General features: G+C 48.8%; 1 protein-coding gene and 1 long non-coding RNA gene across 6 annotated transcripts; one reads left to right on the top strand and one right to left on the bottom strand.

The window, feature by feature from the left end:
* The first annotated feature begins 261,897 nt into the window (after positions 1-261,897).
* CTIF (cap binding complex dependent translation initiation factor) lies at positions 261,898-570,157 on the top strand. Of its 4 annotated transcripts, none has more exons than XM_079942099.1 (12): positions 261,898-262,047; positions 335,377-335,578; positions 349,940-350,011; positions 371,546-371,619; positions 372,621-372,725; positions 379,417-379,492; positions 424,837-424,913; positions 472,145-472,631; positions 475,327-475,626; positions 528,836-528,991; positions 564,300-564,353; positions 566,093-570,157. In XM_079942099.1, exons 2-12 carry the CDS (start codon positions 335,399-335,401, stop codon positions 566,306-566,308), a joined length of 1,797 nt encoding a protein of 598 aa, XP_079798225.1. In that variant the 5' UTR covers positions 261,898-262,047; positions 335,377-335,398; the 3' UTR covers positions 566,309-570,157. The 4 variants fall into 4 exon arrangements, with proteins under 4 accessions (XP_079798225.1, XP_079798223.1, XP_079798226.1 ...); XM_079942097.1 differs by having other exon boundaries at positions 472,145-472,637; XM_079942098.1 differs by lacking the exon at positions 261,898-262,047 and adding an exon at positions 263,062-263,167 and having other exon boundaries at positions 472,145-472,637.
* LOC307196775 lies at positions 463,028-476,989 on the bottom strand. 2 transcript variants are annotated; one of them, XR_013831221.1, is made up of 4 exons: positions 476,954-476,989; positions 471,135-471,281; positions 464,251-464,494; positions 463,028-463,337 (listed from the first exon to the last, which is right to left on the bottom strand). It is a non-coding gene; the product is annotated as an uncharacterized lncRNA (long non-coding RNA). The 2 variants fall into 2 exon arrangements; XR_013831222.1 differs by having other exon boundaries at positions 464,251-464,462.
* Positions 570,158-576,716: the final 6,559 nt, after the last annotated feature.

Genomic DNA, 576,716 nt, shown 5'->3' with positions numbered 1-576,716 from the left:
CTGTGCTCCACAACGGGAGAGGCCACAACAGTGAGAGGCCCATGTACCACACACACACACACAAAAGATACTAATCATATGACCATCTCAGAAGAGGGGGAAAAATCATGTGATAAAATGTTAAGTTATTCCTGATTAAACTCTTAGCAGCCAAGAACTGAATGGAGCTTCCCTACCCAGATAAAGGTCGTCGAATACTGCAACCATGATACTTAATAGTGACAACCTGGAAGGAAGCATTCCCTTTAATATCAGGAACAATACAAGACTGTCCATCACTTCTGCCTCTATTTGATTCTGTCAGTACAGAATGTCCAGTGACATCCCTAGCTAATACATTAAGGTAAGAAAAACATATAAAGGGTATATAAACTGGAAAATAAGAAACAAAACTATCATTATTTGAATATTACATAATTTTCTACAGAGAGCGAAAAGAACTTATAGCAGTGTGTTAGAATTAATAAGAATAGGAAGGCTGCTAGTTATAAGATCAATATATACATCAACTGTGTTACAATATATCTGAAAAAAGAAATGTTTAAAAGATAGGTATCATTTAGTACTAGAAAGAATTAATAACTGTTAAAATCAAAAAGTGGAAACTGTTGATTGAACTTCACTGGCTAATCAAGGCAATGCGATGCCATTTCGCATCCATTTCATAGTACCAGGCAGTGATGTGGATAAGTGGGAATGCTCACACACTGTTACTAGGAGTGTAATTAGGTATTTGTTTTGTTTTAAAGCATTGGAACTGGGTTGCTGGATATTCTCTAAATGATGAATTCAAGTGTTCTACTGAGACACAGAGAGTTTCTTTGCCTAAGCCTTGTAACAATTTCGGAAATGCTTTTTTTTTTTGAATTTTTGAATTTTATTTTATTTATTTTATTTATACAGCAGGTTCTTATTAGTTATCCACTTTACACATATTAGTGTATATACGTCAATCCCAATCTCCCAATTCATCACACCACCCCCCACCACCACCACCACCACTTTCCCCCTTGGTGTCCATATGTTTGTCCTCTACATCTGTGTCTCTATTTTTGCCCTGCACACGACTTCATCTGTACCATTTTTCTAGGTTCCACATACATGCATTAATATACAATATTTGTTTTTCTCTTTCTGACTTCCTTCACTCTGTATGACAGTCTCTAGATCCATCCACGTCGCTACAAATGACCCAATTTCGTTCCTTTTTATGGCTGAGTAATATTCCATTGTATATATGTACCACATCTTCTCTATCCATTTGTCTGTCGATGGGCATTTAGGTTGCTTCCATGACCTGGCTATTGTAAATAGTGCTGCAATGAACATTGGGGTGCATGTGTCTTTTTGGATTATGATTTTCTCTGGGTATATGCCCAGTAGTGGGATTGCTGGGTCATATGGTAATTTTATTTTTAGTTTTTAAGGAACCTCCATACTGTTCTCCATAGTGGCTGTATCAATTTACATTCCCACCAACACTGCAGGAGGGTTCCCTTTTCTCCACACCCTCTCCAGCATTTGTTGTTTGTAGATTTTCTGATGATGCCCATTCTAACTGGTGTGAGGTGATACCTCACTGCAGTTTTGATTTGCATTTCTCTAATAATTAGTGATGTTGAGCAGCTTTTCATGTGCCTCTTGGCCATCTGTATGTCTTCTTTGGAGAAATGTCTATTTAGGTTTTCTGCCCATTTTTGGATTGGGTTGTTTGTTTTTTTAATATTGAGCTGCCTGAGCTGTTTATATATTTTGGAGATTAATCCTTTGTCCGTTGATTCGTTTGCAGATATTTTCTCCCATTCTGAGGGTTGCCTTTTAGTCTTGTTTGTAGTTTCCTTTGCTTTGCAAAAGCTTTTAAGTTTCATTAGGTCCCATTTGTTTATTTTTGTTTTTATTTCCATTACTCTAGGAAGTGGATCAAAAAAGATCTTCCTGTAATTTATGTCAAAGAGTGTTCTTCCTATGTTTTCCTCTAAGAGTTTTATAGTGTCCGGTCTTACATTTAGGTCTCGAATCCATTTTGAGTTTATTTTTGTGTATGCTGTTAGGGAGTGTTCTAATTTCATTCTTTTACATGTAGCTGTCCAGTTTTCCCACCACCACTTATTGAAGAGACCATATTTTCTCCATTGTATATCCTTGCCTCCTTTGTCATAGATTAGTTGACCATAGGTACATGGGTTTATCTCTGGGTTTTCTATCCTGTTCCATTGATCTATATTCTGTTTTTGTGCCAGTACCATATTATCTTGATTACTGTAGCTTTGTAGTATAGCCTGAAGTCAGGGAGTCTGATTCCTCCAGCTCCATTTTTTTCACTAAAGACTGTTTTGGCTATTTGGGGTCTTTTGTGTCTCCATATAAATTTTAAGATTTTTTGTTCTAGTTTTGTAAAAACTGCCACTGGTAATTTGATAGGGATTGCATTGAATCTGTAGATTGCTTTGGGTAGTATAGACATTTTCACAGTATTGATTTTTCCAATCCAAGAACATGGTATATCTCTCCATCTGTTTGTATCATCTTTAATTTCTTTCATCACTGTCTTATAGTTTAGGTAGGTTTATTCCTAGGTATTTTATTCTTTTTTTGCAATGGTGAATGGGATTGTTTCCTTAATTTCTCTTTCTGATCTTTCATCTTTAGTGTATAGGAATGCAAGAGATTTCTGTACATTAATTTTGTATCCTGCAACTTTACCAAATTCATTGATTGGCTCTAGTAGTTTTCTGGTGGCATCTTTAGGATTCTCTATGTATCATGTCATCTGCAAACACTGACAGTTTTACTTCTTCTTTTCCAATTTGGATTCCTTTTATTTCTTTTTCTTCTGATTGCCGTGGCTAGGACTTCAAAACTATGTTGAATAATTGTGGTGAGAGTAGACATCCTTGTCTTGTTCCTGATCTTAGAGGAAATGCTTTCAGTTTTTCACCATTGAGAATGACGTTTGCTGTGGGTTTGTCATATATGGCCTTTATTATGTTGAAGTAGGTTCCCTCTATGCCTACTTTCTGGAGAGTTTTTATCATAAATTGGTGTTGAATTTTGTCAAAAGCTTTTTCTGCATCTATTGAGATGATCATATGGTTTTTATTCTTCAGTTTGTGAATATGGGGTATCACATTGATTGATTTGTGTATATTGAAGAATGTTTGCATCCCTGGGATAAATCCCACTTGATCATGGTGTATGATCCTTTTAATGTGCTGTTGGATTCTGTTTGCCAGTATTTTGTTGAGGATTTTTGCATCCATATTCATCAGTGATATTGTTCTGTAACTTTCTTTTTTTTGTAGTGTCTTTGCCTGGTTTTGGTATCAGGGTGATGGTGGCCTCATAGAATGAGTTTGGGAGTGTTCCTTCCTCTGCAACTTTTTGCAAGAGTTTGAGAATGATGGGTGTTAGCTCTTCTCTAAATCTTTGATAGTATTCACCTGTGAAGCCATCTGGTGCTGGACTTTTGTTTGTTGGAAGATTTTTAATCACGGTTTCAATTTCATTACTTGGATTGGTCTGTTCATATTTTCTATTTCTTCCTGGTTTGGTCTTGGAAGGTTATACCTTTCTAAGAATTTGTCCATTTCTTCCAGGTTGTCCATGTTATTGGCATAGAGTTGCTTACAGTAGTCTCTTATGATGCTTTGTACTTCTGCAGTGTCTGTTGTAACTTCTTTTTCATTTCTAATTTTATTGATTTGAGTCCTCTCCCTCTTTTTCTTGATGAGTCTGGCTAAAGTTTTACCAGTTTTGTTTATCTTCTTAAAGAACCAGCTTTTAGTTTTATTGATCTTTGCTATTGTTTTCTTTGTTTCTATTTATTTCTGCTCTGATCTTTATGATTTCTTTCCTTCTACTAACTTTGGGTTTTGTTCTTCTTTCTCTAGTTCCTTTAGGTGTAAGTTTAGATTGTTTGTTTGAGATTTTTCTTGTTTCTTGAGGTAGGCTTGTATTGCTATAAACTTCCCTCTTAGAACTGCTTTTGCTGCATTCCGTAGGTTTTGGATCGTGTTTTCGTTGTAATATTTCTCTAGGTATTTGTTGATTTCCTCTTTGATTTCTTCAGTGATCTCTTGGTTAATTAGTAACGTATTGTTTACCCTCCATGTGTTTGTGTTTTTCATGTTTTTCCCCTGTAATTCATTTCTAATCTCATAGCGTTGTGGTTGGAAAAGATGTTGGATATGATTTCAATTTTCATAAATTTACCGAGGCTTGATTTGTGACCCAAGATGTGATCTATCCTGGAGAATGTTCCATGTGCACTTGAGAAGAAAGTGTAATCTGCTGTTTTGGGATGGAATGTCCTATAAATATCAATTAAATCTATCTGGTCTGTTGTGTCACTTAAAGCTTGTGTTTCCTTATTAATTTTCTGTCTGGATGATCTGTCCATTGGTGTAAGTGAGGTGTTAAAATCCTCCACTATTATTGTGTTACTATCGATTTCCTCTTTTATAGCTGTCAGCAGTTGCCTTATGTATTGAGGTGCTCCTATATTATGTGCATATATATTTATAATTGCTATATATTCTTCTTGGATTGATTCCTTGATCATAATGTAGTGTCCTTCCTGTCTCTTGTAACATTCTTTATTTTAAGGTCTATTTTGTCTGATACGAGTATTGCTACTCCAGCTTTCTTACAGGGCCTCTCACTGTTGTGGCCTCTCCCATTGTGGAGCACAGGCTCCGGACACGCAGGCTCAGCGGCCATGGTTCACGGGCCCAGCCGCTCCGCGGCATGTGGGATCCTCCCGGACTGGGGCACGAACCCATGTCCCCTGCATCGGCAGGCGGACTCTCAACCACTGCGCTACCAGGGAAGCCCTCCAGCTTTCTTTTGATTTCCATTTGCATGGAATATCTTTTTCCATCCCCTCACTTTCAGTCCGTATGTGTCCCTAGGTCTGAAGTGGGTCTCTTGTAGACAGCATATATATGGGTCTTGTTTTTGTATCCATTCAGCAAGCCTGTGTCTTTTGGTTGGAGCATTTAATCCACTCATTTTTAAGGTAATTATCAACATGTATGTTCCTATTACCATTTTCTCAATTGGTATGGGTTTGTTTTTGTAAGTCCTTTTTTTCTCTTGTGTTTCCCACTTAGAGAAGTTTCCTTTAGCATTTGCTGTAGAGCTGGTTTGGTGGTGCTGAATTCTCTTAGCTTTTGCTTGTCTGTAAAGCTTTTGATTTCTCTGTCAAATGTGAATAAGATCCTTGCCAGGTAGAGTAATCTTGGTTGTAGGTTCTTCCCTATCATGCCACTCCCTTCTGGCTTGTAGAGTTTCTGCTGAGAAATCAGCTGTTAACCGTACGGGAGTTCCCTTGTATGTTATTTGTCGTTTTTCCCTTGCTGCTTTCAATAATTTTTCTTTGTCTTTAATTTTTGTCAATTTGATTACTATGTGTCTCAGCATGTTTCTCCTTGGGTTTATCCTGCCTAGGACTCTCTGCACGTCCTGGTCTTGGGTAGCTATTTCCTTTCCCATGTTATGGAAGTTTTCGACTATAATCTCTTCAAATATTTTCTCGGGTCCTTTCTCTCTCTCTTCTCCTTCTGGGACCTCTATAATGCGAATATTGTTGGGTTTAATGTTGTCCCAGAGGTCTCTTAGGCTGTCTTCATTTCTTTTCATTCTTTATTCTGTTCTGTGGCAGTGAATTCCACCATTCTGTCTTCCAAGTCACTTATCCATTCTTCTGCCTCAGTTATTCTGCTATTGATTCCTTCTAGTGTATTTTTCATTTTGGTTATTGTATTGTTCATCTCTGTTTGTTTGTTCTTTAATTCTTCTAGGTCTTTGTTAAACACTTCTTGCATCTTCTCAATCTTGCCTCCATTCTTTTTCAGAGTTCCTGGATCATCTTCACTATCATTATTCTGAATTCTTTTTCTGGAAGGTTGCCTATCTCCACTTCATTTAGTTCTTTTTCTGGGGTTTTATCTTGTTCCTTCATCTGGTACAACGTCCTCTGCCTTTTCATTTTGTTTGTCTTTCTGTGAATGTGGTTTTCCTTCCACAGGGTACAGAATTGTAGTACTTCTTGCTTCTGCAGAATGTGTGGACCAGTTCTTGCCCCCTGTGTTGAAGGTTCCTATTAACTATTAATTGTCATATGTAATGTGACTACCTTTCTATTTCACACAGAATTATAGGGAAATACTTTTCCCCAAGAGTAGTAATTTCTCCAGTGATCAACTAATTCTTTTCTGTTTCTTTTTTCAGTTTATTTCATCAGGATTTTTAAATTTTTTGTTTTGTTTGTTTGTTTTACTCTATTCCTTCCTTCAATTTTGTGCAAGCCCTGACACATTATTTTTATAAACTGTTTCAAGAAATAAATTTTACCCCATATCCATAAAAAAAGAAAGCATTGGAGAGCAAATGAGTGATATAAAAATAAAGACATGTGTCTCCTAAGACCCAGCAAATTCACTTCCAGGTATGTCCTGCATTTCTAGTCTCTCACACTTGTGTGCCAGGAGACAAGTTCAAGGATATTAATCACAGCATCGGAACAGCAAAATAACTAGATGCGACTAAATGTCCTTCAACAAGAGAATGGTTTGATGATCTACAAAGTATTATGCAACAATGGAAAAGAATGAGGCAGATCTATATGTACTGTCACAGAAAGGTACTGATTTAAGCAAAGAAAACCAGGCAAAAAACTACAGAAGATAAGAGTACAATTTTTTAAATGCCACAAAAGACAGTTATGTATTTACATATGCATTCATTTAACTACTATGTGCCAGGCATGCTTTTAAGTGCTGAAGATACCACAATGATCAAAAAACACAAAAAATTCCTACCTACATGGAGCTTACATTTTAGGGCACATACATACACACACAGATATGGACCTATGGCCCTTACATAGATATGGATCTTATGGACCTATGTGTATGTTTGGGTATAGAAAAGGTCCTAGAAGGATGTACACTAACCATAATAGTAATTACCACCCAAGATAGATACAATGTGGATATTCATACAATGAAATACTATAGAGCAGTTAAAATGAATGAACTTGCTGTCTACACAGCAATACAGAGAGGTGTTTTATGTGCTTTGGTCACAATCTTGCTAAGGCTGTTTCCACACTTGTGAAAATAAGGGTTATAATAGTTATGCTACTACCTCCTTATGGGGGTGTTGTGTGCTTTCAAAGAGATCATTCATTTAGAGAATTTAGCAGGTAGTGGGTGCTCAATAAATGATAGCTATTAATATTTTCACAAGGGGGAGGAAAGAGGCCTAAACCATCCATAGGACCGTGGATGGCTCCATGTCACCCCTGTGGGTTCTGGCTGGCGCTGTGTGTTCCAAGGTCCAAAGTCTATGGTACCAGGGCCCTCAGGAAATCTGTCCAACCTTGCTCCCTTTGGGCTGCCCAAGCTCCTATGAGTAGCAAGACTCTATGTGGGGGAGAAGGTGGACGATGAGTCCCGTGGGTGGAACGGGTTTGCAAGCTCCAAGCCAGGCAGTGGCATGCCCGTGGAAAGTATGTCCTGCTCTCTGGTTCACTTGCTGCAGGGCAGACCCTAATTATCTTGGGTTGCTGAGCAGAACTGCTCCCCTGAGGTGTTTCTGAGGGTCATTAGGAATAAAGGGAGGGGGGGGCCAGCCTGCACTTCCTTCCCTGGGCAGGCAACAGGGCTGGTGTGGGAAAAAGAAAAAGAACATGCCCTGAGCTGAATCATTAGCCAGCATCTCCAGGGCCTGCAAGCTCTTCTCCGCTGAGGGAAAGCAAGGCCCCATCTTCTCACTGCAGGGAGTGTTGGGTGATCAGACACTCCCTCCCCCATGCTCCAGGGTTCTGCAGCCAGGATGGCCTGGGCAAAACCATGCAGGGGTGCCACGGGGCTCTCACACCCTTCCCCTGCCACCTCCCTTGCGGGGGTACCTTCCTCCACCCCCACACAGGCGCCTGGAAAGAGTAGCTGAAGGTCAAAATTCCAGGCCCAAGCCAACATATCAGGTGCTTATCACTTCCTAGTAATTGAGAAAAGAACATTCTCCAGACCCTCCAAAATGTGAGGTTCCTCAAGTAATATATTTATCCTTTCGGAAAGTCAAAAACACTGGCTGCTTGATATCATCTCCCGAGCCTGAACTCCACAGTAGTCACTAGAGCACTTCCTGCTTTGGGGACAAAATAGAAAGGAGCGCTCAGACCAGTGGCCCGGCCAGCGTCAGTAAGAACACACCTCCACTAAACTTAGGGGGTTTGGCTGAAGAGTATCTTGCTCATCCACAGGGCATTTTAGCAGCCTTAGGCCAGGAATTAGCCACACTTGTATAGAGATGGCCACCTCCTGCCCCAGCTGCTGTCGCCTTCCCTTCTAGGTGGCCCCGCAAACTCAGGGAGGGGAGCGAGGGGAGCTGGGGAGCCAGGCCTCCAGGAATGGAAAAGGAAAGACAGTTGAATCTCCCTCTGTCTGGTTGGCGTGGATTCAGTGAACCACAAAATCTATTCCCATAAAGAGGCTTCTTCCCCTGGGAGATTAAAATCCAAGGGAAACTCATAAGTGGTAAGTTGGCAACAGCCCCAAGGAAAGCGCCAAAGGAAAGCTGGATGCAGCCCACGCTCCTGAAACCCACGGCCCCCTCATTTACTGGGATGGGCGGCATCTGGACTTGCTTATTGCAAAAATCATCCTAATGTCTAGGTGGCACTGCAGATGTGGAAAGTGCTGTACAATCATTTATATTCATAGACCTATAGCTAATCAAAATATTGTAACTTTCCATCACCACAGCCATTCTGATCACTGCAGTCAAAGTTATTTTCCAGTGCTCTTGACTAAGGAGTGATGTCCCTGTGGGGGTGAAGAGGGGACTGGAAAGGGGAAACAGCAGTCAGGGGCATTGGTCAAGGCTTCTGGAGTCTGGAGGCAGGGCCAGCTCGGACCATAGAGGATGCTAGGCCTCTGCTATCGAAAACTCTAAAAGAGGACTCAACCTCTTAAAACTGGCCACCATCCATTATGTACGCACTCACAATGTCTCCATTCCCATACATATGTTACCACAAATGTCCATAATTCCTCTGGGAAGCAGGTGTATCATCCCATTCTATGGTGGGAACACTGAGGATGGGAGAGTTTTAAGTCATTTGTGAGGACAGCGTGAGGACAGAGTGAGGTTTGGGACTAGGCCTGACTCCAAAGCTTTTCACTACGAGCCACTTCATCTCCAAGCTGCCCGGACCCACGAAAGCACCTGGAAAAGAAACAGCCTGTATTGAGGCACCTGCCTCCCAGAGGGGACCGGTTTTATACCAGGATCAGCTACAGAGGACTCTGCTTTATTCTTCCAACCCCATTCTCCTGCACCAACTTTGGAGAGGCCAGAAACAGCAGCTGGCAGGAGGGGAGGAGAGGGGCAATAGAGAGAAAAGATGCCATCTGTGTTCTTCTGCAGATTCCAAACCTGGGCAGGGACCTGGGGTGAGGCAGGGGTGAGCAAGAAGGCTGGAACTAAACATGGGATAAAAGATGGAGGTTTGGGTGTTAAGCTGGGCTGGACTTTCAATATTTGAAAGTGAAGCTCTTTATTAATATCTGGGTGTGACCAGAACATCAAGGGGACCCGACCGAGATTTGATATAGAGACTGGAGAGAAGAACCCAAGAAGTGGTATGAAAAACAGTAAAAGAAAGTTCTTTCATGACTTCACCCACTGAGCCTGGCTCATGGCATGAAGCCCTGAAATCAACTGCTACTACCATGCCTGCTGCTAATTATTGATCCCTCACCCAGAGGCCGGCACTGTGCTGACACACTGCCCATCTGTAATTGACTTTCCTTGTGTCTAACCCCGCTAGATGGCCAACTCCCTGCAGGTAGGAACTGTGTCTGGCTCAGTCCTGCAGTTTCTGTGTTACCACAAGGCCTGTAGACCCTCAATAAAGATTTGGCAAATGAACAAAAGAATGTTCTATGCTGTAAATCATCATTTGGTATTTATTAGTATTCACATCACCTCCCATCTCATCTCCTCTTTTTGACACCATTTCAATCTGGTGGAGATACTAACAAATTTCGGAATGGCTCCAAATAAGGAGGAATGTAATCGGGAGAAAAAACAGTCCAAAGATTGAAGAGACCAGGTAGGAATCATCAAAGGGGAAGAGTGTAGAACCGGAAGAAAAATTGTAGCAAAAGAACCTCTGACCTACTCGCTGTGCGGGGCAGACACACACATTTAGCAGTTATCAGTCATTCGGTCCAGAACACTGCTACCATTTATCCACATTTTTTAGCGGCCCTGAGAAACAATGAAATGAAACAAGCTAGAGATCCAGGCCCACGGTGGCTGTGCTTTCTTGGCAAGGTGCTGCGGCCGCTGCAGGAATCATTAGGAGGGATGAAGTGTTTACTTCCCTGGAGAAGGACAGGCGTTGCTCTGGTGCTTCAGAATGTACCACCACCCCCGGGACCCAGGGAGAAAACTTTAGCAGAGGCTGGAGAGGGGACTAAGCAATCAGCAGGTGCACCTGCACATTCTGGCCTGGAATTCTGAATTAATCACCTGCAGGATGTACAGTGGGCAGATGGGAGGGAGTTGCAGGGAAGGAGTCAAACCAGCAGCCTAGGCAACTGCTAAATTTAGCCTGGTCCCCAAAGCAGGACTTAATTAAATTAATCCTGCACACCCACCTCCACCCCCCAGGCCCTGTTCCCAGAGTGGGTTTTTCTGTTCCTAGCTTGGCTCACATTATAACATGGGCCTTCCAACATTGATCCCCTTGACAGGTGCCCCAGGCCAGCTCCTCTGGTGCTGGTGCAGGGAAGGAAGCACCGTTCCCAGCTGTCCTTGCTACTCTTGCAGAGCTGGGTGCAGCCCGGAGCAAGGCCATTTGCTGCGAGGCTATGCCAGGCAGATGGCTCTCCACCTGCTAAGACGGACCCGGCACTCGGCTCCCTTCCACCCTCGAACGAGGCAGGGCCCTCACATCAGGGCAAGCGTTCTGCTGACCTGCCTGGGCTCCAGCTTCCACGTGGCCAAAGCTGGCCCTTTCCTGGTCATTGTCTGTCCCCACGCAGAGGCCTTCACCCACTTCAGCACCTGCAAGGCAGTTATTCCAGCTGATCTCAGAGCAGCTCCGCGGGTGTGGCAGGAAAGGTTATTGCTCCACAGGTCAGTTGAGTGAGCTATTGGTTTCCAAATTTTCAACCTGGATGCTTCCCTTCAGAATCCATAATGTTCCCTGAACTCACCACCCTGCCATCGACCATCATTCTTTTCCTTTATACAACTTAAGCAACTGAATAGGAATTTAGATCAGAGGCCTGGTCTCCACCTGCTGCAAGCTTGCTGCAGGATAGTGAATGGGATACCTCCCTGCTCAGGTGTTCTGCTCCTCATGGTGAAACAGGAGATGAAAAGGTGTTCCAGGATTAAGCGTGAAAGTCAGCATCACTCAGGACGCTCTCTAAACCTAACTTGGTTCTCCCGTCCTCTGCCACAGGGGAGAAGCCCAGGTCTCAAACACCATGGTGCGTCAGGATCACCTGCGGGCTTGGCAAACACAGAGCACCGGGCCCTACCCAAGCATCTGCAGGTCCAGGGCGGGGCCTCAGTATTTGCATCCCAGCAGGTTCTCAGGTGACACTGATGCTGCAGGTCCAGGGTCCATACTTTTAAAGCAGTTGCCCTTTGTGATGGCTATCACCATTCCCCTGGATGGGGAACAACTTTCAGTATTTTGTGTGAGCAAAGGTAGGACCAAACTGCTGGTCCCAGGTGACCTCCAGTCCAGAGCTCCTTCTAGGGTGATTCCTCCATGTAAGTGAGGAGGGTGCGATTCAGGGATAGCAGGGAGCTGGAAGCTTCTCCCTTCCCTGGCTCGCCAACTGGGACCCAAGCCCAGGAAGCTTCAGGCTACAGTGTTTTTAGCCCGAGGGAGTCAGCTGCTCCCAGTGGTCAAATTCAATTCAGCAAACCTTTCTGGAATTCCTTCTAGGCACCTGGCCCAGTTTGAGGCTGAGATGGTTCAAGAGGCTTAAAGCAGCCTGGACTCCACAAAGAAGTTAAATTCTAGACAGCAGGCCTGAGACTGCTCACAAGAAAAAGCCCCACACCGTGGGACTTGGCTTCTCTTCCCCAGCTCTGCAGCAGGTGCAGGAGAAAGTCATGGGCTGAGGGGGTGGGTGGGGAAAGGCGGGTGGGGAAGGGGTCCATTTCCGAATATCTGAAAATCCTACAGAGGCGTGCTGCCCTGGGCCAATTAGGGTCACAGCCTGGGGATCAAATGTTAGTTACATCTGCTCAGCTGCATAAATCTTCCTCCACTGGCACCCAGCAGGCAGTGCCCAGAAAGGAAGCTGTGTCCAGGACAGTGGGCTTCCTCCAACCAACGGCCCTGCTGGGACTCTGACTCCTTCCCAAGAGAACCTGTCACCTGGAGCTTACCAACCACCCTCCATTCCTACCCCGCCTCTCTGTTCAGACCGCCAGCCCCAGCAGAGGCCTCTTGGATTGCTGGGGAGCCCGGGGCTGCTAAAGGGCAGGAGCAGGAAAGGGCTTCCCATGTACACTGTGCAGCCCGGCTGGCAGCCTCCTGGTCTAGGTGGCCTTTCTGTCCCCTCAGTAAGCTGCTCCAGGGAAGGCTCCTCACTGGGGGAGCCTCAAAGGGTCTTTGCTAAACTCTCACCACCGAGTGCCCAGGCTGAGTTCCAGCATTTCATAAGTTGCTTCCCTCCTGCCTTTTTTTTTCCCTCTTTAAACTTTCTCTTTTTTTCCCCTCTCCCCTCTCTATTCATCTTTTCTTAACTTTCAGATATAATCATGTTATTTTTTAAAAATTAGGTAAGATAAGGCACAGTCCGACCTCCAGAAAGCATGAAAGAACACAGTGAAAAGAAGTTTCTCTCCTATAATGTGTGCGGAGGGGACCTTCGGTGCCCACGTCCTCTGAGTCCTTCTAGGGACCCGCTATGTGTCTGCCAGCCTAGTCCCAAGTGAAACCTTTCCTACCCAGATGGTGACTTACTACACAAACCACCCTATACTTTTCTTTTTTCTTTTACATTTTTATTTAATTATAAAATAGTCCAAATGTATTGACAACTAGTGCGTCACGTAACAAACATCCTTGAACCCACCACTAGCATCATCGTATCTTACTCTTATGCCGTACTTGCCTTTGGATTTTGTTTTTAGAAATAAAACGTTGCACATGTGGTTGGGGTCCTGCAGCCACGTCCCTGGTCCCATTCCCCCTCCCCCCTCCCCAGAGAGAAGCTCTAACAGGCATGTGCTGTTTATAGTCTCCTACTTTCCCACTTGTCCCTCTCCCTCGACTCCCCTTCCCACCTAAGGAAATCCCCCCTGGGCTAGGGATGTGCCAGTGGTTTTACAGGCAGCTCACAGTCGCCTGGAGTACGACAGGCATTCACAGTTACTTCCCTGTTACCCCAACAAATGAGGGGCTATTAGAGCAGCACTTGGCGTTGCTGCAGCACCAGGCAATTGTGGATGTTTTAAACCTCACAGACTCCCAAATAGCATTGTCCCCTTCAGTCAGAAGCCATTGCAAGTGGCATACAGCACAGCTGAAAATCAATGCCTACTAATGTGCCTGAAGGAAGGCAGAAACATTAACTTCACGAATCCTCCTTCTGTCTACACGCTCATTAGGAGGAGAAAATGTTACTTGGGTTGGGCTGGGCTTTTTGCTGCTTCAGAGGTGGTCCCAAATGAAAACATATGCTTTAATTTTGGTATGGCCTGTGTCGCACGTTAAATGCCTATGGTAGCCATGAAATGCAAAGTCTGTCTCTTTTCTTTATATAGTCACTAAGTGCTCCACTATCAAGGAAAGAGCTGTGAGATGAGGCTGCCTTGTTTGCCTTGCTGTGAACTGGAGCTGGGGACAGACCTGCCATTGTTTGTCCCCCTGAGGACACCGGCCTTTCCTCCGTGGGGGAGATGGCTGGGGCTTGCAGGGCAGCCCAGTGCTGTATACCTGGCTGTTTAAGGCCCTCCCACCTTGAGAGCCACCTCCAGACCGGGAATCCCACCCACAGGGACCCTCCACGGTGTGCATTCCGCTGATGGCCCAGACCAATGCCACATCATTACCACTCAGGGCTGGGGCACTTTGAAGACAATCCTAGCCCTACATCCATCACTTTCAATGCCACTGAGACCCAGAGACAGGGAGTCAATGGCCCAGGGTGCCCAGCAGGCTGGCCCCATCGCAGCCCTCAGAGAGGCCAGTAGCCCTTAGCAGGGCCAGGCCACAGCGTGTGGGCCAGGGTGGGAGTAAAGAATTCTCAGTCTCTGGTCCTATCTGGGTCCCTTTACCCTGCTTGATCCCAGGTCCCTGGATCCTGCCTTAGCTCTGGAGATCTGTCCTCTGGTGCGTGGACCCTTATCAGAAGCTGCCCTCAGGAAAGAAGAGCAGAAGAACAAAAGCAATCATTCTGTATGCATGTGCACTGCTGCACAGCAACTAGGTCCAAGTAGTTCAGAATTAGCAGGTGGTTGGCTGCATGGTTTCTGAGGGACGCAGAGGCCTTCCCGGCTCCCCGGTCAGCCTCACCATCCATTCTCCTCTGAAGGCACAGACAGGAGTGTTTCAGTCCTATTCCTATATCCCCCAGAGGCCCCGACCCAGGGATGGGCAGGCAGGGCATGGGGTGGAGGCGGGGGCAGAAAATGGGGCCATGGGAGGGCGTCGACTCAGAGGAGAGGGGAAGGCTCTCCTGGGCCTGTGCAGTGTGACCTTTGTAAACATTTAATGCTCAGCACTCACGGGGAACGGACATGCGTCTCCACTATCACGGGGCAAAAGGTTTGTGTCTTCCTCACACTCATCCCATTCTCACGGCTCCCTGGAGCATCCATTCCCTGCCACCGGCACTAATGAGAATGATTAGGATTTGTATTTGTAGATTCTCCGTACTTTAGAAAGCATCTTAGCATCCATGACTCCATTTGATCGCCACAAAGCTCCAGTGAGGTGGACACTTGAATAAACATGAAGAAAATGAGGAAAGTGACAAAGGAGGTTAAGACATAAAGTGGATTCTCACCTTCCAATGCAGGGAACGCAGGTTCGATCCCTGGTGGAGGAACTAAGATCCCACATGCCACAGGACAACTAAACCCACGTGCCATAACTACTGAGCACTCAGGCCACAACTAGAGAGCCTGAGTGCCGCAACTACAGAGCCCACGTGCTCTGGAGCCTGCACGCTCCGGAGCCCACATGCCACAACTAGAGAGAAGCCTTCCCGGCACAGCGAGGAGCCCATGTGCCACAACAGAAGATCCCACATGCCACAACTAAGACCCGACGCAGCCAAAAGTTAAACACATAAATAAATATTTTTTAAAAAGACATAAGGTGGATTCTGAAGTTGGATCTCCTCACCACCGGACTTGGTTCTCCCTGTTCCCCCCGCCCCAGCCAACATCACCACCTGGACCACCTTGGGAGGTGTCATTGCTGGGCTATGATGTCAACAAATGGGAGAGACAGGAAGAGAGATGGATGAGGTGGGAGATCAGGATGCAAAAGGATGTGCCTCAGACAACAAGGTCCCACTAGGTCCAGCTGTGGGTGAGTAGGAGTCAGCCAGGTGAACAGGAGGATGGCAGAGTCTAGAAGGAGGATGGGGAATCCCAGGCAGGACACAGTATGTGCAAAGGCCCTATGGGAAGGGAACGAGAGCTCAGCTCCTTTGAAAAGTGAAAATAGTGAGAGCATAGATGTTATATCTATAGATATAACACAGTAATATTAACTGACATTGGGTCCAATATTTTTTATGCCACACCTACACCCAAAATGGATTTGTGGTTGCTTATGAAAAAATACGAGCTATTATAAGCAAAGGAAATCCTAAAAGGCCACTTGTGGGGTGAAAGCCATGCTCCTCAAATCTAAAATGGCATAAAAATCCCCTGGAACCTTGTTATTATGCACATTTTGGTTGGGAGTCTGGGGCGGAGCCTGAGAATCTGCATTTCTAACAAGCTCCAGTGGACCCTACGCTTCTGTGTTGAGAACCGCACTTCAAGCAGCAAAGCTAGCAGCGGGTACTAGAACAGTGGCTCTCACTTTGCTACAATTTAGGGTCACCTGGGGAGCTTTTAAAACTTAAAGATGGGGGAGGGGGAAAGGTAAGCTGGGACAAAGTGAGAGAGTGGCATGGACATATACACTACCAAGTGTAAAACAGATAGCTAGTGGGAAGCAGCCGCATAGCACAGGGAGATCAGCTCGGTGCTTTGTGACCACCTAGAGGGGTGGGATAGGGAGGGTGGGAGGGAGGGAGACGCAAGGGGGAAGAGATATGGGGATATATGTATATGTATAACTGATTCACTTTGTTATAAAGCAGAAACTAACACACCATTGTAAAGCAATTATACTCCAATAAAGATGTTAAAAAATAAATTAAAAAATAAAGACTATTAAAACACACACACAAAAGAATATGTATACGTATAACTGAATCACTTTGCTGTACAGCAGAAACTAACACAACATTGTAAATCACCTATACTTCAAGAAAAATTTTTTTAAAAGAAAAAAAAATTATAAACGTAAAGATGCCTGAGCCCCACCCAGTCCAATGGAATCGGACTCTCTGGGGGTGGGGCCTGAGCATCAGTATATTTTAAAAGCTCCCCAGATGATACTAAATATGCAGCCCGAGTTGTGGACACCTGGCGAGACCTTTCATGAGCTTCACATTATATCCATCCTCTCCGCCTGGCAAATGAGTTGTGAACTCCGTCTACCTCATGAAACAGAATTTTACTGGCAGGGAGTACGCAGGCTCCAGAAGAGGAAAACAGATGTTTCTGTCCCAAGCAGAAACCATACGCCGTCAGAGCTGGACATCTAACTCAATCTCATTTTCCAGCTGACGCTACTGAGGCCCTGAGCTCACACACCTGAGCGGGGCCAGGACGAGAACCCTGGTCTCCCAGTCCCAGGGCAGTGCTCTTCCCACTCCCCAGGCGGATATTCATCAGGAAGTCTCCCTGAAAGATGCAGGGCTAGATGCAGCGATGGGGGGTGGGGGGGAGATGAGGAGGAGTTCCAAGGAATGAGTGACATCTAGAAAGGAAATGGGTGGGGAGAATGTTGAGGGCAGGGGCAGAGATAGAGGAAGTCACCCCAGTTCCCTTCAAACCACAAGATTTAAGCAGTGGTTGCTCTCCCCATGCAACAGACAGGCCTGGAAGGTTGTTGTGAAGTAGCAGACAGGCAGAGGTAGGCCAGAAGCAGCACAGGGTGGGGGGACGAGAGAGACACTGCCAGGCCAGGGAGAGGTCAGGAGCCCACAGGACAGCTTTGCTACAAAGCAAGGACTTTCCTGAGCTGAGGACGTACGTCAGGGAGGGCATGGGCTGGGCACAGTCTGGCCTAGCTTTTAGGAAGTTTTCAGAAGATAAAAAAAACCATCACATTCTTGGGCTTCCCTGGTGGCGCAGCGGTTGAGAGTCCGCCTGCCGGTGCAGGGGACACGGGTTCGTGCCCCGGTTCGGGAAGATCCCACATGCGCGGAGCGGCTGGGCCCGTGAGCCATGGCCGCTAAGCCTGCGCGTCTGGAGCCTGTGCTCCGCCACGGGAGAGGCCACAACAGTGAGAGGTCCGCGTACCGCAAAAAAAAAAACAAAAAAAAAATCACATTCTTGACCAGCCACTGCAAATGCCCTTTGAGGAGCCCCAAACGTTACTTGTCATGAGCGAGGCCTGTTGTCGGGCACCCAGGCACCCATGACAGATGAGGAAGGGGGAGGGACAGAAGAGACTGAGCCAGGAAAGAACGCAAAGGACAGGACAGCTGGCCACAGGCACCAGGAGGGCTGTCTGCGCAGAAGGGGGCCTGAGGGCAGAGCTGTGATGAGTGTCTGGGGAGGTGGGTGTGGGGACTGAGTACAGAATGTGACTGGATCTCACGAGGAACACCCTGACCATGAGAGCTGTGTGAGAGCGGGACTCTCAGCACAGTGCACCCCTGGTCCTGGGAACATCTGAGCAGAGGCTGGATGGCCAGTTCTCCTGGAGACTGTGGGAAAAGTGACTGACCGGGATAATGCTGGATGAGAAGCCTTGGACGTCTTCCACCGGATCTTAGCTTACACTGACTTTGCATGGCGAGACTCTATTTTGATTTCTCTGTCTGCTGGCTTAGGAGAACTGGGGCAGGGGCAGCGGCAAGAGTTGCTCACCGTGGCTCCCTGCTGCGAGGAAGGCCCCAGCAACCCTCCTGGAGACCAGCCAGAGCCCTGACCCACAGGCCTTAAGAGAATAAAGACCCAATTCTTCAGAAAACATTTGAAAAGCAGCTCTTATCCCATCTAGCAAAGATGGGCTCCAACTGCCATCTCCTGACCTGCGGGGAAGCCGACACCCAGCTCCATCCGCCGTCAGCTCCACATTGATTTCCGGCTGGCGCAGAATTCCTCCTCCTTTCTCCATGAGCTGAGGATGCTCTGTCCTGTCATCCGAGGCCCGGGAGGCCCAGCCCTCAACACCTACACACAGGTTGGCGAGGAGTAGACATTGCTGGAGACAAAGTTGACGGGCTGGGGGAGGGCCACCAGGGGTCTTAAACTAAAGAGCAGACGTGGCCACTTCCTCCGACTCAGTCCCAGCCTCCAACCAGTATCCTCCCCCTCTCCCTCCTTTTCTACAATTTCTGCTTGTATTTATATAGAGGAGTTCTCTCTCTATTTTTTCTCTTTCTACTCATGGCCTCAAGGCCTCCTCTCTCACCCAAATGACCTATCGAGGTATTTCTTAAGTGTAAACAGTTTCTTCCCTAGGAGAGTACTAATGCCAACAGGTAAAATAATAAATTTTCTCTTCGCTGCATGTTCAGTAACAGAGAGCAGGCTAAGTCCACCCAGATCGATGTCTGCTCTACAGCTGGTGAACTAGCAACGGCTTGGCTGGATGTGCATGTTCGGATCCGAACTTGAACCTCTCAACATCCCTCCACAAAGGCCTTTCCCAAAAATCACTCTCCAAAAATGACTTCCAGTTTGCTGGCTGCTACAACAAGTCCCAGTAAAGCTCTGGCCCTGGCAGGTGTCTGTGAACTATTAATTATTTGCGGTTCTGTTCTTCAGATTCGATCTGCTGCTGCTTCCTCCGGCCTGGGCCCATCAGGATCCACCCCGCTTTGCAAGCCCAGAGCCCACAAGCCAAGCTCAGGGTCTGGTTTTTAAAGCTTAGTGTCCCGTTAATGTTCACTGGTGCAGGGAGTGATGCAAGAAACGGGAGAGTGAAGGCAGCATATGACTCAGGGCACCAAAGCTTCCATCTTCCCTCTCCTTCACCTTTTCTATCACTGGGAGGCCTTCAACCTGCACCTGTGCAAAAAGGACCAATTTGCAACCACTGTGGAGAACATGTCTTTGAATTTCCTGACTTCCATGTACCCAGTGTTATTGTGTTTCCATCTGGCTCTTGGCCCACTCTCTCATTAGACTGGAGGAGGGGAGAAGATAAGCCAGCCCTAACAGTCTGCTCTAAGGTTTCCAAAACAAAAGGTAATCACCAAAGATTCCCCGCCCCGCCTTTGACGAGGTCTCAGGTGCTCCAATGATCCTTTTAATCCCAAGGATCTACAAGGCAGGGTTGCTGGGAAGTAAAGATTGAGCAGATAAGTGCCATGTGGTGTGACAGCAGGGCCCTCCCCAAATACCTGGCCAACCCACGAGAGGGTCCTGACACTCTACGAGTTCATTCCTGCAGCATAAGAAGTTGACCCTGTTAAAGTTCAAAATATGCCACAGGGCTGATGCTTTGAGTTTATCTTGGCCATGAGACTAGAGGTTGGGGTGAAAGACCTTAGCAAGGCTCGTTAGAAGGTTGAAGACCAGAGCCCAGAGAGGCTGGGAGGAGTGGGCAATGAGCCCTCCATTTCAGGCTCGCTCCACTTTGCTCTGTGACCTGGGTTAACTCGCCCCTTTTGCAAAGCAGAACCAAAAATAAACTTATCTTGCTCCTTGCAAAGTGAAGAGTGGCTTTACCCGTTGCCTGGTTAGGGAAATGGTTCTTTAAAAGAGCAGCAAGACTTTACTCCATGCCAGGTACTGTTTTCACACGTTAACTTGTGCAATCTTTCCACAATTCCAGAGGTGGGAGCTATGACCACTCCCATTTTGCAGATGAAGATCTTGGGGCAGCCAGCCTTGGGTCCCCCAGCCGAGAGTGAGGGGAAGGAACCCTGGCCACCTGTCTCTGGAACCTACACCTTGACCACCGCACTTTGCAGCCTCTGTGCGCAGGGCCTGTGAGCACAGAGCATAAGCCAGGCTGCCTTTCCTACTGTTTTACTCCCGTGCACGAGAACAGGGGCAGCCTGGAGCCCTTATTCTACTGAGAGCAGAGGAACAGTCTAGGCCCAGTTTAAGGCTGCTCCTGGGAGGAGGTTCTCCACTCCAGTGAGGGGTAGGTACCTGTTGTTAAAAAAAGACAGTCTTGCTAGATTTGATTTCTGACACCGAGACTTCATTTTAATCCTCTTGGAGACAAGGCTGGTTTTCCTTTTGGCGCTCTATAGCCCCAAGAGCGTGGGGAGGGATGAAGCACCCAGAGCCTTTGTTACCTTTAATTAGGTGTGCTCTCATTGATTGACTGACCGGTTTTCTTCCCTGAGTTGCAAGAGAGGACGGCGCCCCTGCTCCCCAGGTGCACGGATCCTGCCGCTGGAATTATAACGAGCGCTAAGCAGGCCCCATGCACCATCCCAGGGCTGCGAGACTTCCACCGGCTCCCTGTCAAACCTCAAATTGATTCTGAAATTGCTTTGAGGACGTAAAGTGGTGAACAATTTGAAACCCATGTAACTATCTGAATGGCTGTTGCTGGGTGACCTGGCCGTCACTGCCTGAGACCATCTGAAGAGGCCAGAGCTATGGTTCCAAAACGAAACCGTGAAAGAGCTGCTGGGGATCTTGGAGTCACGCAGGACGGACCCACCTCAAATGTTCCCGGCCCAGAGGATGGGAGTGGGGCTGATCTGCCGGCAGATTGAAAGGCTACCCTGGGAAATACCACCCAGACCTTTACAAAGAGACTATTCAATCAACTGAGTGTCTGTAGGGCACCTGCCATGCGCCCTACAGAGAGAGACATGGGAGGCATAGGAAGAGGTGAAATCCTCTCCTTGTAATGTGAGCGGGGAGATTAACACGAGGGAAACGTTAAATAATAATGCATGTTTCATTGCAAGCCAGGACATGCTAATACCCAAATGACTGGTGACATGCAAAGTGACAGTTACAAGAGTCACTGCAGGCCAGGTTGGCGGCTAAATGCTTTCCACACCCTCCATCACATGTGCTCACCACCTCCTGAGACAGAGAAACTGAGGTAGAGAGAGCTGAAGTCACTGGTCCAGGCTCCCCTCAGCCCCACGGTGGCACAGGTATGAATGACCAATCCACAGGAAGGCATTAAGAAAACCACGATGCTATGTAGCCTCAGTTTCACCCGTGTGTTTGAAAAAGAAACTCTCAGAAACACATTCTAGAAAGAAGAAAACTAGAGCCTGAGCTCCGGGTGTCACCATGGTTGCAACACCAAGCTTTTTACCACTTAAACTTTCTGTGAACAAACATTAGTTCCAACAGAAATTCAAGTCTGAGCACTGCCCCTATGGGGGCAACATCTCAAAAACACATTTAGCAAGAAATGCATTTAAAGACAGCACCCTCCGTTGCACGGCACCTCCTTTCGTGGGCATGCAGATGGGCGATCCCTGCCAGAGCCCCCTCCTCAGCCCGCCCTGGGCACTCCCAGCCTCCCACAGTCTCCCGGAGACCCCCTCCACGGGTGGCCATTAACACCCACTGTTCGGGCTCCAGGCCACGTTAAGGGGAGTCTTCAGAGGACCAGCAACCTCCTGGAATCAGGGGCCTTATTCTATGTTGCTCTTTCTCTCTCCTTCTTATCATGGTAAAATCTACACAACATAATATGTACCATTTAACCACATTTAAGTGTACAGTCTAGTGGCATGAAGTACATCCACACTGTTGTGCGGCCATCGCCACCATCCATCGCCAGCACTTTTCGTCTCACCAGTTAGCACGATGGCTGGGAAGTAACAGACGCTCAATTAGTATCTGTCGAATGAATGCATGAATTCAGGGGCCTGATACGGAATCCCATACAGCTGCAAAAGCTTAGATGTGGTGATCTTCTCATCACACCAGATCCCCGCTCCTCTCCCCGGTCAGTGACTATCAGCTCTGGCTCAGCTACTGTCCCCAGGCCTAGGAAGGCGCAGGAACCCCCTCCCCGGAATGATGCCAACTTTTATAATTTCCTAGTTGGTGTTCACTTTAAAAAAAAAGACAAAAGAAAAGCAGGCTCCTTACAGCCCATCATTAAAAGCCAACAAGAATTAGCCCCAGAGAAAAACTAGGTGGGGAACCTTGGGCAGATCTGCACCCTGTACCGGAATCCTTTGAGGCGCACAGTATAAAAATGTAAGCCGGCGTTCCACGGAGCAGGCCTGGCAAGAGGTGATTTGCCAACTATCTGCCACCTTCTTACCACCTTCCCTCTGCCCTCCCGCTCCCCCCTCCTAAGGAATCTCAGGCCTGGCACAAGAAACAAACGAGGGGCTTTACTGTCCCTGTAATTGCTCCAAATCCCATTAATTACATGGTAAGCCTCCAACAATAGGCCCGCTGCCTGCCTTAACACAAGCTCAACTTGGGGCACATTTGGGGCATCCAGGGCCTCAGTTTCTGCCCTAAAAATGTGGGGTTGATGAATGCTACGTTCCCTTCCAGGCTCCACACTCTACGACTCTTGAGCTTGAAGAGCCCGTGGCCTCCTCATACACCCAAAGGCATAAGACAACTAATTACTTCTCACACCATCACCACAAAATGTCAAACACTATCTACAAAGATAGCAGGCCGGAATCACAAAACTTTCTTTCCTAGCTGAGAAGGACTTGCCCAGGCCAGGGGCTGGTGAGGGGGCAATGAATCACAAAACTTTCTTTCCTAGCTGAGAAGGACTTGCCCAGGCCAGGGGCTGGTGAGGGGGCAATGACAAAACAGGCTGGATCCTTTCCAACTACAACCACTTATTATTGTGGCATTTATTGCCGTTAGAGCCTTCCAAGCAATTCACAAGGCCATCTGAAACCGCACCACCTTCAGATACTGCCACCTTCCTCTGAAAGAACAGGTACCCCTTACTTTATGCAAATGACTGTCCTGGACACCACACGTAGACTACGTTCTTGGCACAACTTTTTATGAAGCAGGGACTCCTACAATTATTCTTTTTTAAAAGGAATTATCCTCACCACCCTCTGCCAACCTACCCCGTTTCTATATTGGAGCTTTTGTATACTGGTTTTGCCTAAAGCAAGAGGTATCTGCAAGGTACTAACAATACACCATTGCCATCCACACAAGGCCATACACACACACACACACACGCACGCACGCACACACACACGGTTACTATGTACAAACAAGGGCACTCTGGTTGAGCCAGTTCTGACTGGTGCAGCCCTCTCTCCACTCCCTGGCCCCCTGTCCACCCACCCCCAAGAGAAGGCAGGGGGTCTGGAGTGGGGCCAGCTTCTTAACTCCACCCTCCCCATTGTTTTTCAAGAAGGGTTCAACCAGCATTTAGGGCAGGACAAGTCTCTGCAGTGCCCGTGCCCAGCACTCAGCCATTCAATGCCAGTTTTCTCCCCCATCCACCAGTCACTGTGACAACCAACACCCTGCCCTTCCCCCGGCCTCCCACTCCCCACATGTTGCCAAACGCCTTCTGGAGCCAATCCACTGCGTGCCCAGCCTGCCCAGAGCCTCAGTTTCTGGATGGGCACTTCAGTTCTCCTGCCAGCCTGGGGCTGCCCTGAACTAGAGTTCCTGGCCCCTCTCGGCCAGAGTTCCCCAATTGCTATCTGTGGCAAAAGACTTGCTGTTTTTTTAACTCTTAAACCATCATAGACCAATACTTTGGGGAAGTAAAATAAAAATGAATTAATAGAAGAATAATCACGTGCTTGGATGTTGTGGCAATACCACACTTCAATAAAAGTTTCTAAACGTTTATTGTTGATTTCTACACTTAATTTCTGTCACAGTCTGGTAACAACCTGTTACCAGGGCCCACATTTTGAGTAGTACGCTTCACCCTAGGGCAGTGGTTTTTTGTTTTTGTTTTTTCATTAAAGTACAGTTGGTTAACAATGTTGTGTTAATTTCTGCTGTACGGCAAAGTGATTCAGTTATACCTATATATACATTCTTTTTTATATTCTTTTCCATTATGGTTTATCATAGGATATTGAATATAGTTCTCTGTGCTACACAGTAGGTCCTTGTTGTTTATCCTTTCTATATACAAAGGCTTACATCTGCGAACCCCAATCACCCACTCCATCCCTCCCCCAACCCCCTCCCTGTTGGCAACCACCAGTCTGTTCTCTATGTCTGTGATCCTGTTTCTGTTTCATAGATAGGTTCATTTGTGTCATATTTTAGATTCTACATATAAGTGATATCATATGGTATTTGTCTTTCTCTTTCTGACTTACTTCACTTAGTATGATAATCTCTAGTTGCATCCATGTTGCTGCAAATGGCATTATTTCGTGGTGGTCTTTAGGCTGTGGTCCGCATCCGCATCACCTGGGAACCTGACATAAATCCCAGTTCTCCAGGCCGTCTAAGACCTTGTGAATCTGTAACTCTGAGGTGGAGCCCAGCAAAGTGTGTTTTAAACAAGCACTCTGTGTGATTCTGATGCATGCTGAAGTTTGAGAACCAATGCTTTAAGCAGTCCCTTCCCTCAGAGCTGGGCTGGGACCCCAGGAGCCCTATAGAAGGTGAGGTCTACCTGAGGATTCTAGAACTTTCCAGATCAGGACTCTGCCCATGTTCCCTACTCCACAGGCCTGTGGAGAGCCCTCTGAGGCTCAGCCACAGGCTATGGAGATGAGGGACGGGGAAAGAGGGTGAAAATTAAGATCACTGGAGCCCCACACTGCCAGGAAAATGTTCGTTAATCAGGGCCAGACTCCTGGAGATCACCAAGGGAGGCTTGCCAGAGACCACTAGTCTCCATTAGCATTTTCCCGAGGGGGACATCCAGGTTTTAAAACAGGAGGGCCACGTGTGATTTGCATATAATTTGCATATGCCTACTTGGACCGCACTCTCTTCTCCAGCAATTTTCAACAGAAGTACTATCTTTTCTTAGAAAACCACCGTTGCCCTAAGGGTTGTCACTTATCATTTTTCCTGCTTTCTCCTCCTCCTCACTCTCCCTCTCTGACAAATCCACAACCCTAAGCAAAAGTGTAAAGGCGGCAGAGATGCACGGAAGTGGGGACAGTGGCTGCTTCTCCTAGAAAATGGTAGCAGGGATCGTTCCTGGCAGAGTACCGCCTTCAAGAAGAAATTGACCAGACTTAGGAATTTCACAAATCTGGAAAATAAAATTTATAAGGGGAGGGTACCAAATTTTCATGTTGCCAACATCTATTGTCTCCATAGTTATCATAAAAGATAGTGCATCTTATTACCAAAAATACTGGAAGGATATAAATCTCAGAATAGGGGACAACACTTTTAAGAGAGAGTAATTTAACCTTATGAAAAATTCACTACATTATGCTTATTTTTCTCTTTTCTTCCTAGACCAAGATCTGCATCCTGGCATCACCACATGCTAGCTGGGCAAACTCAGACTTCAGGTCTGAGCTGGGACAGTGAGACCTGTCTTGCAGGGATCTGGTAAGAGCTGCAAAGCAAGGCACCTGGCACACAGCAGGCACTCAAACCTCGGTTCCTAGTTTCCATTACCACTGTCTTCCTTTAATCACAGCTGTTGTCGTTATTACTATGAGGTTTCTTAGGACTTTCCATTTCTTGCCATACCCTCTTAACAAATGAAAATCATTCCTGCCACTTTCTGTTTTCCAGACTGTTCATGAAGGTCTGGATTTTAAAACCAGAAATGTAAGAAGTAGATTCAAGTTGAAAAAAGAGCTATGTCCAAGACTCCCAAAGAAAGGCTACTGTTGGGACACACAGCCTTTCTTTCTTTCCTCGTGCTTACAAAAGCAAGGGAGGAGAAAGACTTTTTTTTCTTTTTCTTCTTTTTTCTCCAAAGGATGGGGAGCAAGCTTATTTCAGAACACCCAGGAAAGGCGCTGTCACCCAAGCCCCCAGACCTGGGCCAGCAAAGTGCTTTCCTGAGTTTTCTTTCAAAACACCTTTTTGGGCACATCTACCTCAAAGCCCATGGGTTTCTCCTCCCCTGCTCTCCGCCCAGCCCAGGTCTCTGGCGAGTCTGAAGTAGGGCACATCACACTTGGCAACTCGGGCTGGTAGGGGCAGCGTTCTTCTGTGGGGTGACCTAATAAGCCCACCTGTTCTCTACATTACTGGTGTTCCTAGGAGACAGGCAGGCCCCTGGCTGCCCCGCTCCAAATGTCAACACAAAGTAACTGCCCCTCTGTATGATAAATTAGTGCACATCTTTTCAGCCAATTTGGGCAGTCAATTACGTCATAGGCAGCCTTTAATGACGGTTCCCAGATTCATTCAATCAACAACAGGAATGGAAGAATTTCTGGCACCTGCAGGTCAATGCCCTGTGATATCTTTGACCACCCTCCGTGCCCTGCTGCTCCTCCGATGAAACATCCAGGATTAAGCATCTCTTCTGTGTGTTCCCACAGCAGCCTGTGCTTCCCCAACATAGCGCATCCCAAGGTAGGGTGGATGCCTTCTCTTTCGCATGCCATGGCCTCCCCACAGGGGGCGCTGCGGAGGGCACGTGACCTGTCGTGCTCATCACTGAATCTGCCCGTACTCAGCCCATAGCAGGTGGACGGTAAATAGCTATTGAATGAATGAATCAAAAAAGAGTGAATGGAATTTTAGCCTTTTCTGCCTAGAAGGGAGCCAGGGACTACTACGGCAGTTCTCAGTTATAGGCAATTTTGCTTCCAGGGGACATCTGGCAATCTCTGAAGACATTTTTGGTTGTTACCAACTCAGGAGTTGGGAGGGTGCTACTGGCATCTACTGGATAGAGGCCAGGGATGCTGTTAAATATCCTACAATGTCAGGACAATCCCTGCACAACAGATGAGAAAATTGAGGCTCAGAGAGGTAAAGTGAGTTCTCCACGAACACACAGCTATTGAGTAGTTGGGATGGGACTCAAGCTAAACTATCACTGACACCAAATCTGTGGTCTTACCCCATACCTCACAGGAAAAGCCAGGGAGCAACAGGGATCAGACAGGCATGCAAGGCTGATGATAGAAATGTAAAAATTATTCATTAAAATTTGCCTTTATTCTGATTTTTCTTCATTGATAAGACAAGTAGAAAAAGCAGCCACCTTGGACAAAATATGTTTTCCCAACAAGCTTGCTTTGATTCCTGAATTTCCCCAATGAGTTACTCTTCCAGGTTAAGGCAAGAATCCCTGTACTTCTGCTGAGGTTCTCCCACTGCTTAGGACATCAGTGACCTCCCATCTGCTTATCCAGTTTCTACCCATCTCTCAAGGACGGCATCAGGGCTTCCTGCTCTACAGAGCCAGGTCTGACCCCTGACGTGACCTTCATCAGGGGGCATCAAAGGAGCTCTCAGGCAGCATCCAGCTCATGTATCTGGGGTTTGGCCACATCCCGGAGCCCCAGTCCCTCCTGGGTCTTGCTACCAGCTGGCCCACTTCCTTGCCTGACCCTCAGGCTCTTCCCAGATCCCAGAAGGGACCTCCTTGAGGCCATCCAGGCAGCAGACACACTTGTCCATCCCACCCTTCCCAGCACTGGCCCTGCCCGAGAACGTCTGCCCTCCTGGCCTTGCCTGGTCACCCCACACCACAATTAGTCATATTACCCACTGTGTCATGACTCTATTCTGCTCCTCCAGCAGGTCGCCAAGTGATGACTCCTTTACATCATGTTAACACCCATGTGGCTCTTTATTTATAAAGGGCAACGTTTACAAGTCTATTTTCCGGACGCAGAACTTTGGGCAGGCTACTTCAATTCTCTGTGCCTCATACAAAGAGCAGAGGTAATAACAGCACCCACCTCACAGCAATGTTAAGGGAATTAAAAAATAAAGAGCTTAGCTGAGCACCTGGTACATAGTACGTGTTCCGTAGAGGTCAGCTCTGGTCGTGTCACACACCCTGTCCACAGGAGCTCATCTGCCACAGGCTTCCAGGACAGTGTCTCAGACAAACGTTGGTCAGCTGTGTGTTAGACACAATGCCAATACTGGGTGAGATGCTGGGGTGATGGTGAACAGACAAGCTCTTCCATGATGCCATGGGGCAGGGGTGCCTCAGTAAGTGTCAACTGATTCCGTTTGAGCCTTCCTGACCACAGATGCCTGAGTTTCTTCACTCAATTCCTACTGTCATCTCATCTGACATTCCCATGGCTGTTTATGAATCCGAAAAGCTCTTGCATACATGGTTTACCTGATCTTCCTTTTGTTATAGTTAATACTCCCCTGTCCCTTTATAGGTGTGGACCTGAGGCTCAGAGAGGTTAAATGACTTGCCAAAGGTCACACAGTACTCAATCTGCAAATTCAAAGATAGGGTTTCTATTTCCCAGGCCAGTTGTGGCACCATTCACAGGAACAGGACCCCCTAGAGTTGTGGAATGAATTCATCCTGTACCTAGCAAAACCCAGAGGCCTCAGGCCAGCAAGAACAGAGAGAATTTGCCAAGAAAGAGCCCAGGGAAGTAGCTCTCAAGGCTGCCTGAGAATTAGAATCACCTGGGGAGAGGATGGGGACAAACTGGAACACTTGCATTGTTGATTGGGATTGTAAAATGGTGCAATCACTATGAAAAAGAGTGTGGAGGTTCCTCAAATTTTTTAGTTTACAAAAACTTAAAATAGAACTACCATATGATTCAGCAATCTCATTTCTGAGTATATATCCGAAAGAATTGAAAGCAGGGTCTCAAAGAGACACTTGCACGTCCATGTTCATAGTAGCAATATTCACGATAGCCAAGAGGTGGAAGCAATTCAAATGTCCATCAACAGATGAGTGGATAAGTAAAATGTGGTCTATATATACAATGGAAAATTATTCAGCTCTAAAAAGGAAGGAAATCCTATCACATGCTACAACATGGATGAACCTCGAGGACATTATGATCACTGAAATAAACCAGTCACGAAAAGACAAATACTGTATGACTATATATGAGACATCTAAAAGTAGTCAAATTCATAAAAACAGAAAGTGCTTACCAAGGGCTGGAGGGAAGGGGGAATGGAGAGTTGCTGTTTAATGGGTATAGAGTGTCAGAGTTGCAAGATGAAAAAGTTCTAGAGAGCTGTTTCACAATAATGTGAATATACTTAACACTATGAACTGTGCACTTAAAAATGGTTAAGATGGTAAATTTTTTTATGCTTTTTACCACACACACAAAAAATTAAAGTCCCTTGCTTGGGTCCTGCCCCAGATAAATTAACTCAGATTTGTGGAGTAAACTCCAAGCAGCAGTGTTTTCAAACCCTCATCTCCCCACCCCCAACCTCCCCACCCCACTTTCCCGTTAACCTGTGGTTAGCCTGCAATCACTGCTCTATTTCCTTGCTACTCAAAGTATGGTCCTTGGACCAACAGCACTGGCCTGGAAGTTTGTTAGAAATGCAGAGCCTCAGCCCTCTTCCAGACCGATTGAATCGTAACCTGCATCTTATTACAATCTCCAGGGCACCAGTAAGTAGAGCTGGTCCTACAGAGGATAGAAGCCACAGAACACAGGTATCACCCCTCTTGGGCCCAGCCCCTGTGTCGGGAGATTTCTTTGTGGATGAAGTTGCCAGATTTAGCAAACAAAAATTCAAGATTAAATTTGAATTTCACTTAAATTTGGATTTTAGATAAATGATAAATGATTTTCTAGTGTAAGTATGTGCTGTGCGATATTTTTTTTTTCTTTGCATACCTGAAATTCAAATTTAACTGGTCATCCTGTGTTTTGTCCATCTTTTTTTTTTTTTTTTTTTTTTTTTTTCGGTACGCGGGCCTCTCACTGTTGTGGCCTCTCCTGTTGCGGAGCACAGGCTCCGGACGCGTAGGCTCAGCGGCCATGGCTCATGGGCCCAGCCGCTCCGCGGCATGTGGGATCTTCCCGGACCGGGGCACGAACCCGTGTCCCCTGCATCGGCAGGCGGACTCTCAACCACTGCGCCACCAGGGAAGCCCGGTCATCCTGTGTTTTATCTGGCAACCCTACTGGTGAGCCCAGCAAAGGGGGAGAGAGGAGACATGTGGGTAGGGTCACCGCAAATAATGGCCAAGTTTGCTTACAGTTGCTGGAACTAGCTCAGGGATGATGGGTGGTGGCAGATAGGGGCAGCACTGGGTCCCCAGACAGGTGTAAGGCCTACTCCTTCCAGAGAGCCCCCTCATAAAGGTGTCCCCGGCTGAGCTTTCTTGGAGACCAGAGGAGGAAGGACGCACGGCTGCTCCCTTCTCTCCAGGCCAGCCCACCCCTCCAGAGACCCCTGATGGCTGGAAGAAGGGTTCAGGATGCAGGTCACCCAAGGTGCTGGCCCTCCTTTTTAACAAGCCATTCTCCTGGGACTTCACACGCAGGCGAGCAGGCGCTATATGCAGCCAACAGTAGAGTCCTGACAGGGCTGATAATGGTACGGTTCCCTCAGCCGCCTCTCATCACCTGGGGTCTGCACAGCCACTTGGCATGGGAGGAGCCCTCTGTGGAGGGCATGGTGACCGTGGGCATGGAATCCTCTCCTGTCCTCTTTTGGGACTGTCAAAGCCTACTCTATCGTCTGCCCAGGGAATGCCTTCAAGAGCGCCAATTAGAGCTGGGACAAGATGTGTGTGACTCAGAAGCCAGCTGAGTGGAGACACTCGGAACACAGAGACTTCTGCATAGACAGGTACTGGGGAGCTGACCTTGAGAAAAGCACCCTCCACTTGTCCACAGCTGGAAATTTGCTGGGCGGAAATTGGCACACCGATACTCAGTTAGGCTCACAGGACTCAGGGAGTTTTGAAAATTCGAAATCCTACGAGGATGCAGGGTTCTCTATAATCTGGTGAGGATCATGTGCTTAGATTTACAATGGAGTGAAGGTTATCCCCACCAGGGCCAATGGCGTCCAAGGTCATGCCATTGTCTCCCCTTCCGCTACCCCCCATCCCTGCCCTGCTTAGTGCAAAGAGTGCTGACTTAGCGCAGGAGCCCCATGCTTTGCCATTTACTAGCCTTGGACCCCTAAGAAGCCACCTCCTGCTTTAGGCAAAGTGGGAAGTAAGGAGGTGGACTGGAACCAGCCCCAAGTTCCACACTCCCAGTGGAATGGCAGCTCCTCGTGGGCATGATGGGTCAGCCTCTCGGGGGGCGGGCTGCAGAGTTTGACCCCCACTCCACCCCATCCAACTGTCCAGAGAATCCAGGCTGGGTGAACTCGTGTCCAGCTCTGACACTGAGGGGGTCTCAATTAGCTTAATTGCCCTCCCCCGCCAGAGTGTAACACAGAATGGAAAGAAGTCGATGAACAAAGCCTTGGAGACAGACCCCGTGGACGGAGGGATAGGCTTTAACGACAACCTAAGCGCCTCAAGCCCCCCAGCCCAGCCCCCCGCAGGGAGGCCCAGCAGCTCCCGCTGCCCCCACGCCTCTTGCCCCTGGAAGTTCACATCACCAACTGTCCAGCCCTAAAGACCTAGCAACGGACCCCCGTCCCTCCCACCCAGACCCTAGTTGCCACCACCAACCACCTGGGATACGCAGCACCGGCACTAGGCCTCCACACAACACTTCCACACTCATTTCTTCCCCTCCTTATGGATGAAGTAGAATTGGAATTGTCCAAAGAATGACCCTTCCGTGTATGGGTTTAGGAATAGGAGTTGCCTAAATTCGGGCCTGGGTATCTGCCTAGGGAGGAAGCCACCGGTTATAACTGCTAGAAGAGGGCTGTGGTGTGGTGAAAAGTCAAGAGACCTGGTTCTCCTGTGTGACCTTGAGCAAGCTGCCAGGCCTCTCTGGGCCTCAGTTTCTCCCCCTGTAAAATGGAGACCTGTGTATGCATCATGTATGGTTGCTCTGAGGATTGTGTAAAGTGATAAATGTGAACATGTCTAGCACATAGAAGATGCCCCACAAATGCTGCCCCATCTAAAACCTTTGGCTAAAGCACTGTCCCTAGCTGGACATCATGACCAAGGCTAAGGCCTTTAGGGAGAAGGCATCACCTTCATCTCTGACCTCAGGCACTGATACAAGACAGTGTCTACCATTTTGACCCAGGCCTTTAGGCCAGCTCCACCCAGGCCTCAGATTCCAGAAACAAAACATCTCCCCAAGTGTTCTGTGTCCCCAAGGACCCCAGATGAAGATGCCAGGTCCAGCTCTGAAGATGCCAGGTCCAGAGCCCGTTTGCGAAGCACTGCTGACCATATAGTTTCCTCCTAGGTGGAAGTCACATGCCAAGCTTAATACACAGTATTTCCGTTCACCCTCACAGCAGCTGTGATGTCACCGCATTCTGTTAACATCACCAATGTACAGACAAAGTGAGTCAACATTCCAGCTCCTACAGCTACTGAGGGGGAAGCCTAGACTCAAAGAGCAGAGCGTCTGACCCAGTGGCTTTCAATCCTGGCTGAAGAGAAGAATCATCTAGAAAGGCTTTAAAACAGACGGATCCCTGGGTCCCTACCCCAGACATTCTGATTCCACTGGTCTGGGTGGGCCAGGGCCTCCGTATCTGAGAAACTCCTGGGGCGATTCGAGTGTGCAGCCTGGGTTGAGAAAGCTCACCCTGAGCTCAGTGGGTCCCTTCCCCCTCTTCTGGAAGGCTGCCTCCCTCCTTGCCACCCACCCCAGGTGGCCTCACTGATGTGCACGGGCACTAGCAATAGGCCCCACCCCACCCGCAGTGCCACACACCTGCACTCAACTTCTAGGCTTCTGAGCCCACAGGTGCTTAGAGGAAACTGAGGCTGGGTGACCTTATTATCAGGGGAGGCCCACTTGTTTGTCTTCTGCTCTCTGCCGCCCCCTGTTGACACCAGTGAGCATGTCACAGCGTTCACTTTCCTTCCTTTCCTCCTCCCGCCAGTCAGGTCTGGAACCACCTGCTGCACACATCCGCTCCAGGTGAGGCTTCCACCCTCCTCCACCTGCTTGGTTCCTGGAGAGGCCCCTCTGCCTTCCCCAGGCTGGTCCGTGAGACAAGTCCCAGGCAGCCCCTTCCAGACCAGCTCTGCTCCAGGCCTGCACAAATGCTGCCATGGTGGACAGGCCATTCTTCACCCGGAAGGGTAAGATCTGTGGGCCTGTCCTCCGTGTGGCCAAATCTGGCTCACATGAGCCCAACACTGGGCTCAGGACCAAAGCCGGCACAATGTTCATTTATTCGCCTGACCTTGGCCCTGCTATGTGTACCCCAGGGCAGGGGCAATGGTTCTTGGGAGAGCCTCTATTGTTTGCTCAATCCTGTACCCAGCCCTCCAGTTCCCCATTGCTTCCGTTGGTTCCTAATGTAAAAAGATCTCACCCCTGAGCATGAGATCCTATTGCCAAGAAGGGGAACAGACGGCTGGGGACCCCTGACAGGGTCAGCGCTTACCCACTCTGGTCACTGCATGACCAGCTTTGCTGAGTGAGGCGCCTGCAGTCACCAAGGGTCCTGGTGTGGAGGGAGATAAATTCTTCCCTGAGCAGGCTCCTTCCTCCCACAGGCCAAGGGCACGGTCCCCACCCTGCCCCCCTCTCCTGGGATCCAAGACCAGGGCACAGCCTGTTGATAGATTCTGACCCCCAGCTCCTGTAAGCACAAGGCCCAGCTGGCGTTTTCTTTTAATAGAGAGGAGACGGAGAGAGAGAGACAAACAGACAGATCTTGGTAAGCATCAGAAGGTAAGTCCATTTCCCCTCTTATAAATTGTCTGTCAGTTAACAAGTATTTGTGAGCAATTCCAGAATGCTAGTGTGTATGTGTGTGTGTGTGTGTGTGTGCGCACGCGCGCGTGTGCGTGTTCACCTCTATTTGTAACCAAGAGTCATTCAGTGGGGTTCCCAAAGGGCTGGCACTCGTGTAAGTGTGAGCTCACTCCCTTGTTTACTCAGAGATGATGTGGTACAGAGGCAGAAGCAAGGCCTCTAGAGGCACATGATACAAGTTCAAGTCCTGCCTCTGACCCTTGAGCCATCTGGATGTGACCTCAGGCCAATTGCTACCTCTTGTGTGTCAGTTTTCCCATCTGTTAAGGGGGGTTAATAAAAGACTTAGCAGAGTGCCTTGCACACACTTCATAGATGTTAGCTGTTATTAGGAACCTGACACCATGGGGAGACATAAAGTTAAATATTCATTCCAATACTTTTTGTTGTCAAAAGGAATGAACACGTGCAACAATGTAGGTGGATCTTAACAATATAATATTAAATGGGGAGAGACCTTCAAGATGGCAGAGGAGTAACACATGGAGATCACCTTCCTCCCCAGAAATACATCAGAAATACATCTACATGTGGAACAACTCCTACAGAACACCTACTGAACGCTGGCAGAAGACCTCAGACTTCCCAAAAGGCAAGAAACTCCCCACGTACCTGGGTAGGTCAAAAGAAAAAAGGAAAAACAGAGACAAAAGAATAGGGACGGGATCTGCACCTTAGGGAGGGAGCTGTGAAGGGGAAAAAGCTTCCACACACTAGGAAGCCCTTTCACTGGCAGAGACGGGAGGGGGGAAGCTTCGGAGCCATGCAGGAGAGCGCAGCAACAGGGGTGCAGAGGGCAAACTGGAGAGATGCCCACACAGAGGGTTGGTGCCGACCAGCACTCAGCAGCCTGAGAGGCTTGTCTGCTCACTCGCCAGGGTGGGTGGGGGCTGGGAGCTGAGGCTTGGGCTTCGGAGGTCATATCCCAGGGAGAGGACTGGGGTTGGCTGTGTGAACACAGCCTGAAGGGGGCTAGTGCGCCACAGCTAGCCGGGAGGGAGTCCAGGAAAAAGTCTGGAACTGCCTAAGAGACAAGAGACCATTGTTTCTGGGTGCATGAGGAGAGGGGATTCAGAGCACTGCCGAAATGAGCTCCAGAGATGGGCACGAGCCGCAGTTTTCAGCGCAGACACCAGAGACGGGCATGAAACGCTAAGGCTGCTGCTGCAGCCACCAAGAAGCCTGTGTGCGAGCACAGGTCACTATCCACACCTCCCCTCCCGGGAGCCTGTGCAGCCCACCACTGCCAGGGTCCTGTGATCCAGGGACAACCTCCCCGGGAGAACACATGGTGTGCCCCATTCTGCCGCCGCACGCTCGCCCCGCATCTGTATCCCTCCCTCCCCAGCCTGAGTGAGCCAGAGCCCCCTAATCGCTGCTACTTTAGCCCCATCCTGTCTGAGCAAACAACAGACGCCCTCAGGCAACCTACATGCAGAGGTGGGTCCAAATCCAAAGCTGAACCCCAGGAGCTGTGCAAACAAAGAAGAGAAAGGGAAATCTCTCCCAGCAGCCTCAGGAGCAGCAGAGTAAATCTCCACAAACAACTTGATGTACCTGCATCTGTGCAATACCTGAACAGACAACGAATCATCCCAAAATTGAGGCGGTGGACATTGTGTGATTTTGTCTGTAGAGCTTTGCTTTTAGCATTTGTCCTAGGGTTCTGTCTGCCTGTTTTTTTTGTTTTGTTTTGTTTCGTTTTTAGTACAGATTTTTAGTGCTTGTCATCATCGGTGGATTTGCTTTTTGGTTCAGTTGCTCTTTTCTTTCTTTTTTTATTACTTTTCAATTTTTTTATTTTTTATTTTAATAACTATTTTATTTTTTCTTTCTCTCTTTCTTTCTTTCTCCCTTTTCTTCTGAACCATCTGGCTGACAGGGTCTTGGTGCTCTGGCCAGGTGTCAGGCCTGTGCCTCGGAGGTGGGAGAGGCAAGTTCAGGACATTGGTCTACCAGAGACCTCCCAGCTCCACATAATATCAAATGACAAAAGCTCCCCAGAGATCTCCATCTCAACACTAAGACCCATCTCCACTCAATGAACAGCAAACTACAGTGCTGGACACCCTATGCCAAACAACTAGCAAGACAGGAACACAACGCACCCATTAGCAGAGAGGCTACCTAAAATCATAATAAGGTCACAGACACCCCAAAACATACCACCGGATGCGGTGCTGCCCACCAGAAAGACAAGATCCAGCCTCATCCACCAGAACACAGGCACCAGCCCCCTACACCATGAAGCCTACACAACCCACTGAACCAACCGTAGCCACTGGGGGCAGACACCAAAAACAACGGGAACTATGAACCTACAGCCTATAAAAAGGAGACCGCAGACACATTAAGTTAAGCAAAATGAGAAGACAGAGAAACACACAGCAGATAAAGGAGCAAGGTAAAAACCCACCAGACCAAACAAATGAAGAGGAAATAGACAATCTACCTGAAAAAGAATTCAGAGTAATGATAGTAAAGATGATCCAAAATCTTGGAAATAGAATGGAGAAAATACAAGAAATGTTTAAAAAGGACCTAGAAGAACTAAAGAGCAAACAAACCATGATGAACAACACAATAAATGGAATTAAAAATTCTCTAGAAGAAATCAGTACCAGAATAACTGAGGCAGAAGAACAGATAAGTGACCTGGAAGATAAAATAATGGAAATAACTACCGCAGAGCAGAATAAAGAAAAAAGAATGAAAAGAATTGAGGACAGTCTCAGAGACCTCTGGGACAACATTAAACGCACCAACATTCGAATGACAGGCATCCCAGAAGAAGAAGAGAAAAAGAAAGGGACTGAGAAAATATTTGAAGAGATTATAGTTGAAAACTTCCCTAATATGGGAAAGGAAAGAGTCAATCAAGTCCAGGAAGCACAGAGAGTCCCGTACAGGATAAATCCAAGGAGAAACACGCCAAGACACATATTAATCAAACTATCAAAAATCAAAGAGCAAATATTAAAAGCAGCAAGGGAAAAACAACAAATAACATATAAGGGAATCCCCATAAGGTTAACAGCTGATCTTTCAGCAGAAACTCTGCAAGCCAGAGGCAGTGGCAGGACATATTTAAAGTGATGAAAGGGAAAAATCTACAACCAAGATTACTCTACCCAGCATGGATCTCATTCAGATTCGATGGTGAAATCAAAACCTTTACAGGCAAGCAAAAGCTAAGAGAATTCAGCACCACCAAACCAGCTTTACAACAAATGCTAAAGGAACTTCTCTAGGCAGGAAACACAACAGAAGGAAAAGACCTACAATAACAAACCCAAAAGAATTTAGAAAATGGTAATAGGAACATACATATCGATAATTACCTTAAATGTAAATGGATTAAATGCTCCCACCAAAAGACACAGACTGGCTGAATGGATATAAAAACAAGACCTGTTTTGTATATGTTGTATACAAGAGACCCACGTCAGACCTAGGGACACACAGGGGACTGCAAGTGAGGGGATGGAAAAAGATATTCCATGAATATGGAAATCAAAAGAAAGCTGGAGTAGCAATTCTCATAACAGACAAAATAGACTTTAAAATAAAGACTACTATACAAGACAAAGAAGGACACTACATAATGATCAAGGGATCAATCCAAGAAGAAGATATAACAATTGTAAATATTTATGCACCCAACATAGGAGCACCTCAATACATAAAGCAAATGCTAACAGTCATAAAAGGGGAAATCAACAGTAACACAATCATAGTAGGGGACTTTAACACCCCACTTTCACCAATGGACTGATCATGCAAAATTAAAATAAATAAGGAAACACAAGCTTTAAATGATATACTAAAGAAGATGGACTTAATTGATATTTATAGGACATTCCATCCAAAAACAACAGAATACACTTTCTTCTCAAGTGCTCATGGAACATTTTCCAGGATAGATCATATCTTGGGTCACAAACCAAGCCTTGGTAAATTTAAGAAAATTGAAATCATATCAAGTATCTTTTCCAACCACAACACTATGAGACTAGATATCAATTACAGGAAAAAATATGTAAAAACTACAAACACATGGAGGCTAAACACTACACTACTAAATAACCAAGAGATGACTGAAGAAATCACAGAGGAAATAAAAAAATACCTAGAAACAAATGACAAGGAACACACGATGACCCAAAACCTATGGTATACAGCAAAAGCAGTTCTAAGAGGAAAGTTTATAGCAATACAGCCTACCTCAAGAAACAAGAAACACCTCAAATAAACAACCTAACCTTACACCTAAAGCAATTAGAGAAAGAAGAACAAAAAAACCCCAAAGTTAGCAGAAGGAAAGAAATCATAAAGATCAGATCAGAAATAAGTGAAAAAGAATTGAAGGAAACAATAGCAAAGATCAATAAAACTAAAAGCTGGTTCTTTAAGAAGATAAACAAAATTGACAAACCATTAACTAGACCTATCAAGAAAAAAAGGGAGAAGACCCAGATCAATAGAATTAGAAACGTAAAAGGAGAAGTAACAACTGACACTGCAGAAATACAAAAGATCATGAGAGATTACTACAAGCAACTATATGCCAATAAAATGGACAACCTGGAAGAAATGGACAAATTCTTAGAAAAGCACAACATTCTGAGACTGAACCAGGAAGACATAGAAAATAAAAACAGACCAATCACAAGCACTGAAATTGAGACTGTGATTAAAAATCTTCCAACAGACAAAAGCCCAGGACCAGATGGCTACACAGGTGAATTCTATCAAACATTTAGAGAAGAGCTAACACCTATCCTTCTCAAACTCTTCCAAAATATAGCAGAGGGAGGAACACTCCTAAACTCCTTCTACGAGGCCACCATCACTCTGATACCAAAACCAGACAAGGATGTCACAAAGAAAGAAAACTACAGGCCAATATCACTGATGAACATAGATGGAAAAATCCTCAACAAAATACTAGCAAACAGAATCCAAAAGCACATTAAAAGGGTCATACACCATGATCAAGTGGGGTTTATCCCAGGAATGCAAGGATTCTTCAATATATAAAAATCAATCAATGTGATACACCATATTAACAACCTGAATGATAAAAATCAAATGATAATCTCAATAGATGCAGAAAAAGCTTTTGACAAAATTCAACACCCAGTTATCATAAGAACTCTCCAGAAAGTAGGAACAGAGGGAACTTACCTCAACATAATAAAGGCTATATATGACAAACCCACAACCAACATCGTTCTCAATGGTGAAAAACTGAAAGCATTTCCTCTAAGATCAAGAACAAGACAAGGTTGTCCACTCTCACCACTATTATTCAACATAGTTTTGGAAGTTTTAGCCACATAATCAGAGAAGAAAAAGAAATAAAAGGAATCCAAATCAGAAAAGAAGAAGTAAAGCTGTCACTGTTTGCAGATGACATGATACTACACATACAGAATCCTAAAGATGCTACCAGAAAACTACTAGAGCTAATCAATGAATTTGGTAAAGTAGCAGGATACAAAATTAATGCACAGAAATCTCTTGCATTCCTATACACGGATGATGAAAACTCTGAAAGAGAAATTAAGGAAACACTCCCATTTACCACTGCAACAAAAAGAATAAAATACATAGGAATAAACCTACCTAAGGAGACAAAAGACCTGTATGTAGAAAACTATAAGACACTGATGAAAGTAATTAAAGATGATACAAACAGATGGAGAGATATACCATGTTCTTGGATTGGAAGAATCAACGTTGTGAAAATGACTATACTACCCAAAGCAATCTACAGATTCAATGCAATCCCTATCAAACTACCAATGGCATTTTTTGCAGAACTAGAACAAAAACTTTCACAATTTGTATGGAAACACAAAAGACCCCGAATAGCCAAAGCAATCTTGAGAAAGAAAAACAGAGCTGGAGGAATCAGTCTCCTGGACTTCAGACTATACTACAAAGCTACAGTAATCAAGACAATATGGAACTGGCACAAAAACAGAAATATAGATCAGCGGAATGGGACAGAAAGCCCAGAGATAAACCCATGCACTTATTTTTGATTAAGGAGGCAAGAATATACAGTGGAGAAAAGACAGTCTCTCCAATAAGTGGTGCTGGGAAAACTGGACAGCTACATGGAAAAGAATGAAATTAGAACACTCCCTAACACCATACACAAAAATGAACTCAAAATGGATTGAAGACCTAAACGTAAGGCCAGACACTATCAAACGCTTAGAGGAAAACGTAGGAAGAACACTCTATGACATAAATCACAGCAAGATCCTTTTTGACCCACCTTCTAGAGAAATGGAAATAAAAACAAAAATAAATAAATGACACCTAATGAAACTTAAAAGCTTTTGCACAGCAAAGGAAACTATAAACAAGACGAAAAGACAACCCTCAGAATGGAAGAAAATATTTGCAAATGAAGCAACTGACAAAGGATTAATCTCCAAAATTTACAAGCAGCTCATGCAGCTCAATATCAAAAAAACAAACAACCCAATCCAAAAGTGGGCAGAAGACCTAAATAGACATTTCTCCAAAGAAGATATACAGACTTCCAACAAACTCATGAAAGAATGCTCAACATCATTAATCATTAGAGAAATGCAAATCAAAACTACAATACGATATCATCTCACACCAGTCAGAATGGCCATCATCAAAAAATCTAGAAACAATAAATGCTGGAGAGGGTGTGGAGAAAAGGGAACCCTCTTGCACTGCTGGTGGGAATGTGAATTGGTACAGCCACTATGGAGAACAGTATGGAGGTTCCTTAAAAAACTGAAAATAGAACTACCATATGACCCAGCAATCCCACTACTGGGCATATACCCTGAGAAAACCATAATTCAAAAAGAGTCATGTACCAAAATGTTCGTTGCAGCTCTATTTACAATAGCCAGGACATGGAAGCAACTTAAGCGCCCATCATTGGATGAATCGATAAAGAAGATGTGGCACATATATACAATGGAATATTTCTCAGCCATAAAAAGAAACGAAATTGAGCTATTTGTAATAAGGTGGATGGACCTAGAGTCTGTCATACAGAGTGAAGTAAGTCAGAAAGAGAAAGACAAATACCGTATGCTAACACATATGTATGGAATTTAAGAAAAAAAAAATGTCATGAAGAACCTAGGGCTAAGACAGGAATAAAGACACAGACCTACTAGAGAATGGACTTGAGGATATGGGGAGGGGGAAGGGTAAGCTGTGACAAAGTGAGAGAGTGGCATGGACATATATACACTACCAAACATAAAATAGATAGCTAGTGGGAAGCAGCTGCATAGACAGGGAGATCAGCTCAGTGCTTTGTGACCACCTAGAGGGGTGGGATAGGGAGGGTGGGAGGGAGGGAGATGCAAGAGGGAAGAGATATGGGAACATATGTATATGTATAACTGATTCACTTTGTTATAAAGCAGAAACCAACACACCATTGTAAAGCAATTATACTCCAATAAAGATGTAAAAAAAAAACCTACAATGAGGTATCACCTCACACCAGTCAGAATGGCCATCATCAAAAAATCTACAAACAAGAAATGCTGGAGAGGGTGTGGAGAAAAGGGAACAGTCTTGCACGGTTGGTGGGAATGTAAATTGATGCAGCCACTATGGAGAACAGTATGGAGGTTCCTTAAAAAACTGAAAATAGAACTACCATATGACCCAGCAATCCCACTACTGGGCATATACCCTGAGAAAACCATAATTCAAAAAGAGTCATGTACCACAATATTCATTGCAGCTCTAGTTACAATAGCCAGGACATGGAAGCAAGCTAAGTGTCCATCGACAGATGAATGGATAAAGAAGATGTGGCACATATATACAATGGAATATTACTCAGCCATAAAAAGAAACGAAGTTGAGTTATTTGTAGTGAGGTGGATGGACCTAGAGTCTGTCATACAGAGTGAAGTCAGAAAGAGGAAAACAAATACCATATGCTAACACATATATATGGAATCTAAAAAAAAAAAAAAATGGTTCTGAAGAACCTAGGGGCAGGACAGGAATAAAGATGCAGACGTAGAGAATGGACTTGAGGATACAGGGAGGGGGAAGGGTAAGCTGGGACAAAGTGAGAGAGTGGCAATGGACATATATACACTACCAAAGGTAAAATAGATAGCTAGTGGGAAGCAGCCACATAGCACAGGAGATGAGCTCAGTGGTTTGTGACCACCTAGAGGGGTGGGAGGGAGGGAGACACAACAGGGAGGGGATATGGGGATACATGTACAGCTGATTCACCCTGTTATAAACAGAAACTAACACACCATTGTAAGGCAATTATACTCCATTAAAGATGTTAAAAAACTATATTAAATGGGAATGACTTCAAAGATTATATACAGGATAATAGGTTTTGAATAAGGCTAAAAATAACTACAGTAAAATATACCTTTTAGGAATACATATAGATTAGATGCAGTGGAGCGAGTAAAAGGAAAAGCAGAATGATAAAGATAAGATTAAGGAAGGTGATGACCTCGTGGGAAGGCCTGAGGCAAGATCTTAGGTCTGGATATAGGTTTTGTCAAATTCTTGCTTTGTCTTGAGTGATGAGCTCTTGGCTCTTGTTACGTTAATTAAAAGAAAAAAAGAAAAAACAACAAAAACAGCTAAACACATAATTAAATAAAATCAAACCATGCATGGGCCAACAGAGGGAATGTTATTAGCCAAAGAGTGTGATTCAACCAATTTTAAACATGAGCGGTCCACAGGGGGGAAACAAACAAATATTCTGGGCATCCATTGCAGGCTAGATACTGTCCCAGGTTCTGGGTTTACACCAGCAAATGTAATAATCATCATCATAATAAAATCCCCACCATCTTGGAGCTCACACTGTAGTGTAGGGAGATGGACATTAAACAAAATATATAGTGTCAGCATATAAGAGGTTTGGAGAGAAACGAAGATCTGGGAGACAGGAAGCAGGGGATCCAGGAAGGCCTCCCTGAGAAAGGGACATTCGGGCAAAGTCCTGAAGAAGGGGAAGAAGGGGGCTTGTAGATCTCTGGGGGCCAAGCTTCTCAGCGAAGGGAACAACCCGGGCAAAGCCTTGAGGCAAGAATGCCCAGTACAGGGAGGAGGCCAGTGTGGCTGGCGTGGGGGGTCAGGAGGGAGAACGGGGGCCCTGCAGGCCACTCTGAGGGCTTGGACTTCTACTCTGAGCGACATGGGGAGTCACTGGAAGGTTCCGAGAAAAGGAGGAAGCCATCGGACACGTTTCAAAGGGTCCATCTGGCTAGACCACTGGCGACAGAGGCTGGGGCCCTAATCAGGAAGCAGTTGTGATCATCCAGGTGAGAGGTGAGGCGGCTGGTGCCTGAGAGATAAGAGCAGGCAGGTGAGAAGTGACCAAGTCCTGATACAATTATGACCCGGCCACTGCTCTCCTGGGGGCTCCAAGGCCAGCAGCAAAGACCACACGTGCATCAAGTAACCACAACACAACATCTACCATCGACTCTACAGCAGTTTACGTAGAGTCCTGCTGCCCTGTCTGGCCTGCAGCGGTCCTGCTCCTCAGACCCTGGCCGTGGACAGCTACCTCCTCTGGGCTGTCACTTCTTGCAGCCGGAAATCCTGGTCATCCGTGTGGCCGGATGGGTGACATTCCACCTCCACCCAGGGTCTGTCAGCTGCACAGTTTCCTCCTCATGTTTGGGTCCTCCCCTGCACCCCAACAGGGGTTTCCCTGTGCCCTCATTACAGGCCTCACTGTGACCAGACTATCAGAGCCCAGGGAAGCTTTAAATCCGTGGTACCCATTGAAATCACCTGGAGAAGTTGAACACTTACCGGCACCTGAGTCCCACCCCCAGCGACTGCTGTAATAGGTCTGAGGTATAGCAGCCAAAGCTTCCAGGTGGTTCTAATGTGCAGCCAGGGTTGACAGCCACTACTCTAAGGGGACTGGTCTGGCTTCCCTGCCCCCATCCCTTACAGATGATTCATGCCCACAAGCCTCTTTCCTGCCCCACCCCACTCTCCAAGGCAAATCCCCAGGCTGGTGCATCCTCCACTGAGGTGAGGCCTCTCTGCAGGGCCTAATCAGCCCTGAGATGAGTGGAGAGCACTCACCTAAGTCACAGGGTAGGCCGGGACCCAGGCTGCCCCCCAGGCCTGGAGAGTGGAGCAGATACCCAGGACCACCGGCTTCCGCGGGCCCTGGGGCTGCTTCTAAGGCCAGAAAAGCCCTGCGGCTCAGATGCATTTAATCAAGGCTGTGCTGGCTCCCCTACCCTGCCCCTCCCCATTCTTCCTCCTTTAGGACTTGGAATGCATTTTTATTAGACTTTTCCTAGGTGAAAATGGTGACGGGCTGGGGGTGGGGAAACCGGATGGAGTGTGATTTACAATTGCCCTGAGTCCTCACACCTCCCAAGGGCAGCCACATTCGGCAGCCTGCTCAGAGCCACTGGCAGATGGGGAGCTCTGCCCAGGCTGCACTCACATCTGCCCCAGCCGGGAGCCACGTCTCTGCACAAGCACCCCAAAATCTCAAAACTGCCAAAGACCCTTTGGAAAACAGCAGGGGAAGTTGGATGCTGGGATCTGAAAGGTTCTGGCAAAGACTCCACTCAGAGAAATAGACCACGTTCCCCAAATCCCATACACATCAGATCAGGCTGCCCCTGTTATATTTTCTCTTTGCTCCAAGCAGCTCTTTTGACTCCCATCTGCCTCTAAGTTCCAGGTCCAGCCTTTCATCCCTGCTCTGCCCCAAACAAGAGAGGTCATCTTCCCTGGATATAGGGTTACGAGGCACCTCCTGCTCATTTTAGAGAGGGTGCCTTTCATCAGGTCAGTTTCTGGTGGACTTAGCTCCCCTGGGCCCCTCCTGTAAATGCTATAGCAGGATTTCCCAACCTCAGCACTACTGACATTTGGGGCTTCTTTGTTGGGGAGGGAAGTCTTGTGCATTGTGGGATGTGTAGCAGCATTCCTGGTCTCTACCCACTAAATGCCAGTAGCACCCACCCTCCCCACATCTGTAACAATAAAAATGTCTACAGACATCACCAAATACCCCCCCGGAGTGGAGAGGGGGGCAAAATCGCCCCGTTGAGAACCAGTGTGCTGTAGCAATTTGACTGGGAACCACTGGAGGGCAAGGACTATGCCGGCACTTCTGATAGCTCAGTCCAGTGGCCAGTACAGAAAACCAAACGGTGTGATCTTGGTCAGGACGCCTCTAACCTAACCTCTCCGGGCTTCAGTGTCATCCTCTGTACTGATAATAATGGCCAATACGTGCTCGGGGCTGGCACTGTGCTAAGGACTTTGCATGGATTTTTTTCATTTCATTCTCACTTAACCCTCACAATGTTTTTCTGGAAAAGGTATTTTACAGGTGAGGAAGTTAAGGCCCAGAGTAGTCAGGTAACTTACTCAAGAGCAGACAGCAAGAAGGAAGACGGTTTGACTCCAGAGCCACAGTCTGTACCCCCTCCCTCAAAGAGGGCCTTGGGCCTGAGACCACTTCTGAAGTCCTCTGCAGTCCCACAAATGTGCCACTCTTGATGTTGTCGCTACAAAGATAACATCCACTGGGCATCCTGTATTCTTTTTTTTTTTTTTTTTTTGTGGTACGCGGGCCTCTCACTGTTGTGGCCTCTCCCGTTGCGGAGCACAGGCTCCGGACGCGCAGGTTCAGCGGCCATGGCTCACGGGCCCAGTCGCTCCGCGGCATGTGGGATCCTCCCGGACCGGGGCACGAACCCGTGTCCCCTGCATCGGCAGGCGGACTCTCAACCACTGCGCCACCAGGGAAGCCCCAACCTGTATTCTTTAAATACGGGATGCCCCGCCACCCACAATACAGCTTGCTCATGTCAATCAATCCGCTCCTACTACATTCTGTGCCAAGATCCAGCTGTCAATGAGTCATGGTGTTTACCTCTAGAGAGGAGGAAGATTTTAAAAGCCTGCTGGACATTTATTTACAACCATGGTAAGGGCTAAGAGAGGGCCTGACCCAGGCCAGAGGGTCAGGAAAGGGACAGCCTAGCTGCTCTCTGATGGGTGTGCAGGGGTTAAAGCCATGAAGGTGAGGGAGGCCAGCGCCCAGAGAGAGCAGGTGTGTATCTCCTGAGGTGGAAAAGAGCGCTGCTTGTCCTAGAAACCAAGGGAAGAGGGAGAGGGAGGAAGCAGATGACGTGGGCGGGACCTGTGGGCCCTGGCAAGAATTTCTACCTTTATCGGAGAAGCAGCAAGAAACCCTTAGGGGCTCTAAATAGGGAGAGGTCTGGTCAGATGAGCATACTCACCAGAGCAGCTACTGTGTGCTATGTGAAGACCAGGGTGGGGACGGGGTTGGCAAGAGAAAATGCAGAAGGATCTGCTGGGCTGCTGGGCAGGTCCAGCAGAGGGTGACAGGGGGCATGGAGGGACTGGCAAACTCCAGAGACACTGAACATGCAGGTCATAGGGACGCAGGTAGGGCTGAAGCAGGAGGCCTGGAGAACCATGGTGCTCTTTATAAGAGGGGGGGACCCAGAGTGTGGGGTCCAGGTCAGGAGCTCCGTGTGGGTGCCCTGCACTTGAGGGGTGCTATGCACGACAACAACGGACCGAACGACTGACTGATCTACCAACTGATTCATGGATAAATGATGCCCAAACCTCTTTCCTGGGATGAGGCTCAGTGTGAGGCCGCCACCGACTTAGGACTCACCCTGGTCAGAAACACAGCCAAACCGCAGAAAAGACACCTGCAGGCGGCCAAGCCCTGGGGAAAGAGCCCATACGATGAAAAGGTAAGTTATTATTACTATTACCTTATCAGATCTGACGAGAGCGCAGTCAAAGGTGGGCCCGCCCCGCAGCGTGTAGTGTGATACAAATGGACTCTCAGGGGGCAGTTGGCTGTTGCGTCGATTCTTATTCACGCAGAAGCTAAATCACGGTGCTAATGTGAACCATGTGTGAAATACCCCTTTACATGCACTAGCAATGAAAGGTCTTCGCAGACCTATAGCCAAATGAATGTGCTTCTGAGTAATGGGAATCTGCACGTGGGCATTATTTTATTACCATGCACAAGCCAGCGTCATCAAACCTTTGATGTCACGTTATAGAAAGCACTCCAGCCACCCAGGGAGGTGAGGAGACACCAGCATGGAGCCCCTCATGGAGAAAGGGACACGGAACTGCTATTCAGGGCCTGAGGATTTTAAAACTGTACTTAACACCATTAGGTTGTTCCGAGAACCACAACACGTGAGGATAGGAATGGACCTCAGGCCCTCAGCTCACCTGTGCGATGCATGAGGGAAGGGACTTGTACAGAATCGCCCGGTTCATCAGTTGCAGATCTGGGACAGGAATCCACACCCTCTCACTGGCTCAGGCCATGGTGCTTCTTCCACTGCACTCAGGACGCCAGGAATCCTTTATAGAGATTCCCAATCTCTCAGGCCCTGGCGGGAGTCTTCATTGAAACCCCCAGAGGAAATGAGAGTAAAGACTATTTCTACCAGCCCAAGTTGGCAGACAAAGGACACTGCATCCTGGCAGATGTTTTGGTGACTATGGGATGCTAGGGGACTGGGGGAAAGTTGCTTGGAAGACAGGGAAATGGCATAGGAATCTGGGAACAAAGCCTTATTGGCTTATCTGTTTATAAATAATGTATATTCTGCCTACTTCTAGAAAAGATTTGGGGTGGTTTGCAATTTAAAACACATACATGCAATAAAATAGCTCAGACTGACATCAGATTGCAGAACTGTTTTTAATAGCAAAAAAAGTTGGAAATGACCCAGGTGTCCCTCTATAGGGGGCTGGTTTAAAAAAACTGTCCATGCATCCAGTGGAATACTACACAGCTATTTTTAAAAATGAGGAATTTGCTCTGCGTACTAATATGAAGAGATTTCAAGGACATATATTTAAGGAAATAAAAAAGCAAGGTGCAGAATATACAGTAGGCTATCTTTTGTATGGCAAAGTGGTTAAGAATATATATTCAAATTTCTCCATTCTAGCATAAAGAAAACACTGAAAGAATAAACCTAAAAGTTATATAAATGGTGGCCTATAGGGGCCAACGGGGGGAGAGTGAAATCTCAGTATATACCTTTGTATGTCATTTTGATTTTTGAACTGTATAAAATGCTTCACCTACTCAAAAATTCTAATTCAATTAAACACAGAGGAAAGGGGAAAAGGGGAAATGGGAAATAATTCTAGATGCAAGAGCCCAAAATTTCTCCCTTCTGCCCCCTCCAAAAATGGATGCTAAAAGTGCCGTGCCTGGAATCCCACGGTCACACGGACCCAGAAGTGGAGGGCGCGTCACAAGTGGAGGCCGGGCATGGAGTGAAAATGGGCAGCCTGCTGGGGCTGGCTGCAGGGGCCTGCCCTTCCTGACTCATCACCGGAGGCAGCAAGAAGCGAAGGGCTGGGACCTGCCCCAGGCCAGCATTGCTCAAGGCCTACCCACCTCTGGAGGGCTATGCCCCAGGTCTGCTCCCTGACTCAATCCCGACTCACGGCTACCACGGCTCCTGACATCAAGTGGTTCCGGAAGCAACCAAACTGCATTAAGTACCACGTTCACATTCTTAGGCTCTGCCTGCCAAGCCCACCCCACTCCGGGCCTTCCTCTCTGTATCCCCAGCACGGCCCTGGTTCCCCCAGCTCTGGGGGGCAGTGCCCTGTGCCCTCGCGTTCCTCAGCCACAGTACTTGTTGGAGAAGAATTCTGGAGAGGTGAGAGGGCAGCACCCTCAGCTAAGGACGGTGACTTCGGCCGTGTAAGCGAGCTCTTCCCCTCCCAGGCTCCTCTCTGATCCCCTCCCGGAGTAGGAGGTGGCAGCCAACCATCACATCCATTAAAATGTACTGCTACCAACCTGACATCCACTGAGGAGGTGGAATTAACTCTAGCCTATTAATAAAGTATATCCATATTATAGAAAACCATGTTATAAAAAACTAGAGTGATGCGTACGAGTAGTTTTTAAAAGATTATATTAAGTAAAAACACAAGCTGCAGAACATAATACAATACATCGCTTGATCCCATTTTTGTGTAATATTGATCTATTTTTCCAGATCCATGGTAACAGTATAAATACAGATAGTGATATGAATGTAACAGTTCCCTGAATTCTTGACAGTGATGATCTCTGGGGTGGGGGTGGGGGTGTCTCACAATTGCCTTCACTTTCTCCAACACGTGTATATTATTTTGTTTTCTTATACAAAGCAATTATTATTTTTGTAATCTGAACATAGATCTCTCTCATGCATTGCATACGTTGCTGGTCTGGTGGGTCTAGTCGGAGATTCAGTGGAAGAACTCCCCTCCCGACCCTGCACCATCCAGCAGATGGGAAACTGAAGCCCAGAGAGGTCAAGTGACTTTCTTGGCATCACACAGTGAGTTAACAGCAAAGCTGGGCGGAGAGCTCCTATCTCCTGACTCAGCCCTGCACTCTTTCCACTACACCTTGTAGCCTGAAAATAAAATCAGTGTGTATTTGTGGAGGGTTCTTTATGTGGTTGGTAGGGGAAAATAGGGGGAATATTGGCAAAAAACAAAACAAAACAAAAAAAAACTTGGCACTCCAGGAGTCACTACCTGGCTGCCAGGTCAATACCACCTCCATTGACTCATGAAATATTCCAGACAAGTATTCATTTAAAGATGAAACATTAACTGTAAATCAACACCTGGAGTGAGTGCTAAGTTACAAAGTGAATTAGAATAATTGGGTAAATCGATGGCCGGTCTCAGCCCCAATGGCCACCTGACTGTTACCCACCAGAGCTGGGAGAAGGTCTACCCTCTGACTCAGAAAAACAACAGAAGGTCAGGGTCAGGTGAGGCTCCTTTAAGGAGTATCTCTCTAACATAAAAATAATTGCCACTGCCTCCCCGAAAGCACCTGAAATGGCAGGATGCACATTAATCAATGAACAAGTGTTATTAAATCTTGTGTTGCACTGGGCTCGGAAGGCCTGGCTGACAGGCATAAAGATGGTGGCCTCTTCCATATGGTCACTGCTTTACAACTCGGAAAGGCTTTCACTCATCCCGCTGGAGCCTCTTGATGTCACGTGGCCAGCAGTTCTCAACCTTTGTTTTGTGTCTGAGGAAGCAGTTCCATGACTTGCTCAGGGTCCCACAGGGCAGTTTCCAAGGCAGAGCTGGACACCAGATCTGCCAGACTTGGTCCCGTGTGCTTCTCTCACACCCCGCCCTGCTGGGGGCACCAGCGTCCAGAAAAGTAGACGAGCGGCCTCTGGGAAAGTGGAATGGCCAAAAAACACAATACAAAGCAGTCTAGAGTCGGGGCTACGTCTCTCCCCACTGGACCACCAGTGGACACCTTTTGCCACTCTGAGATTTTTGTCTTTTGAGGACAGTTTGCATGTGTGGGTTTGCATATGAAATACACACGAACACATTTTTTAAATGCTTGACTAACTCTTTATACTTCTTGAAGTGTTTCTGCATACACTGCCCATTAAACTCTCTTTCTGTAGGTAAACGATGTCAGCAGGACAGGTAATCTAATTATTTCCAGTTAACAGATAAGGAAACCAAGGCTCGGGGCAACTTGTCCCATGTCTTATTCCTTCTCAGTGGCAGAGGGGGAAGCCAAGGGCTCTCTCTGGATCATTTCATTTCATGCTCCCAATTCATTCATTTCATTTCATCCTGGGAGAGAGGCATGGTTGCCCCATCTTACACCTGTGGACACAGAGGCCCAGGGACACTAGGCCACCTGCCCCAAGTGGCAGAGCCAGAACCCAGCACCCTGGGCCCACAGCTGGGTGTGAGGTGTGCAATTGCAGGGAAGGTCCACAGTGGGGCAGGCGTTGAGTAGGTCCTTCCCCAAATACCAATACTAACAATAGCTTTCTGAGCTTTCAAATGTGCCAGGAGTGGGCTGAGCTCTGTCCACACAGGACTCTTGAGGACAAGGCATGTGGCCCAGTTGTCTCTGAATCCTTGAGTGGCACAGAGCTGAGCCCCCTTGTTGACCTGAAGCACCCACCACAACCCTGTCCTTTTCTAGGACCTTTTCTTCCATTTCTGCTGTGCAAATTAAAGGACAGTGTGGGCTCTTACCTAAAAAGTGCCTTTTTAAAAAATATATTTATTTATTTATTTTTGGCTGCGTTGGGTCTTCGTTGCTGCACACGGGCTTTCTCTAGTTGTGGTGAGCGGGAGCTACTCTCCATTGCAGTGCACGGGCTTCTCATTGCAGTGGCTTCTCTTGTTGCGGATCACAGGCTCTAGGCGCGCACGCTTCAGTAGTTGTGGTCTGCGGGCTGCAGAGCGCAGGCTCAATAGTTTTAGAGCACGGGCTTAGCTGCTCCGTGGCATGTGGGATCTTCCCGGACCAGGGCTCGAACCCGTGTCCCCTGCATTGGCAGGCAGATTCTTAACCACTGAGCCACCAGGGAAGCCCCACTAACAAATGCCTTTGATGGCCATTCATGCCAAATAACGCCATGCACACCCCCTGGGAGGAGTGAGAGCCCCCCATCCAGCTCTCCACACCCAAGAAACTGAACTGGCTCCCAAGGCTGCCTCAAATCCCTTCACCTTTACTGGAGCAACTGCGGCCCACCTTTTGCAAGATTTCCACTCAGGCCATCTTCTCTCTCTGCCCTAGCAATGATTTGCTGATGATAATAAACATTTCCACATGAAGGCTTGGGTGTCTCTGAGTCATAATTTATTGCTTTGTTTCTGTGGTTGATACTTTTTTTTTTCTTTTTGCTTAGAAGACAGGGCAGGAGTGAATGAGCCTGGACGGGATGAGTAATCCCAGCTTCTCTAAACTCTGGTGGGAAGACGGAAACGAGGGGTGGAGCCGGAGAGGAGAGGATGGGAGTGGCTGGCAGGGCCGGGCAGGGGGAGCACGACCCCAGTTCCGGACAGGGAAGACTTGGGTCCCCAAGTCAGATAATACTGTAATCCAAACAGGGTTTATGTGCTCAGCTGCAGCCTGTGGGCGTGTGGAAGCGGGAGACAGGGAAGTATTCTAGCTGAGTGATCCATAACCAACAAAGGGATGGTCTGTCCAAATCTTCCCCAGGCTTCAAGGCCCAGGTCAAGTGCCACCTCCTCCAGGTGGCCTTCAAGGATCACTCCAGCCAAGAGCAATTCCCTTTTCCTCTGAATCTGAACCTTTCGTTTATCACTAGGGTTAGATGGCTTTGCCCCGTCACTGTTTATTTGTACTGCTTCTCCAGTTCCGTCGTGAGCTCCCAAAGGGCAAAGAACTTGTTTTTACCTCCTCTGTACCTTTTAAGTTTGTGACACCCAGGATAGTCTATCCCTTGGGTGATGTTAGACCACACCTATACACAGAGCCAGGAGTCTCCAAGCAAACATTTGTGGACCGAGTTTCAGAAAATGGCACTAAATAATAATCACACAATTTAACCTTTGGTCTTGGGCTTTATACTGCACGAAACCCTTTCATAATCTTGGAAGGTAAGTGGCAGGTGATATGAAGGTCATTTTACACGTAGGAAAACTGAGACTTAGAAAGTTTGAGTGATTGACCAATGACAAGTTAGTAAATAGAAACAGCTCTGGAACCCAGGTTTCTGACCTTCCTGATTATCCTTAGGGGAGCTGAAAGTTTCTGTCTCCTCTGAAGCACATGACAAATTATTTGGGGGAACATGGCACTGCTATGCACCACCACTCCCCCCCTCTGCGAGATGCACAGTACATGTTAACATCCATTCACAGTATAGCCGACATTCTGAAGAAACCTGTTTGGCTTAGTTCAATGCAACCTTCTCCAAACTTACCTCACCTGGAACCCTTTTGCATGGGACACCTACAGTATCCTGAACTGGGGAAATGTTCTACTGTCTCACTGCTACTTTCCTAAAGGGTAAAGCATGTTCCCAGGAGAAGCTGTATATTATGGATGAAGAAAGGCTTAAGCTAGATGAAGAAAGCTCTAATTGTGAAATTTCAGGGCTCAGCCAACCAGTAAGGACATTTATTATTATTTTACTTTTTATTATTGAACGTTTCAAATACACACAAAACAGAAGAGAATAATAAGTCCCCACATACCCATCACCAATTACCAAACCAGCTTCAACAATATTCAGCAATCTGTTCTTGCTTCATCTTTTTTTATCTAAAATATTTTAGAGAAAATCCCAGACATCATCTGTAAATACTTCAGTATGTAACATTGCTACAGTATTACACACCCTAAAAAAATTAACAGTAATTCCTGGGTATAACAGGGGCAAGACGAGAATAAAGACGCAGACCTACTAGAGAATGGACTTGAGGATATGGGAAGGGGGAAGGGGAAGCTGGGACAAAGTGAGAGAGTGGCATGGACATATATACACTACCAGACGTAAAACAGATAGCTAGTGGGAAGCAGCCGCATAGCACAGGGAGATCAGCTCGGTGCTTTGTGACCACCTAGGGGGTGGGATAGGGAGGGTGGGAGGGAGACGCAAGAGGGAGGAGATATGGGGACATATGTATATGTATAACTGATTCACTTTGTTATACAGCAGAAACTAACACACCATTGTAAAGCAACTATACTCCAATAAAGATGTTAAAAAGATTTTAAAAATATAAAAATAAAAAAATAATAATAGTAATAATTCCCAGGTATCTAACGCACAGCCTGTCCCTAACCTCCTTGATTCTCTCAAATAGAGTCAAAGTAGACTTGGGTCATGAGTCAAACTGGACCCACAGAGGCCATTCGGTTGGTATATCTCTTAAGACTCTAAATCTGTAACAATTCCCTCACATCTCGCCATTATTTCCCCTGGACCTCCTGTTGGGAAGACAGGGCATTTGTCCTGAGGAGCCCTCTCGTTTTGGATCTGGTGGCGGCCTCTCTGTGCTGGGCTTTCCCACGTTCCTCCAGCTTCTGCACAAGGTGGTCGTTAGATTTACAGGCAGGAGAAGTTTTTTTGTTTTTTTTTTTTGTTTGTTTTTTGTTTGTTTGTTTGCGGTATGCGGGCCTCTCACTGTTGTGGACTCTCCCGTTGCGGAGCACGGGCTCCGGACGCGCAGGCTCAGCGGCCATGGCTCACGGGCCCAGCCGCTCCGCGGCATGTGGGATCTTCCCGGACCGGGGCACGAACCTGTGTCCCCTGCATCGGCAGGTGGACTCTCAACCACTGCGCCACCAGGGAAGCCCTAGGCAGGAGCAGTTTTATGTTCAGCTTTATGGTGGGAAAGTGTCCTGGGTGGTGCTGTGTCCTTCCCGTCACATCACATCTGGTGGTCCACTTTTAGCGAAGCTAATATTGATCCATGGCTTTGGATGCTGGGGGGATATATCTTTTTGAGCAACTAGGTCTTCCCAGTATCTCCAAAGTCGTATCACATTCTCGAATTTGGTTCTAGATACATCTCTAGCCTGGGATTTCATGGAGGACACTCTACTACCATCAGCTCCAAAATTCTATCAGCCTATCCCTTCCTAGGCTATCTCTGGGTGACCTTTTACCTTTTTTTTTTTTTTAAATAAAGAAAAGACACTTTTAAATGACCAGACAAGCCGGGGACCCTGTCTTCCCTTCTGGCCAGGTGCTACCAGCAACTCCATGGGCTTAGCGGGAGTCCCAAGGTCTCCACAGCCCATGGATTCCTCCACCCATCTCTTAGGAGATGAGTCAGAATCTCAAGGAGAACAAGAACACATAGCTGAACATGATAAATATGCATCCAAAATTTTTAAAAACCAAATTACACAAATCATGCTTATTCTGAGAGGTTCGTTTTGCCAGGGGTCCCTAGCGCTCCAATCAGCATAATTAAATAGCAGGGTCTCTCTAGAATTGATTGTGGTTTTCACATTTTTTATCATCCAAGGACCATTTCAGCGAGATGATTTTAAGCTAATAAGAACCCCCAAATTAGAAACTAATTAAGGAGATGGAAAATACAAATGTATTTGTTTTTAGTCGGGCACTATTTTTATCAGAGGAATCATGAAAAATTAAAATTGTCAAGTACCAACATGAAGGTTGTCAGTCAAGGGCAATGTGGCTTTCCGCCCCTCCCTGCTGCAAAATTTTAAGGTGATATGTCAGAAGCTGTTCCCTGTGGGCCCCCAGGAAGCAATAAAGAGACTAATTTTGAAGAGCAGAATTACACACTGCTAGACTTGACGAGGAAAAGGGGGTTGCCATAATACTCTCAGCTCTTTGGTGATTAAGAGTCATAGCACCTCTTGCTCTTTGAACGCACGTGTGCCTGGCAACAGCATTAAGTCATTGCAGGGCACTTTCTCATGCTCATTTAACAGATGAGAACGTTAAGGCCCGGGGAAGTTGAGAGATGTGTACAGGGTCACAAAGCAAACTTAGAAAGAATCTAGACTATATCGCTACCTAAATATGCTTGATTTTATGACACTCCCTCCTCATCGTCCCCCACATGCGCCATAGATTACCTTTTAAAATAGATGCTAAGTCACAATGACACTGCTTTGGAGGACTCTTAGGATTCGTGACAGCCTTGAGAGCTCAGGGCCCAGGAGAGGAACAGGAAGCAGAAGCCAGCTGCCCCCGGGGGGAGGAACAACACAGGGACCCACAGACGGTTGCGGTGAGCATCCAAGGACTACTGACGCAACCTCACACAATTAGATGTTGACTCAACCTTGAAAATGTCATTTCAGTCCCCAGGGCTGGAGAATTCCCATCCGTCTATAGACTTGGCACTGATTCCAGCATGGCTGACACCCGGTTACTCTTGGCATCACCGACCTGTACCTCCTTACCCTGCTCCCTCCACCCCAGCCCTAAGGACAGGGGATCTACCTGCAGACACTCTATTCAAACCTCCTTTCCCATCGCAGAATTCTCACCAAATCCAAGCCAGGCAGGTGAAGAGAACCCTTCCTTAGCTCCAGGCCTCTCTCCCCTCAGGCCCAGAAAAGATGGATTGGGAACATTCTTGATAACCTTGATAATCTAGGGCAGATTCCAAACTCAGGGGGATAAGTTAGAGACCGCACACAACAGGCTGAAGAAAACTAAGGATGTCAGGGAAACCTGCCACTGACACACAGGAGACAAAGGATTATTAGTTGAGAGGTGCTCGCCCGGCAGGGAGGAACCCCCAGGGGAGCACTGAGCGGGGCCCACGGATGGGAGGACAGTGCATGATGATGGCCCAACCTGCCACGTGATGCCAAGTGGAAGGGCACGTTTAGAATCAACCCAGCTCCCAACCAAGAAACCACGCCAGGTAGGGAATTAAGAGTCTTAATAACATTTTATAATTGTATGCAGGTCTTTCACATACACTATCTCATTTGAGTCTCAGAAAAACGCCAAAGGCAGAAATTATTTAACCCATTCCTCAGGTGGGGCTGGGCTTAGGGGAACTGGATTTTGTGGAGTGCCAACCTTATGCCAGTGACATGTGTCAGGACACATACGTAGCAATTACTATTTTCTGCTGCTGTTGGGAGCCCGTGACTGGGGCAGATGTCATTCACAGAGTAATAAAAAGTACCCTCTCCCAAGCCCAGAAGGAGCAGCCATGTCTATGACAGCAGGCTCCCTGGCCCTCACAGGGAGTAATCTGTACTTTTATGGCTGGTAAAGAAAGGAGGCAGGTAAGGTAGGGATGGGCCTTTGTTTCAAAGGCTGAGGCTGGGAGACAGGAGAGAAAGGGGATGAAGGACAAGCAGCTTTTCGAGTAGGGTGCCTGGGTCGGGTCCCAAGACACTTGGGATGGCTTAGGTGATGGGTCCTCGGGTGGCCGGCACCCCCTCGGCCCACTGAAACACAGTGCCACGGTGGCGTCCATCCTCTAGAGATGAAAGCCCGGGGGCCCCCGCCTTCTCTACGGCAGAGCCGACACAGGGGCACAAGCTGCCTGCAGGACCTGTCTCCTCCAGGTGACCACACGGCTCTGGATAAGGAGGGCCACAGGCAGCCCCCCTGGGCCAAGGTCCAGGCTCACCCCCTGCCCATCTGTCCTGCCCCACAAAGCCCCACAGTCCTCATGCAACAGAAGGGTAGAAACAGAACTACAGAAATTCCTGCTAGGACACTTTTGCCACACTTAGCCCATAGGGAACTCAACCCGGTTTTCATTTAATTTAGGAAAATAAAAAGCATTATTTCTTGACGTGGAATGTCACAGAGTAATGATTATTTCATTTAGTCCTCAAAGTTACCCAGCAAAACAGACATTCTTAGTGCCACTTTCAATGCAGCTTCTGAAGCTCAGACAGCTTTGGGAACTGCCTGGGGTCAGCCCGGGACCAGTAAGTGGTGGCATCTGAGGCCAGCTGGGAAGACCTGCAGCCAGGGCTGGTTCTAGAGAACATACGTTACCATCCAGAACAAGCGATTCAAGACATCTCTGATTCTTCAAGCCAGTTTCCCCAGGAATTCATTTCAGATGTGTCATGAGAAGAGGACAGAATAGTAAGTCCTGTTGTCTAGCTCAGGATACACCTGGCCTCTGGGTGCCCCTGGGCAAAGATGCTCTAAATTCTAGACCTAAGCTGTCCAATAGAATAGCCACTAGCCACAGGTGCTGCTGAGCACTTGCAATGTGGCTGGTCCAAACGGAGATAAACTGTAAGTATCAAACGCACTCTGGACCTCGAAGACTTTGTACGAAAAGAAGAATATAAACTATCTCATTAATAATCTTTATATTCACTCCAAGTTGCAATGATAATACTTTGGACATGTTGAGTTAAATGAAACATTATTACAATTAATTTCACTTGCTTCAAACTGAAAATCCCACGAGACTGGCTCATGCTCAGTCTCTCTGGGCAGCCCTGCTCCAGGTCCCAAGTCTTGCCTCGGTTTCTGTACCCGACTCATCCTGCCCCACACTCCCTAGAGCAGCGCTGGAAGCCCAGGAGGCAAGACTCTCCAAGCATTCCGAGAATGTCCTCTCTTCTCAACACGTCTGTAAATTCCTGGACCCACCCCTCCCTCCCTCCATCCTACGCAGTGCCCAGAAAGCTTCCCCAGGCCCAGCAACTGCCGCAGCACTCACAGGCAATCAGCATTTCTGAGTGTTCGGATCCACCTTAAACTACATTTTCCACGGCCAGAGGAATGCCGAGAACCAGGTTTTCAAAGCCCAGGCCTCAAACCCTGGTCACAATCAGAAGCCCTGGGAATTGGGATGTGTTTCTCCCAGCCTTCTTTGCTCCCTCCCCTCTCAGACCATAAGCTCCTCCAAGAGCAGAATAATGGAAGAAAACTAAATGATTGATCACTTACCATGGTGCCAGCTGCTGTGCTAAATGTTTTTCATGTTTCATTTTATTTAATTCTCCCAACCAGCCTGTGAGTGAGAAAGTCTTGTCCCCATTTTGAAGACAGGAGCCTGAGGCTCCCAGAATCCCAGCTCTGTCTCCACTCCCATGCTTTTTCCTCTGCCCCACGTTCCCTCCCCTGGGAACAGACATACCTCATACATCTTTGTATGTCTGGCACGTTTGCACGTAGTACAAAATAGGTACTCGGTAAATATTGGGAAACTAGGTTAAGAAACTTCTAGATTCAACCCTTTGTTCTTTCTTGACTTAATCAGAAAGTATTTTGCCCCTTACCTTCCTTAGGCTAAGTCCTCACCCACCACCTGTAGGGCTGGGCCTCTTCTACCTCCTCCTGCCCCCACATCACCTCCCATCACGAGGGCCCACAGGGTCAGCCCGGCCCAGGTCCCCAGTCAAGCCTAAAATGCACAGACTGCCTGCTCCACTGAGAGGTGGGGGTCTGAGAATAGCCCAGAGCTGGTACACTAGGGTCTAGGGTGCCCGGGGACACAGCTAGCCCCAGGAGACTGTGAAGATACCAGCTCCCTCCAGGCCTAGCCAGACCCCTAACTATCCTCACCAGGGTCCCCAAAGCTCGATTCCCCTGCCATTTGTTCATTTAGACAGGAGCCAAGTCCTGGGCCCACCTGGTACCTGTGGCTGAGACATTTCCTAGAGCTGGGCTCAGCTTTCTGGATTCCTTCTTCATCTTATTCTTTCTTCCTGACTTAGAACAAGGCCACCCAGAAGTCCTAATGCTCTGCCCCTCCCCACTCCTTGGCTTGGCTTTGTGGACCCTGACACTGGCCTGCACTGGAATGGAATTTGCCACACCCTCTTGGGCCTCCTGCCCCAGGTCATTGGCCCTCTCCCCCTGCCCTGGTCAGTTTCCCAAGGCCCCAAGCTATTTTTGCTCCCGCCCCAGCCTGCCGTTTTCCTCATGGCGGAAATCGCCAGAGTGGTACCCAGGATGACACACACAGTGACGACCAGATGGCCAATGGAACAGGCCCTCCACTACGTCAGAGCTCATCTTCGGGGTCTCCAGTCCCACTGGACCCGGGTCCTTCCAGCCTCAGGGTCCTGCCCTCTAGGCTCTGGGGACCCTTCTCAATGCTTTCTGCCTTGGCTGACCTCCTCAGATTACCTGCTAGACCCAGGGTGTCTGCCAGCCCCCGCCTGTGCTCTCCAGACCGCCACCCATGACCTCCCCAAGTCAGCCTTGGTCATCTGTTACTTGCCCTGGCATCCTTGGAGGGACAAAGGCAGCCACAAAGTCCCTATTTCCTTTTTTACAAGAAATACCAACCCATCACCTCACCCGTCATTCAGGAAATCTGACCCAACCCAGAAGCTTTCTCAGCTAATAAGGCCTCCAGGTCTATCCCTTAGGTATCGCTGATCCATGAAAGAGCTCCTGCACCCCCCGCTGCCTTTGTTTCCCCACTGGCATCCATGCCCTGCTTCCCAAGGGAGCTGATGGGAAATAATGACTTCTTGATTTGTTACTCTAAGGTCTTCAAACAAGAGGGGCTCCATCCATATGGCATCAGGCCTTCCTACAAGGTATAGTAAGTGAACCCACCTGATGCTAAACCTGCTGGTGCCTAGCTCCAGCAAGAGCTTGGGGCAGGAACTAATAACTATAAACATCCATCTATTATCTTACCAGGCCTTACTCTGCTTTGTCTGCATGGCTATCCTCCCAAGAGTTGACATTTTATGTCTACTGCAGGCTGATAGATTCTCCTACCTGCCACATCATTCAGAAAGGACTGATGAACCTCAGGTTCATTACCTGTCATCACACCGTGGACATGTCACTTGGGGCCGAAGTATCAATTCTTCGTGAGTCTCCCCGGTGATACAGTCTCCCGACTTGGAGGCTCCAGGTCCCACGAGCTGCAGGCTGCGCTCACTCCTCAGGCCCTGGTGGCCTTCATGCCATCCCTTACTGCTCTCCTGGCTGGCCTACTCCTCATGGGTAGTGAGGCCTTCTGAGTTCCCAGCTGCTTCAGAGGAGACCTGTAGGAAGAACAAAGGTCCCTGTGACCTACCAGGGCCAGAGACACATGTCCAAGTTTTAGCTGTTCTAGAACTTTCCAGCCATCTTTTTTCTCTCTACTATTAGATCTTGTAACTCCAGGTGACTATACAGAGTCTACCTCAGCTAGGGACTTCACTGCCAATGTGCCACCCACCAACCCTACCCCCCAAGCCTCAGCTTGCATGTGCCAAACACACACACCCCTTCCTTCTTATCTCCTTACCTTGGCATATGTCGTTTCATCTGCCTGAAAGACCCACCTTCAGTCACTCATCCTACCCACCATTCAGAGTTTAGCTCATACCCACCAACAGAACCTCACTGCCCCAGGAAAGAGGAAGGACCTGGGTGTCCTCCCTCCACCAATGAGACCCACAAGGAACAAGGCCATGTCTACCAGGGACACGCCTCCACTCTTACAGCCCAGGCCCTGGGACAAGGCTTCCGGTGTGCTGTGGTGTGGGGGCTCCAGGAAGGCCACCCACCTGTGGCCTCCTTTCACAGCCCTTCGCTCAGAGAGACAAGGGTACAGATGCAAACCTCGCTGGGTGAGGGACACAGACACTGCTCTGCTGAGTGACCACATTTCAGAGCCAAGACCACAGCTCACACTCGGGGGTGGCAGGGGGCACGTAGGAAGGGGCCCCAACGAGAAGAAGCCGCGGCTCAGCACGCAGATCTCCTGGGTTCTGGAGACCGAGGCCCCGTTGGCCGTAGCCCTGCATCTCTGACCAGGCATGGCCTCCAGCTCCCGGGGCCACTGCCCAGACAGCTGAGACCCTGAGCTCCACCCCAACCTCGGGGTCCTCTGGGCCTCAGTGGGCCCACGGCTGAGAAGGGGCTGTGGCAGGTGGAGAGTGTCCACCAGGGCATCCAGTGCTGCAGGAAAGGGGGAGCACCATGGACAGGGATGAGGGTAGCAAAGGGAGGCAGGGACCTGGAGTCCCATGGATTTTGTAAGCCTGACAATGACAGTGTCTTACACACATACCCTGATTTATACCCTTCAAGCTGCTTTGGCATCCACTGAACCCATGTGGTTTCACAGTAGTGACATAAAGGGGTATTTTTTTTTAAGGTTGTTTTAGAGATGAGGAAACAAAAGCACAGAAAGGTTGAGAATCTCACTCAAGATCCCACAGGAAGGTAGTGAAAGAGTCAAGACTGGCATTTCTGACTCCCAGTTATCATTCTTTTCAGCAAGCCCCTTGGCCCTGGGTTAATGTCCTACCACGTCAGGGGAATGGTGGGTCGGTAGGAGCGGGGAGGATGACGGGAACAGAGGCATGCTTGGCCTGCTGTGGGGGGATGGGGAGAAGAGAGAACAGGAGGAGGATGGAGCCTGTGGTTTCTCCCCTGCTGGGAGGGTCTAGGCGAAGAAGACACAGAGAAGAGAGTGATAAACAGGGAAGGCAGGAATGTGGAGGCCCCTAGCTGACAGGAGCAGCTCAGGCAAAGAGGGCGCTGCTGTGATAAACAGCCACAGCTTGGGAGGGGGGAGAGTGCCGACACTGAGCCTCCAGGGCAACCTGGCTTTACAGCTCTGGCCTCCGAGGCATTGCTGGGCAAGGCAGCCCTGGGGATTAGAAGCCCCTCTGAAAGAACAAAGCAGTTATTGGTATTACCTTCTAAAAGCATATACACACATCAGTGCTCTTTTGTATATGGGATATATTCCTGAATAATGAAAATGAAAAAACGCCACCGCGCAGTTCCAGCCCTACGAAGAAAGATCTCAGCTGCTCCTGGACAATGGGATTCTCTGCTTGATTCCAACGCTGCTCTACTTCTGCTCTCCAGGAAGAAGTCACAACCTAGGAAACTCCTACCTAGCAGGAAGGCAGGCCGAGATCCTTCTAGAATAGGCAGCACAGGCCAAAGGCCAGGAAACCCAGGATAGGTGGCAATGCATGGAGTTCAGCGGAAAAAGGACGCCAACACCAAAGGCAGCCAGGAGCTCGGTGCAGGCCCACATGCCCAACGGACCACACCTCAAAACATCAGGCTACGGGAAGAATGGAAAGTCATCCCCTGGTGTTATTATCATCGCTCTGTGTCCCAGGCACCCCGGGGAAGGGGAGGGGGTCCTTGTTCTACCCAGTAAGACGTGAGCCCTACTACACGTGCACCAGATGCCGTGGGGAAAGGAGGAGAAACTGCACCCTTCAGAAGCCGGTTACCAGCCTGTCCCATGGGCTGCAGGATCACCTGGCGGCTGTAGCTCCGGAAGCAAACAGCTAGAGCACGTCAGTTTTTGCTGGGGGTGGGAGAGTGGGGATCGGAGTCCTTCTGAGCCCTCCTGCAAGGTGGGGTTGAAACATATTCACAGCAGATGGTGCTGTCGCCCTCACTCGGGATTCTCATTCCTAATTATCTGTGCTGTCAGCAAAACAATTAACCCTCCAAGAAAAACTGCGCCATCCACTCTCAACCATATGAAAAGACAATTTTTCCCAAGGACGGGACACCTAGGGCAGCAGCAGAGGGAAAGTAGGGCAGCCTTGTGTTCGATTCGGGATCTCACTCTGCCTGGGCGATTTCGCCATCCTCTGACCTCCGTGGTCTGCTGCATGCATCGCATGGTCGCCCCTCCCGCCTCTGAGCCTGCATTTCCTTTACCATAAAAAGAGGGGGTGAGTCCAATCCCTAGGGTCCCCTGCAGTCCCACAGTGCTAGCATGCTACAAGCATGGCTCTTTTCCTTTGAACTTTAAGTTCCTTGGGAGTAGAGATTGAGTTTCCATTTGTTCCTCCATTCATTTGCTCACTTGCTTATCTGTTCATTCATTCATTCACTCATGCATTCAGTCAGTTATATAGGAGATACGAAGAGACTATCTCTTCAGCCTTCTTGACCACTGCATGGAGCTCTCTTCCCCTGGGATGTGGAGGGAGGAGGGAAGGATGGAGCAGGGTGAAGTGGAGGTGCAAGGGGCTTCATCCTGGGCACTGGCTTGGCATCAGCTGTGGGAGGGGAATCCCATTGCATTTGTGTTCTCTCTGAGGATTCTGCTGCAGGAAGGCAGAGTCCTCTCCAGAGAGCTGAATGTGGTAAGGAAGCCACCTTGGTCCCCAGGGCAGGCGTGCAGAGGGGTGGAGAGGTGCTATGTAAGGAGATCCGAAAGCCCCCATCAGCTGCTGTGGAGCTGGAGAGAGCACTTCGCAGGGGTTCATTAGAGACCTGAGGCATGAGTGAATGAACAAGAATGCCCCTCCTTCAAGGAACTGTTTACAAGAAAGGAGAGCTTTTATAGGGCTAAGGCATGATGTCTGTTACCCAGGGGGCTATGATTTAAGGCTGGGCTGGTTGGTCCATTTCGTCTGTTGTCAGGCACTGTCATGGGAAAAAAAGCAGAGTGAGCAAGAAATTGTAGAATGATCACTGTCAGCGCTGAAAGAGCCTTCAGGGATGACATCACCCTGGACACGTTTTGCAGGTGCCACCCGGAGAGGTTGAGGGCCTGGCTGCTCACAGACAGGGCGGGCAGAGCAATACTCTGCCGCAGCTGGCTCCAGATCCAGCCCGCACTCTGGTCCCAGTCCACACAGCCTCCCAGGACCACCCCTCAGTACACTGGGGAACTCACAGGGCAGAAAGGAAGGCCCAGGTGGGGGCACCGTCTGGCCCACACCCCTCCGCAACCCCATGGGGCAGCAGGCCTCCTACTCAGGCAGTGGCAGTGCTCTGCGCACCTGGTGAAGGAGCGCAGAAAAAAAGATAGGGCTGGGGGGGGGGCGGTGGAGGGCTGGGAGCTGAGACCCCTCCTCGACCACTATTTTGCCCAGTTCAAGCCTTGTGACGTCTTTCTTCCGTCTCCCTGTCGCCCATCCGGCTACCAGCACTTGCCTTCACCCAGTGACCAAGAGCACAGGCTCGGATGCCTCGGCATAAAAGCTCCTCGGCATAAAAGGAGTGTGTTTATATTCAAAGCGGGCCGTTGCCCACTCAGAATCTGCCCACTCAAAGGCAGCACATGTGACTGCACCCCCTGCCCAGAGCCCAAGCGGGACAGACGCCAACCTCTGGCTGGAGACATTTCTAAATATGAGCGTGGCACAAAGAGTCAGGTTCCCAGGCCTCCTCTGCTCTGGAAGACCCAGCCAGGATTGTCAAGGCTGCCCGGAAGGAGAGGGCTGGGGGCAGGCAGGATCAGGAGGCAGCCAGCTGAGGCAGCCATCAGCCCCAGAAACATCACCTGAACCTCTCCCTGGCCTTCCAGCCTCGTTAGGGCAAGAGAAAGGATTACCCTGCACCCAGAAAGTCTAATCAACTGCCTGAAACCCTTGGCAGCAGGGACAGGAAAGCCACTGCTTGCTCAAATGCACATGGATTAAAAATACACAAATGGAATATTTTTTCTTCCCCTCTCCTCAACCTCCTGAAGCCTGGGATGCTTGTTAAAAATAGCCTCGCTGTGGCATGGATCCTACAAAACCCAATGGCTGGCATGAAAATTAAGAAGCCATTGGAGGCGGCACTAAGTGGTTACCCCTGGGGAGTGGGCTGGGGAGGGCTGGGAGGGGGTGCTTTCAAGTGTTTGCAGACACACTTCTACACTGCTTGGATTTTTAACAAGCAGACATTATTTTTATTAGGGTTTTTTTTTTTTTTTCAAGCCTCTGTTCTCTTTTTTTTTTTACTCTTTCGTTCCTCTTCATTTTTTTTTTTAATATATTTTTTGGCTGCATTGGGTCTTCGTTGCTGCACACAGGCTTTCTCTAGCTGTGGCGAGTGGGGGCTACTCTTCCTTGTGGTGCGTGGGCTTCTCATTGCAGTGGCTTCTCTTGTTGTGGAGCATGGGCTCTAGGCGCACGGGCTTCAGCAGTTGTGGCACGTGGGCTCAGTAGTCGTGGCTCACGGGCTCTAGAGCGCAGGCTCAGCAGTTGTGGCACACAGGCTTAGTTGCTCCATGGCATGTGGGATCTTCCCAGACCAGGGCTCGAACCTGTGTCCCCTGCATTGGCAGGCAGATTCTAAGCCACTGCGCCATCAGGGAAGCCCCAGTTTGTTTTTTTAAGTGGAGATTCATCCATTGCATCCTCCACCTTAAGCTTAAGGCTCAACTTGCACTGACCTAGCAACCCGACAGCCCAGTGCTGGCTGCCCTGGTGGTGCACAGACCCCTTGGCACCCAGGACACCAGGTACAAATACAGCCCAGAGTCATGAAAGGAGCACTGAATCCAGGGTCAGAGTCTTGGATCTATGGCTGTGTGACCTCAGACAAGCCATTTGAACACTCTGGGCTTCAGTTTCCTTAACTGTAAAATGAGGCAGTTGGATTAAATGCACAACAGGTACCTTCTAGTCATAAGCATTTCACAATTTTAAGGACTGAGGAAAATATCTGAAACTTGCCCTGTGTTTGTCCCTACCATGAACGGGCAAGGGGAATGTGTCCCTGGGCAGAGATGGGGTTTTAAAATCAGGAGACGAAAGGAATCCAAATTGGAAAAGAAGTAAAACTGTCACTGTTTGCAGATGACATGATACTATACATAGAAAATCCTAAAGATGCTACCAGAAAACTACTAGAGCTCATCAATGAAGTTGCAGGATACAGAATTAATACACAGAAATCTCTTGCATTCCTATACACTAACAATGAAAGATCAGAAGAGGAAATTAAGGAAACAATCCCATTTACCATCATATCAAAAAGAATAAAATACCTAGGAATAAACCTACCTAAGGAGGCAAAAAACCTGTACTCAGAAAACTATAAGATACTGATGATAGAAATCAAAGGTGAAACAAAGAAATGGAGAGACATACCATGTTCTTGGATTGGAATAATCAATATTGTCAAAATGACTATACTACCCAAAGCAATCCAAAGATTCAATGCAATCCCTATCAAATTACCAATGGCATTTTTCACAAAATTAGAACAAAAAATTTTACAATTTGTATGGAAACACAAAAGACCCTGAATAGCCAAAGCAATCTTTAGAAAGAAAAACGGATGTGGAAGAAGCAGGCTCGCTGACTTCAGACTATACTACAAAGCTACAGTAATCAAAACAGTACGGTACTGGCACAAAAGCAGAAATATAGATCAATGGAACAGGATAGAAAGTCCAGAGTTAAACCCAGGCACCTATGGTGACCTAATCTATGACAGAGGAGGCAAGTATATACAATGGAGAAAAGACAGTCTCTTAAATCAGTGGTGGTGGGAAAACTGGACAGCTACATGTAAAAGAATGAGCCCTACCTAACACCATACACAAAAATAAACTCAAAATGGATGAAAGACCTCAATGTAAAGCCTGATACTATAAAACTCTTAGAGGAAAACAGGCAGAACACTCTCTGACATAAATCAAAGCGAGATCTTTTTTGATCCACCTCCTAGAGTAATGAAAATAAAAACAAAAATAAACAAATAGGACCTAACTAAACTTAAAAGCTTTTGCACAGCAAAGGAAACCATAAACAAAATGAAAAGACAACCCACAGAATGGGAGAAGATATTTGCAAATGAAGCAACCGATAAGGCATTAATCTCCAAAATTTACAAACAGCTCATGCAGCTCAATATCAAAAAAACAAACCACCCAATGAAAAAATGGGCAGAAGATCTAAATAGACATTTCTTTAAAGAAGACATACAGATAGCCAAAAAGCACATAAAAAGATGCTCAACATCACAAATTATTAGAGAAATGCAAATCAAAACTGCAATAAGGGGGGCTTCCTTGGTGGTGCAATGGTTAAGAATCCGCCTGCCAATGCAGGGGACACAGGTATGAGCCCTGGTCCAGGAAGATCCCACATGCCATGGAGCAACTAAGCCCATGCACCACAACTACTGAGCCTGCGCTCTAGAGCCCACAAGCCACAACTACTGAGCCCATGTGCCACAACTACTGAGCCCATGTGCCACAACTACTGAAGCCCATGTGTCTAGAGCCCCCGCTCCACAACAAAAGCCACCACAATGAGAAGTCCATGCACTGCAACAAAGAGTAGCCCCTGCTTGCTGCAACTAGAGAAAGCCCGTGCGCAGCAACAAAGACCCAATGCAGCCAAAAATAAATAAACAAAATTAATTAATTAAAAAGAAAACTGCAATGAGGTATCACCTCACACCAGTTAGAATGGTCATCATCAAAAAATCTACAAACAGTAAATGCTGGAGAGAGTGTGGAGAAAAGGGAACCCTCCTACACTGTTGGTGGGAATGTAAATTGGTACAGCCACTATGGAGAACAGTATGGAGGTTTCTTAAAAAAACTAAAACTAGAGCTACCATATGATCCAGCAATCCCACTCCTGGGCATATACCCAGAGAAAACCATACTTCGAAAAGATACATGCACCCCAATGTTCATTGCAGCACTATTTACAATAGCCAGGACATGGAAGCAACCTAAATATCCATCGACGGATGAAAGGATAAAGATGTGGTGCATATATGCAATGGAATATTGCTCAACCATAAAAAAGAATGAAATAATGCCATTTGCAGCGACATGGATGGACTTAGAGATTCTCGTACTGAGTGAAGTAAGCCAAAGACAAATATGATATTGCTTATATGGGGACTCTAAAAAAATGATACAAATGAACTTATTTACAAAACAGAAATAGAGACACAAATGTAGAAAACAAACTTATGGTTACCGGGGGGAAAGGGTGGGGGATAATTTGGGAGACTGGGATTGACACAAACTACCACACATGAAATAGATAACTAATAAGGACCTACTGTATAGCACAGGGAACTCTACTCAATACTCTGTAATAACCTGTATGGGAAATGAATCTAAAAAAGAGTGGATAGGGCTTCCCTGGTGGCGCAGTGGTGGAGAGTCCGCCTGCCGATGCAGGGGACACGGGTTCGTGCCCCAGTCCGGGAAGATCCCACATGCCGCGGAGCGGCTGGGCCCGTGAGCCATGGCCGCTGAGCCTGCGCGTTCGGAGCCTGTACTCTGCAACGGGAGAGGCCACAACAGTAAGAGGCCCGTGTACCGCAAAATAAATAAATAAATAAATAAATAAAATTAAATTAAATTAAATTTTAAAAAAAAGAGTAGATATATGTATAACTGATTCCCTTTGCTGTACAGCAGAAACTGACACAACATTGTAAATCAACTGTACTCCAATAAAAATGCTTTTAAAGGTTAAGCTTTCATCAAATCTAAAAAAATAAAATAAAATCAGGAGACAGGGGAGAAGGAAAGAAGCTGTTCTGAGAGCAGAGAGCAGCTCCACACCTCGTGGATGAAGTGTGCAATTTGGAAAGAGCATCACTTTGGGACCCAAAATGTCCTGGGTTCAAATCCTGACTTCAGCTGTTAGTAACTACGTGAACTCAGGAACTGCTCATCACTGGTGCAAATGGACCTTCTCGTTTGTAACATGGGGTAGGAATATCCACATCCAAAGGCTGTCGTGGTTACTATATGTAAGGAAGTGAAAAATTACCCAGCTCATGGTAGGAGTCTAACGTCCTTTTATTCTTTTCTTCCTCCTGTCGTTTACCCTCCACTGCATTGCAGGGTGGTTAAGAGTGTGGGCTCTGGAAGCAGACTGGTCTCCCAGCTCCACCACCTGTTCGCTGGTGACCTTGGGCAAGCAGTTTCATTTCTCTGTGCCTCAGCTTCTTCACCTACAAAGTGGGAGTGAGCCAGGGCTGGTTGTTTTGCTCCTGCCCCTCCTAGCCAACTGAGCCATCAGTTTTCAATCTTGTATCTTCTATAGATTTTCCTTCACAGGCCTCCTTCCTTCCTGCAACCTCTCTAAGGTTCCTGGCCCACAGCTGCCCACCACCTGTGGCTGTCTGGCTGGCCCTCACCTACTCACTCCCTACCCCCTCTCCATTGGGTCTGCACTCTGCAGGCTGCGCACCTGGCCGGGATGCTCTCCTGGAGCCTGGGGAATGTGTGTTTCAGATCAGTGCTTCTCAAGCTTCAATGTGCTTAGGAATCACCTGGGGATCTTGTCAAAATACAGATGCAGATTCAGATTCGGTAGGTCCCAGCTGGAGTCTGAAATTCTGCATTTCTAACAAGCTCCCAGGGGGTGTCCAGGCCACTGGTATGGGACCACCCTTTGATTAGCAAGACTGTAGAGTGGAGGAAATCCTAGTGTGTATATGTGTGTGTGTGTGTGTGTGTGTGTGTGTGTGTGTGTCTGTGTGTGTGTGTGTAGGGGGATGGGGACAGAGACAAGGCAGGCCAGTTATCCAAATTAGAGAAGGAGTAGAATTTTGAAAGAGATGGTATGATGGAGACCAAGCATGAATTCAAGAGACACCAAAGATGAAAAGTAGGAGACTGTTGTATGAAATGATGTGACATTACCCAACCAATAAAAATATTTATTGAGATAATGCAGCAGCACAGAAAGATGCTTATGACATAATAACTGAAAAAGCAGACTACCCATTATTCACACACTACATACGCACACTACATCTTCAACTCTGCCAAATGCACATTTAAGAAAACTGATAGACTGTAGTCGGATGACAGCTCAGGGCCATGAAAGCTGTGTTATGGTATTATAATCACATGTATTTTCATTTCGTTGTCATTTTCTAGATGTTCTTAATGAAGTTTTATCATTTTTGTAATTTAAAGTTTTCCTTCCGTATTACTCTCAGATACCCACTTCCTGAAATCGTCAGTTTTTCTGTTATTGAGGTTTCATGTATTTTGAGCACAAAACGCTATTGCTGGGAGGGCTGGCAAATGGTGCATTAAACCTTCTCAGTCAAGCCCAAAAATAAAGCAACCCAGATTCTGTTCTTCCTCTAAGCCAAGGGTCCGGCGCTTTGGAAGGCTGGCGCTATCACCTCTCACTATAGCAACAAGGAGACCCTGGTAACCTCGAGCTTACGGTTATTAAGAGTAAAAATAGGAAGTCCATGGATAGATGTTCAGCAAGACGCTTCTGCGGGTTTGCATTGGACAGGCCGGGTTCTGAGCCCTCTCGGCCTCTCTTACAGGAAATCGAAAGCAAAAATCAGACTCTAGGAGCTGTGTTTCCCGCAAGATTAAAAGGAGCGCTTGGCATTTTCTTCTGTTTCCCATCTCCGGGCTGTAAGCTGCCTTTCAAACCAGTTCTTGATGTGCCTGGAGCAGGCTGTTCTAGAATAGGAGGCAAACTGTCCAGCCGGGGGACGCCAGAGGCTCACTTATGTTTTGGGCGTGTTTACACCACTCCAATGCCCTGCCCCCAGCCTGCCCTGTGGACTTCTGTCCAGCTCTCCTGGCTTACCAGCACTCCCACCCATTCCCCCAGACCCCCGACCCATTCCGTGCAGTGTTTCCTCAATTAGTCCTTAGGCAGGTGTTTCAGGCCCCCCAGCCTCCCATCTAGGCCTTGACTCTGACCTCTGGGAGGTTGGAGGTAGGGAGGAGGTCCCAGCCCCAGCCTGGTCTGCTCCGCCAGAGGTATGCACTCTAGTGGACCAAGTTCAAGACCCCGTTCTGCCACCATCTGGCTGTGGGACCTTGGGCAAACCACTTCACTTCTCTGAACCTATAAACATTTTAAAATGGGTTTATAGAATGGGTTATAAAATGGGTTTTATAAAATGGGTTTATAGAATCTCATGGTCTCTTTCAGTCCTAACACTCCATCACGCCAACAGGAATAACGGTTTACTGTTTATCTAGCAACACAGACGAGATATTTCACATACAAGGCTTTTCTAGACAACTAAACATTGCCCCTTCAAGCAACAAAATGTGTTTCATTTTAGCCCTACTGCACGAAGTTTTGTTTTGTTTTGTTTTAACATTTATATGCTTCTCTTCCTTTTGTGGCAAAGAATAAAACCTAACATTTGTTTGTGTACACCTCTCCCCAGTTCTGTTCCACAAAGCATTTGCAGTGGCCAAGGTGCTGAAAATAATGTAACCTTGTCTTCAGGGCCCTCTGGCATGTCTATGAGATGCTCTCCTGTGTCAGGAGATTTGTCCCGACTGCTGCAATTTTCTCTCTTCTTCTATCTGCCCCTTCCCACAGTAAGGCTCCCAGAGGTCATGCTACCTGTTAGGAACGCCTGCCTAAAGAAGCTTCTCCACTTCTAATGTGCAGCCCCCTGGGCTGGGCGACCGTGGGGCTCTGAGCAAGGGTCAGGCGGAGTGGTGGTCTTAGGATAAGGAGCCATGGCTTCAGCCATTTCGCTGATCACAGGCACGCGTCCCTCGCTCTGAGATCCATGTTCTGACAGGACAGGTGAGAGCAGGCTGAGCTCTGGATAAGTGAAGTATCTGTGTCTTGACCCCCTCACCTGAACCAATAATTATTTCTGCTTTGCTGGCTGGTTTTCCCAGAGGGGGCGTTTAGAGACCATCAGAGTTGCTATCATTTCCACACAGGTCAGACTAGAAGGCAAGCTCAGGTTTAGAATTTAACCCCAACTCTATACATCCCCGGTGTCACTCTTTTTTCCAAACTGATCCCCAAGTTTCAATATGCCCTTGCCTTGCTTCTTCCCATAAGCGACGCTACAAGTCCCCAAATTAGGCTTTTTTTTCAGAGGAGGCCACCAGAGGCACTAGGTCAGATGCAGGCTCATTCCTAGACCAGAAGCATCTAGCAGAGCAATCCCTGTCCCCCGCCTCCACTCCCTGGCAAGGCAGAGCGAAACCTCGACGCCCTCTGCCTTTGCCCCTCCAGCCCAGGTTGGAGCAGCTGCACCAACAAGCTCTTATTGTCCCCTGTGCACACCCAGCTTCCTACCTGAGCCAGTCAACTCCACATTTATCACCAACCTACCACGCCCCCTGGCACACGTGCACTTCCTGTTCTGCGTGTGACGGGCCACCACATCACTCATTCTCGGGAGGACAACGTAGAGAGCCTGCAGGTTGTGGTTAGGAAAGGGAATTTCAGAGTTTTCAAGCCTGGAAGTGGGCAGTTCTGAAAGGGTGCCTTTATGGAAAAGCCAGGCTGCAGGAGGGGGAAGCTTCTAGAAGAAAAACCACTAAAGCCACTTTGAGACCAAGGCGGGAGATGGTTTGCAAAACGCTGAGGTCGGTAAGAAAAAGGGCAGGAAATGGGGGCGGAAGGGGCCTGGAGGTGGGTGTGGAAGGGTACTAGGAAAAAAGGTGAGGTGATGGATAACCCAGGAAGAGATGGAGGAGTTGAAGAGGCTGAGAGGGCGTGTTAGTGCCGTGGCGGATATTCCAACCCTGCTTGACTAATAAACCAAGATGCCGCCTGGGGGTGCTGGGAAGGGGCCTCTGCGGACCCGCATTCCTGCTGGGTCTGGCCCGGGGAGCAGCACGGCAGCAAGGAAATGAGCCAAGACAGTAAAACAGCATGAACCTTACAAAATAACAACCACCCCCGAGAGCCAGGCATTTCCCATGGAAAGTCAAGTCCGTTCTCATCAGCGACCCGCACCCCTGAGCTGGCACCTAGTTCTGCTTTGGTGTCTGGTCTTCCCAGAGGGGGTCTGTACACTGTCGGAGCCGACATTACCACCGGGACCACATCAGAAGGCAAGCTCAGGTTCAGAATTGAATCCCAACTCTGGACATACCTGTGTCATCCCACGTCTGAGTCCAGCTCCCACTTCCACAGAGGAGTAAACTGAGGCTTAGAGAGAGTAGGTAACCAAGGAGCCTGGATTCAAATCCCACCTGCCTGATTCCCAAACCTGTTCCCCTCAAGCGCCACACTTCCCTGCTGACCCACGGCTCCTCAGGGGTGCAAGAACAGTGGCTCCCGGTGGGCTTTGCTCTAGGGGACCCTGCTGTCTCCCCACGTGAAACCACTGCATTTCATGCATTTCCAGCATGAACACACTGCTCTAAGTCTCCTGCAGAGGCTGAGATGGTGCGGCAGGATTGCTCCCTCAGGGAGGGCCGGTTTCCAAGAGTTACTGCGCGTCACCTAGCTGTGCACATTGCCACCTCTGCTCAGACACTCATAGACGTTGGCCTTGGCCGGGAGAGGAAGCCTTGAAAGGCAAAGAGGGAAACGGATCCTAGGACACAGGACGCTGGGGGTGGGGAGGGGAGGAAGCAGAAGTAAGCAAGGAGAGGGCAGCTGGGTCTGGGGGGTTTTGGAGGCAGCCCTGAGTGTGGTGGCTGGCAGGACTTGCAAAGCACCTAAAAGCAGCTTGGCGGCTTCTTCGAATCAAGGATGAACAGCGTTCTGGCAATACATGACAGGGGAGGGAGGACTAAAGGAGGAAATCAGTTTTCCCTTCATTTCCTATATAAAATGGGCATGAACAAAGGAACCAGCAGAAGAGAACAATGATACATTTTCTCTTTATAACTCTGCTCAAAGACCAAGCCTTCATCCTTTTTTGTTTCTTGCATCCTTCCCAACCACCCGATACACACGATAGGAGCTGCACAGCTGCTTCATACAACAGGTTTGTAGTGAGTCACTATTATGTATTTGGTCCCGTCAAGATGATGGGTGGGCAACAAATTAACACTACTACAGATGCACGAGGACATGCGTGGTCTCGTGAGGGAAGGCGAGATACCCACCTCCCAAAGCAGAAACCCCAGTTACCCGGTCCTTGAGTCATGCTGAAATAAACGGTGCCTACGCTGAGTGCTTTAGGAGGAAAGCCCACAGCAGAGCCAAGTCTCGAGGTGGTGTGTTCTCCCACCCTGGAGGTATTCAAGGCAGGACGACTGGCTGCAAGCAGGGGAAGGAGGGACAGTCCAGGCCATTGGGGCCCAAGATGACGAAGCACCTAGAAATGCCCTGCCTGGCAGGCCGTGGGGTGGGGGTGGACACACAGTGCACTCATCCTGGAGGCCAGTTTTAAGGGGGTGGAGAGTAGGAATATTGCAAAACACGCCATGAAGCACGCCCAGGGCAGCAACCATGTCTTTTTCATTTTGTGGTCCCTGCACGTAGCACAGTGCCTGCCCCACAGTCCTCCAAGAAGTGAGCCGGGTTCCACAACATTTAGTCTGCACCACCCAGCACACCACTGAAAGTTGGTGTCTGTTTCCTCCGTGCATGTCCGCTCTAACTATTAGACTGTGAGCTTCTTTCCAAAACTATTTTATTAATTGGTTTTAGTAGTAGATTAACTTTCTATGAACAGTGTAACAAATGATCACAAACTCTGTGACTTAAACAACACAAATGTATTGTCTTACAGTTTGAAGGTCAGAAACTTGTCATGGGTCTCATGGGCCTAAAACCAAGGTGCTGGCTGTGCTGTGTTCCTTCCTGGAGGCTATAAGGGAAAATCCATTCCCTTGCCTTTGCAAGCTCTGTGAGGCTGCCCGCATTCCTTGGCACATGGGTCCCTCCCTCCATCTTCGAAGCCAGCAGTGTGGCATCTCTCTGACTGTTCTTCTGTAGTCACATCTCCCTCTCTGACCACAGCCAAGCAAGGTTCCTTGCTGTTTAGGGATTCATGGGACTTGATTGGGCCCACCTGGATAATCCAGCATCCTCTCTCCATTTCAAGGTCATAACTTTAATCGCATCTGCAAAGACCCTTGTGCCACGTAAAGCGACATATGTACAGGTTCCGGGGATTGGGGCGTGGACATCTACAGGGGACCAGTATTCCACCAAACACAAATAGAAATACCTTCATATTGTTCACAATTCAAATGACACAAAAGGCTATAGAATGAAGAGTTTTCCTCCCATCCCTATCATTCATGATCCAGTTCTTCTCCCTGTTAATATTGCCTCCATAGAGTTGAACCAATTTACATGTACATATACATGGCCCACCTCCGGTTATATACGGGCATGAGATGTAAGCTCATTTGGCACAGAAGCCATGGGTCACATTTCCTTCACGTCCCCCACGGTGCTCACTCCGGGTATGGACTCAGGAAGCCCTTGGGGGTCACTACTGCTCACAAGCCCTTAGACTCTTGCTGGTGACGCAGGCGGAGACTAGAGAGGAGGATGAAGCCAGCAGCCAGCACAGGAGGGACACAGCAACTTGGATTTAAAGAAGTGGCTTTGTGCATCTCCACCAACCAAACTGCTCCTCCCGCACGGACATCCCACCAGGTTGGGAGCCAGTGGGCTTCCCCAGTGTGGGGAGCATCTCACCACGGCTTAAGGAGGGACTCTCGGCAGGGATGTGCTCTAAGGGGACATTACAAGCGTTCTGGGGTTTCCAAAGTCCCAGCTGCACCCTGAAAGGCGTTATTTTCCTGCTCTTCATCCATTCCTGGTGGAGATGTTGCTTTAAACAAAATGGCCCGTTATGTGCTAAGTCAATTTTGATCTAAAAGAAGATAGGTTAAATGGAAACTTTGATTGGCGCAATTAAGATTTCACAGCAGTAAGTGCTGGGCCTGGGGAGCCCCAAATGTTCCTATTCCTCCCACCAGCCCAGCATGGCCCCACCTCTGTACCAGGACAAGCTCAGGCTGGGACACAGGAGCCAGGATCCTACCCGCTGGCAGGTTTCTGTCTGGCAGAGCACAGACGAGGCTGCAAGGGAGAGAACAGAGAACTGAGCCCCTGCAGTAAGCCTGAGGGGCCCTGGCAGGCCAGAAGGTCAGGGGCTAGAGGTGCCCGCCCTCTGCCTAGCCCCCTCCCTAACCTCTATTTGACCTCGACTTGGCCTGCTAGGTTCAGCTTAAGGGTCCCTCCACTAGGAAGTGACAGGCCAGGACTTGGTAGGCATCTCTGCAGCATGCCGGGAGGTAAAAATATGCCTCAGAGGGTGTAATGCTAAGAGCTGAACTTCAGAGAAGAGAGGAAGTGACCAAAGTTAAGAAGTGATGTGTAAGCGAGTGAGCAAAGTGATGTCAAGATCAAAGGTGAATTCTTAGAAATGCACAACCTTCTGAGACTGAACCAGGAAGAAATAGAAAATATGAACAGACCAATCACAAGCACTGAAATTGAAACTGTGATTAAAAATCTTCCAACAAACAAAAGCCCAGGACTAGATGGCTTCACAGGCGAATTCTACCAAACATTTAGAGAAGAGCTAACACCTATCCTTCTCAAACTCTTCCAAAACATAGCAGAGGGGGGATCACTCCCAAACTCATTGTACAAGGCCACCATCACTGTGATACCCAAACCAGACAAAGACGTCACAAAGAAAGAAAACTACAGGCCAATATCACTATGAACATAGATGCAAAAATACTAGCAAACAGAATCCAACAGCACATTAAAAGGATCATACACCATGATCAAGTGGGGTTTATCCCAGGAATACAAGGATTCTTCAATATAAGCAAATCAATCAATGTGATACACCATATTAACAAATTGAAGGAGAAAAACCATATGATCATCTCAATAGATGCAGAAAAAGCTTTCAACAAAATTCAACACCCATTTATGATAAAAACCCTCCAGAAAGTAGGCATAGAGGGAACTTTCCTCAATATTATAAAGGCCATATATGACAAACCCACAGCCAACATCATCCTCAATGGTGAAAAACTGAAACCATTTCCACTAGGATCAGGAACAAGACAAGGTTGTCCACTCTCACCACTATTATTCAACATAGTTTTGGGGGTTTTAGCCACAGCAATCAGAGAAGAAAAAGAAATAAAAGGAATCCAAATCGGAAAAGAAGAAGTAAAGCTGTCACTGCTTGCAGATGACATGATGCTATACATAGAGAACCCTAAAGATGCTACCAGAAAACTACTAGAGCTAATCAATGAATTTGGTAAGTAGCAGGATACTAAATTAATGCACAGAAATCTCTTGCATTCCTATACACTAATGATGAAAAATCTGAAAGTGAAATCAAGAAAACACTCCCATTTACCACTGCAACAAAAAGAATAAAATATCTAGGAATAAACCTACCTAAGGAGACAAAAGACCTGTATGCAGAAAATTATAAGACACTGATGAAAGAAATTAAAGATGATACAAATAGATGGAGAGATATATCATGTTCTTGGATTGGAAGAATCAACATTGTGAAAATGACTCTACTACCCAAAGCAATCTACAGATTCAATGCAATCCCTATCAAACTACCACTGGAATTTTTCACAGAACTAAAACAAAAAATTTCACAATTTGTATGGAAACACAGAAGACCCCGAATTGACAAACCAATCTTGTGAAAGAAAAACGGAGCTGGAGGAATCAGGCTTCCTGACTTCAGACTATACTACAAGTCTACAGTAATCAAGACAGTATGGTACTGGCACAAAAACAGAAATATAGATCAATGGAACAGGATAGACAGCCCAGAGAAAAACCCATGCACATATGGTCACCATATCTTTGATAAAGGAGGCAAGAATATACAGTGGAGAAAAGACAGCCTCTTCAATAAGTGGTGCTGGGAAAACTGGACAGGTACATGTAAAAGTATGAAATTAGAACACTCCCTAACACCATACACAAAAATAAACTCAAAATGGATTAAAGACCTAAATGTAAGGCCAGACACTATCAAACTCTTAGACGAAAACATAGGCAGAACACTCTATGACATAAATCACAGCAAGACCCTTTTTGATCCATCTCCTAGAGTAATGGAAATAAAAACAAAAATAAACAAATGGGACCTAATGAAACTTAAAAGTTTTTGCATGGCAAAGGAAACCACAAACAAGATGAAAAGACAACCCTCAGAATGGGAGAAAATATTTGCAAATGAAGCAACTGACAAAGGATTAATCTCCAAAATTTACAAGCAGCTCATGCAGCTCAATATCAAAAAAACAAACAACCCAATCCAAAAGTGGGCAGAAGTCCTAAATAGACATTTCTCCAAAGAAGATATACAGATTGCCAACAGACACATGAAAGAATGCTCAACATCATTAATCATTAGAGAAATGCAAATCAAAACTACAGTGAGATATCATCTCACACCAGTCAGAATGGCCATCATCAAAAAATCTACAAACAATAAATGCTGGAGAGGGTTTGGAGAAAAGGGAACTCTCTTGCACTGTTGGTGGGAATGTAAACGGATACAGTCACTATGGAGAACAGTGTGGAGGTTCCTTAAAAAACTACAAATAGAACTATCATACAACCCAGCAATCCCACTACTGGGCATATACCCTGAGAAAACCATAATTCAAAAAGAGTCATGTACCAAAATGTTCACTGCAGCTCTATTTACAATAGCCAGGACATAGAAGCAACTTAAGTGTCCATCAACAGATGAATGGATAAAGAAGATGTGGCACATATATACAATGGAATATTACTCAGCCATAAAAAGAAACGAAATTGAGTTATTTGTAGTGAGGTGGATGGACCTAGAGTCTGTCATACAGAGTGAAGTAAGTCAGAAAGAGAAAAACAAATACCGTATGCTGACACATATAAGTGGAATCTAAGGGGAAAAAAATGGTCATGAAGAACCTAGGGGTAAGACGGGAATAAAGACACAGACCTACTAGAAAATGGACTTGAGGATATGGGGAGGGGGAAGGGTAAGCTTTGACAAAGTGAGAGAGTGGCAATGGACATATATACACTACCAAAAGTAAAACAGATAGCTAGTGGGAAGCAGCTGCATAGCACAGGGAAATCAGCTCGGTGCTCTGTGACCACCCAGAGGGGTGGGATAGGGAGGGTGGGAGGGAGGGAGACACAAGGGGTAAGAGATATGGGAACGTATGTATATGTATAACTGATTCACTTTGTTACAAAGCAGAAACTAACACACCATTGTAAAGCAATTATACTCCAATAAAGTCGTTAAAAAAGAAAAAGATCAAAGGTGAGGGACATCCCTGGTGGTCCAGTGGGTAAGACTCCACGCACCCAATGCAGGAGGCCTGGGTTCCATCCCTGGTCAGGGAACTAGATCCCACATGCATGTCACAACTAGGAAGTCCATATGCCGCAACGAAGATCCCACGTGCTGAAACTAAGACCCAGCGCAGCCAAAATAAATAAATAAATAAATAAATTTTTTAAAAGAATTGTTTAAAAAACAAAAAGATGAAAGGTGAGCTAGAAAGCTGTGATCTCTGTGTTGAGAGGACTGGGGTCCAGGCTTTCCTCACCCCCAGCTCTCAGGGATGGTCTCGGACAAGCTATCAACCAGCCTTAGACATCTGTATGTGAGAGTACTACCATCGGCCCTGCCTACCTCGCACAGCTGTTGTACATTAAGTAAGGAACGATGAGAAAGTTCTCTGGAAGTCTATAAGCAATACAGAAATAGAAACTGTTATAACAATAATCCTTTGCTTTTGCTGTGTCTTGCAGTCTACACGGAGCTTCCTACCCAGTGCCTCCTGATCCTCAAAGCAACCCTGGGACATAGGAAAGGACAGTCATACCCAGTATACAGATGTGAAAACTGAGGTGCAGAGAGCTCAAGCCCACAACCACACAGACTGCAAGGGGCTGAGCTGACAGTGGTGTCCAGGTGTTCTAACTCCAAATAGTGTTCTGTTTACCACAGATGCACCCAGCATTACCTAAAACCACAGCCTCTAGCTGTGCAGAAACCCTCCTCCTTCTTTAATCCTGTCGCTTTCCCCAGCTTTGGTGACTGATAAATGTGCTTCCCCAGGCTCGTTGTAACCAGCAGTGTTGGGGAGGTAGGCAGGCTGCAGGCTGGGCTCAGCCTCTGAGCCTCAGCAGGGCTGTAGAAGAGTCCCTGTCCCCCAATTTCCTCCAATTCCGTATATCTTTGATGTTAAAATCACTTAACGACTCTAATCTAGGCGCTTCCAGGAAATGCACTCAGGGCCTTTCTCGAAGGGCTGGGCCATGGGCCTTTATGACAACACAGGGAGCAGGACAGAGCTGGCTGCACAGAGAGGGCACCTACCAGGTCCTGGGCATGCCGTGTACAACTTCTCAGTTATCTCATGATGACTTCAGGTCAACATTAGCATCAACGAGGAGCAGAACGGTTGCATGACCTGCCCACAGTCATCACGCAGCCTGGAAGTGGTCAGGCCCAAAGGCCATCCCTGCACTTTCCATCACAGCATTGGTGGGAGAGATAGAGATGAGGGCACAGTGCTAGGCTCTTGTGCTCCCCTCCCTCCCCCCAAAAAAGGCTTCATCTGCACTCCAAGCCACCTCCTGGGCCTTCCAATTTCCTTCCTTCAGTTGACTGTGTGGAACAACTCAATAATGGTAACAGAAATCAGACTCAGTTTCTCAGATACAGGCATTCTATAAAAGCAGTGTCTGAGGGTGGGCTTGCCTAGGAATACACCTGCGTAATTCACACCTGTTGGCAAAAATGTTAACTTTCTACAAACAGTCGTGTTAGGCTGCCGTAATCAATCTCAACATGAACACAATGAATGACTGTTCATGACAGGTTCTTGTTAGAGCTTTATATGCACTGTATACACTTCCCACTTACAGACCATCTTATACGGAAAAACTTGACTTTAGAACAGGAAAATAAGGAGGTAATTAATCACCTGGCAAAAGGACTCACCTGAGATCTCCTCATCAGCTCATCATCTCCAAATACAATTAGGAAAGTTTCTCTTCCCACCCGGTTTTCAGAGCATAGGTATCTAATGGACTTGGGAACATGCCTTGAGAAACACAGCTATTTCCTGCTTCCTGACTGCAAATCGAGAACCAATGTCAGCCATTCTGTCTGGTTAAACAGGAGAGGAGAAGGCTGCTGTGTCAGGGTCGGGTCTGAAATGTACTGATAGCTGTACACTCCCCTCAATGTTCCACATAAAGGAGTGGAGATGGGAGACCAAAGAAATTGGACTGAGCTACTGTGGGCCTACCAAGCACACTGATACCTTCCTATGCTAACAGCATCCAGGCCCCCCCACCTCACAGCACCCAGAGATCATTCTTGTTGACATTCTCTAGGGAAAGCCTCGGAACGCTTTCCCTAAACCCGCTGTGTCTCGTGCCTCCTCTCTGACTGCACCTGGCCTTCGTACTCTACCTCTGCTTCCACATTTGTCAAAGCTCATCTGTCCTATGTCCCCTGCCATTGGCTCCTGGAGGAGAAGACTGCCATGTCATCTTCCTCTAAGGTGACCTAGCATAGCATGCTAATGTTAGCTACTTTCCTTCTTGGGCATTCCTGGTTTATGACACGAGCCTCTTGGAGAGGGTAATATTTTGAACAAAGGGATATAATCTCTAACGGTGAAATTTCAAGGACTGTGAGGAAGAAACAGTGTGAGGGGTTGGTGGGGGGGAGGAGATGACAGAGAAAGCTCTGAGATTCAGCCTTGAAATCATGTCACACGGATCGGCCATGAGCTACTACTGAAAATCTGTTTTTCAAAATGTAAGAGTCAATTTCCAGATGTCTGCTTTGGGGAGCCAAACTACTGTTGATCTGTTCCCAGTTCACCATGGAATAAAGTCTGAACTCCTCACCCGAGCATTTCAGACCTTCCACGGGCCGGCTCCTATAAAGCCTTCTCTTCTTCCTGCCCCTGGTAGGAATCCACTCGGCCCCTGGCTTCTATACTGGGCCACAGGCCTACTCCGGCCTTCCCAGTCTGTGCCCCTACACACTGGCCCAGCTGCAAGGACCTTCTCACCTGCTAGAGCAACCGCACTGCACAGCTCCAGAGGCCGCCACTCCCTTCCTAGGTCGCATGTGTGCGGTGCACAGCACGGCGCTCCAGGTCTGCCCACCCTCAGGGCCTCTCAGCTGCAGGAGGCCTCTCCCCCGACTGCACACCCCTCTGCAGCCTCCTTGGTGCCCATCATCTTGGGATCACTCCAGTACTCTGACACTCACTACCTCGTATTCCCTTGATCTGGTGGCTGCAAATAGGTCCCCCGTTGGAGTATAAGTGGCCTGGGGGGAGTGACTGGGTCCTGAGTCTGTAGATATCACCCCCACCCCTACGCTAGTGGGTTGAGAACTTGGCATTGGCTTTCAAAGGCTGGTCCCGGGAGCGGCAGCCAGCGCCTGGCCACATGTTAGAAATGCAGATTCTCTGCCCTCCCCTCCCCGCAATCAGACACTGGAGGTGGGCTCAGCACCCTATTTAGCAAGCCCTCCAGGCAATTCTGAGGCACAGGAAGTTTGGGAACCACCGAGGTACAGGGTCCTCAGTGCACCCTGCTGGGTTTGCTGAATTATTAACAGCATTTTCCACCTAGGACAGGAGCTGGCCCAATCAGGGCCGCCCATTTCATTGGTCTCCTGTGGGGACCCAACTCCCACGTTTGGCCTAAAGAATCAGAGTCAACTCGCTCAGAAAGCCTTCCCAGCAGCCTGAGGCATTATCACGTCAAGGCCAAACGCAAACAGCACCGAACACTCAGGCTGCCTCCAGCTCTCCTCCAAAAGGCATCCTGGTCAACAAACCCTCCCTGGTTCCACTAATTACTCAGCAACCAACTAGAGTTGAACAGTGTCCTCATCTCCCTACCGAGTGACCTGCCCCAGCTGTGGTAAGTGCTTTTCCAACATGGAGCTAGGCATCTCGAAGGCCCCCTCAAAGTCCCCCGCACCATTCACCGCCTGCCCCCTAAGCCCCCAACATCCCAGCTCCTGGGGCGGAACTGGGGCTGGGAGGGGAGGTCAGACAAGAAATAAAGAGCCACGTTGCCAGCCCGACTCCAGACCCACAGACTCTGAATCTCTAGGAGGGGCCTGGGAGTCCTGCAGCTGAACAGGCTTCCCTGGAAATTCTTATCATCAGGCAATCTAAACAGCAATGCACACACCCACCCTCCTTACTTGACAGATGGGGAAACTGAGGCCCCAGGACAGTGACTTGGCATTCCCTGACTATCCCAGACCACAGAGCGCTCTCGCCATCCCCTTGGCCCCTACTCATGGCCTGGATCCCACCCGGAGCTCCTAACACACATTACCCTGCACCACACTTCTAAACCCTCCACCGGCTTAGCCCCGTCCTCCCCCGTTGAACTGCAAGGGTCTAGAGGCAGGGCCCAGCCGCAGTCATGAGTCTCCCTCTCTCTGCTTTCCCTGCCCCCCCACCCCTTAGGACTGTGCTCAGAGCTGGGCACAGGGGAGCTCCAATAACCATTTGAGGAGTGAACGACCCCCCAGGCAGCCTGCACTCCTCCGTAGCAGATGCACTGAGATTAATCTACCAGATCACCAGAATGTCACCTCGAAACACACTGGCAGACCTGTCCCAGGAGGGCTAGAGAACGTACACATTCTTGGGGGAAGCAAACAGCCACCTGCAGAACAGGTAGAGAGCTGCCCGGAGAGCAGGTCAGAGCGACGAGGGGTAGAGGCTGGGGCAGTGGGGTCAGAGGGACAAACTTCACTGTCTTGTGGATTCTGCTCAGAGCCAACACCCCGCAGCTGGGAAACGGGACACAGAGCTCACACGTTCTCACCTCTGCCTCTCCAGAGCCCTGACGCCGTCACAGAGAAAAGGTGACAATGAAACAGAGACAAAGAAGAGCTCCAAGGAGAAAACAAGCCTGCTCGGTCTCTGGGTCACAGGGTCCAGGGAATCCCCATGGGTGCCCCCGGGGGTGCGGGACACAGGACTGGCCTTCCCCCACGGCACAGAGGTGACTGCCTGCCAAGATCAGAGCTGGCGGGCCTCCGGGCAGGTCTCACTGGTACTCACATGTTGCCCCACGCAATCCTGCTCTGGCCCTCCCCACCTGCCCGCATCAGTCAGAGACGCCGGCAGTACAGACGACCTCTCTGTGGCCTGGGACAGCGGACGTGTATCTCAGGCTCATGGTTCACGAGCATCTACACTCCGCTCTTTTCACTTTCATATGTGCCCCAAGCAAATGGCACGCAGTTTACACTGTTGTCACAAAGCACAACTGTTCTAGGCATAGAACCAATTTCCCGGCCAGGCCAGGTCATGCTGTGGTTACAAGCAGCCCCCGCAGACTGGGCTTGCTGCAGTCACTCGGGGTTCCAGGCTGCTGCAGGAGCCACGGTCTCGAAAGTGGCCGACTGTCCTGCCAGCTCTGGAGGCCTCGCGCAGGTAACTAAATGCTCCAACCTGGAGGCGAAACCCATCACACGCCATCCACACCCTGCTGGCCAGACCTCGTCTCGTGACCCTGACCCACAACTAAGGGTACGGGAAGGACAATGCTGCTCAGGGTCAGAAGACAGAAAGCTGATGACCAACCCACCTGCAGACGCACACCCGCAGCTCCCCAGGGCTGGTGCCTGATATTCCTGCACCCGAGCTTCATCCCTTTCCCTCCCCTGTGAGAAGCCAAGCTTTCTCCTGGGATCTGTCATTTTCACTCCAGGATAAAGGAAAGCTTTCAGAGCGGGTTTAGAAAGAGGAAACTATGAAGACGATCAAAACGTGAATTTCAAAGAAAATGACAGGGGACAGACATTATTACAACATATAATGTTACAATCTTACAATATATATAACAACATTCCACTATATAACATAACACATTTTTAGGTATAACAGGCAGTTAAAAGTTTTATAGTGATGGCAACATGATGGGACACTAGATACCATTGTGAGAGTGAGGGAGGCAGAATGTACAAAGGAAAATTTCAAGAATGAGTTTAACAACAGTTCAAGGATATAAAAGGAGGCCAGAGAAGGCCTGCCCTGCAAGTACAGCCCCTTGAAACCCATCAAAAGCTTTGTGACTTTAGCAAACCATCCTTTCCCTTTCTCCCCAAGAGGGAAGGGTGGGAGAGACCTTGGAAAGGAAGCCATGGGTGGTACAAAACAGAAGCAAGAAAACATCTGTGTTGAGGCGGATGGTGGGAGTGGGGCAGAGGGAATGACCACTGCCCTTCTGGAGGGGCTTATCATCAGGGGGATGTAGTTGTAGGAAAAAGAATCCAGAAAAACATACAGGACGTTTCTCCCTGGCTCAGAGCTCGAGTGCTCTGTCTGCTTCCACAGGCCCAGTCACAGCATCCTACGACGTGCATGTACCTAGAATTGTTTGTGAACGGGGCCTTCATGGAGGAAGCTCCCTGCTGTCTGAAGAGATCAGAACATGGCGGAGGGTCGAAAAGCCAAGATCCTCGCTAACTGAATCAGCAATCGATCCCATGTGAGGATAACTACTTTTCCAAGCATTGGGATACAGGGACAATGGCATTTCTTGGGTGTTCAGAAGTCATTATGACCTGTCGAGATGCTCCCAGTTGCTCTTTGCAGATCAATCAACTCAATTCAATCCTACAAACATTTGTTGAGCGCTAACTCTGCACCGGGCTCTGCATATCTGAGAGCGAGAACTTGAAAGAGAGAACGTCAGCCATGAACCCTTCTCTCAAGGAGTTTCCAGGTCTGGGGAAGCACTTGCTACGCGCATAACGCAGCGTGAGGAGAGCTCTGAAAGCAGCATGACTGAGCAGCAGGGGGGCCAGAGCAAGGCAAGGTGAGACTAAGCCCACTGGGGGTTGGAACAGAGGAACCAGGGGAGGCTCCTTGAGGGATCTGACAGTTGAGCTGGGATTTATAAGATGAACATTTTTCCAGGATGAGGTTCGGGTAGTGGTGGGCAGGGAAAGTTTTATGGGGATGTTACAAAACATGTAAAACCCCAGAGCCATGACGCACCAGGACAGATTTGGGGAATGAATGCAAATGTGAAAGGAAGAGTTGGAAGAGATGCATCTGGAGATGTAGGCAAGGTCCACAGCACAAAGGGCTTTGTATTTAACTTGACCCTGGAGGGCAGGGGAGGGAGGTCAGGACACCTTAAGAGGCTGGACCAATAGGCCAGGTGAGAGGGAGTCCAGGTGAGAGAAGGGCTGAACCAAGGTAGTGGTGGTGGGCACTGAAGGGAGTCTACAGGTATGAGAAATATTTAGGAAATGGAATTCCTAAGATTAGGTGATCAGGCAAAGTTGAGAGTGAGGGTGAGAGGGGAAGGGAGGATGTGAGGGAGCCAGAGGAAGGGGAGTGTGTCATGAAGGGAGTGGTCCACAGGGCACCTACGGCAGAGACCTCAGGTAGACAAGGATGGAGCAGCTGGCAGCCATGGGAAATGGGTGGCCTCTGCCAGAACAGAAGGAGAAGGGAGTGAGGAAAGGGGAGTCTCCACATGAGTTACATGTCCCAGAAAACTAGTCGTAAGGCAAAGGTGGAAGGAAGAGGGGGCCCAAGGGTCACAGGTGTATTTTCTTTTTACTGTGGGAGAGAGGGTTATGTTTCTGTCCTGAGGGGAAGAAGCCAGTGGAGGGCGATGGAATTTGAAGACGGGAGCTGGGGAGGGGAAGGGCTGGCCAGTGGTGCCAGGAGTGGATGAGGTCTGGAATGCACATGGTGGAGTAAACCTGCACGGGAGACCAGGAATTTGGGACATCTGGTCTCCCCGTGTCAGGCAGAACTCCTAAGGAATGATGTCCAGAGAGTCACAGTCGACAGAATACAGAACACAACTGCTTTTATGCAATACTTTTATTTCTACAGAAATCTTGGTTTCTCAAAAAGTTTTCATGAATGATCTCATTGCCCCTCACAATGACTCTGTGAGATAGGTGTGAATATTCGCAAGTGAGTGATGGAGTCAGCCTTGGTAACCAGGCTGCCCGGCTCCAGGTCTGCTGCTGCCCCCTGCTTCCCAGCTCCTCCAGCGTCTCAACCCTCAGATCCCAGAGGGGATTCATGCTAACTCACCTGTACAGCCTTTTGCTAAATATAAAAATTTAATGTACTCAATTTTAGTTGACCTTGCAAAATACATTCAGTATCAGGCCTAAAACATAGCATCTAACAAACATGATTTTCAAAAATTTTTACTAGGAACATTGAGATTCTGATGGACTCTCTCTCCTCTCTCTTCTCTCCATTCGTGCCCTGTGTCTCAGCACGCGGTGGAGCATAGGTCTCAATGCAGGGGCACACTGGAACCTTTGGGAAGCCTTTAAGAAATACCAAGCCCAGGATGCACCCAAGACCATGGGGTCAGAACCTCTGGGGGTAAGGCTCGGGCATCAGAAGCACCCAGGGGATTCAACTGCACAGCAAGGACTCAGAACCCTGATGTGGAGGAAGAGACAGCCCCAGAAGGGCTCATGAGAGGTGCCAGGGATGGAAAGGGAGAAGCCGGAGCTACACAGATTTAACAAGTCTGGACAAACATACAGGTCCATCAGACAGTATGTCAGGAAGAGAGACCCAGAGAGAAATTGTCTCCAGTGATGTAATTCCAGTCCTACCTGCCATGAAGCTTTTGTTCCTGATGTGTACACTCTCAACTGCCCTTCCCAATGCTCTGCCACAAGGAAGGCAGGTTTGGGTATTTCTCCCCCTTTTACAGATGAGATAATTGAGACTCGAAGAGGTGAAATGCCTGCCTGGGTTGTCATCTTTATGGAACAAAGACAACCCAACTGAAGGACCAGACCCCAGTGCCAGAGAGGAACCCCTGGGACAGAGAGCTGACTCTGGTCCCTCCCCACTGTCAAGGACTTTCCACATAGGGGCCCTTCTCATTTTCATAAGGGGGACCCGTGGCAGTGAGCTCATCTCTCCCCAGAGTCATAGGGTGCTCCTTGATGGGCACCCCACTCTCTCCAACAATCCTACAGCACACATGGTTTCATGCCCCCAAGGAGAAGCCTTGTCACCTGCACCACACCATGTCCTTTTGCCACTCCCTACCCCAAACAAGAAGCGTGGGTAAGTTCTCAAGCAACTCCACCCACCACCCCAAATGGCTCTAAGAAATGTACAGACGGCCCCCTGCCTCCTGCTCCAAACCAGCGCCCTCTCTGGTCTTTCATGAGACAAGGAGCTCAAACAACCAACAAGTATTTACAATGACACCACCTCGCACAGCACCTAGAAGGGTGCAGCACCCACCCTGAGGGCCTGCTGTCTGGTTGGGAAGCTATGACGTGTACACATGAAACAGGAAAACCAAGAGTTCAACTGGATGAAACTGACCTTAGGTGTGTTGCAGCGCTTGGACAAGTTATGGACTCTCTCTTTACCTCAGTCTATTCATCAAAATAATGGGGACACTAAAACTAATACTACCTTAGAGGAGAGTGTGGAATCAAATGAATTAATCCATAACAGTGCTCAGAATGTGCCTGAAAGATATTTAGGCTCCGAAATGCTGGTCATTATTGCCGTTGTGTTTTGTGTGTTTACTTGATGCTCAGAGGAGGGAAGGATCATGTGGCCTAGAGTAGTTGAGAGAGAATTTCTACGGGAGGCTGGGCTTTTAAACATTAATACAATTGAGAAGGGAGGGTACCATTCAAGAGGAAGGCAGCAAATGAGAATGCCCAGAGTCGGAATGTGGGCATTAATATACTGTCAGGGAGCCACAAAGTGTGAGGCCCAGCCCCGACCCCCCTAGAATTCCTGCCACTGCTGCAGGACAGACTGTGTTATTAAAGAGAATACCCCACAGGAAGCAAAACCAAACAACGGCAGGCAATAGGAGTTCAGGGAACCTTTGGCTCTATCTCCAAGGCAATTGAAAAGAGCTCAAAACAGATTAAAATATGAGATGAATTTTGAAGCCCAGGAATGAGAGAAAATGAATCCTGTGACTGAGGAGCCAATATGATTATTTCATTATTTGGTTAGAAAGTTAAAATGTGCAGGAAATGTCAGATGCTTTCTCGAGATGGAGGGAGGTTAGGGACAGAGTGGCCATGGGGGGGCATATTCTTTTTAATATTAAAAAATAACTTCACCTCGACTTGGCTGTAATCAAAATAATCCCCTTGGGAGGGCAGCCTGCCCTTCTGCCAGTCTGTGTGAGGTCTTTTTAAGGCACACGTTCTACCCCTCAATCACTGCCCCTCCAAAGCTCATCTACATTTTTAAAAGAACTCCCCCCTCCAATGAAATGAAATGAATCCCATGGGCCCCCAGGTCAAGGTGCCCTCCCCACCCCACCCCCCAGGGCACTGATGATGGCTCAGCCCCCAACCTAAGCCGGTAGAAAGCCCAGCCACCAGCAGATTCTCCCCGCAACCTCTCCCCAACTTTCCTGCCCAGATTCATTCTTCTCCTCTCTGGCAATTCCCACTCTTAGGTCTGTTCGTGTCCAGCCCACCCTGTGTCCCTATGTCCCCATCTCTGTGTCCATCATTCACTTGCTCACTCAGTTATTCACTAAAAGATTCTTAGGTATCAACCTGCAGGCTATGCTGGGCGCTGAGGTCACAATGATGTGTGAGGCTGAGTCCCTGTCTGCAGAGAGCCGCCAATCTATTAAAGAAGACAGCCAGGCAGTGGGCAGAAGAAAGGCACAGGCTGGAGAAGCTGAGGAGAAGTTCCAGTTAATCCTGCCTGCAGGGCAGGGGTCAGGCAAATCCCCAAAGAAGGCGGCATCTTGGCCTGACCTTTGAGTTGGCTTTAATTATACAGAGAAGAGTAAAGGGAATTCCAGTTGGGGGCATGGATGTAAGCGATGGCCCATGGCCAGGAAATGCGACCCTAACCCAAGGGATAGTGAAGAGGCAAGTCTGACTGGTGTGAACAGGCCATGTGAGAGATGAGAGAGAAAGCTAATGATGTCTGACGGATGGGGCTTTTGTATTTTAATATTTTACATAAGTAATACATTAAATGGTTCAAATTCAAAAGGTACAAAAGGATATACAGTGAAAAGTCACTTTCCCAGCATATCTAGGGGTCTTGTTTTTTTTTTTTTTTTTTTTTTTGCGGTACGCAGGCCTCTCACCGTTGTGACCTCTCCCATTGCGGAGCACTGGTTCCAGACGCACAGGCTCAGCAGCCATGGTTCAAGGGCCCAGCCTCTCCGTGGCATGTGGGATCTTCCCGGACCGGGGCACGAACCCGTGTCCCCTGCATCGGCAGGCGACCTCTCAACCACTGTGCTACCAGGGAAGCCCGGGGTCTTGTTTTTGCATCCATTCAGCCACTCTGTTTTTTGATTGGGGCATTTACTCAATTTACATTTAAAGTAACTGTTGACATGTGTATGCTTATTGACATTTTGTAAATTATTTGGGGGTTGTTTTTGTAGTTCTTCTTTGTTTCTTTCCAACAAGTTCTCAGGTGATACTGCTGGTCAAGGAACCACACTCTGAGAATCACTGGTGTAGATCACTCTACATGAATTTATAAAGAGCTGCCTCGTCCATCTTGTGGCTGTGTAGTATTCCACTGATTGGATGTACAGTAATGTATTCAACCAGCCCCTCCCACTTGGGTTGTTTCCAATCTTCGGTTATTTCAAACGATTCTGCAGTGCTTACATTTGTGCATTCATTATTTCACTCATGTGGGAGTCAAGATCTGGGATATAGTCTGGGTCAAAGGCTTTGTGCACTGGCAATTTTGACAGATAACGGCCAGGCAGCTCCTGGAGAAAGCCGTAAATGCTAATATAAGAACATTTTATATGAAATTTAACTAATGCAGACTTTTGAGTAGAAGACTAGTAAGGTCAGGGATGTGCTTTAAGAAAATTAATCTGGCTCCACAGTGAAGTGTGGACTGGAGTAGAAAACAACCCATGTGGAGGACAGATTCCAAGGGCATCCCACGAGACCTGCCTCCAGGTGATCATACCTTTGAATGTGGTATGACTTCTAACCAGTACAATACGGCAAAGATGATGGGATGTCATTCTTGCAATCACGTTACATTATTTTGCTCTATTTTGCTAGTAGCTGGGCACTAGAGACACTCTTTCTCCCTTTCTGCTTTGATGAAGCAAGCTTCCATGAATCCCACAGCCGCAACAACCACATGAAAAAGGAAATGGAGCCTTCCCCAATTGAGCCTCCTGATGAGAACCCAGCCCTGGATGACAGCTTGACTGTAGCTTCATGAGAGCTCTGAAGGCCAGGACTTAGCTAAGATGTGCCAGGACGCGTGGTCCACAGGAATAATAAGTCTATGAGATAATAAAGGTGTGTTGTTTCAAGCAACTAAATTTGTGTTAATTTGCTTGGTAGCAAGAGATAGCTAAAACAAACATTTAGGAGGGTACTCAAAAACTAGGCCATAATAGTAAAGGCCTGAAGTGAAGAGGTGTCAAGGACAGAAGAGGGGAATAGGGATGAGAGGTGGATGTAGGAGCTATTTAAGAAAAGAGCAGGACCTGTGATTTACAAGAGGAGCAGACAGAGGGGCCTCTTACCATCAGGGGGCAAGATGGTTGGAAAACGTCCCTGAAACAGGCTCAGCCCATTTTCATGAGACCAACACAGAGCAGTCCAAGGTGGGGAGAATCAGCCACCCTTGCTCCTTATCCCTCTCCAAAAGTGCTTCTTTCCTTGTAGATGGCTCCGAGATCACCTCAGCACAGCCTCCCCAGGCCACCAGCTGCCATTGGTAATTTGCTGACAAAGCAGATAAGCACCTACGCAGAGAAGACCCACAATAAGTCAAGGTGGCATTTCAAACCACTGGGGACAAGATAGACCTTTCAAGTAATTGTGCTGAGACAATTCAGGAATGATCTAAAAAAATTTTGGATCACATGTACCAAAGACCTAAACAAAAGATGCAACTATGAAAAGATCTAGAAGAAAAATGTGGGAGAATATTTGTAATAATCTTGAACTAGGAAGAACTTTCAAACCATGACCCAAATTCAGATGTCATTTTTAAAAAGGCTACATCTGAGTTCAAAATTTTTTAAATATCGATTACCATAAAATACAATAGTCAAAAGAAAATGGAAAAAATAGGAACAAAATATTGGCAACATATATGACAGGCATAGGGCACATTTCCTTGCTACGTAAATAATGTGCACGTGCATACCTGTGCAAGTCTATAAGAAATGCCAACAACCCAATAGAGGAATGTACAATAGAGAAGAAATTAAATTGTCAGACCACAAAGCAGGAAACACAAATGTATTTTATACATCAGAAATGATGCTCATCCTCACACATGGCAGGAAATGCAAATTAAAACTATAACACAATCCAGTTTTTCATATATTAGGTTGGCAAATATGCTTAAATATACACAATGCCGCTGAACCAGAGTGTGTATAACTGCTCTCATCCATGGTTAATGGAGTTTAAGTTGGTGCCACTACCTAGTATAGAAAGTCTCTCTCTCTCTCTCTCTCTCTCTCTCTCTCTCACACACACACACACACACACACACAGACTCTCTTGAAAGGACGCACAAGCACTGGTAACAGTGACTGCCGCTGGTAGAAGAACCACGTGGCCACTGCAGAACACAGGACTTGAAAGGGAAATTTTCATGCATCTCTTTTGTACTGTTTAAAACTTTCCCAAATACATGTACTACATTCTCAATATTGCTAAAAAGTAATAAAGAAAAGGAAGTAGAGAGGATTTCCACTTCTGGGAAGATGGAATAGACACACTTTGCCCTATGCCTCCCCCTAAGTACAACTAAAAACCCTGGATATTATACACAAAACAAACATCATGTGAATCTGAAAGGTAAAGAAAAGCAACTAGCTAGGGACCTTGGGACCTGAGGAAGATAGGATGGTGAAGTTTCTGGATGGTGGGTTTTCTTTTGGCCTCATATATCCCAGATTTGGAGCTGAAGAAGATGGCAACCTGAAAATATCAATAGGCACAGACAAAAAATTCCCCAACAAAAGCCTGTTCTTTCTAGCCAAAAGACTAGGAGAGGGGAAGCCTAGAAAGACAAACTTCTATACAATGACTGCTCTAATCCAGTCAAACACTGCCAAAAAAAAACAAAAAAAAAACTGTGGTCCCACTCCCATCCATGCTAGCAAAGGCCCAGTGCAGCCTTGACTCCCATTCCCATGCAGCAGTAATGAGTCACCCTAACCCCTCCCCACTAGAGTGGTGTTAGAGGAGGCCTAGTGGAGATTCAGGGTTTTTACTACTGCTCAGCAGTAAAGAGACCACCCTCAACCCCTGTGGTGTCAGTGGAGGTCACAAGGGGACCAGTAACTAGGCATTCCAACCCCTCCTAACCAGAAAGGAATTTGTAGAGGCCGAGTGGGACAACTGGACTTCAACCCCACCTGGCAGTAATAAAGCAGTGCCCCCAGACTCCCCTCTGGAGCATGTTGAAAAAAAAAAGCCAGGCAAAGTGGAAGTTTTAAGTAAGATCTAGAGTCTCAAAACATATTACCCAAAATGTCCACGTTTCAATAAAAAATCACTTATCTTAAAGAACCAGGAAAACCTTAAACTGAATGAAAAAAAGTAGTCAGTAAATGCCAACTCCAAGATGACAGAGATGTTAGAATTATCTGACAGAGATATTAAAGTAGCCATCATAAAAATGTTTCAACAAGCAACTATGAACATGTTTGAAACCAATGCAAAGTCTAAAACGGAAATATAAGATATAAAGAAGAACAAATGGAAACTTTAGAAATGAAAAATATATTAACTGAAATACCAAATTCAATGGATGGGTTCAACAGCAGAATGGAGAGAACAGAGGAAAGAATCAATGAACTGCAATACAGAGCAATAAAAATTATCCAAACTGAGAAAGAGAGAAAATAGACTGAAACAAACAAAGCCTCAGGGACCTATAGTAATACAACAAAAAGTCTCACATTCTTGTCACTGGAGTCTCAAAGGAGAGGAGAAAAAGGGCGGACTGAAAAAGTGCTCAATAGTTGAAAACCTCTCAAATTTGGAAAAAGACACAAACCTACAGATTCAAGATGAGAGAATCTTAAACAAAATAAACTGAAAGAAATCCACAAGACACATCATAGTCAAACTTCTGAGAACTAAAAACATAGAAAAAAATCTTGAAAACAGTTCTAGAGAAACGACACCTACCGATATGGGAAAAACAATTAGAACGACAGCAGATTTCTCATCAGAAACCATGGAGACCAAAAAGATGTAGCACAACATTTTTCACGTGTGAAAAGAACAATCAGCCGAGAATCTTATACTGTATCCAGTGAAAATATCCTTCAGGGATGAAGGAGAAATCAAGTCATTCTCAGATGAAGGAAAACTAAGAGAATTTGTTGCCAACAGACCTACCCCCAAGAGTGGCTAAAAGAAGTTCTTTAGGAAAAAAAAGAAAAGAAAAGAAACAACTGAAGAAACCTTGGAACATCAGGAAGGAAGAAATACACTTAAGCAAAAGTGTAGGTAAATACAACTGACTTATTTCTCCTCTTAAATTTCTAAATGATATTTGACAGTTGAAGCAAAAATTATAACACTGTCTGATGTGGTTTTAAAAGTAGAGGAAATATTTAAGACAATTACATTATAATGTAAATTATAAAGGGTAAAAAGACATAAAAGGAGGTAAGGTTTCTATATTTCACCTGAATTGGTAAAATGATGACACCAGTAGACTGTGTTAAGTCATGTACACATAATGTACACATCACTAAAAAAATATACGAAAAATATAAACTGAAAAATACCATAGATAAGTCAAAGTGGAATTCTTTAAAATGTTTAGGTGGCACACAAGAAAGCAGGAAAAAGAAAACAGAAATGAAAGAGACATCAAACAGAAAATATAAAAATAAAATTGCATACTGAGGCCCTTAAAATCGATAATTACATTAAATGTGAATAATCTAAAAATATCAATTTATGCTTGATGAAGTCACTTGGCTATTGCCCAAGCCTGATCATATGATAAATTAGCAGGTTGGTCTCCCCTTTACAATGCTAGAGACCTTTCAGTATTTTCCCAATTTGTGTTTTTCACCCAATGCTGGGCCTGGCATTCCCTGACAAGCATATGAACTAGCTGATATAAGTCAGAGAAACCAGGTTGATAAGTTTGAATTCCTCAGCAAATTTGTGAGAAACTTTAGTTACTTTGAAAAAATCTTTAACAATGGCTCACTGTTCACCTTTGGTCCAAGGAATTAAAATTTATCCTCTGGACCCTCAGAAGGCTCAATTTTGAAAGGAAAGCTTCTGACAAGTTCAGAGGAAAAGAGTGGGGAGGGTTTTAGAGAAAAGGGAAAGTTCGGCGAGAAAGTTAATATGGGAGAATTGAGGGTATAGAAGAGGCATAGGAAGTGTAGAAGGGAATAAGGATGATAGTGGTGGAGGTGGAGTCTGGACATGAGGAGCCAAAGAGAGAGACAAGATGGTGCCAAAGAGGAATCTGAGACAAAGAAGCCAAGAAGAAGAGCCTAAGGCTTTGGGAGCCATTTTATCTTTCTTTAATAATTTGTTTGCCCCATTAATCTTAAAATCTTATTTTTCAGTGAGGCAATTTTAGACTCCTGGTAACATAGGGAAGCCTCAAACTACCAATAGAAATAAGTATTGAACTCTTTTCTGGAAGTTTTTGAGCTATTGTAGCCCAATTCAGTTTTAAGGAAATTAAGTTTGGGGATTTCAAATGTTCCCTGTAATGGCCATTGATATTCTAAATTATCTTTGATCTGGTCAGTCCACATAAGTTAGAAATGCACATGATTAAGACTGACTTTCTGGTTTTTGGTGATGATTTTCTCATTCTTTATTTTTTTTAAATTGAAGTATAGTTGATTTACAATATTGTCTTAGTTTCAGGTGTACAGCAATATAAACATATATTTTTTTTCAGATTCTTTTCCATTATAGATTATTACCGGATATTGAATATAGTTCTCTGTACTATACAGTAAATCCTTGTTATTTATCTATAAATAAATAAAAATATCATTTAGAAACATGACCCACTATTCTGTTAATAAGAAATTCATTTCAAGTAAAATGATATAGGCAGGTTGAATGTAAAAGATGAAAAAATATATATCATGTAAACATTAATCACAAGAAAGCAAAAATGGTTATATCAATATGAGATAAATTAGACTTCAGGGGGAAAAAATTACCAGTCAGAGAGGAATATTTTTTTAGTTTTATTTTTATTGTTGACACTATTCAAGATAGATACAATGACCACAACCATTTTAACAAAAATACGGAACGCTTCATGAATTTGTGTGTCGTCCTTGCACAGGGGCCATGCTAATCTTCTCTGTATTGTTCCAATTTTAGTATATGTGCCGCTGAAGTGAGCACAGAGAGGAATATTATATAATGATGAAGGATTAATCCACCAAGAAATCCCAAATTCACATGCACCAAACAACAGAGATACAAAATATGTGACGCGAAACCTGATAGAACTGAAAAGAAAAATACATAAATTCACAATTATATTTGCAGACTTCAACACTCCTCTCTAAAAATTAATAAGATAACTAGGCAATCAGCAAGGATACAGAATAACTCAACAACACCATCAGCCAACCGAATCTAACCAACATTTACAAAACACTCCACCCAACAACAGCAGAATGTACATTCTTCTCAAGTGCCCACAGAACGTATGCCAAGATAGACTGGGCCATAAAAACAAATCTCAGTGAATTCAAAAGAATTGAATTTTCATACGGAATTCATTCTCTATTTCATATAGAGTGTGTTCTCTGACCTCAAAGGAATCAAACTAGAAATCAATAACAGCAAGATAACAGGAAAACCTCTAAACACTCGGAAACAAATCAACATACTTCTAAATAATCAATGAGTCAAAGAGGAATCCAGATGCCCTTGAATGCATAAATGGTTCAACTAACTGTGGTCCATCCATACTGTGGAACACTACTCAGCAATAAAAGGGAACAAACTACTGGTAAATGTATCAACCTGGATGAATCTCCAGGGAATTACACTGAGTGAAAAAAGCCAATCCCAGAAAGTTACACATATACTGTATTATTGCATTTATATAACAGTCTTGAAATGATAAAATTATGGAAATGAAGAACAGATTATTAGTTTTCAGAGGTTAAGTAGAGAATGAGAGCAGAGAAGGGAAGTGGCCATGGCTGTAGAAGGGCTACAGGAGAGATCCACGCAGTGTTGGAAATATTCTGCATCTTGACTGTACCAGTATCAATATCCTAACTGTGATACTGTATTATAATTTTGCAAGATATTGCCAAAGGGGAAAACTAGGTTAAGGGTACAAGCGATTCCTCTGTATTATTTTTTATAACTGCATGAGAATCTCTAATTATCTCAAAATAAAAAGCTTAATTACAAAGAAGTAGAGAATCCCTCCCAGAAGACATGTTATCAAGGTAAGAGTGCCAATACACCCACATTGCCCCCCAACTTTCTCTCTCAGACAAGCACACACAAACCCCACCTACCAAGTGCCTTCAGCTGTCACCATATAAATTTGCACTGATTTTCTGCCTCTCTTTAGAGAGGTCTCATCCAATCCCTTGTGAGGTCAAAGCGAACCCCTCTGAGGACTTTCCTTTGGCTCCTGAAGCTCTTCCACAACTTGGCTCAAGAGCAAGCACTGGATTTGTAAGAGGAACCCAGAACCCACTAGGGAGAGAAAAGCAGGCAGATAGCCCAGCTGCATTCTAGGGAGGCCATGGGCCCCTGAAATTAAACGTAAAAGAGGGTGTGCATCTGGTACATGGTTCTGTGCATGCCACATGCTTCTCTGGAGAGATGGTCTGTGGCTGTCACCCATTTCTCAAAGGGGTTCATTTCCCAAAGGCAAGAGAAGGAAGAGGCCCACACTTGAGACCCACACCCCCCATTTTCTGCAGCCCCAGGAAAAACCGGTGAGCTCTGCCACGCCCAGACCACCTCTGGAAACTCCCAATATGCCTCCCGGTATTCCTGCCTCTAGCTGAAAAAGCAGTGTTCTGAAAATTGCTGGGCCCTTAGGATATTCAGTGTCCATCCTGTGGAGCTAGAAATGTCAGAGCTTGAAGATCTCTCATTTAAAATCCCCACGCCCACCCAACAGAAGAGACTCAAGCCCAGAAATACAGGATGACTTTGTAAGATCATCCAGAAAGTTAGCAGCCTAGTTTAAACCAGAACTCAGGTCTCTTCCCCCCCGCTGCCAGCTTTGGGACATCTGTTCCTTAGGTTGGCATGAGAGCCTGACATCAGACAGGGCAACCAGGAGAGCGAAGGCTGGGCAGGAGGCCTGCCGTCCCCACGGTATTACCAGTGGAAGATGGCAGTGGGGACACAGCCAGTCACTGGGTTAAAATGAGCACAGCTATGCAGAAGTTCATGAGCAAATGCTTCCTCTTAAAATACCTGACAGTCCTTCTGAAGTGGCAGCCTGCATTACTCCGCAGAGCTACAAACAGGTGGCAATGAAGCTTAGGAACACTAGAGAAGTGCTATTACCTTGGAAGACCGGCCACTCAAGGCTCCTCTTTCCCAGGGATGCTTCCATCCAGCTCCCGCCTTCCTCCAAGCCCCTTCACTCCACCCATGGTTTCATTTACCGCGTGCTCACTCGCTCCAAATGGTAAGTGAGGACCTCCGGAGCACCGAGAACACGGGGTAAAAGGCAGGAGGCCCGCCTCAGCACAGCTCACGCTCAGGGAGGCCCTGAACTCTGAAGAGGCCAATAACACCCCCAGCTCAGTCAGGCCCACTGCGAGCCCTGCAGCCCTACGTGTGGCTGCCCAGTACACCCGTCAAGAGGCCCGTCACTGACCTCCCATCGCCCCTGAGCCGTCTGCCTCCCTCACGGCAGTCTCCACCCACCTTCCTTCCCTGAAGGCTCACCCCGCTGCAGTCTGCAGAGAGCTGGGGAGCAGGGAGAGCTCTGTCACCAGACAATTGGAAGAGCCTCCTGTCCGGCCTCTGTCTCCACGCTTGCAGCCCTTTAACCCCCTCCTCAGTCCGCTGCCAGAGTGAACATCCCAAATCACACATCAGACCACAGCACTCTCCTGACTAAAGTCTCCTGTGGCAGCTGTTTGTGCCCTCCAGGCACGCCTGTGCCTCCCGACACTTCCCAGCCTCCTTTGCGAGTAGGCTGGGGCCATGTGGCTGTTTCTGGCCGACAGACTACGAATAGAACTATATGTGCCACTTCCAGGCTGAGGGCGCTAAGAGCTGGTATGCTTTCTCTGTCTTTCTCTCCCCTCCCGCTGCAGACTCTGGAGGTCTCAGCAGACTTCACTGGAGTAGAATTGAACCTTTGAGGTTAAGCCATTAACATGTTAGGGGTTGCTTATTGGACAGTTAGCATTGATTGACTAATAAAACTTTTCAGTGGCTCCCCACTGCCCTCAGGAGGTATGTCCAAACCCTTTAGTGTAGCCATACTCAATGGCTTTTATGGCCTGGCCCACCCCCCCCATTCTGGACTGTCTCTTGGCCCTCCCCTAAACACACTCTTTCAATAATCGTGATTCAACCATATTTACAGGTTCTGGAAGGGCTACGCCCCCTCCCACCTGAGACGTCTCCTCTATGTGGAATGCCCCTACCTCCCCCCCCTCCCACCTCCTCGATATGCTTAGCAAACTCATTCTTCAGTTTCCAGCTCAAGCATCCCCAACCCTGACTTTCCATAGAAGAGCTGGGGGCAGCTTCTTCCTGACCAGTGGCATCCCCCTCTCCAGCCCCCAGAGAGCCCTTGCTCACACTGTATCTTAGCTTTTGTGCTTTACCTTGTGCGTTGCCCCCTCGACTGTGAGCTCCACAAGAAAAACGAGAGTGTTTTCCCCATCCTTGTCTTCCCAGAGCCTGCCTTAGCATCTGTGCCCAGGAGACCTTCAGAAGATGTTTAAGGACCACATAAATAGAGCCTCCTTTAAACTTTCTGCAGAAAGTCACCTCTTCTTGAAGGAGAGATTCAACCAAGTTGTAGGACCTCTTCACGAAAAGAGGAGGCTTGAGGTGAGGGATAAGATGACCCATAATTACACTGGGCTCTTGAAAGAGTTCTAACAGGCCCGGTCTGTCTGGCTCTGTCCCCCACCGGCTCAGTGTCCCTGGGCAAGGCAGTCCCTTCTCTGGCATCTCTGGGGTCCCTTCCAGCACAAGCTTACGTGGTTCTGGGTATGGCAAAGCTGTCTCTGCCATCCTATCTGCTCTTGCTGTAGTCCCGCTCTTTCCCAGAAGCCTCCACTCAGAGCAACGGGCCCATTTCCCCTGAACCCCCTACCCATTTAACTAGAACCTGGTGAGTCATTCACCAGCAAGGTATTAGGTGTTATCCTTCCTCTGGCATTCTACTTTAATATGAGACCACAGGAAACTCAATGGAATGGTGCTCACGGAGGGACTTCAGGCATGAGACAGGCAGCGCGACAGATATCCGGCCAGTGGTGAGGAGTTCTCTGGAGACATGTCTTCCCTGCACCCCCTCCCAACCCACCCATCACATCACAGAGGCGAGAGATGTGAAAACGGCTAGACCCCGGCAGATGGCACAGACGGTGCTGGCCTGAAAGAGAGTTAATGTTGGTGGAATATCCTGAGGGTGGGACCCGAGCTCCTCACTCCTCATTCCATGGTCTCTTTTATCTGGCATTTCTGAGTGAGACAATGAGCAGACAGACTGGAAAGTTACAGACGGGCCAGCTTTGCCGATCCCTGCCAAAAATGCAGCAAAGGAAGCTGGCGGGAGACTCGAGCCTCTTTAATTTCCTCTTCTGTTTGGCTTTGCCTGTGCTCCCCCTCCCACCCCCCGACTCAGAGTCTTTTGTGCCCTCGGGCTCCCAAGGAGCCCTGCTTCCCATCCCAGATGTGAGGGAACTCCTTCCCCCACCCCAAGTCGCTCCTGACTGGTGTGCTGGCCACAGTCAGTAAGGCTCTGGCTTTCCTTGAACAGCAAGGACACTTAGAAGCATGAGATCAACTAGGAAATCCAATTCCCAGGCCAAGCTGGAAGTATAGTGGGCAGAAAGGCCAGGGGCAGTGGGGGTGTCTCTCATTCTGTCCCTCCAGACTGGAGTCAGGACCCAACCAGAAACAAAGCTGGGAAGAAAGTAAGTGGGAAAGCACCCCCCAAGAGGAGTGCCCTCAGAACGCCAACAGGACCCCTTAGAGTGCCCCACCCCTACCAGCAGGGTCTGAATAGCAACTCTCCACGGTCTACTCGGGAGCACATGCACACACACAACAAATGTAGTTGCCAAAGAAGACAAAAGAATAAAAGAGAGAGACATCAGATTGAAATCGTGTCCCTATCCGGGCATGTTATTCAACTACACTGAGCCGCGACTTCTTTCCTTACAAACTGGGGACGGTTTTCAGGATCCTGGTGAGGATTTAGTGAGATAACACTCCTGCTATGAGACTTGCACGGAGAGAGGCTTCCATAAATGTTAACAATTCCTCCCCAGATCCCGGCAACCAGTTGTCATTTCAAAATGACAGCTCTGCCATCAATTAGCTTTGTGACCCCAGGCAAGTCCCTCACCTTCTCGGACTTTTCTTAAAGTTTCCTAATCTTGAAGAGCAGTGTTTCTCTGACTGAGGTGTGCACCAGAATCATTTGGAGGGTTTGTAAAACACAGATGACTGGGCCCTATCCCCAGAGTTTCTGATTCTGCAGTTCTGGGATGGGACTGGACAGTCTGCATTTCTAACGAGTTCTCTGGTGGTGTTGATGTTGCTGGTCCAAGAAGCACACTTTGAGAAGCCCTGAAGTAGAGGCAGTATAAGGACTCTTTGTACTTCTAGCAGTTTAATGAGTACGTTAAATGAATCCATATTAAGTTTTCAGTGATGAATACTGGTTCAATGTGCTCTTCTTAAGGCTACTTGTATTTTAAAGAGGATAATGTCTTGACCCAAAGAAATCATCTTTTGGTTCCCCACTTCTAAGTTAGGCATCAAAAGACCCCCAGAGTACATGACCAGATGATGATTTGGAGGGAAGGGCTTCCCAGGCCTCGCCAGTCACACGACACAGGTGTGACTGAAAAGTCATTTCATTTGCAAAACTCTGGCGTCCCAAGTGAGTCAGCTGCACTTGGTTAATTGCCATTTGGGGGCACGATGTCTGAGGCCGAGGAAAGGCCCCTGGTTGCCTGAAATCAGCCCAAGGCCAGGCCCCATCGCTAGAAGCAGGGCTGTCAGTCAGCTGTGACATTCTGGATCCCCCCAGCCCTGTTAGGGCCAGAAGAACAGCCTGGTGCCTGGGGAGGAGGATAGAGCCAAGGGCCTGCAGCCCCAGAGGCTGTCACTCAGTACATCTGCAGTTTGGGGTGTAGACCCCTCTCAGCTTCACTCCCTGCCTTTGTGTCACTGTGAGACCTGTCCAGCAAGGTGGCTGGGCTCTGTAAATGCTGCTGTCATTCTGCTAATGCTCTGGGCCTGCCTCAGGGAAGAGAGCTGCCCTGCGTGTCAATTACAGAATGATGACACCTCCCCCGTGGCTTTGCACCAGTCCCCCACCCAGCACGGCCCTGTCTTTGGTGCACAGGAACACCGAAGAGGGTAGAGATCGTTACGTACCGACACCTCCCATCCCCACTGCGTTCTCAATACTTCTAATCGCAAACTTAGGCACATAGACAAAGTCTTCAGGAAAAAGGTCAGTGCTGAGAGAAAAGCTCCTAGAAAGGATTCAGGGGCTGAAAGAAGGTTGAGATCAAGCCCTCAGGGACCCAACCTGGGTTCCCACTCCAGCCCAGCATGCAGGTCACAGGGGATGGAGGGAATGCCTCCAGGCGAGCCTACCCCCAAAGCATCATCCCACAAAGCACCTGGTTTTGCTTTTATTCATGCAGCAAACATTTAGTAAGTCTACTAATGTCTGAGCATTGGGTCGGTGGTGGAGATCTAAAGACAAACAAGAGGTGCCCGCCACCCACCGCCAAAGCTTCTGGTCTGAGAGGGCGAGGCAACTGTACAAATTATCATCAGTATATGCAGTGAGAGCGGTGAATGCAAAGTCTATGGGATCTCAAGGGGAGAGATGGCCAAGTCTTCTTGTTGGGGGAGGGAGATGGGGGGAGGGAAGAACACAATAAAGCAGTGCACAAGGGTAACACCTGAACTCATCCTAAAGGATGAATAGGAGAAATCATGTCTGAACAGGGGTAATATTCAAAATCTTTAACAAATGCTAAGGTCCAATCCCAGCCAAATCAGAACAGATGCTGGGCTTGAATGTCAGCCTTACCAGGTAAATATGGCTCGTTAGACATATGCATCTACTTCTGCTTCCTCCCCAAACCCTACTGGAATGACAGCTTTTTAAAAAGTAAGTATAAATAGACAAAAATGGGAAGAACCAGAAAGGAGATAAAAGTAACAGAATTTTTGAAGCTGGAAATCAGATGGACAAGTGGTGAATGGCCCAGGAACCCCTAAAAGCTGAATTCTAAGCCAGCAGCAGGGGAAATTGAGAACCAACCCGATTTATACTGCAAAACCCCTTAACAGCTCAGAAATTGGTGGTACCAATCCCTCTTGAAAGCAAGAGAGAAGAAGGGAGGGATAAAACAAGGAAGGTTGGTTGGCAATCTGTTTAGGAAGCACTTAGAGTCCCAGGTTCTTTCCCTGACTAGTAATGGCCCCTTGCCCAGCACAGCAGAAGAGGGAGGTTTATTGTTAAATAAATAGAGGCTTTCTGGACTGGGAGACACCAGGAGGAATTGAGGAGAGATCTACCTTGCTGAAAACAGGGGGATTAAAGATCATCTAGCTGAATTCTGGTTACTGAGGCGAGATTCCTCTTCCACTGGGTACTCAGAGCACCAACTTCAGGATGTTACTCTCCAGGCAAGAGACAAGATGAGCCTTCTCTGAGGACCCCAACTTGACTGTGAAGAAAGACTTCATGATTTAAGAAAAACTTCATCTCACACAACTCAATATCAAAAAAACAAACAATCTGATTAAGAAATGGGCAGAGGACCTCAATAGACATTTCTCCAAAGACACAGAGATGGCCAACAGACACATGAAAAGATGCTCAACATCACTAATCATCAGGGAAATGCAAAACAAAACCACAATGAGATATCACCTCACACCTGTCAGAATGGCTAGCATCAAAAAGACAACAAGTGCTGCCAAGGATGTGGAGAAAAGAGAACCCTTGTGTAATGTTGGTGGGAACATCAATTGGTACAGCCACTATACAAAACAGCATGGAGGTTCCTCAAAAAATTAAAAATAGAACCACTGTATGATCCTGCAATTTCACATCTGGGTATTTATCTGAGGAAAATGAAAACACGAATTCAAAAAGATACATGCACCCCAAGGCTCACTGCAGCATTATTTACAACAGCCAAGATAGGGAACAACCTAAGAGTCCATCAATAGATGAATGGATAAAGAAGATATGATTACACACACACACACACACACACACACACACACACACACACACACACTGGAATATGATGCATCCATAAAACAGAATGAAATGTTCCCACTTGTGACAAAATGGATGGACATAAAGGGTATCATGCTAAGTGAAATAAGTCAAACAGAGAAAAATAACATGTGATCTCACTTATATGTGGAATCTAAAAAAGCAAAACAAACAAACAAAACAGAAATAGACCCATAGATACAGAGAACAAACTGCTGGTCACCAGAAGAGAGGGGGGTGAGGGCTGGGTGAAATAGGTGAAGATGATTAAGAGGTACAGACTTCCAGTTATAAAATAATAAGTCACGGGAATGTAATGTACCACATAGGGAATATAGTCAATAATATTGCAATAATTTTGTGTGGTGACAGACAGTTACTAGACTAACCGTAGTGATCGATTCCTAATGTATTCCTAAGGTATCATATGAATCACTATGTGGTACACTGAAATTAATATGACATTTTATGTCAACTATACTGCAATTAAAAAAATAAAGACTTCATAACATTTAAGACTGCACAAGAGAAAGGCCCAGACAGATTATCTTCCAGTGAAGCCCACGGTCATCAAATCCCACTTGCACTGGTACTCTTAAATAGGTGCAGATAAACAAAAATAACCAGATAACTGAAGAAAGATCCAAAACTGAATAATAGACACCAAAACAAACAACTTGGAAGAAACAGAGACTGTGCAGGAAGAAAAAACCTTGAAAAAAATAGATCATAATTTCTTCAGGGAGACAATATTGCAATCATAGAACAGGATGCTATAAAAAGGGAATAACAACAAAAAAATTCTTATAAATTAAAAATATAACAAATGAAATATCAATAGAGGGCTGGAAAGTAAACTTAAGAAAACCTCCCAGAAAGTAAAGCAAAAAGACAAGAGATAGAAAAGAGAAGAGAAAAGTTAAGAGAACTACAGATCCAGTCCAGAAGGTCTACTCTCCAAATGAGAGGCTTAGAAAGAGGGAACTGGGTGTGGGGGGAGGGCATAAAAAAGAAAAGTAAATCATCTACAAAATCAAGAAAATGTCCTGGAACTAAAGGCCCCAGAGGTTATAGATTGAAAAGGCCAGCCAAGTGGGCCCTTAGATAAAAATATGAGCACAATGATAAAAATAGATCCACTGTAAGGCAAAACACATCATTATGACATCTCAGAATACTGAGGCAAAAAACAAAAACAAGAACAAAACATGTTCCTGGGTCAGAAGACTCAATGTTAAAATGTTAGTCCTTCCCGACTATAGACAACACAATCTCAATAAAAATTCCAGAAAGCTATTTTGGAGATCTTGACGAACTGATTCTTAAGTTTATACAGAAAAGCAAAAGACCTAGTGTAACCAACACAATACAGAAGAAGAACAAAATTGAAAGACTCACAATACCTGATTTCCAAATTTACTATAAGGCTACAGTAATCAAGACAAGATGTGAAAAGAATAGTGAAAGAATAGACACATAGGTGAATAAAACAGAACAGACAGCCCAGAAAAAGGCCCACACAAATGTAGTTAACTGATCTTTGACAAAGGAAAAAAGGCAACTTATTAAAGGTTTATCAATTTTATTTATCTTCCCAAAGAATGAGGTTTTAGTTTTATTGATCTTTGCTATTGTTTCCTTTGTTTCTATTTCATTTATTTCTGTTCTGATCTTTATGATTTCTTTCCTTCTACTAACTTTGGGTTTTGTTTGTTCTTCTTTCTCTGGTTCCTTTAGGTGTAAGGCTAGATTGTTTATTTGAGATTTTTCTTGTTTCTTGAGGTAGGAATGTATTGCTATAAACTTCCCTCTTAGAACTGCTTTTGTTGCATCCCATAAGTTTTGGATCATCGTGTTTTCACTGTCTTTTGTCTCTAGGTATTTTTTTATTTCCTCTTTGATTTCTTCAGTGATCTCTTGGTTATTTAGCAACATACTGTTTAGCCTCCATGTGTTTGTGTTTTTTACGTTTTTTTCCCTGTAATTGCTTTCTAATCTCATAGCGTTGTGGTCAGAAAAGATGCTTGCTATGATTTCAATTTTCTTAAATTTACTGAGGCTTGATTTATGACCCAAGATGTGATCTACCCTGGAGAATGTTCCATGTGCACTTGAGAAGAAAGTGTAATCTGCTGTTTTCAGATGGAATGTCTTATAAACATCAATTAAATCTATTGTCCTTTAAAGCTTGTGTTTCCTTATTAATTTTCTGTCTGGATGATATGTCCACTGGTGTCAGTGAAGTGTTAAAGTGCCCCACTATGATTGTGTTACTGTCGATTTCCTCTTTTATGGATGTTAGCATTTGCCTTATGTATCGAGGTGCTCCTATGTTGGGTGCATATATATTTATAATTGTTATATCTTCTTCTGGGATTGATCCCTTGATCATTATGTAGTGTCCTTCCTTGTCCCTTGTAACAGTCTTTATTTTAAAGTCTATTTTATCTGATATGAGTATTGCTACTCCAGCTTTCTTTTGATTTCCATTTGCATGGAATATCTTTTTCCATCCCCTCACTTTCAGTCTGAATGTGTCCCTAGGTCTGAAGTGGGTCTCTTGTAGAGAGACCCACCCAGCATATATATGGGTCTTGTTTTTGTATCCATTCAGCCAGTCTATGTCTTTTGGTTGGAGCATTTAATCCATTTACATTTAAGGTAAATTATTGATATGTATGTTCCTATTACCATTTTATTAAGTGTTTTGGGTTTATTTTTGTAGGTCCTTTTCTTCTCTTGTGTTTCCCACTTAGAGAAGTTCCTTTAGCATTTGTTGTAGAGCTGATCTGGTGGTTCTGAATTCTCTTAGCTTTTGCTTGTCTGTAAAGGTTTTGATTTCTCCATCAAATCTGAATGAGATCTTTGCCAGGTAGAGTAATCTTGGTTGTAGGTTCTTCCCTTTCATCACTTTAAATATATCATGCCACTCCCTTCTGGCTCATAGAGTTTCTGCTGAGAAATTAGCTGTTAACCTTATGGGAGTTCCCTTGTATGTTATTTGTCATTTTTCCCTTGTTGCTTTTAATAATTTTTCTTTGTTTTTAATTTCTGTCAATTTGATTACTATGTGTCTTGGCATGTTTCCCTTGGGTTTATCCTGCCTGGGACTCTGTGTTTCCTGGACTTGGGTGGCTATGTCCTTTCCCATGTTAGGGAAGTTTCTGACTATAATCTCTTCAAATATTTTCTCGGGTCCTTTCTCTCTCTCTTCTCCTTCTGGGACCACTATAATGTGAATGTTGGTGTGTTTAATGTTATCCCAGATGTCTCTTAGGCTGTCTTCATTTCTTTTCATTCTTTTTTCTTTATTCTGTTCCGTGGCAGTGATTTCCACCATCCTGTCTTCCAGGTCACTCATCCATTCTTCTGCCTCAGGTATTCTAATATTGATTCCCTCTAGTGTATTTTTCATTTCAGTTATTGTATTGTTCATCTCTGTTTGTTTGTTCTTTAATTCTTCTAGGTCTTTGTCAAACATTTCTTGCATTTTCTCAATCTTCGCCTCCATTCTTTTTCCGAGGTCCTGGATCACCTTCACTATCATTATTCTGAATTCTTTTTCTGGAAGGTGCCCTATCTCCACTTCATTTAGTTGTTTTCCTGGTGTTTTATCTTGTTCCTTCATCTGGTACATAGTCCTCTGCCTTTTCATTTTGTCTATCTTTCTGTGAATGTCAAAGGCAACTGAATCAAGAATGGGCAGTCTTGTCAACAAATGATGCCATAACAATTGGATTACAACTATATATATATATATATATATATATATATACACACACACACACACACATATATATGTATACATATATATAAGTATATATGTATACATATATTATATATATGTATATATATATTCGTTACACATAGAATTTACACCTCACATAAAAAATCAAAATTGATCATAGACTTAAATTTAAAGTGTGAAACTATAAAACTTCTTGTTGAAAACATAGTAAAAAATCTCCATGAACTTGGGTTTGCTGTTGAGTTTTAAAATATGACACCAATAGCAAAAGTTTTGAAAAACACAGATAGTTGAAAGGAAAAATTGTTAAGTTGGGCTTTATTCCATTTAGAAACTTCTGATCTATGAAAGAAAAGCCCCAGATTGCTTGTCTTTCCCCCACTGTCTCCTCAGACAAGGGAGAAAATATTTGCAAAACATATATCTGAGAAAGATCTTGTATCCAAAATATACAAAAAACTCTGAAAACTGAACAATAAGGAAACAAACAAGCCAGTTAAAAAATGGACAAAAGATCTGAACAGATACCTCACCAAAGAAGATATACAGAGGGCAAATAAGTTTATGAAAAGATGCTCAACAGCATTTGTGATTAGGAAGTTGCAAATTGAAACAACAATGAAATATCACTACATAATACAGAATGGCTAAAACCCCAAAACTGACAATACCGACTGCTGTCAAGAGTGTGGAGCAACAAGAACTCTTATTCATTGCTGGAGAAAATACAAGATAGTATAGTCACTTTCGAAGACATTTTGGCAAATTTTTAACAAAATTAAACATAGTCTTACCATACAATCAAACCATAGTGCTCCTAGGTATATACCCAACTGATCTGAAAACTTTTGCCCACATAAAAAACCTGTATGTGAATGTTTATGGCAGCGTTATTCAAATTGCCAAAAACTGGAAACAACCAAGATGTCTTTCAATAAGTGAACAGATAAACAAGCTGTAGTACATCCATAGAATGAGGTATTATTCAGCACCAATAAGAAATGAGCTACCAAGCCGCAAGAAGATATGGATGAATCTTAAATGTATATTGCTAAATGAAAGAAGCCAATTTGAAAAAGCTACATATTGTATGATTCCAATTATAGGACATTCTGGAAAAGACAAAACTATAGACACAGTAAAAGATCAGTGGTTACCAAGGGGTCAGGGGAGAGTGAGGGAAACAGATGACACACAGGAGATATTTAGGATGGTGAAACTTTTCTGTACGATACTGTAACGGTGAATAGAAGACATCAAGCATTTGTCAAAACTCATAGAACTTTACAGCACAAAGAGGAAAACTTAACACATGAGAAAATGTTTTAATCATTTAGGAGGTGGAGATAGCCCAGGATGGAATTCAGAATATGACACTAAAATCTAAAAGTATTATATATACAAGTTCACTGAAGGGAGTGGGAATAAGGTGCTGACCAAAGAACCTTAGAGTACCTAAGACTAAAAGAAAAAGGAACTATACATAAGAACTATACTCTAGTTGATGAAGTCATTTCCCACAAGAATATAGATTGACAACTCTGAAATTATTACACATGTATTAAGGAACTAAATATTAAATGAATGACATATGATGGGAGCCAGGTTTCTGGGTTTTTTTAAGGTTTTTTTTGATATGGACCATTTTTTAGTGGACCATTTCTTAAAGCCTTTATTGAATTTGTTACAATATTGCTTCTGCTTTATGTTTTGGGTTTTTGGCCACGAGGCATGTGGGATCCTAGCTTCCCAACCAGGGAGCAAACCCACATCCCCTGCATTGGAAGGTGAAGTCCCAACCACTGGACCACCAAGGAAGTCCCAGGAGCCAGGTTTCTCACTATTGGAATAGATAATCACAAATAAGCAAAAGCTAGAATAATCCATGTGATAACAGATTAGTATTGGAGACATGAGTATGAACTCATGTTTACCTAATATAGAAATATTTACAGATACGTATATATACTCAGTTTAGTATATATATATATATATATATGTATATATATATATATATATATACATATATATATATATATATATATCCTTGCTCTGTCATCTGAGAAGGACTAGAAGCAATGACACCCCAGGAGCAATGAGCACACCAGTGCCCAGATCTTGGTTTCCAATACTATTCTTCAATAAAAGGAGTTAGGTCTTCTTGGAGAAGTGGCTGGTTCTACGACTGGGGCAGAAAATACACAAAATGAGCCTGGAGCATCTTGTAGTGCCAGAGAGTAAAAAAAGTGCTAACACACACACACACACACACACACACACACACACACATACAGAGTGATGGGGGTCTGTCAGAAGAATACAGAAGCCAACAGAAAGAGTTCCTAATGGCAAAAATTGGAACAATTTAAGCAACAAAATAAATAAAGTAGTACTGGATCATAACCCAAAGTATAAAATGAGTCCATAGTAATATAAATAAATAATTGGTTAAGTAAATCAATGGGAAAGAACAGACGAATCTCCTATGTGGAAGAATTCCAAATAATTTATGAATGTAACTCCCCATTTCTTAAGTGTGGGAGCTGCATAGTGACTTTCTTTCAAAGAGAAAATTATGGAAAGGAAGAAAAAAACGAGAGTTACTTTAAAGTGTAGAAACCTGACAAACACTGTCTCAAGTCAGATGACCAAAGTTAATATCAACAATAAGTCATGTTGATAGTACGTAGCGTTAATTTAATGTGATGACAGTGGCACTTACCTCTGTGATCTTCTTCCCCAAGACATATTACCCCAGTCTAATAATGAGAAAAACTTCAGGTGTATCCCAATTAAGGGACATTCTACAAAAATATATGACCAGTGCTCCTCAAAACTCTCAAGGTCAGCAAAAACAAGGAAAGTCTGAGAAACTGTCAGAAATGCAACTAAGTAGATACGACAACTAAATGCAGTGTGGTATCATGTATGGGATCCTGGAACAGGAAGGGAGTTTAGGAGAAAACTAAGGAAATCTGAATGAAGAATGGAATTTAGTAACTGACAATATATCCATATTGGTTAATTTATAGGGAAAAATGTACCATACTAATATAAGATGTTCAAAATAGGGACAACTAAGTATGGAGTATATAGGAATTCGCTGTACTATCTTCACAGTCATTCTGTAAATCTAAAACTGTTCTAAAATTAAAAGTTTGTTTTTAAAAACCCCTACAACCTTCCAGAAAGAAAAAACAGGGCATGTAGAGGATCAGGCATCAGAGTAGTTTCAGACTTCTCAATAATAACAGTGAAATCTAAAAGAAAATTGGAAAATGCCTTCAAAATTCTGAAGGAAAATGGTTTCCAAACTAGAATTCTATACCCAGCCAAACTGTAATTAAGCATGATGATAGAATAAATATACTTGCAGCCATACAAAGTTTCAAATAATTTATATCCCACATACCTCTTCTTAGGGAGCTACTAGAAGATGTGATCTGCCAATACGGGGGTGTAAACCAAGAAACAGGAAGCCATGGAATATGGGAAAGAGAAAATCCAACACAAGAGAAAGTCAAAGGGAATCTCAAGGTGACCCGAAGATGACAGCTATGAACCAGGCATAGAGATCAATCAGTCCAGATTGGAGCACTTCAGAGATACAAAGAGGGATTTCTGAATGAAATAAAATCTGAATATTTTGGGAAGAGATTTAAACAATTGGTAGGGATTAGGGGATTGAATTAGTAATAAGAACATGAAATCATAAGAAAATGAAAAATAATACAATGATCAACTTTAGGGAAAACAAAGAGTCATTCAAGAAAGGAACAGCATCACAGAGATACTAGATGGTTCACCTGGAAAGAGCATGTACACAATCATAACAATGTAAACACAATATTTCTACATAAATATGTTGGTAAGATAGGGAGGTGATGTGTCAGATTTTACTAGGTTATATTGCAGTAATAAAATAAATCTCAATGGCTTACAAAAGTTCTCACTCATGTAACATTGTAGCATAGCTGTGGGTCAGCTATGACTACACCATATGTCTCCTTCATTCTAGGATCTAAGCTAAAGGATTAGCCCCTTAAGGGGACATGTCCATTTTCTTGGCAGAGGGAAATAAGTAACTCATGCAGACCATGCAGTGTCTCTTAAACTTCTGATCAGAAGTGGAATACATCACTTCCACTCACATTCCATTGACCAAGCTAATCATACGGCCAAGCTCAATGTCAATTGTATTATTCCTTCCACAGGTATGATCGTCACATGACAATGTGAATAGACATATTATCCATTTACAGGGAGGCAGTAATTCAGTTGGGAACAATAACACAATTGATGAATGTATTTACGTATTGTAGCACCAGGTGGAGGATAACTGTGGCAAAAGAGGTAAATTTTCACCTTCTAGTAGTAGGAAGCCAATAGAGAATGCCTAAAACTGAAAAATCAAGAAGTGGCCATTTATGCATGTTATTTAGAAATATGGACATAAGTATGATAATTTAGGAGAGGGCTCCCCTGGTGGCACAGTGGTTAAGAATCCACCTGCCAATGCAGGGGACACGGGTTCAAGCCCTGGTCCGGGAAGATCCCACATGCCATGGAGCAACTAAGCCCGTGCGCCACAGCTACTGAGCCTGCACTCTAGAGCCCACGAGCCACAACTACTGAGCCCACGTGCCTAGAGCCCGTGATCCGCAACAAGAGAAGCCACTGCAATGAGAAGCCCAGGCACCACAACCAAGAGCAGCCCCCACTCGCCGCACTAGAGAAAGCCCGCGCACAGCAACAAAGACACAACGCAGCCAAAAATAAATAAATAAATTTAATTATTAAAAAAAAAATAAAGACACATCACCTGCACTGGAACCAGCCAGACTGCCCCTGGAGCCCCCACACACTGGGAACAGGGGGTTGAAAACCCACTGGGTGAGTCTTTAACAAAGTAGGAAAAGGAGCGCCGTCCCTGCATCCTGTCACCACATCCCCAGAAGAGAAGCTGCTGGAAACCAGAGGGTGTGGTCAGGAAGCTGGGAAAGGAATTGGAGAAGACGTGGCAGAAGGCAGTATTGGATGATAAGTCACAGTGTCGGATACAACCTCACCCCAGCCACCGTATCAAATGCATGCACGTCCCTGGCTGAATGGGGTTGCTACAATGACCGCACAGTTGAGGTGAGTTGCAGCAGACCTCATATACATTTAGAAGACATTTTATTCCATGTTTACTATTTTTGGGTTGGCAGATCTCTTTTCAACTTGCAATCAACATTTTCTTTTCAGGTCTCAAGTATTTCTGTAGGTCTTTGTGACATTTGTAGATCCTACTAGTTCTCACAATGCCGTGTGCAGCAGTTAGGAAGCAGTTGATAACCTCTTCTGAGGCCGATGGGGGGGTCACTGGATTAGAACATCATGATGAGGGGCTAAAGTCAGGGTTTCAGTTCCTATCCTGGCTGACTGGGTTTGCACAGCTCAGCAATAACAGAGCCTACCTTGGGGGTACAGCCAGAGGGGGTGGAAGGCCCCAGACAAAATCATCCTCATTCCAATTCTAAATGCATGTGCTATTTATTGTAAAGGGGGTAAAATACGCCCTACACAAAGGCAGCCCTGCCCACAAAGCACTCACCATTGGGAGTGGAAGGTAGAAGGGCAGAGACGGATGTACCTCTAGAAGCAACTGAAGCATACAAAAAGTCCCTTTAACCTCTTCCAGCTAGCAGTTCAGAAATACACAGGAAACCCTTGATATTTGCAGAGTCGTGATTTGTGGTTTCAAACATGCACAGCACTGCTTGCTCCTCGCTCCTCTCCAGCCCACACGGTTATGCTGCAGGCAGCCAGTGCGGCAGACACACGGCCACATGTGTCTCTACAAAGCTCCCTCAGAGTGGCCTTTCAGCTGCCCTGATTCCATGAGAAGGAGGTTCTCCCCTCCCCCCACCCCCAGCTCCCACAAGTACATTCTCTTTAACCCCTTATGGTTGAGTCACAGAACCATAGAATGCTTGAACTAGAAGACCGGGCTCTTAACCCCCACTTTTTTCTGACTCTCCACCCATTTTTCCTGCCATCCCAGCCCCTGTCTAATGAAATCAGGTAGGGGTGTCCCCTAAGCAGAGGTTGCGCTCTCTGGTGAACACATTGCAGGCTGACCTCTGACGGAAGGGCTTCTCCATTCACCCCAAGGACAATCACGGCTGGTGTGCTTGATCAAGAAACTCTGCCCCCAGCACCACCAATAGCAAGCATCTTCTAGGCTAGTTACTGAAAGGTGGAAAGGAGAGATGGAGGGAAGGGCCGAGGGCAAATGCTGAGAGCCCACAGGGGAAGAAAATGTACCAACCCAACATCCAGGTGAACTTGGATTCAAAGCCTATTCCTCCCATCCGTTCAACAAGTATTTACCTTGGCCAGTGCAGTGCTGCAAACAGAGGGGCATGGATGCCTGGCAAAGAGGGGAATGCAATCTAAGCTGAAGAGGCTGAGTGTACCCACAGTCATCATATTTTCCAAACCACAAATCAGGGCTCTTCTGGAAAACCCAGGTCATAGAACAGCAGGAAATACACAAAAGAACCTCGAGTGTAGGATGGTGAGATACAGCTTGTATATAGATGTGCTGGGAGAATGCAACTGGTAACCTGAATAAATCCAGGCGCCCCACCTCACCCAGTTTCTAGTCAAAGACGCAAAGTCCAGCAACCTAGAGTAACTGAATGGAGATTCCAGTCTTGTCTTGCTTCAGCTCAAAGAATGACATCGGACACCAAGAGATAACCCACAGACTCATTTCTCAAGGTGCCCTTTCTCTCCTCCCCAAATCCCCCACACCTCTCTGGAGCATCTCCTTGTCAAATCTTCCAAACCCTCCTGGGTGCCCAGCACACAGCTTCTCCATTCTCTTTCTCCTTTCTCAGCCCACAGTGCTGTGGGAGCAATTAGTTCCCATGGGATGGTCCAGGAAGACTTCTTGGAGTGGGAGGCATGTATGGTAAATTTTAAAAGATGAGCTGGATTTTAATAGAGGAGAAGTGAAGAACATTCCAGGTTGAGGGGCTCTAATGAGCAAAACTAGGAGGTGGCATGAAACGCCCTGCCACGTCAGGGACAGTAGAGTAGCTGGGGTCAGTGTACGCAAAGACATAGAGACAATGAGACTGGGAGCCTAGTCAAGAGTGGATCTGGAAGTCAGAAATCTGGATTCACTGGAGGTCTTCAGGTAGAAGGATAAGGTGTACCAAACAGCATTCTGGGAATACCCACTGGCTGGGCTAGAGAGAAGGAGACCAATATGAAACGTATCTCGTCCACCCACCAAGCCAGCCTCCATTTTAATGGATGCTCAAAATGAATGAGTTTTTATTTCTAATAGGCAGTTGTAGTGAAGACTACAGAAAACTTGGTCACCTGAAATCCACAGGTAACTCTCAGGTCGACTGTAGCATCACTTTATGGCCAGCTGCCTCCTCCAGCAAATCTCTTCCCTGAATTTCAGAAGGTTGCAAAACACATGGTTCTGACCTTCATGTCTCTGCCTCTATCCTCCCTCAAGCCAGAGAAACAAATAGTGAGATGGGCCGCAGGGGGAGGGCCAAGAAGAGGATATGGACCTGGGCCCCGATATCCTTGATACAAACAAGCAGGGAACTTGTCAGAAGTGGCAAACCAGCTGATAGTGTAATATCACAAGTACCAACTGACAAAGAGAGAAAGAAAGCCTGGTTTTCACCGTAAATACCGGTCTAATTAGTTATGCATGTTTGTTTTATAAGACTGTTTTCCTCCTTCCAATCGAAATCCCAGCCACACTTCAAAACTCACCTCAACCACAAAGCTGCCCTCATTATCCCACCCTCCCTGCTGTCACTCTGACCATCTACAGTACCAAATAGTCTGTCACCAAATTCTGATGCTGTCCTGTATTTTTTCATCTTCTTTCAATGGATATTCATGTTTTCTCCCTGCTGAGGGAATGTGTTCCTTAAGATCAGGTAGTGTGTCTTATGTTGTCACACAGACTTCCCCACACCACCTAGCAGGGTGTCAGGATACAGAAAAAACAAACTGTTGCTGAGTAACTGTTTCTTTTTAAGTGTCTGTAAAATACAGCAGTGCTTGTATTACCTTCTTCTATACTGGGAAATCCTTGCGAGAAGCTGGCTTTAGCAAACTGATTTTTAAATATCTTATTTCATTTAGACTGACAAATACTAATATCGTAGAAGTCAGAGCTGGAAGAGAGAAACATTTGGGCAACTTGGCCCATCTCACATGGAAGCAATTGGTATAACTGATCTAGAACCAGTAGGGACAAAAGGACTGTTAGAAGAGCACATCAGTATTCACAAATGATGTTCTCCCAGAGTTCACATGCTGTCCCCTCTCATCTTGTTTACAGGATTCATTTGGCCTTCCCCTGCCTCCAGTCTTTATTTGGACCAAGTTACACTGCAGCCCAACCCTGTCTGAATCATCACACTTTCTAAATGATTGTCCTGCCGTCTGAATTAATGTGGAGGCTTAAGGCTAGAAGTAGCAGGTTAACTTAGCATGTAGCAAAACTGCATTTTGTCGTTTACGTATTCACAGAGTGATGTTCAGTGCTGTGTGTGTGTGTTTGTGTGTGGTGTGTGTATGTGTGTGTGTGTGGTGTGTGTGTGGTGTGTGTGTGGTGTGTGTGTGTGTGTGGTGTGTGTGTGTGTGTGGTGGGCCTGCCTGTTGACCTTGTGAATGCCTGGGGGCCTGCACCACCTCTATAGATTAGGTCATAAAAGAGCAGGGTGGAGACAGTGGGACTAAGAGACAGATGGAAAGGTGTGGATTCAGATCCTGATTAGGCAGTTCCAGGCCCTTCACTTCCCTGACCCTTGGTTTTCTTGCATCTAAAGGGTTGTTGTAAAGATTGAAAATACGTGTGAGCATTTAGCACAGAGAAAACATTAATAAATGGTAGTGATGCCAGGACTGCCCCCCCCACCAGGTATTCCCCCAGCTGGCCTCACAGCCTGTCGTCCAGACCACCCAGGGCAAAACCCCAGCCTGAAGAGGCCTGTCGGAGCTGCATTCATGTGCAGGGAGACGCTCTCCTGATAAAAAACAAAGCACTGGATCAATACAGAAAAAGAGAGAGCTGGGGGGAAAGCAAGTAAGCATGTTCCTTCATGCGCTCCTGAATCTGCAGAGCCCAGCACAGGGCCTGACGCACAGAAGGCACTTGACACGCATTTCTGAATGAATTGCTAAATGAATGAGCGAAAGCTCTCTGAATTCTCTATATGTAGGTTTCTCTAGAATCCCGTCTCCACATTGGAAGATGCCCTACGCTTACTGAGCTCGAGTCAGAAGATTTCCAACAGAAAAGCATTGCTGGTGTATTTAAAGACCCATCACTGACGTCACATGAAACTATGGACATCCACAGGAAGGGCAGGGCTGCCCTGGGAATGCTTACTAAAGGAAAGTCCACTGGGTTGACCAAAGACACCAGCACTCTTTGGTGTTTTCATTAAAATCAATCATTTTTTCTAACTACAAAAGTAATATATGTTCATACTAGAAAAATTAGAAAACACAGGCTAAAACAAAAACATTTTTAATCTTAATAATATTTTAATATTCATTATTCCAGACTTTTTCTACACATAAATACATTTTTCTTGTCAAAGTGAAATCATACCAAAAAATAGTGTCTTTTTTTTTGGCTAAGCAATTTATTTCAGTCATTTTTTCCAAAGCACTACATATTTGCCACAGAATTTATTTTCCCTTGGTCTAGAAAAGAGCTTCATTTTTTAAGTTAGTTTTTTGAATGCATACACATATTATAAAAGTAAGACATGGTCAAAAAAATCCAGAGTAATAAATAAAATGCAAAGTAAAAGCCCTCCCACTATCATGCCCAGTCACAGTCCAAGAGTAATACTTAGAGGCCAATTTTCAATAACTGCTGGTGCTTGTTTAAAAATTATAATCACAGCATATCACCCACCTGCTTAAAACCTTCCAACAGCTTCATAGTCAGAGTCAGTTCCAAGCCCACCCCGAGACCTGCCCTTTCTGGGCCTCCACTTCTCCAGGGATAGAACGAGACCCACAGTCCACCATCTCCAAGGCATGGAGGCCCTCACCGGCCATGGCTCTGCATCCATACTGTGCTCTCCACGCCAGGAAAACCGAAGCACTGAGAGGCAAGTAAGAGGAGCAACCCAACTGCGAGCTGGCAGCCCTCAGGCTCCTTCTTCTCAGCCCGGAGGCCCTTGCAGTTGACCAAGGACACTTTCTCTGGCCCTTGCACTCACCTTCATGTGATACAGGGTCAGCGTGTGAGGACAAATGGCCTGGGCAAGAACGCCACTGAGCTGGGCTGCAGCAGACAGGGGCTTCGGGCTTCCTTCTGCTAATAACTAGCTTTGTGGCTTAAAGTCTCCAAGCTTCCATTTCCTCATCTATAAAAAGAAGTGAGTGGACTGTATCACCCAAATCCCTTCCAATACTAGTGCTCAACTCCTAAGAAGCAAAGCCACGGTCATCTGGGTGACTGCCGCCAAGTGATGGCAATGCCTTCAAAATGCACCTGCCCAGGAAATGAAGGCCTCTGTGTGGCAGAGGCGCTGAGCTAGACTCTGCCTACTTGGTGTCTCTCAGCCTCCTTTACTCTCAAGAACTCCATAAAGTAGGTAATTTTCACCCTGATTTGACTCAACAAGATAAAAGAGGCTCAGAAATCGTAAGTAACATTCTACTTCGCATCACCGGTAAGTGGCAGAACCAGGAGTTAAAGCCAGTCGATCTCATTCTCAAGATCTCTTTTATGCTCTTTCTGAGTGAAGTTCATTGGATTTGGGGGTTGTTTTTGAAGCACCTGTAATAAAGTTTCATTGGAAATATTTTAGGCTTAACATGTTATAAGGCAAAGTATAATGTCCAATTCACTGGACTCTTGACATGCAATTCAGTCAACTGTATATTCTATAGGGTCATAAAACTCTTTATTATTGATAAATGAACCAGACATGACAACAAATTGTGACCTTCACTAAACAATGCAGAATCAGTACTCTGACCCCCAGCTGCTATCGATCGATCATGGCTTAACCTGGCTCACTCTTTCTACAGCTGTGGTTCTCAAAGTGCAGAGGTCATCAGAACCTCCAGGAAAGCTGGTTAAACTACAGAACACTGGGCTCACGTGTAGAATTTCTGATTCAGTTGGTCTCAGTGGGGTGGGGACTGATAATCTGCATTTCTCACAAGCTCCCAGGAGATGCTGCTGTTGCTGGTCCGGGGACCCCCTTTAGAGAATCACTGCTCTAGGATACTCCCGTCTTCTTGGCTCAACTAGTTGCTACAGGCTCAAGCATTGAACTGTCCGGCTATAACTGCCACTGTTTAACTGTCATGACTTTGCTCCTCTATTTGGGTTTGCTGTCTACCTACTTCTCCCCCTCTGGCTCTCAGCACAAGGGAAAGCTTGGCTTTCTGCCCCACTAGTTGGCTTTCGGCTCCACACCAGCTGGCAAAAGCTGAAAGAGAAAAGCCTTCTAAGTAAGCATCCCAGCAGGGCGAATTCCCTGTGATGGTGCCTTGAATCAGAGGGAAGGACTGTTCGCCTTCCAAAGCATAAGATCTTCCCTTTCCACCACACGTTGGTTATCTAATAACTACTTGCATCTACATACAATTGGTTTCTTCACTCACTTTTTGTTCACAGCTTTGAATTCTTCAAGATGAAATGATTTTTTACCCCCAAAACAACATTTTCTCAGAACTTTCTTTTAAAACACACACGCACACACACACACACACACAAATACACACACGCCAACAAAATGCAACCAGGATTTAAAACAGCGGTTTCTACACAGAAGTCCAAGTACAAGCTATTGCTGTTTCTCTGTTTTGCCTAATTTCTTGCTTGGACTTCTCAGGTATAATCAAAGGATTGCTGCTTCTGGAATAAAGGTCTGAGGGAGAGGGTTCTCCACTTGACCTCTGCTCCTTTCAGGGTTGTTAGATGATGTGAAGTGCTGAAAAATCAGACTGGGACAGCGCAGAGTCCTTACTGAGACGCTCTAAAGCAGCAAAAGATAGCTCTGGAGCAGGGCTAGGGAGCTGGGACACGAGATGCCTGTAAGGAGATAAATGGGTCTTTGGTAACTTCCACATTGCCTTCCTGCCCACCTTCCCATGCCCACGCTAGGCCATTCCGACAGGGCAGTGCAGTGAGAAGGGCATGCCACTGTCCTGGACAGTTTGGAGACCAGGATCTGGCCCCAGCTCTACTGCTGACCAGTGAGCGTCCCTGGACCACTTACTTGAGCCCCAGAGACAATACCGGGCTGTGTGCATACAGGGGAACTGGCCTGGATGACCTCTGAAATCCACTGCAACACGGTCTGTGAGAACAGAAAACGGTTTCAGCCAAATGTGCTAACGAATATGCATCTGATGTGACAGTACCTTGGCATTTGCAAACTGCTAATGACCAGGGAGGAACAGTTGTTGTCCAAGCACTGAAGAGCCCCAACTGCCAGGGTGGGACCAAGCAGAAGCAGGAGGCACCTGCCTAGAGTGTATTCCCCTCCCTGCGGGCCTCCTCTGCCCTCCACACTTCCTGCCCACGTGGCTCCTTCTGCAGGGAAGGTGAAGGGAGAGAATGCAAGTGGAGGACAAAAGATTCCTTCTTCTACTCCCCCTTCCGCAGTCTCTGACATACATATATATCTATACATATCTATCTATATATATATATGTATGTTATGTCATTAAAAATTAATCATTGCATGGTAAATCTAAAACAAAGTGAATTCTGTGACATATAAATTATACCTCAATAAAGCTGTTTAAAATATTTTAAAAAGAGAATTTTTATAATGTAAAGTTTTCATTTGATTCTTCTGCAATTAAGCTCCGAATGAAAACTAAAGGAAGTTTCAATCAGGACATTTCAAGATGAACACACGTACGTACACACACACACACACACACACACACACACAGGAATAAAGCAAATGTTCCTAAGTAAAAATAAGCCACCAGGGGCACAACACAAGAGGCAGCAAGGTAATCATAAGCACCCTGAGGTCGGCAACCTCGGCATCTGAGTCACAGACAGCTGCCACTTCAGCAGCCGGAAAACGATGTCCCACTGCCTCAAGGAAGCCGGAACCCTCCCAGATATTCCAAAGGGCATGCAGTTCCCAATCTTCAGGGCAGCATTTACTTTCTGACTCAACAACAGAAGAGCAAAGCAGACCAGTCAGTGAAGAAAGCCACTGCACCCCCTTCCCAGCCCTGGCCGATTCCGTGGCCCAGGTCAGCCCCCGGACGGTGAACTTCTGCAGCATTTCCATTGCAACCACTACATTGGAAGACCCCTATGGCTCAGCTATTTAATTCTCCCTACACTGAAATGGGATAGAATAGACTTCAACTTGGCATCCTTTTTCTTCTGAACTCCAAAAAGAAAATCTCCACGTGACTGTTTTTCAAATTCAGGTGTCTGGTACCTGCAAGACCTTAAAAACGTCTAAGTTTCTTTTGTTCCCGCTGCTCTGTTTTGTTTGGTCAAATCAAGTGCTGCCGATGGCAGGTTCTCTAATGACTGATTAGAGGGTGAGGTGTGGGTGGCTGGATTATCTGGTGATGTTAGCTTGAAAGGGCAATTTGTGAAAAGCTCTCTGCCGTGTCAGGGAGCACAGCTAAGCGAGAAGCACGGCAGATGACTAAGGCTGCATGGTGGGGTGAGGGGTGGAAAGCGAGGGACCCAAAGCAGGGGAAGATCAGATACAGTGGGTTCATTTATTTTGACAAATCTTTTCTTTTTAATCATCTGTAATAAGACCACAGTACATTGTGCCAAGTGTACGATATATTTTGGAAAGGTAATGAAGTCTAGGGAATAGGCAGCATAACTCAGCTCCCAGCTATTAAATCCTTGCTTAGAAGTCAAGTCAGAGGGGTGTGTGTGTGTGTGTGTGTGTGTGTGTGTGTGTGAAAATTTCAGGGCTGGTACATTAGCAGGGGCAAAAATTAGCCCGGTTCTACTACTGCACTGAGATTTAGAACATCGGACTACAGTGACTACATTTTCCTGTAGAGATCTTTACAGCTATTTGAAATTGTGAACCCATAATATGCAAATGCACGGGGCTAAGAAATACACATTCTTGGCAGAGCCTGAAGATGTTATAATGTGTGCTGTAAACGCCGACGCGTATGTGTATAAAATCAGTGTGCACGTACTAACTGGTCGATTATCCCCTCTAAAACCACACATAAATTCTCCTGACAGGAATTGGAATTTCGCACACATCCCAAGAATGAACAGACTCTTAATATGCTGTGTGTGTATGAAGGATGGAGTATAAAAAAACAACAGAATGGGTCACCAGGCTATGAGAGCTTTCTGACTCTCGAGCATGACCACAAAGGGACTGGGGGCTACGGTTTCCTTTTGAACATGATAATTATAATATTAGTAGTAATCAATAATATTTATTGAGTTCTGGGCTCTGTGACAGCCACTATGCTGGGCGCTTTCCATCTAGGATCCCATTTAAGAAGGGAAGGAGAAAGGGAGAGGGAAGGAGGGGAGGAGAGAGGGAGGTAGGGGGCAGGGAGAGAGAGAGAGAGATGGGGGCATGTATGCTCTATTGAAATGCTTTACCACTGTGGCAAATGGCTACTTTCCCGGGGAATGTAACAATTTACAGTGGTGAAAACGTTAGTTTGTCCATGAGGCAGGCAGGAGTCGTCACTCCCGTACCCAGGAGCTGGGCAGAGCCCTGGTACAAAGATGTGGCAAGACTACTTCAGACCTGGACTCAAGAGCTATGCAATAGCCATTCCTGAACAAAGAGCAGAGAACTAGGGAACCACAGTCCAGAATCTGAGAAGAGAGAACAAATTCCCAAAATAGAATGTTGCCGAGTCAGGTCTGTACAAATGCAGGGTCTTGAAAATTGCAAGGAAGGAACAGAAAAGCCTCTGGTTAAACAATGGCTTCTAATGACTTCTGCAAATAGGTGCGGCTCAGCGAGATGGCTCAATCTGGTGCATCAGAATCTGTCATGAGGAATTTCTGGCAGAGCAATGGAGATAAAACATAGCGTGATGTAGTTTTCCAGAAAGTAAGCAGAGATATTAGTTTATCAAATAATTCACTGTTACAACCTTTCCCGCCAGCCCCACTCTCCTCTCCAAAGCATCTTAGGAAAACATCCCAGGGCTCCAGGTGGACAAAGGCAAGCGCACACTCATCAGCTTTCCCATGGCTGGCAGGGAGAATGACTGGGATCTTGCCCTCTGCTTTCTCATCAGTACTGCCCAGCTTGGGAGCCCAATTTCCAGGTCCTCAGAAACTAGCTGAAATCTGAGTTAGGAGACGATTTGCACAAGCACATCTAACATCAGAGCTAAACCAGAGACAGGAAACATTCTCCTACCCTCGGGGAGTTTTCTACATTCTATAAGAATCAAGGCAAGAAGCCTAATAAGATGGCCATAACCTCTTCAGGAGAGGTTCAGATCTACTAAGACTTCATTAATTCCCAATGCTAAAGGCAGTCAGGAGAGAGAGGGGGAAGATGGCGGAAAAGTAAGACGCGGAGATCACCTTCCTCCCCACAAATATATCAGAAATACATCTACGTGTGGAACAACTCCTACAGAACACCTACTGAACGCTGGCAGAAGACCTCAGACCTCCCAAAAGGCAAGAAACTCCCCACGTACCTGGGTGGGGCAAAAGAAAAAAGAATAAACAGAGACAGAAGAATAGGGACGGGACCTGCACCAGTGGAAGGGAGCTGTGAAGGAGGAAAGGTTTCCACACACTAGGAAGGCCCTTCACGGGCGGAGACTGCGGGTGGCGGAGGGGGGAGGCTTCGGAGCTGTGAGGAGAGCGCAGCCACAGGGGTGCGGAGGGCAAAGCAGAGAGACTCCCGCACAGAGGATCGGGCCGACCAGCACTCACCAGCCCGAGAGCCTCGTCTGCTCACCCGCCGGGGCGGGCGGGGCTGGGAGCTGAGGCTCGGGCTTCTGTCGAGCGCAGGGAGAGGACTGGGGTTGGCGGCGTGAACACAGCCTACAGGGGGTTAGTGCACCACGGCTAGCCTGGAGGGAGTCCGGGAAAAGTCTGGACCTGCCGAAGAGGCAAGAGACTTTTTCTTCCCTCTTTGTTTCCTGGTGCGCGAGGAGAGGGGATTAAGAGCGCTGCTTAAAGGAGCTCCAGAGACGGGCGTGAGCCGCGGCTAACAGTGCGGACCCCAGAGACGGGCATGAGACACTAAGTCCGCTGCTGCCGCCACCAAGAAGCCTGTGTGCGAGCACAGGTCACTCTCCACACCTCCCCTCCCGGGGAGCCTGTGCAGCCCGCCACTGCCAGGGTCCCGGGATCCAGGGACAACTGCCCCAGGAGAACGCACGGCGCGCCTCAGGCTGGTGCAACGTCACGCTGGCCTCCGCCGCCGTAGGCTCGCCCCGCACTCCGTACCCCTCCCTCCCCCCGGCCTGAGTGAGCCAGAGCCCTCGAATCAGCTGCTCCTTTAACCCCGTCTTGTCTGAGCGAAGAACAGATGCCCTCCGGCGACCTACACGCAGAGGTGGGGCCAAATCCAAAACTGAGCCCCGGGAGCTGTGAGAACAAAGAAGAGAAAGGGAAATCTCTCCCAGCAGCCTCAGAAGCAGCGGATTAAATCTCCACAATCAACTTGATGTACCCTGCATCTGTGGAATACCTGAATAGACAACGAATCATCCCAAATTGAGGAGGTGGACTTTGAGAGCAAGATTTATTATTTTTTCCCCTTTTCCTCTTTTTGTGAGTGTGTATGTGTATGCTTCTGTGTGAGATTTTGTCTGTAGAGCTTTGCTTCCACCATTTGTCCAAGGGTTCTATCCATCTGTTTCTTTTGTTGTTGCGTTTTACTTTAAAAAATATTTTCTTAGTAATTATATTTTATTTTAATAACTTTTTATTTTATCTTATTTTATTTTCTTCTATCCTCTTTCTTTCTTTCTACTTTTTCTCCCTTTTATTCTGACCCGTGTGGATGAAAGGCTCTTGGTGCTGCAGCCAGGACTCAGTGCTGTGCCTCTGAGGTGGAAGAGCCAACTTCAAGACACTGGTCCACAAGAGACCTCCCAGCTCCACACAATATCAAATGGTGAATATCTCCCAGAGATCGCCATCTCAACACCGAGACCCAGCTTCACTCAACGACCAGCAAGCTACAGTGCTGGACACCCTATGCCAAACAACTAGCAAGACAGGAACACAACCCCACCCATTAGCAGAGAGGCTGCCTAAAATCATAATAAGTCCACAGACACCCCAAAACACACCACCAGACGTGGACCTGCGCACCAGAAAGACAAGATCCAGCCTCATCCACCAGAACACAGGCACCAGTCCCCTCCACCAGGAAGCCTACACACCCACTGAATCAACTTTAGCCACTGGGGACAGACACCAAAAACAACAGGAACTACGAACCTGCAGCCTGCAAAAAGGAGACCCCAAACACAGTAAGATAAGCAAAATGAGAAGACAGAGAAACACACAGCAGATGAAGGAGCAAGATAAAAACCCAACAGACCTAACAAATGAAGAGGAAATAGGCAGTCTACCTGAAAAAGAATTCAGAATAATGATAGTTAAGATGATCCAAAATCTTGGAAATAGAATAGAGACAATGCAAGAAACATTTAACAGGACCTAGAAGAACTAAAGATGAAACAAGCAATGATGAACAACACAATAAATGAAATGAAAAATACTCTAGACGGGACCAATAGCAGAATAACTGAGGCAGAAGAACGGATAAGTGACCTGGAAGATAAAACAGTGGAAATAACTACTGCAGAGCAGAATAAAGAAAAAGGAATGAAAAGAACTGAGGAAAGTCTCAGAGACCTCTGGGACAACATTAAACACACCAACATTCAAATTATAAGGGTTCCAGAAGAAGAAGAAAAAAAGAAAGGGACTGAGAAAATATTTGAAGAGATTATAGTTGAAAACTTCCCTAATATGGGAAAGGAAATAGTTAATCAAGTCCAGGAAGCACAGAGTCCCATACAGGATAAATCCAAGGAGAAACACGCCAAGACACATATTAATCAAACTGTCAAAAGTTAAATACAAAGAAAACATATTAAAAGCAGCAAGGGAAAAACGACAAATAACACACAAGGGAATCCCCATAAGGTTAACAGCTGATCTTTCAGCAGAAACTATGCAAGCCAGAAGGAACTGGCAGGACATATTTAAAGTGATGAAGGAGAAACACCTACAACCAAGATTACTCTACCCAGCAAGGATCTCATTCAGATTTGATGGAGAAATTAAAACCTTTACAGACAAGCAAAAGCTGAGAGAGTTCAGCACCACCAAACCAGCTTTACAACAAATGCTAAAGGAACTTCTCTAGGCAAGAACACAAGAGAAGGAAAAGACCTACAATAACAAACCCAAAACAATTAAGAAAATGGGAATAGGAACATACATATCGATAATTACCTTAAATGTAAATGGATTAAATGCTCCCACCAAAAGACACAGATTGGCTGAATGGATACAAAAACAAGACCCATATATATGCTGTCTACAAGAGACCCACTTGAGACCTAGAGACACATACAGACTGAAAGTGATGGGATGGAAAAAGATATTCCATGCAAATGGAAACCAAAAGAAAGCTGCAGTAGCAATTCTCATATCAGATAAAATAGACTTTAAAATAAAGACTATTAGAAGAGACAAAGAAGGACACTACATAACAATCAAGGGATCGATCCAAGAAGATATAACAATTGTAAGTATTTATGCACCCAACATAGGAGCACCTCAATACATAAGGCAAATACTAACAGCCATAAAAGGGGAAATCGACAGTAACACATTCATAGTAGGGGACTTTAACACCCCACTTTCACCAATGGACAGATCATCCAAAATGAAAATAAATAAGGAAACACAAGCTTTAAATGATACATTAAACAAGATGGACTTAATTGATATTTATAGGCCATTCCATCCAAAAACAACAGAATACACATTTTTCTCAAGTGCTCATGAAACATTCTCCAGGATAGATCATATCTTGGGTCATAAATCAAGCCTTGGTAAATTTAAGAAAATTGAAATTGTATCAAGTATCTTTTCCGACCACAACGCTATGAGACTAGATGTCAATTACAAGAAAAGATCTGTAAAAAATACAAACACATGGAGGCTAAACAATACACTACTTAATAACAAAGTGATCACTGAAGAAATCAAAGAGGAAATCAAAAAATACCTAGAAATAAATAACAATGGAGACACAACGACCCAAAACCTATGGGATGCAGCAAAAGCAGTTCTAAGAGGGGAGTTTATAGCAACACAATCCTACCTTAAGAAACAGGAAACATCTCGAATAAACAACCTAACCTTGTACCTAAAGCAATTAGAGAAAGAAGAACAAAAAAACCCCAAAGTTAGCAGAGGGAAAGAAATCATAAAGATCAGATCAGAAATAAATGAAAAAGAAATGAAGGAAACGATAGCAAAGATCAATAAAACTAAAAGCCGGTTCTTTGAGAAGATAAACAAAACTGATACACCATTAGCCAGACTCATCAAGAAAAAAAGGGAGAAGACTCAAATCAATAGAATTAGAAATGAAAAAGGAGAAGTAACAACTGACACTGCAGATATACAAAAGTCATGAGACATTACTACAAGCAACTCTATGCCAATAAAATGGACAACCTGGAAGAAATGAACAAATTCTTAGAAATACACAACCTGCCAAGACTGAATCAGGAAGAAACAGAAAATATGAACAGACCAATCACAAGCACTGAAATTGAAACTGTGATTAAAAATCTTCCAACAAACAAAAGCCCAGGACCAGATGGCTTCACAGGCGAATTCTATCAAACATTTAGAGGAGAGCTAATACCTATCCTTCTCAAACTCTTCTAAAATATAGCAGAGGGAGGAACACGCCCAGGCTCATTCTACGAGGCCACCATCACCCTGATACCAAAACCAGACAAAGATGTCACAAAGAAAGAAAACTACAGGCTAATATCACTGATGAACATAGATGCAAAAATCCTCAACAAAATACTAGCAAACAGAATCCAACAGCACATTAAGAGGATCATACACCATGATCAAGTGGGGTTTATTCCAGGAATGCAAGGATTCTTCAATATACACAAGTCAATCAATGTGATACACCATATTAACAAATTGAAGGAGAAAAACCATATGGTCATTTCAATAGATGCAGAGAAAGTTTTTGACAAAATTCAACATCCATTTATGATAAAAACCCTCCAGAAAGTAGGCATAGAGGGAACTTTCCTCAACATAATAAAGGCCATATATGACAAACCCACAGCCAACATCCTTCTCAATGTGAAAAACTGAAAGCATTTCCACTAAGATCATGAACAAGACAAGGTTGCTCACTCTCACTACTCTTATTCAACATAGTTTTGGAAGTTTTATCTGCAGCAATCAGAGAAGAAAAGGAAATAAAAGAAATCCAAATCGGAAAAGAAGAAGTAAAGCTGTCACTGTTTGTAGATGACATGATACTATACATACATAATCCTAAAGATGCTACCAGAAAACTACTAGAGCTAATCAATGAATTTGGTAAAGTAGCAGGATACAAAATTAATGCACAGAAATCTCTGGCATTCCTATAAACTAAAGATGAAAAATCCGAAAGTGAAATCAAGAAAACACTCCCATTTACCATTGCAACACAAAGAATAAAATATCTAGGAATAAACCTACCTAAGGAGACAAAAGACCTGTATGCAGAAAATTATAAGACACTGATGAAAGAAATTAAAAATGATACAACTAGATGGAGAGATATACCATGTTCTTGGATTGGAAGAATCAACATTGCGAAAATGACTCTACTACCCAAAGCAATCTACAGATTCAATGCAATCCCTATCAAACTACCAATGGCATTTTTCACAGAACTAGAACAAAAAATTTCACAATTTGTATGGAAACACAGAAGACCCCGAACAGCCAAAGCAATCTTGAGAATGAAAAACGGAGGCAGAGGAAACAGGCTCCCTGACTTCAGACTATACTACAAAGCTACAGTAATCAAGACAGTATGGTACTGGCACAAAAACAGAAATATAGATCAATGGAACAGGAGAGAAAGCTCAGAGATAAACCCATGCACATATGGTCACCTTATCTTTGATAAAGGAGGCAGGAATGTACAGTGGAGAAAGGACAGCCTCTTCAATAAGTGGTGCTGGGAAAACTGGACAGGTACATGTAAAAGTATGAGATTACAACACTTCCTAACACTATACACAAAAGTAAGCTCAAAATGGATTAAAGACCTAAATGTAAGGCCAGAAACTATCAAACTCTTAGAGGAAAACATAGGCAGAACACTCTATGACATAAATCACAGCAAGATCTTTTTTGACCCACCTCCTAGAGAAATGGAAATAAAAACAAAAATAAACAAATGGGACCTAATGAAACTTAAAAGCTTTTGCACAGCAAAGGAAACCATAAACAAAATGAAAAGACAGCCCTCAGAATGGGAGAAAATATTTGCAAATGAAGCAACTGACAAAGGTTTAATCTCCAAAATTTACAAGCAGCTCATGCAGCTGAATAACAAAAAAAAACAAACAACCCAATCCCAAAATGGGCAGAAGACCTAAACAGACATTTCTCCAAAGAAGATGTACAGATTGCCAACAAACACATGAAAGAATGCTCAACATCATTAATCATTAGAGAAATGCAAATCAAAACTACAGTACGATATCATCTCACACCAGTCAGAATGGCCATCATCAAAAAATCTAGAAACAATAAATGCTGGAGAGGGTGTGGAGAAAAGGGAACACTCTTGCACTGCTGGTGGGAATGTGAATTGGTACAGCCACTATGGAGAACAGTATGGAGGTTCCTTAAAAAACTGAAAATAGAACTACCATATGACCCAGCAATCCCACTACTGGGCATATACCCTGAGAAAACCATAATTCAAAAAGAGTCATGTACCAAAATGTTCATTGCAGCTCTATTTACAATAGCCCGGAGATGGAAACTTCATCGGATGAATGGATAAAGAAGTTGTGGCACATATATACAATGCAATATTACTCAGCCATAAAAAGAAACGAAATTGAGTTATTTGTAGTGAGGTGGATGGATCTAGAGTCTGTCATACAGAGTGAAGTAAGTCAGAAAGAGAAAGACAAATACCGTATGCTAACACATATATATGGAATCTGAGAAAAAAAAATGTCATGAAGAACCTAGGGCTAAGACAAGAATAAAGACACAGACCTACTAGAGAATGGACTTGAGGATATGGGGAGGGGGAAGGGTAAGCTGTGACAAAGTGAGAGAGTGGCATGGACATATATACACTACCAAACGTAAAATAGATAGCTAGTGGGAAGCAGCCGCATAGCACAGGGAGATCAACTCGGTGTTTTGTGACCACCTAGAGGGGTGGGATAGGGAGGGTGGGAGGGAGGGAGATGCAAGAGGGAAGAGATATGGGAACATATGTATATGTATAACTGATTCACTTTGTTATAAAGCAGAAACTAACACACCATTGTAAAGCAATTATACTCCAATAAAGATGTAAAAAAAAAAAAAAGGCAGTCAGATAAACAGCAGGCAGGCTTTTTTCATTCAAGTGGTTTATATTTATTTGTAAGTTAGTACCAGGTAGGAGGAACCCTGAGATTACAAAGATGGATAGAAGCCTACTGGAGGACACTTATGCAAACTTGGGATTTGGAATGGGATCGTTGAATCTCTCCAGCACATCTCACAACCTAACCATTACCCAGATTTACTAGCCTTCCCATACTTTCCTCTGCTCCTGTCCATTCACCACCCTTAACAACACATACTACTTGGCCCACAGCACACAGAGAGAGTGTAATGAATGAGGAATTCTCATCCTTGACTGTGAGCCACAAGGTCATTAACAAGTCACGTGGCTCTCATAGATGTTGAAATATAGAACCATCCATCTACAGGATTAGAAAACACTGATAAACACACACCTCTGGGATGTCTTAACACCTGAGTCCAATGACCTGATATTCCTTTGTGCTGGTAGTTGCATTTTTACAACAGCACCTTAAGTAGCTCCAAAAACAATTTTCCAAAATGTCATAAGAGATACTGGTCAATGGATAAAAATTACCCCAGTTTGGTTTTGAACTGAAATGCATGGTTTTAATACTTGGTATCAAGTGGATTATATCTTCCTAAATTCTTACAGTGTAATGTGAAAATCGACATTATGGCATTCCCTGAAGCATACAAGAATTGAGCTAAACCAGGTAAAAATCAGAAGTGAACTGGACAGAGGTGTAAACAGCCTGGGAGTTAACACTTACAGCAATTTGAGGAAGGAACACTACCAAACTCATTCTATGAGTCCACCATCACCCTGATACCAAAACCAGACAAAGATACTACAAAAAAAGAAAACTACAAACCAATATCACTGATGAATATAGATGCAAAAATCCTCAACAAAATACTAGCAAACAGAATCCAACAACACATTAAAAGGATAATACACCATGATCAAGTGGGGTTTATCCCAGGGATGCAAGGATTCTTCAATATATGCAAATCAATCAACGTGATACACCATATTAACAAATTGAAGAAGAAAAACCATATGATCATCTCAATAGATGCAGAAAAGCTTTTGACAAAATTCAACACCCATTTATGTAAAAACTTTCCAGAAAGTGGGCACAGAGGGAACCTACCTCAACAAAATAAAGGCCATATACAACAAACCCACAGCAAACATCATTCTCAATGGTGAAAAACTGAAAGCATTTCCTCTAACATCAGGAACAAGACAAGGATGTCCACTCTCATCGCTATTATTCAACATAGCTTTGGAAGTCCTAGCCTTGGCAATCAGAGAAGAAAAAGAAATAAAAAGAGTATAAATTGGAAAAGAAGAAGTAAAACTGTCACTGTTTTCAGATGACATGATACTACACATAGAGAATCCTAAAGATACCACCAGAAAACTACTAGAGCTAATCAATGAATTTGGTAAAGTTGCAGGATACAAAATTAATGCACAGAAATCTCTTGCATTCCTATACACTAATGATGAAAAATGTGAAAGAGGAATTAAGGAAACACTCCCATTTACCATTGCAACAAAAAGAATAAAATAACTAGGAATAAACCTACCTAGGGAGACAAAAGACCTGTATGCAGAAAATTATAAGACACTGATGAATGATGATAGAAACAGATGGAGAGATATACCATGTTCTTGGATTGGAAGAATCAACATTGTGAGAATGACTACACTACCCAAAGCAATCTACAGGTTCAGTGCAATCCCTATCAAACTACCAATGGCATTTTTTACAGAACCAGAGCAAAAAATCTTAAAATTTGTATGGAGACACAAAAGACCCCAAATAGCCAAAGTAGTCTGGAGGGAAAAAAAAATGGAGCTGGAGGACTCAGACTCCCTGACTTCAGACTATATTACAAGGCTACAGTAATCAAGACAATATGGTACTGGCACAAAAACAGAAATATAGATCAATGGAACAGGATAGAAAGCCCAGAGATAAACCCACACACCTATGGTCAACTAATCTATGACAAAGGAGGTAAGGATATAGAATGGAGAAAAGACAGTCTCTTCGATGAGTGGTGCTGGGAAAACTGGACAGCTACATGGAAAAGAATGAAATTAGAACACTCCCTAACACCATACACAAAAATAAACTCAAAATGGATTAGAGACCTAAATGTAAGACTGGACAATATAAAACTCTTAGAGGAAAACATAGGAAGGATATTCTTTGACATAAATCACAGCAAGATCTTTTTTGATCCACCTCCTAGAGTAATGGAAATAAAAACAAAAACAAACAAATAGGACCTACCTTTTGCAAAGCAAAGAAACTACAAACAAGATGAAAAGACAACCCTAAGAATGGGCGAAAATATTTGCAAATGAAGCAACTGACAAAGAACAAATCTTCAAAATTTACAAGCAACTCATGCAGCTCAATATCAAAAAAAAACAAACAACCCAATCCAAAAATGGGCAGAAGACCTAAATAGATATTTCTCCAAAGAAGATATAGAGACTGCCAACAAACACATGAAAGGATGCTCAACATCACTAATTATTAGAGAAATGCAAATCAAAACTACAATGAGGTATCACCTCACACCAGTTAGAATGGGCTTCATCAGAAAATCTACAAAAAACAAATGCTAGAGAGGGTTTGAAGAAAAGGGAATCCTTTTGCACTGTTGGTGGGAATGTAAATTGATACAGCCGCTATGGAGAACAGTATGGAGGTTCTTTAAAAAGCTATAAACAGAATTACCATGTATGACCCAGCAATCCCACTACTGGGCATATACCCAGAGAAAACCACAATTCAAAAAGACACATGCACCCCAATGTTCATTACAGCAGTATTTACAATAGCCAGGTCATGGAAGCAACCTAAATGCCCACTGACAGACGAATGGATAAAGAAGATGTGGTACGTATATACAATGGAATATTACTCAGCCATAAAAAGGAATGAAATTGGGTCATTTGTAGAGATGTGGATGGATCTAGCGACTGTCATACAGAGTGAAGTAAGTCAGAAAGAGAAAAACAAATATATTAAAACACATATGTGGAACCTAGAAAAATGGTATAGATGAACTGGTTTGCAGGGCAGAAACAGAGACACACATGTAGAGAACAAACGTATGGACATCAAGGGGGGAAAGTGACGGGGCGTGGGGGGGGTGGAATGTGATGAATTGGGAGATTGGGACTGACATATATACACTAATATGTATAAAATGGATAACTAATAAGAACCTGCTGTATAAAAAAATAAAGTAAAATTCAAAAATAAATAAAAGATTTACTGCAATTAATCCTCCAAGCCTGACCCGCTTAATCAAATGTACTTCCTCCTACTTCCTACACACGCTTTTCTGCTAAGAGGTGACTTCTTGGTGGAGCGTGACACAGGGCACACTCATCCCGCCATTCCTTTGCACAAGCTGTTCCTCTCTCCCTGAATAATCTCTAGGAACCTCAGTGTCAATTTAGGTGCAGTGGGGCTCTGAAATCTGAGCTCTGTTAAATGGGAATAATAACGTCTAACTAAAAGCTGCTGTGGGATTGAATGGGCGTATCACACCCGGGCAGTGCCTGACATGTAGCAGTCGCTAAATTGATGTCAGTGCCCGTCCTCCTACCACGCTCCCTTTCTGAGGTCCGTCTGAAGTCTCACACCCTGTCGACCCCAGGCATACAACCTCTCTTTTCCTTAAAGTCTTACAGCTCTTACAAGATATACTACATCATTTAGCTCTTCAGCATTAGGCTTGTATATCTTATACGTATAAGTATATCTTATCCTTATGTATATGTATATCTTATATACATCACCATTTTCCCAGCCAGGTTTTCGGATCTTGAGGCCAAGACCATGTCTTGGGCTTCTTCTGATGCTCTGCAGAACTTAGCCCAGGCTGGAGACACAGGGGGAGCTCCAATGCACCTTGTGTTCTCGGTGGGATCCCAGCTTCCCTCCCCCACCCCACACACAAGCAAAAATTCTTTGTGATGGGCAGTTTCTAGGGCCAGTCTGGAACTCCTCAGCTACTCCAGTTGGTTGCCTTCGACCCCACCGATAGAGGCCTACACTCAGGCTGTGGGCTGCTTCTGGAAAGCTTTCTGGGCCTCCAAGAGGGCAGGCTGAAAGGACTGGGGCCAGTGGTCCTGAAAGGAGATGCCCCTCAATCTGGGAGGGGAACATAGAACTGCACACACACAGGGACGGCCCAGGCGACTCCAGTTCAAGCGGGTTGAGGGTGCCTCCTTCAACATAGTAGGATTGATTTCTCTCCACTGACCCCAATCCTGTCTGTCCATGGGGCTGCGCTGCCATCACTGGCCATTTGCTGAGAAGGTATTGGCCTGAGGGACAGTCTTGCTCTCCAGACTGAGGACAGCTCTGTCTTCCTGGGATAAAGAGCGGTTTCAAAGCCCCTCAGGCTCAGAAGGAGCACAGCAAGGGCACAGAGTCTACCTGGCTGAGCCGGGGCCCCAGACCCAGCCCTATGGAGGACTCTGCAGATGGACAGTGACCAAGAGAGGCAGATGAGGGGGACCAAGGACATGGTGCTGTGAGCTGCGGGCAGGAAACCTCACTGCTCACATCCAGCCAGTCAGCCCAGAGCCCCTCCCTGACACCCTGCACCCCACCCCCAGTCAAAGGCCCTAGCATCCCCTCTGTGGCTTTTATTTCCCTTCACCTAGGCCGCCCCCAGTGCTGCTTTAACTGTTCTCTTCCTCCATCAAAATCACCCCCGCCCCCGACTCCAGGCCGAGAACAGGAGTGCTGTCCTACAAGCCTCCTTCTTTGCTTCCCCACCTGCACCCATTGCCTGGCACAGCACACAGTAGGAACTCAAGAAACATTGGTTTAATAATGTCGACCATAGCATTTGTTTTCCAGGAAGTTCAATGCAAAAAATTGTTTATTCTGCTCTTAATCTTTAAACAATTAAGCAATTTTATGCTTTGAAGCACCTTGTGAACAATAAATCAGCAAGCTTAGAAGGCTATCAGTTTGTATTCAGAAAACTCAAGGTTTGCTTTCATTAAAAAAAAAATCATTGGGTATGGCTTCCCTGGTGGCGTAGTGGTTGAGAATCTGCCTGCTAATGCAGGGGACACGGGTTCGAGCCCTGGTCTGGGAGGATCCCACATGCCGCAGAGCAACTAGGCCCGTGAGCCACAACTACTGAGCCTGCGCGTCTGGAGCTTGTGCTCCGCAACAAGAGAGGCCGCAATAGTGAGAGGCCCGCGCACCGCGATGAAGAGTGGCCCCCGCTCGCCGCAACTAGAGAAAGCCCACGCACAGAAACGAAGACCCAACACAGCCAAAATAAATAAATAAATAAATAGCGTTCACTTTAAAAAAATCATTGGGTAAAAACCAAGAGTATTGGATAAGCAAAAGACTGGAAACAAGCAAAATATCCATCTATAAGGGACTGGTTAAATAAGCCAAGGTACAGCCATACGATGGAATTTACGCAGTCAAAACAAACAAGCAAAACAGAACAAAGAAGTTCTTTATAGTCAAGACTTACTGTTCAGTGGAAAATGTAAAGTGAAATGTAATGTGTATGGTATGCTTCCATTTGGGTAAAAAAATCTTTAAATACCCATGCACATGTATGTATACATACACACACATATACATATTTTCCAGTTTGTGCATTCAGTATCTTTAAACTGAAGAGACCAGTAGCAGTGGTTGCCTAGGGATAAGGGAACTAAGAGACGAGGTGAGAGAAAGCCAGTTTACTTAATACCCTTTTGTACCTTTTGAATTTTAAACCATGTAAGTATTGACCTATTCGAAAAAATTAAATTAGAAGTTCAAAGCAAACAATGCGTGGAAAAGTAATAAAAAATCTAGTTTAGGAAAACATAAAAGAGAAATCCTCATTTAAAAATGATTCAGGGCAGCCTGGTTGAGTCATCTGTTAACTGCGCAGAAAGCAAAAACCCAGGAGGCACCCTTGTGTGGCTGAAAGGACATGTGGCAGCCACTGGCACCGGCCTGGGCTCCTCCCTGCCTTCCTGGGGGACCTCAGAGAGTGGCGGGGCCTCTCTGACCCTCAGTTTCCTCCTCCGTGAATGGCGTGTTTGGACCAGCTCTTAGAGCACATAGGCCCTTTCCTGTGTGGGAACAGGGGATCCCCAGGTAGACACAGCTAGTTACTTAGTGACAACCTAATTTAAAAAGAAGAAACACTCCTTAGAAAGGAGAGAGAGTTTCCTTCCCCCCATAGAAGTCTGTGGCAGGGAGATAAAAACCTCAAATCCTCCTCACCAGAGTGCAATGAAACCAGCGCCTCTGACTTCAGGAGCTTAAAATACATTTGCAGACACACCCTTCCCTCCAAACACACCTGCTGCTTTTTTCCTCTCTCTTCCCACATCCTCTCTGGACAGGCCAAGTGCCCGTTTATGACAGAGCTGAAATATTTCCTTTTTTGTTCTAATATTTCCTGCAGGGCCCCTCCCCTCTTTTATGGCTGCCATTCACAGCCATCTGGGGTGACCAGGAACAACAGGCAGCTTCAGGATTTAAAGACAATGAAAACATGTCACTTTTTAAAAATAAAAGTTAACGGAGACCCCACTGCATCCCCAAAACATACTTTTAAATACATGTAACTTAATGGCAGTGACTGGATATTGTCCATTCTTGGAGAGGCTTAGGGAGGCGTGTATGTCTCTCTAAACTGTCCAGGCAGAACTTTCCAATGAGATGCTTTAAAACGTGGTGCCCAGCAGGTTTCTCTGTTGCCCAGACTCTCTCTCCAGCCCCATCTCCACCCACTTCAAACTTAGGAAGTGGCTAAGTTTCCATGCTTTTCTCGCAGGAATTAGAGAACACCAGAGCCGGAATGGCTCTGAGATAATACAATCTCATTTTTGTGGTTGAGGAAACTGAGGCCCATAGTGGAATGGCGCCCAGGAATACACAATTCGCCCTCCACATGCCAGGATAAAAGTCAGGTCTCACAACCCTTCACTTCTTCCCTAAATTGCTTGCTTTTGACACGTTTCCTCCCCTGGCCATGCAGAGTCCCCCAAGTAGTACCAGCCTCCCCCAAGACTGACCCTCCTGACCTGTGCCCCAGGCTCCCTGCCCTGTCTCCAGACTACAGAGCTCTTGAAATGCGGCTGGTGTCACGTGTTGAAATGATAATACTTCGGATATATTGGGTTAAACAAAAAACCTTACTAAAATTCATTTTACCCATCTCTTTTTACTTTTTTTAAATGTGACTACTAGAAAATTTTAAATCACCTGCGTGGCTCACATTATATCTTCACTAGGCTGTGCCGCTCCAGGTCATAAGCCGTTTATCCATTCAGCTCCCAGTCGGCAAAACCGACCTGTCCCGTGTCCCAGACTGTGTGTGGCCATTCTCTATTCTAAAGACCAACCTCGCCAGGCATTCCTGAGCAGTGTGCCCCTGACGACAATATCGAGACGGAGCCACTGAAGCCTCAGGATGGCTGTAAGGAGTGTGTCTCCCCTTCTGTAGGAGGTAGGGAAGCAGAGGGGTCCTGTCACCCCTCAAGTGACATTAATTCTACCTACATGTGAGCACTGGCTTCCCAGCAGTCATCTGTCTTATAGGATTTTTATCCCTTGAAGTATAGTGGTAGCTTGGGGAGGAGGAGGGGGAAGAAAACAAAGTCTTGAACGTTCTTCAACACGAATCCTTGGTCTTCTCTCTCCTCTCCCTTCAGGTTAGAAATAGAAATGACAAAACACGTGAATAATTGTGGCTTCCATGTGGGGACCCCTCATTTTTGTCAGGAGCTGTGCAGAGTACTTTGTGTGTATTATCTCATTCCATTTTCTCAACCACCCTATGAAGTTGGTTATCACTGTTTTCTAAACAAGGAAACTAAAGCTTAGGGAGGTTAAGTAATGTGCCCAAGGTGACCACCAGAAAGTGGCCAAGACATAGGGTTCAGGTCTGATCAGCTCCAGACCCATGCTCTTCACCACCCCTGCACGTGTCTCAGTTTCCTCATCTGCAGGATGGGGACAATACCTGAGGCAGGGTTGGAGACCCCGTGGTCCCTGGGGACCCATCCTCCCCTGGGAGTAGGTTCTGTGCTCCTGAGGAGCTTCTGGTTCGAAGGATCTCTGTCTCTAGCCACTCCCTGGTTGGGCTACACCCCACATCCTAGGCTGGCAAACGTCCCCGCGCTCTTGACCTTGAGGTTCTCTTGACCTTGAGGTTGCTCCTCCCTGGGTGCCCTCTAGTCCCTGTGTCATGGAATTAAGAGCCACTAGCTCCTTACATCAAGACTCCACCTAAACTTCACCTCCTCCAGAAACCAATCAAAACTATTAAGTCAGAAAGCCGCTTCCCATGCTGCCCTTTCCTACTCTGCTTCCCAGGAGGTGATGCTCTTCCCCACCACTCCCCAGGGCCCTGCACTCCTCCTCCAGCAAACTCACACTCAAAAGAAGCCTTGACACCAGAGGGCTTAATCAGGGTCTCACCTCCCACAGGAAGTATTCTGTATTTCACTCATTCAGCAAAATATATCCCAAGCATCCACTGCACGCCATGGGCATAGCAGTGACAGAGACAAAGCCCCTGGGCTTCTGCAAGAACCAGGGTTTTCCCCAAATGGTGATGCCCTCAACGCGCTAGTCCAGTGATACTGGTTCATATTTCTCAAGATTCTCCAGCTGTTATTTGTAGGTCAAGGAATGATTAGCTAATGGGCACTGGGTTTTGTTTTGTGTTTTGTAATGGTAAATAAAGTATGATACATTACGTGAAGGAATGCAACACATCCATTGAAATACGTTTCTAAAGAGCATGATGGCATTGGTAAACGTGATAGAACGCTCATGGAGGGACAGCTTGCAACACCATATACCAGTGGCTCTTCACAAGGTCATGGAGGGAGGTACTTAGTGAGAAGTACCTTTCTAACCACATCCAGTGTTGGGGGTGGGCAGGAGGGAGAGCTGATTTCCTAATTCAAACTGTGGACGGTAAAGCTTACTGAAGTATTCTCAACCAGTGAGGAGACTTGGAAAACACATTTTCTTCTAAATATCAGTGATTCACAGTGGGAATTTCCCAGACTCCCAAGAAAAAGAAACCTTCTGTCTATTAAAGGATGATATGGGTTTTAAAAGTTGTAGAAAACAACATTTAATCTTAATACATTTATATGTGAGTAGGTCTCTGTGCGTGTGCACATGCGCACGCACACACACACGCACGCACACACACACATGCGTGTGTTAGTGGATACAGAAAAAAGACTGGAAGGAAATATTCCAAAATCAGGGTGTTGTAAGCAGTTTTCTGTTTTAATTTTACACCTTTCCATATTTTCCAAATTTTCCAACATGACCCTTATTGCTTTTATAATCAGAAAATAAGCAGCAAACTGAACGCTAATAGTTTTTTAATTTCCTCATGAATCTGTTTTCACAGGCACCATTTCAGTGGGGTTTGGAAATCAGCAGGGTGTGAAACACAAATGAAATTCCCCATTCCTGCAGGGCTGAGTGTACCCCTTGGCCCTGAAGAGAAGCTCTCCCCACATCCACGCTGGCAGCCAGCTGTCCACAGCTGTTCTGAGGAGGCTGCAAATGAATGGAGCTGGTGGAAAAACACAACATTCCTAACTCTCCAAGGATGGCATTATGCTTGGAACTCTTGCTCTGCAAAGAAGTAAATAAACAGACGAGAGAGGGAGAGAGGTGGCAGCCAAGCAAGCTGCAGGAACTTCAGTGCTGGAAGTGGCTCAGCTTCCCAAGGTCCCCAACTCACAACAAAACACCTGAAAGAAGACCCCTCCGCCGAAGCCAGCCAGCCTTGTCGAGTCAGGGCCAACACTGCTAGACCACAGCCCTCAAATGCCAGCTTCCCTTCCTGCCACACATCAGAGGGAGTATGAACAAGCTTTATATCCGCCTCTAAGCTAAAGAGATCCCGAGGGCAGGGCCCCTGGCTGATTCATCTTCATACAACCCCCAGCTCACCCACTATTTCCTCAGCCACTGCCACATGCCAGGCACTGTTCTGGGGTTAGGGATACAGTGGGGAGCAAACCAGACAAGCTCCCTGCCTTCTTGGAGCTTACATTCTAGTGCGGGAGGCAGACAATAGACAGGAGGAGAATCAAGTTTCTATCCCAGATAGCTTGGGACGCCATGACGAACGTATTACCAGGCTGTTTCAGTTGAGATCTAATGACAAGGTAAAGCCAGCTGTGGGAAGATTTGCGGGAAGGGCCTTGCAGACAGGAGAACAGACGTGGAGAAACACGTGAGCTCCGTGTTCAAGGACCAAAAAGGAGCCAGGTGGCTGGAGTACAGGGAGTGGAGGAGGGTCAGAGAGGCAGGCAGGGGCCAGACCCCAGAGATCCCACAGGAGGGTAGCACAGGAGCGGCCCATCTGCCTCACTAGAGGAGAGTCCCACCGTGGCTTTGCGAGGCTGGGCTGTGCTGTGACAGCCCTCAGAGCAGGAATGCATCGCTATCAGTCGAATTGATGACAGGATTCCCATCATCCCAGACAGGCAATCAGCTTGACTTGAGGCTCTCAAAATGCCCATGGAACCCCATCTCTTCTCATCCACACTCCGCTTCTAGATCCTTGCCCTGCCAACACCCCCTTCACAGCGCCAAGGAACACAGCTGATGGCAACGAAGGAGCAAGCCTGACTGCCGTCCGCCCATCCACCCATGTCCAGCCCTCGGTGTGCGTTCAGCAGACATCTTCCGTGCCCAGGCCTTGCGGTGGGCGCTGAGGGTGTGACGATGAGCAACACAAGCCCCGCCCCCAAAAGCTGCCCCAGGCTCTCAGGGCACCACCGTTGGCCAGGAGCTGCCCAGCACCCACCTCTCCAGGTAGGCCTCCTGGTAACACCAGCTGTGAGCGCCTGACACGGTTCTGAAGGGTGGATTAATTCACTCCAAGGGGTTAAACAGAGAGACAAGCTCAGTGCCCCGCCTGCTTCCGGCCCACCCCCACCCCCATTCCTCCCTCCACTGACCCAGGAAGAAAATACGCCCAGTCTCAGGAATGAAGCTGTAGTCAGTGGGATGGCAGGTACAATGTATTTGAAGACAAAGGAGGGTTTTGGTGTTGGCTTGAAGAGTGGGAGGTGAGGGGGACCAACGGGGACTAGTCTGGGGAAGGGGTGGGGAAGAGGGAAAGAGCTCTGGCTGCACGTCTCAGACCTCCGCAACCAGCACCGAACAGATGCCACAGCTCGTGGTCAGAGGGAGCCACGTCTGATTTGTGGCTTTCAGAAGCTCCTCCTGCATAAAAATCATAGTTGCCATTATGCAGAGAAGCAAATACCCCCACTTGAGCAGGTTCTTACGCTCTAGCCTGTGAGGTTTCTGGGTGCGCCTCATTCTGTGCAAATGGGGGGGTCAGTGCCTGAGAAAAAGCACCCACACTGGCTCTAGGACATGCTTGAGTCCCAGATCCCCCAGAGCAGCTGAAGTTGCCACAAGCCCCGCGGGGCCCCTCCACACGGGTCAGGGTTCACTCCAGCCCCCCGCCATGCAGTGGGTGGCAGGTTTTCTTCCAGTGGGCACAGCCATCCTGGGGAGAAGTCAGCGCCAAGCCTGGTTCCAGACCCTTGAGTCTCTTCCTCCCAGGAGGGGAGGAGGGGTTATAAATAGCCTGGACTCCTTCAGCCCTCCACAGGCACAGATCCCACACCCCCGCCCCAGCCTCAGCCAGCTGGTCCCTCCTCGCCCAAGTTCCCACAGCCTTCTGGAAGAGGGAGGGAAATGGCTCACCCACAGTCGGAGTGGAGAACACAGCCCTTCAGGCCCCCATGGGAGCGAGTGGCCGCCCATGAACTGTAACTGTAACCCTGCCACACCTCTAAACCCCTTTGTAACTGCAGTGCTGGAGAGGGCTGGGGGGTCACAGTATTATTAGGGGGACTCTTTCACTCTGGTCGGCCCAGAAACCCCAAGCTGCATGCTCAGAGTATGTTCCTGCAGTGAATGGAGTTACAGCAATAACATTCTCCCCTCTCTCTGCCTTGGTTTCCCTATGTGTTAAGAGCTGAACTATGAGTTACCTACGAGATTAGCATGCAACGAAAGTGAAAAGGCAGTGTCAAACTATAACATCGTACTGTCATGAAGATACCGGATCTTGGTTTCTTCTCCAGGAGCCCCAAGCGCAGCTATGGGGACATTGATTCTTATCTGTTCATGAGAGAAGAATTATGCTCGGTGACACTGCATTTGCCTTGAATTCTTGATACTGCGTGCCCTTGAAAGCATAAAACTTGCAAAATGTTCTCTCTTATAAGTCGTTTCTGACTAATACAGATTGACACACACCACATCCAGAATTATTTTGATTTAATACGGTTCTGCTGGACCGTACATGACATTTTAGACTGAAGAATAAGCATTGCCCTAGAATATTTAGTTTCGGGAGAAAAAAGTTCTCTTAACAATCATTCTGTTTATCACTCAGACGCTTCCTGCCCATACACACTGGTAAGAAACAAGTGGCTAAAATTTAAGTGGCCAACTCGCAGTTCTTTTTAATTAAGACACTTTGTGTGCTCAGTAAAATACAACGTCAAAAACATTTACTGAAAACCCACTCATTGATGTCTAATAGCTGTGTCAAATACCCATAACAACATTTATCCCAACACCCCCAGATAATTGCTCATCTTTCTCATTTAGTATCCACAACAGCACAGCATTTGTGCCCAAGTGTGATTGATCCAGAATTGGGCTCCCTTTCAAAAATATCTGTAAAACCTAATTACCAGGAAAACAGAGTTCTGGCATCCTACGGAAAGTGGGTGCCTCACAGTGAGACGAGCTGCACACTCATCTTGGCTAATCAAACCACATTATGTTACAAAAGGAGTTTGAGGAACTTGGGGTGAGGAGGGAGCAGGAAAAGTTGGGATAGTGTCGGACTGGAAATCTGCAGTGACAGCTCTGATCTTCTTAAGCCAAGGGCAGAGGACAGGAAATGGGCTGGCAAGCATGGATGTAGAAAGTACCAGATAATGAGCCCATGATGGGCTTGGGGTGTGGGAGTGGCATTTCTGATCTCAGGCCCTACAAGGCCTTGTTGAGGGAACTCTCTCCACCCCGGTCTGGGAGGCTGATGTCATTTCTAGTCTCCCTGCGCCTCTAACCACTGTGGCAGGTCACTCTCCTTCCTCGGGCCTGAAGCTGCTCCTCTGTAAAACGAGCACTCTTTAATATTTCTAGGGTCTCTTTCAGCTCCAAAATTCTGTGACTCCCTTTAAAGCAAAGGACATGCTTTCTGCTCAGGTACTTGCTGGGGCTGGGGAATAAGGAGTGGGAACAGCACCAGCCAGAATGAAGGACTTGAGTGTTTCCAGCTCCCATGCAGTTCTGTACCGACTTGCAACACCTGGGTATCAGACCCACTCTGGGAATAATGATTTCTTTCAGCCCGGGATGGAGCTACCCGGGTGGTGCTAACCTCCGCTGCCCTGGATTTGTCAACCTGGCCAATGAGGAACGGGGCCAAACCACTGGATTTCTCAGAGCCTCCCTCCCAGAGCTGACCAAGGCACATCTCCCTCTTGTGAGGGTCTTCCCTTCCCACCGTCATCGCTCTTTCCGTCCCGGAGGCCCCAGAAACCCCAGCCCTCGCCTGGAGAATGGTCCAGCGAGGCTCCCTGGGCAGGCAGTACAAGCCACAGACTCCTGGCTCCCCTCGGTCCTGGACCCTCCACACCTCGGCTTGGGTACCAGCCCCCGCGGCTGGATTCAAAGGAAACGGGAGTTGTTGCCGCTTCTCTTTTCTTTGGCTCCTCCTGGCCTTCTTCCTAATGAAATCAAAGAAGCAGCCCTAATAACAAAGCAACACAGTGGCTGGAGACGATTCGCTTTCAAAGGAGCAGGAGATGCGCACACCATGAGCGAAGGCGCGCCCGGTTCCCGTGCGCGTCGCTAGGAAGAGATTTTGTGCTGACCCTTGTGGGCGACAGGTACCGGGCCGGCCTTCGCTTAACTTTCCCGAGGCACAGAGGAACCGTTGAGTGCTCCCATTTCCCGCAACTTCCCAAGTGGACAGCAGCATGGGTCTCAGGATCCTGCAAAGACACCACCTCGAGCAGGGACCGCTACGAAGCCCTTGAGGCGCATCGCGAGATGCCGGGTCCCAGACTTTCCAGTCCCTTTCCTAATCTTCAAGATAAGACCTCAGTGCGGGTGCCAACGTCTCAAGAAACCGCCACTCTCCAAAATGTTCCCGCGCCTTCCCGGCAGAAGTGCGGTAAAAGTTTTGGCAGAAACCACCTGTGGCTGCCGACAGACCCGCCCCGCCCGGGCCCAAAGGCGCCGCCGAGCCCGGGGCCGCACGCGCCCGTAGAAGTTCCCTTCCAGCCCCGCGCGCCACTTCGCTCCGGGCCGCGGTGCCAGCCAGGAGGCGCGGCGCCCGCTCGCTGGCTCGCTCTTCGCTGGCTCTCCCCTCCTCCCTCCCTCCTCCCGCCTCCTCCCGTTGCATGGCTGCCGCACGGAGCCCCTGAATAGCCACCACAGCCCCCCGCCTCCTGCCCGCCGCGCCGGGGGCGCCCCTGTCCCAGCCTGCGCCCCAGGGTGCGCGGACCGCCGGCCTCCTAGCAACAGCCCCGGGAGATCGCTCCCCGGCGCCTGCGATGTGGAGGCACCCTCCGGGAGCCCCGCGACCCCCGACCCGCCTCAGCAGCCGAGATGCGGTAGAGACCGCGACCCTCGCAGTCGATGCCCCAGCCCGGCACGCGAAGCCACTCACCTCTGCGCGCCGCCGGACCCGCGCGCCTCCTGCACTTGGTGCCGGGCCGCTGTCCTCGCGTCCGCCTTCGCCGCCGCCGCGGTCCGTCCGTCCCTGTGCGCCGGAGCTGCGCGGGCCGCTCGGCTGTCAGAGTCTCGTGGCTGGGCTGCGCCGGCTGTGTGGAGCCGAGCGGCAGTGGCGGGCGCGCGGCAGCTCCTCCCTCCCCGCTCCGCGCCTCCGCCCTCCTAGTGCCCCGCCTCCCGCGCCGCGGCTGTCAGCCCTGCGCCCCGCGCCCGGCGCTCGCGCTGCCCGCGCCGGCGGCTCGGGGTGCGCACTGGGCTAAAGGGCCCGGATGTCTGAGGTCGCCTCTCTCGCGCGCCCGCCCCTCCTCTGCACCCCCTCCCCGCCCTGCCACACATGCACTTGCTGCGTCTCAACCTCCTCCTCGGCTCCAATTAATTTCTATTTTGACAGTAACTGTGGCTGGAGGCGGCGCTGCTGGGGGTGCCCAGGACCCGCGGAGGCGGCGGGCTGCAGTCAGACCGCGGCGCGGGGGCGGAGTGGGGGGCCGGGCAGAGCCACCCTCCGCTCGGGGCTCCGCGTCTTTTTTCTTTCTTTTTTCTCTTTGCCTCCTCCAGGATTTAAAGGGACAGCCCCGGCCGAGGCGAGGGGCCAGGCGGCCGCCGTTTCTCCGGTCTCCAGACGCCCTCTGCGGCCCGGCCGGACCCGCCGGCACCCGGAGCACAGGCTCCAGACCGCCGGGTATTTTTAGGTCCACACCCGGCCCAGGACACCGGGGCGGCAGAGCTTGGCTCGGTCGCCCCGGCGCACGGCTATTTTTACAGACTCCGATTGGGGGAGGAAATAAAACAACTCAGCAACTGCTTTTCCAACCGAAAGTAGGGAGCAAGGAGTCGGGGCGAGAAGTTTCCCAAATGCTCTCGGAATTCCAGAGAGCTCAGAAAGACACCTCTCCGACACGAGAAACCGCAGGCGCGCAGCACTCCAGGGCTCCCAAATCCCTGCGGGCCTCCCCGCCCTGGAGGCCGCTCAGGCGCAGGGCCCCCAACCGCTCGCCGGCCAGGGTACCCCTCAAGCTGCACAGCGCTTGCCAGGGACCGGCCTCGGGCCACCCGTCACTTGCCTGGACTGCCTGGAAGGCGTCCTTCGGAAGCATCCAATCACCCAGCTACGCAGCCAAAGGGCGGGCACTAGAAGGACTTGACTCCACCCGGTCCCTCCAAGCCCCGCCTCCGCGGATACTGTACCCGCTGGAGAGTCTCGGTGGGAAGCGCAGCAAGCGCCGAGCGGTGATGGACAGCGCAAAGGGCCCATCCGAGGGAAGAGGAGGGGGTCTCGGTCCAGGAGCGAAGGCGTGAACTGTCGCTGGCTAGGCGACTCCTGGGCAGATGTTGCGGCCACCAGCAGGCCGGGGCACACTGGCGCTCAACCTTTTTACAACTCCCGCCTTCCGCATTCCCTGCAGACATAGAAACCCTTGCCCGCCGTGGCTTGCCCGACCTCTGCGACTGTACCCTCTGATGTCAGCGGATCCTCTCCGGGACTCTTTCTTCAAAGGCGCCGAAGTTTTCGGTCCTCAAAGTCTTACAGGGACTGCGCTTACCTGAGCCGTGCGAGGCTCCCAGGACAGGCGAGAAAGCGAATCTCTCCCTTCTGTTTCCATTCTGCCCACCGACTAATGAACGGACAGTGGGACTGCTGCTGTCTGCGTAGTGTCTCTGACTATTGAAGATACTCGATGACATCCTTTACAGGGTTCACGAAAATTAATTTGTGGACCTTTTGCTTGGCGCTTCGTACCAGTGTCGCTCACTAGAAATTTTCGTCGTTTCATTCGTTCGTGTAATAAATGCACATTGCATGGCACGACTTGGGTGTAATGAAAACAAGGGAAAAGGCTCTGGAATAGGATGTGACAGCGGAAATCTAGGCACAAGCATGAAAGGGTGAGCTGAAACGTACGGTTGTGTACATCATGTTTCACTGGACAGAGAGGCCTGGCTTTTCCTAATAAGAAAACAGCATTTATTTGACAGTTTGAACAGCCAGCTTATCCAAACTGTTCAAAAGCAGTTTGAAGAAGTCTAGGGAAGTCTGTTGTGGAAACTAAGATTTTTCAGATTCAGGATGTCAGACTTCCAAGTAGCTAAAGCGAAATAACATCCTTGCTTTAAGCAGCCCTGGGAGCCTTTGCCCCTCCCAAATTAGGTTGTCTGTCTCCCTGCTAAATTAGGTTGTCTGCCTCACTTCCTTTCATTAAAGGGTCTTCAGCCATTTGGAGGACTACTGACCCAGCTGATGTGGTCAAGCTTCTAAGCCAGAAGCATGGGAGTACCTGGGGGATGTGAGCCCTGCAAGACACCTGCAGATGAAAGGAATGCAGTGCAGGGAGTGAGGGCAGCCATGGCCATGAAAAGGGTGTTTTGTTTAAGAAAAGAGGGATGTGGGTACTAAATTAGAAATGCCTCTGAATAGGAAAGGTTGTCCTCCCTTCTCTGGGTACAGCTGGCTCAGAGCAGGTGTTCCATAGCTGGGGATCACTGAATGGCTTTCCATGTCACGAGCTGTGGAGGAAGGTTCCATGTTCTAGACAGTGAGCCACAGGTCTTCGGAACCTAATCACCACAGGCAAAAGTTTTATAAATTTAAGAGCAATCAGGATGAGAATGGTCTGCATTAGTGATATTATGGAATATTCTTAAAGAGAGCAGCTATTACACCACGTTCACGATTTTTATTCAGTTGTCTTTTTTCCAACAAGACTTTGAGCTCCTTACCCATCTTGGTATCCTCAGTGCCTAACACACTTGGCACCTGTTAGGTGCTCATTAAAGATTGATAAACCAAATGAATGCAAAGTTATTTTAGAATGGTGGAGTAAGCAGGGCAACACATACAGAGAGAAATCCAGTGCACTTTGTAAGACTCACTTGCAATTTACTTGTTTATATGGAAGTGCAACTGTAAACTTTGCCGTAAACAATAGGATTTATTGGCTCGTGCCAGACTTCCCTCTTTAACAGCCATGTAACCTAGAAAAGCATGTTATTCAACTCCTCAGTGCCTCCATTTCCAAATCTATCAAAAGGAGATAAGAATGGGGACTTTGCTACACCTTAGGGATGCTGGGATGACCAGATGAGAAAAAGCGTGGGCAAGTATTACCTCGTGAACAGCATTCATTAAGGGGCTACTGTGGATCAAGCACTGTGCATTGTAAATTGTCAATATTAGTTATTGGAATAAATTTTTCAGAAATTATCTGAGAATGGGGTTCAAATATTTATCTATGCCCCAAGGGTGGTGAGAGGCTGATTCAAGAGAAAAGAAAAGGGGAGAATTAACATTTACAGAGCCATTTCTAGAATCAGAATCATGGCATGCATTGTTATATGTTCCTCAGGACAACTGTGTGCAATGCATTTTGTTATGACCATTTATAGATGAGAAGTCTGAAATCAATAGCAATGGTAATGACCAAGGTCCTGAAGCTGGGAAGTGGCAGAGGCACCTTTGGGACCCAGGTTTGTGAGTTCAGGAATCCATCAGCGGCCCATCCTGCAATGCTGCCTTTAGAAGAGGAAAGAGGTAAGAGCCTTTAAGGAAAAGAGGCTAAAGAGAATTTCAAGAAAACAATGGTCTGGGCTTCCCTGGTGGCGAAGTGGTTGAGAGTCCGCCTGCCGATGCAGGGGACACAGGTTCGTGCCCCGGTCCGGGAAGGTCCCATATTCCGCGGTGCGGCTAGGCCCGTGAGCCATGGCCGCTGAGCCTGCGTGTCCGGAGCTCCGCAACGGGAGAGGCCACAACAGTGAGAGGCCCTCAGGTTGTTTGTTTTTTTTTTGAGATTGAGTTGTATGAGCTGTTTATATATTTTGGATATTAACCCATTAGTGGTCATATCATTTGCAAATTTTTCTTCCATTCTGTAGGTTGTCTTTTTCATTTTGTCAATGGTTTCCTCTGCTATGCAAAAGCTTTTAAGTTTAATTAGGTCCCATTTGTTTATTTTTGCTTTTATGTCCTTTGCTTCAGGAGACAGATCCAAAAAAATATTGCTGTGATTTCTGTCAAACAGTGTTCTACCTATGTTTTCTTCTGTGAGTTTTATAGTATCCAGACTTACCATTTAGGTCTTTAATCCATTTTGAGTTTATTTTTGTATATAGTTTTAGATAATGTTCTAAATTCATTCTTTTACATGTATATGTCCAGTTTTCCAGCACCACTTATTGAAGAGACTGTCTTTTCTCCATTGTATACTCTTGCCTCCTTTATTGTGGATTAATTGACCATAAGTGCATGGGTTTATTTCTGGGCTCTCTATCCTGTTCCATTAATCTATGTGTCTGTTTATGTACAAGTAGTATACTGTTTTGATTACTGTAGCTTTGTGGTATAATCTGAAGCCAGGGCACATGATTCCTGCAGCTCTGTTCTTTCTCAAGACTCTTTTGGCTATTTGGGGTCTTTTGTGTTCCCATGCAAATTTTAAATTATTTGTTCTAATTTTGTGAATAACACCATTGGTATTTTAATAGGGATTTCATTGAATCTTAGATTGCCTTGGGTAGTATGGTGATTTTAACAATATTAATTCTTCCAATCCATGAACTTGGTATATCTTTCCATCTGTTTGTGTCATCTTAAATTTCTGTCATCAGTGTCATGGTTTTCCAAGCATAGATCTTTTATCTCCTCAGGTAAGTTTACTCCTAGGTATTTTATTCTTTTTGATGTGAATATAAGTGGGATTGTTTCCTTAATTTCTCTTTCTGATAATTCATTGTTAGTGTATAGATATGCAACAGATTTCTTTCTATTATTTTGTATCCTGCAACTTTACCAACATCATTGATGAGTTCTAGTAGTTTTTTGGTGGAGTCTTTAGGATTCTCTATGTATGGTATCATGTCATCTGCAAACAGTGACAGTTTTAATTTTCCCTTTCCAATTTGGATTCCTTTTATTTCTTTTCCTTATCTAATTGCTGTGGCTAGGACTTGCAATAATATGTTGAATAAAAGTGGTGAGAGTGGGCATCGTTGTCTTGATCTTAGAGGAAATAATTTCAGCTTTTCACTGTTGACTATGATGTCAACTGTGGGCTCATCATATATGGCCTTTATTATGTTGAGGTACGTTCCCTCTATGCCCACTTTCTGGAGAGGTATTATCATAAATGAATGTTGAATTTTGTCAAAGGCTTTTTCTGCATCTATTGAAATAATCATATGGTTTTCATTCTTCAGTTTGTTAATTTAGTGTATCACGTTGTTGATTGGAAGATATTGGACCATCCTTGCATCCCTGAGTTAAACCCCATTTGATCATGTTGTATGATCCTTTTAATGTATTGTTGGATTTGGTTTCCTAATATATTATTTTGAGAATTTTTGCATCTCTGTTCATCAGTGATATTAGCCTGTAGTTTTCTTTTTTGCATGTGTTTTTGCATGATATCTTTGTTTGGTTTTGGTATTAGGGTGATACTGGGCTCATAGAATGAGTTTGGAAGTGTTCCTTCCTCTGCAATTTTTTTGAAATAGTTTGAGAAAGATAGGTGTTAACTGTTCTCTAAATGTTTGGTTGAATTCACCTGCAAAGCCATCAGGTCCTGAACTTCAGTTTGTTGGGAGTTTTTAAATTGCTGATTCAATTTCATTACTGGTAATTGATCTGTTCATATTTTCTGTTTCTTTTTGATTCAGTCTTGGGTGATTGTACATTTCTAGAAATTTGTCCATTTCTTCTAGGTTGTCCATTTTATTGGCATATGGTTTTTTGTAGCAGTCTCATATGATCTTCTGCAGTGCTGTGATTTTGGTTGTAATTTCTCTTTTATTCATTTCTAACCTTATTAATTTGGGCCCTCTCTCTTTTTTTTCTTGATGAGTCTGGCTAAAGGTTCATCATTTTATTTATCTTTTCTCAGAACCAGCTCTTAGTTTCATTGATCATTTCTATTTTTTTTAGTCTCTATTTCATTTATTTCTGTTCTGATCTTTGTGATTTATTTCCTTCTACTAACTTTGGGTTTTGTTTGTTCTGCTTTTTCTACTTTCTTTAGGTGTAAAGTTAGGTTGTTTATTTGAGATTTCTCTTGTTTCCTGAGGTAAGCTTGTATCACTATAAACTTACCTCTTAGGACTGCTTTTGCTGTGTCCCATAGGTTTTGGATTGTTGTATTTTCATTTGTCTCCAGGTATTTTTTTATTTCTTCCTTGACTTCTTCAGTGAATAATTGGTTGTTTAGTAACATATTGTTAGCCTCCACATGTTTGTGTTTTTTGCAGGTTTTTTCTTATACTTGATTTCTAGTCTCACAGTGTTGTGGTTGGAAAAGATGCATGATATGATTTCAAGTTTCATAAATTTATCGAGGCTTGTTTTGTGGCCTAGCATGTGATCTATCCTTGAGAATGTTCCATATGCACTTGAAAAGAATATGTACTCTGCTGCTTTTGGATGAAATATTTTATATGTATCATTAAGTCCATCTGGTATAATGTGTCATTTAAGGCCACTGTTTCCTTATTGTTCTTTCTATCTGGATGACCTGTCCATTGATGTAAGTGTGGTGTTAAAGTCCCCTACTATTATTGTGTTACTGTTGATTTCTCCTTTTATGTCCATTAATATTTGCCTTATATATTTAGGTAAAGTTGGGTACATGTATAAATTTATGATTGTTATGTCTTCTTCTTGAATTGATCCCTTGATCACTATGTAGTATCCTTCTTTTTCTCTTTTTATAGTCTTATTTTAAGTTCTATTCTGTCTGATATAAGTATTGCTACTCCAGCTTTCTTTTGATTTCGATTTATGTGGAATACCTTTTTCCATTGCCTCAGTTTCAGTCTGTTTGTGTCTCTAGATCTGAAATGAGTCTCTTGTAGGCAGCATATGTATGGGTTTTGCTTTTGTATCCATTCAGCCACTCTACGTCTTTTGATTGGGGTATTTAATCCATTTACATTTAAAGTAGCTATTGATATGTATGTGCTTATTGACATTTTATAAATTATTTTAGGGTTTTTGTAGTTTTTTTTGTTCCTTTCTTCTTTTTTGCTTTCTTCCCTTTTGATTTGATGACTATCTTTTGTGTTATGTTTGGATTCCTTTTTCTTTTTGGTGTGTGTATCTATTATAGATTTTTGGTTTGTGGTTACCATGAAGTTTATATATAGCAATCTATATATACATGAGATTGTTTTAAGTTGCTGATCTCTTAACTTCAAATGCATTTTAACAACACTTCATTTTTACTCTCCTCCCTTCATGATTACTGTTTTTGACATCATATTTTACATCTACTTGTTTTGTGTATCCCTCAACTGCTCATTGTGGATATAGATGATTTTACTTTTGTCTTTTAACTTTGCTACTAGCTTTGTACATAGTTGATTTACTATCTTTACTGTATATTTGCCTTTATTGATGAGCTTTTTCCTTTCATAGTTTTCATGTTTCTAGTTGTGGCCTTTTCTTTTTTGCTCAGGGAAATTCTTTTAACATTCCTTGTAAAGCTAGCTTGGTGGTGCTGAACCCCTTTAGCTTTTGCTTGTCTGTAGAACTTATCATCTCATCAACAAACCCGAATGAGAGCTTTGCCGGGTAAAGTATTCTTGGTTGTAGAATTTTCCTCTTAAATCACCTTAAATATATTATGCCACTCTCTTCTGGCCTGCAGAGTTTCTGCTGAAAAATCAACTGATAACCTTGTATGTAACTTGTTGCTTTTCCCTTGCTGCTTTTAATATTCTCTCTTTATCTCTAATTTTTGCCATTTTAATGACAATGTGTTGGTGTGGTCCTCTTTGGGTTGCTCTAATATTTCTTGAGAATAAATGTGGGAAATGAAATTTCTGGGTCAAAATATATACACATTTGTAAGTTAGTTAGCTCTTGTCAAATTGCCTGACAAAATAACGTACCAATGTGCATTCCTGCTGGCAGTATCCAAGAGTGTCTAAGAGTTCACTATATAGAGAGTAAACAGATGGAAAAATATCAGCCTCATTAATAATTTCAAAATGTAGATTAAAACAGGAAGTTTGGCAAGGATAGATTATCTACATTTTAATCTATCTGTCAGTCTACCTATCTTTGCCAAACTTCTTGTTTTAATGTACATTTTGAAATTATTAATGAGGCTGATATTTCTCCATATGTTTTTTTGGCCATAAATATTTTTCTTTTGTTAATTGCTTATTTGTGCCCTTGGCCCATTTCCTAATGGGTTGTTCTTTTTTTTTTTTTTTCTTACTTTTGTAAGAGCTCTTCACATTGTGAGGTTATTAATCCCTTGACTGTCACATATATTGCAAATATTTTTACCACTTTGCCATTAGCTTTTAAATTTTGTTTGTATTGATATCTTTAATATTCTAGGTTACAAAGGAATATATCATCTCTATACATTTCTAATAATATAAGTATATTAGGTTAAAAAAATTAAATTTACCATAACATCCACAAAACACAAGAATTTTACTCTTCTCCCCAGATATAACCACCTTTAACAATTTGTTGATGACTTTCCAAACTTTTGCCATGCATTTCTGTTAAGATTTCTTTTGATGTATAGAAGTTTTAAACATTACTTAGTTGTTTATTTCCTGAAGCTTGATTGAGATGTTACCCACTCTATGACTGGTGTCATATTAGAAACATCTTTCTGACTCCAAAGTGTGTATATATATATTCACCCATATTTTCTCCCAATGTGTTTATGATTTCATTTTTTTCACATACATATCTTTAATTAATCTGGAACTTACTTTGATATTTTCCACATGGATAGATATGATGAGTACTTAAAGAAAAAAAAGCACATCCCAGAATAAAGGGAAATGTACAAAGTTAAGAATTTGCAAAATTAGCTCAAGAAATAGAAGCCTAGTATGGCTGTGGCATAGCAGATCAATACGGGAAAAATAGAAGATACCACTGGAAGAGTAGGTGAGTGAAGATCAGGGAGGAATTTGAAGTTAGAGGCAAGGAGGAGGTCTGAAAGGCTTGGGGACAGGAAGTATCCAACCAGAGCCATTCCCTAGGGCAATGTGAGGACAGATGGGGGTAGGTGCACAGAGCCAGGGAGATGATGAGGAGGCTATTTCAGTGGCTCAGGTGCATGTAACTAGGGTCTAAATTAGGACAGAGGCAGTGGGGATAGGGAGGAGGTGATGATTGTTAGATACCTGGAAGAGTCAACAGGACTTGATGAGTGATTGAATATGGAAGGAAGAAGGGAGTCTGCTGTGACTCCATGACTCTCAAGCCTGGGTGGTTGTCACGAGGACAAAGATTGCTCATCGTATAATTGGAGCTGTTCTGTTCTACACAGCTCTTCTCTCTCTGTTTTCTCAGGTGGTAGGATGAAGAATTTTCCTTTCTTCATTTTACAGACAGGAAAACCAAGGTTTGGCAAGATATGACTTGCCCCAGAGAGACAGGAGAACTGGGTCCCTGTGGCACAATTTGGGTAGAAATGTAGGCAGCAGGGCTCTGGATCTCTGTTATTTCTTGCTGAACGTGGCGAACTCACCTCACCTGTACGCACGGGGTGGGAGCAGTGGGGCAGGTGATGAGGGGATGTGCGCCTGTGTGTCTATGTGCTCCACGGGCATGTGGGTGAGGAGGGTAATACATGCTCCAGATGGGTTTCTCTCTCAGAAGCTGGTGATGGGCACCAGTGCTCCCTGGATGGCTTCTTCTTCCCCAGTAAACAATCATATGACACAACGTCTGAAAGCCCAGAAGATTTCCCATCTCCATTGGCCCACAACTCTGACTGCTGCAAACCTGGAGCCAGTAGAGCTATCTCCAGCCCTCTGCTTTCCTCCACCCTCAGTCTCCAGCTCCAGGACTCATGAAACGCCATGAGCTCACTGTGCCTGGCCTGCTTGGCACCAGCTACATGAAGAGGCTGGACATGCTTCTGCCAAAGAAAACCACGTGGCTGGGCCAGCAACCTGGACTTTCTCCAACAGGCTGGTTCAGCCACACTACACCTCAAGGCTCCATCCCTCCCAGGGGTCTGCTACTCCCATCAGGGCCCTGATCTGAGGGACCCTGAATAGGATCCACCCTTACCAAAAAGGAAGTCATGTTTCCCAGGGACTATTACCTTCTCTCCAAGTTGCAGATAAGCCAGGAACAGTGCATGGAGTGAAAGGAGGCCTGGCAGTTTCTAACCTGCAGAAATCTATCCTTTGAAGTTCAGTTGATTTGTCATCTGCTCTGTGACTTCTTACCCAAATTCCACCCAAAAGCACTGACCACCTGCTTCTCTGTACTCCCATAGCAAGTGTGTGCAGTGTTATTTATAGCCCTTGTTGCCTGAAAGCAAATAGGTTCTGTCTTTTGTGGCAGGTCTGATTGATGCATAGTGATTACCTGGTTGCTGTGTCTAGAAGGATGCTGAGGCCATATGCAAACACAACAGGAAACTTGCCATCATTCTTTAGGAAAGGCAACAGTAGTGGGTGGTGGCCAGGTACCATGCAACTGTGTCTGCCAACCCAGACTGCCACACTGCACTGCCCCCCGTCACCACGATGGTCCCCAATCACCATGTGAGCAGTTTGGGGACAGGACTGCATTTGCTCACCTTTGTATCTCCAGTGCCTTGTACAGTGCCTGGCACTTAGTAGGTGCTCAAGAAATATTTTGCTGAGTGAATAGTTGGTTAAAAGTTTCCATAATCCTTACCATAGAGTGGAGCAAATGGACCCACCCTAGCTATAGACAAGTGGGGATTAGACAAACTCGACACCCCTTCTGGCCCATGGGGAGGCCACTCCTTCTCTGGACACTCGAGTCTCTTCTGTAATCTTACAGGAATCTTGATGTCATCATGCCTAACAAGGCCTTGTTATAGCTTTATTCGTTTGTCAGCAACTTGTCTCCACATTAGTAGCTTGAAGTTACTTTAACCCACAGCATGCCTAGTAGGTTGGCTTTTGTACGCATTTAGTAATTCCTGATTGAATGAATTAATGTGTCTTCTTCTGACTCTCTACCTGCCAGTTACTCTTGTGTTTGTAGAAAAGTGCGCCACCCACTGTTTGGTTTAATATCCGGTAGTAAATGAATCGCCATGTTACATAATTGTACTTCTTCCCTCTTATCAAGCAGTGACCATCTTAACTGAGTTTATAAATATTTACTGAATCATAGAATTTTAAGTTGGAATGCACCATACAGTTGAAAGCTTATTTTAAAACTGAGGAAACTGAGACCCTAATTACTGACAGGGTTGCTATCTCCTCTCACCACCCTGCCTTTTTCATTCATTCACTCAATAATTTTTTAGAGTGAACATTTAACAAAAGCCATTTATTATAGGTAGTTTTTGGAAGAACACAGAGCAAACTGTACTTCTTAATATTTTGATATCTCATTTGTGTTTCTGTGAGCTTTTAGACAAAACCAACTTTATTTCTTTTTCTGTACATAAATGTTTATAACATCATTATTCATAATAGCAAAAAACTAGAAACAACCCAAATGTCCATCAACAGGTGAATGAATAAACAGATGTCCATATATCCATGCAATGAAGTACTACTCTGCAATTAAAAGGAACATACTACTGAAACATGCAACAAAAGTGATGAATCTCAAAAACATTCTGTTGAGTGAAAGAGGCAGGAAACAAAGGGGTGCATACTGTATAATTCCCTTTATATACAATTCTAGAAAAAGCAAACTATAGTGAAAGGAAGCAGATCAGTGATTACCTACAGTTTGGGGTACTAGAGAGCAATAATTAATATAATGCTATAGTAACTAAACATTATGTTATAGGTCACACTACAGATAAACAGATGAGTCAAATAGAGAGCCAAGAAACAGTTCTACACATGCGTTAACTTGCTTTATGACGGAGGCATTACTACTACTCAGTGGTGAAAAGATAATGCTAGGCCAAGTGGATATCCATATGTAAAAATGAACCTTGACCCCTACCTACCTCACATTATACACAAAATACCTCACATCATACACAAACATTAATTCTACAGAAAAATACAGAAGATTTTTTTCATTACAGAGAGACAAATTTTTCTTAAATAGGGTACAGAAAAACACTAACCAAAAGGAAGGATAGATTGATAAATTAGACTTCATTAAAGCTAAGAATATCTTTTAATCAAAAGACAAGATAAAAGTAGAGTGAAAGAGCCAGCCAGATTGGGAGAAGATATGTGTATATTCTGACTAATATCTAGAACATATAAAGGACTCCTATTATCGATATGAAAAAGATTGACAAGCCAATTTTTTTAATAATGAACATTATTTTAAAATAATGAACAAGAATAGACATACAGAAAGCTACTGTCAACATCGTTATGCATCAGAGATACATCTACCCTTTGCCCCTCCCAATCATAAGGACTAAAATTAAAAGTACCGATAATACTAAGTGTTAGCGAGAATGCAAAGCAACTTGAACTCTCACACATTGCTGGCAGAAGTGTAAATTTGATGCTACCACTTTGGGATATACTTTAGCTATGCCAATGTACATCCATGTAAAAATCTGTCAAGGTGTACACTTGGAATTTGTGCATTTTACCATCTGTAAGTTACATCTCAATAAACAAGAAAAATCATAAAAATCAGAGGACATGAGACAATAGGAGAAATTTGAACACAAAATGTATATTTGCCCATATGAAGGAATTAGTGTTAATTTCGTAGGTGCAAGAACAGTAGTCACGTAGACAAAACCAACTTTATTTATTTATTTATTTTAGTTTTATTTTTCCTCTTTAATTGTACCATGCATGCACCTAGCAAAGTAGCCTTACGGTATTTAAAGAAAATTTGATAGGGCTACAATACAAAATCCACAAATCCACCGTTACAGTGGAGATTTCAACACACTTTGTTAAACTGCTAACAAGTCAAGCAGATAAAAATTCACTAAATATGTTGAATATATAAACAATAAAATTGAACGAACAGAAGTTTGACTGTACATAATTCTCCTTTCTACGATAGAGAGTACAAAATCTTCTTCAAAACTGTCTTAGTTGTCCACTGCTGCACAAACTCAACAGTGTAAAACAAAAATAAGCATTTTTTAAATCTCTAAGTGTCTGTGGGTCAGGAATTCAGGAGCAGCTTGGCTGGGCGGTTTTGCCTCAATATGTCTTATGAGGTTCAGAGAGATGCTGTCAGTGGCTACGGTCTTCTTGACTGGAGCTGGAGGATCTGCTTTCAAACAGGTTCACCCACATAACAAGTAAACTGGTGCTAGTAGTTGGAAGGAAGCCTCAGTTCCTTCCCATGTAGGACTTTTCACAGGGCTGCTTGAGTGTCTTCATGACATTGCAGCTCGCTTCCCTCAGTGTGAGCAACCTCAGTCCAAAAGATGGACACTGCAATGTGTTTCACGATGTAGCCTCAGAAGTCCCATACTGTCATTTCTGCAACGTCATATTGGTTGTACATAACAGCCCTATTATTCAATGTGGGAGGGGACTACCCGAAAGAATAAACACCTTGAGATGAGAATAATTGGGGACCACCTTGGAGACTAACTACCATAAGCACACATGTAACATTTACAAACATTGATGATATACTAGTCACGGAGCAAATTTCAAACAATAGCTATCATACAGGCAAGATTCTTTGATCACAATGCAATTAGGTTAGAAGATAATAACAAAAATGTACACTAAATACTGCTATTTGGAAATGATTAACACACTTCCAAATAACTCATAGGTCAAAGAAGAAATCTCAATGGAAACTTAAAAATACTCAGAATTGAATGATAATGAAAACATATGAAATGCAGTGAAAATAGTTCTTCAAGGATAAGTTTTTTGTGTTTTTGTTTTTGCCATGCTGTGGCTTACGGACTGTTAGTTCTCTGACCAGGGATCAAACCCGGGCGCTTGGCAGTGGAAGCGCCAAGTCCTAATAACTGGACCGCCAGGGAATTCCCAAGGATAATTTATAGCCTTACATATTTATATTTAAAAAGAGGAAAAGCCAAAAATTTAAAAACTACATTTCCAATTTTTTTTTCCACTGTAACAACTCCTTTAATTTGCAGTGATAATTGACTTGTATATTTTTTGCCTCTGAGTCCTTGTGGGACTTTTTTTTTTATTCAAACAGAAAGTCACAAAAATTATAATCGTCCTCATCAGTTCACTCAGTCCCATGTAATTAATTTTTTTGTCACCTTGATCTTTTGTTAGCACTTTTGTGAATTCATCAGTTTTCCATTAGAGTTCTGAAAATGCTTATTCATTCAGTTCAGCAGTATAGTCAGTTACCAGAAACCTGTACTTGTCAGAGTCTTTTCCATGAATTCCTTGAAGATGAAACCCTTTTATAGGAACATTTTTGCAAAAGCATCAGAGTACACCCAGAACTGTCTGTAATGGACAAAAGACTTAAAAATGACCACAGTTAAAGATTTGATGAAAGTTCATAATAATGCAATTGACAAGGAAATTTAGTTATTTCTGAGATATACATTTTAAAGTAATAACTAGAATTATAACATAACATTATACCAGAACATATAAGATTTTTAGAAATTTCATGTAATGTCTGAAACATTTATGTTAACATATTTCCATACAAATAACCCAAAGAAAGTTTAGTATTAGTTGTTTTTGTTTGTTTGTTTATACTGTAGGTTCTTATTAGTCATCAGTTTTATACACATCCGTGTATACATGTCAATCCCAATCGCCCAATTCAGCACACCACCATCCCCTCCCCACGGCGGTTTTCCCCTCTTGGTGTCCATACGTTTAGTCTCAACTTCTGCCCTGCAAACGGGTTCATCGGTACCATTTTTCTAGGTTCCACATATATGCGTTAATATACGATATTTCTTTTTCTCTTTCTGACTTCCTTCACTCTGTATGACAGTCTCTAGATCCATCCACGTCTCAACAAATGACCCAGTTTCGTTCCTTTTTATGGCTGAGTAATATGCCAAGGTATTTATGTACCACATCTTTTTTATCCATTCATCTGTCGTTGGGCATTTAGGTTGCTTCCATGACCTGGCTATTGTAAATAGTGCTGCAATGAACATTCGGGTGCATGTGTCGTTTTGAATTGTGGTTTTCTCTGGGTATATGCCCAGTAGTGGGATTGCTGGATCACATAGTAATTCTATTTTTAGTTTTTTAAGGAACCTCCATACTGTTCTCCATGTATCAGTTTACATTCCCACCAACAATGCAAGAGGGTTCCCTTTTCTCCCCACCCTCTCCAGCATTTGTTGTTTGTAGATTTTCTGATGAAGCCCATTCTAACTGGTGTGAGGAGATACCTCACTGCAGTTTTGATTTGCATTACTCTAATAATTAGTGATTTTGAGCAGCTTTTCATGTGCTTCTTGGCCATCTGTATGTCTTCTTTGGAGAAATGTCTATTTAGGTCTTCTGCCCATTTTTGGATTGGGTTGTTTGCTTTTATAATATCAAGCTGCATGAGCTGTTTATATATTTTGGAGATTAATCCTTTGTCTGTTGATTCGTTTGCAAATATTTTCTCCCATTCTGAGGGTTGTCTTTTCATCTTGTTTATGGTTTCCTTTGCTGTGCAGAAGCTTTTAAGTTTCATTAGGTCCCATTTGTTTACTTTTGTTTTTATTTCCGTCACTCTAGGAGGTGCATCAAAAAAGATCTCACTGTGATTTATGTCAAAGAGTGTCCTTCTGGGCTTCCCTGGTGGCGCAGTGGTTGAGAGTCCGCCTGCCGATGCAGGGGACACGGGTTCGTGCCCCGGTCCGGGAAGATCCCACATGCCGCAGAGCGGCTGGGCCCGTGAGCCATGGCTGCTGAGCCTGTGCGTCCGGAGCCTGTGCTCCACAACAGGAGAGGCCACAACAGTGAGAGGCCCACGTACCGCAAAAAAAAAAAAAAAAAAAAAAAGAGTGTCCTTCCTATGTTTTCCTCTAAGAGTTTTATAGTGCCTGGTCTTACATTTAGGTCTCTAATCCATTTTGAGTTTATTTTTGTGTATGGTGTTAGGGAGTGCTCTAATTTCATTCTTTTACACATAGCTGTCCAGTTTTCCCAGCACCACTTATTGAAGAGGCTGTCTTTTCTCCATTGTATATCCTTACCTCCTTTGTCATAGATTAGTTGACCATAGGTGCATGGGTTTATCTCTGGGCTTTCTATCTTGTTCCATTGACCTATGTTTCTGTTTTTGTGGCAGTACCATATTGTCTTGATTACTGTAGCTTTGTAGTATAGTCTGAAGTCAGGGAGTCTGATTCCTCCAGCTTCCTTTTTTTCCCTCAAGACTGCTTTGGCTTTTCGGGGTCTTTTGTGTCTCCATACAAATTTTAAGATTTTTTGTTCTAGTTCCATAAAAAATGCCATTGGTAATTTGATAGGGATTGCATTGAATCTGTAGATTGCTTTGGGTAGTACAGTCATTTTCACAATCTTAATTCTTCCAATCCAAGAACATGGTATATCTCTCCATCTGTTGGTGTCATCTTTAATTTCTTTCATCAGTGTCTTATAGTTTTCTGCATACAGGTCTTTTGTCTCCCTAGGTAGGTTTATTCCTAGGTATTTTATCCTTTTTGTTGCAGTGGTAAATGGGAGTGTTTCCTTAATTTCTCTTTCAGATTTTTCATCATTAGTGTATAGGAATGAGAGATTTCTGTGCATTAATTTTGTATCCTGCAACTTTACCAAATTCATTGATTACCTCTAGTAGTTTTCTGGTAGCGTCTTTAGGATTCTCTATGTATAGTATCATGTCATCTGCAAACAGTGACAGTTTTACTTCTTCTTTTCCAATTTGTATTCCTTTTATTTCTTTTTCTTCTCTGATTGCCGTGGCTAGGACTTCCAAAACTATGTTGAATAATAGTGATGAGAGTGGACATCCTTGTCTTGTTCCTGATGTTAGAGGAAATGCTTTCAGGTTTTCACCATTGAGAATGATGTTGGCTGTGGGTTTGTCGTATGTGGCCTTTATTATGTTGAGGTAGGTTCCATCTATGCCCGCTTTCTGGAGAGTTTTTATCATAAATGGGTGTTGAATTTTGTCAGAAGCTTTTTCTGCATCTATTGAGATGATCATATGGTTTTTCTACTTCAATTTGTTAATATGGTGTATCACATTGATTGATTTGCATATATTGAAGAATCCTTGCATCCCTGGGATAAATCCCACTTGATCATGGTGTATGATCCTTTTAATGTGTTGTTGGATTCTGTTTGCTAGTATTTTGTTGAGGATTTTTGCATCTATATTCATCAATGATATTGGTCTGTAATTTTCTTTTTTTGTAGTATCTTTGTCTGGTTTTGGTATCAGGGTGATGGTGGCCTCATAGAATGAGTTTGGGAGTGTTCCTCCCTCTGCAATTTTTTGGAAGAGTTTGAGAAGGATGGGTGTTAGCTCTTCTCTAAATAAAACCAACTTTAAATGTAGGTAATATTAGCAGGACCACTCACCAGGTTCACTTCAAATTCCTCCCCAAACCATACAGCCCTTCAACAAGAATTTACCAACAACCTAATATGTGTATTAACCAAGTATCACCTGTTATGCAAAAGAAATAGAAAACACAACCCATGCCCTCCAAGTACTTTTTTCTGCAATTACCTAGAGCTTTGAACATTTGCTATAGGTTGTCAAAGCTACAATAGCATCTCAATTATGTGGTATGCTACACAAGCAGATTTTCTTAAAATTTAAAGCTTAACCCTCCAGCCATCTGAAGTTAAAACATATATATATATATTATTCTATAAGTTAGAAAGAAAACCTACATACACATTTTTAAACAGTAAATACTCAGTGTACCCCACCCCCTCTTCAGGATGCTGAGGCTTCTTCCTGAACATTCCTAGGCTCAGGAACAAAGCCCTGATAGACCCAGGGTTTACTGAGTTGTGCGGGGCTTGACCATGCTGAATGGCCTTAGGAAGCCATAGATTTTGAGTACTTCCATATAATTTTGGAAGTACTTCTGCCTCCATTTTTACTGCAAACTGTTGGCTGTCATTTCATTTTGCTGATCTTCCTGCTTTTTGCTGTTTCTATTTGGGGCTCTTCAAGAGAGCCACTCTGCGTAAACCCTTGGCCACTGTTTTCCTTCTGCTTTTCTCTGCCTCTTTTCCTTTAGCCCAGGTCATTTACTGGATCCTCCCCAGAACTGGCATCATGGGCATTGGACGTGTGCAGTCACACGAGACACCACACTCAGAAGGGCCCGCCCTTGGTTCAATGTTCTGCTGTAGCTGTCTTGACACTCTTAGTAACTTTGTCTTTGAATTTGTGTGTTATAAGTAACATCCGATGGGATGATGGAGGCTGGGCATGAGAGAGGAGATATGCTGAGTATGCTGAGTAGAAAGAACAGGGACTTCCCTGGTGGCGCAGTGGTTAAGAATCTGCCTGCCAATGAAGGGGACATGGGTTTGATCCCTGGTCCGGGAAGATCCCACATGCTGCGGAGCAACAAAGTCCCTGTGCCACAACTACTGAGTCTGCACTCTAGAGCCCGTGGGACACAGCTACTGAGCCCATGTGCCGCAACTACTGAAGCCCACACATCTAGAGCCCGTGCTCTGCAACAAGAGAAGCCACCACCATGAGAAGCCCACACACCGCAAAGAAGAGTAGCCCCTGCTCACTGCAACTAGAGAAAGCCCACGCACAGCAATGGAGACCCAACGCAGCCAAAGATAAAATAAAATTGAAAAAAAAAAGGAAAAAAGAACAGGTGGGCAACTCAAATGTCCACCAATGGATGAATGGATAAACAAAATGTGGTCTATACATACAGTGGAATATTATTCAGCCTTTAAGTAGAAGGAAACTCTGACCTGTGCTCCAGCATGAATGAACCTTGAAGACTTTATGCAAAGTGGAATAGATCAGATACAAAAGAACAAATACTGTATGATTCCACTTATGTAAGATTCCTAGAGTAGACAAATTCATACCAACAGAAAGTAGAATGGTGGTTGCCGGGGAATTTGGGGAGGGAGAAATGAGGAGTGCTTGTTTGGTTCTGGACATGGATAGTGGCGATAATTGTACAACATTGTGAATGTACTTACTGCCACTGAATTGTACACTTTAAAGTGGTTAGAATAATAAGATTTATGTTACATATATTTTACCACAATTTAAAAAAAAATAACAGGTGGGAATGCTAATCTGTGCCCCTATCTCTTTTTTAAAAAAATAGATCTTTATTGAAATATAATGAGAAAGAGAAATTAAGGAAATGCCCCTATCTCTTTACCATCTCCCTTCTCCACCTAGAGGTGTGCGTATCCTGGAAAAATGGAAAGATGATTTACGCCTTCAGTTCAAGCCTGGACAGGAAAAAAGACAGAGGAAATGAAGGTGAGGAGGTGGTGTCATTCATCAAGGCTATGGTGCCAGTTGAAGGGTTGTTTTCAGAGATGCACTTGAGGGCTTTCTGATGATGGCAGAATAGAGCTGGATGTTCAGGGAGGAGAAATGACTTACCAGGTCCTCCCAGCTCGTGGATGGCAAGGACAGTGATGGAGCCAGAGGCAGGCTGGCTCCCAATCCAGGGCTGTTTCCTCTTGACTGAAGCTTTTCATGTGATTGCAGCCATGAAGGAGATGGCACGTGAGTCAGCAACTACAGCGAAACTCGATAGGGACTCTAAGGAAAGTAGACACAGCGGGCTCTGCTTCCCAGGGCTGGCCCGGAGGGGACTTTGGGATGAATAGCTAAGGAGTTTATAACATAAGGCAAGGAGCCCGGGACAGGCATCCTGGGTGGAAGTAACAGCATGCACCATAGGACACAGCAGCATCCTGGGCAGCGTTTCCGCGGGAGCACCATTAATCGTTTGACTCAGGACTGTTCCAGGCTTAGCAGGACGTTTAGTGTCTCCCATCCCTGCTCACTAAATTCCATAAGCACCCCCCAGTCACTGTGACAACCTCATGCACCTGACACATTTCCAAATGCCACCAGGGGGTAGGTACCACCCCTAGCTAACTTCTGGTGGGTCTAGTTTTAGGACGCATGCAGGGGGCTGACCAGAGCAGTCACCCAGGGTCCCTCATTCAGAAGGGCCCTGCATGAGGGGTTTAAGGCTCTGAGGGTACCATCTGGAAATTCTTGATCCTTTTTTCTTTGAATTTGTGTTTTGTGAGTAGAGTCTGTGGCCAATGAAGAATGTGCTGAAGGCTTGCAGCCTCTGTTCCTGTGCAGTCCCACCTCCCGTTGCCTCCCCACTCCATGCCCCTGGCACCTCAGGTTCCACCCAGTTTCCCCCCCCACTCCTATCACTTGACCCCATTACATTGGTGGGGGACGGGAGTCAGGTTCTGTATTGCCCTCCAGCCCCAGCGGAGGCCAAGTCAAACTCAGAGAGGGCCAAGGTTGAGTGCAGCCTCCTCGGCGTCTCTGGACAGGACAAGGCAGTGGCCACCACTGCCCTGGGCTGGCAGTGCCACGGCACATTGTGGAGTGACTCAGCAGGGGCCCCTTGCCCACCTCCAGTGCAGGCACCCAGCTTCTCTTTGGTTGCAATCCCTTAGCGTTTGCCCTTCCACCTGTGGGTTGGGCGGAGGCACACAGGAAGGGAGACTGATTCCCCACCCCCAGCAGGGGCCCTGCATTTTGCACTGGACCTACAAGTTACAGAGCCAGCTCTGCGTGTATAATAGTGTCAGCAGTGGACACAGAGAGAAGGGGATGCTTTCAGGAAATGGTTTGACGTGGACTCCATAGGTTTTAGTGACTGATTTATATATGGAGGGAGAGGGAGGATTTTAAGAAGACAGCTTCCCCATTTTTAGCCCAGAAATAGAGAAAGATCAGTTTGTTTGAAGGCGGTATGGAAATGTGGGGAGAAATAATAAGTTTACTTTGGGACATATTTATTTTGAGATTGTTGTGGAGAAATCCACAGAACATTTGGAAATTAGGTCAGGAGCCCAGGAAAGAAGTCTAATTGAAAGAAATAGATTTGTGAGTTGTAGGTGTATGGAAGGTATTTGAAGTTAAGGGAACAAAAGAGAAGGGCCAGGACAAGATGTGGTGGCTGGAAGAGGGGCAAGGATGCTGCAGGGACTGAAAGTGAGATTCAGACAGAAACATGGGCATTGAATTTGCTCACTAGAAAGTCAACAAGTAACTTAGAGCTGCACTGCCCAATACAATTGCCACTAGCCACATGTAGCAATTAAAATTAAGTCAAACTTAAATAAAGTTTAAAATTCAGTTCCACGAGCCACATTGCATGTTCTCCGCAGCCACACATGGCTAGTGGCTATCATACTGGACCACTCAGAATAGAACATGACCACGCTCACAGAATACTCTGCTGGACAGCACTATTCTGGGGAGTGGCACGAGCAGAAGCAAGGCTGCAGTGGGCTGGAAAGTGGGGGGACATGAGGATGAGAGGGGTCAGTTTGGAGTACAGGTTCCTCACCGCCATGCCTGGATGCACTGGTTTGCCCAGCTGCCGCTGTGAGCTACACTGAGAACTGAAACTGTCCAACGAGATGCTTTTGTGGGAAAGCTGGTGGAGAAAATTGTATTCTCCAGACTTCTTTAGGTAGAACATTGTATTTGGTAAGAATTTCCCTTGGGGTAGAAATTGAGGTGGTGTGTTGGCTCACGGGTAACATGACTGCCCTGCTGAAGGCGACAGTATATCCTGGGTGTGCAGGCGAGGGAGCCATGGGGAGAGAAGCAGAGGGTGGGGACAGGGATGAGAGAGGGGGGTGGGTGTGGCTGGACGATGTGCTGGGACAGACATCCCCTTAACCCTCCAGATCTTCAGGAAACATCCATGAAAACCACAGAATGCCCAGTGTCAGTGGGGTTTCTGTGGGGAGCAGAGAAGGTACAATGTTGACCACTTAGACATCATGGGGAGACCACAGAATCAGGTTCGAGCCAAGCTCATGCAGATCCCCAAGGGGCACTTATAAACGAGTTTATTCTAAAAGAGTTTACAATAAAACTTATGTTGGTTTAATTTTTTTCTTGATTTTTTAATATGCTTCTAAAAAGCAAGCCCTATGTTTTAAAAAATTAATCAGATGCCTATAAACATATGAATATCTAAAGTAACAAAATAAAATATTTATTAAACCTGGCTCAGATCTGTCCATAGAAATGCCTGCCTGGAGATAAGAGCCCCCTGGAGGTGTGAGGAACCCAGAGCCACCTGTAGCCCTGCAGGGCTCATCAAGGGGGCTTTGAAAATTGCATGTGGGTTTTGCCACCCATTTGAGATGGAAATTTCGGGCAAGTGGCACTTTCCTTCTGTCTGTTACTGCAGCCACCCTTCCCTCCCTGCCTCCCTAGAGCGCTATACAGGTACCCACCCCATCCCCTGCAGAGTATTAGGACCAAAACGGTCTGTGGCTCACACAGGACCATGTGATGACGGTGGAGGGCTTCAGAGACATCTTAACCTGGCTGAGGCCTGCGGACTTGTCCAAGCAGTGCCAGGACTGGAGCCCAGGTTCCTGGACACTCCAGATACCCTGGGCTCACTGATTCCACCCTTCCTGGCTGGCAAGGACGTCTCACCTGCTTCAGGCTTGCTTGTCTCTAAATCAGCATCCAACACTACCACCCCCAGCCTCCCGCTGCACACCGTTCATAGGCCTCCGTGCTCGCCGGCAACCGCAAGTCCCCTGCGACGTCCAGGGTGTGCAAGCGCAGTGCCGGACACTCAGGAAACACAATACACACTTGTCGAATGACCCCTGGCGAGGTGTGCCGGCTCTCGGGAAGCCTTCTTGCCATCGCAAACTCTAGAAATCAGGTTTCCTCCTCTCACCAGCTTATCCCTCAGGTTCTCAGTCTTTTGTCAACCTGGATAAATGCACATCCTGCCTCAAGTCACTCGCTGCCTTGAGTGTTCATTTTCAAAGCAATTTGGAGGCCGGTTGGCATCTGCATGCTCCCAGGTGCGTTTGGAAAGTGCATGAGTGAACTCAGAAGGTGAAGGATCCAGGGACCGGTGCCCAGGATGAGGAATGGGGAATTCTGGTGTCCCTCGTGTGATCTTGGGCCAGGCATGAACTTCTCTGTGCTCTAGTTCCCCATCTAGAAAATGGAGAGCCCAATCTCGTCTACCTCACGGCCAGTGATGGTCCCAACTGGTTGTGAAGAGCTCTGAAAAGTCAAAAGCCTACTGGCGTGTCTCCTCCTGCCTTCCCACCTCCCCATCCACCTGCTTTCTGCACCTTCTTCCTTAAAAATGTTTCCCTGTCATCATTCACTCTCATTTTTTACTATTCTGCACTCTCCCCACCCGTGGTGGCTTTTTCCATTCAGGATGTGAATATAGAGGAATCTCAGCCTCCAATCCTCCCTCTGCCCGCACCCCCCAAAGTCACAGCCAAGCTTCCCAAAGGGCTTCTCTCCACTTGCCGACTCCGTCCCAATCTCCCAATCACTTCTCAGCTCATGGTCACCTGAGCCTCGCATCTCCATGGAGCTCCATGGAGGCGGTTCCCACTGATGACATCAAGGACCTCTAAGTCCCACCTGGGAAGCCAGGACCCCCATCCTGCTCGTCCGTGGTGGATTTGGTACGTTGACCTCTCCCTCCTCTTTGAACCTCTATCCGTGCACTTGCAGGACTCCACGCCCTCCTCCCACCTCTCTGGCCCCTCCCACCTCTCCGGCCCCTCCCACCTCTCTGGCCCCTCCCCCTCAGGCTGTTAGCAGCCCCCACCTCCATCGGCCTGAGCTCGATGTTTCTCAGTGCTCTGCCCTCCTCCCCGGCCTTCTCACACGGTACACTCTCCCTGGGTAACTTGACCGGAGAGACATGTGCCCTGACACACCCAAGCCTGCCTAGCCAGCCTCAGCGGCTTTCTGATGCTAAGGACCCAGATGTCTAGCTGCCTCCCAGATGTTACACTGGGAGGCCCACAAGCAGCTCAAACACAGTGCATCCAAAAGCCAGCTCGTGGTCCTCCAAAACCTCCATCTGGGTTCATTTTCTGTATTAGACACTTTCAGCGTAGTTTCCTGCAGAATCATACCTTCATTCAAGGATTCACCACAAGCAGTTGAACTGGGAGGTGACATCTCACGGAGACCTGATCTGCAGTGCAACCCCTTCCTTGTCCGCGCAAAGACCTCACTCCAAGAAAGCTTGTCAGCTTCTAGCATACTCTATAAAGTACTCATTTATGACATTTACTTTTATTTTTTTGGCGGTAAGCGGGCCTCTCACCATTGTGGCCTCTCCCGTTGCGGAGCACAGGCTCCGGACGTGCAGGCTCAGTGGCCACGGTTCACGGGCCCAGCCGCTCCACGGCATGTGAGATCTTCCCGGACCAGGGCACGAACCCGTGTCCCCTGCATCGGCAGGCAGACTCTCAACCACTGCGCCACCAGGGAAACCCTATGACGTTTACTTTTATGGTCTGTCTCCCCACCTAGAGTGAAGGCCGTGGCCCAGGTTTTTTCATCTGTTCTCTTCAGTGATGTCAGTCAGGTGCCCTGAACAGTGTGTGATGCACAGTAAGCCTGACAGACACCTGGGGAACGAAAGAATGACTTGGGGAATCGGGAAGACCTCTTTTTATGCCTCCCCATCCAGACATAAACTGCATTAGGGTGGACACTGCTTTATTCTCCTCTGAATCCCACACATTTTTCGCCGGGCCTGCCACATTCCAGGCCCCAATGAACGTTGGACATGTAAAGTTTGAGCGTAGGACAGTGTGTGGCATCTTTAAAGCTTGGATGCCTTGAACTCTGAGGACTGGGCTTGCTTTGTGAGAGTTTTAATTTTTCCTTTCACTTAGTTCTTAGTCATTCTAAAGGTAAGTGTTCAAAATCTGACTAACCATGTCAGTGCACCGGTACCCATTCCCCTAGAAATTTTGGTGATAAACCGAAGAGGTGGCCTCTCGGTCTCCTCTTTTTCTAATTCCACGCAGACCTACTTCTGATGCCTAATTTTCTTCTGAGATGTTCACGTTACAGAGTCTCACAGCAGAAGCAGTTGGTGGGCTGCCCATATGCCCCAGACACTCAGAATCCCACATTCCACCCGTGAAGCCCCCTACAAGCACCTCAGGTTTTTCACCTTCTTAGCCCAGGTGCCAAGGAGGTACCACGCAGGAGCAGCGCAAGCCCTGGAGAACAGGAGTTGGAGGATAAGCGCTCTGGCTTATTCATACCTCTGGGGGACCCCGGCATGCTGATTCTGTCTGCCGCGTTTCTAAAGTGAGTGAACCCTATTCAGTATCCCATAACCCACCTTTATTGCATCCTTCTTTCCCCATCTCACTGCCCCACTCCCCTAAGCAGGGCTTCCTGGGAACATCTCCCCATCAGACTGCTGTACTGAAATCTCGTCTCAGCACTGCTTCTGGCAAAACCCAGACTAAGACAATTATATTATTGCTTTCTTTTACATACTGATTTTCTAAAATTGCTCATAGTGGATTAAAAAAAAAACCTTTTATATTGTGGGTTATAATATGTATAAAATGCACAGATATTGCATATACAGGTCAATAAATTATCACAAAGGGAGTACCTAGGTATCCACCATCCAGAATGTTGCCAGTGCCCCCGAAGCCCCTCTCTTGCTGACTCCCCTCCCCACACATCCTCCTTCCCTAGCCACTATCCTGGCTTTTAACACCGTAGATGACGTCTCTTGAAATTTATATAAATGCACTTATTCAATATACATTCTTCGGAGTCCCACTTCTTCCACTCAGCATCATGTATGTGAGATTCATCTGTGCGGCTGTACAGGGCCATGGTTCGTTCACTGGTGCTGCATCACATTCTTTCGTGTGGCTAGACCACGATGCACTTATCTGTTATCTGTTGATAGTCATGTGGGGCTATTACCCAAAAAACGCTGCCATGAACATTGATGGAGATGCACATGTGTGTGCAGTTCTGTTGACTCTATACATCAGGATGGATTCACTGTGGATTCGGGGCACTTGTGATAATAAGTGGGAGAAAAGACTTTTTTAAGCAGAGAAGCCCCTCTGGGTGCCCATAATATGATACCACGCAGGCAACTGAGTTCTTACTGTTCCGATATAATAATAAGGCTACAATAAGGGGACTGGTACTAGTTTCCTCGTGTTGCTGTTGCAAATTACCACAAGCAGTGGTAATTTATCCTTTCACAGTTCTGAGACCAGAAGTGATAAACCAAGGTGTCAGCAGTGTTGGTTTCATCTGGAGGCTCTGACTGGCAATCTTTCCGTTCCTCCTCTATTCTGGTGACCCCTGGCAATCTTTGGCAATCTTTAGCTTATAGAGGCATCACTCCAATCTCTGACTCTGTCGTCACATTGCCTGCTCCCTTGTGTGTCTCCTCCCCTTCTCTCCTCTTATAAGGACACTTGTCATTGGATTTAGAGCCTACACTAATCCAGGATGATCTTAATTACACCTACAAAGACCCTTTCCCAGATAGAGTCACATTCACAGCTTATGAGTTGACTCATCTTTGGGGAGCCACCATTCAACCTACTATAGGACCCAAGAAGTTGGAGATAGTTACTCCCTAAGAGTTGAACTGAAATCAGTACACAGTAAAGGAGCTAAGTTCTCCAAGGAATCACCTTGGGCAATGGGCAGGACATCTCCCATATCAAAGCAGGACAAGCGGTGTCTGGCAGAAATTAATCAAAATCCTCCACAGTGATCCCTTCATTAGGATATACATTTTTCCATTTTGTAAAAAGGCACCCTAAAAATCAAAGTGCTTCTGGCCAGGGTCATGCTTAGGTTGTTATCATCTCATGACTTAGTCACCCCCCAACTCCGTCTGTTCCAACCAGTCTTCCCAAAGAAGGGGAGGTGATGGAAGGGAGGATATCCAGGCATAGAAAGAGAGTCAGGACACTAAATGAGAGAAGAAACCCTGAAGATATTTGTCTACCCTTCAATTATTCTGAGGACTCATTGTGAGTACAGGTGCCCCAGTTGAGGAAATACACACACACACATGCACCATGAATGCGAGAAAGAATTTTGCTTTACAAAGGATTCTTTTTAAAGAAACCCCCTCTAAATCATTCTATGAAGCTCCCTTTAGAAACAGAGCCCTTCATACATTGAAAATAACATTTCCTTTTTCAAGATTGGGTTTGTTCACAGCTTTTCTTATACCAATGAAAATGGTATAAGAAAGCCAGGTTTTCTTATACCAATGAAAATGCTCTCATAGTTCACTTCCTTTTTGCCCTGGTCTCATGAGTAGTTTAAATCAACTCTATTGAATAAGCTGATCTCATGCTTATCCTCATCTGGAAAAGAGCAGAAGTTTCCCTACATGAAACAAGCCACATCCTGTCTCACAGCTCCTGGATCAGGAGGCCTGTAGTCTAATCACTGCACAGCCCTGGACATCTCCCTTCCTCTCTTCCTCCTGTCTCTCCATCTTTTGAATAGAATTAACTAATTTAAAAGTAGTAGAAGGTCTTTTTTGGAAGGATTTTCTATAAATTTAGAATTTATTCAGGAAGAAATCCTATTCCTCTTGCACAAGTATGTTGGTTAATTTGCTCGATTCTGGGGTTTGCGTGAAGCTGCAGCATAAGTTCTCCAGACAGAGCTACTCACCAGCAATAACCCAATAACCAGCAGTAAGAACAGGTGGAATGCTAGTTTTCTGAGTCTGATGGCCCCCTGGAAGTTTCCATTCATGCCCAGCAGTGTTAGCAGGGTCAAGAATCCTCTATAGCAGCAGCAGTCTTATCCCACCTGCCCCATTTGCTTTCCCTCTCTCTTCCTACACTCACCTCTGCATTGGCCCCCATGATGCTTCCCTGCCAGGCCCCTGCCCCACTGAGTGAAGGTGGAACAGAACCTGTCTGCTGTAGATACATTAAACTCTCTCTTTCTGGCCATGGCATGGTGGGAAGGACAAAGAAGGAGCTTGCACACAAAGACCAGGTGAAGCCAAATAACTGTGGGGCCTTGAGCAAGTCCCTTCACCTCCACACTCCCTCTCTGGCCAATTACTCCCGAGTTGCAGGAATGAGCCCTGCAGGCAGACCACCTGGGTTTCAAATTCTGACTCCCTGACTTGCAAGCTGTGTGACCTTGAGCACATGGCTCAACATCTCTGTTCCCTCAACTGTAGAACAGGGATAATAAAATGCCTACTTCATAGGTTGAGGATGAACTGAATTAATATGCGTGAGGTGTGCAGAACAGTGACTGCCATAGAGTAAGAGCTCAACAAATGATAGCTGTTACATCGCATGTAGGACTCACATGAAATAGTCAGTGTGGAAGTACTCTGAGAGATACAAAGTCAGAGGGAGAGAGAGGCAGGCACATGGCTATTTTCCTAGTGCTCACAGCCCCTTATTTATTGTCTCTCGTTTATCAACCTTTTCAATTCCTTTCTTTAAGAAATACCCAAAGCCAAGTATGAGATGAGGGAAGTACACGCAGTTTTCTAAAGGATTGGTATGCTGGGTCATGGACCGCCTTTCGGGCTGGGATCTGAACATTTCCTCTTTTCTGAGACATAGTTACCCTTCTTTTTGAACTAGAAGATCCAGAGTTCTTTCCCGAGCCTCTTGCTTACCAGCAACATAATCTCGAGTGTACTGCTTGGTTTCCTCATCAAGGAATCTATAAAACCTTCCCTGACTCCTTAAAGGAGGCACTGTGACGTTCAAAAGAGAAGTGCTTTGCAAACTGGAAAGCGCCCTACACAGACAACACACGTGACTCCTGGAGGAGAAGAAAGGTCAGGAAAACACTGAGGATGGGGGTCAGATCTTGGTCATCCTTCTATCCAAACCCTCTTCTCCGGTGTCGCCTGCCAGCACCTGGCTGGGACCTCTCAGACACTCGGTGCTCAGTAAAATGCCTGTTGGGATGACTTGAGTTGGGGAGGGAGAGGGAGGTACCAACACCCCTTGTGGGTTTCCAGCCCTCAGGCCTGACATCTCTCAGCAGTGTGTGGGCCACTAGGAGCCTGCCAAACACATCATCCGTGAAATCACAGGGCCACCAGGAAGGCAGTGCAGGGTGGGGTCAGTGGGAATGTACTAATTTTATCAGTTGCACTGTGCCATCATGCACACACCCATGGGTGGCAGTGAGGGAGCAGAGGAGGGGAAAGGAATGTCGACAATTTCATGTGAGTGAAATTGCGGGTCCTGCTAGATGGCTCAAAGGCCTGGGGCTGGCCCTGGGCAAAACTGTGCAGGAGGAAAGTTTGTTTTCTCTGTTGTCACTCCCTCCATTTCATCATATTCTCCATACCTCCCCCCCGCCCCCAAATACACACACACACATGCACACACACACACACACACACACACCACGCATGCACGTACATCCCACCCTGGCATCTGTCCTCTGACGTGTCCCATTCTCCATCTGGGAGTCCACCTGCCTGCCCTGCAGTGAAGCCGTGACCTGAGCCTTCCCCTACTCCCTTGCCCCATGGCTCCCCATCTCCCACCAACATCCCTCTGCTCCAAGATCCATCTGTCCCACACTTGCTGTTCTAACTGTCACCCCTTCTCAAATTAACACTAATTATCTCCTCCCAGGTAACTCAGTTTGAACTCCACCTTGTATTATCATGATCTGAGCCCAGATCTGCCTCCCAATGAGAAGACAGTTTCCACGAAGTTGGAGACTGTGTCTGACCCTCTTTGCAATCCACTCAGAGCCCCACCATGTCGGGACCGTACAAGGTGCTCCATGAACACTCAGGAATGTGCTGGGCTTTTTACCAGTTACCTGCACCTTGTTTATAGGAAGCCACGGAGTGAAAGTCTCCGCAAGAGTTGAGTGGGGTCAGGAGGATCTAAAGACACTGAGGATGGAGAGAATAAGGTCCTTAAAGGAACTGGCTGGACCCTTCCTCCTGTAGGCAGTGACATGGGACTCTAGTGTTCCATGAAAAAAAAAAAAAGTCTGGTTCAGCTTGGGTGAAAAATATATCAGAACTCTCTGTCTTATTTTACAATTTTTTCCATTAGTCTAAAATTATTTCCAAATTAAAAAGGAGAAGGAGAGGAAGAAGAGGCAATGATAAGCCCAGATAATTCTACATATATTTTATCAAAACTTGGAGGAATAGATAATTCCTTCTGAATACAAACTCAGAGCATAGAAAAAGAAAACCAACTAACCCATCATATGAGGTGAATATGACCCGTATTGCAAAAGCAAAGATAGTACAGGTCATGAAAACTAAACATCAGATTCACATATGAACTTGGATACAATTGTCCTAAATTAATTAATTAACAAATTGAATATATCAGTGTATAAAAATATATATATCATAATCAAGTAAGATTTAACTCAGGAATGTAAGGATGGTTTAAAAGATCAGAAAATCTTTTAATGTATTATACCATATTAATTAATTACAGGAGAAAATTGACATGATCATGTCAATGCCAAAAAACCATTCAATAAACATTAAATATACTTCAACAGTCATTCGTGATAAAGAAACTGAAATCTCGGCACAATAGATACTGTAGAGAACTTTATTAACAGGACACGTAGACGTTCTTATTATTAGAATAAGGAAGTTCAGGAAACTTTCACACAAGAACAACATAAAAATTAATGCATTTCTATAAATCAGTAATAGACAATTAGAAAATGTAGTGAAAAAAACAGCTCATTCATTAGAGCAATAAAATTTAGGAGGAACATAAGACTAAATTTGACAGAAGAAAAACGTGTAAGTTCTTCACAAAGAAATTTACAAATCTCAGCAGTTACCTATCACTGTGGAACAAGCCACCCTAAAACTCAGAAGCCTAAAACAGCAACATTTTATTTGCTCTTGATTCTAGAGGTCTGCAATCTGGTCTAGGCTTAGCTGGGGCAGTTTCTTTGCTGGTCTCACCTGGGGTCACTCATGCAGCTGCTGTCAGCTGGTGTCTCAGCGGCTACATGATATAAGATGGCCTCACTCAAGTGTCTGGTGGTTGGAACCAGTGTTGTCTAGGCCACCTTTCTGCAGCCACATGGCAGTGGAAGAGTTCCAAGAGGGCAACAGCAGAAACTGCAAGGCATCTTGAGTGAGGTCCAGGCACAGAGGACATAAAACAGCTTTTCTACCATATTTCTCTGATAAAAGCAGGACTTAAGGCCAGCCCAGATTCAAGGCATAAAGGACTGGCAAAATCACCCCGCAAAGGGTTGTGGATCCTAAGATGGGAGCAGGTACAGTGACTCCTCTTACAAGCAACTAGCCACACAAATTGCTACCCAACATAAAAGATGAGTTGAATAAATGGAACAGTGTACCTTATTCATATAAATGGGAAGGTTTAGAATTGTAGAAAAATTTCAATTCTGCCCAAAGTAATCTATAAATTTTTAATTGCCATAAAAATTCCAAGGTTATTTTTCTTTTTTCTATTTTTTTCAAGGTTATTGTTCATTTTGTTGTTGTTGTTGTGTGTAGCTTGATGACGTGATCCTAAAATGTATAGCAAAGAGTGAAAGAATAAGATAGAAGATGATTAAGAAGGCACCGAATAGTATAGCATGTAAGATGGGAACCGTATGAAAGAAAAATCAGGGTGGGTGAAAGAGGATTAAAGGTAAAGACAGTGGACTGAACAAATGTTTCACACAAAATCCCACTCTATCTCAAATGACAGTAAAGTGAAAACAAAGAATGAGAGAACAGAACAGAAAAAAAATTATGGAAGCTAAGAAGCAGATGAAAGAGTGGTAAGTAACTTAGCCATTCAGTAGATCCCCAGAAAACTGAGTTCTAGGCCAACAGTGCAGAAAAACAAGAGGCAATATGACAGGATGATAGAACTCTCCGGAAGTCCAGGGAAGAGTGGAACCAGTTATCTCTGGAAATAAAGGTGAAAATGGAGCTAAAAGAAACAGTTGAAAGTCTGTGTTAAGACCCAGGTTCCCAGACTCCCTCCCAACTCTGCACAGCCAGACACTGCCTACCTATCATGGAAGGAGACTCGAAGTTTATTCTCTAGAGAAGATCAAACAGGACGCGGTTCCCCTGATTGTGCAGAGCTGAGGGCAGAGTTTCCTAGTAAAAGCTGGAATATTAGTGAGTATGTGTCCACTGAGCTTCATAGCTCTCTTCTGAGCCTCACCTCCAAGAACCCTGGAGGCCAGCCATTCGCCCTTGTGACAGGAAAAAACTTAATCAGCCCAAGAAGAAGAAACTTACTGATATTGAAAATCTACAAGAGATGATCTAGGCTGATCATCTCAGGATAATCTAACTTCACATACCCAGAGCTTCCGATCAGCTTTTTGTCCGCATAAGAACACAAACAAAGATCTCCAGACATGTGAGGAAAGCCACCAGCATGAAAGACAGAGGCCCAGATGAACAAGTGGGGAAAAACAATTTAGAAGAAGCAAAGTTGATTCGAGGGGAAGAAAACTCAAAAAAAAGTTACAATTAATATCCTTAGTGATGTGAGAAGATATTGCAGCCAAAGAAAAAGGAGAGCTTATTAGGAAAAAGAACAGAGAACAAAAATCAGTGCTGCTGAGAATTAAAAACATCATAGTAGAAATGAAGAAATCAATAGAAGAATAGAAAGCAAAGTTCAGGAAAGAGGACAAAGAAAAAGGGATGGAAAATGGGAAAGAGAAAGAAATTAGAGGACTAGTCCAGGAGCTTTGATACATAAGCAATAGGAGCTCCAGTAAAAACAACAGAAAACATGGAGGAGAAGAGTCATAGGGAGGGAGGAAGGAAGGAAGAAAGGGAGGGAGGAAGGAAGGGAGGAAAATCAGAGAAGAGAATAAAAAAGGAAACCTCCCAGAGTTGAAGGACATGAGTTCACAGATTTAAAGGACCTACCAAGCACCCAGCACAATGGATGAAACATCATTATGAAATTTAGCATATTGTCTACCAAGAAAAAAAATTTACAAGTTTATAAAGATCAGTAAGGCTTTGCACTTTTTGACAGAACTACAGGAAGCTTGAAGATAATGGTGAATACCTTCCAAATTCTGAAGCCAAAGTACTTCCTATCTAGAATTTCATAACCATCCTAGTGGCCAATCAGTTGGGAAGGAGGAATAAAGATATTTCCAGACATCTCACAGTACTTACCTCACATCCACTCCTTCCCAGGAAGCTACTGGAGGAACATGCCCCCAGAACCAAGAAATAAACTAATAACAAGGAAGAAATGGGACCCAGGAGATCCAAGGTGAAAGAGAGATTGGGGACGAAGGAAAGGCCCAGAATGACAGATGTTCACGAGACGTAGAGTCTTCCAGCCCACATTGGAGCACATCAGAAATCTCCAGGAAAGACTCCTCAGAAGATTAAGCTGACTAAACCTCTGACGATAGTGAAGGGGAGAATGAGACAATTGTTGATTGAATTTTGTGATTGAATTAGATACGCGTAAATAGAAAGCCAAGCAAACGAAGAAGCAAGATAAGAGAAACAAAAAGTTGTGTAGAGAAAGAAAGTCGTCGTGGTTCACTACATGGTTTTACACAGTCAGATTAATGTGAAGCCCAAACGTCCATCTAACCAAAATTATGACCCGACGTACTGAGGGGATGCGGCAGGGAGCATATAAGTGGCTGGAGCAGAGAAATCCTCGGTGGACTGATATTTAAAACTTAGTGATTAAAAAAAAAAAAAAAAAAAAACTTAGTGATTAAAACTGAAAAAAATTATGAGGTAGCAATACAAGTTTAGAAATAAATACCAAAATCATCAGAGTTGAGAATGACAGCTCCCAGGGAGGGAGATGTCGGGGGAAAGCATAAGGGACAGCTACTTTTCATAGCAAAGCTTGTAAAATAATTTACTGTGCCTATGTATAACTTTGATAAAAATATAAACTTTAAAAATAAAATTTTTTAAAGTAAAATGGAAATAATACTGGCTCTTACCACCCCATTACGTTCAAAAAATTGCAAAATGCCATACAAGGAAAAGGTATTTCATAGCTAATGAGGCACAGGAACAATTGTGCAGGTCAGTATTTATAATCTGGTTGATATTTTGAAATGTCACAGCTCTGTCATATATGCTCAGTCTTCCAAACTGTTTATGCTTATTTAGCATAACTTGTGTCAAAATCCAGGAAACATTCATACTATATACACACACACACACACACACACACATGTGCACGCACACACACACACACACACACACACACACACACACACACACAGGAAGATCTAAGAATAGCCGAGGCAATTGAATAACAAACTGGCAGGGGACTTACTTTACCAGATGTTAAGATTTTGCAGAAAACCGTAAAAGTTAAGAGTAGTATTGGCACAGAAGAAAGAATACGCCAGTAGAACCAAATAGAGGGTCCAGAGATACACTGATACACAGATGGGACCCTAAAATGTGACAAACACCGGGGAAAACACACACTGTAAAAAAATGGGGTTGGATATTTGATTATATAAATGGAAAAACTAACACAAAATGTAATTTTTTGGCAAGGAAGCTGAGACAAATAACAAAACACTAAGATTCAAGCTTTTTCCTACTGTATAGCACAAGGAACTAAACTCAGTATCTTGTAATAACCTATAATGGAAAATAATCTGAAAAAAAAGAATACATATACATGTGTAACTGAATCACTTTGCTGTACACCTGAAACTAGCACAACATTGTAAATCAACTACACTTCAGTGTAAAAAAATGATCTTTAAAACATTTTAAATATATCTGTATTGTTGCATGCACAATTAATAAGATATTTTAAAAGGTTCAATGGTCTCAAATTATATTTGAAAAATGGGGAAAAAAGATTTTTTTAAGCTGAATGAGAGCTAGGTGAAAACATAAACACAAACAAAACTTCACTCTGGGTGCTGTGTGGTTTGTTGACAGATACGGGCAAGGAGAGGCAGCAAGGGGAGGGAGAAACCAGCCAAGGAAAAATTGGAAGCCATTGTGAGAGCGAGGAAAAGAGATGATACGTATTTGAATAAAAAATGGTGGCGGTGGGGATAGAGACATCTATCCCATGTCACATGGCTTTGGCTCATCCGGCAGACATCCCTAAGGGAGACTTGTTAAGGCCTAAAAAGTGATTGGATTCTGGTAATCAGAGAAAGGAAGAGTCAATGGACTCCTGGGTACCTAGCTAATAAGTCATCCTGGATTTACAACAGCTCTAGGTAGGATATAATCATTTCCATTGTAGATATGTTTAACTCTAAGGCTGCTACAGAATTGTGGGTGGAGATGTCTAGTAAGCAGTGGCAAATACAAGGTCTGCAGTTCAGGATAGAATTGGAGCTGAAAACAGATTCGGAGCACCCTTGCTGGATGCTTATATGCTAAACATATAATTAAGTCCTTGTTATACGTTACCATTACCCCTTCTCCCATCCCATCACAGAGCTTATCATAACCGACTGTAGCTTTTGTTTGTCTCCTCACTAAGCTGTAAATCCTGGGAAGATGGGGACTGTGTCTTGTTCTCTTCAGTATCCTCGGTGTCTGGCACATACTAGGTCCTTCACTGAGGACCTAGCAAAGGGAAGATGAGGAAGGGCAGAAGCTTGGGGAACACCAAAACCTACGGGACAGGCAGCAAGAGAAAACCATCAAAGGAGCAGTCAAAGCAACCACCAGAATGAGAGAAGAACCACAGGATGAGCATTCCCCGGAGCCAAAGAGAGAGAGGATGCTGCCGTGGAGGGAGCCAAGCAGTCAAGATGCTCCTGTCCTGCATAGGTTTCCCACCTGCCCCATTCCAGCTCTTCCTAGAGAACCTTTCCTGTCCACCATCCAGGCACCACGTCACTCTCCTTCCTCGCAAGGCTGGTTAGAACAAAGATGGACACTTGACCCGTCCATCAGTGGTGAGGTTTCAAGGGAAAGTAGAGTGAGGGCGAGGTCAGCACCATACAAGCTGAAGCCATGTGGTATTTATGAGGGAGCAAGGCCTCTGGGTAAGCAGAGGAAGCTAATAGTAGAGGAAGAAAGAGAATGAATGAACACAGTCTCCATTCCTAGTAACTTTCCAGTGCCCAGCTCCAGCCTCCGCAAGACCTGCCCTGACCCTAGGTTTTATGGGGTCCAATAAACCTCCTTTTATCCTGAGCTAGTTTGAGCGGACTTCTGTCCTTTCTACCTATCCAGATCCAACTAGAACTGTCTTTAAATGATTATATCTATAGAGATCTATATAAACGATATATCTATTATATAGATAATGCTTTTAAAGGATAGCAAATGTCCACGGACTCACGAAAATTTTTACCTTTACTGGAGATTGCCGACAACCCTCTACTCGTATTAAAAATATAGTCTTCACTTGCACTTGGAACGCTCCTGTTTAGAATCTTGGAGCTAGAAGGAAGCTGAGAATCTGCCAGCCAGGAGGGAGTTGATTGCCTGAAGACATATGCTGTTTAGTGGCCTAGAAAGGACTCCATTCCAGAAGTGCCGACTCCCGGGGATCTTGCCACCGATGTACCCTGCTCCCCCATCTCTAGCCTCAGAGAAACACATGCCAATCACTGCATAATCGTGCTGAGTACTCCGCCCCAGCAGTTCTCCAAATCCAACTCTAGGGAGAAACGCTCACACTCAGTGGTTTGTTTCTCTGTAGCAGGACCCCTCCACCAGGAAGGTGGCTTAAACGAATTCAAACCCACGGAGGATGGCCGGCGATGACTGCTCCATTACAGTCAAATGCTGTGCAAGATTCTGTTTGTTGAAATCCTGTGTTCCTTTTGTGCATTTTGAAAGTCACATCTGGCGCTGAACTTAGAACCAAGACTTTTGTGCCGAATGAAAGCAGTGGGATTGTATGTGTTCGGGGTTCGGGACTCCTCTGAAAGGCGCTCCCAGCCCGTCGTCCAAACTGGCACAGGATGTCCAGCCATGGTCGGCTTCCTCCTCCACCATTGAGGATGCCAATCATAACATGGCCTCCTGCCAAGACTCTGGGACCACGCTCCAGGGGCAGAAGGCAGATCTCCTGCCAAGGTCTCCAAAGCTGGGCTCCTCCCAGGCTCTCGTCCTGGAAGTGTCCTGGCCTCCTCTTTGGAAAAGGGGACATCAGTCTTCAGCTGATTCCTGACGTGGGGCGGGTTGGAGCCCTGGAGGCTGCAGGCCCTCGTCCAGCTCGCCTCTCACTCTCCAGCCCAGAAAGGCTGGTTTGCAGCGTCTGGAAAAGCATTTACTGGTTTGGTTGTGGTCTGTGCTAGCAGCCAAGCTGGCTCCCAGTGCCACATCTCCAAGCGCCACGTCCAATGCCGGCTGCTCCAGCCCGAGGACACTTAAGAAAGGTGACCAGGAAGCCCACTTGCATAGTTGCTGGGTGGCTGTCCTTCCTCCATTCTTTGAACTCAAGAATGTTTGTTTTTGTTGAATGAATGGAAAAAAAGGCTGCCATCCTTGTCTGAAATTCCTCTTCCAGCAGTTTTTGTGGCAATGCTTCACAGACTGAGTGAGAATAGTTTAAATGAAGTATTCCTGCATAATATTTCACTGGGCTTGTACCACATTGGTCTGGCTTATTATGCCATGTATCTTCCCAACCTTCTTAGAAAGGAGCAGGGGAATAGACCTCTTGTCTATTCTGTGTGTGGGGAAACTGAGGCCGAAGGAAACTACAGAGACTCACAACTGGGGGGACAGAGCCAGGAAAGGCAGCAAAAGCAGGGCCAGGGCTTCCCTGGTGGCGCAGTGGTTGAGAGTCCGCCTGCTGATGCAGGGGACACGGGTTCGTGCCCCGGTCCGGGAAGGTCCCACATGCCGCAGAGCGGCTGGGCCCGTGAGCCATGGCCGCTGAGCCTGCGCGTCCGGAGCCTGTGCTCCGCAACGGGAGAGGCCACGACAGTGAGAGGCCCGCGTACCGCAAAAAAAAAAAAAAAAAAAAGCAGAGCCAATCTGAGAAAATGCACACTGATGGGGTAGATAGACTTTTCCTGACTTTAGGGTGTCACACAATTGTTAGGCACTGCGGACACCATGGGTGGGGAATTCTAAGGGCAAAGGAACTGGGTCCCTTTGCAAAATTAATTTGGGTGGCCCCCAATTTAAACCTGTACCCCAAGCTCCAAGCATGGTATTCTCGTACTGGTGCCCTAGGACCTAGCACAAGTGACCCCACCCTAGAAGGTTTTTCTAATTACTCAGTCCCCATAATCCTTCCCATCTAAGAACTGTTCCCCCAGTCACAGTCAGAACCACACCCTCATTCTTTACTGTTCTCAAATTCAAGTTAGTCTTCCCTCAACTGGATCACTAGCTGCTTCTCAAGGGCAAGGACTATGCCTTACATTTTGGAAACCCCAGTCCCACTTGTTTCCCACTCTTTGCCGAATGACAGGGTCATGAGCACAGCCCCAGGGGCAGGATCAAAGAAGGCAGTCTTTTGGGACTTGGGGGAAAATCTGTCTTGTTTTCCATAAGAATTGATGGGGGGAGGGGATCAACCATCTGAAATGACTGTTGGCAAAGAAACGTAGCTTCCTCTTCAGGTCATGGAAGGTGGCTCTGATGTTAGCTTCACACACAGAGAATGGATCTGGGGTGAACCCCTGATCAGCCACCCAGGCTGAGGCTACCCACAGGGAGATTTTTTTCTGCATCACACCATTAGTGTTCACGTGTGTGTCATGTGTGTATGACATGGTCCGCTAGACTGCAAGCTCCTTATATGCAGGGATACTTTAAAATTCTTTTGGACATCGTAACACAGTATCAGACACAACTGACACTGTTAACACTGTCTAATAAACATGAGCATTCAACCAAAAGAAGAGCCTGTAACCCAAGCTGGATAAATGAAAAGGACCATCTCACAGGTGGAGAGATTACGCGTATGGCCCTCGGTAGTTCCTGCCAGTCGGCTGCAGGATTGCATCTATAACTCTGATCACCAGGAACAGAATCTGAGAAGCTCCTCCACACCCTCACGTTCCAACCTCACAGCCCCCTGCCTCCAAGTGGCACCTCCCTGGCACCACCCGTATTAAATGCCATGAGTGAGACTCAGAATCAGGGCACCAGAAATCTGGTTCCATATGTGCCCTTGAGCAAGTGATTTCCCTTCCTGAGTCTCAGTGTTTGTACCTATAAAACAAAGGAATCAGCTAGCTCATCTCTGAAGGACACTCATGCTCTGAAAATCCAGTGGGCTAGAATAGCAGATAGGGTGTCGATTTGGTTATTTTTGATTGGTTTTCTCGTCTGCGTCTTGGCCATGTGTGGCCATCTTTACCGGGCTGAACAACACAATTATCTACATCAAATACCCCTACCTAGAGAGTGACTGTGTGCCCTACTCCAGAGAGGCCTGGATAGGACCTAAAGCTGCCCAAAGGAGGTGTGAAATGACTTTGAATGCTCTAATTTCCCTTATAAATTCATGTAAATTTTACATTCGTTTCCGTATTATTACTGAGTTGGGATAGAAACTACCTTCCCTATATCTTAAAATAAAGAGACCGTCCAGGAAGGGGTTTCATGCTAAAGTTGTTTGAGCTGAAGCACCAATCTATAGGTGTTTTCAGCGACACCAGAACTTCCAGGGCTAAAAATTCATATTTTGATGAATTTTTAGAAATTCATCAACTAGAAATCCCTCATCAGATATTTGTCCTTTTCTGTAAAAACGCATATTCCCTTGGGAATGGTCTAAAAGTTGAACCAAACTGAGACAAGGCTGAGATTCTCTTCTTGGATCTGGGAAGCCAGTTCCAGCAGGACAGTCTGGGGCTGTGCGGATTAGCAGTAGCTGGTGAGAACAGCTCAGGATTTTGATAAACTTCCATCAAGCCAACACTCTGATTTGACTCTGTCCTCCGGAACACGAAGGACATGCTGCTGCGGGTCCGAGCACCCTGGCAGGTCCTCCGGAAGCGCTGCATTTAGAGCTGGAACCATCCCTCCAAGGGACTTGGACTAATTGGCCAGATTAGTCTGGACAGAGATGGTGGACATGCGTCTCATGCAGAATGGATGGAGAGATCAGAGTGGGGGCAGGGTTGGGGGAGGCTCCCTGCTGTCACGGACATTGATTCATGTGGCTTCAGAGGTCAGAACCCAGACCAGCACTCACCTGTTTTCGGTTTGGGCTCAGCAGAGGGAAGCCTAGAGCCCTGTGAAAGGCAGGTGGGCCGCCTCAGCAGGAAGGGAGCATCCTGGTCCTGGGAGAGTAGAGGCAGGAGCTAGCTGGCCACTGGGTGATGGGATTCTGTGAAAGAGTGGGGTGCATGTGGAGATGTGGCCCCTAGAGCCCCTTTGAGGAAGGATTGCTGCCCAGCTGTGGGGAATGTGGTCAATGGTCAGTGGTCAGCCTCCAGCATCGGCTCTTCAGGTTTGGCCTCGGCTGCAGGGAGCCTCCTCCACTGGGGTTCACGTGTGGTGATGGGGAGAAGCAAGGGTACAAAGGCTGGACCTCCAGGCCCGCTGCAGGACACCCCGATGGACAGTAATCACTTCGCAGCTAGGCTGGCCAAGGCTTTGTTGGAACTGCATCACTGGGCATCTTCCTCTGCCCTCACACTCCATCTCAGCCTCTACTTCTAGAAAACCTACCTGAGACAGAAGAATACTGCATGGGACTGGGCACCCAGAGATTCTAGGTGATCACACTGTCATCACTCACTTACACCTGAGTGAGAATGAATTCACTGAAATCTTTACAGAGAACAAGTTCATACAGGTGTAGCTTCAGGAAATGGGGAGAAAAAAAATCACAGGACAAGGCGGATAAAAGACAATGGATTGAGTTGTACACTTTAAATGGGTGGTATGTGAATTATATCTCAGGAAAACTGCTTACAATTTTTTTTCAGAGAGAGACAACAGAGTTGCTGTAAGACGGCCAGTCCCTCCCAATCTCTGCTAGGAGACGCCAGCACTGCAGTCCTAAACCAGGAACTAAAAGGACCCGCGTGAGACCCGTGGCCCCTCAGCCAGGCTGTCTGTCCCCACAGAGCAGATTGGGCATGGCCAGGGCCTGGTTTTCAGCCCTGGGAGGCTCAGTGACAACGCCTTCCTCACTGTGTCCCCGAGTCCAGAGGGAGGGGCCCTGCTACCAGCCAGATCCCGATGCGTCATTTTGTTCTCCTGAAACTGGGGTCCGCAGACTTCTCCTGTAAAGGGCCCCCCATAGCAAATATTTTAGACTTTGTGGGCAACCTGATCTCTCTGGCAACTACTTAACCCTGCCGCAGTAGCACAAAAGCAGCCACAGACACCACATAAATGAATGGCCCTGGCAGTGTTCAAATAAAACTTTATTTACAAAACAGGCAATGGTTCAGATTTGGCCTGGGGACTATAGTTTGCTGACCTCCGTCCTAGAGTCATGGACTAGCCTACTTGGAAGTAATTCCCGGCCGTGAAACAGAAGGGTTTTCTCTATTTGAGATCCAATCAGGCTCTGTGCCTTTGGTGTCTTCCAGGTCTCCCTGGGGAAATGGGACCAAATGGTCTATATATGTGACATAGATTTCAGTTTAACTGGGAACAGAGACTGGTAGAATATGGTTTCTGCTCTCAAGGAACCAAGTCAAGTTCTGGAGACATGTAAATAAGCAGATAATTCTCATTCTGTGTGATAAGTGCAGAAGAAATGTGGGTACATATACATAGGTTTGGGCTAAAACCATCACTGGCTGTTGTCATCAGATCATTAGTTTGGGGACTGGGTCAGTTGGCCCTCAAGGTGGGCTGATGAAGTGGCGTCTTTAGCCCATCCCAGTCTTTGTACTCTACAGAGAACTCGACTTTTTCAAATTCATCTTGGAAACAAGGACAAAGAAAATCCCCGCCTGTCACCGGGCCAGATCCTGCAGGGATTGTTTTGGTGCACAAGCCACCAGGAAGGGAGGGTGGTCGTGGCCATTGTATGGGAAAGGCCAGGGGCTGGGTGTGGCCTCGGACGCCCCCTTCCAGTTTCCTGGGCCTACTCAGTATATTGCAGCTTGTGTGTGTGCTTTTCCGTCTGCTGTGCCACCCCGCTGCCCTTGCAAGCCCTGTCTGTGGGTGCCCTCTGGTGGCTTGCAGGCTGGAAAGCCTTAGTGCCTCTTAAGGAAACAGGCAGACAGGCAAGGAGAAAGCCTGAGAATCAGTCGCAGAGATTTCCCCCAGGCTCCGCCTCCCCGACCCCAGCTCCCGTCTCCCCCTAGAGATTCTGGGATGTATCCAGAGCTTGCAGAAGGAATCGTTTTCATTCCTGCCCCGATACCTTTCGTCTTTCAATTAGGGTGATTCATACCATCAAACCATCCCGGAGACTCGGCATTCCGGACTGTTCATGGCAGAGAGGCCACCCGAATCTTCAAAGGCACCGAGGGCTAATGGATAAAAAGGCAGCTGTGAATTTCCTGTTGGGGGGCCATTTCTCCTTTGCATCTACCCTCAGCGCTGAGTCGCTGCCCTCCCCGCAATCCTGTTCCTTCAATGTCTCCCACAGCTGAGGCCTCAGTGGAGAAGCATACTCTCCTCCTAGGTGTTGAATCCTCTAAGGAGAGCATTTCTGGTGAATGTGATCCTTTCGAGAGAACAGTTGCTCTGGCTGAAGCTCGCATGCTACTCACCCTCAGTGGAGGCCGTCCACATGTTTTCTTTCTCAGCCAGGGGCAGGGTCTGTGGCCCGTACCTTCAAGCTATGCTGCTGATGGCTGCGACCCTGGCAGTGCCCGTCCTTTGCTGAGCAGTAACGTTGGTAGAACTCAGCTTTTGTTCCAGGCCAATTCCTTTCAGTCCCCCTGCCCTGGGCCCGCTCTTCCACTTTCATAAAGCATCCTCCATCCTCCAAAAATCTATGTACACTGATATTCAAGTGCCCCTCCCCAAGGAGCCTTGCCTTTTCCAACCTATATTTCTTTTGGAAAAGGACATTGTCCTGGGAAATAGAAGACCTAGATTTTCATTCCAACCCTTCCATGTGACCCTGGACAAACCACTTTCTCTCTATAATAAGGTCCAGGACAGTGATTCTCAACTTGGCTGCACATTAGAATCACCCAGGAAGCTTTTCTTTTTTAATTTATTTATTTTATTTATCTGTTTTTGGCTGTGTTGGGTCTTCGGTGCTGCGCACGGGCTTTCTCTAGTTGCGGTGAGCAGGGGCTACTCTTTGTTGCGGTGTGCAGGCTTCTCATCGCGGTGGCTTCTCTTGTTGCGGAACGTGGGCTCTAGGCGCACGGGCTTCAGTAGTTGTGGCGCACGGGCTTAGTTGCTCCACGGCATATGGGATCTTCCCGGACCAGGGCTCGAACCCGTGTCCCCTGCACTGGCAGACGGATTCTTAACCACTTCGCCACCAGGGAAGCCCCAGAAAGCTTTTTAAAAGTACTTTTTGTTGCCGGGGGCTAACCCCAGAAAGTCAGATTCATTTGGTGTGCGGCGGGACCCAGGCATCAGGACTTTTTACACACTCTCTCGATAGTTCTCCCGTGTAGTCAAGTGGAGCTGTTCAAGCAACTTCCAACCAGCAGGAGGGTCAGAAGTTTAGGTGGGTGAGGAAGGGGAAGTCTCTGAGAGCCCTAGCATTGCCCCCTACTATTTGCCTACATGTGAAGCCAGACCTGGATTCAGGAAGTACATGTGGAAGGCCATCTTGAGCTAAGAGAAAAGCACAGGACAGCAAGGGCTGAAGTAATTAAGGAACACAGTCTTTTTATAAAAACTCTAAGCAGAGCCCTTTCCGGCCTCCGGAACGGAGGTGTGGCTGCATCAGATCTGGAGTGACTGAGCGGCAGCCAACCTCATGTTTAGCAGTCGGTCCATCCTATAACTAATGACGGGGTTACAGGAAAAGTACAGGGGCCTGAGTCCAGACAAGTCTGGAGCTGGCTTGGCCCCGGAAACACCATGTTAACTGGTCCTGGGGCCCAGTGCCCCACCCACATGCCTACATGTCCAGAAGACTTAGCAAAGCCCTGTAGCACATTGGTTAACTGCATGAACTCCTGATCCAGTCTGCCTGGGTTGAAATCCCAGCTCTACTACTTCCTAGCCTTGTAACCTCGGATGCATTGTTCAGCCCCTCTGTACTTTGCTTCCTTCTATGTAAGATGAGAATAATAATAATGTCTACCTCTTAGGGCTGTTCTGAAAATTAGATGGGTTGGTACCTGAGCTATGCGTGGCACTTAGAATGTGCTCAATAAATATTTCCTCTTATTCAGAAGAAACCTCATACTGGAATGGGGGTCTGAAGACCTGGCTTTCCCTCCCAGCTCCATCTTTATCCAGCTGTGTGTTCTGGGATGGGTGACCTCACTTCTCTGTGCTAGTGCCCTCTGTTCCAAACTGAGGGGTAGCACTAACTCCTTTACTCTAAAATCCTCCATGGATCCCCACTGACCTCATGATAAAGTCCCAGGTCCCTCTCCTGGCCTTTAGTGCCCTTGGTGTCTCCAGCCCCTGCCCTTCCCTCTAGCCTCAATTCACAGAACACCAAGGTGGTCATGGCTGGTGAGTAGTCATGTAAAGCATCATCATACCATGGCCCTCCTCTGTTCAGAGGCTCCCCATGGCTTCTCGTGCAGCACAGAGTACGACCCAAGGCCCTTTGCACAGCCTGTCTTGCCCCACAATCTGACCTCAGCTCCCACCACTGTCCCTCTCCACCCCGGTACCCAGTTCTCCGGTTTCCTGGCTGTTCCCAAGACACCAGCCTCTCCTGCCTTGGGGTCTCTACACTTGATATTTCCTCTGCCTGGAAGCTTCCCTCAGAGCCTCCTGGCTCAGGGCACGTTCTTGAGGCCTCGGTTCAAACTTCCCAAGACACCAATAAATAATACATAATAAAGTCAAGGGGCTTCCGATACAAGGGCTGGGCAAGGGACACAACCACGAAACAGAACAAAGCAGGATGGAGAATAAGTATGTATCACAGCAGAAACAGTTGAGTTAACTTGATGAGACAGCCTGGGAGTTCTTCTACAGCTCTGGAGAGAGAAAGATCAGAGTGGACTGCAGCCCTTCTGGAAGCTCTGAACCATGAGAATAGCCTTCCTTGACCACCCCGCACACAATAGGATGCTGCCCCATCATCCTGTCTTATGTGTCCCAGCAGCCCCACCATCCCTAATGGACTATATATTTGTTTATGGTCTATCATCTCCCCTTCCACAATGTAAGCTCCAAGAGAGCAAGGACTTTGTTCGTCTCCTTGCTGTGTCCCCAGCTCTGTGGACCATGCCGGGCACATACTAGGTGTCCAGAAACTGTGTTGAAAGATGAAGGATGCTGGCTTGCTTACTAGAGGAGGTTGTGTTACTGCAAGGAACTCCCAGGAAGGACATATCTCAACCAGAAAGAATTAACCTCTTTTACACGTGATGTCGGGCATGGAGACAGATGGATGTGGAGGATATATTAGGAGCAGTGGGAAGATTCCTTGCCAAGGTCCTCAGACCAGAACACTGGGGCAATACCTACCACCTGTGAGCACGCAGAACAGGAAACCTTGGAAAGCCATTTAGCTCAGCCCCATCTAAAGACTAAACCCTGAGTTTAGGCTGATGGTTTGTTCTGTCTAAAAGGCCTCAAGAAAGGAGACAGCACTCCAAGCTCACCACATCGGCCCTGCCCACCATGATACCTCTGGGCACCTGGGAAGCCACCAGAGGCTGGTGGCTGCCTGGGCTGTCCCGCTGTGGGCAGAACACTCCTTTCTGTGTCTTACTTCTGTACTGCGTTACCTGAGCACTCGGTGGCTTCCGAAATTAAGCCACATGGTTTGGTGACAGATCTCTGCAGGAAAATGCCAACCTTTAATTGTCCTCATGACTCTTCTGAAAATAGAATCCTTTTTATTCAAAGCTTAGTTCAGTTAATGTTCCCAATATAAATGAATAATCTAAAGTGTAAGCAAATTCTCTCACAGGCTACGCTGACAGTGTTCCTCTGCGCTATTCTTTTTTTTAAAGCCACTTTTACTTTGGGTTTTCTAAATAGGCAGCTAAACTTAGTTAGAACTCATACACAATCTTTTAATTTTTTATTTTAAATTATGAAACATTTTTATGTTTCATAAATAATAATGATACAAACAATAATTATGATACACGTTATATTCTCATTACCTAAGTTACAGAGATATTGGCACTTTGCTTCTGCTCTTTTTAAATAACAATTTTTCCTTTTAATAATTTCTTTGAAAAATGTGGAACACTTGGCGAATGTGCTTGTCATCCTTGCTCAGGGGCCATGCTACTCTTCTCTGTATCGTTCCAATTTTAGTATATGTGCTGCCGAGGCGAGCACCCTCTGCTCTATTTAAAGACCTTTCCTGGGCAGAGCCTAGGCCCGGCTTTCCCTGAACCTACTCAGAAGTCCCCACCCTCATGACACTGCACTGATTTCCCTCGAGCATTCTGTGTGCTGGGGAGGGCAGAAAGGGGCAATGAGGAGTACCTGCCCGCACACCTGGACTCCCAGACCTGTGCCCTTTGTCCAGTTCCAGCGCCAAGCTAGTCTGGTGGGACCCAAGAGACGCCATTGGTCCCCAGAGTCTTCCAAGGGTTTATGACATAAGGGGTGGGCAGGGGACACACACAAAACAAAACAAAGCAAGATGGAGAAAAATTATGTAAACATATCAAAACAATTGAGTTAACTTTGTGAAACAGCCTGGGAGTGCTTCTGGACAGAGAAAGACCAGGGTGGGCTGGAGTCACTCTGGAAGTTTTAAGACCCAACTCAAAGCTCACTCCTTCCAGGAAGACTTCTCCATGGCTGGAGGAGCCCTCCCCTCTGCAGGTGCTGTTGCACTAATCCTCATGTGCACCTCGCAGGTGGCACTGAGCAGTCACCACCTTCTCTTGTGATTATTTAAGTACGAGGTGAATCACCCCCAGGGAAACCTGCCCTGGCCCTGTGAGCAGAAGCCTGTCTATGAGCTTCATTGCTCCCCAAACTTCCCTCCACTGTGCCACTGAGTCCAGTGTAGTGGGACTGGCTGCTCCCACATCTGTGTCCCTCACCAGACTTAATACCCTGGGAAGGGAGGACCCATGTGGGCCTAGTTCATTGCCATGTGCCCCAAGCCTTGTGCAGTGCCTAGACCATGATGGGCCCTCAACCAATATTTGTTGCATGAAGGAATCTCCCCTACCAGAATGCAACTGGGGGCATGCTTTATACTCTTTGTATCCTTACCTACACTTATCACAGTGTTGGCACCCTAAAGATTTTCTAGCTGAATGAATGAATGAAAGGAAGATTTCACAGCAGAGATGGGACTTGAACTGGGCCTTCAAGGATGGGGCAATCCAGAAAGTCCCAGAAAGAGTGAAATGGTTAAGATTCTATCAGCTTATTACTGTGGTCCAACTCCCTGATGGGGTCTCTCATATTAGACCTGGTTAACAATGGGAGAATCTACCCAGAGGCATAATAGGGAAAGTATGCCAGTTGCCTCAGTTCTGGGTGTGGCACCAGCCATATACACACCCAGGGGTCATCTTTTTTTTTTGCGGTACGCGGGCCTCTCACCGTTGTGGCCTCTCCCGCCACGGAGCACAGGCTCTGGACGCGCAGGCTCAGCGGCCATGGCTCACGAGCCCAGCCGCTCCACGGCACGTGGGATCTTCCCGGACCGGGGCACGAACCCGTGTCCCCTGCATCGGCAGGCGGACTCTCAACCACTGCGCCACCAGGGAAGCCCCAGGGGTCATCTTTATATCCTCCTAGTCCAGCACGGTGCCTGGCACATGGTAGGCTCCTCATAAATACGTGTTGAATGAAATCAAATATATCCAGCCCATTATTAAGTATCCTGGAGCCCATAGGTCTCTGGATTTAAGGGAAATGTGTGCAGAAGCGGAGACCCAAGCAAAGTGCCCCTAATCTGCCAGGCTAGGTTCTGCAGCCTAAATTTCTGCAGAATAAAAGGATTAAGACTGAGATAGGCACCAAGCCTTGTCCAGTGCACGCTGTAACATTTGTTCTGAGGTCTGTCATACACCAGACCTAGGGCTGACACGTGACGCATGTGAGGATGGATGGGTAGAGTGGCATCTGGTGGAAGACAGGGTCTTAAGGAAGGGAGGCACGTAATTCAGAGCATGGGAGGAGGTGTCTGGAGGCCTCAGAAGCCTTGTCCATCTTGGCAGCAGTGGGTCACCCTGGTTCCCAGAACTGTAAAATCTCATTTCTCCCAGAGAGTCTGATCCACGGATAGTTTGAGCTGGAATATTCCAGATGCAGGGTGGTGAGTGCAAAGGAAGACATAATGTTACCTTTTCCTCCTGACTATACCTCTTCCCCCGGTAAACTGAGAAGACAGAGAGAGAGAAGAGGATGGGAGGGGAGGGGAGAGGAGGGCAGAGAGGGGAAGAGAGGGAAAGGGAGGGGAAGGAAGAGGGAAGAGAGAAAAGACAGTTCGATTTTTGCGTCTCCATCCTCGGGTCTGCACTGCAGGAAAATTCCTTTGGTTCATCGCATGATGCAGGTACTGCTGGCAAGACAGCCCTTCTGAGAGCTGGTTGCCAAATGCATCGGACCTGGCGAGCAGCTGTGAGCTGGCCTGGGGCAGAGCTAGGTGAGCCATTTACCTCCTGCGCCCCCACGGAATTGTGGGGTCCCTGGATGGGACCCGGGGTGGGCAATCAGGCGGGGCCACCTTCCTCCCGGTCCTATGACTGTGCCTTCCAGGAGTGCTCCAGGGGCTGCCAGGATTTGCCGCGAAGCTCCACCCCTGCAGGCCCCGGGACAAGACACTGCCGGCTCTCAGCTCAGGGAAGCTCTCCCCAGCCCGCAAGGCCCCTCTCTTGGACGGGTGGCCACAGGCTGCATCCCTGCCTCTTTCCTTAACAAGTTTGAGCCTCAGGTCCTTCAGGTATACAATGGGAGCAATATTAATGACCTCCCCTCACTACCTGGGGGCTGCCAGCCCAATCCAGGGAGACACTGGGTGTGAGGTCCAGGATGAACCCCCCAGGGCTCCAGGTTAATTCTTATTATTACCTCCGCTCCACCAACCAAGGAACAGGGGAAGGGCATCACATGCTCAGATCGACCAGCGGTGATCAGGGTGAGGCCCAGCTGGGATCTGCTTGTCCTCTCCCAGCAGGTCTGCAAGCAGGGCCGCAGGAAGCACAGAGAGTTGGTGCAATTGGCTACAACAGGCCTGCACTCAGCACCCGGCCACAGGGCTGGCTGCGGCCTTTCAGGGGCCCAGGCAGGTGGTTCAAGCAGGAGGTTATGGGACCACAAGGCCACTTGGAGCCTCGTGGCTGGTTCCCAGATCTCACTGGGATGGAACAGCCCTAGAGGGCGCCTCAGAGTGCTTCCCAGGCTAAACCAGAGCAGCACGAGTGCCCCCAGAGACCCCCACCCCCAATTTTTAGAGACCTGTCGCCTCTTCACTTCTATTTGACTCCTTCCTGGAGCATGTCAGCACCCTTTTGAGGGAAAGGAGATAACGTCAAACTGAGCCGAAATACTCAGCGAGGGCCCCGGGTCTGGCATGGAGCCTGGCACTGCTGGGAACGCAAAGACGAGTGGGAGGCGCCTCCCACGCTCTAGGCCCCGCCAGTCCCGCGTGAGCGCTGGGGGAGGGGGTGACAGGGCAGCGGGGAGGCGGCAAACACCTAAGTGGCCGACGCCCAGGACAGAATGCAAGGTCAAGAAGACCAAGAGAAGGCTAGGCACCAGAGGAATGACACAGTCCCGTCTGTTTAGGGTCAGGAGGGCCGTTGTGGAGAAGGTGACATTTCTTTTTTTTTTTTTTTTTTAATTGCTTATCTGTGAGCTTGATAACAAGAAGCCTCTTTTTTATTTTTTAATTTATCAATTTTTTTTTTATACAGCAGGTTCTTATTACTTATCCATTTTATACAGATTAGTGTATGTATGTCAATCCCAATCTCCCAATTCATCACACCCCACCCCCCGGCCACTTTCTCCGCTTGGTGTCCATACGTTTGTTCTCTACATCTGTGTCCCTATTTCTGTCCTGCAAACCGGTTCATCCGAACCTAGAAAAATGGTACAGATGAACCGGTTTGAAGGCGGCATTTCTTAAGAACAGTGATTCACTGCTCGGGCTGGGTGTAGGTTTTAACTCGGCCACTCCTACAAATAGTTCCGAACTCTCCAAGCATACATTGTCTCATCTGTAAAATGAGGAAAAGAATATTCCTGGCCGTGAAGCGGCTATGATGGAAGACTGCGGTCACGTACACAGCACTGAGCAGCCAGCCGGTCTGCTGCAAAATAGTCCCAGTCACTGTTCACTGTTATCAAAGACGGGTGGGATTTGAATTTACAGAGACCGCAGGGAAAGGGAAAGCATGGGAGGACGGTATAGATCAACTTAGCCCATCAGTTTAGGTTTCAACTAGTCAAATTACAATCTCATTTTAAATAACCAAGGAAGTTTCCATTTAAAGAACTCTACTGGGGAAATGTTGTATAAAATGAAAATTCCTTTTAAAAGTGTGAAGAATCTCCCCATTTCCTACTTTCAAGTATGAGTTTCATATAGTTATTTCAGTGTGTATTAAGCAGGTCCTTTATTGAAGATGCTGTGCTAGGGACTGTGGCAAGCCAGAGAGATCAGTGATCTCCACCCTCAGGGAGTTTGCAAGTAACAAGCTCAGTGCACAGGTCCTGTTGGGGTGGAAAGTAGATTTCAGGAAGCCTAGTCCAGCTGTCTTTCAAATACCGCCAGGGAACTGGATGGGTTCCCCTACCCCCCAGGCTCCTTGGTGTTGAGCAGACCAGCTTCTTCTGCTGAGATCAAGGGCAAATGGGCCATTGCTGACCCAGGTGGGCCAACCACCCCCAGCTGGAGATGAGCATTGGAGGTCTGCTGAGAAATTCCAAGACCTGAGGGCAAAACTTCCCCAGCCAGCCTTCCTTTCCTGAATTTAAAATTAACAGCCCAACTGCAAAGAGAGTTTTTGTTCTGTGTTCACAGGGAAATGGTCTGTGCAGATCTGACCCTGGCTCTGACTCTCACCCCTCTCGCCACAGACCAGAACCACAGAAAACATTAACGCTCAGTTCACCAAACTATTGCTCTTTGGCAAAAGGCATTCAGCCTTGTGTGTGTTTGTTGGAAGGGGGTGCAGAATATCCTAGTAATCCTTTATTGAGCTATGTGAAGGGCTCATCATGCTCTGAAATAGATTCTTTCATCATCCCCATCTTGCAGATGAGAAAACAGAGACTTAGCAAGATTGAGTAACCTATCCAATGATCATACAGCTAAAATGAAGCATATGAGGAATGTCCATCACATCTGGACACCAAAGCCTGTGTTTTTAACCACAGCTCTACCAACACCCAACCCAGTGCCATGTTTTAGAGACTCTGTTACGTTTCTTTACGACCCCTTCTATGTCAGAATAGCAAAACTGTAGACTGTATACAAGAGGGCTGGAAACGCACAGCCTGGGGACAGGAGAGGGTGTATCTGGACAGGAAATATGTTTTATTTGGCTAAAAGAATGTTTCAAAAATATAATTTTAAAATTTAAATTAGATGTCTATCCTGCCATGTATTTTATTACATCTGACCCTTTGTATATTTAATTACCTGCATGAGCCCAGAAAGCATCTGAATCTATGACGCCTGGTAGAGCCCATCTCACCCTCCGCCGTGACTTCGGGGCTCCGCCTTTGACCCTTTTGTTTTGAAGGCACTTGGCCTTTCCTGCAGGAAGGACTCTGGGGCTGTCTCACCTGCAGTGAGAATTCGGACCATGGAGCCAGCCAAGCTGATGAGAGTCTAACCCTTCCCCTACTCCACCCACCTTGTCTCTCCCTGCCTGCCCTGCAAAGGACTCGACAGTCCTAGACAGGCAGCCTGTGTTCCCCAGGCCAGAAGTCCACTGAGTGTGGGCCCCTCAGATGGGAGCCAGGCTGTCAGCAGTAACCCCACAGTCTTCACCGGACCCAATAATGCACAAGCCTGGCATTGACCGAGGCCTCTGGGCGCAAGGCTGGGTCACTGCCCGAGTTTCTGCAGACCCAAGGCAGCTCCCAACCCAGATCTGCCATGTTCTGAGACGGCAGCTGAGGTGAGGCCTCTGGGTCCAAGAGAGGGGCTAGCTGGTCCTCCAGGTGTCCTAAGGGCTGTGGGTGGCCCTTTGTTTACCTGTTCCAGGACTAAGTCCTGGGCAGCCTTGTTTCATGAAACCAGGAGGCAGCCTCCTGATGGGAAAACTGCTGTGGAGGAAAAGGGTGTGTGTGTGTGTGTGTGCGCGCACACGTGTGCACGCTGGGGTGGGGAAGCCAGGGAAGAGGGAGAGAAGAAGAGAGGAAGGAAAAAACAAAACAAGAGAAAACAGCTTAATTCAAAAGACATGTGGTTTTCTTCTTGTGGTTTGATGCAAGGGCTTGGTGGTTTAAGTAAAGATCAGAGCCCAGATTGTGGGAGAGTTAAAGACTAGGTGGGGCTAGGGAGAGTCCTGAGAACAAAGAGTCTATTGAGGGAGCCCCACCCGGGGAGAGGCAGGCAGTGGGAAGGAGGGAGGGAGGGAGAGTGTGCATCTCCACTCACCTGGGGAGCCTGCCCCGGCACAGGCTTCTGGTCTACCCACAAAGCCGTCACAGCCTGACACACATGAGCGCTTCTTCCTCTGAGACAGCAACTGCCAGATGCAATGCTGTACCAGGGAAGTTTCAGAGAGACTGTGATTCCCTGTGAGATTGGGCTTGGGGTTCAGAAAATAAAGTCCCTACAGAGAAAGACCTGAGATGAAGACAAAGGTTTGAATTCTGTATAGTCACTAACACTGACTCAGAGCTTGAACCAGGCCACTTACAGTTCCAACATTCTCAGATTCTAGACCCCTTTTTAGGGGTGTGGGCTTTCTTCCTACTTCTTGAGCCCAGCAACATCAAGTTTATGTAACACTTAAACTTGCCAGCCGCTCTTCCAAATGCTCTCTATTAACTCATTAATCTTCACAAGTCTATGAAATGGGCCCCATGACTATTACCATTTTACACATGAGGAAACTGAGGCACAGAGAGATTGAGCGACCTGCTGGATTGTGAGTCCAGGCAGTGATCTCTGGCATGTGTGTTACTAATGATGTACTGGTTCATTGTGGGAAGGTGAGAATGCCCAGGACTAGGCCAAAAATGAAATTCCCAAGGCTCAGACCCCTGCAGCCCATTCCCTTCCTTCAGCCCCCAACCCCCTCCCCCAGTACACACACAAATGCAGAAGACGATGTTCACTCCCTAGGGAGTCTAGGAGGCCTGGAGGAAGGCAGGTGGCCCCTCTTCCGTCTGAGAGGTAAGGACTAGGCTCTGGCAAGGGTGAAGATCTTGACCATCAGACCCCTACCGTGCAAACAGCCTTTGAACCAAACCTCCTATGATTACAGTGCCCGGGATTTGGATTCTTGGGGCACATTGTATATTCTAGACATTGGAAACCCCATTGGCTATCACTATTGTAACTGGAAACCTCTTTTAAATGGTTATATGAGAATAATCCCAGGGGCTTCCCTGGTGGCTCAGTGGTTGAGAATCTGCCTGCTAATGCAGGGGACACGGGTTTGAGCCCTGGTCTGGGAGGACCCCACATGCCGCGGAGCAACTGGGCCCGTGAGCCACAACTACTGAGCCTGTGCGTCTGGAGCCTGTGCTCCGCAGCAAGAGAGGCCACGATAGTGAGAAGCCCGCGCACAGTGATGAGGAGTGGCCCCCGCTTGCCACAGCTAGAGAGAGCCCTCGCACAGAAACAAAGACATGACACAGCAAAAATTAATTAATTAATTAATAAACTCCTACCCCCAACATCTAAAAAAAAAAAAAAATTGGTTGAAAAAAATAAATGCTTTGGTACAGGCATGGCTAATTATTTAAAATAAAAAAAAAAGAATAATCCCAGGGAATTCCCCAGCGGTTCAGTGGTTAGGACTCTGCATTTTCACTGCTGAGGGCACAGGTTCAATCCCTGGTTGGGGAACTAAGATACCACAAGCCATGCAGCATGGTCAAAAAAAAAGAAGAAGAATCCCAGTGCTACCATCAGCCCAGTCAGGGTAGCTCCCCAACAGATCCAGAATGGAGGCCGAAGGTCTGCACACCAACACATATACTGGATTTCCTTTCAGCCAGACCAGGTGCTGTAAGAACAAGTTGCACTCCCTGCTCCCGGCCCCTCACCCCCACCCCAGCAGCCTCACGCCTTCCCTCTCAGCAGATCACAGAGCCTGTTAAAGCCAACCGGAACCTTGGAGACCATCTAAGATCCCACAAAGCAGTGCAGTTGGTGGAAAGAGCCCTTTGGAGTCCCAGAGGCCAGTGGTTTGGAGCCCATCACTAGGCTCTCTGAAATATCAATAAACTACTCGCCTCAGTGGTTACTGTGAAGATGAAAAGGGGCTCTGCTCATAGAGCACGGAGCACAGTGCCTGGTGCAGGGTAGATGCTCAGTATGGTGGATATTACCACCTAGACCTGCACCTGATAGAGAAACTGATGATAACGTGCACCTGGCGTTTTGATTAGTACTTTACATATGTTTCCTTCTTTATTCCATGAAGTAAGACAAAGAGTCATCTGAGACTCATCGTGGTTAAGGAACTTTCTCGAGGTTACTCAGGCTAGTGAGTGGCCAAGCTCAGATTCACACACTGGAAAAGAATGGAGGGGTCCAGAGACCATTTGTGCCTGTCTGGCACCAATGGCCTAAAAATTATGATGAATCAATGAGAAAATGAACGAAAAACATGAGTTAGGGGCTTCCCTGGTGGCGCAGTGGTTGGGAGTCCGCCTGCCAATGCAGGGGATGTGGGTTCGTGCCCCGGTCCGGGAGGATCCCACATGCCGCGGAGCGGCTGGGTCCGTGAGCCATGGCCGCTGAGCCTGCGCGTCCGGAGCCTGTGCTCTGCAGCGGAAGAGGCCACAACAGTGAGAGGCCCGCGTACCGAAAAAAAAAAAAAAAAGAGGAAAGTCTGAGTTCAGAAATACCCACAAAACCTTATTGAAATAGCATCATTGCCAAATCACCCACAGCCCTGCCACCACCAAGGAAATCTGTACTGTATTTCCTGGTACTAACGTGGGTCAAAGGAGCTTCACTGGCAAAGGGTCTGTTTCTGAGAGGACCAAAGCATGTTTGTAGAGCAGAGAGAAATCCATAATGCAATGCTCACTCAAACCCAGTATCTTGTGACGAGACATTAAGCACCCTCCAGTATGCTGGCCACTCTGGAGACACAAGGAAAGAGGCGCCAGTCTTGTTCTTATCATCCAGTGGAGAAGTAAGGAAGTTCTGTGTGAAAGAAGACAGGACAAGACTGAGCCCTGGATTTGAGGGAGGAAAAAGCAATGCCTGGAAGATATGTAGTGGTGTCCATGCGGTGAAGGAGTGGGGAGGGTGCGAGTGAGGGTTCAGCAGAGCCAGACATTAGTGGGCAGGGGAGTGGATCCCAGGGCTGTATTACCCCACTATCTGTTGCCCCTCTTTCTCTCCACAAGGTCCTGGGCACAGGAACCTTGCTCATGGAATTCTCCAACCCCAAGTGTCCCTCTCTGACTTGCGTAAATCTGGGCCCCCAACTAGAAACGTTTTAGGCTCTTAGGTACAGGGCATTCCCGATGCCTGAGATCTGGCGGGGGGAGGCGGGGGTGTTCTGATGGCACCTGCCTAGCCCTCTCCTGTGAAATGTTAGACAGAACTCAGGAAATAAAGCAAGCAAGAAGAAGGGGACTCTACCACGTCAAGGTCATAAAAGACAAAAAACGCAGGACAGGCTGAAGAGACATGACAGCTGTCATCCTTGAATGAATCCTGGGTTTAAAAAAGCAAACAAACACACAAAAAACAGATACTAAGAGCCTTACTGATATTGAGACAACTTGGGAAATTAGAATATTGACTGGATAATACATAATAGTGTTGTAATATCCAGTAAATTTCCTGAGCGTGAGAACTGAATTGTGGGTATGTTAGAAAAGGTCTTTGTTCTTAAAACTTACTTAATGCTGAAGAGTCATGATGTCTGCAACTAACTCTCTAACAGTTCAGGAGGGGAATATAAATATAACATAAATATAAATAGAAACACAAAGGAAGAGGAAGAGAGAGACAGAGGAAGAGAGACACAGAGACACAGAATTATGAAGAGAAAATGGGGTACCATGTTAATCAATGAATAATCTAGGAGAGGAGTTTGCAAGTATTCATTACACATTTCTGTAAATTTGTGTTTATTCAAGGTAAAAATGTGGGGAGAATGTTTAATGCTGAGCATGATCAGAGTGGAAAGTGCTGGCATTGGAGAGGACGAGGTGAAGTAGAGGATGGGATGGAGAACAGGAGACACTGGCTTGGAGGGCTCCCTACACTGCCCCTTGGAGGGTCCCTTGGAAATGAATTAACCTGTCTGCATCCATTTCTCCTTTAGGATATTGGGATGATAATATTGCTTATCTTTCATACCTTTGAAGTTTAACAGATACTGTGTATATATAAGTGTGTTTTGTAAACTGTCCAGTGAAAAGTACCAATGACAATTATGATTTAAGAGAAGCACAAGTGAGAAGAAGGGCTGGTCAGAGAGGCTTTCAGGAGGTAAATCTTAACCAGAGAAGGCTCTATACCATCCCTTAATGCCTTGCTCTGTGGCTGATGCAATTTGCTTGCCTGCTTGCTTTCCTTCTTTCTTTTTTTTTCTTTAACTCTCTTTCTCCTTCTATGTGTGTTAAGTTTAGTAAGTAAAGAATAGTAAGAAAATTGAAGGAAGGTAGAAAATGAAAGAAGCTTTATACTTTGATGCCTCAGGGCCAGAACTTTCAGAGAAGTATCTTCCCAATCCCAGATACAATCTGCTCCAAGGCCTTTAAAGTTGTTTTTTGTTTGTTTGTTTGTTTGTTTTGGGGGGGTGTTGGTCCTTTGAAAAGGATTTTAAACTTTATACCAATCAATGCAATAAAATGGCAATTACCATGTAATTAAAGCACCATTCAATTGGGGTTCACGAAGACCTGGCACTTAGGAGGCCAAGCATGAATCATGAGGCTTTTTTTTTTTTAACAGTTGCTGAAGCGTGGGTGGAAATGCTCTGACTTTCTGTGGAAATTCCAGATCATTTTCTTTTCCTCTTAAAAACTTTATGTTTTAGAGCAGTTTTAGGTTCACAGTAAAACTGAGCAGGAGTGCAAAGAGTTCCCATATACCTGCTCCCCCCTCCACACAACAGTGGTACATTTGTTACATGAACCTCCATTAACACACCCTTATCACCTGGAATCCACAGCTTACCTTAGGGTTCACTCTTGGTTGTTGTAACTTCCACGAGTTTTGACAAATGTATAATGATGTGTCCACCATGATAGTTTCATTGCCCTAAGAATCCCTGGCGCTCTGCCTCTTCATCCCTCTCTCCCCCCCAACCTCTGGCAACCACTGATCTTTTTACTGTTTCCATAGTTTTACATTTTCTAAAATGTCATATAATTGGAATCATACAGTGTGTAGCCATTTCAGATTAGCTTCTTCCACTTAGTCATATGAATTTAAGTTTCCTCCTTGTCTTTTCATAGCTTGAGAGCTCATTTCTTTACAGCGCTGAATAATACTCCACAGTTTATTTATCTATTCACCTACTGAAAGACATCTTGGTTGCTTCCAACTTTTGGCAACTAGGAATAAAGCTGCTATAAAAATTCATATTCAGGTCTTTGTGTGGACATAAGTTTTCAGCTCCTTTGGGTAAACATCAAGAATGTGATTGCTGGATTATATAGTAAGAGCACGTTTAGTTTGGTAAGAAACCACCAAATTGTCTTCTAAGGTGGCTGTACCACTTTGCATTCCCACCAGCAAAGAATGAGAGCTCCTGCTACTACACGTGCTGACCAGCATTTGGTGTTGTTCTGGATTTTGGCCACTCTAAAAGGTGTGCAGTGGTATCTCGTGGTTTTGATTTCCATTTCCCTATTGACTTAAAGATGTGAAGCATCTTTTCATATGCTTATTTGCCATCTGTATATCTTCTTTGGGGAGGTGTGTGGCCTAGTTCTTAATTGGGTTTGGGTTTCTTATTGTTGAGCTTTAAGTTCCTTGGTATATTTTGGATAGCAGTCCTATATTAGATATGACATGTCTTTTGCAAATATTTCCTTCCAGTCTGAGGCTTGTCTTCTCATTCTCTTGGCAGTGTCTTTCATAGACAGAAGTTTTTAATATTAATGAAGTCCAGCTTATCATTATGTCTTTTGTGAAACATACCTGGATAAATCCCACTTGGCAATAGCACATAATTCTTTTTATACATTGTTGGATTTGATTTGCTAATATATTTTTAGGATTTTTGCATCTTTGTTCATGAGGGACATTGGTCTGTAGTTTTCTTTTCTTATAAAGTCTTTGTCTGGTTTTGATATTATGGCAATGTTGACCTCATAGAATGAGTTGGGAAGTATTCCTTCTGCTTCTATCTTCTGGAAGAGATGATAGAAAATTGGTATAATTTCTTCCTTAAGTCTTTGGTAGAATTCACCAGTGAATCCATCTGGGCCTTGTGTTTTCTGTTTTGGAAGCTTATTAAGTATTGGTTCAATTAATTTAATAGATATAAGCCTGTTCAAATTATCTGTTCCTTCTTATAAGTTTTAGCAGATTGTGTCTTTCAAGGAATTAGTCCATTTCATCTAAGTTATCAAATTTGTGAACATAAGGTTGTTCACAGTATTCCTTTATTATCCTTTCATTGTCTGTGGTATCTGTAGTGATTTCCCATCTTTCATTTCTGATATTAATTTTTGTGCCTTTTCTCTTTTTATCTCACCTAGCCTGGCTAGAGGCTTATCAATTTTATTGATCTTTTCAAAGAATCAGATTCTGGTTCCATTGATTTTTTCTATTGATTTCCTGTTTTCAATTTCATTGATGTCTGCTCAAATTCTTATTATTTCTTTTATTCTGCTTAATTTGGATTTAGTCTTCTTTTTCTACTTTCCTAAGGTGGAAGCTTAGATTACTGATTTTGGATCTTTCTTCTTTACTAATATATGCATCCAATGCTATAGATTTTCCTCTAAGCACTGCTTTTACTGCATCCCACAAATTTTGGTAAGTGGTATTTTCATTTTCATTTAATTCAAAATATTTTTAACTTACTCATGAGATTTCTTCTTTGATCCATGTGTCATTTAGAACTGTGTTGTTTTATCTTCATATGTTTTGGGATTTTGCATCTTTCTGTTTGTGTATTCCTTAACTACTTATTATTGTGGATACAGATGATTTTACGACTTTTGTCTTTTAACCTTCCTACTAGCTTTATACATGGTTGACTTACTACCTTGATTGTATATTTGCCTATGCAAATGAGATTTGTCCTTTTGTAATTTTCATATTTCTAGTTGTGCCCTTTCCTTTTCCACTTAGAGAAGTCCCTTTAACGTTTCTTGTGAAACTGGTTTGGTGGTGCTGAACTTTTTTAGCTTTTGCTTGTCTGTAAAATTTTGATCACTCCATCAAATCTGAATGAAAACTTTGCTGGGTAGAGCATTCTTGGTTGTAGTTTTTCCCTTTCATCACTTTAAATATATTGTGCCACTCCCTTCTGGCCTGCAAAGTTTCTGCTGAAAAGTCAGCTGATAGCTTTATGGGAGTTCTCTTATACGTAACTTGTTTCTTTTCCCTTTCTGCTTTTACTCTTCTCTTCTAATCTTTAATTTTTGCCAGTTTGATAATAATTTGTCTTGGTGTGGTCCTCTTTGGGTTGATCCTATTTGGGACTCTCTGTGCTTCCTGGACCTGGATGTCTGTTTCCTTTCCCAGGTTAGGGAAGTTTTTAGCTAACATGTCTTCAAATATGTTCTCAACACCTTTCTCTCTCTCTTCTCCTTCTGGAGTACCTGTAATGCGAATATTAGTGCACTTGATGTGGTCCCAGTGGTTTCTTAAACTGTCCTCATTTCTTTTTATTCTTTTTTCTTTTCAGCTTGGGTGACTTCCACTACTCTATCTTCCAGCTCACTGATCTATTCCTCTTATCATCTAATATACTGTTGATTCCATATAGTGTATTTTTTATTTCAGTTATTATATGATTCATCTCTGTTTGGTTCTTCTTTATATTTTCCAATTCTTTGTTGAAAAATTCTAACTTCTCACTCTATTCATCCAATCTTCTCCTGGGTTCTTTGAGAATCTTCAAGATCATTACTTTGAACTCTTTCATCAGGGAGTTTACTTATCTCCACTTCACTCAGTTCTTCTTCTGAAGTTTTATCTTATTCCTTCATTTGGAACATATTCCTCTGTCACCTCATTTTGCCTAATTCGCCATTTTTATTTCTATGTATTTTGTAGATTGGTTATGCTTCCCAACTTTGGAGAAGTAGCCTTTTGTAGGAGATGTCCTGTGAGTCCCAGCAGCACATTCCCCTAAGGGTACCAGAGCTATATGTTCTAGGAATGTCCCTTATATGGGTTGTATGGGTCTTTCTGTTCTGATGGGCTGACGACTGTGAGCAGTCTGGTAGGCATCACTGGCCGCTGGTCCAGTTGGTTGCCAGGCCCTGCCTTGTGCAGAGGCTGCTGGCCACTGGCGTGTAGGGCTGGGTCACAAGATATCTGGCTGCAGAGCCCTAGGGGGTCCTGGGGCTAGTGCTGGCCCACTGGTGGACAGAGCCAGTTTCTGGGGTGGGTGGCTGTGGGGCTAAGGGCCCTGGATCTAGTGTTGGCCTGCTGATGGGTGGTCTGAGTCCTGACATGGTTGGCTGAGGGGCTGTTGTGGTCCTGGAGCTGGTGTCCACCCACTGGTGGATGAGGCTGGGTTCCAGCACTAATAAGCTAGAGGGAGGATTCCAAAATGGAGCTTGCCAGTACCAGTATCCTTGTGGTACAACGAGCACCCCAAAATGGCTGTCACCAGTGTCTGTGTCCCCAGGGTGAGCTCCACCTGTGTCCTGACTCTCCAGGAGGCTCTCCAAGATCAGCAGGTGGGTCTGGCCCAGGTTCCTTTTGAATTACTGCTTCTCCCTGTGTCCCAGCACATGTGAGATTTTGTGTGCACCCTTCAAGAGTGGAGTCTCTATTTCCCACAGCCCTCTGGCTCTCCTGAAAGTAAACCCCACTGGCCATCAAAGCCAAATGTTCTGGGGTCTCATCTTCCCAGTGTAGGACACCTGGGCTGGGGAGCCCATTGTGGGCTTGGACCATTCTCTCTTTGGGGAGAACGTCTAGAATTGTAATTATTCTCTCATTTGTGTGTCACCCACCTGGAGGTATGGGTCTTGACTATACTGTGTCTCTGCTCCTCCTACTGATCTTATTGCGGTTTCTTCTTTATATCTTAGTTGTAGAAGATCTTTTCTGCTAGTCTTCCACTGTTTCTCATCAATCGTTGCTCTGTAAATGGTTGTAATTTTTGTGTGCCCATGACAGGAGGTGAGCTCAGAGTCTTCCTACTCTGCCATCTTGGCCACTGTTATATATGTATTTATATTCAAAGTGAGTTTCTTGTGCAAAATTTATAGTTGGATCTTGTTTTTTAATCCACTCTGAAAATCTCTGTCTTTTAATTGTGCATTGAAAACATTGATGTGGGACTTCCCTGGTGGCACAGTGGTTAAGAATCCTCCTGCCAATGCAGGGGACACAGTTCAAGCCCTGCTCTGGGAAGATCCCACATGCTGCAGAGCAACTAAGCCCACAAGCCACAACCACTGAGCCAGCACGCCACAACTGCTGAAGCCCGCGCCTAGACCCTGTGCTCCACAACAAGAGAAGCTACTGCAATGAGAAGCCCGCACACCGCAACAAAGAGTAGTCCCCGCTCACTACAACTAGAGAAAGCCTGTGCGCAGCAACAAAGACCCAATGCAGCCAAAAATAAATAAATAAATATATTAAAAATTTAAAAATAAAAAAATAAAACATCGATGTTTAAAGTGATTATTGATATAGTTGGATTAATAATATCTGCCATATTTTTACTGTTTTGTATTTGTTGTCCTTTTCTTTGTTCCTACTTTCATCTTCCACTCTACCTTTATGATTTTAGTTGAACATTTTATTTGATTCCATCTTCTCTCCTTTCTTAATATACCAGTTGTCATCTCTCTGTAACTGTTTTCAGCGGTTGCCCTAGAGTTTGCAATACACAACCAATCGAAGTTCACTTTCAAATAACACTACACTGCTTCACAGGTAAGAACAAAATAATTCTAATTCCTTCCTCTCTACCCTTGTATTGTTGCTGTCAATAATTTCACTTATATTATGATATATATGTATATATGTATATATAGTTGTACATACGTATATTATATATATAATTGAATACATTGTTACTATTATGGTTGATCTCTTAGATCAATTAAGAATAAGAAAAATAGGGACTTCCCTGGTGGCACAGTGGTTAAGAATCCGCCTGCCAATGCAGGAGACATGGGTTCGAGCCTGGTCCAGGAAGATCCTACATGCCACAGAGCAACTAAGCCCGTGTGCCACAACTACTGAGCCCATGCACTGCAACTACTGAAGCCTGCACTCCTAGAGCCCATGCTCCACAACAAGAGAAGCCACCGCAGTAAGAAGCCCGTGCACCGCCACAAAGAATAGCCCCTGTTCCCCACAACTAGAGAAAGCCCGTGTGCAGCAATGAAGACCCAACACAGCCAAAAATTAATTAATTAATTAATTAATTTTTTAAAAAGAATAAGAAAAGTAAAAAATTTTACTTTGCCTTACTTACTCCTTCTCCAATCCTCTTCCTTCCTTAATGTAGACCTGAGTTTCTGACCTATATCATTTTCCCTCTCTTTGAAGAATTCCTTTTAACATTTCTTGCAAAGCAGGTCTACTAGCAACAAATTCCCTCAGTTTTTGTCTGTAGTCCTTATTTCTCCTTCCCTTTTGAAGGATAATTTTGCAGAGTAGAGAATTCTAGATTGGTGGGGGGTTTTCTCTCAACACATTAAATATTCCATTTAACTCTCTTCTTGCTTGAATGGTTTCTGAGGAAAAATTGGATGTAATTCTTTTCTTTGTTCCACTGTCTGGTAAAGTGATTTTTTTGGCTCTGGTTTCTTTCTTTCAGGATTTTTCCTTATCTTTGCTTTTTGATAGTCTGAATAAGCCACGCTTAGGTATCGGGGTTTTGTTGTTGTTGTTTGTTTTGTTTTGTTTGGCATTTATCCTGCTGGTGTTCTCTGAGCTTCCTGGATCTGCGGTTTTTAATTTGGGAAAATTCTCAAGACATTATTTCTTCAAACATTGCCTCTGTCCCTCTCTCTCTTTCTTCTCTTTCTGGCAATCCTAATACAAGTGTGTTATAACTTTTGTAGTTGTCCCACAGTTCTTAGATATGCTATTATGGTTTTGTGTTTTTTCATTTTGTTTTCATGCTTTTTTTCTCTTTGCTGTTCTGTTTTAGGAGTTTCAATTGACATACCCTCAAGCTCAGAAATTCTTTCATCAGCCGTGTCCAATCTACTAATGAGCCCATCGAATGCATTCTTCATTTCTATTACAGTGTTTTCAATCTCTAGCATTTATTTTTTCTTCTTTCTTAGAATTTCCATCTTTCTTCTCACGTTGGCCACACTCAGATATGGCAGGGATGTTGGAATTATCAGACCAGGAATTTAAGACAACTATGATTATTATGCTAGGGGCTCTAATGGATAAAGTACACAGATGCAGATCACCTCCCATTTATGCAGGGCCCCCTTCTACATCCTTCAAATCAGGCTGCACCCTGTCTTCCATCCTCAATGAGAATGCCAGACCAAGTGCACACAGGGCTGCTCAGATATTCATCATTTCAAAATTCTGCAGCATTAAGACAGCACACCTGCTGTAATAGGGGGAAAGGCCATCCTTCTAGGATAAAATATATCTTAGTTTACCTCAGTTAAGGTTTTCACTCCCAGTTGTTCCTCCTGTCCACATCTACCATTCTAATGCCTCCCAAGAATCCCTTGTGACCTGTCCTGACTTTCAGACTTCAAGTCTACAGATTAAGGCTTATTGAGTGCTCAGACCCATAAGCAATGGGCCTTTGGAAAATCCCCAACACTCCTGTGTTGTTTGCATGCTGGAACAGAGAAGGATTTGTGACTCTTCCCTCCATTTCAATGAGAAAAAATGTCTAACATTTCCCACAGTTATGACACTAAAGAGTTACTGAAGACACAACCATGTAGAGAGATGTGGTCTCTACCTCCAAAGAAATCACAGACTAGCACAGACTCAGTACCTGACACAGAGCCAGTTAAGGATAAAGTAAGTCTATGGGTTTCAACTTGCACTTACCCCAGTAGTGAGCATCAAAATATAAATTTGTGTCAATTATATTGCAATGAAACTGGAAGAAAAATAAACAGATATTTGTTCACTAGATGGAAGGATGGATACATACATGCATACTTGAACATATGCATAAATGGTCCTCTCTCTATTAAACCCAGAAGGATCCCCTATTTACCAAAGAGGCATCTGGAGGTGGCCTCAAAAATTGAATCCAGAAAGTAGCCCCCAAAATGTATCAGCACAGATAAAAATAGGCTATTGCTAACCATTCCCTAATTTAAAAAAAAAAGACTAGAATATCCAAGAATTGTGAAACTGCAGCATCAGAATTACATAAGGCGTTTTCACAATTACAGGTGATCCTCAGGCTCCGTCTCTGCAGATTCTGAGTCAGTGAGGGTATCATACGAGGTATCTGTGTTTTTTAAAGCTTCTAGGGTTGTTCTGATGCACAATCGAGTTTCAGAGCCATTGGGACAGAGTCCCAAGATCAGGAAGCCACATAGATCCAGACAAGAGCACAAGGAAGAGAGGAAACTTGTTTTACAAGGGCTCATCCAGAGGAAAAACAAAACAAAACAAAACAGATTTTCTTGCAGAATTGGGCCTTGAGTTGAAAACAGACATCAATTTGGTGGTGGGTATTAAGAGAGGTGTACATGACCCTTATTAAAGTAACAAGGCTCTGAAAGTATTTAACGCTAACATCATACTGTTCACCCATGGTTCTCAAACAAATATCACGGTACTACTCCCTCTATGAAAAAATAAGTCTATGGAAGAAAGAGAAATCATCTCAGCGTTTGCACAGTGAAAAAGTATTGTTTTTCTACTGTGGAAATGTGAACCTGTCACTACAATGATTATCTCCTCCATCGAACCCTAAAAGGTCAACACTGTTGAGCTCAATTAGCTTAATTCCTTCTTATCTTGTCATTGGCATGTCCTGCCATCAAAAGCTAGTGAGGGCTTCTCTTCGGTTTTCCTTCACCAGTACCTGTGGCTGTCCCAGCCGAGGGAGCTCCACAAAACCCAGTCCAGAATTGCAAGCCAGGAACCACCTCATGAGAAAAATTCATGCCCTTCATGTTCACTTGAGAATGTACAATATCTGGAAGCCATTGGCTTTATCCCCAGTAAATAAAAATTCAACCTGGCCTGGGAAAACAATAAATTAGATTTTTGAGATCAGGATACAACACTGGATTTCAGAAAACCCATTATGCTGAAACTGAACTCTTTCCACTGCTAAATTAAAGCATGATTTTTCACATCAAAAAAGGAATCCACACTTTACACAAAGAGTTATCTACTTGGCCCCTTGAAACATGGAGCTCTCCCATACTTTTCAGGAGCAGAGTCAGAAAGAGAAAAACAAATACCGTATGCTAACATATATATATGGAATCTATGGAAAAAAAAAAAAGGCCATGAAGAACCTAGGGGCAAGATGGGAATAAAGACACAGACCTACTAGAGAATGGACTTGAGGATGTGGGGAGGGGGAAGGGTAAGCTGTGACAAAGTGAGAGAGTGGCATGGACATATATACACTACCAAACGTAAGGTAGATAGCTAGTGGGAAGCAGCCGCATAGCACAGGGAGATCAGCTCGGTGCTCTGTGACCACCTAGAGGGGTGGGATAGGGAGAGTGGGAGGGAGGGAGACGCAAGAGGGAAGAGATATGGGAACATATGTATATGTATAACTGATTCACTTTGTTATAAAGCAGAAACTAACACACCACTGTAAAGCAATTATACTCCAATAAAGATGTTAAAAAAAAAAAAAACCTTTTGCAGGGAGGTGGGGGGGGCAGTGGTGGGATGAATTGGGAGATTGGGATTGACATGTATACACTAATATGTATAAAATAGATAACTAATAAGAACCTGCTGTATAAAAATTAAATAAATAAAAATAGAGATCATACTTTAAAAAGAAAAAGCTAGGATGCTTTCATGGACAATGTTCACACACTTAAGCCTTAATTTATAGCATGTTGAGCCCTTGAAAGTAACAAAACTGTATCCGGGTAAATAGTCTCCAAGGAAAGAGTAACATGAACCTAATTTGCTCCTGTTATCCTGTAGCATACCTGACACCAGACTTTGTGCCTCCTTGATTTATAATCCCTGGCTTCCTTCCTAAGGTTCTGCCTCTCTCCTGATTCACGCTGCTGTCACTACTTGAAATGACCTCCCTAAACTGGCAGAAATCCAGGGTAGGCCCCAGGCCACATGGGCCGATGTGTACCATACTGAGGTGCCCTCCATTTCTAGACTTGGCTAAAACGTCACACTCAGAGCACGGCACGTGGCTCTCTGAGCCTGATATGGCCGTGGAGCCAGGTAATGTAACATAGTGGTGTTATCCACTAAGAAATGGAGGATGGAAGGGAGCTGCTTAGTAAATTTGTCCCCACTTCTCCCTAGTGTGGACTACTCTGAGGACTAGTTTCTCCCGGAAAATATTTTGGAGAAAATCCAATGTGCAGCCTGAACATGCAAACCAATTGAGTTGGATGTCTTTTCAACACTTGTTGTAACACAGTGGCCAGTACAGTAACATGTTGCAATGTTTCTTATTTCTTTGACTCACTTCCCATTTTTCTTCACCCTCAGCCCGCTGGTCTTGCATTTCACAAATATAACATTAGCCTTTTGAGCTTTGCTTAAAGCTCTGTCCTAGCCTAGAAAACACGGGCTAAAACAATCGTCCAAGAGTGATTCTAATAAACAATCCTCAGGATGGAATTAGGGAGGTGAATGGTCCACCTGTCTGAGAGTAACAGGTACTTCATTGCTGGTGGTACATGGAATGGTAGTCATCCCCCTGCATTTGATAGATCCATGATTTCGTCAACTTTCACTTCAGTTAATTGGGATAAAGTGCAGGTGGAGGGAGGTCGAGGCAATGCCCAGTGGAGATCAAGTGGTCATGGCAGCCAACTAATATAGGAACAGTGTTAATGACAAGGATTGTGGATTCGGGTGGATACTGATGACAGCATTAAACACATTTGAATAAATAACAGGCTCAGGGTACTCAGTTCAAGGCATGATCTAAAATCCAAATGACCCCTATGGCAATATTAAAAGAAGTCTTTATTTCCTGCAGCCTCAGGGAAGACTGGGCTGAAAACCAGGGCAAAGATATGATGCTAAGGATTCCAGCTCTGCCATTAAAGTAAAATGCAGAAGCTTGGCAAATATTCTCTGTCCAGTCAGAACCGTGACAGAGAACACATGGGACTCTGAGTTCTGGGATGGACACATTTAAGAATGAACAGAGCATCTTGAAACTCTAAATTCCCTTAAGCCTCCTTCTCAAAGAAGCAGCACCTTCATCTTTGCCAGAGGAGACTAGACTTTACTTGCCTGAAGAATGTTCAGTGACCTCACCTGAAGAAGTTTCTTCACAGGACGATGCTTTGCCGTCCTCAAGAAATGTTAGCTTTGCTCCAGCAACACTCCTTGTCTCCAGACTGATAGTCAAAGTCAGGTCTCAGCAAGCACAGATAGACACACAAAATCTGTTTCTAGAGAAGATCGTCTAGATGCGAAAGAAATTACGAAACCTAGCAGGAACTGAGGAACATAAATGGAAATGAATAATGAGGGTGTTAGCCCAGGGGTGGCAGAATACAGGACTTGAGAGTGGGGAATTCATTGACATGTGGTAACTCATGTATGACTCATAATTTCATTTGTGTCAAGAACACCTGGGTAGTTTGCTGGGATGGTTACTTGGAGCCTGGACTCCACAAGGGACTACAGTAAACAAGCGGAGGATGCCGGAAGGCTTGGGGAAGTGGGACTATTAAACAGAGATTTATGCCAGGTATGGTCCAAAAACCCACCACTGAGGGGATAAACTCTTCGCTAAGGTAGTAAGAAATACATTGGTAAAGAAGATGTCGGCATCTTAAAGAAGCTCAGTGTTGGCTTTCAGAGGCACAACGAACATAATTACTTAATAGGAAGCAAATTGGAGTGGCAGTGGAGATTCCTTGAGCCATAAGGATGCATGGCAGCTGTTAATAGCTTTTGGTGTCCAGGGTGTTAAGGTAAATGGGTGACCAAACAGAATGCTATCATAATTATATACACACAAAAAAATCTAGATCTGGAAAACAGTAGGCCGACATTAGCCAGTGCAGAGGAAAACTGTGGCCTTTACCTCTAAGCCAGTTCACAGACTCAGAGCCCGTGGTGAAGGGAATTCCAAGACTCTAAGTCATTGTCCAGAGTATCAGTGTATCTGTGAACCCACGCTGTGGCTATTCTCCCAGTTCCCAAATATATAGTTAGGATAGACCTACTTAGCATATACCTAGCAGCTGACGGATCCCTCACAGTGTTGGCCTGATTTGTGGAGTAAGGGTCATTATGATTGGAAGTCCTTGAAATTTCCCCATCCCTAATACCAACCTGCAAATTAATCAGAAGCAATGTCACATTTCTGGAGGAATTTCAAAGTTAGCCCCACCATCAAAGATTAGAAAGATGAAGGGCACGGTCCCTATTGTATTCTGATTAAATTCACCCCTGACAGTGGACTCCTGCAAGATTAGACCCATATTCAGTCTGAATATGGTCTTTATTGGGACAGATCAACACCGTGCCTGGCAATCCTTAGTGGACAGAGTCAAGACAGTTTACATTTACTTAGCAGGGAGAGCAGTACATATTCACTGTCTTGTCCCAGGAGCATGTTAACTTTCTTGCGCCATCATGATACAGCGGAACATCATGCCGACCCACTATACTGATGGTTCTGTGCTAATTGGAACTGGTGAGCAGGAGTTGGCCAGTATCTTAAAAGCACTAGTAAGACACACACATGCCAGGAACGGGGAGATAAACTACACAAAGATTCAGAAACATGCCACACTGGTGAATTTTTTAAGTTCCATTTGTCTGGGATATGTTGGGACATCCCTCTTAGGTAAAGGGCAAGTTGCTGCCCCTTGCACCTCATAATACTAAGAAAGAGGCATAATGATTGGAGTTTCCTTGGATTTTGAAGCACCATAGTCTAAATTTCTATTCCATTTCTCTGATGACTCAAAAAGCATCAGTTTTGAGTGGGCAGAAAGTCCAAGTTGTGGTTCCAGGTACTCTGCTTCATGGGCCATGTGACCAACAGACACAACGGAGCTAGAGGTATCTGTGGTAGATAAGGATGTGGCAGTCCTCAGTAGAAGACTCACAGAACAGAGCCCTCAGATTCTGGGACAAGACCATGCTCTTAACTGGGGTGTCACAGTTCCTATTCAGACGTGTCCCATCTGCAATTTCTCCCTTCTAGCCCCTTTTTTCCCGGTTTAAGCCACCATAATCTCTCATCTGGGTAAAGTGCCCTGAAAGATATTATTTCAGGGCTTCCCTGGTGGCGCGGTGGTTGAGAGTCCACCTGCCAATGCAGGGGACACGGGTTCGTGCTCCAGTCCGGGAAGATCCCACATGCCACAGAGCGGCTGGGCCCGTGAGCCATGGCCACTGAGTCTGCGCGTCTGGAGCCTGTGCTCCGCAACGGGAGAGGCTACAACAGTGAGAGGCCCGCGTACGGCACAAAAAAAAAAAAAAGATATTATTTCATTTCATTCCCACCACAATCTCATTGAGATACGGAGGTGTGAGAGAAACAGCACTCATCAATATCCAGCTTGTCCTCTCTTCCTGGGCATGGGGCTAAATTGCCTTTCCCAGCCCCTCTTCTGTTAGGTTAGGACCAAGTGATCTAATTCAGACAAATGGAAAATGGTGTGTGTCACTTCCAGGCCTGGCACATCCAAATTTCTTATGTGTAGCCTTCCATTCTTTATCTGGCCTATGGAGACCTTGGAGGCCATATCCTGAAGATGGCAGCTCCATCACAGGGGAGGAGCCTGGGTCTCTGAAGGACCGTGTGGAGCAGAGGCTCCTGTCTGACTTGCAATGGACATGAAAGGTTTTTATCTAGTTAAACCACTGAGAGTTTGGGATTATTTGTTACAACAGTTAACCTAGCCTAAATAAAACAGGAAGATAGGTGTGGATTTTATTATGAAAAATGTACAGAGATCAAAACGTCAAAAGGTGAGAAAATTGCAGATAATGGGAATTCACCTGGCTTGTAGTCAACCACACCTAGAGATTGATTCATGGTCCAGCAACTTGCTGGCTGTGTAACTTTGGGCATAGCATTTAACATCTCTGAGCCTCAATTTTTATATTTCTTAAATGAAAATATCTATCTTGCAAGTTTATCATGAGAATGAGAAATACTATTTATAATATGCCAGGCACACTCGCTGGCATAAAGTAGGTGCTCAATGAACATCCATTCTTGTTATTATTAAGTCACATGGTAAATAACATCACAGCACCCCATTTTCTGAAGGCTAGCCCAGAACAGTCTTATAGCATACCCTGTTTTCCCCAGCCTTGCCTTGTACTGCAACTAAGCGGCCACCTTTTTATTATAAAGGAATCCCCATTGGAATTCACATTTCCGGAAATAGACTGAAACCAATTCTCAATGCTCTTTGCCTGCACATATATATGAAGGGCTGGGATTAGGCCCAGGCATAACCGAAATGGTGCGACCGTGTGTTTTGTTGTAATAGAATTCTATTGTATTTGAAATGAAGGTGATGAAGAGCTCACAAGTGGTGACCAAAGCTACAGTCTTCCCTTCTGCACTTCTCAGGTTCAAACCTTGCCTATTTCCAAGACTGTGTGAGCTGGCTGAACTTCCGGACAAAGTTTTTTGGGCCTCCTTTCAACATCCTTAATTGCTGCGCCCTCTGGTGGTTATGAATTTAATCGGGTCTGTCTCTTCTTGATTTTAAAGGAAAGAGGGAAATGCTGAGGCTGGAGCATAGGAACCTCACCCTTGTTCAAGATCTGGGTACTTATGCTCATGTACAAAGTCTAAGGGAGACCAGGCTGATGCATGAACAGCCTGATGGCAGAGACTGATGTCAGGGGACTCTGCCTGGAGACAGATGAGGGAGACAATAAGATGGGACAGCAGGAATGGAGAGGGGCAAGCAATTCAATGGACAGCGCATAGGATTTGGAGGTGACTCAAACGAGAGGAAAGGAGGCCAAACTATGAAAGAATAGACTAGGGAATCGCTCCTAGTTCCAGACCACTGGCCACATCCAGGCTCCTACAACCTATTTCTCCCCGAGAAGGTACAAAAAGTACAGTACTCCACTGGGTAATCTGAAGTCAGCTCCATCCACTTCTCCCATGCTGCCCTCCCCTCTTCTGTCTCCTTTATGCCTCATCCCTGCACCAACCAAAGAGGCTGGCCAACGAACTCCCAGGCAAAGGAAATGGTACAGGTGACGACATCTGAAATCTTGTACCTGCTGGTATGATGCCTGAGCCTTCTCTCCACCCCACTGCACTCCCACCATCCCATAGAGATTTATTCCTCAAAAGAAGATTTTTTCTGGGCTTCAAAGCAGAATGCAAGTAGATCTAGAAAAAGGGAACACTTTTTGTAAAAAAAAAAAAAATTGTTCTTGGAAAAGCTGGATGAAGCAAAGATAAACAGCTTTCTATACTGCAGGACTTCTCAGAGTCTTAAGCACACTAATGTGCTCTGGGAGTCAGCTACAGGGGATTGTAGGACGGCATTTCCAAAATTTATCTGAGCATTGTAACCTACTTTTCAAAGGGTATCTTGAAAGATGCTCTCTGGAACCCACTTGAGAACACTTAACAACTAGAAAACTCATTCCTATTAAGGTCCTGGCTGCCAGAGGGCAGGTCCTTGTGATAGAAAGAGTACTATTCCAGGTGCCAAGATACCAGAGTTCTCCCTCAGATCTTCCACTCCGTGTGTGCTTTTGGTTAGTTCCCTTCATTTCTTTGGGTTCCACCTGCTCATCTGTAAAGTGAAGAGTTTGGAGAGATGTCTGGTTTCCAAACTGTTTCAGGAAAACTTGGGGTTTCATGGAGGTACTTCATCTGTTCCACAACAATCATAAAATTCTCATAAATTAAGAAAATGTGAACTCCCGAGGGAATCCATTACACTCTTTTTACCTGTTTTATATTGAAGATTTACCAAAGATTTCATTTGACTAAGAGTTTATTTGCTAAAACCAGTTGAAAATCTCCAGAATATTTGATCTCTAAGGACAGTTCCACGCATATATAGCTGTACAGGTGTATGAGCTAGGAGTCAAGGAGAGCAGACTGGAATTACAAGATTTACCAGTGTGGGTGGCTGCTGGCTTTGCGGTATGACCAAGTCATGAGACTTCAGGGGACATTTTTAGACCCAGATCATTCGGCTATTGGGAATAATGAGAGAGGGAATGGATACGACTACACTGAACACTGTTAAGGGACACACTTTGGCGGAAGCAGGGCCTCTTCTAAATCAGTAGGGGGAACTGGATCCAGGCAGGGGGGCCCTGTGGCTGAAGGCGCTGCTCCCTGGGTCACTACAGCAGCCTCTTCCTTTCCTGTCTCCCAGCTCCCCCCTCCTGCTCAGTCCACTGTGTTATCAAATAATCTGCATCAAATAGCCCCTTTCTTACTACCCAGTTGCCCATGAACCTACAAGAACGTGTTGGAACCTTTGCAGAAATTCCATGCCTGGTTCTTAGCGGCATACCAGGCAGATGCAATCTACACAGTTATCCAGCAGAGAAAAAAATAGGTACCATGTGTTAAAAAAAGAAACCAAAGCTGAAATTACCCCATCCTTAACAATAAATGACGTAAGAGCCTTACACAGAATATCTGTGGGCTTCAGCAGCAACAGAATTTAGAGGAAAATTCATAACTTTAAACCTGTAGATTAGAAAAATTAGGGGAAAATCAATTAACTAAGAATATAACTCAAGGGCAATGTGGTCACAGGGGCAGTTTAGTTTTTTAATCTCCCTATAACCCCTCTTGGCGAAGAAGCAGACCAGATAGGACACTACCCGTCAAAAAAATAAAAAACCAAAATAAATGAAAAATCCACTTATAATCTCTTCAACCAAACTAGGCTAGGTAAGAGGAAATCTATCAAACCCTGGGATACGGACAGTGCATCAAACCAGCCACAAGACTTGGTCACAAAAATGAGAAAGTCTCCTCCAAAAGCTCCCCCCTAAAAAAGGGAGAAGATGACACCATGAACAGAAACCTGGGCCAACACATCTGAGAGCACCCTGTGCAGGGAAGAAAAGTCCCACAGGCGCGAAGGTGCGGGAGACGTGGACACGGCTGGAGCAAAGGCGGGGGGCGGTTTACGTCCTTGGGGATCTCAGATGCGTGGAGCCATCAGTTCATTCCAGAAGGCAACAGCCTCACTTTGAAGGAAAATGACTGGAAACAGAAACCAGACTGAGCAGAGCAGAAACACTGTGAGTGAATGAAAGAGAATGATTACATGGTAGGGGAGGAGGGGCCCAGTGGAAAGAGGTCTCGGAATATACCACAGTATGACACGTGAAACACGACATGTGCTGGAAGGCTAGGCCTGTAGAGTTCCAGGGCTGGGGACTGGGGCTGGAACAGGAAATCCCCAGAACTAGACATATAGCTCAGAAGCAAAGACATGGCTACAGAGACAGGGCTTATTTGGAGTCATTCATATACCAACAGACGAGGTAACTTCTTTGAGCTGGGAAAACTGCCCTAGTCCATCTCCTCCCAACCTCCCCTCCCTACTCCCAGGCAGAACCTCGTCCTAAAAGCCTAGAAAAGCCACCTGCTTTAAACATGAGGGAGACGGGAAATACAGCCTGGCTCCACACAGTTCCCTTTCCAAACCTTAAAATGAAACAAACAAAATTGGAGCCACAGCAGATGTCTTTAGTGTCCCACATCATTGGCCTTTGGCCACCTCTGATTTCAGTGTCAGCTGCAAAGGACAGATCCACGTTAGCTCAGACCCAGCCCACCTGCAGTGCCTCGAGCCTCAACCAGGCGCTCTGTCTCCAGTGCCTTCTGTCCCGGGGCTTTCTCCAATGCCTCAGGAGCCCTCTCAACTCACATATCAGAACAGCCCAAAAGTACAGGAAAATTGCCGTCCTTCATGGTCACCCATAAGTGGAGCTAGAATGCACACAGACCCATCTGTAAACTGGGCTCAAGTTTTTTCTTCCTCTTCAAGTGACCATAAGGAACTCCCCATGAGACCATAGTGTATATTGAGGGAGAGGAAGCAATGCCCTAGGATTAAAGAAGGCTGAGCTATCTGCTCATGCTACTTGCCGGTATCTTCCGGACCTGCGTGAGCCTGAGAGCTTATACACCATTTGATAATAGATTGTTGCTGTTCACATCCAATTTTCTGGGTTGGTGAGTCAGATAACCCCTAGTACATGATGGAAAGCTCAGGCCTTACGGTCCTCTAAAGTCTCACGCATACACTTCAGTCTTTACCACGGCCAAGTAGCAAACCAGAAGCTCTTTCTCAAAATGAGACTCTGGGAACTTCCCTGGTGGCCCAGTGGGTAAGACTCCGTGCTCCCAATGCAGGGAGCCTGGGTTCGATCCCTGGTCGGGGAACTAGATCCCACATGCATGCCATAACTAAGAGTCTGCATGCCACAACTAAAAAGTGTACATTGCTGCAACTAAAAGATCCTGCATGCCACAACTAAAAAAAAAAAAAAAAAAAGATTCCGCAAGGAAGATCCCACGTGCCGCAGCTAAGACCCGGCGCAGCCAAAATAAATATTAATTAATTAATTAATTAAAAATGAGATGCCACAGCAGTCCATAGACTTGCTCAGAAATCCTAGATGTCTGGGCTGTGATTCTCCTACCGGTAGTTTCCAGCGACTACAGAGGGCATCCCTATTTGCCACAGACACTTTGAGAGGATCTGCTGGCTCATAAGGCCAAAGTAGTGAGCAGCTTTACTACGGCCTGGACTTTCTGAAGAAACTTGTCTTGCTCTGGTTCCCACTTGAAAATGCAAATGAGGTATTAACTCAGATTTTCTGTTTACAACCAAATCTTTGATTTGACAGGTTATTCTAAATCACTGGAAAAATAACATGACCGTGATTTCTTTCACTGATTTTTCATACAGTAGGTATTCAGGAATGTCAACTATACAGGGCACCATTAACATTTCAGCTACTGTGTGTGTTTCTTCATCCAATGTCACATGATAACACTCTGTAAGATGTTTCCTTGGCTTTTTCAATTCTACTCGGAAAACTATAGCAAACAAGTTTTGGTCTTTCCAGACTCCATCATGCCTACATTTGAAGTATTCAATTCCTTTTTCACTAAATGATGAATAATGGGTCTTGACATAGTGCCACAAATTACCTTATGTCATAATACTATTCAAAAATGTTCTGTTGTGAAAGACACAATGAAGTAAATTATATATGTCAAAGGAAAGACAGTTTTCCTATTTTCATTTTTTTCACAACTTCACCTAGTTTCTTTGGAGTATATTCCTCTCTTCCATGAGTCAGAGAACTCTCTGATACAAGAGTTTCATCTTTTTCAGCTTCTTTAAATGTAGTCTGTGCAGCTGTGGGTTGAAAAGGAGAGTCTTCCAATCTCTGTTTTTAAGCCAATAATCCATCCTGAAGAGGAAGAAAATAAATTGTAAGTACATTTTCTTTTATTTTAGAATAAAATATATTAAATTATAAAATAATAAATTTAGAAAAGTTTTTCAAAAGGTTAAAAATACTATTGCAAAACAAAACAACAGAGTACATACTTCTGTTTCTGTGTATGTGCAAAAAAAAATTGGGGATTTCAAAACAATAATTTATTATACAATAATAAAGTCACAGAGATTATATCAAGTATAACCAAAGAAAGGTAGTAGAAGTCCTGAGAACAAATTTAGTTAATCTTTGAAAATGCAATATTTATATCTTAATCCTACTAACACAGAAAATTCTAGAATGCACAAGATTACATAAGCACACATTCCATTATCTGTCAGAGTAATAACATCATCACATATTATGAAATACCTGAATTGAACTGTTGTGGACCAGTGATTCCTCTATACCTTCCATTTTTGCCCTTTTTGAATAGGAATGTCTATAGCTGCTACCTTACACCTATCCCACTAGTGTATAGTGTGTTGGGGGCAGATGACTCATCTCTTTATTTCCACAGGTCCACAGAAGCTGTACTTACAAACTACTCCCGAGGAGCCTTGTCTTGGCTGAGAGCTTGGACTCTGAGCTTATGCTATAATTGGGCAAGATTTTGGGAGATCTTGATAGGGAGTGAATATATTTTGCATGTGAGAAGAACATTAATTACTGGAGACCAGAGAGCAGACTATAACTGACATACTCTTGAAGCAATCCTGGTGTTTTTGGCTTTATGTAGTTCCCTGCCTTTGAGTGTGGAGGTATCTGTACTTTGATTCTAACCAATTAAAGATAGCAAGGGTGATAGGATGTCACTCCTGCGATTACTTACATTACATAAGACTCTATCTTGCTAGCAGACTCTCCTTGCTCACTTTGAAGAATCCAGCTGCCACGAAGAAGCAAGCTATAGCTGCAAGGAACTGAATACTGCAAACAACCACACAAATGGGGAAGTGGAGGCTTCCCTAGTTAAGCCTCCAGTTGAGGACCTAGGTCCTCTGCACCTTAATTGCAGCCTAGGAAACCCTAAGCAGAGGACCCACTTAAGCTATATCCAGACTTTTGATGAAGAAATGTTTTTAAAGCCCTCATAGCATGCTAAGCATAAAAGGAGGGCTTCTCTGATGGTGCAGTGGTTAAGAATCCGCCTGCCAATGCAGGGGACACGGGTTCAAGCTCTGGTGCGGGAAGATCCCACAGGCCGCGGAGCACGTGTGCCACAACTACTGAGCCCACATGCTGCAACCACTAAAGCCTGCGTGCCCTAGAGCCTGCGCCCCGCAACAAAAGAAGCCACCGCAATGAGAAGCCCGTGCACTGCAACAAGGAGTAGCCCCCACTCACGCAACTAGAGAAAGCCCGCGTGCAGCAACAAAGACCCAATACAGCCAATAAATAAATTAATTAATTAATTAATTTTTTTAGAAAAAGCAGACAGGGAAACCTCCTTAACTCGACTTTTTCAAAGTATCCAGCAAAAACCTTCATCAAAGATTTATAATTGTGAAAGATTAGAAGTGTTCCCTTAGAGTCAGGATCAAAGCAAAGATCATACTAGTACCAGACAGAAAAAGAAATTACAGGTATAAGTATTAGAAGAGAAGAAACTATAATTACTTGCAGCTGATATAGAAAACCCAATAGAATATACAGATTAATTATTGGATTAATGAGAGTTCATAAATGTTACAGATATGAGACCAATATACAAAAACAATTGCTTTCTTACACACTAATAACAGTTTTTAAAATGTAGTATAAGAGGGCTTCCCTGGTGGCGCACTGGTTGAGAGTCCATCTGCCGATGAGGGGGCGCGGTTTCGGGCCCCGGTCCGGGAGGATTCCGCATGCCGTGGAGCGGCTGGGCCCGTGGGCCGTGGCCGCTGGGCCTACGTGTCTGGAGCCTGTGCTCCGCGGCGGGAGGGGCCGCAGCAGTGGGAGGCCCGCATAGCGCAAAAAGAAAAAAAAAAAATTAAAATGTAGTATAAGGTAAAAATATTATTATAAAAAAAATAAAGATAACTGGGGACTTCCCTGGCGGTCCAGTGGTTAAGACTCTGCGCTTCCAGTGCAGGGGGCACAGGTTTGATCCCTGGTCGGGGACCTAAGATCCCACGTGCCACACCTCACGGCCAAAAAAAAAGAAAAAAAGAAACTGGGAACAAATCTAGCAAAGCACATGAAAGAATTTTATGGAGTAAACTATAAAAATGTTTTAATATTTTTAAAGAGGACATTAAAAATACTATTTTCATTGCTAGAATACCATTTTCATATCTAGAACGTCATATAGATGTCAATTATATAAATTTAATATAATTCATTCAAATTTCAATAAATTTTGTCATGGAACTTGACAAACTGAAATTATTAAGAAATAAATTTTAAAAAGCAAAAAGCCTATAGTAACAAGACAACTTTGAAGATAAACAAGGTATAAGGACTTGATCTAGAAGCTATCAAAATATAGTATAAAGTTAAGGAATTAAAATGCTGCATTATTAATGCAATAACAGAAAAATCAACCAGTGGAAAAGAAGAGAGGCCCCAGAAAAAATCCCTACGTGAACAGGAATTGTTTTTCAACCCAGGTGGCTTTGTAAATTAGCAGGGAAAGGATGACCCATTCTATATATGGTGCTGGGTTTATTACTTAATGGTATTAAAAAAAAAGGCAACTCAAACCTCACATCACACATAAAATCTATTCCAGGTGCATTAAAGACCTACATTTTAACTTTCTGAAAAAAATATAAAGTATCTCTATGTACTTGGGGTTGGGAAACCAAAAGATCAAAAGCATAAACCATGAACAAAAATACTTGTCCCTCCTACCACCTAAAAACATATTTTACACACCTGTGTATAGAAAGACACCAAAATAAAACAAAAAGACAAACCATGTAGCTATGTCGAGCTCTCAAATATATTCATGCATATTTTGTTTGAAATAATAAGAAATTCAAAAGAGGAGAATGGAAACTTGTGTTATACTCATACAACAGAATATTATACAGCAGTGAAAATAAACTAGGCCTACACAAATCAACAAGGACATCTCCAAAAGCTAACATTAAGTGGAAAAAAGAACAGGTTTCAGGAGGATGCATACTGTTTGATATACTTAGATAAAATTTTAAAATATGCAGTTCTACCAGCTAGAGTTTAGGAATACATATGCCTAAAGTAATAGTGTCAATGCATACATGGAAAGGACAAACACCAAATTTAGGATAGTAGGGTATCCCTACTATCCCTTTGTGGGGTAGAGTGTAGGAGAAATGAGATTGAAGAAGAGCCAGGAAGCTTCAACCATATTTATTTTATTTCCCAAGATGAATGTTATGCTGTTTTCTAAATTTTTTTTGTATGTTTTAGATACATCATAATTTTTTTTTAAGAAAAAGAGACTGTGTCCTTGGTGAAATCAAGCTGCTGGATCAACTTTTCTGAGTTCTATGAGCCAATACAGCCTCATAATCATCTCAGCCAGCTGGAGTATGAGCTTTTCGTTACTGTCACCAAAATCTCCTAAGGGATTAGGTCTCCCCCACGAGACCTTGCCTAACCACCACGGCTCTTGGATCAGCTCCTGTCTCAGCTTCTATAAACTATCGTGGCTTCTCCCGGCCCAGTACTGTGTAGATCTATACCCTAATCATCGCAAGTATACTCATCTACCATAAAACAACAACAGTAATAATATCTACCATTTTTTGGGTGCTCTCTGTGTGCCAGTGTGGTGCTTAACCTTCTACATCCATTCATTTAAACCATGCTTACAGTAACCCTGAGTGTGTTACTAACTCCATTTTGCAGACCAGGAAACCGGAGCTCAGAGATGCTAAATGACTCATTCGAGATCACGCAGCAGAAACGTCCTAAGCCCGCCCATTTTCTGCCAGCTCTTCCCAGCCTCTCTCCTCTGTCTCCCAGGGCTACCTGTGGCTGGGTCCTCTTGGACTCGTGTGGGCTGATGCAATGACAGACTCTGTCCGGGAGTGTTGTTTTGATGGCACAGGGTCCTAGTGACAAGGCCAGCTGCAGGGTGAAGGCTGCACTGACGTGGCCCCTGAGCCCTGCGGCCCCCAGTGTGCGGGCTTGCGCCACAGCTGCACTGCCCACCCGGTCCCCATCGGTCATCAGTCGCAGGCACTCTAACTAGCCTGAGCATTAGCTACCAGGGCCCACTAGGGGTCTCTGTTACTTTATTTTTCTGGTGACTGAAGGCAAACTAAAGCTACCTTAAATCTATTCAACCTGGAATTCTGTGGTCTTCGGAGAAACCAGACTCCTGCAGCCAAAGCTGGGGGCATGAGAGGGTGAAGAGAAGAGAACTCACGTTTCTTGGAGGCCTTCTGCATGGCGGCCAGTTCACATACCTTAAAGTCAAGAAGCAAACACTTAAGTAATACTTGGCATGTGCAAGGCACCGTTGTATCCTCTTTATAAATATTAATTCACTTAAGCCTTAAGACAACCCAGGAGATAAGTAGAGAAGTACAGAGAGGTTAAGTAACTTGCCTTAGATCACACAGCTAGTAAGTAGTATGGTCATTTGAGTCATTTTATCCTCATGACAACTCTGGAAGGTAGGTTTTGCCATCCCTATTTTGCAGAAGAGGAACCCAGGCTCAGAAAAATTAAGAGGCCAAGGTTAGACAGTGGCAGAAGCAGAATTCAACCATAGGTCTATTTGACTTAGGACAAAATATAAAACTTGACCTCACCTTTGAGAGGGAAAAAAGACCATTTCACAAGGAGGGTCTTGTGTCCTTAGTCCCACGTGGGTCACATATACAGGCTTATGGACACCATAAAGGATTGGGCAGCCCACCCTTCACTGTGGACAGGGCAGAGCTGCTCTAAACTAGTTCAAGGATTGCTTCAAAGGAAACAGAGGATTGACAAGGTCTGTCATCTTGCGTGCAAATCGCCATCCCTCCAGACGCCCCCCCGTCCCCCCCCACCCCCCAGCAGGGTATGTACAGAAAGGAGCACGTGCCTGCCCCAATTCAGGAGGATGAGGGGCATTGCCTTGGGGGAGGGGCGAGTTCTTGGTCAGAGCCAGCAGAGGTTACTGTAAGGTGGGATCTGAGAGGATCTACTGAAAGCCTCAAAAAATTCCTCCTTAACCCAACTTTTAACTGCTGCCCAGAACACCCTCAGCCCAGCCTTTAGAGATGTATTTATTCGGCTTAATGCACTGACCTCTGTTAAAATACACATATCACCCGTGGTGGCCTTAGCATCACTTACCAAACATTTCTAGTTATCTATCCAGGCCCATGGTGGGGTGGCACATCCTGTCGCTGTGGACTTGGGAATGGTCATGTGACTGGCTGTGGACAAGGAACCGTGAGTGGGCATGGTGTGAGCCACTTCCAGCTGGAAGCTTGCCCATCCCATGCACGATTCTTCACACTGTCTTTCCCTCTGCCACAGTGACCAACAACGCTCCAGGCAGTGTCAGGTCTAGCAGCCTGAATCCCAGGGTACAGATGTCAACCTCTGTGGACGTGTAGTATGGATGCAAAAGAGCTCTGATGTGTAACGATAGTATAACCTAGTCTACCCTGACTGATACACCAGCAGGGCACATCCATCCAGAGTCTGCTCTAAACAACTTAGTGTGAATTTGCACACAGCCAGGACTTTGGAAAAACTGGAGCTTTACCGGGGAGGCGAGGGGTGGAGGTGGGGAATCTGTAATAGTTAATCCCCAAAGATGGTCCCAAACAATTCCACTCCTCTGGTACAGACATGTGGTTCCTCAAATCAAAAGGGAAAGTCTAATTTTCCTGACCTTGAATCTGGGCTGATTTTAGTAACTTGCTTGGCCAACAGAGTGAGTTGGAAATGATATTCTGGGATGGCCAAGGCTAGGTCCTAAGAAGTCTGGACCCCTTGGAACATTCACTCTTGAGACATTCCCTCTCAGCAGCTGTCACGCTGGAAAAGCCCAAACAATAAGAGGCCGTGTGTGGGCACCCTATCCACAGCCCCCGCTGAGCTCCTAGCCGACTGGCAGTCATGTGAGCAAGTCATCTTGAACATCCAGTCCTGTGAATCCTTCAGTCCCAGGCACCATCTGAATACAAGCACATGAGAAATCCCAAGTGAGAACTGCCCAGCTGAGCCGGTCGACAAAGGAAGTCAAGTGAGGTAATAACAGTGTTGTTTCAGCCACTATGATTCGGTGGGAGGGGGCTGGGGGTGTGGGTGTTATGCTGCAATAGATAAACAGATACCGGTTCCTGGAAGCAGGGTGCTATTTGTGTGTGTGTTTAATCTAAGATTGGTGCCATTGGCTTTGAGAGCAGAGAACAGACAGAAGCTGGAAAGGCTCAGAGGAGATGTTTGGTGAAAGCTTGATGGACAGGGAAGCAAGCATAGAGAATAAGGCTCTTCCACCTTCATGCAGTGGTGGGAAGTTGCAACACTGGGAACTTCAGTGACAGTACCTAGAAAATATACCTAATGAACTGACGTATTCGACTAAGGAGATTTCCGAGCTGAGGTTTCTAGGCGCCAATGTGTTTCTACTAGCTGCTCTTGACAAGGTGCCCACAGAGAGAGAAAAATGAACTAAAAAGAAACCGTTTCTTTTTTTTTTCTTTGTTTAAGTCCCCGCTTTGACAACTTTTTTACAGCAGTTTGAGGTTCTCAGCAAAATTGAGAGGAAGGTACAGAGAGTTCCCATACACCCCCTGCCCCTACGCACGCATAGCCCACCCCGTTATCAACATCTCCCACCAGAGGGGTACATTTTTTACAACGATGAACCTACATTGACGCATCATTATCACCCAAAGCCTAGAGTGCATATTAAGGTCCACTCTTGGTGGTGTACATTCTATAGGTTTTGGTGAAAGTATTACGTGCACCCACCATTATAGTATCATACAGAGTATTTTCACTGCCTTAAAAATCCTCTTACTTAGAGACTCTTAGGAATTTGCAGTCAAATGACAGGTGGGCCTGGCGTCGTCTGAAGGCTTGAATGAGCTGCCGTCCAAGGTATGTCACTTACATGGCTGTCAGTCGATGCTGCGGGCTGGCGCTGCTGACGGGAGCACCGACCCGTCCCCTCTGTATGTGACTTGGACTTCCCACAGCATGGGGGTGGGCTTCCTGATGGCAGCATCTCAACAAGGGGATGCTTAGTATTCACATTTTTATTAGGATTATGAGAAGAATGAGGATGATTTTGCTATTATAAGGTACTCACACTACCCATGAAATGGTATAGTGTTATTTGCAAGGAGAGTTGGATTAGTTGTAAAGGTATATTTCAAACTCTAGGGCAACCACTAAAAAAAAAGTAAAAGAAAAGTTTTTAAAAAGAAGTATACTTGACATGCTAAGGAAAGAGAAAGATGGAATCATAGAAAATGTTCAATTAAAACCATAAAAGGCAGAAAAAGAATGGAAGAGAAAAATAGAAATAAAGAACAACAGAAGCAATGACAAATACGGAAACTATTAATCCAACTATATCAATAATCCCTTTGAAGGTTAATGGTCAAAGAAAGAGCGACCCAACTGAATAGAAGACCCTCGTCAGCATGAGTGGGCATCATCCACTGAGGGCTCGAATTGAACAAAAAGGTGGAGGAAGGGTGGATTCGTTCTCTCTGCTTGAGCTGAGACATCCACCTTCTCCTGCCCTTGGACATTGGTGGTCCTGGTTCTGGGGCCTTTGGACTCAGATCAGGACTTACGCCATCAGCCCCCTGGTTCTCAGGCCTTTGATAGATAGATAGATAGATAGATAGGTAGATAGATAGATAATGGATGGATAGATAGATGATGGATGGATGGATGGATAGATAGGCCAATCAACTCTATTGATTATTTCTCTGGAGAACCCTAATACACAGGAATCCTAGGGTCCAGTCCTGGCTCTTTTATTCACTTTTAATACTAGAGTTGCCTATATATGTGATAAGTGCATAGTAAGATCCCTGTTGCTAGAAGTATTCAAGCAGAGTTCAGAAAACAGCCTCATGAGGTCTTCAGCTCAGTAAATGAATGAATGATGCCGTAAACTTTATCCCAAGGGCACTAGAGAGCCATGAAGGAATGTTAAAGTACTTTTCACTCGTAACAAGGCTGTTTTAGACTCGGGCACGACACAGGCACAAGCTCAGTTTGTAAAGATTCCTGCGGCAGTCAGAGGGAGAATGGATTAGGGTGGGGGAGAACTGGAGGTTGGGAGACCTTTGGAAAATATTGTGGTAATCCAGGGAGCCGTTAAGAAGGCCTGAATGGAGGCATTATCCCTTCTGGCATTTAGCATATTCATTTATTCATTCAAGAAGTATTTATCAAGCCCCTAACACGAGTCAGGCAGTATTTTAAGCATTGGGAATTCTTACTGAGGACGAGAGGGGTATATACTATATTGCTGTGTTATTTAACTGTTCTAATTAACTTGCTCCTTGGCCAATTTAGAGTTTTCCTTTACATTTTGCTCAATAAACAGGAATTGAATTGAATTGAAATAATACGAGAATTGTGATAAATCCCACAGCTCTCCAGGCAGACAATTAAGACTTGGATTGTGGAGATAGAGAAGATATGTCACTAAAGGCAACAGGAAAATCTCCCACATCCCAGTTCCTGAACTACCCACAAGTGCCAGTGTCTCGTCAACCACCGGAAACACTGTCACTCATTCTGTGTGTTCTTTCTGCAAGTTCTCAGGCTCACGTCCAGTTTGCAGAAGCTGGAGTCCGTGGAAGGCTGTGGTTCCATGTGTGCAGAACTCCACCCGCTGCTGAAGCTCCTACAATATTTGGTTGCAGACTGAAACAAACACTTTCCTGGAAGAGGAGAGAGGAAGGCCGGTCAAACAGCAAAGGGGGAAAGGAGAAAAGAACATTCCTCTTACTGTTTCTAAAAAGAGCTCCAGTCAAGACACCTCATTCAAAGTTGTTCAAATTTGAAGATGAAATAATAATCTCGTGCTGTCATTATCCTAAGAGTTTATCGGCAGGCAGAACGGACTGCAGACAATCTCTTCCTCAGTTTTGTGCCAAAAAAGCTGTTTAGGACGCAGGGCCTACCTTTGGTGTGTGAGCAAGGTAGTCTGGGGATTGGGGTTTGCCTGTAAGAAGAGAGCGATCAGGACAAAAAAGATAAATAAAATCAAAACTGTAGTTCATTTGTCAACCGCTTTTGTTTTCACCTTCCCTTTCCATCTAGATTCTCTGGCACGTCAGGAGGACATGGGAACTAGCCTCAGCTTTCCACTAATTGGGGTAGAATTGTTCTGGTTTTGAGAGGAACATAGAGTCCAAGGCCTATTCATTCTATGATTCATGGTTCTGGCTTTGTCTGGACTGGGGCAGGGAGACAGTCTAGACAAGGTGCCCTGTGGGGCTCAGTGGCAGATGACCCAGTTGTGGGAAGCAGAATGAGAGAGTGATCAAGGAATTGCACCTGTCAGGACCCCTGCCCCTCAGCACTTGGTAAGAGCTGAAACGAGGGTGGGGTAGCCCCTCCCTGGAATCTTCTAGACCTCCCTCCATCTCCTGTTCGCAGGTTCGTCTCCTCCCTGAGAGACCTGGCACTCTGCAGGTCCAGGCGTCACGCTGTCTCCAGGAGGTGATGGGGGTGGACTCTTCTCCCTCCCCTGGCCCTAACCAGGCCTCACCTGGGCTCACCTGTGTTGTGCTGCACCTCCAGACTCTATCGCTCCCATTCTAGAAGATGTAGCTTAAGAAACTTTCAGGATATAGTGGACCCTCCATATCTGGTAGCTATTATCCTCAAGTTAGCCTTCTGAGCTCCAGTCTCCTCATCTGTCAAACAGGTTTAGCGGCTGCTACTTTGCAAGACGGGTCATCTGTATAAGGATTTATTGTACGTCACAGGCACCGTGCTAAGTACTTCCATGCATTATTCTCATTTATATTACCAAAACGTCATAACTACTATTATTATCCTTGTTTTACAGATGAGAAATCTGAACAGTTTTTAAAAGCTTACCCAAGGTCACACAGCTAGTAAGTTACAGAGCCAGGACTGCAAATCAGATCTGTCTCCAAAGCCAGAGTGCTTGATTAATATTTACAAAGTATCTCAGTCATAATAAGAGTTCCCCAACTGCTAGGAAACAGATCACGCCAAAACTTATCGCATCGAGACAACCAGCGTTTATTTTAGGCCACAATTCTGCGGGCCAGTAACTTAGGCTCTGCTCCCTTGGGTGGTTCTTCTGGTCTTTGCTGGGCTCCCTCACACCTCTGTGGTCAAGGGCAGATGGCAAGGTGGCTCTGCTTATGTGTGTTGACAGGCTGTGGTCTGGAGCTCTGGGGCTCTCCTCCAGCTCTTGTCCTCCAGCTGGCCAGCCTGGGCTTCTCCCTTGGCTGGGACCTGGGCTTGGAGCTGCTACACTGTCACTTCTGTACCACTCATCTGTTCAAAGTAAGTCACGAGGCAGCCCGGATTCAAAAATTGAGGAAAGAGACTCCAGCTATTGCTAAGAGGTGCTACAAAGACACATTCAGAGGGTGAGATACGGGGAGGTTATTAACAGAGCGATCAATCGATCACGATAGGTGTTCACTAAAGAGCAGGTAGTGTTACTCTCAGATATTTTTGGACAGTATCCAACAGACAAACTCAGGTAATTGCTTTACAGGCATTAAGTGCCCTAGAGAATTCCTTGTAGTCGTCTGGACTCTTTCAGCTACAAGGAGGCAGAAACAGTCTTCAGGGATCTTCCTCCACCTTTGCATCTGGCTTCCTCTGGGATAGCATCCTTGTCCCACATCCCCATGAGCTGGCAGAGGCGACCACCTCCCACTCTCCCTCATCTACCCCACTGCCTGAAAGAGACCGCCTCTATCCCAGTGCCCCAACAAGAGCCCTGGAATGACTCCCACTGGCTCAGGTGGTGTCCCAGGCCCATCCCATAGGTCCTTGTGCTCACTGATTGACGAGGTCTGAGTCTCAGCTCCATTCCTGACAGAGCAGGGAGGTGCCCTCCAAGAGGAAGATGACAGTGCTCTTCCCAGGAGATGGGGAGAGGGCTCCAGGAGAACCCCCCTCCGTAGACATCAACCCCTTGCCCTTTCTCACGCCCCCAGAGGAAGCCCTCCCTCGTTCCCTGGAGCCCCTACATTGCTCTGCGCTTCTAGGTTACAATGCACCCACTGGATCTTGAGCATTTGTTTTTTTTCCTTTAAGGATAATATTTTTTTTCATTTCCATTGTGGTTTATCACAGGATATTGAATATAGTTCCCTGTGCTGTACAGTAGGACTTTGTTGTTTATCTATTTTATACATAGTAGTTTGTATCTGCTAATCCCAAGCTCCTAATTTATCCCTATACACCCCACCATGTATTTGTCATATGACATAAAGTTCAAGGGAACTTCTCTGAGTTAAAGCAAAATTGCCTTTAAATGCTAATCATGAAATCCTAAATGAGAATATTGTGGAAGGATCAAAATGAGAACAATTCAGATTAGAAAGTGCAGGAATAAAAAGCAAAACGAAACAAGACAGGACAGGACAGGAAGTCGAGAGGAAGAGCAGGAGGCCTTCTGCATATAGAATATACTGGATGCTTTATTCCTGGTCTATGGAATATCCTGGAATGAAGCTAGTGCAAAGGTTAGAGAGAAAGGAGAGTTCCTGGCTTCTGCACCAGAAATTCTCCTCACTTTTTTTGGGGGGGGGTGGCGTGGTACGCGGGCTTCTCACTGCTGTGGCCTCTCCCGTTGTGGAGCACAGGCTCCGGATGCGCAGGCTCAGAGGCCACGGCTCACGGGCCCAGCCACTCTGCGGCATGTGGGATCTTCCCGGACCGGGGCACAAACCCGTGTCCCCTGCATCGGCAGGCGGACTCCCAACGACTGCGCCACCAGGGAAGCCCTCTCCTCACTTTTAATCTTGTGATTCCCATGGTCCTAACTCAGACTGACCTGTGTTCAAATCCCGGCTACCCCAGCTTACTAGCTGTGTGATCTTCATAGGGGGACATATCATTAATTGTCCAAACCAGGACTTTTAGAAAGCGAAAGGGGATGTTATTAATGATTTCATAGCGGCAATATACTGTATGGACTTTCCTCTCTTAAGCAAAATGATAAATATTTATGTTTCTAGTGGCATGTAGTAATTGATATAATATCTGTTCAGCACTTATTATTACTCTCTATGGTGTGCGAACTATTATTATCCCCATCTTTACAGATGAGAAAACTGAGGATTGAAGAAGTTAATTAACTTTACCAAGACCTAGGGGACGATATGTTTCAGTTTTCCTATAACTATACAGTAATGAGACTGTAAGGAACCATTAGAACTTGAGCATCTAAATGGGTCTCCTTGCTGGGAGCACTTATTATTGAGAAACTATTCAGCTATCAATGCTGCTCATTACTAAATGCATTTGGAATTGTGCTTTTGGAACATTCCACAGATCCTGAGGCACATATATTTTTTAATTTTTTATTTATTTTTATTGAGACGTAATTGACATATTACTTTCCGATGTACAACGTAACGGTTTGATGTTTGTATACATTGTGAAATGATCACCACAATAGGTCTAGTTAACTTCATCACTAACCATAGCTACCATTTTTTTCTTGTGATGAAAACTTAAGATCTACTCTCTTAGCAACTTTCCAGTATACAACACAGTATTACTAACTATAGTCACCATGTCGTACATTACATCCCCAGGACTTATTTATCTTACATCTGGAAGTTTGTACCTTTTGACCCCCTTCACCCATTTTTTTTTTTAATTTATTTTTGGCTGAGTTGGGTCTTTGTTGCTGCGCGCGGGCTTTCTCTAGTTGAGGCGAGCGGGGGCTACTCTTCGTTGCTGAGCCAGGGCTTCTCATTGCGGTGGCTTCTCTTGCTGCGGAGCACGGGCTCTAGGCGTGTGGGCTTCAGTAGTTGTGGCTCACGGGCTCTAGAGCGCAGGCTCAGAAGTTGTGGCACATGGACCCAGTTGCTCCGCGGCATGTGGGATCCTCCCGGACCAGGGCTCGAACCCGTGTCCCCCGCAATGGCAGGCGGATTCTTTTTTTTTTTTAAATAAATTTATATTTATTTATTTATTTATTTTTGGCTGTGTTGGGTCTTCGTTTCTGTGTGAGGGCTTTCTCTAGTTGCAGCGAGCAGGGCCCACTCTTCATCGCGGTGCGCAGGCCTCTCACTGTCGCGGCCTCTCGTTGCGGAGCACAGGCTCCAGACGCACAGGCTCAGTAGTTGTGGCTCATGGGCCCAGTTGCCCCGCAGCATGTGGGATCTTCCCGGACCAGGGCTCGAACCCGTGTCCCCCACATTGGCAGGCGGATTCTTAACCACTGCGCCACCAGGGAAGCCCCCCCTTCACCCATTTTGCACCCCACTCCAGGCACCAATTCTTGAGAATCATTTTTATGGTAATAAGTATTCATCCATAGAGAATAAGTATGATTTTTGAAAGGACTAAAGTGATTCAGAATAAAAGTGAATCATCTAAAGATATATTTTGACTTCTGGCTTCCACCTAGGATGTAGAAAGCTGAAAAGAGTGTCACTCTTGCCTTAAGCACAGGAAAAAGCCAGAAAATCTACAAAATCATCAATTTTCCAGAGCCCATCCAAAAACTGATGTCACAGGGCAACACAACTAGCGTGAAATCTAAGGACAGGCTCCTCTAAGGATGGACAGGACGTGAGCACTGGCTTACCTACAACAGAGCAAAGAAGGAAGACAGGGCTACCAGACGAGTCAGCAGGAAGCACCCAGCCCAAATGTTGGAAGAATCACAAAGACCGAGTGTGGGCTAGCGTGAGACCGTAGAACCTCCAGGAGCTGCAGACAAAAAAGGAGCTCCCACCCCTCAACGGTTCTTCTCCACGGACCACACCAGGCAGTCATGAAAAAGATTGGGGGCAGAGAGGGAGACCAGAGAAAACCTTCCCCCTTGGTTCAGGGCTGGAAGAGGGGAGTGGCCATAGCTGTGGGAAAGCCATGAGACCACACCCCTATCTTTCTCCCCTGTGGAAGGCATTAAGCCACTGCAGAAAGAGCAGCAACCCTATGGTCCCTAGGGCACAGGTGAAGACACTGCAGCTGGAGAAAAGGAAGAGAAGAAAGTCTCTACTCCCAGACGAGGGGCTGTGCCCACACCTCTGGTTCTTGGGAGGTAGGTCAGGATCCCTGAGCAAACCCAACTTCCAAGACACAGAGACCAGTGCCTGCTCCAGGCTGGGGCTGAATCAGAACAACAGAGACTCCATTTCCACCCTCTACAACCACCACCTGTCCAGCAAGCGTCAAGTAAGAGGCAATGGCAGTCTGCCCCGGGGGAGTGGCAGGGGGATAAGAAGAGACTGCCTCTGTGGTGCAGACACACAGAAAAGATGAGAGTAGAGATGAAAAATGGAGAAAAATCCTTCTGCCGACCCCAGCTGTCCCTTAGCACGTGGTGATGCTAATCAATAGAACAAGTAGAAAGAAAATCAATAGAAACTTAGCAGATCTGCACAGCACTTCCAACCATCTTGACCTAATTGAATTTATAGAACATGCCAAACAATGACATCAGAATACACATTCTTTGCAAGTGCACAACGAACATTCACCAAGACATTCCACACAACAAACTCCAACTGATTTAAAATAATTGAAATCATGGAAAGTATGATCTCAGACCATAATGGAATTATACTAGATATAGATAACAGAAAGATATCTGATCGATCCCCATATATCTGTAAATTATGTACCACATAATTATGGCACATATGTGGTACATAATAACACAAATCATGTTGCAGGTAACGCATGAGTCAAAGAAGTCACATGGGAATTAGAAAATATTGAAAACGAAAACAAAACATAACAATTTGTGGAATGCAGCTGAAGCAGCACTTAGAGGAAACTTATAGCATCAAATGATAGTTTTAGAAGATGAAGAAAGATCTCAACTTGAGGGAAATGGATATATAAACAATAATGAGCATGTCAAAACATTTATTTAGGTCTTCTTTAATATATCTCAGCAATGCTTTGTAATTTTTAGACCAGAGGTCTTACATGTTTTTCACCATAAGGTTTTTTTAAAATTAATTAATTAATTAATTAATTAATTTTTGGCTGTGTTGGGTCTTCATTTCTGTGCGAGGGCTCTCTCTAGTTGCGGCGAGCAGGGGCCACTCTTCATTGCGGTGCGCGGGCCTCTCACTGTCGCGGCCTCTCTTGTTGCGGAGCACAAGCTCCAGACGCGCAGGCTCAGCAGCCGTGGCTCACGGGCCTAGTTACTCCGCGGCATGTGGGATCCTCCCAGCAGGGCTCGAACCCGTGTCCCCTGCACTGGCAGGCAGATTCTCAACCACTGTGTCACCAGGGAAGCCCCACCATAAGGTTTTGAATTTACAAAAAGAAGAAATGACCTCTGAGCATAAAATAGAGCTTTAATTTTATTAGGGGTATATTCCAAGTAAAATGAAGAAATAAAGCTTCACTTAGTCATTTTATCAACATTTGTTCAAATAACTACTACTAGTGAGGCACTTCTAGTTGCTACTTATCTAAGAGGCAGTTCAGATTATTAGCTCCTTGAAGGTTAGAGAGTGTCTGTTTGACTGGAATTGAACAACCCTTAACAGATTTTCCTACCCATATGGGACTCTCTCATAAAAGCATTCTAAAAGACATCACATCTCTTAGCCAAATTTTACTCATCCTTCAAGACTCAGCTCAAGTGGCACATTGTCTAAGAAATCGTTTCCAATGACAACTGGCCATCCACGCTAAGCTAGTGCCATCCTATGCCTCTCGTGGTGCCCTGTGCTCACCTTTACCTTAACCTGTGATTAGTTAGGCTGTGAGTAACAGAGGCCTGAGACATAGTGAGAAACACACGCGAGTTTACTCACTCATTTAAAAAGCTGTGTGGAGGTAGGCAGTCTGAGGCCAGCGTGGCAGCTCCGTTAAAGTCATCCACGCTTCCTGCTACAGCATCCTCAATGAAAGGTTTACATCCTCAAGGTCACCACATGATCCAATATGGCAGCTGGAAATGCAGGCTTCTGGTCCACACTGTAGACACCAGCAGGGGCTGAGGTACCACAGGCGGCCCTCCCTTGAAGCAGAGTCTCCCCAGATGTCCCACCTGGCACTTCCCCTTATATCACAGTAGCCAGAAGCTAGTCCAAGGCTACTAATCCTAAGTGAAGAAGCCTAGAAGATGTAATCTTTATCCTGAGTAGCAACGTTCCCAGCTAAGAGTCAGGATTCTGTTACGACTGTGGGAGAAAATAGATATGGATAGGCAACGGGTAGTTCCTGCCAAATGCACTTAACATGCCGCATTTTAACTGCCTGGTTGTCTGTCTGTTACGCAAATGTGTGCTCTGAGTGGTTAGTGCAGTGCCCGGCGTACAGTAGGAAATGGAAAACATTTTAACTTCTGTATTGAGGTTTATCACACACATGTGAGTGCACTAACCTTAAGTGTACATCTATCTCAATGAATTTTCACATTCGAATACACCTGTGTAACCACCCACCACCCAGGTCAAGATGTAAACAATTTCCCCTGCTCCAAAAGTTTCCTTCCTGTCCCTTCCTCGACAGCTCCTCCCATAGGTAAGCACTATTCTGACTTTTCTCACCTCAGTTAGCTTTCCCGTTCTTGAATTTCATATCAATGAAATCACATAGCACTTGACATTTTAACCAACTAAGGATTTCTAGGAACTGTAACCATCCAATCTAGATTTTCTAGATTAGTCTTCATTTCAAATAGGCTGTTATAAAAAACATTCTTACTTTCTAGAAGATTGGAGTCCTAATTGACATACCCAGGTGCTGTCAACAGACATTATGTAGCCCAATTCCCTTTGGCTTGTACTGTTTTCCACAATAAAATTATCTCATCTCTCCTCCTTTTAAAGAGAAACACGGCTTAAAACGCCACCTCCATCAAGAAGCCTCCTGCTGCAGTTCTGGGTGTGCCAGGACACTCACCGTGTGTTTGATGGGGAGAGTGATGACGCTGGGACATAAACAAAAGCTGGCAGTGGAGACAAACAGACCCGGGGCTGGCCATCTGGAACACCTGCAGCTGGCCCAGCAGGATGCTGTGTGCCAGTCCCAACTGCCCAGCTGGAGGATTCTCTGCCTCTGCCACCCCCACCATTGGCAAGGAACCATCACCCTCCTCGCTGGCAGTCAGCTCATTTTCTATTGGTCAGAAACAGAAAAGTGGATCCAGATTTGTTCATCAGGCCCAGCAGGACACGGCAAAAGCTTGGCAGAGACGTAAGCAGCAAACAAAAGGCTGTCAGAGTGGGGTCCGATGGGAAGGCAGTGCTGCTTTATAGCAGAAGCACAGCGTCTCCGGCACGTAGGAAAATGACCCCATTCCTCCTGGAAGCCACTGCAGAAAGTTTGTCCTGCCATCACGTGTCAGGCTTTGCTAAAACCAGGAAGTTGACTGGGACGAGGGGGAGGAGGGGGGGCAGGAGGGGTAGAGGGGATACAGCACAATGGGGATGCCATCATTCACATGAAGTTGGGGGAGTGGGAACATGTGAGAACGATGGCACTGTAACCAGTGTGCTGCCCCCCTTCAGCTCCCGGTATATCAGCACACCTCAGCAGATCCTCAGAGCGCAGACCTCAAGCCCTAGCCTCCAACTCCCTGATGATGGTGAGAGGCAGCTCAACCTATGAGCCAGGGTGGAGGATTAAATCTTCTATTCCAGGTACGTCACCTGGCCTGGTCCTAACAGCACCGCCCCCCGTGCCCTCATCATTCCTTCCTCCTTTTACACACTCTACGACCACAACTCAGTTCAGCTTTGTAAAGTCAGTCTGGGATGACTTCCCCTGGAGGCATCTCCCAAAATGCACTAGCTGGATTGTCTTCAGGGGGCCGTGATATTCAACTGGAAGTTTCTCCTTTGGATTCTAAGGCATAAAAGTATGGCTTATCCCACCTTGAGGAGTGGCAGGTGAATGCCTCGAAGGGGATCCAGACCAGCACAACACAGATATCTAACTGGGGAAACAGGGCCACTTCCTGCCTCAGAGGTGATTCGCCCTCCTAATGTCAACCAAGGTGATTCTCTGCACTTTTCTTATCAAGAAAGAGAGAAAATGAAGTTTAGTCTCCATGAGGGTTTTTGAATTCATCACAGTGAGGGGGCTCTGTCCTTTGCCGTACTCAAATGTAGCTCACCTTCCAGGTCCCCTCAAACTCTGTTATGGGCTGAATCGTGTCCCTCCCCCAAATTCACACGCTGAAGTCTTAACTCCCAGTACCTCCGAATGTGGCTGTATTTGGAGAAAGGACCTTTACAGAGGTAATTAAGGTAAAATGAGGTCATTAGGGTGGGCCCTCATCCAATCTGACTTGTGTCCTTATAAGAAGAGAAGATTAGGACACAGATGCCCATAGAGAGAAGACACAGAAAGAAGATGACCGTCTACAAGCAAAGGAGGGAAGCCTCTGAACAAACTAACCCTGCTGGCACCTTGATCTTGGACTTCCAACCTCCAGAACTGTGAGGAAATGGATTGCTATTGTTTAAGCCGTTTCGTCTGTGGTGCTTTGCTGTGGCAGCCCTAGCAAACTAATACAAACCCTGTCTCTTCTATGAAAACTTTTTTTTAACATCCCAATGAATTTGGTTGTTACTATGACAGATCTCTATGTTTTCTAAAAGCCCGTATAACATAGAGTGGTCCCTAAACTTCTTCCTAGCACACTCCCACACAAACATCTTCCTCACATTGGAAAATGACCCCATCCTACTGGAAACCCACCCCAGAAAGCTGTGTCCCACACATTCCCCCACAAAAAGCAGTTCCCTGTCGCCGTGATTCCAGCTACAAGGCAGGTATCAGGTGTAGGGGGGAGGGCAAGTGTGTTTTGACAAAGCTTCCTAAATGTCTGATGCAGTACCTCCAAGTTGAAAATCATTGCCATACAGTTTAATACTTCATTATCTTCCGTTCTCTTTGTTAAGTTGTATAAATTTTTTTTTTTTTTTTTTGGCTGCGTCTGGTCTTAGTTGCGGCACAGGGGATCTTTGGGGAGGTAGGCGGGATCTTTCATTGCGACCTGCGGGTTTTTCTCCTCTCTAGTTGTGGTGCGCGGGCTTAGTTGCCCTGCAGCATGTGTGATCTTAGTTCCCCAACCAGGGATCGAAACTGCGTCCCCTGCATTGGAAGGCAGATTCTTTACCACTGGACCAGAAGGAAGTCCCTAAGTTGTATAAATCTTGTCTCCCTGTTTTAGCCTGCGTTCCCAGAAAGCAGAACCTGAGAGGCTTATGTTCAAGTGTCTCATGGAGAATGTGAACCCAGGGAGTAAATGTGAGGGACAGAAAGAAAAGCAGAGCAAGAGGGAGAGCCAGCATAAGGCTTCATTCTGGATTTGCTCACTTTTTATGGCTGCATGAGTCCATTTGGACAGCCACAGGAAACATGGGTAAAGAAAGAGAGCAGAAAAGCCTTTATTCACTGACTCCCAGCCACCACTGGTCATTTTTGTTCCACGCGGTGGGTGCTGCCTCTCCTGCACTTCCCAGCTGTGTATGCAGGGAACCAGGTGGGTTCCCATGAGTCCCATGTGGCAGCGTCAGAGCCACCTTAGAACGGGACGTGAGTCGAATAAGCAGGGCTGTCCTTAGGGTATACGTGGCCTTGACATGTAGGGCTCCATCTATATAAACAATTTGATTTAAAAATCTATTACAAGTTTCACAGGCCTACATGAGATATAGTGATTTGTCAATGAAAATTTAGATAGTGGGCCGAGAATAGGTATTTACATATTTGTTTATTGTCCTATCAATACATGTGAAGACTTTTTTGGAGTGTCCAGGCACCACCTCTTCCTGTTCAGGGCAGGAAGTATCTCTTCCTGTTCATTGCTGTCAGGGGACCTGACTAATCATAATCCTGAGAAAAAGGTAGCAATGCTGTTATTACAATGTCATGACTCTTTGAAACCTGTTTGTACTGAAACGATACAAATCTTATTGCCTCTGCAGTTCCTTTTACAATGTATTTAATGCTGGCTACATCATTACTCATAAGGCTGCCCCATCTGTGGAGCCGCCTGTGAATACCAGCTTCCAATGACTCTCTTAAAAGTTGAAGTGCTTCATGGAGCTGACCACAGATTCAAGTCTCACTCAGAGTATGCAGAAAAAGATGAGTGATAATTCGTTTTCTGGACACGCACGTTAAAGTTGCTCTTCTAAGTTTTATAATGTAAATAGAACAGCACATCTTCCAACCACGTCTTCCCTTGAACTCTTTGGCCCTAGTCTCTGCATCCTGAATGCAATCTCTCTCAATGTTGATTTCACCCTTGCCTTCCATACACAGCCATCAAAGGGAGGACCGGTGAGAGGCCTGTGGGGGAGAGTAAGAAGAGTGGGACAACTTCCACAAGGAGCGTCCATCCCTCATTCAGCGAGCCTTCAGATGGCTGGGGAGAGCATGACATCACGACCTCAATCAGAAGGGACTGTTGGCATTGAGAGCAAGGGTCTGGAAAAATCTATGGTGGAGAAGGAAGGGCTGTCCTTGGAGGACTGCCCTTTGGAACCAACAAGAAATGGGCCCTGAGGTAGCCACACAGGCTTGAGTCTTGGAGATGGTTGGGATATCTAGGTGACCCCTTGCATGGGGTGTGTGTGTGTATGTGTGTGTGTGTGTGTGTGTGTGTGTGTGTGTGTGTGTGTACCATGGGAGAGATCAGGCCCCAGGCCCATGCAGGTTGCAATGCAGGTTTAGGAGAACTTAGAAAATTTCACAGAAAGAGTGGGAAAGGATCAGCAAGCCTGAGGCTCCCATCAGAGGCATGAGTCCCACTTGCCTGAATCTAAGGGTGGTACTGAGTGATGGATTTGGTCTGAGGTGACACACTGCTAGGCTGGTCCCATAGGAAGCTAGTCAGAGCCCTTAGAACTGGTCACTACAGTAATGGCTAGAATACAAGGCGAAAGGCTTACCTGATTTGTCCTGGTACATAAGAAGGTCTGACATCCTCCCTCATGAGACTTTAAACTCCCTAAGGATAAGGACTATGTCTTTTCTTGTTCTTAGATGACTCACAGCATACAACATAAGCCTGTGAAGATTTAATAATAAATGCTCAATAAACACTTAAGTTTATTTCACCAGTTACTCAAAAATTTTTATTGAGGGCCTGCCTCATATGTGCTGAGAAACACTAGGCTTCATGAAGAATGAAAGGAAATATGCAGTATAATCCCTGCCTATGAAGCAATGGGGGTAATTTGATTGCTCAGTTGAAGGAATGGGGTGACAAACCTGAAATTAGCAGAAGGGTCCATCCCCTTCCCTAAGGGTTGGCTAGTGCTCTCTTAGTCTGCTCAGGTCATCAAAGCAAAATATCATAGGCTGAATGGCTTAAACCACAGAAATTTATTTTCTTTCTCTTCTGGAGGCTGGGAAATCCATGGTCAAGGTGCCAGCAAGGTAGATTTCACTCTGAGGCCTCTTCTCTTGGCTTGCAGGAGGCTGCCGGTCTCACTGTGTGCTTGTGGGTGTGCTTCTCTGTGATTTTACAGAGAGGGGGGATAGAGAGCAAGCTCTCTGGTGTCTTTTCTAAAAAGGCACTAATCCCATCATGAGGGTCCCACCCACATGACCTCACCTAACCTTAATTACCTCCCAAAGGACCATCTCCAAATACCATTCCATTGGAGGTTAGGGCTTCAACATATGAATGTGGTGGGGAGACACAAACATTCAGCCCATAACAAGGGCCCAGTACATATTAGGGACTCAATAAATATTTGCTGAATGAGTGAATGTTCACATTAGGAGCTTCAGACGATCCTGCCCAGAATACGGACTCCCACTGAGGGCCACAATGAAGTTAACTAAATAAGCATGTATCAAGTATCACTGTGTGTCCAGTTCTGGGCTAGACACAGATTAGTACCTGCAAAGCAACAGGTAAGATTCATGCCCTCCCAGGGCTGATAATCCCATTGGGGAAAAAGAGGAATCCACAGAAAACAATAAAAGAGCCAGATATAGTATTATGGTTCTAAAGGTAAAACCAGGTGGTTTAGGCCCCTGGGTACCATCTATGCCCACATAGCTCATCACACAGGCTGCTCTACCAGTTGCCTAAGTGTTTATTCAATGAAAAGTCAAAAAAGAAGAAAAAAAAATCAGAAGTTACCTATGGGAGCTTATGGTCAGAGCCAGACCTTAGAGAAACAAATAAATAGAATGTCTCTTTCTCTTTGGTGCCAGCCGAATAACCCTTCCAGAACCTTCTGTATTCTACTGTTCCAAGGTCCTAGGAGCCTTCTTCCAGCTTCTCAGAACTGCTACACCAGTGCACCCTGTGGCCAGCTCACCTTGGGCAAAGAATCACACCCTGAACCTGTTTCCCACCACCCCATACTCACCATCAAAACCTCCCTGCTTCTAATAGTGCGAGAATCACCCGCTAATCAACACCAGATGACTGAGGACACCTGGGTGAGGCTTCATCTTTCTATGCCTGGAGAACCCGGGCTCCTGGGGAACAAGCTGAATGCCTTTCTTCTCTCCCCTAATGCCAGCTGGGAACTTTGAGACTGGGTGAGGCTGATGGTAGTCAGAGCCACTCTGAAAGGGCTACTCTGAACGTCATACTTCTTGGATGTCTGGAAAGTGCCACTACAAAAAGGTTACTATCTTTCTCCATGCTTTCAAAAGAAATCACCATTTCTTTTAACTCCACTATTAAGATATAAAATGCCAATATGACTGATTAGGCTAACCCAGGGATCTTTAAGAATCATCTAAAATCATGATCTTAGAAGTCATCAGATCTGAGGTTCTCCAGCCTGGCCTTATATTAGAACCCGTTAGGGAATGTGGATGAAAAATATTGCCTGCCGTATCAGGAAAGAAAGGATGTTGCAGCCATCAAGACAGCAGCCACTGAAGCCACCTGCAGCCCTGCACTCTGAGGGGATTCAGGATGGAGAAGAGCACGATACTGGCCCTAGATAGTTAAGGTGCCTATCAAAGGAATAATTTCAATGAACCCAGACTCCGGCATCTTCCCATACATAGTAAAGCGCTAAATTCATTAACTTAAGATGTCTGGTTTTCTTTAATTAACAGTAATCTTTTGATGCTCTGACTGCCTGGTTTTTGTTGCAAAAACTCCTATATATCCTGGCTCCTCCCTTATCTCTTTGGAGCAGTCCCTCCGAGCTATCTGAGAGGCTGTCTTCTGGGCTTAAGTCCTCAGAAAGTCCACCAAATAAAACATAATTCTCAACTTTTAGGTTGTGCATTATTTTTAGTTGACAGAATTTTTTAAATACACGGACGCCTTGGGTCTGCCTCCAAATATTCTGATTTACGTGGTCTGCGTTGGATCCCGGACATTGATATATGTAAAAAGCAACCCCAGACGGTTCCAGTGTATAACCAGGGTTGAGACCCTCTGCTTTTGTCCCTCCCTGCCCTGGCCCCATAATCTTATTCACGAGGCGACAGAACCAGAGAATGGGGACATGATTTGCCCCAAGTCACAAAGCCAGGAAGTAGTCAAGCCAGCACCAAAACCTCAGCCCCTAGATTCTCGTCCAGAACTCCTTCTTCTGTGCACAGCTATAAACGCTGCTCTTCCTGAGTGCGGCTTCTGAGAGAGGAGGGACGGGAGAAAGACTAAGGGTACCAGATGCCTGGAGGAGGGAGCGGAGGAATGAGGTGGCCAGGGAGAGGTAGGGCAGAAGCCACAGTAAAATTCACCCCGCTTCACGCGAGGAGAAGGCCGCGCCGGTGGGCAGCCAGGTTAGCTCTTTGCACAGCCTCCTCCAGAGGAAGAAGAAAGTAGCTGAGTCCTAAGATTACAGTCTGTGGTCATAGTCACAGCCTCCACTGTAACCAGCTTTGTATCACTGTGAATGTTACCACAGTCCCCAAACCCAGGTACGATTCCCAGCTCTGAAAAGGCAGCCCCAGTGCTCACCTGCTCCTTTCACCTGCCCAGGGAAAATTGCAGTCGACACAAATGCAGCCACTCCCGGGGGACAGTCATGCTGAAAGGACCCTGTGTCTTAGAGGCTGCACATAATACCCAATTATCCCCTGGCTTCCCCAGGGAGAGAATGGAGAGGTGAGGGTTTTCAAAAGCCGGCAGCCCTCAAGGCTCTATTACGGGGACACTCACATAGCTGCCTTTCTGCAAACACCACAGAAGGTCACGGGGACACGGGGCAACAGAAGCAGCTCTTTGAGCATTGGAGAACAGCCTCTCTCCCTGTCCTGGCCCAACCAGAGAACCCCCAACTTCTACTCTTAGCTATAGAAATGAAGATAAAGGGCCTTGATGCAGAAATTCAGCATCACATAGGAGGCCTCTTCCAGGCCAACCCTGTGGTGGCTTTGGACAGAACCCACAGAAAAGTCACAGGAAAGTCCAAGCAAGAAGGTCCTCCTCTCATCCAAGTCTGCTCTGTGATGCTCTTTCTAACCACCTCCCTGATCTCGTCCCACGCTCCTCCCGGCATCCTTGACTGCCAGCCCCGCCCATCAGACTCTGCTTCAGGCTCTTCTCTCTGTGGCGTCATTGTCTCTCTGGCCACATTAGCAAGTCCACAAGGGCCAGAAACACACCATCTACTCTTCTAGCTTTTCTTCCCTGTAGCTGTTAATGCAGCGCTGAGTTCACATAACTCCAATGCAATAAATATTTGTAAATTGGTTAACAGAGATTGAGAGAGAAGGCATTTCCTTGTCTACAGATTTGAATCTCTGGGCTTGATTTCACCCCCTTTCCTTTTCACCACCAGAAACATTTAAGTTTTGACAATGCACACATAGCTCATGAAAAGCATGTCTTCTTAAATTCCACACATATTTGAAGGAGGGAGTATTCTGTAGTGTTTAAGAGTATTGAGTCCCCGTGTTTTGATTTTGAGTCTGAGTTCCAGCACTTACGACCTGGGTTACTTTGGGCAAATAATGTAACCTTTCCAAGCCTCAGGTTCCTCATCTATAAAATGGAATTAATATTCGGGCCTAGGTCCTTAAGTTGTTGTGAAGATGAAATGACACAATGCAAACGATGATCTTCGCATGCTGCCCAGCACAAGGTAAGTGCTGGGTCAAAGTGAAGTATCATTATTTATTGAGCACCTACATATATTTCGGCCAATGCGGTATAAGGTGCTGGGCATACGAAGGAAAATAAAGCAGATATATGGTCTCAAGACTTGTAATCTAGTGGGGGAGGCAGACACATAGAGGATCCTTATAAAGCGGTGTTGTAACTGCAGCACAGAGATATGGACAGGGTATTTTAGGAAGCCCAGAGCAAGGAACCCAACCAGGTTTCCTGGAGGGTGACAGTTGTGGGAAAGATGAACAGAAGGGCTGGAAGTGGGTGGGGTGGGCTTCCAGGCAAAAGAAACTGCGTGAGCCAGGGTACAAAAGCCAGGGGCGAGAGACAGTCTATTAAATGGGCGGAGGGGTGGGCGAGGACGGGGGAATTGACTGATATTGTTGGGTAATTAAACAGAAGACAGGAAAGAGCAAGACAAGGTGAGTGTGGCTGGCTACTTTTGCCTTTTTTCCCATCGCTGTTGTGCTTCAACAGAGGTGCCTCAGATTGAAAGATGCATGGGACGGACACCTCCTTAGTTTCTGTCACCCGCTTTTTTTTTTTTGCTTGAGAAACTTTTTTCTTGTTTTTTCCTATTTGTTATTCTACCAAGTATAATAAGACATCATTAAACATTATCATTCTTAAATGGATACACATTACTACATTGCATGACAAAAATTATCAAATTGTCACTATTGATTTTTTTGTCTCATAATATGAATGTTTAGAATTATGAAATAACTTGCCACGAACTAATATATTTTACTCAAGTACGGGAGTGGTTAAGCAAGTACCAATATCCAAAGTTTGATGCCTCCGATGCCAGGGAAGTCAGAGGCACAGGATAGGCCTGATGTCCTAACTTTCTGGGCTTCCAGATCCTTGACTTGTGGGAATGACCTCGGGACAAGTTGTAAGAGATAAAGCTCAGCTGAACCTGCCTATCCAGAACAGGTGTGCAAGGTTCCCAGCAAAGTGACTGCCCAGGTTCCTTGAGGCAAGGACTATTGTATGGTGTCACCCACTTTTTTTAGGAAGCATGTGCCTGACGGATGACGAGGAACTATCAGATTTAATCTACTTCAGACCCGATATCTGTCCTTAGCAGCGTTGTTTCCCAGAAGGCCCTTGTTGGACCTCAGGGTGGTCCGCCCCCAAATATGTCACAATGGCATCTTGATTATTTTGAATTAAAGTTACTTAAGAAACACAAGAGGGATACGCTGACCCTCCTCTCTGTCTCCCTGAAAGCAGGAAATAAATCTCTCTTGTGAAAGGCACAATAGGGAATTCAGGCTGAGAAGCTTATATAAATAAAACTTGTTACTCCTTTAATTTCCTACCCCCAAGCCCAAACTCTGTTTAGATTCTTCATTAATTGAGCACCCAAAACCCAAGTTTCTTTGTCCTGTCAATTCCTCACAAATTTACCATTTCTTTGTCTAAAAAGTAGAAAAGCTGCCCGCTTTGGCCACTTCTTAGGTCCCATTTATGAGACCTCAGTGCACACATATTAAAATTTGTTACTTTTTCTCCTGTTAATCTGTCTTGGGTCAATTTTATTATTAGTCCAGCCACAAGAACTCAAGAGAGGTAGAGGGGGAAATTTCCCCACCTGACACCTTGCACCAATGTAGAGAAGTGAACTGCACGACCTCTGCCTCACAGAGCCAGTTGCCTGGGATCATCACTTCCAACCAGGAGTAAGGTGGGCAAATGACTGACAGAGGATCAAGCCTCAGGGGTGCCTCCTACCTCCTCACAGGTCTGCTCCTGGAGTTCAGTGCTCACCAGTCCTGGGCAAGGCAGTCCTGGGCAAGCACAAACAATGCTGAGTGAGGAATTCACCAAGTAGGAGGATCACCTGGTGCAGGATTGCCTTTTTATACCCTCAGGCTGGTGGTGAGAACACAACCACATGCCAGGATCCGCCCCCATTGCCATATAAGGAAATACTCTAGGATCACATACTTCCTGGTTCTATTAACGCACTGCATCATGGGACCTGCCACTGCTGGCAGGAGTGAGGATACACAGAGGTGGGACAGGGAGGAGGTTATGGGCTCACATCTGGCATCAGACGGTCCGGAGCTTGAACCCAGGCTCCAACTCTTAGAAACCTCACAATAGAAGACTCTCCAAGCCTTGGTTTTCTCCTTTATAAAATGGGAATAAGTGCACCCACCTCATAGGGGTCTTGTGAAGATTCAATGAAGTCAGGCATGAAATAAGTTTGGCGCGTATTAAGTATTCAAGGAAGGTTAGTTGCTATTATTGTCAATATTTTTGCCATTACAAGGATAAGTGTGTAATCTACTTTATGAGTTTCATTCTGCACAATGTACCAGGTACTTTGATAGATGTTGGAGATTCTAAGACAAAAAAGACATAGCATGTGTCCTATGTTTAGTTTACACTTTAGTGGTGGAGGGAGATAAAGAAAATTTTCTGTCACACATTCAGAGTATAGGTACTGTAGCAGAGGTAAGCAGAGGAGAGGTGAGAACCCAGAAGGGCATTTAACCCCCTGTGGGGTGGCGAGCAGGCAGGCTGCTAAGGGCTTCTTGGAGGATGTAGTTTGTGAGTTGAGTCTAAAGGGTGGGGAGTATAAACCCCGTGAAGGGGTGGAGGAGAGGGAAAAAATGAACAATGGCTCAGGGAAAAACATTCCAGGCAGTAAGGATGAGGCACGATTACCTCTACTGGTGAGTCTAGCCCGCAGGCTATCCTGACGGTAATAGGAGGACAATGTGGTTTGGTGAGCAGGGGGCCATCGGATTTGAAGGTTTCACCAGAAGAGCAGTTTGAGATGGATCATTAGTGGATGTAACAGAGCATGCTGGTTGTCTGTCAAATATCCATCTTCCCCTCTTTTGCACCAACAAGCTCTGTATTGTTGATTGTGAAAAGGCCCAGGTAAAAATCCATTTCCCAGAAACAACAAAGTTCTACTGTACAACATGGGGAACTATATTCAATATCCTGTGATAAACCGTAATGGAAAAGAATATAAAAAAGAATGTACACGTATATAAAACTGAATCACTTTGCTGTACAGCAGAAGGTAACACAACATTATAAATCAACTATATGTCAACTTAAAAAAAGGTTCTTGTGTTAATAAAAAAGAAATCCATTTCCCACCTCTCCTGCCAACAGGGGTTCCAATGCAATGTTTGCAGAATTTTTTTTCTTTTTACTTCTTATAACAAAAAATCCAGACATATACAAAAGTAGAGAAAATGGTATAAGAACTGCCATGTACCCTTCTTATAGTTGCATAGCTGTCAACATTTTGCCATTCTTGTTTCATCTACTCTTCCACTTGTCTTTTATTTTCTAGAATATTCAAAAGCAAAGACCATGGCTTCCCTGGTGGCGCAGTGGTTGAGAGTCCTCCTGCCAATGCAGGGGACACAGGTTCGTGCCCGGGTCTGGGAAGATCCCACATGCCGCGGAGCGGCTGGGCCCGTGAGCCATGGCCGCTGAGCCTACGCGTCCGGAGCCTGTGCTCCGCAATGCGAGAGGCCCCAACAGTGAGAGGTCCACATACCGCAAAAAAAAAAAAAAAAAAAAAAAGCAAAGGCCAGATGTTATATTATTTCTACCCATGAATACTTCAGTGCGTCTCTCTAAGAGATTTAATACTTTCTTTTTTAACATAACCATGATACCACTATCATACCTGACAAAACTAACAACGCTTCCTTAATATCAATATCATCTAACATGCAGTCTGTTCTTCATTGGGAACTCTTTTTAAGGGGTCTGATTTGATAGGGACCCAAGTGTACCTTTGTCTCTCCTCCCATCCCTCTACTGTTATGTGGCATTCAGGTGACGGGAGTTCAAGTCACCATCTGTGACCATGAGCCAACTTTGAGGATGGAAGCCATGCACTGGGGAAGATAGACTGGGAAGACGGAAGGAGATGGGGCTCTGATGAGCACAGAGCCATCGCTCCACCGTGAGGTGTCTAATTCTGGACTCTTTCTGTTTCTCAGTCTGGCTTTTTTCCTTTTTTAAATTAATAGATTTTGCTTTTCGAGCACTTTGGGTTTACAGAAAAATTGAGCAGAAAGTACAGAGGGTTCCCAGAGCCCCCCTCCCCACCCCCACTCTTTCCTTTATTATTAACATCTTGCATTAGTGTGGTCTATTTGTTGCAATTGATGAGCCGATATTGATCCATTATTATTATTAACTAAAGTCCACACTTTACATTAAGGTCCACTCTTGGTGTTGTATATTTTATGGGTTTTAACAAACATATAACAACTTGTATCCACTGTTACAGTATCATACAGAGTAGTTTCACTGCCTTAAAAATCCCCTGTGCTACACCTGCTCAGCCCTCCTTCCCTGGAACTCTTAGCAACCACTAATCTTTTGAATGTCTTGCCACAGTTTTGTGTTTTCCAGAATGTCCCATAGTTGAAACCATACAGCCTTTTCAGATTGGTTTCTTTCACTTAGCAATATACATTTAAGGTTCCTCCATGAATTCTCATGGTTTGACAGCTCATTTCTTTTTAGCACTGAACAATAATCTATTGCCTGGATGTACCAGTTTGTTTACCCATTCACCTACTGAAGGGCATCTTGGTGGCTTCCAAGTTTTGGAAATTATGAATAAAGCTGCCATAAATATCCATGTGCAGGTTTTTGTGTGGACATAAGTTTCTGATTCTTTTGGGCAAGTAACCAAAGAATGTGATTGCTGGATCACATGGTAAGAGTACGTTTAGTTCTGTAAGAAACTGTCACGCTGTCTCCCAAAGTGACTGTACCAACTTTTTTAATGTGAGAGAAAAATCCCTATTGTTTTTTAAGCCACTAGAACGTGGATCTCTGCAGCTGAATGCAATTCCTAATTGATATGGTGAGATTGTGCCTGCTGAGTATCTATCAACACACAACGGGTCATCTTAACCAAAAAGCCAGAAGTAACTGCTCACCTAGTCATGCGTTCTCTTCCATCGACGTTTCTTCTTTTTCAGAGAAGGTCAGGAGAGACTGCCAAGTGCATAGCAAAGCCACGGCTCTCTCACCTTCTAGTTCTCTACTAGCATCAGCCATACAAGAAAAGATCTCAGTTTGGCCCAGCTTTTTATTTCTGTCTTGTTAAGGAGTCTTCAAGTGATTCCTTCCTCCGGTGGGTGCTCGCAATCACTTGTTTAATAATCTGTTCCACCCATCTTTTGGCATCTCTCTGGTCCTTCATAATCTCACCAAGACCAAGGAGAGTGGTTTGATACCTGCGAATCCTTTTGCAGTTGGAATCCTCAAGTGCTGAAGTGAACAAATATTCCCCACTATCATTATCCAGTTGTCAAAATCATTTTAGGAACTTGTTTTGGCTTCATGCTGTGCAATAGATGGGTTCTGGGGGAGCTATACACACGTCACATTGTTATAAATTAATTCCTGTTTTAAGTGAACGGGGAAAGCTCATCACAGAAGAGGATAACTCCGTGAATCCTTCTATAAAGCAAATAATTCCATTAGATGAGTAATCGCCCTCTCATTTCGTTCTCTATGAATATGAAATGTTCAAATATTGAGTTTTTTTCACATATGGAGATTATAACTGAACATTTGGTTATATTCAATCTCTCTTTACTTCTTTAATATCATTATTGCCTTCATTATTTTTTGTCATCATCATCAGGAAAGGCATTACATTTTAGAAACAAAATAAAAGAACTACATTACTAGAGGTTGTCCTGTTAATCCCTAAGCAGCCCTTGTTCTGTGTTGAGGGATATTGGTTCTGTTTCTCTGGAAAACCCTAATACAAGTGGCTACCATGTGCTATGTACTCAGTGTCAGCTATTATAACTGCTATTAGTAGAAGCGTTATTAAATAGTGAGGTTAGACAGGTCCTCTCTTTAATAAAAAATTATTATTACCACCTCCACCCATTACAATGGTCACTATAAAAAAATAAAACAAATAAAGGGCAGCAAGGATGTGGAGAAATTGGAACCCCCCTGCATTGTTGGTGGAAAAGTAAAATGGTACAGCTACTATGGAAAACAGTTTCTCAAGAAACTAAAAAGAGAACTACCATTTGATCCAGCAATTCCACTCCTGGGTATATGCCCTAAAGAACTGAAAGCAAGGTCTTGAGATATTTGCACACACAGGTTCATTGAAGCATTACTCACAACAGCCAAGAGGTGGAAGCAGCCCAAATGTCCATTGACAGATGAATGAATAAAGAAAATGTGGTATACACGTAGAAGGGAATATGACTCAGCCTTAAAAAACAAGGAAATTCTGACACATGCTATAACATACATGAACCTTGAGGACATCATGCCAAGTGAAAAAAGCTGGCCACAAAAGAACAAATACTGTATCATTTCACTTATATGAGGCCCCTAGAGAAGTCAAACTCATGGAGACAAAAAGGAGAATGGTGGTTGCCAGGGGCTAGGAGGAGGAGAGAATGGAGAGTTCTTGCTTAAGGGGTACACAATTGCGGTTTTGCAAAAGGAAGAGTTCTGTGGCTGGATGGTGGCGATGGTAGCACAACAATGTGAATGTATTTAGTGCCACTGAATTGTACACATAAACATAGTTAAGACAGTAAATTTATATGATGAAATTTATATTATATGTATTTCACGATTTTTTAAGATGTAAAAATTTGAGAAAAAACCCTATTATTCCAAGATTGGAGGCTTTCTAGGTCTAGGAAATGGGATCATACCAGGTGGCAGGAGACTGTAGGGAAAGGAGAAGTGACAGTAGGGACAACCTGTTCTCTGGTGGAAATGAATGCCTGCCACAGCTGACAGGTGGACCACTCAGGACGTGCTCAAGTCTCACGAGCATCCCTGGAGATAATTCTGTGGCCGAGTAGCTTCATGAAGCACAGCATCGGTTAAGACCTGCATCTGGATAACTACAGCTTTCAGAGCCAGGCCCTGCCCATGAAGCTGGTATTCAAAAATTATAAGTCAGTCGACAGCAGAAGAGTTCACTGGTGCTGGCTTAGTAATTAAATTACAAGGTGATTATTAGTCTGCTCAGGCAAAAAGATTACATCTGAATCCGAGTACTTAAAGTAGCTGCGGACTAAAACTCCTCCCAGGGAAAAAAAACACAAAAACTGTAACTAAATTAATGCCATTTTCTCCCAATTATAGATGCCCTCCAGTGACTAGAAGGTTGTTATGGCAACATGCCCACCGAAAGGGTATGTCTGATAAGGCCTGAAATTAGGTATAGCAGGAAGGGAGTGTTGCGCATCTTATCTCTGCATCAGACCAAAACTGCTTTCTGGGATGGGGGCCAGGAGAACTGTCACTAGGCTGTTCCTGTCTCTTCTGCGGCTTATCCGAGGTTCCAGGCTGGTGTGCCACCCCTGCTGCTGCCCTTTAGGGAGAAGCGTAGCCCGAGCATCTCTCCACACTTCTCCCTTCTCCTGGGATGGTCTCCCATTCAACATCAACCAACCGGCATCTTTCCTCGTTTACCTGAAAATTCTCCCCTGCCGCCTTCTCCAGTCAGGCTTCCATGACCAACTGGCAGCTCAGTGGTCTCTAGACCAGATTCAATTCAATTGCTTAGCTCTGTACATCTCGGTTTGTAAAGAAATTCATCAAAAAATACAGCAGAGGGCTTCCCTGGTGGTGCAGTGGTTGAGAGTCCGCCTGCCGATGCAGGGAACACGGTTTCGTGCCCCGGTCCAGGAAGATCCCACATGCTGCGGAGCGGCTGGGCCCATGAGCCATGGCCGCTGAGCCTGCATGTCCGGAGCCTGTGCTCCGCAACTGAAGAGGCCACAACAGTGAGAGGCCCGCGTACCGCAAAAAAAAAAAAAAAAAAAAAAAAAAATACAGCGGAGCCCTTTTGGTTTAAGATGGCACAAAATAAATTCAAGGGCTTCTTACACCCTTTATTCAAGTACCAAACTTGATCAAAACCAGTCAATGCTGTGAATCACACTAATACCATTGACACATTCCAGAAAAGTTGCTGGCAAAGCAAAATTTTGTCAATATACAAGATGAGCTACTATTTAAAGAAATTATGGTTACTCCTTTTGTAAAAAGGATAATCATCTCATAAAATACCTTTTGTGTAAACCACTATCTTCATATACAAAGTGCATTTTAGAATTTAAAAAGCTGTCTCAAGTCCGTTTTGGAAAGAGTGGAGTATAAACAAATTTGATCATCAATATTGTCAAAATGGAAAAAGAGGTGGAGTGTGCATATTTGTGTCTGCATGTGGGTGAGGGAGGGACAGGGTGTCAGCCCCTAGAGCACCCGAAGGTCTGTTCCTTAGCCCCCAGGTTCTGCTGAACCAGCAGAGGTCGTGCTGAAGGTGCCAATGAAGGTTACTGGGACCTCAGCTCAGGTCGGACTGGACTCACTGGGCCTGGGACTGCGGCATGTTCCACTGTGTCTGAATTACCACTCAAACAAAATCTAACCTCACTCTCCTGGGCCATAGAAAAAAGTCCCGATTGCTCAGGTTTTCGTTCAAGGTCCCACGCAGCCTATCCCCAGTAAAACAACAACAAAAAACAAGAATAACACCCCCAAAAAAATCTAGCCTTCATTGAGCCTTACAATGTGCTCAGTGCTTCACAGACGTGATCTCCTTTAATCCTCGTGACAACTTACCAAGGAAAGCTCTATTGTTTTTCTGATTTATAGAGGACACAGGAGCTCAGAGCGCTTAAGTTGCCCAAGGCTGCCACCTGATTATAAAAGGTGATGGGAAGATTCATATTCTGGTCTGTGTGCATCGTAAGTCCAGGCTCAAACCAGCTCCACAGTACTGCCTGTCTGGACTTACTGCCTTCTTCTACCCTTTGCTCACCATCACCCTTCCACTTGCTAATTCCCACTTATAACCTCCTGCTGTCCACCCACGGGACAGCCACCTTCCTATCCCCTTTCCATGCAAATCACATTCAGGCCTCAAAGCCTGGCTTGGACCCCACTTTTCCTGTAAAACTTTCCCTGCCACTCAGGTCTCAAGACTCCCCTTCCTCTGAACAATCACTCCCTCTGTGTTGTACATCGGGCATGTTTTGGATTTTAGTCTTATACTGCCATGTCTGCTTAAAATGTGTCTGTCTTTTCTTCTGACCTAAATTGTGAGGTCCTGTAAGCATAGATGAATGCCCGTTTTTGTGTGTACTTATCACTCACGATATCTAACTTAGAGCAAACGCACTGTATGTACTCAGTAAACACTAGGGTAAAAAAAGGGGTCATTTAAGTGATTTTTCAAATGGTGTCTCTAAAGACTTTTCAACGACATAGAAATGTGTGTTTTTAATTTTATTAAGTGACTTAGCTGGATGAATAATGCATAAGTAATGCTATCCCAACTATTATAATTATGTGTAATAAATCACTGGTTTAAAACACAAAAAATAAAAATTACTAGGGTAATAGATAAGTCAGGAAAGCAATGAAAACTCACTAAAAGTTTTAGCTGACTGCCTCTTCATTATTTCCTGAAATCACTGTATTATTAACAAATTGGGGAACATGAAAAACATTCCACATCCAGGGTATGGTATGCGGGCGCCAGGTATGTGTATCCCAAAACAAGCCACTGGGGTGCCAGAAAAAAATATTATGATATTTACTGATGGTCACCTTCATGTTAAATTTATGCAAAAAATAAGCTTCCCTAAGAGCAAAAGGACTTTTGAATCATAAATGCGTAAAAATTTTAAAATTATTTAAAAATGTTTGTTTCATCTTTAGACCATCATTTAAAATGCCTATTTTATGTCAATTATATCTCAATCAAACTGAAAGAAAAAATAAAATATCTATTTGGAAATATATAATAGATAAAAAATAAATAACAAATAAATGAGAAATATAGAGGCAGATCAAAAAAATTTTTTTGACTGATGAGGTATATGAACAATGATCCTTCTTCTACAGCATAGAATCATTTGGAGCATCAGTTATATAGAAACAAATGCACACACATCTCGGAAGTCTCAGTTTAAAAGAAAAAAGCACCTCATTGTAAATGCACCAGTGAGGAAGAAGGATGTTTCCTGAACCTAGAGGAAAGGTGCTCGCTGGGGACTTGAGAAGGTGGATGCTGACGTTTGGAGATGAGGGGGCGTGGTTAAAACTTGCTGGTTCTGAGGCCCACAGGACTACCACCTGCTTGCTGGCTGTGTGTCCCTGGGCAAGTTCTGTCACCCCTCCTAGCCTCAGTTCCTTCCACTGCAAAAGTTGCAATGTCGATTATATGAAACAAAGCACAGAAAGTGTTTCGCTTGTTGCCCGGCAAATAGGAATCGTTTGATTAATATATTACCTATTTTTCTTGGATAGGGGAGGTTCAAGGTCAAGTTATTTTGCAGACATTTCAGAATAAGATTTAGGAGACAAGGATTACCAACTAGTTGAAGAGGGAGACATCTAGGATAGAAAAGGGAAGATCATCTTCAGCAGGGGAAATTCCCAGCTACAGGGATCATAATGGTTGTAACTTTCTCTGCACTTCTTCTCTTTCAGGCTGTTTGAGATATGGGTCTTTGGATTACAAAAATCAGAAACCCACTCAGCCCTGCACAAAGTAAAGGGAATTACTATGAGGATACAGAAGTATCAGGAATCAAAGAGACGTATAGTAGAGCACCCTGTGACTGAGAATCAGAAAGTCTGGAACTGAGGCTACTCCACACATCTCTCTCCCTCCCTTTTCCCGTTCACCCCCCTCCTCTGCCTACTCTTCTTGCACCTGACCCACTAAGGCCACAAGCCCCTCCTCCCCCACCTGACTGAGCAGAGTCACCGGTGAGCACAGGTCTCTCAGCCTCTTCCTGAAGATTCTTGCAAAAGGGAATCTGATTGGCTCAGTTCATCTGCTGGAGCCAGGGCCATTAAGTCCAGGCATAGCCAATAGTCTGGAGTCCCTTGGATCAAGTGTATACCCCTGGTCCAGTAAGTTAGGCCACCCCTCCCAGGATGAGGGTGGCACAGTTTTTCCAGAGTGTAGCCTGAGAAATAATGAAATCTGTCTCTTGCAGATATGTGGAGGCGTATCTCTGCCCAAGTCCTCATCATGGACAAGGCCATCCATGGATGTGGTGCTCATGCCACTGACCTGTGAGGTCTGACCTTGAACTCTAAAGAAATTGAGGAATGCTTGACTATTCATGGGCTTCACTTACTGTCCTTGAATCTTGTGAGACAAGGTCTGCTTGCGTTCTGTTCCCTCATGGATTTCAGGGCTTTGTTAAATGAATATTGCAAACCCTTCCTGATCTGCTGGAATTAAACAGCTTAAAATTCATGCTTTTGGCTACTTAACTTTCAGTTTCTTTTGCCAGCTGGATTATTAAACTTCTCAAAGGGAGAACTTCAGGTTTGGAAATAATCTGAGAGATCATAGACCCTCCGATTTTACAGGTGTGGAAACTGAGGCCCAGAGAGAGGAGACACAGCAGGATAGGGGCAGGTGGGGCCTGGAACCTCGTTTCACACACTGAGTTCCCCAAGGTGCCATGCGACGTCTTAGGTGTAGCCTGCACCCAATAAACATTTGTTGGTTTATTTCTTATTTAGCTTTTGCTTTTCTCAAGCTCATCATTCTCTATTGGTGTCCCTTCTTCCACCACCAACTTCAACCCTAGAAGACCACTTTTCATCTGCCTTTCAGGTGTTGGTCTTTGGGGTTGTGTAGTGGAAGCTGAGATGAGACAGGGGTGAAATTTAACCTGATTCTATCAAGCCGTTATCTCTCCAGGCCAACACCACAGCAGCAGAGCGAAAACACTAGACTGATAACTTCCTTCCCTCTCTGGGGTCACTGGCCACCAAACTGATGCACGATGAACCCACTCTCTAGCTTCCACATAAAGACATGACTTGCGCGACGCCTCCCAGGCCAATGCTACAAAACTGGGATTTAGGTCACTGCTGACCTCCTCCCGATGGAAGTTATAAGTGGATCTAGTCTCACTTTCCTCCCGGAAGTCTTCTCTGACCATCCCAGCCTGCTAGGAACGCTTTGTTCATTTAACATCCCCCTCACGCAGAATAGCGCCCCATCAGTTCTTCTGTTATCTCATGGGTGCCAGCTCCTGAAGCAGGCCATTTCTCTGCCCCTGCACTCTGGTGGGCTCCCACCAGGCCTTCAATAAATGCACTGACTGATGGAGGAAAGACGGTCAGGAGTCAGAAGACGATATGGGAAGAAAAGAGAAATATTTCCTTTTGCTAGTGTCCTTTTTTTTCCTTTTCCTTTTTCTTTTTTTTTTTGGCTATACTGTGCAGCTTGCGGGATCTTAGTTCCCTGACCAGGGATCGAACCCAGGCCATGGCAGTGAAAGCACCAAGCCCTAACCACTGAACCGCCAGGGAATTCTCTCCTTTTGCTAGTATCTTAGGAAAGTATTGATTAGGAAAAGCAACTGCTTAAGACAGAGAGAAACAGTCTGGCTTTTCATTTCTAGGCTATGTGGTAACAAGTTAGGTAAAGGCAACTTTTAACAACTCAAATCTGCCTAATTAACCAATTCCAGTGCCGGTTTATTGACTCTGCAGCCAGCAGCTCCCCTGACCCAAGCTTGCAAGTGGGGCATAAGATCAACTGCAGGGAAGGAAGGCCACCACGTGAGGGACCAATGAAGCCCCAGGTCTCCCACACTGGGAAAGCCACAGTTTCCAGTCTGAGTGACCCACAGAGTCTTCCTCTCAAAGACCCCCATTCCAGCCTGAAATCCCCATCAGCAAAGGCCATTTCAGAAAGCTCTAGATAAGAGGACAAACATGTCATAGCTGGAGGAGAGAATGAAAAGATTATCTTATCATCCATTCATGAAGGGTGATTAGGCTGAAGGTAAAGCAGAGAGCCAGGCTCTGGGATGTGGAAAGCAGGAGGTAAGTGTTGCTAGGTGGGAAGAAGGAATGAGGGAGCCTGGGGACACCGTCCAGAGAAGGGGCTTTCGGTGCACACACAAGGGGGTCCTGGGGCAGCAGGGTGGGGAAGGGGAGAGCGTAACCACTTGTCAGCTGGGGAGGGTTAGGAGCGCTGAGCCTGCAGGAGGTGAGGACTAAAATCGGGTGAAGGTTCCTTGAAGACAACCCTAACCTACTTCACACATGAAGATGAGTCACCCTTAGGAATCCTCCCTGCAGCACCAGCTCTGCTGGCCTACCTGCAGAAAAAAAAAAAAAATTCAGGGATCACTCTTCTGGCCCAGAAAGACCCTGGGACAGGGAAAGGAATGACCATCACCAAGAGTTGCTGTGTGACGCGGAGCCAGTTTAAATGCATTTTCACCGTTGGTTCTCACAAGGCCAAGAAAGGTTGTTGAATAAGCCGCCCAAGTCACTCATTTGGAGGGTAAGTAAACAGCCCAAGGTCGCAGATCCAGGAAGTGTCATGCCTGGGATTCAAGCTGAGGGTTCAGGCTGAGCCTTGAGTCTGTGCTGTCACCACTGGCGCTGTCACTGCAGGCACAGCCCCCAAACAGAGGCACCTACTCTCCACAGATGTTTTGCACTCTGCAGGTTGCTCAGTCTTTCCTCACCTCCGGGCCGGATCCTGTTCTCACCTCTGGGGGTGTGATTTAAAGCAAAGGCAAAACCAAGACCCAGACAATTCCATTCTTGTTCCTTTGCAAGTAGTGTGCATATCACACCATGTGCAAAACAGCATTGACAACAAAAGGTAGGTAAATGGGAATCTGCTGAGTGGATAGACTCTGGGACTATTAGTCCATATTTCGTAAATCCAGGAAATCATCCAGATGTTAAAGCGCAAAAATAACTGCTGAGCCAGCGAGGCGTAAATGCGAAGAGGGACAAACCAGTAGGAAGAGTCAGGTGTGCTTAAACACGTTCCTTTGCCCGGGGGGACTGGGCCTGGCACCCAGACAACTGGCTGCTGGTAGCCACTCTGCCTCTTATGAATGCACAACTATGGGCCTGCTGCCTCCCTCTAGAAGGGAGGGGATGACACGCCTCCATGTCCTTTGGTACAAGAGTCAAAAGAGCTGCTCTACTGGATGTGACCGCGGGTGCTGCTCGGCTTTCCTTCCACCCCGGCTTGGCACACGCTGAGCTTCAAGTCAGGAAGACATGCTCTCCGCTCTGAAAGAAATCTCACCTCCCTCTTTCAAGGCCCACTGCAAGCCTCATCTCTGCTGAAAAGCCATCCCAGGCTCCTTCTGCCCTCTAGACACACACTTCATCCCTGACCCACCCGCATTTTGGGTCCTCCCTTCTGCCCTGTCAAATTGCTGGGACTTTCAGAATTTGCTCTCTTATCTCTCATCTCCAGCCTTTGTACCCTGTAGCCTTAGTCAGAGGCCTACCCCTCTCTTTGCCTTTGTTAAAAATGTTAATAATTCTTACCTAAAGTACTACCTCCTCCAAGAAGCCTTCCCTCATCCTCTCCTACCCCCATCCACCCTCCATCCTGGTTGGCTGCTCCTCCTGAGGGTTCCTTAGCACTTTGTGCCTATGTCTATGTTAAGTGTGGACTTATCCCCTATACTTTCACTGACTGTGGTCCTTACACTAGACTTTGACCTCCTTGAGGGTCTCACCTGTCTTGGCATTCCCAGACATGTCCCATCTGTGGAAAATGCTCACCAAATGTTATATGAATTAATAAATGATTTTCTTCGCAGTTATACCGAGTCACACAGTTCCTTCCATGAGTTTATAACCCCCTTGCTTGGAGGGTGTACAGCATCATATATTTCTCCAGAAGGCTTCTCTGTGCTAAGCTCAGTGCCTAGCACCTAGTAGGCACTTGGAAAACGCTGGTGATTTGGTTAAGTGATTACTGAATTATACATTGCATTGAATTCTCCCCGTCACCAAGTCCCCAGCCTTAGCCCTTAGCATGGCCAATGGAAAATTAATTGGTTGCAAAGTGCATATCTAATTACAACATCCCGCCCCTGCCACAGAGATGTTCAAATGTTAATTATAACATATGCATCTCAATAACAGACGTTAGCATTTAATACAGCGTTAATAACTGGACTTGGGCCGCCCAGTGCGTACACAAAGCTCCCTTTTATCTGCCATTAGGACGGACTTAGCACTTAAAGCAAGGAAGTCCTCATCCTTAAAGCCGTCCTGTCCCTAAAATCAAATGTTTCCCTCCAAGCCTGGATCTCGCCTAAGCCCCCAATTCTCCCCACGCGGAGGTCCCCACCCAGGGCTGCGCCAGCACGTGGCGGGGAGGGGAACGGGCGTTGGGCGTTGGGCGTTGGGTTTCGGCGTGGCCAGACAGGCTGTCTCTGCTGCTCAGGCACATCCCCGGCGTCCCGGCGGCGCCCCGTTCTCCAGGGCGCGCCATCCCGGTAAAGAAAGGCGAACTACATTACCCATCAGGCCTCCCGCCGCCCTCTTTCCTTTCAAGTCGTTGCACGTGGCCGGAGGGGAGGGCGGGGCCTGGACGTCACTCTCCTACATTCTCTTTCCCTGTGTCAGAGCGGGGATCTTTTTTTTTTTTTTTTCGTTCCTCTACTCCCTCTCCCCCACCCGCCCCTCCCTCCCTCTTTCCCTCCCCTCCCTCCCTCCCCTGTCGCCTGGGTTTGTGCGCTGGGGCGCCGGAGCCCCTCCGCAGCCGGGACGCGCGGAACTCGAGGCTGGAGTCGGCTCTCCCGAGCCTCCTCCCTCCCTTCTCCTTTCCTGCCCCCTTCCCCCACCCCCCGACTAGGGCTCGGAGCGGCGACCAGAGGAACCCCGAGGTGAGCATCCCCCCGTCCGCCCCCCTCTTTTAGTCATCTCTGATTGCCTATCGATTCGGGGACCCGCGAGGAGGGCTGCGTGACGTGCGCGTGCTTATAGATAAATCCGGGAAAACCGACCCAAACAATTAGCCCCCTTCCCCCCTCCCTGCGCCCGGGGCAGCCAGGAGTCGGCGCGCATCCACCTTCCCCGCCTCTGTCGAGGACCGCACTCCACGATCTCTCCCCCTCCCGAGGTTTGCCCCTTCCCTGCCGGGTTCTCCGCCAGTAGGGGAGCCGTATCTCTGGAGCTCCAGTGAGGAGGGGGGGGGGGTTCTTGGGGGGCGCACGGCTGGAGCCCGGCTCGCGTTGGAGCCGCTTGGTGTAGCCGCTGTCATGTGCCAGATTCCGACCCGGGGGGAGGAAGAGAGCGAGCTTGATTCCTCTCTTTTGTTTTGAAGCCCGCATTTGCTGCATCAAGCAGTTGGTTTAGTACCGGCCAAACTTGCAGCTGTTCTGGCCGTGCTCCACTGAGGTAGGGTGGCGGCTCCCGGAGGGACCCCGAGAGAGTATCTCCACGCCGCCCCTCCCTCCTCTGGTGACTGATTGTGTCTGTGGCGGCCGCGTGTGTGTGTGCGCGCCCGTCCCCGCGGGCGCGGGGATGTCTGTCGTCTAGACAGGCTGCACCCTCCCTCCGTCCACGGTGAGCCTGCGGGCCGCGGGGGGCGCGGGGGACGGGAGCAGAGGAGGAACCCGAATCAGTAGATCCACTGAGGTCGCGGCTTTGGACATGCCCCACGGCGGTGATTCTGTTGGCTTTAAAAATATATATTATTATTATTCATTCCTGTCGCCGCGGTGTAATTGGGCCTGGGGAACAGATCTGTCCGGCGGAGCCGGGGTTAAGTTGACAGGCTCTGAAAAGCCAGCTCGCGGTGGCTGGTGACCCGGGTTCCGGCTCGGGTCCTTCAGCGAGCAGGTGACTGTCCCGGACGCCTGCCGTGGTGGGGGTGTGGGGGTGGGCGGCGGGCAGGGGGAGCGGTGGCTTGTCTGCGGCGGAGCTGTGCTGCACCTGAGGGCCGGATGCTGGAGCCTGGGTGCATCTGAGGGAGGCGTCCCGGGGACCGCGCATCTGAGTTGGGTACGTCTCTCCATTGACGTTAAATGACAGTCGGGAGTCTGAGGCCCTCCTGTGGGCGGCGTTGGCTGTTTGGTTTCGTGGAGTTTTTAGGGTTGGGGTTTGGGGGCAGGTGTGAGCAGAGAGGGGGTTGCGGCGTGTAAAGGGGAGGGGTGGCTGGCGGCGCGGTGTGCATTCCCACCCGGGGGGTGAGGCGTCGCCTCCCGCGCCCAGCTGTTTGTGTGTGTACACACCGCTCTGGCGTGTGTGGGGGGGCGGGGACCGCAGACCGCGGCGTCGTGGGGACGCGCTTGGGCCCAGATCGCTCGGGGTATCGGTCCCGCCAGGGCTCGTAGTGGTGTGTGTGTCCGCGCTCGCGCCTGGGTTACTTGGAGAGGGGAGTCGTGCGGCTGGGGGCCCGGGGAGACCCTGGGGTTGCGTAACCCTCCCTTCGCGTCCCGACGCCCGCCTGATCCGGCAGACTGTCCACCTACTCGGTGGCGCCGGGGGCTGGTCTGGCTGGGCCTGGAGGAGCCGCGGGCGCTCGCGCGTTGCCCCCCCACGCCCCTCGGTTGACCCTCGGCCGGGGGCGCTCTGTGGGTGCTCGTGCCCGCGCCTGCTGCCGCCTTCGCAAATCCTGGAGAGAATCAGCGCGCTCTGCGCACCCGCTCCCAATTTTTCGACCTGGAGACAGTGGGGGCCAAAGGCTGTCCGGCCTGACCGGCCCCGGGCCCAGCCCCGCGCTGCCTCCTGCGCCGCTGCCGGGTGCCCAGCCGGCCGCATGCCCTTGCCGGCTCTGTCCGCTCGGCGCTGGGTCTCTGCGGCCGGAGATTATCTCCCAGGCTAGGGGCCCGCGCGCAAAGGGAGGAAGCCGCTGGAGCTGCGGGCTCCGCGGCGGCTGGAGGCTTCCGATGGCGAAAGTGACACAGCACGAGCGCCGCTGACCGCCCGAGCTGGAGGAGAGAGGAAGGAGCCGCCCAGAGGGCGGGGAGGGGCCGCAGGCTGTCCGGCCTGTTTCCTCCTGTCCAGCTCCGGGTCTGGGCCGTAAACCTCAGGGATCCCGGTATGAGCATGCTGGGACCGCGCGAGAAAATTGCCTGGCGTGCGAGAAAACCCAATCATAGTGGAACAGAACGCACCGAGCAGACGTTAGAAGATGTCCAGTCCCTCACAGGATACACTCCCTTAGAGTATTTGAAACAGGATTCGATTTACACACAGATCAACTCATCTGCTGTGTCAAGTGTCTGTCCTGGATAATGTGCGCTTGGAGCAGTAATTTTGTAACGCATTCTGGGATACGGTGTCATCAGTGATTAAGAGATTGCTAGAATAGCAATATGTTTGTATGACTTTACTGGGCAGTCCCCCACCGCATCGTTGCATTTATTAAGAGGGTCCCATGAGGTAGGGGGATATTAACCCCATTTTACAGACTAGCACATTGAGGCTCAAAAACTGACGTGACTTGCCTGAGGCGTTTCTGTGATTTCACTTCTCAGACTATGGCTTTTAATTAAATAGTGACCACCTTAAAGTGTAGGTCTTGGCACCTCAGGAAATACTGAACCCAAGAAAGGGAGTAAATTATGCTATTTATTCTTTGTCAGAAAACACTTGGTTTGCTACCAGTCCTAATGAGAATAAGTATTAAAAAACGGAAGTCTGCATTGCTGTTGTTATCACTCATCTGATAATTTACTGCTGGTGAATGATGGTCAGCTTTGATACATGCAGTATGTATACCTGCATGTAATAAATACATATGCATACATGTTTCTGCAACACATACCTGTGTTCATATGGGTGTGTTCGTGGGGTCTTTATTGAATCTAAGGTTTATTCTTTACTTACTGGTTCCAAAACCATGGGTTTAAAGTAGAACTCCTGAGAACCCCCCCGGGAACCTGCCCCCTCCATCTCCAGGGATGGGGAAGCCTTGAAACGAACAAAGAGCTCCTCCATAACTGCATGTATTTCTCAGAGTTCTCGCACATGAAGGTTCTCAGACAGAGCCTGGAGGGTTACTAGGTTTGGTCAGGTAATCAGCTATTCATTCACAAATATGTATTGAACACCAACGTGTTTGTGTATCTTGAAGTGCTTACAAAGAAAATTTAACATAGTGGCCCTGCCTGGCAAAAACATCTTCTAGCTGTGGAGATAAATGTAAGATTTTAAGTCCAGCAGATGTTTGTTGAGCACCTTCTGTAGTCTAGATACTCTGCTGTGTTTGGGGCACACAAAGATAGGATCGCAGAAACAGCTAATTTGCAGTGCAGAAAACGGATGATTCAGAGCCTGCAGGAGGGAACAAATCATAAATATTTTAAAGCACTCGCCCTGGGACTTAGTCAATTTCACATATGTTGGTTGCAAGGGACTCATAATGCGAGTCCCTGTGCTACAGCAAATGCAGAAGGAAGCAACAGAGGAAGAAGAGCCTTGTTGCTCTGAACTTCAAACTATTTGGAACCTCCCAGGTGAGCCCTAGAGGTCTGTCCTTCTGTAGAGGTTAGGCAGCTCATGAGAGATGACCCTGAAGCCAACCAACAGTTCAGTCTGCTGAGCAATGAAGAACTGACAAGTTGTTCTCTGTGCTCCTGGCCCAGCTCTGCTGGACAGTGATGGGCTGTGATAGGCTGTCTTCAGTGGCTTTGGTCAAGGTCTCACTTAGGCCTTGCCTGAGTTTAGTAGTTTCTGTCTCACAGGTCTATGGATATGTTCTAATATGAGTCTGCTTTTTAATCTATTCATTCTCCAACTCACTTCCCGGGTCCTTGACACTGTTTTCCAATTTCATCTCAGTTTTGGGGTCCACTGCCCTTGTTTTGTTGTTTTGTTTTTTTTAAATAAATTTCATTTATTTATTTGTTTTTGGCTGTGTTGGGTCTTCGTTGCTGCATGCGGGCTTTCTCTAGTTGTGGCGAGTGGGGGCTACTCTTTGTTGCAGCGCGCGGACTTCTTGTTGCAGTGGCTTCTCTTGTTGTGGAGCACGGGCTCTAGGTGCATGGGCTTCAGTAGTTGTGGCGCATGGGCTCAGTTGCTCCGCAGCACGTGGGATCTTCCTGGACCAGGGCTCGAACCCGTGTCCCCTGCATTCACTGCCCTTGTTTTAAGGTTCTGTTGTTTGCAGTTCACATGATGAAGGAGGAAGCAGGAGGTGGTGGTTAAGATGGGGAGAGGATCCTGAGCCCAGAGAAAGAACAGGAGGTACAAAACAGACGGGCAAGTTGCAGTTTTGGGCAATTCTCCAAACCTGATGGCATTTCTGCATAGCTTACCCAATAAAGTGGCAGCCCCTTTCGGTGTTCTCTTTGAGGGGGATCCTCTACCTCTGGGCCTCACTGCTGACTCGCTGGTCACCTGAGCTCAGCTGCTAACATTCAGGCTTTGCTCTTGTGCCCTCCTGCCTCCCCTTGCGTGCAGTTTAACTTAGGGCACTGCTGTGATGGTGGTCTTCTCTCAGAATTACCCCCAAGCTGACTATCGACAGCTGCCTGTTGTTTCTGAATTAATCCCAGGCCAGAGCTGTGGTTCAGAACAGAGTGAGAACAGACACATCCTCAGATCTAGGCACCCAGAGCTGGGAAGGGCCTTGTTGATGAGCTGAAGACCCCAAGGCCCAGAGAGGTGAAATGACTTGCCCAAAGTCACAGGGAGCCCTTGGCAGAGTGGAACATGAACTTCTAAAATTTGATGCCCTATTTAATCTTCTTTCTCTGTACTGTGATGCTTCCTGAAAAAAAGTGGGGTTCTTACTTCCCAAAGAGTGAAAACTCTGCATCTTTTTTTTTTTTTCCCTTTGGTTCCAGGAAAGGCCCCGGAATTCGTCTTTTAGCCTTGAGATTGCTTTCCTTCAAACCTGGCCTTCCTTGCCCTATCTTTCATCTTTGGCCGCCAGGAATCTGGGTGAGAGCATACATTTGGGAGAGAGGTCTATGCTTGGGGTCTTCCAATGCTCTTAAGTTTGGTCTGTGGCTTTCCCTTTCCATGGCAGGGTCCTCAGGAACCTCCTGAAAGGGTTTGCAAAGCTGTTACGTACCTGCATTTTTCTAGGAGGAGGAGCCACATATTTCATTTGATTCTTACCTGACTCAAGTAAGGAGAAGAACTACTGGGGGTGGGGGTAGTGGAGTTGGATAGGGGGTCGGCTGGCACTGGAGACTAGCATAATACCCTACACCTGAGTTGGCTTTTCAGTTTATGAACTATTTCACACAGATTATTTCATCTGCTTTTTATAATACCCTGTGAGGCTGTTGTTGTTATTCCCATTTTGCAGATGGGGAAACTGAGCCTCCATGGTTACTGCCATGCCGCAGTCACAAGTAAGTAGTAGAGCAGGGATCAAATCTGGTGTCCTTAGTTGACGTGGTCCACCACGGCACATCATCATTGCACTTGTGTGAGTGGAGGACCTTGAACTTTCTGGGGCTGCTTCTTTCTTCTCTTTTCTTTTCTTTTTGGAGCTCCTTCTCCATGATATCCTCTGCTGGCTTATGTCCAACCATGGCGCCAGACCTAAGTGCTAACTTACCCGTGGGCGGGATGGATAAAGTATGGGAGGCAGTTATCATAACAGTGATATGTGGACTGGGGCCAGTTTGGGATGATTTCATGAAAGAGGTGAATTTGAGGGTAGGTCTGGGGCTGTGGCAGACCTGGCAGAGGTTTTCAGTTGGGACCATGGCCCAAAAAGGGTGAAGGGGAAATTGTGTGTGCTTGGTCCGGGGTGGAGCTAACCAAGGAGGTTGGGTGGATCCTGCAGTCAGACGGGGCTTCTCGTAGTGACTGGGCTCTTTCTCTGACCAGCTCTGTGCTACACCCTGGGGCTGCAACCGTGAACAGGCACAGCCCTCCTGCCTTCAAAGAACCCACTGTCTCGCGGGAGAGGCAGGCACTTAAACAGTTAAATTCAGCATGTGTGGTGAGCGCAGTGCTGGAGAAAGTTGCCTTCCAGACAAGGGCCACCTGCTGTAGCCTCAGAGATCAGAGAGGCCTTCCTAAGGGAGATGATGCAGGAGCTGAATCTGAATGTATGAAAAGGAATTAGCCAGGAGAAGAGACCGGAGAAGGACCTTCAGGGGGAAGGGATGTGGGCAGAACGGCGTGGAGGCCCGAGGCTGCCTGGTGGAGGAAGGGGCTGCCCCAGGGCAGTCAAGCACAAGGCCGAGAGGCATACAGAGCCCCGCTCTGAGGAGCTTGTGAGCCTGGCTGAGGATGTCACGTTTCAGCATGGAGGACAGGGCGTTAAGCAGAGTCGAGGCACTCGGCCCTGGGCCAGAAGGGAGCATGACTGGGAGCCAGAGGCAGCCTCTGGGCTGATGAGGCAACAGGCAGCTCCATGCAGCGTTCAGGTCCCAGGGGACGAGACATATGGGGAGGAGGGAAGGCCACGTATTAAAAACGTTTGGGGAGTAAAGTCGGCCGCGATTGCTTAGCTTTGGGGGATAAGGGAGGAGTCCCAGTGACTCCCAGGCTTCTGGCCTTGTGGACTCAGTGGATGGCGGCCTTTACCGGGCAGTGCCCTTCTGGTGGCTGGAGCAGGTCTGCTCTGGTGGGGGTGAGAAGGATTGTGGTGAGTTTAATGTTAGCCATGGTGAGTTTGAATGGCTGGTAGGGTAATCCAGTGGAGCTGTCTTGCAGACAATACAGTGCTCATGGGAGAAGCCTGAGGAGGAGATGTGGGCAGGAGCTACAGTTCTGGGAGTGGGGAATGGTCTGCTGCTGAACGTGACTGCCGTGGGGACTGCTGTAGACAATAAGAAGACCTCTTCCTCCCATTGTCAGAGAATCCTTTGTCACGCCGGGCCGCTGTCGTCAGGGAAGCCAGGCGGGGATGCTGTGTCATGCTGGAGGCCCGGCTGGCAGGATCCAGCAACAGCCAGGAGCGCGCTTCAGCTGGAAGCCTTCAAGTGAGTTAGGGGAGAGGCCTTGTCATTTTTAACATCCCTGGTTAGCAGAGCCCTTCCCAGGCCCTCAGGGCGTAAGTAAAGGGCAGGGGAGACCTGGACCTCTGCCCAGGAGAAGGCAGTCTAGTTGGGAGACAAGATGTGGAAATATGAAACCACTAAAAGTCTGGAATAACCTGGACAAAGAGTGGGCTGCAGATTAAATGCAAGAGGCCTGCTGGTACTTCTCTTCCTGCCATGCCGCATTTTTACAGGGCTGCTGTGTTTTGGGCAGAGTGCCAGTCTTTTCATTTTTGAATGCTCGGACCTACACAGTAGGTGTTCATCCTGCGTATTTGGAGCTGCAGGGATGTGGCCAGAGTTTGTTGTTTGGGGTGTGGGGTGAGGTCAGCCAGAGAAGGTTCCCGTGAACAAGTCCAAAGAGGGGATTCCAACACTGATTTGGAATATTTTTAGTATCATAGCGGAGTAAAAATCTCGAAAACCTTCCAACTACCAAGCACCTAGAAATGCTGTATGAAATATAACTAGCATCCTTTCAAAGAAGAGCTGAGCTCCTCGAGTGTAAGAGAAATCCCCAGGGAACTCCAAAGTGTAAGCTTGCACTGACGCTAGGCCAGGCCTGGGGGTGGGTTTGGCTGTGGGCGTGTTGAGGGGTCTCAGACCCAAAGGCAGCTGAGCCCTTGGCATTGCCTCCTCCAGGGTCCAAGGTGAGACTGGGAGTTGGCATGGAGGGCCCTGCCTGAAACGGGCCCCTGCAAAGGTGTGCAGGCTTGGAGAGAGGATGGAATAGACGTCCACCCAGTGGCGTGGAAGCGGGAGAGGGGGAGCTTGTCCGTCTTGGCCTGGATCTGGGGTGGGGAAGAATCTTCCCTGGAAACTTGAAACCTCAGGCCTGTTGTGGCCTTGGATGACCACTACACGTGTGGTCCAGGAGTCCCCAGGGAATTAGCACATTAAAGCCTTTGGGGGCCGGGGTCTTCCTGCCTGTGGGCTCCAGGATCTCATGAGTGCTGGAAGATTCTGGGGTTCTTCACCCTTCACTGACTTGGGTCTCCACCTTGGAGAGATGCTGCAGGACCCGGGGGATGGGGGGGGGGCTGAGTGAGGAGAAGGAGAAAGAGACCTTGGCAGGAACCTTTGAAAAGGGCCTTCATGACACTTATACACTGCTGAGGGCGTGTGCATGGCTGTGGAGAAGGGCTGCATCTGCCCGAGGGCTTCATCTCTCAGCAGAAGCCTGCAGACGGGCCTGTCCGGGAAGGTCAGACCTTCTCCCCCCGCTGTTGACTCAGGCCAGGTCTTTACAGACAAGGCGTCTGTCCAGGTTCCTCCTCAGGGTGGCTGTGCAGATTCCAGCAGCTCCGGGTCCCTCCAGACTGTGTGCCACATCATCTGCCCTAAGCCCAGAGGCTTGAGTACCTCGAATTTCAAACTTGGGAGACACCTTAGAGGTCACCAAGTGGGTCTCCTACCAGGTGTGGGAATCCTGTCTCCACCAGCACTCGCTCAGAGGCTTCCCGTGGCCGGGAGTACGTGGCTTCACCGAGGCAGTGCCTTCCCTCATTAGAAGGCTTTTGCAGCTGGAAGGCCTCCTGTGAGCCTCAGGCACTGCCCGGCTATTTCCACCCATCGCCCCTTCGGCCATGGGCTATGGTGAGAGATGCGTTGGAGGCCTTTCACCATCTTGCTCGCTTTTGCTGGAAGGGCCTTAATTTGTCGAGCTAAGATTCTGTGAGAATCCAGCCAACTTCCATCCTAACTTCCTTAGCAAAGAGGGAGATTTTGAAGATGAGATGTAAGGTTTGCTGAGCTGGCTGTGATGCAGAAGTTCTGAGAAGCTTTGGCTCAGTGCTTTTCAGATTCCAGACTAGAGAAGCAAGTTCCTTCCTCCAGCACCCAGAATACATTTCAGTTTGTAAGTGAGTGACTCAGGAATCTGATGGAGGGAGCTGACGTTTATTGAGTGTCTGTTAGGTACTGGGTACAGTGCTAGGTGTTGTCGGTATGTGTTACTAAATAAAAGTAACTTCTGGGGCTTCCCTGGTGGCGCAGTGGTTGAGAATCTGCCTGCTAATGCAGGGGACACGGGTTCGAGCCCTGGTCTGGGAAGATCCCACATGCCGTGGAGCAACTAGGCCCGTGAGCCACAACTACTGAGCCTGCGTGTCTGGAGCCTGTGCTCCGCAGCAAGAGAGGCTGCGATAGTGAGAGGCCCACGCGCCGCGATGAAGAGCGGCCCCCGCTCGCCGCAACTAGAGAGAGCCCTCGCACAGAAACGAAGACGCAACACAGCCAAAAATAAATAAACAAATGTGGGGTTTCAAAAAAAAAAAAGTAAATTCTGTGAGGGAGAGAGAAAGGGCAGCAGAGCCGGGGAAATGCCTTACTGTAGTTGTGACAATTGAGCCCTAAAGTTATTCAGAAAGAATGTGTGTGGTTCCATCCGGGAGTGGGTGGGGCAGGCATTCCTGTGCTATTCCCTTATAGGGCCTTCCTCTGGGGTAGGCAATGTCATGATCTCACCATAAGCTGAGAACCCACAGGCCTTTGCCGTATTCATGGGTCATTTGCTGAGATGCTTACAAGTTTGAACCATGAGATCAAGAAGGTGGCCTGCTGGACAATCTGCATCTTGTGTCACCAAACAGGATGGTGTTGACAATGACAGTGTTTTTCCCAGCATGCAAGGGGGGAGCTTGTCTGTCTTGGCCTGGATTTGGGGTGGGGAAGAATCTCCCCTGGAAACTTGAAACCTCAGACCTGTTGTGGCTTTGGATGGCCACTACATGTGTGGTCCAGGAGTCCCACTGGTGTCTGTCTGCAGGGCCCCGGGCTCTTTGAGGAATCCTTTGCATTCACAGGTTGGCTGGCATCTGTGACGTTCATATATTTGACAGGTGCCGTGTTGTGTTATGAGGAGCATGAGTTGCCTTTGTCGCGAGGTTGCATCAGCCAGCTGGATACCCGGATGTGCGCTCCTGACAGGGCCTGGTGGTGAAGGGCAGGGATTCTGGGAAAGTACCCAGTTTCTCCTCTTCTCCCTCCAAAAATTGTTCTTTTTTTTTTTTTTTTTTTTTTTTTTTTTAACATCTTTATTGGGGTATAATTACTTTACAATGGTGTGTTAGTTTCTGCTTTATAACAAAGTGAATCAGTTATACATATACATATGTTCCCATATCTCTTCCCTCTTGCGTCTCCCTCCCTCCCACCCTCCCTATCCCACCCCTCCAGGCTGTCACAGAGCACCGAGCCAATATCCCCGTGCCATGCGGCTGCTTCCCTCTAGCTATCTACCTTACTACGTTTGTTAGTGTGTATATGTCCATGACTCTCTCTCGCTCCGTCACAGCTCACCCTTCCCCCTCCCCATAACCTCAAGTCCGTTCTCTAGGAGGTCTGCGTCTTTATTCCTGCCTTACCCCTAGGTTCTTCATGACATTTTTTTTTTTTTTCTTAAATTCCATATATATGTGTTAGCATACTGTATTTGTCTTTTTCGTTCTGACTTACTTCACTGTGTATGACAGACTCTAGGTCTATCCACCTCATTACAAATAGCTCCATTTCGTTTCTTTTTATGGAGAACAGTATGGAGGTTCCTTAAAAAACTACAAATAGAACTACCATATGACCCAGCAATCCCACTACTGGGTATATACCCTGAGAAAACCGAAATTCAAAAAGAGTCATGTACCAAAATGTTCATCGCAGCTCTATTTACAATAGCCCGGAGATGGAAACAACCTAAGTGCCCATCATCGGATGAATGGATAAAGAAGATGTGGCACATATATACAATGGAATATTACTCAGCCATAAAAAGAAACGAAATGGAGCTATTTGCAAAAATTGTTCTTTATGCTCACATTCTACTGGTTTGCCTCAAACCTTTTTCTTTTTTGCGGTACGCGGGCCTCTCATTGCCGTGTCCTCTCCCGTTGTGGAGAACAGGCTCCGGACGCGCAGGCTTAGCGGCCATGGCTCACGGGCCCAGCCGCTCCGCGGCATGTGGGATCTTCCCGGACCGGGGCACGAACCCCTGTCCCCTACATCGGCAGGGGGACTCTCAACCACTGCGCCACCAGGGAAGCCCTGCCTCAAACCTTTTACCCTAAGCCTGTTACCTCCGTTAACATTTGGTTTGGTTTAGCGGACATGCGTCAGATGCCTGAAGTGGGTCGGAGGAATTCAGACGAACCTGGCAGGGTCCCTACTTCCTGTCTTCATCTTGGTGGGGAAGACAGAATGGCCACGTTTGTGTGGTGTGAGAAGTACTGGGTAAAGAGCAAAAAAAAGTGTGCTGAGGCAGCCAGAAGTAGGATGACTATAATTTTTTGTCCAAATGGAGGCACTTTTGAGAGTGACAGGGAGTGCCGTTAGTAATCATGCCAGGACACAGATATAAACTGGGACTGTCCTGGGCAAATGGGGGCTTATGGCCACATGAGCCAGGGAGGGCGAGTGCATGTGTCATCAGTCCTTTGTGCTACAGGACACACGTAGACCTAATGGAGGGGAGGGGCTTGGCTGCAAGAGAAACTGGCATCTGTTTCCTGTTTTTCTGGGGCTAGAGAGGAAAGCTTTATCTGTGGGGACTGTGGACTGAGAACTCTGATGGGTCTCAGTTTACAGCCACAAGATTCTATCTTATATATCTCACTATGATCTCAGTGTTGGGGTTGGAGATGGAAGTTTGGGGAGATGAAAACCACCTGGTTTGTAGGATGTTATTGGCTGCAGGTAAAAGCACTAGACTAACAGTGGCTTAAAAAACAAGATGTTTATAGACTTATCTAGCCAGAAGTCTGAATGTAGGGGTTCTAAAGTTGATTAATTCATTGGGTCAGTGATAATTTTAAGGACTCATTCTAACCTTCCAGGCAACCATTTACAGCACATTGGCCTCTGGCTCAGGCTTGACCCCTCATGGTCACAGCATGGCTCCCACTGCTCCACACATCACATTCTCACGTAACTGTATTGGAAGGCAGGCAGGAAGGTGAGTTTCTCCTTGTGTCTTAAAAAAAATTTTTTTTTCTACTTGAAGTATAGTTGATATATAATATTATATAAGTTACAGGTATACAATATAGTGATTTACAATTTTTAAAGGTTATATTCCATTTATAGTTATTAAAAATATTGGCTTATATTCCCCATGTTGTACAATATATCCTTTAATTTGTTTTATACATAATAGTTTGTACCTTTTAATCCCCTGTCCCTATAGTGCCCTTCCCCACTTCCCTCTCCCCACAGTAACCACTAGTTGTTCTCTGTATCTGTGAGTCTGCTTCTTTTTTGTTATATTCACTCGTTTGCTGTATTTTTTAGATTCCAATATAAGTGATATCATACAGTATTTGTCTTTCCAAGTCCATCCATGTTGCTGCAAGTGGCAAAATTTCATTCTTTTTTATGGCTGAGTAGTATTCCAGTGTGTATGTGTGTGTGTGTGTGTGTGTGTGTGTGTGTGTGTGTGTGTGTATGTGTGTATGCCACATCTTCTTTATCCATTTATCTGTTGATGGACACTTAGGTTGCTTCCACATCTTGGCAATTGTAAATAATATCGCTATGAACATTGGGGTGCATGTATCTTTTCAAATTAGTGTTTTTGTTTTTTTCAGATATATAGCCAGGAGTGGAACTGCCGGGTCACATGGTGGTTCTATTTTTAGGTTTTTTTGTGAAACTTCCATACCATTTTCCACAGAGGCTGTACCATCCTTGTGTCTTAATGTATCAGGCATGAAAACCTTGCCCAGAATCCCCCTGCTAGAATTTACTATCAAGTTCCATTGAAGAGAAATGGGTCGATACCTCACCATGGAGGCTGATAAAGCAAGTTTTGGAGTTTTCTGCCTCATCTGTAGCAAGAGGGAGAAGTGCCTGCGAGGAGGTGGAGAGGGGGGTCATGGGTAGGTAAGCAATGATTGTTTACCTCACCGAGTTTCATTGTGATTTTACTTATTCATTTGGGGATATATCAGCTTTATTGAGATATATTTTTTTATAAAACAATTTCTTATAATACAATTGAGGTATAAGGAAAACAAACCTACCCCCTGGGCTCTGGCAACTACTCTTCCTTCTTTCACTATAATCCTGCCTTTTCTAGTAATTATTATTTCTTAACCTATAGGTAATATGGGAGTGTAGGACCCTAGGTGTCTCGTGGAGGTCTTTTGTGTGGTCTCAGGTAGGTTCTATGTCCTCTTCCCCCAGTGGCCCCTCTGCATTCTGGTCCCCGGGGCCAGGTGGAGAAGCCGAGCAGACAGAGTTGTCCAGAGGGAGGGAGAGGGAGGGAACTTATGTTGGTGGTGGCCCTGACAGCAGGACCGGAGATACCTAAGGGGCCGAGGTTCTGGCTGGTCCATGACAGACAGCAGTCACTTGTGCTGGCAGCTGTGGGGTTTGAGGGAGGAAATTGCTTCTTAGTGTGGCTTGGACACCTTGGATCCTGCAGAGTCAGTTCTCCTGCCCCTGCTAATTGAGAACTCTGGCCGTGGGGAATGTAGGCCACGGGAAGATTATGGGGGACACCATCTTCCCCTCCCCAAACCATCATCCCCTTCTGTTGATACAAACAAAGAGCTCAGGCCAAGGGAAGACCACGCAGTCCCCTGGAGCGAATAAGTGCCCTCTGGGCTCTTCTATACTCTGCTTGTATGGTCAGTTTTGTCCTCCTCTTCCATCCCAGCCTTCGGTCTGTACATCTTTAGCACACTTAGCCCTTGGCGTCACTCCCATCCTTCCTTGGGCTCTTGCCTGATCTGCTCCCTGAGATCATAAGCACCTTGAAGATCATATCCTGGTCTGAGTCACTTGTGGATTTCCCATAGGGCTAGGGCAGTGCTTGCCACAGGGTCCCTGCTCCAGGAACACAGATCTTTTTTAAAGCAAAATGAGTATTTGTAGAATGAGGGGAGGTACTTGTTCACTTTGGGCATCTCTCCAGATTCCAAACCAGTTCAGTGTGGCACAGCACAGTGCCCTGGATAAGGATTTGTGAGTCTCTACATATTCCTTTCCTAAAGAGGAAGAAAGGTAATCCACCATGCTGTTATGGGTTGAATTGTGTCCCCCCTAAAAGTATGTTGTAGTCCTAAGCCCCAGGACCTTGGAATGTGACTGTATTTGGAGATGGGGCCCTTAAAGAGGTAACTAAGGTAAAATGAGGTCCTTTGGGTGGCCCTGATGCAATATGACTAGTATCCTTAAAAGAAGAGGACATTAAGACTAGGACACCTGAGACAACCATGTGAGGACACAGGGAGAAGGTGGCCATCTATGAGGCCAAGGAGAGAGGGCTCAGAAGAAACCAACCCTGCTGACACCTTAATCTCAGACTTCTAGTGTCCACAACTATGAGAAAATAAATTTCTCTTGTCTAGGCCACCCAGTTTGTGCTATTTTGTTATAAAAGCCAGGCTCCAAATCCAGGCCTATGTGACTGCAGAACCTGGACTCTGCACTGTGAGCTGCTGTGTTTGGGGGTGGGGTGGGGGTGGATGTCTGTCAACTCAGGGATTGAACAGGTGGTATTTCTGCTGAAACCCTGGGGCAATCCAATAATAACTTTAAAAACCTAACATTTGTTACGTATTACTGTGTTAAAGTGCTTCATGAGCACTTTCCATGTGTTATCTTAATTAGCCTTCTATTTTATAGATGAGACAATGAGGGCACAGAGAGGTTAAGTAATTTACCCTAGGTCACACAGCTAATAAGCGGCATAGACTGTTTTGCTATTTTGAGTGTTGTACCTTAACCATCACACACGGGGACTGACAGGTTATGCTGAGGTCCTCTTGTGGCATTCTGGGAAAGTCACTGGTCTTACGTCTGCCATGAATGACTTGGGCAAGTCACTTTGCATCTGGATGTTTTCTCCTCGGCGACCTCAGGGACTGGATGAGATACTATCTAGCGTCCCTGATTGTCTCCTTCTGAGGTTCCTAGTGCCAGGCCTCTGAGGCAGGGAGTACATCCTCAGCATGGACTGGTGTAGGGGAGGAGGAATCCCTGTGCTGTCGTCTTCGGCATTTGCCCGCACCTGACGTAGCAGCTCTAGATCTGCCTGGTCTGGCCATTCGGACCTATGGTTTGACAGTTTGCTCCTTCCCTATAAAATTAATTTTTTCCAGTAAGGTAGAAATTATCCCCACCCTGTGCCAGACACCCTTCTAGGTCTTTTAAGGATGTGGGCTTTGAGTTATATCAGCCAGAGGGTGTGGGGAAAGGGTTGATGGTAAGTGATACGATGTGCTTTCTCCCTCTAGCTTGACTGCAGTCTCGTTCATGCCAGAGAGAAACCAACCACGGGGGCAGCACACCTTAAAAGATCCCATGTTGAGCCAAAGACCTCTGCGTCTTTAGCCTTGTTTCCATTTCCCATGAGACCCAGGTAGACGGCAGGTGATGGTGAGGGTGAGGAGAGGGTGGTGGCCTGGTTCTCGGATTCTGCAGCCTGAAAACAGCGCAGTAAGAGCAAGGATGAGGTTGGCCAGGCTGCTTGTGGACAATCTCAGGGCCCTGGTTTTTAATCCTCTGGCAGCCCAGCCCCTGGTTTATCCCCACAGGGTGTTAATGATTTTAGTTACCTCATTAGAGCTAAGTTTACTTAAGGTACCTGTAATAGATTTTAAAACCAGAAAAGCAGGTGAGTGTCTTTCAAAGTTCCCAGTTACTCAGCTGCCTGCTCATGACCTCCATAGATCTGGGAAGCCGAAGCTCTCTGGCTCCAGCATTCAGATGGCCGGGAAGAGGCCTTCAGATCCCAGTGGCTGAGGACACCTTGAGTGCCCTGACCGCTATGGATGGGCGGTTGTCAGCAAAACCAGGGGTTATTACCGCCCCCCCACCTCCCCGCCACCGGTGCTCTTATGAGGAGTGGGAGTGGGCAGGGCTAATGCGCTTCTTCTAATGGGGGCATTGAAGCAAGAAGAACTAGGTGACTTGGCCAAGGTCACATACCACACTCATCAGTGAGAAAACAACTTAAGGGCTGGTTCTGCATTCAGTAAACCTCCTTCCTCTGCCTTTAAGTACTGTGTTCAGACCACTGATGGGGAGTATAGGCTGATTTTCAGTCGAATATCTAGGAACAAGTTAACAAGTTAAAGCCGCGTCTTCATTTAAATGTGCATTAAAGAAAGAAAACATAACTAGTACATGGAACTTGTGATTTCATTATTGCTTAGCAGGAAGCTTAGTTTAATAAAAAGTCAAGACAAAGTCAATAATAGCATCACACCTGGTACCCAGACATGACAGAAAACCCCAAGGTGGTGAATTTTGGGAAATGCTGCCAAAATCAAGTTTGGGTTGGGCTTCTGTCACTCGGCACTGGGTGAGTTCTGAATAATACATGACCAACTTCAGCCCAAGGCTACGTCTTTTCATGTAACAAATGCGGGTTTCTAAGTATTGAAACTTAGAAACAAAACTTCTATACATGTGATTGTAATTTGGATTCGTGAAAGGTGGTCATTACCTAAAGACAACCTAAGTAAATATTGTTGTAAGGCAAAGAATCCTTTTATATAGTGTCCGGTCTCTTTCAAAAGCAAATTTAGACTTTTAAATAGTAACTTATATTATCCAGGATTTTGCTGACCAGAAACTTCTTAATTGGCACCTGAATAACTTCAGCACAGTGAAGGTTAATATATTTCATTGTCAGAAAGATCATCTTAGCATCAAATGTGCTGCAATAAAGAATGTTCTGTCTGACATCCTTTCTCCAACCGGTGATAAATACTCTTGTCTAAGGTTAACTAAGGGGTGCATTTTAGAGCTAGCCCATCCTATGAACCCGACAAAGTTTTACTATCTGCATTTGAGTAAATTCCGATTATCTAGAAGAGTTATGTTGAAGCTGAGGCAGTCACTTGTAACACCGGACTCAACATCTTTAGGCCAGCATATTCTCTTCCATACTGTGAGCAATGGTGACCCTATTTTCTGAACCCAAAATCAGGATATGCATTTGAATATTTGAAATCAGGACTTCTCCCACCTGTCATCTTACATCTACATCGGGACTCTGAGGTCTCATTCTCAAATTTGTTGATGTGCTCATGCAATTTCAAAATTCTCTTTTTTAATAAAAATATTTGTCCTTTCTTCAGATCCTCCTGAGACCTACTTTCTCTTTCTCCTTTCCCCCCAAATATCTTAGCCCCTCACAGTCCTGCTCCCAGTACAATGTGTATGGGGGTTTTCTACACCACCAAGCAATTCTCTGACACCAGCTCGGTGTCCTACAATTCAACTCAATTCTTCTAACACTACCTACCTAGAGACAGCATCAGATCCCACAGGTTAAGGCCTCAGTCCTATGTCTAGACCCCCCCCCGCACCCCCCAAACTTCAGATGCTATGCTTCTGACTGGCTTTCAATGACCCTGCTCCTTGGGTCCTATTAATTTGTTCGAGCAGCTCACAGAACTCAGAGAAGCATTTTACTTGTTAGATTACCCATTTCAGGAACAGTCAGATGGAAGAGCTGCGTAGGGCAAGGTATGGAGAAAGGACCCAGAGTTTCCATGCCCTCCTGGAATACACCACTCTCCCCAAATCTCCAGATGTCCACCAACCTGGAAGCTCTCTGAACCCCATCTTTTGGGGATTTTAGGAAGGCTTCGTTACATAGACATGCTTGATTATATCATTGACCATTGTATATCGATTCAATCTCCAGCCCCTCTCTCGTCAGGTGTGGGACTGAAATTTTCTACCCTCCAATCACATGGTTGGCTCCCCTGGCAGCCAGCCCCCATCCTTATGTTTCCAAAGGTCGCCTCATTAACATAAACCTAGTTGTGGTGGAAGGGGTTTATTATGAATATCAAGACACCTTTAAAGCTCTTACAAATTCCAAGGGTTTTAGGTGCTATATGTCCGGGATGGTTGAAGACCAAAAATATAGTTGTTATTTTATATATCACAATATCACATTCCTTTATTAATATAACAGAAAATTAAATCTGGGGTCTGCATTCCTACCCCATCCCCCAAAATCCTAACAAACAAAAGAATGTTTTGCTGTGTTATCTGTGGGAGCAGGTGGCTTTGTAGCCTGAGCAAATGATTGAAATTAAGAGGAGCCTATTCTCCTTACTATTGCTGTGTAACAAACCATCCTAAAACCTAGTGGCTTAAACAGTGATAATCCTTTGTTCTGCTCCGGAGCCTGCCATTTGGGTAGGGCTCAATAGGTACAGCTCACGTCTTTCCGCTCCACGTGGTATCGGCTGAGATGGCTCAACCAGGGCTGGAAGATCCACTTCCAGGATGGCTCATTCCTGAGGCTGGCGAGTTGTCCTGGCTGTTGGTTCTTCTCCATGTGGGCTTCTCCACGGGGCGGCTTGGGCTTTCTCAAGGCATGTGGCTGGGTTCCAAAAGTGAACATCCCAGGAAACAGGAAGGCGAAGCTGCGCTTTCCCAAAGGCTTGGCCTGGGATCCTCGGTGTCTCTTCCATATACCATCCGTGGAGCAGTCACCCAGGCCAGATTCAAGACGAAGGGACATAGGTCCTATTTCCTGATGGGTGGGGTGCCAGAGATTTGGGGGCCATGGTTTTTTTTGTTTGTTTTTTGCAGTAAGCGGGCCTCTCACTGCTGTGGCCTCTCCCGTTGTGGAGCACAGGCTCCGGACGCGCAGGCTCAGCGGCCATGGCTCACAGGCCCAGCTGCTCCACGGCATGTGGGATCTTCCCGGACCGGGGCACGAACCCGTGTCCCCTGCATCGGCAGGCGGACTCGCAACCGCTGCGCCACCAGGGAAGCCCGTGGGGGCCATGTTTTAAACCACAGGAACTGGTCTCACAGGAGAGGAGTGTCCTTCCTTCTTGCAGACCTTCACGGAGGTTTAGAGTTCATCTTCTTGCAGTCTTTTATGGGGGGGGGATGAAAAAAGAAATGCCTGTAAAACCCCGTTTGTATCATTTAAACACTGTTATAGTTAGTAAATGTCCGTTTTATATTCTAGTCCTTTAAAAAGTGGCTTCCCCTTGTCACAGGTATGTGGGCATCTTCATTTAATCAGTCACTCCCAGAATTCGCTGAAATAGAGGCGTGCAGGCACTTGGCCTTGGCGGCGGGAGTGGTCCCCAGGCAGGGCTGTCCACAGTTACTGGCCTTCATGGAGCAACTCTCTGTGGCAAGAGCCTGCGCTGGCTGCCAGCGGGCTGCAGAGATGACTAGGGAGACACCCCGCGCCGTGCCCACCTTCAGGGCGCCCAGGGTTGTACGGTAGATGGACAGCAATGGCCTCAGTGTCACTTTTTCTCAGGGTGTCCTTTTCCACTGGTGAAACACAGAGTGAGCATGTCTGCTCTGAATGCAGTGGGGATGACTTCTCTTTCCCTTTTGGGGCTCTTGATTTTAACGTGTGCCCTGGCCTGGAGCTCCTCACTCTGTTTTCCTCATCTGTGAAACAGGGAGTTCAGTCCAGTCCAGGGGTCAGCAAACTACAGCCTGCTGACCAAACCAGCCCAATGCCTGTTTTCCTAAGTGACATTTTACTGGAGCACAGTCACGCCTGTTGCTTTATGTACAGCCGTGGTTGCCTTTTGCTGGTTGCAGCGGGGACCATATGGCCCACAAAACCTCTGGCACTTTACAGAAAGTTTGTAGACCCCTGGTGTAGAATAATGGTTTTCAAACTTATGGTTTTCAAACTTTGCATTTCGAAGAACACATGGTTCTTTCTTCAAATAACTTTACCAATAAATCAAATAAATTTACCAATAAATCAATTCTTCTACCAATAAATCAATTCTTCTAGTACTTGTGCCACGCACTGTACCAAGTACTTTTAAATTGTCAACCTATTTTAATCCTTATAAAAACCCTGTGAGATGGGTATTATTATCATCCCCATTTTAGAGAAAATTGAGACAGAGTTAACAGAGAGGTTAAGTAACTTGCCTAAGGTCACACAGCTAATAAGTGGCAAAGGCAAGCTTCGAATTTAGCAGTCTGGCTCCAGAGTTCATGTTCTTACCCACTGCTCAGTGCTGTTCACTGGTGGCCTGATGTGAAAAGAGGGAGGCCGGATGACTAGAACTGGTGTGGGGACGCTTAGCATCTTCCACTCATCCTTTGGCTTCTCTCCCTGTAGCCCCCAGAACCCCCAGGGCCGTATCTGATAACCTCTGCAAGGTTAGCAAATTATAGGGTCCTAAGCTCACATGTAGGGGGGACTTTAGCTTGTTCGGGTTTCCCCAAGAGGAAGTGATCCTGGTTGTTGGGATCTCAAGCGAGCCTGGAACTGTAGAGAGCTCTGTTCCCTGGGAGAGAGGACTCCAGACAAATGATCATAATTATGCCCAATAAAAATGAGTGCTCGGAGACCAAGGTCCACATTTCAGAACAATAACTGGAAGAAGCCATCTTTCAATTCATTGCAATGCCCCAAACAAGTATTAAAACTAGTAAATCTACGTGGAGTCAGTTCTCTGGGCCAGAGTGACTTACCTCAGAATTGAGCCATAAAATTCAGCGAGGGCCAGCTTTCCACAGTGAATGTCACCTTCCCAGCTCCCTCCTACCAATAACCAATAAATCAGCCCAGGGGAGTTAAAAGATTAGTGGCAGCATTTCTCAGAGAGGTGGGAGCCTGGGGCTGCCGAGGGGCCCTTGGGGGTCTTCCTCTGTGCAGATTAGCTGCCTTGACTGAGCCCACCTTCCCCATAAAGGGCAGTTTTCAGGGAGGAAATAAAGCCTTCTCTGTCCTTTGGAGCAGCAGAGGTGAGGGTGACTCACTTTTATTGCCAGTGGGAAGCTGACCTTGATCTTGGTGGTTAGTTTGAAGGTGACTGGGATCTCAGAGGAGAGTTTATTCTTTGGTGGTGTGGCTGGTTTCAATAATGGTATCTCTTCAATATAGCAATTGAAGAGGATTCCTGATTCCTAGGGACAGCGCCCCGGGCCTGTAGCTCCTCTGCCCTGTACAGAAGGGTCTCTCCTATTGTGAGAGTTTTGCTGTCCCTGCTTTTGCTCCTAGGTCTGTGTCCAGCGGGCTTGGGACCCACGAGGGGACGTAGGGCGGGCTCTTTGTGGGTGCTTCCCTCCTGCCTGCACACCTCTCTTCCTGCCCCCCTCCACCCCGCAAATGATAAAATGATCTTCCTGACAACCAGGAATCCCAGTTCCTTTCCAGAGATACTCTCTTTGGAGGAAAGTCTTTTTAAAAAGGCTTCCAGTTTCTTTCTGGCCACTTTCAGGCCACACTTTGCGATCTGAGCTCTTTTTTCAGATCGGGGTTTTCCTTCTTCTCAGAGCCAGCTTTTTGGAAGTGTTCCCTCCCGCTCTCCCCGCGTTCCTGCCTGTTTCAGGCGTGACCGGACTTGATCGCTGGGTATCCCAAAGGCTTAGAAGGTCCTAAAGCAAAAAGGGCTTTTGTGGGAGTGGGTGGTACCCCTTCTCTTCCCGTATGCTTTGCCTGCCGCCTGGTTGGTAGTGGGGGCCTTGTGGGCCTGGGGGTTGGGACTGCACGTGTGGTGGTGGAGGCCCTGCAGGGGTGGGCTTGGGTGGGGTACAGTCTTGGGGCGGCTCCATGTGCTGTGGACGGCCCCCTTCCCAGGCCTCTGTGAAGGTCCCCAAAGCCTGGTTCTAACTTGGCCTAAAGAATATTTGACCTCATCCATCTCACAATTAACCGTCGATGGAAAGCAGCACGTACTTGAATAAGTGAAACTGTTTCTTTTAGGGAACGTTTTGGAAAACAGAAATTTGGTTCTCATTGAAGATACCTTACTAGTGTGTGTGGTTGTGTTTTCAACAACTTACAAAATGTTAATGAAAACATGGGGCCACCACTGCACTGAAGTACGTTTGAAGTGAAGAATCCTCTCCACTTCATCCCTTAAATACTGTGTTAAGTTTTGCACATTGTATCCCTTTTCCCCTTCAATAGCAATTGGTTGATTGGCAGCTGTGCTAAATAATTTTGTATACTTAACTAGCTTGGTTTTAAATTTTGTTTCGAGTCCTGTTTATTACCGATGTCACCGCTGTTTTCCACAGACCCCGATCCCCGCAGCTCTGTCTTATCACCGCCTTCATCAGCGGGACCTTCTCTGCAGAGAGTACAGTTGGTCCTCTGTATCCACAGCTTCTGTATACTCGGATTCAACCAACCTTAGATCCAGAATTCTACGGGATCCAACGTTGGTTGAATCCGTGTATTCCCGGGGCTGGTTCTAAGGGACTTGGAACGTGTGCAGATTTTGGTTTCCCTGGGGCGTCCTGGTGCCAACCCTTCTGTGGATACTAAGGGACAACTGTATCCAGTTTTAGTTGTGCCTCCCTCTGTCTGGGCTTTCCCTTCCCTCCTCCTAAAGGAAACACCTGAGAAATCGCCAGGATCGTTGTACCCTTAAATAACATCAGTTGCCACTCATTTGTGTCGTATTTCATGAATTTACCAAGTGCTCTCATGCGCCGTATGTGGGGCAGGCTGGTGTTATAATTACGGCCACTTTACACAGATGCTCTGAGAGATTCAAAGTCTCACATAGCACTTGGCAACCGACACCAGGACCAGAGGCTACATCCTCTCACTCTCAATCTAGTGTTCTTTCCACCACACCATGGAACCAGCCATAGACACCAGGGACGAGGCCTCTACGCTTTAGTTCCTTCTTCTGTAAAGTGGAGTCATAACAGCGCCTATTTCATGAGGCCACTGTGAGGCTGGAGTGAGCTGTCACATGTGCTTAGGATGGTACCTGGTGACAATACGTGTGAGCTCTTAGGAGGGGTGGTGGTAACCCCCGCTTATGTGCCGGACATTGTGGGGAACAGGCTGATTCCATGGCTCAGGCACACCATCCAGAAATGCAGGTAAAACCCGTGCCCAGATAAGCATCATACAGGATGAGAAGACTGGGCCCGTGGCTGCGTGGCTGTCTCACACCACAGGTCTCGGGGTCCAGCCTCCTGAAGTAGTGCCCTTTCCTTTGCCAGGGCGGTTGACCAGGAGGCCCCCTGTAGGGCTGGCCCTTCAGCTGGGGATCTTGGCGTGCTTGGCGGTCTGTCCATTTTACAGACCGAGGCTGCGGCACTGGGCATTCTGGCTCCCAACATTGCCTCACTACTACGCTTGCAGTGTCACCATGTGTACACATACGTACCCAAAGGGATAAAGCCATCAACAGTGGGAGTGTGTGGTGTGTCAAGGAAGGAGTTCATTCATTCATTCATTAGTTCATTCATTCATTCATTCAACCAGTATGTACTACAGTATGCCAGGCCCCATTCTAGCTGCTGGGGGTGCAGCCGTGAGTGGGTCAGAGCCTCATGGAGCTTTCTGACCACAGACAAGGACACAAGTGTGTGCTATGAAGGGGAATAAGGCAGGGCCAGGGGCTGGAGGGGCTGGGAGGCGGGTGGTGACTTGAGTGGGAAGGACAGAGTCCTGAAGAAAGAGAGTACATGGAGGGGTGAGGATCCTGGTCTGTTGGAGGAGCAGCAGGAAGCCACGGGGCTGGAGGGGAGCGAACACGGGGAGAGCACCAAGCCATCCGGTAGCAATATCATGGGGCCGGATCTTGGTGGACTTGGACTTGGACTCACGGGAAGCCTTTGGAGGCGTTGGAGGGCATGCTGTGAGGCTGCAGGGCTCGCACTATTAGCCAGGCGGAGGAGAAGCTCTCACATCCGACCCTGGCACAGGGCTGGGGTTTCGGAACCTCCAGCATCTCCTGCGGTTGTGGCCTGTGCAGGTGCCTCCTGCATCATGCCCTGTAGGTATGCTGCCCCCCGCGCATGACGTTCCAGTGATCTCCTAGGGCTGAGGTACCCGCTCCACCCCCTGTGCTGGAATGCAGAGTCTCGGTCCCAGCAGCTGGGGCTGCCTGGTGTGTGCTTTGGCAGAATTCCTCTCCTGCTTTTGAGCCTCTGGGACTCATCTGGGGTTCCTCTTTGTGCCCCTTTCAGTGAGCGGCACACCATAGGCCTCCCCAACGCTGGTAGGGAAGAGAGAGGACGTAAAACCCAAGATTAGGTCCTGAGCCTGGCCAGCACCTTGGGGGAGGCACTCTGAGGGCAAAGACTTGCGATTTTCATGGCCAAGGTGAGCTGTTGTGTGTCGGGATTGTCCTCACAAGGGCTGGGGGCTAGGTGGGGGGTTGGTCCAGCCACAGCACAGTGGGGACATCCTTCCATGGGGGCAGCCACCTCGTTCCACTGCTCACTGTTGGAGGCGACAGCTGGGACAGCAGCTGCTGCCTCTGAGGCCAGCCTCTTCCTCTCAAATGCCTCTTTGAGAGGCATTTCCCTTTGGGGTGGGAGTCTTTTCCTCACCCAGCAAAAAATGAAAGCTTTGGAAAGGCTGCACAAACCCCCTTATGGACAGCTCTGGGTAGATGACAAGAGAGGGGCTTTGTAGAAGGGATTAATACTGCTGGAGTTGTGTCTAAAGGACAGTGCTTGCGGGACACTCCTATTTGGCTTACAAAACCCCACAGCCAGCAGCCTACCTCACTCGGGCCTAGCTGAGACACTGTAGATTTTGATCCTCATTCAATCATTAAATGTTTTAAAAGTCTGTGAAACAGATAGTCAAAGAGTTAATAGTCTTATTTATTCAAGAAATTTACTCAACAGATATTTTTGATTTTTTTTTTTTTTTTTGGCCACACCATGCGGCATGTGGGATCTTAGTTCCCCAACCAGGGATCGAACCCGTGTCCCCTGTATTGGGAGCGCGAAGTCTTAACCACTGGACCTCCAGGGAAGTCCCTCAACAGCTATTTTTGAGCAGCATCTCTGTACCAGGCTTTTTTCTAGGTGCTGGGAATATAGCAAGTGAACAAAACAGAAAATTCTTGCCCTTGAGGTCTAGTCTTATAATAGGAGTTCATCTTTAAAGAAAGACCTCTCAAATCTTTAAATAGTAACTCGTGGAGTTACACACGCATTGGTTTAAGGATCATTGGCTTTGTGCCAGAGAGGCGGGGACAGTGGGGTAGTTAGGATGTCCAGGGACAGAGGGAAGGAGAAACCGTGTCACTAAAGGCCAGTTGGGCAGAGGAGGCATCCAGCACTCTTCCAACGTGGCAGAAGTCAGGGAAGAATGGGATTCTGTTTATGAAGTTGAGCTTGTACATAACTATTTCCGAACGTGTTTATATCGTGGAGGGAACTTATCCATGACTGGTCTTCTGATAGACCGACAAGTGTTACTGAGTGTTTTCTTTGTGCCCAGGTACATGGGGCTTGTGGGAAGATGTGTTCCTTTCCCTGGAGACTGACATGGTTAAGCAATTAATACAAACAAAACAAGGGCAAGTCTGTTCAGAGTCACTTCATATGGCTGGGCTTGAGAGCACCGTGGAAAGAACTCATTGAGAGTAGTCTGGGAAGGCTTCCTGGATGAGGTGGCTCGTAGCTAGTCCGAAAGAAGTGGGGAAGGTGTTCTCAGAGATGTGGTAACACGTGAGCATGGCTTGTGTCCTTCGGGCAGCACGGCTGGTCTGTTACAATGGACTTGGCAATGGGGAGGGTAAGAGGTTAGAAGGTGGGGGGCAGTGCAGGCCAGTGGGGGCTTCATGTGGCCTGCACCTGGGCTCCACTGAAGGTTTTGCAGCAGATGAGTAGACCAGTAATGGCAAGTGTTTAGGGTGTCTGATGGTGGGAGGGAGCTGGGAGCAGACAGATGTGAGTCCAGAGAATGGGGGTCCTTCCCCAACGAGTCATGAGGGCCATGGATAAATCACTCCCTAGAGACACCTCAGTTTACCTCATCTGTAAAATGAAAGTGAGATTTCTAATTCTGGCTATTTCACAGATTGGTTGTGAGTCTTAATTTTACGAATAGGTATGACAATGCTTTAAACAAACAAAAAAAAGAATAAAGTGTTACATCAAGAAAAAAATCCAGGCTATTAGTGTCAGGTTCTCCTTCTCCCTTTGGCTTCCTGACCTAGGAGACAGCATGAAGCGAGAGAGAAATCTCGTTCTCTTGTGGGTGAAGGACGTTGTCCACGCATCAGAGAACCAGGGAAGGGGAAGTGAGCTCACAGCATCAGCATTTAATCCCCCCTCCTGCCCCCATGAGATAGGGGAACTGAGGGGCCCCTGAGCCAGAGCGGCAGCCCTGCCCAGGGTCCCACAGCTCATCAGCAGTGGAACAGGGACTCTCCTTCTGTGTGAGTCCGCTCCGGCTGCCATAACAAAGTGCCAGAGGGGGGCTTAAACACCAGAGGTTCATTTTCTCATGACTCTGGAGGCTAGAAGTCCAAGATCAGAGGTTGGTTTCTCCTGAGGCCTCTCTCCTTGGCGTAGAGGTGGCCACTTCTCACTGTGTCCTCACATGGTGTTCGCTGTGTGTGTCTGTCCTAATCTCTTCTTATGAGGACACCGGTTGTATTGGATGAGGGCCCTCCCTAATGACCGCATTTTAATCACCTCTTTAAAGGCACCATCTCCAAATACAGCCATATTCTGAGGTACTGGGTGTTCGGACTTCAGCAAATGAATTTGCGGGGGGTGGGCACAAGTCAGCCCGGAACACGTTTTTTTTTCAGAATTTCCAGAGTGTGCACAGTTTTGAGTGGAAAGGCACACTCGTGGAGGGAAAGGGGGCTGAGAACTGAAAATCCCTGGGAGCTGTTAGAGACCTGATTTGTGGGATGTGGGCACCGCTGGGAATTGTGACAAGGCAAACAAAGATGAGTGAACGATTTAGTGCTCCTGGCAAACTTGAATTAGATTCACTTAAGTAAACTTCATAACAACCCGCCCCCCTGAATTTCAAAAAAGTTCAATTAACTGCCTTTATAAAAGATTTCATAACAGGTTTACTTCTTTTTTTTTTTTTTTTTCCAAGCTGCACCAGGAGTTGATTTTTTTTTGGCTGCGTTGGGTCTTCATTGCTGCGCGCGGGCTTTCTCTGGTTGCAGCGAGCAGGGGCTACTCTTCGTTGCGTGGGCTTCTCATTGCAGTGGCTTCTCTTGTTGTGGAGCACGGGCTCTAGGCACATGGGCTTCAGTAGTTGTGGCTCCTGGGCTCAGTAGTTGTGGCTCATGGGCTCTAGAGCGCAGGCTCAGTAGTTGTGGCGCATGGACTTAGCTGCTCCACAGCGTGTGGGATCTTCGCGGACCAGGGCTCGAACCCATGTCCCCTGCATTGGCAGGTGGTTTCTTAACCACTGCGCCACCAGAGAAGCCCAGGTTTCCTTTAAATACCCACCCTCACTGGTATACTTAAAAAGTGATTTAACACCATGTGATTAAAGTAGTACATTTTCAGAGCCTAGCCATTAAAGGCAGGAGAGACAACCTGTAATTAAAAGTCTGCTGAACCTTCCTCTTGCAAAGACCAGTTTAGTTTAGGACAGTTGACAATTAGAGCAGCTGAGGCGCTGGTGAGTCTCCTGTGCCTTCCGCTCTAAGTGAGCGTGTGCAGAGATCTGACCAGGCTTGGGGGAAGGCAGCACTGACCACCCCGCTCCTGCCTGGGGCCGGGGCATCTGTCCTGCTGTCCTATGAGCCAGCGCTGAGTCTGTGCTGGCAGCAATCCAACCTCGTCCTTCTTGACCTCCGTCACTTGAGGGCAGTGATAGCAGACCCTGGTTAGTGTAGAGGGCAAGGGGACATAGGCCATATTGAGTGTTGTCCAAACCTGATGTTAGCGATTTCAACCTGCAAACATTCACTCTTAACCACAGCTGCAGACGTGGCCAAGTTGACTGATTCTTAGTCCTCCGTGTAAATGGAGCACATTGCCCGGGACTGGGAGAGGAAGCCAAGATCAGAACAAGGCCCTTCCCCGCCCCTTAGAGGGGAGAGCATGTGTATCCAGGATCCATTTGCAGGGAAGCATGTCATGATTCTTAGAGCGTAAAAGCTGAACATTACCGGGAGAAAGAACACTTGTCACCCAGGGCAGAGGAAACTGGTTCAATAAAGTCAGTTGCTTGTTGGGTATCAGATTCTGTCCTTCCATCATAAATATTTATTAAGAACCTACTGCATGCTGGAACTGTGCTGTGTACAGAGGGCCATGCGGTAGTCTCACCTGGCCAGAGAGCCTTAAAAACCAATTTTCGAAGTTGAGTGCTTCGTCCCTGCCCTGAAGGCTTGCACAGACGAGTGGAAGAGGCAGATGTTCACACACAGGGTGGAGGGAGACGCCCAGGGCACCGTGTGAGTCCCCGGAGAGGAGCCTGTCCAAGCCTGGGGAGTCAGGGAAGTTGCCTTATGAGAGTGGTGAATAAGTTGAGAACTAAATGAAAGGACACAGGGAGGGGAATTAGTTTGGCCAGCAGGTGGGGACAGGAGTGTTTAAGGCAGGAGGGACATTATATGCAAAGGTCTGGCAGTGAGAATGTGCCTGTGTGGGCATCATTCGGGGTCATCTGGGGACACAAACTTGGAGAAGAGTGGAGGGAGAGGAGGAATGGGGCTGGAGTGTTGAGCAGAGGCCAGAGTGTGAAGGACACACAGGTGGAGGTGAGTAAGCCAGACCTTGCCCCAGCTTTTTTCTTGCACTTTGGGGCAAGAGATCCTGTGACAGATGCCTTCGGCTCGAGGGACCACAGTGCTGGGCAGTCTGGACACAGCCTGCCCTTAGCCCCAACACCTCCCCCCTATACCTGGTGCTCTGAGGGCTCATTCAGTCCCCTCGTTGGCATCCAGGTTGGAGGATTTGTTCTTTGATTCTGCTGTGAGGTTTGGATGGCCTCCTTGCCCTTCACACTGAGTCGCCTGGCTCTTTTCTGGGCTGTGATGCCTGTGTGTCCCTTCATGCCAATGCAGAACTCTTCAGAGCCTGGCAGCCTTTGTTGTTTAGGGTATATAAACTCAGAGGAACCAAACCATGAGTATTGGTTAGTAAGAGACATCAGAAATAACCAGGGCTTAAATAAGATAGAGATTGTTTCTCTCTTGCATAAAAGAGGCCTGGAGGTAGGCTGGCCAAAGTTGGTATGCTGGTTCCATGGGCCTTAGGCTACTTCCATCTTTTTGTACCACCATCCTCTGCATGTGGCCCTTTTATTCAAGGTCACTCAAGGTCCAACAGTGTTGCTGGAGTACCAGCCATCACACAGGGTCATTCTGGGAAGAAGGAGGAGGAACTGGAATCAGTTTTCATTGATTACCCCTATCTGCAAGGGAGGCTGGGAAATGTTTTTCAGCTGAGCACTTACCCAAGGTTCTGTTAGTAAAGAGGAATGGGAGAATATATATTGATTAAGCAACTAGCAGCCTCTGCCGTGGCATGTTGTAGCAGGGAGCCAAGGAGGACGAGCAGCTCCCTGAGGGTGTGGCTCTGTGTTCCATTTCTATCTGTGGCACTCAGCCCTGTGGCACATAGGAGATACTGCTGACCGGGCAGAGGAATGTGACAAGACGCAGGGGAAACTCTACTTCTGATTAGTCATCAGTAAGCCCAGAGGACTCAGAATAGCAGGACTGTGCATGGGCTGGGGGCCTGGCCCCACTTCATACTTAGACAAGCCGTTTATTTCTTTGAGCCTCAGTTGCTCCATCTTCAGAAAGGGAATAATCGTTCTCCAAAAGATTTGTGACAAGGATCAAATGAGTCAATAGACTATACATAACTATATAAATGGAGGTTTGTGGTGGTGATTTGCAGGGGTTTTTTTAAAATAAATTTATTTTATTTTTATTTATTTATTTATTTATTTATTTATTTTGCGGTACGCGGGCCTCTCACTGTTGTGGCCTCTCCCATTGCGGAGCACAGGCTCCAGATGCGCAGGCTCAGCGGCCATGGCTCACGGGCCTAGCCGCTCCGTGGCATGTGGGATCTTCCCGGACCGGGGCACAAACCCGTGTCCCCTGCATCGGCAGGCGGACTCTCAAACACTGTGCCACCAGGGAAGCCCTATTTTATTTATTTTTATTTGTGGCTGCGTTGTGTCTTTGTTGCTGCGTGCGGGCTTTCTCTAGTTGCGGTGAGCAGGGACTACTCTTTGTTGCGGTGTGTGGGCTTCTCATTGTGGTGCCTTATCTGGTTGCGGAGCACGGGCTCTAGGCGCGCAGGCTTCAGTAGTTGTGGCACGTGGGCTCAGTAGTTGCGGTGCACGGGCTCAGTAGGTGTGGCTCACGGGCTCTAGAGCACAGGCTCAGTAGTTGTGGCACACGGGCTTAGTTGCTCCGCGGCATGTGGGATCTTCCCGGACCAGGGCTCGAACCCGTGTCCCCTGCATTGGCAGGCGGATTCTTAACCACTGCACCATCAGGGAAGTCCCCGATTTGCAGTTTGTTTAGCTCCTCAGACTCTTCCTCTCCCTCTAGGTAAAGTCTAGAAGATTAAATGACTTTTCTGAGCTCAATTATATGTACTGACTTCTCTCATAGACTCCACCCCACCCACCCAAGCCGCAGGAATCATAATATCCCTTTGTGTTTCCAGACATCTTTCTTCTGAAGAGCTCCAAGCCTTAATTATCTCTGGACCACCTAATATTCCAAGATACAGGGAGGGGCAAGAATTATTATTTCTATCTGGAAAATGGACAGGTAACCCACTCAGGGTCAGAGCTGTAACTAAAACTGGGTCTTCTGACTCCAAACCCAGAGCTCTTTCTCCCGAAATAGTATTTACAGACCTTTTGTTTTAAAGCAACAGATGGAGCTCTTTAAAATAATCCTTCATCAGGGGCCCAGTGCACAAAACAGGAAACAGAATGCCACTGGCTGCCCTGCCCCACTAGCCACCTCCCTGGAAAGTGCCCCTAACTCTCCCCAGGGCCCCAAGGTGGGCTGTCCTTGGTCCTTCAGGAAGCTTCCACTCCCCTAACTGCCCAGTGCTTCGTGGGTTTTGAGTGCTCTGGGTGGATGCAGGAAGTAGAAGCCCAAGCCCTCCCCTTAGCTGGTGAGATGTGCAACTTGGTCATCGGGTGACAGTGAATAGATGTCATCACACCTTGGCTTGGTTCCAGCCTGGGGTGGAGACCCTCACAGTCCGTCCCCATCTCCCAACCCAGCCCCGACTCATCGCCCACTCTCCCAGTGCTTTACCCTAAATAGGTTCTCAAGGAGTTCTTTCATGCTCGAAAGAATTATAAATCATGTGATAAAACCACATACCCCAAATACAAGTAATTATAACTTATTATCCACTTTTCCTTTTATAGTTCTGAATGCTTTCTTACTATGTTCTTGCCAAGCTTCCTAACTTTTTAATGAATCTACCCTGTGTTCTCATCCTGCCTTCTCTATGGTCCACACTGATTATCTAATAGAAATTTAATTTAAAAAATTTGAAGAAGTAATACACTTACACAGTTAAAAAATAAAGACAAAATGAAAAGGTATGCTTTGGCAACAACCCAAATGTCCACCAACCAATCAATGGATAAACCAAATGTGGTGTATCCGTGCAGTAGAATATTATTCAGCTGTAAAAAGGAGTGAAGCACTGATACCTGCTACAGTTTGGATGAACCTTGAAAACGTTATGCTAAGTGAAAGAAGCCAGGCACAAAAGTAACATATTGTATGATTCCATTTATATGAAATATCCAGAGTAGGTAAATTCATAGAGACAGAATGAAGGTTGGTGGTTACCAGGGGTGGGGAGGTTGCAGGAATAGGGAGGAACTGCTTAATCGGCACTGGGTTTTCTTTTGGTGTGATGAAAATGTTTTAGAACTAGTTAGAGGTGGTGGTTACACAGCAGTGTGACTGTACTAAGTGCCACTGAATTGTACAATTTAAAATATGTAAAACGGGGGCTTCCCTGGTGGCGCAGTGGTTGAGAGTCCGCCTGCCGATGCAGGGGCCACGGGTTCGTGCCCCGGTCCGGGAGGATCCCACATGCCGTGGAGCGGCTGTGCCCGTGAGCCATGGCCGCTGAGCCTGCGCGTCCGGAGCCTGAGCTCCGCAACGGGAGAGGCCATAGCAGTGAGAGGCCCGCGTACCGCAAAAAATAATAATAATAATAAAAAAATACGTAAAATGGTTAATTTCATGTTAGGTGAATTTCACCTCAATAATTAAAAGAAAAAAAAAGGTGATACGATCTGTGAAGTATGGAAATATTGTTTTCACTTCGTCCCTACCCATTTGTCCCTTCCTTCTTGCCCTACTCCCTCCCTGGAGGTAACAATTTTTGAAAAAACTTTTTATTGTTAAAAATTCCAAAAGATGTAAAGGTAGACAGAATGGTTTAACGAATTACTGTGTACCCACCACCCAGCTTCCTCAGTTATCATCTCACCACCAAGCTTGATTCCTTTGCGGTGTCCATTCTCCTATCCCTGGATTATTTGAAGCAAATCCCAGACACTATATTATTTCACTCATAAATAATAAATCAATATATATCAGTAAAAGAACTGTCTTTTAAAAAACACAACTATAATATGTACCACTTTCAATAATATTTTGTTTTTCGTTTCAGTATTTTTTCATGCACTATAAGGAATACATTCTGATTTTTCCCTTTTCTTACATCAAAGGGACCATACTGAAAATGTGATTCTGTACCTGTTCCCTTTCACCTTACAGAACATTCTGTAGATGTTTTCTCTATCAGTACACAGCGATCCTCCTTGTTTTTATCTAAGTGTATAATATTCTGTCATATGGCTATATACTAGTTTATTCACCCATCCCCCGTTTCTGGTGGTTTTCAGTCTTTTCCTTTTTTTTAAAATTTATTTATTTTTGGCTCTGTTGTGTTTTCGTTGCTGTGCAGAGGCTTTCCCTAGTTGCGGTGAGCGGGGGCTACTCTTCCTTGCGGTGCGCGGGCTTCTCGCTCTGGTGGCCCCTCTTGTTGCGGAGCACGGGCTCTAGGCGTGCGGGCTTCAGTAGTTGTGGCATGTGGGCTCAGTAGTTGTGACTCGCGGGCTCTAGAGTGCAGACTCAGCAGCTGTGGTGCACGGACTTAGCTGCTCCACGGCATGTGGAATCCTCCCGGACCAGGGCTCGAACCCGCGTCCCCTGCACTGGCAGGCGGATTCCTAACCACTGCGCCACCAGGGAAGTCCCCAGTCTTTTCCTTTGGAGAGTCTGAGCAGGACGCTATGCAGACTAAGCGGTCACAGGCAAACCATATTTGGCTCATGGTCTTGAGAAACCTGTGTTAGGCAGATTCTTCAGACAAGCAGAACCATTGGAGAGAGAGGGAGAGAGAATCCTCCTGGGGTTAGCTTGGGTTTCCCTCCAACATGGTGGTCTCAGTGGATGTGGCCTTATTTCAAGGTGGCTGTCCTCCCTCAGAACACGAGTGTGAAAGCTTCCAGGTCTTCTTCAGTCTTAGGCCTGGAAAGAGCACCATGTCACTGCTGCATTGCTGAGCGTCCAGTTGCACACCGTGAAGTGTGGACACTTCCATCCCTATAGGGAATGTAGTAGAATGTCTGGGTACTCAATAAATACTAGTCGTTTTATTAGAGCACTGGACTGTGAGACCCCGCTCTTGGGATAACTTCCTTTGTGACTTAGCCCAAGACCTACTCCTTCTCTGGATCTCTAAAATGGGGATAATAGAAATACTGCTGCCAGGCCCAGGTCCAAATGAGATAAGACAACAATAGCTGTGAGAGGTGCTGGCAGCTAGGTGTGGCAGGGTTCTTGGAACCTCCCTCCCTGGAACTCCCACCCCCAGACAAGAGTCCCGCCTCTGCTGCTGGGGGCAGGATCTGGGGGTGCAGGAGACAGGTCCTGGGTCCTCCTCCTGAGATGTCCAAGTAGGCCACCAGGTGGGTAGGTGGGTAGGACTTGAGTCCGGGAGGGACAAGAGGAAAACGTGCTGAGTGTTTAATATCCATCAGGGGCTTCACGGCTTTTATATCTTTTCTCGTGGACCCACATAGCGGTTCTGTAAGGCAGTGACCCTTTCGCCCCTTGGACAGTTGTGCCATGGTGATACAGCTGAGTGACAACCAGAATTCCAGCTTAGGCCTCCAGGCTCCAAACCCCGTGCCCTTTGCCCACAAAGCTGGCTGGAAAGAGAGACGCTTGGCAAAATACCAGAATTTTCCTTACTGTGAACACTGTTGACCCTAATTAGATTAATTTTCACTTTTCTTTTGCCTCTGAGGGGTTGATGATACAGTGGGATTACAGCACTGCACTGTGAGTAGAGCTGTGAGTGCTGGTGTGAGATCCTCCGAGCCCGAGAAGCAGTCAGCTTCACGTTTAATTTACCCAAGTGCCCTGCTGAGGAGCCCTCCGCACCCACGACAGGGCAGTGATGGTTGATAGAGGCCCAGCCTCTTGGTCTGGCTCCACTCCCCTGGGATGTTGCCTGCCCACCGCCCCCCAGGCCATGACTATCACAAGTGGTCCCTGCCCGGCATGCATTTCTAGAAACTGCTCAGAGCACACATTTGCGCTGGGTTGTGGCCCTAGCCCCAAGCCCAAGTAGTTAAAGCAACTGCTGATGGAGTCTCCTCTCTCCAAGGTAAGCTGTGGAAGTAAGGGCTTTTGCCTGGATTAAGGCCTTAGCAAATGAGAGTGCTTTTCCAATGCCAGTCTTGCTTTTTTCACCACAGGGAGCCAAAAATAAACATTTGTGGAGGGCCCAGGGCATGTGCCAGGTGGGCCCGAGCTAGAGAAATGTATGTGCTGAACTCACTGAAGAATAATTCCAGTTTGCGGATTGTCCCTCCTTGACCTTGGACGGCAGTGCCGGCACTCAGGACACCCAGGTGTTGCCCGCCTGCCCTGGCACGAGCGGGTGCTGAGGGGTGGGCCTGCCTTCTGAGAGCTGTGAGTGTGCGGTCACTCGCGCCGAGGCTGCCCAGGGCAGTGCTGACCTTTGGAAGGGCGAACAAGTGGCCTTTGGGGCTTTTCCGGGTCAGCCGCCAGCCCAGGAGAGAAGCACTTAATACAGCGTGGTGTTTTCCCCTTCTCCTCTGTCTGGCCTGACCATTTCTACTTGGGAAGCCAAAAAGGCATAAGCATCTTACGGTAACTGAGGTGGTGCTGGGCCTACTGGTACCTTATGGCCTTTCCTGAGATGGGCCTTGCCTTTCATCTTCGGACCTTTGCCTGCCTCCCCACATCTCACTGGCACCCTCCCCCCGAGCCTCTTTTTCCGAGTCCTCTTTCTGTGCAGCTCGGTACCTCTGCCAGCACGAACGCCAGAATGAGCAGGTGAAAAGCCACCTCTGGACAGAGACTCTTCTCGGTTCCAGATTCACGGTGCCAGCGGAGGCATAACTGTTTAATCGCTGACACTGTCTCCAGTACCAAATAAAACCCAGTCCCGGGCTTCCCTGGTGGTGCAGTGGTTGAGAGTCCGCCTGCCGATGCCAGGACTCCACGCTTCCACTGCAGGGGGCGTGGGTTCGATCCCTGGTCAGGGAACTAAGATCCTGTGTGATGCGGCCAAAAAAAAAAAAGTAGGTGACTTTGAATATATTCACAATGTTGTGCAACCATCACTTACTATCTAGAACATTTTCTAGAGACATCATTTTCTAGAACCTCATCACCCAGAACATTTTCATCCCCTCCTGTACCCATGTGCAATCACTCCCATTTCTCCCCAACTCCCTCAGCTCCAAGCAACCTCTAATCAACTTTCTTTCTCTATAGATTCGCCTATTCTGCACGTTTCGTGTAAATGCCATGAGTTTGCCATGCTATCACACATTCCTTCTTCAGCATCGTGCCAGCACCAGCTCTCTCGTTTATTTTCATAAATTTCCCGTTTCACAGTGAGAGAAGGTGAGACAGCAATACTCCGTTTTCACAAATACTGCAGCTGATTTTTTTGTAAAAATATTTCGATCTTTTGGAAAAATCCTGAGATCCAGTACAATTGCATAACTTACTAGCCCTGCATCTGAAATTACACTTTGCTCCTTGTATTTGCAAAAATAATTCTTGCCACCCCCTTAGGCTTGGGGGCTTTAGTTTAGCCCTGCCCCCCCCCATCTCCACGTTCCAAGAGCTTTTCTTCCCATTTCTGTTCTTTTCAGCTGCCTGCGCCTGGGTTGAATCCGGAGGCTCCCCTCTCCTTGCTGGGTTCCTGCAGACTTTCTTTCTGGCATTTCTGTCACCACTGGCATTTCCTCTGAGGCAAGCAGACCAGGAATAAAGAGCAGCCCGCGAGGGGAGGGAATGCTTTCTCTGCTGGCAAAAATGGAGTGAAGCAAGTGTCTGGGAGGACGGGGCTCCCATCCAGTTTGCTTCCTGGGGTCAGGCAGCCAGCGGCCCCTTACCTCATTTCTTTCTTTTTATCGCTCATGTGGGGCTGGAAAGCTAGAGGGTGTGTCCCTCCTGCAAGTGTTGATTGAGCTTTAGGTTAAGTACCTGGTACCCAACAAGGTGTTATTACCTGTCGCTGGGAGAAAAAATGGCAGACGGGAAGGAGGTAAGGCTCCACACAGGAAGAGAGGTATGATTACGTGGCAGAGGGTGTGCTTGGGAAATAAGTGCTGGAGACTTTTAGGGAAGTGGCAGGTCAGGGTGGAGCAGGGCAGGGGAGGCCTTGTGTCTGAGGTGGGTGCAGTGGCCCTGCGGGATGGGGGTGGGATTTAGAGATGGGAGGAGGGGGACCCATTTTGGAGGGAAAGGGTATCATTGTTCTTCTCCCAGAGATGTCTGGTGTGACTTGGCATCTGAGAGGCCAGGAGGAGAAAGGCCCCAGAATGAAGCTTCCCAGAAGCAGGAGGCGGGGCCAGGGCATGCGGGGGCAGGGCTCCGAGTGGGAGGTAGAGCCTGTACCCTCTGCCCAATGGGGAGCCATGATAAGACCGTACAAAGACCCACTGACAGCTTATGGGGCTGTTTGGGGATGAGTCCTGGGACCCAAGGTAGAGGTTTGGGTCCCAGAGTCCTGGGACCCGGGGCAGCTCTCTGCCCCAGCTGCCGGCGCCACCAAGGCTATCATCAGGTGCTGGCCTTGGTGGCGCAGAGAGTTGATGGCAGCGTGGATGACGTAAAGACATCGGTAGGAGCAAAGAGGAAGGGGCGAGATTGAAAGACCTTTGGCGGAAGACACCTCAGGGCTCATGGCTTTGGCGAAGGAGGCGCCTGGGAGCGGTGTTGATTCTGTGTGGCCCTCGAGGCCTCCCTGCTGTGCCTCCTGCGTCAGGGACCCCTCTGTGCCTTGGATGGGCTTCTGAGGCGTGCTGGGTCAGGTGCACCTGCCTGCCGCGCGCTGTGTGCTTCCTGGCACAGGGACAGTCTGGTTACCTTATGGCCTCCCAGGCAGCACGTTATTGAACAGTAGCTGTGGTAAGGATGGGGGGGTTAGGAGGACCAGTACTCTTGCAGCTAATAACGTGGTCACTTGGAGTATTGGGACTAGTGGAGATAATATCACCATCTGAGCGGTTACTGCGTGCTAAGCATTTTACCGACGCTAGTTGATTTAGTGCTTGCAGTAACCCCATGGGTTGGCCCCATCTTACCAGTAAGGAAACGGAAGCAATGGAGAATTAAGTGATTTTCCTGAAGTGGCACATCTAGTACAGGGCAGAGCCTGGACTCAGATCCCAGTCCCGTGGCTTCAGCCCCTACACTCCTGCCCACTCGGCTCCCCCTGTCTCAGAAGAGCAGGCTCTGTCACTGCTGAATCTCACTGATTGTGACTGTGCCCATTTAGAGCTGGGGGAATGTGTGTCAGCACCTCCAGTAGGCCGAGGACCTGCCCCTCGCTCCCTCTCCAGACTTGTCTGTGACGGTGGGTAAGAGAGGAGAGAGGAAAGTGCTGGAGAGGAAATGCCCGCCTTCGGGGCAGCTGGACAGCAGGACTGGGTGGGGCCTGCGCACAGCCCAACAACGGGTGTGGCTGGCCCCCCGCCTCCCACCCGGCCCTAGGGAGAGTCTCCCCCACTAGCTGTTGGGGCCAGCCATGCTTGGAGCCCCGGCCAGAGAGGTTCTTAGGCGAGGAAGGACAGAGAGGTGGACCAGGGAAAAGAATTTATGTCCAACTGATAGTCTGTAGAATTAGATGCTGCAGAAAATTTTAATGAATGCTCTGTTACCTTAATCTTCTTAAGAGTGTGAAGTATTTAGGCATCATAGGGATGAGAGTGATACCAGATCCAAGGGAGCTTTTTTTTTTTGCAATACGATGACCTCTCACTGTTGTGGCCTCTCCCGTTGCGGAGCACAGGCTCCAGACGCGCAGGCTCAGCGGCCATGGCTCACGGGCCCAGCGGCTCCGCGGCATGTGGGATCTTCCCGGACTGGGGCACGAACCCGTGTCCCCTGCATCGGCAGGCGGACTCTCAACCACTGCGCCACCAGGGAAGCCCCAGGAGAGCTTTGAGTTCAGGTTGCATTGTCTCTAGACTTGCAGATCGGCAGGGGAGGGGGTTGGACTATTTTTAGATGACGCCATACTAGTTCTGTAATGAACAGACAGCGTGCTCACTGCTACACACTCTCCTTACTCACACATTATTGTAATTAGTGTCTTAATCATCTTCCAACAGGATCATAAGGTCTGTGAGGGCCTGGAACACGCCTGTCTCATTAGCTGCCCCATCCCCTGTGCTGGGCACAGGATCTTGGTGGGAGGATTAATTCACCTGGAGGGGTTGCAGAAGGTGCCAATGACTGGATCGCTGACCAGTGAGAAGTTTGGTAGGTGGTGGCAACAGCTTGACCAAAGCATGGAGGACAGAGGCGAGGAATGTCTGTGGAAGGGCAGGTGACATTAGGACAAAGTTGTGGACTGCTGGAAGAAGGCAGGACAGGTCCTGAGTATCAAGTCACTTATGTTGTCTTTAGGGAATTAGGGCTGAAAACACATGTTGAAAGAACATGAATGTTTTCTGATGCTGGTCTTTCTGTAGACACTACTAACTTGTGCAGCGCCTTTGTCAGAATTAGGAAAAGGCATCCCTTATCTTGGATGAATTTTGAAGAAAGCAGCCCCTCCCTCTCGCCCCTCCCCCAGGTGGCTGCAGCCTTGCTTCAGGGCACATGGTCTGACAAATGGAATATGTACTGACTCTCAGCCTTCACTCATTGTCTTGCGTAGATGTCTTTGAGCAGTACACAAACTGCACAACTGTATACGGTCACCCTTTTGAGATTTGAAGTCTGGGTTTAGGCTCCTGAATGGAGAATGTAAGGTGAGAAGCCTGTGTCACTCAACTCTGATCTCTCTTGTCCCTATGTCGCTGTTCTTTCCACAAAGAAGCAGGGATTGTTACCACTGGAGGTCAGAACCTTTATAAGCACATTGTCCACAATTCCCAAATATTGGTCCTGGACCCCGAAGAGCATTAGTCTCACCCAAGGAGCTTATCAAAATGCAGATTCCTGTTCCCCGGACTCACATTGCAAGACAAAGCCCAAGAATCTGTATTTTTTTATGGAACTAGCCCATTTCTTCAATTTATAGATAAGGAAACAGAGACCAAGAGAGGGATTGTGACTTGCCCAGGCGCGTCTGGGGTGGGGTTGAGACCTGATCCCACTCTGGTGATGTTCAGTGCAGGCCCACCTGCTCCCAGCCCCCCACCAGCTCTTTCCCAGATCCTCCATCTCTGACAATCTCCAAGGCCAAGAACCTGGCTCTGTACCACTTGGTTTGCAGATCATGCTTCCTGTAGCCATCAATTTTTTTTTCCACTCTTAATAGTAACAGTACTTTACTGGAGTATAATTTATATGCAGGATAATGCATGAATCTTAAGTGCATAGCCTGAGGGATCTTGACAAATGTTTATATTCGTGTAACCATTGCCAAGATCAAAATAAAGATCATGCCGGAAGATCATCGGGGGTTCTAAAATCATATTAGTGAGGCTAGTGAGGATGGAAGGCACCTGTTCAGGGGACAGAGACCACCTCTCCCGTTTGGTCCCCACGTGTCTTGTATTCTCTGCAGTTTCCCTCGGAGAGGTGGGGCCTGTGTGGGGAGCAGGGCTCAGGGAGCCTCAGGAATGACTTGTCAGATTTCTCAGACCTAAAACAGCTTCCCGTACCAGGGCCAGACCGAGCTGCAGGATCAAAGTGGTACATCTGTTTGGAGTACAATCTTCGACAGCATTTGAAGATTGTACCAAAAAAAAAAGTCTGTCTTGCTGTTGAAATAAACAAAGGCATAGAGAGCAGAACAAATATCATTTGACTGCTGAAGATAAAAAGTTACCTTTAAAGAAAGCTCCCACTTGGCCTGGGCTTCTCTCACCCCCTCCTGGGACCCTGGGGTAATGCAGACTCGCTCCCAGCCAGTGCCAGCCTTGGGGGAGTTCACAGAGTGCCCGTGTGTGGCATTGCTGGGGCCCAGCAGGGGACCCCACGGCTTTCTGTGAGGTTGGGTGGAACCTGGTAACACAGCCTGGACGCATACACCACCCACACCCCCGGGGGGTGACCTGCTGGGCAAGATGCCAGCACTGGCTCCCTTGCAGACTTGGCGGACGGCCCATCCTCAAAGGCTTGCTTTGAAGAGTCCATCTCTTCAAAGCCATACTTTTAGGGCACAAAGCTGTGGACAAGGACCTGTGGGATTTTCATCCCATCCCTTGGCAGGGCTGGAGCATCTAAGAGATGCAATCTTCTCCAGCCTTGAGAGGCTCCCTGGGACTTTGCTAAGGGACACTGACCATTGTTTCCACTTCCCAGGGACAGAATCGCCTCAGAGCAGATGACCCAGCTGCTGAGAACTCCTGCTTCTCAGTGATGCTCTCTTTCTGTTTCATACGCTCTTTCCTTCACGCTTCCTTTTCCTGTCTCAACTGCATGACTCTTTATAGCTGAGTTAGAAAAAGACAATAACAGCCTGCAGGTATTTCTCCCTTTGGGTGCACTCTCATTTGTGAGTGTTGTGGTGGTGGTACCTATGCTGACTCCAAGAGCTAATGGCTTGAAGGAAGATGCCTGACCTGTGGGTGTGGCCTCTGTTCTTATTTTCCTTAGAGACATACTTGTAGGTGAATGTCAAGGACATCTTTGGTTATTTTCTTGACTGATTTATTTTTCATTCCTAGGTATGCACATATTAAAGGGTTTTTAATATCTGGGCAAATGGCCCTAGAGAAGACAGGTTGTACCCATCTTCATCCCCATTAGCTGAGTGTGAGAATACCAGTTTCCCCAACACTGGGTGTCGGTGTTCCTTTCCACTCCTCCAGATTTGGTGGGTATGAAATTATATCCCATTTGCCTTTGCATTTCTTTGATTACTAGTGAACTTGAAGATTTTTCAGGCCATTTTTTTATAGGCCATTTGTATTTCTTCCTTTGTAAATTGACTTTTCATGCTCTTCGCTCAGTTTTTCTATTGATGTATTTTTCTTTAATTTTAGTTAGAGGTCTTAATTTATAGGTTAAGGCCTTGGTTTCTAGATTTTAAAAGGTACTCATCTCTACCTAGACTCGGAGGCTTGGAACAGATTAAATTAGCTCCAGAGTGGCCCCAGGTCATCACTGGCCCATCCCCGAAGTGCTCTTTGGGAGAGTTAGGAAAAGTGCCCCTCGCCTGCAGGCACAGCTCAGTTCCTCAGCGTAGGGCTTGGTGAGGGGCACATAGCGGGTTTCAGCCCATTCTGGCTTCCTCAGGCAGGCACCCCTGTCCAGAGCACAGCTGCACAACTTACACAGTCCACACAGCCTACACCGCTCTGTGTGGCCACTCTGAGTGTTAGGCAACTGAATTGAGGCAGTTTTGAAAATAACAAAAAAAAAACCTCCAAGCCATTGAATGGTACACTTTTTACTATCAATATAATGGAACTTCCCAAACTTCAGACGTGGGCATCACAGTGTTTTGAATGGAGTTAGAATTAGGTTATTAGCCTTGCTTTGGTTTGTGTTGCCGCAGTGGAAGCCAGGGAGGAGGAAGGAGACTCCAGTCCTGACTCAGTTACTAATTACTGACGTGACCTGTGACTCGGGGCAAGCCAGCTCACTTGACGGGCCTGACTTTTCTCACCAGTCAAATGAGAGTCTGTGACTAGATAAACTTATAGGTTGTTCTCAACTCCAAATGTCTATGGGTCCAGTTCTAGCCATATTTTTCTTCTTTTTCACAAAAAGATTATGACATATTTAAGACAGTTCAGCTTTATTTTTTCTTTAGTGTCTGGATTATGTAAAAACAAAAACAATTGAAAGTTCTATACATATGTTTTTCCATTTCACCAAATGTCTACCTTAGTTATGCTCTGACTGCCCAAAAGAAGAAATACTTCAATGGAACCAATCCCCCTTCTCTCTCTCCTTTTTTTTTTCTAAATTTTTGGCTGCGTTGGTTCCTCGTTGCTGCACATGGGCTTTCTCTAGTTGCAGCGAGCGGGGACTACTCTTCGTTGCGATTGCGGGCTTCTCGTTGTGGTGGCTTCTCTTGTGGCGGAGCATGGGCTCTAGGTGTGCGGGCTTCAGTAGTTGTGGCACATGGGCTTCAGTAGTTGTGGCACGTGGGCTCAGTAGTTGTGACTCACGGGCTCTAGAGCGCAGGCTCAGTAGTTGTGGCACACGAGCTTACTTGCTCAGTGGCATGTGGGATCTTCCCGGACCAGGGCTCGAACCCGTGTCCCCTGCACTGGCAGGCGGATTCTTAACCACTGCGCCACCAGGGAAGTCCCCCAATCCCCCTTCTGTGTTTTACTGAAGGGCGTCCTCAGGGTCTGTGATGAGAAAGAATGTGTGCATTTGACAGTGGGAAACTGTGGTTAAGTCAGTATCATGGCTCATTGCATCTCTTCCTTCTCTCCTTCCTCAGTAACCATTTATGTGTCTCCTTGGTGAGACCTGGAAATGGGCAAGGCATCAAGGACCTCATTGCCTTCTGGGGAGCAGTGACAGGAACCTGAACTTATGGGGACCCTCCCCCCAACTCCTGCTGCCTTTGGTTCCCACGACTGCTTGCCTCTGCCCCCCACGCCTTTTTCGTCTTCTGCATTTTCCCACAGGGACATGTTCTCTGTGGCCTATCAGACGGGGGTTCCTGGGGCCCTGTCCCAGCCCCTTCCCCACTTGCCCTCCTCCCGGGCCCTCTTGCCCCCTGGGTCACCCTGGCTGTTGCCTGAGTCCCATTGACTATCACAGCTGTTCTCCACACCAGGCCTGTCCTCTGATCCCAGTGCAGTGCCCACCAGACTGCCTCCTGGACACTTTGACCTCAGGCACCTCCCACATCTGGCTCGTGGTCCTTGTCCACGCCCCCTGCTCTGGTTTGCCTTCTTATCACCGAACTAGTCCCCCAAGCCCACAACCCGGGACGCACATTCTGCCTCTCCGCGCCCTTCCCCACAAACACGCTCACTGACCTGTCCGGCTGCTGCCCACACAACTCTCACTGCATCTTCTTGTCTTCGTTCTTCTGCCTCCATCTTGACTCAAGCCCTCGTCTTCCCCGTTCTAGCCTCCTGCAGGACTCTCTCCACTGTTCCTTCTGTTTCAGTCTCTCCCCCTCCTGATCTTGCGTTATTACTTTTATGCAAATCCAAGACAAGGAAAACCTCTGTCCTATGAATGACTTGCTCCAGAATCTTTGCTCTCTCTTCTGCACCACCATCTGGCGTAGGGCAGGATGCAGGCTTGCAAAGGTGAACTTGACGTATCCTTTATCAAGGTAGACCTCTCCCCTCTGACTGTTTCTGCATCCTCAGCACAGCGTGGGCAGTGGGAGAGTACCCTGTGCTTTTCCCCATCCTCCCCTGTGTCTATCCCCTGCCCTCCCCACCACCACCTCCCATCATCCTCCAGAGGCTTAGTAGATCAAGGAACCTGCGGTAGGAGGTCAGAGCTGGAAGGGACTGGCTGGCACAACTTTCTGCATTTTACAGAAAAGAAAACCAAGGCCCAGGGAAGGGGCATGTTCAGGTCTCACAGCTGGGGGTTTGTGGCGGGTCCTCTCAGGTGTGTGGATGCCTTTCCTGCAGGTGGTGGAACAAATCGCCACAACCAGGGTGGCTTAGAACAGTAGACGTTTATTCTCTCACAGCTCTGGAAGCTGGAAGTCTGAAATCAAGGTGCCAGCCAGGCCGTGCCTCCTCTGAAGTCTCTGGGAGGGATCCTTCCTGGCCCCTTCCAAGCTTCTGGTGGGTGACTGGCAGTGCTTGGCCTCCCTTGGGCTGTAGATGCGTCGCTCCAATCTCTCTGCCTCTGTCTTCACGTGGCCTTCTCCCTGTGAGTGTCCCTGTGTCTGAATTTCCCTCTTTTTACAAGGACAGGAGTCATTGGTTTTAGGGCCCATCCTATGCCAGGATGACCTCAAATTTGATTACATCTGCAAAGACTCTACTTCCAAATACAGTCACAGTGACAATGGGGTGGGGAGTGTTAAGACGCCAGCAGGTCTTCTTGCAAGGGACCTGTCACCCCACAGCAGTGTGACAGGCGTCCCCCATCTCCGGTGCTAGAGAGGGGTATGAGATGTGGTTCACACCGGGTCATTCTGGGGTATTTTAGGTTGGAAACTCGGTACTCGGTACTCTACTTGTTGGACCTGTCCCTTTAATAAACAGTTTGCCAGTAGTGGGTTTGTCTTTGCACGCGTGTGTGCGTGTGCGCGCGCGCGCGCGCGCGTGTGTGTGTGTGTGTGTGTGTGTGTGTGTGAGAGAGAGAGAGGGGGGTGAAGGACTGAAGTCTTATCAGCCTTCTTTTAAGCTATGACTATACATTTCAGCCTGGGGAGGGGAGAGACGCCTCACAGAGGCAGCATCATTTTTATTTGTAACTTTTGTCATTGTTCAGCTCTGGGAAATGAACACGCTCTGGGGGTGAACTGCTTCGTATTCTTGTCTGTTGTTTAAACTAGCAGGCTTGCTTCTGTTCCTTTCCAGGCCAGAGCCTTATACTGCTGGGTTTTTGATTGCTCGGGAAGTTCATTGTTGCTCTGGCCCTCTGCCCTTTGTCTGGCCTTTGCCCACGTGCAGAGTTTGCGAGTCAGCGTTTCGGGTGGGCTGGAGGGCAGGCAGCATGTTATCTGTGGCCGCAGAGGTTTGGGCCCTGGGCTTGCAGGTGGGGAGAAGCCTGGGCTGGGGCTCCATATTTAGTCTGGAATCCAGTCCCAGCTGCTGCTCTGAGGCCACAGTGGATGCCAGAAAGGGCGGAGCACCGGCCCCAAGCCAGGGCAGCCATGGCCTACTGTGCAGCACTGCTGGGAGACAAAAGTGTCAGTCCATCTGTGCCGGGCCTGCCCCTTTTCCTGCCTGTATATTGACCGGGAAACCCCGCTGGCCTAGGGAGGTGACTTGCCTGACCTCACATAGTTAGTTAATGGAGAGCCACTAGATTTGGGTGGCCCTTTCTGGAATCCAAGTCCTTTGCCCTTCCCTGGAACCATGCTGCCCAGGAGACCATGCTGTCATCAGGATGGGGGTGCCTCCAGGTGCCAGCTTTCCCAGAGACTGGGAAAAGAATGACCAGCACCCCTGGCGGCACCGTAATTGGGAAAAGAGAGACATCCATTTCAGACTCTCCAGTTCCATTTGGCTTCTGCCACTGCTTACCACGCACCCCCAGCCCCCCACTGAAACCTGCTTGTGTTAGTCATTTATACCGTAGTGTGAATGTCAGTCCTCTCCCAGGGAACTTAAACAGTGGTCACAGAGTGAGACTTGGAGTCAGACAGACACAGCATTCTGCACGTTATAAGGTACACGTGGGTGGGAATAGGCAGACCTCAAGACGTGGAGGAAGTTCTGGGACCAGCCCTGAGAACATCTCAGCTCCTGTCTTGTGCCTGCCCTCTCTCCCTTGTCCACGGACTGGCCACCCATCCTGTGCTGTACAGTCCAGACCTGCTCAGGAGCCTGTCCGGTGGCCTCGCTAATTACCCTCGCCCTTCCAGGGCAGGGTCCTCCCACTAAGCCACCTCGTGCGTCCCAACTGTCTGTAGGTAGACCACCCTCGGGTGCGGTGCCCGCTGCTCCAGGCAACGGCTGCCTGCAGGCACCAAATAGCCTGGCCTGAATCTCTGAGCAGGACACATGGAAGGGGATCATTTCAGCATCAGGAAGGGCTCAGCACCCCATGACGGCAGTCCCATGGCCCCAGTCTATGTGCCCTAACCCACTTGTGGCCATCGTGTCTGGACCTTTCTGGGCCTCAGTTTCCTCATCTCTAAGATGGGAACCATCTTACAGACTAGAGAGAGGATTGGACAGAGTACATTTAAAGGCTTAGCTCTCAGTAGCCACTCACATAGTTATTACGATGTTCCTTGTCTCAGTTGATCCTCGCAGCAATCATGGGAAAGTAGGCAGAGCTATTAACCCCACTTTACAGATGCAGAAGTTGATAGTAGAGCATGAGAGGGACCCAGCAGCCCTTTGGATGGCGCTATGTTCTTCCCACTGAAACACACTGGTAGTATCTGTGGGTTTCAGGAGCAAGGTTTTCTCCTTCGCCCCAGTTCTCCTGGATACGCTAGTGTGAAGCTCTCCACCTGTGAGGCGTAGTTTGGAAGTAGCTCTCCCTGGCATTGCCCGAACGGTTCAGGCTCCGCGGAGAAGCCACGGGCCTCTACAGCTGGGTGAGTGGACTCATAACTGGCACGAGCTGGCCTCACAGCGCCGACACTGTAGTTCCCATGACACGCAACTCCTGTCACTGTTAACAGTCGGAGGCTGTGTGCCGGCAGAGGGCTCCGGAGGAGTGGACGGGAGGGCCTGGCACTGCTGAGGACAGCAATTAGCAGGGAGTGGCTGGCACTAATCGCTCTGATCCGCTGAGCAGCCAAGCCTGACGTTCACAGGCTGCTTTTGGCTCCTGGGGCCCCAGGGGTAGAGGAACAAAGGGAGTCATTGCAAAACTTTGGGGGCGTCATCTCATCCTGGAGGGGCTGGCTGCCATGCGAGCAGGGAATGGCGGGCAGCTGGGAGCTGGGAGGCCCGGAAGCAGGTGGGGCCCATCCAGGCTGGCCGACTCCACTCTGCCTGGAGCCCATATCCTGCCTGCAGATGAGCCAGCACATTTTTGTAATGAGCCCGATAAAGTTTTCTTCTGTCTTTGTCCCCCTGGGAATCCTCAGCGGCCAGAAAGACTGGGGTACTGTGTGTCCGGCGGGAGCGCGGCACCTCTCAGCGTTCAGGAGGCCGCAGGAGGGCTTCCCTCAGGTCAGTATGCACTTGGCCAGGGTGCACAGGGAAGCCCCGCGATAGGGTGCTCGCGGGGAGCAGGGATTTCAGCAGGAGTTTCTCCGGAGAAGACTTGGCAGAAAAGGGCAAGTTTGTCATGCGTGTGAAAGGACTCAATCACAGCGAAATTATCTTTACTGTCATCATCATTGGTATCAGTAATATGTGTCTAGAGTTCTCCTGGATTTTAGACCTGGTATTTTTGTTCTTGACAACCCTGGGAGGTTAGAAAAAAATAAAGGTGGGGAAAGATATTGTTCTGTTCTGAAGGTGTAGCAAAGGGGCCTAAAACAGGCAAGTGACCGACACAGGCGATAGGCCAAGGGGAGAACATGCCTTTGCCTCCTCTGCGGCTGGGGCCAGGCCGAGGGACGCTAGATTGTCATTCACATTGTTTCTTCTGAGTAACTACATTCAGTTATCTACTATAAAACCTTATTTAGGGGACTCTTTTCCATCAACCGGATGCCACAGACGAAAGAGGTGAGTACCTCTTCTGCACACAGGGGCCTCCTGGAACAGGACCTTCCCCCTTCTCCCACCCCGTCCCACCTCCCCGACTCCTGGGATGTGTGGCAGGGAAGGGGAGAGTTAATTTGGCAGCTCTGGTGTGTGGAGCATCGAGGCTGCAGACTGGCCTCTTTCATCAGCAGGTGGGCCGGCTTCGTGGGTGTCCTGTGCTCTGACACAGGGCCCTACACTCAGAAGGGTTAATGCTCGCTGATCCCTGGGCTGTCGCTGTTCTGAAATCCTTACGTTGGACAAGAGGCTCCGCTTGCATTCTGCTTTTCCCCGGGCGCCCCATGAATTACGCAGCCAGGCCCCCTTGCTTGGGTTCCACAGCTGTTGGGGGCGTGAGGAGGGGTCCTTGGGGTCTGTCAGCTGGCCAACCTGCTGGGGTGAGGCTGGCAGAGGCCACAGCTCCCCCTGTGTGGGGACCGGCATTTACGGCAGCTGCGCGTGGATGCCACGGGGCGGCTGAGCAAGGTCAGGCAGGGCTTCTGGAATGGGCGTGCACACATTCCCGGGCTGCCTCTCTCCACCCCTGCCTCCCCGCCTCCCTCCATCCCGGGCTGCCCCTGCCCTCCACACCTGGAGACACCACGTGCACTCCCGTGACCTTGCTGCAAAGGGCAACGAGCCAGAAATCCTGACACGTGCAACAGACAGACATCCCCGCCCTGCCCTGAAGTTGGCTCCCTCCGCGTCCCCTCAGGGTTTATTTTTGATGGAGGGGGAAGAGGAGAACATCCAAGGAATGCACTCCTGAGGCCCCTCCTCACCTGGTGCCCTCAGCAGCCCGCAGCAGACCCCAGCACGCATGGGAAGTCAGCGGGCGGGCCCTCACCCAGACCCTGCCCAGCACAGTCCTTACCAACGCATCAAGTTCAGCAAGAAAACAATTAGGGAGCTGAGGCGCGAGGTCAGAATCATGGATTCCAGATTGCAAGGACTGGGGGGACATCGGTGGTTAGTGCCAGTGTTGCCACCTGAAACTAATGGGCTCCAAGGTGGGGTGCGTAAGCACCCACCTGCAGAAAGTATTAGAACTCATTTGTGTATTTATTTTTTTACCTTTTAATTTCTATTTGGGTTATGTTTTTGCAATGCACAAAATGTATTGCCAGGGTGAGTGTGTGTGTGTGTGTGTGTGTGTGTGCGTGCACGCGTATGTGCAGGTGTGTTATGTACAGACTATGTATTAGTCTGCTAAGACTGCTTTAACAAAGTACCACAGACTAAGTGGTTTAAACAGCAGAAATGTATCCTTTCACAGTTCCAAAGGCTGGAAGTCCAAGATCAGGGTGTCAGCAGGGTTGAATCCTGTTGAGGGCTGTGAGGGAGGTTCTGTCCCGTGTCTCTCCTCTAGCTTGTGCTGGTTTCCTGGCAACCTCTGGCATTTCCTGGCTTGTAGATGTCTCTACCTTCATCTCCACTTGGCATTCTCCCTGTGTGTGTGTCTATGTGTGCAAATTCCCCCTTTTTATAAGGAGACCAGTATAACCTCTTAACTAACTACATCTGCAAAGACCCTGTTTGTTTGTTTTTTTATAAATTTATTTATTTATTTAATTTTGGCTGCGTTGGGTCTTCGTTGCTGTGCAGGCTTTCTCTAGCTGTGGCGAGCGGGGACTCCTCTTCGTTGCGTTGTGCAGGCTTCTCATTGCGGTGGCTTCTCTTTGTTGCGGAGCACGGGCTCTAGGTGCGCGGGCTTCAGTAGTTGTGGCACATGGGCTCAGTAGCTGTGGCTCGCAGGCTCTAGAGCACAGGCTCAGTAGTTGTGGCACACGGGCTTAGTTGCTCTGCTGCATGTGGGATCTTCCTGGACCAGGGCTCGAACCCATGTCCCCTGCACTGGCAGGCGGATCCTTAACCGCTGTGCCACCAGGGAAGTGCAAGGCCCTGTTTTAAAATAAGGTGACGTTCTGAGGTACTGGGAGTTAGTCTGAACTTTGGGGGACACGCATCAAGCCATAGCTGATGGCATAAGCAGCGAAACAAGCTGGAAAACCAGTGGCTTAGCCAAGCCATTTGCTCTCTGTGCTCAGCTAACCTTGATTGTATGTTAGCCCAGCCACCTCCATCTCTCATCAGGAGGCCCTGGTCGGGAGCCGTCTTGACGATTATCAAGAGTTACTGCCAGGGTTTGCTGGGCCCGAGGCCTCCATTCAGCCAAGAGGAGAAAGGCCTCTGGTGAGAGGTGCAGGGCCCTGCGTGCTTGGCATGGGGAGAAACCGGATGTCCTGCTTCTCTTCCCTGCCTTGAAGCATCATGTCACAATGAGCAAAAGAAGTAGCACTAAGCAGTCATGCGGGAATGGACTGACCTGGGTCTCTTTGGCATGACCTTGGGTAAGTTGTAGGATTCTGGGATTTTGTTTGTTTGTTACATTGGTACTTTTATTTATGTTTATTTTTAAAAAAATTAATTTATTTTTGGCTGCGTTGGGTCTCCCGTTGCTGCACGCAGGCTTTCTCTAGTTGCGGCGAGTTGGGGCTACTCTTCATTGCGGTGCACGGGCTTCTCATTGTGGTGGCTTCTCTTGTTGCAGAGCATGGACTCTAGGCGCGCGGGCTTCAGTAGTTGTGGCTCGCAGGCTCTAGAGCGCAGGCTCAGTAGTTGTGGCACACGGGCTTAGTTGCTCCTCAGCATGTGGGATCTTCCCAGATCAGGGCTTGAACCCGTGTCCTCTGCATTGGCAGAAGGATTCTTAACCACTGCACCACCAGGGAAGCCCAGGATTCTGGGATTTTAAAATGGCAGGCGCCTGCCTTCGAGATCCCCCAGTCCAATGCTCTCATTTTACTGACAAGGGGATGAAAGACAAAGGAGGGGAGGGTCCTGCCCAGGATTTTAGTTAGAATCAGGACTGGCAGCTGTGTCAGTTCTCTACTGCTGCATAACAAATTATTCCCCAAACAGCACACGTTTATCTCCTGCTTTGTGCTGGCTAGAGTCTGGGCTTAGCCCGGCTGGACACTCTGCTTCCAGGGTCTCTCCCAAGGCTGCAGAAGAGGTGTTGACTGGGGCTGTGGTCGATTGCGGGAGTATCTGCTTCCTAGCTCGCTGGTACAGTTGTGGATGAGGTTCAGTTCCTTGGGGCTATTGGGCTGAGGCCTCAGCTCCTCACTGGCTGTTGGCCAGAGGTTGCCCACAGTTCCTGGCCACGTGGGCCTCTCCAGCATGGCAGCTTGCTTCATCAGAGTGTGCGAGCTGAGAAGGCAATGGAGAGTCAGCAAGACAGAAGTCAGTCTTTTGTAACCTGATTACAGAAGTGACATCTTATCATTTTACCATATTCTATTTGTTTGAAGCTGGTCTCTAGATCCAGCCTACACTCGAGAGGGGATTGCACAGGGCATGGAAAGCAGGAGGCAAGGGTCACTGAAGCCCATCTTAAAGAGTTCCTTACCACAGCAGCCTCTAACAGGAAACCTAAGTAACAGTGGTTTAAACAACACAGAGATTTTTTTTTTCTCCCATGTAAAAGGACTCTGGAGGCAGGAACCCAGGTCTAGTGTGGGCGCTCTGTAGCCATCAGGGGCCTAAGGTCTTTCTGTCTTTCTGCTTTGCCATGCTTAATGGGTGGCTACTTACTAGCCCCAAAGTTGCCTCATAGTCTAAGAGAGCTGCGGGAGCTCCAGACATCATGCCCACATTCTACACAAGGAGGAGAAAGTGGAAAGGACAAAAGTCATGTGCTGGCTCAGTCAGTCCCTTTTAAAGGGTTTCCCACCCATTGACTTTGTTTTACATCTCATTGGCTGCTACTATCTGTGAGGGAGGCTGGGAAATGTAGTTTTTATCTGGGCACATTGTCTCCCTCAATATTATAAGGGTTTTGTTAGTAAGGAAGGAGAGACTAGATATTACAGGTTCAACTAGAAGTGTCTGCCACTCTCATAGCTCCACAACCTGAAGGTGGTAAAGCCCGGTTTTCGGGTTTCCTTGTGTCGTGTGGGCCCTGTTTCCAGTTCCTGATCTTCTGAGGGGGCGGTGTGGGTGGAACAAGGTCAAGCGTTGAAGGATGAAGTGCAAGTTCAATGTGGGATGAAGCATTGAATGAAGCAGTTTAATGTATATGTCGACTGGCCGATTTTATTCATTCATTCCCTCCCTCATTCACTGAACATCCATTTGCTGCTCACTTACTCTCTACAAGGCAATAGGAAAGGAGGAAGAAAAAGATGTGAGGGACCCACAACATCCAAGAGGAAACAGACATGTGCGTGGATAATTGACCAGTCAACAGATAACTCACCAGAAAACCAGTCCTGGGGAGAAGGGTCTTGAGGGGTGCATAGGTGTTGTCTGGACAGGAGTAAGTCAAGGATGCAGCCTACGTCCTGGCATGTAGCTTCAGCCCCCTGGTCTAGAGGAGGGCCTTGCTGCCCTCTCTCTTCTTGAGCCTGTGAACTTGGGCAGTTTCTGATGAGGAGACCCAACGACCAATGCAACAGACAGACCTCTACCTCCACCTGGGCCCATGATGGGGTCTCTGTACCCCCTATTCCATTGCTTCAGCTTCTGTAGCCCACCGTCTGGCCCTGGACCCTGCAGCTGAATTCCTTAGACCTCCACTGGGCATGCACCAAGCTCCAGGCTCTTAAATGGTAGGCAAGTAGCATGGGGGGCAGGGAAACCCCGGCTGAAGTGACTGGGGAATCGGCAGGTGGTTCTGGGGTCTTACCACGTTTCCAGATTTCTCCTGCTTGGCAACCACAAGTATTTTTCATACCTTGGTTGTCTTAATAAGTCACAAGAGAACAAATGAAAACCATACAATTTAGTCTGTGAAATTCTGCTCATTCATGGTTTAAGAAGGCTTCAGAGGCCTTGGTGTGAGGGAAGTTAGAAGTGTGATGTCATTAGCAAGGTGGGGGAAGGTGTGCTGGGCACCTGTCAGCGCCGAGGCTGATGTGGTACCATCTGATGATGCTCAGAAATGCCTGGCGCCTGCCCGCCCTCCACACCCTACGCAGAAGTAGACAAGGGAACCCATAGGGCAGCAGGGGAGCTGGGAACGAGATCAAGGCATGTGCCATCTCAGTGCATTTAAAATGTTAAAATCAGAACTTGAGAACATATTTCCCTTTGGTATTTTGCCCGCAGAAGAATCTACTGCCGGGAGGTTTGTGTAATGAGGGAACCTAGAGCATGAGCGAGGATAGTAGCGCCAATGATGAAAACAGTGGCGTTTACTGACTGTACCAAAGCATTCAACATGAGTTACAAGGGCTTTATGGGGATTATGTCTTGGTCCCCACCTCCAACCCCCAGCCTTCTTCCCAGGGACGGGGGCGCGTGGTGGGGAGCAACCCCAGTGATGCTCCCATTTCCCCCACCTCTGGCTCTGCACGAGGTCAGCAGATTTCTAGATTAAGCGGTGACGCACAGGGCGACAGATGGACAGCATGCTGTCCACCCAGCAGGGGCCCTCGTGCATTGCCAGAGAAGAAAATGACCTCTGTGCCAGACAGCTCATGGCTGTGGGAAGGCCTTGCAAATAAGGCAGCGTCCCTGCCGGAAGGGTGTCAGCAGAAAGCTCTGCTGGCCTGGCGCGTGGCAGGTGCCTCGCAGCAGGGGGCTGCCCTCCGCGTGACCAGCCGCCTGAGTCTGGGATGGCGGAGGCTCCACCCAGCCAGCGTTCTAACCTGGTGATCCCTCCTGCCGGAGGGACCCTGCAGCCAACTTTTTTTTTCTCTTAAACCAAAGTTTGTTTCTTCTTACTTACAAAAAGACCAAAAGCTTATTTTTGAAAAAAAAGAGGAAAATACAGAAAAGGTAGTCCTAATTCTGCCTCTGAGAGATGTTTTAGGGTATTTGTTGTTTGCAGTCATTTTTCTGTGCATTTTCATGTGATTGGGATCCTAGCATACCTAAAAGTGTGTCCCCCCCCCCCATAACATGGCAACATGAACACTCCTATGTTGCTACAGTCCTTCATAAATTCCTGGGGGCAAGAAATCCATGGGGCGGCAGCCCCAGTGGAACCGTCTCTGTTGTTGGGTATGACGGCCTCTCAGCGCCCAGCAGTCTCTTCCCCTCCACGCCAGCTCCTTTCCTGCTCAGCCGGGCCTCTGCACTGCCCAGGTCAACAGGGCACCTGGCTAGTTCCTAAGGGAATTTGGAGACCCTCCTCCTTCTAGAGTCTGGGCAGTGCCAGGTACACCCATTATCGGGAGGCAGGGCAGCGCCTGTGTCCTGGGCAGACGGATGAGACCCTCAGCGTGGTGATGGCTCTGAAAAGTGGGTGCCCTGGCCCCTCCTCACAGCCTTTCATTGCGGGGGTGATTCATGAGCCAGTATAGTGTTCCCCAAAGCTTTCCAGCCTGTAATACGCACAAAGTGGCCAGTCCACTTTGCGTATGTGAGGCCAGAAGAGGGCCGCTCACCACGTTGACAACCAATGCATCCAATAATACCCTGGACCTCAATTTCCCTCACTGTCAAATGGACACAGTAACAGCATCTGTGGGAGTGAGCACTAAATGCAGTAAAACATGAAGTGCACTTAGAAGGGTGTCTGGCACACAACAGGTGTGCGCTGTCACTAGTAGCTGCTACTTGGGAGCGCGTGGGTGGCGGGGAGCTGGGACCAGCAGGGAAGCAGCACGGATGCTGTAGATGAGTGTGTGATGCCTGGGCTGAGCGAGCGGCTGTGCGGCTACACACACCTGGGTTCACTAGTTACTGTCTCACCTGTGACAGCTGTGAGGTCTGGCACTTTGCACGGATAATCTCACTGACTGCTCACGCTCTTCGTCCTAGTGGCTCAGTACCACTGAAGAGGATGAATTGGGAAAGTGGGGTCTTGCACTCTTTCAGCCAGTGGTGACCCAGGCTGCTCTTGGGGTCATAGGTCCCGACCCACATCTTCCCTCTGGGGCCACACACGGGGATTCCCACTGCCAGGCAGAGCAGGGGAGGGAAGGGATGCCGGCTAGAGGCGATGGGACCCAGCAGGTGCTCCCAGGCTGGGACAGCTTCTCGGAAGTCCCTACTGTGAGGGTCACCTTAGCTGAGTTGATACGCTCATTTGGGCCCAGCATGGTGGTCATATGGCCTGAAGGCCTGGGAAGAACTGGTTTCCTGTCCCTGCCTCCATGACTGTACATGGGGGCAAAGGCCAGCCCCTACTCCTCAGCCCCTTCTGCCCGGTGGGTTGGAATGAGGATTTGGGAGCTGTTTTTTTTTTTTTTAAAAGAAGATGTTGGGGGTAGGAGTTTATTAATTAATTAATTTATTTTTGCTGTGTTGGGTCTTCATTTCTGTGCGAGGGCTTTCTCTAGTTATGCAAGTGGGGGCCACTCTTCATCGCGGTGCGCGGGCCTCTCACTATCGCGGCCTCTCTTGTTGCGGAGCACAGGCTCCAGATGCGCAGGCTCAGTAGTTGTGGCTCACGGGCCCAGTTGCTCCACGGCATGTGGGATCCTCCCAGACCACGGCTCGAACCCGTGTCCATTGCATTAGCAGGCGGACTCTCAACCACTGCGCCACCAGGGAAGCCCTTGGGAGCTGTTTTATGCAGCAAGTTGTGCTGTGCCCAGCTGCCTGGGCTGGCTGCTGTGGTCATCGTGAGAGGAGGCAGCGGCGTGGCCCCGGCCCTAGAGGGGATCAAGACCTCACGGGATAGCACACAGGCTTGGTGGTGCCTCGGTGATGCGGTCCCTGCACTTGGGGCCTCTCCCCTCCCCAACCCAGCGGACCTCCCATCCTCCTCCAGGGTCACTCAAGGTAGGTGCTCCCTGACGTTCTCTCCCGGACAAATTATCATTATTTTTGTTTTGTTTTGTTGGGTTTTTTGTTTGTTTGTTTGTTTTTATTGAGGAATAATTGACAGATAACATTATGTTAGTTTCAGGTGTACAACATAACGATTCAATACTTGTATATATTGTGAAACGATCACCCAAATTATTAATCGCCCTTGTTTATTGAGCCTCTAGTGCATGTTTGATTCTGAAATGAGCACATCAAGTATACGCATCATATATTGATTGCTAACTGTTTGCCTGGGACTGTGCTAATTTTATATATTTTTATATAATCCTCTCAACTGCCCTGTCAAGTTGGGGTTTTTAATCTGCTGGGGAGACTGAGGCCCCCAGGGTTCAGTACCTTCCTGGAGGTCGTGCAGTATGTTTGCCCTCCAGTTACTCTGTGCTGACTCCCGTGTGTGCCTTTGTACCGGCGTCTCTGTGGCTCCTGACAGGAATTCCTACTCTGTGCCATCTTCTGCCTGCCACCCTGGCAGATCCTCAGGGCAGAAGCCACGTCTCACCTGCTACCCGGATTCTAGCACAGCGCCTGGCACGCGCTGGGGAAATGGCAGGTGTTTGTTGTGCTTTGAGTCGAGGGTAGAGCCAGAATCAAGGGCACAGGGGTGCCCTGAATGGATATTCCCTCTGAGCTCTGACAGCTCGATGTCTGCAGCTGTGTTCCTGGCTTGGCACCGCAAATAGACTGGAACGTTGGATGCTTTTTTCTCCCTTGGACAGTGCTGGATGATGCACAAATTCTTCCTTACCTTTTGCACCGTAACTAGTTCTTTCCTTTTTCCCCAGTATTCCAGCCCTGAGTGGCCTCCTGTTACATCAGTCCCAAGGCAGCTTATCTCATGTTAGTTCCATTTTACACTGGTGTCCCCGGTGAGGCTGTGACTCTTGCTGAAATCCGAGCAGTGCCCTCCTTGCTGTCAGTCGCGTAGACTGGCTGTTTCCACTGGCCGCTGTCCTCATCCTTGTTGGGCAGGCCCATATCTGGTTCAGTTTTCAGGCTTCGGTCTTCCACTCGGGGAAGTATATCTCAGCTCTCTTTAACTGGATCTATCCTCACCTTGAAGGCTTTAGGCCTGTTCTTTAATCCAGCTATAGGAAAAGAAAAAGGACTTTTTTGTTGAAGCACAGAGGACTTGATCGCGTTAATCTGTGCTCATGTCAAGGGGCCAGTTCTGCAATCCCAGGCTCACAAAAGAAAAATGTGTTTTTCCCCGTCTTGATCCAGTACCCTGTAAGCCACATATACTGCCAGGCTGCGAGCAGCATGGTTAGATATTGAGAATCAATTTAGCAGTTTCCTGAGCTCGCATATTCTGTCTGCATGCAATAGACACAGTGATTTCTCACATCAGGCTCAGCAAGGCCGTTTCTGGACTCTTATAGGCGATCTGATGGAGAAGCTGTCTTCCGGGGCCCCCCACCTATAGGGAGAGCGTGTAACTCTGAGAAAAACACCTGGCCACCTTCATTTATAAACATGGCACAATATTGTTGGATGGCAGCCTGGGGACCAGCCTGTGGGGAGTGGAAATGCAGTCTCCTGGCAGCTGTAAATTAATGGTCCTTCTTTGCCTATATGCACGTTTAACATGGTCCCTTAGATGGCATTGGAATGAGCCCATCTTCATGGGCTTGTAGGACTATGACTGTTTGTACAGATATGTTCATCTTATTGTTGGGTATGCTCTAGAAGACTGTTTGCTTTTTTTTCGGTTGTTGTTGTTGTTTTTTATTGAAGTAGAGTTGATTTACAATGTTGTGCCGGTCTCTGCTGTACAGGAAAGTGACTCAGTTGAACGCACACATATATATATATTTATATTCCTTTCCATTATGGTTTATCACAGGATATTGAATATAGTTCCCTGTACTATACATTAGGACCTTGTCGTTTATCCATTCTAAATGTAATAGTTTGCATCTACCACCGCGAAGTCCCAGTCCATCCCTCTCCCTCCCCCCTCCCCCTTGGCAACCACAAGTCTGTTCTCTATGTCTATGTGTCTGTTTCTGTTTTGTAGGTAGGTTCACTTGTGCCATATTTTAGATTCCACATATAAGTGATATCATATGGTATTTGTCTTTCTCTTTCTGACTTCCCTTAGCATGATAATCTCTAGTTGCATGTTTTGGGTTTTTTTAAGCAAGAAAATGTAAGAGAAGCTTAGAGATGACAGTCTCCTGGAGGGGGCCTGAGGGAGTAAAAAGGAAACACACTGGCACAAATCTCAACTAATAAGGGTTTTAGTCCTGGCTCCATGATTCGGGATGTGTCATGTCACAGTGCTCGTGTTTCCTGATCTGTAATATGAGGGAATGACTTGACCATTTCATTGCTTCTAGGAGACATGATTCCCCCCCCACATGTTAATATCTCTGAAATCAGGGTACATCTTACTATTGATGGCTGCTAGCCACATGGCAGGTGTGTCACGTGGCATAGCTGTCATTGCCTGAGCAGGCGTGAACGTGGTCCTGCTGTTCAGACTGTCATGACCTCAGTTGAATTGGGTGTGTCGTTGGTCATCCACCTGTTAAGTGGATTGGCACTCAAAATGTCTTCCAAAAGATCTCACTATAATTTATTACTGATACCAAATGTTACTGTGTACAGAGAGGGACATGCAAGCAGTAGTGGGGCATTGATTTGATATTAGAAAAACAAATATTTGTTGTTGGGGGAAGAACTGCAATTTCATACTTTCTTGTAAAACAGCAGGAATTATCAGTCTCATGCCACCAAAGGCAGGAGGAATTTCCAAATCCCTCAGAAGAGATGAAACCACTGCAAAGCTATGTGAGGCTCATGTGACCAATTTGTCTGCGTGCAGGCTTGTCATTAAGGCATTATGTCATAGTTGAATTGGCAGCATTTTTTTCTTTTCTTTGTGGCTTATAAAATAATGGTGGCTCTTAGAATTGACGACTTGGCTTTCTAAGGTTTCTCCTGGTTTTAATGTCTAGTAGTTTTATTTGCATTTTTTGGTCAGTTAGAACAAACTAATAAAAATAGCATTCATCCCATGTGTTGGTGCTGCACCTCTGCGGCCCACAACACTTAACTCATGATATCAATTGCCTGGTTACTTTCCTGTTTGATCCTAACACCTAAAATCAAACTTGAGTAGGTACTTATTAAATGAATGGATGGATGGAAGGATGGATGGACAGATAAATGGATGGAGGGATGGATGGATGGATGGTTGGATGGTTGGATGGATGGATGGATAGATGGATGGTTAAATGGATGAATGGATGAATAAATGGATGGAGGGATGGATGGAGGGACAGATAAATGGATGAGTGGATGGATAAATGGATGAAGGGATGGGTGAATGGATGGATAGGTGGGTGGGTGGATGGAGTGGATGGATGGGTGGATGGATGGATGAATGGATAGATGAATGGAGCTGCACCAGGAGATGCATTCTATCTTTGGTGAAGCAGCAGAATCCCTTCTAGGGAAGCTGCAAACATTTCTGTCAGATTTAGGGGGAATCTGGACTCAGTTTTTTGGGCTTTTTGTTGAAATTCTTTTATTCACTTATAGTCTTAGTTGATTCTCACAGCTATAGTTTTCTCTGGGTAGGTCTCTAAGCTACTCAGCCAGAGATTCGAACCCAAGGCAATTATCTTGGGACCAACTTGTGTAAATACACTAGTTTTTTAAGAGACTTTATTGAGATATAATTCACATACCATGCAGTTCACCTATTTAAAGTCTACAATTAAATGCTTCTCTGTATAATCACAGATATGGACAACCACAGTCAATTTTAGAACACTTTCATCACCTCAGTAAGAAACCCCATAGCCTTTAACTATTGCCCTCCTGCCCACCTATTCCATCCCCTCACCCGCACGTTAGAGGGTACCCTAATCACCCACTGATCTACTTTCTGTCCCTATAGATTTCCATGTTCTGGACATTTCATAAGAACGGAATTGGGACATTTCATAAGAACGGAATTGTGTAATCTACGGTCTTTTGTGACTTTCACTTAGCACAATGTTTTTAAGGTTCATCCACACTGTAGCATGTATCAGGACTTCATTCTTTTCTATGACCGAATAATATTCCATTGCCTGAATATACCACATTTTGTTTATCTGTTCATCAGTTGTCAGACATTTGGGTTGTTTCCATGTTTTTGCTATTATTAGTACTAGTACTAGACTTCCCTGGTGGCACAGTGGTTAAGAATCCGCCCGACAAAGCAGGTGACATGGGTTCGAGCCCTGGTCCAGGAATATCCCACATGCCACGGAGCAACTAGGCCCATGCTCCACAACTACTGAGCCTGCACTCTAGAGCCCGCCAGCCACATCTACTGAGCCCACGTGCCACAACTACTGAAGCCCGTGTGCCTAGAGCCTGTGCTTTGCAACAAGAGAAGCCACCGCAATGAGAAGCCCATACACCACAACAAAGAGTAGACCCCGCTCGCCGCAACTAGAGAAAGCCTGCGTGCAGCAATGAAGACCCAACGCAACCAAAAGTTAAAAATAAATAAATAAATAAAATAATAATAAAAACATTTATGTACAAGTTTTTGTACGGAAACGTATTTTCACTTCTTGGTTATATGTGTGTGTATATATATATATATCTAGGAATAGGATTGTTGGACCTTATATTAACCCTATGTGTAATCATATGAGGAGCTACCGGACTGTTGTCCAAAGCAGCTGCATCATTTTTCATTCCCACCATCAGCATATGAGGGTTGTAGTTTCTCCACATCCTCACCCACAGTTGACTCAGTGATTTGTAAGGGCCTTTCTACTTCTAAGCTCCCAGGATTCTGGAGTGAAATCCGTTGACTGTTGAGCCAGTGGAGGCCCTTTTCTGGCTTTGCAGATCCCCTTCTCCCATCTCAGCAGAGTTTGCAGAGGGCTGTAGGGAATTTCTCGGTTAATTATCTACCAGTTAACCACTCAGCCTGTTCCCTGTGGCTGTAACTGGCTACAGACTGCTCCTGCTGTGTGCCCGTAAAGAGGTGATCTGCTGCTACCACACTCTAGTGAGGGAAATTAACTGCAGGGCTAATGGGAACTAGAGCCCAATGACTGTGATGGCCTAATAAGAGCAGCCATCTGGGACCTGCCACCAGGTGGGTTCTCTCCTCTCTGCAAGGCATCTGGCTGCGTCCGGGAGTCCTTGCTGCAGCTGCCCCACTCTAGCCCCCAGGGAGAGCTCCTAGGTCACAGTGGCCCTCTCACCGGGAGCCCACAGTCCTTCCATCCATCTTCTGTGGAATCCTACTTTGTGCGGGGCCCTGGAAGTATATTGATGGGAGAGACAAAATGATCACGTCCACGAGAACACACACTCTAGTGGGTTCCAATGGGAGTGATCTGGAGGTCAGATTTCCTGGCTGCCTATTTCCCTAATTATGTGACCTCAACGTGTCCCAGAGAGAAAATACTTGGGGGAAACCAACCCCAGGAAAACTACTGTACCTGAGCCTTCAACATGGCCGTGGCCAGCAGCCCTCATCTCTGGTGTGGCTGTCATTGCCGAGATCTCAGTAGTTGGGCTCCATGTTCTACAAGGTAACAGCCGTAGCCAGCAGATGTCTGTGGTCTGCAGAGCTTGGCTTTCCCACGCCCTCTCTCCAGAAGAAGTCCCTGTATCACGTAGGACTTTCATCCCTTCCATCCAGTCCCTTTCCTCTTCATCCCTCAGAGCTTCTGCCCCATCACAGCACAAGCTGGTGGGAACAGTCAGTGATTTATTGGCTCGTGCCACAAAGCAGTGGGACTCTGAGCTGCTACTGGTCCTGGGGAGACACCCAGGGCTGGAGTCAGGACACCTGGGTTGCAGTCCTTCCTGTCGCTAAGGCACAGGCACATTGCTCCAGGGTCCCCATGTGTAAGAGGGAAGTGGTGACGCACACCTGTCTCCCTCATGCACAGGGTGATTGAGAGGCGACTGGCAGGATGGTGCTGGGCTGCGCGGACCCAAGGGCAGGAGGCCCAGAGCCCCCTCCCAAGCCTGGACAGATAATTTCAGATCTGATTCAATGGTTCATATCTGATGGTAGCTTACTCTCTTATCCTGTGAAAGGCACAAAGCCTTGACCTGGAGCAGTTCAGGGCCCACTTCAGAAGTGACCATGGGGAACAGCAGCTCATGGGGGATGTTGGGCAAGGATGGGCACGTTGAGTGGGTGGAGTTCTGGGCTCCTGGCTTCTGTTTAATCAGAGTAACCGTATCTTGGAGTCCCTCTGTTTGGGTTCAAGTCCTGACTCAGCCAGCCTCTTAACAGATGACCTTGGGCAATTCCTCTCTGCCACGGTTTCCTAATTTGTACAGTGGGGACAAAAAGGTGCCTACATTATAGGATTGTCTTGAGGATTAAAGTAATATGTGACAAGCATTTAACACAGGGTTTCGCACATAGTAAATGCTCAATAAATGCTGGCTGTTATCTTTTCTATATCGGGGCAGCTGGGCAGCCGTGTATAATTTAATTTTTTTTTAATTAATTTATTTTTGTGGTACGCGGGCCTCTCACTGTTGTGGCCTCTCCCGTTGTGGAGCACAGGCTCCGGGCGTGCAGGCTCAGCGGCCATGGCTCATGGGCCCAGCCGCTCCGCGGCATGTGGGATCTTCCCGGACCAGGGCACGAACCGGTGTCCCCTGCATCGGCAGGCGGACTCTCAACCACTGTGCCACCAGGGAAGCCCCTCAGCCGTGTATAATTTAATTTGAAAGATAAGTATGGTATTAGAGGAAAGTAGTTTGGAAACCAGCGATCTGTGGGGAATACAGTATTGATGGTTTGCCTCCCTGCTTCAGTAAAGGTCAAAGGCAGCTGGCCCTGAGCAGCCCTCTTGGTGTCCTCCAAACAAAGTCAGGGGCAGCATGGGTGTGCTGGCTCCGGACCTGGAGGCCACTCCAGGAATCAGGGGTCTGGTCTTCCATTTTCTGTGGTTTTTACACTCCTGGGCTCTTGCTGTTCAGTTCTGCCTGTGGTTCCTGGAGGAATGCAGGGAGAGTGATAAGAGCCTGGGCACCGGATCGAGTTCGAGATTCCTGGGGTTGCTCTCCAGTGGGCCTCAAGCATTGTGTGTGATACATGCAGGCTACTCAGCCCAACAGGGGTCCACCCCCAGCTACTGTACCAGCTGATTCCGCTGCTAACGTGCCACTCGCCTCTCCTACCAGCAGCCAGCAGCTGCCTGTGTGTTAATACCAAAGGGACAGAGCAGCAGTTACCTGCTGTCCATTTCCTAATTTCTGGAAATCCAGCATCAAATGCTCAATGATGAACTGAAAGTCTACAGTGGGTTCAGGTCTGGCTCCCAGGGCACAGGGGCTGAGCAGACACGTCCTCGGCCTCTAAGAGCCTGTAGTTTAGCTGAGGAAGGAGGCAGCCCCTCAGACCACTTCAGGGCTGAGCTGGAGTGTGGTGGAGGCATCATAGGGAGCAGTGGGACAGCCCTGTCCTTTTGCCTGGACCTCCCTCAAGACACCCAGGAGGGGCACCCCTTTCCCTGGACAGAGTTTGGGGGTACACTGCCTTCTGTCATTGCAATCCCTGCAGGGTGGCACAATCTCCCTATAATAGCTCTGTGGCCTGTCTTCAACCAGGTTAGGGTAGTGTCCTGCTGGCCCGGAAACCTCCCTCTTTGCAGTGACCTTGCATATTTCTATTTTGGACTGTCATGTACTGATTTCACACTGTAACTCCCAGGGGACACTCCTTGTTCTTGATTTCCAAGTTCTTAGGGACACTCTTCATTTTTGTGGTCATAGACCACCTACAGTTTCCTTCTTGTAGTGGGGGGGTCTCAAACACGGATGTCTGTGAGGGCCAGGCAGGTAACATGTGAGTGAGTGCAGCCGCGTGAGAGTGATGGCTGTAGGCCGTGGGGAGACATTAGGGAGCATTGGGGTCTGTGGAGAACTGGTGATCACGTGCCCTGTCTGAAGGGCTCAGCCCTGCTTAGCTCTAGCTGATGCTTGTAATGTTGGGAGGCAGGCCGATATTGCTGGATCTCACAGTCTTTCAAGAAAATCAGAAATGTGGATTTTTACGTGAAATCTTTTGGTTTATAAAATTGGCTTGAATATTTAAAAAATACAGGACAGACCAAACGAAATACACTGTGGTCCTGACATGGCCCCTAATGAGCATTTGCAGTCTCTGCTTTGTGTTTATGCTCCTGTGCAGGAAGAGTTGGTCATCCAAGGTGGCAGGGGACAGAGACTGAAGGGCCCAGTGAGCAGCTCCTGTGGGTGTTCTGAGGGACACGGTCACGGTGAGCTGGGGTAGGCAGGGTGGCGTCCAGAGGTGGGCTTGATTGAGGGGTCCTGGAGAATGGGAGGGGAGAGGGAAGGGGGATGCCGTTCTCAGAGCCTGCTCTGTCTTCCCAGCCGTGAGACAGGCCCGCAGGGTCACAGCCCCCCGAGGGACAGGCTTCCGAGACCCCCGCCAGTGTCTCTGAAACCACTTGGTACTGTCACCGCTCCAGCTGGGTTGGTTCAGGAAGCTGTTGCCAGGAGGGAGCAAGATGACTGGGGACCCTGGTTACCCCGAGGGAGTCACTGGAGGGAGAGTGTCACCTGAGAAGGAAGGCCTGGGTGCTGGGCCACCGGGCTTGGAGGAGCTCTGTGGCCTTCACCTGAGGTGCTCTCCCAGGTGCATCGCCGGGTTCAGAGCAGGACACCCCTGGGCTCTGTTTCCGGCGTTCTCCGAGTGAGTTTCCACTCTGTCCGTCAACTCAGAAGCTTTTCAAGGCCGGTGGTGGGGCCCACACGCTCCACTTCTCATGCGTTTTCACTTAATCCTTCCAACATTTTATGAGATGGTACTTTTATCATCAGACTACTTTAAAGATGAGGAAACGGCCTGCCCAAGGTTACAGAGCTTGGTTTAGCCAGCATTGGAACCCAGAATCATCACGTTTCCCTATCTTAGGAGTAGGAGGCAGGGAGGAAGCGGCCTGACCCCAGCCAAGGATGGGGCTGGCCAGCCAGTGACCCTGAGGCCTGTGACTTGCCCCCTCGAGCCTGTGGGGCACGACATACAGCAGGTGCTCAGTACCTGTTGAGGTAAATTGCCTTAAGGAAGCTCTAGAATGTGGTGGGAAGATGTTGGAGTCTTGGGTCTGGGACCAGGTGACCCTGGAGGCTGGTGGAGCGGGGGATGGGACAGGTCCACCCCCAGCACCCTTGGCTGTAATGTTCTAAGAGCTGGGAGGGGACTGGCGGGGAGCCTGGGCCCAGCAGCAGAGGGCAGGGGAGCTGGGAGGCCCACTCCCGGGGAAGGAGCATGCTGGACTGGGTGGGAGGGGTCTGGGGAGCTGGAGGCCTGTCTGCCGTCAGGGCTTGGGACGGTGAGAGGTATCGGATGAAGCGGGGCCCCGCAAGACCATGAAGTCTTGTCAAGACAAGATAAAAACCCATAAAAAATTCAAGAGCAGGATAAGAGTTGGGTGACAGCGCAGGGGGAGGCGTGAAGGTGTCAGGAAGCAGTCTGTGCTCAGCCAGGGGAGCGGCTGGGGAGTCTGGCCCTGGAGCCCGGTGGAGGCTCCTGGTGACCCCGGGGCTGGAGGGGAGGGCAGATATGGACGGCAGGAAGGTCCAGGGATAATGCAAGGGCTGGACCTCAAGAGCCCACCCTCGATGCCCTTCTGCCCATTGGTCCGGGCTCGTCTGCTGGCGCGGAGGCCTCTGCAGGGTCGGGGGAGTGACTGTTTCAGGGTGTTTTCTCCAGAGGAAGTCCCAGTCGGGAGCCTGGAATCTGATGGAGTGTGTCCTGTGCATGGACTGCTATGGGTCCCTCTCCCCATGCCCCCCTTCTCAGGTGCCTCTCCAGGTGCTACCGCGGTGGGCATGCTGAGGAGAGAAGGGTTCACAGCATCTCTCCTGTCTTCTTGGGTCCCAGTGGCCTGAGCCCTCACTGTGAAAACCAGTCCAGCTCCTCAGTTACTCCTAGAGGCTGCTCTGGGGAGGGAGCGGCAAGGCCCGGGCCCATTGGTCTCTCCATGGAAACTCTGAAAGGTCCACAGGGCTTGGCCCAGGGCCCTGCATGGAGTGAGGGTTCAATAGGGTGTGAAAATGATGCAATGATTTGGGGGTTGTCTGTTATTTAGGAATAACTGTCTGATGTTAATGACTGTAACGCGGAACTGCACTTGGGGTCCAAAGACGTTGGCAGTCGCTGGGGGAGGGGAGAGGTGACTCAGCTGAGCAGGGGGTCTCTGGGGATGGCAGACTCTCAGGGGCTTGGGGACCTGCATTACAGGTGGGCTGTATCCATAGGCATCTGAGTGGCTCCCAGCAGGCCCGCCCTTCTCTGGGCTCCAGTGTCCTCATCTGCTCAGTAAAGGGGCTGGATTCTCTAAGATCCACTGAGGTCATGAGGCTTAGATCTCAGAAGGCCCTCCAGCTTGTTGAGAGCATTTGGGTATGTCTGGACCCACAGCTTGGCCCTGTGGGACTCTAAGCAGGTGCTGTTATGTGTTCCTGGTGCCGAGAGCCCAGGGTGGAGGTGGGTGATCCCAGGGTCCACAAATAAATACTAATTCAGCCTGTTGAGGTCCTGCCTGGCCCTAAGTGGGCCATGAGAGAAACGGCCCCTCTCCCAGGGAGCTGGCCAGCAGGCCAGGGGATCAGGATGGAGAATCCAGCCATATTCCAGCCAGGGTGGAAGAGCTGAATAATGGATAGAAGGGATGTGACAGGTTTTCTAGATCTTGGCTGTTCCAAGCCAGGTCCCCTGACCAGCAGCAACATCACCAGCTGAGAGCTTGTTAGAAATGCAGCCTCTCAGGCCCCACCCGGGATCCACTGAATCCGAATCTGCATTTTAACAAGATTGCGTGTGATCGCTGCACACAGGAAGGTTTGGGAAGCACTGCTCTGGCCCCCTTTTCATAAACTCTTTTGACCACGCCTCACAGAAAGAAATACATTTCCATGGTGTATTTAGATGAGACAAAAGTTCCATGAGACAATAGTTCCGCTTACAATGTGTGTTACTCACTGGAATTTTCAACTTAGTTGTATAATTTTAATGCTGAGATCATGAGTTTGCCTTATACTAAGTTTATTTTGCAGCCGCTAAACCGCCGAGACCTGCAGTTTGAAAAGCACCGCCCTAGCTAACCCCCGTCTGATGTTTTTTTTTTTTGCGGTATGTGGGCCTCTCACTGTTGTGGCCTCTCCCGTTGCGGAACACAGGCTCCGGACGCGCAGGCTCAGCGGCCATGGCTCACGGGCCCAGCCACTCCGTGGCATGTGGGATCCTCCCGGACCGGGGCACAAACCCGTGTCCCCTGCATCGGCAGGCGGACTCTCAACCACTGCGCCACCAGGGAAGCCCCCGTCTGATGTTTGAGTAACAAGGGTTACACCGGTGTCAGACATGTAGAGGACACCTGGTGTCCTGACTCCTGAGACGGTAAATGATGCTGATTTGTGAGGTCGCCTCCAGCTCTGAGTGTTTCTAAACTTTTCTACTTCTGGTGGTTGGGGGCCTGAGGCTCCTGTACACAGAGGCCTCCCCTGAATCCCCCTGCTTTCTTTGGCGAACACCAGCGTGGCCCAGAGTCCCCAGGCCAGCCCTGACACGAGTGGCCGAGCCTGAGGGCTGCAGACTTGGGGGGAAAGGCATTCTGCCTGAGTCCTGTTGATGCAGGAGGTGAGGCATGGGCCAAACTCAGAGGGGAAGGTTGGCTGCAGGGCCTTGTGAAGGGGGTTCCCGTGCCTCCTCAGGGAGGGCTGTCGGTGTCCTCCTCCCCTGGCAGCTGGCCTCTCTCCTCCCACACTCAAGCGGGAGGCCTGGCCCAGCCCTGTCCTGCCCTGGGGGCTGCCTGACACGAAGGAGAGAGCCCTCCTGCAGGCTCTGGGTGTCGGTGGCAGTTGCCAGCACTGTGTTGGGAAGGGAAGGGGAGAAGGGCGGGCCTTGTGTGTGACCAGGAGCGACTGCTGGAGGGAGTCCGGGCTGGGGGAGCGAGGTCATGCTGGTGGAGATGTGGTGGGTGGATGCGATTCAGCACCAGGGGAGCGCCGCTGACTGGCGGGGCCCTGCCGCCCACCTACAGCTCAGATGTGCCTGTGTCCATCTGCGGAGTTGCTGTCCTGCTGGGCTGGATGGACAGACCCATGAGTCCCCAGGCCACTGAGCTCAGGAGCCCAGAGCGAGCCCCCTATTGCACTGCACAGCTCCCCGCAGCCGGCCTGTGGGCCAGGTGGCCGGGCCCCTTACGGAAAGCCGAAAAATGAGCTCTGGGCTTCCTCTCTGAGGTCCCAGCTGAGCTGTGTGCTGAGGGCCTGAGGGGAAAGGGTCCGAGGAAGGGTGAGGGGCGTGGGGCTGCCCTTTCAGGGCCCGGGATGATGGATTCCCCAGGAAAGAGCTAGCAGGCAGCGAAACAGAGGAGTCTCATCTGGTTGGCAGGTCATGGAACTGGTCCTGCGGATTGGGGGAGGAGGTGCCGCCTCTAACGCCTGGCTGTTCTTAAAGGGATTGGCTACATTTGCCGCTGCTAATGCCTTTTGTCACTGGGCGGGTGGGAAAGGATGCTGAGAGGGCTGGGACAGTTCCAGCTTCTTGTCTCTGGCCCTACCTTTTCCTCCAGACCTCTGGCCCCCGGTGTAGCGCTGTGAGCCCCACGAAGGATGCAAGGCGGGCAGGCCCAGAGGATGGGGGGAGCGAGATTCCTGACCTCAGGCAGAGCCCGCCGTGTCAGCTGAAGCACCTTTGCCGAGTGCTGGTTTCCCAAGGAAGCCACACCGCTCTGCAGCCTCAGCCCCTCCGTGCCCCTCCTTCAGCTGTGCCCACCCAGGCCCCGCCCTCCCTCCTGCAGGCTCTGGGCTGCCTGCCCTTTACAGCAAAGTGCGGCCTCAGCGCTTCTCCCACTCCTGCTGTCTGCCCTTTTGTTCCTCGGCATCCGTCACCTGGCAGGGAATGGGGGCAGGGCGGGGCGAGGAGGGGGGCCAGGAAGGCTGCAGGGCGTGTTCCTGGGATCTGGACTCAGCTCTGCATGCTGCATCCTGGATGGCTGCAGCCAGGGGAGGTGTCTCTTCTCCTCTTCCACCTTCTCTCTTTCTTCCTCCTCTGGTCCCGTCCCCCTTATCACTTTCACTGATCATTAAAACATAAGTTCCTCTTGCTGACTCTCAGCTTAGCCAGCAGCCCAGCTGTTTGGGGGTTTCCCATCCTGATCTTCCTGTGAATGAGAAACGGAGCCAGGAGGAGACCCCAAAGCACAGGCAGGAAGGGAGCAGAACAAGTCCTGGAGGAAAGCATCCCTTTATTTCCCTGTGTCTCCATCAGCCTGAAAGTTTACTCTGTGCCTCCTCACTCTTTTTGCCTTAAGAATGTGGTGGAACTTCTAAGCTTATACCCCAAAGAATTGCAAACAGGGACTCAGACAGATACTTGTACACCCATGTTCACAGCAGCATTAATCACAATAGCCAAAGGTGGGAACGACCCGAATGTCCACTGATGGATGAATGGATAAACAAAATGTAGTTCATGCATACAGTGTATTATTGTAACACAGTGTATTATTCAGCCATCAAACGGTGTGAAATTGTGACGCGCTCTACAACATGCATGAATCTTGAAAACATTATGAGTGAAACGAGCCAATCCCAAAAGGGTAGATATTGTATGATGCCACCAAAATGAGGTAGGTTGAAGAGCCGGATTCAGAAGAGATAGAAAGTAGAGTGGTTGCCAGGGGCTGAGATGGGGGATGGGGGTTGTTTGGTGGGCGCAGGGCTTCTGTTTGGAATGATGAAAACGTTCTGGAAATAGATAGTGATGATGTTCACACAACATTGTGAATGGACTTAATGCTACTGAGTTGTACACTTGAAAATGGTCACAGTGGTGCGTTTTGTGCTATATGTATTTCATCCCTATAGAAACTGGGGGATCGAGTGCCTGACCGATAGCCAAGGGGATGGATAACGTAGCTGCACTCCCTCTCTTGCCCTCCTCCCTCTTCTCTGCTAAAGAGATACAACTTGGGTCTTTTCTACTGAAGGAGGGACCTGAACCCCGGTTGGGGCTCATTCTAGGATGTAGAAATGAGCCCAAGTGACATGTTAGCCCGGTTCCCCCTCAGAAAGCAGAGTTTCCAGAAGTACCCCAAGAACAGGAGTCCCTGAGGAGAGCAACACGGAAGGAGGGAGAGCTGGCAAAGGGGCATTATGGATCTGGTCGCCACTGTGGGCAGCCGGGCCCGATCCACTGGGACCCGCTGAAGGACCGTAAGGGAATGTTTGTCCCCGTCCAGGGATGCCCCAGGGGCTGTTAGCTCCTCCCACTTCTAGGATGCAGGTTCCAGGTGCCAGGTGGGCTCCTGCAGGCACTGCTGGTGTGTGTCAGGAGGCTGGGCTGAAGGTGCTCAGGGCAGCTGAGGGGAGGTGCTGTCAGGCTACATGTTGAATCTGACTGGGCAGCAGTGACTGGAGTAGGAGGGGGCCTCCAAGGCAAGTGGCCAGTGTGGGGCATGCTCCTTCTCTCTCTGGGCACCAAAATTCTCCAGGGTGGCAGTGTGTCTCAATGCCGGTCTCTTTCCTCAGTGAGCCAGTGAGGGGTGATTTCTGCCCCTGGGCTCCCTGACAGGACGGTGGTATGGCCCCGTGACAGACCCGCAAGAGCCTGGGAGCGCCCAGCAGAGCAGGACAGAGACTGCTGCTGCAGGTCGCGCCTCCTGGAAACGCTCCTGTCTAGTTCCTACAGAAGCCAGCCCTCTGCCTGTACCTGTGATGTGTGCCAGAAGCCTGTGATAAGATCTTAAGTCTTCGAGGAATAATAGGTGCAGCCTTAGGTACTGGCTTTTTTCTGCAGGCGGCTCCTTTTCAGCCCTCTCTGGACACCAGCCTTATCATCCCATCCCCCTGAGGCCAGGATCCTGCACTGAGCTAGGCACAGGGCCCAGCTCTCTAGAGCCTGCAGCCCAGTGGGGGTTAAGACATGCGCGCGCACTCACACACACACACACACACACACACAGCACTTGAGGGATTCCCTGGGCTTTCAAAGGGCATTGAGGAAGGGCGAAGTGGGAGATGTCCTGAGGGCCTGAGCAGGCTGCCAGGAGGTGGGATGAAGAGGCAATGGGGAGTCACTGGACCTGGAGCTCTGCTGTGAGAACTTGGGCAAGTTACTTAACCTCTCTGAACCTCAGTTTTCTCTTCTAAGGAGTATAATTATATCGATTACATAGCGTTATGGTGAGGGGTAAGTGGACGAAGGCATATGGAGTGCTGAGGAGAGTGCCTGGCCCACGATACAGGCTCAGTACACATTAGCCTTTCCTGCTGTTAGGGGTTGCCGTATCCACGCCCCTAGGCCGAGGCTGGGTGCATCCTTTGCCCACTGGCCGCTATTAAAGCTAATTGCCCGTTGGGCTAATTGCCTGTTGGCTCTAAGGTTCTAGCACTCCATGAGTGTTAGGACCCCGAGATTTGGCAGGTGGAGGGAAGGGGAAAGTGACTCTGGGTGAGGGACACGGTGTGAGCAAAGCACAGAGGCAGTAAAAGCATCCTGTGTTAGTGGTTTATTGCCATGTAACAAATAACTACAAATGGAGTGGCTTCAAACGATGCCCGTTTATCGTCTCACAGTTCTGAAAGTCAGAAGTCCTGCTCGGTATAGGAGGAGGCTGAGGCTGAGTGTCAAGGTGTCGGCTGGGCTGAGTTCTGGTCCGGAGGCTCTGGGGGACGAAACCTGACCCCAAGCTCATTGGTTGTTGGAGAACTTACTTCCTGCAGTTGTAGGACGGAAGCACCTTTCCCTTGTGGGTCGTTGACCAGGCATTGCTCTCAACCTCTAGAGGCCGCCCAGGATCCTTGCCCGCACCCCTCCTGCTTCAGGCCAGCAGCGCTGTCTCTATCTCCAGCCCCGGACTTAGGGGGCTCGTGTGATTGGATCAGGCCCCCCTGAATACTCTTCCTCTCTTCAAGTCTGCTGATTTGGAGTTTAATTATATTTGCAAAATCCCTTCCCAGGAGTTCCTAGATTAATGTTTGATTGAGTAGCTGGGGGAAAGGTGTACACTCAGGACCCTCTTAGGAGGTCTACCTGCCACACACGGCTTGTACCTGGGACAAGGAGCAGAGTGGCCAGGGGGCTGGAGGGAAGCACAGGCAGCCATTGGAGCAGGTGGATGTTGGTGGTGGGAGGGATGTAAGGCCACTGTAGGCCTTGAATGGCAGGTGCAGGAAGGGGCGTTGGACATCCCCACCCCTGCCCCCTCCTGTGGCCCTGCACCACTAGGCGTGCTTATTTCGATCTGAGCAAACTACCTGCACACTCACTGCCACCCAGGCCTCCGCACCTGGGTTCCCTCACCCAACCCTGAAACCTCAGACTCCTCCCTCTGGGGCAGGTGGACAAATCCATGAGCCCTAAGGCCACTGAGCTCAGGAGCCCAGCGCACACCCGCTACAGCTGGCCTGGGGTCCAAGGGAGGCTGGGTCTCATGCAGCAGCCGAAAGCCAAAACCTGAGTCGGGAGACCAGCTGGAGAATGTGTGTCTCCCCAGGGAGTTCTTCCTCCCCATGGTCCGCACAGACTCCCGGGAGCCTGGCGAGGGTGGGAGGGAGTCAGCATTCAGTCTCAGCAGCATTTCCGGAACCCAGCAGGACATTCCTTGTGCTGTTTTGGTTTCATTACCGTTAAACACGCAACAAGCCCTTAATTATCGGTGAACAACTGTGTCCTAAAAAAGCTCTCAGTAATCCAAGGTTTTGAAATGCAAGTGTTCCTCTGAAAATACTGGGATGTTGCCTTTATTATCCACAGTACTGTTCTAGGTGCCAGCAGCCCTTTGTGGTCTCAGAGCCCTGTGCATACGTTACTTGGGTCTTTGTGTATCTAATGGTGCTGGTTGGGTAGAAGACTGTTCCGCTAGTTCTGGTGGTGAAGCCATGTGCAGCCTCTGCTTCCTCTGCTGAACAGGCTTCCCTGTGGAGAGCACTGATTTCCAGACAATGGAAGGGGCACCAGACAAGCTTTGAAGCCCTTTCCCATCAGGCCTAGAGCCTGTCCAGAGGAAGGGGGAGGGTCCCTGGTGGGAAGGGACCTAGTGGTGAGAATGGTTCTAGCCTTCCCAACTTCCAGGTGGATCGGGAGGGAGCTTTGGGAGCAAGCGTGGACAGTGGAGGTGTCCCTGCAGGCCTGGGGCCCTGCAGCGGCTGGGTTGACCTGGTCCAGTTGGGGAGGGACAGCAGTTCTATTGGTGGACTTTAACAGCTATCCCTGGAATGATGGTCACATTATGCCAGGCCCCCCAGGGAGAGGGCCTGAGGGCTGAAGAGGGAGTCATTCTCCTACAGAGGACCGTGGCTGGGCCACACCCTCCCAGGCCACCCACCTTGCCTTTCACGTCGTATCATTAAAAGCCAGTCACGTCCTTACAGACTGAGTGTAGCGTCCTTACAGACTGAGTGTAGCGCGTGTCCCAGTAGATGCAGCATTAGCAGGGCTGCAAGATCACATGAAGGCCTACAGTCTTCACCTAATTTAGGGATAGCCTGGCGTCCAAAGAGAAAATGTCTCTTTAGAAGGAGGTATTTCTTAGAGGCCCAGGCCCCTTAGAGGGTTTGTGTCTGTGGACCCCTGTACATCTCAATGCTGGGGCCAGAGACGTAGAAGCCTGTGGTCTGTTTTATTCTGCTTTGTGGTGGATTTTGTTAACTCCAAGTTGGGAAGTAGGGTTGAACTTGTAGACTGGGTCCGTATTCCGCTTTTTCCTGAGTGGTAAGGTCCGGGTATGGACTAACGCTCAACATCGCATGAGTTACTGTGTTGGCCAATTAGGCAAATTACCTGCCTTCTCTGGGACTGAGTCTCCTTCCCCATGCAGGAGGGGTCACAGCATCCTCTTCACGCTAAAGGCGAGCTGGCACCCCACTGACTTCTCAGGATGTTGGGAGACCAAGACAGCAGGCTGGATGAGGGACTGCTTCCGGGCGGGGGAGGATCTCTCAAGTGGGGTCATCATCTCTGCCTCCAACTGTGTCTCACAGAGCCCATCTGTTCTCTGTACCCGCAGCCCAGGCCCCTGAGCGGGAGGGATGGAGAACTCCTCAGCAGCGTCGGCCTCCTCCGAGGCCGGGAGCAGCCGCTCCCAGGAGATCGAGGAGCTTGAGCGGTTCATCGACAGCTACGTGCTTGAGTACCAGGTGCAGGGGCTGCTGGCCGACAAGACGGAGGGGGACGGCGAGAGTGAGAAGACGCAGTCCCACATCTCCCAGGTGAGCGCTGCCCGGGAGGGGGCAGGGCCTGGGCAGGTACGGGGCCTCGGAAGCTCAAAGTGGGGTAATAAGGGTAAGGGACCCTAATTCCAGGCAGCATCTGATCGCCTGGCCCTAGGTTGCCAAGGTGTGGATGGCCGCACCCAGCAGAGCGTGGGATCCGGGCAGGAAGCCCCTGGCTGTGTGCCCCCAGCCCCTCTGAACCACCTCTACCCGGTCCTACCCCACTGGGTGGCTGCGGCCCAGCCAGACTCACAGTTCATGGAACACATGGGTTTACTGAGCCCCTGCTGTGTGCCAGGCGCCGCTCCCTGTCCTTCACAAGCTCATGTTCTAAAAGAGATGTGGCGACTGTAGCTTATCCAAAGGGCACATAATCAAAAGTCTATCACTTGTGAATATTTCCTCTGATGGCGAATACAGGCAGTTGTTGGCGCCAAAGAATCGAGTCTCTCAGACAGTCCCCCAGGGCCCTGTGTGCCAGACCTCGTGACACACGTGAAGCCTTCAGACCAGACTCTCAGGTTGGCCTCCCTGCTCCTGGTCAGTCTGTGGCAGCCCTGATCCTGGGTAGAAGGTGAACTCGGCTGAAAGACTGTGGGTCGAGATTTGGGAGTTTTGAGTCGTCTTGAGTAGAATGTGAACCATTAAGGGAAGTGACCATGTCACATGCATCTTTGCTGAACATGTTAAATTCTCAGTAGATGTTTGTTCAAGAGTTGGTTCCAACTACTAGCTGCCTGTGTGACCTCAGGCAAACCCCTCAACTTCTCTGAGGCTTGGCTTTCTTATCTGGTGAGTGGGGATGATCCCGCTGCCTCAGGAATGTTGGAAGGTCAAAGGTGATAAGAGGTTCCGAAACTACAGAGGGGCAGAGTGTTGTCTGCACCCAGAGGCTCGTGGGGGGGGGGGGTCTCTTCTGCTCAGGGTCTTGGGCCCAGTGTCCACCTCTTGTACTTGTCCCCCTCAAGCCTGGGGCTCCTCTGTCAAGTAGAGAAGTTGACATGGGTGCCCTGCTTTGGAGAAAAGCCAAGTGCAACTGGCTGGCTCGCTCTCTGGGTGGGCAGAAGATCCAGACCCTCCAGCTTTTTAGAAAGCCAGAATGAACCTGTGGCTTTCCTGGAACTCAGGACCAGGAGTGGACCTGGGAAATTGTGAAGCCTTGCTGGTCCACACCTTATCCCCATTGGAGGGTAGGGAAGGCAAGATCTGCCCTGAGAGAGAAATCGATGCTTTCCTTGGCGTCCTTGAAGTTCTACAATCACAGGTAGTGTGAGCCTGTAATCTGTTCAGTATTCATTCTACAAGTGTGTATTGAGTACCTGCTCTGTGTCTAGCACTGTCCTAGGACTGGGTACCTGGGAGTGAGTGAAAGGGATGAAAAGCTCAGCCCTCGTGGAACTTATCCCAGTGGTGGATGGTAACTGCTGTGGGGAAAAATAAATCAGGAAAATGGAGTGGGGAGTGATGAAGGTCAGGAGGGGTTTGCAATTTTAAATGGGATGTCAAGGAAGATGTCACCGAAGGAGGTGGAGAGGTGAACTTGCAGATGTCTGGGGAAGGGGCAGTCCAGGCAGAGGGGACAGCACGTGCAAAGACCAGAGCTGGCAGAGTTATTCCAGGGGCAGCAAGGAGGCCGGTGTGGCTGGAGCAGAGGGAGAAAGAGGGAGAGCAGAGGAGATGCTTCAACGAGGCAGAGGGGTCGGTAGACCAGATGTACAAGGGCTGAGTCCTGGGGTCTGCCTACATTTAGAAAGCAGGAATGTGAGGGGGACCAGCAAAAGAGACCAAGAGGGGTTGGCAGTGAGGCAGGAGGAAATCCACGTGAGAGTTGGGTGCTGGAAGCCCTGGGGAGGATGTGTTTCGAGGGTGGGGGGGGGCGGGCTGACTGCTGCTGCAGGGCATTTGGGAGGAGGAGTGAGAATGACCCAAAGGAGCCACTGGGGCCGTTGGTGACCCTGATGGGAGGGGTGATGGTCCAGTGGTGGGGGTGAAGGTCAAGGAGATGGGTTTGAGATGGGAGGATAATACAGTGCAGGTCCTCCCTGTATTACAGGAGTTTCGCTGTAAAGGGGAGAGGCGCGTGGTTCTGGGGGAAGCGAGGTCACCATGGGAGCATTAACAATGAGCTGTGCGTTGATGGGAGCGGTCCAAGGCAGAGGGGCCGCTTCCTGGAGCAATGGCCTTGAACAGGTGAGAGGGCTTGGCCTCGGCTTGGGCCCTGTGGATGGGTGCGTGGGCCTAGCCTGCCGTGTGCTGCCTGCCTCCCCCACTGAGTGGACTCTGGTGGCCTCCAGCAGGGCATCCCTCAAAATTTCCTTCAGGTGAAATGGGCTCTTGCAGGACAAGGGTCCCAGGAAGCTGTGCAGCTCCACCCCAGAGGAATGCTTTGTGAGTGATAGGATTTCTGTTCCCAGAGCAGCCATCGGGGAGAATTTTGGAAGGAGGGGCCCTCCCAGCGCCTCTGAGCCCCCTGTGGGGACAGCTGAGCTTTCAGGATATAGAGCAGATGGGGCAGTGCCCTCAGTCTGGGCCCTGCGCTCCCGGCTTCTGCTCCTGGGATTGGTTGGACCTAACCACGCTTGGATGTCCACATCTGGGTGGGCTGTTAAACAGATGTTGGCTTGAGGCAGAGTGTGGAAAACATTTGTACCATCTAGATGCATTCCTTAAACTTTCTGCATTCCCTGAGGTTCCCTGGGAGAATGCGAACACCTGGCAGGGTCCCAGGACCCGCCTGTGTGCAGGTGGCCGAGGGGGACATGTTTCAGTCCTGCTCCCACCAACTACCCTCCCCAACCCAAATACAGCTGGGGTCCAGACTCCAGGGGAGGGGGCAGCTGTGGCAACTCTAAGCAAGGCCAGGGTTAGATGTGTTATTATAACACACTTCTTTAAAAAAATACAATCTCTATTGACACAGCTTTACAGGAAATCTTTCTGCTAAAGCACTTTTGCTTGTTTTTATTTAATCTGATGACTATTTTAAATGGAAGCCAAAGACAAAAACAAAAATAAAAAACCTCAGAGAATGTCCTGGGCTGCCTGTCTGTGGTGGTGTTTTGATGTTTCTGGGAGAGAAAATTGTTAAGAATCTTGGAAACCTTGAGAAAACTTGAGGGAGTGGAGAAGAATGTTGCCTTTCAGTGGGTGAGGTCATTTTTTAGGATCTGAGGGATGACAGTTGACACTCAGGAAGAAAATACCTCATGATGCTTGTGAAATTGTGTTCTCCCCCACCCCTCCCCCATCAATAACTAGAAAGAAAAATGGATGGATGGATGGACGGATGGATGGATGGATGGATGGGAGAGAGAGAGAGAAGAAACAGAGAGAGACAGAAAAGTGTCCTTTTTTTCCTACAAGAGTAACCAAGAGAATGTATGTTCTAAGTTTCCCAACATGTTTGGGTACCAATTTCAAATTACACCCTCACCCACACCCACACATTTCAAAAGTGCCTGTCCTCCAGTGGATTCCAAGTCCCCAGAGGCACATCCTGAGAGCTGTCCTCACTCTGTCCTTGGGAGGAGGGGGATTATAGCCCTATTCTGCAGGAGAAAAGACTGAGACACAGAGATGGAAAATGGCCAAACCCCACTGCTTGGTGGTGGCTGAGCTGAGCCCTGGTGCCCACCCCTTCCCCACCTGCTTTTGGTTCCATGCTCGGTACAGGCTGTGACTAACAGGCTGTTGGGAAGTTACTCTATTTTTCCCCCTGTGGAATGAGAGTTAGGATTCCAGATCTCATTGGCCATTAACCTTTTGTGGAAGAGACTGGGATGTTATATGTGGGGTAGTTTGGCACTTCTGATGTTAGTGGTTGGTTTGTGGATCATCAATGCAGTGTTCACAACTCTGGCTGCATGTTGGAATTGCTCTGGAGCTCGGACAGATCCCGCCCTAGAGTTGAGTGGAAGGGGGAGGGGCCTGGGCATTGGCATCTCATCCACCCCCACGTGACTCTGATGTCCTGCTCAGGTTGACGACCACAGCCACAGGTGGACTTGTCTGACTGCCTTCCTACCCCTCCATGTCCAGCTGCCTTCCCTTGGAAGGATAGAACGTAGGGCCATTGTAAAGAGTGGATACATTTAATGAAAGCGTGTTTTACACTGAATGCTTGTTTGCAAGTCAAATGAAGAGCCAGTGAGGGTGAAGAGAACTTCCTGTAGTTCTTTTTGATGCTCTCAGGCACTTGGAAGTCCTGGGTTTTGTCTCACGCACAGAGACCTTACAAGAGAGATGCGACCGTGCATATGTGTAGGATGGATTCAGATTGGCATGATGTCGCCTTCTCACAATGTTTTTCCTTCTCTTTCTTTTTACATTTTTCTTTACATTCTGCCTTGCTTGTTCACTGTTCCCTCATCTCTCTTTTATCCCATTCCCTCACTTCCTCCTGTCCTTTGAATCCTTTTTCCCTGTCATCTTTGCTCATAGGAGGAAGCTATCAATGGTGGACCGCCTATGAAAGGCTTAACAGAAGTGAGTTTAAGGGGACCTGTGGGGTGTGAATGTGGGGACTCATTCTTCTCCTTATTTAAAAAAAATTATTTTTAATGACACAAGTACTGTATGCATATATTCTCATGGTACATAAGAATTCAAATGTTGATTAGTTACGTCCTCATTCCACTGTCTCACCCTACCTCCCACTGGAATGATGAGTTAACCTCCTCACCTTTTCAGTGCTTTTACGTGTGTGTTTGTGTGTGTATGTGTGTGTGTGTGTGTGTGTGTATGTAAAATACAACTTACAGAAATACATTATTTCACAATCATATATCGTGGCTGGTGAATATGTTGTTCAGTAACTCACCTTTTCCCCATAGCTGTATGCCCTGGGGACTCCTCCAGGCTTGTACAGCTGCTGTGTTCTGTTTAATGGCTGCACAATTGCCCATAGTATGGACGTCCCATTGTTCAACCATTTACCTATTGCCGGGCATTTGGATTATTTCCAGATTTTCCCCTGGGAATACAAGCTATTTCAGTGAATACTTCTGAACATGCCTCATCCTGCACATATAAAACTGTTTCCTTAGGTGGACGCTGAGAAGTAGAATCAGTTTTAATAGCTGTTGCCAAATTGCTCTCCAAACGCCTGTTGCATTATTCACAGGACCACCAGTGTATTGGGACAAATGGTCTTTTGTCACTTTAATTTGCATTTCCTCAATTTTTAGTGAGCTTGAGCACTTTTTAATCTGATTACCAGCCATTTTTTAAATAGGTTAAATTTTTATTTTACTTTTAAAGCGACAATTGGAAAAACAGAGACAATCAGAGAACAGAGAAAGAAGCCCACCGTAATTTTGTTTTTTAAAGGAAGAATTTTTCTTTTTTTAATGTTTTTAGCTCTTTATTTATTTTTTAAATTTTATTTATTTATTTTATTTATTTTTGGCTGCGTTGGGTCTTCGTTGCTGTGCACGGGCCTTCTCTCTAGTTGCGGTGAGCGGGGGCTACTCTTCGTTGTGGTGCGTGGGCTTCTCACTGCGGTGGCTTCTCTCCTTGCGGAGCACAGGCTCTAGGTGTACAGGCTCAGTAGTTGTGGCGCGCGGGCTCTAGAGCACAGGCTCAGCAGTTGTGATGTATGGGCTTAGTTGCTCCACGGCATGTGGGATCTTCCCAGATCAGGGCTCAAACCCATGGCCCCTGCATTAGGAGGCGGATTCTTAACCACTGCGCCACCAGGGAAGTCCCCACCATAATTTTATGATAAAAACTAGTGTAATTTTTGTGTATTATTTTTTCTTAATACACCTTTCAAGAGTTGAACTTATAGCATACATGTCACTTTTAGCTTGCTCGTTTATTTAGCATGGTTTCCTACACATTATTTGGTGGTTTTTGCATAAAGTATAATTGTTTAAACCTGCCAGTTACTGTTGGCTAAATAGTGAAATATAATTATAGCTAAGAATGGTTAATTCAGGCCCCATTCTAGGCTCTGGGATAAAGTCATGAACAGAATGGACCATAATCCCTGTCCTCCTAGCTCTTACTTTCAGTTGGAGAAAGACAGGTGACAGACAAAGAAGAAAATAGATGTTAGAAGGTGATGCACGTGAAGGAGGCAAGAAGGGGCGGGGTGCTGGGCTGTCTGAAAGGTTTACTTAAGACTTTTGAGCAAAGATTTGGAGAAGGTGAGAGTTGAGGTCACTTAGGAGCCAGCCTTCCAAGCAGAGGGGATGTTGAGGGCGCAGCTCTGCTGTGGGGACCCCACTTTGATGAACAGCTTTGGGGCCAGTCTGGTGGGGAGCAAAGAGCCAGGTCTGTGGGGCCTCATCGGTGAGACGCCAGGAGGTTTTGAGCAGAGGAGGGACATGGTATCACTGGTTAAATTGGACCACTCTGGGTGCTGTGTGGAGAATAGGCTATAGCAAGGGGCGGGGTGGAAAGGAAGCAGGGGGACCAGGAAGTCCTTGGTTGGTCAGGGTCAGAGGTGATGGTGAATTGGAGCTGTGTGGCACCGTGGAGGTGGTGAGAAGTGGTCAGATTCTCATACTTTAAGGCACAGATAACATGATTTTCTAATGAATGACCTTGACAGTAGCCTGAGCCTATAGAAGGACAGACTTTCCAGAAATGAGATGGAAGACCCTGGAAGAGCAGCATTGGGGGAGCAAAGGTCAAGAGTTCGGGTTTTGGATGTGAAAGGTTTAAGGTAGTATTGGATGTCTTAGCAGAGAGGTTGATCAAGCAGTTAGATGTACAAAGTGGCATTCAGAAGAGGGGAATGACCTGGAGAGTCACACTTGTAAATAGTAGCATGTGGGTGGCATTTTAAGCCCAAGGAGTGAGGGAGCTTAGACAAGAGGGTCAAAGATTGAGCTCTAAGAAGTTGAGGCCGGGACTTCCCTGGTGGCGCAGTGGTTGAGAGTCCGCCTGCCGGTGCAGGGGACGCGGGTTCGTGCCCCGGTCCGGGAGGATCCCACATGCCGTGGAGCGGCTAGGCCCGTGAGCCATGGCCGCTGAGCCTGTGCGTCTGGAGCCTGTGCTCCGCAACGGGAGAGGCCACAACAGTGAGAGGCTCGCCTACCGCAAAAAAAAAAAAAAAAAAAAAAAAAGGAAGTTGGGGCCATGAGGAGGAGCTACCAAAGGACACGGAGGGGTGTCTGTGTAACTTATTTACTCTACGTCACAATGCTGTGAAGAAGATGCTGTTACTGTTGCCAGCATACATGAGAGGAAACAGAGGCACAGAGAGGTTGAATATGCTGCCTAAGGTCACACAGGGCGTATGCAGTCGGTGTGAGGTTTGAACCAGCTGATCTTGCTCCAGGTGCCATACGCTTAACCTCTGCTCTGGCAGCTTCTGTCATTATCACAGCTTGGGGGAGGTAGTCTGAGGGAGGAAGAGACTTTCCCAAGGGACAGCGTAAGAGGCAGAGCGGGAATATGAACTCACGTTCGCTGTGTCGAGAGCTCAAGCTCCTGATCGCTGCGTTAAGCTGCCTCCACAGCAGGGAAGGTGTGTGGGTTTCTTGTTAGTTAGTTAGTCTGTCTTAAGATCGGAGCAAGAAGCCTTTCTCCCTCTCTCAAATCTCAGCCTTTGGGCAGCATTCCCTCCCCGTCACACACAAGGTTTTCCTGGAGTATCACTGTGGAGGAGAGCGTGAGCTGCCAGCCCGTCTCTGCTCCCACCTCCTCTGTTCCCCCTCTCCTGGTCAGTAAGCCCTTGTGCCAGCCCAGAGGAAGCAGTCGAACAAGCTCCTGACTTTGAGAAGCTCCCATCTGGAGGCTGTCCCCATCTCCTCTCAGGCCCTTCGCCGGGAAAAGAGGACGTTGGGTGAGAGCAGTGGTTCCCACTAGACCTTCGAATCGCCCCCCTGGGGGGTCCTGGCACCCCCTTGATTAAGAAGCCGTGGATAAGATGGCTTTTTAAATAATTTTTCACTTTGAAATAATTTCAGATGTACATAAAAATTATAATAATAGGACAAAGAATTCCTTCACCCAGATTCTCCAGTGTTAATATCTTACCACATTTATATTTTTTCTGTCATCTCTCAATAGATAGATAGATAGATCAATTGATCAATAGATTCTGTATAGAGAGAGATTTCCCCTTTATCTCTAAACACTTCACTGTGCGTTTCCTAAGAACAAGGACATTCTCTCTCTTTTTTAAATGGTATTTTATTTATTTATTTATTTATTATTTATTTTTAACATCTTTATTGGAATAGAATTGCTTTACAATGGTGTGTTAGTTTCTGCTTTATAACAAAGTGAATCCGTTATCGACAGATGAATGGATAGAGAAGATGTGGCACATATATACAACGGAATATTACTCCCCCATAAAAAGAACATTCTCTTATAATTACAGTATAGGAAATAAACATTGATACAGTACAATTATTTAATCTATAGACCTTTTATTTCACCAGTTTTCTCAATAATATCCTTTATAGCAAAAGTTAAAAAAAAATTCTAGGTTCCTCAAAAAATTAAACATAGAATTACTGTATGATCCAGCAATTCTACTTCTGGGTATACACCCAAAGGAACTGAAAGCAAGGGCGTGACCTGATACCTGTACAGCATGTTCATAGCAACATTATTCACAATAGCCAAAAGGTGGAAGCAACCCCAGTGTCCATTAGTGGATGACTGGATGGACAAAATGTGGTCCATACATAGAGGAATATTACTGGGGCTTAAAATAAAGGAAATCCTGGCACCTGCTACAACATGGATGAACCTTGAGGACTTTATGCCAAGAGAAGTAGACCAGACACAAAAGGACAAGTACTGTATGATCTCACTTCTATGAGGCATGTAGAAGAGTCAAATTCATAGAGAATGAAAGCAGAATGGTTGGTATCAGGGGCTTGGAGGAGGGGGGATGGGGAGTTAGTGTTTGAGGGGGACAGTTTAGTCTGGGATGAAAAAGTGCTGCGGACGGATGGAGCTGGAGTACTGGATGGTGGTGGTGGTTGTACAGCAGTGTGAATGTACTTCATGACACTGAACTGTACACTTAAAAATATTTAAAATGGTCAATTATGTATATTTTACTACAATAAAAAATTTCTGGTTCAACATCTAACGCAAGACTATACGTCACATTGAGTTTCCAACATTTTGACTGGCTCTTTGAATTAATACCTATTTATCCCCTTTACTCATTCTGCTACTTTTTGGCTGTGTGACCCTGGCTCAGTTACTTAACCATGCTATGCCTCAAATTCCATATTTGCAAAGTGGGGGTAATACATGGGCCTTGGGATCTATGTGGAGTAAATGTTAATGTAAGTAGCAGGCTTAGAATAGTGCCTGGATTAAATGAAATCTTTATATTTTCTGGGGATGAGTCCTTTGTTACACATGTTGCAAGTGGCCTCTCACTTGTCTTTAATTGTGTTTGTGATTTCTTTTGTCACACAAAACTTTAGACTTTGATGGAGTTTAAAACTTGTATCTTGGATTTTAACCAGCTTGGAATGTGTTGTCCATGGTACTGGGAGGCAGATTCTAGGGTCATTTTTTCCTCGCTGGCTCGCTGGTTGTCTCAGTCCCTGTGTTTATTGATGGTCTCTCCTTTCCCCTGATGTGAAGCACTGTCCTTATCACATACTAAGTTCCCATTTGCAGATCTGTTTGTTTATGGGTTTGGTTGTATCAGTTGATCTCTTCCTCTCCTCTTGTGCTGATTCAGCCTGACGTGTGGCTCTGGCCTTGATACACTTTGATGTCTGGAATGGCGAGCCCCAGGGACTTCAGACACCACCCGAGGGGCCGGTTTATCCTTAGCACTTTCAGCCTCCCCCAGCCTGGGGCTTTTCCCTTTTCGCTCATCCTCCCTCAGCTTTCAGCGACTTCCTCTGTCCTCCATCAAGTCTGCTCCAAAAATACTGTCCATCCTGGGGTGCAAATGACTGATAATAAGATTTTAATTCTTTTAGCATGAAGTATTTAAAGTGTACCGATAGAAGCAGAGAATAATAGAATAAGCATCTGTTTTGAGTACAGACTAAACATCTGTACTCCCGTTTATTAAACCTTAACCCTGTGCCATCTTTGTTTCATCTTTTTAAATTAAGAAATAAATTATAGCAGTTATGGTGAAGACCCAAAACCACTCTTGTGACTTCCATGTTCGTTGTTCCCATACATACAGATTTCCCACTTTTCCTGCCTCTTTGTGTTCAACGACCTTTTCAGGAGGGGCCACCTTACCCCCCAGAGAACTTGCTCCCAGCTGTAAACCCTTCACCTCAAAGGAGAAATGCCCTGGCTGAACCAGGCATAGGGGCAGGACCGAGGAGAGTGTTCCCCAAGGGGGCCCTTCTCTTGTTCTGGAATCATCTCATACAGATAAGGACGGTTCCTGGAAGGTCTGTGTCTGGAGACTTTTCTAGGCGGGGCTCAGAAAAGGCAAAGGGGAGGGAGGTGGTGGTGGCTGCAGCCTAAGAAGAAAGAAGAGCGTGGGCAGCAGAATCCCAGCAGCGGGGAGGAGCTTTGAACGGGGAAGGGAGCGCTCCCAGGGGCTTGTAGGGTCAGGCAGTAGCAGAGAGCGGATGTGGCTGGGGGGTTGGATGCCACACGGGCCCAGTGGTACAACTTCCTGGGAGAACTGCGATGACTCACATTTAATTCCTCCCCGGGGATCAGGAAAGCAGGACCCAGCTGGACCACACTTCCTCCCCCAAAAGCTTTCCCTGGGGGCCGTGGCTGGGTCTGTGGGGTGGGTTTCTGTAGACTTTACTATCTTGCTAGCTTTCCTAAACACATCAGCCCTCTACTCACTGCTTAACTGTATGATGCTCTCAGAGCCACTTCTTCATTTCTGTCTCTGCCTGGTCTCCCAGTGGAAACCTGGATGTTGGACTCTAGCTTCCCAACCAGTGGGTTCCCCACACCCACACTCCGGGCCAGTTCAGCCTGTTCTAGCACAGCTCTGATGACGCCCTCCCCTAACAGAAGCCTTCGGACTCTTTCCACCCAGGAAGAGTCTCTGACCGCTTAGCGGGAGAGTCCTGCTTGCTGCCCTCTGCCCCTGAGCTGGCCAGTGTTCCCCTGCCATGTCCACACTCGGGCTCAGTCTTCTCCAGGGATCCGGGCTCCACTGCTTTCCTTCCCTAGGGAATCCCTCCGAGAGCACACTGTCCCTTCTCAGCCTCGCCCTCCCCCTCCCCGCGTTACTGTTACTGCACATCTCGCCTCCCCTGTGAAGGGAGCGCCGGTGGCAGGTCCCACACCAGAGGTGCTCAGGAAGGTTGGCCAGCGTAAAGTTAAGGATGACCTTTGACAAAGCAGGGCAGTTTCATCGGAGCGTGGAATCGCTCTGGGAAAGCCTAGCCAGGGGGCTGAGGTGGCACGTGGCTGTGCACAAAGCCTCGGCTGCCCCTCTGTGCCCGCCTGTCAGGAGCAGCCAGCGTGGCACCCCATCCCCGCCCTGCCAGGGACCACGCGGGGACCACGCTGACCCCAGGAGGAGGTGTGCCCACCCTCGAGTCACCTCTGTGCGAGACGTCAAGTCAGCGGTATGCAGCTGGGTTGAAGTGTTTGGGATGCCCCACTGGAGGAAGCCTTCTCTGCAAGGCTGTCCTGGGACGGGACGAGAAGTGCAGGATCTAGTTCTCTCCGGGCCGGTAGTCACTGCGTGCCTTGACCATCCTCCCCACTGTCAGCCAGCCTCCAACCAGGAAAGGAGAAGCCACTCAAGTATAGAAAGCAGTAAAGCAGAGGGATTGTTTTTATAGTAGTTCAAATAGTTTACAAATATATATATATAAACACATATATACATATGTGGATTACTTTTTTTTTTTTGGCTGTGCCACACGGTGTATAAAATCTTAGTTCCCTGACCAGGGATCCAACCCACACCCCCTTCAGTGGAAGCACGGAGTCTTAACCACTGGACCACCAGGGAAGTCCCTGGATTGCTTTTTATTTTGAAGTTACTTTTGACTGATAGCAGAGGTGCAAAAATAGTACAGGGTGTTCCCACGTACCTGTCCCCTAATATGAATATCTTACATAACCGTAGTACAATGATCAGAACTAAGAAATTAACATTGGTACAATGAGACTTTATTTGAATATCACCAGTTTATCTACTAATGTCCTTTTTCTGTTCCAAGATTCAAATTTGCATCTAATCGTCATGCTTTCTTATTCTCCTCCAACCTGTGACACTCCCGTGGTCTTTTCTTATCCCTACAACCTTGACACTTTTGAAGAGTATTGGTCATTTATTTTTTGGAAAGTTCATCAGTTTGGGTTGCCCGATATTCTCTCACGATCATATTTGAGATCGTGCATTTTTGGCAAGAACACCTCAAGAGTGACATGGCCCTTCTCAGGGCATTACGCTGGGAAGTCCACGGTGGTAATATGTTTTATTACAGATAATATTATCCTTGATCACTTGGTTTAAGGTGGTATCTGATAGATTTCTCATTTTTCCCTTTTCTTCTCCTATAATTTAATAAATACCTTTGCAGAGATGCTTTAAGACTACAGATATCCAGACAGAGGGAATTTAACCCAGGGAGTTGGTTACCCAGATAATAAAAGAGCTGAGAAACTAAACAGCCACAAGGAGCCATTACCACCTCTAGGCCTGAGGCACAAAGGGAGGAGATGGTATGGCCAGAGCCCAGCGTTAGGGGTCGTGCACAGAGGGCCCATCTGGTGAGGCTGGAGCCTTGAAGGAGACCCAGTCATTGCTGGTAATGCTGCCTGAAGCATAGAGAGATGGGGGAGAAGCACCACGGCTTCTCTCTCTTGTTGTCTCCCGTTGGCCTAGCCCAGCTGGAACCCAGCTGAGTCTGCAGGGTTCAGCCCCTCTGCAGTACAGAGCCGGGATGGGCAAGAAGTGGCTCTGAGGGCACACTCTCTTGGGACTGGTACCTTGCCTTTGCCAATTCCTTCGAACTGAGCTGTGCTGTCCAATAGGGCAGCCACTAGCCACATGTAGCTCTTGAGCCCTTGAAATTGACATGCTTTAAGCAGATTTCAAAACCTTAGTATGGAGAGAAGTATGTAAAATATCTCATTGATCATTTTTATATCAATTACTTATTGAGATAAACATATATTGAGATAAATAAAATGCATTATTAAGTTTAATTTTACCTTTTTCTTTTTTAAATCTGGCTACTAGATCATTTAAAATTATGTCTGCGGTTCCTATTCGTTGGCCAGCACTGCTGTAGAGTACACTTGTACCAGCCTGTATCATCGGCGTTGTAATAAAATGTCTTTCCTATACAAAGGTCATGCCCTTGACCCACAGTCGGGGGAGGGTGTGTCTAGCCAAGGTTTCACAAATCCGGGACGGTGATGGCTTTGAGCCATCCACACTCACGCACAGTTTTGACCAAGTGTGTCAAACAGAGAGAGACTGGGCTCCTCTGCTTTTTATGAATCATACAGGTGTAGGTCAAGATCAATGTTCAACGTGAGCTGGAGAGCCTATATAACATTTAACACAATAATAAAAGCGCCACCATATATATAGATAACACATTACCGTGGAAGAGCTGTACTCTTACTACTACTTTATATCTATATATAGATTTTGCATAGCTTACAAAGTCCCTTCATTTCAACCTTGCAGAGTCACCCAGCCTTGCTGTCCCCATTTTATAGATGACAAAGTGAAGCCTGAGAGATTACATGGATCTCAGTGGCTCTCAAACTTCTGGTGCATCCCTTGGAAAGCTTGTCACAATGGAGAAGACAGGTGCTGCCCTCAGCGAGTGATTCAGTGGGTGGAGATTAGGACCCAGAGACCCCCTACGTGGCAGGGTTTGAGGACCGTTACACTGGTAGTTGTCATATCACACTTCGGGGCACATGAGGCCCCTGATGTCGGTGGTGGGACTGGGCTTCTGATGGCCAGTCTGGGGCTCTTCCCCGATGCCATGCTCTCCCGTCAGTCCACAGGTCCACCGTACTTTGGGGCTGGGTGTACGGTATGATCCACACACACATGCCTCTCCTCTAGCTCCAGCCTTGACACTGTGGGGGGCTAGTGTGGCTGAAGCCTGGTTAGGTGGTCAGACATGGTGCTGGTTTCTCAAAACTCATATTTACCCTCTGTGTTGTCTGGTTGGCTTTGGAAGGTAGCTGCTCTTCATCGCTTCGGTGGGCTTAGGTGGTAGGAAATGAGTTTGCCTTCCCCACACATACGCCAAAGGGCCACCTCCATGTGGCACTGGGAGATGCCAAGTGGGACCTGCTGGTACAGAAAGATTTGTCTTCGAAAACGGCTGAGCAGGATTTCCTACTGGCTCTACTGCAGCAGGGCGGGACCGTGCCTGGGGGGCCAGGGCAGAGTGAGGATGAGCCTGTGTGTCCAGCCATCACTGACCACTCCTTTCTCCCCTGCAGTGGACGGCGGACTGCAGTGATCAGCTGGACTGCAGCTACTCCTTCTCCCGAGGGCGAGCCCCCCTGCAGCAGGTAGGGAGCCAGCTCCGTGCTCCATCTGGGGGTCATCGAGGTCTTGTCTGTCTGGGTTCCTGGGCTGTTCACCGTGGTGCTCCTGAGAGGTGGTGATGTGAGAGTGCGGGAAATGGGACAGGGGAGGGTGCAGTCTGCCCCCTGCAAAGTTCTCCCTGGATATGCAGCCCACAGTGAAGCCCTCCCTGCCCAGAACACATAGATTCATAAGATTTATTTTTAGTGCAGCATTATTTATAATAACAAACATCTGTAAACAACTACTGATCCGTTGAGAGGAGAATAGACAAATGATACGTGATATATCCTTACAATGTACTGTAATACAGCAATAAAGTGAGTGATCTGTGATACATCCTTGCGGTGGAATGTCATACAGCAGTAAAATGGGTGAACTGGAGGTTCGCGCATCAGCGATGATGATGGGTCCCAGGGTTTTGGTGGGGTGGGGGCGCGCTCTGGAGATCGCTTCTGCTCCAGGTCTGCGGAGGACTGGAAGGGGCAGGCTGTGGGTGTGAGGGAAGCCAGCCAGCTTCCTGGGACCAGGCTGGAGTCCGCTGCTTCTCCCCCTGCTGCTTCCCTGTGAGGTCCCGAGGGGGCGCCTGTGCGGGTCGTGTGGCCCGGAGGGAAGGAGGCAGCTGCTCCTCGAGAGCCGTCCCTGGTGACCCCCAGGTCCCATACACCCTCTGGTTGTCGAGCTGTTCTTGCTGATACCTCATCCCACCTGTGGGAGATGGTGAGATCAGAGACCGAAAACTCCGTCTATCCCCAACCCGCGGTCCAGCCTCCCCCTGCACCTGTCCAGAGAGATGAGGGAGGCTTTGTGGGCTTCCGCAGTAACTTGCTCCCAGTTCCAAAGCGCCTGTGTTGACACATCGCCTGGCCCCACTTGCTTGTGTCTGACTTCGGTCCATGGTGCTGATGAAACCAACTCTTCTCTATTCTTTCGTGAGGGAAGTTGGGCCATGGCCTCAGTTCCAGATCTTTCTTAGGCTATAGGGCTTTGCTATACCATGGGGGGGGGGGGGTGGTGTCGGGGCAGCTGCCCTGGACAGTTCTGTCTCATGACAAGATGCTTGTGTGTGTGTTTCGTCAATTCTTAAGTAGGAGGTCATGATAAAGCCAGGGTGGGGTGCTCTGCCACAAACCTGGTGACAGTTCTCTGTGTCCTCAGCTTCCTCATACAAGAACCAGGAGACTCAGTGGCCTCTGAGGATCCTTCTGGCTTCTCCATGCATTTACAGACAGGGAAGCTGGGGTCCATGGAGGTGTCATGACCTGACCAAGCTGGGACTTGAACCCAGGTCTTTGCCTGTCCTGTCCCCTCAGCGGCCCTTTACCTTGTCTTCCTGTAGTAGGTAGCCTTCTATGCGGGTCTTTTGTCCTCACCACTAGACTGCTGGTGCTTGGTCATGGACTCCGTTTATACGCCCTAAACCCCTCCAGCCTTGGCTGAAGGCCTGACACGTCAGGGGCACTGTCACCAGTGTCTGCCAATCATCTGGGGTTTCCTACATGAAGATTCTCTTAACATTTCAGCAGCAAAGGTGGACTTGGATTTGGGGACTCAAAAACCAGAGAGAGAGCTTCAGGGAAGGGTTGAAAGTCTTGGATGGGGACATAAGAGGCTGGTAAATGAGAGACTGAAAAAACAGCTCTCTGTTATTTAGTCAGTAGGTGTCTGGTTCTGGAATCGTTCAGAGTCTTCCTTTTTGTTCTCACTCCTTTATCTTCTTTTCTGGGTCCCCTCTCCCCACCGTTTCTCTCTGGTCCCATTTTCCCATCACTCTGGACAGGTTTCCAGGGGGATGAGATTGGCGTATCCTCCCACTTGCTTCTCATCTGCCTGCCTCACTGTCCTTTCACAGCTGGTTTCACCCCCTGGAGGAGGGTGGGTGGGGTGTTGGCCAGGGCCGGGGGCTTGTGGGAAGGGGTACCCTGGCACCATGAAGACCAGCTGACCCCGACTCCCATCTTAGAAGCAGCTGAACAGTTGGCTTGGGGTAAGCAGGGGCTAAATGAAATGCAAAACGAAATGCAACTGAACTTAAAGAAGAAATTGTAAAAGGCTCCTGTTAGGTCCTTTCTTGGCAGGTGGAACTGAGCATAAGTCCATTATAGGGGACGAGCCCCAGGAAGGGTGAGGCGGGCTCTCAGGATGTAAACCCGCTTTACTTCCCTGATGTGCCCGGAACACGAGGGCTTCATAGTAGGGGTTTCCTACAGGCCATGGGGCCATTGGCACTCCCACCTCCCCCGTGTAGTCTGTCTGATCGTCTCAGAGGGAGGAAGGGGGAGACATCTGCTTCCAAGAAGCGGAAGAGTAGCCGGGGCACCGAGGGACAGCCACGGCCTCAGCCCCACGGCCTCAGCCCCACGTGCCACGTGCCTTGTGTGTTCTGGATTCAGAGCCCGTGGTGTCCCCACACGGCGAGCCAGCTGGGGGAAGTGGGAAGGCTGCTCCGCCTGAGTCCTGGTGAGGTCACACCCTGTGCCGTGAGAAGCTGCTTAGAGCCGAGGAAAGCTCAGCGGGCCCAAGAGTTCAGGGTGTTTGCGGAGGGAGTTTTCATAGATTCCTCTGCTGGGGAGTGTTTGTAGTGGCCTGGAGCATGGCCCCTGAAGGACAAGATAATGTGTAAAAGAATGCCCAGTGCAGGGCAGGAGACACAGTGTACACAGCGTGGCCAGACCTCAGGTGGCCCAGAGCTAAGGCACTCGGGCAGGCAGAGCAGAGGTGGTGGCATCGGGCTGGCCCTCCTGGAAGGCCCCGGACGCTGTACCCCGCGCTGCACGGAGAGACAGGATTGAAATGAGGTCTCCTGAGGTCATCACCTTGGTTCGGTGATGAAAGGCCTGACTAGACATAACTCAGTTAATTAGGGTACGAACAATAGAGTGGTGTAAGCAAGACGGAAGTCTCTTTCTCTCTCGCCACCCTCCTGGGAGGGTGTTCAGGGCTGGCATGGCAGCTCAACCGTGTTGGGACAGCCTCCTTGTTTCTCATGCTCTGCCCTCTCTGGGGTGTTGCCCTTGTCCCATGGCCCGTGCTGGCTCACGTCCGCATCCACATTCCTGCCAGTGGGAGCACCCACCCTGGGCTTCGTCTCCAGGAGCCTCTGGTGTCCCCTCAAGAAGCAGCCATCTTCTTTTAAAAGTTAAAAATTTTTTAAATTTTTTGTCCACGCGGTATGTGGGATCTTAGCTCCCCGACTAGGGATGGAACCCACGCCCCCTGCAGTGGAAGAGCAGAGTCTTAACCACTGGACCACCAGGGAAGTCCGTGAAGCAGTCATCTCCTGATGCCCTCCGGTGGAGGGATCAAAGCTGGTCAGCATCCCTTGAGTGACATAAGGAAAGCCCCACAATTTACCAGAGACAGCTGCCCCTGCCCACCCTGCCCTGGAGCGGCCCCCTGATGGAGGGGAAACCAGGGAGCTGCCGGCTGAAGAGTGCCTTAGCTGGGGGCATATCTGACGGGATGCTGCTGCCCATACAGCCTTCAAGGGCCCCTTCAGCCTGGTCCACCAGATGTAGGAACACTGGACCAGCTCATATGAGCACCCACTGGCTTCCTCACTGTACCCTCTCCACCAGGCAGACACCCTCACCTGCACACCAATCCACGGTGTGATCAGGATATTCCATATGTACATCTGCCTGTCCCCTCAGCCTGCTGGTGGGCCTTGAGCTGGGCGCCACCAGGGCTCCCTTTACATCCCTGACCACCACCCCCCCAGCCTAGGGCCTTGCACACAGTAGGTGCTCAATTATGATACCTGAGATGGCTCAGACCCGGTCTACGCAGTCATTCCCTAGCGGGTCCTGTTCCTCTGGCCACACCAACTTTGCTGAGCTTTTGGAAGTCATTGGGAGGATGGGGCAGCTCTACTATCCCACATTCACCCCTGGGAAGAATTTCAGGAGGAAACTGAGGCTAGATTGAGAGTGGGGTGACTGCTCCAGCACTTTCCCTGACTGCCCCACTTCGGGCACGTGGACCCCGGACAGTGGGGCCCACAGGAGGATGCTGAGGTGCTGCGTTCTGCCCAGGAAGCTGTGTGGTGAGTCACAGACCATGCACTGAGTGAGGAGCTGGGTGCAGGCAGCATTTGAGGATTAGTCATGCACTGGGATTATTTTTGTTGTTTTAATTAATGAATTAAAAAAAACCCCTTGCCTTCTCTGAACCCTTTCAGAGGCACAACATAGAGGTAAGCCAGGGTAGGTAGAGTCCCATGAAATGGAAGGAGGGGGCTCAGAGAGTCCAGAACAAAAAAATGGGTTCCGCATAGTCCTGAAGAGGCCCGTTAACTGCCTGTAGTCGGGACTCGGCTGTACTGGGGACTGTTTGGCCTCCTGGCAGCATCTTTCCAAGAGAGTTCGTCCGCCACCTAGTCATTTACTCAGGAGGTCGGATTACAGTTTCCACCTTATCGTAACAGGGGAGGTGCCCGGAGATGACTTAGAGGAAGGCACCTGCAATGAGAGAGTGCAGCCCAGTGCATTTAGACGACATCCCCGGGTGCCGGCCCAGGACTCAGCATTCAGGGAAGGAAGCTGAAGGCGTGTGCAAGGTTGTGTGGAGTCAGGCGCAAACAGGTCTTCTCCATCGGCACAGAAATGCCAAGGAAAGGAAATTGACATGCCAGACAGCAGCAGTGCCCCTGATTAGACCTTGAGAAGGACTTCCTGACCGAAGGACTTGTTGGCCCACGGTGTTGGCTGTCGAGCAAGTGATGGGATCTTTGCTGGGAACCTGATGAGCACACGTCTTACCAGACAGGTTCGTGCAAAGCCCTGGGAAAGGTAGGGATGTGTCAGAAATGGTGTCCTGAGTCCCGGCTGACAGGCTGTGATCCCACACTCCCTGGAGTGAGGAGAGAAGGGCACTCCGCTCTTCCACCCGTGATGCCCGGTAGCAAATCGAAGCATCAGGAGAGAGTGAAAAGAGCCTTGTTCCAGGGGTCAGAAGAACCAGATGTTGACCCAGGTGTGGCGTGCACTCCAGTGCCTCTTCCACAAAATGAGACTCCTCTGAGCCTCTCTGGAAACATCTTTCACTGTTTATATTCTGTGTCTCCATGAAGTGGGTCCAAATGGCTGCTGAAATCAGCAGGTCTGGATTTTCCTGATTTCTCTACTGTTCCCCCCACATACCCTGATGCCTGTGTCAACCTGCAGGTTAGGTATATCCTACATGTCAGCATTGACTGTGATCCAAGAGATGACAGATGGTAGGCAGAGGTGACCCTCAAATGCACTGCTTACCTCTGGCCCACAGAAAAGGGTAGAAGGGATTTTCTGCCAGTCATCTTGCTGCCCTTGAGGAGTTATAGTATCTGGTTCAGAGCCAGTCTAAAAACTCAGTACAAATGATATCTGAGTCAAAGTGCCCAGATTTTTAATCAGCTTCTCTGAATAATTAAGAAATATCATGTGTATGTTCATGGCACTGCTCTCTGTTCACTCAGCATTTATTGACCACCTGCTGTGAGCTTGGCTCACATCTGAGCTGGAGCCTTTGAGCTCACTACCTGTTTGTAGAGCAGAGGCTAGTGAACATGAAACAGACTAAAGACACACACGGTAAGACCCCCAAAGAGATGCCCTGAGCACAGACACTGCAGTCATCCCAAGGAATGGCCCTGTTGCTCTCTGCGGGTAGGGAGATGGCTTGCAGGACATGAGACTCGATCTGTGCCTTCAGGAACGGGTAGGATGTCTGACCAGATGGAAGGGAAGAGAGAAAAAGGTGAAGAGAGAAGAAGCGGTGTTAGCAGAGACTTGAAGTTGGCCATGATGTTGGGATGTTAGACAGGAGGAGCGGGCACAGCTGGAGTCGTTGGTTAGTGCTGGGTTTTACCAGAGTGGTGGGGGATGGGGTGTCTTACACCCCGCTGAGTTGCTGGAGCTGCTGTCCAACCCCACGCATTTGTGTACCTTGCATGGCTTGTATTTTCTCTGTCGTTCCTTACAGGTAAATTCTGTCCCTCTGTATCAGTCAGCATAGCCTAGGAAATGCTGCATTATCAAACAGCTCTGAATCTTAGTAACTTTAAGCCATCCATTTAGGACCCAGCTTGGTGGAGCAGTTGCCATGACGGAGGGAAAAGAGCACCGGAGGCAATTCAACGCTCCAACCTAAATGTAACACACAGCACTTCCACTCTTAGCTTGTTGCCCAGAACTAGTCACATGGCCCCACCCAACCATAAACACACTAAATAGGAGAATCCTACTATACGCCTGGACCAGGGAAGCCAGAACTGGTTGGTGACTGGCTAGAATGATTGTCACATGCTCCACTTCTAGTGGAAACTCAACAGGGGCTGTGGCTGACTTCCTCCCCCCCTTATCTCCTTTACCACATTAAATCCAGAGCTAGGCAGGTCTCCAGTGAACCCTGAAGATGTGGGCTCTCAGGATGAGAAGAAGCTCAGAGGTCACCTGATCCAACTCCCTGCAGTGCAGGATCCCCTGCTTCATGAGGCCATTGGGCTGCTGGACGTTTCCAGAAATGGAGAACTCACTGCTTCACAAGGCATCTCAGAGCACGTGAGGCAGCTCCACTGGTAACAATGTCGGTCTTTGATTCAGCCCAGACCACCTCTTCATAACTCCAGCTGATGGATTTAGTTTGATTCCTTTTGTCCATGGCTATTTAGCCTCTCTCCCACGGTCTGCCATGGCAAGTCTGCTTTCTAAGCTAAGCATCCTCGTTCCTGCAGCTATTTCCTTTTGTTTTGGTTCATTTATTCCTTTGATTATTTATTTGTTCTTTCATCCATTGATCCAACCAGCACGTCATCATTGAGGGCCCGTGTGCCAGCCACCATGCTAGGAACCAGGAATCGGGATGGTGAAGGCAATGGGTGCAGTCTCTGTGTATGTGGAGGGTAGAGTGGGCGGGGCGGGGGGCGCGGGAGATGGGCACTTAAACCACAGTGTTAAGAAGTCTGGGACATGACACACTGCTTCCCACGTCCTGTCCCATCCTGGGTTACTTTTCTGGGAGCACCATAAACGTAGACTATATTTCCTCTTAATAAGCCTCCCCAAACTGAACATGGCATGATCTGTGTACTTCTGCTGCTCCCAGCATGTGAGCCTCTCTTTTCCAGAAGATACCATCTGTCCCCGTCCTCGGAGTGACTTCTGGCTCCAGCTCACCTGGAGGAACCAGGATACAACGCTTACCAGACAATATTGATGATCGACTTCTATAGGGAGAGCAGTCGGCAACTGTTCATTGAGCCCACGCTCAGTATGAGCCATGTGGCCTGGTCTCTGCCCTCAGAGTACCCAGAGTCTGCTTAGAGAAAGAAGACTTTCTCGAGTGGACAGGCAACATTCTAGAGCCGCGTGTGAGTACCGGGAGGAGGGGAGCTGGCTGCAGCTGGCGTCTGTAGAGGAGGTCAGATCCCCGGGCATGGATGGGGAGGAGCCATGCTGTCATGGTAACGGCATCTGACTGGAGGACTGGAGTGAGGAGACGTGAGTCCTGGCTTCTGTACCTCTGACTCGCTATTCCATCACTGGTGAGATACGTCATCTAGCTGCAGCCTCAGTTTCTCCTCTGAAAAATGAGGAGGTGAACTAGACTTAAGGTCATCAAAATGTTTTGTTAAAAATACAGATTTCTATTTCTGGGAAGATGGAATAGATGTTCTTTTCTATATTCCTCCTGCTAAGTACAACTGAAACCCTGAACATTCTATATAAAACAAATATAAGAAGATTCTGAAACAGAGAGAGAAAGCAGACCAGCTAGAGACCTTGGGACCTGAGTATTGACACAGGAGTGACCTCCGTGGGTTTTCTTTTTGCCTCCTATATCCCAGACTTGAAGCTGAAGATGTGGGTAACCAGGAAATGCCAGTGGACACAGATTTTTTTTTTTTTGAAAGTTCCAATAAAAGCCTATTCTCTCTAAGCTTAGATCCAGGAAAAGAATAAAAGCTTAGGTCTAGCAAGATAGAAAACTTTTAGACAATAGCTGCTCTACTCCAGCCAAACAGCACAGAAAAAAACTATAGCACCATCCCCACCGTCACAAGCAAATAAGCAGTGGGAACCTGGACTTCCACACTCTCCGGGCTGTAATGCGGCCCCCTAACTCCTTCAGCAGTGTGGTGTCAGAGAAGGTCAAGTAGGAAGTTGTGACTTTCATCTCTGCTGGCTGGTAAGAAGCTCCCTGCCCCCATGGTATTGTTGGAGGCCATGTGGGGAACCTGGACTCCCACCCCCACTCAGCAGGATAGAGGTGCCCCTCCCCTCCCTGCTGGCATGAGTCAGAGGAGGTTCTACTAGAGAGCTGGGACTTGCACTGTTGCCCGGTGGTCGTGAGGCCCCCATAGCAGGGTCAGTGGGGACCATGTGGAGTCCTGGAGCTCTTACCTCCACTGAGCCACGACAAATGCTCCACTGACAGTACTGAGGTCGTGCCCACCCCCCCTTTCCCCTGACAGAGTGGTACCACAAAAAGCCAGTTAAAACAGAAGATTTAAATGAGATTCACAGTCTCATTACATAACATGAAAGTGTCCTGATTACAATCAAAAATCATTTGTCATACCCAGAATTGGGAAGATTTCAAAGTGAATGAATGAAGACAATAAATGTCAACACTGAGATGTGAAATTGGACTTCATCAAAATGAAAAACTCTTGCTCTGGGAAAAACCCTGTTTAGAGCATGAAAAGACAAGTTACAAAGAGGGAGAAGATTTTGCAAAACATATATCTGACAAAGGACAAGCATCTAGAATATGTAAAGAACTCTCAAAACTCAGCATTGAAAACAATGCAATTAGAAAATGTACAAAATACACGAGGAGACATTTTTCACTAAAGAGGATATACAGATGGCAACTAAGCACACGAGAAGGTGTCCATTGTTAGCTGTTAGGGAAATGCAAACTGAAGCCTCAGCAAGGTATCTCTGTACACCTGTCAGAATGGCTAAAATGAAAAAAGAAACAAAAAACAGTGACAACACCGAATGTCGGTGAAGACGCAGAAGAATTGGATGACTCACACATGGCTGGTGGGGATGTTAAGTGGTGCAGCCATTCTGGAAAGCAGTTTCTTATAAAACTAAACCTACAAGTACCATATGATCCAGCAAGTGCAATCCCGGGTGTTTATCCCAGGGAAATGAAAACTTATGTTCACACAAAATCCTGGACTTGAATGTCTATAGCAGCTTTATTCGTCATAGCCAAAAGCTGGGAATAAACCAGATGCCCTTCAACAGGTGAATGGTTAAGTAAGTTCTGGCACTCAGCAATAAAAAGGAATCAACTCTTGACACATGCAGTAACCTGGATGAATCTCCAGGGAATTAAGCGGAGTGAAAAAAGGCTAATCCCCCAAAGGTACATACTCTATGATTCCACTTCTATACCATTCTTGAAATGACAGGATTATAGAAATGCAGAGCAGGTTAGCAGTTCTTCAGGATTAGGGGAGGGGGGCACGATGAAGTGGGTGGGTACAGAAACGCAGCAGCAAGGATCCTTGTGCCGATGGAGATGTTCAGCGTTCTAGAGGGTATTGCTCTCAGTACCCTGGATGTGATCTGAACTATATACTTTTATAAGGTCTTCCTTGGCGGGGAAACAGGGTGAAGGATACATGGGATCTCTATTCTTTTTTACAACTAGATGTGAATCTACAATTATCTAAAATAAAGTTAAATTTTTTAAAGTACAGAACCTTTTGTTTCATCACAGTCTTTCAAGGAAATCTCATGTAGAAAACCAAAAGGGCAGAACTGTCTGGTGAGGCAGGGGAAGGAACCCACCTGCTTTCTCTTCCACTCTATCCACCTCATCACTCTGGGAGCATCTCTGCAGAACTCCTAGGTCAGCCCTGGGCCAGATGATCTCTCAGCCCCTTCCCTCCCTGGCCTTGTGTGGTTCTGAGTCTGGCGCTGGCAGGAAGGGAGATATCTCCAGCAACTGGAGAGTTCCAAGAAGGCCTCCTAGTGAGGAGCCTTGGAGGATGAGATCCTTTCTCTGCACAGAGGCATGGGCAAGGTATGGGGCTAGGGACAGCTGAGTGGGCCCCCATTACTTTAGCAGATGCTAGACAGGCAGCCAACCAGAAGTGGGCTCTGCTGTGGCCCAGTCTACGGTAGGTACTAATAATATTGCCATTTAAATCCTAAGGCATGATTAATTAGCCGAGAGACTGGAGAAATACACTTGGCAACAGGGAGTCATTATCTCCCACTCCTCCCTGGGCTTTGGGTCTTAGTTCAAAGACAGTGAGGGTAGAGAGAGAACGGACAGATTGGACAGACAGACAGGAAAGGTCCAGAGTGAAAGGAACGGCCTTTTCTGCTCCTGAACTCAGCTCTGGTACTACTCGGGAGGTTCTGTCTTCCGGTCTCGGCTCTGTTGTTCTCCTGCCTCAGGCCTTTCTATTGTAGGAAGATTAAAATATTGGGGGTCCATCACCATCTTTCCTACCAGCACGTGGGGGTGCTGTCCTTGGTGCTGAACATGCTGAACACACACACACACACACACACACATACACAGACACACCATGCACACACACACACCCCACACACACACAGACACACTATGCACACACACACCACACACACACACAGGCACACACACACAGGCACACACACACGCCCCCCACCCACCACCCACACACACCCCACACACACACCACACAGACACACCATGCACACACACACACACCCCACACAGACACACACCCCACACACAGGCACACACACACAGGCACACACACACGCCCCACACACACCCACACCCCCCCACACACACAGCCACACACACACCACACACACACACACACACACCACACACACACACACCACACACACAGACACACACACACACACCCCACAGATACACACACACACACACACACACACACACACACCAGGACAGGACTGCTTCTCCCTTGGGCCCTGCCCTGCCCCACCCTTGATCTGTGCTTGGGTCCTCACTTCCTGTCTCTTCAAGCAAACCCAAGTCACCCTCAAAGTCTGGTGGTGTGGGTCTGAGAGGAGTTTTGGACCTGGCCTTACAGGAAGCCCCTGTTTTGGCCCAGGAGATGCCTTTGGAGTTCTTTGGTCTCCAAGCATCCTGTATAATGCACCACACTCTCCCAGTGTCTCAGGCTCTACTTCCCGCCTCCACCCCAGCTCGGTAGTCACCATGCTAGTCCAGTATGATACTGAAGAGGGAGCTCAGGTCTGTGGAGCTGCAGCAACCCTCCTGGGGCCCCAGGAAGCAGCTTACAGGCCTAGACTCCTGCCTTCCCCACTCTCAGTCCATCCGTGTTGTTACTTGCGGGAGGCTTTTCCTGGAGTCCAGAGCCACAGTCTCCCCTGGAGCCCGCAGCGTGGGTGGCGTGCATCGTATCACATGGTGCTTCACTACGTGTTGTCTTCAGTAGTGTTTTTCCTTTTCTGTGACTCTCCAGCTAGGTGGTAAGACCTGTGGGGCAGGGACGATCCCCTCGGGCCTCTTGTGGCCACACAGTGCCTAGCATTGTGTTAACCCACTAATGTGGGTGATATATTGGGGCTGGGGGCGGGGGACTTGGGAGGGCATCCTTGGAGAGGAAGGAGAGAGGTCTTGTCCATTGTTTAAAGGGATAGCCCTCCCTATCGGCTCCCCTGGGAGCCCTGAGTCTGTGGGGTTTGCTTGCTCTTGGCCCTCGTCATGGACAGAATCTATGGAAGAACATTTTGCACCAAGAAGGGGAAATGGACTGGGATTATGAGCCTTCCCAGGAGCAGGGGCTGTACCGCCCTCATGTCTCTGGTGCCCAGGCTGGGCCCTGTAGAGCTGACGACCAGCAGCTGGCCCCTGGTTCTGCAGTCCGGGAGTTCAGGCCCTGGTCCCTGCAGGCTCCTGGTGCTGCAGCCGCAGTCTCGGGCTGGCCAGCTCTGGTGCGGCTGACCCAGCAGCAGACATGCTGGGGAAACTCAGACTGACATGCCCGGACATCCTCTAGTTGGAACTTTGCCTGTGACCCTCCCATTAATGGGGGGAGTCCTCCTGCTGCCCCCTGCCTTGTTTAGCCAGACTCTGCCTTATTTCTAAACCTTTGCAGCCTGGGGTTGTCAACACACACATACCTGTGCACACACACGTACACAAGCAGAAATGACTCTGCAGTTGTATATTAATAAAGAAAAAACAACGGTATAGAAGAGGGTCATTTTTTCCCATTGCACCTGACTTGGCATGTTTTTCTACTGTACAGTGACTCACTCCCATCTTGTTTCATTCCCTCATGCACGGAGCCCCCCGACCCTGCACATTCTATCTTGCACCCCTACATTCCTTCTTTTCCTCACTGCAAGTGATTTACTCCCTGCACCAGCGCTGCCTTCCCAAGAGAAGAACTCGGAAAACCCAAGTGTTCGTAGGGATGTGGGTATGCTCCTGCATTATGGGAAACTCGACAGTGGGGTCAGAAGTTATTTGAGTAATATATCTGCAGAGTGCAGTGGTTAAGAGCACAGACTCTGGTCCACACTCATGTGCGTTCCTGGGAACTAGCTGTGTGAATGCGGGCAAGTTCTCTGAGCCTCAGTTTCCTCATCAGTGAAATGGGGATGGTGATAGCAACAGCTGCTTCCTAGGGTTGTAACAGATGTAAAGTGCTCGGGTGGTGCCTGGTGTACAGTGAGTGCTGCGTCAGTGTTTGCTGTTATCGTTCTCTGGAATCTGTCGTCCCTGACCTGGGGTAGCTGTGCACCCCGCGTGGCCCTTTCAGAGGCAGCTTCAGTCTCCCTGCCCGTGGGCAGGCCGTTTCCATTTCTTTTTCCACATGGTTTAAAGTGCTTATTATCCCTTTGTGATCTGTTCTGAGAGCAGCACGATTCACCCTGTCAAGGGGCCCCCTAATTGTGAGTAAAAGAAGCTGTTGTGAAGGATTCAGCAGCGTTTAAGTGCTAAAAAACGATCCACTGAAAAGGGTGATGTTTTTGGATAAGGCTCCTCAGAACCTTGGCATTGCAACAACCTGGCGGGGTGTTGGCAGGGGCTGGGTGACCTCAGGGCCAGGGAAGGGGTGGGACTCAGAGGAAAGCCGTGTTCACCAGGGCCAACTGTGGAATTGCAACCTGGAGAATGTTCTCGAAGAAGCCAGCGAGGCTTTGTGGAGAGCTCTCGGTACCTGGCCACTGAGTCCTTGCAAAAAAAACAAAAAGAATGAATGATGCTGCATCCCAAGATAAGGAAGGTGGTGGGGGTGAGGAGGCAGGGGGACACGACAGAAAAGTGAAGCCAGGGCTACTGCAATTGAGGGGATGGCAGACTAATGGGGGAAGAGAGTTAACAGATAGTTGAAGATGTCTGTTTCCCAGTGGGGGAACCATAGTCCTGCAGGATGCTGTGTGGAGTGAAAAGGAAGAGTGGGGTGGGTTTCTGGCCAGAGGAGTTTGGGAAAAGCTGCGTAGTGTGCTGCCGCCTACTTGAAGAGTCAGCATCCATCTAAGACCAATAAAGGCACTGAGAAGTTCTGCAATAAAGTATTTAACAACTCTTTTAACTCTGTGTGTCCCAAATACTTGACCGAGGAGCCTTTTTAAACTTTTTGTCCCCCACAAAACTTTTTAATATCCACTGTTTCCAAAAGCGTGTTCCATGCCCCGCTCCACCTGCCCTAAACTTAAACCATTTTCAGTCCCTTCCCTGGATGATTCCGACGCACACGGACACTTGTGAGCCAGCGGATTTGTGTTTCTAGAACACCACTTGGAGCACACAGTAGATCAGGAAGGGAATCAACCCCTGGGGTTTGTGCCGGACGTGCCGTAGGCTTGGGGGGCACCAGCTGATGAGGAAACAGCAGAGCCACAGGGAGGAAGGCTCTCGAGCTGATCCCATCAGAGAGAAAGACTCGGAGTGGGTGGAAAGGAGATTTGTTTTCTCCGAGTCCAGGAAGAGCACAGCGGCCCAAAGAGGAATGTAATCTTGTACGTTCAGCAGCTTGGTGTGGCCCCAGAGCCCCTTCACAGACGGTGTCTGAGCCGCATTCCAACACAGAGCTTTGCCAGTGTGCCGAGGAGGATGCTGAGGCCCCTGTAGCAGTGCACAGAACAGCCACGCTCCCGCCACCATCGTCTCTGCCCTGTGTGTGTGTTAGGGGTTGCAAGGTTTGAGGGTTGGCGTCCAGAACTCAAGAAGCGGGGAGCATCCAGGCACTTTATGGCTTCAGGGGCTTTGGCTGGACGTGCGTCAACGTGGCAGGTGGCCCCAGGGTCGCCTGGGTGCTGTCAGCCCAGGGCCGGCGGGCGCTGGGGATGAACGTGAGAAGCTGTTAGGTTCCTGGCTGTCAGTTCAGTGGCAGCAGTCACCCTGCCGGTGAGTCCTGGCCCCTCTGGGCATCGCCTGGGTCACCACCTCGGCTTCAACAAGGGACAGAAAGGAAGGCTCTGCAGGTGAGGGTCTTCCCTCTCTGGGCTGAAACTTGAAGGACACAGATTTTGTTTCCAAGAGCTAGGCCCCTTCTCCAGCCCCTGTTGGTAAAAGGTTACATGCAGTGATTGTATGCCGGTCACATCCCATTGCCACAAACTCTAAGGAGGTGTCCAGATTCTTGTTACGTGCTGCAGTCATCTTGTCAGATGGAGCAGCGATAAGTAAGTCATCTCTGTGACCATGATTTTCACTGTGGACTTCTGCAGACGCTTTCCCCCTCCCCGTTGCAACACTGGCCATGGTGGGGCTCACCCTCCTACTACATTCAACAAGAGAGGCCACAGGCTTGCCCACAGCCCTCAGCCACATCCTGGTCAGCGGCCCGAGGGTCCTGATTCTTGCCCAGTGCTGTCGCCTCCTTCAGGGAGGCTGTGCACATATTCTTTCCCCAGGACTGTGCAGAGTGTGGGCTGCAGCCCCTCGGTCTGTGAGGGGCTCATCCTAGCACTTCTGTTCCTAAGCTCCGAGAATCAGAGCCACGGCGTGTGGGGGAGGGAGTGGAGGCAGGAGGTAGGTGCTCATGAGGAGTAATGAGACCTACCCTGTGGAGATGGAGGGGTGAGAGCAGAGGCTTCCACCGGCTGAGGGATGCTGTCAGCGGAACCAGAGGTTGAGCTGATGGGAGGGTGATGGGGGGAGGGTTGAGTAGCCAGGTGCTTGCTGGGAACCGCAGTGGTTTTGGAGTTTTCCAGCATTTAAGATAGGGTTCAGGTTATCTCCATCGGCTCAGGAACAAGTTCTCTGGGCTCCTGTGAGGATGGGTGAGAGTCGTAGGGCTTCAATCAGGAAAAATGTGTGGAGAGGGTCTATAAACTATGAAGTACTGAAAAAATGCTTCTCACCTCCGATCGGAGATGGTACCAGCTCCTCGAGGTTGATCTGCACATGCAGGGAGGTTGGGGGGGGCTCCCTTTACAGAGTATCTCCTGCTGCAAATGCCTGGGGCATCCCCTCCAGCAACTGCTGCTCTGTCACTCTTTCCCACTCATCAGCCAGTGGGGCCTTGTCCCTGGACCCCCAGAGTCCCTGAGGCTGGTGGGTCCCCTGCCAGGGATGCTGCTTCAGAAGAGGCTGGGGCCTGAGCTTGAGATGCCCAGGCACCTCCCTCAGCTGTGGTTCTCTCTGCACAGGGCCCTCTGCCCACAGCACAGGGCAGAGAGTAGATGGCCTCCCCCCCCGCTATGAGGGGTGGTGGCCAAGACTCCAGGCCCCGGACCAGGAGGGAGACTTATGTGCACTTGCACTGCTCCTGAGCTGTTTTTAAGGTGAACTGTGCTCGTCCCTGTGAGGTGCTTGCAGTCCTGGGTTTAGCTGTGACCTTCCCGTCCTTTTTTCATGGTGGTTCTCTCTCTCCATCCTGCATTCCTCACTCTTCAGGGGCCTCAAATCCTAGGTTGGTGAATCCATCTTGACATCCTAATCTGGGAATCAGTCTTTCAGGCACAGAGGCAGCAGGGCCTCTATCTCTCAGGGTAGAGTCTCTTTAATCAGTTGGCAGGCATCTGAGGTGGACCTAGTGTGTGCCCGGCTTGACCACTTTGGGGACACAAGAACAGAAAGCAGCTGTGGTCCAGGAGCTTAAAGTCTAATTGGGGTCATGGATGAACCTTGAGGACCTTATGCCAAGTGAAGTAAGCCAGTCACAAAAAGACAGATACTGTGTGATTCCACTTGTATGAAGTACTGAGAGTTGTCAAAATCCTAGGGACAGAAGATAGGATAGTGGTTGCCAGGGCTGGGGGGAGCAGAAATGGGGAGTTGGTATTTAATGGGTATACGCTTTCAGTGTTACAAGATGAAAGGAGTTATGGGAATGGATGGTGGTGATGGTTACAGAATATTGTAAATATATTTAGTACCACTGAACTGTACGCTTAAAATGGTTAAGATGGTAAATTCTATGTTATGTGCATTTTACCACAATAAAAATTTTTTGGAAAAAAAAAAAAAAACTTACTTGGGGAGATTAACATCCTTATGGGTCTAAAAGAGTGATGACTAAGCAATGGTCCACTCCACCGTAAGCTGAATTTGTAAGTGCCAGAGTGAGTTGTGTATTTAAAGGGTCAGGGATTAGGGAGAGACTTTGTGTTACTATCCTGAAGGAGGAAGTGAACTTCATTCCAGGTGAGGTCTCAGACGTGTGCTTTGGAAGTAAGATTTAGTTTGTTTGATTTTTTTTTTTTTTTGACCTTTGCTTTAGAAGTCATTTTAAAATGCTGTACCTGTTGGTAATCATCTTTGAGGCCTGGGAGTGATGTTGTGAACAAGCCACTTAACATCTCAGGAGGGTGGGGGCCTGTCTCCTAGATAGAAAGTGAGTCGCTCTAGCCACCTGCAATTTCAAAGTGGCATTTGAAGCAAGCAGGGCACCAGGAGTTGGGATGGGTAGGGTGATGAGACAACTCAAAGAAGGAAGGGAAGGAGGGGCTGATCCTAGAAGATTGGAAATTGTGCCATAATTGATTAGTGATGTCTGCCCCTGGTGAGAGAGGGTGCGGTGGCAGCACACATGCCAGTCAGAAGAAACCCATCTACAGGATGTGACACTTCACTTTCGGAGATCTCTTGATTTAAATATGAAGAATCTGAAGTCCAAATTGGTGAACTAATTTCGCTGAGGTCACATGGCTCATTATGGCAATGTGTTTAAGGAAGACAGTGAAGGTCTCTTGAAGTGTTTGTCAACTCAGCAGACACTTCCTGGGCACTGAACATAGAGCGCTGGGGTACCTGGAGAGGTCCCTGCCATCCCAGGTCCACGCCCTGGAGCAGGAGAGAGTGACGGTAAGACAGAGTGAGAACTGCCGCCAGTGGGCTCTGCGGCCACAGGTCACCCACGCGGGTGCTAAGTTCAGGACAGAGGGAGGTGACTGCAGTTTGGGAGGTCAGAGGGGTTTTCTGGAGCCAAGCGCTGAAGGATGGGGCACGTCTGGAGGGAGCGGGAGAGGAGCAAGGCCGAGACGAGACGTCACGGTCAATAGTGAAAGGGATTATGGGGAAGCGGGACTGGACAGGTGTGGGGAAGACCCAGGTGCACACAGGTGGCACCACATGGAGAAGCTTCTGGCCCCGAGTGACTGTGGTTGATTCACAGGAGGATTGTGGGAGGTCTCAGGGCATCGTGAGAAAGTTCCCAGCCACTTAGCGCCTGAGTGACCCAAGGCTTCAGGCTGGTGGTGCCAGAGGGAGGGCCCAGTCCTCAGCGTATGGATGCAGCCCAGGCAGGTTACGCGACTCATCCCAGGTCACACTCTGGGTGCCCCTCTCTCCCATTAGCCCTTTGTTCCCTCAGCCTCCCCTGAATGCTCCCCTCCTCTCCCCACCCCCTCCTTATCTCCTGCCTGGTGTCTGTGAGGGTCTGAGCACTTGGGCCCCTTCTGCTGGGAGGCTGGGCCTCAACCTTTCTACTGGCCAGTTTGTGTTCCTTTGCCTTCAGACCGATTAGAAGCCGGAAACTACCCTCAAAGCGCTCTCTCTCTGGAAGTAGGTTGGTTTCTACCTTGAGGGATTGGTGAGTCGGGATGCGCAGAGTAGGACGCGGTGAGTAAGAAGACCTTGCTGGCCGCCTCTGCCGACCTGAAGAAAACGAGAACTAAAAACAAAACCAAACCCCCAAGCCATGGGGCTTCATCGCCAAGGCGCCGGGTGTCTCTGGTCGCTGGGGGAGGGAGAGGCAGGTTGCTGAGCCTCGTTTGGGGTTATTTCTAGCCGGGTTCTCAGTGCCTTGTATGTGGGCGGCGCTCAGTAAGTGCAGAATCTAAACACACACATACATCCTCATGCCTTTTCTCTTTTCACCAGTGTCCATGTGAGCTCTGCTCGGCAGGCTCTGGGGTGATGTTGGCCGTGGTCTCCAGCTGGGGGGGCACAGGGAGGACAGCAGGTGGGACTCTTCCTGGGCCGTCTCTGGGGAGGTGGTGTGGGGAGATCAGAGACTAGCTGAGCCAGCCTGGGTCTGAGCTTGTCTGTTTGCAGGAGGTGGGGCCCCGGGGCCCTCTGGTGCTTCATGTGGCTGAAGGACATGAGAAGGTCACAGGGGGTTGTCTGCTGGCTGTGGGGAGTGGGGACGTGATGGACTGCCCTCACAAGGGCTTTGTGGAGGTGATGGATGGTAGATCACCGTTATCAGTTTGCTAGGGCTGCTTGATTTAGGACGTTTGACCACGAACTAGGTGACTTAGAACAACAGAAATGATTGTCATCTCATAGTTCTGGAGGCCAAAAGACTGAAAGCAAGGTGTCTGCAGAGCCATGCTCCCTGTGAAGGAGCTGGGAAAGGATCTGTCCAGGCCTCTCTCCCAGCTTCTGGAAGTTCCTTGCTTGTGGCAGCATAACTCCATTCTTCACCTGGCGTTCTCCCTCTGTGTGCATCTGTCACTGTGTCCAAATTTCCTCTTTTTATAAAGAGACCGGTTATAGTGGATTAGGGCCCACTCTCATCTTACCTGATTACATCCGCAATGAGCCTGTTACCAAATACTGTCTGAGGGACTGGGGGTTAGGACGTCCGCGTATGGATAATGGTGGTGGCGGGGATCGGGGAGGGGTGGTGACGACACAGTTCAACCCATGACCATCACTGAGGAGCACTTGTGAGGCCCCTAGTAGGCCCCTGACCAGGACTGAGAGTGGGTGATGTTGAAAACCACTGACTTGCCCACCTGGGGGCACCTTGACAAGCTGCCGGGCTCCCTGTGTAAACCCAGGAGGCCTTAAAGTTACCCAGAATGCCTTATTGTATCCTGCCAGGGCCCCTTTCCACATACTGGCCCTTTTCCCCAGATGACCACTTCCCTCCTTTTCCCTCCGCTCTCCTGATCACCATGAATTCCTACTCTGGGGGAGTCCTTCCCTACTTCTCAGGAAATTTGCCTGTGCTTTGGTCCTACTGTGGCACCTTGAATCAGTGCACATCTCACACTGTATTGTAATTATTTATTACGTGTGTGTCATCCCATACCATTCTTTGCAGGCATAACCTGTGACTTCTCCACTTTTGTGTCTTCAGTGTCTGCCCAGGGCCGGGCCTATGGAAAGATCTCAAAGGAAGATTGCCCAGTGTATGAGCTAGTGGATCTGAGGAATGACAGGTCCAGGGACAGATCATCATAAAAATAAAGACTGGGGATGCTACCAGGAATCTAACCAGAAGGTCGTAACACACACAGAAGAAGGTGTACATACCATGCACCTTCAGTTCAACAGATTTCCACAAACTGAATACACCTATGTAACCAGCACCTAGATGAAGAGCAGACATTACCAGCCCCCAGCACCCTCCTGGGGCCCGCTTCTGGTTACTGTCTGAATTCTCCATAGATTAGTTTGCCTGTTTTTGAACTTTATATAAAATTGAATTATAGAGCCGGTACTCTTATATCTAGATTCTTTTGTTCCACTTTATGTTTGTGGGATTCATTTATGGCATTACATGTTGTTTTAGTTTATTCTGACTGTTGTGTAATATTCCAGTATGTGAACACACCACGATTAATTTGGTCGAATGTTGGTAGGCATTTGGGTGGTTTCCAGTTTGGAGCTGTTCTGAGTAGTGCTCCTCTGTACTTCTGTGCTGTGTAATACTGGGGAACGTCTGTACACATTTTGGCTGTGTTTGTACTTGGGAGTGGAGTCCTGAGTTATAAGGCACACGCACAGTCAGCTTCAGTGGAGGTGGAAGTATTGTTTTTAAAGACTGTGGTGATGACAAGCAGACTGTGGGGGTCATGATGTTACTGAACCAGACTTGGGTCCGCTTGCCCACACACAGTAAAGCCAATCTACTGACTCCAGGTTGTGGTGAAGGAAAGTGCAGCGTTTATTGCAGGGCGCCAAGCAAGGAGTCCAGGCAGCTTAGTGCCTAAAAGGCCCAAAGTCCTCGAAGGCTTTCAGGGAAAGGTTTTTAAAGACGGGGTGAGGGAGGAGGGTTATGGGATATGTGATCAGCTCATGGGCATTCTTCTGATTAGTTGGTGGTGAGGTAATTAGGAGTCAGCATTACCAACCTCTGGTTCCAACCCATCTGGGGTCTATGTGCTTGTGGTCAGTATGCAGTTAACTTCTTCCACCTGGTGGGGGTTTCAGTATCTGCAGAACAGCTCAAAGAACCTGGGTCAAAATATTATCTATAGCCCTAGAGGAGGAACTAAATGTCCTTGCCTTTGTTTAATGGCTAAACTATTATTTTTGTCTTGCTTGTCTGTTTTCCTTTGTTTCTGCATTTTCTCACTTCTCTGGTTACATTTACTCTTTGGAACTTGGGGAAGGCCTAGGAGGCTGAAGTTTTCCTTCAGGTAGAGGACAGGGGAGGGGGTAGGGTCTGTTCTGGGAAGGCCCCATAGGGTCCTGCTCAGTTACAGTGAGGGGTGGGTGGCATCAGGAGTGAAGACAGGGATCTGGAGAACTTGTTGCAGAGATCAGCCGAGGGCAAAGAAGCCAGAGCAGAGAAGCTGGGTCAGGTAGAGCATTTTCTGCCTATGGAATGGATCATATAGGAAACAACAGAGGAAGAAGACCGGAGCTAGCTGACTTAGAGAAGTTCCATCGCTGGAGTTGTTGGTCAATGGGGGCTTTGGTGCTACCTGATTTGGGGCTGTGGGGCTTAACTCCAAAGGAAGTCAGCCTCCCAACACAGACCTTCCAGTGTGCCTGGCTCTGCAGAGCCCCTGCCTGGAGAAGCTGCTGCCATCAGGCTGGCAGTGGTGGTGGCAGCTCCCTAGTATAGAGGTTTTGAGGAGAGAGCCACGGGCTGGAGCAGCAGAGCCCTGGCTGCCCTGTACCTGACCACACAGCTCTGTCAAGCACCAGCAAAGCGAGGGCCCAAGCCTGGGGGAGGCCAGGGGTCCCCCTGACTCGTACTGCGTACACCAGCCAGGACACTCACTCCAGTGGCTCACTCCAGCCTCCAAGCTGCCCAGGATGACCAACCGAGGGGGATGGCGGGGAAGGGGGCCCTCTGCAACCCTCGCTGGGATTGGGCCTTCCACCCATTTGTTCCATGTCCTGGCCAGGCAAATAATGCCACCCCTTTCATCCTCCATCTCTTCCAGAATGGCAGCAAAGACACCTCTCTGGACATGCTGGGCACAGATATCTGGGCTGCCAACACCTTTGATTCCTTCAGGTGAGCTCCTCTTCCTCTTGTTGTGGTGTGTGGCTCCGGCTGGGACCCCAGCTTACTGGTCCTTATGCCCTGAGGGTCCTTTGGGGATTGAGTTATTGTTGAGAGTTCATTGATCAAGAAGTGGAGAGAAAGACAGGAGGGTGAAATAGAGAGGATGAGGCCGGAGGAAGGAGGTCAGAGAGAGAAGGAAGGAAAATGGCGGTGGGGGAACAGCACGTGGCTGTGTTAGAGCTGAGGATGGACAGCGGTGGCTGCACACCCCACCCCTCCCACCAGAGGTTATGGAAGGCGGGGGCTGGGGGGTGCGGAGAGGGGTCCAGAGAAAAGGGAGAACTGTCAGTGCTTCAGGCTCTAGAAGGTTCCTGACGGGCCAAGTTGGAAGGGCGGGTATTGGCCAGGCTTTCTCAGGATGTGGGGATGGTGCCCCTGAAGGGTTTGCTGATGGGCTCTCCTGTCATGGTGTCCACTTCTTTGGAGAGTGATGACCTCAGACCATGGATGGTGGTGGCCCTTTAGCTCAGCTCTGCCCCGGCCCTGGAGCTGGCCAGCTCTGGCTGTGCTCCAGGCTCACCCTGGCTCTGGCTCAGGCTTGCCCAGCATGGAAGTGCTGTGGGTCTCCCGAGACTGGTACTTGGGGGACCTGGCCTCCTGCTTCCCCGACTGACACACTCTCCCCAGGCTTTCCAGTGTTTCAGGCGGACCACTGTAGAGCGAGCATCAGGCCCACACTTGTGTTTTATAGGCATCTATTATCATACAGCAGGGTTGAAGAGAGGGGAAGGCTACCACGCAAGCACTTGCCCTGTTGTCTGTGAGCGCAGAGCCGACATTTCAGGCTCCATTCTGAGTGAGGGTCCCTGCCTGACCCCTGCCTGTGGCCAGTAGGGACTCCTTCTTCCTGCCCACCTCCTTCTGAGATGCCCTGCCTGGGGTGTGCCGGGGTGTCTCTTCCCCATCAGTAACTGGGCTTGTCACATTTCTCACCCTCCCTCGCCCTCTAGTGGTGCCACCTGGGACCTGCAGCCTGAAAAGCTGGACTTCACCCAGTTCCACCGGAAGCTCCGACACACGCCCAAGCAGCCCCTGCCACACATCGACCGTGAAGGGTAAGGGGCAGTGGGGAACTCCCACATAGGGGCTGGTGAGGTGAGGGACAGCTGTGGCTATACCGGGGCAGAGGGGGGCCTTTCCTTGGGCAGGCTGATGTCCAGAGGCTCAGTGGCTCAGATCTGCAGGTTCACTGGCCTCTCTCCAGAATCCCTCCACCCTTCACTGCCCAGCCCCCTCCAGCCACACTGCCTGCTCCGCTTCCTGACCACTCACAGTGGCCCTGCTTGCCAACAGTCTAGAGCAGTGGGTCTCGCCTTGATAAGAAGAGGGATCACTGGGTCCACCCGCAGAGTCTCTGATTCAGGAGGTCTGGGGTGGGGCCTGAGAATTGGCATTTTTCACAAGTTCTCAGGAACTGCTGATGCTGCTGGTCCAGGGGCCCCACTTTAAGAACCACCGGGGGGCTTCCCTGGTGGCGCAGTGGTTGAGCGTCCGCCTGCCGATGCAGGGGACACGGGTTCGTGCCCCGGTCCGGGAAGATCCCACATGCCACGGGGCGGCTGGGCCCGTGAGCCATGGCCGCTGAGCCTGCGTGTCCGGAGCCTGTGCTCCGCAACGGGAGAGGCCACAGCAGTGAGAGGCCCGCGTACCGCAAAAAAAAAAAAAAAAGCCACTGGGGTAGTGGTTGCTTTTACTCGGTCGTCTCACTCTTTCCTTAGTTCATGCATCAGTGTTTACTTTCCCTTTTAGAGATGGTGTCAGGGCCTGGGCTGACCTCCGGACAGGACTGTGACTCCAGCCACACACAGGGGTGTGAGACAGATGATTTCTTTTCTTCCTTCCTTCCTTTCTTCCTCTCTCCCTCCCTCCCTTCCTTCCTTTTAAGATAATTTTTACTGAGGTAGAATTCACATAACATAAAATGAACCATTTTAAGGTGTTCAACTCTGTGGCATTTAGTACATTTATAATGTTGCATAACCACCACATCTGTCTAGTTCCAAAACATTTTCAACGCCCCAGGATAAAACCCATACCCATGAAGCAGTTATTCCCATTTCCCCACACGCCTACCCCTGGCAACCACCAATTTGCTTTCTGTTTCTATGAATTTATCTATTCTGGAGATATCTATCTATACCTATCTACCTATCTCTATATAGATATATAGGTATAGATATCTGGAGGTATATATACATGTATGGAACTATATACATATATATATATATATATGGAATCATATGTGGTCTTCGTGTTGGGCCTCTTTCACTCAGCATAATATTTTTGAGGCTTATCCACGCTGTAGCTTATATCAGGACTTCAACCCTTTTCACAATAACATTCCATTGTTTATCCATCTGTCTGCTGATGGGCATTTGCGTTGTTCCCATCCTTTGGCTACCGTGAATAATGCTATTATGGACATTCATGTATAAGTATTTGTTTGAGTCTCTGTTTTCAATTCTTTCGGGGTCTTTGACTGGGAGTGGAGTTGTTGGGTCACATGGCTAATTTCTGACACCAGTTCTGATGTGTGTGTATTTTTTTCCCCAAATCCACAAGCAATTCTTCCACACTAGCTGGGTGTCCTGTAATTCAATTCAATTCTGACACTGTCTCCCTGGATACAGCACCGGATACCAGTAGAAGTCCAGGTTGCTACTTGTGCTTCTGATCAACTGGCTATAAATCAGAGGTTCCCACAACCTCTCCTGGAGTTTGATTAATTTGCCTGAGCAGCTCACAGAGGTCAGGAAAATATTTTACTTACTTGATTACAGTTTATCATGTAAGGATGTAACTCAGGAACAGCCAGATGGAAGAGGTGCGTAGGACACAGTATGGGGAAAGAGGTGCAGAACTTCCATGCTCTCTCTGGGTGCACCATTCGCCCTGAATCTCCACGTGTTCACCAGCCCAGAAGCTCGCCAAACCCCGTCCTTCTGGGTTTTTAGACACGCCTCACTACACAGGCAGAATTGATGAAATCATTGGTTACTGTTGATTGATTCAATCTCCAGCCCCTCTCCCCTCCCTGGAAATCTGAGGTTGGGGATAAAAGTTCATCCCCTTCTACCACAGGGTTGGTTCCCCTGGCAACCAGCTCTGATCCTCAGGTGACCTAGGGACTTTCCAAATTTCACCTCATTAACATAACAAAAGACACCTTGATCACTCCCCGCTTAGGTAATTCCAAAGATTTTAGGAGCTCTTTGCCAAGACTGGAGGTGAATCAGATACATCTTATTATAAATCACAACATCACACATGGCAATTCTATGTGTTGACTTTATGAGGAGCAGCTAAACTATTTTCCACAGCAGCTAAATGTTTTACATTCCCGACAGCAATACACAGGGGATCCGATTTTTCCACATCCTCGCCAGCACTCGCTATTTTCCATTCTTTGCTTTTAATTATACTCATGGCTTTTATTTTTCCTTCCAGTCCTTCCCTGCCCACCCTTGTCTCCCTGTCACTTCAAGCTAAAATGTAGCTGATATTATGGGCTACATTCCTGCATCTCACCTGTCCCGCTGCTAACTCTGCCCACCCCACTCACACCCAGTGGTCACCCTCCTCTTGACAGCAGTGGTTTTACTGCAGTGTAAGCGTGACAACCTGGGAGGGAGATGCTCGCATCCTTATTTCAGAGATGAGAGAAACGAAGCTCAGAGAGGTACAGTACCTGCCCAAGGGGCAGATCTGTGATTTGAGCCCTTCTGAGGCCATCCAGCGCTCAGGCTCAAGGATACAAGAGTATCCTTGAATTGGCTTAATCCCCTTAAAATTTTATGTAAAACTATGTGCACGTGTATATTTTGGGGGGCAGGGGCCCATCACTCACATCAGACTTTCCCAGGGGACCCCATCTTCTCCCCATACCTCCTTTTTCCACTGTCCTGCCCCTGTGAGGGTTCTGTCCAAACTCTTGGGATGTTTTTCTCGAGTAGAGAGAGGAGTTGCCCTTGAACGTGGAGGCATCCTGTTAGGAGGAGATAGTGCAAAGCAGAGTCGCAGCCACGGGGCTCCCTTGGCCCTGCCCCACGCCCGGCCGCCCGCTCACCGTGCCCTCAACCCTCTCACTCAGCAGCTCTGGGGCCATTTTCCCCCTGAGCTGCTTGGCTGCGCAGGGCTGTGCCCTCCACACTTCTGAGTGTAGGAAAGCTGACCTTTGCTCAGCAGGTCAAGTTCAGGAGCTGCTTTTCTGCAGAAGCGATGCTCCCCATCTGCCCTGTGGTGGGAGCCAGTTGGAGCTTGCTGTGTGCCATGGGAAAGGGAGGAGCATTTTGCACTTCTGAAGCCCAGTCACCAGTCCTGCTGGGTCCCCAAATGGTGAGGAACACACACACACACACACACACACACACACACACACACACACACACACACACACACACACACACACACACTGTATACAATACGGTCCCAGAATAATGCCCAGAAGCATTATTTCTATTCACTCTACTGTTAAAAAGAGACATGAACCCATTCATGATTGAGACTGTGCATACACGTTCAGAGAGTACACGGTATAACATAAGGGCCAGGTGTGCAGTTACATAAAGTGAAGGCGGGGGGCAGGGGTAGAGAAGTGAGCACCGTGGGGGGATGAACTGTCTGCGGAAGCCTTCTGGAGAGAGGTGGCATTTCCCTGGGAAGCGCCTATCTCTCCTTTGTCCCCTGGGGGCACATGGATGGCAAAACCAGTGGGGAAACTGAGGCCCAAAGGACAGAAGTGATGACACTGCCTCATGGACCGAAGGTGTCCGTTGGGGAGCGAGTGATGGTCAGGCTTTCCAAAGGCGTCTGCACCAGTTCACACAAATTAACGTCCTAACAGAACACAGTGTGGCAGTAGCGACAAATGACTATCCAGGGAAGGAAAGGCTCCCCTCGTGCTGAGGGCCCTTGCTCCTTCCGGAGCCAGAGGAACTGGCCACACTGCTCACCACCAGCCTCACTCACTCAGAGGAGCCGGCCAGATTTGCTGACAGTGCCCCGGGGTCTCCTATAGACGCCTGGCTCTCTGACCAGATCCCATCTCTCCTGGGATCCTGGGGAGTTTGGGTGCAGCGTCCTGTAGCCACTTTGTCGCTAAGCCAAGAAGTGTGTCACCCTTGGAGCCCGGCCTTTCCGGGGATGGACTCCATACGCCCAGCCACGGCAGCAGCTCTTGGAAGTAGGGTACCACTCGGTTGCCAAGGCTTCCCGCAGCCCGTGTTTCCACGGAGGGACAGAAATCAGTGGAGGTTGTTACCTTGGAAACCCTGTTGGCAGCAGTGACTCAGCTGGTCTGTAGCAACCTTCTGCCCTTGGAACCTGCCTGCCGTCCCTCCAGGGAGTTCTGAGCCCCCGACAGGGCGGGCCTAGGGGGACAGTAGCCCTCCTTGCCGACCCCAGGGGCTGATGAGGTGAGACTGAAAGGCTGTGCCATGATGTATTAGGCTGGTGCCCGAGGGTGGTTGGAGCCAGAGGCGTGTTACATGTTCACATGACCTGGGGGAGGGGTGTCAGCCCCAGAGTCCCCAGTTCCCTCCCCGCCACTGCCCCGGCACGCAGGGAACACAGATGTCTGTGAGCAGGTGGTGTCTTCACGGGCCAGCCTGTCTCTACCAGGCAGACTTGTTAGTTGAAAGGCAGCTGGATGTTTCCAGACCTCTCTCCACCTCCTCTGCAGCCCTGCACATCACCACCAGGCTGGAGGCTGAAGAGGCAAGAAGTCCCCTTACACCCCTCCCACCCCATCTCCACCGGCCAGAACCCAAGCTGTGCTCCCAACCCTGGCCTTCCAGCGCCATCTTGCCCCTTGGCCCCCTCCCCCCACCCCTCTGCAGCCGCAAGAACCCTGCCCTCCTTGCTGGCAACACCCTTGCGCTTAGCCCCAGGCCTTTGCCCTCTGCCTGGGACGCTCTGCAAGATTCTCTGCTGGACCATCGCACGTCCCACCTCCCCCCGCTCCGCCCCAGGTTATTCTAGATGCTGCTCCTCTGGGAGGAGCTGCTCCGCGTCCCACCTCCCCACCCCCTCTCCGCGTCCTCGCTTGCCACCGAGCACTACCACCGCGCTGTGACACGGAGGGCCCAGACCAAGCCGGAGCCCCCAGGGACACAAGCGTGTGTTGAACGGGGCATAGATCCTATCCCCCACCCCTTCCCCCAAGCTGTGCTGGGTTTTGTAGCCACCCCGTTTCTCTTCCTTGGAGTTTCAGGGTGCCTTCTGTGCACGGGACTTTCGTAGCACTTATCTCATGCTGCCCCCTACTGGTGCTCAGGTTCACTGCCCCGTAGATGGGCATAGGCTCCTCGGCTAAGAGCTGTGAGCTGTCTGAGGGCGGGGACCACGTGGGATTTATTTCCCACGACTCCAGGAAGACTTGACAGGTCCAAAAACACGAGAGAGGCTTGGCGGATATTTGATCAAATGAACTAATTACTCTGAAATTTGAGAGTTGCATTAACTCTGGAACTGGAACATGCTGCCACCAACCCATCAGGTAGCCCTCACCATACCTGATAATAGTAATAACAATAATAATAACAATACATAATAGTAATAGTAACTGATACTTACCGTGCACTGTGCACACACCAATCCAGGTTCTAACCGCTTGCCTGTATTATCTAAAACTCACCACAGCTTAGGGAGGTGGGAGCTGTTATTCCTTCAACAGATGAGGAATCTAGAGGCCCAGAAAAACTGAGGCTGTGTTGGCTCTAGAATCTATGCTATTAATCAGTCACTGCACTGCTGCTCTGCCCCAATAACAATAACAACAATGACAGTAAATATAACAGTCCTAGTAGCACTAATATATTTACCTTATTATTTGTTTTGTTATAATTTTACTGAATTATTGCCTGTATTTACCATGATAATCTATTTTCTACATATACTTTTATTATAGCGTTTACTGTATGCTGGGCACAGGTCTAAGCACTTCAATACATTAACTAATTTAATCCTCCAACCACCTCGTGATGTTAGGCGCTAGTAATTATCCCCATTTTACAAATGAGGAAACTGAGTTACAGAGAGGGAAAGTGACTTGAGCAGGGTCACCCAGTTAGTAAGTGATGCCACTGGGGTTCCAAGCCCTGCAGTTCCAGAGTCTGCACCCTCAAATATGTGGACGATATGGGCCTTTGCCAGTGAATTGGGGTCAGCACCTGTGGTCTGAAGGTGTGCCCGCCCACAGAGGACATGAAGACAAAGCATTGGCATCTGAGTGGGCTTGCTGGACTGGCAAAGTCAGGCCCGGGAGGGAGGAATCCCTGTTGGGGGCCTGCGTGCCCTTGAGAAAGTTGCTCGATCTCTCTGTTCATTTGCTTTCCCCTTGGTGTAACCGGGCAAAATGATGGGTTTTTGCAGGATCTGTGATATGCTTTGGGGCGTTCATTGGCAAGGAGCTTAACTTCTTTGCCTGGAAAGGTCAAGGGGAACTCTGGTATCCTTCACCTCCCTAGGGGATGGATGCCTTGTTAGTGCCTCTGCCCCACCCCAGGTCCCACATTCCTGCCTGCACAGAGTCCTTTGTCCTCAAGGAAGGGCCTGTGTTGCAGGCCTGAGGGAGGAGAGCACTTCTCCAGGGCCATTTCCCCCAGGTGGGACAGGCTGATTCTTCGGCCTTGAGGGAGAGTAGGACCTGGTGTCTCCTGACCACCCCTGCTCTTCCTGCTTGCTGGGCCTGGACAGGATGCATGAATGAGCTGTCCTTTCAGTGTTGTTATGTTTTTTCTGGTCCAGGTGTGGAAAAGGGAAGCTGGAAGATGGGGATGGAATCAACCTGAATGACATCGAGAAGGTGCTCCCGGCCTGGCAGGTAGGTATAGGGGCAGAGTCTCCAACAGCACCCCTCCCCCTGCCCTCGGCCTGCTCAGGGCCTAAACTCTCCCACTGGCCCCTGTTCCTGCAGGGTATAGCTGGATGTACTGCAGTGGTAGGTGGGCCGGGGTGGATACCTGCCTTGGTGCAAAGTGTCCCACTGTGATGTGTGTGTGGCAGCCTGTGCTCAGCTGTGCCACAGGTGCTGGTGGCAGACCTGACGTGGATGAAATGGCCCATGCACTGGCAACTCGGCAAACTGGGAAGCTTTTGTCCCTTGACCTGAAACGTCTGAGGTGAGGCAACCTGCAGCGTGTTCCGGTGGGACTGGCAGGGCTGTCATGGTTTCAAATGTGGTCAGGGCTATTTTTAGGCCTTTGAAATGTGGAGTTGTCCTGCCAGCCTCCAGGTGTCTGCTGTGCTTGCTGGTTTTGTCATTGATTGGACTCCTTTCCCTGAATCGGGCCGGGCTCCAGGACAAGAGGATTACTCAGCAAAGAGACAGCAAATCTAGGTCCCTAGATGCTTCTGGTGCTGGACTTTGGGCAGAAGCCGTAGGAGTGTAGCTGCTTCCGGGAATGAGGCTAGGCCTCCTGCAGAGGAGGGGAGCAGCAAACCCTCCTCCATGACCGATCCTGCCCCGCGTGACCTGCCACGCACTGCACTCACCACATCACGCGCTCCTCTCTCTTCCCGGTCTGTCTGGCTATGTCAGCTGCATCCATTCTTCTCTTCCAGCTCCCTGCAGGACTTACCCACTTTTTGGCTGAGTGTTTATGCCTTGGGCCTATTCATGGGAGGCAATAGAATGAACAGTCAAGGCCTCAGCAATCTGATTGGGATGTGACTTGGGCTGGGTTTTCCTTATGTTTCTTCCACTTGGAGTTTATTGAGCTTCTTGCATCTGTAGGTTTACAGTGTAGGTTTATATCAAATTTGGAAAAATTTCAGCCATTATCTTCCTCACCTCCCCCAGAACCCACACTCTGCAATTCCAATTATATGCACGCTGTACTTCTTCATATTTTCCCATGGTTCACCAAAGCTCTGCTTTTTTTTTAGTCTTTTTTTCTGTGTTTCATTTTGGATAGTTTCTATTGCTGTGTCTTCAAGTTCACTCATCTTTTCTTGCAGTGTCTAATCTACTGTTAATCCTGTCCTGTATATTTTTCATTTCAGATATTATATTGTTCATCTCTAGAAGTTCAGTTATGGATTTTTTTTTTTTTTTGGTTATCTTCCATTTCTCTCCTCTTTATGCTCATGCTTTCTCCTACCTTCTTGAGCATATGGAATATTTTATAGTAGCTGTTGTAATGTCCTTCTCTACCAATTCTGTCATCCATGTCATTTCACAGTCTGTTTCTGTTAACTGATTTTTCTCTTGGGTATGGGTTGTGTTTTTCCTTGCATGCTTGGTAATTTTATATTAGATGCAAGATATTAGGAATTTTAAGGTGTTGGATATTATTATTATTAATTAAAATATTTGGAACTTTATTCCAGGACACAGTTAAGGTACTTCAAGAGTTTGATCCTTTCAAGGCTTGCTTTTTAAGCTTTGTTAGGTGGGAAGCCTTTAGAGCAAAGTTTGCTCTGCTACTGGGTCAATAGCCTTCTGAAGTTGCCACTCAGTGCTTTATGTCCTAGGAGGTATTTCCACCACGTCAGCTGGGAATACAAACTATTTCCAGCCGTGTGTGCTCTTAGGGGATTACTCCATCAGTTTGTTGCAGGTAGCTTTTCACCAGCCCTGGAAGTTTCCTCACATACATGCACAAATTGGCCAAAGACTCAAGGGGCTGCCATTTCTGGATTTCTCTCTGTGTGCAGCTCTCTCCTCTCTGCTACTCTGCCTTCCAAATTCTAGTGGCCTTGGACTCCCTGAATTTTGAACTCTGTCCCCTTAACTCATTGAGACCACCTGGCTCTCTTTGGACTCCTCCCTGCCTTGCAGACTGGAAACTCACCAGGCACCAGGCTGGGGCACATGTAGGGCTCACCTCATTATAAGGGAAAGTGTGATGACTTGATGGTGGAGAAACCTGTCAGGCTCCAACCTGACCAGGTGATCAGGGTTAACATCATTAGTGTGGGGTGAGTGGACACCTGATGTGCTGCACGGAGAAAGCCCAGCATCATTTCTGGGGTTTTCCTGCCAAGAAAGCACAGCCTGCCTCTGGTCCTGAGGAACCAAATGGAAAGGCCATCTTCTAAAACTGCTTGGACGTGAAAGACTGAGGAATCTCCCAGATTGAAGGGGATTGAAGACGCAGACAACTAAATGCAATATGTATTCCTTTTTGAGATCCTGGACCATAAAGAAATAGAGACCTTGTTGGACAGTGGGAGAATGTGAATTGGGGTCTGTGGCAGTAGTGTTTCTTGGCTAGAAGTGTCCTGATTTAGGGGGCTATATGATGGTTAGCTAGGTGAGTGTCCTTGTTGTTGAGAAACACACACTGGAATATTTGCGAGATATGTGGGCTCATGTCTGCAGCGTGTCCTCAGATGCTTTAGAAAAAGATGAATGATAATGAATGTGTAGGTCCACAGAGGGAGAGAGAAACCTGAGTGAGGGGGATGGGGGGTGGGGGGAGGGGCTCTTTGCACTGTTCTTGCAACTTTCCTATGCTCGAGAGAAAAATAATCAATAAGGTCTAGGCCGTGATGTGTAGGTCAAAGGCACAGAGTGTCGGCTAATGAAATACCCTCTGGCCTGGATCTGTACTAAGTTCTCACAGCTAATATAAAGGTAAAGTACTCAGCAATCGCTACTCTATCGCTCCATCCCTAAATGCCTACAGCATTCGCGATTGATAGAAAAAGTACATTTGAGAGACACTGACCTAGGTGAGGAGCCCCCTGCCTTAGGAGAGGTGTTGACCCCTCCGTGGCCTTTGAGCCAGAAGCCTGGGGCATCCTGGCCGGAAAAGTTACAGGTGTGACCACATCTCCTGTTGGGTGACTGCCTCCCAGCTCCTTGGGGAGCACAACAGAGGCCCTTTCACTCCCGCTGGAAGGGAGAGGGAGCCAGGCCCTTACCTGGGGGAGGCAGCGGAGTGCAGGGGTTAAGGGCTTGGTGTCTGGACACCATGGCATCCTGGCCGTGCCACTGAGTAGCCAAGGGGTCGGGCGAGTTCCTTACCTTGCTCTGCCTCCTTCCTCCTGTGTGAAATAGGATAATAACGGTATCTGCGTTCTAGGATTGTCTGGAAGATTGAGCACATGCGTTCACGTGAAGCACTGAAAACACTGCCTGGCACGTAGGAGGAGCTCCCTCTGCTGGTGGACGGGCTCTGGGGCTCCCCACTTTCTTAGGAGGTGGGGGAGGGAGCTATTTCCTATACCTCATCTCCACCTTGTGCATTTGTCCTGAGCGGCAACCCAAGGAGTGCAGAAAGATTGCATCAGAGGTCACGAGAGTCAAAGGATAGGCGTCTGCCACAGACGTGCCAGTGACCTCCCTTCTGTGGGCCTTGGTTTACTCATCAGTAAAATGGCACAGTTGAACTAGATTAGAGGTTTGCAACCTGTAAAGCTCTGGGATTTTCCAGAGGCATCTCAGGGGTGCTCCTGGAGTGGGGAGTGGGGTGGCTGAAGAAGCAGGCTCGAGGGGACCCCCACGCAGGCTCGCCCAGAACAGCTCAGCCCGTGTCTCTAAACCAGTCTTCTACAAATGGTTTCATTTGAAGATATGGTTCCACTACTGAACAGATTTTGAAAATCATCTGACCAAGGTCCCGCTCAGGTTGCATATTCTAGGGTTTTCTCTCTCTCAGAAACGATCCATCAGCAAACATTCTTGGTCTCTAGGGACTGCGTGAGACATCAGCTCTTAGAGGTGCCGGGAGTGGAAACCTACACCTCTGGTCTCCATGCCCAGTCAGGATCCACACAGGGGACGGGCTTTGATACTCACACACACCAACACTTTGAACCAGCTTTGCCCTCAGAAAACTACCAACAGACAAGTCCCTGAGCAGATCTACAGCTTTCTGGGTCCTACCCTAGATCCACTGTATTAGTTATCTATTGCTGTGTAATAAGTTGCTCAAAATTTAGCAGCCTAAAACAATAAACATTTGTTATCACACACCGTTTTTGAGGGTCAGGAATCTGGGAGCATCTTAGCCAGGTGGTTCTGGCTCAGGGTTTCTCACAAAGCTGTGATCAAGGTGTCATCTGGGGCTGCAGTCATCTGAAGGCTGGACCGGGGCTGGAGGACTCACTACCATGGTGGCTCCCTGCCATGGCAGAGGGCAGGGGACTCGATTCTGCCCTGGCTGCTGGCAGAAGTCTTCATTCACATGAGCCTCTCCATAAGCTGCTTGAGTGGCACGTCATGGCAGCTGGCTTCCGCCAAAAGGAGGGAGGAAGGAAGAGAGACAGATAGACAGACATAGACATATCATGGGTGAGAGAGTGGAGAGCTTCCAACACAGAAGTCCCAATCTTTTTTAACCTCATCTGGGAAGTGACATCCTCTCACCGTGCCACAAGCTATATACGTTGATTGCACAGACCAACCCTGGTACAACGTAGAAGGAACTATACAAAGGTGTGACTATCAGGGGGCAAGGTCATTGGGGGCCATCCTGGAGGCGGGTGACCACGCCCACCGATCGTACCCAGGAATCTGTATTCGTTAAAGCACCACAGAATATCTGCAGTTTTATCAAAATTATCCACAAGAGTCGAAAAGTTGTAGTTGATTGTGCTCAGGGCTTGACGTCTCTTTGGGGTGTTTGTATTTCATGTGGTACCATTAGGACAAGGCCAACAGGCCTCCTGGTCCCAAAACATATATCTCTGGTGGTAGAGTTTGAGGTCAGGTGAGAGAGCACGTCAGGGTGTTTGTTTTCTGAATTTTCCTAGTGTTCTAGACAGGGCTGGCTGGTTCCGTTGTTTGGCCTTGGGGCCTCAGGGTCAGCTAGCCTAGCTATTGGCATTTGGGGCGGGACAGATCTTAATTGTGTGGACCTGTCCAATACGTACAGGTATTTAATGTTCCCAGTTTCAACCACTGAGGAGAGTGGGGAGAGGACAGTCACGGTGACCACCAAAAACACCTCCCATTTCCAAATACATCTGGGAGACAGCATGCTCCCAGCTGAAGACTGCTGAATGGGAGGGAAGCCCTACCCATAGCGTGGGGACCCCAGCCCATCCACAGCCGTCAAGGGCCTGAGCGGAGATGAGTGGGCTTCCTAGAGACTGTCTTAGACAGAAGTCAGGCTTTGAGGAGAAGAAAGAAACCTAGAGCCTCCCCTCCCCTCCTGGAGGCAGGAAGGAACAAAAATAGGAGGACACAGGGAGAAGGTTGGCCTGAAGCTCGTTGCCCACCTGCTCTCCAGTTCTTTCACCCAGAAGAAAAGAGGCGGATATTTGTCTTAACGTTCAGTCCATCCTTCTGCCTATGAGTTTCTACCATCATTTCCCGGCAGAACTTTGACATGAACCTGATTATGCTCTTGTTGGTGTGATAACTGGGGCGTATATCTTTTTTTTTTTTTTAAACAAGACAGAATTTTTCAATCATCTGCTGTGTTCAGATACTATAGGCCATGGCGTGATATTAAACAAACCCCCAAATCTCGGAGGCCCCACACGCAGGATATTATTTGTCACTTCCTGAGATTTCTGCGGAGGGTCCAGCTACCCTCCAGGGCAGCTCCTTTCCAAAGCAGGGGCTCAAAGGTCCAGTTGGATTCCATTCTGTGGCCCTACCATCTCAACCCACAGTACCCAGGTGGCCCTGGCAGGGACAAAGAGAGAGCTGGAGGGTCATGATCTGGGTCTCAAATGCTTTGACCCAGAAGTATCATTTGTACTTAGCCCATTGGACAGAACTAGTCCCATGACCCCATCCAAGGGCAAAGGGACTGGCGGAGAAAGAGGCAGTCGGGTCAGCAAGGGTGCTTCTGCCCCGATTTCCTCTTTCCTTCACTTGTCCGCCTAACTCTTCTTCATGGACAGGGGCTTTGCACCAGCCTTTTAGAGAGAGAGAGAGAACTGCATGAGATACAGTTGCCAGGAGGGGCACAGTCTCGAAGAGAAATGAGACATGTGCTCTGATGACAGTAGAGCAGAGTTGCAGCTATCAACGCCTGCGCGAACGCTGGTGCCTTGCCCAGGTCAGCGTCCCTGTAGAGGGAAGTCTGGTCCCCTCCCTGAATGCTCCATCTGCCTCTCCAGTGCCATGCAGTGTCTGCAGCCTGGGGCTTGAAAGAATGTCTGCGTCAGGAGCCGAGGGCCCCTGGGGGCCTCCAACTTAATGCCTGTTGTAGATCTCTGGGAGCGCTAGCCTGTCTCTCACTGGCAGCCACACATGGGGCACATGTCACAGTGAGTGGTCCTCGGTGGGAGTGCCTCAGTCAGAGGTCAGCTGCTGATACCTGGGTGCCTGTCCACGGCCCCCTCCAGCCAAAGCCAAGGACTCGATCCCTGGTGGTCCCACCTGGTTGTATTTGCACAGTGGGCAATAAATCCAGGAGCCCCACTGCTGGGACTCAGGTCCCTGGAGCCACCCAAGAACCTGAGGCAGCAGGGCAGACAGTAGGTACCCACATCCGCCAGGCACAGTTCTCCACCCATAAGAGGCGTTTAGTTGGTCAGTAAAGGCTGATGCTGGTGACTGTCCCCAAGGTCTGCCTCCCTGTAGTGATAGTTGAGAGGGAAGAGCGAGTGAGCTGGGCTGGGTGACAGCCAGAAGCCAGATTTCAGCATCCCCAAACGCAGCAGCCTCAGGTGAGCTGAAGCTAGCTTTGCTCCCCAAGAGCTCTGATTGGGAAGGGCAGCTGGAGTCCCTGAACGTGGTAACATGGATTCAGGAGGACATCCATCATGGTTTCAGGCGGTGAAGCCACAGGGCAGGGCAGAAGCTGACACCTATACAACTGGGCTTAGAATGGAATCCTGGGGGTGCCGCCTGCATTTTTGGCACCTCTGTTGTGAACCGTGGAAGGCCGTTGGCCAGCCTGCCGTATTGGCAGTGATGTGGACATTCCAGCCCCCATCATTTGTAATCCCGCTCCCAGGGTGGCCCCAGGGTCAGGTATGGCAGGTGCAGAGGGACGGATGGCTGCGCCGTGATCTGCTCCCACTAGAGGGCACCAGCGCGCCGCTCTGGAGACTCCGCAGTCACATTTGCAACGGGAGGTCCCTTGTCCCTAGCAGCCAAAGGTGTCCTTGCCTTGCTGGTGCTCAGCATGCAGATACGGTGCTTAACATTATCCCCAAAATGACGCAGGACCTCCAGGCTCAGGCCTTCTCCCCAGAACAAGGGAGAAGATGAGGCAGTGAAGGAGGCAACCGCACAAGTGAAGGAAGTACCTGTTTGGTCCAGGTGTCCCCTGCCATGCACAGGCCTGACATTCCTCCAGGGACCGCCCCCCCCTCCAATCCTCACACCCCTGGGAACACATGGCAGCTCCCAGGTGGGCACACCCATTAAGCCTCTATCAGCTGCACAGACAAGGAGGGTGCTCACCCCACGGAGTGAGGCGTGCTGGTGGCCTTCCCCGCACCAGACGGTTTCACCTGGGCCTGCAGGGGAGAGACCCGCCGGCGTGGGGCTTAGAGAATTACAGAGTGCTGGCTTCTGCCGTTGGCAGGACAGGGGCTGGCAGGCGGTGCTGAGGGGATTGATGGAGCCCCATAAACTTGACTGAGTTCAGTGCAAGACAAGGGAACCGAATCTGAATGGGTTCTGCTCTCCCCTTGCGCTCCCCTCTCCTCCCCTCTGGCCCAAGACCTCCAGCCTAGACACCACCCTGGGCTCCTTCCCCCTGAGGTGTGGTGACTTGAACAGTTTCTCCTCAGCGTCTCCTCAGGCCCCTGCAGAAATACTGCCTCTTTATTCCACACACGGCCCTGGATGCTTCTGCCTTTTAAACAAAAGGCCAGTTGAAAGACATTGTTGTTGAGTTATCTCATGTCTTGCCTAAGGCTTTCTGAAAGGACACATTTTGATCGTTTTTCTTTGAATTCTCTGTCAGAGACGTTTCGCCTGCCGTCTTTTGTCTGACAGTGGGAACTGCATAACCCAACTTATTTTGTTTTCCTGTTAGGAAATTTTGAAACTAAATTCTGTGTCTGTCTGCAGTAGTTAATTATGAGCTCCCCCTGACCTGGTCAGGTCCGTTGCTCTGATCCGCTGGTGACTGACCTAGTTTAGTGCAGTACATGACGTGTAGGCCCACCGATGGGAGGTCGGCATGGCGCGCACATGGAACAAAGAACATGGCTAAGTCGAGTGGGATTTCTGGCCTCCTGGATGTGCCCATGTACTCTCTTCACATGGGACCCAGAGTGAGGACAGGAGACCAGCTAAAGGAGGGGGACAGTGAGGCCTGGGGTTAAGCACCCCATTTACCCGCTTGGCCCCGAATAAAGACAGGGTGAGAAACACCCCACCCCACCCGCCAGGAATCTGAGGGACATGTGAGCTTTCAGAATGAAAATCACTGAGTGCTCGTAGGAATAAAAGCGGTGGCAGATGCGGGAGCAGCCTTGTTCCTCCAGCAGGTGGCGCTGTTGCAGTGTGGACTCAGGGTTGGTGGGAAGGGGCTGCCCCACACTGGATGGAAGCGGCTGGAAGCCCAATTCCCAGCCCTCCAGATGGGAAGGAGTGACTTTATCATTCCCTAGAGCTATACCAGCCCTGTGGCCAAGTCGTCTGGAACTTCCAGGATATGCTAACTCACAGGCATGAGGATTATTAAAATCATGTAAAAACTAAGTCCCCCTCACAACCCCAGGCCTGCCCCCTTCCACAAATCCTGCTTCATGTCCCGTCTTGGTCCCATGGGGGGTCCAGTCTGACTTCATTGACTGAGCCCACCAGGATTGACTGGGCATCTTTCTGTGGGCCAGGCATTGTCTTAGTCATGATGGACTGAGTTCAAACGCAGGGGCCGCTGCCTTTTCAGTGAACCAGGACATGCAATTCTCCTAATGTCCCTATAATGAGCATCTAGCAATGAATGAGTGCAACACAGTGCAAACACTGGCTAAGTGCCTTCCAGGCTACAGGAACTGTGACGGTGCTTTCTTTTTCTTATCTTACTTATCCTCACATCGTCCCTGTGGAGGGTGTGCTGTTACTGATCTCCTTTTACAGACGATGCTGTCTCTGGTCCGATGTCACCCCCATTCCGTATTCTCCATTCCCAGCCCACCCCCACTTAATTTTTCTCCATAGTGATCATCGCACGCATGCTTTATTTTTGTGGTCTGCCTCCTCCACTGGAATGTTACGTTCCATGCGGGCTCATATAGGTGCTCATTAAATATTAGGTGAGTGACTAAATGAGCCCTGACTTGCTCCTATCCCAGAGGGACTCACCCCCAGCACCCCACAGTCCTTCGCAGGGGCTCACGTAAATCGCGTACCATCTGAGCTACGTGTCCGCACGTATCATCTCTGAATTCTCGTAACTGCCCTGTGGAGTATAGGTACTACTATTATCGTCATCTTGCAGACAAAAAAACCGAGATCAAATACCTGCCCCAAATCACATGGCTTACAAATGGGGGAGTGGGATTGGAATTCAGGCATCCTGGCGCTCCTTTGTAAGGAGTGACGGAGGAGGAAGAGGTGATGGAAAACGATTTTCTAATTCTAGGTGACTGTAGTCACGTACAGCAAGTTAGGGGTGAATGTCATTTCCTTAATAAGCAAGAACAAGAAAATGGACATCTTTCTTTTTTTTTTTTTTCTCTACTGCTGTAGGCACTAAAAATGGAAAGAGAGGAGGAGGGGGTGGGGTGAGGGAGAGAGGAGCCCCTACTGACACCTTTGACAGAGGAAGAGATGTTTTTCCTTTTTTTTAATCGGAAAGGTTTCCAGGGGCCTCTCCCCAACCCCTGCCGACTCCAGATCCTGCCCTGGCTCTGAGCAGGGGTGCTCACCTAGGAGAGCCCCTCTGCTCTCTGGCCACCCTCCCACCCACCCGGTGCTTCCTCCCTCAGGATAAAAATAGGTGCCCATACAATAAAGGAGGAGACCAGGACTTCTTCGATCCATGGTTTCCTGTCTGAGACCACCAGGTAGCAAGGCATAGGCAGTGTGTGCTGTGAGGCCAGCCTATTTTTACTTTTGTTGTTTGGGAGTATTTTTACAAGAAATTATTATTTGGGGCATGAAGAGTTTTGTTGGGGACAGCTAGGAAAGTTCCTGGGAAGCGGGCGACTGGCTGAGTCTGGACCAGGTTCTCACAGTCTCGGGGTGCGGGCAGAATGCAGGGAGGGGGGACTGGAGGTGGCAAGTGCTTTCTGGCTCTAGGGCGTCCCGGAAACATCTGCCTCCCTTATAGGACAGCCTCAATTATCCGTAGCACAGTTAGGGTCTTAGACAGGGGTGGGCAAACTGTGGTCTGCAGACCAAGTCCAGCCCTCCAGCCTGTTTCTGCAAATAAAGTTTTATTGGCACATGGCCACGCCCATTCATTTGTTCACTGGCCGTGATTGTGTTTGTGTTACGAAGCAGAGTCGAGTAGCTGCAATGTGGACCCTACCACCGTCGACCACCGTCGAAGCCTAAATATATCCGATCTGGCCCTTTACAGGAAAAGATTGATAAACACTGATAAACAGAAAAAAAGCCCTGAGAGTTAAAACAGGTGACAAACAAGTTCATTCACTTGTCATCCGAGAGGCCTTCGGTTCTACACGCAGAACATCTTGGAGTTCATCCAAAATGATTCTCTTCCAGCTCCCATTTCTTCAGCTGTAACATGGGATCATATACGGGTTTGACTTTCATTGCAAGGCTTTGCTGAGGGTCACAATATAAACCAGGTTGTATAATGACCAAAAAACACTCTACAGGTGTGAAGTGGCCTTACTAAGTAGCTCAGTTACACGTGGAAGCAAGCACAGAACTGGGGAGCTTGACAGACAAGACGGGAACCATCCACACGTCCCTCCTGTGATTTGGGGGCGGCAGTTGCAGGTGGAGGGATAGAGATTAGGTTGTGTTTCCCCAGCTCCTACGAAGACAGAGATCTCGAAGACTGTGTGCCCCGTAGACCTCGTGCGTCCTTACCTCTCCCTTGTCCAATCTCCCTGCTCTTTCACGGCCCTGTCAAGTTTCACCTGCTTGGTGAAATTGTCCTAGATGAATAGACCACCATCCCACCATCCCAGTCCTGAGGGCTTTCGTGGGCATTTGGAGGACTTCATTGTAGGCCAGTTTTGAGGTTCTCCTGCTGTTTCACAGAGAGAAAAGCAAAGGTATGGCATTAGGGCTGCAGAACTAAGCAAGCAGTGGTTCAGAAGAAATGGAGGCCACAGAGAACGGGGGAGTCCCGGAGTCCTGAAGGGACGTGTCCAACAGCAGAGAGAGCAGTCGGTGCGGGTGCTCGAGGCCTTGGAACCTGACCAAACAGGGACTCAACTGAACGTTCTTGAGCAGAGATATGTATGATGGAAGGAGGATTTAGGAAGCCAAGGGCCAAATCCTAAGGCCTGACCAATCCTTGCGCTGTCTTCCTGGGACCTCTAAGGAATTCCTAAGATTGTACACATCTTCCCACAGTAGCCGAGGAAGGACGTTTCGTTGCTTCATTAGGGACAGGCCAGGGTCCCTTAAAAAGAGGACCTTCCCCCAGTAGAGACGTCATCTGGTCCATGCCCTGCTTTGGGCCAGACCGTACCCAGAATCCTTTGCTGAGGGACAGAGGGCTTGATCAGTTGGATGGGGGAGGGTGGGGGAGTAGCAGGCCCAAGCAAGGCCAGACTGAAGATGGCCTCCCTCATGACCTCTGCTGGGCCCAGGACATCTCACAGACAGCAAGAGCTGCTCTACCCACCCACCCCCAACCCCGGAATGACTTGGGCTTGGGAGGGGGAGGCCAGCAGAGGTACCAGGAGCCCAGGCTGAGAAAAGGCCCTAAGCTGGCCTGCGGGGTGGCCCTGGCTACCATTGCTCAGAGGCAGGGCCACCCTCATGCACACACCCACCCCAGTGACCCAGTGGTCCTTCCAGGAGGGGCCCCAAAGCCCAGGGTGAGCGGGGTTACCCCACGTGCAGCCCCACCATCTGTTCCTAGAGCAGTTTCCAGGGCTGGTGTAACACCCCAGCCGTCTCGGGAAGGTCCTGGTGACTTGGACCAGTCCCGGTTCAACAAGGTTGCACCCTGGTCCAGCACCTTCCTGCTCTGTCCTTGGGCGGTGGAAGGAGCAGCTGAGGCGGGGGAGGAGGAAGGTGTCGCTGAGGGTGTGAAGCATCCATTATTCCTTTATTAGCCAGGGTGCCATTTCTGGTCTCGTTCTCCTTCCTGGCGGAGAAGCCGGTTATTTTCGTTAACCCCAGCTCCTCTCGCTGGGAGCAGCCGCCGGCAGGGCAGAGGGGGCGGGGCGGACAGGGCTACGTGCTCTCCTGCAGGCGTTTGTGAATGGGCCCCGGCTCCCAGGCTGCCCCGACGGCAGGCGCCCCCCCCCAGGACGCGCTGACTCTTGCTGGCCGGCCGGCGTCTTTTCTAGCACTGCAGTGGCCAGGCAGGAGGAAGCTTTCTTCTGGCCCAAGAACAATACCAGGGTCAGCCCGGGGACCTCCCTCCTACACCCTCTTCCTTCCATTGTGAGCCGCTGCACAGTCCCAGGCCGCTTGGCTCTGCAAGCCAGGGGGGAGGGGGAATGGGCCCAGGAGAGATTAGCAATGTGTGTGACACCTCCAGCTGTCTGTCTCCACTTCCCAGGCTGGCCAGGATTCTGGAGGCGGCAGATGGACAGATAGACCAAGCAAGTGTGAGTGACCATTGGGCCCCTGAGCTTGCAAGGGGCTGCCGACAGGGTGAGGCCACTGACTGGATGGTACCATGCCCTGTCCCCTGCCCCCATGGAATCACTGCATGTCAGGGCTGGAAAAGGCCTGCCCAGACCTTCTGCCCATCACCACATTACACAGACAAATAGACCCAGAAAGGTAAAGGTTTTACCAGACTTCCTATTGCCCTGCTTAAAACTCCTTCGATGATTCCCCAGGCCTATGGGGAAAAATCACAGCCTTTCCCTTAACCCCAGTGCCTGCCGGCCTCTCAGGCTTCTCTCCTGTGACGTCCCACCTTGTGCTCTAGCCTTATGGCTAGTTAGCGGGTCCTGATCCAGCAGCACCAGTCCCCTGCCTTAAATGGCCTTCCAGCTACATTCGCCTACCTGCCATTTACCTGTTCTTCAAAGACTCCTTGAAGGTCACCTTCTCTATGCAGCCCTCTCTAACAACCCACTTCCTTTTTTGCTTTTTCTGGGCTCCTCGAGCACTTAATATATCCCTAGAGAAGGGCTGCCCTCCACATCACTGGGATGCCCATGTGTCTCTCCCACACTTACATGCCTCTCCCCGCACAACACACTCCAAATCCTGGGGACTGAAAACGCTTGGGTTCTCAAAGTGTGTTCCTCAGACCAGCAGCCTCAGTATCACCCAGAAACTTGATAGAAATGCAGATTCTTAGACTCCCCTTCACTCCTGTTGAACCAGCAACTCTGGGGTTAGGGCCCAGCGATCTGCGTTTGAAGAAGTCCTCCAGGTGATTCTGATGCCTGCTCAAGTTTGAGAGCCGGGCCTGAGGACCTACTTGCAGGCAGTTGGCTCTTAATAAATTTGTTTTTTTTCTTTTTTTCTAAAATTGAGATATATTTGACCTGTAGCATTGTGTAAGTTTAAGGCGTATAACATATTGACTTGATCCATTTGTATTGCAGTGTGCTGGCCATTGTAGTGTCAGCTAACACCTCTGCTTTGTCACAGAATTGGCATTTCTTTAGTGTTGGGAACAAGTAAGATATAGCCTCTTAGCAATTTTCATGTTTATACCAGTTGTGTTGTCTATCTTAATAGTTTCTTGATAATTTCTCTGGTAATTGACATCACCTATCCCCTTCTATTTGCTGACAAAATTTTGGTTGTTTATTTGTTCTTTACCATTATTTTGCTCAAATGGTGGACAAAGAATCTTGCCCTCTTTGACAACCAAGGATGGGGATTTGCAGAGGGTTGAATGATTTAGGAACGACCCAGTCCCCCAGACTCTGGCACCTGATCCTGGCACTAGCCGTGCCAACAGCTCTGGGTGAGCCCCTGGGGATTAGAGTTCCTGGTTTTGGGGGGGTGGTGTCATTACCTCACCGTCAAAGGTAGAAACCTCAGCAGAGCCCCCAGTGATGCTGTGCCTTTGCAGGTGATCAGAGCCACTGGACGCGCAGGCTCAGCGACCATGGCTCATGGGCCCAGCCTCTCCACGGCATGTGGGATCTTCCCAGACCAGGGCACGAACCCGCGTCCCCTGCATCGGCAGGCGGCCTCCCAACCACTGCGCCACCAGGGAAGCCCCTTTGGTTTTTTGTGTGTGTGTGTGGAGGCAGCCTTTATTTAGAGATGGGGGGAAGCTCTGGGCTAGTTACACCTGTTCCTTCTCTTTGGATGACATTGCTGTGTGTGTAGCGGATTTGTCACCCACTGTGTGTTGGGCAGTAGCTGATGGTGAAGGGAGTTTGTCCCTGGGCTCAGAGCCTGTAGGCAGCCGGCAATGACCCTGAGGCATAGTTAGTGGCGAGAGGAAGCTGACCTGGGGATAAAACAACAAACACTAACTTCTGTCTACAAAGGGAATAATCAAAAGTTGATGTTAAATAGACTATAAATAATAACAGCAACGTAGTTGCAGGCTCAGCACAGACTGTGGAAAAGCTAAACATTGAGATCTGTCCAGAAAACAATTCTGGCCTTTCCTTCTGAGCTTCGGTGTTCTGACTTTGGGAGCAGAGGGCTGATGAGGACAGAGCCCTGGCCCAGGGACAGGCGATCATGTCCTACCTCTGAGCCTCGCGGTCCCACTTCCTGTGAAACAGGAGAGGAGGCTCTGCCATCCTTCTGGACCCAACCCTGTAACCCCCTGACCCACTCTTGGGGTGCCTCTAGAGGAAAGACCTTGTCTGATGATTAAAGCATTACATATGTTCTTGTGTTCCCAAAAGACCCTCACTTTTCCTCTTGGCCTGCACCCTACCCCCTGGAGGGTTCAGGGAGAAGTTCCACTTCCCCCGTCCCGTGGCGGGGCCATATATAGCTTCCTCTCCATCCCCAGGCTCCTCTCCCTCCCGGAGTTTATAAACCTTGAGTTTTTTCATTACTGATGGAGAATTTAATTTAGCATTTTGCTTCTTATGGCTTGGAGTGTGTTTGGGTCCCAGACGACCGTCAGCCTGGTGGGGATCCAGGGGGAGGTAAGTGGAGCCCCATGCTCCTCTAGGACAGGTACAGGAGGCTGAGGGTTCTGGGCCCCAGTTGTCCCTCGAGGCCCAGGGCTGTCAGCCCACGTGTTGTATGCTGAGTGGCTTCTTTGGCATGGACATAGCCTCCATCCAGCGTGACGTGCTACAGTGTCAGGCGGGGTGTAAGCCAGAGCCTCCAAGGGCCTCAGCTGGCTCACCCTCTGCCTCCGGGGCTCAGCATTTCATCTCCAGAGTGAGTGTGTCAGAGCCAGAGGTCTCGATAGCCGTTCCCACCTCGTACATCCTGTAGCTTGGATGTAACAGCTCACTTAAACCTGTTGGTATAATGTGATGCCATTGCTGCAGGTGGGATTCATAAAAGGTAGGCTGGGGCTTCCCTGGTGGCGCAGTGGTTGAGAGTCCGCCTGCCGATGCAGGGGCCGTGGGTTTGTGACCCGGTCTGGGAAGATCCCACATGCCGCGGAGCGGCTGGGCCCGTGAGCCATGGCCGCTGAGCCTGCGCATCTGGAGCCTGTGCTCCGCAACGGGAGAGGCCACAACAGTGAGAGGCCCGCGTACCGCAAAAAAAAAAAAAAAAAAAAAAGGTAGGCTGAAGAGACTTCATGCCTTCCTGGGGAGCTGGGCCCCCAAGAATTAGATTCATCTACCCAGTGGTTCCAAAAGTAGCATATGTCTGTAGTTCACACAAAGTAAATAATTAAATAACGCTTTTTTTAAAAATACTGAAAATTAAATAATAGTAAATAATAGTTTAAAAATACTAAGTACTAAAAACTAAATAATTCTAAAAGACCTATGGTAGCAGAAAATAGCCAGGTCCGTGCCTCATTCTTCTGTAATTACCAGTTCCATTTCTCAAAGCAACTACTTTTCTTTTTTTTTTTCCACTGTTCTTCTGGTGTGCTACCATATTTCTAATTATATATAAAATATCTAATATTTCTATTGTCTGGTGTACTATTCTTATACTGCTCTTCTTAACTATATTGAATTTAGACATCATCTGCTGACTTCCTATTATGGTAGATGTGAGTTTTGCTCTCTTATACCCCTATCTTCTCAGTCTAGTTATGTCAAATTTTACTTACATTTTTAGTCAGATTATTACTTCATTATTGAATCTTATTTTACTTTTCTTTTTATTTTGAAAAACACTCAGAATAACAGAAAAGTTGCAAAAATAAAATACAAAGATTTCTGTATACCCTTCACCGGATTCCCCAAATGTTAACATTTTTCCATGCTTGCTTTATCAGTCTCTGCATAATTTTCTTTCTTTCTTCCTTTTTTTTTTTGGGTGGTTTGAAGAATAAATTGTGGACATGTGCCACTTTATTCCTAAAAATACCTCAGTGTGTTTTCCTAAAAACAGGGTCGTTCTCTTATATAACTACAATTTCATGATCAAAACCAGGAAATTAATATTGATGGAATACTATTATATAATCTTCAGACCTTATTTTGCCAGTTGTCCCACTAATATTCTTTATAGCTAAAGCAATTGTTTTGGGTATTTATTTTTCTGGTTTAGAACTCAATACAAGATCACGGTTCGCTTTTAATTGTAATGTCTCCTTAGCCTCCTTGATTTTCCTTTGTGTTTTATGACCTTGACATTTTTTGAAGAGTACAGGCCAATTAATTTGTAGAATGTCCATCAGTTTGTGTTTGTCTGATGTTTGCTCATGATTCAGTCATGCACTGTGTCCTCAGTGCCTCATACCAGGAGGCATAAGATGTTGCCTTGGTGATGCAACACTGAGCACCTGTTCACGTGGTAGTTTCTAGGCCTCACCACCACAAAGTTACTATGTTGCCCTTTGCAGTTAATAAGTATCTTGCAGAGAGATATTTGAGACCATGCGATTGTACTGTTTCTGATAATATTTTGACCCACCGGTTTTAGCATTTATTGATGATCCTTGCCGGAAATATCATCAGGATGGTTGGCAAATGGTAACTTTTCTAATGTCATCTGCATATTTTAGTGGACTTTCTACTGTAAGGAAGATCTTTCCTTTCTTCTCTATTTATTTATATGTCTTGTCTTATAGATTTTTATGTTACTCTTGGGATTATAATCCGCTACTATTATTACTTATTTTGATGCTCTAATTGTCTCAGATTTGGCAAGTGGGTGCCCCTTCAGAATCACGCCTGGGTATTTCTGAAATGTCCTGATTATTCTTTGAGTACTTCCTTACTTGTGGGCACAAGAAGTTGCTCCAGGCTCATTATGGACTTTCTCTGCCCAACTCTGGAATCCGTCATTATCCTTGGAGCCTGGTACGTTTTAGTGGACGTTTTTTTAGAAACCCAGATCCAGGTGTTAGGTATGCTCATTGCTACTGAATCCCCTTGTCTTTTCTTTTTTTTTAATTTTTTAAAATAATTAATTTATTTTTATTATTTATTTTTGGCTGCGTTGGGTCTTCATTGCTGCGTGTGGGCTTTCTCTAGTTGCGGCGAGCGGGGGCTACTCTTCATTGCAGTGTGCGGGCTTCTCATTGCGGTGGCTTCTCTTGTTGCGGAGCACAGGCTCTAGGTACGCGGGCTTCAGTAGTTGTGGCGTTTGGGCTCAGTAGTTGTGGCTCATGGGCTGTAGAACACAGGCTCAGTAGTTGTGGCACATGGGCTTAGTTGCTCTGCAGCATGTGGGATCTTCCTGGACCAGGGCTCGAACCCATGTCCCCTGCACTGGCAGGCGGATTCTTAACCACTAGACCACCAGAGAAGTCCCTGAATCCCCTTGTCTTTTGACCCATTTCTCTCTCATTTCCTGAGTGCCTGTGCCCCCAGGTCAGAGTTTCTCTTATTCAGCTTCTCCAGAAAATAAGATCTTTTGCCTGCAGGCAGGGATTGATAGATAGTTGCATGGCTGTGTGGGGTGCAGAAGGAGACTTGTGGGGGTCCTATATGCAGACTTTCATGCAGTTCTGCTGTTTCCTCCCAGCACCTGAACCCTGCCCTTTGTGATCCCTGATACCTCCAAGCCTTGAGCTCCCTGGAGGTCTGTAGGCTCCATCAGTGCATTTCTTATCAATATCCCTCTCTGCTGGGTTGTCTGCTACTCCATTTGATTTCTGTCCTCCCAAAGTGTGTTGAAATCTCTTTGGTTCTCTGTGCTTTTGTAGGCTTATAACTTTTTTTATTGAGAGAGGAGGAGTGCATGTGTCAATCTACCCTGTCGAGTCAGAAGTCTAATATGGTTAGATTTAAATCATCAGGGAAAGAGGGAGAGCACTGTAGGAGACACTGAGCTTAACGTGCTTGTCAGGAGCAGAAGTGGGAGCAGATGTGGGAGCAGACATTTGTATCTGGGAGCAGAGGGACGAAGTGGTCTGTCCTCTGAGTCCAGGCCCTGGACATGTTGTTACTGGGGTTAGAATATAAAGGGGGCAGCAGGATGTTCCTGAATGCCAATAAATAGGTTCTTTTCTTTCCTATTGTTCAAAGAACTCCAGGAGGGGACACACACACACACACACACACACACACACACACACACACACACTAGCTGTCTGAGGGGCCTGGGAAAATCTGCTTAGATTCAGACCTTATAGAGACGCTCACTCCCACACAAAAGCCAAGAGCCACCAGAGCAAATGCAGTCCAGGACCCAAAGATAAGCTCTATTGCCCAGCTCGTTAGGATCCCAGCCTCACCCTGCCTAGCTTTGCCGTTGACCCCTTCTGGTGGGAAAGACTTTTTCCCAGCAAGCATCCAGGGTCCTGGGAGCAGGGTTCTTGCCCAGTGCCACACCTGGGACAGGGCTGGGCACACGGTTGGAGCTCAGTAAGTCACAAAACCATAGAATGGTTGCTAAGATGCCAGAGCAGATGTGGGAGCCAGCTGTGTGCAAAGGACAGGGCAGTGCGGCCTCTCACAGTCACCCTGAAAGCCTACTGGTCATTGCTGGCCTCTCTCCTGTGGAGCTGCCTGGGCCTCTCCTCTTTGGCTAAGAAACGGGACCCCACCCACCCCTAATGGTACACTGGCTCTAGAAGGCCTCACATAAAGTACACGCTGTCCCTGCCTTTTGCCAATTTGCATTTCAACAATCCATGTATTCTGCAGTTCCTGAAAATCATTTGTGTAGAACTTTTGGCAGCTTTAAGCTCCTTACCTGGGAGTTCCTGCTCATTTCTGGAAATGTTGAAATAAGCAAGGATGCCCTTAAGGGCAGGCAGGGCAGGTTTTCCGGCATCACGCATTGCACCCAGTTGATAAAGGGCAGTGCCCCAAAGAGCCAGCCGGGGCTGGCAGAAGGCTAGTCCGTGTGCAGCTCTGTCAGCTGCTCCTAATCTGAGGAGCTCAGAGCCCTGAAGGGCAGGCACTCTGGGTACATCCTATTACCTGGAAATGTTCCATTTCCAGCCGATCACTGGCAGTGATTTGTCCTATTGACACGTTGTCACCTCAGGCTGCAATGTGCAGGATAAAACTGGGGCTGGAGGGGCAGAAAGGGTCAGATAAGGGCAAGGTCAGGAGGCGGGGACCCCGAGATTGGGCACCTAGACCAGCTGGAGAGAACCCAGGTCCTCTGACTACCTCGCCCTGGTGCTGGCAGGAGGAGCAGCCAGTGGTGGGCTGTGGGGCAAGAGTTGAAATCTCTCCCTGAACATCTGTCGTGGAGACCACGTGGTCAGCACTCTAAACCGTGAGGAAAGCATTCTAAACACATTGTGCTCAACGAGGAAACTAAGCCCCATCGTGGGGCCGGGCCGCACCCAAGGGCACACAGATCTGGGGCTCAGGATCCGTAGGTCACAGCTCTTTCCATACACACTGCAGTTTCTTTTCTGATGAATTCTAACCACGGGTCCTTGCCTAAGGCTCACAGGACGTCTGTTTAATAATTTATTCTAGAATTTCACTAGGGATCAGCATCAATAGGTGTCTTTGAAAAGCCTTCATCACTGAAGTGTCTGCACATAAAACGTTCTGTCGAAAGGAAATTAGAAAAAAGAAGAAAGGAAAGGAAATCACAATCAGAGCTGCCTCTCCACCCTCGCCCCACCTCCCAAGCACGAACCAGAAAGGCAAGGCTGTGTGAGCTGCCGATGGCAGCCTTGACCCCAAGCCAGGCGCTCCCTGCGGCCCCCTCCTCAGCTCTGCTGGGTCCGAGGCGCAGAGAGACGGAGGGCCACTTAGAAGAATGCACTGAATGTCGGGGACCTTGGTCAACACCGTGGAGAAGGGTTTTCTGGCGTGTCCTCTGGACGCCCCACGCCAGCAGCCGCATTGCGTCCTCTTGCTGGTCTCTGTTCTGTGCTATCGGGCAGGCCTGTGAGGCCCTTTTTTGCCCTGAAAGATGGCTTTTCAGAAAGTGTACATGGACCAGCCCTGCCACTAGCCAGCACAGCCACTCTGTGCAAATTAGAGAGCGGTGTTCCTTCCTCTACACATGCCAAAGCCTCTGCCTGAAATTATCAAAAATGCCTCAAATCGATGAGACCGAGAAGATCATCCCGGAGGTGTGCGGAGCTCATGTAAAGCACAGCTGTTCCTCGTTTTAAGCAAATTTCAGACCCAGAAGCTTGAGTTGAATACGCAAGCCATTCATTCATTCCATAGAAAGCCAGACTTTGAGTTTAGAACATTTCCAGCTAAAGGGAACCTTCCTTGGAGAGAAATATCTTAACAGTGGAGAAGGTGAAGTGACCCTTTCTATTTCCTCAGGAGGAAGGAGTCGTGGCCATCGAATGTTCTAGAATGTTATAGTATTAGTCCTGAAAGGAGCCTTCTGGTCATCTAGCCCAGCTCCTTTCATTTTGCCGTTGGGAAAATTGAGGCCCAGACAGACGTCCCTGCTCTGAGCACAGGGCTGTGCTCCGCCACAGTAAAGAGGAGATGAGGGCTTCCCTGGGGGCGCAGTGATTGAGCGTCAGCCTGCCGATGCAGGTTCTGCCGATGCAGGGGTTCGTGCCCCGGTCCGGGAAGATCCCACATGCCGTGGAGCGGCTAGGCACGTGAGCCATGGCCGCTGAGCCTGCGTGTCCGGAGCCTGTGCTCCGCAACGGGAGAGGCCACAACAGTGAGAGGCCCGTGTACCGCAACAAAAAAAAAAAAAAAAAAAGAGGAGATGAGCTGAATTCTAGAAGCTGTTGTGAGTCAAGGGTCCCCGTACCTGGGAGAGAGAGTCCTGCAGACCAGGAGGGACTGGCTGCAGAGGTGATTTTGCAGAGAAGGAAAGCTGCTGCCAGGTCCCCCAAATTCTTCTGAGCCCTGAGCAGGGCCCTAGTGGAACACCTTGTTCACCTGCTCTGGCCAGAGGTCAGCCACTCAGCACAAAGATTCTGCTCATGGAAATGTTAGTAAAATTTGATCATGTCAATAGTATGTGATTCCTTTTAAGGAATTCATTGCAAAGCCCCTCAGCAAAGTTGGCCATAAGAAGCAGACATTCTGACAGCAGAATCGTCATAGTCCTGGCCCGTTCACCCCACCCGGCCTGGCCAGGGCACGGTGACTGGTCAGGGACTGCTCACACGAGGGGCGGTTGTCCGTCTCCCACCTGTCCCGATGCGTGCGCACGCACACACACACACACGGTATTCTCAACATGCTAAAAATGTTGGGAACAATTCTTTCCAGTACTTGACCTTTAGGGCAGCTCAGTGGCCTCTGGGTCATTATTTTGCTTCAAAGTGCACCCTTCAGGTCAAAACAGAAACATTTGCTTGGCAAGAAAAAAGAAGATGTTCCTTTCTGTGGCCTTTCCTGGCGGCAAGAAAAGGGACATTGTTCCAGCAGGCTGGTGTGTGGTGTGGTCAAGGAAGTGCATCACACCCCCTCAGAGAGGTCTTTTCAGGACACCCCAAAGGGCGGCAACACCGGTGGCTGTCTGTGTGGCTTATGCTGGCCGGTCAGGTTGGGCAGGATGTCCATGCACTGGAGGAGGAAACCTGACCGGTGGAAGATAGAGGGTCAGGCAAACCGATCCAGTGGACAGGGGGCCAGGGAGGAACCTTGCTGGGTCACTGGGGAAACTGGGCAGGGGCACCTCTCTGTGTTGCAAGAAGAGATGACTCAAAGACGTCGGAGCAGAGAATCAAAAGTTAGTCACTAAGAAGTACATCGTCTTCCTTCAGTCCTAGCATTGGTGGTGTGGAACTGCAGCTCCCTCTCTGGAGAGCTGAAAAGACCTTATTTCCAGGTCTCTGAAATGAGGTGCTGCATCCCCCCTCTCAGTCCTTGCTGCATGTTAGAATCAGTTGGGGAGCTCTTAAAATATACCCATGCCTGGACCCACCACAGACAAATCAGAATCTCTGGGTGGTGGGTCCTGGGCGTCAGTCATTTTTACAGCTCCCTGGCTAAATCCCACATGCCACCAGCTAGAGGGTCTGTGCCCTTAGGTATTGAGGATTGATCCCATTTCCCCATCCTGTAAGGTGTTTGCATCATAGAAAAGCAAGGGGTGAGCCAGGACTGGATCCAAACTTATAAAACCTCTGTCTTCTTGATATTAATCGCTCAGGCTTGCATAATACTCGTTCATTTTCGATCTGTCCTATGAGGATGTAGGAATTCTCCAGAGCAGGGACTGTGTCTTATTTGCGGTTGTATTTCTCACAGACGATGCTCTATCCCCAACTCCCACCCCATCCTTCACCGAAACCAGTCCATCTTAGTCTTAAATGTTTGTAGACTCTCCTCTCCCATCCCTCTGCCACGTCCCTAATTCCTATATTGGCCACTGTCGTGTCTTGACAGTTGTGACAGCCTCCCTAAATCCATCCCCTTCATTAACCTCAGCATGATCTGTAGTCCACAGGTCTAGCTGCTTTACTGCGTGCTTAAGCCTTTCCCTGCCTTCCCACCACACGGAGGATCAGGTGCCCTCTGTGCAAGGCCTCCCCAGTCCAGCTCTCCTTTCAGCCTCGGATCCCACGTTGTCCCCACCATGCACTCTATGTAACGGCCATGCTGGACGCATTCTGGGGTCCCGGATGTGGACGGACCAGCCCCCGTCTTCACCTGGCGGACCTGTCATGAGCCCGTGCCTGGCATGGGGATTGGCAGTGGTAAGTAGGCCACGAACAGGTAGTGAACCTCTCGCTGCAGCCCTGGTGCACACCACGCCATGCACAGGACATCCTCCAGGAGTCACCATGGGGTTCTGCCCCACCCCCTCCAAGCTGGATGACCTTGACCAAGGACCCTGACTTCTCTGTTTCCTCGTATCCAGACTGGGGATAATAAAATCTACGCCCTGCCACTACTATCTCGGAAGTCTGTCGTGGGAATTAAGCACGGTGGTCACTGAGGAGGGACTTTGAAAACCGTGAGGCCCCAGTCAGATCTAAGGGCTTCCACGAGAGCCTCAGGAAATAGGTGTTGCGCATGGCACCTCCCTGGGGCCCGCTGTGCACGTGCTCCTCGTGAGCAGAGCAGCGTGGAGATGGCGACACCAGCCTGTTCCCTCGGTGTTTTTATAAAGGGAATCGGGTGAAGGAAATGTCTCGGAATAGACAATCTTCCTAAACTGCCCCAAAATAACTTCAGTGGAAACAATTGTGGTAACGTCCACTCCGCAGTTATTGTTTCAGTCCACTGCAATGGGAACAACCTCCCGGCCTCTTCAACTCAACTGGGAATCAGCTGGACTTCCAGGGGCCTGGAAACAAAGGATTGTGCCCAAGGGCCTCTCTGGGTCTTCGTGGCCCACTGAAGCTGAGGACAATCCCAGGGTCTGTGTACACTGTTGCTCTTCCTCTCGGCTTCCCTTGGGGAGTCTTGTTTGCTAGAGACTTTCATGTTTTCCCATAGGTAACTTTTTGGGGGGCATTACCTAAAGAGTTTATGATAACAATGCTAGAGGCTGTAGCTTTCCCCACAGTTAGATAGCCCAGTGTCCCGGACCTGAGACCTCAGAATGCTCAGTGGCTTTTGCTCACCCCCACCAATCTCCTGCCTCCTCCGAAAGGTCTTTCTCAAGCTCCGTCCTTTCCCCGGTCACGCGTGCGGCTCTCCCCAGCTCCCTGTCTGGTCTTCCTGCCTCTCTGCCCAGCCCCCTCTCCTCTCACCTCCCTCCCCAACTCCAGAGGCAACATGCGGCTCTCCACTGGCCCATGAGACAAAATCTGAAGCCCTCTGCGGGGCGTCCAGAGTCTCTGGAATCTTCCCTCACAACCTCGTCCATTCTAGTCATCCACCACCTTCCTGGAAAATTGTTGCCCCCAATTTTCCAGGACAGCCTTATTTTCTTGGCATTTTATCCTTTAAAAACCCTCAGCCTGTTAATTATGTGACTAAATGTGATTTAATTTTCTACTTTTATTAAAAAGAAAACAAAAACGTTTTGACCCCTTCTCCTTACTTCTGGCTTACCATGCGTACAGACCAGCTTCCTCCTCGCCTCTGTGCGCTGGGTCCTGCCTACCATCCCTCTGCCTCTAATTCCCCCATCCTACGGCATCTCTTGTTTCTCCCTTCCTCTAAGAAGTGTTCCCTGGTTACTGTAGGGGGACGGCCTAGAGCTGGTTCTTTCTCGGAACAGGGTTCTCTGCAGCAGCTGAACTTCATGTGCAAACAGATAGCATGCGGATCTGGTTCACGTGCAGGTTCTGATTCAGTAGGACTGGGGTGAGGCTCGAGTTCCCGCATTCCTAACCAGCTCCCAGCTGATGATGATGTTGTTTTTCCATGGACCACACTTGGAGTAGCGGGACCTTATAACCATGGTTCCCAAATTTTGCTGCACAGTGGCATCATCAGAGGGTTTTAAAAGATACCCGTGCCCAGTCTTCTACCCTCAGATATTCTGATTTTATTGGCATGGGGTACATCCCAGGCACTGGGATTTTTTTAAATCTCTCCAGGTGATTGTGTGTAGTGAAGTGTGGGAACCACTGCCTTATTACATGGCGCGAATATGGCTAAGCCTATTGTAAGTTTCATCTGTGCTTACCTTGTCTCCCTTCACAGACTATAGTCCTTCTAAGGCAGGACTCAGTGACCTCTTTTTTTTTTTTTCTTTTTGAGGGTTGATTGATTGACTGATGATTGAATATTAGGCCATTAGGGGTTTCTTTTTTTTTGATGATTACCCAGTGTTCCTAGAGCACGTATTGCCAGTAGGGAATCGCGCTAGATGTCAAGAGGGAAACAGAAATAGGAAGGTCGTGGATGTTGCAAAGCATGGTGAAGTCTACACGACGCCAGCCTCGGCGGAGGGCGATTGCCTGGGTGGTGTGATTTCAAGGGTCCTGGACATGTCTCCTTCCCCACCCCCCCACCCCCAATCCCCATCCCCGAGGGGAAAACACAAGCTTTACCTCCCTGGCTCGCTTATTCTAAAACCACTACCGCTGATTTTTTTTTGTTTCCCTTTTGGTCTAAGGCAGTGGTTGTCAACCTGACCATCCTTTAGAATTACTGAGAGAGCTTTCAAATCCCCGCTGCCTGGGCTGTGCCCTGACCACGTGCCTCAGAGCCTCTGGAGTGACACGTGGGCATCAGGAGTTTTACATCTCCCCAGGGCTGTCAATGATACTCCAGGGCTGAGAGCCACCGACCCAGGGTTTTTATTGATTGAAATGTAGATACAATCCAGTTATCCTCATCTGGGGGACTGAGTTTGTCAGAGCCTTCCCCGAAAGCAGGTTCTGATAGCAGTAGGGGAGAGAATGTGAGGATGGGCACCCATCAAACACAAGAAATCACCACTGCGTCACGGGAAGGGCCCAGAGAGGGAAGACACACTGCTGCAAAATGCACCTGGCATCCCAACATTTCTCTAGAGCAAGGTTGCCAAGTCATGGCCTGTGGGCCAAATCCAGCCCCCCCACCCATTTTTATCAATAAAGTTTTATTGGAACACAGCCACGCTTCGATGGCTGCTTCTACAGTACATGGCAGAGCTGAATAGTTGTGACAGAGACCATATGGCCTGCAGAGCCGAAAATAGTTACAACCTGGCTCTTCACAGAAAAAGTTTGCCAACCCCTGCTCTGGAGAGTTGACCCTGCATGTCCTCCCTTGCTTCAGTTTACACATTAACACCAATGCTGGGAATTTGAAAAACCACTTCTTAGACTCTTTGTAATTTTGTGGTTGCTTATAAAGCAGGGCAGAGTGTCCTGATAGATGTGTTGAGAATAAGTCCTAGTTGGGCTAACATATGGCTCTGTGCTCTCAGCCTTGGGGTGATGGGCCTTGGGTGGCCAGTGCTACAGGCTGCCACCCTCTGGCCCCAAGCAGCCTCTCTGGGTTACCCCAGTGGGCCATACAGATGTCGCTGTGCTCCCGATGGGCTGTGAGGTGAGAGGGCTGGGAAGCCCCACGTCAAAACTTGATAGATTTAAGAGGTTGGACAGACTGAGCTGGGGAGGGACTGCAGGAGGGCAGAAGCTCTGGAGACGGAGAGAGGGAGAGGATTAGCCCTGTGCTTGACCAGAGCCCGCGCTTCAAGCTCCTGTGTCCAGGCTCTCGCGTTCCCCGCCTTGCCTTCTTCAGCCACCACTGTGCCCCTGAAAGTAGGTCAAATCACTGTCTGCTACAGAGGCACGGAGGGAAAGAGGTACCAACTAGGTCATCAGAGCTGCTGGTGCCTGGTGAGCCGGCCGAAACCAATGGCTGCCCAATTTAAGACAACCCATAAAGACTCTTTTATGCGGCAGGGCGTCCTTAATGGCCCACATCCACCCAGCAAAAGGTCGGCCCTGCTTTCTGGGAATGGAACAAGTAATTGAATTTCTGAAATAGTCCATTTCCTGTAGTCAGAGAGAGGTATAACCTATGTCCTTAAAGGATTCACTTAAAAAATTAATAAGTTGCAGACAATTATTTATTTTACCAAAGATATTTGCCGTAGGACTTATACTCTCCTAGTATAGTTAAAACACAATTCTATACAGAAATTTTTTTGCATGCCAGCAGGTGTTTAGGAACTCATTTCTATCTACTGATTTCCCATCTTTCCTAATTGGAAACTTCCATAAGACGATGTTCCTTAGACTTTGTAATTTTTGACAACACACTTGTCAAGGAGGTCCATTATTTTCGCACGATACTGATCATATTAATATTTAGCTTGGCGGTATTGCTTTTAGTGACTTCATTTAGAAAGAGAGAGAGGGAAGAAGCAAGGTACCCCAGCAGAGCCCACTGACGGCAACCCTGTGAATTTATATCTCTGACGCTGCGATGGTCTGCGGAGTGAATCCAGGGAAAACCATGAGTAGGCCAATCCCTTCCACGGCTTGTTGAAAACCGTGCTCATGTTCTTTCATACAGTTTCTCATTCCATCAGCCAATGCGTGTTGAGTCCCTGCTCTGTGATGTCTCTCTGCACAGTCGGGGGCACCTGGGGGTCTGTTGCCTGAGACTGCAACCCCCGACTTCTGGATCAGCCCGACAGCCATCGGCTGTGGTTGGTGCCAGGTCTCAGATCTGCAGCTCTCATGGGCATTGTCTTGTGGTTCCACCCCAAGCCTCTGAGTTAATGTCCCAGCTCCACCACACACTCGCCGTATTTCGTTAGGTCTGCTATTAAATCTGTTTAATCTATTCCATCCTCCTTTTCCTCTCCTGTAGAGAATGGATAATAATAGTACCTCCCTCTCAGGGTTGTGGTGAGGTTTAAATTAGTTAATACCTGTGAAACTCTGAACTCTGCCTGCCTCCGTAAGTGATAGATGCTGTTATGATCATTATCACAGCTCGCGATCCTCGCAGATACAGTTTAGTTCCTTCTATGGTAAGAAGACTTTTTGAATACCTTCCAGGAAAATGGAATTGCTCACTCAGTGGAAGGGCGCACATTTCTCAGGCAGGACTGGAGGGGCAGGAAAGACTTCGCGGGCTAGCTTCCCCCCATTGTTGGGCCTGCTCATCCGCACGGGGCTCAGCCCAAGGATGCCCTCACCTTGCCTTTGCCACCTCGTTCTTTGTCTTCTTGCCACCCTGAGCTGACCTAGGAGGGAGCCAGTAGAACCTGCTGCAAACAGCCAAGGAGCGTAAAGGCAGGCTTTCCCTCAAGTCCAAGCTGTCTCCCACACGCGTTCTGCCCTTCCCCTCCTCCCCGACCATCGATGTCGTCGGACACGTGGAAGATTCTCGCTGTGCATCTGCAACACGTAAGATGCTGTTTTGGAGGTGAAACGAAAGGCTCTGACAAGGAAGGTAGGACCCTGAGGCCTCCCGCGGAGTCTCCTGGCGTTTGCCTGGGCTGAGGTCACGGCTGTCTTTCAGAATTCCCTGTCACCCCCAGTGCTTTCACCCCAGGCAAAGAGCACAGATCCAGGGCAGAAAGCAGTGACCACGCCCAGGAGTGGCCATTGAGTGGCATTCCCTGTCACTGCCTGGCTCCCACTCCTGGTTTGGGCCAGCCTACCTCAAAAGTGCAGGAGAACTTTGTCTCAAGTCCTTCAGGAGACCGGGCCTACCTTCTTGGACCCGGTCAACCCCCTGTCCCAGCAGAGTGGAACTCCCGGTCTCAGCTCCCTGGTCTCTGTTACTCGTGTGACCTCTCCAGGCCACATTCCTCCCCTGGTAGGACTGACCCCTCTCAGCCTGTCTGGCCTCAGCTCTGAGGACCTAGGGTACACTTGAACCCTTCTCTCTGTGCGCTGGTCTGGGCACGGGCACTTTCCCCTGGAGTCCAGCGAACTTGTATTCCAGGACTGGCCAGATGTGTTCCTATATGTCATCTCATTTGATTTCCAGAGCCTCGTTTAATCCTCATGACGGAAGCAGGTTTGAGTTCTCCCTTTCAGAGCAGAGGAGGCTGAGGCTCAGCGAGGGGAAGTGAGCAGCCCTCCCGCCTGGCTGGACCTGCCTCTGGCCTTGCACACAGGGATGGCGTGGCAGCACTGATACACTTGTCACACTAGGGTGCCTGTGGAGTTGATCGGTGGCCCCAAGCACCCACCGTGCTCTTGTTCTAGCGCAGGCCAGGCAACGGCCGCTGTGGTCCTGGAGAGCTTTGCAGTGGAACTGGGGACGGGGGGATCCAGATCCTCGTACCTCTTCCATTCAGCTGAAGGACAGTTGCAATCGCTGAGCGCTGGGCCTCGTGGTTACAGGTCGAGGGCCCATGAGGCGGTGGAGCATCGTGGCTTCTTGCAACACGGGAGATTTTGCCTGGTGGATGGCCACAGTCTGTAGGCCCCAGGCCCCTTGGGTCTCCCGCGAATGCTGTTGGTCACCGGTGGGTAGAATGGGGATGGGCCACTTCCGGTCCATCCAGGGTTGTCAGTCATCTTAACTTTTCAGCCAACAAGCAGTTATGGGGGACTGTGGTACCTAAGGCACAGTGGGACCTATGGAGGTGAAGCAAACGTGGCCCGTGAGCCCCTGGAAGTGAACAGCACGGTGGACGGTGGAGGAGGCGAGCTTGCGAGCAGCCACCTAGTCTATTTAGACACCAGGCTGGCGTGCTAAGAAGAGTTTGTCCGACGCGCTCTGTGACCACATGAGTTAATTCACATGGTAATTTGCGTCAGTGTTGTAGGGCAGGGGCGTTTATGCCAACAGCAGAGGCTGGACAGGATTTCAGGGCTGAACAAAAGTGGGGAAGATGTTCCAGGCGGAAGGAAAAGCGGGGATGAGGAGTGTGTGTTCGGGGGCGGGGTGGCAGGCACGTGGGGGCAGGGAGGAGAGGATGGCCCCAGAGCAACCCCCAGGGCAGGAACCCGGGTCCCCTGGCCCCCAGCCCAGTGCTGCTTCTGCTGTGTTTCCATAAATAGAAGTGTAAAGCAGTTCTTGAGCCGGTGGGGAGGGGCAGGGTAGTAATTAAAACTTTTCCTCCACGTAGGGCCCTGAGCTCTGACATCGGGGATGGGGCAGTAAGAGCTTGAAGAATCACTTCCTCCACGTAAGAGACTGGAAAGGCTGTGGTGCAGCCATGAATACTGGTCACCCAGACCCCAGCCCCAGATCTGGCCCCTTGGGCCTAGCTGTGCACACTGACCTTCCTGGTCAAGCTGGGGTGAGCACAGAGCCCGAGCTGGGTGGCCGTGCAGGGCAACTCGAAGGTCAACATCGTGGGAAACTGCACCATCCTAAAAAAAAAAAAAAAGAAAAGAAAGAAATTAAGAAAGGTGCAAAACTTACCCCTGAAAAGCTTGGGGATAAAGGGGGCAGCAAGTGCACCGGCTTTCCTGGCCTCTTCTGTTGCGGCAGCTGGGCGGTCCAGCAGACAGGGGCTGCCGTTCTGAAACCTCCTGTCGCAGGAAGCAGCCTAGCACAAGCTGAGCAGGGGAGGCCCGGCCGGTGGCAAAGGACTCGCTCCCATATGTCTGGCAGCTTCAGCGTTAGGACGTGAGGGCTGTGTGGTTATCGGTCAATAAGTGGGCGCTAAACTAATTGTATTGCATTTGTGTCAGCGGCCCAAGGAGGGTAGGATGGTGGCCCAGGATGAGGAGGGTCAGTGAGCAAATGACCCCAAAATCCCATGTTCTCTTTGAAAACAAAACCGAACAGAAACTGGTTATGGCTTGAATAAATACCATTAGCAAGAAGGGAAAGGGTTTGGATTACATGAGGACCCGACTTTCATACCAGGATGGCAGTGGTCGCTGCTGAGGTCCATGGCTTAGGCCAACACAGGAGAGCCAGAGGTTTTCCCACCGGTCTTTGCAAAATGAGGAAAATGGTGAGTTCACATTTTGCGTGGGGATTAGGCTCAAATGAAAGGGATCACTTATAAACAAAATTACTCCTGAAATAAAATAAAATTCAAGAAAAAAAAGATTACTCCTGAAAACCCCTTAAAATGCCCATGAAGTTCAGAATACTTGGTTTTGGAGTAGGTAACGTTGCTGTGCAGCGTTACCTACGTGTAAATGTATATGTGCGCTCTATTGTAAAGAGTGCATGAACCCCGTATAGTAGTTCAATTTTCTTTCTAAGCACATGTCGGTGAATTTGAGTGAGGTAGACAGAGCACCCGATTGAGACTCCGTGTAAAGGGCGTCCTACAGGAGGGCGTAGTGACTCTTACACGGAGCTGAAGTTAATCCACGCAAAGGCCCAGCTTTTATTTTAAAGTTTTGTCCTTTGTGAAATGATGGTGGCAGTGGGTGGGATGTCATTAAGTAAAGTAAAAAGTAGCAACTGTCCATTCTGATATTTAAACTTCACTAGTTTATGATATTCACAATGTTGGTTTCAGCCTTCAATCTCTCTCGATCTGTCAATCTGGTTGTTCTAGTTTGGCTCAAATGTCACTCTCTCAGGCCATTTCTGATCCTCCAATGGAAAGCATTACCCTCTTCATTTCTTTTCCCGGCACACATGTCTCTTTCTTTTTAGTTGCATCCTGTTGACTGCCACGTACCCCTTGTAGAGTGGAAGCCCATATCTGTGGCGTAGTCACCGTGGTAGATCAACTCCTGGCACACTGGAAGCCTCAGTGAGGATGAGCCGGGTGAATGAATGAAAGCATGGTCGGTTCCTCCAGGGGGGACCACGTTTTGCCCTCTTGTCTCTCTAGGGGTTAATGCTGTGCCTGCCCCTGTGGGTTCTCCCTGCTCGTCTCTATCATGGCTCAGCCTCTGTGATACCCTGTGAGCTGTCCGGTGCCCGGAAGCCCCGGCCAGGCTGCCCTGACTCAGTGTTCCACTCAGCATTTCTCTTCGAGTTGGTAGCAGCTCACTTTCAGAGGATGCAGCCCCTGCCTTGGGTATTCAGGGTACGGGGGTGATGTCCTGCCTGGAGTAGGTTCCCAAGAAGGCCTGCCGCTCTGGGAGATAGGCCCTGCCCTTGCCCTTCAGAACCTACGGAAGATCCTTCTCTTCTTGCCCCCCTCCTGCTGGGCTCCCGTGATGAGATGAAAGAGGGATAAGCAGTGTCCAGACGGGGCCGGGAGCGGGCAGGGGTTGAATAACTGCATGGAGGAGGCTGAGGGCAGCAAACTGCACTTTTGTCCCCTGAGAATGTTCTGGACACAGCTGGGGGCTCAGGAAGTGGTTGGTTGGTGGACACAGGGCGACCTCATTCGAGCACAGCATTACCGGGGCTTTGGGCTGCGGCTTCCATCTTGAGGGACGTGGATGGAAAGTTAGAAAGTCTCAGGGGCAGCAGGGGCTCCGGGTACAGATGGGGGGCCCTTGGGCCTGGGATTTCACAGACTGTGCCCCAAAAAGGAAGAGAGCCATGGGGGCGTGTGCAGAGGATGGGGGGAAGGATGGGCAGTTGGGAAACCTCCTGTGCTACCTGTCCTCATACGTCACATAATCTCATTTAATCCTCCTGATGGTCCACTGAAATTGGTATAATTCTTTATTATTGCCATTTTATGGAAGAGGAAAATAGAAGCATAAGTAGGGTAGCTATCTCTCCAGGCTCCCACAGTAGGTGGCAGTGATGGTATTTAAAACCAAACCAATTGACTCCGATCCCTGCTGGGCAGCCCCGAATCTGCATTGCGTAAAGCACCTGAGGCTGGCTCTGCAAACACTGGGACAGGGGCCCTACTGCTCGTAGGTGCTCCTCCGTCAAGGCCTCTTTCCCTGTCCCCCCGTGTCCCTGGACCAGCCAGCCTTGGCCCACCAGTGCAGGGGCAGGAGAACGATGAACCCGTTCACTCACACGAGGCCTTGGAGGCATCCCCCGCACGGTGGAACTCGGCTTGGGGTCTCAGCCTCTCTGGTAGAGGTGTTTGGGACAGGGGTCCCTGCTCAGGGCCCACAGAGGCCCTTACACTTACCGTTACCTGACTACTACCAGTTTGTATACTGAGCCACACCAGAGTATGTTCAGGAGAGGCAAGAGCAAAGCCATTAAAAAATGTCTTCTAGCAACTTCTGCTGGGGCCCTTGCCTTTCTGGTTGTGCTTCTGTTAACTTCAGAGCCTTCCGGTAACTCAGAGGGCAGCCTCGGGCATCCCTTCCTCCACGGGTTCCTTGCACCCTGGGTGTCCGCGTGACTTCCCTGAAGTAGTAAAATCGCTTGTGTGTCTGTTCTTCCAGCAGCCTGTGGACTTCTTTGGGACACAGGCAGAGTCTGGTTTTTCTATGTCCGTGACACGCAGTGTGGTCACAGAACGCAGTGGGCATCTTCTAAGCGTTGTAGAGTCATCACTCCTCTTCCAGAATCCATTGTTGCTTCTGTTCCCAAGATGGTCTCTGAACCTCCCCAAGTACATAAAACTATTCACAATTGCCTGCCTCACAAAGACTGTGCCTCCCTCTTAGAGACCAGAGCACGAATATTACTTTGTCTTCTCTTTTTTTTTTTTTTTTAAAGAAGGAAGGGGATCTTCATTTGAATAGACTAGGTTTATTTTTTATTTTTTTATTTTTTGGCAGTACGTGGGCCTCTCACTGCTGTGGCCTCTCCCGTTGCGGAGCACAGGCTCCCAACGCGCAGGCTTAGCGGCTATGGCTCACGGGCCCAGCCACTCCCCCGGACCGGGGCACGAACCCGCGTCCCCTGCATCGGCAGGCGGACTCTCAACCACTGCGCCACCAGGGAAGCCCACTTTGTCTTCTCTTGAGTTTGCTTTATGGGCTTTTCCAGGATCTGGGTCTTATCTCTGTCATGGATACACCATTCAGTTAGAGACTAGAATTCAGGCCACGTGTGTCCATTCGTGCCCAGGCAACTTTCCCAGAGGCTGCAGAGCAGACCCTGTGTCTTTCCTGTGGCCACTTGTACCTCTTGCCTTTCTAGATCATCTTCCTGCCTCTGGTCTATAGCAGCAGGAAGCTGTTACCTTTTTCAGGTCTGCAGCCTTCCCAGGACCCCCAGCAAAAGCCGTTCATCAAGGAAGTGGAGAGCACCTGTCTGCCCCCATTCCATTCTCATGTGGCTGTCCCTGTGTCATTGTGAGCCCAGGGGGCCTGCCTCCAGGGCTCCTTCTGGACTCTTGGTCCTGGGCTTGTCACCTGGTTGAGGCCCTGAGGCACTTGTTCTCATATGGTATTCGACACAGAGAGAGTTATAGTCACCCTCCAGTAACCCTCCCTATACACACACACACACACGCGCACACACACACACCCATCACAGGACTACACTGGTTGCAAAAGGGAAACTTTTTTTAAAAATTTTATTTATTTTTTTATACAGCAGGTTCTTATTAGTTATCCATTTTATACACATCAGTGCATACATGTCAATCCCAATCGCCCAATTCATCACAGCACCACCCCCACCCCCTGCCGCTTTCCCCCCTTGGTGTCCATACGTCTGTTCTCTACATCTGTGTCTCTGTTTCTGCCCTGCAAACCGGTTCATCTGTACCATTTTCTAGGTTCCACATATATGCGTTAATATATGATATTTGTTTCTCTGTCTCTGACTTACTTTACTCTGTATGACGGTCTCTAGATCCATCCACGTCTCTACAAATGACTCAATTTCCTTCCTTTTATGGCTGAGTAATATTCTATTGTATATATGTGCCACATCTTCTTTATCCATTCGTCTGTCGATGGGCATTTAGGTTGCTTCCATGACCTGGCTATTGTAAATAGTGCTGCAGTGAACATTGGGGTGCATGTGTCTTTCTGAATTATGGTTTCCTCTGGGTATATGCCCAGTAGTGTGATTGCTGGGTCATATGGTAATTCTATTTTTAGTTTTTTACGGAACCTCCATACTGTTCTGCATAGTGGCTGTATCAATTTACATTCCCACCAACAGTGCAGGAGGGTTCCCTTTTCTCCACACCCTCTCCAGCATTTGTTGTTTGTAGATTTTCTGATGATGTCCATTCTAACTGGTGTGAGGTGATACCTCATTGTAGTTTTGATTGGCGTTTCTCTAATAATTAGTGATGTTGACCAGCTTTTCATGTGCTTCTTGGCCATCTGTATGTCTTCTTCGGAGAAATGTCTATTTAGGTCTTCTGCCCATTTTTGGATTGGGTTGTTTGTTTTTTTAATATTGAGCTGCATGAGCTGTTTATATATTTTGGAGATTAATCCTTTGTCTGATGATTAGTTTGCAAATATTTTCTCCTATTCTGAGGGTTGTCTTTTCGTCTTGTTTATGGTTTCCTTTGCTGTGCAAAAGCTTTTAAGTTTCATTAGGTCCCATTTGTTTATTTTTGTTTTTATTTCCATTTCTATAGGAGGTGGATCAAAAAATATCTTGCTGTGATTTATGTCAAAGAGTGTTCTTTCTATGTTTTCCTCTAAGAATTTTATAGTGCCCAGTCTTACATTTAGGTCTCTAATCCATTTTGAGTTTATTTTTGTGTATGGTGTTAGGGAGTGTTCTGATTTCATTCTTTTACATGGAGCTGTCCAGTTTTCCCAGCACCACTTATTGAAGAGACTGTCTTTTCTCCATTGTATATCCTTGCCTCCTTTGTCATAGATTAGTTGACCAAAGGTGCATGGGTTTCTCTCTGGGCTTTCTATCCTGTTCCATTGATCTATATTTCTGTTTTTGTGCCAGTACCATATTGTCTTGATTACTGTAGCTTTGTAGTATAGTCTGAAGTCAGGGAGTCTGATTCCTCCAGCTCCATTTTTTTCCCTCAAGACTGCTTTGGCTATTAGGGGTCTTTTGTGTCTCCATACAAATTTTAAGATTTTTTGTTCTAGTTCTGTAAAAAATGCCATTGGTAATTTGATAGGGATTGCATTGAATCTGTAGATTGCTTTGGGTAGTATAGTCATTTTCACAATGTTGATTCTTCCAATCCAAGAACATGGTATATCTCTCCATCTGTTTGTGTCATCTGACAGTGCTTGAAAAAGCAGCACTTTAGTAATTGTTTCCTTTACATTTTACACAGTGTAACATAAAAGCAATTTTCTAACATTTTTCTATTGGTTTGTAGTCCTATCCTTTATACCAGTGTTCTCGCTTTTTATTTTCTGTTTACTCAGACATTATCAAGTCAATGTCATCAGTATTTGACATTGCTCAGTGGATCGTTTCCTGACATGGCTACCAGCGGGAGAGGGCAGGGACAGTCGTGTTTGCTTTCCAGGATTTCATGGATATACTAAGAACAACCGTAACAATACCTAAAGTTGTATCATGCTGAATTATTTAGGACTCTTTGGGTTGCAAGTGAGAGAACCCCAACTCAAAATATATTTAAAGATAAAAAGGGTAACTGATTGGCTCATGAAATCAAAGGAAGACAAGCAGTCATGACACAGGAGACAGGAAAAGCAAGTGTTTTCATCCACATTTTCCAGAAGAAGGAGGAGAGGGCTGGGTGAGATAACTGCCCAGTGGTATCCAGGTTTGGCAACAGAGCTGGGGCCCAGGTTGCCTAAAGGCTGTGTGGGTTTATTAGTCAAGATTCTTGGCTGTTACAGTGAGAAACCCAACTTGAAGGAAAAAGGAGGGACGGGCTTTATTAGTTTAGTGCACCCAAGGAAGGCCACATGCCAGCGACCTGGTCTCCGTAACCACACTACAGTGCAGGCACAGACCCCTGCGTGCTGGATAAATGCTGTGGGCTCGCACCCCAAAGGCTGCCACAGGCAAGATATTCATGTGCAGTAGACCCCACGAAACCCTGGCCAGAGAGCCTCAGTTAGGCTCCGTTTCTGGAAGAATGTCCAGCTCTTGTGTAGCCAGCATCCAGCCTTTCCGAATGGGTGGCGGCCAGGTCCACAGTCCAGGGTGTGAGTGGGGGACGGGGTGGAGGCAGCGGGTGATGTTGGTGGCTCAGAGGCAGCCTCTGCATCTCTGCCCCGTCTACCTTTATGTTTGTTTTTATATTGGGACTCCAGCTGAGGTATTGTTCTTAAAAGGGTCTCTGCTGATTAAAAAAAATAAATTAAAAGAAAAGGTAGAAAATCACGGATTTCAACATGGTTTAGCCTCCCGCCTCCCACCTTTCTTTCTGAAACAGGTCGGCTTCTCTGAATAGCTGTGCAGCCTTGAGATTCCAGGAATTTTAGAAACATTACCTGTTTTGTTTCAGCTTGGACGTGACCCACACATCCTGCCCACGTGGAACTTGGTAGGATAACTTCTTAGAAGCTATGAAAAAACATGACCCTAGCAAGAGGAGGGTTCCACGGTTGAGACAAACTCATTGTCAGAGGAGCTGTACTTGTTGTTTTTATGGCCCCTTAAGTTGCCAAGTGCTATGTTTCCTTCATACCGTCGGCCCTCGGGATGTCTACCCGTGTCGAGCCGGAGACAGGGACCTGGGGAGTCCCAGCTGGCTTGGCCTGAGTCTGTCCTGCCTCTGTGGGACTCCAGCTCCCTGGGATCGCCCAGTGGGCACGGCAGAACCAACATCCAGTTCTTCTGAGTCACGGTTCCTGGGGTCCTCCACTCTGGGCCATCTGGAATTTTCTGGAGAGAAAGAAGCCATTGGTTTCCATGTGTTTCAAAGCATCCTTGGGAGTGACAGGTAGGGCCAATACGCAAGCCTGTGAAGAAGAGGAGAGAGGCTGTGGTTTCCAAGAGGCCAGGTGGGGAGTCGGTATCCAGGAGAGATGGGGGCAGACGGGCGGGTCGCTGGAGAGGGTACAGCTGGGGCCACAGGGCTTACCTGTCAGGAGACTGGTGCGTGTGGGAAAAGGCAGCTAATGTGTAGAAAAGAACCAAGCTCCAGGTGTGCTGGCAGTGGAGTCTTGTGATCCTGTATTTATTTCTGGTTGGAGTCACCTTGAGCACAGCTTTCCATGCCCCGCTTGGAACCTCCCGCTGCTGCCTCACCTGGGCCGGGATCCGCAGCCTTCCCTTCCAGCGCCAGCATTTCCCAGCCGCATCACCTCCTACTGAAGGCCCGTCCAGGTCTACCACAGTCTGGGGGTCTTCACACAACAGGAGGAAGGCTCTCTTGTATTTGTGTAACGCAGTCTCCCTTTGCAAAGAGCTGGCGTGTGAGAGAGAGAGAATAGACCTGTGAGATAGTTAGGCCTGGATGATTTCTACCAGACCCAGGTCCAAGGCCAGTGGTCAGAGGTCACAGGTCACGGGAATGTCAGGAGAATCTCCCTTGGAAGGAAAGCGGGCCTGGGGTTCCATGAAGCTGCCGGCCGTGGGACTGAGCCCTGTGGGGCACTTCTAAACCTCGTCCCACAAGATTGAAGGGGAACCAGGCAGAGCAGTAGCCAGGGGCCCTGACCCCACCAACCTGGGGAGTGAAGGGCAGGGTTAAGCTTGGTGTCGTGAGCACCACCCCCTAGAGAGAGGGGAGCGGAGGCCTGCCGGAGGGGCCGTGGCCAGGGTCATCGCAGAGGTCACGGTGAGCACACACGGGCACGCACTCTGCAGGGCAGACATGGGACAGCATCTGAGCCAGCGCCCAGGGACACCAGCTCTCCATCCTCACGCCTGGTGGGCGGCACCATGGACAGAAATGGGGCCGTCCAGCGGTGGCTACAGTACCGGGCGGAGCTTGCGCTGAGCCACTTCCTCACCTGCTGGGACCCAGAGTGCATGGCCCGGCACCATGGGGTCAGAGATGGGGCAGGAGATGCCCTCTCATGCCCCCAGTGGTTCCACCTCCACATCTCTGCCCTGGTGCTGCAGGCTGAGTGACATCACAGTTGGGAGCGTGAGCCTTGGAGGCGGCAGGTACAGCCTGCTGCCAACTGGTTGGGTGGCCCTGAGGAACTTCCTGGACCTTACTGAGCCCCTCCTTCGTCCTTGGTAAAACAGGCTGCCAACACGGTGAAATTACCTGGTGAGCACGTAACTTTCACAAATGCAACTCCATTTTGGCAAAGGAAATCCAGTTAGAAAAATGACCCTTTTTTAAAGCACAAATGGTTTTGCCTACTCTTCCACCTGTGTTCGTCTCGTCTCCTGGCCTGGGAAGGGGGGGCGGGGTGGGGGGGTGGGGGGGGCAGGGTGCTGCCATGACAAAGTGCCAGCAAGCTGCTGGCTTAGAACAAGAGCGATTTATTATCTCCTACTTTTGGGTGCTGGAGCCACCGTCAACCAGGTGGCTTAAAGCAACAGAAATTTACAGTCTCACAGTTCTAAAGGCTGGAAGTCAGAAGTCAAGGTGTCAGCAGGGCCACGCCCCCTCTGGAGGCTCTAGGGAAGAATCCCTTCTCGCCTCTCCTGGCTCTGGTGGCCGCCAGCAATCCTCGCTGTTCCTTGGCTTGAAGCGCCTCCCTCCAGACATAGCCTCCATGTTCACGTAGCCTTCTTCCCTCTGTCTCTGTCCAAATTTCCTTCTTCTTATGAGGACACCAGTCATTGGGTTTAGGACCACCCTAATTTTGTATGACCTCGTCTTAACTCCGTCATATCTGCCAAGATCCTGTTTCCAAATGAGGTCGCGTTCATCCGTACCCAGGGTTAAGACTCAGCTTATCTTCTGGGGGCACGCAATTCTACCCACCGTAGGGGTGAAGACACCGCACGCGACACTGTGGTCGGGGCCCCCACCCCGGCCCTCGGAGCACCCGGTGCCTCTGTCTCCTCCTGTAGGGCCAGCGTGTCTCCACCCGATCCACCTATCACCCTGGCGTGTGTTGTCCCGCAGGTGGAAGTTGTAACATACCTTCTTCTCCCTTGTGCTCCTGTCAGCCCTTTAGCACTCAGGTCAGGTACCATCCCGGCGAAGGCCTCCCTGACCCTGCTCCAGGCAAAGGTCCTCAGGGCTGCCAGAGGCATCTACGCAGCCTCTCCCGTGACGCATGGCGTGCGTCAGCTTGTTATTTGTGTTCCCCTGAGCTCCTGGGGCTGGGACTGGGTCTCTTCATTCTGGTATTCCCATCTGATGCACGTGGCACATAGTAGGCCTTGAGAGCTGCTTGGGTAAAGAACCAAGGATGGACAGATGGATGGATGGATGGCAAGTGGTGGACAGCTCTCCCCTGACCACCGCCACAGCTGCTGCTCTCATCCCTTCGTCCTGCCTGTTCTGCTCGATAGCATTTTTCATCATTGATCATATTATCTATTTGTTTGTCATCTCTCTCCTTTCACTAGAATGTGTGCTCTGTAAAAACCAGCATTTTGCCTATTGCTCTTTCACTACTGTGTCTGCAGTGTCTAAAACGACAGTATTTATAGGATGGGTGGTTGGATGGATGGATGGATGGATGGGTAGATGGGGGAAGAGTGGATGGTGGGGCGGGTGGGGAAGTGTGGAGGGATTGGGGGAGGGGAGCCTGTGGCTCAGTGGACGTGCATCACTCTTACCACAGAGGCAGCAGGTCTCAGCGCCACCCGGCGCACACGCTGCCTTGCTCAGCGTGCTTACATTGCCCTCCCTCCCCAGACCCAAGATATGTTTGTTGGTAGCTGTCATCTCAGAGGAAGGCCCCTGCACTGCCAGTCTGCGGTCAGCAGCTCTGCCGCAGCCGCCTTTAATCCCCCAGAAATACCTGCCATCCCAGGTGGTGAGGTCTTAGCTTCAGCCTGCCCTGGAATGGGCAGATTTTACGTGACGGGTTTCAGCAACCAGGGCAGTAACACGCTGCCCGTGGTGCCGCATCTTAGACCCGTGCTGACCTCCGGGACGGGAGAGAGAGAGACACAGAGAGAGAGAGTGTGTGTGTGTGTTTCACGTGTCCTCTGCCCAAGCTGCACGCAGAAGGAGTATTATCTTCCCTCCCTCCCAGGAGAGGCTTGTTTTATATAATGTACTTGTCTCCCAGGCCCACTTAGTTATTGAAAGTGGTCAGAGGTTAGACAGAGAGGAACTGCAACCAGGTCTCAGAGCTAAAGGGAGAAGGATTCCCATGCAGAGAGGCAGAGGAAGAGCAGGCAGGGCCTGGGAGGTCCAGGGTGATGCTACAGAGGCTCACCTGACTCTGGCTGAGGAAACACACAAACCAGCTGGTAAACCAGAGGCTGGTGGGGCTCTTGTTTATTCGGGGGGAGGGGGGATGCTCATACCTGGACTGACGTCCAGATGGGGCTCTTTCAAAACATAGAATAGAAGAATTTATTGAGTAAAGAAATAGAGCAAAGACTACTGTATACTCTTTTATTTTTTTTTTTTTAGTTCTGTGACATTTTATTTTATTTAGTATATGTAACATGAGATCCACCCTCTTAAAAATATTTGTTTTGTTTTGTTTTTTTACACTGTATACTCTTAAACGATCATTCTGGCAAGCCTGATAAATTTCCCATTCTCCACTCAAGAGTTACATCCTATCTAAAAAGCAGAGAGGGGTCTCTGGTCTAAAGCCAGAACCCCATCTTCCCGGGCCGGGCCTGGAAATACCAACTCATGCGCCTCTCCAGACTCCTTATTAGTCACTCTCGTCGTTGGATGCCCCTTGCCTACACATGCCACCCTCTCCAGCCCTTTCGTAGGAGCCATGTTTCAGGGCAGCTGCTTTCTGTAGAGTAGTTGAGTGAGAGGGGACACAGTGTTCACCACGGCTGGATTTTTTTTTTTTTTTCAAAACAGTTGCTATTGCCTCTACCTGGAATATTTTTCCCACCTTTTAAAAACTGAGATATAATTTGCATGCCATAAAATTCACCCTTTAAAATATATGAGTAAATGGTTTTTAGTATCTTTATGAGATTGAGCAACCATTACCACTGTCCAATTCCAGAATATTTTCATTATCCCCAGAAGAAGCCTGGAGCCCATTGCCAGTCACTCCCCCTTCTTTCACTCCCCAGGCGCTGGCAACCTCTCATCTACTTTCTGTCTCTGCAGATTTGCCATTTCTGGACATTTCATAAAAATGAAATCGGGGCTTCCCTGGTGGCGCAGTGGTTGAGAGTCCGCCTGCCGATGCAGGGGACACGGGTTCGTGCCCTGGTCCGGGAAGATCCCACATGCCGCGGAGCGGCTGGGCCTGAGAGCCATGGCCGCTGAGCCTGCGCGTCCAGAGCCTGTGCTCCGCAACGGGAGAGGCCACAACAGTGAGAGGCCCGGGTATCGCAAAAAAAAAAAAAAAAAAAAAAAATGAAATCGAACCATATGTGGTCTTTGATAGATTCACCCACGCTGTAGCATGTATCAGAGCGTCCTCTCTTTTTATAGCCACGCACTACTCCATTGTAAGGAGCTACCACATATTTATCCAGACATCAGTTATTGGACATTCGGGTTGTTTCCATTCTTGGCTATTATGAATACTGCTGCTATGAACATTCATGTACAAGCCTCATCTCCCGCCAACGGCTTTAAAGAACTTTTGCCAGCCTAGGTCAGCAGCTAATCTGATGACAGATCGTAGCTAAGCACAGAGTTTCTCCTTCTGTCTTCCTCTTTTGGCCTCATAGTTGGCCCCAAATGCCCTTGTTTGGGGGGAAGTGTGGGCAGCATCTTGAGTTGTGTGTGTCACATGGTACCACCACCAGCTTGAGTTTGAAGAACTAAGTGGCTAATTGAAGAGGGTCCTCCAGTAAAGCTTGTATAAATACAGTGCACCCCATTTTATACAAGACCGTCTGAAAGTTCTACATAAGTGCCCCAGGGAAGGTGGCATTCATTCATGTATTCACCATGGTGCCAGTAGGTTGGGGCCCCAGGTGATCTTGTGGGTGGGACCAGTCCTCTATAGCACCAGCCTGGGTTATTCCTGGGGACGGAAGACCTTCGAGGTGCCAGGCTTTGTTCTGTCACCTTTGTCACTTTGTTCAGCTGATTTCTGGCCTCCCACTGGGATCTGCCAGCCTCAGGCCAAAGAGAACACAGGCAGAACTCCTCCATCCTTCCCCAGCACACCACCTGGTCACCAGGCTCTCTGCTGATTCCCTCCACCCTCCCTAACCCGAGCTTCCTACACCCTCCTCCCCTGCAAACCAACTCCACTGGACTCTCTCTGCCAAGACTGGGGGCCCCATGAGGAGAGGGACCAGAGCAGCCTTGCTTGTCCTGGCGCACTCAGCCCTGAGCAGAGTGTCAGGATGATGGGAGAAATGCTGCTGCCGCCGATGCTGATGACGGTGGTGATGACGCCCACGATGGCAGTGACAGCGCCAGAGACGCTTGCTGAGGTGTGCTGCGCACCAGGCACTGTTCTACGTTCTTTTCATGCTTATCAACACATTTAACCCTCACAGGGACCCCAGGAGGCTATTATTATCTCCACTTTACAGGTGTGGAAACTGAGGCACATAGAGGTTAGGTCACCTGTTCAAAGTCACATAGCCATCAAGAGGAAGAGCCAGGAGCTGACAGTTCACAGTGTGGCTCCAGGTCCCAGGCTTTTAACTGCGATGATATTTTATATACGTACATACATATGTAGTAATTTGGAGGTGATAGATGGATGGCCACAGCGGTCAGAGCAGTGGCTTCATTAGAAGCCCTGAGGGGTCGCGCATGCCCCTGGGCCACACTGAGTCCTGGCAGAGAGCTAGGACTCCATGCCGAGGCTGGGTCACCAGGGCAGCTCCCCTCTGCTGCAGCGTGTGGCCGGGAGGGGGGAGTGAGCAGGCCAGGATGCAGGTCAGAGCCCAGGACTCCGGGGCCCAGACAGGGAAGACGGGCACCTTCTGAGCTCGCGGAAGGCCAAGTGTCCCGACAGCGCCCTCGGCCCGGCCTCGGAGCTCAGCTCCCGGTCCAGGCTCGGCTTCCTTGCATTGTCTCCACGGGGCACGCCCAGTGTTCCTGTGGTGACCTGAGGCCGGAGGGAGGGAAGGGGCCAGCCCGGAGCTGGGTGAGGGTGGGAGAGGGGAAATGAGAGGGGAAGACTTGCTGTTTTTCCTTGTTTGTGTTTTGTATTAAAGAAAGCAAATAATATCCTTTGAGAAAACCATTAAACAAAGCACATCCTAAGGCAGCAGAGGCCCATTGTGCCTGCCCGAGCCAGAACTCATTCATGCCTTCTTGGTCGGATTGTTGGAACCAAGAGACAGGGTGTGAGGGAGGGACTGACAATATAAATAATATAGATTAAATTAAATTAAATTTGAAACGTGCCCTTCCCTCCCTGGACTCAGTAGGAGTCTCGGCCAAGCGTCTGAAAGGCCAAGGTCCCCGCGTCCTCCTGAGCCTGTTGTCCTCCCCGTGCCCACCCCAGCACCTCAAGACTGGCCGGGCTGCCCATGTCCAGGGCTGCTTAGCCCGTGGTTGGGGGCTAAGCCCTGAGAAGGCAGCCCAGCGGGACGCTCCGCTAGGAGCCCAGATCCGGAGGGCTGCATGTGCCCTTGCCGTGGAGGGGGCCTGGGCTTCTGTCTCCCTGTCTGTAAAGTGCGTGGGGGGGCGGATGCTAAATGGGCCCTCACTGTGCCCTCTCCAGCACACTGGGCCCTGTCACACCCTCTGACCCTGTGCACACCCAGGGCCTTGTGAGCAGCATGGGGGCCATGCTCAGGCTGTGGACTCTGCACCAGGACCCATACCCAGATGTCCCAGGCCCAAGCCAGGCCTCCAGGCCTAAGACCCTCAACCCCTCCCACCCCACCGCAGCCTGCCCATAATGGAATGGCAGTGCTTTCCCTTGTCCCACCAGGACACACTTTTCTGGGGAGAGGGAAATGGTAAGAAGAGAGCTGGCCATCAGCCCAACTTCTGCAAATAATTCCGCCTGTGGCCCGGCATCTGCAAGATCAACCCTGCATTATGAATAGAGGGTCTCTCTCTGACCTTGGTATAAACATATACATAGTTGTCATCATGATGACAATATGCAAAAGACCATCTTTAGGATTTTCCCCAGTTAAAAGTTTAAAAAGGCATTTAGCTATTTGCATGTTTCCTCTAAATATACCCCAGGAGTATAAGTAACAAAGATCTTGGGTAAAAATTGCATGAGGCATCCTGGACTAGTATATGAGGAGACCTCGGTCCTGGCACATTCCCTCTGCATGAGGCTCAGGATTTGCAAGGAGGCTGCATCTCCTTGGTCCTCTCAACAGCTCAGAGAAGATATTAACATTCCCACTGTGTTAGGAAGCTTGATGTTAGAGGGCTAACTTGGCCTCCGTCAGCCAGTGATACCAGGATCTCACTCTCTGCTGGACCTTGAACTGGCTCATCCACCTCTCTGGACCTGAGTGTTCTCATCTGTAATTTGAGTAACTGGATATGACAAATTCTAGGGACCCCTTTGTGTCCCCACTGTTCTTTGGTTCTATAATTCCAGCGTTATCACCTGATGGGAAACTCATTAACGCTGGTGTTCTCCATTTTTCAGCCTGGATTTGCTGGTCAGAGTCTAGCCTTTCCAAACTCTCGATTTCATTTTGTCATAGGTGGTGTTGTAGTTAGTTCAGACCCAGAAGTTCTTTGCTCTCTTCCAGAAGACTTACTGACAATCCTCTCTTCCTCCTCCAAACACACAGGGCTACCACCCGATGCCCCATGAGGCGGAGATTGCTCACACGAAGAAGCTGTTCCGGAGGAGAAGAAATGACCGAAGGTAGGAGACTCTCGCTCGCCAGCTTTGGGTTTTCTCCGCCTCCGCCGGCCCTTCTGGAGCTACGGTCCTGTCCTGTGTTTGGCTTTTCCTGGTCATCAGCCGATGCGGCGAGAGGCGACGTAGACTCAGTGGGCTGGTGACCGGGGGCGGTGGCGGCTGCCCACCTCTTGGTTGGCCCTGGGATTGGATCTATTCAGGAGTCCAGGGCAGGTTTGGCAGTTCAGGAAGAGAAAAGCTCTTTCCACTGACCATGCAGCAACAGTAGCGGTCCTCGGGGGACCAGGACCTGCCGACGTGTGTTTTGAGACACAGCCTCCAGGAGGCTCTGGAGCTCACAGTTCCAGGACTGTCTTTCCTCTGCCCTGTCCTGAGAGCCGTCCCTGGCCCGTGCTGGGTTCTGCTGGGACAGCGACACACAGATCAGCAACTGTACGTGCTGCTTCTCTCGAATGCCTGGGGGGTTGGGGCTCACTTAAACTAAAGCAGAAACCAGGATCTCCCCTGGCATCCAGCAGAGGTCTGGGTGACAGCAAGGGGCCAGAAAAAGTGCCTGGGGTAGCCCTGGATAGGAACAAACAACTGAGGTTGGGCGTCTGGGAGGCTGAGCCTTTGTTTCCTTAAAGGTTGTCTGACAGGCAAAGGTCTTCAAGGTGTATATTCCAAATGGAAGAGTCCAGGTGCAGAGCAGTGTTTTAGTGTGTGGCCGTTTGTGCAAAAGCAGGGTTAGAGTATTTTTCGTTTGTTAGCATGTGCATAAATGATTTCTGGATGGAAATGAGAGAGGGGAGGAAGAGAGAGAAGCGGGGAAGGAAGGGAGGGAGGGACGGAGGGACGGAGGAAGGAAGGCTTCTGCCTGAAGAATTAAAATGAGGTTCTCCTCTACAGGGAATTTCTTCTTAGTTAAAGGTGATGGCTTGTGGTTTCACCTTTAATGAACAGAGCGTGTTCTCAGAGAGCAAAAAAAAAAAGCCCAGTCAACATGCTTCCTCAGAATACTGGAAACGCCTCTTCTTGTGCAGCTTCCTGGAGACTAGGGCTGCCCGGGGTCCCTGATGCCTCCCTCCACACGCGGGCCCTGAACGAGGCGTGTTGGGTGGTGGCCGCGACTCAGGGTGGATGGAGGACCAGGCCCCCGGAACGTCATCAGCTGGTGGATTTAGTGGAACCAGAATAGCCCGAGAGGACAGTGAGTGTACAGCCATCTGGGAGGAAGGCGGTCCGGGCTTAGAAACCACCAGGCACTTTACGTAGTGGCGTCAAAGGGGGAAACTGAGCAGGGAGAGGTGGACCAAGCCTATTCCTGGCCTGCCCAGAGTGCAGTCGCTGTGCTGTGTGCGCCGCCTTCTTGTTGTGCAGCTTCACAGAGGCTAATTCCTGGGTTCCCCGCAGAGAGAAGTAGGGAGCACCCCCTAAAGGAGGCATGGGGTTCACAGGGGACTGGGGAGGTGTCCGGAAGAGCAGAGGCTCGCTGTCGCTCCTCCCCTGCCCTGTGGTCCCCAGAGTGTGCGTGGAGGTGCAGGGAGTCCCCGAGCTTCCGTAGGAGAAGTCCCCCTGTGGGCCCAGGCAAGGGCGGGCTGCTCTCAGTGTCCAGATCAGCCGCGCCTCCGCTTGTGGGCCAGGTCACCTCACTCAGCAGGAGCCCCTGGACAGTGCAGGTCTCCGGAAAGCAGCGGCGTGACCCAGGAATGTAGGAAAAGGGGCGTGACATGCGGGCACCGGGAAGCCGGCCTTCCGCTGAGCCTCGCTCGTGTTAACAAATGCCCAGTTAGGTCAGCACACCTCGCAAAGGATGTGGACCCGGGACTGGGTCCAAAGCAAGGCAATAAAGATGATTAAAGGGATGGAAAGTATGTTCTGTGAGGAGAGGCTAACGGGCCAGGGCCAGGGAAGAGGAGGCTGCAGGGAAAGGACGTTCATGCCAGTAAACTCTTGAAAGATTTATACAGAGCGCTGAGGAGCGGCCGCCCACCTTCCCCGGGACCCGAACTGCAGGAAATCATCTGAAATGAAAGGAGAGAGTGTTCCTCTGGACCAAAGACGGACTCAAGCAACAAACATCTTGACCATCAGGGGCTCGGACTCTGCCATTCAGCGTGGCAGACACACGTTGAGCCTGTGCTGTGTGCCGGCCGGGGCCCCACCTTTACTCACAATCTGGAATATGGTGCAGGCCAGCACTCAGCCGTCACAGAGTCCCCAGGCCATGGGACTTTCAGGAGAAGAGCAGGCGGCCGGGCGCTTTAAGGGCCTCTTTGTCTGCAAGCAGGCAGCCAGCACCAGGGGCCTCTCGAGTCCTCCCTGGTGGAGCGTGTGATTCTGGCATTTGAGGAACGGCTACGGAATATTATCCAGCCGACCCTAACCTTCCAGCCGACGGTAGATAGTCACGGCCTTGCTGAGCCCCAGACCTTTATATTTGACCTTGATAGTTAACACTTTTGGACAGCAGGTTAACCTTGCCAGTAGTGAGGCTTGCATTCCCTGGTGGCAGAGGGGGAGGTGACCAGGATCAGATGCGGTGGCCAAGGGCACAGCCAGCGTCTATCTGTGTCATGCCTCTGATCTATCCCCCTCTGCTGCAAGGGAGAAAAGGTGCTGTTTCCCCTTTTAACAGATGGAATAGCTGAGGCCAGGGACACTAGCCAACATTGTTCAGCTAAGTAGCAGAGCTGAACTCGCCCCTGCTGACTGCAGCTCTCAGCCTTTTCAGCTCCACGGCCTCAGGTGGACCTTTGACCTAGAAAAAGCCAAGAGCAGGGAGCTGGTGGGTGCCTAATTAGGAGGGTGGCTGCAGTGTCACAGGAAGGGAGGTGGCCCGCTCCATCCCCCTGTGTCTCTAAGGCTCTCCCGGAAGGCCTGCAGGGGTCTGTGGCCTGGTTGATAGCTGCAAACTCTCAGCAGCTCGGCAGGTTGCTGAGCCTGGGGGTCTGTACTACCCCACAGCCTGCAGCAGGAATTTCTAAACTGGGCTCTAGAGTCCTAGTCTTCACGGAAGTCTAGATTATATCCTAGTTCCTGGTGGCCTCTTGAGGTCTTGAGTGTGCCCTTACTGCTTTTATTCTCTGATGTCTGAGGCATATGCCGTGGAATTAGATGCCGGATGTGCATGCCACCTTTCCTACTCATTAACTCCATGATTTTGGCAAATTACTCTATACCTCGAAAACTTGATTTCCTCTTCTGTAAAATGGGTTCATTAATTGGGAGGCTTAACCAAGCTCATCCTTGTAAGGCACCGGGAAATGGCCTTAGCACCAGCTAAGATCACAGGGGGATCCGAGGTGCTCAGAAAACACTGTAAGGTGACAGTGGAGGGCAGATGTCTGCGGTGGCAGGGTGCAGGGGCGGGGCTATTGTCCCAAATCCCCATGAGTGCCGGGTTTGCTTGAGCCCAGCGAACTTTCCTCGCATCACCTCCAGGGCCAGGGCACCCAGGGTCAATTGTTCCTTCTCAGGGATCAACTTTTAAAGCTTTGCTCCCACTGTCGGGGCTGGCAGGGAAGGAGGGCCCCTCTAGGGCAGCCATCTGCAGACTCTGCTCCCACATTCTGTGCGCTGCTTCGAGGGCCTCTGTTTCTAAAATTGAGTTGTGGCATCTTTTCCTCATTTTGCAAAAAAAAAAAAAGGTTAAGCTTGTGAACAGTTCAAAAGTTTTCTCCTTTAAAATGGTCTCAAAACATGGACAACTGGTAACCACTTGTTTATTTTGCGAAACTAATCGAGGATGTTTGCTGATTTCAGACAAAATCATGCATTTCATGATATGAATGTACTAAGTGAGTATTTCATGCATTCCTGAAAGAGCAACATGCCTCCGGTTGCTCTGTCCCCACCCAAGCCAGAGACCTGCCGACTGGAAGGGGGTCCGCTGAGATTCGTCTTCTGCCCTGAGCCCCTTACCCTCAGGATGCAGGGCAGAGGGGCAAACTCTGGAGGGCAGAGTCCCGGCCATGCCGCTGACCCACTGCCTGTGTTGACCTTGAGTGAGATCGCACCTCTGGGGGGATGCAGCGATTTTCTCTACTCCCTCCACCCCTTCTCCATTTGAAGAGATGGACATCTGAGGCCATGAATGAAGGTCATGGTCTGTGTTGCCTGGGAAGCAGAGTCTGGGATGGAGATTATTGGGCAGGACACTTACTAAGGAGCGCCCTTGGGGTCACGCGGAGGGAGGGGGTGAGCTGCAGCGCAGTCTGCGTGGGGAGTTCTGATTCTACGGGAAGTTCTGAAGTCGGGATGACTCTTTAGAGCTGTCCCAGGATGGAGAGAAGGGGCAGGTCTTTGTATCCCCATGTCTGCTCTAGTCATCAGATGGGGAGTGCCTTGACCTTGAGCCGGCAGCTCTCCGCCCCAGACAACTTCTGTAGGGCTGACCGCTGAGGGCTGTCTGCCACAGCGCAGCCAGCAGCCAGGGGCGAGTGTGTCATTTCTGAGCAGGGCGAACGCCACAGTGAAGCACTCGTTAACTCTCCAACTAGGATCGACGGGGCAGTGCTCTGTGCTACGTTCCATGCTGCAGAGAAACCAGACAAGTGCCAGGCGTGGTCCCTGGTCTCAAGGGCCTGAGGTAGAGCTTGCACAGCTGGCCTCAGAAGCCACCAGAATGTAGTGCATGACTGTGTAGAATCCACGTGTTCCTGCGAGGAGGTCCTAAGAGAGGAACCAGCGACCGTGGTTACAGAATGCTTCCTAAGGAGATGGGCATCGAGTTAGCCATGAGTCACGAGGGGGATTTGGAAGGGAGATGGGAGGACATTTGGGTGAGACTGTGAAAGCCTCAGTGAAACAGATGTGGGAACCAGGGATTCCCACCGCCCCGGATGTCGCTCCCACAAAACTCCCTAGAAACAGAGCCGGATGGGTGGAGCTCACTGCTGCCACTACCCGCAACTGAACTAAAGAGAAGGGAAAAGCCGGAGCTCCTGGCTCCTGACGGGGCCCAGCCCAGACGTCAGAAGTCCCAGTAGACCCCGCAGGCTCCAGAGCTGACCTCCTAACAGTGAGAGTGGGGCAGCTAATGGAAGCATTAGGGGTCCATCGCACGATGCCCGTGCGGCTGGGGAGACAGGATAGCCATTCTCCAAATTAATTTGTTTCATTAAGTGAGGTCTCAGAACGGTTAATTTACTCCATGTGCAAAGCAGATTTGAAAAGAAGGAAAGAATGGCACAGTCATCGCCAGCTAGTATCAGATGGCTCTGCTGGGCGAGAGGCAGGAGAGCAAGCTGTCCCCACATCTGAGTGCCACCCCCTCCCTGGGTCCCCAGATGGTGCAGTCGGGCCACAGCCTGGACGCTGCAGGGTGAGCAGAGCCCCCAGCAGCTCTTGCTGCCTCTGTCCTATGATCGACCATGACAGTGGCTTGCTGTCCTCTAACCGTAGAACCAATTTACAGTCTCATTTCTCCATCTCCTCCTCTGCCACCATGTGCCCAAACCCTCCCTGGGTGCCAGGTTCTTTCCCTGGGGACAACGTTAGAGTCAGCCATCAGATTTGATTTTGCAAGCTTTCTGTGACATCATCTAGGTCACTGATAGAAATGAACAGGGCATCTGGAATTAATGGCGATGGGTATGCAATTTTGGGAAGATACTAAAAAACCCTGGATTTTTTGATTTAAAAGGGTAGATTTTGTGGTAAGTGAATTGTATCTCAAATTTTTTTTTAAGTTTTTTTTTTTTAATGGATAAGGCAGGTCCCAGGCTGGAGTGATGGGGCAAGCCTCTGTAAACACTCCTTAATCTTGGTGTTTGCAGGGTTCCCCAAGTGTATCAGGAGAGTAACCCTTTCAAGGACGTAGATTTGGTCTGGCCCTGACTTGGTCTGTGTGACTGTGCTAGCTATTAGTGGTTACATCTTTTCTTCCAGATCATTGGCTTGGCAGTCTCCTTAGGAGAGATGATATCTATATTTTTCTGATTTTAAAAAATTGGAACTGCATACACATAGCTGCAGTCTCTAGCACTTTGTTCCTCAGAAGTGGTCAGGGGCTATTGATGACCTCACGTGCAAAGCTGTCTTTTTCTGGACCATATTGTTCCATCCCTTGGGCAAGATGAGCACTCAGAGTGCCTGTCTCTCTCCCAGGATTTCCTCCGAGGCCCTCGGCAACGTACTGAGGATGCTGTAGCGGGGTCTCCCTTTCCCGGTCCAACACGTGTTCTCTGACAGAAGGCAGACCTTTCTCTCAGAGGCCCTCTTAAATTTACATCATCCTCCCCACCTGCAGACTCATGCTTGCCTCTTCCTTCTCACTCTAAACACAAAAACTTAATTTTAGCATTGTCATGAATGCCTGTTGAGCGCACTCCTCGACACACTCTTGACAGCTCTACCACACCCTTTGATGGCCATCACTGGCTACAGGAGACCCCTCATTCCCTTCTAGAATTCACCTTAGCCGCCTCCTCCTCCTCACGCTGCGCTCATGGGCAGGGACCCTGGAGGATGCCAGTGCCATGTTAAAATCTTGCCTCTAAGTCACAGCTGCTTTCTGGAACTTGCCATGCCCTTTAGCACCTCACACCACTCCTGCAGTCATGGACTCCTTCAGCGACGAAGATGACTGAGCCCCAGACCTTGCCCACCAGGAACTGATAAGAAATTCATCTAGTTCAGAGTGCAGATCCATCCATCCATCCGCTCATTCACAGGAGTCGTTAAGGTAGCCCTTTGGGAAGTACAGTCAATCCTCATTACTCGTGGATTCTATATTTGCAAATTTGCCTCTCGTTAAAATGATTTGTTTTGTGTGATTTAGTCAATACAGTGCTTTCACAGTCATTCATGGACACTCCCAGAGCGGTGAAAACACTCGAGTCACCTGATACACATGTTCCCAGCTGAGGTTGAACCAGGAGACCTCTGTCTTCTTGTTCCAGCTCTCATATTGTAAAGCAGTGTCTTTCCGTGATCTATTTAGTGCCGTGTTTTTTGCGTCGATGTGCTTTTCATGGGTGAATTTGCAGTTTGAAATGGCCCCTAAGCATAGCACTGAAGTGCTGTCTATGTTCCAAAGTCCAGGGAGGCTGTGAAGCGCCTTATGGAGAAAATACGTGTGTTAGATGAGCTTCATGCTGGCCAGACTGGTAGTGCTGTTGGCGGTGGGCTCAATGTTAATCAATCAACAATATACGTTAAATAAGGTGTTCGTAAACCAAAACACACATAAAGTGAGGTTATCTTTGATCAACTGGAGAAAATGTGACCGGAGGCTCGCAGGAACCTAACCCTGTCTTTCTTCTGGGAGCAGTGGTTCAGGGCGCAGTGTGGTTATACAGTTATATATAGAGCATGACGACTGTGAATAATGAAATTGGGCTGTGCTTGCCCTTGAAAACAGGGGGAGAGGTGCTGAAGATAAAGGACTATGTTGTGAGTGATGGGGTTTTAGGCTGAGTAGTTTGTCTTGTCCGAGTGGCGGTAGCAGAGATGAGGGGATAGAAGGAGGGAGCGGGAGACACTTCCTCCACGGTCGTCGCCTGGCTCGGGTCGCACTGAGGGGACCGCTGCTTCATGTGCCCTATACTGGGATGACACCGTCCCCAAGCCCTCCAGACGGCTCAGCCCCGAAGTGACCATTATTGTCATCCTGTCATCAGGAGCCCAGGGAACAGTGAGACAGATTACACTCCCATTGCCTGCGGTTTGTCTTTATATCGCAGCACGGAAATTGCCCTCATTAAGTCCCTGCTAAAGATAGATAAGAAAATGGGACAGGCAAACCCCTACCTGGCAGGCAGCCCTGTCAGATTCTAAGCAAAATGAGTCAGATATGAATTATTTTTAGGCTCCTTCTTCTCCTCCCCCACACCCACCCCCAAGCTCTCTTGGAAGGAAGAGCAGCTCATTTCTTTTTTTTTTTTTTTTTTCTTTGCGGTACACGGGCCTCTCACTGTTGCGGCCTCTCCCGTTGCGGAGCACAGGCTCCGGACGCGCAGGCCCAGCGGCCATGGCTCACGGGCCCAGCCGCTCCGCGGCATGTGGGATCTTCCCGGACCGGAGCACGAACCCATGTCCCCTGCATCAGCAGGCAGACTCTCAATCACTGCGCCACCAGGGAAGCCCGCAGCTCATTTCTTGAAGCCAGATGTCCAGGTCTGTGTTTGATTGACATGAAGGGCCTTGGTATGCCTAGAGAAGACCCTGGCCTTTGTACGAGCCGTGACGGCCAGATCATCCTTTGGACAATGCCCGCCTCACCTGGCGCTCATGGGTGCCGAGAGCGCCCTGAAGGCTGGCCGACGACTCGCGCTCTCCTGCCCCTCTTTCCTGGCACGTGCTCCGTGCTCAGAACGTGCTCTCAGCATCACGCTTCATGGGAAAGTAAAGCAGTCCCTGGGGTCCCTCTCCCGGGGAAAGCCCACATCCGTGCATGGCCATCTTGTGCCTTTCGGCAGAGCTCCTGGTGCCAGGCCAGCCTGCCCTCCCAGTCTGTGCCCACTGCTGGGAAGCTGAGAGCTGCTCCTTCGTGCTTGCTCCCTGCTCCTCTTTTCAGCTATTGGGGTTCATCCAGACCCCTTAAGCCCTAGACGGCAAAGGAGGGAGACCTGGGGGCAAGGGAGCTGACAGAAGAGGAAGCAAGGGTGCATGCCTAGTGGCTTGGAGAGCAGGAGGGGTGCTAACTAGGAAAGTGGCCGTAGAGAGATAAGTGCCATCTCCACCGGGTCTGTGCCTGGGACAGGAAGTAGAATGGACGCCGGGAACCAGCCGCCTGAGTTGGTTTAATTACGCTTCCTCAGATGTCTTAGTCTCTCTTTCTGAAATGCTGGACATTTAGGTTGGCTCACAAATGTTATTCCCAACCCTCTCTCCCCTGCTAGAGCATATGGACACAAGCAACTCCGAGGGCCCCAAGTGACCGGGCCTCTGGTGCCAAGTCTTCACAGCCTTTGCCAGGGGCAGCCAGCATGGTGGGTACCAGGGCCTAGGCCAGGCTCACTTGGGTTCTGGACCAGTTCATCCCTCACCAGCCAGGGGATCTTGAGGCGATAAGGACCCTTGCCAAGCTCATTCTTTTTCTTGTCTCCAACGACACTGACATGCCCCCTTCAGGGATGCCAGTAGGTGAGGAGTGATGGCAGGTACACGAGAGGGCCCAGCCCCAAGCCCAGCTCTACAGAAGCATGGGTCCCCTCCTTCCTGACGTTTGCTCCTGGGACCCCTCCATCTTGGGCCGTGTGCAGGGAAAGAAAGAAGATTGGGCCAGCAGTTATGGAGTCTGGGTTTCCATCCTTGTCTGGCCCAAGGCAATTCCCTTACACTTTTGGAGCTAATACTTTCAAATGTATTGGGGTGAGTGCGGGGTTAAAGTTGACAGAGAAACCTCCCCAGAAATATTCCATTCCTTAGCCGTGGGCTGGAAAGACAGACAGAGACACTCCAGAGGCCAGTTGGAGCTTTCAGTGCAAATAACTAGCTCCCCTGTACCTTCATCCCAGCCCATTCACCCTCTCCAGAAAGCTCCAGGAAGCTGGGCCAGGTCTGCTGCTCCTGTGTACATCTCTTGGGACCAATCTGGTCTCGGTCTGTCCTGTGGGCTGGGTACCCAGCCACGCCTGGCTGAGCCTCCGTACTCCCAGCATTCTGCTTACCCACATGGGACCACCTTACCCGTGGGGTGGGCTGTGCGTACTGTTGGTTCTAGGCCCCTTTTGCTAGGCCCGCGGGCGAGCCTGGCTCACCCTGAGTCCTGCCCGTACATGACTCAGCGATTTAGCAAGCACTTCTAGAATGCCTACCGTGTTCGGGACACACTGAGCCCTTTGGAAACATCAGCTTGTACAATCTTCCCAACAACCCTTGGAAGGAGATGCTGTTTTTATTTCCATTTTACAGATGAGGAAAGTAATTTGCACAGAAAAGGGGGGTAACTCGCCCAAAGTCGCAGAGCTGGGAAGTAGCTGAGCCAGACGGCAATCTCAAGCAGCCTGGCTCAGAGCCTGGGCCCCTCACCAGTTCTCTGCTGGGAAACTCCCTGTCCACCCTTCGGCATGCTCGGCCTCCCTCTTCTGGGTCCCTCGCCAATCCCTACCTACACCCCCAAGTGAGCCCCTGATTAACTCTGTGCTTGGGGCGATAAAGGCAGCACGGGGGCCTCCATTTTTCAAAGGACTGAGGGAGGGGCCAGTGCCTCATTCAAAGGAATGAACAAATAGTGAGATTTCAGACAAGACCCACCCTCTGCCCTCTGCACCCCTGCACCAGGTTAGTCACACCCGTAGATCCCTTCGCTGGTCCGGATGATTCATGCGTGGACATATTTAGGAAGTTCCTATAATAGCGCAGAGGTTTCCCAGGTTGTCGGGGCCCCACTTGGTGAGAGGCTGGAGGAAGGGTGCTGTGAGTTCCAGAACAGTGGGCAGCTCTCGGGAGGCAGTCTGGAGTGGGAGAGCTTCCTCCAGCTGCCATCCCCCACGTCCCAGGAGAACCGCCCAGGCCACAAGGGTGCCCTTCGCTCCCCAAGGCTCGCCAGCAGGGACGGGAGCACAGCTTTTAAAAATACCGAGGAGCCTTCCTGCCTGGGTCAGCACTTACCCTGAGCGCCGAGAGTTATTTCTGAGTCTTCCCAGTAATTTAATTTTAGCCATTTATTCCAATGTGTGTGTTTTTGGGGAAAGGCAGGGTGGCCTCTATTATGGTTTGGAGTATTTTGGGGAGGCCCTGGTTTCCAGAAGGGATGCAGGGACTCAATTAGGCAAGACATCAGGGAACAGAATTAAAATAACTCAAGGAGACAGGCCTGCGGATCCCCGGAGGTGATGCCTCTGCTTAGCCCCCTGGAGGAAATTAAGACCAAGGGGTCCCCTGCGGGCCCAGTGGGCACCTCTGAGGTGGCAGCTTGCGTCACTGTCTCCAGCTCTCCCAGCACCTGCAGGCGTCTCAGGGCCTTTCAAAATGCAGAATGGATGGAGCTGCTGGGTCTTTCCAAGTTGGCCTGGACAGACAGCCCGAGCTCTAGGAACAGACAAGCCCACATCAGTGGCAAGTTCTGGAGCTCCAGCTGGTAGGTAGACAGGCAAACTCACCAGCAATTTATGGGGGGCTTAAAACTTAATAGGCACTAGCCCATTAACACTGCAAGGTTTTTGGAGGGATTACTCGGGAGGAATTACTAAACAGAGGTCAAATAGACCTTCGGAACCCCCTACCGGCACCAGCCATACCTGACCACCCCCCACCCCCTGCCCTCCCCTCCCGCCAAAACAGGCCTGCCTCACCACCCCCCCCCCGGACCTGCCCGCTGCCCCTGTCCCGCCTCCTCCTAATTCACTGTCCTTGCTCACTGCACTTCCCGACCCCAGTCTGCTCTCGGTTCCCTGAACAGGCCAAGCTCACCTGTCTGCACCTGACTGGCCCCTCTCGTACTGCGCTCCCCTGTCACTATCCAAGCTCTTTTTCGTCCTCCCTTGATCCTCTTCCCTGACCTTGCCCGTGGTTGCTGGGATGCATCAGGCCCGGCATGCACTGGAAGAGCTCTCCCTGCCTGGCTCACCTGGAGCACGTGCAGCAGCTGAGGGATTCGAGGATGGGGCAGGGGATGGGGCGGGAGCGTGCAGGACACTCACCGGTGCGTGGGAGGGCGAGCCATTCCCGGTGACGTGATCACCAGCCAGCGTTACCGCAGCTAACCCCTCCCTCGGGAATACGCTGCCCTTCAGTTGCCTTCAGACTCCTCTCTTCAGCTTAAGGGGAGAATTCTGTGGACAAAGGATCCAATTTCAGGCTTTCCGTTTGTGGGGACTGACACTGAACTTGGGGAAGATGTGTAGACCCAAAGATGAGAAAGGTTTTTAGGAAGAAAAATATACTCTATGGGGCTGTGTCCACGTTTGGCCCAGCATCCCGAGTGGCCACAGCAGACTGGCTCGGTGTGTCAGAGAACAGACGGTCACCCTGAGCAGGAAACCTGGTGCCTCTGAACCGTGAGCCACAGCCGTGGCTTGGACAGGCTGGGCAGGGACCAGGGCGGGGCAGGCGGAGGACAGGTTTCTGACTTTGCTCTGACGATCAGAAGGTTGGCACACTGTCGGTCAGGAGTGGGGTTGGGAAGCTGATCGCTGGGACCCCTCGAGGCGGGGCCCGCAAGGGCCAGCGCCCTCCCAAGGAGCCATCCAGTTTCTGTCTTGGGCATCCTTTCCTGGCCAAATTCCTAGGTCTATATTTTCACTGTGGTGCTCACTCTGCCCACAGCTGGGGGAAACCGTCTGTGCCTCCTCATCTACCCCACCCCCACTACTCTCAAGCTGCGCTCCTCATGTACCCACATTTACCACTCTTGCATCCCATCTTGTGAACTGGGGTGTCAGGCGTCAATCCGGCCTTAATGGGTAACCCAGGGCAGGTCACTTTGCATTTTCCCCAGAGCCTTCAGTGATGAGCCAGAGTTAAGAGAGTGACCTCGTGCTGAGAGCTTGGGGCACAGTGAAAAGCCAGGAGGTGTAGGGAGTAGGGAGGGAGGGTACATGGGTTGTGATTTTTGAGGGTGGGATTTTTAGCTCCTAGAAGCCTAGAACTATCCCACTTGAAGCAAACATTCTTTTTGCCTCTGTGTTCATTTTCTGGAAGTCACATAGCATGAACTGTAGAGCCCAGGTTCCAGCCAAATGTATAGGTGGCCCCTTGGGTGTGCTGACTTGTCTAGACTTGGTTTGGGTCTCATGTGGAGCCTCCAAGGCACGAATTCATCTCTCTGAGGCGTGTTTCTCATCTACAAAGTGGGACATCTGCCTTTTAATACTGTTTTGCTGTTGAAATGCAGTGATGCTCTGAACACAGGTAAAATATCAAGGGCTCCCAAACATGAAGACTTACTGCCTGTCTGTGTGTGGGGAATACACACATCTGTGTTTATAGCTGTGTGTGTGTGTGACTATTTTAGGGACTCTGCCAGTTATCACTTCCAGTGATAGTGTGCTGGAAATGGAGCTTGGCCTGCACGCTTGTATTGGTTATCTATTGCTGTGTAACAAATTACTCCAAAACTTAGAGCTTCAAACAGCAAATACTTTTTACCTCACACAGTTTCCAAGGGTCAGGATCCCAGGAACAGTTTCACTGGGTGCTTCTGGCTCACGGTCTGTCTTGAGGTTGCGGGTCAAGCCTGTTGGCAGGGATTGTAATCCTCTGAAGACTTGATTCAGATGGGACTGGAAGATCCACTTCCAAGCTTACTGACGTGGTTGTTGGCAGGCCTTAGTTCCTCACTGGCTGTTGGCCGGAGGCTTCATTTCCTTGCAATGTGGGCCTCTCTGTAGGGTGCTTATGATAGAATGAGTGGAGAGAGAGAGAAAGAGGCTGTCATGTCTTTTGTAACCTAATCTCAGAAGTGACATACCATTCCTTCTGCGCTCTTCTATTGGTCCCGTAGACTAACCCTTGTATGGTGTCAGAAGGGACTACACAGGGTGTGAATGCCACCGGGTGGGGACCATTGGGGGCCACCTTTATCTGATTCTAGTTTCTTCCTGTGGCATTGCTTTTTTTTTTTCCCTCCCATTGTAAATGATCTAGTAAAATGCAACAATAGGTTTGAATGGATTGAGGTTTTTGCTGTTTTCCCTTTTCTGGTTCAACTTCGTATCTTTCCAAAAATGCCTTCCTTATCCTGTCCTCCCCTCTACACTCATATCCTACCTCCCCGTGGCTCCTCTCTACAGTGGAGCATGAATGAGAACTTCTCTCCCTGGGGAAGGTTTTAGACCAGAAGATGCTCTTTTCTGAGCTTTGGGACCCCTGTCCTCCAGGGGTCCAGTAGGTAGTTCCAGGCAAAGGGAACTTTCCAAGATACACAGTCACACACACTCTCTCTGTCTTTCTCTCTCTTAGTCACACATACTTATTTTCCCTTAAACTCTATAATCTCAATGATTATAAAAGATTGGGCTTTAATTGGAAGCATATTGAAATACTTGAATCTCTCAGACACTGACAGGGAAGGCTTCCTTGGGTAGGAGAGAAAAGAACACCGATATTAGCAATACAAATAAAGGTGTCTTACACAGCCTTTCTCATAGCATCCCTGCAGCAGGCCCGGGGAGCAGTTAGGACAAATGTCCCCATTATAAGAGTAATGTAGGTGAGACTCGGGCCACGTGATTTGCTCAAGACCTTGCAAAACTGAAGCTGGTCCCAGACCTCAGACTATTCAGACCCTTTGCCATGGGACTGTGGAACATCGGCCCTAAGTAGGGGGACATGCGCTTCTTTTCCACCCATTCCAGAATAAATGGTGATCTGGAGTTGTCTGCCTGTCTGGGTGTGGGTTGTCCGGCCTGGGAGAGCAGCCCAGGTGTTGTAGGGGTTCAGGATAGTGGACAGAGGAGCGACGTCCCTCGGAGCTGAAAATGTCGTGGCGGGAGTGATGACCAGTAGTGAGGGAGTACACAGTGGTGATGACAGAAGAGGACCAACCCTCTTTCATCTCTTCCTTCCAATCCGCCCACAGGCTCTTCCCCCTCCGCTGTAAAGGCATCACTAGAAACACTTTCAGGAGGCTCTGGCTCCAGATGGAGTCATTGGAATGGAGTAATAATATGCCCCTTTTGTGGGCAGTTGTGCTGGTCAACACAGGACCCAGCGTGGCTATTTAAGTTGAAGTGAAGTAAAGCTAGAATTCAGTTCTTCAGTTGCACTGGTCACATTTCAAGTGCTCGATAGCACCGTGTAGCTTCGACGACAATGATGGTTAGCTACAACATGATGGTTACCACACTGGACAGTGCAGACAGAGAACATCTCTATCCTCACAGAAAGTTCTGGAATGTAACCCTACCCTACAGAAACTCCCGGGCCCCAGAGAGCCAGGCATGGGGCAGGGTCGGGGGAGGAGGGGGGAAGCAGACTGGAGGGGAAGAGTCTGAGGGTCTGGGCAGGGGGAAGAAGGCCTGAGAGCAGAAGGAAGAAGCTGAGAAGGAGAAGTGTTCCTTGAGCAGCGTATCCGCCACCCCTCCGTCGGGCTCAGGAAGTGTTTGCGCCTCCTTCAGCTGGGTCTGGGAATGAGGGCCAGTGCCCGCCCTGCTGGGGACATCACTGAGAGGTGAGAGTGGAGCCCTCATTGTGGACGATCCAAGGCACACCCTTGGGCACAGGGAGTGACACCAGGAGAAAGGAGAGCGCAGGGTCCCCCCCCACACCCTCCCCACCATTGATTCCTTTATCAACAGTCCCCACCCTCTACAGGTGACTCCATTAACCCTCTCATTCCCAGAGAACTCCACGCACAAACCACGCCTCCAGCAGCGTCTTCCCAGGCTCTCTCAGGGCACCTGGTAAGGGCTTGATTTGCTTTGGGAAGTGAGGGTTGCGTAGATTTCAAACCAAATCTTATATGGAAACTAAATATATAAACCAGTCAAAGCAGACCTCTTTAGTTTTGATCAGGTTGGGTCTAGAAACCCGCCCGTCCTCACCACCGCTGTCCCTTTGTCCCCGCTAGCGTAAAGCAGTTACTGAAGCTGCTCCGTGTGGAGTGTGCCCTGTGCCTCCAGCCTGTCTGGGTCAGTGGGGCTGCAGACTTCTCTCATAAAGGACCAGAGAAAAAAGCATTTAGGCCTCAAGAGCCATGTGGTCTCTGTCACATCTGCTCCACCCTGATTCCACATGGTAGGGCAAAAGCAGCCACTGACCACGTGCAAACGAACGAGAGGGGCCGTGTTTCAACAAAACTTTATTCACAAAAACAAGTGGAGGCTGGATTCGGCCCATAGGCCATAGTTTGCAAAGCCCTGATCTAGATTATCCGAAGAACACCAAAAGGAAGGAAATGTCTGTTTGCACCTTACACTGAGGAGACCGAGGTGCAGCCATGTGGCCTCACCTCCCTGCCTCTGCTCTCACGGGCCTCTTGGGGCAGATTCAGGCTGCACGGCCGGAGTTGACGTCCCCTGTCCCTCCATTGTGCCTGGGAGGGAGTGCCTACCCAGGGTCGCCCCGGGACGGACGTAACAGGAAGCCAGAGGAGAGGCCCTGTGGGGTACCAGGCTCTTCTACCCCATCCCCCCAGCATGCTCTGGTACTGCATTTCTCAGAGAAGCAGGTCTTAGGTAGGGCTGGTGTGCTGCTGGCCGGTGCTTGAGCTCCGGTCTGCTAAGCGTCATATGCCCTGTTGGACAAAAGTCCCTGGGGATGCATTTTGATGTGGAGGCTGCAGAAGGCCTTGCTGAAGGCTGCTGTGGGAGACCTCGGGATTCGGGTGCCTGGGAGTCGCCACTGATGTCTAAGGAGTAGCAACAGAACTTGGAAGGCTGTAGGAAGAAGAGTGTGCCCTGCCTCCCTGAAGCTTTTAAGGCAGAACTTGAGAAGTCAGAAGGGGAAAAGGGCCAGCAGGACAGTGCACAGACAGGACAGGTCTTGCTCGGCGACGGGGCTGGCCAGCCCAGACCCTGCCCTGCAGGAGACTCTGCCATGCCCTCCACGGGGCAGCCACCACCTGGAGCTAACACTACAGCCCAGAGCATCTTCAGCCCAAGAGAGGGCTCTTGCTCTTGGTGAGCTGTCTGAGCAGCCCCTCTGGACGCAAGGCTTCCCATTCACCCTCTCGTGACGGCCCAGATCACAGCTTCACCTGCAGACAACGCAGCCCAGCCAGCAGAACTCGGTTCCCGACGTGCCCCCCACCCCACACCAGCCGTGCTGCAGAGGGGCAGGGCTGCCCAGCGCCCGGCCAGGATCCTCGTCGGGTGTAGACGAGAGGAGGCACTCACTAATGTGAGCAACCGTCTGGAGGCTTTATCCACCTTCGTGCCTGCAGTAGAGGCATGGTGTGCTCTCCGTAGATATTTAATCTATGTATCAATCATGTTAATACTCATAGTGTGAACGAACGGCATTTTGGAGAGGCACTGGGGCCTTATTGCCTAAACTTCCGTTAGTATCTGCGTCCTTTGGGTTTAAAAATTCACGTTCCCTGTGGTCCCTTCCAAAGTGTAGCTACCTTGGGAGAGGTGGTATCCTGAAGCTCTGGGACCCCTTCCTGGGACTGGCTTTGTCAAGTTTGTGGGTTACAGACAGGGGAGCGGGGGTCCAAGAGGGACAGCGTGGGGTCGGGGGAGGCGGAAGTAGACTTGAAAGCCCAGCTGGGTTGCCTGATGATTGTGCCTCAGCTCTGCTCCCCTCTAAGGGAGTGGCAGCCTCCCATTTCCATTAAATCCCTCAGACCGCACCCCCAGCCTGAGTGGTTAAAGCAGGACTAGCTGGGCTCTGGGCCACCGCTGCTGTCCTGGGGGAGCCCGCCAAGTGCCGGGTCAGGGGAGGGGCTCTCTGGGGACTGACAGCCGTGCCCAAGCCCCAGGGAGCATCCCGCAGTTGGGAGGAGTAGCAGGGACCCAGATGGCCAGGCGGGGTCTCCGGGCAGCCAGCCCCCGCGGAGTGCTTCTGGGTGAGTGTTCGGACTGCGACGCCGGGGGCTGCTCTGGCCTGTCCCACCGCAGAGCAGCCAGGAGTGTTGAGAAGGAAGAAGGTTCTCTGTCTGCCCAAGGTCTTTCGTTTTTGTAAGAGCAACATTGTGAAAGAAGACAGCTTGCACCCACCTCCTTCAAGGCCATGCCTGTGGGGACCCTCCCAGCCCTGCTCGGCCTCCAGCCCACCTCAGGGTGTTCGCCCTAAACCACACCCCAGCCCGCCCCGGAAATCCCAACTAACCCATCCCTTCTCCAGGGCTCTCAGGACTGGGTCTCAGAGCGAAGCTTTTCCGTGGCAAAGGTCCACCTGCCCATCCTAAGAGTCCTCCGGGGGTCTTAATTCTGGTGGACGTGGTAGCAATTTGGGGTCTGATACAGGGGGTATTCGCAGCTAGAGCTGGCCACCTCCCCCTGAGGCAGGCTTAATGCTTGGCAAGGCCATGGGGAGGTTGGGTTCTTCAAACTCCGCTGAGCCTGTTCTGTGAGCTGTGGCTCCAATCCAAGATGGGAACCTCCAGTGGGGGGAGGCGCCAGGCTGAAGCCCCACCCCCTCCCTCTGGGGCCAGGAATGGGGAGACCTTCAAGGCTGCCCCTCTGGCAGTGACTGCCCACCAAAAATAGGCCAGGGCCGCCCCCCTCAAGCATTGCTGTGGTCAGAGAGATGATGTCAGATTCGCTGTATTAGAATTGCTCGAATCAGGATTCGCTGGGATTTCTTTGCATCCTGTTCATCACGGGGCAGCATTCTGGGGGAGAAGGGGGCATTTTCCTTTAGAGGCTGAAGCACTTTGTAGTGTCGGCCTCATCTGCCTCGTGGTCCCCAGGGTGGCAGAAGCAATGCCTGTCACCAGCCCCTGTACAGCTAGTAAGTGAGGCTGGACAAGGGGGCTTTGCTCAGGAAGGAAGGGGCTCTTGAGTGCTTCTTGCAGGCCCAAGTCTGTGCTGGACATTCCAGGAGCTTATAGTCTAGTTGGAGAGAAAAGGTATACTGAACACTTCAACTTAATAACATTGTTGTATGTGTGTGTGTGCATGTGTGTGTGTGTGATATGTTTTGTACATGTATACGCATATGTCCACATGTGTGTATATGCATGTGTGTGGTTTGCACGTGTAATAGTACAGTGCCAGGCCATAGGCCCTGGGACTTCAGAGAAGAGAAAGATTTCTGGGGTTTAGAGTAACAAAGAAGCCTTCCTGGAGGAGGTGGAACATGGTCTGTCTCTTCAATGGGCCAGGCAGAGGGAGGCGGGGAAGCAGAGGCAAAGGTCCCGAGGCGGGCCTGCCTGATGTGGTGTCAGGGACAGTGCACCGGCTGGCCTGACTGCAGAGGACACCGCTGAGGGGCCGAGGAGAGAGGTATGTCAGGGAGGGCCCTCTGTGGAGGGCATAGAAAGCCAGCCAAGAGTTTAGACCCAGCGCACCAAGCTACAGACACATCTCTCCATGCATTGTATGCAGACGTCCAGGCTAGGAGAAGGCGTCACTGGAGGGGCCGCAGGTGCCAAGACACATGGTGGGAAGGCGTGTGGCTTGTGGAGGTTGGCGAAAGAAGGGAAGTTCATGTCGGAGGGAAGGAGATGAGCTTGGAAGCTGGAGTGGGGTTGAGATGTGAGGGGAGTGTCCCTCAACAGAACCTGTATCTCCAAGGCAGCCTCGGACTTTTGTTTTGCGTGCCAGAGCCCAGTTCTCATCCTTTTAGGCTGGAGTCTGTAGAACGCTTGCTGGTGATGCAGTTCCCCCCATCCAGAGAGGTCGTGATCAAAATTTAAGACGTCCCGGTCCCCAGGGGCCCTTAGCGCCGGTAACAAGATGTAGGTGCTCCCTGTGCACTTGCTGTCCTCCCTGGGAGCTCTGGCCCTTGAACGGGGCAGAGACAGGAAACCCCCGTGCGTACTCGCGGAGGGGAGGACGAATGGCCTCTTGGCGAGGGCTGGGCTGACCACCCCTTATCCCGCATGTCAGGGGAAGTGGAGGAGTCGGAAATGGCACCCCAGGGTGGTCTGATGGCTGGGATGGCCTCGTTCCTGGGAATGGTTGCCGCAAAGCCTTTTCCCCAGCTTCTCCATAGCAGCACTGTTCTTTCCCGGAGTGTTATTGAAAACCCGCAATTACCAAGCCGCCCCTGGGTGGGAGTGTTCAGACCTCCTTCTTTTTTCCAATATACACCGAGTCGAGACCCAGTCAGCGCAGAAAGTGGATTCCTCTCCCACATTCCTTCCCGCATGGGCAGCGAGCTGGGTGATGGTGTATTTCATGTCTGGGATTAGGAAGGTGAAAGGGGTAGGATGGATGCCTGTGCGTCTCCAGGCTGTGAAGCTGGTCACCCTCCTGCCCCTGGCATGCTCAGGGCTACTCAGCAGATCCCACAACGTACCCGGAGTTTGGGGCCCCGTCTGCCTCCATCTGCACCAAACGGAAGTCAGAGCTGCGGACGGAAGCTTGGGAGAGGACTTTGGGCTGGAATACGTGATGCGCGGCTTAGTGGGAAGCTCCACCCGGGCTGTACTTTGGGGTGGCTCAGAGTTTTGCTCTTTCTTGTTCTTCCAGTGATTTTTCTTTTTGACATATTTATTTCCTGGCCTCTTGCCTTTACTTGTGTGAGTTGTGTTTGAGGGTTTTGGGAGAGAAGGAAAAACATACAGAATGGGTGTCTCCAGATTTGAGATTTTCTCCATGGAAGAGAGAATAAAAGTAGCCGTCATGCACCGGGAACTTTCGGAGCTGCACCATCTTGGCCAGTTGAGCCCCCGGGTTCTAGAAGGTCTTCCTGGGGAAGGTAACATTGGTCCTGCCTCCGTGGGAAAGAGTACAGAAGCCTCCTGTCGGGGCAGGCCAGCCTCTGGGCTCAGTTTCCTTATCCCTGAGGGAGCAGTCAGCCCTCTACCATCCTGACCAGTTGCCTGGTCACCTGCTGCTCCATGCTCCTGACATCTGTGGACTCCTTAGGACTGTACCTGCTCAGCTGGCTTGCTCCCTGCTGACCCCCTGCTTTGCCCGTGCACGCCTGCCTCCTGCTCACAGCCCTGTCTCCGTGACCCACCACGTGGCGCCATATCGCCCAGCAGCCCTTTGCCGTGTGTGGAGAAGCGGGTGATGGGCGCTGAGGCTTTTGCATGGTGAAACGTACCTTTATCACCGTCCCCTAAGAAGGGGTCGTTTGCTTGCATGGTTTGCCGGAAACAGGTTTGGGTCAGCCTCCATACCTGGTCCTCTATCGACCCACAAGACCCACAGAGGTCATCTTATCCAGGCTGCTCATTTTGCAGCAAGAGGGGCGCTCCCCAAACTGCTCCCCTAGCCAAACTGTCAGCTAGGTCTCCAGCTCCCACCCTGATACTTCTTCTAGCAATTGGCAAGCCCCTGCCCTGCCTGTTACCAAGAGCTAGGGAGGTCTAGAAGTTCAGAACTGGAGGAAACCCCAGAATAACTCATTCTCATAAGCTACTGCACATGGAATTCTAGGGACTGTTTTGCCCCTTACCCAGAGTGGTGGTGCTTGCTGGAAAGCAGAATTAAACCACCTTGGTACAGACAATTTTAAAAGTAAATTAATAAAAATTGTTTTTTAAAAATCCATCCTTAAGGGCTTCCCTGGTGGCGCAGTGGTTGAGAGTCCGCCTGCCGATGCAGGGGACACGGGTTCGTGCCCCGGTCCGGGAAGATCCCACATGCTGCGGAGCGGCTGGGCCCGTGAGCCATGGCCGCTGAGCCTGCGCGTCCGGAGCCTGTGCTCCGCAATGGGAGAGGCCACAGCAGTGAGAGGCCCGCGTACCGCAAAAAAAAAAAAAAAAAAAAAAAAAAAAATCCACCTTAAAAATAAAAAGCAGAGTGAAATAAGTGACCTTAAATAATATTAATTGAAAAAAGCAAAGTGGAAAAAGTACATGTAGTATGCTACTTTTCTCCCTAAAAGGGAAAAAAATGTGTATTCATATTTGCTTATGCTAAAGACAATGGATGGATGGGTAAACCGCAAAACCAATACAGTGGTTATTTATGGCACAAAAGGGCAGTTGGCGGGGTGGGGGAGTAGAGGGCAGACATCACTAAACACCTTGTTTTGCAGATTTAACTTTGGAACCCATGTAAATATTTTACATAATTATATTTTTAAAAACGAAATTAAAAAAGAAGAAAAAACTAAAGGAAAAACTATTTTACATAATTAGAAATAAAAATGTAATTGAAATAAAAGCAGACCTTTAGCTGAGCCTGAGGGAGCAGGCGCGCTGCTGAGCTTCCAAGCAGCTCCTTAGGTCACTGTCTCCCCGAGCTTCGGGCTCCTGCATCCTTCAGCCCCCTCAGTGTCCCCCAGTGGGTGCTTCAGAACCTATCAATCTCAACGTATCCAAGACTGAGCTTCTGTCCACCTCAAATCTGCCCTCTCCCCCAGTCTTCCCTGGCTCAGGTAACTTGGCTCCGTCCTTGCCATTGCTGAGGCCAGATACCTTAGAGACATCCTTGATTTCTTCCCTCTTCTCCACCCACATCCAGACTGAAATTCCTGCCAGTCCCACCTTCAAAACAGGTCCAGAATCCACCCACTTCTTACCACCTCTACTCCTGCCCCTCTGGTCCAGGGCCCCATTGGCTCTCACCTGCGTTATTCCTGTAACCTCCATGGTCTCCCTGACTCTGCCTTTTTAAATGTGATTTCTTTCTTTAGACGCCTCCACTAATCCCCAACATTTCACATAGAGTAAGGACCAAAGTCCTTTCAATGGTCTACGAGGCCCCAGGTTATCTGGTTCCCATCATCTCTGACCTCATCACCTGCCATCCCCCCTCATGCTCTGCACTCCAGCTACACTGGTCTTCTTAGGGGCCTTGAGCACATCGGTAGGCTCCTACCACAGGGCCTTTGCACTGTACCTGCATTGCTCCGCTCTCAGATATTTACGTGACTCCTTCCTCAAGTCTTTGCTCAGTGGCACCATCTCAGTGAGATCTGTCCTGGCGATTCTATCTATGAGTACAAACCCTCATAGGTGAGAGAGAGTGAGAAGTACAGACTTTCAGCTATGAAAGAAATAAGTCACAGGGATGTAATGTAAGCATAGGGCATGTAGTCAATGATATTGGAATAACTTTGTATGGTGACAGAGGGTAACTACCTATCGTGGTGATCCTTTCATAATGCGTAAAAATATCAAGTCACTCTGTTGTACGCCTGCAACTAACATAATGTTGTAAGTCAATTATACTTCAATTTTTAAAAAACATTTTAAATTAATAAAAATGCAGACTCCCCCATGGGTGTCCCCCCCCACACCAGCACCCCCAGTCCTCCTTGCTGGCTTCATATTCTCCATAGAACTTAATGTCCTCTGCCACTCTGTATTATGCATTTACTCCGTTTATTATCTGTATCTCCCCGTTAGAGAGAGAAGGTCCACAAGAGCAGGGCTTTTTGTCAATTACTCCTAACCGTATCCCCAGTGTCTAGAGCAGTACCTGCATACAATGGAACTCTGTAGACGTTTGTTGAGTAAATGAGTGGATGGCCAAGGAGGTAGCCCTACCCAGGTTACTTACTGTATCCTCTCGGGTCCTTTCAGCAACTCTGTTATGTTCCTGCTGGCTCTCTGGAGTTGCCTCCCCACCACAGGTCTCCCTGCCACGGCCCAGAAATTAGGCCATTAAACCACCCAAAGGAGAGTCTGAATCCCGCATGGGCCCTGGCCTGTCCGTCTGCCGCCCTCACTTCCCCCTCACCTGCCCTCAGGGCCGTGCTCTGCCCACGAAGGGAACAGAGAGCCAGTGAAGGGCTGCTGGGACCAAGGCCCCCGAGGGAGTCCTCCAAAACGCCTTCCTCATCCCCCATGTCAGAACCCACATCCCACTACCCCGCAGTAAAAACCTGAACATCCGTGTCTAACAGTAGAGCCTGACACCTCCTGGAGTGAGCCTGGCAGGGCCTGCCTGCCCACCAGGAAGGAGCCGTGGACAGAGGCTGCAAATGCGCTGATACTCACCATCAACTCCGGGCAAGATTCCAGGGACAGACAGCACTCACCACGGGCCAGGTGACCAGGGCAGCTCCCCAAAGCGGGTGGGCTTGAGTGCCAAGACCCAAGAGAAAATATTTTGAGGCAAAGTCAGGTGAAGGGGCAGTTCCAGCAGGGAGATGGCATGGACACCCTTGGGGGGAGGGGGACAGGCAGGTGAGAGCCCCATGCTCAGACCTCCAGCAGAGTTTCAAGTCTCCCCCAGGAGAATCCAAACCCTTCTGAACACCCCACACTGTAGCTGCAAATGTGAGGTCATGTGGAAGATGCCCGGCTTGCAAGGAGCCTGGGCATGCCAGAGGAAGTGTTTCCTGGGCTCACACATGTAGTGGGAGCACTGTGCCCGGAGCCCTGACTTGTCACTACTGCTGGTCCTGAGGGAAGCTACGACAGTGGCCATGGGAGCTCCTTACCGAGCCCTTGCTCTGTGTCAGGCACGGGCCAATTGCAGCTCATTTAACCCTCAGAACCGTAGGCAATACCCCTTTCATTATCATTGCCCCGTTTTGCGATTGGGAAACTGAGGTACGGACCAATAAGAGCCTTGCCCAAGGTACACAGCAAGGAGGTGACAGGGCCTGGACTTGAACCCAGGCCTGGTTGGCCCCAGAGACGGGCTCTTACCCCCATGCCAGGGGTCTGTTTTCACCTTTGGAAGCTCGCAGTGTGAGACCCTGCCTGTGGGTGTGGATGGAGCCCCGGCTTAACGCAGAAGAGAGGGGCACGCCCAAGACCCACCCCCTTGGCCAGTTCATCACTCAGCAGCCTGGAGAGCCACTTTGGTGGTTTTGAGCATTACTCAGTTTGAAATGATTTTTATTCTTAGTCAAATATTTCATTTTTTACCCATAATGGACAGTTGGTTAAAGGCAGGAAGCATTAAAGAACACCGATATTAAAAGGCTGGTTCCTGAGGAACATGCAGTGGTAATAGCTCTGCACGTTTGCCTCGGGTGCGCTACCCGGGTCCAGGAGCTCCAAGCATCTGGTCGGAGTCCTGGAGACCCCAAGCCTGGCCGGCGTCCCACTCCATTCATGGGAGTCAAGACCCTCCCTGCTCACGACCTGCTATTTGGGCAGAAGTGATTGCAAGCACTTCCTGAAAATTCTCACGTCTCATCATTTAGAAACAAAGCAAGAAAATTACAAAAACAAACCAAGTTGATTTTTATTAAACAAACATACAATTTAAGAATTCCAAACAGTGGGCCACAAAATCAGTTTTTGCTTTTTGTTTCTTTTTCTGCCTTATATAGTCAAGCGTTAGCCTCCATGTGAGCATGTATGTGGTGCCAAAGACACAATGAAATGGTAATAAGTCGGTTTGAAATTTCTTTCTGGAAATTTATGCTTTTGCCTTCATAACTCAGTTATAATAAATGAAGGAGAAGGCATCACTTGGTAAGTGGGGGAAGGTTAAATATTGCCTTTAATCATAGATGTTATTAAAGGTCATATTAGATATGAACCTTTATTATTTACTCCCAATAACATATTAATCTAAAAACTATGTTTTATATAAAATAATTTCTTTATCGTATACCATCGAAAATAATAAAAACATTTTTAATTCCTAAGTGTGTTTGCAAGGTGATATATTACTGTGAGGGGAGTTCTCACGTCTAAAACAGTGGAGCAATGCTGCGGCCAGCCCACTAAACTGCCTCAGTCTCCACAGGTGTAAAAATAAGTATAAAAATGTGTACTTTTCCTCACCCATTGAGGGACTAGGTCTCCTGGTGGGTGCTGTAGAGGCCCACCCTGGGGAACAGAGTCTTGCTTTGAGAAGCTCCAGGTATTACCCATAAGGGCAAATCTACTTGCTTATGATGGTACACGGAGTCCACCCAGGCCTGTGTCCCTGGGGATGTAGGAGTTTGGCTACTGCCCTTCAGATGGTGCCCAGATGCTTGGGCTCCATTAAGGAACTTTCTGTAGGTCTCAAGGACACAAATGCACGGTGAGCTCTGTATGCACCTCCGGTGAGGCCACCCCTACCTACGGTGAGGGGTCTTTGCAGTTTTACCTGCTGCTAAGTGAAGCAGGACCCTCTGTGGTCAATTTTATTGTATTTTGTTTGCTTTGCCTGGTACTTAAGAAATTGACTTAAGAAAAATTTCCACAAAGCCTTCGTTGAATGCCCGCTTCTTCTAGAATGCCCGCTCGACTTCTTCTAGAATGCCCGCTCGACTTCTTCTAGAATGCCCGCTCGACTTCTTCCCTTCTAACCAGATCCTACTCATTTTTAAAAACTTCTGATTTCAACAGAAATCTCGGACTCACAGAAAAGTTGCAGGAATAATACAAAGAATCCCCATATATTCTTCCCCCGGATTCCTCAAATATTAACATTTTACTGCATTTGCTTTATCTTTCTCCCTCTAACCTACATTATCTTCTGACCTGAGTGAGAGTGAGTTGCCAAAAGGATGCCTTTTTACTGATAAATAGTTCACAGTGTGTTTCTTTATAAAGACATTTTTTCTTTCATTACCACAGTACAGTGATCAAAATTGGGAAACTAACATCAACACAATACTGTTATCTACTCCATGGTCCTCACTCATCTTTCTCCAGTGATCCTAGAGCAGGGGTTACATTCAATTGTCATATCTCTTTAGTGCCTTTTAATCTGAGGACAGTTCACAAATCTTTGTATTTCATGACATTGACTTTTTTTAAGAACAACTAGTTGTTTTTGTGTCATGGTCTCTCATTCCAGTTTCTTTGATATTTCCTCACGATCAGATTCTCAGTGCATCGTATCAGGACACTCATGCTGTCCCCTCACCCCAAGACTGGTGATGCTGACTTTGATTACTTGGTTATGGCCGTGTCTGCCAAGTTTCTCCACTGTGAAATTATGAGTTTTCCCTTTGTAATTAAGAAATAGCTTGTGGGGAGATCCTCTGAGACAATGCCAATATTCTGTTTTCCTCCAACTTTCACCCACTAGCCTCCACTGATGACTCTTGCTTAAGAATTATTATTATGGTGGCTGCCAGATGATTTTCTTTTCTTTTCTTTTTTATAAATTTATTTATTTATGGCTGCATTGGGCCTTCATTGCTGTGCACAGGCTTTCTCTAGTTGGGGAGAGCGGGGGCTACTGTTCGTTGTGGTGCGCGGGCTTCTCACTGCAGTGGCTTCTCTTGTTGCGGAGCACGGGCTCTAGGCGCACGGGCTTCAGTAGCTGTGGCACGTGGGCTCGGTAGTTGTGGCTCACGAGCTCTAGAGTGCAGGCTCAGTAGTTGTGGTGCACGGGCTTAGTTGCTCTGCAGCACGTGGGATCTTCCCAGACCAGGGCTCGAACCCCTGTCCCCTGCATTCATTGGCAGGAGAATTCTTAACCACTGCGCCACCAGGGAGGTCCCTGCCAGATGATTTTCTAATTCCATCATTCCTTCTACGTTTATTAGTTGTCTTTCTACTGTCAGGGAAAGTCTCTGGTTGATTTTAAACTCACTACTCTAAATTTCAGGACCCTGCATTTGGGAGCTAGGGAGAGAAAGTCCTCGTCACCTGTCTGAATGTCCCTGAATATATTTATACACTGAATCCTGGCTGATGGGTGTTTAATGAGAAGGCTGTCAACACAGTACTTGCTCTTGGGGAGATTCTAGCCCAAGAACCCATCTGCTGGACAGCCGTGTCCCAAGAAGGCTGGGCGGGTTGGGGGGAGGGTGGTGTTGGGGTCCGTGAGGTGTAAAACCTGTTGAGTGGCTTCCCCTCCGCCGTGATGTCTCACCACGGACTCGTCAGTTCCACCAGCCCCAGCTGAAAAATATGGCCCGAGGGAGGCCCTACTCCAGCTAACTCCATTTCACATCTCCTCTCCTTCCTGAGATGGAAAAAATGGTCCTTCAGGGATAGAGCAAACCTGTCAGTAATGAAGTTGTGAGGGAGAGGCTGTCCCAGGAGGGTGGCTGGGTTGTGATGGCTGATGGACTGAGGGGGGCCAATAGCCGGCAGCGTTCCCCTGGAGAGCCTGGAAACTCAGCGGTGCTCCACTACCCACAAAGCCGAACCAGCTCAGGACTGCCCTGGGATCCTCTGCTTCCCACAACGGAACCATCATTTCTTCACCTGGCTTCCCAGGGCTGGCCCAAGGCAGAGGGGTGAGTGGGCAAGGTTTAACACCGAGCCCTGGGGTCATCCCTTCGAGCCTGCCCCTCACCTATTTTCCAGTTGTAGGTCCATTTGATTAATAAAACAACTGAGGGGCAGAAAAGTTAGACAGCTTGTCCAAAACCACCCAGCTAGACATGGGCAAAAACCAGGGTGTGGACCCAGGTGTGTCCGATTTCCAAGTTATCGCTGCATCCTGCTGCGTCCGCAGGTGGGGACTCCTGCTAAACCCAGTAGGGTTTTGTGGAGGAGGTACTGATTGCAGAATGGGCAGGTTAGGGATAGGAGGTCTCCGTGTTTGGATACCTCCAGTGACGGGGAGCTCACCACATTTCCAGGCAGCCCCCTCCAATGTGGGATAGCTGTCCTGAGGAAGTTACTCCATTAGGTGAGCTCAGGCTGTGTCTCGGGCCTTCCTTCCCCCAGAGTTCTAAAGGACTCAGCAGTTGGTGACACCTAGTATTTAAACAACTCTTAGGGGACTTTCTCCCTATCCCTCTTCCTCTTTGTCGTATCTTTGAAAGCCAGTTTGAGAGCTACTAGACTACATGGAGATGGTGAGATTAAGACAGATGGTGAAAAGGGCTAGTTCGGGTGGACCTCTGAAGCCACTCAGCCCGTGGAGTAAGTGTGATCATGTGGGCCAGCTGAGGCCCGCTGGCCAGCTGTGGTGGACACGATGGCCAGGCTTTAGGCTGGGAATCAAGGAAGTCATTGGAGGTAGCCCCTAAGCCTATGGGAACTCCTTAGGTAGTATTTCCCCTGGAATGATGGTGGTGAGTATCTGGTGATGAGAACTTACATGGTGGGAAGTTATGTCCAAAATGCAATCTCTAGAGGCCAGAATTAGAGCAGAAGTAGAAGCTGGACATCTAGGGTTTCTTCTTTGATTTCTAACACTTGAAAAAGCCTGTTTCCCCACAGCCTCAGTTCTCCCACCTGTACTATGGGTGCACTAATGCTCAGCACTTCCTCCGAACATCTGATGGATTCATACTATATTGCCTGGAAAACCCACAATATAATATTATTAGAAACAACACTAATATAACACGTACATCAACTCTTCTAAAACTCACAGGAACCCTATGAGATGAGTCCTCTATTTGTCCCCATTTTACAGATGAACAAGCTAAGGCCCAGAGAGGTTAAGGAACTTGCCCAGTGTTGCACAGCTAGAAGTTCAGAGCCTGGATTTGAACTCTGGGGGTCTGACTCCAAAGTCCATACTTTGAATTATGGCAGTATGTTACCTCTTGGTAAATACTCTGGGAGTTTGTGTTGGGCACTTTCTGTACTCCAGGCAGTGAGGGGCTATGGACGAAGGCCACACAGGGGGCAAGTTCACACCCATAGCCAGGCTTCCTCGGTTCTTTAGGAAAAGTGGATGGGAGCGCACAGGCTCCAGAAAGGTGGCATGGCCAGATTTTGCTTCCTGGTGTTGATTGACATGACTTGGTCAGTTTAGCCACAATTTCAATTTAGCTGGAAAATCGAGCATCCCAGCTGAGATTTACCTGTATTCGTGTCTGCTGTCCACCAGACTCTGAGTGCGTGCCCAGGGTGGCCATATAGCTCGGGGGATACCTGGACTCGCCAGTAGGCTGCACTGAGGGTCCATGGGCCAGACTTGGAGACTGCAGGACTTGGCTGGGCTAGGCGGAAGGGCGAGGGCCTTTCCCTGGAAACAGTCCGCTAGGGCAGCCGCGTGCTCTTCCCATGACATCACGCTGCCTCAGAACGTATGAGGCCAAGGATTCTTGGAATGCCTGATTCACCCTGGAACAAAAATAATACCTCGTATTTATAATGTGCCTTTGTTCCCCAAAGGCTCTCCCAGGCTTGATTGTATTGTAACTTCAGACGTGCCTTGTGATCTAGGCAGGAATGCAGAGAAGGTGGGACCCCACCTAAGGAAATGCCTTGAGTGAGGATTTGGTGTTCCCATTCTGCAGGTGGGAATACTGAGACATGGAGAGGTGGGTGGTTTACCAAAGCTGCCCAGCAGATTGGTGCTGGGAGCCCTGGATTTCCAGTGGGTTTGAGAGGAGGGCCTCAGAAATGCCCCAGCAGTTGAATGAGACTCAGAGCCGCATCTAATACCCCAGAGAAAGCTATTTCCTCATGGCCTTCTGTGCTGCCCTAACTAAGATGGAGGAGGGTGCAGGAGCCTACAGCTCTTCCCACCCCCTGCCCAGCCCAAGTGCAAGGGTAAAGCCAGCGGGCCACCTGAAAACTCAGACTCCCCCCAGCCCTGCCCCACAGACCCCAGCCGCAGGAACTAGCAGACGGTGGTGGGGAAAGGCTTGTTCCCAGCACAGATGGAAACCCGAGGGCCACATGTGGCTTTTGTGGTTTTCCCCAGACGCAGTGGAGCCAAGGCTGGAAGGCCGGATTTCCAAACCTCAACCCAGAACGCCCGTCCAGAGCCCTCCCAGGCCACCCCTCTCCCGGGCCTCAGCTTCCCCGTTTCCAGTGGCCTCCGGCTCAGCCTTTGGCCTTTGCGTCTGCATATCTAGCTGAGCTTCCACACCACGTGCCGCCAGAGCCACGACCCCTCCCACCCTGGCCTTGGCCAAGGCCTGGGGTCCTCTGGATTGGGGTTCCAGTGGCTCAGCAGTGGTGTGCAGGCTGCCCCGGACCCTCAGGACCGTGGAACAGGCCGCAGACCCTTGAGACGAGAGCATGGGGGTTGAGAGCACTCATTCTAGGGCCAAACTACCTAAGTTCAAACCAAGTTCTGCTTCTTGCAAACTGTGTGGCCTTAGGCAAGTACTTACCTTTCTGTGCCTCACTGACCTCTCTGTAAAACAGAGTGCAGTGGTCCCTCCCGCTTAGAGTAAATGAAAGCTCTGCCCGGGCCCGTGGTTGGCGCTTCACACGCGTTACCGTGTTTTCATTACTGTCGTTCTGCATCTTCGTGACTTCAGCTCCAGTCCCGTTCCTCGGGCAGGGCTGGCTTCTCGGGCGTGCAGTCTGCACTCTTGTGCTGAGACCCAGGCTCAGAATGGCTGCACTTGGTTTAATGCTCTGCTTTAAACTCTTGACAGTTTTTGACAAGAGGCCCACATTTTTATTTTGCACAGGGCCCTGCAAACTATATGGCCAGTCCTGCCTCTAGGATCAGACTAGGACAGACCCCTGTGCTACTACTCTCTGCTTCCCTTCCTTCATGACTCTTGTTCCTGGTTGTAGCCAGATACCTGTTTGTGTAATTACTGGATTAGTGTCTGTCTCTCCAAATGGACCCTGAGCTCTATAAGGACACAGCCCTGTGTTGGAGTCATCGCTGTGTCCCCAAGATCTGGCTCATTGAGGGGCTCACCTCAGGCATGAATGAATGCCCGGCCCCACCGCAGACTCCGAGGGAGACTTAGAGAAGGTTCTCACACATCTGAGGGAAGTAGATGCTGTGAAGTGTTCACAAGAGGAGCGCCCAAGACCGTAGGTGGCAGAGACGAGGGAAGCCAGACTAATTTCGTGAGGGGTCTAGAGATAGAGGGGGCACCCTGGGGGCTGGGGAAGGCTGCTGGGCGGGTCTGGGCCTCAAAGCCCGGGTGGGATTAGGAGAGGTATTGAGGGACTCCTTAGGGAGAGCTGAACAGCTTTTATCACCCCCTCCCCCAACTCCCAGCTTCCCTCAGAGTGTTCCAGGAGCCATGTGGCCTTGGGCAAGCCCATCGATACCTCTGCTGAACCTCCAGACAGAGGTTCATTAATTAAACATGTTTAATTAATGAAGCAGTCAATGAACCAGTCTTTCCCCCGCTCCCTCATTCCTTTGTTCATTCATTCTGTAGTTGGTGTGAAAAATCTTTTCTCTGCCTCAGGGTGAAGAGTCAGACCCTCTCATTTCCATCCCAGAGCATCCCTTTCGCCAGGTAAACATCTGGTCTCTAAAGCTTTCAGTCCACTCAGTGGAAGACTGAACTTCTTAACGTGAACTCTTGCCTCGGCTGGCAGAGGTCTCAGTCCTGAATCATTTCCTACCCAACTCTGAGCGAAAGGAGAGCCGCAGTCTGCTGGGTGGGGAGCCTCTGAAGCTTGGCTGACCGTCCAAGGCAGCAGGAGCGCTCCTGAGCACGTGCCGCTCCTCGCACGTTGTCAGGGGAACCTGGTGCAGGAGTGCGCCTGGCGCTCAAAGCCGGCGGGGACGGTGCTGGTGTTCCTGCCATGATGTGGATAAGGGCAATTACAGGCGGGGCATTTATCTAAGTGGCTAGTAATGCCCCAGTTCTCCAGACCTACGACCTCCTAAGACCTCAGAAAAGTCCTTGTTAAATCCAATCATGTAAGTGTTTCAGGCAGTACCTTAGAGCAGAAACACAGATCCAAGTTCCAGTACAGGCTTTGCCACTAACTGGGCAACCTGAGGGGAACGAAGCAACCTCCCTGAACCTTGGCTTTCTCATATGTAAGACCAGGCTTTCTCATGCTGTCTCTCGTGTATCTTCACAGCCACCCCGGAGCTGGGGGCCGACACAGCTAGGGAAAGAGACACAGAGGGGTGAAATCCCCCCGAGCCAGGCTCTGAGCTGGCTGTAGCCGCACAGACAGACCAGACGAGGAGTGTCCTACAGAACAGACTCAGTGGGTTTCCAGCACCTAATTCAGCCCCGAGTGTATCGTAGGTGCTCAGTGAACACAGGCCACTCTGATCCTTGTCTCTTTGGTAAAAGCCAATGTCATGTTTCCCTTGGTTGGCTCCCTGAAGAGGGAGATAAGTCTCCGCTATGCTTTTCCTTGCTAAGCTTCCCATTCTGCAAACTGGAGCAGCCTTGTGTGGCGGGTGACCCTTGTTTCCGTGCCCCACATGCCGAGCTAAGCTAAACAGCCCCGGAGCCGTGTGCCTGAGCCCCTACATTTCAGTTCATGCTTTGTCACGGCAGCGGCGGTGGCAGGGGAGGTGGGACCTGTGCGGGGCATGTGTAGGTGGGCAGGAGTGGAGGCGCCTAAGCTAGTAATAAGCAGTCATCACTTTCTGAAAGCAAGAAATATGAGCCCATGCATAGTTCTCAAACCACTCGCCCTAGGAATTTTGCTTTCAGAAATTTTTAAGCAGACCTACAAATTATGTGGTGAAGTGTCCGACATTGAGAGAACCATAATAAGTTGGTGGCCCTCAGAATATCTAGTTGGGAGTGATTATGAAATAAAAAATGAACAGAGAGACGTTTGTCTGCATTTGGACTGCTGTTAAAATCATTTTTAAAAACAAAATCTGAAGTTATTCTCCCTACACCCACCTCCCAAAATGCAGCTGTGGTCTTCGGAGAACTTTTTTTTTTTTTTTCTTAATAAAAGAGAGCAGTCTTAGAGTGGAACAAGACGTCTGATTTCAGAACCCAAAGAAGAAAGAATAAACTAAATGAGTGATGGAAAAAGCATACTGACAATTTCCATCCTCAAAAAAAAAATAAGCATTATTTTCCTAACAGCAGGTGTTGCCAGTAGCACAAATGGAATATTAATCTTATCTCCTAAGCCATTCCTCCCCCCGCCCTGCCCCCACCAGAGGAAACTTCCCCCGAGAGATTAGAACATAATAAGCAGACAGGGAGGTGGATTTTGCCCCTTTTGGCTCGCAGGGCTGCATGTTTAGTATGTCTCCGAAACCTGGACCCACATATCTGGGGATCTGAGACCAAATGTGGCTTCCTTACCCACCACTGGGAGCAACAGTGCCTCGTCCCCAGATCAGCCAAACCTAAACCCACAGGTTTCGTGGGGAGCAGCCAGCTGGCCCCTGAAGGAAGGTATCGACGAAACCCAGGGCCAGCAAACACAGAAGAGAGGAGCTGGTTTTGGCCAGCTCAGCCAGCAGCCGCTGACAAATATTGTGAATGGCCACAGCAGGGGAGCCTGGGTCTCCATTGTTGGAGCCCAAGACCCAGCCCCAAGTCTGTTCCAGGAGTTAAGGCCCTCTCAGCCCTTTTCCAGGCCAAGGACATGGGCCCCATGTGGTCATCACCACAGCAGGTCTCAGCGGTAACTCAGCCCTTCTCTCCTGAGGGGGCTGGATCTGAGGGCAAGTGGGAGACAGGAGGTGGACGCTTGGAAGCCGTGACTGGCTCACAGGCTGGGTACACTCCATGGAGCCTCTGCAAGGCCCTCTGGTGTGGGACTTCTCCTCACTGAGCCTCAGTTGGCTTATCTGTAAAATGGGAAGAAAGATTCTTGACTGGCCTGCACAGAGAGACCAGTCCCAATGATCACTGGCCCTGAAAATTAAGCAGGAAGGAAGAAAGGGGGCTCCATGCCCCATGCCCCTCCTCCAAGGGCATCTGGCTCTTCCCTGCCCTCCTAGGGGCCACGCAGCCAATCTCATTTGCTGTCCAGCCCCATATCAGCCCTCCTTCTTTTGAATCATGAGTCTTGTCTGCCCAGTTAAAAGGGCGCCCTTGAGGGTAGACTCCCAAGCGTCTCCTCGCCCCGCCGTGGACATCACTCCACGTGTGCAAAGGAACTGCCACCCAGGCAGAGTGAGTCTGAAAGCACCACTAATGCTCAGCAACCTCGGGCATTCTTGGTCATTGCTGTGTTGACAGGGCCGGCCGGCTCCAAGGCCTTTTGAACTAGGAGGACATGGAGTTCCAGGCCCCTGAGAATTTCCAGGAAAGAATAGAAGAAGCTCTCCAAGGCCTAGCTGATTTCTTTCTGAGACCTTGACCAGCCATGTAGAAATTACCTTTTTCCTCCTCCACGTGAAGAGAAATGGATTTTGGTGGGGGCAGGGGGGGTGCGGGAGGGGGCGGAAAGCTGGGGGAGATGCTGGGCAAAGAGAGGGGAATCCCTGATATGGCAAGTGGGAAGCCAGTCTCAAGACAGATGCTGGGAAGGGCTTGGTCAGCCATTCTTTGGGGGCATTCCTTGGGCCATAGCTGCCCGCACCGCAAAAATTCTAAACAAGGGTGACAGAAGTTGTGAGAAGCAAGCGTTATCTGCCAGGGAATTTCCAAGGTTATTCTCCGGGCTTAAAAATTACACTCAAAGAACAAAGGGAGTGGAAGGAAAAAGGGCCAGTTAATTTAAAGTAATTAAAAAATAAAAGTAGGGAGAATTTACAAAACGTCACGGCTCGTGGTGCCACAGGGAGTTGGTGGGCCGTGAAATTTCTTCCACGCTCTCCCAGTGCTTCTCAGAATGAGGGATCCAGGCTCCTGAGCTGACCTGTGTCTCGGGCATCTGGCACCTCTGAAGGCCAGTTGGTGATCCTAGGAGGAATCCAGCTCAGTGAGTCATTTTGCTGATGGGGCCCAGCTCGTCCCCGTTCCCCGGGTGCCCTGCCCTGCCCTGAATGCAAACGGACCTTCTTCCAGAACTTAGTGTTAGGCCCGTGATGATCCCTGTTTTTAGAATGAAACCATTAGGGAATGAAACTGAGTGCCAGTGGCGGTGGTGGCAGTGGTGGGATCGGGTGGAGGGGCTGCCTCTTTTGACTCTGCTGTGTTGCCTCTTAAATTATTAAAATAAATACAACTAGAAACCCTGGACATCTAAGTATACAAACAAACATAAGAGAACTCTGAAAGGCAGCGAGAAGAAGTCAGACTGGGTGGGGAGCTTGGCACCTGAGGGATGACACAGCAGTGATGTGCTTGAGTTTTCTTCTCAGCCTCATAAATCCCAGACTTGGAGTGAAAGAAGCCGGCAACCCAGAAACACCCACAGGGCAGGCAGACCAAAATGGCCACAACAAAAGCCTTCCCTCTGCAGCCCAAGAACCAGGCAAGGGGTGGACTCTCAAGACAGAAAACTCTTAGACAATAACTGCTCTACTTCAGGCAAACGCCCTAGAGACAACTGGCTCCACCCCACGCGTGCCAGTAAGGGCCAAACGAGGGGCTGAGAGTCCACCTTTGCCAGGCTGTGACGAGGCACCCAAACCTTGCCAGGCTGGTGTCAGTGAAGCTGGGTGGGGAGTTGAGACTCAACCCTGGAGGTCACTGAGCACCCCTCCCTCTGTGTCAGTGGAGGCCATGTGGGGAGCGACACCCTGCCCCTCCTAGCCGAGGAGGTTTCTGTGTGTGGAACCAGAACCCCCCACTGTGCCCAGCATTAAAGAGGACCCCCTTTGCTCTGTCAGAGAAGACCCAGTGGGGAACCTGACTTCTCCCCCGACCCCACAGTATTAAGGCAGCAAGCCCTTTCTACTATCGGGCCAAGGTAAGAGGAAGCCAGCCAAACAGAAGGTTTGATTAAGTCCAGAGTCTCGTAACATAATAACCAAGATGTCCAGCTTTCAACTGAAAATCTTCTGTCACACCAAAACCTTGAAAGATCTCAACTGAATGAAAAAAGACAATACATGTCAATACCAAAATAACAAGAGATATTAGAATTATCTGACAAAGATTTTAAAGTAATCAGCATAAAAACGCTTCAAAGAGCAATTTGGAACACACTTGACACAAATGAAAAAATACGTCTCAGCATATAACAAAGAATCAAATGAAAACTTGAGTTAAATAAAAAACTCAATGGATGGACTCAACAGCAGAATGGAGGAGACAAAGGGAAGACCAGTGTCCTGGAAGATAGAACAATATAAATGATCTAGTCTGAGCAACAGCGAGAAAACAGACTGAAAAGAATGAACTGAGCTTCACAGACCTGAGGGACCATAACTGAAAATCTAACAGATATGTCATCCGGGAGGTAGAGGAAAAAAAGGATGTGACTGAAAAATGGCCCAAAGAAATAATGATTGAAAACTTCTCATACATTGCTGCTGGGAATGTAAAATGGTACAGCCTCTCTGGAAAACAGTTTGACAGTTTCGTTAAAAATTAAATACGCAACTACCCTGTGACCCAGCAATGGTGCTTGCAGGCATTTATTCCAGAGAAATGAAAACTATGTCCACACAAAAACCCGTAAACAAATGTTCCCAGCAGCTGTCTGCACAATAGCCAGCAACTGGAAACAACCCACATGTCCTTCAGTGGGTAAATGAGTAAACTCACTGATACAGCCACACCGTGGAATACTACTCAGCAGTGAAAAAGGAACAACTATGGATACATGCAGCCACCTGGATGGATCGCCAGGGAATTATGCTGAGTGAGAAAAGCCAGTCCCACTGGGCTAAATACTGTATGTATATAACATTCTTGAGATGACAAAATTGTAGAAATGGAGACTGGATTAGTTATTGCCAGAGGCTAAGGAGGAGGTGGTGGGAGGAAAGTAAATGTGGCTATCAAAGGGCAACATGGAAGATCCTGGTGGTGATGGAACTGTTCTGTCTTGATTGTATCAGTGTCAAAATCTTGGTTGTGATCTTGAACTATAGTTTTGCAAGATGTTACCATGGAAGGAAACTGGGTAAAGGATACAAAAGATCTCTCTGTATTCTTTCTTACAACTCCATTTGAATCTATAATTATCCCACAATAGAAAGTTCAGAAAAATAAATTTATCTTCATTTAGAAAACACAAAAAAGAAGAGAAAAATCCTCATCCCATCCCCTAGAGATAATGACTGTTAGCATTTTGGTGTGTATCCTTCCAGTTTTTCTATGCATATGCATACTTGCCTTAAAAAACAGCACCATGCTGCATGTATTACAACACATGCTACAGAGTGAATTTTTCACCATGTTCTTAATTTCTCCACGGTCCGTTTTTCACTGCTGTTCTAAACACTGCTGAGATGAATATCCTTATTCCTACATCCCTGTGCTTTGATTATTTCCTTTGGATAAGTTGTCACACGTGGATACATTGCAAGGTCCAGTGGTTTACATGTTTTAGAGGCTTTTGTAACCAAATTTCCCTCCAGAAACATACTAATTTCTACTTCTAATATACAGTGGGTTGTAAGTTACTGTTTGTGTGGAAAGAAAAAGAAGCTTATACACCTGTCTCTCACTTAACAACTTTAATTCCCCCTGAAAACCCTGCCACTTAGGGAACGCTTTTCTTTTAATTTTTTATTTTTATACAATGTTTAAAGGTTACTTTCCATTTACAGTTATTACAAAATATCAGATATATTCCCAGTGTTGTACAGCACATCCTTGAGCCTATCTTACGCCCAGTAGTTTGTGCCTCCCACTCCCCCACCCCTATATTGCCCCTCTGCCCTCCCCACTGGTAACCGCTAGTTTGTTTTCTGTATCTGTGAGTCTGCTTCTTTTTATTCACTAGTTTGTTGTACTTTTTAGATTCCACATACAAGCAATATCATACAGTATTTATCTTTCTCTGACTTATTTCACTTAGCATAATGCCCTCCAAGTCCATCTATGTTGTTGCAAATGGCAAGATTTCATTCTTTTTTATGGCTGAGTAGTAGTCCATTGTGTGTGTCTGTGTCTGTGTGTGTGTGTGTGTGTGTGTGTACCACATCTTCTTTATCCATTCATCTGTTGATGGACACTTAGGTTGCTTCCATATCTTGGAAATTGTAAATAATGCTGATATGAACACTGAGGTGCATGTATCTTTTCAAATTAGTGTCTTTGGGTTTTTCGGGTATTTACTCAGGAGTGAAATTGCTGGGTCACGTGGTAGTTCTATTTTTTTGTTTTTTTGAGAAACCTCCATACCGTTTTCCACAGAGGCTGCCCCAATTTACATTCCCACCAACAGTGCACGAGGGTTCCCTGTTCTCCACATCCTCACCAACATTTGATATTGGTAGAAAGGAAAGCTTTTCAATGAACAATTTTTCATTAATTTTAATGGGAAAATGATCCATATAACCCCAACCCAAGACACCCCCAAATTTTCACAGATACAGAATTATTGCCCCTCGGTCCAGATGGCAGAACAGAAGGATGCGGAATTTGTCGCTCCTCACAAGTGCGTCAAAAACACATTTACAAATGGAATAATTCCCATAGAGCTCCTGCTGAACAGTAGTGGTAGACTTTGGACACCTACAAAAATGAAAGAAAAAAAAGAAAAGAATCAAAAAAGAGACCAGCAACCCTGGCAAGAAGCTGAAGGTGGGGAGAGGTCCCCACATTAAGAAAGACTCCCTCATGGAGGGGAAATGAGCTGGGACAGAAAAGGAACTTTGGGGGATCAAAGGAGAGCACTACAGATGGTCTATGGAAGGCAAGACAAAGTAAGAACCGCACGCATGATCTAGACGGAAGCTCCGTGCATTCCAGCCTGAATCGTGAGTCACCTGTTGTGAAGGGGAGTTGGGTGCTAGAAAGAGGGGTTTGGAGTGCAGAGCCAGGGAGAGGACAGCTCTTGGCTGTGAGAAAACAGCCTGAAGGGACAGGAGCAAGGGGCACCACAACTGGGAAAGTCTGTGGAAAAAGCCTGAGACACCATAGCAAGGCGTCATAGTAGCATGGCATACAAGGGGCGGAGCTGCCATTATAAACCCCTTCCCCATCCGCTTCTTCTGCCTCTGTGGGCATTGGGAGGGGCTCCCACCAGAGCAGGCCCGCCCGCCCCTCGTGCCAGGGTCATCTTTGCCTGCACCGCCCTCCCCAAAACCTCCTTGGGAATCAGCTCTGGGCACCCCTGCCTGGGACAAGAGTCCACCGAGGGGACTCTTGGCAGGGTCAGAGGGCTGAAGCGTGGGGTTGGAAGAACAGACCTGGGGAGAGAAACGCAGTTGGCCATGCAGATACAATAGAAGGGACAGGACTGAGGGGATGCATGGCCAGGAATGCCCCTAGATGAAGCGGGGTCTGCCTGGAAAGCAAGGCATCATTGTTGAGAGACGCACAGGGGGCAGGGGCAACAATGCTCCCATACACCAGCTCCTACCACTGCAGGTACTGGGAGTACCCAAGTGGGCTCCAAGCAGCTGCTGCTTTTGCTCCCACTCACCTGGGCAAGGATCAGATGCCTGAGGGTGGCACACAGGCAGAGGTGGGGTTAAACCCAAAACTGGGGCTTCCCTGGTGGCGCAGTGGTTGAGAGTCCGCCTGCCAATGCAGGGGACACGGGTTCGTGCCCCGGTCCAGGAAGATCCCACATGCCGTGGAGTGGCTGGGCCCATGAGCCATGGCCGCTGAGCCTGCGCGTCCGGAGCCTGTGCTCTGCAACAGGAGAGGCCACAACAGTGACAGGCCTGCGTACCGCAAAAAACAAAACAAAACAAAACAAAACAAAACTGAGCCTGAAGGGTGATACAACAAAGGAAGAGAGAGGCAAATTTTTCTATGCAGCAGCACAAGCTGTGAATTAAATCCCCAAGATTGGCTGGGTAAACCCTGCATTTGTGGAATACCTGAATAGACAATGAGTGTTTCAACATCTGAGACCAGTCTAGCCTTCGCAGCACTGGACTTTGTGGACAAATACACACAGGAATCAGGCCAAATCAGGGTCTGAGCTGGCCTCACGGTGTCCACAGCAGGTCCAGAGACCTACCTAGAGGGGTCGAGCCTGGGCCTCCAGGGTAGGAACATAGAGTCCAGGATGCCGGAACAACAGAGAATTCCTGGGCCCAGGCAATATTAATCAGCACCTGCATTCCTGAAGGTGTCCATATCAACACCAAGACCCAGCCCCACACAACTGCCTGCAGGCTTCAGTGCTAAACACCTCACACCAAACAACCAGCAAGACAGGAACCCAGCCCCACCCACAGTAGACAGGCTGCCTAAAGTCATACTAAGCTCACAGACACCCCAAAACACACCACCTGACACAGCCCTGCCCATCAGAGGGAAAAGACTCAACTCCACCCAACAGAGTGCAGGCACCAGGCCCTCCCACCAGGAAACCTGCACAAGCCCCTGGACCAACCTCACTCAGCAGCGGGCAGTCAACAGAAAGAAGAGGAACCACGACTCTGCAACCTGCAGAAAGAAGTCCATAGATACAGTAGTTCAGACAAAATGAAATGACAGATAAATACGCTGCAGACAAAGGAGAAAGGTAAAATCCCACAAGACCAAATAAATGGAGAGGAAATAGGCAAGCTATCTGAAAAAGAATTCAGAGTAATGATAATAAAGATGATCCAAGATCTAGGAAATAGAATGGAGAAAATACAAGAAACGATTAACAAGTACCTAGAAGACCTAAAGAACAAACAATCAGTGATGAACAACACAATGACTGAAATGAAAAATACACAAGAAGGAATCAACAGCAGAATAACTGAGGCAGAAGAATGAATAAGTGAGCTGGAAGATAGAATGGTGGAAATAACTGCTGACAAACAGAATAAAGAAAAAAGAATGGGACTTCCCTGGTGGCGCAGTGGTTGAGAGTCCGCCTGCCGATGCAGGGGGCACGGGTTCATGCCCCAGTCCAGGAAGATCCCACATGCTGCAGAGCAGCTAGGCCTGTGAGCCATGGCCGCTGGGCCTGCGCGTCCAGAGCCTGTGCTCCGCAACGGGAGAGGCCACAACAGTGAGAGGCCCACGTACTGCAAAAAAAAAAAGAAAGAAAGAAAAAAGAATGAAAAGAATTGAGGACAGTCTCAGAGACCTCTCAAACGCACCAACATTCAAATTATAGGGGTCCCAGAAGAAGAAGAGAAAGGGAAAGGGCCTGAGAAAATATTTGAAGATATTATAGTCAAAACTTCCCAGAGAGAAGTTCTAGAGAGTTCTCTGGAAGCACAGAGAGTTCCATACAGGATAAACTGAAGGAGAAACATGCCAACACACATATTAATCAACCTTACAAAAATTAAATACAAAGAAAAAGTATTAAAAGCAGCAAGGGAAAAGCAACAAATAACTTACAAGGGAATCCCCATAAGGTTATCAGCTGATTTTTCAGAGAAACTTTACAGGCCAGAAAGGAATGGCAGGGCAGATTTAAAGTGATGAAAGGGAAGAACCTACAACCAAGATTACTCTATCCGGCAAGGATCTCATTCAGACTCAAGAGAGAAATCAAAAGCTTTACGGACAAGCAAAAGCTAAGAGAATTCAGCACCACCAAACCACCATTACAACAAATGCTAAAGGAACTTCTCTAGGTGGAAAACACAAGAAAAGAAAAAGACCTACAAAAACAAACCCAAAACAATTAAGAAAATGGTAATAGGAACATACATATCTATAATTACCTTAAATGTAAATGGATTAAATGCTCCAACAAAAAGACACAGACTAGCTGAATGGATACAAAAACAAGACCTGTACATATGCTGTCTACAAGAGACCCACTTCAGACCTAGGGACACATACAGACTGAAAGTGAGGGGATGGAAAAAGATATTCCATGCAAATGAGAATCAGAAGAAAGCTGGAGTAGCAATACTCATATCAGACAAGATAGACTTTAAAATAAAGAATGTTACAAGAGACAAGGAAGGACACTACATAATGATCAAAGGATCAATCCAAGAAGAAGATATAGCAATTGTAAATATCTATGCACCCAACATAGGAGCACCTCAATACATAAGGCAAACGCTAACAGCCATAAAAGGGGAAATCAACAGTAACACAATATTAGTGGGGGACTTTAACACCCCACTTACACTAATGGACAGATCATCCAAACAGAAAATAAATAAGGAAACACAAGCTTTAAATGACACAATAGACCAAATAGATTTAATTGATATTTATAGGTCATTCCACCCGAAAGTAGCAGAATACACTTTCTTCTCAAGTGCTCACAGAACATTCACCGGGACAGATCACATCTTGGGTCACAAATCAATTTAAGAAAGTTGAAATCATATCAGGCATCTTTTCTGACCACAACACTATGATATTGGAAATCAATTACAGGGAAAAAAACTGTAAAAAATACAAACACATGGAGGCTAAACAATACACTACTAAACAACCAAGAGATCACTGAAGAAATTAAAGAGGAAATCAAAAAATACCTAGAAACAAATGACAACGAAAACATGATGACCCAAAACCTATGGGATGCAGCAAAAGCAGTTCTAAGAGGGAAGTTTATAGTAATACAATCCTACCTCAAGAAACAAGATAAATCTCAAATAAACAACCTATCTTTACACCTAAAGCAACTAGAGAAAGAAGAACAAACAAAACTCAAAGTTAGTAGAAAGAAAGAAATCATTAAGATCAGAGCAGAAATAAATGAAGTAGAAATGAAGAAAGCAATGGCAAAGATCAATAACACTAAAAGCTGGTTCTTTGAGAAGATAAACAAAACTGATAAACCTTTAGCCAGACTCATCAAGAAAAAAAGGGAAAGGATCAAATCAGTAAAATTAGAAATGAAACAGGAGAAGTTACGACTGACAGCATAGAAATACAAAGGATCATAAGAGAGTACTACAAGCAACTATATGCCAATAAAATGGACAACCTGGATGAAATGGACAAATTCTTAGAAAAGCACAACCTTCCAAGACTGAACCAAGAAGAAATAGAAAATATGAATAGACCAATCGCAAGCACTGAAATTGAAATTGTGATTTAAAATCTTCCAACAAACAAAAGTCCAGAACAAGATGCCTTCACAGGTGAATTCTATCAAACATTTAGAGAAGAGCTAACACCAATCCTTCTCAAACTCTTCCAAAAAATTGCAGAGGGTGGAACACTCACAAACTCATTCTACAAGCCTACCATCACCCTGATAGCAAAACCAGACAAAGATATCACAAAAAAAGAAAATTACAGGCCAGAATCACTGATGAACATAGATGTAAAAATCCTCAACAAAATACTAGCAAACAGGATCCAACAACACATTAAAAGGATCATATAACATGATCAAGTGGGATTTATTCCAGGGATGCAAGGATTCTTCAATATATGCAAATTAATGTGTTACACCATATTAATAAATTAAAGAATAAAAACCATTTGATCATCTCAATAGATGCAGAAAAAGCTTCTGACAAAATTCAACACCATTTATGATAAAAACTCTCCAGAAAGTGGGCATAGAGGGAACCTACCTCAACATAATAAAGGCCATATATGACAAACCCACAGCAAACATTATTCTCAATGGTGAAAAACTGAAAGCATTTCCTCTAAGATCAGGAACAAGATAAGGGTGTCCACTCTCACCACTACTATTCAACATAGTTTTGGAAGTCCTAGCCACGACAATCAGAGAAGAAAATGAAATAAAAGGAATATAAATTGGAAAAGAAGAAGTAAAATGTCACTGTTTGCAAATGACATGATACTATACAGGGAAAATCCTAAAGATGCCACCAGAAAACTACTAGAGCTAATCAATGAATTTGGTAAAGTTGCAGGATACAAAATTAATACTCAGAAATCTCTTTCATTCTTATATACTAACAACTAAAGGGCAGAAAGAGAAATTAAGGAAATAATCCCATTCACCATTGCAACAAAAAGAATAAAATACCTAGAAATAAACCTACCTAAGGAGGCAAAAACCTGTACTCAGAAAACTATAAAACACTGATGAAAGAAATCAAAGATGACATAAATAGATGGAGCGATATACCATGTTCTTGGATTGGAAGAATCAATATTGTGAAAATGACTATACTACCCAAAGCAATCTACAGATTCAATGCAATCCCTATCAAACTACCAATGGCATTTTTCACAGAACTAGAACAAAAAATTTTACAATTTGTATGGAAACACAAAAGACCCCGGATAGCCAAAGCAATCTTGAGAAAGAAAAACAGAGCTGGAGGAATCAGGCTCCCTGACTTCAGACTATACTACAAAGCTACAGTAATCAAGACAGTATGGTACTGGCACAAAAAACAGAAATATAGCTCATGGAACAGGATAGAAAGCCCAGAGACAAACCCACGCACATATGGTCACCTAATCTATGACAAAGGAGGTAAGAATACACAATGGAGAAAAGACAGCCTCTTCAATAAGTAGTGCTGGGAAAATTGGACAACTCCATGTAAAAGAATGAAATTAGAACACTCCCTAACACCATACACAAAAATAAACTCAAAATGGATTAAAGACCTAAATGTAAGACCAGACACTATAAAACTCTTAGAGGAAAACATAGGCAGAACACTCGTTGACATAAACCACAGCAACATCTTTTTTGAGCCACCTCCTAGAGTAATGAAAATTAAAACAAAAATACACAAATGGGACCTAATGAAACTTAAAAGCTTTTGCACAGCAAAGGAGACCTTAAAGAAGATGAAAAGACAACCCTCAGAATGGGAGAAAATATTTGCAAATGAAGCAAATGACAAAGGATTAATCTCCAAAGTATACAAGCAGCTCATACAGCTCAATATCAAAAAAGCAAACAACCCAATCAAAAAATGGGCAGAAGACCTAAAAAGACATTTCTCCAAAGAAGACATACAGATGGCCAACAAACACATGAAAAGATGCTCAACATCACTAATTATTAGAGAAATGCAAATCAAAACTACAATGAGGTATCACCTCACACTGGTCAGAATGGCTGTCATCAAAAAACCTACAAACAGTAAATGCTGGAGAGGTTGTGGAGAAAAGGGAACCCTCATACACTGTTGGTGGGAATGTAAATTGATACAGCCACTATGGAGAACAGTATGGAGGTTCCTTAAAAAACTAAAAGTAGAGCTACCATATGGTCCCACTACTGGACCTATACCCAGAGAAAACCATAATTCAAAAAAACACATGCACCCCAATGTTCGTAGCAACACTATTTACGATAGCCAGGACATGGAAGCAACCTAAATGTCCATCGACTGAGGAATGGATAAAGAAGATGTGGTACATATGTACAATGGAATATTACTCAGCCATAAAAAGGAATGAAATTGGGTCATTTGTAGAGATGTGGATGGACTTAGAGAGTGTCATACAGAGTGAAGCAAGTCAGAAAGAGAAAAGTAAATATCGTATAATAACGTGTATATGTGGAATCTAGAAAAATGGTATAGATGATCTTAGTTGCAAAGCAGAAATAGAGACACAGACTTAGAGGACAAATGTATGGCTACCAAGGGGGAAAGGGGTGGGGTGGGAGGAACTGGGAGACTAGGATTGACACATATACATTATTGATACTATGTATAAAATGCACAACTGATGGGAACATGCTGTATAGCACAGGGAACTCACGTAGTGCACTGTGGTAACCTAAATGGGAGGGAAGTCCAAAAGGGAAGGGATATCTGTATGTGTATGGCTGATTCCTTTTGTTGTGTGGTGGAGGCTAACACAACATTGTAAGGCAACCATACTCCAATAAAAATTAATAAAAAAAAATTTATCAAGTGAACAGTGAAATCGAGTTTAGATAAGTAATAATAATTTTAGAGCAAATAAATGTAATTTGTTCATGAAATGCAGTGCAGCAAAGTTCTGTTGTACCTGCCAAAGAGATGGATCACAGACTGGGACAGGGGCCTCATTCCCTAGAATGTAACGTCTTCTCTCCACTTCTTCACTGGCTTGACAACTTTGAGAGGCTCATGGTTATCCTGTTCTCCAAATGCACTTCAAATAAGGTTATGGCATGGAAAACACCATGAGGGTGAAACAGAGGTGGAACACAGGAGTGCTTCAGTGATGGAAGCAGCCCTTGAGCTGCTGGACTGAAGGGTCCTCAGAATACTCCCACCCCCTTGCTCTCCCTTAGTCTTCAAATCAGCACGTTTGGGGTTTGTCCCGTGATGTACACCTCAAATTTGTTCCATATGATAATCTCTGCTTTGAAATGGTCAAAAAAAACTCGATGAGCCTGTCTGCCTAAAACCACCATGTTAAATATCACTTCTGTATTGCTCAGCTCGGGCTGCCATAACAAAATACCACAGACCGGGTGGGTAAACAACAGAAATTTACTTTCTCACAGTTCTGGAGGCTGGAAGTCCAAGGTCAAGGTATTGGGTTTGGTTTCTTCTGAGGCCTCTCTCCTTGGCTTGTAGATGACCACCTTCTGGCTGTGTCCTCACATGGGATTTCTTCTCTGTACCCGCATTCCTGGTGTCTCTGTGCATTCAAATTTCCTCTTATTATAAGGATACCAGTCATGGGAATTCCCTGCCAGTCCAGTGGTCAGGACTCAGTGCTTTCACTGCCAGGGCCCCGGTTCCATCCCTGGTTCCCGCAAGGCATGCAGCACGGCCGAAAATAATAATAATAATAAGGATACCAGTCAAATTAGATTAAGGCCCACCCTAACAGCCTCATTTTAACTTAATCATCTCTTCAAAAGTCCTATCTCCAAATGCAGTCACATGCTGAGGTCCTAGGGGTTGAGGCTTCAACATATGAATTTGAGAGAAACACGATTCTGCCTGTAACAATTTCTTATAGCATATTTTGTTAGTGGGTTTGGGGGCAGAAATGTCAGTGTACCCAAAGAAAGGCTGTGTAACAAATGGTATAACTCTTCATGAGTCATGATGGTTAAAAAGTCATTAACAGGATAGTTGTTGTCAGATGCAGGTCTGTGTATATATCTTTCCTGGAACATGCATAGAATATGTTCACAAAATGATAATGGCTGCTTCAAGAAAACATACTGGGTGTCTGGGGACAGTCAGGAGGATTCGCTGTATACTCTGTCATTTTAATTTTGTTCCCTACACGTGTACTAACGCATATTCTAATAAGGGAATAAAATATTTATTTTAAGTCAAGGGTTGACTTAAATCCTATATAATCACAGGGACCTGTGTGTCATATTCTCTGCTAGTATCCCCAAGCCCCATCACAAAGCCTGGTGCACAGGAGGCCTTCAGTTAAGGGTATTGAAAAAATGAATAAATAAATTCCTTCTAATGTTTGGACACAGGGACCCTGGCCAGCGGCCCCAGTGACCCTCTTTGTCTTTCCCCTTTGGTTTGCAGGCGGCAGCAGAGACCCCCAGGAGGGAACAAGCCTCAACAGCACGGTGACCACCCACCGGGCAGTGCCAAACACAACAGGGACCACCAGAAATCCTACCAGGGGGGCTCAGTGCCCCACCCCTCAGGGAGGTCCACCCATCACGGCTACAGCCAGAACCGGCGCTGGCATCACAGCAACATGAAGCATCCACCAGGCGACAAGGGGGAGGCAGGCGCCCACCGCAGTGCCAAAGAGACCGTGACCATGGAGAGCCCCAAACTCGAGGACGCCCTGGGGGATGCCGGGCACAGCGGCCTCGAGCCTCCCTGCAGCCCTGATGCCCTGGCCCCAGTGGCTTCCGAGAGGCTGCCCCTGCTGCAGCCAGGCGGTCCAGAGGCTGAGACAAAGCGTAAAGACAGTATTATTCCCGAGCGCAGCGGGGAGCGGCCCAAAGTTACCCTGCTCCAGTCTTCCAAAGACAGGCTGCGGCGAAGGCTGAAAGAAAAGGTACCGGTAATTGAATTTTCCTTGTTCTCTTGCATCAGGGAGGACAGCGCGAGGTAGGCATCTTGGTAGGTGGGCTCGGGGTTGCGGACCTGGGGAGCCTCGTGGAGGGAGGCTCATGTGGCCCCAGCACACCTGGTCAACGCTGCCTGAGGGACCCCCGGCCACCAGACGGCAGGCCCATGGCCAGCTCTGCATGTGAACCCCCTCCAGCACATTCCATCCTCCAAGAGTCCCGGGTGAACACTCGGTACCAGCCCCCAGCCTGAGAAGGGAGGGGAGGAAGAGGCATGTGCCTCCAGGTGATGGGAGGTGGGCAGAGAAGGCCTGGTTCTTCCCTCCAGCATTATCTGGTGGCAGATACTGCCCTGTTAGTGCTAAAGGGCATCTAGGGAAAACACAGAGCCTATAACGTAAGAATGCTTCTCCCGAAGGCGAGTACCAGGCTGCGCTCCCTGCCAGGGGAGAGCAAAGGTGAGTTGGGCAGAGTGCAGCAGACTGGCCTCAGCCTTGCCACTCCCCCCCTTCACCAATCAGCAGTAGGGAGGGATCTAAGGGACAAAATTTAAGGAGGCGCTCACTCTCAGCATCACGCAGATGCCCATCCTACACTGGCACAGCCCTGAGAAGGAGGGCCTCCTTAAACTTTGCTCCCCAGGAGCCTCACATTCCTCACCCTACTGCTGGCCCTGGTCTCTAAAGTCTAGTTCACAAATTCAGGAAGAGATGCCCCAAGCCTCCAGAGAAGGGCTGGAGCTCTGTCCCTGGCATCGTTAAGTCCACTCTGAGCACCCTAGCTCCCCGTCCTCAGCCAGGGGTGCAGGTAAGGTCACCTTGGAAAGGAGCTGTTCCCAAGAAAGGCCAACTTGCCCCCAGCTTTCCTCCACGGAGTCCTCCATTTGGGGCTTCTGCAGAGCTCGAAGTTCCGGGCTTCTCCCTGGCATCTCTCTACGGCCTTCTCTCCTCCACCTTTCACCTCCGAGGCCAGGTCCACACTCAGGCAGGACAAGGCAGGTCAGACCTTTTCCCTGATCAGTTCTCGAAGGTGACATGCTGCTGCTGGCATCCTTACAGCCCCGGGCCCCCACCCACTGCTCCCTGTGGGACGGGCGGCTGTGAGGTCCTGGAGGAAAGCCTCACTCATTCCCTTACGTCCCAAAGAAGCTCTCTTGGGAGAGCTTCCCAAGTGATGGCCAGTGTGTGGTCTTTGCCTGAAGAGCTTCTGGAACAGATTGCTGCAGTCCAGCCAGGGAGAGAGGATTGTTAATTCTCTCCAGCTCCACTGAATGTAACCGCAGTGCCACAGAGAGGAAACAACATGGGTTTTAGAGTCCAGCAAACCAGCTCAGTCTTCACTCTGCCTTTGACTGGTTAGGTGGCCTTGGGCAAGTCACCTAACCTCTCTGGGCACACCCCCTGCCCAGTTTACCCATCTGTAAAATGGGTATAATACTATCCACGTTGCAGACAGACTGCAGATCGAACGCCATAAGCTGTGTGAAGACCCTCGAGGGGTTATTCTATACATACCGACCACTATTCCTGCCTTGGGGCCCACAGGGTTGGGGTGGGGAAGGAAGGGGGAGATAGAACAGGTAAGGTAGATCGATAGTGCCTGTATTTCAGCTTCAAGAACTGCCCTCAGGTGAGGCCTCCTGGACTCCTGGACCAGGAGGAATGTGCTTAAGCAATAGCAGGGCTAAGGGGAAGCTATAGACCATCTAACCTAACCTCCTCATGTTACCAGGGAGGAAAATGAGGCCCAGAGAGTGAAACCACTTCCCAGAGCCATCCAGCTAGAGACAGAGAGCAGGTTCTAGGACCTGGGTCTGAGCCTCCCAGCCCTGGATTCTTCTGTTGATGCTGGAAGGGCCAACATGGGGCTTCCCTTTATGTCCCTGAGCCTGCCCTTTAACCCTGGTCTCACATCCCAGCAGTTAAGTCAGCCATTTTCCTGGCCACCAGTCTATCCTTCTGAGACATCAAATGCCATTTGCTTCCTCCCCCAGCGCAGGTCTGGTCCCAGTTGTAGTGAAACCACTCAAGGGTGCAGGGTGTTTTATCTGAAGTTTCCCTCCTCGAGTTGTTTTCGTGGCGCGTTGAAGGAGTCCTCGGTGTGCAGTGCTTGTTGTAAAAAGCCAGCACAGTCTCCATGGGACACAATGCCAAGGCCGTGTCACCGGGATCCCCACACCCAGAGAACATGATGGTCCTCGGGCTGAAGGAGCCGAGGTCTGGAGGACAAGGTAGCCACGCCATGGGCACCTTTAACCAGCAGAGCAGGCATTTTGGATGCTGCCTCCTTCCTGACCTAGTGTTCCTACCCTCGTTTTCTCTTGGCCCAATTCCTTATCTGTTATTTTATTTCATCTTTTATGAGCCCCATTAAATCATTTCTAGATTGAGATATTTAATGTGTATGAGGCAAAGCCAGTGTATATGAGAATCCTGGGTAAGAGCTGTAGCTCACAAGAAGGGTCCACCCAGGGTGTCACAGGGGCCAAGATAAGGGTCAGCAGAGAGCCTGGGGCCCCAGGGTCCATGGTGAAGGTTGGCATTCCCGGAGGGATCAGACCTCAGGTTCTAGAAGGTGGGGCGGGTCCTTTCTGAGGGTGGCACCCCCCCCTCCACTTGCCACCCCTCCGCAGAAAGCTGGGCTCCACTCAGGCGCGACTCGGTTTGTCTCCCGCACGCCCAGGATGAAGTGGCCGTGGAGACCACCAACCCTCAGCAGAACAAGATGGACAAGTTGATTGAGATCCTGAACAGCATGAGAAACAACAGCAGCGACGTGGATGCCAAGCTCACCACCTTCATGGAGGAGGCCCAGAACTCGACCAACTCCGAGGAGATGCTGGGGGAGATCGTCCGCACCATCTACCAGAAGGCCGTGTCCGACCGCAGCTTTGCTTTCACGGCCGCCAAGCTCTGCGACAAGATGGCGCTCTTCATGGTGGAGGGGACCAAGTTCCGGAGCCTGCTTCTCAACATGCTTCAGGTAACGGACGCCGACAGCTGCACCTCCCACCCCACCCGCCGGTGGGTTATTACTAGAGAGAAGGCTGCAGATTCTGACTTTTCCCAAGTTCCACCCTTGCCCGATTAATTACAGAAAATAAAAAGGCACTCAAGGGGCGAGGGATGAGTGACCGGATTTGCGTGTGTTTGTGTGAGGGCTCCATGGTTACGATGGACCAATATAATTTTATAGGTGCTTCATGTTTAACCAGCCTTTCCCTCTTTCTATTTCCATGATAGGAGGGCTGGCTGTTTTCTTAATAGGCTCTGCTGCGACCTCTCCACGTCCCAGCAGACATACACTTACTGTGGACTTCTCTTTTCCTCCTCTTTCTCTTCCCCGGGACCACCCTCCAGACCCTGCAGGTGGTGCACTGGTTGTAGTTGGTGCTGAGATGGGTCTGAGAAAAAGGCATAAGGGCCTTGAGGAGGGAAGCTTTGATCTGTCTGCCGATGCGCCTGGGCTTCTTGAAAACACTTTTAGGGCCGAGGGGAAGCGTGGAGATCAAAGGCCGTCTTGTTCCTTGGTGCTATCCCACTAAATGCCTCCACCCCAGAGAACTTAATCCCGCCCCTCTTTATTCCTTCCTCTGTGGGTGCCGGCGTCCAGCAATGGTTTTACTGGGTGTGTAATGGGCATGGGCATGGGTACTTAGGCTGAGGCCAGCACTGTTTGATCTCATAGGTGGAGAGCTGAAGGCCTATACCTGCTCTTTCGTCATGGGTGGTAGCAAGTGAACTGGTCCCAAAACTGGTGGCATCAGCATGGTGGCCATGCCAGGCCCAGGGACTATTCCTGGGAGACTTGGCTGTGGAAAATCATCTGTAATCATGCTTTGTATCTTAGGCTAGTTGAGATATGAAATGAGTTTCAGTCCGGGTAGGGTAAAGCAATAGCTTAGAAGTTCTGAAAGTAGGATTACAGAGCTGGAAGAAACCACCTGCAGGTCTGTCTTAACGAGGGTGACCATATAATAGGTCATCCAAACCATGACACTTTTGAGACTGGGGGCTCTAGTCATAGTCAGGCCGAGACCCCAGGCGTTAACCAGGACATATGGTCGCCCTGGTCTTAGCCCCCTGGTTCGCAGTCTTCCCTCTCTTCCCTGAGAACAGGGTGGGAGGAGCCCCCTCTGAAGGCTGCCCGTGGGCTCCATCCCCGCCGTCCTCTCCTCTTCCCAGGGAGACTGCTCAGTGCAACCCGAGCCTCGCTGGCCAGCCTGGGCTGCTTCTGTCCAGCTCCAGGCACCGATCGGGTTCCCATTCCTGGATTGCCCACGCTCCCCGGTGATGAATTCCCTCATTACCTGAGGGATTTGCACATCGGGCATGTTCCTCGCTCGCCGGAATGTCCTGGGAGAGTGTGGAGGGTGACAGTGGGAAGCAGCCTGTCTGCCACGTACAGCCAGGCACGGGGGAGTCAGGGACAGATTGGCCTTTGGCCTTGGCTTTTATCAAGAGAAGGGCCGGGATAGGGCAAGACTTCTAGACAACAGTTGCCAGCTCCACGTAACCCAGCCAGAGCCAGTGGTGGACAGACACACAGGGCGTGAGACGAGACGCACCCAGGAGGGAAGGGCAGCTGGCAGCAGGGGCCACCCAGGGTCCTGCCCCGGTCAGGCTTCTCTTCCAGTGACCCGTGGTTAGAGCAGCCTTGCCCACAGTGTCCAGCAGAGCATCAGTCCTGGGAAATGCTCAGCCACGAACGGAGCTTCGTGGCCCCTACACCCGCCTCTCCATCAGCCACAGAGTGGACTGGCTTAGGCCAGCAGGAAGGGAACCTGTTTGGCCACACCCAACTCAGTGAAGTCCCCTTTGCATTCCCCAGCTAATGACTTCTTGTGGAATCAGTGTGCTGGGAGACACAGTTTGGCAAACGCTAGCGCAGGGAAAGAGCACCAAACAGAAAGGCAGGAAACAGGGCTTCTCGGCCTGATTCAGCCATCGTCACCCGGAGCTTGGCCTCTGCAGCTCCTGCTGGGAAAGTGACTGGCTGCTCCACACTGGTCAGTGGACCTGATGATTTTGCGCTGCTAAAGATGAGTCGGGGGTCTCAGGGAGGGCGTGAGTGGCCCCACGTGAGCTGCTTCCTTTCTCTGTCTCTCCTGGCCCTTTTAGTGACATGAAACAGTCCTGGGTCCCTCTCATCCTCAGAAACTTGCTTATCCCATATCGGGGCTCAATGATAGGTCTGTCATGTGTGACAGGCTTTGAGGGCCAGCCCAAGAGACCCAGTCCTGCTAGCGTCACTTGTCTCTGGAGCAGAGGGGGACCCTCACTCCCAATCTGCCATTTGCCTGGGTGCAGCCTTTGTGGGTCAGATATTTAGAAATCGAAATGTCCCCTAGACCCTACCCCCTTCATCTCCTGCAGCCCCAGCTTAAGTGTAAGAGGGAGAGGGCTGGAGCTGGACACTCAGGCCTCCTGGGTCACTGTTCAGAGCCCTTTGGCTCCCGTGGAAGGTGAGCTGAACGTGCTGGCGTGAGGCTGCCCCTAAGCTCCTAGCAGACCCCCGGTCACAAGGCCTGGAGGAAGCCAGCACCGCGTGTGTGTCAGGACCCCCTCTGCAGCTGAGGAGGTGGCGGGTTGGAGTAGGCTTTCTAGGCAGCGTAATACATGGCCACTCACCACCCCAGACCCACAAGGCTCAAGAAAAGAGAGCAATGGGCAGAGCTCATCAAACCCCACTTTCCTTGTGACCCACAGGGGTGTCGTTTTTCACCTGCTCTCATCTTCTGGCCAACCTGATTTGTATATCTGCCCTGGCCAGCAGTCCTGGGCCTGGCCCCCAGCGCCTTCCCCCTGCTTTCTCCCTCTGAGGTTCACGCTCAGCTGCATGCACTCAAGGCCCACTGCCTCTGGATCCCCAGCCAGCCCCTGGTTCGGTTCGGCGGCCTCTGAGATGCCCCTCACGTGGCCAGGTTCCGCCTCTGCCTCCACGTACCAGTTCTGAGACCCGGCTTAGTGATTCTGGCTGCAAAGCGGACAGGGTGTGAAGTGCCTATGAACACAGCTCCCAGCAGCTGTCTTTGGACGTTGCCCTCCTTGGCCGACCGCTTTCACTGCCTGGGCTTCGGCAGTGGGAGCTGGCAGCGCGGCAGGAGAGGGGCAGGCTCTGATGTAGTGGACACTCTTTGGCACAGTGTGGCGCTGCCTGCCAAGCTGGGATGCCGCCCCCATGGAGAGGCAAGTGGGCCCAGGGGAAAGTCAAAAGACCTTTCACCCTTCCCAGGCAGACTCAGCGCTGTTATCTCAAGACGTCCAAAAGCACTACCCTCATGAGCACGGACAATGCCAGAGACCTTGGGGTCCCAGGGGACCCCAGTCACCAATCCACAGCTCAAAAATCATCTTCAGTTTTTACATCTAAACTGAGTCTTTTTGCCTTAGACGTGGTCATTTTCTTAGTAGTGTTCTTGTAAGTAAAATTCTACTTATTAAACAGATATTTCTCGGATGTCTGTTATGTGCCAAGCGTGGGGTCTTCATTAGATCAGTGCTTCTCAAACTTGAATGTGTGTTTGAATCACATGGGATTTTATTTAAATAGAGGTTCTGATTCAAGAGGTCTGGGTAGAACCTGAGGTGCTACATTTCTAACAAGCTCCCAGGTGATGCCCATGCTTCTGGCCCAGGGACCACACTCTGAGCACTAAGACGTCGGATAGCTGATGGTTTGTAGGCGGTGGGTGGGTCAAGTTCATAGACAGGCCGACTGAGGCACAGTCTTTCACTGATGTGATGTCAGAAGGGGGGATCCAGCCTGGGAATATTGAGTTCCGGTCACCAGGTTTTCTTTAGGGCATTGGTTCTCGGCCTAGCTGTCCGTCAGAATCTCATGGGGAGGTGCTTTTATTGGGCTGGCCAGAAAGTTCGTTCGGTTAGTGAATCTGTTGTTCAATAAAGTTCTTGGTGAAAATGAAAAATGTGTCTCTTATTTTTATTTAAGACTGAACGAACTTTTGGGCCAACCCAATAAAACATACCGGTGCAGGGGCTCCCCCCTAGACCAACTGAATTAGATTCTCCAGGGATGGGCCTGGGCATCCTTTTTTAAAGACCTTTCTGGCAGATTCTGTGGTGCCGCAGATTGAACACCACTGTTAGAAAGTTATTCCAGAGATGCCCTGACTGTGCCACCCTTGTCACTTATGAACAGCCCTGCCTGTGGATCAGTCAAGAGATGTTACCAGGTACTGGACTCTTTGCTGAGTGATGTGAAGGATGCAGAGCCTGAGCTGGTGGGAGAACACCAAAGCAGGAGACGGCAGCCCCTGAGACAATCCCGTCACCTTGCCCGGCCTCGGTTTCCCGTCTGTGCAGTGAGAAGCTGGGCTGGACCATCTCAGGGGACCTTTCTCACATACCTCGCTGTCCTGAGATTCCTCCCGGGAAGCCTCCGCCCTAACCGCGTCAGCCAGGTGGAGGCTGCCTCTCCTCTCCCGCCCGCCCCATTTCTCTCTGCTCTCAGCTCCGTTCCCCAGGTCCTTTTCCTTTTTCTTGGTCTCAGACATTTGTCGAAGCGCCTATCACGTTTCAGGAAAAGGGCCTCGCTCTCAATCCGCGTTGCCAGGCTAGGCCACCAGTAAAGCTGAGGAGGTGATTTGTTTCCCTGCCCGACCTGCCTCACCCCACCTCTTTCCACCCGGCTCCCAGCTGCACGATTGCAGGGTCCCGCACTCACGCGGCTATGAGCGCTGATGGGTCCTGACTTCCAGGAGAATGTGGGCTGCCCGTGGCCCCTGGGTTACAGAGGTCACCAAAACTCTGTCTTGATCCTCACCAAGGAATTGTGGTACAATGAGGGGAGGGGGCCTCCGGTTTCACAGCGAGGTGAAGAATGAGCGTGCCTCTTTTTATGGGACCTTTGGAATGACAGGAATTGGAGGCCTGAGCCCCCTCCACCCAGCACTGCCCCGTCACCACCCTGGGCCTTCCACTCCGGCTCGGGGAATGCTCCTTTGCTGAAATATGCTTGGGCAGTATAAGTTCAAGCCCTCCTCTGTTGAAATGTGTGTGCCCTGTTTAGCCAAGAGGTGTCTGCATCTGAGCTATGCAGAGCAAAGTATTATTAGAGCAGGCATCAGTGTGTCTGTAACTGAACCCCGCTCTCCCTAGCAACCGTTGTCAACAACACATCTAACAGAAGGAGGCAATACCTTTTTTTGATGAAAAGAAAAACCAAAAAAACCCTCACCTCACGAAGTCGTAAACACAGCAAGGCTGTTGTGAAAAGACAACGCAATTCAGAATCTGGCATGTGACCAGGTTTCAGAATAAATTGCTGTCTGCCAGCACCTTCTAGAAGACAACCTGACCTGGAACGAGAAAATGGATAAACTCTCCAGAGTTTTTAGCTGGGTCACCCATTAAGCATCGTGTTTGGGGCTTTTGATACATGGGAACTCAATTGCTTGGTGAAGGGGCTCCATGGGGCCTCTGGGAGGTCTCTGGGAGTGATTTTAACTGTGGGTTTTAGCCCCAGAAGGGGCACTCAAGATTTCCTGGTCTGGCTGCCCCATCAGTGAATCAAAATACAAGCTGCACCTTCAGGGCTTATGTGACCCATCACTCCACTTTTACCCCGTTTCTGCCATCTCTGTCCCCGTCTTTGTTCCACATTTGCTGGCTTGGGCAAAGGGACTGGGCTGTTTCTCTAACTCAGCTCATAAAAGGGAACCTTGGTCTTCCCTGGTGGCACAGTGGTGAAGAATCCGCCTGCCAATGCAGGGGACAGGGGTTAGAGCCCTGGTCCGGGAAGATCCCACATGCCGCGGAGCAACTAAGCCCTCGCGCCACAACTACTGAGTCTGCGCTCTAGAGCCCGCGCGCCACAACTGCTGAGCCCACGTGCCACAACTACTGAAGCCTGTGCACCTAGAGCCCGTGCTCCGCAACAAGAGAAGCCACTGCAATGAGAAACCCACGCACCACAACGAAGAGTAGCCCCCGCTCGCCACAAATAGAGAAAGCCCGTGGAGCAACGAAGACCCAACACAGCCAAAAATAAAATAAATAAAAATAAATTTATTAAAAAAAAAAAAGGAACCTCGTTCTTCCTGGTTATCTCAAGGTTCAGGAAAACCAACATTTGTTCCTCTTTACCCAAAATTTGGAGTTCCTAACCCCAGTCTTCTACTGAGGGAGGGAGGAGAGGAACAAACATTGATCCTTGGTGTTCTAACCAGCTCTGAGTTGTAAGTTCCTTGAGGGCAGGAATCCTGGCTGCGTGATCATCAGTCCCCAGCTCCTAGCATCATGACATGTACACAGTAGGTGCTCAGCAAGTGCCTGAGGCAGGGAGGGATGGAGCCCTCAGTCTCAGGTACCAGAGCTCCCTGATGTGAGATGGGCTTCTCAGCTCTTCTGAGCACTTTCACGCGGTGAATGTGGAGATTCTCTCTCCGAGGTGGGTTCCAGGGCAGGATCCATCCCCCACGTTTGCAGATGAGGACGGTGGCTCAGCAAGGCTACAAAGTCATGGGGGTGGTCAGTCCAGCACCCCAAGCTCTTGGCTCCCTTGCCACCCAAATAGAATACACCGGTCAGAAAGTTGGGAAAACCAGGAATCCGTCTCATGAAGCTATCAGTGGGGATATCAAAATCCGTCCTTCTATAAGACTCCCACTGGGCTTCCAATGGTCTGAGTCTCGGCTTTCCAGGCCAATAGAGAGCTGAGGGTGTCTGAGGAAACACCTCCACGGCTCCATCAGCTTTACGCAGATGAACCACACAGCTGTTCTTCCTGAGGCTGGCTCTCCCCTCGCACCCTGTCCCTTGGCCCAGCACTCCGCCTTCACCCCTGCACGCCCACCACTGAGCCGATGTGCACTCCAGGCATGTAAACTAATTTTACTGTTGGCCCAAGCCAGGCATACTCAGGGATAGAAGCACATTGTTCTGTGCATTCCAGAGCCTGAGCAAAGCCCTGGGCTGTACCCACCCCGAGCTCCCCTCCACGGGTTGCTAGAAATCAAGAGGGAGAAAGCGGAGGACTGGCAGGCAATGCAAGCAACTCTCCCGTGGGCAGATTATGGGAGGTGATTCTGAAGGCCCGCAAAAGGTCTCTCTTTCTAAAACATGTTGCTCCAGTGGCACCCTGTGAGCTGTCGGTGCCCTGCAAGGGCCGGGCAGAGCTGGCTCACACATTCCCCGACAGTGGGCGCCAGCAGGCTTGCCTCCATGTCCCGTCACAGGAGCTCGACCTGCGTAAGAGTCTGCGGCAGGTAGAGCTACCCCGCCGGGGACAGCGATGCCCAGCTGGTACCCACGCCCTTAGTCCACCGGACCCAAACCAGAGGCGAGGCCTGTGCCTCCTGCCAGACTTGTTGCCCACACTTGCTTTGGAATGAGTGAATTTTACCTTCTTTCTTCTAATCCTGATGTCTTCCCCTCACCAAACACTGAGCACCTGCTGTGTTCCACATGCCAGGGCACAGCCCACGCGTGTGTCACCTCTGTCAGTCCTCCCTCCCCTCTCGCCGTCCCCCAGTTTGTGCCGGTGGGGCACTGGCCCAAGTTAAGAGGTTTATTCAAGGACCCAGCTGGAATGCCTCACGTCAGCTTCTTCTGCCTTACTGGGGGCGCCGTGGCTTCCGAAAGTCCTAAATCTAAGGCCCCTTCTAGAACTTTGGAATGCCCCGTGAGACAGAAGCAGCCTGTGACTCGAAAAGAAAAAAAAAGAAAGCATTTTGATTTTTTAATCTGAAAATAAGCAGAGGAAAGAAAATGTCAGTCCCAGAAGGAGCCCAGGCCAGCGGCCTCTGCCAGTCAGGGTTTTCTTGTCTGAGGCTGTGTCCCCAGGTGTCTTGGGGGGCAAAGACTGCGTCCGAGAGCTCTCTGTGTTCCCCACCAAGCCTGCCCATGGCAGGTATTCAGCAAGCATCAGACGGCTGCTTCCAGGCGCTTCCGCCCATGGGGACAAAGGCGCATTGGTGGGCAGGTGCTGGGACAGCAGAGGGACGCGCAGTGTCCTACTCTCTCCCATCTCTGGGCCGAGGAACTTACCCTGGTCAGGAATTATTTCACCATCACCCGTGTGCCTTGCCAGGCCGTGTCCTCTTCCCTGCACACCCTCACCTCCCACCCCGTCTTCATTTTCCCTGCTAAATCCACTGATAGGACTTGGCCGGGCGCTCCCCTGTCTGAGGCTGCCATGCCGAGGCAGGCCCTGAAGATAAGTGGGTTATTGGAGAAGGCAGCTCGGGTGTCCCGGGCCCCAGAGGGTCACCCCTGGCTGGCTGGCAGCTCACCCCCAGCACCTCCTCCTCCCCTCTCCCCAGAGCCAGGCCAGCAGGAGACAACAGTTCCTTTCCCTCAGCTCAGCGAGCGGCCGGTCCCCAGCCGCCGCCGGGAATCTGAGCTATGCTAAGCCGCTCCAGATCGCCACATCGCTGCCCTGCCCGGGCACGGCCGGCCCAGACAGGGCGCCTCTACCTGCTGCGGCTGCCGCTGGAAAGCTGGCACCGCCCAGGCCGATGGAAACAAATCTCCCTGCGGGTTATGTAACTGCTCACCGCCCTGTCCCTGGCTCCCTAGGGAGGCGCCCAGCCACCACAGAGGGAGAGCGGTGGCCCCTGGGCAGGGAGGGGACACAGAGGGTCATTCTTTCAAAGAGATGCACATAGTCTTGAGTGATTGCCCAAGGTCCTTCTCTGGATCCAAGGTCCTCAGCACCCCAAGGAGATTGGTGTTCCCTGTAAATGCTCGCTGAGCTCGGAGGCCAGCTCAAGACGCTAGCCCAGCAGAGTGAGAAAGGCTCACCGGGAGAGACGGACTCGCAGGAGAGGTTAAGGGGAGAGGGCAGCGCAGTTTCATTGTTGGCTTGTTTGGTTTGGTTTTTTTATTTGGCTTTTTTTTAATTGTTGTAAGATATATGCAACATAAAATTTACGTGCTTTACCATTTTTAAGTGCAAAACTCAGTGGCACCAAGTGCAACCACAGCGTTGCACCACCACTCCCACCATCCACCCCAGATCCCTCCCATCTTCCCAGACAGAAGCCCTGTAGCCACCAAACAACTCTCCAGCCCCGCTATACCTCCTCTCTCCCTTCTTTTTCCGTGAGCTCACGCGCACCGTGCTCTGTGCATATACCGCATATAAGTGGAATCATACAGTTGTCCTTTTGTGTCTGGCTTATTTCATTTATCATCATGGTTTCTAGGTTCATTCACGTGGTAGCACGTCAGAATTTCCTTCCTTTTCATGGCTGGATAATGTTCCATTGTGTGGAGAGACCATATTTTGTTTATGCGTTCCTCCATCGTGGATGGACACTTGGGTTGTTTCACCTTTGGGCTATGGTGAATGATGCCCCCATGAACACACCACATACAAGTACCTGTTTTAGCGCCTGCTTTCGATTATTTTGGGTGTCTACCTAGAAGTAGAATTGCTGGATTATATGAAAACTCTGCATATAACTTCTTAGGAACTGCCCAACTGTTTTCCGGAAGGTTGTTTTTGATGAGAAAATGTAATGAAACAAGACCCAAGTGCAGGACAGTGAGGATGCTGCCTTACCTGGAATCCAGGGTCAGGGTGGAAGTGGAGAGTTGGAAGTCTGTAAGATGGAACAAAAGGATTTGGACTTTATGAAGTAGAACCAAGGAGCCATTGTTGGTTCTTGAGCTGTGGTGTCCTAAGGTTAATTGAAAATCATAGAATAGTATAGACCTGAATGATCTATAGATTATCCATCGAGCCCATTCATATTGTAGGTGAGAGATTAGAGGCTCAGGAAGGTTAACAAAGCCCTGCTTTAGGAAGACGTGGGTGCTGCGTTATAGGCTGTCATGCTTGGAAATCTGTTACATAGAGGACCAGGGGTTTTAGGTGACCACAGTTGTCTCTTCTACAAACAGAGCCTGCCCCTCAAAGATCCAGCTGCGGTGGCAGGCCTCATTCCCCACCTCCTCCCAGGACCTGCTCCCGGCCCTAGGTATGCGGAACAGTAGCATTTGGCCCACCATCCAGAGGCTGGAAGCTGGGGGCGCTACCACAGGGACAGTGGGTGGACGTGGGAGATGTACTCCTCCACCTCTGCTCCCCTTCCTTCTGCAGGGGCCACAACAGTCTCCAAAAGCTGCAAGAGTAAGTCAGTGGGCATCTCTGAACTGAGGCTTCCCAGCCGAGGGCACACAGCCTAGGTTTCAAAGCCGGCACTGAGCACATGGCCTGCCGGCCACCTAGCGGGAGAATGAACGGGAATCACACCGTGTGCCCTCCCACCGCTGCCTCGACGCCCCCTCCACACTGCTGTGGGCCTCTCCCCCTCCTTTCTTTGCCCATACTGCGCTCTGGGTGCCTGCCATGAATCACAGTGATTTATGAGAAGTCAGTGAGTGTAGCGGTGAGGCAAAGGGAGTTGGGGGATGGAAACTTTTTTTTTTTTTAATTTTTGGCTGCACCGGGTGTTCGTTGCCGCGCGCGGGCTTTCTCTAGTTGCGGTGAGCGGGGGCTACTCGGTTGCGGTGCGCGGGCTTCTCATTGCCGTGGCTTCTCTTGTTGCAAAGCACGGGCTCTAGGCGCGTGGGCTTCAGTAGTTGTGGCGCGCGGGCTCTAGAGCACAGGCTCAGTAGTTGTGGCACACGGGCTTAGTTGCTCCGCAGCATGTGGGATCTTCCCGGACCAGGGCTCGAACCCGTGTCCCCTGCACTGGCAGGCGGATTCTTAACCACTGCACCACCAGGGAAGTCCCCAGCCACACTTGTCTTGAACTGACTGCTTTCAGGGTGGCTGGGTTCCGTCTCCTCTAGATAAAGAAGAGATCGATTTAAGCGGACAGAAGTCTTCCCAGCTCCCCCCTCCAGATGACAGCTAAGAGGTCACCAGGCATCTCAGGTTGCAAAGTGTGATGCAAGGGTGCAGGTGGGAGTTCATCTGTGCCTCAGTTACTCCTCAGCCCACTGGCATCATGTGAGCAATCCAAACCCAGTTACGCCCAGTTCCTAGTTTCTTCTCATTCTAGACCTTTCATGTTTGGGGGCATGTCTGTCCAGGAGACGTTGTGACCCTCGACCAGGAAGCCGGGGCTGGACTGTGTGGCCCCTTGAGGTCACCTTCCAGCCCAGGAGCTCTTGCTGCAGCCTGAGAACCATCAACCCAGGGAATCTGCCCTTGGAACCCAAAGTTCAGAAGCAGGGCTCCCTGCGCACCCACAGACCCTCCATCCCCTACTGCTTAATGCCTGGCATGCTGAGTCTCCAGGGAAGAACGCCAGCCCCTTCCTGGCCCCACCTCAACCCCAGTTCAAGCCAGCAGTGCCAGGGAGAGGGTGGGCGGCCCCTTCAGGGGAGCAGATTGTGACCTGCAGGGAATCGGCTTCACTTGACCCTTTGGTGACCTTCCAGAGCCCAGTTCACAGAGGGAGAAAAGCTTCAGGCCACTAAGAAACGTGGAGACTGATATGCCCAGCCAAAAGCAGCCCGCCCCTCCCCCCGGGATGGCCCCCCAGCCCTCCCCCTTGAGGAAGCCCCTCGCCCCCCAAATCATCCCACTCTTGACATTGCCTAGCTAGGACCAAGCATATTCCAGAGACGTTGTACCACTATGTATGTGCACGGCCAGACTCCTCGCACCCAGAAGGCTAAGCAGAGAGGGCTCGAGGGCCACCACGCTCTCCTGTAGTGCCCCCACCTCCCAGCTCCTCCGCTGAGCAGGGGCGATACCAAAGGAGGGAGGAGCCTAGGTGGTATTCAGGGATGGCTGGGCTCCAGCTCCAGCTTAGGAATATCCATCTATAATTGGAGTAAGTGCATTCTTGAGCAGCTTCATGTCAATCGGAGCTCCACATACTGGACTCACACTTGCCATTGACCCCGTTAGATGACAGTCATTGCATTACTCTGAGTGTTGAAAAAAGTCTGATTAGAATAGTATCTCGCGGGGGTTGGACGCAGAGTCACCTGGAATTCAGCCTGCAGGCCCCAGAGACTTGCTCTTAATGACGTCCTGCTGTGTTGCATAAGAAATCATTGACAAAGCACAGAGTCCAACATCTACCTCCTAACCCTGGTTCTGGCACGTCAGCTGGCGACTTTGGGCAGACCTCGCAGTCCGGCTGCCCTTCACTTACTCTTCCATTAAATGGGGGTAATAATACCTGTCCCCTACACCTGCTTACTCTACAGACATAACAATTGTTAAAATCCACTGAGATACACATCATTTGGTCTGTGTCCTCTTAAGGCCCCTCCTCCAAGAGGAGTTTCTGAATTTCATATAAACATATTTTTCCTTTTACCTTTGACGAATCCCATTCATTCAAGGTTCCTAGGAGAGGCCCCACACAGACCTTCTTCCACAAGCCCAGGGGCCCCAGAGTCATGCTAGGGTTTGGGGTTTAGATGCAACACTATGGCTAGCCCTGGGATCCGGCCACAAGGAAAGCTCTCACAGGGGCCCTGGAACTGGCGTTGAGGCCCTCTGGGTGCCCTGTGCTCAGCACTGTTAAATCCCAGTAAAGCAGGGGCCACTGGCCTCTACCAGATACTTAGAGGCCTACTGGAGGGGCAAGGCCAGCTAAACCAGACAGCAGTTTAAGCAAGTCGGAGGAGGGGGCAAGCCCTTTAAGTACTGGCATCTGAGGAAGGCTTCCAGGAGGAGGCAGCATGAAAGAAGAGGCAGGCTTTGGGTGGACAGAGGAAAATAGGAGGAAGGAGCCAATTTAGCAAAGGCTTGTGGGTGGAAGCAGTTGGGGGCCGGGGGGGCACAACTGTGCAGACAGCGTGGTGGGATGAGATAGGTGTACACGCCAGCCTGGCCGAGGGTGTCCAGGCAGCAGCAGGGGGCTCTGCAAGTGTCAGCAAGCCCTGGTGTAAAGCTGCCCGGCCAGGCCATGACCCCAGGTCACAGTCACCACTGTGGCCCATTCATTTGCTGGCACTAGCTTCTCACCATTGCAGGCCAAGATTGTTTTAAGCCAGAACTAAAACTTCTACCTTAAGATTAGGGAGCTCCCTGCCAGCACTGGGCCTCGGTCAGTCTTGGGCAGGAGGCAGGGAGGGCCACCGCCTCTGGGGCCCAGTCCAACCTGCTGGCGGGCTCCAGATACCAGGGTTTCACTGAGACGGGTAGTATGGGGGCTGGCATTCAAGGCCGAGAGACCCTCCCTTTCCTGACCCTTTCAGCGCTTCATGGGAGAGGGCAGGTCCAGGTGCCCACCTCGAGTGACCCACTCAGCCCCTCTTTATGGGTCAGCTGCCCCCAAGAGCCGTGTGGAGGTGGATGCCCTCCACACACTTATCCACACCCAGCCTGCAGTGCCGGTGCTGTCATAGGGCCCCTTCCTCCAGCAGAAGCCGTACAGCCTGCAGGGAACCAGAAGCAGGGCTACATGGGATGCCTGGGGCTGGGCAGATTCACAAAGCAACCTCCGCTGCACAAGCCCCATCCCTCCTCCCCCAGCACATTTTTTCTGGCCTGCCTCAAGGGGTACGGCAGGAGACAGGAAGTCTGAAGCCAGCATCTTGCCTGGCTCTGGGCCTCAGTGCCCTCATGTGGTCCAGGGGCGTGGTCAGTCTCCCCACCGGGCAGCAAGGCTCACGGCTCCTCCTGTTCTGCTCCCACAGTCCCTCGGGTGCCTTGGGCTTATGAAGGTTGTGTGCGTGTGGGTCAAGGATGGAGAGAGCCTGGGAAACATTTGAGGGCTGACCAGGGGCAGGAAGAGAAGACGGGGTACTGCTCAGAAGTAGGGGACTCGAAGGGGCAGTACAGGAGGCGCCTGGGCTGCAGCATTCCAGGCTGCTGCTCCAGCCCTGCCTTTCCCTAGCCGAGTGACCACAGGCCAGTCCTTCCACCCTTCTGGTGGCTTCCTTGCCCATAAAATAAGGGGGGGAGGGGGGTAGAAGAAGTGACTTCATAGGTCCCTTTCAGCTCTTTGTTATTCTAAAGCAGACCTGTGGGGCGTACAGACAGTGCCTGTTAATTGCCCACTGCTGTTGGTGGGTTGACCAGTGAAGAGCAGACGCTCCCTGCCTGGAGGGGTCTGCAGTCCTGGCCACTCCTGCCCCCCCTCCTGGTTGGGTGTCTGGAGTCAGTGGCCGCCTGGCGGGCAGAGCAGCCTGCAGGGGGCGCCAGTGTGCAAGGCTGGCCTCACCTGCCTGCAGGCCCCTCCCAGTCCAACCCAGCATCTTGGCCTCCTGTGCTTTGTCCCACAGAGAAGATGTGAGCCATCTGACGGTGACTCTTCCACAAAGCCACCCTCCAGTGTTGCAGTTTCCAGCCCGTGTGGCTCCCATCCCTAAGACCAGAAACCTCTGTCTTGGGGTCCTTTCCAGACCTCCGGGACAGGCCAGCATAGTGTCTGAAGGCTCCTGTCAGGGGTCTGGCTGAGAGCTCCGTTTCAGCCGGGCAGTCACTTTGCAGGCACTTACTGTGCACCCCAAGTGCCCATTAGACTTTTGCGAGGTGGGCATTATTAGTCCCATTCTACACATGGGTAAAGAAGGTGCCAGAAGCACACCTGAAGTCATACAGCCAGTCAGGGACAGAAGCGGAACTGGACCCCAGTCCCCTGGCGCCCTGCGCCCTCCTCAGAACCTGCTGCTGCCTGGTGCCTCTGTTGGCCAGAAGGGTATTTGTACTGGGGGTGGGGTAGGGCCAGGTAGAAGGTAGAAGGCAGGTGGGGGGGAAACAAGATAAGAAGATGCCTTTTAGATGACTTGATCAGGGCCTCCTCCCCTGCAGAGGGAACAGTGGCTGGGTAATCTCCCCATTGTCGTCGGCTGAAAGCATCTGGAGACAGTTTCCAGGCCAGTGCTCCGTGGGTACTTGGGGTCTGCTGCTCCCCACCTGTCACAGTGGGGCCAGGGGGCAGGGGTGTCCTTCTCCACCAGGCTGTCCCAGCTGGCCCTGGCTTCTCCTCTGTGGCCATCCCACCCCCTGGTTTCCAGCCCATCACCCTCATAATTCACGAAAAAAGGCAGAGAGAGCTCAATTCGGTTTGATTTGCTCCACTTGGCGGCCCCAGGGGCTGGAGGCCCAGGCTCTGGGTTACAATGGCTCCCGGTGAGTGGGCGCCGCTGGTGCCCTGTAGGGCACATGGGCGTCTGTGAGCGCCCCTTGGTTCGCAGCCCCGCAGTCCGGGGCAGCTTGAATCTCCTATGACAGGTCCCGGCCACGGGAGCCCGAGTTAGCGGATCGTGTCTCACATGAGACTTCGCACCTCCATCACCTCTAGACCAGAGGAAGGGGTGGTGACACTTTTAACTGGTCCCTTCCTCACTGCTCACCAAGCCCAAGAGATCAGGACATCAGGCTTGCAAAGTAAAAAGGAAGAAGAGAGGGAGAGCGCACGCCTACATGCTGTCTTGTTTCTAAAGCTCTAAATTATTAAGTGAGGACCCTGGGGTGTAAGCCGGGGCAGACGGGTTGCTCAATCCCGAAGGAGCCCTTCTAAGGTTTCCCCGGCACCCAGCCCAGAGTGTCACCCCGGAGAAGGAGCCACGCTGTGAAAAGGCTTCTTTGACGCTGCTGCCATGCCTGGTCTTTTTTTTTTTTAACTCCTCCGCCCCCACCCGTACAACTTGATTTATGATGACCCCTATGCATTTCAGCAGCTGCGGCTTCATTTCAGAATCGGGTTAAGTAGCCCAGCGTTCAAAACGGAAAAGGTCAGAAGGGGGGCTGCAGGAAGGCGAGCCACACTTAATACAGCGCGTTCCCACGCGTGCCTCTGCAGCCTGCGGTTCACACGCATCCCCTCCCTGCAAACGTGGTGCTGCCGTACACACACTGTGGCGCCTCCGCCTGATAAAAGGGAAGTTCAAAAACATGGTAGGTTGGCACACTGCACCAGCTGCCCCATGTTCCTCTCCCTCCAGCCCCGACAGAAGAGGCAGCCCTCTTGAGAGCTGGTCGCAATGAGAGCTGTACTGGGGCAAGCAACTCTAGAGCCCCTCCGTGCACCTAGGGGGCAGAGTGCCGAGGTGGGGCTTGAGGGACAGGAGTGCAGGTAGGCTCGAGCCCCTTCTGTCCCTTCCTTCTGTCCCCGGCCCCCCCTCTGTCATCACATCCTTTCTGGCTAGCACAGCTTTCGGGTACTCAGACCAGACAATCGACGTTTGTGGAGACCCCCATCCCTGCCTTCAAGGAGCCTCTGGCTTTGCGAGCCCCCTGCTTTTGTCAGGCTCCCAACTGACCCCAAAGGGCTTGCTTGCGACAGTGTGTTCTCTGGACTTCGTGTTTTCCCCGTCTGCTGTGCCCTCCCAGCGCCTCCTGGCTCCGGCCCCAGCACCGGCCCCTGTCTGTCCCTGCAAACACAAGTCAGCTGTGTGTGCAGACAAAGCCGTGCGTCGCAGTGGGGGCCGGGCCTGCAGAAGGGACATTTCCAGGGAACTCTGGGGGCGGCGGCTGGGAGGGCAGAGGCGACTGTCTGATAGCAGGGACTCAGCGTCACCGTCTAGGGGACTTGGCCGGGCCCCAGGGGCCAGTGGCTATGGGTGGTGACTGGGAGAGACAGCCAGGCTGGAAGAAATCTGCTGTGTGAGAAGTGTAGGAAACGGGCTGGAGAGGAGAGATAACAGCCCGTGCTCTGTGTGTCTGTGCGCGTCTGCGTCTGCCGGCGAGGGTGGCTGGAGCCAGGCGGTCTGAGGCCATATCTAGGGAGATTTTTGTCCTGGGTTGTGAAAGTGACCTATGGAGCCAGCAGCAGGGTTCAGGGCCTGGGAGAGAAGACATGTGGCCCTGCCCTCCCCTCCCCCTTGTCTTATGTTCCTGTCAATGTTCCTCCGTGTTCCCTCTTGCCAAAGAGCAGCAAGGGGGGAAGGGGGTGGCAAGAGGGAACATTCCTCAGGCAGTGCAAATGGTTAAGGCCCGGGTTTCAGTCTCGATTGTATCAGTAACTTGACATATGAACTTGGATACATCCCCTAATATTTCTGGCTCTCAGTCTTGTTGGCTGTAAAATGGGGAGTATTTATATCTGCCTTGCATATTGCTCAGGGTGGTCAGAAATCTCTTATGAAATAAGGACGTGAAAATAGTTTGTAAACTGTAAAGTGCCACATAAACGAAAGCAGTTGTGATGGTTAGACTGGTTTGTGAATGTCAGGGCTGCTGAAGAAAGGCCGGGACTAGAGGAACCTGGCGGGGAGCAGCCGGGAGGAGGGGAGTTACGGGGGAGTTTGGGGACAGCGGTAGGTCATAGCCCCGCCAAGAGTGGGCCCTGCGGGAGCTGGACCCGGGGCAGGAAGGGAGGCGGCAGAGGCTGTCTGCGGGTGTGGGGCTTGGTCACAGGTTTGCCAAGTAGAAGGGGGCCTGGGTTGGGCACCCACTTCTCCCAGGAGACAGGAAAGCTGTGTGAAGCCCTTACCCATCAGGGGCTCTGGGCACTTGCCTGGCCTGGAGGCTAAAGTCCAACAGAGCACAGAGGGACAAGGGGGAACTCTGCTTTCCTTTCCTAACCTCCACTGCCCAGGACAGCCAGGTCACTCTGTCCCCTTACCCCCTCCCCATCCTGACCTGGAAATCAGCCGTCTCTGGTGTGGAAAGTGCAAGAAGGAGCTGGCAGGGCTGACAGGGCTGCTAGGCTGAGAGAAGCTGAGCTATTTAAAGCTCGCAGCAAGCACCCGGGGGGCATGAACACCACCCACCCCCAAGGCCCTCTCGGCATTCAGCTTTTCCTTCCTTGGCTGGATCCCAGGCCCTCGGGGCACCCGGAGGGCCACAGGTCAGATGCCAGGGGCTCTGGGAAGCTGCAGGAGGCAGCTCCTGGGGCTGGCATGGGAGAGCGGCTCCCCCTCACCTCAGGCTTGGGTTCCCTCCTGGGGCCTCCAGACTGAGTTGTCGGGGCCACACAGACTCCTTGGCTCCCTGTGGCTTGCAAACGGGGCTGGGGATGCATGGGGAGCTTAGAGGAGGAATGCCCGGCGCCTGTGGCCCAGGGCAGCTGCCGTACCCCTCCTCCATTGGCCACCATGCTGCCCAATTTGGGGAACCAGAGCCAGCTGGGGCAGGATTGGGAAGTGGGGAGCTTTGCTGGGTACACGCTTCTCCCCTGCCCGGGCCCGCCTTCCCAGCACACCCCAGATTACAAAGGGTTTTCTCCTTTTTCCCCAGTTGACGTTCACCTGTCCCGTGTCCTAACCCATTATTGAGTCACGCACTCACTGTGCTGCCCTCCTTTCCCAGGTCTAAAAGGCCACTCCGTGCCTCGGCCCGGAAGAGGGAGTGGAAGGAGGCCTGTTAAGATACGAGTACCGGCTGGGAGAGCCTTAACTGAGCGGTTCCTGGGTGCCAGGCCTCAAGCCAAAGCTGGTCTGCACCACGGGCCGCAGCAGCGTAAGCTGGTCTGCACCACGGGCCGCAGCAGCGTAAGCTGGTCTGCACCACGGGCCGCAGCAGCGTAAGCTGGTCTGCACCACGGGCCGCAGCAGCGTAAGCTGGTCTGCAGCACGGGCCGCAGCAGCGTAAGCTGGTCTGCACCACGGGCCGCAGCAGCGTGCGTTACATATGGCGTGACTTGAACAGCTGCCGACTGCCCTGTCCGGGAAGGACTGGCCGTTATTCTGAGACTGCATCCTTCCTACTATCTTGGCATTAAATTGTCCTCTCTTTTATGAAATGATGGATGAAAACTCTTTTAAAAACATCCTTAACAAAATAAAACACTGGCAACCCTCAAATTTCACAGGTCCAAGAAATCCTGGCGCCCAGGCCCAGGGCCCTGGTTGGTATCCAAATCAGCACAGGTCACCTGGGTACCCGGCTGTCCCCAGGCCCGGGCAGCCCCGGCCTACAAGGCCCCTTGGGTGGGAGAAATTGATGAGTGAGTGCGGTGCAGCGTGGAGGGCAGGGCCAGGGCACTCCCGAACCTGGGACTGCGGGTCTCAGCCCAGCACTAACCGGTGGCTTCACAGCTTGGGTCTGCAGCCCAGCCCAGCCTCCCCGCTCTGTTCTCTTGGCTGGGGATACTTCCTCCCACTCGATGGGAATTCAGTGTCCCAGCTGCCTGCCCGCCGCGGGCCGCCTGCAGCCGAGTGCAGCACGTTGACCCCTGCCCTCTTGAACGTTGACCTCAGTCACCAGGGCAGCACACACTCCCAGCTGCCCGACCCCCACTGCCCCCGTGTGGGGGCTTGCACGCTTTCTCTCTTACGCACCCTCTGTGCGTCTTACATAACTTCATGTGCGGACTGATCGGTGGCCTTTTCCACACCAGAGAGTCATTCACTTATTAGCTGAGCATCTGCTACATGCCAGGCAGCGTGCTAGTGGAAAAATGGGAGAGACCCTCTGCCGCCGTTGGGTTCCTCATAATCTGACGGGCGAGGCACACACATAAACGGGGAACTGCCAACCGGTGTGCTGAGTGCTGTACTAGAGGCCTGAGCAGACCGCCTGAGCGGCTGGGGAAGGAAGAATGCACGGGCGGGGGGCACTGGAGGCTGGCGCTCAGAGGAAGGGACACTCAGTGGCTGGGTGGGAGCTTCCCGATGAACAAGTGTGTGTAGAGGGACATCTTCTAGGCAAACAGACGAGCATGCGTAAAGTAAAAAGCAGGAGAGAATCGTGTGCAAGGAAAACGGAGGTGGTGTTACTGGAGGGAAGCGCGCATTGGGGACGAGGGGGCTTGGAAGATAAGAAGCAAGAAAGAGGGACACGGCATGTTTCCCTAAGGAGGCTGCAGGGACCTCCTTTGTTTAACATGCATCAGCCCAGAAAGCACAGGGAGCTTGGGCAGAGCAAGCGTGCGCGTGCGTGTGTGTGTGTGTACAAACTCTCACATACGTGCTCTGGGAAAGCCGCACCGTCGTCCTCACTCTCAGAAGTGCTCGCCTCCAGTATCTCCCATCCTTCCTGATCACCAAACCCCAAAGAGACCAGCCCTCAGCCCTCAGCCATTCGCTTGTGAGCATCAGGTTTCCACACTGGGTGGCTTTGCCTTCAGTTCCTCAGACCTTGGGGTGGATCTCTTTTCTCTTTTCTTTCCTTCACTTCTTCCTTCTTCGCTGCCTCCTTCCTCCCTCCTTTTCCTCCCTCCTTCTCTTTTATGATTAAACCTCACAGAAATGCAGAAAGAGCTCATAGATTATTGATATTCTCATTCTTGCAGGGCTCCAAACCTGAACTCAGCTAAGGTTGCTTTAAGTAACTACAAAATTAGGAACATAACTTGCAAAAAGCAAAAGCTGACTTGCCCTTTCATGAAGTGGTCTTGATGCACCCTGAAGCCCCTCCACTGCTGCCCGCACTCCGAGGGGGCTCCAGGCACCTCCAGGCGGGGAGGGGGGAGGATTTCCCCCCGTGCACACATCCACCACCTGCAGAAACCCATCCCCCCGCAGATAGTTCACGCTCCTCTGAAATGGACAAGGAGCCTGGCCCAATCATCAGGTCATCAAGGAGAGTAAAAGGCTTTCAAAAGCGAGCATCCCCAAAATCCAAACTCAGGGGGAGGAACTGGGGGGGGTTCTGAAGAGACTGCCTGGGACTCAGAACCAGGCTGTGGTTCATTGGCTTTGCCATGAACTAGCTGTGATCTCGGTGTCCGTATCAGGGGCAGCTGCCCTTTACCAAGTTTCTACCATGTACCTTGGCCACACCTGGGAGCTCTGGACATGCCAGGGCCCAGGCCGCACCCCTGACCAATTGAATCACCATCTCTGGGGGGTGGGGCCCGAGCACCAGCATTGTTCAGCTCTCCCCAGGTGAGCGCACCTTGCAGTCAAGCTTGAGAACCATAGCCCCGGGCATCGCACTTAGACGTTATGGGTTAAGATCATTCTCACAGCAACCCTGCCAGCTTTTATGAATGAAGAAGCTGAGGCTCAGAGAGTTTGAATAGCTTATTCGTGATCTTTGAGGTTCTCCCTTGTTCTAAAGCCTGTTCCTCCTTTGCAGGACTGGATATACCTGTGCAAACACCACACAGCATGGGGGTATGGAGGGAGGGAATGAGGGGGTGAGTGAGCAAGTTGACGTAGGCTGGAGAGAAGGGGAGTTTCTGGTGTTTGGGAGGGGCTGCAGGCCTAAGGTCTCTCTCCAGCCCCCCTCACGGGGCAGAATTGACCCCGATACTGGGGACTGGAGGGCCATCTGGCTCTGCTTGAACCTAATACTTGAGCAGATGCTTACAGGGCCTCCCGGGCCCAGCAGTGAGCATCGTAAGAGCCTAGCTAGACTCAGGAGCTATGTTCCTGCCTCAGTTCAAATCCCAGCTCCAGAGCTCACAGGCCAGGCGACTTTGGACAAGGGACCTGATGGTTTTCTCTCTGGTTCCTCATCTGCATGATGGGGATGATGGTAGAGTCGTTATGAGAATAAAATGAGACACTGCATGGAAGGATTTAAAGCAGTGCCCGGCACATAGTAGACACTCAATAAATCCCAGATGTGCTAAGGATTACTGCTGTCATTATGCAGTTTTCCAGTGCTGAGCAGGAACTAGAGGGGCGTGCGCCTGAATCAGTGCAAGGTGCCCTCCTAAGTCAGTGTTTCTCCTTTGACCTTACCTACTCTTAGCTAGAAGAGCAGAATTCCTGGGACAGAGAGTCCAAGCCTGGAACGCTGAAGGGAGAGGAAGGACCCAGCCCAGCTGTCTTCCCTCCTCGGCCTCACCCCAAACCAGCCCAAGGGGCCTTTCCTCCTCTCTCCACCATGACCATTGCCACCTCCACCCCACAACCGCTGACTCTATAAAAGCCTTCTTCTGGGGGCAGGGGGTAGACTGGATGACCGGGAGTCCCTCTCCTCCGCGCACTGCAGTAAATCTCCCTTCTCGTACCCTGTCAGTCTGTGTCCTGCTGGGGACCACAGCCCATCCATATGGTTTAGCCAGTGGCCTGGGAGGGGCCCTGAGATGGGACTTTGTTTGGGGGCCTCCAGACCATTGAGGCAGAGGCGGGGCTGGGGTCAGGATAACAGCAGGGCTTTTCACTGGCTCTCCGGCAGCAGCTGTGAGGGGTACCAGCAAGAGACAGATGCTTGAGATCTGCCCCCATCCCGGTCCTTACTGTTTGTGAGGGGTGGGCAGAGGAGGGGGGCCCAGATGGCATGGACCGTGGCCACATCGGTTCACATCTTAAGTATCAAAAGGAAGGAAGGAAAGGAGAGAAGGGGCCCATATCTCTCAGAAAAGCAAAACTGTGAGGCTTTTCCCAGGTCATTATCTGTCTACAGGGTGGTTTTATACTTGGGGCTGTGCAGCCTAACTCCAGCCCTTGGATGCCTCCACTCAAGGGGCCTTAAACACAGCTGCCCCCAAACCAGGTGTGGCAACAAGAGGTCACCATAAGCCCCTCGGTTCTCCTCTCCTCTCCTGGTTGAGTTCTGTCCCTCCTGGGAAGAAAGAAGGGGCGGGGGGCGGGGGGGTGTCTGTGTGTGTGCGCATATATGCATGCACATGCGTGTGTGTGTGAGTGTTCACACACGTGTGTGTTCATGCTTGTATGTGTGTCTGTGTTGCCACGTTACGCATTCCATCTCCCAGGCAGCATGCGTCTGGCTGCACGCTGTCTGGCTGTCTGCTTTTCTCCCAAAGAACGGTTTGCAGTTTAGATGAAGGTCTCCCGCTATAAATGGTATTTCCTCTGTCCCCACCCCCGCTCCCTCCACCGTCTCCCACTCCCCACACACTGCCCTGGAGGGGCTTGGCAAAGCAGAAAGGTTGGGGAAGCTGAGGGCTGGGAGGCCCGCTTGCGTGCTTTGGGATATTTGTCTTGATCGCCTCTCCTGAAGGGGAGGATCTCAGCAGGTGAGGGGAGAGCCAGACGCTCCTGCGCATGACATGCTGCTCTGGGAAAGCAGCTTCTTGGACCTTGAGCCAGGAGCTCCCCCTTTGCAAAATCTCCAAGTGATAACACCCACAGGGGACAACTGGATGCCTGACCCTCTGACGTTTAGGTTGGGGAGGAGAAACCTGAGTTGTTTTGGTTTTTTTTAATATAAATTTATTTATTTATTTATTTATTTATTATTTATTTATGGCTGTGCTGGGTCTTCGTTGCTGTACGCGGGCTTTCTCTAGTTGTGGTGAGCCAGGGCTGCTCTTCGTTGCGGTGCGCGGGCTTCTCATTACAGTGGCTTCTCTTGTTGCAGAGCACGGGCTTTAGGCGCACGGGCTCAGTAGTTGTGGCACACGGGCTTAGTTGCTCTGCGGCAGGTGGGATCTTCCCGGACCAGGGCTCGAACCCGTGTCCCCTACATTGGCAGCTGGATTCTTAACCACGGCACCACCAGGGAAGTCCCAAACCTGAGGTTTTAACTTTTGTCTCTTTCCAGGAGGAAGGTCAGGAAGGTTTGGAACCTGCTTAGTTACCAGGGCACCCTGACACTGGGGACAGAGCCTCACTCTGAGGGCCTCATGTATAAACCACATTTCTGCCCCCTGAGGAGGGACAGACACCAAGGCTTCAGCCAGGACTCAGGATGCTGCGTTCTGGGTCCTGCTCTGCCCCATACTCTGAAGAAGAGTGAGTGAGCTGTCACTCCCCCCTGGCCTCAGTGTCCTTGCCTGTAAATCAACGTCAGTGCCAGCAGTAAGTCCTGGGACCCTGTTCCTCCCATTGTCCTGAGCATCTCAGGACCACGCCTGGAGCACTTCCGCCCTGCCTGCCTGCACACCTGCCCTTCCGTGACCACGTTGCCAGGAAGAATTCATGGAGCTGACGGAGGTCAGGGGGAGCAGTGGGAACAGCCAGAAAGTACAGCGATAGCCTTTGTAGATAAGATTCCTGAGTCTGGGAGAGGCAGAGATGTGACTGCAACAGGGAGAGAATATAGACCTCATCACCATCACCGTAAATCCCGGAACAGAGAGGCTCAGGGGTCACCCTTGGACAGGTCACTATAGGGAAATTAAAAGGAAACCACTTGTTCTGTTGCACAGGATGGGGATGAACTCATGATTTCCCAGGAGGTGCAGGCCCAAGGTGGACACGGCTGCTAGGAAGGCTGAGATAAATGCAAGCATGATGCCTTCAGGATAGACCATGAAGGAGCCTAGATAGTGATGCCAAGAGAGCCCCCTGCCCACCCTCTCGCAGTAGGCCCCTCAGCCTGGGAGACCCTGGGCAGACTCAGGAGGACATGCGCTGTGCTGAGCATGGCAGAGGTGGCAGGGAGTGGGTGTGTGCATGCGGGGGTGGGTGGGGTGCTTCTGGGCCGCAGACCCTCGTCCTCCCGCAGCAGAGTCACGTGGACCTTCCCTCCATTACTTCTGCAGCCCCCTCCTTAGCAGGGAGTACTGAACCAGTGAGAAGCCCCAGATCATTTTCTTTGGGTTTGGAGATATATTCACTGGGTTTTATTTTCTTATAATGTGGTAGGTGATAGCGTGGAGTAGGGAGTCCAGCAGGCCTGGGCTCAAACCCCAACTCTCCTTTACTAGTTGTCTGACCTGGGATGAATTTCTGAGTCTCTTTAAGCCTCCGTTTCCTTGCTGGTAAAGTGGGGATGGTAATAATACTCCATAGGGTCCCTGGGGGATTAAATGAGGTAATATACGTAAAGGGCTTAGTATAGTACTGACCCTCAGTACTTGCTCATAACGCTGGCAGTGACTCATCTGGGTTTTGCTTGGGGTGATGCCGAAAACTCGGCCTCTGTGCACCGGTGCCGAGTTGAATCTCTGAGTTTTGGGTGAAGTAGAAAAGAATAGCTTTATTGCTTTGCCAGGCAAAGGAGGACACAGCAGGCTAATGCCCTCAGAACTGTGTGTCTCAAGCTGGGGGAATTTGGGGAGGAGTTTTATAGCAGTGGTTCAAGGGCAGGGGTGTGCGCAGGGCTGGCGATCCTTTAATCTGGGCTCCTGATCAGGTGGGCTCCTGATGAGCTTTTCTGGTTCTTGAGGTTATCAGAACTGTGACCTTCTCTCTGGAATGAAGGATGCTTCATCAGGTCATCAGTGTCTTCCATTTGTTGGGGGTTTTAGTTCTATAGAAGAGCTCAAAGATATTGTTCTATGTATCCCTTGAGGTGGAACCAGGACCCCACCCCAAAGCTGCACTATTGTCTCTTAACTGCTCTTCCCTTGTCTCTGCATCCCCTCCCTTCCCTTATTAGCAACTGTTCGAACCTGCCCTTTGGAACTCAGGGAAGATCATGGAGGCTGGAGTCTGTTCCCTACAAACAAGAAATGGGGGACACAGAAGGGCTTCCATGCCCAGAAGTCCCACAGGGTCCTGCTTGGTTTCAGGGGAAATAGTGAAAAGAATTTGTGTTTCCATTCAATTTATCTCATGTGCACTAACGCCATGGGTCTAGCCCCATGTGAAGGACTTGGAGATACAATCAAATATAAATCAGGCTTGTACCATGTTCATGGATTGAAAGACTCAGTATTGCTAAAATGTCAGTTCTTCCCACATTGATCTATAGATTCAACACAGTCCCAATCAAAATCCCAGCAGGCTTTTTAGTAGAAACCGACAAGCTGATTCCAAAATGTACCTGGAATCACAAAGAACCTGAAATATCCAAAGACGTCTTGAGAAAGACGAACAACAAGTATAGATCAAGGACTGATTTTTGCTGTCAAGAAGCTTAAAGCTCTGTTGGGAAGACTAGACATTATAGTGAGAGACCCATTAGACTGTAGGGCAGTGTTTGAGTGTAGATGCTAGAGCCTGACCCCTGGGCTTCCAATGTCAGCTTTGCCACTACAAGCTCATGACCTTGGGCAGGATACTTTTATCCTCCCTGTGGCCTGGATTTCTCTTCTGTTAAATGCGGATAATGACAGTGCCACTGCCATGGGGCTGTTGTAAGGTTAAACGCAATCTACTGATAAGGTACATTCCACCAACAGAACACCAGGATCTGTCTTGTTGCTTGGGTTGAGTTAGAACTCCTAATCTGGTAGGGAAAAGAAGACACATATACACATGGCTGTATCTGGTGAGAGCCCTGGGACTGTGACACTCAGTGATGCTCCAGGGGATTCAGAGGGCAAGAAAGTCTTCAGCTGGGTTGGCAGCAGACCAGCAATGACAAAGCGGAACCGGGTATAGTTCGCATCTGTGAAACTCCTTCCGTGCCCAGGGCTGTCTCCTAGACGTCTGGGAGGGGGCAGAAATGGAATGAAGGCAGCTCCTGCCCCAAGGGTCTCATGGTCCTGTTGAAGAGGTGAGCCGTGAAGGATGAGCCACCTTTCCCAAGGATGAAAGGCTGAAGCTAAGGACCCGGGGCCTGGGAGTCCAGCCCCTCCCTTTCCGAGACCCAGACCGGGGAAGTCGCTTGCCCAGGGTCACTTGGCCAGAATTAAATATAGAGGAAGTTTTAAGCCCACGGGGACAGTGAACAAAGATCTCATGGCGAGGGGGAGCTGCGAAGGTGTCGCTCATGGCCTCAGGAGTAGAAGGCTGCTTCTGGAACCCTGAGCTCACGGGGGGTGTTGTGGGGAAGGGACGACCCACAGGCTTGGGTCACCAAGGAGCAGGCTGCCAAGTCCCACAGGACACCCCGCAGAGCCCTTTGGCCTGGGCTCAGCTCAGCCACCCCCTGCCCACCCCCTCCCCAGCCCCACCCCCATACACACACCCCACCAGGCCTGGAGACGTTTCCTGAAAGACTGAGAAAGCGCCGGGAGCTGGAGGGGCGGGCTCAGCCGCCAGGGGCCGGGGCCAGCTCTCTCCGGAGAGGCAGACATGCAGGGGAGGACGTGACCGGCAGCTCTCTTTCTCCAAGGCCAGGGATTTCAGAGGAATGCAGCCAACTCTGGCTCTGAAGTTCTCACTCCAGACCCCGCCCAGCGGGAGCCCAGGGCGCCTCCAGTCGCCACCCTGGAAGTCAGAGAGGCACGTCACAGGCCCCATCTGTGTGGGGGAACACGTCCTCCCGGTGGCTCTGTGGGCCAGCCCACCTGCTGGTGTCCCCAGTGTCCCTTCTCCTGCCACAGGGCCTGAGCCTTCCCGATCTCTGTTCCTCTGTGTCCCCACACCTGTCTACCTGCACACACCATCTGCCCAGGAGAGCCTTGGCTACTGGAACAGGCCTCCCAGGAATGTCACGTCTCTGAGGTCACGAGCAGACGAGGGGAGGAAGGGGAGAACCGTGCACACCCTTTACAATGGCTCAGGCCGAGGGAGCGGGTGACACCAAGCCGTCTTTCGGTAACTCTGCAGCTTTCTGCGTCGCCAGCCGATCAGGCTGTGAGAGGCACGCTCTGGACCGATAAGGAAGCTGAGGCCCGAGAGGGGTGAGGAGGTGCCGAAGGCCACATACCGAGAGGCAGACCTGGGTCTAGGATCTAGGTCTGAGGCCAGTGCTTTCAAGCTATTTTTGCGGTTTTGTTTCATTTCCTTCTGTAGGAGAAAGACAAGTTCTGGACAAACTGTCAGGGCCACAGTCAGGGCCACTGGAGACCCAGAGAAAAGAGGAGAGTGGCCATGTCCCAGAGACAAGCTCCCTACCCACGCCACCCCTATGCTAGGTGGAAACTGCCCCCTCCCAGCCCCGCCCCGAGGGTCTCCTCTTCTGTAAAGCAAACAGTTGCAGACAGGAATGCGCTGTGGCTCACCCAGATCGCCGGAGGACAGGCACTTTAATCCCAGCATCTTCCCATCCTCCCCAGAGCCTGTCACTGAACTCACCGTAGCTTTTATTGTCAGGGCTTTGTTTTCCTTGAGCTGCTCTGTTGAGTGTCTTCCCTGGGTCCAGCTGACCCTGTTTGTATTCCATCCATTTTTCCAGATTTCCTGGAACCCTCTCTCCTTGGAGGCTGACCTATGCCCTCCCTGGGCACTTGGCTTTTGCTACCTGGTGTTCTTAGCTTCATTTCGTGGGTCTGCTCCTGTCCCTCTAACAAAAGTTTAGGCAACTTCATTCGTAAAACATTCGATGAATATTTATTAAGGGCCTACTGTGTACCAGGCACTGGGCTGGGCCCTGGGTTCTGGTGGGAGTCTATACGGCTTGCCCTCGTGGAGTCATATTCTAGTGAGGAGGGAGATGAGGAGCATCCAGACAATAGATCAGTCAGTAAGTAAATTAGGAGAAGACCGTGGAAGAAGATGAAGCCAGGCGTGTTGGGGCACAGTTTTAAATAGGGCGATTGGGAAAGAGCTCACCGAGGTGACCTTTGGATAGACCTGAAGGAGTGACCCATGTGGCAGCAGAGGAACATCCTAGACAAAGGGAAACAGCAGTGCAAAGGCCCTGAGGCCAGAGTGTACCTACCCCATGGGGCCCAGGGGTCAGGGGTGGGGCGGGGGCCGGGGAGCTGGCGGGGTGGGTGGAGGGAGGGATTGTGGGAGGACATCAGGTCAGAGCCATGGCAGGGCCCACCTTGTGCAGGATCTGCAGGCTGTCGTGAGGACGTCGCATCTACCCTGAGTGGAATGGGACACCTCAGAGGGTTTTGCACAGGAAGTACGAGATCTGGCTTAGATTTTAATGGGGCCACTCAGGCTGCCAGGCTGCAAGTAGCCCGAAAGGGTGAGGTAGACCCAGGGAGGCCAGCTTGAAGGCTTTAGGAAGAGGCTTTAGGAAGAGACAGGGCAGAATCTGGAGCAGATTTGAAAGAAGAGCTAACGGGATTCACTGAAGGACTGAATGTGGGTGCAAGAGAAAATGTTGGCGTCAAGGATGATCCAAGGTTTGGGGCCTGGGCAACTGGAAGAGGGGGTGGCCACTCACTGAGATGGGAACGATCACGTGGGAGCAGCGTGTGGAGGACGGACCGGGAGTGCGCTGTTAGGCCCAGCACGTTTGAAACGCATAACAAAAAGTGGTCGTGTGGAGTGGGTGGTTGGAGTCCTAGGTACAGCGATCTGGACAGCAATAAGCCTCTGAGAGCCAGTCAGTGGCATCTGAAACCACGAGACTGGATGAAATCTTAAGATAATGAAGATAAATGGTTTAAAAGGCCACTTGCTTTAGAGCAGAACCTGTGTTTTTAATTATCCAGAGTCATGAATGGGTGGCCGATGACTAATGGGCTAGCTACCCCCATAGCGTGGCAGGCTGGGCCCCTGCACCTCTCCCCAGGATCCTCTCCCAGGCTAGCAGGGCACCAGGACGCAATTAATTATGCTTGTAAATGAGGAGGCTTCTGTGACGAAGAAACAGGGAGGGGCAGGCTGCAGCCCCATCACCTCTGAACCTCTTGACATTTCATGGGAAAACGGTGTCATTTTAGCATTTCGTTCCTTGGTGAGGCTTAAATTTCAGCTTCCGGAAAACTGACAGAGAGCCTGGGATGGGCGCCTAGGGCTATCTTTGCTCCCTGCGGCTTTATATAACTCAGACCTTTTCCCCACAGCCATCCACAACTCCGGCTTCTGTAGGTGGTGCCAATAAGATTAAGTATTAGCGCCCACTATATTTTGTACGCGGTATTTCTGACAAAATGTTTCCTGCCTCCTCGACGATCTCTCAGTAAACAGAATACCTTGGAGGAGGGTGGCATACTGCGTGGCACAGGCTCCAGTGGGCTGCTTACCTACCCCCTCCCTCCCCTTTTTCTTGTTAACCATTAGCCTGGCTGAAGTTCCTCTTCAATGATCTAGTTTTCCCTAAAAATCACTCCCAAATACTTCTTTGAGGTCACCATGTAAATGCCTAAGCAGGAATAATGGAGAAGTTCAAACTGTCAGCCTGGGGACTTCCCTGGAGGTCCAGTGGTTAAGACTCCGTGCTTCCAATGCAAGGGGCACACGTTTGATCCCTGGTTGGGGAACTGAGATCCCACATGCAGCACGGCGCCGCCAAAAAATACAAACAGAAACAAAAAAACAGAAACAAACCAAAAAAGTCAGCCTGCCCCAATTTTATTAGATCAGCGTGCCATTAGGTCCAGTCATTTCCCCAGGAAAACGGGGAAGGGTTTCTAGGAGGAGCCTGGTTTCAGGACAGCCAATGCTCAGCTTGCAGGAACTGTGAGGGCGCAGCCCAGCCTCACAGATAAGAAGCCTCAGAGGGTCTCCCAGCCACCCATGCCTGCACAGGACTGGCAGTGGGACACCAGAAGTGGAGCACAATTGAGTTGGGGGTCCCCCTCTGCTCCTATTACCTTCTCTCCTGCTCTGTGGAAGATTTCATCACCGCCACCATCTGTACCACCTCTGGATCCTTTGGGCCTACTGACTAGGGGCCAAAGGATGACTTTCAGCCCCCCACAGAAGTACCACTGGGGTGCCCGCTCTAACCCCTAGCTCAGCTTCTGCTCCCCACTCCTTCCTCATAGAGATACACGGACAATACTGCTCTCATTTGTTTTTTTAAAATATGCTGCATTTTTTTTTTATAAATTTACTTATTTATTTATTCAGTTTGGGCTGCGTTCGGTCTTTGTGGCTGTGCACGGGTCTTTGTGGCTGTGCAGGGGCTACTCTTGGTTGCAGTGTGAGGGCTTCTCATTGTGGTGGCTTCTGTTGTTGCGGAGCACGGGCTCTAGGCGTGCGGGCTTCAGTAGTTGTGGCTCGCGGGCTCTAGAGCGCAGGCTCAGTAGTTGTGGCACACGGGCTTAGTTGCTCCGCGGCCTGTGGGATCTTCCCTGACCAGGGCTCAAACCCGTGTCCCCCGCATTGGCAGGCGGATTCTTAACCACTGCGCCACCAGGGAAGTCCCTGCTCTTACTTTTTGCTGCTCCCTCAACAGATTCATTCCTCCCAGCCCGGCACAAAGCTGAAGGCCAGAGTGAGCTTGTAAACAGTCTAAAGTCATGTCGGGCAAGGAATCAGCCAGCATTCTAGCACAGACTGATGGAAAGACGGAACAGGCGGGAAGAGCCAGAGCTAAGGCATCAGCTAAACTCCCACCCAGCAAGTGCAGGCTCCCCAAAAAGACCTCCGCAAGTGGAGGAAGAGCCTTAGACCAGCAGGGGTGAGCTTTGGCGGGTGGTTCCAGAGATGAGGACTCTGGCATAGCCAGGGGGCTGACTTTTCAGTAGTCAACTGCTTGGGGTAGTGGGTAGAGAGAAAACTTGGAAGCAAAGGGAAGTTTGGGGACATTCTTCCCAGAATAGCTTTAAAAATAGGACAGCTTTACAAACCACCTAGGATGATTGAAAGCAGGTGGGATTGAAGCAGATGCCCTCTGGAGATGCCTGTCAGACCCAGAGTTTGTCAGAACTCTGTAGGTTTTCCTGATTGTTCAGTAGATCTCAGAACGCAGCTTAAGACATCCCTTCCCCCAGGCCCCCTGAGTACACTGCGTGAGAGACAGTATCTGCCAGAAAACAGGCCCGCAAACACCTGTGGAGGGAGGGGTGGAGGGAGGGAGAGAGGGAGGGGAGAAGGGAGGGAGGGAGGGATGGATGGTTGTAGACTCTAAGAGTCCTATGTGGGGATCCATGACAGAGACCACAGAAATCACAAATGGTTAGTTTTTTGTTTTGGGGGTTTTTTTTTTGCGGTACACGGGCCTCTCACTGTTGTGGCCTCTCCCATTGAGGAGCACAGGCTCCGGACGCACAGGCCCAACGGCCATGGCTCACGGGCCCAGCTGCTCCGCAGCATGTGGGATCTTCCCGGACCAGGGCACGAACCCGTGTCCCCTGCATCGGCAGGCGGACTCTCAACCACTGCGCCACCAGGGAAGCCTGACAAGTGGTTAGTTTTGCCTTCACTTCCTGTGTTGGCTTTACCTGATGTTACTTTCACGTTAGGAAGAAGCCATGTTTTGGAAGCAATTGGCATTAATCCAGGCCAGGTATTTTGATCCTCAGGCTGTAAGATTGCCTTCTGCTTGAAGGATGGCATATCCAACCAGGACTAGGTGCTGCAGGGACGCCCATCTGCTGCCCTAAGTGCCTGGGTAATCACCATTCTCTGCCAGCATCCCTGTGGGCCTTTGCTTCTTCCCCAACCTCATTTCTCCAAGGTCTTCAAATCCCTTGGGTTATAATAACTTGCAGTTGGTGAGAAATGGACCACAGACGCGAGCCTGTATATCACCTTTTCATTCAGCCAGGATTGTTGTAAGGACTCCCCAGATTAAAAGAAGCTTGCAGTGAATTCTTCCATTTAATGAAGATGTTTGTTGGGAGGAAAAAAAATCACTTCTTAGTTTTATTTATTTATTTAAGTTTCTTAAAATGGCTTATAAAGAGGTGCTTGTATTCTCTGAGCGCTTTCAAACATGTGGGTTGCATTTTCCCCAGGAGCTTACTAAGCTGGGGGGTATGACCAGATCGCCTTCCTCTGGATCCCCAGAATGGGGTTCCGCACTTGAGTATGCACCCCTTCTTTTTTGTCACTTGCTTGATGACTCAGAATTCTGTGTGCGGAAGAACTTCAGACGCTCTCTCTTTGTGTAAGAGTTTAATGCTTATGGAAAATGGAATTATTTTCCCCCAAAAAGGAAGGAACCTTAACCATCCATGCCTTGGGAAAGACAACTTCTTTGCCATCCACAGAACTAAGCCTGGCACCATCTTTCACGCGCTGGTGCTGGAATGGCAGGCTTAGGGCAGAGGACGGAAACACCTACTGAGGGACCACTTTTGAAAATGGCAAACATTTCCACACTCAGCCTTTTTTTTTAGCCTTTGGATCAGTGAGGGTTTATGCACAGGAAGAGGGGACTTGCTGGAGGTGGTTAGAACAGAAAGCAGCTTATCAACGTGAACATTATCCTAAGGAAGCGACCATATCTGACCTTGCAGTGATGCCCATGTATCCTGCCCTGCACACTTGGACATGTGTACCCCGCAGCCACCCCGAGGCTGACTGGGGAGCAGGACCTAGAATTAGAACAGGCTAGCCTCTCTTACGTACTCGTGGCTTCTGGAATATTCGTAAGTGCTCTCGAGATACTTTTGCAATGGGAATTCTGAGTTAGAGACCTACAGCTTCCTTAGGGCCATTCTTTACACCGTCCAAGCTTTCCTCTGACAGCTGGAGTCAGATGTGCCCAGCCCAGAGTAAAAAGGGCCATGTCAGCGGCCTGCACCCACAGCCTTCCTGGCCTGGGTCGCCGACATCCTTGTCAAAGTCCCCCATAGGCTCCAGGGCCTCCTGTGATCAGTCATCCTATAGCTGATTTCCCATGGTACTACCCCTGATTTTCTAAACTATCCCTAGTTTTCTTCCCTTCAGATCCCACCTGTCTTAAGTCTGGTTCTTCTCATAGAAGGGCACGTTTCTGATCAGTTGAACTGTGCCAGCGTGATTTGTAGTTAATGTTTTACCCTGTGGTTTGACTGGGGGGTTGCTGGAGAAACAAAGTCTTATCCTAAAGGTGCAGTGTGGATGGGGCGCCCGCAGGCACCGTGCATGCTGGTTGCAGGGGAAATGCTGTAAGGGCTCACTCCACAGAGGCCCATGCTTCTAGGTCTGCAGCCGTCCTCTACCCTATGGGACAGGATTCAGGCATCTGGATCTCACAGTATCTATGACAGGTAGTAGGGCATGTTGTATGAACCCATTCTCCAGATGGGGCTCAGCAAGGCCAGGTGATTGCCCAAGCTCACACAATGCTCTCTGCACTCTCCTTGGATGTTTGCTAAGGAAGCACAGCCTTCTGTGGCGGGCAGAGCCGGTGGCCTGAGAAGGGACACAACACCAGGCCCTCTGCACTCCTCTCACACAGTCAGAACATCACATGTCACCTGGGTAACCCTGCCTCTGCCTGCAGCAGAGCCAGCGCCACCAAGGGCCAGCGCTGCGGGGAGGAGGTGCCAGACACGACTGGTACCGCCGACTTCCTGCCCTTTCTTTCTGCAGACCTGTGAGCAAGCTGGCGTTATTTTTATCTGGGGACACAGGCGTGGGAAATATTTGTCAGTGTCATCTGGTAAACGCAGTTGAATTATCTGTTGTCCAAGGCACCCCCAAATAAGTAGTGTTAAGTGTGCCAAGCTGTTCACATTTAAAAATACAGTCAGACTGATGAAAGGTAATTTGCTCACAGAGCTGACATCACAACCCAAGCACAGAGCTGTCAGTGCCAGAGCCCAAGCTTTATTTTTACCCTCTTGGGGTTTTGAACCCCCCATGCTTTTCTTTAAACCATCATTCTGTATCTATAATCCGCAAGAGGGGACATGGCCACAGTCTGCGGACTGGGTACAGGGGCAGGTTATACACGCCGCTGCGGTGTCTGCTGAGTTAGCGCCAGCTCCGTTCTGAGCCCAGTGAAGTAGCTGCTTGGCGCGCGGGTGTGTGTCCTATGCAGCCCCTAGAAGGTTTCTAAAGACAGCTGCAGGGGTGCCCCCTCATAGGCCTTACACTAGATGGAACCCCTCCCTGCTTTGTTTCCCAGTGTTATTCAAGGACCTCTGCATCTTGCTGGGTCCTAATAAGTTGCCCCAGTGGGGGCAGGAGTGTGCAAGGGATCGCTCCAGGCAGTGGCTCTCAGCTGGGGGTGATTTTGCCCCCAGCAGACGTTTGGAAATGTTGAAATATTTTTGGTTTCTACAGCTATGAGCGAGGGTGGGGAGTGCGACCGGCCTCGAGTGGGTAGAGGCCTACGATGCACAAGATACCCCCTGCAAAAAAGAATAATCCAGTCCAGAATGTCGAGTGTGCTGCGATTAGGCAAAGCCCACTCTAGCACATGGCGCCTCCTCCACCATCCAGCATGGCTTGGCAGGAGGCGCCTGGTCAGCAAGACCACAGGTGGGGAAAGTGCCCAGTGGTGGCCAGCAGCTCTTGATCACGTGAATCAATTCGGGAAGGGTCTGTTGAGCCAACTACCTTGTGCAAGGTCAGGACCAAGATGGACTTTAAGGGACTGGTGGACCATTGCTGGTCCATCCATGAGGACCAACCACCCAGTCTTGTAGAGCACTCTCAGCTCACCAGGTGATTGCATGTCCATTGCCTTATTCAATCTTCACCACCACTCAGGGGCCTGATGGACAAGTATACTTGGCTTCATTTTGAGGATGACCAAACTGAGGCCCAATGAGGTGAATAACTTGCCCAAAGACACATAGCCCCAAAATGGCAAGTCTTCTGGTCTTCCCGCTAGATGATTTCTTAGTAAGGATGACATACCCCTTCTGATCTCAGAGGTCCCTCTTCTGTCTTGGGTCATGTTGGATCCCGTATTGATGAGGAATCATTCCTTCCCTCCATCCACCTTAATATGAATGGAAACATGAATAAGGGCAGGATGAGCTTCCCATCTTAGCATCTACCATTTTCCCTAGGAAACTTCCCTTTCTAGGGTGGCCAAGGGGTGGGAATTCAGAGAGGTCACACCTGCCATGGAGGTCCTTGGGCCCTAACCGGGGAAGGCCAAGGAAGCGAGGAAGGACCCATCACCCACTGAGTCTGTCCCTGGCCAGGCAGTTTTCATTCTTGCTGTGTCTAGCCCTGTTACCCTTTCCCGCTTGGAGAATGTGAGACTGTGGGAGGTCTTGGGGTTTGCCGAGGTCTGAGGGCTGGGTAGGAGTCTGATGATCCAGGCCTGTCTGGCTTAGAGGCCATGGTACATACTCTTGACACACCAGTGGTTTTCAAACATTTTTAGCAGCAGAGTTATTTTTTCCAAACTTGATTTCGGGCATATCCTCCACCATGTGAAACAGATCCAGTGGAGGGGCTCTGCCTGAAACCAAGGCGTTCAGAGCCTGCCCACCCGACCCCCGTCACCCACCCCCAGAGTTGGCCCGAGGCTCCTTGGAACACATGAGGCCCCATCTGGTCTGCGGCCTGGAGCTCTCGGCTCATCGAGAGAGCCTGAGTGCTTCCTTTGGGGCCACCCCGACCCCTGCAGCGCTGAGCACAGAGCAGACATCAAGTCCAGATGGGTAGGACCAAAGGGAATGGCATGTTGCAACAGTGGGCCTGTTCAGACAGAGCCCGATGCAAACAGCTTCCATCCAACAGCTTCCATCCACATCTTTGCAAAAGATACCAGGCATGACGATCGCTTCCACATCCGTATCTCCATACAGTCTCCAGAGGTAGGGCAGGAGCCAGGATCCCCCTTTCACAGATGCAAATTTTGGCCTTCCCTGAGCCCACTGCACCTCAAGGCCTTCTCCTCTGCCCCAGCTCTCGCTGCGTGCCCCACCTATAGCTGTTGCTTAACTGTCGTCTGGTAAACATTTTGGGATACAGATTGATAAAAGATGTGTGCCCCCCCAACCATCACAGCTTCCCTGAGGGATAATGCCCCGTAAATGTTAATGTGACTTTCGAAGACTTCATCTGTGGCCAAGTTCAAAGTCGCGGGTGGATTTGGGCTTCAGGCTGAGTCATTCTGGAATCCCCATTATAGGCCAAATCTTTTCGTGAGCAATTCAAGGGGTTTTCTCGAATTCTATAAATAGTGTAATAATGCCTGTGTGATCATCTATTTTTATCGCTAGCCTTCCAGACAGTTTCAGAAGTAATGTGGCTTCTCACTGAAAGCAGGATTTCACAAGTCTTCAGCTTCCAGTTGCTTCCAGAGCGTGGCCTGTGGGCCTGGCACTGAACAGTGGGATCCCGGACAGCGTTTCTGCCCGGACGAGGTGGCCTGACTCTTCGGGTAGAACCTGGTCTGGGCAGAAACTCTGGGAGCAGACTCTAGGAATCTCCAGAAAGCTGATAAGCTGGGCTCTGGCCCCAGCTCCCACTTTCCTCCCACAGAAAACCCTGGACAAAACATGTGTCCCCTGTGTGCCTAGTTTCTCAAATTTCAGGCTGTGGGCATTGCCCTGTTCTATTTAGGGGACTCACGGCTTTTCCCCTGGGTTTTCACATCTGTTTCATCACTCCATCACCCCATTGACCCCGTGCAGGTCACATAGTCTCTTTCCATTTGACAGATGAGGACACTGAGGCAGATTTTTCACAGACCGGCCTGATAGTCACACGGTGCCCTGCCCAAACTAGACTCGTTGCCCTTTATTTTGCAGTTCCTCAAGCTGAGGCCTTGGTGAGCATGCCCCCAGCCCACTCCCCACCCTCTCCACACAGAGCTCTGCATAACGGATGAGACCTACCTGGGCCGCGGCCAGACCCTGGTGCATACCTGCCTCCAAGCCCATGGCCACTCTCTGGGCAGGACAGCAGCCGGGCGGGGAGGAATCCCAGTTCTGCAGAGTCAACAGCTGGGCCCTGTCATCCGGGGGGACCTGCAGGGAAGTGCAGGGCAGAGGCAGGCAGCTGTCCTATGTACAAGTGGGTCTTTTCACACAGGATGCCTTTGGGGGGGAAAGAACAGCAGAAGCAGAACTAGAGACCCGGGTTCCAGCCCTACCAGCCTTGGAAGGATGATCAGATCCCAGGATCTCTTCCTCCCGCGTAAGATGCTGTGTAGGGCAGAGGTGGCAATGTTTGTGGGAAGTGCTTGGGAAAGAAAAGTGTTATGTAAATGTATGGTGGTACTATTAGAACAACATCAGGCCGCAATGGACGCAAATGGACGAGGCCAGGGGAGGCCAGGGCGCCAGCACTGAAGAGTCTGCTGAGTGTCTGGTTACCGAGGGCTGCCCTAGGTCTGTGGACTTAAGCGCTCTGACTCACCCGTACCCGGGAAGTGGTACCTGGAGGTGTCTTCCTGAGGCCAGGTGAACCCTGTGACACCCTGCTTGCAGGCATTCCTGCCCGTCCACCTGTAGTCCTGTCAGGCAGTCTGGCCTTCTCTTCCTGCTCAGAGTTTTCCTTCCAGCCTCTTTTGAGGGCATTTCAAGGCCACAGCCACAGCAGGTGCTGGCTCCCCCTCGCCTGAGAATGAGGCTTCATGCCTGCATAAGTGCGAGACAGAATTCCCACTGAATCAGCCCAGCTTCTCAGCTTCTTTTCACTGCACCCCAGCGCCACTACCCCGCGCCTCCTACGGATCAGCAGAGCTGAGCCTACCTGACCTGATTTTGCCAACCCAGATTTTGCTCACACCCTGGGAAGCTTGAAAAATGTCTCCAGAATATTCTAGATTAAACTGGAAGTGGCTGATGGCAGTTCCCAGCCACAGTGTATTCCCTTCACCTGGAGCCAAATGCCAGGGAGAACGCATTCTCAGCCTCGGTGTCCGTCAGTCACAGAGAAAGTCTCCAGTGCTTTGTTTATTAATAATAATAAAGGGCCAGCATTTGGGGCATGACGTTCATGTGTGTTTACTAGAACAGATTCAAGATTATCCCAATAATGTTACTCTCTCTTTATTCTTTTGGGTGGGACTCAAAGGGCAGCAGTCACAACCAGCACATGGGGAATTTGACGTGTTGCTCAGGAGAGTTTCAGGCACTGGTGACGGCCATGCTCATGGTTCCAGGCCAGGGTCTATGTTTGCAGTAGGCGGCTGTTGTCTGTCTGTGGTCTGGGGATCTGTCACAGGGCCCCACCTTGCCCAGCCACAGAGTTGGCCACGTGACTTGGGTCTGGCAAATCAGGGAACCCCGTCTCCACATCCACAGCGATTGGTCTGAGTGATGGTCATCTGACGAGCAGGGCCAATCAGAATCCTTCCCTGAGATTTGCGGGTTGGACACAGGAAAGAGGGGTCATGATAGAGACTGGGAGCTACTGGTGGCCATCCTTGCCATTGCAAAGGGAGACCCAGGCAGGAGACAAAGTGGTCAACATGCACGAAGCTAAGACAGGTAGAAGCAAGAGGAGGGAGGACCAGCTCTGTCATTGTTTGAGCCCCGTGGACCAGCTATGTTCTTGGGGACCACGCCCTTCCACCCCTGCCACATAAACCAGTTCAGGCCCTGTGTGCTCTAACTAGTTGGAGAGGGTTTGTCCAGCCAAGAATGCCATCTAACAGTGTCTGGGGGCAGAACAGAGGGAAGCAGTGGAGTGATAAGGGCTTTGGCATCATATGGTTGGGTGTCTGGGCCGTGGCCTGTGGAGGTCAAGGCTACTCAGGGAAAGGTCCAGCCTGGAGTGCGAAGGGTAAGGACATGCCCAAAGGCAGGGCCCAGTAGACATCAGAACCCAAAGTAGGAACCAGTCCCAGGGCGGAAGCTGTAGTCTCATCCTCACACCGGCCTCTGGGGTGCCTTCTTTCTGCAGACAAGATGCAGGCCTGCTGCAAACTATTGCCCAAGCCAAAGTGACCTGCAGGTCAGAGTCCCACTGTTCCAGAGTAGAGGTACAGCTGAATCCCCAGGGCCAGGCCTCAGGGCCCAGCAGGACTGAGCCAAGACTGGCAGCTGTGGCCACACAGATGTGGCCGTGATGGCCAGCTGTGAGTGCAGCCTGGCCATACACCCCCTGGCTGGGGCCGCACACACAGCCTGCCAGAAGGAGAGGGTGGCCAGGTCTGGGGCCAGCTTTGGTAGACAGAATGACTCAGGCTACGATAACCAGGAGGTCTCTCTGCCGCTTGTTAAACACCTACTGTGTGTGCCGCATCCATTGCACACGTCACTCTTTGAAGCCAAGGAGGTCTGTCTGACCCCGTCAGAGTGACGCCAAGACTTGGGCGATCCTTCCGTCATGCTGCCCCAAGTGCGTGTGCGAAAGGCAGGGCGTGGGCTGCCACCCAGGGAGGACCGTCCAAGACACAGGTGCCGGCCAGCTAGCCCATTCTCCCCGCTCCTCCTCTCCTGATGCCAGGCTCTGCTGGAAGGATGCCCACCCAGCCTCAGCCCACCCTCCTCTCCCACTCGGCCCCATTTCATCCCCTGGCTGGGAGCCACTCTTCCCTCGCAGAGGAGGGGCCAACTGTCATTCTGATCAGTTCTTTTTGGTCCTAAGTCACAGAAACTAACTTACGGTAGCTTCACATCCCTGAATCCTTCTTTCATAAGGGTACAGAGGTGTCTCATGGAGCCCAAAGGTCCCAGGAAAGGACAGGAAATGGCACATTCGGGGTTCTCTCTCAGGCCAGGGCAGATCGATCTGCCGTAGTGTCTGCAGTTTCCCGTCCAGACCAGTCATCAGCCTGGGAGCGCCCCTGCCTCTGCCCCTGTGACCAGGTGCCAAGAAAGGACCATATCACCTTCTGTGAGGTGGAAGCTTCTGCCCTGGGATCCCCCCAAATGATAATGACTGAACAGGACAGGAACTTCCCAGGAACTACCCAGGGCCTATTTCTACCCACTGGGGGCAGGCAAGCAGGCCCTGGGCTGAAAGAGGAGGACAGAGGAGGGAGGGGGAAGTGAGGAGGGGAGTGTGCAGGTGGGCTTCGATGGCTGTAGCAAGCAGCACTAAGGGGCCAGGTGACTGAAGGGGAGGCCCAAGGCGGGGGAGTAGCCAGGTGAAAACCACAGGTGACCCCGGCGCAAAGGGCGACTCTACAGAATGGCATGGGCTTACTTGACGCAACCTTGAAAGGGGGGAAAAAAGCCCCAAATAAGCAAAGAAACCTCACCCTGTGACAAAAATGTTACCCTCAAAAGTGAAACAAATACTACGAGATGGACTGGACCAGACTGGCACAGAGCAGTTGGGAAGAATGCGTCTGGGGAGTTAAATAACAGCCACAAATGAAAGAAAAGGCGGATCCTGGCAAACGTACTGGCTCTGTCCTCTCAAGTCTTGAATTAAGAAAAGAATGGTAGGAGGGTTCCTTTTCTCCACGCCCTGTCCAGCATTTATTGTTTCTAGATTTTTTGATGATGGCCATTCTGACTGGTGTGAGGTGATACCTCATTGTGGTTTTGATTTGCATTTCTCTAATGATTAGTGATGTTGAGCGTCTTTGCACTGTTGGTGGGAATGTAAATTGATACAGCCACTATGGAGAACAGTATGAAGATTCCTTAAAAAACTAAAAATAGAACTACCATATGACCCAGCAATCCCACTACTGGGCATATACTTGGAGAAAACCATAATTCAAAAAGTTACGTGTACCACAATGTTCATTGCAGCACTATTTACAATAGCCAGGACATGGAAACAACCTAAGTGTCCATCGACAGACGAATGGATAAAGAAGATGTGGCACATATACACAATGGAATATTACTCAGCCGTAAAAAGAAATGAAATTGAGTTATTTGTAGTGAGGTGGATGGACCTAGAGTCTGTTCATACAGAGTGAAGTAAGTCAGAAAGAGGAAAACAAATACCATATGCTAATGCATATATATGGAATCTAGAAAAATGGTACTGATGAACCTAGTGGCAGGGCAGGAATAAAGATGCAGATGTTAAAAACAGACTTGAGGACACGGGGGAAGGGGAGGCTGGGACGTAGTGAGAGAGTAGCGTTGACATACATGCACTACCAAATGTAAAATGGATGGCTGGTGGGAGGCTGCTGGGGAGATCAGCTCGGTGCTTCGTGACCACCTAGAGGGGTGGGATAGGGAGGGTGGGAGGGAGGCTCAAGAGGGAGGGGATATGGGGATATGTGTGTGCATATAGCTTATTCACTTTGTTGTACGGCAGAAACTAATACAACATTGTAAAGCAATTATACTCCAATAAAGATGTATTAAAAAAAAAAAAGAACTCAGGAAAGAAAAAAAGAAAAGAAAAGAATGGTGGCAGCCTGTTCCCTCTGAACAGGTTGGCCTCTGAAAGAAGAGCTGTCTGATCACTTAGCATGGAATCTTTACCCACATGTTCACCAAATGCCTGCTATGAGCCAGGTACCATTCTAGCGGACGTGGCAATGGATAAGACAACAAGACTCCAGACCTAGTGAAACTTTCTTTCTAGTGAAGGGTCAGATCATCAACAAATACAGGACCTGATACAGATGATAAGGGCTAGGAGGAAAATAGAGCAGGGCCAGACAATAAGCCCTGGGGGCTGCTATCTTAGAGAGGCAGTCAGCGGAGGCCCCCCTGAGGAGCCAACATGGGAGCAAAAACCTGATGGAAGGGAAAGTTTGCGCCAAATAAAAAACAGAGTACCTTCTATTTGAAAACAACCATCCTCTTGCCAGTGTAAAGAATTCTGGCAAATACTCTTTTTAAGCCCTCCAACCAATGGCCTGGGGGAAGGACTGGGATCAACTCATTGCTGGTGGGCTGTCACCAGCTCCCAGGACCCACCCCTCTCATGTTCCCTCGTGACTTCTCAAGGAAAAAGAAACTTCCTGCCAGCAGTAAATAAAAGGGCACTTTCTCCTCCGCACTGGGGACATCGCAGCAGCAGCTACCTCTCTGCACAGAAACAAACCAGAGTCACCAGGGATGTAGAATGTGGATGGGCAAATTTCCCTTGGTCATTTGTTTTAGGAGAAGGAAATGATGGTGAGTTTGCAGGGATTGGTGGGGCTGCCATCTACCTCAGGAAGCTTCAGAATACACTAAGATCCTTGTGCCCTAATGCCTTCCGTCTCTCAGGGCACCATCTCCCTGCTGCAGCCGCTGGCCGCCCGGTGGGGGGGTTCCCCCTTTGCCTGTATGCAGCTGTTTTTGGCTTGACCACAGGACTCTATCATGCCAGAGTTCATGTGGTTATACAGAGCAGGAAAGAATTTCCCAGAATGCCTTGAGAAACCTGAGACACTGAATGGCTTTCAGGGCTTATTGATGTGGCCGGTGCAGGAAATAGCAGTACGTCAATAAATAGTTTTAGGCAGGAAACGAGGCTTAAATGGTAGCCTTAAAGTTTGGGGAAAGGCACTAGGGGTTGCTGGGAGGGAGCCTGCCAGTCAGATGAGAACCTCGAGCCAAATACCAGTCTTTGAAATGGCTGCCACCAATCTGAGGCCCCTTGCTGGTTCTGGACGCGAAAGGCTGAGGTTGAAGGCAGAGCTGGAGACCCAGGGGATGGCTGGTTTCAGTTGGCAAAAAAGAGCTCCTTGTTCCAGGGGAGAAGTTGGCAACCTACAACGTATGCGCCCAGAAGAGACACATAGGCTGGCTTTTGGTGGCCTCTGGGCTGGGCAAGTTCACAGCCCACTTCCCCACCCTGGTAGTGAGAATCACCACTAGCTGGCAGGTCACTCCAAGAGTTTCGATGTCCTAATCAAAAAAATCAAGGAAAAGGGTCACGATCTGCCAGTTTCTTTTTAAGTAACTGTTTTTCTGACTATAAAACTAAACGTTCTCAGAAAAGTGGGGAAATTCAGAAAATAATAAAATGTAAGAAATAAAGGTCATCCATAATTCCACTATTGAGAAACAACTACTGTTAACACTTTGGATATTTCTCATCTTTTTCCTTATATAAAAAAAATTGTTTTTATTCATGGGCGAGATTATATAATACTTGCAAGTTTGCTTTTCCTTTTCTCTTTTTTTAAAATATTTATTTATTTATTTATTTTTGGCTGTATTGGGTCTTCTTTGCTGCGCTCGGGCTTTCTCTAGTTGCGGTGAGCGGGGTCTACTCTTCGTTGTGGTACGCGGGCTTCTCATTGTGGTGGCTTGTCTTGTTGCGGAGCATGGGCTTTAGGTGCACAGGCTTTAGTAGTTGTGGCACGCGGGCTCGGTAGTTGTGGCTCATGGGCTCTAGAACGCAGGCTCAGTAGTTGTGGAGCACAGGCTTAGTTGCTCCGTGGCATGTGGGATCTTCCCGGACCAGGGCACAAACCCATGTCCCTTGCATTGGCAGGCAGATTCTTAACCACTGCGCCATCAGGGAAGTCCCTGCATTTGTTTTTCTCACTTAGCATTACACAGCCATTTTCCCAAGCTGTTATAAACTTCTCATAAACGTATTTTTAATGGGTCCATGAATCATCATTTACTTAATCATTCCCCTATTGTTGGATGCTTAAGTTTTTGAATTTTTGTGTGTATTAAGCTTATTTTTCCTGTTATTTTAAATTATTTCCTTATGATAATTATCCAGAAGTGCAATTACTGGATCAAACAATAAGAACATTTGAAAGGCTTTTTTTTTTTTTTTTTTTTTGGCTGCATTGGGTCTTCGTTGCTGCGCACGGGCTTTCTCTAGTTGTGGCGAGCGGGGGCTACTCTTCGTTGTGGTGAGTGGGCTTCTCATTGCGGTGGCTTCTCTTGTTGCGGAGCACAGGCTTTAGGCGCACGGACTTCAGTAGTTGTGGCACATGGACCCAGTAGTTGTGGCTTGCGGGCTCTAGAGCGCAGGCTCAGTAGTTGTGGCACACGGGCTTAGTTGCTCCGCAGCATGTAGGATCTTCCCGGGCCAGGGCTCCAACCCGTGTCCCCTGCATTGGCAGATGGATTCTTAACCACTGCGCCACCAGGGAAGTCGCCAAAGGCTTATTTTAAGATTTTTTTCAGGAAAGTGATACCAGTTTACATGGCCCATATTATGAGAGTGCCTATCTTACTTCATCTTTACCAGCAGTGACAGTTACTGGGGGGGTTTTTTGTGGGTTTTTTTGCTGTATGCGGGCCTCTCACGGTTGTGGCCTCTCCCGTCGTGGAGCACAGGCTCCGGATGCGCAGGCTCAGCGGCCATGGCTCACGGGCCCAGCCGCTCCGCGGCATGTGGGATCTTCCCGGACCAGGGCATGAGCCCGTGTCCTCTGCATCGGCAGGCGGACTCTCAACCACTGCGCCACCAGGGAAGCCCAGTTACTGGTTTTTAAGCTTTGTTAACATAGAAGGTGGAAAAAAATGATATTTTCATTCTTTTGATAGCTACTGAGATTTAATTTCTTTTTATATATTTGTCAATAATTTATGTTTTCACATATGAATTATCTTTTAATGCCCTTTCTCGTTTTGTCCATGAGGGATTTAGTACTTTTAATATCAATTTGAACAAGCTACTTAAATATTAAGACCGTTACCTTTTGTCACATTGATTGCAGGTATTTTTCCTGGTGTATCCATCGCCTTCTAAGTGTGTTTATAATATTTCGATTTTTGATGCATTCCTCTTGTTTTAATTTAGAAGGCCCTTCTCCATCCAGAAATTCGATAAATACTTTAATTTTCTTCAAGTTCTTATGGTTTGTCCTTTTTTTTTTTTTCTTTCTTTAACATTTACCTCTTTATTTCATCTGGAATTCATTTTAGGGGCCAGTGTGAAAGGAGACTCTAAATTATCCACTCCACCCCACACCCACCCCGACGTAGACAGCTGTTCCTGCATCATTGCTTGAGTGAATAATGCTTCCTTTGCTACTGATTTGTGGTTCTCTAGGGGCCATGTGATAAACCCTTATGGATGCCAAATTTGTTTCTAGGCTATCTGATCTAGCTATTCATTCTTATGTCAGTTCCACACCCTTTTAATTATTAAAGCTTTCGGATAGGTGAAAGTAATATAACTCTTTCCAATTTTGTTCTATTTGGTTTTTAGCTGTTTCCCTATTATTCTTTCAAATTACTTTTAGGATGTTTTTTTCAAGTCTCCATTTCCCCTTTCCCTCCAAAACATTCCCGTTGGAATATGGCATACAAATTGGTGTTAAACTTGTGAATTATTTCAAGGAAAATTACCATCTTTTCAGTGCTGTCTACCCATTAAGGAATATTATGTGTTTCTTCGCTTGTTTAAGGCTTTCTCTTAAATTTCTCTGTTCAGTTTTGCAATTTTCTTCATAGAAATCGCACATTTCTTAATAATGTCATTTAAGAACTTTTATTGCTTATTAAATGAGCTTTTGTGCATTAAAATGTCTCACTGGTTAATTCTGTCATAAAAAAGCTGTTGATTTTTGTATATTAAGTTTACACCTAAATACTATTAATTAGTTACTAAACTCTCTTGTTAATTCTGACCTTTATTAGAGAGTTCTCTTGGGGTTTTCACATATATAATCTTATCCAATCATTGTACCTCTTTCCTTCCAAGGGTCATGAATGTTGCTGCTGTTTTTTAATCAGGCCTATTGATATTATGTTTATAGATGTACTGATACTATATCCTCCTTGCCTTTCTGGGATAAAGTCTACTTGGTTATAATGTATCTGTTAGTATTTCATTTGGGACTTTTATGTCTACTCACATTAGAAAGATTAGCCCATAGACTTCCTTATTTGTAATTTACTATCATTATGAGATTTTGGTAATAAGGAAGAGGAAAAGCTTATTTTTTCTGTGTTCTGGACCAGTTTACATAGCAGAGCAGATATCTAATTTTTTGAAAGTGTGAATCAACTTACCTAGAAGAGTCAGAAGTTTAGAGACCTCCTTATAATATGTAATTCAGAACTTTTCATTTTATGATTTTCTGTCTTTTCTGGCTTTTAATTTATTTTTTCAGTGAAGTTCGGTGATACTTATTTTCTAAAAAAGCACATATTTCATCATTTTTTCCAAAATCATCATCATAGAGTGGTAAATAGTTTTTATTGTGCTTTTTAATCTACTCCATATCTGTTTACATATATTGTTCATATTTTTTTCTTTCTTTTTTTTTTTTTTAGTCATTGCAGTTTTTTTTAATTGAAGTATAGTTGATTTACAATGTTGTGTTAGTTTCGGGTGTACAACAAAGTGATTCAGTTATACATATATTTTTTTTTTCAGATTCTTGTCCCTTATGGGTTATTATAAAATACTGAGTATAGTTCCCTGTGTTACACAGTAGGTCCTTGTTGGTTATCTATTTTGTATATAGTAGTGTGTTTATGTTAATCCCAAACTCCTAATTTATCCCACCCCTCCTTTCCTTTTTGGTAACCATAAGTTTCTTATGTCTGTGGGTCTATTTCTGTTTTGTATATAAGTTCATTTGTATCAATTTTTTTTTTTTTTTAGATTCCACATATAAGCAATATCATATGATATTTGTCTTTCTCTGTCTGGCTTACTTCACTTCGTATGATAATCTCTAGGTCCATCCATGTTGCTGCAAATGGCATTATTTCATTTTCTTATGGCTGAGTAATATTCCATTGTATAAATATACCACATCTTCTTTATCCATTCATCTGTCGATGGACATTTAGGTTGCTTCCATATCTTGGCTATTGTAAATAGTGCTGCAATGAACATTAGGGTGCATATATCTAGTTTTCTCCAAATATATGCCAAGGAGTGGGATTGCTGGATCATATGGTAGCTCTATTTTTAGTTTTTTAAGGAACCTCCATACTGTTCTCCACAGTGGATGTGCCAATTTACATTCCCACCAACAGTGTAGGAGGGCTCCTTTTTCTCCACACCCTCTCCAGCATGTATGATTTGTAGACTTTTTGATGATGGCCATTCTGATTGGTGTGAGGTGATACCTCACTGTAGTTTTAATTTGCATTTCTCTAGTAATTAGCAATGTTGAGCATCATATTTCTAATTTTATTTCTATTTCTGCTTTCTTGTTTTTACATATAATTTCCTTTCTTTATTTTCTAATTAATTAATTTCTGTATTTTGTCCTTTCACATATTTCCTTAGTTATTGGTGGTTTTCTAAGTTTTTTGAGTTGAATATACAGATTAACACTGTTCAATAGAAGTATAACATGACCCACATATGTACTTTTAAATTTAATATTGTATTGCACTATACCCGATATATTCAGAATTTCAACATATAATTAGTATTTCTAAAATATTAGACATTTTACATTCTTTTTTCCATACTATGTCTTTAAAAACTAGTGTCTATTTTACACAGACAGCACATCTCAGTTTTTTAGAGGCATGTTTCAAGCACTCAGTAGTCAGTTTAGAGGTTATATTTGCTTCCTTTTTATTTTTTATTTTTTTAATAGACTTATTTATTTATGGCTGCATTGTGTCTTCGTTGCTGTGCGGGCTTTCTCTAGTTGCGGCGAGCAGGGGCTACTGTTCGTTGCGGTGCACGGGCTTCTCCTTGCGGTGGCGTCTCTTGTTGGGGAGCATGGGCTCTAGGCACACAGGCTTCAGTAGTTGTGGTGCGTGGGCTCAGTAGTTGTGGCTCGCGGGCTCTAGAGCACAGGCTCAGTAGTTGTGGTGCACGGGCTTAGTTGCTCCATGGCATGTGGGATCTTCCCGGACCAGGGCTTGAACACGTGTCCCCTGCATTGGCAGGCAGGTTCTTAACCACTGTTCCACCAGGGAAGTCCCTTCGCTTCCTTTTTAAATAGCCAAAATAGTTAAGACTATAAATTTACCTTTCATTATAGCTTTGACCACATCACACAAGTTTTTACAGCTCTTTATTTCCTAAATAATCTATTATTGTATATTTGATTACATCTTCTTTCCATCTTTCTTTAGGAGAATGCCTTTTAAACAAGTAATTGGCTATTTTTAAAATTGTTCTTAATTCTTAGTCCAGGTATGTAACCTGTACAGTTTCTGTATTCTGACATATGTAGTAGAATCACAGCTTATAATGAGGTTTGTTTCTTATGTTTTAATAGCTTTTGTTTTATGTAGTTTGAGTCTGTGCTATACAGTATATTTTTATCTATTATGGATTGTATTTTTATCTATATCAATAATTTTTATTTTACTTAATGAATGTTATCTTGAAAACTACTTTGATTTTACTTGTGTTTTACTTTTTTTTTAACATCTTTATTGGGGTATAATTGCTTTACAATGGTGTGTTAGTTTCTGCTTTATAACAAAGTGAATCAGTTATACATATACATATGTTCCCATATCTCTTTTATATCTATTAATGGCTGCTAGTGTTTTAATATTTTTTTTGTTTGTTTTAATATTTTTAAAAGCACACTTTAATGTCTATTTCTCTATTTATCAAACTTAAGAAAGAAGCAATAACCTGCGAATCTTTATGGTCTAAATTATGAAATTTTGTGTGCTTACAAGTCTTCTCTCCTTCTCCCACCAGTATTCATCAGTCTTAAGTAATTTAATCTTGGATTATTAGGTTACTACTACTATGAAATTCTTATTCAGATTACATTTATTTATTAAATATCTTCTCTCTTGAGGATTATTTCTGGATTTTGACTCAGTCTTATAACCAAAATTATAATTACTTATTTTGATTTAACTTCATAAATCTACCTGCTTTCAAGTTTTCACTTCTGGTCCTTCTACACCATGATTTTCTCAGAGTTGAGTAGTAAATTGTTTTTGGCTGGAGCATGTATTCAAGAAAGTTTTTGATTTTTAAGTTATTTTTAATTGTGTTTTTAAAAAGCATAAAGTTCTCATCTCAACCATTTTCTAAGTGTACAGTTTAGGCATGTTAAGTATAGTCACATTGTCATGTAATCAATCTCCAAAACTTTTTCGTCTTATAAAACCAAAATTCTAATCCATTAAACAACTACTCATTGCCCTGTCTCCTCAGCCTCTGGCGACCATCATTCTACTTTCTGTTTCTATGAATCTGACTACACTGGATACCTATATAAGTGGAATCATACAGTACGATGATGATTCTCTCGATCCCTTTGTTCTGTGTATCCTGATGTCCTTTTTGCAACTGGTTTACTTCACCTAGCATGATGTCCTTTGGGTTCACCCACGTTGCAGCATGTATCAGAATATTCTAAGATTTAACAATATTCCATTGCATGCATAGACTACATTTTGTTCATCCATTCCTCTGTCAGTGGACACTTGAGTAGATTTCACCTCTTGGCTATTATGAACGGTGCTCCTTTGAACATGGGTGTGCAAATATCCCTTCAAGATCCTGCTTTCAGTTCTTTTGTATATATCCCCAGAAGTGGAACTATTGGATCATACTGATAATTTAATTTTTAATTTTTTGAGGAATCGCTATACTATTTTCCATAGCAGCTGCACCATGCAATTCTTTTAAAGATAAGCATGTGGGTGGGATTTTTAAAAAATCTGCTTGTGTAAAATGTCTTTGTCTTGCTTTCACTCATAGCTAGGTGTGTCCTTTTCACCTCAAACATATGATGTTGCTTCAGTGTCTCTGAATTTTAACATCAATTATAGAAGTATAAGGCCAACCATATTTTTGTTCCTTTGTAAGAAACCTAGGGGGTTTTTTTCCTTCAAAGCTGTTTTTAGAATTTTTCCTTTTCCTTGAAATTAAAAAAAAGAAAATTCTCCTGCTAAGTATAAATAGTGGGGCTCTGGAACACTGTGAACCCTTTTTGCCTGAAGAGTCAGCTCTTTTTTTTGTTGTTTTGTTTTGTTTGTTTTCAACTTTAAGTTGCTCTCTCGGGTCCTTTGTTCTGTGTATTCTGATGTCCTTTTGAAAACCTCTATAATTCATGTCCACTGTCTGTCTTCTCTATCCTTTTTCTTCTTTCTTTTTTTAATCTATGGCTTTGTCTTCAGCTAGTCATTTTCCAAGTCTGTCTCATGTATCACTTTTTCTGCAGTATCCATTCTATCCTTTATTGCCTCCAATTCACATTTCATTTTGCTGTGGATTTCTGACTTCCTTTGGTTCTCTCCTATCCCCATTTCCAGTCTCACACTTCATCTCAACCTAAGGTTTTGTTAACTAATCCCATGTCACAGAATCTATGTTGTTGTTCTTAACAGACATACAATCCCACATGTCTGTAGTTGGGTTTTTTGTTTATCTTTGCTTTATTGTAGTTGACATGTTCAGAGTTATGCATTTCCATTAGATCTTCGAGATAATGCTCCCCTGTTCTGCGGTGCAGGATTTTTCCACAGATGCCATAGTTCTTTGCTCCTCCCTGACCCTTGAATGAGAAAGGCTGGGTTTGGTTTTGGTGTTAGCTGTGCAGATCATCCTTAGAGTTGCTCAGTGTCTACTGAGGTAATAGTCGAGTCTCCCCTCAGACCTGAAGCTGGTGGCTTCGTGCGCACATCCCAAATTCAATATCCCATATTCAGCAGACCTTCAGTGTTCTAGTGAGTTCTACTAGCCCAAAACAGAATCCTCTCTCAATGCCACTGATTATCAGGAGGAAACTGAGTCAAGCTGTAGCTCTTTGATCAGATGTAGTCATTTTTTTAAAAAAACTCCAGTCCCTGGTTTGCATTGCCCTGAGACTTTTCCTTCCCAGAGGGCTTTGCCTGAGAACACTGTGCCTCTGAGGACTCAGGGGACCACTTCACCTCCTTCTGCCCTGAATCTGCAATGACTAGAATAAGAGCAGTACTGATGGGAGCTGCCGTAGTGCACAGGCACGGGGGCTTGTTAACAGTTACAGGCTCATTGCCCACGAGCCAGCGGCAGGCAGAGGGAGGGCTCAAGCTCGAGCTCCCTCCCCATCTCACCCTTGTCTTACGGGTAGGGGCCAAGAGTTTTTGGACACCCAGAACTTCTCAACGACAGCATTTTAGTCAATGGTAAGGCGTCTGCAGTGAACTGTAATCTTCCTTCTCGGTGATGTGGGGCTTATGTCCACTCTCATGGGTATTTTTATGGGAGACAGAGAAAGGGCGTCTCAGGCACTGATACAGGGCCACCATTTTTTTTTTTTTTTTTTTTTTTGCGGTACGCGGGCCTCTCAGTGGTGTGGCCTCTTCAGTTGCGGAGCACAGGCTCCGGACGTGCAGGCTCAGCGGCCGTGGCTCACGGGCGCAGCCGCTCCGCGGCATGTGGGATCTTCCCAGACCGGGGCACGAACCCGCATCCTCCGCATCGGCAGGCGGACTCTCAACCACTGCGCCACCAGGGAAGCCCCAGAGGCACCATTTTAACACCCGTGCTGGCACTCTATAAAGGTCTAGAGTTGTTCTCAACCATGGTTGCACATTGGAGTCACCTGGGGAGCTTTGAAAATATACCAGTGTCTTGGCCTCACCCTGGCCAATGACACAAACCTCTCTGGGTGGAGTCCAAGCATCAGTAGCTTCAGAGTTCCTCCAGGTGACTCCAGTGAGCAACCAGGGCTGAGAACGTTTGGCTCAGATCAGAGAGCAATGGAAGGGCTTAGGTTCTCATTCAAGTTCTTGTACTGGTGACCTTGGTCAAGTCTTTTCAGCTCTTGTACCTCAGTTCCCCCATTCTAAAATGGGAATGGTAATGCCTGCCCCTGCTCTGACCACATAAAGATATAGTGGGATAAACAGAAGTTAATGAGGATAGAACTACCCAAAGTTTCATGACTTCAAGGCCCACAGTACAGCACCCTCTGCAGGGTCTGGGGCAGCAGGAAAAGTAATTCATCCTCCTCCCGGGACCATTGGGCCACCCCATGGTGGCCACGCCTTCTCACAATGATGGAAGCAGCACAGGAGAGTAAGCGTAAATACTTAAGGCCTCTTAAGGACCAAGATCAGAACTGGCCAAAGCAAGTCACAAGGTCAAACCCAAAGACCAGGGGAAAGGTGGAAGAAACTTCTGAACATAACCTAATCTACCACAGATTCTAATCTTTCAGTCGCCAGAGAGTTCAGGTTTTTATTTCATTCTGTCTGGACCTTTGCAGTGGCCTCCTTTCTGGTCTCCACACCTATGCCATATTAACCTTCAAAAGAGCACAGGTGGGCTTCCCTGGTGGCACAGTGGTTGAGAGTCCGCCTGCTGATGCAGGGGACGCAGGTTCGTGCCCCGGTCCGGGAAGATCCCACATGCCACGGAGCAGCTGGGCCCGTGAGCCATGGCCACTGAGCCTGCGCGTCTGGAGCCTGTGCTCCCAACGGGAGAGGCCACAACAGTGAGAGGCCCGCGTACCGCAAAAAAAAAGAGCACAGGTATGACCAAGGCATTTCAATGACCCCCCAAAACCTTCCCTACCAACCATCACATGGAACCTGACTCCTTGGCTGGTTTCAATTATCCACACTCTAGCCCCAACCTCCTTTCCCAGCCCTGACCCCATTTTCCCCTCTACCCACCTACAATGGGGACAGGTTGGCTAAGACCTCCCTGGTTCCCAAACTTCCATGTTACCTTCCTGGTGCCTCACCTGTGGTCATTGCTCCACCTGAAATTCCCCCAGGTTCTCAGGTCAGAATCCTAGCTCTTCCAAGATGCCAATTTCCAGTTGAAAGGAATAACTCCTACCTCTGAGTTCTCCAAAGTTCCTTTACCTGGAGCCCTCCAATGGCTTTTAGTTCATTCATAACTGAATGAACTAAAATGAATGGACATGTCTTATCTTACCTCCTAGAGCAGTGCCCGGCACACAGTGGGGCAATGGTATTTTTAAGGAGGATGAATGAATGCGTGAATGAATGCCTCTAGTTTTCCTTCTATGCTCTGGGCCACTTGCTGGCACGGGTTGTAGCTGTGTCTCTAGCCCAGTGCTGGGGCCAAGATGGACCTCAGATGCCCATTGCTGGGTGTGTGGTTACCCTTCACTGCTGTGGGGACATGATTTGGAGGTTAGCAAAGGAGATAGTTTAGCCCCAGGGAGTTGAATGGAGGAGGTGATGACTGGGAAAGGTGTCATCTCCCCCTTTACCTCATTCCCTCCACCTCAGTATCTGGGTCAGTGAGGCAAGTCTGTAGCGCCCCCCAATCTGGGGACACTGAAGAAGAGGTGCTGTGGCTAAAGATCAAGGTGGCCTTTCTGCCCACAAGTGAGTCTTCAGCATTCATGCTCCAGCCACAGATCACCCATTGCCCTTCTCATGGAAATCATGGGGTTTACCAGTTGCCCAGGCCTAGCCCTTAGCCAGGAGGCAGAGTGGCAGACTGGGGTGGTGCCCGGGCCCCTCCCAGCTCCTGTGCAGCTGACATGGTCTCTTGTGCCTCCGCAGAAGGACTTCACAGTGCGGGAGGAGCTGCAGCAGCAGGATGTGGAGCGCTGGTTGGGCTTTATCACCTTCCTGTGCGAGGTCTTCGGCACCATGCGCAGCAGCACGGGCGAGCCCTTCCGCGTGCTCGTCTGCCCCATCTACACCTGTCTCAGGGAGGTAAGTCTCTGCCGGCCCTGCCCGAGAGCATGGGCGCTGCCCTGTCTGCTAACGATGCGCATCTCCATCTCTGATGCGCCAGGAATGCCACAAGGCTTGTACCACTTAAAGTGATCAATCATTTGGTTAAGAGAAACGGAACTCCCCGGTGCTTTTGTTTACTCTACCCAGGTTTTTATTTATTGAGTTTACGTAAAAGGAAATAATCCCCCAAAGGAAAGTATTATGAACTCAGACTGCAGTCATTCATACTCTAGAACACTGCCTACAGAAGGGAGATCTACAGAAAATATTGAGTGAATAGATCTTTGGACTGGATTGGTTTACCATTGAATTATTTATTTTAAAAACTATTTGCTTCTAAATTTCCTCTGATAAAGAAATAAATAAGGATAATAAAGAAACTTTTAAGAAGCAAGAAGTCAGTGGGGTGATGGCCCTACCAGGTATCATAACCCACTTTGGAGGGTCACCCTTGGCGGCTCTCAAGGGGTAGAATTGAAGGGCAAATGTGGAAGCTATTGGTGTGTCCAGTGAGAGGCTGGTGGCCCAAAACCCAGTCACGAGAGTGAGGAGGGGGAGGACCAGTTGCATTCCAGTTATATCTTTGAGTTAGAACCAACAGGACTTGCTGACATGAGATACAGAGAAGGGAGGAAGTGACGTAGGGTCCTCATCTACCACCCTGCTAGCACCATTTCCTGGGACGGGGAAGCTGGAAGAGAAACAAGTAGAGTGTGGATGAAAACCAAGAGTTTGGGTGGCCTGTTGGCCATCCCTGGGGACACAGGCTTCAGCGTTGTGTGAAGTGTCGACCTGTATCTGGTGCTGGGGACTGGATGGGGTCACCCAGGGGTGGGGGGTGGGGGTGGGGTGAGATGGAGGAGGGGAACTGGACAAGGAGTGGCCGGGAGGCTGGAAACAAGCCAGGAGGGCACAGTCATCACAGCCCTTGTCCAGTGGGGCCAGCCCACACCTCACAGGTGTTGGTCCCCTCCCACCCTCAGCAGCTGATCCCAAGATGCTGATCCCAAGAGGAACAGCCTCTGGGGAATCAGCGGGACCAGGACAGAGAAGAGGCCTGGGTTTGGCAACAAGGAGGGGCCCCACGGTGTCAGTGGAGTGAGAACAGAAGCTACGTTTGCCTCGTTGGGGAGTCGGTGGAGGTGGGGGCGTGAGTGTGGACACTTTTTTGGAGAAGTGCTTCTGTGAAAGGCCGCAGGGAAAGACAACTTGTCAGCTAAAGGGGAGGTATGCGGTCAAGAGACACTTTTGTGTTTCTGAAAGAAAGATAATAGAGCAGTTTAAGGGAAAGGAGGGGGCATCTGTAAACGTTTTTGAAGCATCCATTTATAGGAAAATAGCACATTCATTCCAGACTGCGTGGATCTGCATGAAAGCAGAGCACACAGGCCTCTCCTGGGTGCTCGGTGGCCCTGTCAGCCTCTACCACTTCACGTAGCCAGAGATGTTTCTTGACAAATGTACTTGAATTCAGACTTGTTTCTCAGATTCAGACAATGACCTCTTCCAACTTGAGTTCACTCTCAAAGTGTCCTCAGCTCAGAAAGAAGTACCAAGATGGGCCATGGCTACGCTTTTTGCAACCCTTTGGGATGCTTTGAAGGCAGCCCTCTTGGAGTCCTCTCATCCTTGCCTGAGCTGCCCTGCACCCCGACCACCCACCTGAAGGCAGGGAGCAGCATTGTTCTAGGGCGGTGACCTGGATTGCCCCAACATGTTGCCTCTGCGTGATCTGGGCACCTCCTGGTGTTGCTGTCACCTGCTCCCGCAAGCAGGAAGCAGGGCTACAGCCGAGCCCTGGCCCTGGCTGCTGGGACACTTCTGACAACACCTGAGGTAGTGCGAACCTTCTGGTGTGAGTCCGGCAAGTGCCGGGAGGTCTGCACAGACCAGGAATCAGGAGCCTCCCCTGACGCACACTTGTTTGTTGCATTAAACTCACACAGACCCCGCCAGGCCCACCGTAAACTTGAAGGGTAAATAAATGATCAGTGGTTTTCACCATTTTGTAAAAGAGGAAACCACCGCCCCGCGTTCCAAACTATCTGCTTGAGGCCGCATGGGGAGACCCCTGAATTCTTAGAGTCAGCTGCTGCCTCCTGTACCTTATGACACATACACACATACCCAGGCCTGACCCACGTCCCAAAGCAGGTTGAGCCAGCTCTAGGACGTTTCTAGAAGCCAAAATCACTGCCGCTGCCTTTCTCTGCGCTGGACAAGTTTAGGCTCTTCCCCCGGGGCCATGCAGATGGCTGACCCCAAATGTACAGGGCCCACCCTGCCCTGAGGTCATCCCAGCTTCCTGAACCATCCCCAGGCCAGCATCTCTGGCTGCCCACTAGACACGTCCCAAGTCAAGCCTCGAGCCTTCCAACAGGTTTTGCCAGCGGTGCCCCAAACCCTCCTGCTCACTCCCTGTCTTCACGTGGCCCAGACCCAGCCTTCCTGCCCCGCTGTGGCCAGACCGCAGCCCCAGGACTCCCCAGCTGCCCTTTCTCAGTGTCATGGGACACCCACTCCGCCCTCTGCTTCGGCACCACCCCCTAAGGCTTCCCCTGCTCCCCTTTCCTTGATGCCCCCGAGTCAAACACAAACCCACGGGCCACCTTGGTGCGAAGAGTTTCGTTTGCAACAAACCTAAGGGAAAGATACAAAATCCTCAGTGTCGGGGTCTTCATGCTTACGGAGGCCGCCTTCAGTGGATGAGGGGCTTACCCAGATTGAGCGTGTGCTTAGCCCCTGAGCCCCTTCAGGCTGGAGGACAGGCAGCTCTCTGAGAGATGCCCTGCCCTAGAGCGAGGCCCCTGGGCATTTCCTTCCACTCTCTGACCTAGTTGAATTAACCCTCTCTCAGTCACTCAAGCTTGAAATCCTGGACTCCATCCTTGGAGTCTCTCTCTTCCTGGCCCTAAAACACCTCCTTCCGGGCCCAGCTCAAGCCACCTCTTCTGGAACCTCCCCTGTCCCCACCCCCAGCCGAGTGTACCAGGAGCTCCCTCCTGAGCGAGGCAGTGCACTCCATCCTTATAGCTCCAATCCTTTTTACATCACCTTAGAGGATTTTTTAGTATAGATAACAGTACAGTGGAAGGCATTGTCCAAAGCACTTAATGCATTCTCTTGTCTTTTAACTCGGGCAACACCCTGAAGATTATCATCCCCATTTTCCAGAGAACAGAGAGATCAGACAGCTTGCTCATAGCCACACAGTTAGCGGGCTGCAGAGTCAGCATCGGAATCCAGACGTGACTGCCCGAGTCCCTGCTCCTAAACACCCTGCTTCACTGCCTTACAAGCAGAGCGGGAGCTGCTCTTATTCTATTCTCGTCCATACCCAGCGCCTACTCTGTGTTGGAAGCCAAATAGATCTTTGTGGGATTGATCCGGTTTTTGCCGTAAAGATCATGTGCCAATCAGAGATCCCTCTTCGAGGGATGGAGAAGAATAATCTTCAACAAGCTCTTTAACTGTTTAAGAGCAAATCTTTTCTGCCAAGATGGTTTTCCAAGTGAGTGAGGAGTAGTACGGTGACCAGAAGCCGCGTGAGTCTCCTTGCCCTACTGTTTACAGCTCATGTTTGCCTCATGAGCTCTTTTGAATTTTTTTTAATGTTTTCAAATGTTTATTGTGGTCAGAACACTTAACATGAGATCTGCTCTCATAACAACTTTTTAAGTGTACAGTACAGTATCGTTATCTGTAGGCACAGTATAGTACAGCAGATCGCTAGAATTTATTCATCTGACGTAACTGAAATTTTATACCTGGTGATTAGCAACCCCCCACTTCCTCCTCCCCGCAGCCTCGGGCAACTCCTATCCTATTCTTTGTTTCTATGAATTTGACTATTTTAGATCCCTCATATAAATGGAAACATGCAGCATTTGTCCTTCTGTGACTGCTTATTTCCCTTGGCACAATGTCTTCCAGATTCAACCATGTTGTCCCATTTGCGAATTTCCTTCTTTTTTAAGGCTGAGTAGTATTCCACTGTGTATAGATCACATTTTAAAATCTATTCATCTCTCGGTGGACATTTAGATTATTTCCACATCTTGGCTGCTGTGAATAGTGTTGCAATGAACATGGACGTGCTAATATCTCTTCCAGATCTTGATTTCAGTACTTTTAGAGAAATACCCAGGAGTGGGATTGCTGGATGATATACTGTAGAAGTTCTATTTTTAATTTTTTGAGGAACCTTCCTACTGTTTTCCATTGAAGCTGTACCATTGTGTATTCCCATCAACAATGTACAAGAGTTCTAATTTCTCAACACGTTTTAATATTTTGTAGTTACATATGTATATATATATATATATATATATGGATATAAAATAGCCTTCCTAACAGGTGTGGGGTGGTTTTGATTTGCATTTCCTTGATGATTAGTGACCTTGAGCATCTTTTCATATGCCTGTTGGCCATTTGTATGTCTTCTTTGGAAAAATGTCTATTCAAATACTTAGCCCATTTAAAAAAATCTGGTTACTAGTTTCTTTTGCTTTGGGGCTGTAAGAGTTCCTTAAATTTTTTTGAAAATTAACCCCTTATCAGATGTATGGTTTACAAATATTTTCTCCCATTCTGTAGGATGCCTTTTCACTCTCTCGTTAACTTTGCTGTAAGAAGCCTTGTAGTTTGAGGTAGTCCCACTTGTCTGTTTTTGCTTTTGTGCTTTTGGTGTCATATCCATGAAATCACTGCCAAGACCAATGTCATGAGACTTTTCCCTTATGTTTTCTTCAAGGATTTATAGTTTCAGGAGTTATGTTTATAAATCTTTAATCCACTTTTTAGTTTATTTTTGTGTAAGGTATAAGCTAAGAATCCAGTTTCATTCTTTGGCATGTGAATATCCAGTTTTCCCAACAGCATTTGTTGAAGAGACCATGCTTTCCCCATTGTGCTTTCCTGGCACCTTTGTTTCTATCCACTCCCTCTCAGTTGACCATACATGCATGGATTTATTTCTGGGCTCTCAACTCTGTACCATTAGTCTATATGTTTGTTTTAATTACTGTAGCTTTGTAATATATTTTCTTTTTTATATAAATTTATTTATTTTATTTATTTTTGGCTGCATTGGGTCTTCATTGCTCCATGCAGGCTTTCTCTAGTTGCGACGAGCGGGGGCTACTCTTCGTCATGGTGTGGTGGCTTCTCTTGTTGCGGAGCACAGGCTCTAGGCATGTGGGCTTCAGTAATTGTGGCTCACAGGCTCTAGAGCGCAGGCTCAGTAGTTGTGGCACACGGGCTTAGTTGCTCTGCGGCATGTGGGATCTTCCCCGACCAGGGATTGAACCCGTGTCTCCTGCATTGGCAGGCAGATTCTTAACCACTGTGCCACTAGGAAAGTCCCTGTAATATATTTTCAAATCAGGCTGTATAATGCCTCCTGATTTGTTCTTTTTCAAATTGTTTCAAGATTGCTTTGGCTATTTGGAGTCTTTCGTGGTTCCGTATGAGTTTTAGATTTTTTTTTTCTATTTCTGTGAAAAATAACACTGGAATTTTGATTAGAGATTGCACTGAATCTGTAGGTCACTTTGAGTAGTATTGACATTTTAAATATATTAGTCTTCTAATCCAAGATCAGGAAAAAGACAAAGAATGCCCAGTCTCATCACTCTTATTCAACATAGTACTGGAAGTCGCAGCCAGAGCAATTAGGCAAGAAAAAGAAATAAAAAGATATCCAAATCAGGAAGGAAGAAGTGAAATTGTCTGTTTGCAGATGACACGATCTTGTATATAGAAAACACTAAAGACTCCACACACAAAAAACTGTCAGGACTAAAAAATGAATTCAGTAAATTTGCAGGATAAAGATCAACATACAAAAGAATCAGTTGCATTTCTATATGCTAATAACAAACTATCCAAAAAAGGAAATTAGGAAAATGATCTCATTTACAACAGCACCAGAAAGAATGAAATACTTAGGCATAAACTTAACTAAGCAAGTGAAAGACTTGTACGTTGAAAACTACAAAATACTGGTGCAAGAAATTAAAGACACAAACAAATGCTAAGACATCCCTCAAGCTGTTTTTAATAGCATTCTAAGAACCCCTTCATCCTGCTGAGGTCCTCAGCCAAACTGTGACTGCAAGGGTTCCACACACAGGAGGGCTGTAATCAGTGTCTGTGGCCTGAGCTAAGGGTTTTATCATCTCCCGTCTCACCTGGAACTGACCTGGCAGGTTTGGGGTCTGGCTCACCCAGTGCCATCCCTCACCCCCTTTTTCCTGACCCTACAAGGCTCTCTGCCACCTCTGTAACCCAGTGGTGATATACCTAGACTCCTCCAGGCTATCAGTGAATGGTTCTTTCTGGGCCCCTTACTTCAAGAGCTTTGTTGAAACTTCCTCTGCAGGGGATACTGGGGTGAATTTTAACCCCTCACATTTGTTTCCTCTGAGCCGACTTTCCCCATGCACCGTGGGCGTTTCTATCCACTCCCTCTCATCCTTCCTCCCTCCCCCAAACATCCCACCTTTCCTCTCTGCATTCCCATCCTCCTGCCCTCTTCTGAGTCCGGCAACCATAGCCAGAGGTCAGAGTGGAGGAAGGGAGGGGGTGCCTCTGTCAGGAATCTCTCCTCCCTCTGCACCCCTCTGTGACCCCCACCAACCTCTCCCTCTGGTTGGCTCCCTTGCTCTCCTTCCCCCAGGCACCAGAAACCCCGTCTGCCCCTCCCTGCCCTTCCTCTGAGGGGTGTCTCTGAGCCACAATTCCCCCCGGGATGCAACTGGCGGGGCTCCTGGAGGAGGCTGGCAGGCCCGCTGGCTGCGGAGGAGAACACAGAGGGCAACGAGTCAGGCTTCTCCGGAAATGAAATTGCTCCGTGCAACAATGGGAGAGCCGCTTTTCTAACATTTTGCGTGAGCGTGCATTCAATTGCTCACATTGTGTGGCTCCAGGGGGAAATCTGACCTCGGAAAAGGCTGAGATGAAGTGGGTGTGGGTGGAGATCCTCCACTCTTTCACAGGGCTGAGAGAGTCAAGCAGAACATTCCTCAGAGGTAACTTCCAGTGGGACCATTCCTCCCTTCCCAAGAAGAGCAGGAGATGGGGCTGTGTCTAGCCACCCAGCTGGGGCCAAGGCAGGGCCCCCTGGGGCTGGAAGAGACCAAGGTCGGCTGTGCCCAGGGTGGTGATGGACCCTAACGGGAAGCAGAGACTCAAAATTATCCTCCATGCAGCCCAGGACTCTCAGTTGCATCCCTGGCAGGTGTGGGGAGCACCTGCCCCCTCCCTGCCCCCTCTAATCTTTGGGAAGCGTTTACAAAATCACAAATTCTCAGACCAATTAAATCAAACTTTCTGGGGATGGGTTTTGGGGAGGCACAGGAGTGGGGGGAGATTTAAGCTTCCCATATAACTCCAATGTGCAGAAACATGAGTAGCTGCATCCTAGGTGCGTTTTGTGAGGCCACTGATGAGCAGAGGGCACGTGGAAAGGTACCACTGGAAGAGCCAGAGAGACCAGAGTTTGAATCCCAGCTCTGCCACTTACTAGCTGTGGGGCTTTAATCTAATTCTTCATCTTTCTGAACCTCAATATTTTCTCTTTGTGTGGGAATAATGGGAATAATTCATTCTGCGTGTTTGTTTTAAGGCTTAAAATAAGTGAGATGGGGCTTCCCTGGTGGCGCAGTGGTTGAGAGTCCGCCTGCCGATGCAGGGGACACGGGTTCGTGCCCTGGTCCGGGAAGATCCCACATGCCGCAGAGCGGCTGGGCCCGTGAGCCATGGCCGCTGAGCCTGCGCGTCCGGAGCCTGTGCTCCGCAACAGGAGAGGCCACAGCAGTGAGAGGCCCGCGTACTGCAAAAAAAAAAAAAAAGTGAGATGTTCACATGAAGCAAGTAGTGTGTGACAGCCCCTCGGTGAGCTGACATATGAATTGCTGTTGAAAGCAAACCATATTCCAGGCGTTACTCGAGAGAAGTATCGCATCACAGGAGCCCCAGAAAGGAAGATCCATTCTCCTAACTGGGCACCAAAGCCCCCCACGATCGCAACCCCTGTTCCTGGAGAACCTCTCCTGAGTCCTACAGCTGCAGCCACCCTGTTCCTGTTGTGTTTCCACAGAAGGTCTCTTACTTTCCTCCTGCCTCGAGCGTGATCTTCCTCCTCCTTCTGCCTGACTCTAGCCCACCTTCAAGACCAGGTTCACTTCCCACCGCGTCCCCACCCCGGGCCAATTTACTCTTCCTGCAGCATTCTGCAGAACTCGCATCCACACCGGCCTGCCAACACCCGCTCTCTGGACATGGCCTTTACCAGCGGTTGGATGAATGCCTGGTGACTTCTTCTTGATTGCTTTAAAATCATTTCCACCTTCCATTGGTACCTGAGGATAGGCTGTGTGTCATCTATCATGTAACCCTGACTGCATTTTGTTCAGGACTCTGTGTCCATTCAGTAAGCAGTGACTTGGTTTGAGACAAAGCTAGTTTCTTACTGAACTGCAAAGTTTCCTGATTGTACTAGAAGGAAGGAGTACAAGTTGTGATCCTCTCCGAAAAGGCTTACAATCCACTTGGCTACCACATCCCCAGAAATCAAGCACCTGTGAACATTTATGATGGGTTGTACAATATAGAGGTGGAGGGAGTTTAGGAGTGTGGGCAGCTGCTGGGGGCAAAGGGGAAGGGGGACTACAGCTTAAAGGGAAGTGGGCTTCAGACAGGTATTGTCAGGGAAGGAGAAAGGCCCCCAGGAGGAAAACTCTGAGCGGAGGGCGGGTAGCCAGAATGAAGCATGGCCCATCTGTGTGGTGTGGTAAAGAGACGGCCTGATGGGTGGGTCATGGGCCGGCACTGGCTCCCAGCAGAGGAATTCTGGTGGACACAAGGTGATACTAAGAACCTCTCTCTGAGAGTGTTTTAAGCTGGAGAGCAACACCATGGAAAGCATAAAGGAGAGTTTGTTTATTCATTCAACAAACACTGAGAAAAATGCTATTTCTTTACTGAACTGAAAAGTCTCCCAGACACTTTTCCTGCTAGAAATGTGCTGAGACAAAGTCAAATAAACCTGGGGCACTCCCTGGCCAGAGAGGCCCACAGATAACTCAGTGCATGGTGGAAAGTACAGTGCTCAAAATAAGGTGAGAGTGGGAAGCGGGAGTGTGGGTGCCCAGAAGGCAGATGAGACAAGATCTGCCTGGCAAGGGCATCTTAGCCAAGAACCCTCTGACTAGAACCTTCAATCAAGCAGGCTAAGAAGCAGGAAGGGAAGGGCTGGAACAAAGCTTGAAAATTCAGGAGAGCCTTCCTCCATGAACAGTTTATTCCAGCCCTAGTCTTAGGCACAGACCCCGCTTGGAATGTTCCTCTGAGATTGCAGCTTTCCCAGGGCAGGTACACAGCCCCTGGGCACTGGTTTAGCGGCAGAGTTCCTGCAGGTCCAGCAGCTGCTGCTATGAATACCCAGCTTAAGCAACCATTCCTGTAACCTCTGCAGAAATAACTCCCCACAGTTTTTTGTCCCCTCCAGAGCTGCCGTCCCCCTCTTCCACTCGGCAGCCAAGTCACTCTGTGGTGTGATGCCGCTGACCTACTCAGACACCCCCCCGCCAAAACACACACACACACACACACACACACACACACACACACACACACACACACACACACACGAGCACCCTGATGTGTCCCCACCTGAGGCGAGGCCTCCTCAAGATAAAATTCAGGTCTCACCCCACCCCCACTCCCCCGACCCTCCCCCAGCCCCCCCTTTAACTGTCCTACTTCCTTAGCCAGACTCTGCAAACTGAAATGTGAAATTTGAAGCCAGTGTTCTCCTTAGCAACCATGGTAACACAGGATCTGATAGAGAGCCTGGAGTTATAAAAATACCAGCTTCCACCAGACACTGGTTTCCAAAGGGAAACCAGTCTCCACGCCAGAACCGTTTTTAAACAGTCTTAAAACTCAAGAGATTTCCAAACCCATCTCAACATGGCTCAGGAGGATATCTCTTCAATTCCGTTTTGGAAGGTGGTGCAGTTGCAAGCTTTCAGTATTTTCTCTAAAATTTAGAGACGCAGAAAAGATGTGGCTCTCTGAGAATTCGGTAGCCGTGTCAAGGATATATAGGTGGGAACGGCTGTTCTTAAACAGCAAATATTCGACATTTTTTTTTAAGTTAGATTGAATTGCTGCCACTCCTTCCAAGTTCCCTCCCAGCGAGTCCTCAGCGCCATCAATCCTCCTAATTATAGAGGGGGACTGATTTGATCTATCTCCCCTTCGTAGAAGACAGCTTTAATTAACATAAACATTTTCTAGCAGGAATTTACGTTTAAGCCCTCGAGTGGAGGGGTAAGAGGTACAGCTGCCTAAACTTCTCTGCTCAGGGCCAGAAAGAAACGTCCTGCATCGCTGTCCTCCAGTCCCTCCCCTCCCCCACGGAGGCCCCCCTGCGGCACGGCCTCTCGCCTTCTCCCGGCGCTGCCTGCAGGGGGCGCCTGGCCTTGCGGGTTGGGGGTGGGGTGCTCTTCCTGGAGGCACGGGGCCTCCCCCGGCCCAGCCCCCAGCCCCGCCTCCGCCGCCCGGGCGGACCGGCTTTCCCCACCTCCCCACCGCGCTCCGCGCTCTCCAGCTTCCTCTTATCTCCTGGGGCCATGCCTTGTAATTTTGAAAAATATTCTAACTCAGTAATTAATGTCTGAACTTCAAGAGGCCCCTGCTTTCTGCAGAGTTGCGCAGAAGGCGGGCAGGGACGGGGAGGGGCCGGGGTGTGGATTCTTTTTCTAAGCTGGCGAGTGGAAGGTGGAGGATGCATTGTTTCTTGCTAGAGTTTGTGTACAAGATACACAGATATATACGTGTACACATACTCATGCGTCTGTCCATAGATTTTTTCGAATCCTTTGGGTTTGGAAAAAAAGGATCCTTCCCCTCGCTCCGTCCCAGTGGCGTTTTCCCAGTGGGCTGATGTCAGAGGCTGCTCAGCCAGCTGGGGAGCATGTGGGGAGACAAGCTGGGACACTTTGTGAGTGTTTAGGTCCGGGCAGGGGAGTGGGGATTGGCTGGAAGGGAGAGGGAGTGACCTATATGTTTAGAAGATAAGAAATCAGGAGCTGTGGGGTAAAAAAAAAAGGCCATCAGTAACTTGAGATGACACAGAAGTCAAAAACAAAATTTGCCTGTTTCCCACCCACAAGGAGGTTGTAAGCAGCCCCGGTGAATCCTGGCTCAGCGTCCCCCAACAAACCCCGTGGTTTGCCCATCCCCCATCCCAGCCCTGCCAGCCCTTCCTGCCCCAGCTCGGGTCCCCTCCACCCAGCAGTTTGGGTGCCAAGGGATGTGCGGGCTGCTGCGGCCTGGGCACGAGCATGCTGTGCGTGGCCCCTGCCCTCACAGAGCTGCTGTCTACGGGGGAGAAGAAGTGGAAACACAAAGTGCCCTGTGCTGGGAGCTGGTGTATAAATCACACGCAAGTCTCTCCAGGACCCACACTGATCTTTCTTTACGCTGCTCCAGCTCTCAGGGTCAAAGAATTGAAAGCCAGCAGCTGATGATGCCCCACTCGCTGCTGCCCCACCTTCAGAGTAGATGACGCTTAGGCAGCACTTGGTGTGGAAACCAGCAAGTTAGGAACCACCTTTTCTCTTTTCTGTACACCTCAAGTCCTAGCCAGAGCCCAGTTCCTTATCGATGGCTCCACTGTCAGTGCTGCCAGCAACGATCGGTAGGTAACCGGAGGCCTGGGCCAGCCGGGATCAGCCTTTCTTGTAGCCAGAAGAGAAGGGTGTGTGGGGAGAGGTGGACTTCAGAGCTAGACAGACCCAGGCAGCTTACCCACTGTGGCCCTCAGTTCCTTGTCGGGATGAGGATTAAACGTAATTTAGTAGATTTGCTAATTACAAGTTGACTTCCTCCCTTCGTTGTATGTAGCAGGACACACAAAGCAAAGACATGAAAAACAAAAGACATAGAGTAAAGGGATCAGCCAGCAGCATATTCATATCGTATAAAATGAAGTGCTTCTTAATGAGAAAAAATGTGAAGGAACACAGTAGACGAAGTTTCAGGGCCTTTGTCCTTGCCGTTCCTTATGGGAGAATGCCCTTCCAGGTATCCTTCCAGACCTCTTCTGGGCGTCAGTTCCTCAGAGGAACCCTCCCGTACGATAATCCTCACAGCCTGCTTTCTTTTTCTCCATAACCCTGACTAGTATCTGACTCCACTTTAAGAGTTTTCTTTGTTAATCTGCTTGTTTCCTGGCTCCCCAACTAGCGTGGAAACTCTCTAAAGGCAGGGGCTGGTCTACTCTGTTCATAGCTATACCTCCAGTGCCTGGAACAGTGCCTGCCATATAGTAGGTGCTCAATAAATCCTGTTGAATAAATTAATGAACTAGAATGTCTAGACTGAACAAAGCAGGAGACAACAGTCACCCTTCTAGAGTGAATCGAGGAAGATTGCTCAGGGGAGATAAATCCAGAATCCTTGAAGAGGCAAGGTGAGCAAGCAGAGTGGGGCTGGCTGATCGTGGTCCCTAGAGATGAGCTCAGAATGAGGGAGGGAAGAGGAACACTCCCCCCGAAATCCAATTCAAAGGAGTGTGCGCAGAACGTGAGCAGAAACTTCTGCCAGTCGATGAAGCTGCCCGTATTCTGTCCCCACATTTCTCTCTAGTTAAGTGGTCTTTTCTCGACTTCCGTCTGCCAGGCTTCATGTGAGAATTAATTAGCCTGTCCAAAGTCAGAATCCTATGAGCCACCATCGTGAGAAGTCAGGGTGGGCTTCTGGCCCTGCTTCATAGATCGAGAGCCTTGGGGAAGGGATTGTGGAAGGGCCCCTGAGTGAGCATCTGCTGAGTTCCATGCCGGCTTCAGCTAGGCCTGGAGATGCAATCAGGGAGCAGAGCCTTCCTCTCCTGCCTCTCCCCTGAGGAGGAGTAAGGAGGATGCACAGGGCACAGGAGGGTGCTGTGAGGGTCAGAAGAAGGTGAGGCCTCGACACAAGAGGTGGGGGAGTGGAGCAGGTGAGAGAGGACACCCACAGTCACAAACGCTGAGGAGAACGAAACCTCTTAGCCCTTGACAGTCACAGCACAATCCCAGCAATGGAGCAACACATCCAGTACGATGTCACGGCGGCCACTATGTCACTGTACCTTATCTAGTAGCTGCGTTTTTTAAAAGGCACCAGTGAAATTAATTTCAATATCTTTTATGTTATCTAATATATCCAAAGTATTATTTCAACGTATAATCAATATTAAAAAGCATCAGTGAGTTTTTTTTCTATTATTCTTTTTTGTACTAAGTCTGAAATCCAACGTGTATTTTACCCTTAAAGCAACTCTCAATTTGGACTCGGCGCATTTCAATTGCTCAGGGCCACGGGCGGCTGGTAGCTCCTGTACTGAACCATGTAGGTCTGGAGGCTAGCTTCTGGAGTCCTCGGGCTTTTGGAACAGTCTGGATCCCAAAAGTATCTGGATCCCCAAAGCCTCAAAAGTATTTTTATAGCTTCTCTCTCTGAGCACCCAGAAGCAAAGGAAGGCAGTGTGAGCTGAGGCTTTCAACTCATAGTCAACATGCTGACACTGCTCGGTTGGCCAGAGGTCCCTGATGGGGTCTGCAGAAGGCAATCCTTGTGACCCCAGAATGAAAAAAAGATGGAGAGAGTGAAAGGGGGAGGCGGAAAAGCTAAGAGAGAAGAAAAACACAGAAAGGGGAAAAAGAGGTCGTGGGTGGCCAGGACGGCAGGCTGCGTGACAGAGCTAAGAACAGAGTCCACAGACCGAGGAGGGGCAGCCCCGGCAGGGCAGGCAGCTGCCGGCTCCAGCTCACAATGGCTAAACAGAAAGCGAGGCCCAGGCCATGCAAGACACAATTAGCTCATTCTTCCATTGCCCTTTTGGTTACACTGTTGTTCTCGGGACAGCCATTTCTGTAATTAAGACCTTGTCCCTTACTCAGAGGTACTGCAACATAAAAGTAGTGGCTGAATCTGGTTTCCCAGGGTTAAAAGCCAGACTTAGGAAACGCAAACACACATTCACTAACTAATTATCCTTTCATTAAGGCTGAAGCCCTGCTTAAAACAATTAGCTCTGGGAATTGAACAGTAGGTACGACTCTACTTTCTGCTAATTGCCCTCCCCGGATGGCCAGGGTATGGCGCGTTTCGAGGGAGGGGGGGGACAGGAGGGAACGAATTCGTCTGCTGCTTTTGGTCTGGACTGGACAGAGCTCGGCTTGCTTTGGACACGTTAGTCAGAGGAGAGCTGGAGGTGTGGGGAAGAGCAAGGAGGATGTGGTTTGGGCAAGGGGAGTCGAGAGGCTGCCCCAGGCTTGGACGCGGGCCGTGGGAAGTCTCAGGAGCTGCTGCTGGCCACACTGAGGTGCCTTGCCTGGCTGGAGCTGAGGGCGTGGGCCAAGGATTAGCTGACTGGAAAGCAATTAGATGAGGTGGGGCTGGCTGGGAAAATACCTGGAATCCCAGGGCCAGGGCTGAGACTTGCTGGGGCATTGCCCAAGGCGGGAGCGTCGTGGGCTCTGGGGAGCGGAGGTGCCCCCCGGTGAGGGTGACTACCACTGGTCCACCGGCCCGAGGCTTTCTTGCCTCTTGCCCGTGAGGAGAAGTGGATTCCAGAGTGAGGGGCGTCCAGAAAAGAGGCCCTTTTCTGATTACATTTCCTCTCTCCGAATGTCTCCTCCGCCTCGGTTTGCCCGCCCCCCTCCCTCTACCCCCTCCGCAGACTCCCAGGACTTTCCTAAGGCAGGCCTCAGGGAATCAGACTACCTCCCCCTTTTCTAGGTAAGAGGGATGTGTATGTAGGGTGTTACCCTTCCAGGGACTTTTAACGTTTTGAAAGGAGAGGTTGGAAGGAAAAAAATGTGTGCCTCAAAGGGAAAAAAGATGCTCAGGGTTTTGGGGGGAGTCAGGGAGATGACTAACACCTCCAGGGGTCTCCCCAGAAAATAGCCACAGGCATTAAAGCTTGCAGAGAATCCCTGGAGCCTGTCCTCCGGGGGGCTTCCAGTTAAGAGCCCCTGCTCCAGAAGTGGAATTGGGATTTTCATCCAGGCAAGTGATCAGAGGGGCCTTCCAGACCACCCTCAAAGCAACAGGGTAAAGGATTCTCAGGGCTGACCCAGCAGAGATAAGGACTTCCACGGATTCCAGAAGCTCCTGACAGCTTCCTTTTTCCCCCCGGAAGAGATCCTAGCTCATCCCCGAGCTCTCCTCTCTTCTCCCCAGATCAGAGGTCAAAAGACTTCTCTAAAGGGCCAGATAGTAAATATTTCAGCTTTGCAGCCCAAGAGGCAAAATCGAGTTTAACCGCATCCCTGCGATGTGTCCTGTGCTGAACAGCAGTGCGAATCAGTGAGAACGGTTTCTGCAGAAACTACTCAGCTCTGCCTTCTTAATGGGAAAGCAGCCGTAGGTGATATGTAAATGACTGAGAGTGACCGTGTTCCAACAAAACCCTATTTACGGACACTGCAATTTGAATCTTATATCATTTTTATGTGTCACCGAATATTATTCTTCTTTTGATTTTTTTCCTAGCTATTTAAAAATGTCAAAACTATTCTCAGCTCATGAGCCTGTAAGAGACAGGCAGGCTGTGGACTAGATTTGGCGGCTGGGCTGTAGTTGAACCGACCCCTGACCTAGATCTGTTGTTCTCAGCTGGGAAATTGCCTTCCAGGTAATGTTGATGCCCATTAAAATTTAAGAATCACTGTCGGAAAAAGGAGAATTTGCCATTTCTCAGGCAATGCTGATGCTGAGGTTAGGAGGACCACACACCGAGCAGCAAACACTGAGCTAGTCTGAACTTCACCCCCACTTTACAGATGACAAAACGGGCCCAGAGGTGACACAGCTCTATCATTTGAACCCAGGGAGAGGCTTCTCTGTCCCAGGATGCAGAGCTGGGTGGTTTTTCTATCTCTGGCCGCCTTCAGAGATCTACCCTTCTAGCAGCTCACGATGCCCGAGGCTCTAGCTGAGACACAGGAAATGTGTATGTGTCCCCTGGAGTCCCAAAGTGGCAGGGCTCCAGTGAGTCACTTCCCGTGAATGGCGATAGTGCGCACTGAGACATCCTCACGCTGTCAGTCAGCTCCCTCCCTGCCCTGCGCTTCAGAGAAACTCCCTGCCAGCTTCGGGGATCGACACAGACAGAGCGGCACGAGAGGGAAGCTAAAAGCCCCCTCTGTGAGAAAGGAAATGGAAAGAACAAGGGCCTGGACGTCAGATTTACATGATGTCAAATCCCACACTTTTTGTACTAGCTGGAACCTGAGGCAAGTTACTTAATCTCTTTGAACCTCAATTTTTCCATCAGTAAAATGGGGAAACAGCCTCTACCTCTGCAGGGTTGTCTTAAGGATTGATGATAATGTCTGTCAAGTGTCTGGCACAAAGTACAGAACTTTCATGGTTTATTTTTTCTTTTTCTTTTTCTTTTTCTTTTTTTGCCATGCTGCATGACATGTGGGATCTTAGTTCCCCGACCAGGAATCAAACCCGCGCCTCCTGCAGTGGGAGCGTGGAGTCTTAACCACTGGATGTCCAGGGAAGTCCTAGGGTCTCTTTATCGGCCACCCTGGCATTGTGCCTTAACCACAGAGCTACCCAGCCACAGCCTAGACAGCCACGGAAGAAGGCGACACCTGAGACCATGGCTGTGTTGATGTCACTGGCTTGCGCTTCTGTGACATTTCCATTGGTGATTTAGGGGTATGGCTCATGTCCAGGGTTTGTACCTGGGCCCCTGGGTGGCCTTCAGGGTCTGGGAACCCACTGAAATTGTACGCTGACATCTGTGAACCTGTGGAGATGTGCATTTTTCTGGGAGAGGTGCCAGAGTTTCCATCAGATCCTCAAAGGGCTCCATGTTCCCCCCGAAAATTACAGGATGCATATCTATAAACACAGTGCAGAAGAGAGCACCAGACTTTTGAGACAGATTCCTGGATTTGGAAATCAGCTCCCTGACACTGACCTATGCATCGGAGGTCATCTAATTCAGATCTGAACTTCCATTTCCTCAGCCCTAAAAGCTGGGACTAGCATACCTGCCCTGCCAAGTCCAGAATCAGATGATACCCTATGAGGGAAAACCCAGAGTGGGCAGTCAAGAATGGGTAGGGCTCTCACAGGGGCCCAGGTGAGCAAGGGGAGTCACAGGGGGCCATCGTGCAGGGCCAGTGTGTTTGCTTCGAATTGAAATACTAGGGGTTTTAAAGTGGGCAAAATTAAACTCTGGTGATAAGGAGGATCGTGGTGACCCTCGGGAAGGGTCAGTGAAATGACGGGGCGGGCGCAGGAGGACTGTGGGGTGTGATCCAGGTTTGTAGCTCTTGGTCAGGGCATCAGAACATGTTTGCCCTTTGTTATTTGTGCAAACCCATCTCACTGCACATTTTTGTATGTGTGATACTTAAACAAAAAGTCTTCTCAAAAAACGTTCAACTAAAAAAAAAAACAAACAAACAAACAAAAAAAAGTTCAACTGAGAAAACTAGAAATACAATATAAAATCACCCCCTGGGGGCTTTTTCTATATAATTTTGCAGTTAAGTTAGCACATAGCTTGAAGAAAGAGTAATTTATATATAAACACAAATAATAGAGTAAGATTTTAAAATAATCCAAAAGCCAGGTTTAAGCATCTTTCTTCTTCACCCAAACTGCTATCTAAGTCTGCTTACATAACTTCCACTTTCTTTAATTATCTCACAGGGCCCACAGGCTGTCTCGGGCCTCTTCACAACCATGGTGGACCTGGCCTATTTTGGGTGGCCCGTCTGCCAGGGTGGTGGCTTTCCTCAGCACGCTCCTTGATTCCAGAGTGTGCCTGTCCTATCCCTTCTCTCCTTCTTTCCTGCAATGGATTTCTCTTCTCTCTCCCACCTCACAGGTTCCCCTCTCTCTAGTGTTTTCTTCTTATCAACCCACTAAATCCATCTGAGCGGGGAAGACCTTCCTTTGCCCCCGTATTCCCCTCCAGAAGCCACCCCATTTCTCTCTTCCCTTAGAGTCAGGATTTTCAAAAGCATTGTCTCCCTACATGGTGTCTCTGCGTTACTTCTGCCCCATCCAGCCAACAGCGTGGTCCCCGTTCAAGACTGCCATATAACCAAATCCAGAAGCCTCCTCAGGCCTCCACACCACCATTAGAGCAAGGAAGCAGCATAGATGATTTGTAAACCAATGACAGTGACTGTGCTCCAACAAAATGTTATTTATGGACACTGAAATCTGAATTTCATGTAATGTGTCACAAAATAGTGTTCTTCTGGTTTTTCCTGTCAACCATTTAAAAATGTAGGGACTTCCCTGGTGGTCCAGGGGTTAGGACTCCGCGCTTCCACTGCAGAGGGTGTGGGTTCGATCCCTGGTCAGGGAACTAAGATCCCGCAAGCTGTGCGGTGCAGCCAAAAAAAATAAAAAGGAAAAATAAAAATGTAAAGAGCGTTATTAGCTCGCTGGCCTGTACCAAAGCAGGCTGAGGGTGGGATTTGGCTGGTGGACTAGAGGTTATCCACCCCTGATCTAGATGTATGATTCTGAACTAGGGGCAGTTTGGCCCCCAATGCCAAGGGGCATTTGGTAGTGTCTGGAGACATCTTTGGTGGTCACAACTGGGAAGTGCTGCTGGCCTTTGGTGGGAGGAAGCCCAGGTTCTACTCAGCGCCCTGCCATGCCCGGGAGGCTCCACAGCAAAGAACTGTCTGGCTCAAATGTCAGTCGTGCTGTGGCTGAGAAATCCTGGTCTAAATGATCTCATCTGGCCCCAGGACTTTAAATACCCTCTGCACCCAGTGCTCTCAAATGTGTCTCCAGCCAGGACCACTCCTCTGACCTCTAGACCTAATGGCCAAGTCCATTCCTCCCTCCAGCTAGCTTCAATCTTGGTAGGTGAAACCACTGGCCACCCCTTTAGTTCAGGCCAAAAACTTGGGAGTTACCCTTGATTCCTCCCTTTTCCCCACCACCTCTCTTCTGTCATGCCACCATCACCTTGGACATGGGCTTAAAATAGCTCCAAGCTGGTCTTCCCTCTACCTCTTTGCCCCACTTTTCTTCATCCCAGATGAAACGCCTATTGCAAGGCAGGTGTGCTGCAACCAGGGACTCACAGAGGTGTTTCCAAGCCAATACCGCTCTCGAGTTGGGTGTGCTGGGCTGCCCAGACCTTGGGCGAGACTCTGGGCTCAGCTCCACCTGGAGAATGTCTCACCTGGGTCCTTGCACAGGCAGCAGGTACTCTCACAGATGCTAGAAGAAAATACAAAGAAATAAGATTGATTTTTTTTATGTCGCCCTGAAATTAGTTTCCTTTCTCATCGTACTTCGTGTAACGTACATAGATAGAGAATATGTTTGTGCATGAGTGTGTAGGTACACACACACTTGGGGGCTGGCTCCAAGTACATGTGTCACCCCGAGTTTAGCGTCGGAGTCTTCGCCGAGGGCCTATGTTCACCTTTAAGTCCTTCTCCAAAACTTCATTTGACGGCCCCATAACCAGAAACATGGAGAAGTTGATGTCCTTTGGGATTTACCAAAGGACAGGCAACCGTAGCTTGTGGTGGGCCATGAGCGAGACCCCAGGCGGAGGCCTCAAAGCTTGTGTTGTGCTGGTCACAGGCAAATTCCCAGGGCAGCAGCAGCCCTCAGACTTGAACTGCACAAACTCTAGCTCCGTATCTCCAGGCCTGCGGGCGTCCACCTGACACCTCCCCCTGGCCCACCCACGGATTCCTCAAACTCTGAGTGTCCTAATACGACCCATCTCCTGCACCCCAAACCTGCCCCTCCCCCCAGGGATAGTGCCACCATCTTCCTGGCTGTGGTGGCTGCAGACTCCAGGCCGTCCCTGACCAGCCCTCACCCCGTCAGTCCCCAGGGTCTGTGGGTAGCAGCTCTCGTAGAGTTCCTGGCTCTGACTACCACTTTTCTCCCTCTCCACTGTCTAGGCCAAGGTCACCTTTCACTTGAATTACCCCACCAGCCTTCTAACCAGGCTTGGCCGGCTCTCTCTCTGTGGACTGCAGGCTCACAGGACTCTCAGGGGTCACTGCCTGGAATGTTCTTCCCTCCTTCCCTCTCCTGACCCCACTCTTTCTCTAGCTCCACCTTAAAGTGTCAGTTTAAAGCTCTCTCCCCCAGGAAGCCTTTTCCGAGCCTCCTCTCCTCGCACAGATGAGAATGGCCCTTCCTGCCACCCACCACCGCAGCACCCTTAGTTCTATGCAAAACGAGCCCACTTGCTACTGAGACCTGCCACTGATAGAGCCTCGCTTACTGTGTGCCAGGTACTGCTCTAAATATGTCTCACAGATTATCTCATGTAATGCTCCCCCCACTTTCCAGATGAGGAAACTGAGACACAGAGAAGTTACCTGTGCAACGTAATTAGCAGGTGATCGAGTCGGGATTAGAACCCAGGCAGTCTCACTTTACAGCCCCGGCTCCCAGCACAGATCTGCTTGTGTAAACTCTGTCTTTTCTACTAAACTAATAGGTCTATGAGGACAGGATTCATGCCTCCTTATTGAATGAATGAATGAATGAATGAAAACGTTCTTCTATTCTTTCAGACTCCTTGGAGGAGGGTGCAGGACCAGCCATGCTCCAGGCCTGTCTGTCACTGGTGGGGCTGCATTCAGGGAACACAGAGGCTCTTCTGAGGGGCTTTGCCGCAGCCAGCACATATTTTCCTTCAAATCCAATCCACAGGTTTTCTGAGAGGGCCAGCTGGGCACAAGGTCCTGTGTGAGGAAAAGCTAGTCTAGGTAAACTCTAGGCTATCGACCTAGCACTGGGTGGAACCAAATAACTGCTCCCGGGCTGTGAGTAATGACGCTTCTCCCTACAGGGGATCAGGAGAGGAGGTCAGGGAAGGCTCCTCGGAGGGGGTGGGGGTGGGGGGTCTTGCGGTCCATCTTGCAGGGTCCAGTAAATGGAGCCAAGGTGAGAGAAGGCAGGCCTGGCTGAGTCAATGAGGAGCAAAAGCCAGAGGCAGATAAGGACAAGCCATGTTCATAGATGGATTGGGCTGGACGGGAGGCCTGTGAAGGGGAGAGAGGGGGATGGAGGGCCCCTGGGGCGGAAGTGGGCCAGCGAGCCCCTGAGTGCCAGGCTAAGCACTCTATCCCCTGCAGCCCAGGCAGCTGGACCTGGTAAGGATGCGCTGTGGTACAGAATATTGACGCACGTGCTAATTCACCCAAAGAGCTTGTCTCAGTTTAGGAAGAGTCACCCCATTATGAAAACGTATACTCTCGCTAAGGGTAAGGCTCTAAAGCCAAACAGACTTCCAGGTGCGCCCATTAAACACTCTTATCTCCAACCTTAGACTTGCTAGCGAGTACCTCTGCTGCCCCCAGGCAGCCCAGGCCCTTTTCTCAGCCCAGGCCTGTTTGCCCCTCCGTTTGGGTGGCTGCTGCTCTGAGCACAGATGCTAATTATGCCTTGAGCACAGCCCTATTTTTTCTGTGCTTAATCGTCCCAGGCCCAGCCGTCCCTGCCCAGTTGGTCCTCGGGAACCTCCTTGCACCCAAACGCACCACAGAACCAGCTAAGCTCCTTTACCCAAGGGGCAGACCTCCCGGCCAGCTTCTGCCATGTGTCTTCAAACTCCACCCACCTGCCCCACCCCGGGAGGACTGGCACCTCTGCCTGGGAACCAGGCTGCTGCAGGCATTTATTCTTCACACGGCTAAAGAGGACGTGATCTAAGCAAAGGCTTCTTCGGCATTCCGTGCTTGGGGGCAGAGTATGAGGCCGGTGTGCCCCGCCCCCAGCTCCTCAAGGCCCCTTGCTGGTTACTTGCACCCTCCCCACTCCCACCCCCTGCAGAGTCTGGAATTGGTAGGAGGGACCCCTGGTTAGCTTGGCATACCAAGAAGAACCTTCTGAGAAGCTTCTTCCCAGGCTCAAGACAAGGTGGATTGGCAAAGCCCTTCAGATGACCGTGTGCCCATCAGTGAGCAATGCCGGGCTCTGGGGCCGCAGCGGCCTAGGGCTCTGTGCACAGGGAGGCCTTTCCTTGGAAGCCAGTGGGTCACCCTCTGTGGCAGTGCCCCTCTCCTGGTCCCCTCTGAGACTGCAGAGAAGTCAGCCCTCTGTCCATACCTACTTCCCCATCTCTTCTTCTTTCTGATTAAATTTCTTTGCCTTCATGAAAGGAAACATCTTGCACCCCCAGGATGCATCCTGTCTTCCCGAGGGGTCCACCGTGCTCTGATGTGTTTAAACCCAGGAGAGGGAGGACGGAAAGGCGATGGGTGTGAAGGGGAGGCCTCGCTCAGGGACTCGGGTGGCTAGACAGCGGCGCGGCCACCCGGGAAAGCTCACCCAGGGGAGGAAGGACTGTTTCGCAAGCGAGGCTGGGCAGGCGCTCTGAGCTGGCCCATCGGCCCTGGCACGCGGCTGGGCCTGTTAGGAAATCCAGGAGCCGCTCTGTCTGCTTTCCAGCAGGCGTCACTTCTCTTTCCACTGCTTTGCTCAATTCACGGCCCGGCTCCAGGGCCAGGCTGGCGGGTGGGCGGGCAGGCTGGGCACCCTCTGCCACAGGCCTGGTGCCCGGAAGTGCCCACTCCTGCCTCGGCCCGTGTTAAGGGTCCCCGGGCCTGGGCTGCAGAACTGCGCTGATCAGGCCGGCCGGCTATCGTGGCCATCTCGGGTGGGAGGGCAGGGTGACTCTCGGGGAAGGATTCCAGACTGTTTCCTTCTCTGTTGAGCTCCAACGCCCTTATCTCCTTTCCTGCCAGGCGGGACTCCTCACTAGTCACACAAAAGAAAACCCCACCCAAGACACACAACCCCGCACAGGCTTGAAGGAGGAGGGCTTGCGTCTGGTTCCGTTCAGGCTACCCGTTTATCAGTCAAGGGAGCAGTAAGTGTACGTTGAGCTCATATCATATATTTGGTCCAGAAGGGGTGGAGGGGCAGGTTGAAGAGACGAGCCCATCCGACAAACGGAGCCACCTTGGAGGCTGCCTGTCAATCAACTGAGATGTTTCTTGGAGGAAAAACAACCCAGGGGAAAGGGGGCAGGCAAAGGACAATTACACAGTTCAGGGGCAATTGGGATAGAGATGGGGGGTCGTTATGGGACTAAGTAGAACAAGGGGTGGGAGACGCGAGTAAGAATAAGCGCGCGCTGCACAGCCCCTCGCTCTGGCGTCTTGCAGGCATGAGTATTACGCCCCCATTCACAGAATATGGGGATACAGGAATAATAACTGGAATAGGGGAATATAGAAAACTGAAGCCCCAGGATGTCAGCTGATTCTGCAGTTTACACAATTGTCGCTCTGAGAACTGAAAGTAGAGCCCAGGCCGTGCAGCTCCTAACTGTCCCAGGCTTGCTGTTGCGCCTCAGAAGGGCAGTCTACCCCCAGCACATTCAGACTTGCTGCTGGGCTGCGCTTCCTGGAGGCAGGGGGCTGGCCTAGTTGACCCCTCAAGTTCTCATTCCAAGCTAGCGGCCGCGGCAGCTTCTACAGGCGAGTTGCTATGGGAACTATAACTTTGAATTTCCTGGCTCTGGGGCTGTGAAAATCACAACCTGAACCTTCCATTGATGTGGGTTTCTCGATTAATTTCCTGTTTGATTGTTTACTTTAGAGAGCGGAAAATGCCTTTGCAGGCAGCTACTTCCCTCCACCAGAGGCTTATCACACCCTCCCCCCAAAGCCAGCAAGGTCAAGTCCAGGCCTCAGGTGGGCGGAGGTTGGGGGGCTGCAGAGAGCCGAGGGAAGGGGCCAGGGGCCAGGGGAGGCCCCACTAAGAGCAGAGGGCAGCCCGGGCCGCCCTCCCCTTCCCTGCCCTCTCCTTGTGCCGCCCCGGGGGTCCCAGCCTGGTGGGCGCCGGGAGAGACTTGAGTTCAGAGACTGGCCCCGTGAGGGGTGTCTGCCCACTGTCCCAGGCCTCAGGCCTGGGCCCCAGCCAGCCCAAACCCCTCCCCTTGTCTCAGGGAACCATTTGATGCTGAGTCAGACGCAAAATGCAGTCATTCCTTCAGAGGGGCGTCCAGAGGGTGCTGTCAAGGGAGTGACGGTCCCAGGTGCCACCCATTGCCTCCAGGCCAGGCACTCCTGGCCAGGCTCCACCAGAGGAAGCTTGGAGAACAACTGCTTTCCCATCTGCCTCTCCTTCAACTGCTCTCCCCAGGGCCCCGCCAGCAGCCTGTTAACATAATTCCGTCCTGTTCCGGCTCCCATCCTTGGAGAGCGGTTCTCGCTGGCAAGCCCAGGTGAGGCCAGGTGAGGCCCTGCGGCAGGTATCCTGATCTGCAGTGATCACCGCCTCTCGCTGGGAGCAGGGCCGCTTTGCCGCCTTCGGAGCCCTTCTCCTCACCCCACCTGCTGAGCCGCTCAGAGATGGGCAGGAGTACTTACACACCAGGAGGGGAGGTGGAACAGGCCAGAGGTGTACTGACTGGTCGGGTGGTGATGGGAGACGGGGGGCTCCCAGCCCCTCAGTGCCCCTTCCCTTGTCTAGGCAACTATTATAAGGTACCCTCCTAATCAGGGCACTTTTGAAAGCGAAAGAAATATTACTAATTATTTGGGATGAACACAAGAAGATCCCAGGCAAACTGGGGTGTGTGGTCACCCCACCTTTTGCTGACCTCTCGCCGTTAGTCTTATTTATGTGGGACTTACTCACGGGGCAGCGGTTATGTCCTTTGACTTTGGAGGCAGACTAGACCTGGGTTCCAAAGCCGCTTTTCCATTACCCGTGCACTCGTGGGGAGTTCATTTCACTCTCCATGCCTCAGTTTCTACAGTTATACAGTGAGAGTAATTACAATGGTGTTTAACTCAGATAAACTGGTAAAAGGATAAAATGGATTTTAAAACATGCACAAAGTTCGGAGCTTGGCATCTGGAGTCAGCACCCCAAAAAATGTAAGCCAGGTACTGACTGAGGACCCGGAAGGTGTGACCCAGCCCTCAGGAGACCCCTCCTGAAAGGTGAAACCTCAGGGCTACCTCAGGCATCTTGTGTTCCCCCTTTAAGAGAGATCCATGGACATCAGGGCAGTGAATACAGAAGAGGACAGACAAGGCTTCTAGAAGGAAAGGCAAGGGCATTAAAGGAGAAGCTGGAAGGGGTTGATAGCAGTCACGACCAACGTCCTTGATGTTTCAGACCCCGACGCAGGGTCCCGGGAGGGACTACGTGAACAGAACTCGCCTCCTGTCCAGGCTACCGGCCAGGGCTTGGCCCCCAAGAGGAGGCATTGGAGCCATGGCCCCGTCCTCTGGCTCTGGTGTCTGCAGAAGGATTCAGTGTCTGCTCTGAGCCCCAGATTACGTTTCCACCCCCTGGGGCCAGCTGTGGGATGAAGCATTCCCCCATGTGACATTTACTGTGGCCACTTTGTACGGGCGGTTTGCAAGCTCTGCAGGAAGGAGGCTAATTATTCCCTCCAGGGCGCCTGGTCCACAGTTAGGGTGCCTGCCCGCCTGCCCGTCTTAGTTAGGAGGGCAGACAGCCAGACCACAGGGCACAAGCTTGGACTGAAGTCCAGTTCAGAGCCATGAATTTCCTTGACATCTGACCGTAGCTGCCACCCCGGGGCTTCTTATTAGGCTAGTGGAAAAGTGACAGTTGGGGCAAATTCCCCTATCCCGGGGATGTCTGAAACGCAGGCAGTCACAGAATGACGGTAATAAGTAATGAATGTAAAACAACACTAATCTCCTAGTTGCCCAGACAGGCCGGGCAGCGTGAGCATTACACGGGTACCTATCCACAGCCGCACTCGTGCTTCCTGTCCATTTCAGGGGAGTGATAGCCTTTGTCTTACTTAAGGCTAATTCAGGCATCAGTCCCCTCCTCTCTCCCGCACGCTACGTGCTCATCTCTGCCCCTGCTCAAGTCTCTCCCGCTGTACCGACCGTTCCCCTGGACCCTGGGCCAGTCTCTTTTTCGTAGCATCCTACCCTTCTTCTCTTCCATAGGCAAGTTCCCTGCCCCGCCCCCAAAAAAAGAGAGACGGAGGAGGAAAGGAGAGTGAGAGACAGAGAAGGAAGAACAGAAACCCCCAAAGAAAAAGCAATGGTCAGCTCTTTCTCTCTCCACTTCCTGACCTCGCTCTGTCTCTCCAGCTCCACATTACCCAGGCTTCCACCCACCCCTCCCTGCATGAAGTCATCATGGCAAAGGTCGCCTGTGCTCTCCTAATCACCAAATCCAGGGGGCCCTGGTCATTGTTCATCTCACTTGACCTCTCTGAGCTTTTGACACTGTTGACCTTGTCGACAAGAAGTGACCTTGACTAAGATCTTAGCACTCCCTTGGCTTCCATGACGTCACTTTTTCCTGCTCTGCCTACTTGCCTGACCACCCTCTTCCTCCTTTGGGGGTTCCTCCTCCTCTGCCGCCCTTACGATGTTGCTGTTTCCGGGTTTGGAGCTCTTACCATCTTCTCTTATTCCACGTCATTCCCCAGGTCACACCTGTGGCCTTGACTCACACCTGGGCACTGATAGTCACAGGTGGCCAGCCTCCCACTAGTCTTCGTCCCTGATGGCCCGCAAGGACGGTGGGCTTGGTATTTCTAACACTGAACTCATTCCTTTTTTCCAGAACCAACTCTTCCTGCCTTCCTAACATCGCTGGTGGCACCCCAGTTTATTCCGCGGACAAACCCCAAACCCGGGGCTTATCCATCTTCCTCATTGTCCTTTTCCTCACCTTTACTTCTGCCTCCTAAGCTATGTCCTCCCATTGTCCCTGCCCTCACTCGAGCCGCCATAATTTCTCACTGGTCTCCTTGCCTCCAATTCTCCCACCACCCCACCAGTCCCAGTCTGCTCTCCACACTGCAAACAGTATCATCCTACTCACCAGTTGAAATTCTTTTCGGTGGCTCTGCAGTCCTTTAGGATAAAATCCAAACCCAGTAGCATGGCGTCTAGAGCCCTTTAGGCTGTGGCCCTGGCCTTCTGTATCATCATGTGCTCTCTCTCCCCCAGCACCGTGTATTTTAGCCTCTTGAAATGCTTGTTATTCACCAGCGCACTCCATTAGTTCACCTTTTGTGTGTGTGTGCATATGCCATGTGCTGCCGCTTGGGGCACATGCCTGGCGTGTTCTTCACCGCCACCATTCCGTCCCAGGCTCCAACCCCACATACCTAGCGCAATCTCTCTGTTTTCCCTACTAGACTCTAAGTTACAAGTCTTATTCTCCTTGTTATCCGGGTACTTACACCGTGTTTAGTACATAGTAGGTGTTCCATAAATGTTGTCGAAGGACGGCTGGCTGGCTGAGTGGGTGGGAGGGTAGATGGGTAGATAGGAAGATGGGTGAAAGGATGAGTGGGTAGATGGAAGGCTGGATACGTGATGTGTGGGTGGATGAAAGAATGGATGGCTAAATGGATGCATTGGTGGATGGAGGCATGCATGCATGCGTAGATGGAGAGATCGTGGCCAATGCAGAAAAAGAATAGGTAAAATCAATTCAGTTTTGTGAAGGCCCGGATTGATTATCATCACCAACAACAAAATTAAGAATTATGGGGCTTCCCTGGTGGCGCAGTGGTTGAGAGTCCGCCTGCCGATGCAGGGGACGCGGGTTCGTGCCCCGGTCCGGGAAGATCCCACATGCCGCGGAGCGGCTGGGCCCGTGAGCCGTGGCCGCTGAGCCTGCGCGTCCACAGCCTGTGCTCCGCAACGGGAGAGGCCACAACAGTGAGAGGCCCGCGTACCGCGAAAAAAAAAAAAAAAAAAAGAATTATGAGCTCCAACCAGCAAAGTAAGAATTAGCTAATGTGGGAGAAATTAAAGTAATTCCCCAAGGAAAAGGATGCTGACCCAGGGCTTCTAAGCACTTTCTAGTTCTTCCCAGACTTACTGTCTGTCTGGCTTGTGTAAGTAAGTCACGAACTACTGAGCCTCGGTTTCTCTGTCTATTAAGCAGAGATAATAATGCCTGTGTCGTTTCCCTGTCTCCACAAGAGTGTCGCGGGGATAAATGGGATGGTACATTACAAAGTGGGTCGAGATCTTCAGGAAAGATACATGTTTATGAAGATATACATTTAATAACAATAATAACACCTTGCATTTGAATCAAGCTTTGCACTTTTCAGAACTCTTTCACATGCATTATCTCCACTGACTCTCAAAAGAATTCTAGGCAAGTATTATTCCCATTCTCAAGTGAGGAAACTGAAGTGCAGAGTGACTAAGTGGCATGCCCGGAGTTACTCTTAGTGAATAGAAGCCAAACCTTCTGCATGTTTGTTTTGTTTTGTTTTGTTTTTATTTATTTTATTTATTTATTTTTGGCTGCGTTGGGTCTTCATTGCTGCACGTGTGGGCTTTCTCTAGTTGCGGAGAACGGGGGCTACTCTTCGTTGAGGTGCACGCAGGCTTCAGTAGATGTGCTCGCGGGCTCCAGAGCGCAGGCGCACGGGCAGTTGCTCCGCGGCATGTGGAGTGTTCCCGGACCAGGGCTCGAACCCATGTCCCCTACATTGGCAGGCGGATTTTTAACCACTGCGCCACCAGGGAAGCCCCCCTTCTGCATGTTTTTGATGACAGCCTCTTGTGGCTAGATTATCTACTTCCCTGCCTCCCTGAAGAGACCCAGATGTAATTGACCCTCTTCTTGAAGATTCAAGGTCATTATGAGGAGCTGTCCTCTAGACTCAGCTGTAGATGCCAGTCCAGGTCCCCCAGAGGCACAGGGTGGAGATGCCCTGACTCGAACCTGAGGGCCCTCCTGAGATGCAGGTGGCCCTGTGCAGCTCCTCGCCCCGGCCACCATTCTAGACCACGTGCCACGCATCGGGGCATCTCCTCTGGCTCTGCCTCATTCTTCTGCCTCTCCCCATCTCTCCACCGTCAAGGCTTGTGCCCATCACTGTGGCTTCCTCAGCCCCTGGAGACCTGCACCTCCCACTCTTGCTTCTTTTTCTCTCTCCTCTTCCCACTACTTCTTCCATGCTTGCAGGGTATCCTGCCACTGCCCTTCTGTAGGCCCAGCCAGCCAATCAGAGCTCTGGGTTTGTTCCCCAGCAAACCAGCCAATCACACACACTCTGAAATCTCCTGCTCCTTTGTTGCTGCTCCCAGCCTACACTTGACTACCTTCAAAAGAGGGGCTCCTGCAGGTGGGGACTGGCTGAGCTTTTACTGGGGCTGCATTAGGCTGTCTGGGTTTGTTCTACCAGGGTTGGAACCAAGCTGTTGGTGAGCTGAGGTGGTTGGGGGAGCTTGGGCGGTGGGGGGGGGGGCGGCTAGAAGAAATTGTGATCTCCAGCACTCGCTCCCCTCCCGCACAGGAAGACGGCCCCAGGGTCCCTCCATCAGCACCCTCTTTCCCTCCGCACAGGGTGGCATCCTAAGCAACCAGCCTGGCTGCACTGAGGGCACCCCTTGGGCGGCATGGCCTTGCCCTGGCTTCCTTCCCCCCCGGGGACTCCGAGGTGCTCCCACCAGGCTCCTTTCTCCCTCTGCTGTCCAGCCGCCCACAGCCTGACTCGAAGCACCTTGGCCTCTCCCCGAGGGAGGATATGAAGGGTGTGCCCACAACAAGTCTCCGGCAGAGACAATAGGACAGGAATGCATTAGCTTCCGAACAAACACTGTGTGGGCTCGCACAATTGCCTTGGATTCTCGTCCAAGAAACACATTTCGCTGTTCCAGGGTGCCTGCCCCGGCCCGCCCACACTCCTTTCTGTGCCAGAGACTTTGATGAGTGGGCTGCTCCTCCCCCACCCCCGGGGCCTTCAGCCCCCAGGTCTGCAGCCCTGTCTCCTCCATCCCTACAGCTTTTCTTCCAACTAGCGATAGCAGAGAAAGGGGACAGTCCTGTCCAGGCAGAGAATGACCTGCCCACCAAAGAGTACCTGCTCCCTGCCACTGCTTTTAAACCATTTTTAAATCGTGGTTTTAAAAAAAGCAAGCATAAGATTGACCATTTTAGCCATTTTAAAGTGGACAGTTCGGTGGCGTTAAGCACATTCACATCGTTGTGCGACCATCACCACCATCCGTCTCCAGAACTTTTCCATCTTGCAAAACTGAAACTCTGTCCCCATTAAACACTAACTCCCTAGTCCCTCTTCCTCAGCCCTTGACAACCACCATTCTACTTTCTGTCTCTATGAATTTGTTCCAGGTCCCTCATATAAGTGGAATCCTACAATACTTGTCCTTTTGCAACTGGCTTATTTCACTCAGCATAAGGTCTTCAAGGTCCGTCCATGTCGCAGCACGTGATAGGATTTCCTTCCTTTTTAAGGCTGAATAACATTCCGTTGTATGGATGGACCACACTTAGTTCATCCATTCATCCGTCAGTGGACACTTGGGTTGCTCCCACCCCTCGCCTGTTGTGAACATGGGTGGACAAGAATCTGTTCAAGTTGCCACTACTTTTTGAGAGTTGCTTGGAGTTAAATGAAGCATTGTCTCCAGAAGACCCCAAATAGAACACGCATAAACAACAGAGTTGGCCCCCTCAGTGTACCAGCAGGGATTCATTTGTCCAGAAACTAGCTGTGTTTTAGGAAAGCAAGCCATGAAGAAATGGAACACAAAACAGGTAAGTTTTGGCCAAGACAGAAAAGAGTGGAAAGGTCTTGCCCTTGGACACTGCCCACAAAGAGCGAGACAAGGACGGATCCCTGAGAAGCTGTTGATCACCCAGAGGCACTGGAGCCTCTCAGAGTGACACTGACAGGGGTCCTGGGGAGGGAGCCCCGTAGCATGTGTCAAGTGCTCCCCCGAGGTAAGGCCAGCCGGCCTCTCGTTCCACCACACAGAGCAGCAGGGTGGGACTTCCCAGCTGTGATGATGGGGGCTGAGGGGACGTCCTCTCTGCAGCCCTTCAGCTCTAAGCCTCCAAGGGTCCGCCCTCAAAAGCTGGCAACGGACAGGCCGAGATAGCGTTTGGGGGAGAGTAGGACGTGGTCTGCAGCACCCATTCCCCTCCCGAACTCTGCATCCCAGCAACGGCAGAGGAAAAGTACAGTGAAGGCCTGTCAGTCCTCCCCCACTTCCTTGAGAAAACCCAGCAGGCCGCTTGCGAGAGGGCCTATCACTCGATGTGATTCTTAGCTAGCACAGACTTTCCCAAACAATCAGTGAAAGATAAGGTGGGAGGAGAGGCTCTGGGGTGAGAGCCTGCCCACAGCCCTGCTTGAGAGTCCCCACCCTGAGTCTGTCCCCCCAGAGCCCCCCAGGGAGGGAGCAGGCCTGCAGGGGTTTGGGTGTGCAGAAGGGAGGAGGTAGTCCAGTCACTAAGATGTGGAAAAGGAAGGAAGAACGGGAAGCCCTGGACCGGCTCTGCAGTTCTGAACCGTCACCGGGGAGCAGACGGAGGGCAGGCGGGCCTCGGGCCATAGAAGGAAAGAGGAGACACCTGCTCATCTGGGCGAAGTGCTGGCAGAAGCATGAGGCTCCACGAGGCTGTCCACGCAGTGCGGGCAGAAGTCGGAGGGGCCACTTGGAGGGAGAAACAGTCACATTTCAGAGCATCTAGTACTTGTCCGGCCCCGGCTGTTCATAGAATTTCCCATCATGTTACCTCCCATGTCTCAAAGCCCCGGGACCCCTAAGAAGCTGGTCTCAGAACGGAACATGATCCCAGGTTCATCTCAATTTCCCATGACAATCACTACTAGCACCTACTGTGTGTCAGCCAACGTGCCGGGTGCACCCAGAGCGGCACCCCTTCCTTCCTTCCCATAAGCTCCCAGTTCTGCCTGCCCCCTCGTCCCCAAATGGCTGCCACCACCCACTCTGTCTCTGGGAGTTCCCTTCCCACCAGATACCCCACTTTCCCCCTTTCTTGTGATTTCTACCAGCAATTTTTATTTTAAGGTTTCTCTTCCTGCTAAGCACTATGGGAAATCTATGCAGGAACAAAGTTACCATCAGAAAGAAGTCCCAACAAACCTCACAGGGTTCTCTTAATATTTGTCCTCATGTTCTGTGCAGAGTCAGTGGGGCTACGCCCACCTTCCCCCCGAGACAGTCAGGGCCCTCCAAGTCCTGGAACCAGCCCCTCCCAGAGCAGGCTGGGTCGGCTGCTGGAACCAACCCGTGGTCCAGTACCCATGGCTCGGTACGCCTGCTGCAAGGTGAGTCACCTCCCCCCAGCTTTTTCCAGAACCTGCTTCCAGGGTTTTCTAGATGAGAGAGGTCCTTCCTAGTGTGACCCCCAGAATTCCCCCAGACACTGACTCAGTGGAAGCTTCCCTTGGCTCCCCTTGAGGGGCTGCAGCCCTGCGGGGCAAGAAAACCCCAGAAGCAGACACCGGCATGGGGAGGAGGGTGGACAGCTGTGTGCTGCAGAGTATTCCTCTGTGCAAATGTATCATCATAATTTAACCAGTCCCCTTGTTGGTAGCCATTCAAGCTATTTGCAAAAGTGCAGCAAAAACCTTATATGCATGTCATGGTGCATATGTGGGCAGCGGGGGGCACGTGTGGAATAAATTCCTGGAAGTAGTATCGCCGCTCAGAGGGTTTGTACACTTGCAGTGTTGATAGCTATCACCAAATTGCCGTTTAGAGAGTCACACCAACTTCTGTTTCCACACACGCTGTACGTTTGCAGACACACTGATGATAATTTTGTGCCGTGTCTGCTCTGACAGGAGAAGTCTGTGGGGTGGAGGTATCCAAGTCCCGCTCACTGTCGCCTTTTCAGGCGCATGCACTGGGGTGAGTTGCCCTGGGGCTGCGGCTCAAGGTCAGTCCCTCCTCACTCACAGACCCTCCCAGCTGGGTGGGTTTTCTCCCTGCTACTCAAGGCATATTTGTTAGCAAATACTTCCAGGTGCTTACTACGTGCCAGACACGGTGCCAGGTTTCGGGAAGAGAATGGACCAAACAGGCCTTGCCCTCCTGGAGCTTGCCTTCCCCTGGGGGAGACAGCAGACAAACAAATAGATCGTATGTCAGGGGTGAGAGAGGCTGTGGAGAGAAGTAAGTCAGGAGGTGAACGGCGGGATCACTTACACGCGGGCAGGTCAGGGAATCACTGGCGGATGAGGTGATGTCGGGGCAGAGCCCTGAGTAAACTGAGGAAGGAAGGTCTTCAGACAGGTGGTGGCTGAGAATTCCTGGCTGACAAGAGCACAGAGGCCCAGAGTCAGAAGTGTGTCCTTGGGCAGAGCGTGCCCACCAATGGCCGTCAACGCCTGTCACTGCATGGCCGACACTGTTACCTTCCCCGGGTGGTCCCTTGCTCTCCACCAGCTCATCTTTTGAGCAGCCTGAGACCTACCTCTGCTCCTTCATCCCCAAATGATTTCTTTTTCGGTGTGTCTACTGTGGGATCAGTTAGTGCCCAGCCCTGCCGAGATACGAAGAGGAAGGAGGTCTGGTCCCTGAGAGCATCTCTGGGCACAGCATCCCACACTGATCTGGCCCCTGGACTCATTTGACATTTAATACATACATCTTCAGCCCCCCTGATGTGACCGCTCGCGGCTTCTGCTGGGGGAGACCCTGGGCAATATGACAGGAGGAGGGGGAAGTTAAGGAGAATGTGTGGAATTTGGATCTCGAGTCTGCAGTGAGAACAGTCCCCGGGGTTGTGTGTGATTTCACCCTCCTTGAACGCGTCATGCCCAGATCAGAAACCTTGACTCCAGTTCTCGGTTAGTGGACAAGGAAGCTGACCCTAAAAATGCCTTCCTCTTGTGCTCTCTCCTTACCCTCCGCCCTTCCTTTAAAACAAAAAACAAAAACAATGCATAAATCACATCGACCCACATTTATCGAATCCCTGCTGTTGCCAGGAGCTGTACTAGGTGTTAAAGGGCAGCAGAGATGAACGTCACACTGCCCTGCCTTCAGAGGCCACAGTTCACACTGGAAGATGTCTTGCCACTTGTGTGGAATGCTGAGCGGTGGGAAAGCCAGGGGTGCTCGGGCGTGAGAAACAGGGGCGGGCACCATGGGCTGGAGTGATCCAGAAGTCTCCAAGGAAAGCTGGAAAGTGACCTGGGAAAAAATGGGGGGAAAAATGCAGAAAATAACAGATATTGGTGATGCTGTGGAAAAATCAGAACCCTAGGCACTGCCGGAGGGAATGAAAACTGGCACAGCCACCGTAGAAAAGTTTATCGGGTCCTCAAACCGCTAAATGTGGAGTTACCACATGACCCAGCAATTCCACTCCTAGGTGCGTACCCAAGAGAGATGAAAACCCATGTCCACACAAAAACTCGTTCACAAGTGTTCATAGCTGCCTTGTTCACAACAGCCAGAAAGTGGAGACAGCCCAAATGTCTATCCACTGATGAGTAGATAAACAAAACGTGGTGTATCACAGTGGAATATCTTCCAACCCCAATAAGGAATGAAGAACTGACACAGTCTACAACATGGATGAACCTTAAAAACATTATAAGTGGAAGAAGCCATTCACAAAAAAATCACGTGTTATATGATTCCATTGTATAAAATGTCCAGAATAGGTAAATCTATAGAGATTAAGCGGTTAGGGGTTGTCAGGGGCGGGGGTGGCGGGGGAAAGGGGACTGACCGCTAACGGGTACAGGTTTCTTTTGGGAGCCATGAAATGAAAATATTCTAGAGTTAGTAGTGATGGTCGCACAACCTTGTGAATCTAAAAGTCACTGAATTGTATGCTTAAAAATGGTAAACTTGATGTTACATGAGTTATGTCTCCATTTAGAGAGAGAGGGAGAGAGACTGACTGAATGAAATGCAGCACATAGAGGAAAGCCCGGACGGGGGGTGGCCAGTCCCCGTGCTGAGCCTTCCGGCCGTGGCCTTGGTCAGGAAGCAATTCCAGCCTCTGGAACAGTCTGCATGGCTTTGCAGGCTCACATTGCTGGGCCCGTGGAGAAGACTGCTGTGATTTCTGCAAGTCCTCCTATAGCCAGGGCCCAGGAGCACCTGAGACCAGGGTTGAGCCCCTCTCACTAATCAGGAAATCTACGTGAATTTCATTTTTGCTGACCAGCTGCTCATAGCTGGTGATCCCAGCATGCTTGCCGCTGCCTTCAAACCCACCTGCGGCCTTGCTCTGCCGTGGCCTCTAGTCAAGCCCTCCGACCTGGCCGGGATGCCCACGCTCCGTGACTACGGCGGTCCTCTAGCTGCTTAGATCCCGTCAGAGAAATCACTGCTTCCTGGGGCAGTGCCCCTGCTGCCCGCCGTCCTTTGTGGGCTGCCTCTCTGGCCCGCCCCTTGGAGATGCTTGTTCTGGGCTGCAGGGGGCTGAGAGCAGTGCACCAGCCTAAGCGTAATTCTCTGCCGCTCTCTTCCAGCTCTTGCAATCTCAGGATGTGAAGGAAGATGCCGTCCTGTGCTGCTCAATGGAGGTAAGCAGCGTGGCTTAGACACCTCCCACCTCAGACCCTGTGCGTCCCTCTCGCCTTAACAGTTATGGGGGCTCAAGGACCACTGGAGGCATCCACGGGTCCAGGGCAAGGGCGTGTCGAGCGGGGCTGGTGGCGGACGGCTTCCTGAGTGGATGTGGACTTCTGCTGGAGGAGAGGGAACTGCCGGCTCTCTGGCGGGAAGGATGGAGGGCTAGCATTGTCCACTCTCCCTCTGCCCCCAAGACCACCTCCTCCTCGGCCAGGTGCACCACATAAATGACTTAGAAGATTTTAGGTGATGCCCTGCCCCCACATATCTGCTTTGGCTTCAGTGGTGTGGGGTTTGGGGGAAGGTGCTGAGGCTTGAACCCCCAGATTGGCACTGTCCACTTCCAAGCAGCCCCCATGGGAGGTCCCACTCCTGTTCCCAAGGTGTGGCCTCTGCTCTCCGGGATCTTCCTTCAGCCACTTGGCTTTGGCCTAGTTACAGGGACAAAGCTGTGCATTCAGAAAACAGTCCAAGGGGAATCCCTGGCGGCCCAGTGGTTAGGACTCCGCGCTTCCTCTGTTGAGGGCACAGGTTCGATCCCTGGTCGAGGAACTAAGATCCTGCAAGCCGCACGGCGTGGCCAAAAAAAAAAAAAAGAAAGAAAACAGCCCAGGGACATTCAGAGTGGAGCGTGGTGAGGAGAGGGGCTTCCAGGGCCCACACCCAGGGCACGCCGGGGCTCCAGGCAGGGGAGATAGGAGGGGAGGAGAAAGCATGATCCCTGCCTCCAGACAGCTTGTGGTCTGGCTAGAGATAGAGACCTCTGTCACATGCACAGAGTGGATGGGACGGTGTCGAGAATAAATATGGGTACAGAGCATGCATCCCTGAGGAGTTAGGAGAGAGGTCAGAGTGGGCCAGAAAGGTCAGGGAAGGTTTCGTGAAGAAGGCAGAGCCTTGAAAAAGCGGGTGGGCTGAGGCTGGAGGTGGGGCAGAGGTGGGGACTTAGATTATAGGGAGAGGAGCTGCACAGGCTGCCGGCCGAGGGTGCGCTGATCCGGAGGATCGGGGCTCCTTCTTCCTAAGGGGGCTGTTCGAGATGACCAGGGGCCTCTCTTGGGGTCAGGCCCTCTGGCTGGCCTTCTGCCCCAGTTCATATTTCTCTCCTCCCCTTCGTGTCACAAGTGTGGGCAGGGGTCAGTTCTGGGGGTATGTAGGTGCGATTGGGGGCAGAAGAGAAGGAAAGAGAGAAACAAGAGACCTCATCCCTGCTCTCGGGTTCCACACGGACACATGCAGGTAATAATGACCAAGTTCGTTTCCAGAGAGACATCCCAGCAAGTGAAAATTGACACAGTGCCACCTGGTCACTCTTGAAGGAAGCAGGTCACACGGCCATTGAGGTTGTGGGCGATAGTCCAAGAAGGCTTCCTGTAGGAGGGGAGGCAAGTGGATGAAGGGAGAAGCAGCGTGTTCCTGGTGAGGACTCTTGGCAGCCCTGGGCAGCAGGCAATATTCTGACCCCTCTTATTCCTCCGGCAGATTGGGTATTAAATGTGGGCTCTCACGTTGGCTGTGTCCACCCTCCACACTCTCCATCCTTCTGCCCTGTGGCATAGAGGCCTGGGCCTGCACCTTCCTGGGATAATCCAGCTATTTCCCGTTCCTGCCCCCAGCACCCCTAACCAAGGTGGGTCAGGAGCCCTTTCAGGGCCCAGCTCACGTCCTAACCCCACTTCTCCGCCCACAGCTGCAGAGCACAGGCCGACTGCTGGAGGAGCAGCTGCCCGAGATGATGGCGGAGCTCCTGGCCAGTGCCCGCGACAAGATGCTGTGCCCCTCAGAGTCGATGCTGACCCGGTCCCTGCTGCTGGAGGTCATCGAGCTCCACGCCAACAGCTGGAACCCTCTGACGCCCCCCATCACGCAGTACTACAACAGAACCATCCAGAAACTGACAGCCTGACAGCCAGGGGGCCTGGCGGGTGGCCCGAGGGCAGCTGGGGCCCTGGTGCACAGAGCCAGATGGACAGGCGGGAGGACAGGGGTGGCCCTGCCGGCAGAAAGAAATGGGGAGGAAGGCAAGCAGAGCCGGCGGCCAGTATGGAGCCAGACGGGGAAGGGACCAAAGCCCTAGGAGGAGCGCCCCCCTACCCGAGCCCCCCAGCCCGAGCATGCGGCCGCTCACACCAGTAAGGGGAGCATGTTTCTTCCTCGCGGTGGCCTGGCCCTCCCCCCCTCACTTCCACTCCTCCCCACCCCCTCCCATGCAACATGTCCCCAGCAGGGCTGTGTGCAAGGGCTTCATCTCTGTGACTCCTCAGAGGCCTTGGCAGCCTGCACGCAGGGTACAGCTTGGGTCAGAAAGGACCTCAGAAGGCTGAAAAAGTGGGTCGGAGACGGGCTTGCATTGTTCCCGCATGCTGTCAGCCGCAGTCGCCAACTGGCAGCAGGCGACGTGTAGCAGATGTCCGGGAGTACAAAGGCAGGCACGGTCCCCACCAGCCGCCCGCAATTGACGGCCTTTGTCCTTACGGCCGAGCGGGGGACAGAGGCGTCTCCTCTAACCTTCATGCTCCACCCTCCCCACATCCAGCCTCCTCCCTTCAGCCCCCAAGCTGCAGGCCCAGGGGGCTGGGGGCGGGCCTGGGGCCTGGAGGAGAGATGGAGTTTTTCCTTCTACTTGCACTCTTTTGTTTCATTGTGTTTTATTTTTTCAAAAGTCAGCTGCTTTGAAGTCTCCTCTCTCAACGCAAAGGGCCCGCAATGTGATCACACAGTCAGCACCGCGAGGACCCCCTGATGAGAGGGAGATCAAACCCGGCCCCCTCTGGAAGGATTCTAGCCACAGACAGCTTGCCAGTAGCCAATTAGGGTAACTGGAAACTTCTGCCCCGGCAGGGGAACCCGCTGGAACCCTGTGCCCCTCAGGCCACAGCTTCCAGTACCTCTGTTCTCTCTTTTTCCAGCTTCCTCCCTCAAAGGGCTGATACTGTCGCTGCTGGGAAAGCATTAAACCCGTCCTGCCCCGGGGCCTTATAGCGAACCGGGCTCAGAGCGAGGCTGGCGAATTAAAACCAAAACGCCCGGTGATACTTCCCCGCTCCACACACAGGTCTTGTCCCAAGCTCTCACTGGAGGGAGAATGGGGGGGGGCCCGCAGGGCTCCCCAGGGCTAGCTAAACGAGCTGTGTCAGTGCCCTAGCCCATAGCCACGGTCTGTGCCCCGGGAGGGCTGTGGCACTGCAGCCCCAGGGCTGTCGGGAAGGGGTGAATTCATTGAGTCGTGGGGACCATCAGGGGACCCAGCAAGCCACTAGCTTTCCAGGCTGGGAACAAGTCTGGGGGTTCTTGGAGGGGCCAAGTCCTGGGAGCAGCTCCTTCTCTGATGGCTAGAAAGGAGGATGCGTGTTGGGCCCTGGGAGGCTGGCTTCGGGTTGTCACGCGTCCACACGGCCCATCTCCTGGTCCGGAGCCCACGCTCTGATGAGCCCCTGCAAAGCGACCTCAGAGCCCAGCAGCTCCCTCACTTGCTCCTTGTTGAGGCCATTCCTTCTCTGGGTCACCTTGGAGGCCCACTGGTTGCCTGATCCGGTCAGGCTGGAGGAAATCCCCTTTGTTGAGTCTTGGAGAGGAGGCAGGTGGCGTGGGGAGCAGCTTCCTCCGTACTTCCTGGCTTTCCCCACCAGCTGCCACCTGCCTGCAGTCCCCAGAAAGAGCCTGTTGGGGACAAGGCATGGGGACCCGGTTTACCTGGAGTGGGTCGGTCACCTCTGCCAAGGAGCCCGCGCTGGCCCTGGCGTCCGCCTTCGCCCTCCCGGCCCCTTCCTCCCAAGCTTCTCCTCACTGCCTTTCCTCCTCAGCCTACACCTCTGGCTCAGCCTGGGACCCAGGGACCCCAGAGGCCCCACAGGAGGCCTTGAGAGAAGAGCCAGGTTGATGTTAGGATGCTCAGAGAGGGCACCAGGGAAATCATGGTCCCGAGGAGTCGGCATCCGAGGCCGGGCAAGCAGCCACGCCCTGGCAGCCCTCAGAGAGCCGCACCTGGGCTGACATGGGCCCTGCTTCCCTCCAGTGGGTGTGTGTGTGTGTGTGTGTGTGCGCGCGCGCGCGTGCGTGCGTGTGTGTGTGCGTGCGTGTGTGTGCGTGTGTGTGTGCGCGTGTGTGTGTGTGCGTGTGTGTGTGTGTGCGCGTGCGTGGGGGCATGCACGAGCACGTCTACTGAGAATGAAGCAGGGCCCTGGAAGAAGAGAGAGGGCCTGCGAGTGAGGTCGAAAGTCGAGGAGGCCGGGGAGTGGGTCTCCCACCCCTACCTTGGGCTCAGAGAGCGAGCTTTATGAAGGGGCCCCAGATACCACGGGCTCAGGGGGCTGACGTCCCCTGGAAAGCCAAGCGAGTAGCGTGTCGGGCACTGTGAACTTAATGCCCTTCCTCCTAACAGCCTTCCTTGGTGGTCTTGCCTCACGGCCAACCCCTCCTTGACTGTTAGGACCAGAGTGGGAAGAAGCGAGGTATAAATATGTAAACATATATAAATATATTTTTAATTACGTGTCGCGTCACCGTGGCTCCAGACACACGGCTTGCCTAGTATTTCCCACTGCTTGAAAGCGCTTCCTAGCCGATCCGGATAACAAGTGAAGCTGTTTTTCTAAATATGGGTTGCTGCTACTTCTTCAGACATGGAAGGAAAACATTAAAAAAAAAATTTTTTTTTTAAGGAAATAAGAGTAAAGCCTAAAATCTGAGACACTGAGGCAGCTTCCCACGGGAGACTACTCAGACAGGAACTGGGGGACAGAGGCGGGCGCCCCCAGACCTCCGCCCCCTCCCCAGGCCAGATCTCCCCTGCTGAGTGAGGGAGGCCGTATCCAAGTTGACCTCTGAATGTATTTGATGGGAGGCTAAACTGGATATTCCGTTTCTAATGCTTGCATGGCTCTCCCTCCTCGCCTGTGGCTTCCTTGGCACAGAGGAGGCAAAGTCCAGCCGTCTGATGCGGGTCCTGTCTCGGTCTCTCCCCCGACAGTCAAGACGAGGTAGTCATTGTTTTCCTCTCAGGCAGCTGGCCTGTTCCTGCTCCCATGGCCTTGTGGCTTTGCCTAAGCTCTGGGACCGCAGCCCCAAGAAGGCCCCCAGCCTCCCCTGCACGAGGCGGGACCCCACCATCCTCCACAAGAGTCTGCACCCCCCCAAACCCACTTTCGTCTGCTCGTCCTTCCTTAACCAGTCTGTACACCTTTAAAGTTTGGGGATCGTCCTGTCCATCCATGTAAATGTAAATGTTGGCCGAGTCGGTATTTATTCTAATTTTTATTTTATTTTGTTTTCTCTGAGGGATGGGGAGGGGGGTGTGGGAAACGTACCACTGATCACGCCCTGGGCAGCTGCAGGGGCGGGGGCCCAGACAGCCAGGCCGCCGCAAGAGCAGCCCCACGGGGCTGCCCAGACGCCAAGCCCCAGTCTCTTATCTGGCATCAGAAGCCGGCCAGTGTTCCTCGTCCAGCAGCCTGTCCGGCCTGCCCGTGGAGTCCTGTCCCTCAGCTGCCGGCACTCTGTTGGGAAACCTCAGGCTGAGCCTTTGAGGCTGCAGATGAGAGAAATGGCAACTTTCCTCTGCTCGGGACACTTGCACAGAAGGGCTGCCCGCTTCGCCTGAGCCAGCTGGGAGCCTGGTGACGGGTCCTACCTCCCCGGAGCAGGGGCCTGGGGCTTCCCGCCAAAGCTGCAGCAGAACCCTGCTCACGCGACCACCTTCCCTCCCTCGGTATGTCCTGCTTTCCAGCTGAACCCAAACTACAAGTGGGTTTAAAAAATAAACCACACCAAAAACAAAAATGCCCTGCATCTGTGTTCTTTGTGTGTTTGGCAAAGGAAATCTCTCCCAAAGGCTTCTGTGCCTCAGCAGGTGCTGGCAGAGGCCTCAGAGGAGCCCCCACCCAGGTGAGCTAGTGAGAAGATTCCCCACAGTCGGGCCACTGTGGGGAGGGGGCGCCCGGGGGCTGGGGAGGGTTGGGGAGGAGCGGTCCAGGATACCATGGGTGAAGGAGACATATACCCCCTTCCTCCCAAGCTTGGGAACCGTGGCCTATCCAGGGTGGGACGATTGAGCCAGTCCTGCGCAAAATCACTTTTCCGCTAAAGATTGAGTTTGCTGTGTGCTTCACCACTCCACTCCCCAAACCTACCCCTCCCCTGAAACAGTCACTGTGACATCTGGCAATGACCCGTTTTAAAAAGACTGAGACTTGGGCCTAGCCTAACAGCCTCTAAAAATCAGCAGCAAGTGGCTGTCCTGTCCCCGTGAGTCAAATCAGTCTTTCATCGAAGGGTCCCAAATCCCTTCCATGGCAAGACACTGGGGACACTGCCTCCTGGTAACAGGTCCCCCTTGGGGATTCTTTCTGGCTGGAACTTGCCAGGCTTTCAGTTCCTCAGAGTGGCAACCAGAACATCCCCACCCTTCGTACTTCCCTGGTCTGGCCAAGATGGTGGCCAGGCCAGCCCAGGAGCCTGGGGAGGGTCTGCAGAGACTGGTCCCTGCCCATTACTGAGTCACATGACAATGCGTGGTGCTAGCCAGAAGTACACAGGTTGGTAGAGGGAGATAACTTTTTCTTTTTTTAATTTTTGGTCTCGTGCCGCGTGGCATGCAGAATCTTAATTCCCTGACCAGGAACTGAACCCGTGTCCCCTGCAGTGGAAGTGCGGAGTCTTAACCACTGGACCACCGGGGAAGTCCCGAGGGAGATAACTTTTTAATTAAACAATTGACCTGTGTCAGCCCGAAGTTTTTTACAAAAATACAGAGGGGTAGGAACAGAAAGTGAGGTCAAAATGAAAGGTGTTAGAAGGTGGGGAAGAGGGTAGGGAAGGAGAAATCTTACCGTACACTGTTCACCAAAAAGAAGAAATTTTTCTGGTTGATTTAGTTCTGATTTCAGAAAGTTCTAAATTACTGAAAATTATGAAACAAATACTCCAAATAATAAATGTTTCAATTCTGCATTTCGCCGCCATCTCTGCTGATACGTGTTATCTGTCGTGCTGAGGGTGGGTTACCTTTGCACTGGGGTCTATAGGAGGGAGGGACGGGAAGACTGTTTTGGATGAATAAACTAGAACACGCACACACACGACTTGTAAGGTAGTACCAAGGCAAAGACAGCAGAAGAAACAAGGATTGAGATGGTAGAAGGGGAAGAAGTGGTTATACTTTAATATTAAAGGTCTCTCATCCCCACGGTTCTTTTCAGGGCCCTCCATACACTGTCTCAGTTGGTTCAGTGATCTAGGCGGATGAGCATTTTTGATTCCCATTTTACAGATGAGAAAACAAAGGCCCAGAGAGGTGACACGACTGACCCAGAGCCCAAGGCCGATCAGTGGAAGAGCCAGAGGCCAGAGTGAGAGCCAGGTGCCCCTTCCCCCGGCCCAGAAAGCGACTGTGTCCTCAGCAGCCTCTGCTCTGACTGCTGTGAGCACCACCCCAGGGAGCCGGCCAGTCCCACCAGCCAGACAGAAGGAGCAGCCAGCTGCCCACTGAGACTGCCATGGGCAGGCTACATGGTCTTCCTTCCATATCCGTGGAAAGGAGGAGCATGGTGAAATACCCCAAATCAAAGGACTGCAGAGGGGTGGGGAGGAAGAGGAGCCACATGGCAAGCTTGGTGCTATTCTATAAAAGGATTCGTGTGACATCTTACAAGCTGTCTGGTTGGATTCCCTCCAGGCCAGGGGTCCTCAAGGTGGGTGGGAGGTGAGGGAGACCCTCCTGGGGGGCATATCCAGGGGTGGGGTCAACATCCAAATTGCCTGGGAAAGTTTTCAAACTACATGTTAAAAAAGGACACACACATAAACCAACGTTTTCAGAATTCTGGCGTTAGGGAGCCACTCTTCTTACTGATGGGCACACGCGGTTGAGGCCGCCACCCACCACTCCAGGAGCACAGCACGTGATGAGCACAGAGATCAGTCCCAGGAACGTGAATCGGTACAGCCACTATGGAGGTTCCCTAAAAAACTACAAATAAGGCTTCCCTGGTGGCACAGTGGTTGGGAGTCCGCCTGCTGATGCAGGGAGCGTGGGTTCATGTCCCAGTCCGGGAGGATCCCCCGTGCCGCGGAGCGGCCGGACCCGTGGGCCGTGGCCACTGGGCCTGCGCGTCCGGAGCCTGTGCTCCGCAGAGGGAGAGGCCACAGCAGTGAGGGGCCTGCGTACCGCAAAAAAATAAATAAATAAATAAACTACAAATAGAACTACCATATGACCCAGCAATCCCACTACTGGGCATATACCCTGAGAAAACCATAATTCACAGAGTCATCGGGGCTTCCCTGGTGGCGCAGTGGTTGAGAGCCCGCCTGGCGATGCAGGGGACACAGGTTCGTGCCCCGATCCGGGTAGATCCCACATGTCGCGGAGCAGCTGGGCCTGTGAGCCATGGCTGCTGGACCTGCGTGTCCAGGGCCTGTGCTCTGCAACGGGAGAGGCCACAACAGTGAGAGGCCCGTATACCGCAAAAAAAAAAAAAGAGTCATGTACCAAAATGTTCACTGCAGCTCTATTTGCAGTAGCCTGGAGATGGAAACAACCTAAGTGTCCATCATCGGATGAATGGATAAAGAAGATGTGGCACATATATACAATGGAATATTACTCAGCCATAAAAAGAAACGAAATTGAGCTATTTGTAATGAGGTGGATACACCTAGAGTCTGTCATACAGAGTGAAAAGTCAGAAAGAGAAAGACAAATACCGTATGCTAACACATATATATGGAATTTAAGAAAAAAAAAATGTCATGAAGAACCTAGGGGTAAGACGGGAATAAAGACACAGACCTACTAGAGAATGGACTTGAGGATATGGGGAGGGGGAAGGGTAAGCTGTGACAAAGCGAGAGAGAGGCATGGACATATATACACTACCAAACGTAAGGTAGATAGCTAGTGGGAAGCAGCCGCATAGCACAGGGAGATCAGCTCGGTGCTTTGTGACCACCTGGAGGGGTGGGATAGTGACGGTGAGAGGGAGGGAGACGCAAGAGGGAAGAGATATGGGAACATATGTATATGTATAACTGATTCACTTTGTTATAAAGCAGAAACTAACACACCATTGTAAAGCAATTATACTCCAATAAAGATGTAAAAAAAAAAAAAAAAAGAGATCTGTCCCAGGAATGCAGAATTAACACATAGAAACAGTGCGCAACGTTGCTGCCTGCCTCACCCCAATTTGCAGTGTTGGGACCTCTCATCCAAGCTGAGACCAGGCTGGCCAGCACATTGGCAGTGGGAGAAAGGGCTCCAGGATGGTCCTGGCATGTGGACAGAGTATATACCATGGACTCAGGGCCATGTTATGACTCTCATGGGCCCTGGGCCCTTATATGCCTCCATAGGCCCTTCCTCCTTAAAATAATATAAAAATTGTATTTTATGACTATATTGGTATAAAGACAAATATATGAATATTCCTTATTAAAACACTTTCTTTCAACCTAAAAATCCATTTCTTAATTCTGATTTTGAAAGAGCTGAGAACATCTTCCAGGTCCCTAAAGTTGTCTTATGTCCTGGGTACTGTGCCTGGTGCGTACATCAACCCTGTGTGGACATCTTATCTGAGCCAGAAATCTCACCTTCCCCTGCTGCTCACCTGGTCTCAGCACGAGCCCGGGCAGAGGAGGGTGGGCGGGGGTGGCCAGAAGGAGGCTCACGCTGCCGCCTCCCAAGGAAGGAGTTGGTCTGCTCTGGAAGCAGATGTGGTAGCTGCTTCTGCCCCAGACTGGCCGCCAGCCAGCCAGCCCGGAGTGTGAGGCAAGCAGCTGGGTTTGACTGGCCAAAAAGACTCTGGCCCAGAGAGCCTGACCCACCACACAGCCCTGGCTCCTCTCCGCAGCCCTTTCACACACATTATCTGGTCTCACCAGAACCCTGTGAAGGAAGTAAATACAATTCTTACACCCATTTTACATCTGGGAAAACATGTTTAGAAAACCAGACCTTTGCTTGAACAGTGCTCTGTAGTTTTCAAATATATGGTCTTGTTTGATCTCACAAATAGCCCTGGCAGGTGACAGATATTTTTTACTCCATTCTAAAGATAGATGAAACAGGCTCAGGGAAGCAGGGGCAAACCCATGTCATGTGACCCCCAGGCACAAGGGCCAGGCTTTGAGAGGGGCCTGGGGGGCATGTATGGGGAATAGGCTGAGGACCCGGGTTCCTGGCCTCCAGCACCCATGGCCACCTTGGGACCTGAGTCCCCTCACCCCACTGTGTCCCCCAACTCTAATTGGCCCACGGGCTCCCAGGGACGAGCAGGGGCTCAGGTCAGGGTTCTTGGACACCCTGGTGACCAGCAGAACATCAGTGACATGGCCCTCAAAGGTACGCAGATGGATGGGAGAGAGGCTCACGGCCTGGCGTGTAATCAGCGCTTTTCCCGTTTAACCAGGGCCAGGAGCAGACTCTGCTGTGGGCTCAGCTGAGGAGAAGGAGAAGCGCCGGGGCTGAGGCGGGGACGGGAACTCCTGAGGCACACACCAGGGAAGGCAAGGGTGCTTGGAGTCTGCGTCCATTAACTGTGCCATGCAACTTTGTGCAGCTAATTGTGTAACTAACAAGCTTGAAATCTCAAGACTTACAACATGAATGTTCACTGCTCTTGTTTAAGGGTCTGCAGATGGGCTGGGGTTTGGATCACATTGGCTGGATGGCAGGGGACCCAAGTCCAGTCTCCAGCCTACGGACAATGATTGGAGTTACGGGTGTGCATCTCCTCTAAGAAGTTCTCCATGACAGCTCCCCCAGTTGGGGTTACAGGTGCCCCCTCTGGGTTCCCGCAGCTCCCACGGATGCCTCTACCATGGCCCAGCTCGCTGTGTGTGACCATTGGCCTGCAGGTGGCCGACGCCCACTGACTGTGAGCTTGACCTCGTCTGCTCTGCACCTGCAGCACCGAGCCCAGGGCCTGGCCCAAGCAGGCACCGAACACGCATGTGGGTGCTAAACAGGTGAACCATGACAGCGAGGTCCGGGTAATGAGTGACAGAGGGGCTTGGGGAGGGAAGAGCTGAGGTGCACCTTGAGCCAGGTCCTGGAGGGGGGCACCCAGAGCAGCGGAGGGGTGGGGACCCCACATGGGACAGGGACTTCCAGTGGGGAGGGCTGGGGGGTCCTAGGGCCCTGCGGTCTAACAGTCCAGAGAGCCTGCAGGTGGGGCGACTGCTGTGCTGCAAGGGGGGGCGGGGGAGGCCAGAGGCACAGCGAGCACAGACCGGGCCTTTGCGCAAAAGAGAAGGTGCCCTTCCTCCCTCGGGGGTGCCCAGCCCTGCCCAGGACCTTGGGAGCTGTCCGGACCCCTCATCTGGGCCCCTCGGGTAGGACACAAGCTGTGCACTGCATGTGAGGTTCTCTAGGGCTGCCTGGGGTGTATGCACAGGGTGGTGTGTGTGGTGTGCGTGTGTGTGTGTTTCTGATGTGTGTGAATTTGCACTGCAGTTTCTAAATCTCCTCGGCTGGTTGGCCTCTGAACAATGAGGGGTGTGAGGGTCCTGCTTCCCAGAACCAGAGACGCAGGGTGTCTTTCAGAGGAGGTCACGGTGGCTTTCACCCTGTTCCCTGGGAACGGGGCTGACACGGATCCCGCGAGGTGCCGAGAACAGGCTGCTGGTCCCCGGTGGGCAGGCCACAAGCCTGCCTTCCTTCCCTCGGCTTATTCCTTAGTTGGTGAGGGGAAAGGTGTGGACAGAGAGAAAGGAGGAAAATGTTCCTAAGGGGGTCACGGGGCCTGGTCACAAAGACTGAGGTCAGAGGGAGAGACCCAGGAGGACCCCTGTCTGTGCTCACAGGAGGTGCTGCCCGTGGATGAGTCCTGATTCGTCTGAGGAAGGGGCGTCCCACCCAGCAGGACGACGAGGGCTCCGATGGGACCACCAAGGAAAACTCCAGCTTCCTCCCCAGAACGCTCTGTGGTCCCTGTAAATCAGCCTCAACTGCCCAGACAGTGGGCTTCCTTTCAGGAGCGGCAATCCTGTCAGACCCTGGTAGGGAAACATCTCTGGAAACAGGATCTTGGAGAGGATGTAGGACTTGTGTCTTCATCTGTCCCAGTGAAGCTGAGGACTGGACTGCAGGGGGACAGGCGGCTTCCGCTTTCAGATTTCTGACCCTCACCTTGTGCTGGAGCCAGGCTCACGCAGTCCTGGACGGCCCCTGTGGCTCTAGGGGCTTGTTTGAGCAGGTGTCGTTAACTGACATTTGCTGGGGAGAAAATGCCCCTGGAAAAAACTACGCTCAAAGCAGCATAGGATCTAGAGGGGACGGCTTACTCCACTCTCCCTGGTCCAGCTGCACCAGG

The sequence above is a fragment of the Stenella coeruleoalba genome, assembly GCF_951394435.1.
Source record: "Stenella coeruleoalba genome assembly, chromosome: 14".
Taxonomy (NCBI): Eukaryota; Metazoa; Chordata; class Mammalia; order Artiodactyla; family Delphinidae; genus Stenella; species Stenella coeruleoalba.
The sequence above is the reverse complement of the archived record's forward strand: the minus strand, read 5'-3'. Positions and strand labels throughout refer to the sequence as shown.

Excerpts from the sequence above, each read along its gene's own strand:
- CTIF (XM_079942097.1), top strand. The coding sequence starts at position 335,399 with ATGGAGAACTCCTCAGCAGCGTCGGCCTCCTCCGAGGCCGGGAGCAGC. Across the intron at positions 335,579-349,939 it reads CGCAGTCCCACATCTCCCAG|TGGACGGCGGACTGCAGTGA; the intron begins GTGAGCGCTGCC and ends TCTCCCCTGCAG. Across the intron at positions 371,620-372,620 it reads AACACCTTTGATTCCTTCAG|TGGTGCCACCTGGGACCTGC; the intron begins GTGAGCTCCTCT and ends CTCGCCCTCTAG.